Source organism: Homo sapiens, chromosome 12 (genome assembly GCF_000001405.40).
Source record: "Homo sapiens chromosome 12, GRCh38.p14 Primary Assembly".
NCBI lineage: Eukaryota > Metazoa > Chordata > Mammalia > Primates > Hominidae > Homo > Homo sapiens.
Window position 1 is genome coordinate 47,525,322 of NC_000012.12, and position 511,431 is coordinate 48,036,752.

Genomic DNA, 511,431 nt, shown 5'->3' on the forward strand with positions numbered 1-511,431 from the left:
GTAAGTTGATCTTCAATCTCTGATATCCTTTTTTCTGCTTGATCGATTTGGCTATTGATACTTGTGTATGTTTCACGAAGTTCTCATGCTGTGTTTTTCAGCTCCATCAGGTTATGTTCCTGTCTAAACTGGTTATTCTAGTTAGCAGTTCTTATAACCTTTTATAAAGGTTCTTAGCTTCCTTGCATTGGGTTAGAACATGGTCCTTTAGCTTAGAGGAGTTTGTTATTACCCACCTTCTGAAGCCTACTTCTGTCAATTCATCAAACTCAGTCTTTGTCCAGTTTTGTGTCCTTTCTGGAGGGGAGTTGCAATCATTTGGAGAAGAGGCATTCTGGTTTTTGGAATTTTCAGCCTTTTTGTGCTGGTTTTTCCTCATCTTTGTGGATTTATCTACCTTTTGTCTTTGAGGCTGATGACCTTTGGATGGGGTTTTTGTGTGGGGGTCCTGTTTGTTGATGTCGATGTTTTTTACTGTTAGTTTTTCTTCTAACAGTCAGGCCCCTCTTCTGCAGGTCTGCTGCAGTTTGCTGGAGGCCCACTCCAGACCCTGTTAGCCTGGGTATCACCAGTGGAGGCTACAGAAGAGCAAAGATTGCTGCCTGCTCCTTCCTCTGGAAGCTTCATCCCAGAGGGGCACTGGCCTGATGCCAGCCAGAGCTCTTATATATGAGGTTTCTGTCGACCCCTGTTGGGAGGTCTCTCCCAGTCAGGAGGCATGGGGGTCAGGGACCCACTTGAGGAGGCAATCTGTCTCTTATCAGAGCTCAAGCACTGTGCTGGGAGAATCCCCCTTGACAGGTCAGCTGCTCTCTTCAGAGCTGGCAGGCAAGAAAGTTTAAATCTGCTGAAACTGTGCCCACAGCCACCCCTTCCCCCAGGTGCTCTCTCACAGGAAGATGGGAGTTTTATCTATAAGCCCCTGACTGGGACTGTTGCCTTTCTTTCAGAGTTGCTCTGCCCAGCGAAGAGGAATCTAGACAGGGAGTCTGGCCACAGCCACTTTGTCGCACTGTGTTGAGTTCCACCCAGTCTGAACTTCCAGGCTTCTTTAGCACTGTTAGGGGAAAACCGTCTACTCAAGCCTCAGTAATGGCGGATGTGCCCCCCACACACACACCAAGCTCGATCATCCCTGGTCGACTTCAGACTGCTGTGCTGGCAGTTAGAATTTCAAGCCAGTAGTTCTTAGCTTGCTGGGCTCCGTGGAATTGGGACCCACTGAGCGAGACCACTTGGCTCCCTGTCTTCAGCCCCCTTTCCAGGTGAGTGAACGGTTCTGTCTTGCTGGGGTTCCCAGGCGTCACTGGGGTATGAAAAAAAACTGCTGCTGCTAACTCAGTGTCTGCCCAAACAGCCGCCCTGTTTTGTGCTTGAAACCCAGTGCTCTGGTGGTGTAGGCACATGAGGGTATCTCCTCATCTGCAGATTGCAAAAACCGTGGGAAAAGCATAGTATCCAGGCCAAGTAGCACAGTCCCTCATGGCTTCCCTTGGCTAGGAGAAGGATGTCTCCCAGCTTTTTGCACTTCCCGGGTGAGATGACGCCCCACCCTGCTTCTGCTCACCCTCCATGGGCTGAACCCACTGCCTAACAAGTCCCAGTGAGATGAACTGGGTACCTCAGTTGGGAATGCAGAAATCACCCACCTTCTGCCTTGGTCTCACTGGGAACAGCAGACCGGAGCTCTTCCTATTTGGCCATCATGCCTCGCCAACCCAATATCTGTTATTTTTTGTCTTTTTGATAATAGCCAATCTGACTAGGTTAAAATGATATTGTGGTTTTGATTTGCATTTCCCTGATAATTAGTGATGTACAGCATTTTTTCATATACCTGTTGGCCATTTGTATGTCTTCTCCTGAGAAATGTCTATTCATGTCCTTTATCCACTTTTTAATGGGATTATTTGGGTTTTCCTGTTTACTGTTTGAGTTCCTTGGATATTCTAGATGTTAGTCCCCAGTCAGATGAATAGTTTACAAATATTTTCTCCCATTCAATAGGTTACCAATTCACTATGTTGATTATTTCTTTTGCTGTGCAGAAACTTTTTAGTTTAATTAAGTCTCATTGGCCATTTTTGTTTTTGTTGCCTCTGCTTTGATTGCTTAGTCATATATTCTTTGCCTAGATCAATGTCCAGGAGAGTTTTCTTAAGGTTTTCTTCTAGTATTATTATAGTTTCTGGTCTTACATTTAAGCCTTTAATCTATTTTTAGTTGATTTTTGTATACGGTGAGAAATAGGGGTCCAGTTGCATTCTTCTGCATATGGATATTCAATTTTCACAGCACCATTTATTGAAGAGGATATCTTTTCCCCCACTGTATTTTATTGTCAGCTCTGTCAAAGATCTGTTGGCTATAAATACGTGGCTTTATTTCTGGGATCTCTATTCTGTTCCGTTGGTCTACTTATCTGCTTTTCTACCAATACCATGCTGCCTTGGTTACTATAGCTTAGTTTTATTTTTATTGTATGTGTGTGTATATATATATTTAGAGATAGGGTTTTGCTCTGTTGCCCATGCTGAAGGATAGAGTTCAGTGGTGTGATCATAGCTCACTGTTGCCTTGAATTCCTGGGCTTAAGCAATCCTCATGCCTGAGCTTCCAAAGTAGCTAGGACTGTGGAAATGCATCACCATGCCTGGCTAATTCTTGGAATTTTTTATAGAGATGGGGGTCTCGCCATGTTGCCAAGCCTGCTCTCAAATGCCTGGCCTCAAGTGTTCCTTGCACATTATCCTCCCAAAGCACTGGGATTACAGGAGTGAGTCAGTATGCTTGGACTTGTAATATATTTTGAAGTCAGGTCACATGATGCCTCCAGCTTTGTTCTTTTTGCTCAAGATTTATTTTGACTATTAGGGCTCTTTTTGGTTCCATATGAATTTTAGAATTGTTTTTCTAATTCTGTAAAAAATGGCATTGGTAATTTGACAGAAATTGCACTGAATCTGTAGATTGCTTTTGGCAATATAGTCATTTTAATATTGATTCTTCCTATTTGTGAACATGAGATGTTTTTCCATTTGTTTATGTCATTTACAATTTCTTTCACCAGTGTTTTATAGTTCTTCTTGTAGAGGTCTTACAACTCCTTGGTTAAATGTATTCCCGGGTGTGTGTGTGTGTGTGTGTGTGTGTGTGTGTGTGTGTGTGTGTGTGTATTGTAATGGAATTGAGTTCTTGATTTAGTTCTCAGCTTAAGCATTGTTGATATATGGAAATGCAAATAATTTTTGTACATTAATTTTGTGTCCTGAAACTTTGTTGAAGTCATTTATCATGTCTAGGAGTCTTTTGAAAGAATATTTAGGGTTTTCTAGATATAAGATCACGTCATCAACAAAGAGATAATTTAACTTCCTCTTTCCTGATTTTTATTTCCTGTCTTTTATTCTTTTCTCTTGCCTGATTGCTTTGGCAGTGACTTCTAGGACTATGTTGAATAGAAGTGGTGAGAGAGGACACCCCTGTATTGTTCTAGCTCTTACAGAGAATGATTTCAACATTTCCGCCATTCAGTATGATGTTGGCTGTGGGTTTGTTGCATACAGCTTTTATTATTTTGAGATGTGCTCCTCCAATGCCCAGGTTGTTGTGGGTTTTTATCATGAAGGGATGCTGAATTTAATCAAATGCTTTTTCTGTATTTATTGAGATTATCATATGGTTTTTGTTTTAAATTCAGTTTATGTGATGAATTACACTTATTGATTTGTACATGTTGAACCATTTTTGTATCCTTGGAATAAAACCCACTTGGTTGCGGTGTATTATCTTTTTTATGTGCTGTCAGATTCAGTTCACTAGTATTTTCTTGAGGATTTTTATGTCTATGTTCATCAGGGATATTGGCCTGTAGCTTTTTGTTGTTTTTGTGACCTTGTCTGCTTTTGCTATTGGAGTAATGCTGGCCTTAAAGAACAAGCTAGGGAAAATTCCCTCTTCTTTGATTTTTTTTTGAATAGTTTCAGGAAGATTGTTTTAGTTCTTCTTTGTACATTTCATAGAATTTGGCTGTGAATCCATCTGGTCCTGATCTTTTCTTTGATGAGAAACTTTTTATTACAGATTTAATCTCACATTCATTATTAATCTGTTCAGGTTTTCTATTTCTTTTTGATTCAATCTTGGTAGATTGTATGTTTTTAGGAATTTATACATTTCCTCTAGGTCTTACAGTTTGTCAGTGTATACTTGTTCATAATAGTCTCTGATGATCTTTTGTATTTCTGTGGTATGAGTTGTAATGTCTCCTTTTTCATTTCTGATTTTGTTTGTTTGAGTCTTCTCTCTTCTTGATTAGTCTAGCAAGCAGTTTATCAATTTCATTTATCTTTTCAAATAACTAACTTATTGTTTCATTGATTCTTTGTATTGTTGGGGTTTTTTTCTCTATCTATTTCACTCTGCTCTGATCTTTATTCTTTCTTTTCTTCTGCTAATTTTAGGTTTGGATTATTCTTACTTTTCTAGCTCCTTGAGATATATTGTTATATTGTTAATTTGTAATCTACTTTTTTGGTGTAGGTGTTTATTGCTATAAACTTCCTCTTAGTACTCTTTCTTCTGTATCTCAGGTTTTGAAATGGGGTTTCCATTTTCATTTTTCAGTAAATTTTTTTATTTCTATCTTAATTTTTTCATTGACACAATGGTCATTCAGTGGCATGCTGTTTAATTTCTATGTAGCTGTAGTTTCCCAAGTTCCTCTTGTTACTGATTTCTAGTTTTTTCTAGTCTGAAAAGATACTTGATGTATTAATAATTTTGACTTTTAAAAATTTGTTGAGATGTGTTTTGTGACCTAATATATGGTCTTTCTTGGAGACTGTTCCATGTGCTGGTGAATAGAATATGTATTTTGCAATTGTGTAATAGAATGTTCTGTAAACAAATGTCTGTCAGGTCCATTTGGTCTAAAGTCCAGTTGAAATCCAATTTTGTTGTTGTTGATTTTTCTGTCTAGGTGATCTGTCTAATGCTGAGAGTGGGGTATTAGAGTCCCCCACTTTTATTGCATTGCAGTCTATCTCTCTCTTTAGATCTGATAATATTTGCTTTACAAACTGGGTGCTCCAATGTTGAGTTCATATATATATTTTGAATTGTTATATCTTCTTGCTGGATTAATCCCTTTATCATTATATGATGACATTTTTTGTCGCTTTTTTACTGTTTTTGACTTAATGTCTGTATTATCCGATATAAGCATAACTACTCCTGTCTTTGCTTTTGGATTCCATTTGCATGGAACATCTTTTCTAGCCTTTAACTTTGTCTATATGCATCTTTACTGATAAGATGAGATTTTTGTAAGCAGCATGTAGTTGGATCATATTTGTTTTATCTCTTCAGCCATTCTGTATATTTTAAGTGGAGAATTTAATCCATGTATGCTCAAGGTTATTATTGATGTGCAAGTCTATGTTCCTGTCATTTTGTTAATTGTTTTCTTTTTTTATACATTATTCTTACTTTCTTTTTTTCTCATTGTTCGTTGTTATGGTTTGGTGGATTTCTGTGGTGATACCATTTGAACTCTTTCTCTCCTTCCTTTGTGTGTTTGTTTTGCCAATGAGTTTTTGTGTATTTTCATGATGGTAAGTGTCATGCTTTTGCTTCCAGGTTTAGGATTCCCTTGAACATTTCTTGTAGGGCCTTTCTAGTGGTAATGAATTTTCTCAGCATTTCCTTGTCTGGGAAAGACTTTATTTCTTTTTCCTTTATAAAAGGAATTTGGGTAAACATAGTATTCTTGGCTACCAGATTTTTCTTCCCGCAATTTGAATATATCATCCCATTCTCTTCTGACCTGTAGTTTCTGCTGAGAAACCCACTGCTAATCTGATAGGGTTTCTTTTGTACATGATTACATGCTTTTCCCTTGCTGTTACTAGGATTTGCTCATTACCTTTGACTTTTGATAGCCTGATTATAATGTTCCATGGAGAATACTTTTTTGCATTGTAGCTGCCTGAGGACTGCTGAGCCTCCTATACCTAGATGTTTAAATCTTTTATTATACTTGGGAAGTTTTCACTCATTATTTTATTAAATAGGTTTTCTAATCTTTTTGTTCTTTTTTCACCCTCAAGGATACCAATAATTTGAATGTTCAGCTGCTTTATCTTGTCCCAAATATCATGAAGGCTTTGCTCATTCTCTTTTTTCCTTTTATTTTTGTCTGACTGGATTATTTCAAAAGACTTGTTTTTAAGTTCTGAGATTCTTTCCTCTGCTTGATCTAGTCTATTGTTGAAGTTTTCAAATGCATTTTGTATTTCCTTCAATTAGTTCTTCAGTTCCACAATTTCTATTTGGTTATTTTTAAAAATATATTTCTCTTTGATAAGTTTCTCATTCATATCCTGATTTTTTTTCTTATTTCTTTTTATTGTTTTTCACGATTCTCTTGAATCTCACTGAGCTTCTTTAAAACCAATATTTTTCATTCTTTACCTGATGTTTTAAAAGTTTCTTTTTGATTAGAGTTTATTATTGTGTAAATTTGGAGGCATCATATTTCCTTGCTTTTTCATGTTTCCTGTGTCTTCACCATGATTTCTGCACATGTGGTGTAACAGTTGCTACTTCCCAGTTTTGAATTTACTTTTGTAGGGAGGACCTTCTCCGGAAGACATATCTATAGTATTGCTGCAAGTATTGCACACTATAGATTTGATTCTGGATGCGTGCAGTAACGTAATCTCTGTATGATTTCTTAGGCTGTAAATAGTGTCAGTGGTATCTGTGACTTCCTGGTGGGTTAGGGTGCAGTTATTAATGGAAGCTGTGGTAAAATTGTGATGGGGACCAGGATGCTAATTGAGTCAGTCTTCAGGTCCCTGTGGTGGCAATGGTGAGCTGAGCATGCCTATCCTTATGCCCCAGAGCAGAGTATGCTGGCATCAGCATTGGAGGTTACCAGTGGACCAATTCTTGGGCCCCCAGATGGCTTTCTGTGTTGCTGGTAGTGGCAGCTGTGAACCAGGTGGGTGGATGGGTTTTGGGGCCCCTGGGCAGCTGATGTGGCATGGGTAATGACAGTGGCAGTGATGGGATGATTCTCTGGGTCCCAAGCAGTGTGTGTTGATGTTGGCAGTGGCTGTGATGGGCTAGGTGGGCCAGTCTCCAGGCCTGCAGATGGTTGGTGTTTGCAGACAGATACCAGCTGAGATGGTAGTAGCTGGGAGTTTAGGCCCAATCTCAGGCATCTGTGGGAGGTGCTTAGATATCTAAAGTGGTAGATTGGTTGGGGCAATCCCCAGTATATTGGGCTCTGTGCTCAGTCTCAGAGATGCGGGGGAAATGAAGCTGGGCTTGGAGGACTTGTGCTCAGGCACCTCATGAGTGAGAGAAGGCACCAGCTGTGGTGAAATGAGTGGGGTGTTCCTCAGGCCCCAAGAAAAGTGTTTGGGTGAGGGGCTGTAGCAGTTGCACTGAGATCCTGTCACTGAAGAGGGTGAAGCCTGCCTCAGTGGCCACAGCCTCGGCAGGGGGTAGTGAACCTGCATCCCTCTCATACACCAGTCTTCCCAGGGCTCACCCATCCCTGGTGGTGATAACCTGCACCTAGCTCGTGCCTCAATCCCAGCTGCAGGAGCTCCTATCTAGCTTGTGACTAAGCAACCTCTGCCCTGCTCAGATCACAGTCTCAGTCCTGGTAGTGGCTCACATCCAAGCACTAACAGCTACAGCTCACACCTCACTTGCTTCTCAGCCCCAGCTATGGGAGCCTGCTCCCAACATGCACCCCAGCAGCAACAGCCCAAGTATGCCTGACACCTCAGTCCCAGCACCACTGGGCCCCAGGACAGCATGCAGTCTGCCAAAGGCTAGGACTGAAAATGGCACCTTGCTGTAGTCACTTTGGTCTCAGAAAGTGTACAGATCCCAGCACGAGTTCTCTCCCTGGAGCAGTTGTATCTCATGATCTCCTGGAAGCTCCCTATGTTAGTTTCAGGGCTTGGAGAGTCAAGGGGCTCTCCTGTGTCCAGGATTGCATGATTCCATGGTTGGGATATGGGCCGCTGGTAGTCTCTTACTTACCCTTTCCCCACGTTGGAAAGATACTCCTGGTGCCCAGCCAATCCTGACCAAGCAGGCTGCCTCTCTTCCTTCTACTTCCTCGCTTTTGGTGTTTTCTTTCACTGTTCTTTGAATTCCAGTGTTCTATCTTAGAAAACGTATTTGAAGTGTGATTTTTCTATACACTATTTCAGCTCTTCTAAGTGGAGGAGATGAACATGATATGCTTCTAGTCAGCCATCTGGAAGCTCCTTCTAAATATTTTTTTTTTACTTATTCTCAATTAATCAAAAAGAAAATTGTTCAGCATTAACCTCTCTGGGGAACAATTTATTCTCTCTTTAGCCTGCAAATTTCCACTACAATGACTGTGCCCACAATCTGATATAGGCTTTAGAGAGCTACTCTTATTTTCTCTTTCTATTCAATTTTGAAAGTGGAATTGAAGAAAAAGAGAAAAATAAGACTGGGTCTATGCATATTAATGAATTGGAATTTTGATTTAAAAATAGATAAAGCTCCCCCAATAATAAAGCACTGGACTCTCACTTCAGCACTGACCCCTCTCTTTGGAAAATGAAGCTGCTTCAGGAAAAACCTCTTGTGGATAGATCTACCACTCTGAGAAGGCAATTCCAGTAAATTCTTTGGACTGTCATTTCATTCAATGCAACTCCCTTTCCTTGGCCACAGATAATTAGAGAAGAAGACATAGTCTGATTCACAGGCAGACAAACAATAGGCCAGACAGTGGTCCACAGTCCAATAAGAAGGATGGTGACTTCCTGGTTCAATAAGATTTTCTCTCTTCAAGAGTTTGAATGTAGCTTCATAATAAAGAGCTAGTAGTTGATACTGGAAAAAAATAGAAGAATCACACATGGATAACTCAGGTAATATAGGATAAGATGAAGCAGCAGTTTTGCGCCAAGAAGGGTCCCTGAGTGACTACATTAAGCAGAGTGCCTTGCCAACCTGTGTTGGACATGTTTTGTGGGTGAGAAATAAGCTTTTGTGATGTTTAACCACAAATATTTTGAAATTGTTTTTAGTACGGCATAACTTGACCTGACTGATACAATCCCTTTATTTCCTTTTACTCTCAGAGTGGAAATGGCTCTAAAGTTGTCCTCTTTTTCTTGTTTTATCCTTTCTATTTACTCTCAAGTGTGATCATCCTTTTATGTACCTTTCAGTATCACTTTTTAAAAGGAATGACTCCCAGGGAATCCATATCTCCAGCTGCCTCCAGCTTCACTTGACTTCCAGCCATTGCCATAAACTCCATACAATTCAATAATTCAATTCAATGAATATTTACTGAGCATTCACTGGGCACCTGGTTTTGTGCTCAGTGCTGAAGATGCTGAGGTGACTCTGTCCTCATGACACTTATAGCCCACTAGGTAAGACATTAAATAGGTAAATAAGCAGTTTTAATCTGGACTCAACAACTGCAAAGCAAACGTCATCATATCTCCTACAGAAATCCACACAATTATTAAAAGACCAGATTGCTACCATGGACAGCTCTTTTGCCTTCACCCAGTTCAGCAAGTATGAGAGGCAGTGTGGGCTCTCCTCTTTCCCCAAATCAAAATGGACACGAAGTCCTTTTGTCTCCTTTGGAAAATTTTAATAGAGTCCCCCTTTACTCTTCTTCCCTCCAACCCAGCTTAAGTCCATCTTGTTTGCACCACACTCAAGTTCCCCTTAACACACTCCTAGTTGGCTTCTCTGTCTCTCACATCTGTCCCAGCTTAAGATACCTAAACCAGTATTTCTAAAACATTATTCCTTAATACCCCTGTTCCAGAACACTAAATGTCTTGCTGAATGTTCCCAGCCCTATTAAATCTAAACCACTCATTATGAAAACATAATCTACCTTAAATATAATTTTTATTACTGTAAATAGTATACAATAATGCTAGCTACATTTATTGAGCACTTACTATGTATCTGGCACCATGTAATACTCTTTTGTTTACTCTTTCATTAAATCCTTACTAAAGTCCCATGAAACTTTGGGATTATTACCCTCGTTTTGCAGACAAGGAAACTAAGGCTAGGAGATGCTAACCAAGCCCAAAGTTAAATAGTAAGTGGTTTCTAAACTTAGGTCCTAAATCATGTTCCCTTCCATAACTTGGGAGCAGAAGCCATACTTTTTATTTGCTTGTAAACCAACAGTTTTGACTGCAGTGCTGGATAAACATTATGTTTTTAATAACTATTGATTGATTGGCATACTCTCTCTAATCTATTCTGGTAAAGGAATAAGATATTAGATTTCTGAGATCACCTCTGCAGGGAATACTGTTGCAAAGCAATATATGTTGAGTTGTTTTTATTTTTATTTTTCCTGAAAGGGCAAAGCCCATGAGAGATCAGGAGAGACAGGTCTGTGCAGTAGTCTGAAAGTTTACCCAAAAAAAGACAACATGGTCATAAAGGAGTCAAATTGTTAGTCTGTGCTCTCGACTTCTTTTTAAATATTAAGAGATTTTTACATACCAGATACTGCCTCAGAAAATTCCAGTAAAGGGAGCTTAGAAGGGCTGGAGACAGGGACTAATGGGCACAGAGATGGAGGTGGCAGGAAAGAGAAATGCGGCCCTGGCAGTGCCTATGAGCAAAGCTGGGAAACTCTTAATTCCTGAGGTATTAAGGTGTGGTTCTACAAGTGCAGATGCTGCAGTTTGATGCTTTCTTCACCCTGATCTATCACCGCCTGATTAAATGTCTTTCTAAAAGTTCTGATTAAGGACTTGCAACATGGGGGAATAAAGTATTGCCTGCCTAAAATAAGAGATATTATGAGTTCCACTGAGAAAAAAAGGCAGACAGACAGCAGAGAAGAAGGTGTGCAAAATCCTCCTAAAAATACCTCCTAAACTGGTCCGGTTTAGAATGAGACTGAGACTGAGATGAGGTTAGGAAGTGTTACCATGTGTAGCTTGCAAGAATGACCAGTTTCCAGGAGTTGGAATGTGATGGGATGAATCTAACACTAAACACAATCATGCCTTTTGGTCTCTTGGATCATCACTAGAAACATCAACCATCCTGATATAAGTAAACTGTGAAAATGCAAACTAGGCCAGGCACAGTAGCTCACTCCTGTAATCCCAGCACTTTGGAAGCCCAAGGCGGACAGATCACCTGAGGTCAGGAGTTCAAGACCAGCCTGACCAACATGGTGAAAACCTGTCTACTAAAAATACAAAAATCACCTGGACGTGATGGTGAGCACCTGTAATGTTAGCTATTTGGGAGGCTGAGACAGAAGAATCACTTGAACTCAGGAGGCGGAGGTTGCAGTGAGCTGAGATCTTGCCACTGCACTCTAGCCTGGGTGAAGAAGATAGACTCTGTCAGAAAGAAAGAGAGAAAAAGAGAAAGAGAGAAAAGGAAGAAAAGGAAGAAAGAAAGAGAGAAAGAGAAAAGAAAGAAGAAAGAAAGAGAGAGAAAGGAAGGATTGATCAAAAAGAAAGAAAGAGAAAGAAAAAGAAAGAAAGGAAGAAAGAGAAAGAAAGAAAGAAAGAAAGAAAGAAAGAAAGAAAGAAAGAAAGAAAGAAAGAAAGAAAGAGAAAGAAAGAAAGAAAGAAAGAAAGATCCCAGTTTGATAGATGTTGAATAGAATAGTAAGGGCAGTGAAAAAGAAAGAAGCAAAGAAGTCAGATCTGGAGACAGACGTGAAGAGCCCTTAGTAGCTTGCTGGATGGTTTCATGACTGTCACACCAAGGCATTAATTTTTACACTTGTGAAACAAGGAGTTTGGGCAGCCTCCAACTTCCTGTCCCTTACAACTCAAAAAAAGTTAATTAAGACATTATAAAACATGTTTTTAAAAAACCAAAGAAACTGGAATTAAAATAGCTATAGAACATTGTGATTCCCCCTTTTATTTACTAAATTACTTAATACCATTTGAGGAAGAATATTAAAACTCTTCAGCAAACTATGGGAAAGCCTACAGGATAAAGTTTTCTTTAGGAAATACATGGTAGAGAAAAGAGTAGACAGAAGGGGAATGAAAATGTATAGATTGGAAAGGTTTGAGAGACATATCAATCAATTGCAATGTGTGGACCTTGTTTCAATCATGGTTCAAACAAACCATAATAAATAATATATAAATCAATATTGAGAAAATTGGGAAAATATGTATACTGACTGTATATTAAATATTATTAAGGAATTTTTGTTAATCTTTTGCTTATGATAATTGTGCTTTTTAATAAAGGTCTATTACTTTCAAAGATGCTGAAATATTTACAAATCAGTAAAAAGATGCTGGAATTTGCTTTAAAATAATCCAGTGAGGAGAAAGGGTCATAAGGATTATGCATGAAACAAGATTGGCCAGGAGTTGATAATTATAGAAGCTGGGTGATGGGCCTATGGGTGTGAGTGTGGGGGTGAGGGATAGTACTACTTTAGTATATGATTAAAATCCTCCATGATAAAAGCTTAAATAAAACTTTGTTACTTTACAGATATTAGGAAATACTAAAATATGAGGCATTAATATATTATTACAAGCTTGCTTTTGATTTTATGAAAAGGCACATAAACATTCTGGAAAAGAAAACACTAGTCACTTAATCATGCACATTCTAAGTGCTATATGTCAGACTAATTTACAAGGTCTCTCAGTGCCTGCTCTGCATGGAGATTGCCTGTGACTGTTCTACAAGATGGCAATAACAGGCTTACCTGAAAAGTGGAGAGGCAGCATTTTCTGGAAAACAACTGAGATTGGCAAGTGAAAACCTGCCACAGTACTACACTTTTCCAAGAAAGGAAGTGTGTTAAGTGGGCTTGAGATGACTCAGGAAGCCCCCAAGAAGGTGCTGCACGTTTGCCAGTGGGAAGAATATCTGTGACTATCTTAGAATCTGAGCACAGGAATTTTTCTTTTAATAACAGAAAAAAATGCTTAGAAGTTAGAAGTTAATTCTATAACTTCTCAGAATTAATACTTACTTCTTCCAGAATTAAAAATAGGTACCATGTTGGTGCTTACTATATGCAGACACTGTACTAAGAACATCACATGCACAGTCTCATTTATCTTCCCAATTCATTCATTACTTATCCATTCATTCAGAAAATATTTAGTGACTACCTAAAATGAGGCAAACATCATTCTAGGCTCTGAGGACACATGATTTGCTTATAACAAAGACAGAAATTCAGATATTAACTAAATAGTCACCTACATATGTTGTTACAAACCGTACTAATGCTTGGGCATGGTGGCTCACGCCTGTAATCCCAGCACTTTGGGAGGCCAAGGTGGGCGGATCACTTGAGGTCAGGAGTTCGAGACCAGCCTGGCCAACATGGTGAAACACCATCTTTACCAAAAATAATAAAATATATATAGCCGGGCATGGTGGCATGCACCTATAATCCCAGCTACTTGGGAGGCGGAGGTTGCAGTGAGCCGAGATTGCGCCACTGCACTCCAGCCTCCAGCCTGGGCGAAAGAGTGAGACTCCATCTAAAAACAAAACAAAACAAAACAAAACAAAACCTATGAAAGAAAAGCACAAGCACTAACTGTAGGACTGTGGTGCCTGGTCTAGGGAGTGATCCTGGAAGTCTTTCTTGAGGAGGTGATGTTACAGCTGAAACGAGCAAGATAGATCAAAGTAAAACAGGTAAAGAGGGAGGAAAAGAGCATCTCAGACAGAAGGAACAGCCTGTGCAATGCCGTGGGCAGAAGGCAGCACAGTGGGTTTGAGGAAATGAATGAAGGCCAGTGTGGCTTTCCCCAGTGCACCTGGATCACAATTCAAGCTCTCATCATAGGATAGAGCGTGAATCTTTTATTTCTCAGCCTTGAAAAGAAGTTCTGGATTCATTCACTCTGAAAATCAATAGAAAGGTTTTCAGCAAGGTCTAGGAACAGGAAGGTTGTTACTGGGGCCATGATTGGAGTTTCATTTCCAAGAGGTCACTTCTCTGGCTGCAGTGTAGAAAGTGGGCTGGGGAAGAGCCAGAATGGGTCCAGGGAGATTGGCGGGAGGCCGGGTGGAAGTCGATGGCCTCTTGGACCATCTATGGGCAGTAGGGATGGAGCCATGTATAAGTGTGAGAGAAAGTTGGGAGGCAAAATCAATGGGATTTGCTGATGGATTAAATATTGGGACTGAGGAAAGGGAGGTACCAAGGATGACTCCCAGGCTGCTGACTTTCAGAGCTGCTGGATGATGGTAACACTTACTGATGTAGTGAACACCAGAAGAGAACCAGGTTTGCATGGGAAGAGCCGATTTTAGATATGCTGAGCTCTCAATGCCTTTGAGGTTGTCAAGTAGTTTCCATAAATGTCTGCTTAATGAGTGGATACACTAGCCCAGCCAATGCTGAAGGGGTGTGAAACTCAGTAGCAATGCTTCTTAAACTTTTTTGGGTCATGGATTCTCTTGTGAATATATTGAAAGCTGTTAGCCCTCAGTCTCACATAAACACAGTTTCTTATATAACTTCAGAGCGATTCACAAAACCCCTAGGGATACTTAGATGCCAGGTGAAGAATTTCTTGTGCCTTTTATTATTACAATTATATCCCTTTTATCTGGAACTTGATAGCTCTCTCTACAAAGTACAAATGGTAAAAATTAGGATGCTTGTCCTGAAATTAGTCTTTCTTGCATTTTTGTGCTCTAACACAATGCAAATCTCAAAAATTAAGGGACAAGTTCAGTCTTCCCTTGCTCTTTCAGCAAAGAGCCCGGTAACTGAAGACTCACCAAAAGTGAGACATTTCCCCACTTTAGTACAGCCACCTCTATGCTGCCATGTTTAAGAAGAAGAGAATGTGCTAGAATAGGGGTGAGGAAACCTGCCCAAGGGGGCTGTGAGACCTTAGGCAGGCCATTTGTCCTTCCTGCACTTCATGAGATAAAGATATTCCCAGCCTCACTGTCAAATTTGAAAGGTCCACTGGACGTCTTATTTATGGAAGTAACCTGAATTGTTTCCCTCCTGAGGGCTCAGGTACTTTATCTTGGCTTTTGGATTTGGAGGAAGTATCTGGGTCCTGTCTATGTCTCTCTCAATCTTGGGCTGAACAATCTTTTGAACCTAACAGAGGAAGCCCTATCTTGCCCACACCTTGCTGGATTTCCCAGCCATTGGTAGATAGGCTGATTCCATCAGCCTATCTAGTGGTTTTTAAATAGTCCAAGCATGTGAAAGCGTGTGATAATATATTTAAGGGGTCAGACCTGCCTGCTGCAATGGGTCATTCTGCTGCACCAGCCTGGCCTTGCCCCGACCTGGCCTGCCAGGTACTCTCCCTGGCTCGCCTCCAGCAGGAGCACTCCCAAGCTGACTTCCATTGAACTCCCAACTGCATGCTCATTCTTTTTCAATTCTCATGACCACATCCCATTTAGAGGGGAGGCCAAACAGTTTGAAGCTGCCTCTTGCCTTTCTAGTAAGCACCCTCATGCAGTCTCACATGGGTGTTAGAGATCTGGGATCTCACTCTACCAGCAGGAATAATAATAATAATAATTAATAATAATAATAATAATGCATATTTAGTAAGTGCTTACTATGTACCAGACACAAGCTAAATTTTTTTTTGCATTATCCTCATAACATTCCTATGATGTAGGTGCTATTATTTTCCCAATTTTATAGATGAGAAACCTAATGCTTAAAAAGGTTAGGTAACTTGTTCAATGCCACACAACAAATAAGTGGTAGAGATAGAATTTGAAAAAGCAGTCTAGCCCTATGTTTAACTACTCAGCTACTGTTAATTTCTCCCAGACTGAGAAAACAAAAACCTTTCTTGGTATGCAAGTAAAAAGAGAATTAATACAGGGAATTTTGTGTTTTCAAAACTGTTAGAGGGACTAAAAGAGCAAATGTCAGGGGGGCTGCCAATAGGAGGTTCTTTGGGTCATATGGCCACAAGCTGAGATCCAGAGCTCAAGAAGCTGCTGTTGCCAATGAGAGGTCAGAAAGCTATGGAAGTCACTACTGAAGTCAATGTTGTCACACAACCCCAAAGCCAGTGATTGTCAGTGGGACACAGAGTGTGGGAATCACTAAACTCACATCCACTGAAACCCGTATGTCAGCCGCCATTGATGCTGGAGGATGAGAGGCTTCCACTTCCTTCCGCCTCCCAAATATCATTTTGTTGGCCAAATCTAAACCATAGCCAGAACTCTGCTAGGAAGGGAGTCTTAGAAATGTGTTTCCCAGGCTTGCAGCTCCTGTGATACAGGAGGAAATGTGGAAGGGGATGGAAATAGTTACCAGACGGTAAGTATAGTGAACAGAAAATATCCAGTACCTACAGATGATGTGACAGCTAGCCTCCAAGGTGGCCTTCAATGACATGTGCCTCCTGATATTCACATACTTGTAGTAGGTGAAACCCACAGTTTACCAAGGTTAATCCCTGTGACCAACAAAATGTGGCAGAAGTGATGATATATCACTTCTGAGGTTAGATTTTTTTTAAAAAAAACTGTGGTTTCTGTCTTGGGAGTGCTCTCTTTATCTCTCTCTCTCTCTCTCTCTCTCTCTCTCTCTCTCTCTCAGCTCTGGCTCTGAGAAAAGCACACTGCCATTTTGTAGAGAGAATCAATTACTTACTAAAGAAAGGAGAAACAAGAGGATGCACAAAGAGGAACACAGAAGGAGTATGGCACAGAGTCCTGGAGCCAGGAAAGCATTCAAGTGAGGACCAGAAAACCCTAGGGCTTGCATCCCTGAGTGGCTATGGATTCTGAGGGACCTCTGGTCGCATGTTCTACTGGAAACTGGTTGTTTTTATCTTATTTCAGTGTCCATGAGGCCTGCACATGTCACTAAGTCCCTAATTCTCCCTAGAATCATAGATGCAACTTCCCCATTACTTGAGGTAGCATGAATGAGCCTCTGCTCCTGGCATCGGGACAGCCTAACCAGCGCATATTGTTGTGACTGCTTTTCCTTATTAGATATGCAGGAGAGCCTTTCAGCCCTCAGTGATTTGGTCAACAGAAAATCCGTGCTTGGGACACTGTGGTTCAGACATGCTTTCTTTGTTGCTGGCACGGAGTGAGAGGCCCTTGTTGGGAGAACTTGGGAGAACTGGCCTGGCTTCTTCGAGACCCAGCTTCCAAGGGGGTGGCTTTCTCTGCAGGAGAAAGATTTACCTCCAATACCTGAGAAGCAAGGGGCCAGGATGGATGTCCTCTGCAACCAGAAGAGCATATCCAGCCACTAACTATGGCACTCAGCTTCTTTCTTTACTGAATGAAGCTCAAATTGATACAAAAGTTACCTTGATCAAAATCCTTACAACTACACATTAGCTGTCACTCCCCCACCCCCAACACCACTCCCCGGCTTTGCCCTGGTAATCCTCATTCTTTAAGGGGTCTGGCCTTTTATTTACTTTTTTATTCAACGTTTTTGCAGCATCTGAATAGAAATTATCCTTGCTCTTCTTTACCCCAAGTGCCTTGGCTCTTGACCTCTGCTCTCATCCTCCCTGCCTGTCTCCAGGAAAGTACCATACACATCTATCCTAACAAGAACCATTCTGCTTTTGTGCCCTGAGTGCTACCTGCAGGGAGATAAATGCTATGAGTACCATTGGCAAACCTAGGGTAAAGAAGAGGTAAAAACAAAACGGAGGAAGCAGGACAAAGGCACAGAGAAGACAGAAGGAGGAGCCAGAGAGAAAAGGAGAGAAGAAGGTGTTTCCCAGCCTGAGCCATGTTGCCCAAAAGCAACCCCCAAGCCCTCCTCATGGCCACGGTGGTGTGAAATTTAACTCAGGTGGGACATTTTTCTCAAAGATATCCCCTTGCAAATGTTGGAAAGGCTGTATCATTACAAGCTCTGCTCTTCTCTTGTCGGAACAGAGATAGCTGCAATAACAACCATACCCACTCTTTCAGTCTTGTAGTGCCATCTTCCTCACATAAGGCAGGATCATAAAGGTTGAATGACTCCGATTCCCAAGTGAAGCTTCTGGGTGCATATCTACCCCTGCAACTCCCAGAGGCCTGGCTTTAGGAACATCGGGAACATGCTGACAAATGTGGAAGGATGGAGGAAATGGTCTGTGTGGGGGTTTGGGGTGAGAAGCTCCTTTAATAGTGCCTGAGTTTGTTGTCTGTTTTGGTGCTGCAGCTGCCTGTGTCAGCTTGGAGAGTGGGTAATCACCCACTTGAAAACTGCCTATTTTCATAATTATACTGTGTTTTCAGTCTGTTAATTTTGTTTTCCACATGTTCAACTTATTCATCAGGTTATAAATTTGCAGATCTAGAAATACATATAATTTTAAACACATCTTTACAAGTAAGCGAAAGCATTTTCCTCCTTCCACTTCAGAGAATAACCAACCAGTATTGGGAGATCCGGGGAAGTGGGCAGTATGCGGGCCCCCACTGCAGTGGAAGTTACTGCAAGACAGAGCTTCTTCTCTGTCTGGCAATGAAGGGCAGAGTGAGTGGCTGACACTCTCCAGGGTAATGGCCCTGCCTGGGCACGTGGGGCAGGGCTGGCAGCTGGGGAGGAGGAGCTGTAAGCTCATGCCTTGTCGTTGCAGTGCAGGGTAAGGAGGCCTGAAACGGCAGGCCAGCTAACACTTTTAGCCACGGGCCTGTCACCGGGGGTGGAGGTAGGCAGAGAGACCCAGTGGGTACCACCAAGAAAGAGGCACATACGTAGCTTGGCGGCAAGGAAAGAGACTCCCAAGGGTGAGAAGCCAGAAGATACTTTCATCTTGGAGAAATGGCTATTTATATTTAGGAGAGCCACGGTGTTATTATGGAGGGGAAGGGCAGTGGCACAGAGAGAGGGGCTTTGGTCATGACCCTCATGGGGTCATAACCATGGAAGAATTCGGGTGGCTTATCCAAGGACAGTGGAAGCTGGCCCAGGAAGCGCCCACACTCTTACACCAAGAGCTCAGCGAGGCCAGGGTCAGGGATTTTGTCAGTCATTTCCTGACTTTGTGCCAATTACATGCCTTTTTTCTGTAATTAAGCTTTTATATTATTATTACGTATAACCCATATGTGTGCATCACAGAAAATTAGAAATCCAGTGTTTTTTCTCTTACTTACATCCTTCTGGGACCTAGACATTGGCCTCCCTGTGCCCATTCTGTCTGGTTCTGTCTTGGCCCTGTATCAATGACTATTCCCCTTTACCAGTTTTCACACAAAAATCCGATCATTTTTGGCATTTTAAAACTTTGTTAGGATTAACTGAAGGTTGGGTGAGGGGAGGTTGCAAGAGGGATTACACTGCACAGCACACATCATTTCACTCTAAAGGCCTCCCTCTTGCCCCCCATCCTCCACCCCACCCCACCCCAATGCACACACTGCTTCTCTGAAACCACAGAGCCACCTTGGGAAGCCCAGATTTCTCACCAAAGCAAGCTTATGACAGTATCTTCTCAAAAAATGTAGGTGGCTCCATAGAGGGACCCACAAACCATTTGTGAAGGAGCAGAGATTTCTCCATTATATTGCATTTCCAATAATCTGGGAGTAAGAGTTACAGCAGATGAGTTTGGTTTTCTCTGCCTATTCCATACTTCTGAAGTTTCCAGGAGTATAGGGAGAAGAAGAAATGTGTCTGCAAACATAACATCCCATGAGATAATTACCTGAGAAATTCACATATCAACATGAATTAGAGGCCAGGCACAGTGGCTCATGTCTGTAATCCCAGCACTTTGGGAGGCCATGGTGGGTAGATTGCTTGAAGCCAGGAATTCGAGACCAGCCGGGCCTACATGGCAAAACCCTGTCTCTACTAAAAATACAAAAATTAGCCAGGCATGGTGGCGTGCACCTGTAATCCCAGCTACTCAGGAGGCTGAAGCAGGAGAATTGCTTGAACCCAGGAGATGGAAGTTTCAGTGAGTCAAGATTGCACCACTGCACTCCAGTCTGGAGGACAGAGTGAATGAGACTCTGTCTCAAACAAACAACAACAACAAAAGCACATGAATTAGAGACATGGGAGAGGCAGTATTGGAGGTTGTGAATTATGATGACCTTGAGTCAAACACCCACAGTGCCACTTACTAGCTGCATGATGTTGACAAGTTACTTAACTTCTTTGTGCCTCAGTTTCCTCATCTGTAAATTGGGGTTATTATTAGTATTCCTCTTACATAGGTGTATAAGAATTGAGTTAATAAATGTGAAGTGCTTAGAACATTGCCTGCCACATACTGAATGCTTAAAGGTGAGCTATTATGATGTTATTTTTGTCCATATTAGTATACACAATTCCCTCCAAGATATGTCACTTACATCTGCTAGGTATATGGAGGAGTCTGAGAGTGACCTTATTTTGTCAGCTGCCACATAGAGCACGATTAGTGCCTCTTACTCCCGCCAGTAGCAGATGGGGCAGATGAGCACCTCTGACCTCACACTCACTTGGGTGGCTTTGGGAACAGGGTACACCGAGGTCCTGCAAAAAGAGATTAGCTAAAGCAAGTAAAAGATAAAAATCAGCATGTTACAAAGTTGCCAAACACTTCATGTGACCTTTTTGGCCATAGATACTTTCTGAAAGTATCATTTCAGAAACTAGCCTGTTCTTTCAACGATCATCTGAAAAAGCTACAACTTCTACCTGATGGTTAATGGAGTTTCCCAGGGTTAAGCAGAACAAGAAAGTTAACTTTCCTTGCATTTGCCAGTGCTGAATAGAGTTCAGAGGAGTCACATGTTTTATATGAATGAGCATGTTATCAACTGTGAACCCATGCAAATGTTACCACCAATGTGTAATGGAATTTCTCCCACCGTCTTCTCTAAGGGAGAGGAAGTGTGGGCCCATCTCTCACCACTCTTGCCTGCATGCCTCCTCTGTGCTTGAGTGACCCCTGCTTGGAGTTCTCTGTCCCTCTCCCACCCACCTATCCCTGGTGATGCCCATCAGTTGGCCTAGCTTAAATGGCCCCTGTTCTGGGAAGCCTTTCCCAGCAATTCCCGGAGGATGTATTGAGCCACCACTGTACTGGGCATGCAGTTTTATTTCAACACTCAACTCTCTCATCACCTAAACCACGAGTTCCTTCCTCTCATGCACAGCTCTAACCAGTAAATGGCTAAATCCTGTGGGACTGGCCCTGGACTTGCAGTCCATGGGCTGATTTCTGACCTTCTACCAATGTCATTTCACTTTAGATGTGTCGTCTATAAAATGATGATGACCGAGCTTCCTTCAGGCTTTAAGAAGATTCCATGAGCCACAGTGGGGGCAAGTCTATTTGGCAGAATGCACAGAATCCACTCAAACCACCTCTCCAGGGACACAGGGTGTGTTGTAAAGACACAGAGACTTCTCCTGGAGCCCAAGAAGAGTGTAGGCAGGTTTCAGGAGGGGCAGGGATCGGGAACCAGAAAACCCTCAGACACCAGGCAGCTTCTCTCACACACATGCTCTCTGTAACACGCCTACGACCACATGCACTCATAACACACAGCCATCTCTGTACCTCAATTTCCTCATCTGTAAAATGGAGATAATATTAGGAACCTATCTCATGGGGTTGTTGTATTAGATGAACTAATGTATGCAAAGTTCTTGCAACAGTGCCTGGAACGTAAGGAAGTGCAAAAAGAAGAAGGAAGAAGAGAAGGAGGAGGAGGAAGAAAAGGTATGTTAAAGGGATGCAGAAACCAAACTGAAAGAGCTCTGAACGGCCCAAGCTGTAACATTTTGAGCAACAAAATAAACAACATAGTATTAGATTATAACCCAAAATATAATGTATTTATGAGTCCACATAGATGTAAATAAATGATTGAAGAAACAAATAAATGGGAAAGAAAAAACAAATCTTTCTTATAAATTCCAAATATGTGTAGCTCCAGCACCAGCCATGAGATGGAGCTCAATTCCCCTCTCCTTGCATGTGGGCTGGACTTAATGACTCACTTCCAAAGAATAAAGCATGGAAAGGGATAAATAGTAACTTCACAGGGAAGAAACCTGGAAGAACCCACTTCATCCAAATGATCAATGTTATTACCACCTGTGAAAGTCGTGTCGATGTCACGCACCCCCAAAACGATGCGATGAGGAGAGGACTTCACCTCTGTAGTGTTCTTCCCAGAAACCATTAAACCCAATGTATCCATACAGAAAACATCAGAAAAATGCAAATTGGGATCATTCTATAAAATACAGGCCTACCTCGGGGATATTGTGTGTTCAGTTCCAAACCCCATTATAAGTGAATATCACAATAGAATAAGTGACCTTTTTTTATTCCTCAATGCATATAAAAATCATATTTATATTATACTCTACTATAGTCTATTAAGTGTGCAATAGCATTTTGTTTTAAAAAAAACCACATGGGCACCTTAATTTTAAAATATTGAATTGCTAAAAAATACTAACGATCACCTGAGCCTTCACCAAGTTATCTTTTTGCTGGTGGAGGGTCTTGCCTCCGTATTGACGGCTGCTGACTGATCAGGGTGGTGGTTGCTGAAGATTGGAATGGCTGTGGCAAGTTCTTAAAATAAGACAACTATAAAGTTTGCCATATTGATTAATTGTTCCTTTCATGAAAGTTTTCTCTGTAGCGTGCAATGCTGTCGGATAGCATTTTACCCACAGTGGAACTTCTTTGGAAATTGGAGTCAATCTTCTCAAAACCTGCTGCTATTTTATCAATTAAGTTTATGTAATATTCAAAATCCTTTGTTGCATTTCAACATTTGCTGCTTCACTTTGCGCTTTTATGTTACAGAGACAGCGTCTTTCCCTAAACCTCATGACCAACCTCTGCTAGCTTCCAACTTTTCTTCTGCAGCTTCCTCACCTCCCTCAGCCTTCATAGACTTGAAGAGAGTTAGCGCCTTGACCTGCATTAGGCTTTGGCTTGAGAGAATGTCATGGCTGGTTTGGTCTTCTATCCAAACCACTCAAACCTTCTCACTATCATCAACAAAGCTGTTTCACTTTCTTATCATGTTTGTGTTTGTTGCAGTAGCACTTTTAATTTCCTTCAAGAACTTTTCCTTTGCATTCACAACTTGGCTAACTATTTGGCACAAGAGGCCTAGCTTTTGGCCCATCTCAGGTTTTGACATGCCTTCTTCACTAAATGTAATCAATTCTAGCTTTTAATTTAAAGTGAGAGACATGCAGCTCTTTCACTTGAACACTTAAGTGCCATTGTAGGGTTATTAATGGGCCTAATTTCAATATTGTTGTGTCTCAGGGAATAGGGAGGCTGGAGGAGAGGCAGAGAGAGGGAGAAACAGCTGGTTTATGGAGCCATCAGAACACACATGAGAATTACCCAAATGTAACACAGAGATAGAAAATCAGCACATTAGCTTAGTGTAAAAACTGGTGAGATCCAAATAAAGTCTGAAATTTAGTTAATAGCAAAGTACCAGTGTTAATTTCTTAGTTTTGACAAATGTACTATAGTTATCTGAGATGTTAACATTAGGAGAAACTGGATGAAACACATACAGGCATTCTCTATACTATCTTTATAATTTGCTGTAAATCTAAAATTATTCCAAAATAAATTTTATTTAAAAAATTAATACTAAAATATTTTTTAGAATTACCTGGCACATAATAACTGCTCAGTGAATGTTGGCTGTTATTATTACTCTCCCTCATCTCCCATTCTCTTGGTAAGTCTGTTTCTTCTCACTCACCATCCTGCAGCTTGGCTTTCTGCTTTTCAGGCACATGGCAGAGAATGGGCGTGCCACAGCTCCGTACCTATACAACTCAGTTCATGAAACCAGCAGAGATTGACTAGCATTGCTGAATCTGAATTCCAAATTCCCAAGAGAGAAAATCCGATTGGTCCAGCTTGGGTCAGGCCTTCTCCTATGGTCTAATTGCCTATGGCTGAGGGCAGGGGTCATGGAGTAGTACATACCTTGCCACAGGGACTTATTATTTTGGAATAAGAACAGGAGGGTCTCAGAACAGGAGTTCATGAATGGGACAGACATTGGAAAGCTGTCTATCTCAGCAATGCTACAGGAAGTGTGGTCCATGGGCCACAGCATCAGCATCACCTGGGGGTTGGTAAGAAACGCAACTTCTTGGCCTCGCTCCAGAACTTTTGAGTCAGAGCCTAGAAGGAGAGTGATGAGGGGGGCGTGAATCTATGTTTGAAGACAAATTCTCTGAGTGATTCTTATACATGCCAAAATTTGAGAAGCATAATAGCACAGGATTATTCAGTCCATGACAAAGAAAAAATCACCTTAATGACATCTTCTAAATATGCTAGAGGAGAATTAGACTATGATATATTAATATAAATTAGAATAATTGTTTAACAATAAAAAGACAAAGTATCCAATTTTCTAAAAAATGGGAAAAGTACTTGAATAGACACTTCTCCAAAGAATATATACAAATGGCCAACAAGCACATGAAAAGATGCTCAATATCATTAATTTTATGAAATATCACTTACCATCCACTAGGATGGCTAGAATCAAAAAGTCAGATAGGCTAGACACAGTGGCTCATCCGTATAATCCCAACACTTTGAGAGGCCAAGGCGGGAGGATTGCTTGAGTCCAGGAGTTTGAGACCAGCCTGGGCAACATAGTGAAAGCCTGTCTCTACAAAAGAAATAATAGTAATCTTAAAAAATAGCCAGGCATAGTGACATGTGACTGTAGTCCCAGCTACTTGGGAGGTGGAGGTGAGAGGATCACTTGAGCCCAGGAGGTCAAGGCTGCACTGCATTCCATCCTGGGCAACAGAGTAAGACTGTCTCAAAAAAAGAAAAAAAAAAGTCAGACAATAACAAGCATTGACAAGGATGTTTAGAAATTAGGATCCTTATACATTACTGATGAGAATGTCAAGGGTTCTGCCACTGTGGAAAATAGTTTGTCAGTTCCTAAAAAAATTAAACATTGAATTACCATATGACCCACCAATTCTCACTCCGAGGTATATATCCAAAGAAGTGAAAACAGGTATTCAAATGAAGTTATGAACAGGCAGGTTCATAGCAACCATATTCACAATAGCCAAAGGGTGAAAACAGCCCAAATAGTCATCCACTCATGAATGGGTAAACAAAGTGCAGTATATCCAGATAACAGAATATTACTCGGCCATAAGAAGCAATGAAGCACTGATACATGCTACGATGTTGATGAGCCTTGTAACATTAGGCTAAGTGAAAAAAGCCAGACATAAAAGGTCACATATAGCATGATTGCATTTAGATGAAATATCCAGAATACAGAAACTCATAGGGAAGGAATACAGATTGGTGGTTTCCAGGGACTAGGGAGAGGGGAGGATGAGGAGAAACTGCTAAACAGGTAAGGGGTTTTACTTTGGATTGATGAAAATATTTTGAAACTAGAGAGAGGTGGTGGTTGTACAACATTGTGAGTGTACTAACTCCACCGAATGGTTTGCTTTAAAATGGTTAATTTCATGTTGTATGGATTTCACTTCAAAAAACTATTTTTTAAAATTTCTAATGTGTTTTTTTTCCTGATTCCCATTCCATTGGCAGGCAGAAAAAGATCTAGACAGATTGTCAATTTTAACCACAGCCAGAACTGGCCTTAGCTCAAGCATCATTCAATTTAAGACAACACAAGGGTTGTCTCTGGCCCCCTCAAACTCCTTTCCACCAGCCTGTTTCTAATTCCTAAAAAGTCACTAGTAGACAGTTATTTCTGCTGGTTAGAGATGAAGGATGAAACAGATGCTGTCATGAAAGTATGATGCTAAGATCCTACACAGTTCTTTGGGGAAAGATGATTTTTCAATGTCACCTAGCACCCTCTATATTTAGTTACCATAATGATGAAGACACCATTTCTTACTGCAGTTGAAGTCCATTTCCCCTTAGTCGGGCCTCTGTTGAGGTGGAGAATTATGGCAGTTATCCTGGTGGGGTATAAATACAAGACAGCTATCACATCACTTCCAATCTTTCTCTTCTCTAGGCTAAAGACCTTTAAATGCTTTTTCTCTTTTTTTTAAAGGAATAATGTTCTAGCCTTTTAATCACTCATGCTGCATTTCTCCAGTATTCACTCCTGTTTCTCCTCACTTGTCAAATTGTGGGGTTATGAACTACAGAAAGTACTCATGTTGGGGGCAGACTAACGTCAACTAAAGTGGACAGTGCATTCCCCAGCTCTCATGTATTACGTTCCTCTTGGCACAACCCAGTATGGCTTGGACTTGAAATAATTATGTTTTCTTAGCTTTCAACCCAAGCATCTGTTCCAGATGGCCCTGGAGCACAGGAGTCGTGCTGCTCATGGTTAGGGGCTTGCCCTAAAAGAGTCAGTCATTAGTCTCCTTCATAACACAGAGGGCTGATTGTTGTGATTTAACAACAAACCAAATGTTTGTCATCACAATCCTGAGGAAAAATGATGAGTCACAGTGCATTTAAGAGAAAGTTCCACTTTGCCTCCCAAAAGGGCTCAGACTAAGTCCTTTGGTTTTATATATTAGGTTGAAACATTTGCAGTGGATTTTTGTAAGTAAGAAATAATAAAAAAGCAGCAATTTAATATTGTTCAATCTAGTCCAAAAAAATGAGCAATAATTCACAGGCAGCCACATAGACTGTATACAGCATTTCTTCAGAAACACAGCCTGAGCTGACCAGGAAGAACAGGCAGGTGCCATATTGGTTTCATTACAGAGTTTGAGAAAGCCCCCTGCCTTTTGGAAAACCTTCCCTACCTGTCTGCATAGGGTTGAAATTCAACTTGCCCTTTTGGGGATCACTGACCTCTTTAAGGATCTGCTAAAAGCTATGGACCCTTGACATAGTAATTACTACGAAAACATAATTACCACTGAAATTAATAGTATATTATTTAGCCAGCATATAGATCATATATGCAATACTCATAATCTTAGACCTTTAGCACAAATAAAAAAGGCAAAATATATTTTTAAAAAATAATCCACAAGACAATCACTATTACAAACTAGAAGCCAGCAATGCTCTGACAGCAGATCTTTGTGTGAGATAAGCCAAATATACAACTGCCCAGAATGCAGTGTGGTAACTCACATTTATTGGCATTCAGTGGCTTGAGAAGTTCCTGAATCCAAATTGGTCTTCATAGGTACTAAGAAATGCCTCTTACACGAAAGTAGGGAGCTTAAGTGATATATTCTGTAAGGTTGAATTGTCTCAACTCAAATAAACATATACTGGGGTATAACTGAATTTGTCAAAACTTAGGAAACAGCCACATATGGTGGTTAATGCCTATAATCCCAGCACTTTGGGAGGCTGAGGCAGAAGGATCTTTTGAGCCTAGAAGTTGAAGACTAGCCTGGGCAACATAGCAAGATCCTATCTCTACAAAAAATAAATAAATAAATAAAAATTAGCTGGGTGTGGTGGCACATGTGCTGAGGCAGAAGGACTGTTTGAGCCCAGGAATTTGCAGCTGCAGTGGGCCATGACTGTGCCACTACACTCCAGCCTGGGTGACAGAGTGACACCATCTCCAAAAAAATTGTTTTAATAAAAATAAAGAAATAAGTATCTTTAAAAACCTAAGAAACAGAAGAGCTCCCTAGGATCCTATGGTGCTAAGCTTGGAAACAAGACCTCTTACTATTCACTATCCATCAGACCAGCCTTCGGTACACAGGAGGTCTAGAAACTTTAATATGAAACTGACTCAATAGTCCTATAGACAGGTTTAAAAAAAGAAAACATAGAAATTGACCCTTCTTGTCTTAAAGCTTGAAACTTACATTTGTTGTATCTGAATTTTTTTCCTCAGGAAAAGACCCCAGCCTCTCAAAAAGTATCAAAGAACCAAAACGCACCAGATCATGGCACCCAAACAATAAAATGCCAGGTCCCTCCTGCATCAGGATTGCTTCCTTGCCCCTCCCTAGTTCCTATTTTCTTACACATAGTTACATTTCTTCCTTGCTATATAAACCCCTAATTTTAATTGGTCAGGAAATGGATTTGAGATTGATCTCCCATCCCCTCAGCTGCAGCACCCAATTAAAGCCTTCTTCCTTGGCAACACTCGTTGTCTCAGTGATTGGCTTTCTGTGCAGCAAGCAGCAGAACCTAGACCAAACCCCTTGTGTTTCAGTAACAAGTAGACACCGACTGGTATTCAGGGACAGGTCTGCTTTGGAGGCACGAGGCAGGGAAAGGACCATCCTCTTCTTCATGTCAACCCCACCCTGCAGAAGTAACCACCTTTAACAACACAATTTAAATTGTGTGTTTTACCTTGTCTGAATCTTATATACCATAAAACAGGAAATGAGGCATAAAGTTGACTTTTTATGCAACAATTTCTCCTTTTAGACCCACTCTAAATTTTGTTTCTCTCTTTCTCAGCATTTGTTTCATGTTTTATATTAGGGTTTTCTATCTTCTCCAGATATAATTTCCTGTGGACTACAACCATGTCTTACAATCTTCACTGCTTAGCATCATCTCTGGCATAAACTGAACACTAAAAACTTTTTTGAGTGAATAAATATAAACACATGAAAGATATGGACCCTCATCATAGTAATTAATATCAAAAGTTTACTAAAATAAGCATTAGAAAAATATAAAGCATTTCCTATAGCCCTGTCATGCTGAGATGTCCTTGAGAGATTTCATTTCAGGAAAAAAAGGCAACAATATTTTAAGTGGCATTAATGTTTTAGCAATTTCCTTTCTTCGCCAAGAGGTGTCATCTGGCAGGCAAGGGAATATCCCACTCTCTCCTTGCCTAGTTAAAATGTGTGGCTCTCCTGAGGAGAAGAAAGTAACATTTGGCAACAGATTGATAGATTTAAACACCAACTAATAGAAATGGTATGTGAATAAGTCAGCAACATCTACCCCTCACTTGTGTATTAATTGATATGTACAATGCACTCAAAAACACAGCTGCTAAAGGTCTTTTAGGTTAAACACAAAAACATTATGACTCTCACCATTTTTTTCATTTAACAGTAATCTGATTTCAGCCACAGCAGCACATTAAAATCCCACTTCTAGAAAACCTCTTCCTGTCATCTTTTTCTCTCCAGGGCACTTGATGTACCACTTTAAAGAACCCCACTGTTAGAATGAACGCCTCCAGATATCATTGTCCATTGAAGCTAGCTTAAACAGACATGGTAAGTTGAAAATACATTGTTCAAACTTGTATTTTAAATAAGTGCATTTTACCAATAAACATACGAATAAATATTCAACCTCATGGTAACCAGTGAAATACAAGTGAAATCTAAAATGAGATCATATATAAGCCTGTTAAGATGGCAGGAAAAAATAGGTACTATATGTAGTGTTTTCAAGAGTTTTGGGAGTTTAAACTGAGCTTTTGTGGCAATTTATTAAACTGGTAAAAAGCCTTTTAAAAACCACATGCCTTCTGACCCAACAGTTACACTTATAGGAATTTATTATGAGAAAGCAATTAAGAATGTGGGTAAGAGATTCAACAGTAAGAATGCTCATTGCAGCACTATAGCAAAAAGATGGAATCTACTTAACTATCCAATAATAGAGGATTTATTGAGTACATTATGGCACAATGAAACACCATGTAGCCATTTGAGAAATGTTATAGACATATCTTTATTGACTTGGAAAGATGTGTATGCTACATCTTGAATGGAGAAACCAGTTCACAGGAAATTGAGCATGGTGAGAGATGTACGAAAAATGTATACTACAAAATAGATGCAGTGATAATATAGCTCTAAGATAGAATTATTTTTTAATCTAATTTTGGCTTATTTGATTTTATGATTTTTCTGAAATAAATGTGAATTCCTTGTATAATGAAAGTTATTGAAAAACAAAATGCATTACGGTGCAGCTCACATGCCAATAAGCCAAAAAATCTGATAGCCACTGAAATCTGATAAAGACTGAGTACATCCCACAAATTCCCTTATGTTAGGGATGATGACATTATCTGAGACAGTTGCAGAATCCATGTGGGTGAGTTCTACCCTGTTATCAAGGCAAAACCCTAGGAATAATCAGTGGCTTTGAGCAGTATTGGAGGGTGAGCCTTTCCACCCTCCTTGAAGCACTGTATTCCTTAAGGGTTTCAGTTAAGTTCTTGAAAGTCACTCTCTAAAAGCACAATAATGCTTATAGCTTTTCACTTGAAAAATTAATGAAATTGCATAAGAAAATAATTATACCTTATTCTGTGAGCATGGAGATGAAATACAAAGACTCAGATCATTGGCCGGGTGCAGTGGCTCACGCCTGAATCCCAGCACTTTGGGAGGCCCAGGCGAGTGGATCACCTGAGGTCAGGCGTTCAAGACCAGGCTGGCTAATGTGGCAAAACCCTGTCTGTATTAAAAATACAAAAAAATTAGCCGGGCATGGTTGTGCATGCCTGTAATCCCAGCTACTTGGGAGGCTGATGCAGGAGAATCACTTGAACCTGGGAGGCAGAGGTTGCAATGAGCAGAGGTCACACCACTGCACTCCAGCCCGGATGACAGAGCAAGACTCCATCTCAAAAAAAAAAGAAAAGAAAAGAAAAAAAAAGACTCAAATAATTGACAAACTCCAACACTGCACAATCTTGGGGAAATAGTCTGGCAAATACCTATACATGAAGAGGAACTGGGTAGCACTAACAGGAAGCCCATATACTTTCAAGTCAGGATGACCTGGATTTCAATCCCAGCTGGGCCTCTCAGTGGCTATGTGACCTTGGACAAGCTACTTAATTTCTCTCAGCCTCAGTTCTCTCATCTGCAAAATAGGAATCTAATAGTACTGTTTTCTTGGTGATATTGAGAAGTTATAATAAAATATATAGACACTCGGTAACATAGTGCCTGGCACTGAACAGACACTTAGCAAACAGGGGTTTTTATGGGGGGTTATTAAGACAAATATTTCTGTGGCTAGATGCTGGTGAGAGAAGAGAAAGGAAGAAACCAGTCAGGCAGGTAGTTAGGGTGGGTCTTTGGTTGAACTCTTTCAAACAAAAGAACAGCCTCAAAAATCAAGCTGCAGGCACAGGGGTGCTTGCCTAAGACATGCCCACAGCCGCACAGATAAGAAAGGCTACACAGGTGACTTGCCCAGACACGCCCACAATGGAAAATTCCATCCCCTGACACATGCACAGTAAGGCAACAAAGTAATATGGAATAACTTAAGCTAAGAGCCTGCATGCGCTTTAGGAAGACCAGAAATTTGCACCTTATGCAGATGAGATGCCCAGCCCTCACTGGTTTCTTATAAAAGCCTTTGCATTCAACTGCAAAAACAGCAACCCTCTTTCAGGCCCCCTCTCCACAGCAAAGAACTTTCTTCTTTTGCTTATTAAATTTGCACCCTTAGTGTTTGTGCTCCTTAATTTTATTGGTTGTGAAACAAAGAACTTGGGGTGATGACTCAGGCAACGAGAGACTGCTACATTGTGGTGCATTGGCAAGGCTGTAACCCTGGGCCTATTGAGTGTAAGCTCTGTGACTTTCATCTGGGACAATTCAGGGCTTAACACAGCAGACTCTTGGTGTTTGTTAAGTGAATTGTGCATCCCTCAAATTATTCTTACTCTTTGACTCACTAATCTAACTCTTTTGAATTTATTCTGGGGAAATCATTCAAAAGAATAAAAGAATTGAAGGTATCCATTTTTCAAAGCAGTATTACTAATAATGAAGAAAAATCGGAAATAATTCACACATCAAAAAAAAGGAGAATGGTTAAATAAATCATGATATAGCAGTGGTATGAAACATTATACCATAGCGAAATATGATGATTCTGAAATCTATGTAGCAACATGATAAATTAATAGAATGTAATAGATAAAAGCAGAGGGCTGAATTGTAGATGCACTATGAGTTACTGCTCTAAAACATGCAGCATATGGGCAGGAAACTCAAAAGATGAAAACAGTTGGCATGTTAGAGGGTGGAACAGTGGGCGTTTTTTTTTCATTTATTGTTTTCATTATACTGTTTTACAATAAATACAATTCATCAGAGAGATAGGCAAAGTTACCATGTGGAACAACAAAGACATTGGGCGTTATTGTTCTTGAATTTCTCAGTAAGAGCAGAGTTCTATCGAAATGGGTGATGGGAACTACATATTGGGATGCAGGAAGGGAGCCAGGAAAGGCTTGGAACTGCAGGAATTTCTTGTAAAGCTGCCTCAGGGCGCCAGGGCAACATCAAATGGAGACGGAGGTAGATGAAGGAAGAGAAAGCGCCAACATTACAGAGAAAGCAAAACACTCAGAATGAGGCCCTAAAGACCAATTCCTTCTTTGTGACAATCTTGGCTGTCCTTTCTCTCCTTGTCTTCTGTACCAATAGGAGGGGAGGGACAGGAGCTTAGTCCAACACCCTGCTCCTTCATGCCCAAAAAACATTTTCTTTTAATGGAAATGCCTTAGAAACAACTCATTATATAAATGCTGGGGGCTGGGGGCCACAACAGCACTTTCATTGTCCTCCAAGACAATCTTGTCATGAGAGTCAGCCTGGGCTACTCGTCTTCCTCCGGGGCTCAGCAAAGTCAGAGTCAAGACGGCATCACAGACAGAGGAACGACCAGAACTGAGAATCAAACAACCTGCAATCCAGGCCGGGCTTTGCTCTGTTTGGCACTTTGCCCCAGGACAGTTCCTGCCCTCAGTTTTCCCATCCAGAAAATAACATGGTTGGATGAGAATTTTGACGGTCTCAAGGAGCCTGCCAGAGGCAATATTCTGAGGGTTTAAATGTTTTCTAAATCTGTAAAATACAATTTATTACATATCTATTTCAGGGCCCAGAGGTGGCATGCCATGAAGTCACAACCATGCTAACAGGGACTATAAATCTGAATGTCTTTTGTTCAGGCCGGCTGTCTTCCTTTTGTGTGTGTGTGTGTGTGTGTGTGTGTGTGTGCCTTGCATTTCTATAATCATTGAAAGTTTATAAAGCATATCCATCCAAACCCACTATCACCCATTGTCGTTCCAAGGATTGTAAACACCCATTACTAATCTACTTTACAGTTGGAAAAACAGAAGATAAAGCCATTTAAATGGCAGAGTCAAGGCTCCAACCTAGGTTTTCAACTCTCAATAGAACCTTCTATTTATTGTAAATTGGGGGTGTCGGGAATTAGAGCAACAGATGAATGTTTATGGAGAGCCAGATATACTAAGGACAAGAACTTTGGAGAAAGACAAGTATATACAAAAAGGAGGAAAGAAACTAAGCCAAAGAGAGAGTCCAGAGAGGAAATCAGGGATGTTAGGGTGGCCCAGCAACAAAAAGACCTTGACTAACCTCAAGTTTTGTTTCCCAAGGGTTCGGGACATTTGATGAGCCAGTGACAGAGTCCTTATCGAATGGGTGATAATTTTGCAGAGGCCTCCTGTTGATGGAAAAATTGAGCACACGTTTTAAAAGCCTCAGTCTTTTCCTTTTCACATTTAATTTAACAACCGTGCAACATGTTCTGTTCTGAATCAGACACCTCATTGTCCCTTTGTTCAAAGGAGGAAATTAAAGTCTAGGAAAGAAGACAAGCTCTGATCTGCTGATGTGTTTTCTATTTGGCCATAGAAAGGTCATTAAAATGCACTTCCAGCACCTGCAGGAACATTTACATTTGAGGTAAAGTTAATTTACTTCTCTGCCCACTGATTTTCATTTATTTCCATCTATTAATGAGCTATACTCTTGTGGTCTGCACTAGTACCTCACTCACTATCACCACAAACTTTTGATAAACTCACTCTAAGATTGACAAAGCAAGATGTCTAAGGTAGCATACTAAGGGGAAGCACTAAAGCACAGAACAGTCTGTATAACAGATCCTTTTTAAAGTAGGTACATCAGCTGTATCCTAGTTCTCTGGCCTTTTGGGGCCACCGGTTCCTTTGGTATCTAATTAGAACAATTCAAGCCTCCATCCTTAGAATGGTAGCCCCCAAATCCCAGTGACCTCCCTGATATTTCTGAAGATTATCAGTGAGTCCAGGCTTATACCAATCTCCACCCTGTAAAGACATCCTTTTATTTTATCATTCAAAGCAGCATAGTGCTTCTTAGGCACAACTTCACTGTGGACTGGGCTCTGCACCTTCTCTCTACATTTTCAAAAACCCCACAAAACGGTTTCATCTTCCCAAGAAAATAGCAGTCTCTTTCTATTAGGTCGGTTCGAAAGTAATCGTGGTTTGGTTTTTGCCATTACTTTTAATGGCAAAAACAGCAATTACTTTTGCACCAACCTAATAGAACCATGGGCTCACACTGCTAATGGCTTTTGAAAGATCGAGTTTTTCCATCTCTGCTAAAACTATATACAGAGCTAGAAAATGAAGATTACATTTACATAAAAGACAGTTTAGAAGGCTCCCAGTCCTGGTGCTGGAGTTGCTGGTGTTGAGAAGATATCAAATCTCAACCATTTTTTACCCCTATGGATTGCGCAGAACTGATGAACGTAATTCAGGGTTATCTTCACACATTCTGATCTTCTCCATGACAGGCATCTCCAGCACTGAAGCACCTCTGCCTCACCGTCACTTATGGAGCACCAAAGCATTTGGATAAAGACCGTTATAGGAAATTGGGGGGGAAATGGCTAAGAGAGAACAATTCGTTTACAATTACAAGATATTAGCTAATTTTGCCAGGGGCTGTTATATACATATCTTCAACCAAGGTGTGATCTGAATTTAATCCACATTTGGTGTTGCAGATGAGTTGTAAAGCCAACTGAAAGAGTTCCTTCAAGAAGTTCCTCTAACAGGAAGCTAGAAGTGTGGAATGAAGTTTTACTTGAAAGAAGGACCTTTACATGGCAGCTAACAATGCTTTTTTGCTGACCGGGATTGGTTTATATGATTAAATTAATATTTGCTTAATAATACACTAAAAGTACATGAACAATGTCATCAATGCCACTTAAAAGTGAGAAAAAAGAATATATACATAATTTCTGATGGAAAACCTGTACCCTGATGCTGAATAATTAATGTATGTTGAATGTGGTCCCAGATTATTTCTGTAAGAAGACACTCCATGTTGTCAGCTTTGTACTCTTTGTTGATACTGCTTGTTTAGAGAAGGGTTCATATAAACACTCACTCTGTGTCTTCAACAGCATCTTTCTTTCCCCATCTTTCCATTTTCTGCACCCTCTGCTTGTTCCCTCATATTCTGTTCTTCCGACTCCTGCTAACACACACGCAACAAAAAAGGGAAGTGAGTGCTTATTTCACCTTGTGTAAGGACTGTGAAATCATGATGTCAAATAAACATGGTGAAACATTAAAAAAAAAAAAAAGAAGGCTCCAAGTCCATCTTTTAAAGCTGGTCTTTTAAATCTGGTGAGAGGCACTGAGGGAGAAGAGGGGAGACATGGACACTAATCTTTTATTTTGTACTTCTATATTGTTTGAATCGTAATAGAATGCAAATATTAAATTATAAGTACATTATTTACTATTTCCTTCTCCTTTCTTTTATGGAAATTGGGCCTAGAGATTGCACTATTTGGGGAAAGAAAAAAAAAAAGGTCCTAGCAAGAGAAGTGGGGAGGGGGGAAGCAAGGGGAGACACTGCTTAGAGATAATGAAGCAGAAAAGGTGGAAAGAGAATTTGGGGCCAGATTTCATGAGATTTTGGAGGAGGGAAAGACCTCTAAATGTGATGAAGAGGCAATGAAGCCATATGTGGTGCTGTGTAACATCTTCCCCTGGACCCACCAGCAGGGTTTTCTCTTTTTCAAGAGTAGACATATTTCCTTTAAAAGTGCTCGAGCACCTGGGTCTGTCTGGTGGGAGTGGCAGAAATTTCACAAGGAGACACTGGCAGATCTATTGCAACCCTCCGGAGCTCAGCGTCTGAGGCAACACTGCGGAGTGAAATAGTGCTGTGCTGTCTTCCCATCAGTTCATGAGATGGGCTTATTTCTTTTATAGCCTCTAAGACAAAAACAAATGAGGGGAATGTGGTTGGAAATGCAGTTGAGTCAGCCAAGCCCCAAGATCTGCCATATCAGCTCTTTGAACATTTGAAAATGGGAGTTTTCCTCAGATTGAAACAAACTCCCTTTCCCTTTACAGGAGACGTTATTTCCAAAATTGTAAGTTTTATACCCATAAGACCATTTTTCTCTCATGTTGCAGAAAACTTTCCCCTCTCAGCAGCCTCCAAGCCTATGAATCTTGGGGGAGCTGCTTAGACTGTGCACTCCATGTCTGTTGGATTAAGACAAGGCCAGCTTCTTATGTTTACATAGCCTTTTGTAATTTGCAAGGCATAAGGTGTTCCACAAAAAGACAAGTAGCACAGGGGAACGTGGCAGGTGAATCTCAGGTGTGAGGGTATCCAAGCCTTTCTGAGATTAAAGTAAGAACACCTCATAGAGCCAGTCTGAGAACTAAGTAACAGGACATAGCTGAAACACCTGAGTCAATGCCTCACGCCCACAATTATTCATCACAAATCTCATAGTCACCCTTCTCAAGTTTACTCCACTTTCCAAGGCAAGGATCAAACCAAGTGGTCCGACCCTACACCAAAACTCTATCCACTACACAACTCTGGTTTCCCACATTTATCACTCAGCAAACCAAGAATCCATCCTGCCACATAAAAGGCATTTGGGTAAAAGGTCATGCCAAAGATTACTCATATGTTTGGTCCCTGAAATTCCCAGAGATAATAAATATCCCTAACATGTAATGAGGCTGTCAACATTTTAGTAGGCAACTTTCACCAATTTAATGTGAACTCTATTAAGAAGACTTAAATTGATTTATCCAAGCCTCAAAAGACATCTGTAATTAATATCCTCCCATGTGAGATACTGAAAAATAGTCAAGATAAAGTAGCCTGTACATAGTAATCAGCCACTGTTACATCTCAACTTTGAGTAAGGCAGTGAAGTTGTATTTAACGATGTGAAAAGTGTTTTTTAGTGCCTCAACTTAAAGACTCAGGACATCAGAACAACCATTAATTTTCCCCTCCACCCCCTACCACTGTTTGAAGTGGATGCTATACAGATGTTTTACAAAAATGCTTCTCCTTCTACTCCTTGTTGTCAGCAGTTTACATGATTCAGGCAGCAGCTTCCAAAGAAACAAGATGGGAATTTTCCAGAACCAAAGAGGATGTTCCTGGGCCTTTCGTGGGTCTGCCTCTGAAGCGGTGTGCCCTTTATAGAAACTACATGCCACAGGAAGCCCAAACCACTCTTGAGCCTATACCTGCTGTCTCCATAGCTGAAAGCCTGCTATGTTTATTATTATTATTATTAAGGCAGCCCCTTAGGTCCAGAGCTAGAAATATGAGTGTCTTTTTCTCTAAGCTATTACTGTACCTCTGCCTTCCTGTAAGAACTGCCCTATTTAAAACTGTAGATCCAGGCAACCTCAACCAGAGGTGTGCACAAGGCAGTAAATGGTAGCCACAGTTAATGTCTTTTCAGATTTAGCCAGACACAGTTGGCATTAAAAGTAATTGTGACACTGCATGTGCCAACCAGGTTTCCCCACCAGCACACAGAAATCTTGATGGAGGAAAGGGAGGAAGAGAGGGAGGCAGTTGAGCATTTGCTGACTATTTGTTGACTCTTTATTGAAGCCTTTTGCATGTTCCATTTGACACTTACAGCACGTATGTCGCACACCCAGGTCTTCCAGCCCCAGGCCCATGCTTTTTCAAACTCATAGGTTATTAAATAGGTTATTATGGTTTAGATTAAACGATTAATTTAATCAAAAGACATCTGTAGCCAGTAGATGTTAATTGACCTACAAAGCCAATGATTAATTTAACTCGATTAATTTAATTTAATTAATTTAAGCATCGGCTTTGTAGGTTAATAAATATTTATTCTCCCAAGACCTAATATCTTTAAATAAAAGAGGAAACCTAAGACCCCAACACAAATATTATTGCATCTTACTGAAGGAACCAGCACTAACCCAAGCCAATATGGGTCCTGTTGTGCACTAATTTGTAATCTTTCTTTAAACTAAGCTGAAGACTTATGCCCCCTCCTGATTAAGGGAAAATGGAAAAGACTGCTAGCTGCCACCCAATATCCTTCACAATAACAAAACACTAATTTTTTGTTGGGCATATTGCCATCCACCTAAGATTACTTTGTTGTTGTTGTTGAGACAGAGTCTCGCTCTGTCGCCCGGGCTGGAGTGCAGTGGTGTGATCTCGGCTCATTGCAAGCTCCGCCTCCCGGGTTCCCGCCATTCTCCTGCCTCAGCCTCCCGAGTAGCTGGGACTACAGGCGCCCGCCACCACGCCCGGCTAATTTTGTTTCATATTTTTAGTAGAGACGGGGTTTCACCATCTTAGCCAGGATGGTCTCCATCTCCTGACCTTGTGATCTGCCCGCCTTGGCCTCCCAAAGTGCTGGGATTACAGGTGTGAGCCACCGCGCCCGGCCAAGATTACATTTTTTAGCCTCCCTTGTAGACAGCTGTAGTTGTGTGACTAATTGTTGGTCGTGACATATAAGAAGCATTATGTAGGCCAGGAGTGGTGGCTCAACATTTCACATTTTACTTTTGTGTAAAAGAGGCCCGGAAATAGCAAGTCTCCTTAGCAGCACTGTCTTCCGTCAAGCCTAGGGTTTGGCACTTGTTCTCTTGGTTGAAGATGGCTGCCAAAGCTTTAGCCCTCGGCCTTCACATCTGCATTCCAAGTGGAAGGACTGAGAAAGAGGAAGAGAAGATCTTGCCCCCTTTTTTAAAAAGGTCCCTGTAAATAGAATATAATCTTTTTTTTTTTTTTTTAGACTTCACTCTGTCCCCCAGACTGGGGTACAGAGGTGTGATCTCGGCTCAACCTCCACCTCCTAGGTTCAAGTGATTCTCCCACTTCAGCCTCCCAAGTAGTTGGGATTACAGGTGTGCACCACCATGTCCAGCTAATTTTTGTATTTTTAGTAGAGACAGGGTTTGCCATGTTGGCCAGGTTGGTCTTGAACTCCTGGCCTCAAGTGATCCACCTGCCTTGGCCTCCCAAAGTACTAGGATTACAGTGCTAGGATTATGTAGGCCACCATGCCTGGCCTACATAATGCTTCTTATATGTCATTGACCAAAAATTAATCACATGACTACAGCTGTCTGCAAGGGAGGCTAAAAAATGTAATCTTAGATGGATGGCAATATGCCCAACAAAAAATTAGTGTTTTGTTATTATGAAGGATATCGGGTGGCAACTAGCAATCTCTGCCATATTCCCTTAAACAGGAGGGTGCATAGGTCTTCAGCTTAGTTTAAAGAAAGATTACAAATTAGCGTGTCACAGTACCCATATTGGCTTGGGTTAGTGCTGGTTCCTTCAGTAAGATGCAATAATATTTGTGTTGGGGTCTTAAGTTTCCTCTTTTATTTAAAGATATTAGGTCTTGGAAAAATAAATATTAATTAATCTAAAAAGCCAATGATTTTTGAGACAGGTTCTTGCTCATTGTCCAGGCTGGAGTGCAGCGGCATGATCTCGGCTCACTGCAACCTCCACCTGCTGGGTTCAAGTGATCCTCCTGCCTCAGCCTCCCAAGTAGCTGGGACTACAGGTATGGGCTACCATGCCGGGCTAATTTTTGTACTTTTTTGTAGAGATGAGGTTTCACCATGTTGGCCAGGCTTGTCTCAAACTCCTGGCCTCAAGTGATCCACCCACCTCAACCTCCCAAAGTACTGGGATTACAGGCGTGAGCCACTGCACCCAGCTGTAGTGTCAGAATTGAATGAAATGATTATAGACACACAGTTGGAAAATTGCTTGGTGTGTGGAAAAAAACCTACACACATTTTGGTGATCAGGTGTCTTCTGTGCTGTGTCGAGCATGGCAGTAGGAAAAATAGTTTGGTCTTTCCTATTTCATACAGTAGGAGTGGGAATCAAGGAATAACCATCATCAGAGAAATTATTAACATGTTACTATTGTAGCTATTTTCTTAAAAAATATTTTTACTTTAAAAGTTTGGAACTAAAATTTTTGATAACAAGAGCAAGAAAGGTGGAGAGAAAGGTGTATAATGAATACAAAATATGCTATACTTCTAGTTTTGTTTAAGCGGAAGATTAGGGTTGCCAGATCTAGCAAACAAAAATATAAAACATCCAATTAAATTGGGATTTTGGATAAACAACAAATCATTTTTAGCATGTCCCATGCAGTATTTGGGACATATTTATACTAAAAAATGATTTGTTATTTATCTGAAATTCGAACAACTGTGTGCCCTGTATTTTATCTGGCAGCCCTAAGAGAATAGAAACAATGTTACCCTTTGTTAGAAGTATATACATTAATTTTTTAATTAAAGAGGGATACTGAAAAAGTAGTGTAAGCCAAATTAAGATGGAAAGTATAAGGTTACTAATATATTAATTATCACATCATAATATATTAGTTATTAGTTACATTAGTTATTACATCAGAACTCATTAACAGTTGCATTCATTCTAATAGGAAGAGAGACACTAGAGTGATTCCAAACTTAAGGTTCAATTATTGATTTAATAAATATTATTGAGCATCTATTATTTAAACAGACCTGGGTTCAAATCCTGGCTTGTTTTAGACTTTATATAGATGGCAATTTAACCTGTACCAGGAGTCTCCCTATAAACCAATTTTCTTTCAAAAAGTTGTTCATCATTTATTAATAGACAATAATTTCTGCCCCATGTGTTAGATACATTTTTGTTCTGAAATTGCATTGCAGAGAAGTAGTGAAAAATACCTTTCAAAATTTCTTTTTATTTTTGTCTTTCCAGACTGAAAACTAGGATACTTACTTAACCCAGGAAAACAACTAATTAATAAATAATAAAAACATATGATTCATATAATATAATATTGTAACTAAAACTACATAGCAATTTGGAGTTTATAAAGTGCTTCTCACCTGCATGATTTCAGGAAATCTGCCCAATAGTCTTATAAGGCAAGTATTATTTGTGTCCCCACTTGTCAAATAAGATGAGCTTAGGGCAGGTAAGAATGATCCACATCCACGTACCTCTCTAGCAACAGGACTGGCTCTGAAACCCAAATCCCCCGCCTCCATGCTATGTACCTAAAGCAGAAAGTGACTGAGGGCGCAAGAAGCAAGGATTTTGAGATCCAAGGATTGGGCTTCCCATAGTTTCTCTGCCATATTGTCTGTGTGAAAATGATAATATCTATTCAAGAGATGACTGTTTATATATGTAGTGTATATGTTCAGTTATCTATTCCTTTATGATCAATCAACCCAAAATGTAGTGGTACCGAACAGCAACATTGATTACCTCACAGTTTCTGTGGGCACAGGTCAGCTGGATCCTTTGGTTCAATGTCTCTCCCATGCCTACAATCAAGATGTTGGTTTGGGCTGGGAAACGACATCCACTTCCCAGCTCACTCACATGGCTGTTGGCAAACTTCAGTTCTCCAAGGGGTGTTGGACTAAGGACTTCAGTTCCTTGCTGCTGGCTTTTGGTGGAGGCTGCCCTCACTTCTTTCCCACGTGGGTCTGTCCACAGGGCAGCTTACAACATGGCGGCTGACTTTCTCAACAGGAGCTAGGGAGAGAGTGGGAGCAAGACAAAAGACGCAGTCTTCTGTAGCCCAATCTCAGAAATGACATTCCACTACTTTTGCCATATTCTATTCATTGTAAGTGAGTCCCTAGGTCTGGCCCACACTCAAGATGGGGAGATTATACAACGGCATTAATACCAGGAGGTAAGAACCACTGGGGCGTCTTAGAAGGCTGCCTGCCATGGCATGTGAATCTTACTCTGCCAACTCAGGGGTCCAAGCAATATAACCTTTATTTTCCTGTAACGCTTTCTAGTTTGAGCCCATTTTTAAATGAAGAAAGTTTGATCTTTGTTAATTCCGGGCTTTCTGACCCTTTCCTCAGGTTGAAGTTTCAGTGAGATTACAGTGGGGAATTAGAAGCATGCCACAGGGAGGGAGAGTTGACAAGCCCTTGATGTCATCTGTCTTCATGGGTCACTGCTGCCATTCCTGCCTTCACAGTCCTTCCAGGCCCTGCTGGCCTCCTGGAACCTCCTAACAATGACTCCAGCTCAAGAAGGGAGATGCAAAAACTTGGCATTCTGTATTTCCAGGCCCTTTTCAGGTCCTGCCTCCGCTGCTGAATGCTGACTAGAAGGAGCGGCACTGGCCCCTTCTCTAAAACCCACTTGATGTCTTTTCTCTCGCTCCCCAGCCTGATGATCTTTCTCCAGCCTTGGGAAGGAGGGAAAGACCTTCTCACTCCCTCCATATTTCTCCAAATATTTGCTTTATATCCAGAGTCCTCTCAGTAGCCCTCAGAGCTTAGACTTTTGAAAACCAAAGTCAAACAATTTATTTCCCAGCTCTTTATTCTGACTGATCTCTGGAAACAAGTTGCTCTGTACCTCCTAAAAGAAAGTGTGCATTGGGCAATACCAAAAAGCTGGGAAAACTACCCTGAAAAATCAGCCTAACACATACATTTGGTCATGAGAAGAAACTGAAATAATCAATGTCAACAAGTGACTTGGTGTGTAAATTATAACAACAACTGACATCTTTTAAGCATTGATCACATGCCAGGCACTATTTTAAGCACTTTACGTATAGTAACTCACGTAATTCTTATAATATCCTTGAGATTTAGGAAGATTCATTTTATGGATGGAGAGACTCAGGCACAGAAATGTTAAGAGACTTGCCGCATGTCACACAGCTATGAGTGTTGGAGTAAGGCTTGGTGCCTAAGAAGTCTGGCACTGGAGTCTAGACCCTCAAGTACAGAAGCAGACGTTTGTTTGGAAGCTCCAGCCTAGAGTGAAGATTGCTAATTACAAACTCCATTGCATACTTTTATTTTTTATTTGGAAACATTTTAGATACATAAAGATATACACAATAACATCAAACCCCGTACACCCACCAGTCAGCTTAACAAATAAACCAAATATACATAATGCCTAATTGAGACCCCTTGCCTTACTCTGTTGAGACTGCTAAAACAAAATATCGTAAACTGGGTGGCTTGTAAACAACAAAAACTTATTTCTCACAGTTCAGGCAACTGGAAAGTCCAAGATTAAGGTGCTAGCAGATTCCATGTCTGGTGAAGGCCCGTTTTTGGTTGACAGGTTGCTGTCTTCTCACTGTAACTTCACACAGTAAAAGGGGAAAGGGAGCTCTCTGGGTTCTCTCTTATGAGGTACTAATCCCATTCATGAGGGCTCCATCCTTGTGACCTAATCACTGTACAAAGGCCTCATCTCCTAATACCATCACCTTAGGGGTCAGGATTTCAACATACAAATTTGGGGGACACAAACATTCAGTTGACAGAACCCCTGTTTTCTCTTCCCAATTTTATCCCCTCACTTTCTGCCAGATGTAATCACTATCCTGTTTTATATTTCCATTCCCATTCGTATATTTTTTTTGATACATAATAACTGTACCTATTTATGGGATACATGTGATATTTTGAGTCATGCACACGGTGTGTCATGATCATATCAGGGTAACTGGGAGGGTCCCATGCATATCTCTGTTTTTCACTCTACATGTATGAATCTGTATGCAGCATATACTAACATTTTGCATGTTTTCAAGCTTTTAATTTGTCAGTACACATCCTTCTTCAACTTGCTACTTTCACTACATGGATAAAAACTTTAAATCAAAGATTTTTATCTCAAAAGAGGAGTTGCCAGAGAAGTGTCTACTCAGGATAATTTGCTGTAGAAACAGCAACACTAAGCCTTGCTGGCATGCAAATTCTTCTTAACTAAAGAGAAAAATGCAATAGGACTTCTCAGGGCCAGGTACATTCCCTCTTCTCCCTCTTACTTTGTGAGTGTTGTGAGTTGAGACCAAGATTCTGGAGAAACCAAAAGACATCTCCAGGCATGAACTCCCTTAACTCCATCCATCCTACCTCGAACTAATCTATATCTTCACTCATCCCCTGAGGAAAGGAAATCCAAGAAATAACATACCAACTTTGGAGTCATTCAATCATTTGATAAATATTTACAGTTGGGGTGGGCATGGTGGCTCACGTCTGTAATCCTAGCACTTTGGGAGGCCAAGATGGACGGATCATTTGAAGTCAGGTGTTCAAGACCAGCCTGGCCAACATGCTGAAACCCCAACTCTACTAAAAATACAAAAATTAGCCGTGCATGGCGGCACGTGCCTGTAGTCCCAGCTACTAGGGAGGCTGAGGCATGAGAATCGCTTGAACCTGGGAGGCGGAGGCTGCAGTGAGCTGAGATTGCACCATTGCACTCCAGCCTGAGTATCAGAGCGAGACTCTGTCTAAAAAAAACAAAAAAAATTTACAGTTGGACACCATCTTTCATTTGCACTACTATTTTAATAATTATGCACCCTGGTCTGTTTACCCTTTTTCTTTTCTCCTATATCTTGTTCCTCTCCCTCACTGCCACTTGAATGATATCTCCAAAACCCAGGTGCAACCCTATCACATCCAGAGTAAGGACAATTTCCTTACCAGCAAGACTTTCCTAACCAGCTTCTGCCACTTCTCCACGGCCTCCTCTCCATCTACTCTTCCTTCAGGAACCCCAGCTCCAGCTCTTCCCCAAATATTCCAAATCCCCATGCACCATGTTGTCTATGCCAATGTCTCTGTCTATTGTCTAGGTCTACAGTGCTCTTTCCTCTGCACACCAACAAAAGCACTACTTTCCATCTCCCACGGATTCTTCAAGCCCAGCTCCTGAGTTAGTTTCTTGGTAAATCTTACCTGATTCTTCCAAATAGCATTGTCTCTCGACCTCCCTCTGTACTGTCATGGATTTCCCACCTACCTACCACTAAGCTGGCAGCGATCATAGCACTCTGCACAGTAATTCTTTGCAGATCTGAATCCCCCGTGCCAGGCACTCCCTGTGGAAAAGGACTGTGTGCAGTTTTCCCTTGTGTCCTGGCTCACAGAATGGTGGCTGGCATGGGTCCATACTATTGAAGCTTGCTGCATTGATGAAGCCTGTGATGCCAGATGATGTCTGGGTAAGCCAGCTATCTTAAATGAGATTTTGGTATTATCCATGGAGGGGCCCTTAGGAAATGTTACTGAGGTCTCTTTTATAAAATGGCAACCAAATCACACCATTCCAGAGCACTGAAGATGGTTAGATGGTTGTGGTGAATAAAGTAGATGTATCAACAAAAAGCACACTATATAAAGGACTGGGCTTCTATGCACTTTTTTTTTTAAGGAAAGCAAGTTTATGAGAAAAGTAAAGAAACAAAAAAATGACTATTCCATAGGCTGAACAGCCTCCTATGCACTTTTAAAAACAGCTGTATTGGGACCAGTACATTGGCTCACACCTGTAATCCCAGCCCTTTGGGAGGCCGAGGCAGGTGGATCACTTGAGGTCAGGAGTTCGGGACCAGCCTGGCCAACATGATGAAACCCCCAACTCAACTAAAAAGTACAAAAGTTGGCCAGGAGAGGTGGTACATGCTTGTAATCCCAGCTACTTGGGAAGCTGAGGCAGGAGGATAGCTTGAACCCAGGAGGTGAAGGTTGCAGTAAGCCGAGGTCGCGCCACTGCACTCCAGCCTGGGCGACAGAGCAAGACTCTGTCTCAAAAAATAAAATAAAAATAAAAAACAGTTTTATTGAGATATTATTCATGTACCATAAAATTCATCCATTTAAAATGCACAGTTCATTGATTTTTAGTATATCCACAGAATTGTACAGCCATCACCATGATCTAAATTTAGAACATCTTCATCACCCCAAAATGAAACCTCATACCATTAACAGCCACTTCACATTTTTCTCCTTCCTACCTAGGCCCCAGCCCTAAGCAACTACTAATCTACTTTCTATCTCTATAGATTTGCCTATTCTGGACATTTTATAGAAATAAAATTATAAAATATTCTGTCTTTTGTGACTGGCTTCTTCCACTTAGCATAATATACATGTTGTAGCAACTGTTAGTACTTAATTCTTTTTATGGCTGAGTAATATTGCATTGTATGAATATAGGACATTTTGTTGATCCATTTTGATGGAAGTTTGGGTCATTTCTACTTTCTGGCTATTATGAATAATGCTGCTTTGAACATTCATGTACAAAATTTAGTCTGGACATATGTTTATTTATCTTAAGCAATTCACCTAGGATTGGAATTGCTGGGTCATTGGTTAACTCTGTTTAACATTTTGAGAAACTACCAAATTGTTTTTCTAAGTGGCTGCACCATTTTACATTCCCGCCAGCAAAATATGAGGGCCCCAATTTCTCCACATCCTACCCAACAACTGTATTTTTTAGCGAGCCATACTAGTGGGTGTGAAGTGTTATGTCATTGTAGTTTTGATTTTCCTAATAATTAGTGATGTTGAGCATTTTTCCATGTCCTTATTGGCCATTTTTATATCTTGTTTGGAGAAATGTCTATTCAAACCCTTTACCCATTTTTTTCAATTGGGTTATTTCTCTTATTATTATTGAATAGTAAGTTTAATTATATATTTTGGATACAAGTCCCTTATCAGAAATATGAATTGCAAATATTTTCTCACATTATGCAGGCTTTTCTTTCACTTTCTTCATAATGTAATTTAAAGCATAAATATTTTAATTTTGATAAAATTCAGTTTTTGTATTTTTTGTCACTTGTGCCTTTGATTTTGTGTCAAAGAAATCTTTGCCTAATCCAATGTCTAGAAGATTTGTTTTTACAGTTTTTTTCTAGGAGTTTTACACTTTTAGATCTTCTGTCAACAATTTTTAGTTTGTCTATGATGTGAGGTAGGATTCCAACTTTATTCTTTTGCATGTGAATATCCATTTGTCCCAGTATAATTTCTTAAAAATATTGTATTTTCTCAACTTAATTGGCTTGGTGCCATTGTTGAAAATCAGTTGAGCATAACTGTAAGGTCTTATTTCTGTACTCTCAATTCTATTCCATTTATCATATGTCTGTTTTTATGTCAGTAACACACTGTCTTGATTATGTAGGTTTGTAGTAAGTTTTAAAATCTGGAAGTGTCAGTCCTCCAACTTTGTTCTTTTCCAAGAAATTTTCAGTTACCCTAGGTCTTTTTCATTTCTATATGAATTTTAGGATCAGCCTGTCAATTTCTGCTCAAAAAAGCCAGCTGTGATCTTGAAAAAGATTGTAAGGATTGTGTTGAATCTATAGATTAGTTTGAGTAGTACTGCCATCTTAACGACGTGAGTCTTCTCATCCATGAACATGAATGTCTTTCCATTTACCTAGATCTTTAATTTCTTTCAACCATGTTTTGTAGTCTTTATTTTACAAGTTTTGCACGTCTTTTGCTAAGCTTATTTAAACGTATTTTATTCTTGTTGATACAGCCGTAAATGGAATTTTCTTAATTTAATTTTTGGTTTGCTCATTGCAAGTGTATAGAAATACAAGTGAAATCTGTATACTGATTTTGTGTCTTGCTTCTTGCTAAACTTGTTTATTCCTGCTAATATTTTTAGGGGACTCCTTAAGATTTTCTATATACAAGATCATGTCCCCTGCAGATAATATGTATTACTTCTTCTTTTCTAATCCAGATGTCTCTTACTTCTTTTTCTTCCCTAGTTGTCCTGGCTAGAATCTCCAGTACAATGCTGAATAGAAGTAGTACGAGTGGACATCCTTGGCTTGTTCATGACCTTAAAGGGGAAACATTTAGTCTTTCACCATTAAGTAAGATGTTTATACTGGATTTTAATAGACATCCTTTCTCAGGTTGAGGAAATTCCCTTCTATTCCTAGGTTATTGAGTGTTTTTATGATGACAATGTTGAATTTTGTAAAATGCTTTTTCTATGTCCCAAGTGCTTTTGTATCAGTTACCTATTGTTGTATAACAAACAGCCCAAAACTTAGTGACTTAAATTAACATCCCTTTTACTGACTATTGATTTTGCACATCAGCAATTTGAGATGGACTTGGCTAGATTGTTCATCTCCTGGTCCTGCCTGGGACTGGAGCTGGAGAGTCTTAAGATAGCCCCTCTCACATGTCTGGTAGTTCATGCTGGCTGTCATCTGGATCTCTTTTCATGTGGTCTGTCATCTTTAAGGTGACTAGACTATACCTCTTTCCATGGAAGTCTCAGAGCAATGATGCCTGCAAGAAAGTGAGAGCAGAAGTTGCAAGTACTCTTGAAGTCTTGCTTGGAAATCATACGGTGTTTGTTATCCCACATTCTACTGGCCAAAGCTAGTTGCAAGTACAGCTCAGAAGAGTCCCAATTCATGGGATAAGGTACTAGGTGCCACCTCCTCATGGAAGGAGTAGCATTTTAATTCACCACATCTTTCAAAGATGTGGTCCACTGGTCTTTTATTCCCTCCTCCTGACACTGAATTGTATCTTTCCATAGTCATGCTTTCTCACTCTTCTTTACTTGGATTTCCGTGTGCAGCATTTTCTTGGATAGAAAAGAACCAGTAAAGATCATCTGCTCTGTGACCTCCTACCCAAAAGAGAGAAAGATGCTAAATAAATTTCTCTCTTAAAAGATAAGTGGAAACAATTAAGTGATAAAGTACAATTTGCTGTTTGGTACCAGCTCCCATAAACCCAATTGAGAAATATAATCTGGAAAGTTGTAAATATAATTCTGTTTCTTCTGTATTTTTTGTTGTTGTTGTAGGGAGCATGGTGTTCCTCCTAACCAAAAACATTTACGTGATCTATTTGTTAATTGTTCAGAAGCAGCTGATCCATAACTCATGAAGACAATGATAGCAATTTTCATATTTTTTATTATGATTAAAGTTTCAGAAACAAGTTTGAGTTCTTACAGTGTACAGCAATATGTAAGACTATTTTACAAAATGTGCTCATGGAAAGTAAAGAATACTAACACATTGGGTCTGTCCAATTGTCTAGAACCTTAAAGCTAACTTGAGTTTTAGCACTTTATTATGAAAAAAGGAGCAAATTATTAGAAAACATTGACATAATTGGCTTATTAAAAACAAAACTAAACTTTCCAGAAAGAGCATGCATGCAGTTTCAATCTCTTGTAATCAAAGAGAGGCACCTTAGGCCTGCAAATGACAAAAAGTTTCAATTTTAATCAGTATAAAGATGGATCAGGCATGTTTAAAAGATGTCATCATCAGAATGGAAACAAAACATCCTCTGACACTCAGTTAACCAGAGAAATCAATTAATCTTCATAGCCTTAATAATCCAATAATGCAAGTGAGTTAAGATTCATTCCTAATTAAAATAGAGCCAATCTTACTGCTATTGCTAATTATAACAACCATATAATGAACATTATCATGTGCTTTACTGCATCATATAAATTAGATGATTTTATCCTCTCAAAAACTCTGTAGATTAGTTAACTTGAGCTGTCATAACAAACTATCACAGACTGGTTGTCTTAAAAAAAAAAAAAGATGTATTTCTCACAGTTCTGGAGACCAAGGTGTAGGCAAGGTTGGTTCCTTCTAGGGCCATGAGGGAAGGATCTATTCCAGGCCTCTCTCCCTGGTTTGTCTTCTCCCTGATTCTTCACATCATCTTCCCTCTGTACATGTCTGTGTCCAAACTTCCTCTTATTAAAAGGACACCGGTCATATTGGATTAGGGCCCACCGTCATGACCTCATTCTAACTTAATTACCTCTCTAAAGGCTCTATCTCCAAATACAGTCATATTTTGAAGTGCTTGGAGTTAGGACTTCAATATATGAATAGGGGGGCACAATTCAGCCCGTAGACATAATCCCCTTTTACAGCTGAAGAACTAGGCCCAGAAGGATTGCTACTTGTCCAGAGTCTCCAGTTACTGGTGGCAGAGTCAAGACAAACTCAGATCTGTTGGAATCCAAAGCCCTGCAGTTAACCGTAACACTACATACATGCCCTTAATAATAGTCAGGTGGATCTTTTCCCATCAGTGTCCCCACGCAGTTGCAGGTTCCTGAACTCCTGAACACCACACACCCAGGAGCTCTGTAGCCAGGGGCTCTGTGACTGCTCCTCTCACACTGGCCTCCAGTGATTCCCCTTCTCACCTCCCCGAGGTCTAGCTGAATGTTTTAGCGAAGGCTTTCTTTCCATGAGCGTCTCTGAATGCCCCCCACCCCCCACCATTCCCAGTCCCACCAGCCCTGCTTCCAGGGCTATCATCACCACCTTCCAGGGACTCATAAGAGGGAGACCACCAGCAGCCTTTGCCTCATATTTACATTATATTTCACAAAGGTTCTCTGGATCTTCCAAGGTGTTGCCCAACTAGCCATAAATGAAGCTAAGATATTGGATTCAAGAGAAGATTTAAGAGTCCTCCAAAGTAATGTGTGCACTTACCACACACCCTTTCTCTCTCATGACACTTCCATTAAGTGGCTTTCCCAGCTGCCCACACATGCCCTCCCTTATGCCCTAGATGCCCCAGATAGACTTTTATCAAACACGTGCAATGCCTTATTGTGAACATTTCTCTTTATATCTGCCTCTCCACCAGACTGTGAGGTAGCAACATTGCCATATTTGTCTCTGAAACCCCAGTACTTAGCATTTTGCCTGGTACTCCCTGGTGAGTATTCAATAAGCACTCAATGAATGAATGAACAAGTTCTCTACCCTACCCTACCCTACCCCTCAAAATGCTTTCCCCACCCAGCCAAATGATGCATAGAATTATAATATTAGACTTTCTGATATGGCATGTCCTTCTGATTGCAGTATGTCTTATTCAAGGACAATGCCTCTGTGGGGAGTAGTGCGGGAAGGCTCCTCTGTTGTCAAATCCTCATGTTGTGGAATGACTTCCTTGTGGCGGGGGAGGCAGATGGGGTTCTTAGGAGAGATAATCACTTGAGGTGCCTCATAAGGGCTGAAGAAAGGGGAAGACACAGAAAGATAGATCAAAAGACTCAAGGAGCTTTTCCTCTGGAACAGCTTTTCTGAGGAGCAGCTCTGGTTGCCATAGCAACGGCTGCAATTTGTGGTACCTCCTTCCAGCTTCCTACCTGCTGGTGAGAAGGAACTGAAAGCCACAACCTCTTAACCCAGCAGGGCATTTTCCTTGCATCCTTTGAAAGCAGGAGCTGGGGTGAGACCCAGGGAGACAGCAGCCTGGGCTGCACCAACAGGAGTGGTGAAGGAAAGAAGCCGAGAGGGGCGGGGGGTAGGGAGGCACAGTGCTGCCAGGAGGTGAAGGCTAAAGTGGGGGCCGAGCAACACAGGAATAAAGGAGTAAGCTGCCACCGTTGGCAAATAATCGCAGCTGGGGCGACAGTTCTCAGAGCTGATTACCTAGAGATCCTCTGGCTTAATTGATTTTATATAACCTCCTGGCTGCAAAATTGGGAGGCTCAAACAATAAGACAATTTTCAAAGGACAGCTGCTTGCTTAAATGGACACTCCACACAGAATTGTTTCCTGGAGCTTTTAATGACTTATTCTTCTCAACTGAGCCAGAAAATACTTTTCTAAAGAAGAAATAGGAAGAATGCCCTATCTGTGAATAGGAGATTGTGCAGGAGGGTGTTGCTACGGTGTGTAATTATTAGTCTGCCTAATCAAATCAGCAGCCTTATTGTAAGATTTGCCCATTTCTGCAGCAGAAATATGATTTGGAAATGCTAACAGACAGTATCATCTTTCTAGGTTCTACTTTCTGTATAGTCTAAGTCTTCAGCATAAATCAACAGTATTTTTTTTGTAAGGTATGAAGAAAGGGGAGAATTAAAGGCAATCAAATTATATTTGATAAATTTATTTATTAATCACTTTTATTGATGAAGACCTAAATAAATTGTGAGTTCAGAAAAAATATTTGGGCTTAGCAAGATTTTCTTTTAAAGAGAATTATTTTTTCTTTCAACACCAGAGGGAAAGCTTATCCAAACAATTCCTAGAGTCGATCATGGTTCGTTGAGGAACAAAACAGCAGAAACATGTAATTTCACAGCAGCTCCCACCAACTACAGCCTCTCATTACCAGCAACAAGCCAAATAATTTACTAAGCAACCCTGCTGCTGGCATTTAGCCTTTGTCTTTCTCACATCTGGTGCTCCAAGTATGATGCATTTAATAAACATGTTTATAAGCCAGTAATTTATTTCTGGCACTATTTTTGCTTCTTTTTACACCAAACTTCATTCGTAGGGAGGGAACATGTTAATTGTCCTATGTTAAGTGACCTTTCTTACTATGTTGTTAGGAGATTTTACAAAGCCTGCAGATGAACGTGACCTTAGAAATCAAGCCTAGTGTAAGCCGTAGGTTTAGATCTTCGCACCACAATAATCAGAAGTGAAGCATCAAGCCAAAGTGGGGTGGGAAGGAGATCCATCTCAAAACATTCCCTCAGGCTTCCCAGAAAGTCAAAACAATGTCGGGAAATTACTCTGATGGATCTCATGACCTCTGGATGATAATGTGTAGGGTCTCATATTACTGCTACTAAGATGAAAAATCAAATAAAGTACATTTGATTTTGGTTTATGAAAATTTTATGTAAAAAACAGGCAGATGGAGATGCCAGATAGTTACAGAACAACCAAAGACTGTTTGATATTTCTTCTAAAAAAGAGATTCATTTTACAAAATTTAAATAGATCTTCTTTGCCGAAGAATGCTCATCCATCCACCCATGTAGCCACAATCGACTCCCTGAGGGACAGAATGCACCAGAGGTTACTTTTCAGAGGACAAGAGGTCAGCTGGTCAAGGGGAAGACAGGCAGATGAGTTCAGTAGCAGAGCATTGTATCAAACACCTTGACCAAGAATAAGCAGCAGCCTAGGGGATGGATAGCCCATTTTCCTCGATGTGATTATTACATATTACATGCCTGTATCAAAACATCTCATGTACCCATAAATATATACACCTACTATGTAGCCACAAAAATTTAAAACAAATTTAAAAAACAAAAAAAAGCAGCAGCCTGACTCTACTCCTAGCTCTGCCACCAATTCTGTCACGTAACCTAAGTCTCTGAGTCTCTGTATCAGGTGGCAATTGCCGTGTAATGAACCACCCCAAAACATAATGGCTTAAAATAATAACTACTTACTATTTCTCACAAATATGTGGCTAGGTGGGTCTGCTGATCTGAGCCAGGCTCAACTGATCTCAGTGGGCCTTGGCCATCCATCTGTGGTCAGCTGATGAGTTGCAAGGGGGCCAGTGGCCTCCGCTGTGACAACATGATTCTACTTCATGCAGTTTATCTCAGCCCCAAGTCGGCTAGTCCTGGATTGTCCTCATAATAGCAGAGAAGCAGCAGCGGGGGTCAGGGGAGGAGGAGAGAGAGAAAAGAGATGGGAGAGGAAAGGAGGGGAGAAGATGAAGAGTGAGGAAAGTAAGGGAATAAGAGAGAGAAAGATAAGGAAAGAGGGAGAAGAAAATGAGAATGAGAAGAGAGAGAGAAACAGAAAGTGTGAGTTCTTGAGACTTGGGCTCAGAACCGAACTTTGACACATCTACCAAATTCTTCGAGTCTGCCCTTTTCACAGGGTTATCATGCTTATTAAATGAGATGGTTTCTGTGCAGCATTTCATAAATCACGAAGTATCATAAAGCAGATCTAATATAACAAGACGTCACTGACACAGCTGTTTTGGAGCTGTCCTTCACAAAATACCAGATTTAATCTGCTCACTAGAGATGAAGCCAGTAATGACATGTGGGGCAGAGAAGGTCATGTGAGATATTTTATTTATTTATATCCTTTGCCTTGTTCTACAAGGCTTTGAGATAGCTTGACACAAGAATACAAACACAAAAATAACAGTATACTATAAACAAGAACTAGGAAAAATATAATTGGAAGGAGACAATCAAGGCCTAGGCCTAGGAGTGGTAAGGGACTATCCCAAATATGCAAATGTTGCCATAAGGGCAATATCATGACTATACTGGAGTCTTATATTTGCCTCTATATTTCCTAGAAATAAAATAGACCAGGCGTGGTGACTCACGCCTGTAATCCCAGCACATTGGGAGGCTGAGGCAGGTGGATCACAAGGTCAGGAGATCGAGACCATTCTGGCTAACACAGTGAAAACCCGTCTCTACTAAAAATACAAAAAATTAGCTGGGCGTGGTGGCGGGCGCCTGTAGTCCCAGCTACTCGGGAGGCTGAGGCAGGAGAATTGCTTGAACCCAGGAGGTGGAGGTTGCAGTGAGCCGAGATCGCGCCGCTGCACTCCAGCCTGGGTGACAGAGCAATACTCCATCTCAAAATAAATAAATAAATAAAAATAAAAAGAGCTGTTTCCCAAAGGTTGTGCACAAGCTGATCTGGGCTGGTACAAAGCTGGCCAGCACACACCTACCTTCCCAACCATCAGCATAATACCTGCTGAGAAGCTCTTCAGCAGGTGCCAATCCAACGTCCTTCCTGTCCAAGGTGTCACCTCACCTCCTGAGTGCTGGTTATTTCTGGGTATTGCAGTGGGCAGTGCAAGAATCGGTTTGACCTCCGCTGCAAGGTCAGGAGAGCTCAGCCACAGGTCAACAGCAGGGACTGTGTTCAGGCCATGGTAAGAATAACTGATGTTCATGGACGAAGAAGAAGGAAAATAGTATGGATTTCTCCATCCCTGTCAGGAACGTGGTGTTTCCTTTTTAAATAAATTTAAGTTTTAAAAGTAAGTCCATAGAGTTACCAATATTAAGTAGATAAAAGTATAGATAGTATATAGGTGAAGCAAACCTGTGCCCGTATTATGTAGATGCCCAGAGTTTGGGACATCCATTCATGAGCAGCACCGGTTCCCAGTGAACTTCCCAGAATGAGTTAGTAACAAATATTTCTCCAAATGGAGTCAGTACACCACAAGGGCCATGTGAGACTAGTATGCATGAAAAATATTAGAAGTTATCCCTATATTTATATGCAACAGTATGAAAGAAGGTAAACTTCAATACTGCTTACATATTCCAGTTGACACAGAGGCACCCCACCTGCTCAACTTGCAAGATGGTTACCTGCCCAGGTTGCCCCTTGCAGTTCTCTGGGTATCTTGAGGGAAAAGTGGAAGTTCCCTATGCAGAAGGTTGGCACATTTTTGTTCACTGTCACCAAATGGGCACATATTAGATTCAGAAGGGTCTAGTTAAGTGGATGTATGAAATATAACATCCAGTTTTAATGAAATGAGCTCTCATGAATGTAGAGGATTAAAGGTAGTATCAGTAATACAAGCTCAAGCAAACAGAAAGCTTGTCTGGCAGAGCCATACTTCTCCAATTCTTAGAACAGACAAGCTTTTTATCAGCGTCTTAATGAGGAAAACAGTGATCTGATCATATCTGACAGAAAGTCAACCTCAAATCTAATTAACCTCAAATCTGAAATTAACAAAAAGCTATTTAAAATATGGATTTACTTCCACTCTTATTAATTTTGATCCTCGCTTTGAGTGTGTATTTTGCCTATGATATTAGCTAATGAGAGCATGAAGCCATCAAGATTAGCAAGAGATTTTAAAAATGAAGCAGCCAGAATATTCATCATCATAATAGAGTGATATTGTTCTATTAATAAATAAAATAAGAAAAATCATTTATTTCATTTTTATCTCATTTATTTAAATTGCTACTTTATGTATCTTTATAATATAAATAATATACTAATATAATAGCACTGTGTATCATTTATTAATGTATCCATATAGATTGGGAGAGCATATTGACACTTTCCTTTCACTAATGAGGTAGGTAATTTATGCTTAGCATTCCAACAATGGAAGGCTCTAAGCATGTGGGAGTTATTTATATCCTACTGCTCAAGGTTATCACCAAGATCTGATTGCAAAAATTCAAAAAATTGCAACCTCAGGCATGAATGGGTTAAAACAGTTGGGATACTGTTGCTTTAAATAACTAAAAAAATTAGCTGGTTGAATGGAATTATTAAATTTAGGACCGTGACATTTGGGGAACACCCACCACAATAATTATTTTAATTGTAAAATCGTTTATCTAAAACTAATCGTTCTGGTAGTGGTCTCATCACATGATGAACCACCCACAGAGGCCACTTCCAGGCTGTGAAATTAATATTGGTATACAGAAGGAGACTTATTTGCCTATTTTTCCATAGCCAGGAGAAATTAATCAAAGTCAGTTTCAAATTATTAATGTTTAATGTGTAAAAAGGGGGCACAGAACACAGCCCTGATTTATGCCACCAGACAATATTAGCTGCATCATCAAAAGATGTGCCAGTTGATTCCAACTCTCACTGTCGTGTAAAAAGCTGATTTCTCTGAATACCAAAAACTATGAATCCACAAGGAGGTCATTCATGCTGACCCAAAGATGGCTACTGTCATATAGTCAAACGTCACGGAAAGGTCAGTCAAAGGTCAAGCTAGTTGGAGGGCACACAGGGGTCATGGAGAAGCCAGCACTGAAGCTCACTTGCTCCTCATGTAAAATGCCAGCCTTGGAAATGCAGACCTGCAGGCTTGAGAGAAGAAAGGCGAAACATTGAGATGCAACGCCTATAGCCCGTGACATGGTTGTCATATTTTAAAATGAGGTCCAATGTTCTTTGAGTCTAACCAGATGGGACTATGTCTATGAAGTACACTGAAGTTATGAGGTTGTTGATTGGTGCTTACCAGTATGAAAAAATGTTAGACTAGACCCAATGGCTAAAGACACTCATCGGCAATTTCATTTCCTTTAAGCAATGAGGAAATGTTCTCAGCTGAAAACTGCAAGGGAGGCTATTACGCTTGAAACACTTTTCGCAGGACTTTAAAAAAGATGGGCCTCTTAGCGAAGAGCCAACTAAAGGAAAGTCAGTGAAAGAGAGTCTGTAGCATTTAAGACTTGGAAAGTGAAAGTGGGAAACGATGAAATGAAGGCGCTGTCAATGGCAAAGGCACACACAGATGATAGCCCACACCTAACAAAGTCAGAAAGTAAGAAGTAACAAAGAAAGAGGCTTTTGGTATTTCCTTATTCTCAGACCAAAATAACCGTAAATACAGATGAATCATAAATGATAAGTGTCTTTTAAGAATAACTCTTTTTGGGGGGTGGAGGGAGGATAGGGTCTCTCTCTGTCGTCCAGGCTGGTGTGCAGTGGCATGATCATGGCTCACTGCAGCCTCCACCTCTCAAGCTCAATTGATCCTCCCACCTCAGCCTCCTGAGTATCTGGGACTACATTTGCACGCCACATGCACAGTTACTTTTTGTATTTTTTGTAGAGACAGGTGTTTGCCATGTTGCCCAGGCTGGCCTTGAACTCCTGGGCTCAAGTGGCCTCGGCCTCCCAAAGTGCTGGGATCACAGGGGTGAGCCACCACACCCAGCCAAAAATAGCTCTTATGAATAAGATCTCTTTGCTCTAATTCTGTATGCATTGGGCACTCTCTTGAGGAGCCTTTGGGCTCCTGAGCAGACACGTACGCCAAGAAGTGAATTCCATTCTCCAGCAGCTGGTGCTAAATATGGGCCAGGTACGGCTCATTATGAAAAAACAAAAAACTAGAACAGACCAGCCACCTGTATGTTTAATTATTGTGACTGATTCTCCCAAGTCTGATTTTCTTCACAAGTACAAATACGATGGAGCTTCTTACCCAGCAAACTGAGACTCCAAATCATCAAAAGATCATGTCCCTCAAAAAATCCGCCTGCTCCACCCATTTCCTCATTAATTTGTTCATTCAGCCACTCAGCACACATTTGCTGAGTGTCCACTGTGTGTCAGGCACTGTTCTAGGTGCTAGAGAGAACAAAATAGACAAAAATCCAGAGATAGACAAAAATACCATTAATAAGTGAATTGTAGAGTTAAACAACAATAAGTATTAGAAATACCAGGGAGAGGCAGAATATAAAAGAGGAAAAGAGAATGCCATTTGGGGAGGGAAAGTCATTTCTTTTTTTTTATTTTTTGAGACAGTCTCACTCACGCTGTCGCCCAGGCTGGAGTGCAGTGGTGCCATCTCGGCTCATTGCAACCTCCGCCTCCTGGGTTCAAGAGATTCTCCTGTCTCAGTCTCTCAAGTAGCTGGGACTACAAGGGTGTGCCACGACACCCAGCTAATTTTTGTACTTTTAGTAGAGACAAGGTTTCACCATTTTGGCCAGGCTGGTCTTGAACTCCTGACCTCAAGTGATCTGCCCATCTGGGCCTCCCAAAATGCTGGGTTACAGGTGTAAGCCACTATGCCCGACTGGGAAGTCATTTTAAATAAAGTGGCCAGGAAAGACCTCACTGAGAAAGACACAAATTCCAGAAAGAAGTGAAAATTTGGGGGAGTGTTTCAGAAAAAGAGAGCAGCAAGTGCAAAGGCCCTGAGGTAGGAACATGCCTGACAGGTTGAGGAGGAACTCAAAAGAAGTGAGCAAAGCAGAGATTTATACATAAGGCATTGAAAGTAATGAGGCCATGAGGGAGTGGGGTGGGAGGAAGGCAGACCATGTAGGGCCTTGGGGGCCTTTGCTATCACCTTAGCTTTTACTCAGGGTGAGATGCAAAGCCCTTAGAGGGATTAAAACAGAGGAGTGAAGTGATCCAATTCAACATTTCTCATTTAACCATGGGGAGTCTGGGGCAGTAGCACCATGTAGAAGGAGATTACACTAATCTGGTATGTATAGGAAAAACTCGATTGTGACTTAGACCAGAATGAGCGTAGTGGATGTGATGAGATGTGGTCAGACTCTGGATATATTATTAAAGTACAGTCAGTCAGGTTTGCTGACACAAGAAGAGTCAAGCACAACCCCAAATACTTCATCCTGAGCAACTGAAAGGAAGGAGGTGCCCTGAGCTGATAGGGAGGGCCAGGGAAAGATCAGGCTGGGAGTTGGGTAAGATCAGGAGTTTGGTTCTGGACACATCAAGTTTGAGATGTCTGTTGGACATCCAAGTGGAGCTGCTAGGTGGGTGGGTGATATATGAGTCTGCAGTTCAGGAGAGAAGTCCAGGCCGGAGAGATAAATTGAAGAGTGTCCACATTTAGATATTAAAGCCAAGAGATGGATGAGCTCACTAGTCAGTGTAGATGGAAAAGGAAAGAGGTCCGAAGACTGAGCCCCAGGGCCTCCCAGCACTTGAGGTGTCAAAGTAAGGAGAAGACAACAAAGGAGACTGGCCGATGAAGTGAGAGCATAATAAGGGGCTCCCCAGAGGAGGGGACGCTGTGCCAAAGCCAGAGGGGGCTTCTCAGTGGCCACTGCGTTTGGCAATGTAGAGGTCACAGGGCTCTCAGCAAGAGCAGCTTAGCAAAGCCTGAGCAGAGTGAGCTCGAGAGAGCAGTGGAGACGAGGAGTCGGAGATCTGGAATACAGAGAACACCCCCTCTGAGTTTTGCTGTAAAAGGGAGAAGAGAGTTGGGAGAAAGGTCAGGAGAAGCTGGCAGAAAGAGGGTGGGAGTCTTGTTAATTTGTTTGAGTTGGTTTTGGTTTTTAAGGTGGGAGAAACAACCACCCATGTGTATGCCAACAGAAACGACCCAATGGAGAGTAAAACTGATGATTCAGGCTTCAGAGAATTGCTGCAATGATGTCCTAAAAAAGATGAAAGGAAGTGGGATTCTAATAATATTAACAACAATGAAAATAATAATGCTAACATTTAACAAATGCTGAGTATGCACCAAGCACTGTTCTAACCACTTTACCAACATTATATCATTTAATCCTCACAGTGCCCTATGAAAGAGGAATAATTATTTCCCCGGCTTTAGAGGTGAAGAAACAAAGCCTCAAGAGCCTGCTCAAGATCACGCACTGTGAGGTAGAACCCAGCTTTCAGGATTCAGAGTCCAAGCCCCAACCCTCGGGCCACACTGCCTCCTTTTGTTTTAAGACCACATAAAGGAACTGTTTCGTTTGTAGGGAGGTGGGTTCCAGCAGGAACCTAGCAAGCTGCCCTCGTCTGATTTCCCAGGAGTGGAGTTGGTGTCATGGGGGAGACTGGAGGTGAGGGGTCAGGGGGCAGGTAGGTTTGACACAAGGAAAGATGGGTAGGGTGTTTGATGAATGGCAAGAAGACCCAAAGAAGATCCAAAGAGAGGAGGGTCCCACTGAGGAGCAACCAGAGCTGAATCGGAAGGGGAGGCTGGCTGGGCCAGGGTCAGAGGTGGCAGCCTTCAATGCCAGGCTGGGGGCTGGCCTTCATCCTCCAGGCCCGTGGCTTTCAAACTTCATTTATTTTGTTCTGCTTTTTAGCAGTGGAACTCTGTTGATAAAATGAAATATTGCATGGGGTGTCCAATAAATAAAACTGACCAGGAGCAGAGCAGATGAGACAGCCTGACTTCCTGCAGATGTGGCCCCTCCCTGCAGGGAGCAGCATGGGGGCAGCGGAGGAGGCCTCAGGGCCAGCTGTAAAGCCCTTGAGTTAAAGCAGGAGAGTGAGAGTGAAGGTGGCTGGGAGGGGAAACTGAGGAAAAAAGGAAGCTGCTATGAATGAATGTTTGCTCACTCCTTCCCTTCTTCCCTTCCTCTCTTCCTTCTTCTTTCCTTTCCTCCCTCCCTCCCTCCTTTTCACTCCTTTCTTTCCTTCTTTCAAACAATTTTAGGCCAGGAGGTGATAAGGACTTGAATACCAGGACCCCAGCCTTTCTGATACTCACCAAAATGTTAAAACTATTGCTCTGAATGTACAAGTTTCAGAAGAAAGGAGTTGGTGGTGGCCTCCTCCTCCTCATTCTTTTCCTCCTCCTCCATTTTTATCTATTCATTATTTTTCTGTCTTTTTTTAACATTAGCAAAGTGTCCAGTACTTACAAAGGACACACTGTCTTTTCAAAACAAGAAAGGCTTTCAACCTGTACCAAATAAGTCAGAAGTTCTTTCCTCTTTTCTCCAGAAGACTGGGATAGCACCTGCTTTGGGCCAGCATGTCCTGCAGCATAAGGACTTTCTCATCCCTTTAAGGGCATCCACACCGTACTGAAGAGTGCCACTGACAGGTCCCTGCTGCAGCCCAGGCTCCACATGGGCACTTTGCAAACATTTCTAATTCTCATACATGGCAACCTATAAAACTTACCACGAGGCCAGGCGCAGTGCCTGATGCCTGTAATCCTAACACTTTGGGAGGCCGAGTCGGGCGGGTTGCCTGAGGTCAGGAGTTCGAAACCAGCCTGGTCAACATGGTGAAACCTTGTCTCTATTAAAAATACAAAAATTAGCTGGGCATGGTGGTGCATGCCTGTAATCCCAGCTATTCGGGAGGCTGAGACAGGAGAATTGCTTGAACCCAGGAGGCAGAGGTTGCAGTGAGCCGAGATCACGCCACTGCCTGGGTGACAGAGATGAGACTCCATCTCAAAAACAAAAACAAAAACAAAAAAACACAAAACTTACCACAGCTTGTCACTCCTACCCACAGAATGTCTCCAGCCCTTCACCGTCTTCTGTACCCTTAACTTCCTTACTTGAGACGGTGGTCTCTCAATTACTGCAGCAGCCAGTCCATCAGTCTCCTTGCCTCGTCTTGCCCTTCCTACACTGACTCCACAACCACCTTTCTAAAACTCCATCTGATGTTATTTTTTGCTTAACACCCTCCCATGACTCCTTTGCCATACAGGATAAGGTGCCATCCTGAGCACCCTATTCTCTGAGAAGCCTTCTCTGACTTCCTCCCATGGGCAGACCAGCTTTTTCTCCTTGGAGCCACTACCGTAACACAGACATTCCACCGTGTAGCATCCGTGTCCAGTGCTGCAGTTACTGCCCAAGCATCAGTGTCTCTACAATGCTGTGAGTGCCAAGTGGGTAGAAGCCATGTGATATGCTGCTGTACCCTCAGGCCTAATACAGTGCTGGGCATAGAGTAAGTACTCAGTAAGTGGCTGTTGAATTATGAATGACATAAAAAATGGTATGTGGAATTCTTTAAAGTTTATTAACTTCCAATACTAAGTTCTTTATTCTCATATTTTAAAAAGAAAGAAATGACCGCAGCATTTCTCAGGTGTACAGTTCCTGATGACTGACTTTGCCATTCTCTCAGTCCAAGATTCTAATAACCAGTTCTGCTTTACTTCTACAAAATAATGGTTGTTTATATTCCTAGTCATGAGCCTGCAGTTCTGCAAAACTTTAAACCATTACAAGAACACAAATTACCTTCAGTGGAATTTTAGAGCTGTGCATTGCATTGTGCCTGGATTATGTTGATGATGACTTCAATGCCCCACTGAAGATATCAGACCAAAACTGAATGACCATCTGATATTGGCAGAGGGGACCCTGACAGCTGCAAAGTGAGAGAGGGGGCAACTAGATATTGTTGTGACCCAATAATTTAATATTCCATGGCCATGACTTATAATATTTTTAAATTAGCAATAAAATACAGCTGCTGTTTTTTATCAATAGGAATCTGGTTAAATATATTCTGCTCTCCCCACTGAATTCCCACACAAGGAAAGAGGTAGAGCTATATATACGGATATGGAGAGAAACCCATGACCTATTTTTTACTGAGAAAGTTACAGAAGACTATGTATATTGTAAAGAATTTAATTTTCATTTTATAAAGTAAATTCTGCATTTGAGAGAAGAGTTTTTTGTTTTTTGTTTTTTTTTTTTGAGATGGAGTCTCGCTCAGTCACCCAGGCTGGAGTGCAGTGGCGTGATCTTGGCTCACAGCAAGTTCCGCCTTCCGGGTTCATGCCATTCTCTTGCCTCAGCCTCCCAAGTAGCTGGGACTACAGGTGCCCACCACTACGCCCGGCTAATTTTTTGTATTTTTAGTAGAGACGGGGGTTTCACTGTGTTAGCCAGGATGGTCTCGATCTCCTGACCTCGTGATACAGGCGTGAACCACTGCGCCTGGCCGAGAGAAGAGTTTTAAATGTGGATAGAAAAATCTGGATGGGTATGTACTGGGCTATTGTGATGATGAGCTCTGAGGACTGGGACTGGAGGAGGCCAGGAAGTGGTGGGCTTTCATTTTCATACACTTTTATACACATGCACAGTGTTTGGAATTTTAACAAGTTTGTAGCATCATTAAAAAATATCATCAGTCCTTCATGTGTGGGTAATTGAATAGCTCTCTATTAACTGATGTATAAATATCCTGTTTCCTATTTCCTATAGCTGTTTCCTGTTTCCTGTTTCCTACGAACACTTGCTGCATTTGGAGTAGGAACGACAGCCCAGTCAGAGTGAAGAGACCATGTCTGTTCCCACCTCCAACCAACTACCTGTGTGGACTTCAGCAAGTCACTTCACCTATGAACCTTTATCAAAAGGATAGAACTGAATTTCCTCTGAAGTTCTTCCGAAACTCAAAATTCTTAAAGAAGAAATAAACTTTATGTAAATGTCCACTGAAAAACTTTTATGTAAATGTCCACTGAAGAACTTGATTCACCTGCAGCTACCTAAATATAATGTTTCATTAATGAATCACACATTTCAAAATGGAAAGAAAAAAATTCACTGAGAGTATTTTTTAAATCTATTGGATGTTTAAACCCAGTGCTGATTTTCCAGTAAACATCCACACTCATTTGCCCACAAGACTGAACTTTCTCAGGTGTCCGATGCTATGCGTGGTTTGCCCAAAGTTACCAACAGCTGCAAAGTGTTCTTTCCCATAGCTTTCCACTCTGTGCATATTTATCACTTCCTGTCCGCTTCTGAAAATAAAATGTGGAGTTGCAAAAAGTTTCTTATGGGGGATATTTAACCAGCTATTAAGCCAAATAAACTTTATGACAAAATAAATGTTAGAAAGTAGGACAAAATGATTTTTTTAGAACCTAACTAAATATTTAAATATTGGAGCGGATGATATATCAACACCATGGGATCTCATATAAACCCTAGAAACCTGGAGATTATATTTCAGTAATGTTTTAATAATAAATAAATTTGACTTTGAACTGGCTTAACAAATTGTGTTTGTCAGTCAGAGGAGGCATAACTAATAAATAAGACTGCTTAAATGCTCTTTTTAAAATGACTACTATGTGAAGAAATGTGGCCTGGATCACAGATATATTAAGTGGTCAATAGCAAAATTAATATGGGGTTTCCATGAACCTCCATAAAGACAGGCACGTGTACTTCATCAAAGAATGTTTGTAGACATTGGGATGATTAGGCTGGAATTGGAATTACACCATCGGGTTGAGATTGCACAGCCAGGACCACCCTTATTTGAGGAAAGCCCTATTTTGATGGCCCCACAGGAAAAGTAGAGTGGACAGTTCTGCTGCATGATCCCTGGCAGTTCTGGACTTTGGAGTGAGAGAAGACAGAGTTTAAATCCATCTCTTCCTCTTCCTAGGGCAAGCCACATAACCTTTCTGAACCTCGGTATTTCATTTGTAACATGGTAATGTGAAATGATAAATTGATAATATGTAACACCATAGGAATATGACCACACACAGTGAAAAAATCCAGGTAAAATAACATATTACTGATGCCTTGGACAGAGTAAGCACTCAATAAATATCAGTCTCCTTCCTTCCAAGCAAAGACTATTTCCAAAGCCACTGGATACCAGGGTGAAGGAACCATCTGATACTTCTAGTCTGATGATATTACTGAAGCAAATTTGACTATCATGTGTTCCTAAGTAGGTTGCTTAAGCTCTCTAAATCTACTTTCTTAATTGTAAAATTGGAATGTCTCCTTGTCATTCTACTGCATAGGGATCTCATGAAGACTGAGGTTTTCTATTTTCTATTTTATTAGTAATGAAGTATTTATACAAGCATAAGCAGTCACATCATCATTACTGTGCCCTTCCAATGAAATGGAAGGTACTGCTTAAAACTCTTAAGAATCTTATAGAATGCATAACTCTTCCAGATTTTGCCATTGGAAAACTGGGTCCAGAGAGGTGAACTGACCTATTCATGACTACACAGCTTGTGAGGGGGAGAACTAATATTAGAACTTAGCCTCCTGAATCTCAGAACAGTGCAGGCACCACTGGATGGTGAGTCACCCCATAATAAGCCCTTACCCTCCAAACTCCCTCTCAGAGTAATAGTAATAATCCAACCTGCAACATACAGCTACATACAGATGCTCAGATGGCTGGAAAATGTAGTATTTTCCCTGTGGCCATGTGTACCCCATACTATCCCCATAGTAGGCTTAGCATAATGTCTAATATATAGGAGGCATTTAAAAATACTTATTGAATGAATGAGAAAGTGATTGAATGAATGACATGAATCACCAGATAAAGGACAAAGAAGCCAACTAAATGTATTGGTTACATACCTATGAGTTCACATGAGTGTATATATAAACACTTTAGTTACCAATAATCAGAAATATATAAATAAACTTTATTATTAGAAACTCATTCTAATTTCACTAGAAAAAGGAAGGAAGAGAAGAAATGATAGTTTCAAAGTGACTTACCATATTTGTAAGGAAGGAAAAGAAATTTTTGTGTCTCATTTTCAATGAGGATTGCTCATACATCACACGACTAGTTGAAAAAAGATGTTTGTTTATTTACTTGTTTTTGCCAAAGCAGAGAGAATTTAGAAGAGAAGTCTGCTGTCTGCTGGGAATATTCATTCCCAGGGACAGAAGAGAGAAGAAAGCTCTTGTACTTTTCAACACATGTGACATTCCAGTGATGTTTACAATAAAAAAGAAAGCAATTCATCCATAAAATGTATTTCACAAAGAGAAAAGTACTTACACTTTTTTCAGGGGGGAAAAAAAAACAGTTGTCAGATTAGGCATTTAATGAAATACACATGAGCAAGGAGGAAAAGGAAGGGAGAACTGGGAGCAGTGTGCAAAAGAGTGCGCTAAGGCCACAGGGGCCCTGATGCCTCTGAGCCTCAGGAAGGAATTTGCTGGAGCCCAGCTGCAACCAATCCAAGGCAGGGAACTGAGTCAATGGGATGGAACACCCCGCACCCCCCATCCCCACCCCCACAGCATTTCAACATTGAACTTCTGCAGATAATGGCTAATGACAGAACTTTAGTACGATGGGCAGGGAAGATATTCAGGGACATGAGGGTCTCCTGGTGCCCCTTGGAGCAGCCTAATAGCCTCTACTCGTTGGGCACACAGCCTGCATTCAAATGAGCACCACAGGGAGAAACAATTGTAGACAGAATTCAAATTAGGAACGTGGCCAAATAGCTTTTAGATGCAACAGACTATTTGAGAAACTTCCAGAGAGAAATAGCCTGTGCTGTTAGCTCCTTCTGGGAGGAGCCACTCTTTCCAGTGTCACAGGGGCCAGGAAGCTCACGCTTGGAAACCCCACAGCCAAAACTAAACCTTCTTGCTGACATTCCATCTCAATTTGACTCTTTTATTTCATGTCCAGCCCAAGACTGACAACATGACACACTTTTGTTTTTGTTCCAGAAAGCAAACAAATGTAAAGCTTTGTACATGGAGAAAAAGGCCAAATGTGGCTATTATTCCTCATTAAAACTTCAAGTGTCAAGCTCTAAACCCCCAGGAAGATGGTAAGCAGGAATAGCTGAGAGACATTTACTGCCCGAGAGAGGAAGTGAAAGATAGACAGGGAAGGACAATACAATTGTGCTGTCCCCACCAGTGCTGCTATTTCCAGGGTCTTGCTGAGCAGAGCCTGGGCTGTAGAGTGAGTTCCAATCCCATGCCTCGAGCCATATCTGTCATCCTGTAGCCTCAGCTGCTGCCTTCAAGAAACACATCTCAGCCTCACGCTGGGAGGCAGGAGGTGGGTGTCCTTTCAGCACAGCTGTGCCTCGGATTCAAGACCTTATGTGACATTCCAGACTCATCACCACCAAGAAAAATAAAGATGCATGATTTCATTTAATCCTCACTACAATCCAGTGGAAAGGTATTAATTTAATCCCCATTTTATGTGTGAGGAAATTAAGGTTTAGAGAGATTAAGTAACTTGAAAAGGATTAAAATTATGAAATGAGGACCTGGATGCAATCGGGATGCCTCCTGTCTTGAGAGAGAGAGAGAGGAAATGGCAAAAATGCATCCCTTTTATTTTTATTTAATTTAATTTATGTATTTATTTGAGATGGAGTTTTGCTCTTATTGCCCAGCCTGGAGTGCAATGGCACGAACTCAGCTCACTGCAACCTCCGTCTCCCAGGTTCAAGCAATTCTCCTGCCTCAGCCTCCCGAGTAGCTGGAATTACAGGTGCCTGCCACCACAGCGGCTATTTTTTGTTGTTGTTGTTGTATTTTTAGTAGAGACAAGGTTTCACTATGTTGGCCAGGCTGGTCTCGAACTCCTGACCTCAGGCGATCTACCCTCTTCAGCCTCCCAAAGTGCTGGGATTACAGGCATGAGCCAATGTGCCTGGCCGCCTCCCTTTTAAAAAAGCTGACGTATCCTACATTTTGTATTTGCTCATCAGTCACATGAGAAGGTAGACTTGGAGAATATATGTGAGCTGTGGAGGCACAGTGGCATTAGGTCACATGTAGGTGTCACCATTACCTGGCACAGAATCCCTGTGAGAAACTGGTGTCTTCCCCCATTTACCCATGAAGAGACTAAGGCTTCACCAAGTCAAGATGGGCCGAAGCCATCAAGTTAAGAAGTGGAGACGCTAGAAGAAAAAGCTCATTTCCCACCCAGTCTAGACCCCTTCCAGCCAACTTCAGCTGCCTCCCAAATTCTTTCTTCACTCCTGTGGTGTGCTCCAAACTGTGCTGTATATTTATTATTTTATTTAATGCACACAACAGCTTGGATGGCATCATATTATTGTGCATTGAAAATTACCAGAGTTCCATCGAAGCTGGGAGTTGAGCCGTTGTTCTTGTGCACTGCTGCCATTGCCATTGACAATGCAGAACTTTGTGAACACCTTGACAGGTAAGACCATTACCCTTGAGGTCAAGCCCAGTGACACCATTGAGAATGTCAAGGCAAAGATTCAAGACAAGGATGGCCTTCTCCCTGACCAGCAGAGGTTGATCTTTGCCAGAAACAACTGGAAGATGAGCACACCATCTGACTATGACATCCCCAAAGGTCCACTTGGCACTTGTTTCTGTACTTGAGGGGAGGTGTCTAAGTTTTCCCTTTCTTTTGAGCTTTCAACAAATCTCATTGCACTTTTCTTTTAATAAAGTTGTAGCCCTACCCTCCCCCAACAAAAATTGCAAGTGTTAGAGCTTTGAGACTTTCAAATAAAATGCATGAAGCTTTACATTTCAATCCTTGTGTTGGTACCAAGGTTTGGCCACTCTGAGAATACACAGGCAGAGAACACATTATCCATTTCTACAGTATTTCAGTTCTGGGTCTGAAAAGACCTAAGTCTGAAGGTAGAAAAAAAAATCATATAATGGAGGATAATATTGAAGTTTTTTAAAAAGATAGAAAAGCTTATTTCCCATTTGATCCACCAGCCCAGGTAACAAGCAATGCCTTGGGTCACCTTTCAACACAACTACAACATAATGAAGCTTCTGCAGACAGTCTCTCAGGGCCTTAACTTTACTCATTTGAAGCTGGTACTGAGGTATTTTAAATTATGTTTTAATTTCTTTATCCCACCATGACAGAATTATGTGTCTGGGAGATTCGTTGTGACATTATGTCCGCAGAATTAGCTGTGAATCAGGAATGAGTGTGCCCCCAAGCAGCTCCATTTACTTGATATTATAAAGTGAAAATGTCATGGCTAATAATGCATGTCTGAGTTGTACTCAGTTTAGTGAAAGTCTGAGGCTGAAAACCTTCTGAACCAAAGAAAAAAATTTAAGATCTCACTTTTGGGGGGTACAGTAGATAGAAGAATTTTAAGGGCAGAGTTCTAAACTTTGTCTCTGCTCCCTGCAATGGCATTCTACACGATATACTCTTGAAGGGGGGGCTTGTGCTGGGGTGGGGGTGGGTGGTACATGGGAGACTCTTGACTGGCTGGCAGGGTACTAGGTCTAGGGGGAGGATTACAGGGAAGGAGGTTACTTTCTAAAAATTCACTAAGCTGCTCATGTATTTAATGCAGTTTTCTGTGTTTGTTATTTTTAACAACTTTTAAGGTATTTTTGTTTTATTAAAGGGGCCCACTATGGGCAAGGCAGGGTGCCAAGCTCCATGGGTTTAAGATCCCCTGCATCTCTTTTGTTCACTGCTGACTCTTAAGCACTCAGAAAAGTGCTTGGCACATAGCAGACACCCAGTACATATTTGTTGAACATTGTTGAAGATCACACAGAAGAAAAAGACATTCATCATTAGATATTGTCAAAACCCACAGGATATACATCAAGAGTGAGCCCTAATGGAAACTAAGTACTTTGGGTGATAATGATGTCTCAGTTCATGTTACATCATGGATTGTAACAAATGTGCCACTCTGGTGCAGAAATGTTGACCATGGAGAAGGTTGTACATGTGTGTTATGGGTATATGGGAAATCTCTGTAATGTCCTCTCAATTTTGTTGTGAACTAAAACTGCTCTAACAAATAAAGTCTATTTTTTAAAAATGTTAAGACATTAATTTATTCATTTCCTGCTAGAGATACTTGATAAAATGAATACACCTGGTAGGACTCAGTCTCATTCGGTAAGTCAAGGGGCCTAGGAGCCAGAATTATTTTTAATTTTGTATTATGAATATTTTCAAACACATAGAAAGATGGAGAATTGTTGGCCCGACGCAGTGGCTCATACCTGTAATCCCAGCACTTTGGGAGGCTGAGGAAGGTGGATCACCTGAGGTCAGGAGTTCAAGCCTAGTCAACATGGTGAAACCCCGTCTCTACTAAAAATACAAAAATTAGCTGGGCATGGCGGCAGGCGCCTGTAATCCTAGCTACTCTGGAGGCTGAGGCAGAAGAATTGCTGGGACCCGGGAGGTGGAGGTTGTAGTGAGCTGAGATCGTGCCATTGCACTCCAGCCTGGGCGACAATAGCGGGACTCTGTCTAAAAAAAAAAAAAAAAGCCAGGCACAGTGGCTCCTGCCTGTAATCCCAGCACTTTGGGAGGCCAAGGCAGGCGAATCACCTGAGGTCAGGAGTTCAAGACCAGCCTGACCAACATAGAGAAACCCGGTCTCTACTAAAAATGCAAAATTAGCTGGGCGTGGTGGCGCATGCCTGTAATCCCAGCTACTTGGGAGGCTGAGGCAGGAGAATTGCTTGAACCCAGGAGGCAGAGGTTGCAGTGAGCCAAGATGGCACCATTGCACTCCGGCCTGGGCAACAAGAGCAAAACTCCGTCTCAAAAAAAAAAAAAAAAGAAAAGAAAGATGGAGAAGTGTCTAATGACCACTCATATATCCACTACCTAGATTGCCAGTTAACATTTTTACCATGTTTGCCTCAACTTTTTTGCTAAAGTATTTTGCACAAATTATATAGACACCATGAAAATAAGAACATTTTCCTTACTAAAATCAATACCATTGTAGAGCTAACAAAATTAACAATTATTTATTATCCTCATCTAATACCTGACTCATATTTAAACCTTGCCAATAGCTTTACAAAAAAGTGTTATTCCTAGTTTATTCTTACCAAGATCCAATCAAAGTCCATGTATTACATTTGGTTGTTATATCTCTTAAATCACTTGTAACCTTTATGAGTGCTCTCCCAACTCCCTGTACCCTTTATTTGACATAACATCAACTTGGTGAAGAGACCAGGCCAGATGTCCCTCAGAATAGCTGATATAGTTTGGATATTTGTCCCTGCCCAAATTTCATGTCAAATCGTAATCCCCAGTGTTGGAGGTGGGGCCTGGTGGGAGGTGATTGGATCATGGAGGCAGGTCCTTCACGAATAGTTTAGCACCATCCTGATGCTAAAGTTGGTGTTGTTCTCCTGATAGAGTCCTCACACGATCTGGTTATTTAAAAGTTTATGGCACCTCCCGCTTCTCGCTCTCTTCCTCCTGCTCCAACCATGTGAAGGGTTGGCTCTCCCTCTGCCTTCTGCCATGATTCTAAGTTCCCTGTGGCCTCCCCAAAAGCTGATGCTGCCATACTTCCTGTACAGCCTGCAGAACTGTGAGCCAATTAAACCTCTTTTCTTTATAAATTACCCAGTCTCATGTATTTCCTTATAGCAATGCGAGAAAAGACTAATAAGCTACTTTCAGATTTTGTCCAACTGCTGAATTTGTAGTGTCATTTAATTTATTCCACTAACCCATGCATTCCTTACACTTAAATCTAGAGATTGTAAATTTACATTTTAGATAAGACATCACTACTGATGCTGTGTAATATTGCAACACATTGTGAGGTGTGTCATATTTAATTGACCCATTATCAGTAAGCCAGAGACAGCTTCAGCCCTCCATTGTAAAGTTTCATTTTTTTTCAACCATCAAATAATCTATGGAGTAATACTTCAGCAGCACTAGTGTTTCCAAGTCTCCACTTATCTGTCACCTAATGGTTTCATCATCCACTGAATGATTCTTATCTCAATCAATTACTTCATTAAGGGTTGCAAAATGGTGATTTCTTCCATTCCTTCTATACTTATTAGCTGGCAGTCTTTAAGAGAGAGAGAGAGAGACTGGGGCTGGGTGCAGTGGCTCATGCCTGTAATCGCAGAACTTTGGGAGGCCAAGGCAGGCGGATCACAAGGTCAGGAGTTCAAGACCAGCCTGACCAAGATAGTGAAACCCCATCTCTACTAAAAATAGAAAAATTAGCCAGGCATGGTGGCACACGCCTGTAGTCCCAGCTACTCAGGAGACTGAGGCAGGAGAATCACTTGAACCTGGGAGGTGAAGGTTGCAGTGAGCCGAGATCACACCACTGCACTCCAGTCTTGGTGACAGAGTGAGACTCTGTTACATAAAAAAAAAAAAGAGAGAGAGAGAGAGTAAAAGAGAAGGAGAGAAATTTGTCTCATTAACTGCTTCTACTGAAAAGGCAAGGTAAATAATCATTAACTTTGAATTATCATTTTTCAGAATAAGGAGTAGGTGACAAATGATATTTTGTTTTCCTTTGTTCTCTGGTTTTCTCTTTTCTGAATATCATTTTACAGACTTGCAGATTTTTATACATTCAGTGTGTTTCATTCCATTGCAGTCATTTTTTTGAAGCTCAAATAGTTCCATCTTTAACCATTAAGAGCTCTTAATAAACTGGCTCTTTTTCTGGCACAAAGCAAGATGTCCCAGGCTCACCTTGTACAATCCCTCGCCCACACTCAAAATCAGCCATTACTCTAAAGACCCTGGTTTCTTTTAATGGGGAATGGTATTTAGTCATCAAAATCTAAGTGCTAGGAGTACTTACCTCTGTTGGGTTGTCAATGTTTCTAGGCCCTCCCTTTCAATGAACAGAGGTGAAGGGGGATATCTATGTATACATGTGTAGGTATATATATGTGTATATATATATATATATATATATATATATATATTTTTTTTTTTTTTTTTTTTTTTTTTTTGAGACAGAGTCTTGCTGTCACCCAGTCTGGAGTGCAGTGGTGTGATCTCGGCTCACTGCAAGCTCTGCCTCCTGGTTCATGCCATTCTCCTGCCTCAGCCTTCCAAGTAGCTGGGACTACAGGCTCCCACCACCACATCTGGCTAATTTTTTGTATTTTTAGTAGAGATGGGGTTTCACCGTGTTAGCCAGGATGGTCTCGATCTCCTGACCTCATGATCTACCCGCCTTGGCCTCCCAAAGTGCTGGGATTACAGGCATGAGCCACCATGCCTGGCCATATGTATATATTTTTAAATTATGTATTCATATTGAAATTTCCAATACAAATTTAATAACATGGGGGTTTTAACATTTTTTGTTTTTATACTTACATTGCTTTTCTCTTATCCTAAAAATTTTAGTGGTTAACAACATGAACATAGTACTTATTTTCTTATCTTGCAATATACATCAAATAGTTTCAAAATAAAAAATTCCAATATAACTTGCTTTAAGCTCCTGAATTTAAGATCTCTTGTCCCAAGAATATATCCCACTAAGCATGTACAGTTATTGTCTTCTAAAGGATTTGAAATAATTATTTTCTTGCTATGTTTGTTGTCAATTTGATCTATTATTAGATTTATTTATTTTCCATTTTAGGGACTTCTTTTTGAATATTAAAAGATTTACTTAGTCAAAACAATCAAAATTATCAAGTCTTGTTTCCGTCTCCTCCATCTTATAATATCATTAAAAAGTTAACATTTTTACACTTTTTCATATTCCTTCTCTTCCTCTCCTCTCCCTTCCCTTCCTGAACAATTCAGTCCTAATGCCCATAAGCAGGTCAGACTAAAGCAGGTGGCTATGGCAGAGAGTAGAGGGAACTGTGGTTCTCCACAGCAGGGGCCAGAGCCCAAGCTGGGTAAGGGGGATGTCCACAAATGGGGGTGGCTCAGCAGAAGTTGTCAGAGCTGGGGTGGGATGAAGAAAGCTTCCACACAGTGTTTCCACCTGGTGCAAGTATCAGAACACAGGAGGAGTAAGGAGAGTATCTGCATGGGAAGAGGGCAGAAACAGTGATGGAAGATTGGCTACATACAGGTGGGTTGAGCAAATAACTTAAATATAGTAAGGAAAATGGGAGACAGGTTTCTCAGTATCCAAGAATGGAGTTACTAATATGGAAAGGGAGAAAACTAGAATGAATCTTGTGATATTAGATAGAAAGCAGAGGAATCAGGCTAAACTCTGTTTTCAAAATATGTGCATATATATAGAAATAAATGTAGATGTAAATTTATATACACACAAACACATATAGATATTCATCTGTCCACTGAGACAGCATGAGTGCAGTGACACCCCAATAGTAATGAGCACACCTATCACTTAAATCTTAGTTTCTAAACACCATTCTCCACTAAAAGGAACCAGGTGTCTTTGTAGAAATGACTGATTCCAGGGCTAAGGCAGAGGAAGTACAACATTAGTTTAGAGCATCTTGTACCAAAAAAAATAAGGAAGTACTCCAAGAATAATGAAATCATCTCAAAAGGACACAAAAGCCAGCTTGAAAGGGCTCTCATAGTCAAATCTAAGATAATTTGGGCCTCAAAATAAATAACGATAGTGTGATTTGGCCGTTCTTGCATTGCTATAAATACCTGAGACTGGGTAATTTATAAAGAAAAGAGGTTCGATTGGCTCACAGTTCTGCAAGCTTTTGAGATGATGCTTTTGAGTTCTGTCCTTTTGAGATGATTTCATTATTCTTGGAGTACTTCCTTATTTTTTTGGTACAAGATGCTCTAAACTAATGCTGTACTTCCTCTGCCTTAGCCCTGGAATCAGTCATTTCTACAAAGACACCTGGTTCCTTTTAGTGGAGAATGGTGTTTAGAAACTAAGATTTAAGTGATAGGTATGCTCATTACTATTGGGGTGTCACTGCACTCATGCTGTCTCAGTGGACAGATGAATATCTATATGTGTTTGTGTGTACATAAATTTACATCTACATTTATTTCTATATATATGCACATATTTCAAAAACAGAGTTTAGCCTGATTCCTCTGCTTTCTATCTAATATCACAAGATACATGGTGCTGGCATCTGCTCAGCCTTTGGTGAATCCTCAGGGAGCTTTCAATCCTGGTGGAAGGTGAAGGACAAACAGGCATATCCCATGGTGATGAAAGCAAGTGAAAGATGGGCAGGGGAAATGCCACACACTTTTAAATGACCAGATCCCACGTGAACTGAGAGTGAGAGCTCACTTATCACCAAGGGGATGGTCCAAGCCATTCATGAGGAATCCACTCCCATGGCCCAAACACCTCCCGCCAGGCCCCACCTCCAACACTGGGGATTACAGTTCAACATGAGATTTGGGTGGGGACAAGTATCCAAACTAGATCAGATAGTGACATTATAACCCATGAATACAATAGGAAATCATGATATTCATTAATTAATCAATAAAAAGTTTGTTGAGGAACAAGATACTGTATTTACATGGCGTAAAAGCACCTTCCTGCAAATGTATATTAATTACAAAGGAGAAAAAGCTTAACTCCAGTGGAGGAGGACTCCTCCAAGTGATCAAGCTCAACATGATCAGTAATAGAACAACCCAAAATTATGCACCACCTGATAAGGTGCAATAAGAACACACATCATTTCTGTGATATTCCTGCCAAAAATGTACAGCCCAAATGTAATCATGAGGAAATAGGAAACTCTTCAACATAACTGGCCTGTAATCTTCAAAATCTTCAAAGTGTCATGAAAGTGAAGACTGAAGAACTGATCCAGATGTTAGAAGACTAAAGAAACTGGACTCTAAATGCAGTGTGTGATGCTCAACGTGATCCTTTTGCACTAAAGGACAATACAGGCACAAGTGCTGAAACTGGATGGGGTCTAGGGATTCGATGGCAGTCATGTTTTGATGTTAATTCCCTGATGTAATGAGCATACTGTGTCCCCGAAAAAGGCACATTAAACATTTTGGTGTTGGAAGGATCACCATTTCAGCAATTTACTCAAAATGATGGTGAAAAAGAGGTATTTGTACCAGACTTGTAACTTTTCTTTAAATTTGAGATTATTTTAAAATAAAAGGTATTTTTTAAGTTTTAGATAGCTTTATTAGCTATTTTTATTAGTTTCTGATTTAACCTTTCAGTGATTGGCAGAGCAAATTTAAGAAAAATATACATAAATTCTTATTTCCTCCCTTCTTATGCAAACCTAGGATGTTCTGCAACCTCCTTTTAATTTTTTTCACATGTAACAATATATTCTGGATAACATTTCACATGAGTACATGTGGAGATCTTCCTCACTCTCTTTTATGGTTGCATAGTGCTCCATGCCCTCAAATGATGCTCATTTGACATATTTCCAATTTTTTCCTATTTAAAAATAAAAGCCACACTGAATGACCTTTGTGCATGAGTCATTTTGTACTTATTCAGGTATATGTCTAGAATACATCTCTAGGAGTGGAATTGCTGGGTCAAAAAGTAGGTGATTTTTTAATTTATGATATTGCCACATTCTCCTGCAGAGTAGCAGTTTGCATTTCCACAACCCCACAAATAGAATGGGTTTAGATTTTTGCCAATCTGACAGGTAATTTAAATTTATTTTACTGTTAGTGTGGTTGACAGTCTTCTGATATGTTTGAAGGTCACAGAAATTTTGTCACTCCCCAGAAATGTTGTTTCCTCCCCACAAGTGTCTGATGGGTGCCAGGTTTGAAACCTGGTTCATTGTATTCTATGGTTTTGGTAGCTAAGAAGGAACACAATTAATAAATATTGGGTTTATTGGTTTTCACTGGAGTTTAGATAGACATTGGAAGATAAGTCTAATATACTCAAATATTATCTCCTCTACGAAATCTTCCCCAACAGTATCCAGCTGGGCTTAGTACGATTTCCCTAGCATTTTGTACATACCTCTATGAGCACATATCTTGCCATATTAAGCTTACTTGTTTAGATAATTATACTTACTGGGGTTTTGCACCTAGGAAGATAAAACACTACGCCTTATTCATTTTCCAATCCTTAGGATCAAGCCTAGTTTCTGGCACATACTCAATATGTGTGTGCCAATACAGATACCAATATAGATATTCAATAAGTATGTGTTTGAATAAATGAATAAGCAATTGATCAATAACCCCAGTGTTAAATTTATACTGAAATCTGCCGGGCATGGTGGCTCACGCCTGTAATCCCAGCACTTTGGGAGGCCGAGGCGGGCGGATCATGAGGTCAGGAGATCAAGACCATCCTGGCTAACACGGTGAAACCCCGTCTCTACCAAAAATACAAAAAATTAGCCGGGTGTGGTGGCGGACGCCTGTAGTCCCAGCTACTCGGGAGGCTGAGGCAGGAGATGGCATCAACCCAGGAGGCGGAGGTTGCAGTGAGCCGAGATTGCGCTACTGCACTCCAGCCTGGGCGACAGAGTGAGACTCCATCTCAAAAAAAAAAAAAAAAATTATACTGAAATCTAGCATGTCACTTCTCTGTAAAAACACACACAGCAGAAAGGAAATGATTTTTCTTTCTTGGATGCCATGAACTTTGAAGGGCTGTTTATTTCCAGCTTCTGATCTCTGCCTAGCTTTAGTTGGCTTCACTAAGAAAATGAGTCAGTCTCCAGAGTGTCTGATCCCCTTCTTTAGCCAGTGAGCAAGTGTAGGAGTCCAGCTCCTTTCACAGAGACATTTTCTGGTGCTGCTCACAGGGAAGGCCCTACAATCTGAAGCCCTGCCTTAGCAGCAGCATCTATGACTAAAGTAAATAGAGTTGTCATGGGACGCCACTCTGCTATGTTTTTCTTTCCTCCCTCCATACTCTAAGGAGTTGTACTCTGGCAACTCACTTGATCTTTGAAATTTTCATTACATTCATCTTAGAGCCTAATCTTTTGACAGAAGGTTCTAAGTATGATGTTCTGCCTTGACTACCGTGGTTCCATTTTTCTCCCTAAGGAGGGAGGGTCTTCAACACAAAACACTTGCTTACTAATGATGCACCTTAGGAAACCAAACTCAGTCCTAACAGTCTCCTTCTCAGTGGATGGTTTATGTTATTCTGAGAAATATTTTAACTCTTTCTTAGAAAACAGCCATGCTTCTATGACCAAAGACATTAGCTAGATTTCCAGTTTTGTCATAAAGAATGTTGGGCCATCTCATTTGAGGGATAAAAGAAAGTGAAATGCAATGAGGGGTAAAGAAAAAAAAGAAAGAAGCAGTGTGGTTCTGGCCCCAGCCTGGCTCAGAGACTGGTAAGCCAACAGAGGGCTCCAACGTGGCTTCCTCCTACTGTCCTACAGGTCAGCAACGTTAGATATGCAACAGCCATTCTTTCCTCCAGCAGGCGGCAACGCTCTTGGAGAAGGGAAGAAACAACGTCATGGAGCCTAGGATCTTCTTGCCAACACCTTGTATCATACGAAGCCGGAATCTGACAGCAGAGTGCTGGAGGCACAGGTACACACCCCCACACCTCCTTCCACACACACACCTGGCACAGGATCACCAACACCCTCGTACACCGCCAGCACCACTGTGCTCACAGCACATACCTCAATCATGCCTCTGCCACTGCCCCGCTTGCAGTCCTGTGACTCCCACCGCTTCACCCTGCTCCAGAAATCTGGGAGCCCCTGCTTTTAGCTTCCCCCAGGTCTGATCAGGAACAACCCTGGGTTTCTGAGATATTTCAGAGCCTCTACCAGAGAAGCAGGATTCTCCCACCCATTCCAGAAGACAGCACCAACACTCCGAGGTAACTAGAGCTGTGATGCAGAGCCTGTGCTGGTCAAGCAACTTAATTTTTGGCTACCAGCACCAAGTACAGATGCAGCAAGGACAGCAGAAAGTGCATGAGCTCCAGGAGCCTGGCAGCTTTTGTGCCACCAGTTACCAGGTGTATGGTCCTGGGCAAGTAACTTGATCTCTTTGAACTCCAGGTTCCTCACCTTTACAATGGAGATAATAAGAGCTATTTTCTAGCAAATCAGTCTGTGTGCCTAGTGTATGTGATACTACTATCTAACAGCATCCAACAACAACAATAACAACTGTGGTTTGAGCTCCTAATATGAAATAGGCATTATGCAAAGCATTTTGCATCCATTATTTTATTTTATTCTCTAAATAAAGCTATGAGGTAAATGGCTTTGAATTGAATTACTGTCTTACAGATAAGGAAATGAAGCTGGGATATATGATGTGACTTCTTCCCCCGAAGTCACATCATATAGCTAACACCCCGTATCATAAGAAGCTGGAATCTGACATCAGGGTGCTGGAGGTGCAGGTACACTAGTACCTACTAGCTAGTAAGTAGTGAAGTGGACTTCCAGTGGTGTGCTGGTAAACCAGCTTACTGTGTGGAGGGAGGGGGGAAAAAGGCCTGACTTGTAGTAACTGTCAATTTCCATGGGGTAAATACTCCCACTATGGCTGATTTCTAGTTACCAATGATTTTACAACTGGCTTGCAAAATTCCTGTATATTTGACAAGCGGCTTGACAGCCTGTACAGGCTGGCTCCAGCACACCACTGCTTCAAATGCAAGTCTGATGCCAAAGCCCTTTCTGCTGAATATTACAGTCTACTGCCTTCCAGCAAACAAACACAGTGGCACATTATAGGTGTTTAGTGAGCATGTGCCAAGCTCTAAAGAGAGGGAGGTTTCTATTTTAAAGAGCACTCCCAAGCCATAGCCTCTCAGTGGTATCTCTTCTCCTTCTGGATCACTACAGACCAGCCCACATGGTGCACAACTGATCACTACAAAGCTGCTCTGAAAACCTGCAGATGAAATATGTGACTACAAAATCATGTGATTTCATGTATTTTTATGGTTTTATCAAAATATGTTTAATCAGATATGGGTGAGACTCAAGGTATGATTCATCTGAGAGGAAATTCCTCCCCAGCTATGAACCTGTGAAACCAAACAAGTTATGTGCTTCTAAAATACAGTGGCTATGTGTATTAGTTCATTTTCAAGCTGCTGGTAAAGACATACCCAAGACTGGGCAACTTACAAAAGAAAGAGGTTTAACTGGACTTACAGTTCCACATGGGTAGGGAAGCCTCACAATCATGGGGAAGGCAAGGAGGAGCATGTCACATCTTACATGGTTGGCAGCAGGCAATAAGAGAGGGCTTGTGCAGAGAAACTCATGTGTTTTAAAACCATCAGATCTCATGAGACCCATTCACTATCACAAGAACAGCACAGAAAAGACCTGCCCCCATGATTCAATCATCCCCCCCAAGGCCTCTCCCACAGCATGTGGGAATTATGGGAGCTACAAGATGAGATTTTGGTGGGGACACAGAGCCAAACCATATCTTTCCGCCCCGGCCCCTCCCAAATCTCGTATCTTCATATTTCAAAACCAATCACGCCTTCCCAACAGCTCCCCAAAGTCTCAACTAATTTTAGCATCAACTCAGAAGTCCACAGTCCAAAGTCTCATCCAAGATACAGCAAGTCCCTTCCACCTATGAGCCTATAAAATCAAAATTAAGTTAGTTACCTCCTAGACACAATGGGAGTACAGGCATTGAGTAAATATACCCATTCCAAATTGGAAAAATTGTACAAAACAAAGGGGCTACAGGCCCCATGCAAGTCCGAAATACAGCAGGGCAGTCAAATCTTAAAGCTCCAAAATACCTCTTTTGACTCCATGTCTCATATCCAGGTCATGCAGATGCAAGAGGTGGGTTCCCATGGTCTTGGGTGGCTCCATACCTGTGGCTTTGCAGGGTACAGCCTCCCTTGCAGCTGCTTTCATGGACTGGCATTGAGTGTCTGCGGCTTTTCCAGGCAAACTGTGCAAGCTGTTGGTGGATCTACTATTCTGGAGTCTGAAGGATGGTGGCCCTTTTCTCGCAGCTCCACTAGGCAGTGCCCCAGCAGGGACTCCATGTGGGGGCTCCAACCCCACATTTCCCTTTTGCAGTACCCTAGCAGAGGTTCTCCATGAGCACCCCATCCCTGCAACAAACTTCTGCCTGGACATCCAGGTGTTTCCATAAGTCTTCTGAAATCTAGGTGGAGGTTTCCCAAACCCCAATTCTTGACTTCTGTGCACTCACAGGCTCAACAATATGTGGAAGCTGCCAAGGCTTGGGACTTGCACCCTCTGGAGCCACTGCCCAAGCTCTAAGTTGGCCCCTTTCAGCCATGGCTGGAGCGGCTGGGATGCACAGCACCAAGTCCCTAGGCTGCACACATCAGAAGGACCCCGGGCCAGGCCCATGAAACCATTTTCTCCTAAGCCTCTGGGCCTGTGATGGGAGCGGCTGCTGTGAAGACCTCTGACATGCCCTGGAGACATTTTCCCCATTGTCTTGGGGATTAACATTCGGCCCCTGGTTACTTATGAATATTTCTGTAGCCAGCTTGAATTTCTCCTCAGAAAATGGGTTTTTCTTTTATATCACATCAGGCTGCAAATTTTCCAAACTTTTATGCTCTGCTTCCCTTATAAAACTGAATGTCTTTAACAGCACCCAAGTTGCCTCTTGAATGCTTTGCTGCTTGGAAATTTCTTCCACCAGATATCCTAAATCATCTCTCTCAAGTTCAAAGTTCCACAGATCTCTATGCCAAAGGGAAAATGCTGCCAGTCTGTTCGCTAAAACATAACAAGAGTCACCTTTGCTCCAGTTCCCAACAAGTTCCTCATCTCCATGTGAGACCACCTTAGCCTGGATTTCACTGTTTATGTCATTATCAGCATCTTGGTCAAAGCCATTGAACAAGTCTCTAGGAGGTTCCAAACCATTCTATATTTCCCTGTCTTCCATATTTCCCAGCCCTCCAAACTGTTCCAACCTCTGCCTGTTACCTAGTTCCAAAGTCAATTCAACATTTATGGGTATTTTTTCAGCAGTGCCCCACTCTACTGGTACCAATTTACCATATTAGTCTGTTTTCAAGCTGCTGATGAAGACATACCCAACACTGGGCAATTTATAAAAGAAAGAGGTTTAACTGGACTTACAGTTCCACGTGGCTGAGGAAGCCTCACAATCATGGCAGAAGGCAAGGAGGACCATGTCATATCTTGCGTGGATGGCAGCAGGCAATAAGAGATGGCTTGTGCAGAGAAATTCCCATTTTTTAAAACCATCAGATCTCATGAGACCGATTCATTATCATGAGAACAGCATGGGAAAGACCCGCCCCCATGATTTAATCTTCTCCCACCAGGCCTCTCCCACAACACATGGGAATTATGGGAGCTACAAGTTGAGATTTGGGTGGGGACAGAGAGCCAAACCATATCACCATGCTAGACTTCTTTTGCTGTCATAATCTTTGCAAAGGGGGTTTCAAAACCATGGGGGCATGGGGTGCCCAGAGGTGTGGGGGGAACATCCCTACCAGGTAGAGCTGTAGGGCAGCACCTCTGCCCTAGTGTGTCCAGAGGTGGGACTACTGCCCCAGTGGGCCTGAAGGGCAGAACATGGAGTCAAAGAGGATTATTCTCAAGCCTTAAGCTCTCAAGGAGTTTGCCTTGCTACATTTTACACTTGCTTGGGACCCATTTTTTTCCTCCCTATTTTTCTTCTTTTCTTCTTCCTCATTTCTCTCTTTTGGAAGAGGAGTGTCTATCCTATGCCTCTCCCACCACTGTATTTTAGAAGCACATAACTTGTTTGGTTTCACAAGTTTAGAGCTGGGGAGGAATTCTGTCTCAAATTAATCATACCATGAGTCTCACCCATATATGAGTTCATCCCCAACCAATCAGCAGCACACATTCTCTAACTCCCTGCCTACAAACTTCTCCATAAAACACTAGCCTCTGAATTCTTGGAGACACTAATTTGAATAATAAACTCCTGCCTTCCATGTGGCTAGCCTTGCTTTAATTAAACTCTTTCTTTACTGCAATACCTCTGTCTCAATGAATCGGCTCTATCTGTGCAGTGGGCAAGAAGAATCTATTAGGTGATTAGAGTTTTGGGTGGCCCTGTCCCCATGGCTTTGGGTTGGGGCTATCTGGCCTGTGGAAAGCAAAGCAATGGTCCTCCCCTTTGGAAACCAAAGAAGCAACCCTGATGACCTCTGAGTTGCCTTCATGGTCCTTCTTCCCTTGTCTTGAAGAACAGTGCATGTTCACAGTTGAATAGCTCTATGATCCATACAGTTAAATATAAGTTTGACAGCCTTCCTTCCTTCTTTCCCTTCTTCATCCTCATCAGTTCAAACTGACAATTTTCCTGCTGGGATGGCTGATTAGGTCCATGGTTCCCACCCATACTAATCTCCTTATCAAAGGGGATTTGGCCACACCACTGGTGTTCTCATTTTTTGCAATATGAACAGGCTGAGAACTTTCCAAATTTTTAAGTTCTGCTTTCTTTTTGCCCAGAAATTCTGTCTTTAAGTCATTTCTCTTGTGTCTTATTTTACTACAAGCAGTCAGGAAAAGCCAAGCCACATTTTTAACACTTTGCCTAGAAATCTCCTCAGCTAAATATCCAGTAAAATCTCTCACAAGTTCTATCTTTCAAAAAATACTAGAATATGAACACAAGTCAGCCACGTTCTTCCCTCCTTTATAACAAGGATGGCCTTTCCTCCAGTTTCCAGTAACATAGTCCTCATCAGAATGGCCTTTACCATCCATCAATGTTCTGTTCAGGATTACTTAGGTATTCTCTAAGAAGATTGAGGTTTTCTCTCCAGCTCTCCTCTTTTCTTTCTGAGCTCTCACCAGAATGACCTTTAACATCCATATTTCTAATATGCACCTCAGAATTCTTCCAGCCTCTCCCCACTATGCAGTTTCATATTTTTAGCTATTTGTTACAACAGTACACCCACTTTTTGGTACTAATTTTCTTAGTTCAGGCTGCTATAACAAAATACTATAAACGAGGTGACTTCTAAACAATGGAAATATATTTCCCATAGTTCCACAGTTCTGGAAGTTGGAAGTCTGAGATCAGGGTGCCTGTATGGTCAGTTCCAGTGAGGGTCCTCTCACAGTTGCAGATTGCTGACTTCTGTCAGCAGAAAGCAGAAAGGGGAAGCAAACTCTCCTGTTACTTCTTCTTTTTTTTTTTTTTTTTTTTTTTTGAGACAGAGTTTCACTCTTGTCACCCAGGCTGAAGTGCAATGGTGCAATCTTGGCTCACTGCAACCTCGGCCTCCCAGGTTCAAGCGATTCTCCTGCCTTAGCCTCCAGAGTAGCTGGGATTACAGGTGCCCACCACCACGCCCAGCTAATTTTTTGTTTTTTTTAGTAGAGACGGGGTTTCTCCATGTTGGGCAGGCTGGTCTCGAACTCCTGACCTCAGGTGATCCACCCGCCTCGGCCTCCCAAAGTGATAGGATTACAGGCATGAGCCACAGTGCCTGGCCTCTCCTGTTACTTCTTATAAGGGCACTAACTCCATTTATGAAGGCTCCCTGACTCATGAGCTCATCTAATCCTAATTACCTCCCAAAGGCCCCACCTACTAATACCATCATAACTGAGTATAGGGTTTCAACATATAAATTTGGGGGGACACAAACATTCAGTCCATAACCTATATATTCAAATGAGTTTTTCTCCCAACTTGTCATGTTGGGCAGACATTCTTCATCCAATGATGCTGTTTGGTGGGTGCCCACCCCAACAGGCTCTATGGATGCCCCACTCACAGTGATGCTATTCATAAGAGGTGCTATCTGGAACAGCAAATGGAAACAAGCCAAATAACCAAAATGCATAAACCACATATTACATTAAAATAACATAATTTATTCCCACTGCTTTCTAGTAAGACAGAGTAAAATTTTAGTTTATTAGCCTTTTTGTGACATCTTGTAAACAATACTTATTTTAATGTAAAAGTGTACACAAATCAGAATGGCTGCACTGAACTCAAGGAAACACATGCTGCTTATTTTCTGCCTGAAACCTGGAAGGAGGAAGGAGGGGTCATCCTCAGAGCCTTCCCTTACCTTCATTCCTGTGATACAACTCCCTAGTCCTGCGCACAGCATCTCCTTTGTAACTCTCATTTCCACCCTCTCCTCACTAAGACCTCATCATTGCATATCTAAATTATTCCAATTGTCTAATAATTGGCCTCCCTGCAGCCACTCCACAAGTCTCTCTGCAGTCATAAGCCAGTGACCTTTCTGTAATGCAAATCTAGGTCCATATCCTCTTCCTGATGCCGCTTAATGCATGAAAGGCCTTCTCATGGCTGGCCTTTTCTACGTTCTCCAGTCTCATCATTTTTCACTTGTTCCACCCCCACCTCCAACATGCAACCTTTGCCCCAGCCCTACTTAAAGACATGCAGTTCCCCAACACATAATATGCAATTTGATTTTTTAAGTTGTGTATTTATTTGCTGATTCCTTATGGTCTGTCTCCCATTGTTAGAATATTGGGTAATGAGAGTGGGAGACTTGTCTGGTTTATGTATAGTGGTATTGCCAACATCTGGAATGACTCCTGATACCTGAAAGGCACATCTGTAACGATTTTTTAAATGGATGAATGAATTAATGAATACCTCAGTGCCTATGCACACACTGTTCCTTCCATTTAAAATGTCCTTTCCCACTGCCTTTTATGATTTAAACCCCATTTTTCTTCCAAAACTCAGTTTCAGTATCAATTCTTCTGGAAAGCTTTTGCTATACTTTCCCTTCCCTACCCACCACACACACACACACACACACACACACACACATGCCAATGGGTTTACCTCTCTTCTGAGCTCCCATTACACCCCTACCCCATGCATAAGTCTCAGAAACAGTTGGCTCTTGATCAAAGACTGATGCTCCCCTTCCACAGTGCAAAGCTGTTGCCAGAAAGTGGCTACCTAGCCATGGCATTACATGAGGCCAAGAGGACTAAGCTCTAATGAATGGCTTATGGCCACCTCTTCCAAACCTATCCCCCAAAATCTTCCTGTGCCACACTCCAGTTTCCTCTTTCTTTCATTTGCTGACTGGTTGCAGAGGATCCAGAAGAGAACTCTGAGACTATGGAGATTGTTGGAGCTATGTGAGGACTGTCTGCCAAGCACCTGCTCTACTCTGTAATAGAGGACGGAAACAAACATCTACTATGCTAAATCATGGGGCTTTAGGAGCTGTTTGTTACAGAAGTTAGCCTACCCTACATTATACAGCATATCATTACCACAGTGCAAAGTACTGTCATAGTCCATGTGTCAGTCTCCTTTTCTGTACTCAGTGCTCTTGAGGCAGGGACTGTGAGTCACTTCTCTATATTACCAGGGCCTAATGCAGGGTCTGGCACATAACTATGTGCACTTAGTATGTCTGGCAATTGGCATGACTCCAGGAATAAAAAAAGAAAAAAACAGACAAAGCCAAACCTTGGTTTTCTCCCTAACAAGCTTTCTCCCACAAAATCCCTTTGCCATTTTCACAATAGGGAATTTCTGAGATGATGTTTTACCACGAGCAGCATTTGGACCCCTTCTTCTCTACTAAAACACTTTGGGTGAAGAGGTCCTCCTGAGAACCTCTGCCCTGTACATCTTATTACCAGACTGTTCAGCTGTCAACCACTACACAAAGAGCTCACTGATGAGAATTACTTTTGAAGGAGCAATCTATGCCTGTGATTAATTCCATCCTTCCCTGGAATGTTTGTTTCGTTTTTGTTTTAATAGCACCTTTTCCTGTTAAGAATGAAATAAATGATGCCTAATTTTCCCTCTCCTTGCCAACCTAAACTAATCATGACTAATTCTGACTTAGGTGAATTTATCCTGGTGAGATCTACATTTAACTGAGATCCTAAAAAACCTAGGTGGAAGTTAATTACATTTCTGAAACAACGAATGAAATCTAAATGGATTCTGGAATGTAAAACGCAAATGGACTTTTTAGTTCTAAGCTACTGTCCAGACTCACAAGTATTGTCTTCATCTGTTTGGTGCTCTATAACAGAATACCTGAGACTGGGTAATTATGAAGAACATAAATTTATTTCTCACAGTTCTAAAACCTGGGAAGTCCAATATCAAGGTGCTGACAGGTTAGGGCTCAGTCTCTCTATTTCCAAGATGGCAATTTGAACACTGCATCCTCCAGAGGGGAGGAACATCATGTCCTCATATGGAAGTAGAGCAGAAGAGAGAGAACCTACTCCCATAAGCCCTTTTTATAGCAACAAGCTATAGTTTGGATGTTTGTCCCTCTAAATCTCATACTGAAATTTGATCCCCAGTGTTGGAGGGAGGGCATAGTGGGAGGTATTTGGGTCAGGGGGAGAGATCCCTCATGAATGGCTTGCTGCCATCCTCATGGTAATAAGTGAGTTCTCACTCTATTAGTTACTGCAAGATCTGGTTGCTAAAAAGAACATAATACCTTCCCCCTCTCTCTCTTGCTTCCTTTCTTTCCATGGGATCTCTGTACATGCTGACCCCTCTTTCCCTTCTGCTCTGAGAGTAATCTGCTGGAGGCCCTCACTAGAGGCAGATGCTGGGTACCGTGCTTCTTGTACAACCTGCAGAACTGTGAGCCAAATAAATCTCTTTTCTTTATAAATTACGCAGCCTCTGGTATTCCTTTATAGCAACACAAATGGACTAAGACATAAAATTGGTACCAAGGAGTAAAGTGTTACTATAAAGATACTTGAAAATGTGGAAGCAGCTTTAGAACTGGGTAATGGGCAGAGGTTGGAAGAGTTTAGAGGGCTCAGAAGAAGACAGGAAGCTGAGGGAAAGTTTGGAAATTCTTAGAGATTGGTTAAGTGGTTGTGACCAAAATGCTGATAGAAATAGAGAGAATAAAGGCCATGATGACAAGGTCTCATTGGGAACTGAAGCAAAGGCCACTCATGTTACATCTTAGCAAAGAACTTGGTTGCATTGTGTCCATGATCTAGGGATTTGTGGAAGGCTAAACTTAAGCATGATGATCTATCTTGCAGAAGAAATTTCTAAGCAGCAAAGCATTCAAGGCATGGTGGGGCTGCTTTTAACAGCTTACAATCAGATATGGCAGCAAAGGAACCTCCTAAAAGTGAAATTTATATTTAAAAGAGAAGCAAAGAGTAAAAATTTGGAAAATCCACAGCCTGGTCATGTGTTGGATAAGGAAAGAACATTTTCAGGAGAGAAATCCAAGGGTGCTGCAGAGCAACCACTTGCTAAAGAGATTGGCATGACTAAAAAGGAGCCAGGTACTAATAGTCAAGACAGTGGGGAAAAAGCCCCAAAGGCATTTCAGAAATCTTCGAGGCAGCTCCTTCCATCACAGGCCTAGAGGCCTAGGAGGACAGAATGGTTTAGGTGGACAGGCCCATGGTGCTGCTGCCCTGCACTGCTTCAGGATGCCATTCCCCACATTCCAGCCACTCTGGCTAGTATAGCCCAGGCTCAAATGGCCTCAGGTATTGCTCAAGCTTCTGCTCTAGAAGGTACACACCATAAGCCTTGGCAGCTTCCATGTAAAGAGTGTAGGCACCCAAAATGCAAGAGTGGTAGAGGCATAGAAGCTTCCATCTAAATTTTAGAGGACGTGTTGGAAAGACTGGGTGCCCAAGGCAGAAGTCTGTCCCAGGGGTGGAGCCACCACATAGAGATTCTACTAAGGCAGTAGCCTATTGGAGCTGTGAGAGTACGGTTTGTGCCCTCTAGACCCCAGAATGATAGAGCCAGTGGCAGCTTGCAACCTGAGCCTGAAAAAGGCACTGGCATTCAACTCCAACCCATGAGAGCAGCTACATGGCCTGTACCCAGCAAAGCCATGGCCTTGGGGGCCCACCCTTAGACCAGTGTGCCAGGGTATGAGACATGAATCAAATATTTTTTTTTATCATTAAGACTTAATGTCTGCTCTTCTGGGCTTCAGACTTGAATGGGTCCTATTACCCTTTTCTTTTGGCCAATTTATCCCTTTTGGAATGGGAATGTTTACCCAGTGCCTGTACCACCATTGTGTCTTGGAAGTAAATAACTTTATTTTACAGGCTCACAACTGTAAAGAAGTTTCTTGAGTCTCAGTTGAAACTTTGGACATTGGAGTTCATACTGGACCACAAACATACTTGATTACATTTCCAAGACATAAATTTTGGGGAGTATATTCAGACCATAGCATTCCACCTCTGGCCTCCCAAATTCATGTACTTCTCATACATGAAATACATTCATTTCATCCCAATGGCTCCAAAAATCCTAATTCATTCCAACATCAACTCAAAAGTTCAAGTCCAAAGTCTCAACTAAATCAGATGTGGTTGAGACTCAAGGCACAACTTATCCTGAGGCAAATTCCCTCTATCTGTGAGCCTAAGAAATCAAACAAGTTATGTGCTTCCAAAATACAATGGTGGAATGGTTGTAAAAGGGGAAATAAGCCAGAAGAAGAAGAAACAGTTTCCAAGTAAGTCTAAAACTCCACAGGGCAAACACTAAATCCTAAAGGTTGAGAACAATCTTTTTGTTCTCCATGTCTCACCTTCCAAACATCCTGGGGTGGGGTTGGGCTCCAAGCCCCCAAACAGCCATGTACCTAAAGCTTCACAGGGCAAAGTACATGCTTCAGCTCTCACACATTAAAGTCACATGCCTGCAGCTCTCCCAGGCTAATGCTGCATACTGGTGGCTCTACAGTTCTAGAGTCTTGGGCATGGCCCAAGCCATACTTGGGCCCCTCTGAGCCACAGCTGGGGCAGCTAAGGAGCACTACTGCACTGGAATGTAGGGAGCAGAGACCTCAGGCAGCCCTGGGCAGTGAGCCCTGAAGTCCCATGAGTGACCTGGGCCCATCCCCACAAACCATTCTGGCCCTGGTACCCTGAGCCTGTGATTGGAGGGGCAGCTCAAATACCTCCAAAACGTCTTTTGGGTCATTTCCCCTTTGTCTTGATAAATAGCACTTGGCCTCCTTCTATCCATACTAATCTCTATCAAGTAATCACTTGGCCACACTCTTGGCTTTCTCTCCTAAACACACGTTTAGTCATTACATGACCAGGCTGAGAATTTTCCAAATATTTGCTTTCTCCTTCCCTTTTAGTTATAAATTCCATCTTTAATCATTTCTATTTTCTTGCATTTTACTATGAGCAGTTGAGGGAAGCCATGCAGCATCCTGCTTGAGATTTCTGCTTTGAGATTTCTTTTGCCAAATATCTTAGTTTATCACTCTTAAGTTCTGCCTTCCATAAAGTTCTAGGACATGACCATAATTCAGCCAAGTTCAATGTGGCAGCAAATTCAGTGTCTGATAAGGGCAATCTTAGGGGCTTGAAGATAGCCATCTTCTCATTGTTCCCTCACATGGCAAAGAGCAGAGAGAGGGTGCAAGCTTGCGAGTCTTTTTGTGTAGGGGTACTAATCCTGTTGAGGAGGGCTCCATCCTAATGACCTAGTTATCTCTCAAAGGCCCCACCTTCTACTACCATGACATTAGAGGTTAGGATCTCAAAATATGAATTTGGAGGGACAAACATAACACTATTACATATACATAAGGGTTTATATAATAAGGCTTCTACTTTAGCAAATGTTTATGACAGGTTAAGAAAATTATCTTGGTTATGTGGAATATATTATTTCAAAGCAACTGCTTTTTAGAGAAATGTTTGACTTGTGCATTTTAAATTTACTGACATGCCTTGATTGCATCTGGAGAAATATGAAAGGGAAAGAAATGATAACTTCTTAAACCGAAAAAAAAAGCAAAAATAAATCAGTCACTCCCAAGGGGCATCTTATATGTCAGTTCAGACTATGTAGCTTGATTGATGTAAATCTGTGTATCACTCTTCTAGTGCTATAAACAGATATTTACTTCTCCACTTCACTCCACACTCTGACACATTGGTTCAGGGAAAGGCTTAATTACTACAGCAATTAAGCTTACCAAATATTAAAAGTGACTTACAAGACAGCAACATGGAAACTGGATTTTGAAAGCTTTAGAACAGAAAGACTTGATAAAGAAACTACCAGAAAGATTAAAAGAGAAAAGAAAAGAGAGAGAGCAACATAAAGAAATCTGCAACACAAGTTAGGATGGGTTCTAGGACCATGAGGAAGGAGGACTGGGGAGGAAGGCTGGGTTTTCTGTTTATCTAATGGCTGGAGGGTCTGATAGCTGACTCCCTTGCTTATCAGTTCACTTCTGCATTAAGTCTCTGAGGTCCCTGCAAAGTCAACCCTGGTAATACATGAGATGCAGTGAAACAAATAATATTCATATTTTTTAAACAAACTCAAAAATTGTTTAAAATGGCTACTACTTCCACTAATATCTAGCTTCTATTCCTACCTTTCTGTCTGGTTACATCTTAATATTTTCCTATTTTAAAGGTGCCAGAGCCTCCCCTGAAACTCCCCTGCCCAGCTCTGCTTTATTAATTCTTTTTTTTTCTCCCTCTGAGCTCAGGGATCTAGAGAAACCAGGCAAGACTAGCTCACCATTTGCTAATACTGTGACCTAGATTGGATCTGTTTCACTTAAACAGTAAGAGTTTTAGCCTTGGGCTATCAATACATCTAATGCTGCAGTGGACCCACAGTTTGTTTACAAGGGATGTTTTTGCCTGGGATAAAACATGAGCTCTTGATTTCTTCTGAGTTTGCAGACTGGACCAAGATTTGGGCAATTTTTTTAGGCTTTTTTCAAAAATGCTCACGAAGGTGTTATCTGTGTCTCAACATATTCAGCAAAATTTGTAAATTTCTTGCCCAGATAAATTTGGAAGTTCCCATCCCCTTCTGATAAATAACTAGAAGATACTGCCACTCAGCACAGAGATAGTACTCATTACATCATCTTTGGTTCAATGATTCATTTCCAAATCTCCTTGATTCACTTAATAATATTACATCATACTTACACAACTGCAGTAATAACTAAGTCATATCATAAGTGTGCTATGAGGTAGATAAATTATCCCTTTTTATGGATACTCAAGAACACACATCTATTAAGTAGAAAAATTAAAATCTGAGTTTGTCTTACTCCACACAGACTTAACTTTCATAGCACTATTCTAGGAGTGCATAGGACTATATATTCTAAATCATTTTAACCATTGTGATCTTATTTGATCTGAAGCACAGCACTCTGCAGTAGCTATCATTATGTCCAGGAAGAAATTGAAGCTCCAAGAGTTTGAAGAATTTGCTCAAAGTATGGCTGCCATGTCTGGGGGTGCAAATATGGGACTTTCAGTTAAATTTGATTTTCAGATAACAAATAATATTTGGGAAACATACTAAAAACTTATTTGGTACTTATCAATTTCAGTTTATTTATTCCATTTCAGATAAGTAACAAAATAATTTTTTAGTATAAGTTATATCCCAAATATTATTCTTTATCTAATATTCAAATTCATCTAGGTGTCCTATATTTATATATGACAACCTTAGCCTAAAATCACACTACTGGTGTGAGGCAAGGTTGGGACTACAAGATAGGTCTTTGCTCCTAAACCCAGGGCTCTTTCCACCACACCAGAATAAGGGGACTAAACCCCCACCCAGATTTGTAAATGGACTATTATATATAACTGCCTCTGATCAGATACTCAAATACTCATATAAACTAGTATTTTTCCTACATGTAAAGTAACCTTGTAGCTGGTGTGAATCTCAGTCCATACACGCTGATGTCAAAAATTAGAACTAAATTTGGTATAAGTGAACTTAGTTTCCATTTTAAATCCTCCTCCTTGCTGGAATAGCGGAAGTACTACTTCTAGGCTCTCTCCCTAATATGGGCTATGATTCTGGGATCTTACTCAGTGTCAGGCTCCATGGGAGCAGGGTCCCATCTGGTCACCGTGTTGTCGGCCCACACAAGATGCTGCCTGTGAAGCCTCGCAGCCCTGATGCTCCAGTGACAGGCTGAACTCACAGGCTTTTGGCAAACTGCTAAAGCTTGCATCCTCTTTTGCAGGGTCTCTGGGAAACTGGCTGCCTCTGAGAGCCTCTGCCTAGGAAATGGGGCAGAGGTTCTCTCTGTTCTCATCACCTCTTACCCTCTCCCCAACCTGGGGACAAGATGGATATTTTTCTTTTTTTTCTAGTCTTTGAGAAATCATACTTCTCTTCAGTTTCTGGCAGAAACTTTTATCCATTCTTCAGAATTTGTTCCTTGTTCCTTTGGGTTTGGACTTTCAAAGATAAAAACCAGAAAGATTTCCACATATATACATCTCTACCACACTCTCTTCCCTGGGGTAAGAAGCACAAGACCAACTAATTGCTTGAATGCAGAAGAGACAGAAGGAAATTCTGGGTGAGAAAAAAATTCATTAGTATCTTAACATATTCCCCTGACACAACACAATATAAGAGTTATACTTTTGTCAACAAATCATATGTTATGGTTTCTCCATTTAATACACTGCTCTATACATTTCTGCAACTAAAATTGATATAATCATCCTACGTAGCCAGACCCGTTTCCTGAAACCAGGCTCATCAGATTACTTCCTAGCTCAAATTCCTCCAGCAGCTCTCCCTTGTCTACAAAATATAGTTTAGTCTCCATGGTTTGGCACATGAAGATGTCCAGTCTGCCCATTCTGTTTTTACCTCCATCTTCCAAAGCTCCTCAGCATGGGCAGTCACAAGCCCACCATATTACCCTGCCTGCAATGCCTTCCTTCTTCCCTTGTTCCTCTCCAAAATTCCCAACTGTTGCCATAAATGTTGACTTCATATCTCCACCATCCCTCCACTACAGCAGCCCATACCAACCCATTTCAGTTCACATCAACTAATTCCTCTGCCAACCACCTTACTCGGTATCCCTTTAGATCTCTAAGAAGGATACATTGCTATTTTAAACATGAAAACATCACATGTGGTAGCAGAGCATAGGTTAATTAATATGTAGAAGTTTCTTTGCTTAGGACTGGAATTGTACCACCTCCATGCAGTAACACTGGTTGTGTCATAATAATGAATGCCTGACCAGGTCCTGAATGGAAAAAAAAAGTGAGAAAGCAAATGCTTTATTAAATGCAAATGTCTGATTGAAAAATAACAGGCCCACTGAGATATGAAAGAAGACTTTAAGAGTGAAAAGGTTCACATCCAGTTCAGCACAACCCTTCAACTTTCAGTTGAAGAAATACCTTCCGCCCTCACCCACACCCACCACCACAAGTTTCCGCCTGTTGTAATGAAAGATGGTACTCCTCACGTGCTATACAATGTGGAAAGCCCACTGCTACGGACTGAATGTTTGTGTCCCGCCAAAATTCATATGTTACCTCCTAATCTGTAATGTGATGGTATTTGGAGGAGATTAGGTCATGAAGGTGGAGCACTCTTGGGCACATGAACGGAATTAGTGCCCAGTAAGCACCTTTGCCCCTGCCACCATGTGAGGACTCACAGAGAAGACGGCTGTCTATGAACCAGACACTGAATCTGCTGGCATCTTGATCCTGGACTTCCAGGCTCCAGAACTGTCAGAAATAAGTTTCTATTGTTTATAAGCTACCCAGTTTATGGTATTTTTGTCCAGTAGCCCAAGCAGATTAAGATACTCACTTGCTAAGAAGCTTATAAAAGCTCATGGGCATAATTAGTGACAATCAATAAATGCATTACATGTGCGAATATGATGTATGAAGCCAAAAAAGAGATACTCTGAGAAAGACAGAGAAGAAGAGGGAAAGGTTTCCAAACTTTCTAGGCTTTCACTCTTCACATTTGCTCCATTGGAGCATCGTCTGTCAGTGAATTCCTCTGAAAACTTTAAGTGGGTAGTTCTTATAGGCGTTCTTATCTATCGCTTTATCCTTGGACCTGTTAAGAGCAAAGCTGCTTTCTCAAAGTAGAGAAAGGGTCTCACCTGAAATACACCATCTTCTTGGGTGGCTGGAGAAAAACTCATATTCAGACCAGAATCTAGAACTGAGGGGAAGGCCCTAGGTGAGAGGCAGAATTAGCATTTTTCCTTGGCCCTGACCTTGAAGAACCTTAAGTGTCCGGGAAATCAGTGCTGACATCTAGGAAACCAGATTCCAGCATCAGGGAAGACAGAAATTGTCCTCCACATGGAGGCAGTGTAGGAACTGGATTGGGGCACTCAGGAGGACACAGAAGATAGGCATAGGTCTGGGAATCCGGTGAGAGAGCTATCCAGGGTGGCATCAGAGACCTGGATCATGTATGCTGAACTTTTCTGCCTCTAATATCTTTATTTTACATTTGCCCCTAGAATTTGGTGAAGTCCTCCTGAAACTGCCAGCTTGTCTAAGCTGGACTGAGGGGAAGCAAAGGAAAGGGCTTATATCCACTCATGGGCCTGTGTTTTTCACAGCCTAATCCCTGTACCCTAGGAGCCAGGCTCAGGGGTGGCAGTGGACATCCTAATATGAGTGCTCCAAGAGAAAACCAAGCCACAATCCTTTGATCCCACCATACTTCCTCACCTGTCAGGTCCCTCCAGCCCTGCAAGAAAGATCTCTACAAAAGCACCCTCAGTTCTCCACCCCCAACCCTACCAACAAGTGTTACTGAAAATAGCAACAGGGTCCAGGACTGTTGATAGCTGGTCTTTCCCAATATCTTCAACACAGTCCATGACTCTGAGCTTCCAGGTTCACTTCTTCCCTCTTGCAACTCTAATTTGCATGTCATTCTCTGTTGGGCATCTATCTACTCATCCAAAAAAGAGCCAGACAAGCATAAACGGCAGAAACTCAATGCTGACTTTGGGACTCTGGCTTCAGAGCCTGTTGGGGAAGTCCCACCATTACTGGTGGACCAGTGCTTGGCATTAAGCCACCATTGGTGTCTTGTTGAACAATTTCCCCGTGGCAGGCAAAAAAAAAAAACAGTAACCCTCAGAGCCATGCAGGTCTGGCTGAGTATGCAGAGCGGGCAGAGCCTGGGGGGACTCAAGACCACAGCAGGAGCCCTGGGGCCTCCCTTTCTGGAGATCTAAGTCTTAACTACTATTCTAAAAATAGGATCTAAAAGCCAGAGGGCTCCCCAGTAGAGATTTAATGTAGACAGAGTGTGCAGAAAAAAGCATGAAATCAGAACTGACAGCAGATGGAAGGGCTAGGATGTTACTTCAAATACATGACCTGGACTCAAAATAGAGAGAAAATGATTCTCCACCACATCAGATTATTAAAGTCACCATCGCATCCCTAGCCACAGGTGCTCACTGCTCTAGGGCTGCTGTCTCCACTGTAATGAAGAGTCTGATTCTCAGGCTATAGCTAAGTGGACAAGAGCTACTCAGGGCAAGGGAAACTTGGGTATGATTGTTCTGGTACTGTGATGCCATTTATTACATTTTATTGTATTCTCATTAAATTCACTCCCAGTAATAATAAAACACAACATATACTGTCATTGACTATGTTGCAAACCCAATGCCAAGTAATTTAGATGAATTATCTCATTTAATCTTCACATCAACCCTGTGAAGTGGGCGCTATAATTATCCCCTTTTTAAAGATTATGAATCTGAAGTTTGGGGACTTTGAGTCATTAGCCCCATTGCTTGACTCAAACCCCTGGCCATCTGACTCTTAAGTCTAAGCTCTGATGCTATACCACTTCTGTAGACTGTAAGTACAAAGGCAGGAAAAGTGTCATTCATTCATCCATCCAACAAATATTTTGAGCAACTACTATAGACTACTATAAGCTATTCTAAGTGTTAGGAGTACAGTAAGCAGACAACGTTGCTGTTTGTAAGAAGCTAACATTCTGCACATGGGAAAACAGACAAGAAACAAGTGACCCAATCAATGAAAAAGATAAATCAGGTAGTGGTAAATACTAAGATTGCAATAAAATAAGCAGATATGCTGGCTAGAGAATGACTAGGTTCAGGTGTGTGGCTGAGAGGGCGAGTGTGACTTCAACCTCAGTGACTGGGGAAGATCTTCCTTAGGAGATAACATTTAAGCTGAAACCTGCAAGTTAAGAAAGAAAGAGTCATGTGAAGATCTGGGGAAAGAGAATCCCAGGCAAGGGCCTGAGCCATGTTTAAGAAATAGAAAGAGGCTCATGTGGCCGGAGCAAAATGAACAAGGAGGATATTCCACCTGATGCTGGAGATGAGGTTTTATTTTCAGTGTAACCGTAAGCCAATGTTGTCTCCTTTACCACTGAATCTATAGCACTTAGTGATGTGTTCAAGGTATATGTTAATTGTCACTGAATAAAATGTTTGCTGCATGAAGAAATGAAAGAGTGAACAATACCCAGCTTTCAGCTCAAAAGAAAAAGTTACAGAATGATGTACCCTGTAGAGGACTAAGAACCTGATCTAAAGCCCAAGATGCAGAGTCCTTCCTTCCCCCTCTGCTGCACACTGAGTGGGTGGCTAGACTCCCCAGAGATACTGCAGAACTGTGAACAGCAAGTCAAAGTTTATTATGTTACATATAAGGAGTAGAAGATGGTCATGCCATTGCTGTGTGTGTGTGTGTGTGTGTGTGTGTGTCCCTGCTCAAAATCTGCACAATAGCTTCCTTGCTTGGCCGGGTGCATGATCCTTTTCAAACTCTGAAGAACAAAATGTATATAACACATAGGAGGCAATATCCCTGGGGACTGTAGCCCTCATTTCTGGGTGACAAATTCTGAAGAGTCATGCTTGCTACTTCCAAGGGATCCAAGCATGAACAGGAAGGAAACTTGGCAAAGAATCACACCAGCCTTCTCAGGGACAAGGGATGACACGCTTAAGCCAGTCTATACCTAACACAGTTTGTCTGGCTCATGTTTTGCCCTCCTTCATAGTGCTTATGATATGTCAATGTGATAAAAATGAGTTTCTGATGATCTCCAAGCCACAGATTCATGATAGGAAGCAAGCATGCAGGCCATTTTAAATGGTTGCCTGACACTTCCTTATTTTACCAATAATTTTATCAGCCTGTTTAGATAATGCTTCTATCCCTCCAAGTGCCACAGAGAGATAGCACATCGATAAGGTCAAAGAGACAACACCTGGACCAGAGAGACAGGTCTCAGGGCCAAAGTGTGACTGTGAACCTAGGCAACATAGCAAGACCCCAGCACTACCAAAAAAAAAAATTTTTTTTTTAATTAGCCAAGCATTGTGGTGTACATCTGTTGTCCCAGCTATTCTGGAGGCTGAAGCAGGAGGATGGCTTGAACCCAGAAGTTCAAGGATGCAGTGAGCTATGATGGCACCACTGCACTCCACCCTAGGTGACAAAGCAAGACCCTGTTTCTGAAAAAAAGTGTGACTGGGAACTCAATGAACTTTAATTGCCTTATATCTTTTCCATTTTTTCCCTACCATGCTCCCACCTCCACTGGCACTCCAAGTTGGAAGCAGATCTGGCTTTTGAATTAGTTTTACTACAATTAGCAGTGCAACCTCAGTCAAACTACTCAACTTCTATGTGTCTCAGTGAGCCAGATTCTGTAAAATTAAGAGAATAGTGTTGAGAAGATAAAATGCATAAAGCACCAGAGCACCTAACTCACTTCTGGCATCTATTCAGCACTCCTCCTTCCCATCCTTCTCCCCAAATCCAAAGGCCCCACTCCCTTTGTTCTCTAAGGACATTAAATAGCACAGAGAGAAGATACTCACAAAAAATATTTCTCATGAAGGTGTTATTAATAATATTCAATAACATCAATTTTATGTTTCCTTTCCAAGCAATATTTAAAGTTTAATCCACAGCAAAGAATTCCTAGCTAAGGGATTTTATGCCATGTAGTCATATTGGCAAAAAGTAAGAAAGTCTTTACCAAATACAGTACAAGCCAACTGGGGTTATGAATGAGTTTACCATGCCATTATCCCCACTTCCATATGATGCTATCATAGTTCATTCAAATGAAGAGGCTATCATAGTTCATTCAAATGAAGAGGAAAAACCACCTAAAGCTTGGGAAGTGCAAATCTTAGGCAGACCAAACATAATTATTGACTCTTGGAGATAAAAAAAATTCATTAACTCAGAAAAGAAACTCTATTCACAGTTCTTCAGCCAGATTCACATTCATGCTGACTTTAATAAATGTTGTGAGGGGATCTGGCAAGATGGCCGAATAGGAACAGCTCCAGCCTGCAGCTTCCAGCACGACCAATGCAGAAGGTGGGTGATTTCTGCATTTCCAACTGAAATACCCTGTTCATCTCACTGGGCCTGATTAGGCAATGGGTGCAGCCCACGGAGGGCAAGCAGAAGCAAGGTGGGGCATCGCCTCACCCAGGAAGTGCAAGAAGCAGGGGGCCTCCCTTTCCCAGCCAAGGGAAGCCATGAGGGACTGTGCTGCTCGGCCTGGATACTAGGCTTTTCCCACAGTTTTTGCAATCCACAGACAAGAAGACTCCCTCGTGTGCCTATACCACCTGGACCCTGGGTTTCAAGCACAAAACTGGGCAGCTGCTTGAGCAGACACCGAGCTAGCTGCAGGAAGTTTTTTTTTTTGTACCCCAAAAATGACTGGAACCCCAGCAAGATAGAAACGTTAATTCCCCTGGACAGGGGGCTGAAGCAAGGGAGCCAAGTGGTCTCGCTCAGTGGGGTCCCAATCCCACAGAGCCCTGCAAGCTAAGAACCACTGGCTTGAAATTCTAACTGCCAGCACGGCAGTCTGAAGTCGACCTGGTATGATCAAGCTTGGTGGGCTGGGGGCGGGGGGTGGGCGCATCCGCCATTACTGAGGCTTGAGTAGACCGTTTTCCCCTAACAGTGCTAACGAAGCCTGGAAGTTGAGACTGGGTGAAACTCAACACAGTGCGACAAAGTGGCTGTGGCCAGACTGCCTCTCTAGATTCCTCTTCACTAGGCAGGGCAAATCTGAAAGAAAGGCAGCAGTCCGAGTCAGGGGCTTATAGATAAAACTCCCATCTTCCTGTGACAGAGCACCTGGGGAAAGGGATGGCTGTGGGCACAGTTTCAGCAGACTTAAACATTCCTGCCTGCCGGCTCTGAAGAGAGCAGTAGATCTTGACAAGGAGGGTTCTTCCAGCACAGCACTCGAGCTCTGCTAAGGGACACATTGCCTCCTCAAGTGGGTCCCTCGCCCCCCTGTCTCCTGACTGGGAGAGACCTCTCAAAAGGGGTTGACATAAACCTCATACAGGGAAGCTCTGGCTGGCATCAGGTGCCCCTCTGGGATGAAGCTTCCAGAGGAAGGAGCAGGCGGCAATCTTTGCTGTTCTGCAGCCTTCCCTGGTGATACTCAGGTAAACAAGGTCTGGAGTGGACCTCCAGCAAACTGCAGCAAACCTGCAGAAGAGGGGCCTGACTGTTAGAAGAAAAACTAACAAACAGAAAGCAATAACATCAACATCAACAAAAAGGACCCGCACACAGAAATTCCAACCAAAGGTTATCAGCCTCAAAGATTAAAGGAAGATAAATCCACGAAGATGAGGAAAAACCAGCATAAAAATGCTGAAAATTCCAAAAATCAGAATGCCTCTTCTCCAAATGATCACAACTCCTCTCCAGCAATGGCACAAAATTGGACAGAGAATGAGTTTGACGAATTAACAGAAGTAGGCTTCAGACGGTGGGTAATAACAAACTCCTCTGAGCTAAAGGAGCATCTTCTAACCCAATGTAAGGAAGCTAAGAACCTTGACAAAAGGTAACAGGAACTGCCACCTAGAATAACTAGCTTAGAGAAGAAGATAAATGACCTGATAGAGCTGAAAAACACAGCATGAGAACTTCATGAAGCATACATAAGTATCAATAGCCGAATCAATCAAGCAGAAAAAAGGATATCAGAGATTGAAGAACAACTTACTGAAATAAGGCGTGAAGACAAGATTAGAGAAAAAAGAATGAAAATGAACGAACGAAGCCTCCAAGAAATATGGGACTATGTGAAAAAACCAAACCTACGATTGATAGGGGTACCTGAAAGTGATGGGGAGAATGAAACCAAGTTGGAAAACACACTTCAGGATACTATCCAGGAGACAGGCCAACATTCAAATTCAGGAAATACAAAGAACACTACTAAGATACTCCTTGAAAAGAGCAACCCCAAGACACATAATTGTCAGATTCACCAAGGTTGAAATGAAGGAAAAAATGTTAAGGGCAGCCAGAAAGAAAGGTCAGTTTACCTACAAAGGGAAGCCCATCAGACTAACAACAGATCTATCAGCAGAAACCCTACAAGCCAGAAGAGTGTGAGGGCCAGTATTCAACATTCTTAAAAAAAAGAATTTTCAACCCAGAATTTCATATCCAGCCAAACTAAGTTTCATAAGTGAAGGAGAAATAACAGCCTTTACAGACAAGCAAATGCTGAGGGATTTTGTCACCACCGGGCCTGTCTTACAAGAAGCTCCTGAAGGAAGCACTAAATATGGAAGGAAAAACTGGTACTAGCAACTGCAAAAACACACCAAAATATAAAGACCAATGAAACTATGAAGAAACTGCCTCAACTAATGTGCAACATAACCAGCTAGCATCATAATGACAGGATCAAATTCACACATAACAATATTAAACTTAAAAGGGCTAAATGCCCCAATTAAAAGACACAGACTGGCAAACTGGATAGTAAAGACCCACTGGTGTGCTGTATTCAGGAAACCCATCTCACATGCAAAAAGACACACATAGGCTCAAAACAAAGGGATGGAGGAATATTTACCAAGCAAATGGAAAGCAAAAAAAGCAGGGGTTGCAATCCTAGTCCCTGATAAAACAGACTTTAAACAAACAAAGATTAAAAAAAAGACTAAGAAGGGCATTATATAATGGTAAAGGGATCAATGCAACAGGAAGAGCTAACTATCCTAAATATATATGCACCCAATACAGGAGCACCCAGATTCATAAAACAAGTTCTTAGAGACCTAAAAAGAGACTTAGATTCACACTCAGTAATAGTGGGAGACTTTAATACCCCACTGCCAATATTAGATCAATGAGACAGAAAATTAACAAGGATATTCAGGATTTGAACTCAGCTCTGGACCAAGCAGGCCTAATAGATATCTACAGAACTCTCCACCCCAAATCAATAGAATATACATTCTTCTCAGCACCACATAGCACTTATTCTAAAATTCACCACAAAATTGGAAGTAAAACACTCCTCAGGAAATGGAAAAGAATGGAAATCATAACAAACAGTGTCTCAGACTACAGTGCAATCAAATTAGAACTCAGGATTAAGAAACCAACTCACTCAAAACTGCACAACTAGATGGAAACTGAGCAACCTGCTCCTGAATGACTACCAGGTAAATAATGAAATTAAGGCAGAAATAACAAAGTTCTTTGAAACCAATGAGAACAAAGAGACAACATACCAGAATCTCTGGGACACAGCTAAAGCAGTGTTTAGAGGGAAATTTATAGCACTAAATGCCCACATGAGAAATCAGAAAAGATCTAAAATCACTCTAACATCACAATTAAAAGAACTAGAGAAGCAAGAGCAAACAAATTCAAAAGCTAGCAGGAGAGGAAATAACTAAGATCAGAGCAGAACTGAAGGAGATGCACAAAAAACACTTCAAAAAAAAAATCAATGAATCCAAGAGCTGTTTTTTTTAAAAAAAAATTTAACAAAATAGACTGCTAGCGAGACTAATAAAGAAGAAAAGAGAGAAGCAGCAAACAGACACAATAAAAAATGATAAAGGGGATATCACCACTGATCCCACAGAAATTCAAACTACCATCAGAGAATACTATAAACACCTCTACACAAATAAAGAAAATCTAGAAGAAATGGATAAATTCCTGGACACATACACCCTCCCAAGACTAAACCAGGAAGAAGTTGAATCCCTGAAAAGACCAATAACAAGTTCTGAAATTGAGGCAGTAATTAATAGCCTATCAATGAAAAAATGTCCAGGACCAGACGGATTCACAGCCAAATTCTACCAGAGGTACAAAGAGGAACTGGTACCAATCCTTCTGAAACTAATCCAAACAACAGAAAAAGAGGGACTCCTACCTAACTCGTTTTATGAGTTTGGAATCATCCTGATTCCAAAACCTGGCAGAGACACAACAAAAAAGAAAATTTCAGGCCAATATCCCTGATAAACATCGATGTGAAAATCCTCAATAAAATACTGGCAAACCAAATCAAGCAGCACATCAAAAAGCTTATCCACCATGATCAAGTCAGCTTCATCCCTGGGATGCAAGGCTGGTTCCACATATGCATATCAATAAACATAATCAATCACATAAACAGAACCAATGACAAAAACCACATGATTATTTCAATAGATGCAGAAAAGGCCTTCAATAAAATTCAACACCCCTTCATGCTAAAAACACTCAATAAACTAGGTATTGATGGAACATATCTCAAAATAATAAGAGCTGCTCATGACAAACCCATAGCCAATATCATACTGAATGGGCAAAAGCTGGAAGCATTCCCTTTGAAAATCGGCACAAGACAACGATGCCCTCTCTCACCACTCCTATTCAACATAGTGTTGAAAGTTCTGGCCAAAGCAGTCAGGCAAGAGAAAGAAATAAAGGGTATTCAAACAGGAAGACAGGAAGTCAAATTGTTTCTGTTTGCAGACAGCATGATTGTATATTTAGAAAACCCCACTGTCTCAGCCCCAAAACATTTTAAGCTGATAAACAACTTCAGCAAAGTCTCAGGATAAAAAATCAATGTGCAAAAATCACAAGCATTCCTATACACCATTAACAGACAAGCAGAGAGCCAAATAATGAGTGAACTCTCATTCACAATTGCTACAAAGAGAATAAAATACCTAGGAATACAACTCACAAGGGACGTGAAGAACCTCTTCAAGGAGAACTACAAACCACTGCTCAAGGAAATAAAAGAGGACAAAAACAAATGGAAAAAAATTCCATGCTCACAGATAGAATCAATATCATGAAAATGGCCATACTGTCCAAAGTAATTTATAGATTCAATGCTATTCCCATCAAGCTACCAGTGACTTTCTTAACATAACTAGCAAAAATTACTTTAAATTTCATATGGAACCAAAAAAGAGCCCGAATTGCCAAGACAATCCTAAGCAAAAAGAACAAAGCTGGAGGCATCATGCTACCTGACTTCGAACTATACTACAAGGCTACTATAACCAAAACGGCATGGTACTGTTACCAAAACAGATATACAGACCAATAGAACAGAACAGAGGCCTCAGAAATAACACCACACATCTACAACCGTCTGATCTTTGGCAAACCTGACAAAAACAAGCAATGGGGAAAGGATTCTCTATTTAATAAATGGTGCTGGGAAAACTGGCTAGCCATATGCAGAAAACTGAAACTGGACCCCTTCCTTACACCTTATACAAAAATTAACTCAAGATGGATTAAATACTTAAATGTAAAACCTAAAACCATAAAAACCTTAGAAGAAAAGCTAGGCAATACCATCCAGGACATAGGCATGGGCAAAGACTCCATGACTAAAACACCAAAAGCAATTGCACCAAAAGCCAAAATTGACAAATGGGATCTAATTAAACTAAAGAGCTTCTGCTCAGCAAAAGAAACTATCATCAGAGTCAACAGCCAACCTACAGAATGGGAGAAAATTTTTGCAATCTATCCATCTGACAAAGGGCTAATATCCAGAATCTACAAGGAACTTAAATTTACAAGAGAAAAAAAACAAACAACTCCATCAAAAAGTGGGTAAAGGATATGAACAGACACTTCTCAAAAGACAACATTTATGTGGCCAACAAACATGAAAAAAAAGCTCATCATCACTGGTCACTAGAGAAATGCAAATCAAAACCACAATGAGATACCATTTCACACCAGTTAGAATGGTGATCATTAAAAAGTCTGGAAACAACACATGCTGGAGAGGATGTGGAGAAATAGGAATGCTTTTACACTGTTGGTGGGAGTGTAAATTAGTTCAACCATTGTAGAAGACAGTGCGGCGAGTCCTCAAGGATCTAGAACCAGAAATACCATTTGACCCAATAATCCCATTACTGGGTATATACCCAAAGGATTATAAATCATTCTACTATAAAGACACATGCACATGTAGGTTTATTGCAGCACTATTTACAATAGCAAAGACTTGGAACCAACCCAAATGCCCATCAATGATAGACTGGATACAGAAAATATGGCACATATACACCATGGAATACTATGCAGCCATAAAAAAAGGATGAGTTCATGTCCTTTGCAGGGACATGGATGAAGCTGGAAACCATCATCCTCAGCAAACTAACACAAGAACAGAAAACCAAACACTGCATGTTCTCATTCATAAGCAAGAGTTGAACAATGAGAACACATGGACACAGGAAGGGGATCATCACACACTGGGGCCTGTCAGGGGGTTGGGGAAAGAGGAGGGAGAGCATTAGGACAAACATCTAATGCATGCAGGGCTTAAAACCTAGATGACAGGTTGATAGGCGCAGCAAACCACCATGGTACATGTATACCTATGTAACAAACCTGCATGTTCAGTACATGTACCCCAGAACTTAAAGTAAAATAAAATATAAGGGCCAATAACAAGTTAAAAAAATAATAATTTAAAAAATTAATTATTTTTTAAATTATTATTATTAATTGAGAGCAGGCTTGCAAAAGTCCAGCCTGCTCTCAAACAGCTGACTAGCCACAATGTATGTTCTTACAAGTCTCTCTGCTTTCGCATTCCGTCTTCTCTCTGTCTGGAAAATTCCTATCATCTTTTCTGCACCTGGAAAAAAAATTCTATTCATCTTTGAAGGCCTAGTTCAAATGTCACCTTCTCTGTAAAACATTTCAAATATTCATGCAATTGTCCAGCAAAATTAGTCACATAACTCCTTACTTCTTAGTATTTCATTCCTACCTTTGGAATAAGGCTTACCAGAGTTTATTCACAAATCATATTGTAGTACAGTTAATGGTTGTGCTCTCTTTCCCACAGTAAATGGTGAGCAATTTGGAGGGTAAGAACCCTGCTTTATTTAAGTTTGTATTCCTGGTATCATGCATTGTGCCTGCATATGTGTGTCCTTAGTAAATGTTGGTAGAATTGAATTCATTAGCTTTAGGACAAGTACTGAATGTCTCCAAGTTGCAGTTTCCTCCTCTATAAAAGATGACAAAGATATCTACAACAAAATATTAGTGTCCAGACTCAATCACGTAGCAAATGTAAAATACTATCTTGTACCCAGGATTGACCCTTGTAATTAGCTCACAAGGAGCTTATTAAATTTATCTATTCAGTAAAATTATTTAGACATTTTCTTTAGCACATCCTCATCAACAACACAGGAATGACCTTGATCTCATGAAGTTCACATCTCAGAGGGATAAAACAGCTAACGGCTAAACAAATAAATATGCCAGAAAATATTAGAGATAAAGGCTTTGAAGAAAATTCAGAAGAGTACTGATAATGAAAGTTACTTGAGTAAAGAAAGTGTCAAGGAAGGCTTCTCAGAGGAGGTAATGTTTAAGTGGATGTTTAATCCACATGACCAAAAGTAACCCTGTGATCAAATGAGAGAAAAGCATGCGGGGCTCTGCAACAGCAAGTGCAAAGTCCCTGTGGCAGGTACAAGATTGGGGTACTCAAGAAAAAATGAGGCAAATGTGATGGGAGCATTTTCAACTTAAGGGAAGTGTAGAAGAGATGCAGTTGCAGAAGTAGATGGGGGACAGATCATGTTGGGGACTTAATAGGCCATGGTAAAGGATTCACATATCATTCAAAGTACAATGGAAAACTATATAGAGGTTCTTAATCAGAGTAGTGACACGAACTAATTTATGTTTTTAAAAGTTTAACAATTGTTTACAGAATGGATTATGGAGGCAAAAATTGAAGCAGAGAGACCAGCTAGGAAGATCCTACAGTAGTCCAAGATGATGTTTACTTGACACAGGCTGATAGAAGTGAATACTGAGAGGAGAGCAACTGAATATGTTACAGAGACAAAAGCATGATGACTTACCAATGGAGAGTGAAGAGAAGTAAGGAATCAAGGACAATGAAGGGTGTCTTAGTCTATTCAGGCTTCCCTAGCAATTACCATAAACTGGGTGGCTTATAAACAACAGAAATTTATTCTCACAGTTCTGGAGGCAGGGAAGTCCAAGATCAAGGTACTGGCAGATTCAGTGTCCATTAAGAGTCCATTTCCTCATAGATAGTGCCTTCTTGCTGCTTCTTCATATGGTGGGACAAGACAGCTCTCCAGGGCCTCTTTAAGGGGACTCCTCCTATTCACAAGGCTTCTGCCATCACGACTGTATTAGTCTGATCTCACATTGCTATAAAGGAATACCTGAGACTGGGAATTTATAAAGGAAGGAGGTTTAATTGGCTCATAGTGCTGCAGGCTGTGCAGCGGTTAGTGGCTTCTGCTTCTTGGGAGGCCTCAGGAAGCTTCCAGTCATGGCAGAAGGCAAAGGGGGAGCAGGCACGTCACATGGAGAAAGCAAGAGCAAGAGAGAGAGGGGCTACACACTTAAATAACCAGATCTCATGAGCACTCACTTGCTATGGTGAGGACACCACCAAGGGGGATGGTGCTAAGCCATTCCTGAGAAATCTGCCCCCATGATCCAGTCACCTCCCACTAGCCTCCACCTCCAACACTGGAGATTACATTTCAATATGAGATTTGGGTGGGGACACATATCCAAACCATCTCAATGACCCAATTATCTCCCAAAGCTTACCTCCTAATACCATCACCTTGGTAATCAGGTTTTCAACAAATCACTCTGAGAGGACACAAATGTTCAGATCATAGCACAGAGTTTTTGACTCAAGCTTCTAGGTGAGATTAAGCTTGAAAGTAAAGAAAATATTTTAAAACTATTAGTGGTAGATGTACTTCCCTATTTCTCCTAAGTACAGTTAAAAACACTGGACATTTTTTATATATATATATATATATATATATATATATATATACACACACACACACACACACACACACACACACACACACAATATATGTATATATACACATATATATGTATGTGTATATATGTGTATATATACATATATGTATATATTTACACATATGTGTATGTGTATATATGTATATATTTACACACACACGTGTGTATATGTATATATTTACACACACACGTGTGTATATGTATATATTTACACACACACGTGTGTATATGTATATATTTACACATCTATGTGTATATGTGTATATATTTACACATCTATGTGTATATATACATATATGTATATATTTACACATCTGTGTATATAGGCATATATTTACACATCTGTGTATATAGGCATATATTTACACATCTGTGTATATATATATATTTACACATCTATGTGTATATATACATATATACACGTGTGTATATATACATATATACACGTGTGTATATATACATATATACACGTGTGTATATATACATATGTGTATATATTTACACGTGTGTATATGCATATGTGTATATATTTACACGTGTGTATATGCATATATGTATATATTTACACCTGTGTATATACATATATGTATATATTTACACCTGTGTTTATACATATATATTTACACATATGTGTGTATATATACATGTATATATTTACACATGTGTGTATATATGTATATATTTACACATATGTGTATATATACATATATGTATATATTAACACATGTGTATATACACATATATGTATATATTTACACGTGTATATATACATATACACATGTGTATATACACATATATGTATATATTTTCACGTGTATATATACATATATTTACAGATATGTGTATATATACATAGTGTATATAGAGTATATATACATAGTGTATATATACTATATATGTATGTCAATACACTATATATACACTATACATGTGTAAATATATACATATGTGTATACACATACGTGTGTAAATATATACATGTGTATATACACATATAGGTGTGTATATACACATACGTGTGTAAATATACATGTGTATATACACATGCGTGTGTAAATATATACATATGTGTATATACACAGATGTGTAGATACATAGGTGTATATATACATATATGTATATATACACGTGTATATGTTTATATATACACATAGATGTGTAAATATATACATATTTGTCTATATACACGTGTAAATATATGCATGTGTATATACAATATATGTGGAAATATATGCATGTGTATATACACATATATGTATAAATATATGCACATGTGTATATACACATATATGTGTAAATATATACATATGTGTATATACACATGTGTAAATATATACATGTGTAAATATACATATGTGTAAATACACACATGTGTAAACATATACATGTGTATATACATGTGTATACACACGTGTAAATATATACATATGTGTACACACACGTGTAAATATATACATATATGTGTATACACACATGTATGTGTAAATATACACGTGTATACACGTGTGTATACATGTGTATACACACGTGTGTATACATATACGTGTGTATCACATGTGTGTAAATATATACACACGTGTATACACACATGTGTGTAAATATATACACACGTGTTTACACACGTGTAAATATATACATATGTGTATGCACACGTGTGTAAATATATACACTGTGTATATACACGTGTGTAAATATATACACTGTATACACACGTGTGTATATAGACACGGGTATATACACGTGTGTAAATATATACACGTGTATTATACACATGTGTGTAAATATATACACACGTGTATATACACGTGTGTAAATATATACACGTGTGTATACACGTGTGTAAATATATACACGTGTGTATATACACATATGTGTAAATATATACACGTGTGTATATACACATGTGTATACATATGTGTAAATATATACATATATGTGTATATACACATATATGTGGGACACGAAACAGTGTGTGAATTCCATGGGCTTCCTTTTTGACTCAAGTATCCCAGAGCTGAAGAAGCCAACGACCTGGAAACATCAATGGGCATAAACCAAAAGAAGTCCCCCAAAGCCTGCTCTCTCTAGCCAAATTATCAGGAAGGCACCAGACAAGCAAGATAGGCTTTTATTTTTATTTAATTTATTTATTTTTGAGATGGAGTTTTGCTCTTGTCACCTAGGCTGACATGCAATGGCAGGATCTCGCTCACTGCAACCTCCACCTCCTGGGTTCAAGTGATTCTCCTGCCCCAGCCTCCTAAGTAGCTGGGATTACAGGCGCCTGCCACCATGCCCAGCTAATTTTTGTATTTTAGTAGACATGGGGTTGCACCATGTTGGCCAGGCTGGTCTCAAACTCCTGACATCAGGTGATCCACCCACCTTGGCCTCCCAAAGTGCTGGGATTACAGGTGTGATCCACCACACCCGGCCAAGACAGATTTTTAGATAATGAATGTTCCACTCCAGGCAAACATCACAGGAAAATCTGTGGCCACACTCTTAGACACACCAGCAAAAGTTAAGTAGGAAACATGGGCTTTCACTATCACAAAGCTCTAATGAGGAGCTCCAATGCCCAAGGGGGCTGCTGTAAGACAAGGCCAAGTAAGGAACCAGGAACTGTATCCTCACTGGCCAGTAACAAGCACCTTCCCCCAGTGGCATCAATGGAGACCACATGAGGCACCTGGACTTCTACCTCCACCGGCAGTAATGAGGTGCCCATCCTTCTCCCAGATGGGGTGGTGTCTGAGGAGGATTAATGGAGAGTAAGGACTTGCACCACCATTCAGCAATAATGAGACCACTACTACCGCAGTGCCAGTGGAAACCACACAAGGAAACAAAAATCTCATCTCTACCCATCAGTAATGAAGGGCTCCCACCCCTAGCCCCAATGTGTCAGTGGAGGCTCAGTGGGGAACCTGGACATTTATCTTTACCTGGCACTCACACAGTGGTGTCCCCTCCTCTTCATCTGCCAGAGAAGTGTCAAATTAAAATAGGTTTTAAAAATAAGGTTGAAATAAGATCTAGAATCTCATATAGAATATGAAAATGTGCAGGTTTCAACTTTTAAAAATCACTTGTCACATAAATAGAAAACTTTTGAACTGAATAGGAAAAAAAGACAATTACTAGATGCCAACCCCAAAATGACAGATGTCAGAATGATGTGACAAATATTTTAAAGCAGCCACAATATAATACATATAAACCATGGAATACTATGCAGCCATAAAAAGGAATGAGGTCATGTCCTTTGCAGGAACATGGATAGGAGCTGGAGGCCATTATTCTTAACAAACTAATGCAGGAACAGAAAACAAAATACTGCATGTTCTCACTTATAAGTGGGAGCTAAATAATGAGAACACATGGACATGAAGAGGAAAACACAGGGACCTACTTGAGGGTGGAAAGTGGGAGAAGGGAGAGGATCAGAAAAAATTACTATTGGGTACTATGCTTAGTACATCTGGGTGACAAAATCTGTATACCAAACCCCTGTGACACGAGTTTACCTATATAACAAACCTGTATAAGTATCCCTGAAATTAAAATAAAATTTTAAAAATTAAAAAAAATTAGAACTTGTTGATCATTATGGTGGACAGAAGGCAGGACTAGATTGCAGCTCTGACTCAGACAGACAGAGCAGCATACAGAGGCTCACATCGCACATTTTAGCTCCAGAATGACTGCGAGAACAAACCAGGAATCCCGAGAGAACCCACAGACCCTCTGAAGGAAGCGGACTGCTCCTGCAGGACTCAGGAGACACCCCAAATACTGTGAGTGCTCAAACTGTGGAAGTGGGAAAGGGAGACCCTCCACTCCTGAACACACACCCGCACTGGGGAAAATGAAAGTCATACTCAAGAGAAGTTTCCAACCTTACCTGGAGCTGAGTCAATTTAGAGAGCCAAGCAAAATACATGGGTAGAAGAAACAGTGGGAAAGGCCCTGGGAGCTCACTGGGTCCCCAAGCAGCCACTCCTGCCTGGAACCACAGGGACCCTCCTGGAGGCACCAGAGGCATGGGGGAAGACGCCACAGGGAGAAGGAAGTCTCCAGCTGGACTTTGTAACAATTTGAACCGGGTGAGAAGCCTCCTGGCCAGAACTCGGGCTAGGGGGCGAATCCGGTGGGCAGACTCCACAGGCGGGGAAAGAATCAAAGCCCTGTTCTTTTGCAGCTGGGAGGCGGGGAGCCTGAGGCAAGTTCTCAAGCCCTGCTCACCTCAGCCACTGCCTGGAAACAGACTTGGGACTACTGGGGGAGCATGGTGGGAGTGAGACCAGCCCTTCAGATTGCATGAGCTGGGTGAGGCCTGTGACTGCTGGCTTTCTCCCACTTCCCTGACAACCTGCATGACTCAGCAGAGGTAGCTATAATACTCCTAGGTTCACAACTCCATCGACCTGATGGCTTCACCTCCAGCCCCCACAGCAGCAGCAGCAAGACTCCCCTAAGGAGAGTCTGAGCTCAGACACTCCTAGCTCCACCCCCACCTGATGGTCCTTCCCTATCCACCCAGGTAGCTGAAGACAAAGGACACATACTCTTGGGAGTTCTAGGGCCCCGCCCACTGCTGGTTCCTCTCCATACTACCACAGCTGATGCTCTCTGGAAAGCGCCACCTACTGGCAGGAAGCGAACCAGCACAAAAATAGAACATTAAACCACCAAAGCTAAAGAACCCTCACAGAGTCCATTTCAACCCCCTGCCGCCTCCCACAGCTGAGAGGCCCATAGATGGTTCACATCACAGGACTCTGTGCAGACAACCCCCAGTACCAACCCAGAGCCAGGTAGGCTTGCTGTGTGGCTAGACCCAGAGAGAGATACCAATCACTGCAGCTCAGCTTACAGGAAGCCGTATCTATAGGAAAAGAAGAAGAGTACTACATCAAAGGAACACCCCATGGGACAAAAGAATCTGAACAACAGCCTTCATCCCTAGATTGTCCCTCTGACAGCCTACCCGAATGAGAAGGAAAGAAAACCAACTCTGGTAATATGAAAAAACAAGGCTCTTTAACACAGCAAGAAGAAATCCCTGATTTACCTGAAAAAGAATTCAGCAGGTTAGTTATTAAGCTAATCAGGGGGGCAGCAGAAAAAGGCAAAGCCAATGCAAGGAAATCCAAAAGATACAAGAAGTGAAGGGAGAAATATTCAAGGAAATAGATTAATGAAAAAAAACAATCAAAATGTCAGGAAACATTGGACACACTTACAGAAATGCAAAATGCTCTGGAAAGTCTCAGCAATAAAATTGAACAAGTAGAAGAAAGAAATTCAGAGCTCAAAGACAAGGTCTTCGAATTAACCCAATCCAATAAATACACACACACACACACACACACACACACACACACACAAAGAATAAGAAAATATGAACAAAGCCTCCAAGAAGTCTGGGATTATGTTAAATGACCACATCTAAGAATAATCAGTGTTCCTGAGGAAGAAGAGAAGTCTAAAAGTTTGGAAAATATATTTGGGGGAATAATCAAGGAAAATTTTTCCAGCCTTGCTAGAGACCTAGACATCCAAATACAAGAAGCAAAAAGAACACCTGGGAAATTCATCACAAAAAGATCATCGCCTAGGCACATTGTCATCAAGTTAGCTAAAGTTAAGATGAAGGAAAGAATCTTAAAAGCTGTGAGACAAAAGCACCAGGCAACCTATAAAGGAAAACCTATCAGATTAACAGCAGATTTCTCAGGAGAAACCTTACAAACTAGATGGGATTGGAGCCCTATTTTCGGCCTCCTCAAACAAAACAATTATCAACCAAGAATTTTGTATCCAGCAAAACTAATCATCATATACGAAGGAAAGATACAATCTTTTTCAGACAAACAAATGCTGAAAGAATTTGCCAGTACCAAGCCACCACTGTAAGAACTGCTAAAAGGAGCACTAAATCTTGGAACAAATCCTGGAAACACATCAAAACAGAACCTCTTTAAAGCATAAATCACACAGGACCTACAAAACAAAATACAGTTTAAAAAGCAAAAACAAAAAACAAAAAAACCATGGTACATAGGCAACAAATAGCACGATGAATGCAATGGTACCTCACATCTCAATACTAACATTGACTGTAAATGGCCTAAATGTCCCACTTCAAAGATAAAGAACTGCAGAATGGATAAGAACTCACCAACCATCTGCTGCCTTCAGGAGACTCATCTAACACGTAAAGACTCACATAAGCTTAAAGGGGTGGAAAAAGGCATTTCATGCAAGTGGATACCAAAAGCAAGCAGGGGTAGCCATTCTTATATCAGACAAAACACACTTTAAAGAAACAGCAGTTAAAAGAGACAAAGAGGGACATTACATAATGGTAAAAGGCCTTGTCCAACAGGAAAATATCACAGTCCTAAACATATATGCACCTAACACTGGAGCTCACAAATTTATAAAACAATTACTAATAGACCTAAAAAATGAGATAGACAGCAACACAATAATAGTGGGGGACTTCAATACTCCACTGACAGCAGGTCATCAAGACAGAGAGTCTACAAAGAAACAATGGATTTAAACTATACCTTGGAACAAATGAACTTAACAGATATATACAGAACATTTCTTCCAACAACCACAGAATACACATTCTACTCAACAGCGCATGGAACTTTCTCCAAGATAGACTATATGATAGGTCATAAAACAAGCCTCAATAAATTCAAGAAAATTGAAATTATATGAAGCACTCTCTCAAATGACAGTGGAATAAAACTAGAAATCAACTCCAAAAGGAACCCTTGAAACCATGCAAATACATGGAAATTAAACAGCCTGCTCCTGAATGAGCATTGGGTCAAAAACAAAATCAAGGTGGAAATTAAAAACTTCTTCTAACTGAACAACAATAGCAGCACAACCTATCAAAACCTCTGGGATACAGTAAAGGCAATGCTAAGAGGAAAGTTCATAGCCCCTAAAGTTCATACCTACATCAGAAAGTCTGAAAGAACACAAACTGACATTCTAAGGTCCCACCTCAAGGAATTAGAGAAACAAGAACAAACCAAACCCAAACCCAGTAGAAGAAAGAAAACAACCAAGATCAGAGCAGAACTAAATGAAATCGAAACAAACAAACAAAAAGTACAAAAGATAAATGAAACAAAAAGCTGGTTCTTTGAAAAAATAAATAAAATTGATAGACCATTACCAAGATTAACCAAGAAAAGAAGAGAGAAAATCCAAATAACCTCATTAAGAAATGAAACGAGAGCTATTACAACTGACACCACTGAAATACAAAAGATAATTCAAGGCTACTATGAACACCTTTATGCACATAAACTAGAAAACCTAGAAGAGATGGAAAAATTCCTGGAAAAATACAACCCTCCTAGCTTAAATCAGGAAGAATTAGATACCCTAAACAGACCAGTAACAAGCAGTTGGTAATTCAAACATTACCAACAAAAAGAAGTCCAGGACCAGATGGATTCACAGCAGAATTCTACCAGCATTCAAAGAAGAATTGGGACCAATTCTTTTGACACTATTCCACAACATAGAGAAAGAGGGAACCCATTCTATGAAGCCAGCATCACCCTAATACCAACACCAGGAAAGGATGTAAGCAACAAAGAAAACTATAGACCAATATCTCTGATGAACACAGATGCTAAAATCCTTAATAAAATACTAGCCAATAGAATCCAACAACATATCAGAAAGATAATCCACCATGATCAAGTGGGTTTCATACCAGGGATGCAGGGATGGTTTAACATACACACGTCAATAAATGTGATATACTGCATAAACAGAATTAAAAACAAAAATCACACGATCATCTCAATAGATGCAGAAAAAGCATTTGCCAAAATCCAGCATCGCTTTATGATTAAAACTCTCAGCAAAACTGGCATACAAGGGACATACCTCAGTGTAATAAAAGCCATCTATGACAAACCCACAGCCAACATAATACTGAATGGGAAAAACTGAAAGCATTCCCTCCGAGAACTGGAACAAGACCAGGATGCCCATTCTCACCACTCGTCTTCAACATGGTCCTGGAAGTCCTAGCCACAGCAATCAGACAAGAGGAAAAAATAAAGGGCATCCAAATCGGTAAAGAGGAAGTCAAACTGTCACTGTTTGCTGACCATATGATCGTTTACCTTGAAAACCCTAAAGACTCCTCCAGAAAGCTCCTATAACTGATAAAATAATTCAGAAAAGCTTTCAGATACAAGATTAATGTACACACATCAGTAGTTCTTCTATACACCAACAGCAACCAAGCAGAGAATCAAATCAAGAATCAAACCAAGCACAGAATCAAATCAACCCCTTTTACAATAGCTGCAACAAAAAAATAAAATAAAATACTTACAAATATACCTAAGAAAGGAGGCGAAAGACCTCTACAAGGAAAACTACAAAACACTGCTCAAAGAAATCATAAGACGACACAAACAAATAGAAACACATCCCATGCTCATGGATGGGTAGAATCAATGAAGAATCAATGGGTAGAATCTGTGAAGAATGATGGTGGTATTTTGGTGGGGACTGCCAAAAGCAATCTTCAAATTCAACACAACCCCCACCAAAATACCACCATCATTCTTCACAGAATTAGAAAAAAACCATCCTAAAATTCATATGGAACCAAAAAAGAGTGTACATAGCCAAAGCAAGACTAAGCAAAAAGAACAAATCTGGAGGCATCACACTACCTGATTTCAAACTATACTCTAAGGCCATAGGTACTGGTATAAAAATAGGCACATAGACCAATGGAACAAAATAGAGAACCTGGAAATAAACCCAAATACTTACAGCCAACTAATCTTCAACAAAGCAAACAAAAACATAAAGTGGGGAAAGGATCCCCTTTTCAACAAGTGGTGCTGAGATAATTGGTTAGCCACATGTAAGAGAATGAAACTGGATCCTCATCTCTCACCTTATACAAAAATCAACTCAAGATGCATTAAGGGCTTAAATCTAAGACATGAAACTAAGTAAGTTCTAGAAGATAATGCTGGAAAAACCCTTGTTGTAGACATTGGCCTAGGCCAGGATTTCATGACCAAGAACCCAAAAGCAAATGCAATAAAAAGAAAGATAAATAGTTGGGACTTAATTAAATTAAAGAGCTTTTACACAGCAAAAGGAACAGTCAGCAGAGTAAACAGACAACCCACAGAGTGGGAGAAAATCTTCACAATCTATACATCTGACAAAGGACTAATATCCAGAATCTGTAATAAACTCAAACAAATCAGTAAGAAAAAAACAAACGATCCCATCAAAAAGTGGGCTAAAAACATGAATAGACAATTCTCAAAAGAAAATATACAAATGGCCAAGAAACATATGAAAAAATGCTCAACATCATTAATGATCAGGGAAATGCAAATTAAAACCATAATGTGATACCACCTTACTCCTGCAAGAATGGCCATAATAAAAAAATCAAAAAACAGTAGATGTTGGCGTGGATGCAGTGATCAGAAAAACTTCTACACTGTTGGTGGGAATGTAAACTAGTACAACCACTATGGAAAACAGCGTGGAGATTCCTTGAAGAACTAAAAGTAGAACTACCATTTGATCCAGCAATCCTACTACTGGATATCTACCCAGAGGAAAAGTCGTCATTATACAAAAGAGATACTTGCACAAGCATGTTTACAGCAGCACAATTTGCAATTGCAAAATCTTGGAACCAACCCAAATGCCCATCAAGCAATGAGTAATTAAAGAAACTGTGGTACATATATACAATGGAATACTACTCAGCCATAAAAAGGAATAAATTAACAGCATTTGCAGTAACCTGGATGAGACTGGAGACTATCATTCTAAGTGAAGTAACTCAGGAATGGAAAACCAAATATCGTATGTTCTCACTGCTATATGGGAGCTACGCTATGAGGACATAAAGGCATATAAGAATGATACAGTGGACTTTGGGGACTTAGAAGGAAGGGTAGGAGAGGTGAGGGATAAAAGACTACAAATAGGATGCAGTGTATACTGCTTGGGTGATGGGTACAACAAAATCTCGCAAATAACCACTAAAGAACATACTCATGTAACCAAACACCACCTGTACTCCAATAACCTATGGGGGGAAAAGGCCAAATACCAGAGAAAATAAATAAATAATAAAAATTAAAATTTTAAAAATTTAAAATAAAATAAAATAAATTTTTCTTCTTTCAAAAATAAATAATAAAGCAGCCACAATAAAAATGCTTCAACAAGCAATTACAAGCCTGCTTGAAACAAACAAAATATAGAAAATAGAAGATATAACGAACTAAATGAAAAATTTTAAAATTCAAAAATAAAATAATGGAAATAAAAGTCTCAGTGGATGGGTTCAATAGTAAGAGGAGGAAACACAGGAAAGAAATCATGAATTGAGAGAAAAAACAATAAAAATTAGTCAATCTGAAAAATACAGAGAAAATAGACTGAAATAAAATGAACAGTGTTTCAACGACCTGTGGGACTATTTAAAAAATAACATTCATGTAATCAAAGTTTCAGAAGGAGAGGAAAAAGGCAGTAAGACTGAAAAAGCACTCAAAGAAGTAATGGCTGAAAATTTCCCAAATTTGCCAGGAGACAAAGTCCTGTAAATTCAAGAAGCTGGGCAAACTCCAAACATAATCAACTGAAAGAAATCCATGCCAGCTTCTGAAAACTAAATACAAATTTTAAAATATTGAAAGCAGCCAGAGAAAAATGACAACTTACCTATAGAATTAAAAAAAAACAGATTTTTCATCAGAAACCATGTAGGGCAGAAAGAAGTGGCATGATATTTTACAGTGTTGAAAGAAAACAACTGTCCACCAGCCAACAGTGGCTCATGCCTGTAATCCCAGTACTTTGGGAGGCTGAGGTGGGTGGATCACTTGAGGTCAGGAGTTCAAGACCAGCCTGGCCAACATGGTGAAACCCTGTCTCTACTAAAAATACAAGAAAAAAATTAGCCAGGCATGGTGGTGCATGCCTGTAATCCCAACTACTCGGGAGGCTGAGGCAGGAGAATCCCTTGAACCCAGGAGGCAGAGGTTGCAGTTAGCCAAAGTCACACCACTGCACTCCAGCCTGGGTGATACAGCAAGACTCCGTCTCAAAAAATCAAACCAGAACAAAACAACTGCCAACCAAGAATTCTATGTCCAGTAAAAATATCTTTTAGGAATTATTAATATACAAATATTAAGAAATTACCAGACGAAAGAAAACTAAGATAATTTTTCACCAGCAAAACTACCCAAAAAAATGGGTAAAGGAAGTTCTCTAAACAGAAACAAAATAATAAAAAGAGGGACTTGAAACATTAGGAAGAAAGAACACAGTAAGCAAAAACTATGAACAAATACAACAGGTTTTTCTTTTCTTCTTGAGTTTTCTAAATTATGTTTGAAGGTTGAAGCAAAAATCACGGCATTGTCCTATGTGGTTCTAAATGTATGTACAGGAAATATTTAAGACAACTAGTAGAGGAGGATGACAGAACAAAAAGGAAGGTAAGGTTTCTATACTTCACTTGAACTGGTAAATAACAACAGTAGACTGCAATAAGTAATGTACATATAATGTAATACCTACAGCACCCAAACAATTAAGACATATACTTTTTCAGAACTATATAGACCAATCAAAGTGGAATTCTAAAATATATTACAGTAACACACAGGAAGGCAAAAAAAATGAAAACAACAGAAAACAAAAAATAAAATGGTAGACATACATTCTAAAATAACAATTATGTTTAATGTAAATGGTCTAAAAACAAATTAAAAGACAGAGATGGCATGTTGGGTTGCAAAACATGACCCAACTATATGCTGTCTATAACAAACTTGCTTCAAATATAATTATATAAAAGGACTGAAAGTGAAAGAATGGAAAAAGACATATCATGCAAACATTAATCAAAGGAAAGCAAGGATGGCTACATTAATATCAGATAAAGTAGACTTCAGAGCAAAGAAAATTACCAAAAACAAGGAGGGACATTACATAATGACAATAGGATAAATCAACTAAAAAGACATAGTAATTCTAAATGTGTATGCACCCAAAAATACAACTGCAAAATATGTGAAACAAAAACTGATATAACTGAAAAGACAAAGAGAAATCCACAATTATAACTGGAGGCTTCCATACCCTCTCAACAACTGATAGAACAACTAAACATAAAATCCGCAAGGATACAGGAAAACTCAATACCACCAACCAACAGGTTAGCATTTATAAACTATTCCACCCCACCACAGCAGAATCAACAGATTTTTCAAGAATCTGCAAATCATATACCAAGACAGAACATAAATTGGGAAATAAAACAAACCTCAACAAATTTAAAAGAACTGAAATTATACAGAGGAAAAAGAAAAGACACAAATTACCAATATCAGGAGTAAAACAGAGACTATCATATAGACTCTACAGATATCAAAGGATGATAAGGGAGTACTGCAAGAAACTCTACACACACAAACTTGACAACTCAGAAGAAATAATCAATACCTCAAAAGACACAAATTACCATACATTTCCTATTATGAAATAGATAATCTGGATAGCCTACAATATTAAGGAAATTTAACTTATAATTTTAAAACTCCTAAAAAATAAATCTGTAGGCCCAGACTGTTTCACTGGATAATTTGACCTATTTTTTAAATAAGAATTAGCATCTATTCTACATAATTTCTTCCAGAAAATAGAGGAGGAGAGGTTTCTTAAGTCATTTTTTAATATCATACTAACCTGATACCAAAACCAGACAAAGAATATTTAAAAAAGAAAGAAAACCAGACAATATCCTTCATGAACACAGACACAAAGTATTAGCAAATAGAATTCAGCATTATATAAAATGAATTCTACACCATGTCCCAATGGAATTTATTCCAGGAATGCAAGGCTAATTCAATATTTAAAATTCAATCAATATAACCTACCACATTGCGCTAATGCAAAGAAATATGGTCATATCAATTGATACAGAAAAAGCTTATGAAAAAATTCAACAGAGATTCTTGATAAAAACTCTCCGAGTAACAAATTGAGGGGACTTTCCTGGAGAGAAAAGGTAGAGTTGTTCCTAAATTTATTTTTGAAATAAAGGGAAAAGAAAAAGAAATAGAAGAAACTTCCCTCAACTTGATAAAGGATATTTACAAAAACCTACAGCTAGAGTTATACTTCATAGGATAAAAGAATGAATGCTTTCTCCCTAAGATCAGGTACAAGGCCAGAATGTTCATTCACACCATTCTTCATTCTGCATAATGCTGGAAGGTCTAGCCAATGCATTAGCTAGTGCAATTTTTTACGAAAACTAACTCGAAATGGACCATAGGCCTAAATGCAGAACACAAAATATCCAAACTGAAATGCAGAAACAAAAAAGAATGAAAAAGACAGGATATTCAAGAACTGTGGGACAATTACAAAAGATGTAACATGCATATAATGGGAATACAAGAAGAAAGAGAGAAAGGAACAGAAGAAATATTTGAAGCAACAATGACTGAGATTTTCCCAAAATATCAGCTGATATTTACCCAACAGACTATACACCCTTTACTATACCTAGTGTTCCCTAGTCCAGAGCCTCTCAAGAGTTCTAGAATGTAAGTACCATCTGTACTCGGTTGCTAGGGCTACCATAACAAAGTACCACAGACTGGATGGATTAAATAATAAAAATTTATTTTCTCACAATTCTGGAGGTTAGAAGTCCAAGATCAAGGTGCCAGTAGCATTGGTTTCTTCTAAAGGCCTCTCTCCTTGGCTTGCAGATGGCTGTCTTCTCCCTGTGTCTTCACATGGTCTTCCCTCCCTATGTGCCTGTGTCCTAATCGCCTTCATATAAGGACAGCAATCATATCGTATTAGGGCCTACCCTAATGACCTCACTTTAACTTGATTACCTCTTTAAAGATCCTATCTCCAAATGTAGTCACATTCTGAGGTACTGGGGGGTGGGACTTCAGCATATGAATTTGAGGAGAACATAATTTAGCCCATAATACTTTCCTCATGCTCCCTCATGCAAATCCTTTCTGTAACTCCCTCCACCTTCATCTTTCTAAAATGTATTAATAGTTTTTGTTTCCTAATGCAGTTCCCCTTCTTTTTGCTGTTTATGATTTATTCATTTGTAATTCTTTACTATTATTTTACTAGAATCTGAGGAAAGGTAAGAAGAAAAAATGTGGTTAATCCACCATCTTTTCCTAGGAGTCCCCCCAAACTTTTTAAGTATCACCTCCCACTAAGAAGTCTTCTTGCTGATGTTAAGACCACAGTAATCTCTCCTTTATCCTAATTCTTAATTCATTTAACACATATTTGTCTTGTTTCCTTTTTATTAGCCTTATGACCCCACTTACAGGTTTTAAGCAATGATGGCTTTTAAAATTTCTGTTTTACCACCAATGCCCAGTATTATATTAAATATTCATTATTTGATTGATAAAAATAATTTAATTTTTATGAATTTATAATATGACCCCACTCCTACAATTCAGATTCAGTTTTTATGTTTTAATGTAGTGGACCAATGAATACATCATGAAATTCACAATGCACCACCCTATTATACATGACAGCTTCTTGGGAATAAGAGGTAAAAAATTTCACATCCAAGTACCAAAATGGAAAGCACAGAGCCATCTCATGCCTGAAAATCCTGTCTTAGACTTCTCAGAAACACAAACATTTTAAACTCAGCCCAGGCAAATTAGATCAAAGCTAATAATGTAGTCCTTTAAAAAATGACCCATTGCTCCAAGCTAAGTAAAAAGCATATCAGATCTATGAAAAGTAATTATACATGAAAATGAGATTCTTTGCTTTCCTTCTAACAAGTGTTAAAGGTAATGTAATTAAAATCAACATTGATCACTATATTTATGGAAATCTTAGTCCTGAATTCAGGTCATTTACAGTTAGTTGAGCTGACCTATTAACAAGATCTTTGAAGTTTCTCTAAGGAGCCTCATTGCCTTACACGATTTTCCTTGCTTCTGAATTTCCACCAGGCTTAGGTTCAAAATCCTCTGGTGGTTAATGCTGTCATGTGGTTGGTTGGTGAAAACTTTGTTCTGCTTCTTTGTCAAATACAAGGACAAATCAAGTGTAATGAAAAGTGAGATGGCAAACATGCAGTGTAGCTTGACTTGATAACATTTCAGATTGTAAGGGCTGATATTCACCTGAGAGACTTTATACCCAATTTGAACATTTTGACTGACTTACTCTGATTATCCAAATCAAGCATTCTCGGATGGAAAAAGTGGTAAGGTGAGTAAAAAAGGACAAAATCGAATTCCAGGTACCCACTGCAACAGACATGAGAAAACAAAATTAAAGCCAACATTTGGGGAATCAGAAGCATTCTTTTTATTCCTGTGTTTCCTGGATTTTCTTTTTCCATTGGGAAGATCCTCCCATTGTTCTAGGAAACACAGTTTGTTTTGGTTAAGCAGATCTAAGGTAAATGCTTACTCACTCTTTCAGGTCAGGGAAGTCCTGAAAGCAGGGAGTAATCCACATGCACAGGCTTCAGACTCAGATGCTGACCCAGTCTTCACCAAGTGCGTAGTGAAGCTCTGCAGAGACTGTTAGAGGATGAGAACTGGTTTTCACTTTATCTGGCTTAGGCCAACTGGTGGAGAATTCTGGGCTTAAGGAGGGGCACTTTTGCAAAGAAGTACAGCCACTGGACTCCAGGAGCAGGGGTGCCTGGTTTTAAAGTTCATTTGTGTCCCATAAGGCCCCAGTGGTATCTTCAAGTATATGGTAAAGTATTGTTAAACTGTGCCTTCTAGTATCAGCTGTGTTTGGAAGGCTAACGGAAGGGACTGCATCCATGCCTGGTGTTAAGCAGGCCTGGGGTGGAGAGGAAGCCTAGAAACGAGGCTACAACCACAGCAGGGAAGCCTGGGCAGCTGCCCACAGGAGAGCTGACAGGGAACAGTATGGCTGGATTTGTGTGTGTGTGTAAACACTCCCTAGGTAGGTGTTGCTGGGACCCAACAAAGACTGATATCTTCTAGTGACACAAGAAAGAGGCTCAGGTTATGTTTTCCAGCATCAATGGGACAGATGACCCTCTAAAGCTAGAGCCCTTGAGGATATCCTGATGGTAGTTACAGAAGTTCATTTGAATCTGGTTCTTTATTTTTGCTTCTGCCCTTCCAGCAAATTGCGGGCTTCAGATGGCTTTGCTATTTGGTTTGCGGTGGGAGTTAAAGGCACATGGTAGCTGCCTTGCAACATCCTACTGAACCCTACCCTCCATTAAGCTCAATCTATCACTGAGGTAACAATAACCAGAGCCATAAGTTATGATTACCTAGTACTGAGTCTACTCAGGAAAACCTCTATGTCAAATTTATCAGCCTGGGATCTCAGCCTCTCCAGCCCCAACTAAGGCAAAACTCTGAGCCTGTGGGAGGTAAAAAGACTATCTATACCTACTTTCTTTATGCTTCATGTCCCCGGTTAAATCATCCTTTTTCACTTCTGACTTAACCTAAACCCTATCTTGGCTTTTGCCTCCCGAGGCCTGCTTTTAGTTTCCTTCAGGATCCTCCTCTCCAAAGCATGGGACTGATAAAATAAAATCGTCTTTGTTAATGGACAAATTAGCTCATATGTTACTATTTTCAAATTATAGTAATACCTGGGCTAAGTTTAAAATGTTTGTGTCTCTAAGAAGTCTAGGACAGGATTTTCAGGCATTCTGACAAGCCAGGAGGGAAACGTATTTGGCAGGAACCCTCTGGCACTTTGAGGTTGCTGGCTAGTTCAGGGCCAGAGGTGAGGACATTATGATAAAGTCTGTAACCATGCAGAGCTTCCACTACTGCCAGACTCTATGGATAATACTGCCCCAGGTCTTGAATTGTAGGATGTTAGGGTTAAAATAAGGTTGATAGCAACTTTATTTTATTATTTTATTTTACATTTTACTTTTATTTTTTTATTTTATTTAATTTAATTTCATTTTTCATTTTGAGACAGAGTCTCGCTCTGCCACCCAGGTTAAGAGTGCAGTGGTGTGATCTCAGCTCACTGCAACCTCCACCTCCCAGGCTCAAGAGATTCTCCTTCCTCAGCCTCCCGAGTAGCTGAAACTACAGGTGCGTGTCACCACACCCAGCTAATTTTTGTGTATTTCATTGAGACGGGGTTTCACTATGTTGGCCAGGCTGCAGTGGTGTGATCTCAGCTCACTGCAACCTCTACCTCCCAGGTTCAAGAGATTCTCCTTCCTCAGCCTCCCGAGTAGATGAAACTACAGGTGCGTGTCACCACACCCAGCTAATTTTTGTATATTTAGTTGAGATGGGGTTTCACTATGTTGGCCAGGCTGGTCTCGAACTTCTGACCTCAAGTGATCCACCTGCCTCAGCCTCCCAAAGTGCTAGGCTTACAGACGTGAGCCACCACACCCAGCCAGGTAGCAACTTCAGCTGGAAAAAAACACTGCCATCTCAGTCAACTCTATTTATTGTTGGACAGAATTGTGAGTGAGTCCTTTCCTTTGGTCTTTTCACCATCCTCATAAACTAATACCTGCCCAGTGAGCAATACCTCATCACAGATAATTCAAAGATGTTTAGCACTCACAAAAGGCTTGGTACAAAGTGTAGAAAAGACATAACTGAACATGGCATAATCTTTGAGAAATCAAATCAATGACCACAAAACTATGACACTTCTTGGTGTCAACTTGGCTTTTTGCCATTGCAAGTGTGCTACTTCATCATAATTCAGGGTCTGTGTTGACTTAATAGTTAAATATAGTTTTTCTCTGATGTTACAGAAATGCATATTCAATTATCCAAGTGAGACTAAACAAAATCACTGTATTTTACCACTTAAAGAGGCCTCATAAAGTAAACATCAAAATGACTCACTGATGTTAGAAACTGAGAAGGGGAAGTAGAAGAAAAGCAGGTATCTCTGTAGGCCAGTAAAGCCGACCTGAATATTACACACAAACAGCATTGCCCACCATGTCCATGCACACACACACCCCCCTCTCTCAAGGAAGAACAGCCCTTTCTGCACATTCCTTTCTAAATGCATTTTTGTGACACCTCCTCTTCAAAATTTAGTCAATATTTAGCTTAAATCTAGGTCTCATGCACTGAAGTACTGAGGGGAGGAAAAATGCTGCCCACACACTCCCCCACAAGTCCCTAGAAAGACCTTGTGACACATTAGGAAGGGGGCTGTCCTTGATGTAGGAAGATGGGAGTTCTGACCTAGCCATAGTTAGGCACTGACTTTGAGGTATGCTCCCTGTCTGGACACTCCACCATGATTCCACAGCTTCCCTACGTGACCGTGGCCCAGGACTGTCAGGCTACAGGACAGAGTAAATCCAATGTCTCATAACAGGGCCCAAATAAGCACTGACATCCCTTCCTGTCTGCCAACTACTCAAGCCAACCACCACAGTGACTGGCACAGAGAAGGCCACCAGGACCTGTATGCTGGCTGAATGAACTTGCCGTAACAAACTGTCTGCCGTACTCCCTCCTTTCACTATATCCTCCTCCCAGGTTTCAATACTGAACAACATGATCAAAGATTACATCTTCATTTTTGCTATATGCACTAGAAGGAGACTTTTACAGATACTAAGCAGTCAAAATCTTTTTTTGTTTGAGACAGGGTCTCACTCTATTGCTCAGGCTGGAGTGCAGTGGTGCAATCTCAGCTCACTGCAACCTCTGCCTCCCAGGCTCAAGTGATTTTCGTGCCTCAGCCTTCGGAGTTGCTGGGAATACAGGCATGCACCACCATGCCCAGCTAATTTTCTGTATTTTAGTAGTGATGGGGTTTTGCCATGTTGCCCAGATTGGTCTCGAACTCCTGAGCTCAGGCAATCTGCCCGCCTTGGCCTCCCAAACTGCTAGGATTACAGGCGTGAGCCACCGCGCCTGGCCGAAAATCTTAAGAAATTAAAATTCACTTTCATTTTTATTCCTATCAGAATGCTTTCTGCCACATGCATACTGTTATTTTCTGAACATCCAGTAGGTGGTAGTAATACCGAAGAAATGCCAGCTGCCAGCCTGCCTTCTCCAGCCGCTGTGCTCTTGTGTTATCCTGACAGTGGCTCAGCAACCACTGCAGTGTACGAGGAAGAATATGAGCGTCTAAGTCAGACTAGCTTCTGCTTGACCCCCAGCTTCACAGGAAAACCTATTCTGCATGTTTCTAGGATTGAGATAATATATGCAAAACCCTTGGTAAAGTGCCTGCCACACAGTAGGATGTATATAAATATTAGCTAATATTAGTCTATTTGAACTGCCATGAACAAGGGAGTTCCACATGAGAAACAGAACATTATAACCCTATTCCTTTTTACATTCATTTGGTATTCAAAAAACATTTTGGGGAGGAACACTCTGAACACAATCCTATAAAAGGGAATTAAAATAATCCTCATTGATGATGAAAAGGTCTTTAAATGTTCAGACAAGTGCTTTCAGCCAAACTTAAGGCTTCATCTGGATACTTCATTCTCATTCTATACTGCCTGCATTCGTTCCTTTATCTAGCAAACATTTATTAACTTCATATTACGTGCTAAGTACTGTACTTTGGAGATCAACTCTTTAAAATACACTGCACATTTATAATCCCACTGATAGGCAGACCAATTCTAGTTTTCATGTCTCTTAGTTCAGGAGGCTATTTTAAGAATACCATACACTGGGTGGCTTAAACAAGAAACATTTATTTCTCACAGTTCTGGACACTGATAAGTCCATGATCAAGAAGCCAGCAGACCTGGTGTTTGGTGAGGGCCCTCTTCCTGGTTTGCAGATGGCTGTTGTCTCACTGTATCCTCACGTGGCAGAGGACAGAGACAGACAGAAAAAGAGCCAGAGAGAACGGGGGTGGGGTGGGGGAAGAAGCAGCTCTTTCCTGTTCCTTTTTAATAAGGGTAGTAATCCCAGCATGAGGGCTCCACCCTCATGGCCCAGTTACCTCCCAAAGGCCCCGTCTCCACATACCATCACAGTGGGGATTAGGATTTCAACATATGGATTTTGGGTAGGACACAACATTCAGTCTGTAGCACCACTGAATCCACACTCAATGGTTTGCAGTGCTAGGGGTTTACTCAGTAAAGTCCACATCATTACTGGATTCCATAAGAGGGGACCTGATAGAGGTTACTGGAAACAGCACAGAGTCTGAGTTATGTCATTATTGACATAACTTTGGGCATGTAATTTAACCTTTTCAGCTCTTTGTTTTCCTATCCAAGTAACAGCTGCTCTAAATATCTCACTGAACACAGTTGCAAGGGTCAAATAAGATAAACTGAAAATGTCAAGAAGGGTCAGGCATGGTGGCTCACCCCTGAAATCCCAGCACTTTGGGAGGCTGAGGCAGGCAGATCACCTGAGGTCAGAAGTTCGAGACCAGCCTGGCCAACATGGTAAAACCCCGTCTCTACTAAAAATACAAAAAATAGTTGGGCGTGGTGGTGCACACCTGTAATCCCAGCTACTCAGGAGGCTGAGACAGGAAAATTGCTTGAACCCAGGAGGCAGAGGTTGCAGTGAGCTGAGATTGTGCCACTGCACTCCAGGCCTGGCAATAGAGCAAGACTCTGTCTCAAAAAAAAAAAAAAAAAAAAAAAAAACAAGTCAAGAAAACTATACAGCTCAGAGCACTTTGTTGTGATAAAAGCTCATCTTCTATTGCTCTTACTGGGACAGAGTTCCAGAAGTATTCTAAATGGTATTGCAAATTCTGTTCTAGTACAGGATCGATGGTATGACGGAGTCATCTATTTTCGTGTATTTCCACTACTCTGGTTACAGAATGGTTTTAGTTTTCCTTTTATAATATCAAATTAATTTACAATCAAATTAATTTATAACTTTTGCCTGGTGTTCATGGACAATGCATGGCCACAACAGTCTCCAGCTTTACTCGCTTTTCATTCAGTGAACATTTAGCAAGTGCCTCCTCAGTGCTCTGCCCGGAGCCCACTGGTCTCCATCCCGAGGTGGCAGAAACTAACTGCAGCGACTCATTCCTCAAAGAGAACCAGCCAAGGATCAGAAGAACGTTTGATATATTTCAGTAACTTGTTAGTAGCGGAGAATATTTTATCATTGATGACAGTTTTATATGTTTTTTAATATTTCTTATGGCCTATGCTCAACCCTTATTAATCTGCTTGTTTCATCCTGATTTCATCGGTTTCATCCACCCAAAGGATGCCCCTAGTTTTATAAAACATTTTCCCCCACGATCAGCTTCAGGATCATCATGAATGTGTTCACTGGCTTGGGTGATCTGAAATGTCAATAAAGCAAGCTATAAGTGGTAGGTTAAAATAGACCCCAGGACTCAGGCATATCTTCCTCATTTACACTATTCTCTGAAGAGATAGTAAACCAATAGAAAGATTCTAGTGAGGCCCAAATATTTAGTTTTACCCATGTCAACTGCCTGAGTGCCTGCACTCTTTATCTTCTTTTCCTCTGACCTCTCACGTTGGTATTTCGACAGCATGAAGTTTAAATGCTGAAGTGTCACATAAAATTTAAGAATCTTTAAGAGACAAACCAAATAACAATTCTACCACTGTTCTCCATCCCAAGATCTCTCCTGAGTGAACAGGTCTGGGCTTTGATGTGCCATTCAAGAAAGGTGCCACAGCAATTCCCATCCTACTATTCTGCTATCCATCTGTATCTCTCAGAAGTTAAGATGGATCCTGTTAAGAGAAGCCATCAACCCTCCTCCACCTAAACCAGATCTGACCCATCCTTCTAGGCCTCCTCAGACCCCACCTCTTCCATGCCACCTTCCCTGTCTGTTCCCCAGACCACCACCTCCAGAATCATCAAACCCCTGATTGAGCCTTTCATCACTCACAGTCTTACTTCTTTGCAGTTATCAGCCCAGCACCAGTACTGCAAAAGCACAGTACTGATTCCATAAGCCACAAGGGAAATGTCTCCTACCTCCCATTTGACTGGCTGCTTGTGATCACAGAAGTCAAACACACTGAAGGAGGGTCTTCTACTTAGGTACACTACCCACATACCTGGATCCTGGGATAGGCATCCAGGATTGCAGATTCCAGGTGAACCCAAGGCCAAGCCCTCTGGAAGCCCCTGCAGTGTTAACCACAGCCTCCTCCAGAGCTGCATTCAGCAGGACACCAGAGCAGGGCTTCATACACACATAAACCTTGGGTCTGTTATTGTTGTTTGGTGTTTTGTCTATTATAAAATATAAATGGATATTCTAAATTTGTTTTAGTCTATTTGGGCTACAGTAACAAATTACCATAAACTGGGTAGCTTATAAATAACAAAAATTTATTTCTCACCATTCTAGAGAATGGGAAGTCAAACATCATGGCAGATTTGATGTCTAGTGAGGGTTAATAATCTTCTTGCTATAACCTCCCATGGGAGAAGGGACAAGGTAGCTCTCTGGGGCTTCTTTTTTTTTTAAATAAGGTCACTAATTCCATTCATGAGCGCTCTGACCTCATGACTTAATCATCTCCCAAAGGTCCCACCTCCTACTACCATCACACTTGGGATTAGTTTTCAACTAATGTTTAGGGAGACACAGACATTAAGACCATAGCAAAAAAATATAGTAGGTGAACAGCGTTTATTAAATAAAATTACCAAGAGGCCTTTTTTGCTTAATTCAAACTCTAATTGTAAGCATCAGCTAATGGAGGCTCCCAGATCCCTGAGGTGTTCCTACTTTAGGAGTGGTCATTTTCAGAGATGGAATGTAAGGAATTTTGTCTCCTTGCTGCTACTAGGTTAAAATTACTGCTATATAAAATTTAAAGATGTCACAAATCTTAAAAGCCTTATCGCTAGACAGGCTGCCATTAAGACTAAATTGAAGTGAAGCTATTCATCCTCATGTTTGATGGGAAATAAGTTTTAAACTTACATAAGCTCAACAAAACAATCATGTTAAAAACTTTTCAACTAAGTCTTTTTGTTGCCCCAAATTATTATTTGACAAAGTAGAATTAAACTGATTGGGATAGCCTATATCATGTGTGGCTTCATTTTTCTTCTCTTTAAGTGATTACAATGAAAAAGTCGTGAAGAGTATAATTCTCTCATGAATTAGATTTGACAGTCCTACATTAAATAACCACAGTAAGAGGAGAAACTCACTAATTCTAGCCTAATGTCATAATAATCTAGACTGATCACTCAATAAACAGCTGAGCATCTGCCATAGAGAAGGCCAATGTTAGCACTAATGACATCTAAGATGATGTCACGACCCTCCAGGAGCTTAAAATCTAGTTATGTGCACACATGAAAAATTAACAAATAAAAAACGAAGGGAAAATGTACCAGTCAACTCAAACTCTATCCCCCATGTCACCTTCCACAGTATACAGAACTGCCTACACCCCAAGGTCAAGTCAAGGTGCTCATGACTATGCTATTAATACATGGCCTTCACCTATGCTGATCCTGCCACCTGGACATCTCCTTCCCCCTGTGCACCTGGACCATCCTTCTCAAGTCTCATAGCAAATGCTGCCTCTTCCTTCCCTGTCCCACCCAGTCTGATTCAGAGCTGCCCTTTGTGCTCTTTCCAAACCTTTATTAGGGCACTCATGACACTGTGCTGTAATTGCAGATTTATTTGACTCCCCAGCTACCCTGTGTGTTACTGAAGGACAGAAGTTATGTCTGTTTTCTGATGCTTAATCCCCTACTGGGTACATTATAGACACTTAAGAAGTGTTTGAATGAATGAATGCCCAGAAGTCCTGTGGATTTTCCCACCTACATATATTTTTAAAATCCATCTTGACGGCTGGGCATGCCTATAATCCCAGCACTTTGGGAGGCCAAGACGGGGTGGATCACTTGAGGTCAGGAGTTCGAGACCAGCCTGGCCAACATTGTGAAACCCCGTTTCTACTAAAAATATAAAAATCAGCTGGGTGTGGTGGCGCATCCCTGTAATCCCAGCTACTTGGAAGGCAGAGGCTGGAGAATCGCTTGAACCCAACAGGCTGAGGCTGCAGTGAGCAAGATCGCACCATTGTACTCCAGGCTGGGTGACAGGAAGACTCTGTCTCAAAAACAAGAAATAAAAATCCATCCTGTCTTCTTTATACATCCAAAAGAATAACATAGAATGGTGGTTGGGCATGTGGCTTCTGAAATCAGACTACTTGGTACAGTAGTCTTACTGCTCCACCACCTGTTAATCAGATGTCTATGGGCAAACTATATAACCTATATATGCCTCAGTTTCCTTATCTCTAAAATGAAATCCTTGAGTGATTCTTGATCACTTTCAGAAAATTGGCCTTTTTGTCACAGCAAAGGCCTTTCATAATCTGGCTCCTACTTCTTCACCATCTCCCCACAGCCAAGCCCCAAGTACCTCCACTGCCTGCAAATCCCTAAATGTTTCCTGTTTTCATACTCCTCTGTTCCAAGCTGTTCTACCTAAACCATGCTTTCCCTGCATCTGCCTGGATTATTCTTTCTAATCCTTCATGCCTGAGACTAGATGGCTCCTCTGCAGAGATGCCTTTCTCAATCCTACCAGTTGAGCTTTGAGTCCTGCCTCTTAGACTTCTATCATTATATTTGCCACCCTTTATTATAGTTCATGTTTCTTGTCCAATTCCCCTAATAGACTGAGATACTTCAGGGTAGAGGCTGTGGCTTAGCATAGCAGCTGGCACATAATATGTGTTGCTGAATTAAGAATTAAATCCACAAATCAGAAAGCCCTTGGTCAAACAAGTTGTCCCAACATTTAACTCAGAAGATGGCCATCACAAGAAGTCTCATGAGCAGTGAGGTGTCCTGCAGGCTGTGTGCACAGGTGACATAATAAGAGCAATGCTAAAGGAAGATTTAGCTGGCAGAGGCACACAGGTGGATTATACAGGAATACAGCCAGAGAGACTCAGTAGGGGTTACTGCCATCTTCAGGACATGAGGTGACACATGGCAGACACTGCAAGGGGAAAGCCCACTGGACTTCATGAGTTAGTGACTGGATGCAGGCAAAAAGAAGTAGCGGTCAAAAATATTGCTAAGGTTGAAATTTCTGTCTGAACCAACAATGGCCACATTAAAAGAGGGGCAGTCAGGAGAGACGGCTAGAATGGGGCTGCTGGATTGCAAGGGCAATGAGCTGCTATTTACAATGTTGGGTTCTGGTCAGTAATAGCACACCAAGGAATAACAGTTAGTACAGAACCAGGGAAAAAGACTAGCACTTGGGAAAAAGGACAGCAATTAAGAAACAAATGTGGGAGTTGTTAGTAGAGGTTCTGAGTAGTCAAGCTGTCAGGGGAGAGGAGAGGGCCAAGGACTAGACTAGACACACAAAGATGAAAAGGAAACAGAGACAGAGCTATGAGGAGGAGGCAAGGAACCAACAGGGTGAAATGTCACCAAGGCCAAGATAGCCAACCAGGTCAAATGCTACAGGGGGTCAAGGACAGTAAGAACTAAGGGGAAAATGACTAATTTTACCATCACAGAACTACTGGGGATAGCCAGAAGAGAGAGAGGACATGGACAGGGTCAAAGGACCATTCCTCTAAGCAGGGAAATCCAGACTTGCTTGTAGTCAGGGGAGGAGCCTCAGAAAATAGAGGACATCAGGATACAAGATAATAGAAAAGATAGAAGGGCATGGGCTCAAGGCCCACACTCTAAAATAACCTCTTCAGTGCTAGCTCTTGTAATTCATACCTAAAATGAAAAATCGATACCAGACAGATCAAGCCCTAAAAAGGCATAAGCCTTCAGTTGTTCACAAATTTGATAGTTGAGATGTATAGACTGTGCATCCAAAACCTCTGGTGTTGCAAAAGAAGAGATGCTTGCTAAATACTCATAGGCCTCAGGGTTATGGACTGAGAAAACAGCTGATTTACCCTGAAGTTAACAAAGGCTTAAGCCCCAGGAACTCTCACTTGTACAGGCCACTTCCACCCTGAGAGGGGCTATAGGGAAGTGTTTACATGACTATGTTTTTGCAAACTACATTTTCAAACTAAATTTCAAAACTAATATATTTTAACCACAATCAATCTAGACTGCTGTCCCTTTCTACTCTAACTTCCCTGCACCTAGTGTTTTGAGATCTAGACTATGAAGTAGCTGAGTGTTACAGAATATATTTACATGGTCTGCAGTCATTTTTGTACCAGGTTGAATTACTGCTCGCCATCTCAGTATAGGAAGATTTTAGCGATACTCCTACTACTGTCCATGCCATCAACTTTTCCAGTTTTAGGCCAGAAGTTGAACCATGATATAAATGCATTAGACAGTAACCAGCCCCAGAAGTGCATGTGCAGTGGTGGACAAGATTTGTAATGTATGGATCCCAAAGCTAATCTGTGGAGATACTTCTCAGTCTTCAGACATGTATTGTAACAGGATGCTTCATGGATGCCTGGTCAAAATGGGAGTTCTGCCTTACCAGAAATATATACTCATATAAACCCCAGAATCATATGGCTCAAATACAAAAGAAACACGGTAGAGATTTTCTCAAACTTGGCAACAATCCTAAAAACTTACATGACAGAACCAATAATTAGCTATGAAGACAAAGCTTTTAAATTATCAATAACAAAAAACTTAATTCCATCACGTGCTTTTTGCCAACGTCACCCTCTCTGTGCCCACTCTCCCTAGTCTGCTTTATGTGCTCCTTTTCCAATCTGTTAAATGTGGTTGTTAGTTCTGTTCCACTTACCCAGTCACCCTTTTCTCCTGATTCTATACTTCCAAGTAATCTCATCTAATCCTGAGACTTCACCTAAATGCTTTTTAATGTCCAAACCCAAATCACCATCCCTAATCTATTTCAATGACCAAAGGGATCACAAATCCAACAGATCCCAAATTGGACCTTTCTCTCAGCCACTCAACCAAACCTTCCAGTTCCACATATGGTGTCACCCGCTGTGGTTTATATTTTAGTGAATGAAAGCACTGCCCTAGGGGAAAAAAATCTGGGCATGACCATTAATGCTTCCTTCTGCTTCTCAACTTGCTTCCCAGCCCACACAGGATCACCAAATTGTACAAGTTAGGAAGCATTCACATTATGTTCCAGGGATGCCATTCACGCAGACCACAATGTAAAGGGTGCTCCTTGGAGTTAAGCCCTGAATGTGGGGGCCCTGAATCTACTGCCAAATCTTGCCCATTCTACTTCCCAAATATTTCTCCATTCTGGTCACTTCTCTCCATCCTCACGGCTAGTACTCTTGTTCAGGATACCATAATCTCTTGCCTTAGGTACCCCAAGTCCTCTGACAAGTTCCCCTGTCTCTAATGTCCCCAGGCAACTGTTCTTCCCATAGTAGCCAAAGTAAATTTTATAAAATACAAATTTCAGAATCACCCTCCTATATAAACTATCACTAGTTCCACAGTACCCTCAGGATGAAGTTCAAATGTCCTCTAGAATCTCAACCCTTCTGTCTTCACCAGCCTCATTTCTTACCACAATCCAGTTCCCACTCTGTGCTAAAAATTAAACTTAAGTTTTCTCAAACTTGTCTTGTCTTTTGCATCTGCTATTCCTGGTATTTCCCATGATCCCTTAGTATTACCTGTTTAGCATTTATTACGCTGTACCTCTTTATTTGTATCCCCACCATCCCATTCCACCTCCCACTTCGTTGTAAGTTTTGTGAGGAAAGAATCCATGTTTACTTTGTTCATTTTTGTATTTTCAGTGCCTAGCAGTGCCTGGCATTATATGTAGATTCAACAAATATTTGTTAAATTAATTAAATGAATGAATCAAACAAGTTTCATTAACATTAAATTTTTAATGTTTCTTTAAACATAACTCTGATAAAGGTCAAACATTAAGAAAGCATTGTAAAAAGGTAAAATGAGCCTTGGTACTGTGTTCAGAAATGCCTCCTGTTAACAGAGATAATGGATTTAGAGGTTGGAAGTAAAATTTTTTTCAAATGCGTTAGCACAAATTGTTAAAATGGTGAGGACTTGGATATGCCCCATCAATTTATTAAATTGAGTGTAACTAAAACCAGAGTCGGAGGCAGCCAATAAATGACGGGCATGGTGCTTCTGCCAACAATTCAAGAATAATTATGATGTAAATGTTGCTATCAAGTCAAAAGATACAATTAACAGTAAATAACTACATTTCCAGAAAGAAACCACTTGGGAAAATACTGCTTTTATACCTTTAAGGCAATAATATTACTATTATTAATAAAAATGACTGAGCACTATGTGACAGGCATTAATGTGCTAATACTTATAAGTATTAGCCTTTCTAAAAATCTTTGAGGTAGGCATTTACTAATATTCTATTTTATATGAGAGGAAACGGAAGCTTAGAGGTGCTAAGCAGTATGTCCAAATTCACAAGCTAGTTGAGTGCAATAGGTTGTATACGCAGGTTATTTGACCCAAAAATGACTTTATTAACCACTATGCTATTTTGCAATAAGGCAACAATATGACAGCCCCTAAAGACTGTTCTTTATTCTAATCACTTTTAGGAAATGTTGGTAATTGTAATAATAATAGTAACAGTAGCTTACTATACATCCAGCCCTGCTCCAAAAACAAAATGTGTGCATTCATTCAATCTCACTTATACCCATTCTACAGATTTCAAAAACAAAGAATAGAAAAGTAACTTGTCCAAGGCCCTAAAGCCAGATGGAGCCAGAATTCAAACTCAAGAAGTCTGAATCCAGAGCCTCTGGTCTTAAATCACTACATGAAAATGTCTCTGGGGAGAAATCAGGCTAACATCAGAAATTTTTTAAAATTCAAATTCTATAGTAAATCTTGTGATCTGTACTTCTTCAGTTAACAGTCTCTACACAGGTAACACAACATAAAAACTGCAGCTGGAAGTAGTTCAAATAGCTCTACATTAAGAGAAGACAGCACGTTCTGAACTGTTTTGGCCAATTTTTAGCTCTATAATCATGCAGAGAACATTAACCCTCTGAGCCTCCTTTTCTTATGTTAAGAATGACAATAACATTACCTGCCCTGACTACCTTGTAAGTTTCTTCAAAGGATCATACCGTAGTCCATTCGGGTTGCTATAATAAAATATCAAACTGGGTAGCTTACATTAATAAAAACAGAAATTTATTTCTTACAGTTCTGGAGGATGGGGAGTCCAAGATGAAGATGCCAGTAGATTCTGGTCTCTGGTGTCTGGTGAAGGCCCACCTTCTTGTTCGTAGATGGTGCCTTCTTATGTGTCCTTACATGGTGTAATTGGTGAACAAGCTCTCTGGGGCCTCTTTTACAAGGGCCTGCCCTCTTGACCCAATCACTTCCCAAAGGCCCCACCTCCGAAGACCATCGCCTTCAGGGTTAGGATTTCAACATATGAATTTGTGGGGGATATAAACATTCAGATCATAGCAGATAAAAAGCTAAATTCAATTGCCTGTTTATATATCATAATACATTTAGCAATAAACAAAGTTAATAAACTCTATCAAGTGTATTTTAAAGCATTCAAACTATCCAAATTACAAACATATCTCAATAATTTATACCACAATCTGAAGAAATTATCTTTGTAAATAAATTATGATTACTTCTCAAACAATTCATAAGAATAGTAATATGTATAATGGCAATAAAAATTAACCACAATATCGTATAAAATTGTAAACTGAACTGTCTTATTGATGCTGATAACAATTAAAGGATGGTGTCCTAATATTTTTTAACAACTTGATAGTCTCTAAAATTAACTGGTTTTACCAGTGCTTACACCATGCCCAAAAATTTGCTAGGCTGCTACTTTAAACATTTACTTAATATGATTCTTGCGTCAAATTCAATTAAATTTTATAAGTATCAGTTGAGCACCTAACTATGTGCAAACGTCTGTGCTAGGTACTATGCAGAGTACAGGGATGAGCAGAGTTCTAGCCCTACTTTCAAAAGTTTACAAACGCTACACTCACATCCAACAAATACATATGGGCTATATGCTAATTAGTACTTTAAACATTACTAATTTTTACATTTTTACACCTTGCATTAGATTATCTGTCCTTAACTGGTATGTAACATGGATATCTTAAGGGAAAAAACCCTATGGCATTAAAATGTAAGAATACTGTGATACTTCAATTAACCTAGTTTGAAAGTCTAGTTAAAAGTCTTCTTTCTTTCAACATAAATACTAAAAATACATACATACCCTGCAACTAAATAACTTCATGTTAGTGAATTGGCACAATAACATTTAAAAGTTTTATAAAGAAAGGATCTCACTATCTATTTAACTTCCTCTTTACAAAGGTAATTATTCATATGCTAATGAAGCAGCTTTGGCAAGTGGTTACAAAAACTCATGAAAATATAAAAATAATGTTACATTTATGGGTCACTGAAGAATGTATCTAAATTTAACATTTAAAATGACTCATAAAATAAAATGCTGATCCTTACAAATGTATCTCATTGTTTATATTTTTATTTTCAGAAAAACAGAGTTCACTTGAATACAATTCTCACTAGTTAAATCACAATTCACCTTATAGTTAATTAACTTATGTTCAAAGATAGTCCTTTCCTGCTATATAATTTCATTTTCTTAAAAAGCAAAACACTTTCAGTAGAAAAAATTTACATATGAAAGTCAAAAACAATTATTTCAGCAAAAATGGAAATCAACCACCGTATCTTTTCTTGAGTTCTTCGACAGAACTATCCTTCAATCCTGACTTGTCTATGTGATTAAATAATGCACGTGCAACTGAAAAAGAAAAAGAAATTCTCCATTTTAATCTCATTTTTTAAAAACCAAGCAAAATGTAAATTAAAAGGAGCAATCTATTTGTCAAAAACATTTTACATTTTAAAGCAATACATAGGTTTATAAATTCTAATTCAGATATTTAAAAAGCCAATCTGAGAACACAAAATTATATAGCAATCCAACAATGGTTCTTTCAGGAATATTTTGCTTTAGCAGTATAAAATTTGCCCTGCATTCTCAATGATATTAATCTTGCAGATTAAACTTAATTCATTCTGTACTACCTTAAAAATGTTTACCCTATCTGTGTAACAAGTGTATTTTTATTTACTTAATATTTTTATTTCAACTAAACTGTTTTTCAAACCTAAATCATTTTATTTTAAAAGAAAACTTTACATCACTACTGTAAATGAAAAACAGCAATGACACTGATGAAATCACACTTGATGGGACAGTTAAATATTTTTATATTACAAAATTAAAACTACTACATGTTAAAAATAAGATCATGGGCCAGGCGTGGTGGTTCACGCCTGTAATCCCAGCACTTTGGGAGGCCGAGGCAGGCGGATCATGAGGTCAGGAGATCGAGACCATCCTGGCTAACACGGTGAAACCCCGTCTCTACTAAAAATACAAAAAAATTAGCCGCGAGTGATGGCGGGCGCCTGTAGTCCCAGCTACTCAGGAGGCTGAGGCAGGAGAATGGCGTGAACCCAGGAGGCGGAGCTTGCAGTGAGCTGAGATCGAGCCACTGCACTCCAGCCTGGGCGACAGAGCGAGACTCCATCTCAAAAAATAAATAAATAAATAAATAAGATTATGAATCGCAAAAAAATCATATTTACTACCACTGATCGGTCGACACTCAACATTAGGAAAACACTGTTTATAGTTCATGCTTCTCAACATTAAAACTGGAGAACTAGCTAACAGTTATTAATGATAATGGCAATAATAAAATATAACAACAGCTAAGTATTTACTGAATACCTGGTTGCATGCCAGAACCATTCTAAGCGCTTTCCATGTTTAACTTAGCAGACAGTGGAAACCCCATCAAGACAGTACTATTGGTCAGCCAGTCTGAAGAGCCCACCTGCATTCTCGGATACCTTGAACTTATCACATTAGAGTAACAGTAAATTCATTCATTCAACACACTGACACTGAGGGGTTATTATGCGCTAGCACTGAGGCCCAGTGAACGAGGTAGACAAAGTTCCTGCTGTCATGGAGCTTTCATTCTATTAGAGAGGGAGATATAATAAACATACACATGAACCACTGTCAGCTAGTAATATATTACGAAGAGAAATAAAGCAGGGTAAGAAGAGAGAGGTTCATGGGGGGTCAGTGAAGAAAGACATCTTTGAAGTGGTGATAGGTGAAAACCAAATGAAGAAGCACACAAGTGAAGATATGTAGGAAGATATTCTACGTTGAGAGAACAGCCAAAGTCCTCGAGGCCAAAATAAGTTTGGCAGTTTGGTAATTTTTTTTTTTTTTTTTTGAGACAGAGTTTCACTCTTGTTGCCCAGGCTGGAGTGCAATGGTGCAATCTCGGCTCACTGCAACCTATGCCTCCTGGATTCAAGCGATTGATTCTCCTGCCTGAGCCTCCCAAGTAGCTGGGATTACAGGTGTCTGCCACCACGCCCAGCTAATTTTTTTCTTTCTTTTTTTTTTTTTGTATTTTTAGTAGAGACAGGGTTGCATCATGTTGGCCAGCCTGGTCTTGAGCTCTTGACTTCAGGTGATCCACCTGCCTCGGCCTCCCAAAGTGCTGCAATTACAGGCGTGAGCCACTGCACCCGCCTGACAGTTTGGTATATTAAAAGCTATATAAAACCACTATAATGGGGCAGAGTGGTTGAAAAAATAGTGGTAAAAGATGAGGTCAAAACAGTAATAAGAAACAGTAACATTTTTCAGGGATTTCAAGGAACATTTCTGGTTAACTAAAGCTAAAACCAAAACTTTTGGTTTAAACCCTCGCTATTAAAATATACATATATATATTTTAATATATATTTTTTTATTTTTATTTAACTATTTATTTGAGACAGAGTCTCACTCTGTTGCCTAGGTTGGAACGCAGTGCCACAATCATGGCTCACTGCAGCCTCAACCTTCCGTGCTGAAACGATTCTCCCACCTCAGCCCCCCTAGTAGCTGGGACTACAGATGCACGCCACTGCAACCAACTCATTTTTGTATTTTTTGTAAAGACGGGGTTTTTGCCATGTTGGCCAGCCTGGTCTCAAGCGATCCTCCTGCCTTAACCTCCCAAAGTGCTGGGATTACAGGCATGAGCCACCATGCCTGGCCTAAAAAATATATATATCTAAATTACATGTCCACTTCCCTAAGTGTAATTTCAAAAGTATCTTTCTTATTGATTTAAAATCATTCAACATCACTGCTAAAAAGATAAAGAAGAAATAAAAGAAGCCCATGTATGTTTAGTACAGGAGGTATCTGAAAATGGTACACTGAGTTTTGCTAATTATTAAAAAGAAAAAAAAAGACACACTGGTATGTGAATGACTTTTCTCTTTTTTCCTGAAATGAGTATAGCCCAAAACTCTGAGCAACTGAAGTTTCTGCATAGTGCAATTTTACTTTAATTAGGATTTCTCAAAACGGACTCTTTATGCCAAAAATTGTGATGTGGAAATAAAAAAGAAATACAATTCTTCAGGTTCATCACCTGCCACTCATTACTCCCTATTCTACAATCCAGCCATACCATTTTAAATTCTCTGGACTCAATTTGCTCTTTCCTGCCTCAGAACCACTACATGTATCATTCTTTCAGTCTAAAACTCTCTTGCCCAGCCTTTCCTCTGACTCTTGCACTTCTTTGAGAATTCAGCTAAAATCAAACTCAAGGAAATTACCTCTCTCAGAATGGATCAGACCTTTCCTGTACCTCGCCCAGTTACATGGTCCTGTGGCTTTGATCCTTTACATAGTAACAGTAGGAACTCCACCATTATACCATTTACTGCGTTTTCAAGTAGAAGAGCTCAGACTATGGAGTTGGACTGCCTGGGTTCGAATCCTAGGTCTGGCTTCCTAGCTATGTGACCTTAGCAAGTTTCTTAGCCTCTCTATACCTGTTTCCTCCTCTGTAAAAGGAGAGTGAAAACAGTACCTACACTTCATAATATTGTCAGGACTAACAAAACAATTTTAACTGTTCTTGTTATCCAATTTAATTAACTTAAATATAATTTAATATCATCCAATTTAAATATAAATATTTAATTAAATATAACCTTATACACAATAAGTAGTCAATAAATGTCAGCTATTATTTGTTGAATGAATACAGGAATGTACAAAAATAAACATGGGAAAACTTTCATAGAACTTACTCTTTTTCTCTGTTTCTGACATAAACATCACTGCCATATCAAACCTTTTTAGTTCAGAAAGTCTTTGTAAGATTTCAAAGATGAGTAATGGCTTTTCTTTCCTGAAATAATCCAAATATAGAAACAAATGATCAGTTAAAAGCAGCTCATTTATTAATAATTCTGTTTACTAACACAATACTTCTAATTATACATAAATGACATCATTTTTTCCCCTGGATACCTGTATTTTAAATGCCCAAATGAAGAGATTTATCAAGTCAACTGAAGAAATTACAATATTCTTAAATGAGAGCTTAGTACGGAAACTATTATTCTGTGAAAACACTGGTCATTTCCATACCCTACTTTTCTCTACAAAAAAATTAGAGTCCTTTTTCCTCCCTTTTAAACTTTTCCCTTTTTATTGTCTGTACTTGTCATTTCCTTGCAACTTCTCTAACAATGAAACTTACAAGAAAGCTAACTTTGCTATATGCTGCTAATTTGCTATATACATTCAAAGAGAATCAACTTCCCAAATCATTGGAAATAGCATAGCATCATAAGAGTACAGTAAATTCTCACTTAACATCATCAATAGGTTCAGGAAAACTGTGACTTTATGTAAAACGGCATACTGTATAAACAAACCAATTTTACCATAGGCCAATTGACATAAACAAGACTTATGTTCCTATGTCTTAATCATTTTAATTAAAATTGCAGTTTCCAAAAACCTATCAATAACATTAAGTGAGGACTTACTGTATAACTAAAAAAAACTTGACTTACTCAATGTAAAAGTCATGCAGAATTTTAACGATCTGGTTGAATACATCTGGATCCAGATTTTTCTGAAACAACTTAGGATACAAAGATGGTTCAATTTGCTTGAAAAAAAAATAAAAAGACAATTACTTGATGGCAACACTTACATATCACAAATTACACAACAATTGCTTGGGTAAAAATAGTAAAGAATAACTACTTTGGGAGGCCAAGGTGGGAGGATCACCTGAGGTTGGGAGTTCGAGACCAGTCTGACCAACATGGAGAAACCCCATCTCCACTAAAAATACAAAAAATTAGCCGGGCATGGTGGCACATCCCTGTAATCCCAGCTACTCGGAGACTGAGGCAGGAGAATTGCTTGAACCTGGGAGGCAGAGGTTGCGGTGAGCTGAGATTGCGTCATTGCACTCCAGCCTGGGCAACAAGAGCAAAACTCCGTCCAAAACAAAAAGAAAAGAATAACTACTATGCATTAGCACTTATGAATAATAATGGAGTCACATTAAAATGCAATTATGATAGAAGAATGAAAGTTACAGGAACTGCATGATAATCACTCTATTCTAGTCACAGAAAAATCTTATGAGCAGAAGAGATATACACCATCCTAAGAGAGACAGGAAACTTTAAAGGCTCTCAAAGAGCAATAAATATAACTAGAGATTTTTAAAAGTAGAATTACATGAGAAAACGTATTTGGAAGTAATTTTATATTGCATAATTATTAGGAAATGTTACTCTCATTACACTTGAAAAGGACCATGCTAATTCATTATTTGCTAAATTTCATGGGATTTGATTCTTTTTCTTAAAGCAAATATTAGAAGAATGATTGCCTACATATTGCAAGCACTGCTTGGCACACAGAAGACACTCAATGTATTTTAGGGTTTTTTTTGAAGGATTAAGCTTAAGCTAATATATATGAAATTAGATTACGTTATTTGAGACAATAGAATTTGACATAGAATCTATTGCCAAAGGAGAACATCAAGGTTCCCTGGTTGTAAATATTTTTAAATGGTCTGACCAGGGTGATGTATTCTACAATAATTTCTACAATAATATCCTATAAAAAGCAAATACGGCACCATTATTATAAAGTGACAGAAGTTCTCTGACCTTTTACTTACAACAGAAGTACTACCTTCCTCTCTCTTACCTTTAAATACTGATACAACATATCTGGAGAACTTTTCAATTGTCTGAAATCAGATTCGAGCTGGAACGAGTTTGCAGGAATTGGAGGAAGAACAGTTGTGGCAAACTGAGCAGGTTTTTGTTCTATCTCTATGGGCATTTTCTCGCTGTAAGACTGACATACATCCTGCTTCAAACTGGCTTGAGGTCTGAAATATTTCAGAGGTATCAAACAGAAAAGAACCATAAATAATCATAGCTCAATCAAGGAGACATCAATAAAAATTTTTAAATTTTTGACTATTAATATTGTATTATCTATTTGTATTATACAAGCATTCAATTATTTCAGCTAATAATATATAAACATTTTTTGGCAAAACAGATTATGCTCTTGCAAATTTTCACATGCTGGCTATGTAATGACTATTCTCCTCTGCTGGGCAGCTAACCTATCCACCTTTTGAGTATACCATTTCTATATATTTCAATTACCATGTCACATACACTAATGATTTAGCCTTTCAAAGATCTAAATGATCATTTTCAAGATATTCCAAAAAGGAAGAAATGCTTCTTCCAAAAAAAACTGCCTATATAGTATTGTCCCATGATCTATACTATCACTTTAAATAAAAGTACTACTAAAGTTCAAAGTTTAAAAGAAAAAAACAACTTTTAGCAGGTTTGTTGAGTGGCAATGTAAAAATATATGAGTAAGGTTTCCATACCTCAAAATGAACCTAATTAGTCTATATCTTCTATATTCTCATTATCAAGAAAAAACACATAAACTATTTTTTAAATGCCAAACAAAAGTTAGAGTCCACAACAGTCTTAAATACTAATGGATGAAATAATGGCAATCCATAAATTCTACATTTTTATGAAGCTTCCTTTTAAAAAACTAAAATTTTGCTGAACTAAATAATAAAACTGAAATCCTAGAAATGAAAATTTTTAAACAAAATCAATTTTCAAGATACCTTCTTATCTTTAAATTTCACACTGTGGTTAAAAAAAAAATAGTAATCATTCTTTAAGCAAAATCACCCTTACAATAAGTACAAACAAAAAAGAAAAGCTAGAAACTTAAGTTAGGCAGTTCAAAAAATTAGCATGATGAGTACAAATCAGAAGTCTCAGTAATATCAATTCTCCATTGGAATTAACCCATTCTGGATGATCAGCAAATAACAGTATTTCTACTCACTGCAGGGATGAAGTATCACTGACTTCTTCTATTTTCAATACTTTTGCTCTTGGAGTATCACTTGTGGGAAAAAGGTCATCTTGGCTTGAATTCTTCTTACTTGTGGTGCCTGTGGCTGCTATTACATTTGCTAGATTAATAGGATTATTCTCTGGAGCAGCAGCAGTAGTGCTATCTGGCACATCAATAGTCTGTATCAAATTACCAGTTTCTTCAATAATAACCTTCTTGAGTGGTTTCTAAAACAATTAAAATCAATTCCTTAAATCAAAATATTAAAGGTTTCCTATTTTAGGGTCACAAGTTAAAAGGCTGCAATGATCTTACAGCTAATATCCCAGTGATTAGTAAATTCAATTTGGTGGCTAGACAGACTTAGAAGTCTGAGAATACAAAAATAAAAAGCTATACAAAGCACTTATCCCAGGTAGGTCGAAACAAGGGAGAGAGACATGTATACGTAAATATATAAGGCCATGGTCATGTTTAAGAGATGAAAGCACAAAACGCTAAGAGAACACAGGAAGGAAGATAAACACTGGCATGAGGGAAGCCTTCACAGAAAAAGCACACAGGAATGGCAAAGTTGAAGGGTGCAGCACAGTCAGTGGAAAGGTGAGAAGTCCAGTGGGGCTGGTGCACGGCACGGCATGGTGGAGATGAAGCCTCAAAGGCAGTTTGAAGACAGCTTATGAAGGGACTTGGATGCCATGAAAGGAGTCTGGACTCTATTCTAGGGGCAATACAGCAAAGAAATTACCAAACCAACAGCAGTATTGTGGACTAACTGAAGGCAAGTGGAATAAGGGCAGACAATAACCAGCATTATGTATGGGATAGACTATCATTAAAACCTAAACACATTGTCTCAATATATAGCAGCTGGATAAAACTAGCCCAGGATTAAAAATCTGCCAAGTAATATTCACAAAGTTGGTAAAAGTAAACCCTTTTTTCCAATTTAATAAAATAAATGGCTTTCATTGTTTATCTCAATCACTACACACGTGTCATTTTCAACTTATGTTGATATTTAATAATATATGTATATCTAATAAAATATAACAATATTCTTCACTATATCATCATACCAAACACACAGAAATACACTGAGGAGCTATTGTTACACCAAGGGCATTGAAAAATGAAACAAGTTAAGAAAAGCTTCTTCTAAAATTTGCAAATATTGATTAACAGTTGCAGCTATATACTTTTGTATATGTTTGAAATTTGTTTTAGCTTTAGAAAAGAGAAGAAAACTTTCCTCAATGTACTCTAAGTATACATTCCAACTACATAGTTGAATTATAAATTGAAAAGTTGTAAATATAAGCACTTCTTCTTCTGCAATAGATAACAAACTCAATGTTAAAACCAGAAATTCCATTAATGCAGCTAAGATATGACCCCAATGGTAATAAATGAGTGTTACTAAACGAAGGTACAAAAATGAAAAAGCTGTAAGAAAATTTATAACAGAATTCTTCAAGCAGTTCTATTTTAAAGAATAATCATATTAAGTTAAGGCCTATGCTTTGCTAAGAACTGTATCAGCAAAAGTTTTTATGAAGATACTGATCAAGAATGGATATGTGTATTAAACCCTATCCTTGACAACAGATATGTAAATAATGATTTGAATTTATGAATTTCCTAATCATTGGTCTCTGTTAAGTGTAGACCCGGGGTACTGAGAGCCACTGAGGGTCACTGATGACAGCTGGAAGGACTGTGGGGAAGAACAGTATGCTAGTAACAGGAGTAAACCATAAAAGAAACCACTATAGAAAGAACTTAAGAAAATATGAAAGGTTCAATTCACTCCTTTTTTAAAATCATGACTCGGAAGCGTAACATTTTATTTAGTTGTATATTGTGACCATTTAAAAAAAAAGTGAGAGAGAGAGAGAAGAACAAAGGAATAAAGAGAAAAAGGGACCAAACAGGTGAAGTTTTGACATCAGGAAACAGACAAATGAAGAAAAAAAAAGGAAATAAAGCAAAATAAGATATTTTAGCAGAGACAAAAGGATCAGGAAAACTTTCACTTATTACCACTCTCAGGGGAAACCCCAGGCCCAAGTTCACCTACATCTCTGCTCTCCTACCCTCTGTCTAGAGGTTTGCTAAAAATACCTCCAAGCTGCCAGCCCTTCAAGCACAGACTACCCTGCCCTAGCCTTTCATTTCAATAATCCTGAGACTCATTCTCTTCTCTACTTTCCGTAGTCTTCCTTTCTTTCCTTACCACTTTCTCTGGTGACCAGGTGGTGTCACAAATACGTGACTAAAAAGGAAACTAAAATTTGTTTCACCTGAAATTGCCTCAGCATTTATGCACATTATTTCCTTTGATATAAACTAATCTGTGAGTTATTCTCAATTTACGGAGAAAAAGTAAGGATAACGCAGGGATTAACTAACTTGCTCAAGATTGCAAAGTTTATCAAGTGGGGCTCAAATCCAGTCTCAAAGGCATTATACCAAACTGCTATCCTCTACTTTTTAAAAATAATGCCGACATTTTTTTTTATCATGAAGATCCATTATAAAAATCAACAGCAATTTTTTTCCCTTCCCACTAGGATACTAACTTTGTTGATTTTGGATCATTTACAGAACAGTTTACCCCAAGATTTCTCATTTCCTAGAGGTGTTTTGTTTTGTCATATTGCCATAGAGATTTAAATTCACATTGTATTTTCACAACTATTAACATAAATTCATTTTTAACAAGAAGGTGGGCCCAACATATTTGTAAAAGCTACTTATGGTATATTAGTCATGGGATATTACACATATCACGTGGCAATGTCTTTATAATTATGGACAGTGACGTCTAACAAAGGCCTTCTGTAAACTTGTGAATTAATTTTTGTAAAGAAGTCTTACAAAGATGTAAAAGTTTAAACTACATTTAATTAAATAATCACTTTTACTGAAAAGAACAGTAAATAAATATATGAAAATGACCATAATGTGTGAAAACAACTAGATTTATGCCTAGCACACACAACACACACAACCAGTATTACCAAGAATACGGTCGTAATAGGCCAGGCATGGTGGCTCATGCCTGTAATCCTAGCACTTTGGGAGGCCAAGGTGGGCAGATCACTTGAGGTCAGGAGTTCGAGACCAGTCTGGCCAACATGGTGAAACCCTGTCTCTACTAAAAATACAAAAATTAGCCAGGCATGATGGCAGGTGCCTGTAATCCCAGCTACCAGGGAGGCTGAGGCAGGAGAATCACTTGAACCCAGAAGTCAGAGGTTGCAGTGAGCTGAGATCGCGCCACTGCACTCCAGCCTGGGGGACAAAGAGTGAAACTCCGTCTCAAAAAAAAAAAAAAAAAAAAAAAAAAGAATACAGTCATATTAAATGCACTGGAAAAGTATTAAACTAAGAAATCTATTTGCTACTACTAACTAGTACAAACATAGCAAAACAAACTTTCCTTTTCTGCCTTTATAAAAAGAGGATAAAAATACCTCCTCTGACTTCCTTATGAAATTGTTATTTCTAATGAAGAAAACTGTTATGCAAAGGATCGTCTATGCATAACAGTTTAAGAGGGCAGGAAGAGGATCTTGATCAGTCAGGGGTACATAGAGAGGTTTTTTAGGGGTGATGTCTTAATTTTCTGACTCGGTGATTTCATGGGTGTTCACTTTGTAATTATTCTCTAAATTATAATTTGTCTTGCGTACTTTTCTGTATGTATATTTCATAATTTACTTGATGCAAGGGTGTTTATCCCAACTTCAGAAAAGAACAGTAATAAAAATACAAAGACATTTAATTTCTATAAAATGTAAAACTGCTTGAAATTCCTTTAATATAAGAGAAATAGGCAGAAATATTTAAATTGATAGTGTTAAATTAAAATACTCACTTAAAAAGTTATCCCAAAACTCTAAACGCTGCTAAATTTCCCTTATACATCAGTAATCCTAGGAAGTATTTTTTAAAGATTCTAAAAAAAAAAAAAAAAAAAAAGTGCCCCAGTAAGACATTTCAACATTTCCTTTACGAGTTAGGGGGCGTTCCAAGATGGCCGAATAGGCACAGCTCCAATCTGCAGCTCCCAGCGTGATCAACGCAGAAGAAGGGTGATTTCTACATTTCCAACTGAGGTCACCAACATCAAAGACCAAAGGGAGATTAAACCACAAAGATGGGGAGAAACCAGAGCAAAAAAGATGAAAATTCTAAAAATCAGAGCACCTATTCTCTTCCAAAGGAACACAGCTCCTCACCAGCAATGGAACTAAGCTGGACGGAGAATGACTTTGACAAGTTGACAGAAGTAGGCTTCAGAAGGTCCGTAATACAAACTTCTCCAAGCTAAAGGAGGATGTTCGAACTCATCATAAGGAAACTAAAAACCTTGAAAAAAGATTAGACGAATGACTAACTACAATAAACAGTGCAGAGAAGACCTTAAATGACTGATGGAACTGAAAACCATGGCATGAGAACTTCGTGATGCATGCACAAGCTTCAGTAGCTGATTCGATAAAGTGGAAGAAAGGGTATCAGTGATTGAAGATCAAATTAATGAAATAAAGCGACAAGACAAGGTTAGAGAAAAAAGAGTAAAAGAAACAAACAAAGCCTCCAAGAAATATGGGACTATGTGAAAAGAGCAAATTTACGATTGATTGGTGTACCTGAAAGTGATGGGGAGAATGGAACCACATTGGAAAACACACTTCAGGATATTATCCAGGAGAACTTCCCCAACCTAGCAAGGCAGGCCAACATTCAAATTCACAAAATACAGAGAATGCCACAAAGATACTCCTCGAGAAGAGCAACCCCAAGACACAAAATTGTCAGATTTACCAAGGTTGAAATGAAGGAAAAAGTGTTAAGGGCAGTCAGAGAGAAAGGTCGAGTTATCCACAGAGGAAAGCCCATCAGACTAACAGCAGATCTCTCAGCAGAAACCCTACAAGCCAGAAGACAGTAGGGGCCAATGTTCAACATTCTTAATGAAAAGAATTTTCAACCCAGAATTTCATATCTAGCCAAACTAAGCTTCCTAAGTGAAGGAGAAATAAAATCCTTTACAGACAAGCAAATGCTGACAGATTGTGTCACCACCCGGCTTGCCTTACAAGAGCTTCTGAAGGAAGCACTAAACATGGAAAGAAACAACCAGTACCAGCCACTGCAAAAACAGGCCAAATTGTAAAGACCATTGATGCTAGGAAGAAACTGCATCAATTAACAGTCAAAATAACCAGCGAACATCATAATGACAGGATCAAATTCACACATAACAATATTACCCTTAAATGTAAATGGGCTAAATGCCCCAATTAAAACACAAAGACTGCAAATTGGATAGAGTAAAGACCCATCAGTGTGCTGCATTCAGGAGACCCATCTCACGTGCAAAGACGCACATAGGCTCAAAATAAAGGCATGGAGGAAGATCTAACAAGCAAATGGAAAGCAAAAAAAAGCAGGGGTTGCAATCCCAGTCTCTGATAAAACAGATGTTAAACCAACAAAGATCAAAAGAGACAAAGAAAGCCACTACCTAATGGTAAAGGGATCAATTCAACAAGAAGATCTAACTATCCTAAATATATATGCACCCAATACAGGAGCACTCAGATTCATAAAGCAAGTCCTTAGAGACCTACAAAGAGACTTAGACTCCCAAACAATAATAATGGGAGACTTTAACACCCCACTGTCAATATTGGACAGATCAACGAGACAGAAGGTTAACAAGGATATCCAGGACCTGAACTCAGCTCTGCAACAAGCAGACCTAATAGACATCTACAGAACTCTCCACCCTAAATCAACAGAATATACATTCTTCTCAGCACCACATCACACTTATTCCAAAATTGACCACACAATTGGAAGTAAAGCACTCCTCAGCAAATGTGAAAGAACAGAAATCACAACAAACTGTCTCTCAGACCACAGTGCAATCAAATTAGAACTCAGGATTAAGAAACTCACTCAAAACTGCACAACTGCATGGAAATTGAACAACTTGCTCCTGAATGACTACTGGGTAACTAACGAAATGAAGGCAGAAATAAAGATGTTCTTGGAAACCAATGAGAACAAAGACACAACGTACCAGAATCTCTGGGACACATTTAAAGCAGTGTGTAGAAGGAAATTTATAACACTAAATGCCCACAAGAGAAACCAGGAAAAGATCTAAAATTGACACCCTAACATCACAATTAAAAGAACTAGAGAAGCAAGAGCAAACAAATTCAAAACCTAGCAGAAGGCAAGAAGTAACTATGATCAGAGCAGAACTGAAAGTGATAGACACAAAAAAAACCCTTCAAAACATCAATGAATCCAGGAGCTGGTTTTTTGAAAAGATCATCAAAATTGATAGACCACTAGCAAGACTAATAAAGAAGAAAAGAGAGAAGAATCAAATATACACAATACAAAATGATAAAGGGGATATCACCACTGATCCCACAGAAATACAAACTACCGTCAGAGAATACTACAAACACCTCTACGCAAATAAACTAGAAAATGTAGGAGGAATGGATAAATTCCTGGACACATACACCCTCCCAAGACAACCAGGAAGAAGTTCAATCTCTGAATAGACCAATAACAGGCTCTGAAATTCAGGCAATAATAGCCTACCAACCAAAACAAGTCCAGGACCAGACGGATTCACAGCTGAATTCTACCAGAGGTACAAAGAGGAGCTGGTACCATTCCTCCTGAAACTATTCCAATCAATAGAAAAAGAGGGAATCCTCCCTAACTCATTTTATGAGGCCAGCAACATCCTGATACCAAAGCCTGGCAAAGACACAACAAAAAAAAGAGAATTTTAGACCAATATCCCTGATGAACATCAATGTGAAAATCCTCAATAAAATACTGGCAAACCGAATCCAGTAGCACACCAAAAACCTTATCCACCACGATCAAGCTGGCTTCATCCCAGGGAAGAAAGGCTGCTTCAATATATGCAAATCAATAAACGTAATCCATCACATAAACAGAACCAACGACAAAAACCACATGGTTATCCCAATAGATGCAGAAAAGGCCTTTGACAAAATTCAACAGTGCTTCATGCTAAAAACACTCAATAAACTAGGTATTGATGGAATGTTTCTCAAAATAATAAGAGCTATTTATGACAAACCCACAGCCAATATCATACTGAATGGGCAAAAACTGGAAGCATTCCCTTTGAAAACCAGCACAAGACAAGGATGCCCTCTCTCACCACTCCTATTCAACACAATGTCGGAAGTTCTGGCCAGGGCAATCAGGCAAGAGAAAGAAATAAAGGGTATTCAATTAGGAAACGAGGAAGTCAAATTGTTGTGTTTGCAGATGACATGATTGTATATTTAGAAAACCCCATCGTCTCAGCCCAAAATCTCCTTAAGCTGATAGGCAACTTCAGCAAAGTCTCAGGATACAAAATCAATGTGCAAAAATCACAAGCATTCCTATACACCATTAACAGACAAGCAGAGAGACAAATCATGAGTGAACTCCCATTTACAATTGCTACAAAGAGAATAATACAATTGCTACAAAGAGAATAAAATACCTAGGAATCCAATTCTCTTCAAGGAGAACTACAAACCACTGCTCAACGAAATAAAAGAGGACACAAACAAATGGAAGAATATTCCATGCTCATGGATAGGAAGAATCAATATTGTGAAAATGGCCATACTGCCCAAAGTAATTTATAGAATTCAATGCCATCCCCATCAAGCTACCAATAACTTTCTTCACAGAATTGGAAAAAAACTACTTTAAAGTTCATATGGAACCAAAAAAGAGCCCACATTGCCAAGACAATCCTAAGGAATAAGAACAAAGCTGGAGGCATCAGGCTACCTGACCTCAAACTATACTAGAAGACTACAATAACCGAAACAGCATGGTACTGGTACCAAAACAGAGATATAGACCAATGGAACAGAACAGAGGCCTCAGAAATAACACCACACATCTAAAACCATCTGATCTTTGACAAACCTGACAAAAACAAGAAATGGGAAAAGGATTCCCTATTTAATAAATGGTGCTGGGAAAACTGGCTAGCCATATGTAGAAAGCTGAAACTGGATCCCTTCCTTACACCTTATACAAAAATTAATTCAAGATGGATTAAAGACTTAAATGTTAGACCTAAAACCATAAAAACCCTACAAGAAAACCTAGGAAATACCATTCAGGCCACAGGCATAGGCAAGGACTTCATGACTAAAACAACAAAAGCAATGGCAATGAAAGCCATAATAGACAAATGGGATCTAATTAAACTAAAGAGCTTCTGCATGGCAAAAGAAAGTACCATCAGAGTGAACAGGCAACCTACAGAATGGGAGAAAATTTTTGCAATCTACCCTCTGACAAAGGGCTAATATCCAGAATCTACAAAGAACTCAAACAAATTTACAAGAAAAAAACAAACAACCCCATCAAAAAGTGGGCAAAGGATATGAACAGACACTTCTCAAAAGAAGACATTTATGCAGCCAACAGACACATGAAAAAATGCTCATCATCACTGGCCATCAGAGAAATGCAAATCAAAACCACAATGAGATACCATCTCATGCCAGTTAGAATGGCAATCATTAAAAAGTCAGGAAACAACAGATGCTGGAGAGGATGTGGAGAAATAGGAACGCTTTTACACTGTTCCTGGGAGTGTAAACTGGTTCAACCATTGTGGAAGACAGTGTGGCGATTCCTCAAGGATCTAGAACTAGAATTACCATTTGACCCAGCAATCCCATTACTGGGTATATATCCAAAGGATTATAAATCATGCTACTATAAAGACACATGCACACGTATGTTTACTGAGGCACTATTCACAATAGCAAAGACTTGGAACCAACCCAAATATCCACCAATGATAGACTAGATTAAGAAAATGTGGCACATATACACCACGGAATACTATGCAGCCATAAAAAACGATGAGTTCATGCCCTTTGCAGGGACATGGATGAAGCTGGAAACCATCATTCTCAGCAAACTATCACAAGACAGAAAACCAAACACCGCATGTTCTCACTCATAGGTGGGAACTGAACAATGAGATCACCTGGACACAGGGCAGGGAACATCACACACTGGGACCTGTTGCGGGTGGTGGGTTGGGGGAGGGATAGCATTAGGAGAAATACCTAATGTAAATGATGAGTTGATGGGTGCAGCAAACCAACATGGCACATGTATACCTATGTATCAGATCTGCACGTTGTGCACATGTACCCTAGAACTTAAAGTATAATTAAAAAAAAAAAGTTTATTAATACAATAGTTGGTTTCCAATTCTCCTATTACAACATATTTAAATGGCAAGGAAAAAATGAAAGTGCTTTACTTACAGTTGATCCAGGATGCGGTGGATTATCAATGGGTTTTACCACATTTTGTCTTTGTGTGGAATCAAGAAAGACATCATCCCAGTGTCCTTTCTCAATTAATTCCTTGAAAATAAATTTATAACCCTAACTTTCAAAATATTTATTATACAACAAATAAATATATTTATGTTTCAGAAAATATGACCATGTTTGGGTGAAAAGAATACATTACCTTTTTAATTTTGGAGAGTTCAGTTACTGCTTGCTTATTTCCAGGTTCCAGAAGTAAAACAGTTTCAAAATCTAAAGCGAATTTTTTAAAAACATTACAACATAGTTAAAATGTGGAGTTTTCATATTCGCATGTATATTCATGATATATTCAGTTAGTAATCACATTTTTAGCTCAAGCAGTTTTACTCAGATTACTAGGAAACAGGTGAGCTATAGTAAGAACATTTACTGAACACTGTTGTAGTTGTTTTATATGAATGTTCACGTAACCCTCACTACAACCCCACTTTAAAGGTGATAAAACTGAGGCCCCTAGAGGTCATCTAACTTAGCAAAGTTCACCATGTAAACAAATGACAGAGTAACTCACTAAATGTAAAATATTAATAGAATAAGAGAATTACATACAACAAAGTATTACTCAGCCTTAAAAAGGAATGAAATTCTGATATATGCTCCAACATGGACATTATGCTAAGTTAAATAAGCAGAGGCAAAAGGACAAATACTGCATGATTCCACTTACATAGGATATCTAGAACAGTCAAATTCAGAGACAGAAAGTAGAATGGAGGTTACTAGGGCTGGGAGGAGAGGAGAATGGAGAGTTATTGTTTAATGTGTATAGAGTTTTAGAATGGGATGATGACAAAGTTCTGGTGATGGACAGTGGTGATGGCTGCACAATGTAAATGTATTTAATGCCACTGAGCTATATATTGAAAAATGGTTAAAATAATAAATTTAACGTTACATATTTTTTTTAACCACAATAAAAAAAACACTGCTGTAGCTAACAGGCTTATAGAGAAACTGCCAGATTTTAAATGCACATACCAGGAAAGAACAGAGGCTGAAAATCAATTATCTAAGTACTGATCTCAAGAAGCTAGAAAAACAGCAAATTAAACCAAAAGAAAGTTGAAGGAATAAAATAAAAAGCAGAAGGAAATTAAATAGAAAACACACACAGGAGAACCAAGTTGGTTCTCTGAAAAGACTAATTCAATGAATACCCTAAAAGAGAAGACCATAAAAACAAAGAAAAAAAATAGTATCAAGAATTAAAATGGTATCAGATCTCCATTATCCTCCATTCCCTACCTGCTGATAAAACCACAGCCCGAAGAGTTTTTTAAAAAAAAAAAATCAATCACTAACAGAAATTCTTCAGTTTGTAGGATGGCAGATAGGAAAAGATACAACTTGCTGAAACAAAGAAACTTCCTCTGCTTACTGGGATTCAAAAAAAAACAAAAAAACGAAACAAAAAAAAAAAAACAGGCTGAAATCATTTGGAACCAAGATGGCCAAGTGGAGTTTGCACAAAAACGAGTTTGCTGATGTCACAAACTGAATTTCCACCAAGTTCTACTAACTACCCCAAATTTGCACCTGCAATCCCATTAGTTAGCAAGAAGAGATAGCTACATATGCCCAAGAACTTTTCCCTTTCCTTCCACTAATTACCTGCTAATTCCAGTATCCACCTCCCTAAACCCTTTCTAATAAAATTACTGCCTTAAGGCCAGGACAAGGAGACAGATTTGGGTTTGATTCCTGTCTCTTTAGGAGTCAACTTTCAATATAAATAAAGCCTTTTCTCAAAAACCTGATGTCACAGTATTGGCTTCAAGCATATCACACAGTGAGTCCCTTTCGCTCAACAACACCGATTCCCTTCCTTTCCATTCTGGTCTTTTTATCGTTTTCCATTCTCATGTATAATTAAAATTTTTCATTAATATTGACTGGCAATTAGCCAGAATGTACTAAACAAAATTAGCCAGAATGCTACTAAACAAAAAGATAATCTGGTACATTGCGGAAGCTGCATTCCTCCAAATCTATTCGTGATCTAAACTGTGGAAAGAAAACATAATTCCCTAAGTTCAGTATCTTTGAACCATGGGTAAGCTACATGAATCTCTGCTTCTTTAACTTGGGCACTCATCAGGATGACTGAGTGCCAGCTGTTATAAAGTCTTACCTTGTTTTGCCTCATTTAGCTTTCCCAAAAATGTTCTTGCAGTTCCTCTTCTGGCAAAAGCTTTAGAATATGAGCCATCTAATAAAATGGCTTGTGTGCAGTCTTTTTCAGCTTCTTCATATCTATTGAACATGATAAAATTACTGACTGGAAAAAAGGCAGCTTATGGAAAAATGTCATATAAACTAAGTTTCTAATTTAAAAAGCTTGTATATAATTTCAATCACTAACTTCTAAATCTGTGTTTGAAGTGGAGAACTATTTTATAAATTTTTTATTCTCACCAAATCCTGGAATCATTTGGTGAGGAGGGAGAAGGTACCAGATTGAGGGAATGTTAGGAGAGTCTGCTGGAGCGATGAAATAATAATGCAAAAATATGACTAGGGCAGACAAAAGAATGCCACTGCTTCTCTGCCTACCTCTTCTCCAAGTCTCAATATGCACAGGTATTACATTAGAATTTTGACTGGCATTAGTTTTCTAATAAAACTTTATTAACATTTACCCACAGTAAACCTCCCATACTCATAGAAAAACAAAAAAATGAGAACTTGGTACGAATGTGATAGCATATCATCTAATACTTTGCATAAATTCTACTCAGCCATGCAACCAGCAATCAATTCAGACTTACAGACTTACTCATTACTGCTCTACAACAACAAGGTGCTTAAGAAGAGCTCAACCCCCTCCACCAAAAAAACCCAATAACAAAAAAACTTCAGACATTCCCATATATTAATAGGACATTAATGAATTATTGTTAATTTCTTAGGAGTGCTAATGGTTGTGGTTATGTATAAAATATCCTTTCTTTAGCAATAAACGTCATAATGTTTATGATTTGCTTTACAATAATTCGGGGGGAAAATGCTGAAACAAATATGACCAAAAAAAGTATGGCTTGTTAGAACTAGATGATGGACACATGGAGTTTATTATACTACTTTTGTATAAGTTTGAAAAGTTTCATAAGAATATTAAAAAAAAAAAAAACACTCCTGTAATTGCATTCTCCCCAAGGCCTAAATGGATGTCATCTTGCCCTCAAAACAAAATCTCATATGAAAAAAATCAGAATTTCGAATGAACTTAAACATCTCTGATTTATTTAACTCACTTTCCAGCAAGAGATAAAGAATATATCTGTGTTCATGCCCTTATCAATGTTATTTTCTACTTGCCTGATTATATCATTCAAGATACCTGCATGGCCCCCATACTTTTCAAGATAAAGTCCAATTCCTTTGGAGCGCAAAGTCAGGGGCCTGCCTGAGTATCTGGCCTTCTCTCTGCCACTGTCCCCTGCAATAACAGCCATAATACGAACCACTCACCCTTTCCAGGTTGAGGTACCATCAACCTGCCTACTCCCACGTCTTTGAACCTGCACTAGAACACTTGACCTGTTTCCTGTTTTTTCACCTCACTAACTCATACTACTCCTAAACAATTTCAAGATGCTTTCCAGGAATTCCCCTGCCTGGACTCAGTCTATGCCAGTATTCTTCCCACTCTGAACTCCTATAGCACGTGTCCTTCATAGCGCTATCTTAGCGTATTTTCACAAATATTGGTCTCCTTTTCTGTCACTCCCTGCAAATTTCGGGTTTCTTAAAAACAACTATACATTTAATATTTGTATACTTAATACCTTCCACAGTGCCTCACAGAACACCTGATACATTTTAGCACAATAAATATTTGCTGAATAAGTAAATCAAAAAATTTCCAACACCCAAATTCAAAGAAAATTTAGAATATAAATGTTTAGGAAATCATTTTAATTGTATATTTAATTGCATATTTAATTGCATGTTCTACTGTACAGCTGAAGAAAACCCAACAATTTTTCTAAAAGTCTGAAGTTGCCACAGAGGTAGACGATTATTCTTTGAAAATAGACTCACCTAAGTCCTTTAAAATTATTACACGTCTCCTGTGCACTCCATTTGTAAAGTGAATTTAGAAAAATCCAATCAACAAACATCTTTTAGGTGGTTGGAGAAAAAGACAAACTAATCAAAAATAGAATAAAAATGGTGAGTGCGAAAAACTATCATCTCTGCCTAGCTCCTTAGCCCTGATTCCTTCTGATTTTCAGTCAGGTCCACTTGCCCTAGGTCTACTCTGGCTCTAGTGTAAATGCCGCCCCTAATCACCATTAAGTGAACCACCCTCTACTAAATCAAGTCTTAGTCTGGTTCCAGTTCCAGCAACCAAGATTCTACCTTATTTTTGTGACCAACTCTCAACCCTGTTTCCCAAATCTAATATCTAATACTACTGGGTTATTTTCTTCTTATCCTATCTCTAAATCTATGCTTTACTCCCTCTAAGAATAGGACTCAGATTTGTTCTTGGTCAGTCCTCTTCAAGGACTACAATGTTGGCCCAAACTTCTGTCCTTATTTCTGATTATCTTCTTATTTCTTCAGCCTTTCTGAAGCTAACCATCTACCAGCCTACATTCCACAATTTGCCAGCTCACAGGCACTCCATTATTGTAACTCAAGGATGTCTTGCTCATCTCCCAATGCAAACTACTAATTTAGACTATCACCTCCAGAAAGCACATTCTCTAGGAATCCCGGTTGGCCTAACTAGGTGAATTTCTTCTTACTCCCTACTGCTACCCCGCACACTGGTAGGTAAGACTGACTATACTGCTGGTTCTAATTAGCTCTAATTTGACACAGTTTATAGAACCTCAAGCTATAGGATGGTTACCTAAACTAGGAGTAGTCTAAGCTTGAAATGTTGCTTTTTTATGTTCCTCACATAGTCCGTAATACATAACAACAGTCTCCATGTACAGAAAAAAATTCTGATATTAACTGTGAATCTAAAAGATACACTAGGAAAAGATACAAGTAAGAGTCATAAGTTCTTTTAATTTAAAATATACTCTGCTAACTTGGTATAATATATTCCACTAATACGATTATAAACTAAAGAAATAAAACTGATACAATAAATTAGATATCTTATAAATGCATATATAATCTCTCACCTGTAAGAAGGCATTACTCTTAGCATTAGTCAAACCAACGAACTCAGGCTTTACAATTTTTAAACCAATGCACAATTCTTCGATAGCAAAAATCAAAATTTTCATAAGTGAGCAAGAGATGCAATGATCTTCACTCTGACTAGTCAACAAAAGAATCTATCTCCAGTGATATCTATTACTTTAAATGAGGTTAAATATATAATCAGAATTTATTTCTATGACAGGAGCTCCTAACCTGAGATTGTCTGAGGGATGTGGAAACTTGTTTAGGAAAAAAACTGTATCACTGTTTTCACTAAACTTCAAATAAAATTTAGCTATCTTTCAAATACAAATGCAGACAATAGTATCTATCACTTTGTCACCAATAAAAATCAGATATTTTGGCCGGGCGCGGTGGCTCCTGCCTGTAATCCCAGCACTCTGGGAGGCCGAGACGGGCAGATCACCTGAGGTCAGGAGTTTGAGACCAGCCTGGCCAACATGGCAAAACCCCATCTCTACTAAAAATACAAAAATTAGCTAGGTGTCATGGCGCATGCCTGTAGACCCAGCAACTTGGGAGGTTGAGGCAGGAGAATTGCTTGAACCTGGGAGGTGGAGGTTGCAGTGAGCCAAAATTACACCACTGCACTCCAGCCTGGGTGACAGAGGGGGACTCTGTCTCAAAAAAAAAAAAAAAATCAGATATTTCCATATCACATTATAACGGTTACTGGTATCTCAAAATATTGCTTATGCTCACCACTATTCAGAATTACAGTAAAAATTTAACCTGTTGCTTATTTGCATGTGATTGCAGTGTCTGGTTTATAGATACTCTTGTGACAAGGCTGGCAACTGTTGGGCAACTCTGCCCTAGTAGTTATTCAGAAGACAAAGAGCTAAGGCATGTGTTATCACATTGGAAATCTAATCATCTACGTTGCTTCAGGTATTCCCTATCCACACTTGCTTGTTGATCAGTACGTGGAAGATGTGTCGAGGATCATCCCAAAATTTGGTGTCCTTACTGAAACCTTACAATCATGTCTTTAAAATTTTTTTAACATTAACTTGTCTGTATTTTAAATGTAGTTTCAAATACAGTACAATCACATGCAAATAAGCAGCAGGTTAAATTTGTACTGTAATTCTGAATATTGGTGAGCATAAAATACAGCACTTGCCTGTATTTTAAATGTAATTTCTCATTTTGAGGTGTGTTAATAAAAAATCAAATATACTACTATATCACAATTTTTAATATTTTCAAAACTATATTTTGATATAATTGGTTTCCTTTGTAATCCTAGTTGTACAGTTAAGCATTTAAAAATATCCTGAGAAGCGTTCAACATACAGCTAAAGGGGAATTCATGGCACTGAAGAAGTTTCGAATTCCTATTTATACTATTTACAGGCTTTTTAAAATTCTGGCATTAGTCTGTAAAGTATAACAAGAGAAACAAAGTCTAAGTCTAAGTTTCTGCCATCGGATATAATTCTACTGATTGTCCAACTTGGGCACAACCAGAAAAAGCTGGTTAATATAGGATCAAATGTTTGTTACATATGTTATTAATCAGCAGTTTCAATGACAGCAGTTCTCTTTTGTTATACATGTATGTATATAAAACATTTCCAGATAAGACTTTGCCCAAGGGGCTCTGAAGTGAAAAATAATTTTTAATCAAGATCCAGAATACTATACATAAAGCGACTAGAGAAAAACTGGTAAACTGTGTAATGCCAGACTTAAAAGCGGGAAAATATTAACAAGAACATCTACTGAATACACACCTTGTGCCTGGAACTATGTATACCACAGGTACATAAACACACACATACACATACACACACACACACACACACACACACACACACTACTTTTCCCCTCTCATTTCACTTTAATTTAAATGCTCAAAAATACATAAATTAAATTTTAACTTACTTAAATTTACCATAAATTGGCATGTGAGCTAACCTAACACGCCATAATTGGCATGTTAGGTAACTTATGGTAAAAATTTACCAATTTATTGTAAATTTTTATCCTGAACAGCACTAAAATGTAACCAATACTTACTTCTGAATCTTCAGATAGGCCATAGCTCTGTTAGCTGGAAGAAGGGCATTAGCACCATCTGCTGCTATCCCTCGAGTATAGCATTCAATTGCTCTTTCATATTTCCCCTCTTTGAAAAATCCATTCCCCTGTTATTTTGTAGAGAGATATGGAGAATAAAAAAAAAATTTCAAAAAAAATAAATGAATTCAAATCTTATGAAACACTGCAAGGATATTCACCAACAGTATTTCAAGAAAGAATATTGTTAAAAATCTGGCCCATGAGACACGTTTTAAAATCTGTTGGTTTGGGTTGTTTCTTTTTTAATGGCATTATTCTCTTTTCAGTACTAAAAAGGAAAAACATGTATACTACATTACTTTGCAGCATTCACTATTATTCCATTAATTACATATTACGCAAAGCTTAAATTTAAAAACCTATTTTAACAAAGGTCCAAATAATATACTGTCTTAAGTTACATTAGAAGCTGTACAAAAGGACTTCATAACTCAAATAAATTTTGTGAAAGAATACAGTACCAGAATTATAAAGCCCACTCTTCAATAACTTTAATATGCCCAAATATAAGATAAATTCAGCTGTATTGGAATTTGTATACCTGATTTCACTATAACATTTACTTATAATCAGTCAAATATCACAATCAATAATCATTTCATAAATATTTATTAGGAATCCTCTGTGGGTCCAGGAAAGGCAATAAATAAACTAAACCTCAACTCATGATTAGTAGAGGAATTTCAATCAGAAACAGTCCAGTGTGAATTAATGAAAAAAGTACATTATAAGAATGGATTGTAATTAACTTCTATGTTAAATTTATAACTATGTATATGTAAATATATAAAACATTCAAAAGTAGTTTCCTAAACTTAAGTGTTTCTATAGTTATTTTTTTAATTTATATATAAAGTCATCAATTACCCAAATTTTGAATTAGTAGGTCCCAGAGGCTTTAGTGCATTTAATTCCCAATTCCTACTCAAGCAAAACTTTAATATTAGAGAAGAAAGAAATTAACTGATATACAAGAAATAAATCAACACTCAGCAAAACATATACATTGTACGTTGGAATAGCTTTGGATTACCCGATCTTTCTCTGAAATGGCCTGCTGCTTATTCTGTTGTGCTTCAATTTGCTTTCGCTCTCCTTCTGTTGACTTAATCACTATGTCAGCTTCCTTTGGATATGAGTTTTCTTTGGATGCTAAAGCCTAGGAGACATAGCAGTCAGCTAAAATAAAACAAAGTAATGCAAGATGCATATATATTTGACCTTAAAACATAAATACCTCAAATATATTAGAATTTCTGCCACATTTTAAATAATCAAAATAACATTTTCTGCTCTAATTCAAAATCTTTCTACTTATTAAAGTAAAAAGTAAAATAAGCATATAATAAATTTAATGTGCTTCTCATTTCAATTAAAATTAGTATCAAACGCCACATACTGCATGTTTTGACTTATAAGTGGGAGGTAAACATTGGGTACACATGGACATAAACAGAAACAACAGACACTATAGACTACCTGTTGGGGAGAGAAACATTGGGGTGGGGAGGGGAGGGGATGAAAAACTACCTATTGGGTACTATGCTCACTATCTAGGTGGCGGAATCATTCATACCCCAAACCTCAGTATCATACAATATGCCCATGTAAAAAGCCTGCACATGTACCCTTTGAATCTAAAATACAAGTTGAATTATTTTAAATAAATAAATAAGTAGCATCCATTAAAAGTAGTTGCTCATTTATTCAACAAATATTTATTGAATTTCTATACGGGCCAGACACTGTTTTAGGAGCTGTTTTCAGACATAACAGTTCATTACAACTACATCACCAAACTTCTCAAATTCAATATTCACAGTCATTATTTGACCTAAGGCAAAATTTTAAACATATGTAATACAGTTCACAACTATAATCAAGTTAACATATTTACCAGATCTTATGTGCAATAGTAGTGGTAATATTTAAAAGCACACTTTCCCCAATCACTGTCACTTTTCTCTCAATGTTTCAGTCAGTGCATAAGCCAAAAAGGAAGAAAATCAGTGGGATAAAAAAATAATAATTCTGTCATCTGAGAAAGAGTAAAGCAGCAGTAGTTCTTAAAGATCTCAGGCAACTTCTAGAACAATCAAGGGTCTTTAAATACCATTACACTCCCTCTAGCATGCAAATTCATTTAGTAAAACTCTATAGTACAAAGAATTAAAATTAGAAAATCTCAATATTAAGAAATCTATAGTACAAAATCTATGCAAAAAGCTTTACTTCTTCAAATAAAGGTCATAATACACTTAATTTAAATAACTATAGTTTACCTGACTGATTTTCCTGAGTTCATTTGTTGCTTCAAAGTTATTTGGTTCTAGTTCTAATACTCTTTCATAATCTAAGTAAAAGAGAAGATAAAAAAAATTTTTAAAGATAGGTAATATTTTAAAACATGTACAAAACAATCTTTTGTTGCCTGTGACAATCAGGCAACTGTCCTACAGCAAAATAAAGGAGAAACAAAGAAATACTATCATTAGGCCACTGAACTTTCTTTTTTTGAGACAGATTCTCACTCTGTTGCCCAGGCTGAGTGCAGTGGCGCAATCTTGGCTCACTGCAACCTCCAGTTCCCAGGTTCCAGTGATTCTGTACCTCAGCCTCCTGAGTAGCTGGGACTACAAGCACACGCCAACAAGTTCAGCTAATTTTTGTATTTTTAGTAGAGACAGGTTTTCTCCTCATTGGGCAGGTTAGTCTCAAACTCCTGGCCTCAAGTAGTCTTCCCACCTTGGCCTCCCAGAGTGCTAGGACTACAGGCGTAAGCCACTGTGCAGAGCCAAGCCACTGAACTTTCTTCTTCTCCCCCCAGGGCAGACAAAATCCTATGACAAACCATCTTCCACCAGCCCCAGGAAGGATACCTGCTATCATAAGTTGTATATCATAAAACCAAGAAGCAGGCCGGGCGCAGTGGCTCACTCCTGTAATCCCAGCACTTTGGGAGGCCGAGGTGGGCAGATCACCTGAAGTCAGGAGTCAAGACCAGCCTGGCCAACATGGCAAAACCCTGTCTCTACTAAAATTACAAAAATTAGCCAGGCATGGTGGTGGGCACCTGTAATCCCGGATACTTGGGAGGCTGAGGCAGAGAAAATCATTTGAACCCGGGAGGCGGAGGTTGCTGTGAGCAGAGATCACACCATTGCACTCCAGCCTGGGTGAAAAAGCAAGACTCTGTCTCAAAAAAAAAAAAAAGAAAAAAAAAAACCTAAGCAGCAGCAAAATCCAATTAAATATCAGCTTTATTCAGATTTTGTGATTTGTAATACACAAACCTATTTTATGAAATAATAGAAGGCTTAGAATTTATAAGTGAACAAAAATGTGTTATGAGCTTTAAACACACTACCTCTTGCCTCACTAAAGCCAACAAGACATATTAATGCCTATTTTACAGATGAGAAACTGAAAATCAGAGGAGATATTGGTCACATAGTTAGTACTTAGTAACATGAGAATTTGAACCAAATTCTGATTGGTGGCAAATAATGCATTCTTTCTTAAAAACATCAAGATATCATTTCAGTTGCAAAAATGACCTTTGTTCAAATACAGAAAGCTCTCTGAAGGTAGTAACTGTGATTACTCAGTATTCTCCATATAGCATCTGTGAGATAACACTGTTAAAGAATTCTTTAGAGAGTGACTAGAAAATACCTTTTTTGGCCTCTTCTAATTTTTGCAAAGCAAATCGAGCAGCACCTCGTCTGGAATAAGCCTTTGTATAACTTCTATTCAAGGCAACTGCTAAATTACAATCAGACTCAGCAACAGCAAATCTGCAATTTAAAAACATTAAAATAAATAAAGTTAATAAAACTAATTTACTAAACCAAAACTTCAAAATTTGTTTCTGAAATCCTTGAAAAGAGAATTTACTTACCCACTGAAGGCATTTTTCCCACCTGCTTTCAGTTAATTAAGCATAATAAAAGCAATACTGCCATTGCTCAAAGATATTGTGGGTTTGATTCTAGACCACCACAAGAAAGTAAATGTCACAATAAAGCTAGTCACACAAATTTTTTGGTTTTCCAGTGCATACAAAAGTTTTATTTATACTGTAATCTAATAAGTGTGCAAAAGCTTTATGTCTAAATAACAATGTATATACCTTAATTAAAAAACTTTATTGCTAAAAAATGCTAATAAAATCTGAGTCTTTAGTGAATATTTATCTTTGTGCTGTTGGACGATCTTGCCTTGATGTTGATGGCTGCTGACCGATCACGGTGGTGGTGGTAGCATGTGATGCTATTTGATAGTATTTACATAACAGAACTTCTTTCAATATTGGAGTCAATCCTCTCAAACTCTGCCACTTTATCAACTAAGTTTATATAATGTTCTAAATCTTCAGTTGTCATTTCAAAAACGTTCACGGCACCTTCACCAAGAATAAATTCTATCTCAAGAAACCACTTTCTTTGCTCATCCATAAGAATCAACTGACCATCCATTCAAGTTTGAATACAAGATTGCAGCAATTCGGTGACATCTTCCTCCGCTAAAATCTTGAACCCCTCAAAGTCATCCATAAGAGTTGAAATCAACTTCTTCCAAACTCCTGTTAACACTGATATTTTGACCTCCTCCCATGAATTATGGACATTCTTAATGGCATCTAAAATAGTTAATCCTTTCCAGGTTTCAATCTACTTTGTCCAGATCCACTAGAGGAATCACGATCTATGACAGCTATAGCCTGTGAAATGTATTTCTTAAATAACAAGAATTGAAATTGAAAATGACTCTTTGATCCATGGGCTGCAGAATGGATATTGTGTTAGGAGGCATGAAAACAACATTCATGTCCTTGTACATCTCCATCAGAGATCTTGGGTGAGTAGGTGCGCTGTCAGTACACTACTTTGAAATAAATCCTTTTTTTTTTCTTTTTTTTTGAGACAGAGTCTTGCTCTGTCGCCCAGGCTGGAGTGCAGTGGCACGATCTGGCTCACTGCAACCTCTGCCTCCCGGGTTCACGCCATTCTCCTGCCTCAGCCTCCCAAGTAGCTGGGACTACAGGTGCCCGCCACCACGCCTGGCTAATTTTTTGTATTTTTAGTAGAGACAGGGTTTCACCGTGTTTGCCAGGATGGTCTCGATCTCCTGACCTTGTGATCTGCCCGCCTCGGCCTCCCACAAATCTTTTTTTCTAAGCAGTAGGTCTCAACAGTTGGCTTAAAATGTTCAGTAAACCAGTTCATAAATAGATGTCATCCAGACTTTGTTGTTTTACTTATAGAGCACAGGCAGAGTAGATTTAGCATAATTCCTAAGGGCCCTAGGACTTTTGGAATGGTAAATGAACACTATCTTCAACTTAAAGTCACCAGCTGCATTAGCCCCTAACAAGAGAGAGAATCAGACTGTCCTTTGAAGCCAGGCATTCTCTCTAGCTGTGAACGCCCTAGATGGCACTGTCTTCTAACAGAAGGCTGTTTAGTCAACACTGAAAATGTGTGTGTTGTTTAACACAGTAACCTTCATCAATTACCTTAGCTAGATCTTCTGGATAACTTTCTGCAGGTTCTCCGTCAGCACCTGCTGCTTCACCTTCCACTTTTATGTTATGGAGACAGCTTCTTTCCTTAAACCTCATGAACCAACTTCTGCTAGCTTTCAACTTTTCTTCTGCAGCTTTCTCACCTCTCTCAACCTTCACTAAATTGAAGAGCATTAGAGCCTTGCACTGGATTAGACTTTGGCTCAGGGGAATGTTGTGGCTGGTTTGATCTTCTATACAGACCAATAAAACCTTCTCCCCATCAACAATAAGCTTCTTTTGCTTTTAATTATTTGTGTTCATTGGAGTAGCCCTTTTAATTTCCTCAAGAACTTTTCCTTTGCATTCACATCTTGGCTAACTGGCACAAGAGGCCTAGCTTTCAGTCAGTCTTGGCTTTCGACATGCCGTCCTCACTAAGTTTAATCATTTCCAGCTTCCAATTTAAAGTAAGAGATCTGCAAGTCTTCCTTTCACTTGAATACTTATATGCCACTGTAGGGTTTTGTTTGTTTGTTTGTTTGCTTTGAGACAGAGCGTCACTCTCTCGCCCCGGCTGGAGTGCAGCGGCATGATCTCAACTCACTGCAACCTCTGCCTCCTGGGCTCAAGTGATTTTCCTGCCTCACCCTCCCAAGTAGCTGGGATTATAGGCATGCGCCACCACACCTGGCTAATTGTTTGTATTTTTAGTAGAGACAGGGTTTCACCATGTTGGCCAGGCTGGTCTCCAACTCCTGACCTCAAGTGATCCGCCCGCCTCAGCCTCCCAAATTGCTGGGATTACAGGTGTGAGCCACCATGCCTGGCCTCACTGTACGGTTATTAACTGGCCTAATTTCAATACTGTTGTGTCTCAGGGAATAGGGAAGCCCAAGGAGAAGGAGAGAGATGGGGGGTCGGGGGTAGCTGGTCAATGAAGCAGACAGAATGCACAACAACATATGGGTGTGCTTGATGGCTCCCCAAAACAATTACAATAGAAACATCAAAGATCCCTGATCAGAGATCACCATAACAGATACAATTATAATAAATCTGAAATACTGCAACAATTACCAAAACGTGACATAGAGACACAAAGTAAACACATGCTGTTGGACAAATGGCACCAATAGAGTTGCTTGACTTGCCTGATATAAGGTTGCCACAAACTTTCGTTTTGTAAAAACAGTATCTGTGGACGCAATAAAGCGACACACAACAAAACAAGGTATGCCTATAATTCCTAATGGTGAAACATTAGTAGCATTCCCTTTAATGAGAGAAACAAGAATGCCCATTATCACTGCTTTTTCTTGGTATTACATACAGGTCTTTACCAATGCAGTTCCACAAGAAAGAAACACAAGGACTAGAAACAAAGAAAAAGGCCTGAAATTATTCTCAAATGATAAGATGGTCCAAAAAGAAAACTCAAAACAATCTAGAGACATTGCTGGAAGTATTACAAGTTTAGTAAGGTGACTACGAGAGACCAACAAGAGACAAACAAACAAAACATCTAACAAAGACCTACCAAACACAGATGCAAAAAATTGTAAGACTGTTTTCAAAGACATTAATGACAATCTAAGTGGAGATATTTCACATTCATCTATAATAAAGTACAAAAACATACAATATGATTCTCTCCAGACTGATTTATAAATCTAATGCAATTCTAATCAAAATCCCAACAGGATATTTTAACGAATTTGGGAAGATGATTCTAAAAGTTATATTGATGAGTAAAAGTCCAAGAATACCCAAGACATTCCTGAATAATAAAAGGTAGGAGAATATGCAGTACACTAAATATTAAGACTTACAATTACAATGCTATAATAATTAAAGATAGTGTGGAATGGATGTAAGGACAGGCAACAGACCAGTGTAAAGAACAGAGATGAGAAAGTGATCTCGGCAAACATGACATATGACAATAGTAGCACGGCAGATCCACGGGGGAAAGTAGGGCTATTCCAAAAATAGAGCTGGAAAAACCTTCAGCATATGTGAAAACACCTAAATGTGAAAAGTAAATCTTAAAAATGTTTAGAAGAAATTAGAGGAGACTATTAGGAACTCAAGCAGCAAACTATTTTTTTGAACAAATCATTTTATAAAGTCCTAATCTTTTTAAAAAATCAAGAAGTTGAAATATATTAAAATTGAATGTTTCTATTCATTAAAATTCCATAAAGAAGATAAGCTACAAATTGAGAGAAGATAGTTATTATGGAAAAGACCAAAAGATTAGTTATCCAGAATAAAGAACTCTCAAAATAAATCAATAGGAAAAGCCCTAAAAAAAAAAATGGCCAAACACCAAATAGGCATTTCACAGGGAAAAAAAAGAAAAAAACAAAAATGGAAAATATATAAGATGCTTAACCTTACTAATAGTTGAGAAATGAAAACCTTACTAATAGCTGAGAAATGCAAAATGTCATTTCAAAGACACAATGAAATGCCATTTTACACCCACCAGATTGAAAACAATTAAGAAGCCCAATTATATCAATGTTGGTAAGGGTAGGAAATAGGTATTATTATACACTGCTAATGAGAATGTAAACTCATCCATTTACCTTTGTAACAACTGTGTAACAACAAACTACCTTTGCCATCATCCTGTGAAGCTGAACATCTACACATTTTATGACCCAACACCAAGAAACATGTACAAAAATGTTCATAGCATTGCTGAAATAAGGAAAGAAAGGACAGAAGGTGGGCAATAGAAAGAAAGAGGGACAGAAGGAGGGAAGAAAGAGTGGGAGGGAGAGAGAAAAAGAAAGGAAGAAAGGAACGAACCAACAATCCAGCAACACAAGAATAGACACATAATGGTATATTTCTAAAAAGAAATTATCCTATATAACAGTTACAATGAGAGCTCTAGAGCTATAAGCATCAAAACAAGAATGAATCATAAAAATATAATAAATAGGTGAGCCACAGAAAACTACACACAGTATGATATACTTTTAAGCTCAAAAATAAGCAAGATTATACTATATATTATTTAGGAACATATACATATATAATAAACCTTTTTTAAATCAAAAGGATGACAAATATATAATTCAAGATAGTGGTTAACTGGGAGGGAGGCAAGGGACAGGATACAGAAAGGAGCATCAAGGTAACTTCAAAAATAATGGTAATGTTCTGGTTCTTAAGTTGAGAGGGGTGCTTTATAGGCTTATTTTAAACTATTCTCTGTAATTTATGTATATGCTACATATATTGCAGATATCGAATATTATAAAATGTAAATATTCCCCTAATTTTTAGAGATTAATATCATGAGTTTCAAAGACATAAAAATGTTAAATAGTAAAAATTCAGATACCAATAAAATTTGTATTTCCAAATAATTAAAACAGTAAGAATGTCTTCCTTGATGGTGTTTATCTTTTTAAAAAACCCCTATGATAGGTTGGTTACCTGCATGTGATAAGACAATACCACATTTATATTCTTCCACATTATTTACTTTAAAAGTCAGTATGACTTAAAGACAAACAAATGTTGAAACATATTTTAAGTTTTCCATAATAAATGTTCTCTAGATTAAATAGTGGATAAATGGTTTTTCAAAATGACAGGATATTAATTTCTAAAAATATCCAACTAACTTTTTTAGCTTTGTGAATTAGAAAAGAACACTATTACTAAATCTTTAGAGGAATACCTCAGTAAAGTGAGCTATGGGAACAAGGTTTTAGCACCAGATGTTTAAAATGGCTTAAACAAAATAATTCAATAAAAAGGAGTGAGCTATAAGAATTTACAGTTGAAAAGAAAATGCAATACATTTTCAATCTGTCCTCCACACTTTATTCCACACTTTTTTTTAATAAGTCTCCATATATACATAAGACATTCACATTCACACACGTCACAGAAAGTCCTTACTTTTTCAGTCTAAAATATGCTGACGCTCTGTTCGTTGGCAACACGGGATTATATGGATCGGCATCCATGCCTTTTGTGTAGCAGTCAATTGCTTCATCATATTTTCCTTGTTTGAAGTATTTATTGCCCTGAAAGAAAATTATATAAAATGATCTTTTTTACAAATTCTGAAATTCACTACAGTTGACCCTTGAACGACCCAGGTTTGAAGTGCATGGGTCCACTTAAATGTAGATTTTTTTCAATAGAAGTCTACACCAAGTGTGCCTGCCTCCCCTTCCACCTTTTCCACCTCTTCTGCCTCTGCCACCCGAGAGAGCAAGACCAACTCCTCCCCTTCCCCCTCCTCAGCCTACTCAATATGAAGATGACAAAGATGAAGACTTTAGATCCACTTCTACACAGTGAAATATATTTATATAAATAAATACACATTCTCTTCCTTAAAATGTTCTAATAACATTTTCTTTTCTCTAGCTTACTTTTTTGTAAGAATACAGTATATAATACATATAACGCATAAAATTTGTGCTAATCAACTATTTGTATTATCCATACTGCTTCCGGTCAACAGTAAGCTATTAGTAGTTAAGTTTTTGGGGAGTCAAAAGTTATATGCAGATTTTTTACTGCATGAGGCACTGACCCCACACTGTTCAAGGGTAACTGTACATGGTCACTGTATGGGTACAACCCAAGAGCCCAGGCAGAAAAATGAGTAAAATACCCAGCATTATACTCCTTATTGACAATGCCAACCTACAGAAATGTAACCAAAAAAAAGCATCAAGAGTTTAATCTGAAAAGAGTTCCACCTTTGTGAAAGTAATATAGCTGGTTTTATAATAATGAGGCATCCCTCAGGGAGATACTGAACATTCCAAAAAGTAACCAAAGATAGCCTTTGATACCCGGGAGTGGAATATAATATTTACGCCAAGAATCACACACTAATTTCAAGTTACTTCAATCTACTACTAAAAACACTGGACAACTCCAGGTACAGTCCAAGCATTTTACATAGAATAGTTCACTTACTACCCATAAGAACCCGTTGAGGTTGGTAATATTATCATTTTGCAGATGAGAAAACTGAAGTTCAGAAGTTTAAAGAACTTATCAGAGATTTGAACCCAGGTAATCTGGCTCCAGAGCATGTACTCCTAACCACCATGTTACAATGCCTCCAGAGAGGGATGTAGCCAAAAACAACATAAAGTTTAAACACGTACTAAAACTATGCTCAAGAAACTTTACGATCCACATGATTTTCAACATCTCCTGCTTACATGAAAAAAAACAAAACCTAACTAATTAGTACCTTTTCTTTTAAAACAAGAGCCTTTTGTGAATCTACATGAATCCCATCTTCTTCCGACTCTGATTCTTGAGACAGAGACTCATGGGTACTATCGTCTTTGTCAAGCTCATCAAGGATACGGTCCTAAAATCAAAAGACGGAAAACAGGGGTCATAATTATATGATTAGGAAAAAAAAGAAAAAAAGACATACTAAAAAAATACACTCAAATGAATGTAAATTGTTACAATCTAAGGACCTACAGCCTTACAAAGCAACCCAAATCTCTCATTGTTAAGATTATATCCAGAGAAAAAGATGCCTTAGCTTAGAAAACCAAGATCAAAACCAAAAATCTGACTTTGAACTCATAAAGCTAAGTCAACAGATTGTACAAATCACCCCTAAATCACGAACTATTAGCAGTTAGGTCTTATGGCTTAAAGGAAGTTTGCAAATAGCCCTAAACTAATATAATTAGCACCCAGTAGCAGAAAAAGTTTAAAAAAAAATTTTTTTCTTCCTTATTTTAAAACAAAAAACTGCTATTTTAAAACTGCTATTTTAAAACGAACAAAAAAAAGAGCACATTAACTCCTAATCTTCACAATAACCTATGAGGAAGGTATAATTACCCATGTTTTTCACTTGAGGGAACTGAAATGCAGAAGTTAGTTAACTCATTCAAGGTCACTCAGCTAGTAAGTGACCAAGTCTACTTCCTCCAAGAGCCCTCAATCGATATGTTATACTGTCTCTCGGTGTATTCCAACATATAGCTGCCTCTACTAAAGGAAAAATAAAAAATGTGCTAGTCCCACGATTCTCAATCTCTTTTGACTCACACTACTTTCATGGTAATAAATAATTTCATAGACCTCCACCAGAATTTTCCTCTTATTTTTTATATGATAAAACAATGATTTTTAGTAAGATTTTATTTTTATTTTATTTTTGAGACAGCATCTGGCTCTGTTGCCTAGGCTGGAGTGCAGTAGTGTGATGTCAGCTTACTGCAACCTCCATCTCCCGGGCTCCAGCCATCTTCCCACCTCGCTCTCCCAAGTAACTGGGACTATAGGCATGCACCACCATGCGCAGCTAATTTTTTTATTTTTTGTAGAGACGGGCTTTTGCCATGTTGCCCAGGCTGGTCTGGATCCTAAGCCCAAGCAATCTGCCCGCCTCAGCCTCCCAAAGTGTTGGGATTACAGGCGTAAGCCACCGTGACGACCATTAGAGTTCATTAAAGCACATTTAAATACAAACTTTAATTATTATGTAAACAAAATTCTTTTTGCATTCAAACACTAAAGTTATTTACGTAGGAAAAAAATTGCTTATAAAAATAAAAAAATTATGCATAGTTTCATTAAATGAACATTGAAACATGGACTAAAATTTAGCTATGTGTTTTAGCATGAAGATTCTAGAAATACCACCAGCCTACCAACATTGCTGCCAGGATTATCCAACCCTGCTATGCTGACATGTATAGAAAACTAACAGCAGCAGAACACTAAAGCAGCTGCTCAGATCTGAACTAGAATGAAATGGGAATTAAACAACCATATCTTGTATACAGACACCAAAATGACAACTGCAAGCTATGCAGTACAATCTTGATGGCATTGTCCACATACAGCAGGAGCTCAATCAATATCTGTTGAATGAGTAAATGCCAGTGTAGAAAACATCTCTGTAAGAAATCATCTGAGATGATGCCTTTCAGGAAAGGGCATTATAAGAAGACACCAACTGATGAAAAGGAACAGGCTATATAACAAAAAGTCACACACACAAAAAATGAAGACAGGCTACGTGAACTTGAGAATAAATTCTATTTTCAGAAAGTAGTTCCAACAGTGATAAATTCAAGACTCAAAATTTTACCTCTCTTATATTGGGACAATCCTGAAGCAGATGGCAAACTAAATAAAAGTCCCAGCGCTCTTTTAATTAGCCTTAGTTTTATTAAGAAAAATACCACACAAATAATTTGGAAAACTGTTTGACAGTATTTTCTAAAACTACATGTATTTATAAACTATGACCCAGCAAATCCCCTCTAGGGTGCTTATATCCACCAAAAGACAAATACAAGAATGTTCACAGCAGGTTTATTCATCATAGCCCCAAACCGCCAACAATACAAAAGTATTATCAATAAGAGAATGGACACAAAAATTGAGACATCCACACAATGGAATTCTGGTCAGCAATGAAAAAGAACTGCTGCTACTCACAATATGGATCTCATATAATGACAGCAAAAGAAGCCAAACTTAAATAATGCATACGGTATAATCATTTATATGAAATTCCAAAACTATCTACAGTGTAAGAGGTCAGAACAGTGGCTACTTTTCAGAGGTCATCTACTGAAAGGAAGGCCTCTGCGAGGCTGGAAATGTTCTTTTTTTTTTTTTTTTTTTTGAGACAGAGTCTCCCTCTGTGGCCCAGGCTGCAGTGCAGTGGTGTGATCTTGGCTCACTGCAACCTCCGCCTCCCGGGTTCAAGCCATTCTCGTGCCTCAGCCTCCCAGAATGTTCTGTATCTTGATCCAAACAGTGGTTTCACAGGTGTACACTTGAGTAAAAATTCAGGAAGATGCACACTTAAGATTTTTGGACTTGATGCACATTATACCTCAGTAAAAATGTTAAACAGAAAAATGCAAAGAAAATAATAAACAGAGAAATCAGACAGTGGTTACCTCTGGGAGTAGAGGGGAGAAAAGAACATGGGATTAGAAAGGAGCATACCAGTAGCTTCAATAATATTGGAAAAATTCTCTTTAAGTTAGATGGTAGGCTCATGTATTCATTTTATTACTATGCTTTAGAACATACATCTCTACATATTCTTTGGTATGAATCAAATATTACGTAATAAACACTTGTTTAAAAACTAAAGAGGAATATATATTCCAAATTCATCAGTTGGTTATCACATCCCCCAACATACATACCCCTAACCACATCAACCCTTAAAGTAGATCACAGTGCAGAATAGGGCTGGCCAACAGGTTCTCTTTCACAGGCTGACACGACAGTGGCTGCTTGAAACACTGGTAAAGGGTTGTAAGGCAGAGCACTGATGGTGATTCTCCAAGTATGTTGTGTATCACATGTGGGAGATGGGAGGACACATATCTGCTATCCCAGTCTAGAAGGGTAAAGAAGCCCAACTTCCTAGGATCAAGATAGGCCTATGTTTATCGTCACACAGCCCCAGTCCTAAGACTAGACACAAAGGCATTCTCTTTTAGCACATTTCTACAGGTCCTTCAGTTTATGACAAAGACATCTGCACAGTCATTCTTTTCTGGGAGTATCTTAGAATTCTGACTGTTTAGGGGTTAGAGAAGGTGGCGTAGAGAGGAGCAGTATGACTATAAAGGGATGGCACAAAGGGAATCTTTGTGGTGGTGCCATATATCTGTATCTTAATTGCGGCTGGGTTATCCAAACCTACACATGGGATAAAATAACACAGAACCATACACACACTGTACCAATGTCAATTTCCTAGTTTTGATACTGTATACTACAGCTAAGAAAGATGTAACCACCAGAGGAAACTGGATGAAGAGCACACTGGATAAATAAATAGTAATAAGTAAACAGTAATTTTTGTAAAAAGAAAGAAAAAAGAATAAAATCCTGGCTGTTTTAGCCACCATTTGCTGAAAGAGGATTGCAGAAAAAAAAATTATCTCATTAACTAAAGAGCTATGTCATTAAATGTTTATTCCACATAAAATCATGAATAAGAGAAAAACACAGGCCATAACTCTACATTATTTTTCACTTAACCCATGATTATCAGCTAACTCCCAGAAAATTTTACTCAAATATTAAGAAGCAAATGACTAGATTAACTTACCACATCAAGTTTTGCCCATGCCTCATAATCATAAGATTTTATCCTGTTTTTTGTGTTTTCCTCTCTGGTTTTTTTGGAAGACTCTTTAGCTTTGCCTTTCTTCTTTTTCCTAAAATTCCCATTTCGAATAGGAGGTAAATTCTAAGGAGGGAAAAAAAAACACAAAGTTGTGAGTATTATGCTCTGTTACTCTTTGTATAACTAGCTATGTTTAAAATTCTCACTATATTTTCTTCTAAGAATTTTTTAATTTTAAAGTGTTTAAAAAGACCAATTTACCACCTTCACTTATAACAATTATACTTTAAAAGTTTAATTCATACTTTGATGAGTGTTGAACATTGTTCAATCACAAGAAAAAAGTATTACCTAGAAATTCTAATTATACCTTTAATTTGCAATCCTAAATTCAAACTTCAAAAACGACCTATCTTCAGCCTTAGTACGATGAACCAGCAGTAGTGCAAAGACAAACTGAACTGCCTCCATATTATGTACAGTATGAAAAACCCAGCCATATTTAAATGCAGTCTTAAGAAAAACTTTTGGTTGAACCTAGGTACTATCTGCATTTTTATGCCAATATGGTATGTTAATATATCATTAGTATATAACTACACATATTATTTTTATACACACACACCTCTACATATTTTATGATGCTAGTCATTTATTTACCTCTAAGTATTATCACATGATCATCCCTTCAGTAACTACTCACTAAGCCTTAAAATATGGTAATATATTTAATTATTACAAAGACTTTTTGAAAAGCAGAATTTCTAAAAACACTGACAGTGGGCCGGGCACGGTGGCTCATGCCTGTAATCCCAGCACTTCGGGAGGCCGAGGTGGGTGGATCACTTGAGGTCAACAGATCAAGACCATCCTGGCCAACATGATGAGACCCCGTCTCTACTAAAAAAAAAAAAATACAAAAAGTAGCTGGGCGTGGTGGTGCACGCCTGTAGTCCCAGTTACTCAGGAGGCTAAGGCAGGAGAACTGCTTGAACCCAGGAGGCGGAGGTTGCAGTGAGCCGAGATCGCGCCACTGCACTCCAGCCTGGTGACAGAGCAAGACTCCATCACAAAAAAAAAGAAAAGAAAATTGACAGTGAAGCAAGTCACTTCAATTTCAGTATTTTCACAAAACATTTTTAAAAGTTATGCTTTATTTTTATAAAATTAGTTTTGGTGGATCTTAATTACGAATTCTTAATTTACCTCTTCAGGAACACCATTCTGTCTTCTTAGTTCCATATCCTTTTGTTTAATGTCTTTTTCCCAGTTTTCTAAATCCCGCATAAAGTCTTGTAATTCTTCTGCATTTTGTTTCACTTGTAGTTGTAATTCGATTGCTTTATTTGCTGAAGTCATTATGGTCTGCAGAGTTTTGAACAACCAACCTCTGATAAGAATAGGCCTATTTGGTTTATTTTTCTGAAAGCTAGCTAATTATCTTTTACCACTTCATAAGTGGCCAAGATACATGGACAGAAGACAGCCAACTGATGCTGAATAAAGAAAAATCAATATAATATTTTAAAAATAAATCAGTTGCTGAATAAACAAATGAAAAATAGACAAGTTGAAGCATCCTTGAAAGGCAACATTAAAGAAAGGTAATGGGGAGAAAAATCACTGAAATTATCAGGTAGCCTGTGGTAGCAGACAGGCTGCTCATCTCTGGAGTTGAGCGATTACCTCCTTTATTTCTTTTTCTTCCAACATTTAACTTCTACTATGTGAAAGGCCCTGAATCAAGATTTAGGGATGCAAAAACAAGACAAGGTCCCTTGTGCAGTGGAGAAGAAAAAAATATATAAAGCACTAGTAACAAAATATGTTAAGCAGGGTTTCTCAACCTTGGGACTACTGACATTTTGGGCCAAAAAATTTATTTTAAGAGTGCTGTCCTGTGCATTGTAGGAGGGTTGGCAACATTTCTGTCCTCTACCAACTAGGTGCCAGGATTATCCCTTCCTCTCATGGATTGTGACAACGAAGAATCCCAGACACTGCCAAATGTTCCCTGAGAGGTAAAATAACCCCTGGTTGAGAACCCTGCGTCAGAGGTACATACAGATGCTATGGAACTGACTGCAAAAAATAGGCATGGATCAGATAGTAGGGTGGTGGTGTCACGGAAGGAGTCCCCAGAGGTGTTGGAACTTTAGCTGGATTTCAAAGGGGCCCGCCAAGTGACTAACAGGGAGGAGTGGGCAGGCAGAGTGAGGAATTATGAGGGAGAATGAAGGAAAAGAAAATTAAAGAGGTGGACATGGGACAGACTTGAAATGGCAGGCCATGAGGTCTAACCTATATTCTGAAAGTTATGTGAAAATATCAAGGTAGTAAAATAAAAAGAACTTGATGACTGACTAGACTGAGGTGTTGGAGAACAGAGAAAGACTCAAACAGTGGCCTAGATTTCTGGCTTGGGACCCCGGTAAGATTACTGATGCCATTTTGAGTCAAGAAATACAATGTTAAAAGGAAAAGAGGCATCAAAGTTGGAGGGCAAACGGAAAGTCAGATTATTTGTTTGGGATATGCTGAATTTGAGTGCTAATGGGGCGAAGAGATACCCCATAGGTAGCTATGTAGGAATAGAGATAAATTCCGGTGTCACTAGCAGAAAGGTAGAAGCTAGAATCAAGGATGTGGCCATGTTTAACCATTGTGACAACTGGGGAATGGGGTGAACCTGGAGAACACTAAACGGAGAAAGAGATGCCAAGGAAGAAAAAAGTAGGCAGTAGCACCTAGACAGTTGGGAGAAAAACCTAGAGTGTACTGTTACAGATGACAAAAAATGAGTTGAAGAAAGTGAGAGGTTAGCAGTGCCAAATGCCACAGAGGGAAAGAAAGTGCATTATATTTAGTCATAAAAAGACTATTCAGAGTTTTTGTTTTTTTTCTTGAGACAGAGTCTTGCTCTGTCGCCCAGGCTGGAGTGCAGTGGCGCAAACTCAGCTCACTGCAACCTCCACCTCCTAGGTTCAAGTGATTCTCCTGCCTCAGCCTCCCGAGCAGCTGGGATTACAGGTGCAGGCCACCACGCCCGGCTAATTTTTGTATTTTTTTTTTTTTTAGTAGAGACGGGGTTTCACCACGTTGGCCAGGCTGGTCTCGAACTCCTGACCTCAAGTGATCCGCCCACCTCGGCCTCCCAAAGTGCTGGGATTATAGGCATGAGCCACCGCGCCTGACCTCTATTTAGAGTTTCAATAAGATTTTTTTTAAAGGGTGGAAGGCCAACCGCAGGTGGCTCATGCCTGTAATCCCGGCACTTTGGGAGGCAGAGGTTGGGGGGCAGGGGGAATAGCTTGGGCTCAGGAGTTCCTAGATCAGCCTGGGCAACACTTCGAGATCCCCATCTCTACTAAAAACACAAAAATTAGCCAGGCGTGGTGGAGGGTGCCTATAGTTCCAGCTACTCAGGAGGCTGAGGTGGGAGGATCGGGAGATCGAGGCCACAGTGGGCGGTGACGGGCCCACTACACTCCAGCCTGGGACCAAAAAAAAAGGAGGGGGGGGAATGAAATGAGTTACGTAAATGAGATTATATGGAGATTACAGTACATTTGCCTTTGATAATATAAGACTTGTTCTTGAGCATAGTCTGGGGAAAAAGCAACAAAGTAAAAGATACAGGAAAAAGGATGAGTGATGGGGCAAAATCTCCAAAAAGGTAGGAGAAGAGTCAAAGCTTTAGGCGGAGGGAAGAGAAGTAAGGTGGGAGGGAGAGAGACGGAATTAGAAAAACATTTGTTTAGGACAGTGAAAAATACCTCACTAAGAAGGGACAGTTGCAGATGCAGATAGGTCTTCTGACTCGTAGCCTCAACAACTAAATTAGGTTTAAGCTTCTTTCAGGCAGTGTCCATGTTTGACCATATATGCACAACTCATTCAAAAACAAAACTAGTACAACGCTTTGTTGGGAACTCAAATAAATGAATAAAAGCGCAACAAGTCAGTGAGATGCTGACGGGGGTTAGATGCTTTTCCATTTCACCCATCACCGCTGCTGCTCGAGCAGGCCCAAAAACTCTCCCAGGGACCCTGCGATGGGGCGGGGGTGCGAGCCAGCAATCAAAAACTTCCAGCGCTGGGGGTATCACTTTCACACCCGCTGTCCCGGCGAACACCGCACACCCACGCCGCAAGGGGGCGGGCCCCACCTCGGTCTTTGCGGGAGGGCGGCTCTGCCTTCCCGAGCACTGCAAAATCGCAGCAGGGTGGAGGGTCCGCCTGCAAAGCAGAGCGCGCAGGCCCGGGTTGCGGGGGCGAGCCCCTCCGGGAACGCGCGACCCGAGACGCCGCTGCCCTGGACACCGACGCGCCGCCTCAACGCGCGCCTCCACCGCCAGCCCCGGCCCGCCCCGCCTCACCGGTACCCATAACCGCTACCCCTCCTCCCACCGGCCACCCCAAGGATCTCCTACGCTGCTCCGGGCAGCGAGAACCGCAACGCCCGCTCACCTGACCAGGCCGTAACCCGCCGCACTGCCACCCCGTCAGCCCCGCAGCGACTCACGCCGAGCCCGGCAGTGACTCACGCAAAGCCCCGCCTCCTGCGCTTCCCCACAAGCCCCCGCGGCCTCGCCCCGCCCCCTTTAGCCTGGGCTTGAGCGCGCGCAGAAGTCAGCTTCGTGACTTCCTTCTCAGGATGGAACCAGCTTGGTGGCTTGAGGGTATGTAAAAGCAATATCTGAGCCTTCTGCCTGCTTCCAATATGACTAAGCTTAAAAGGAGATAACCCAAAAACTGCAGGATCATCCTGATTTTCTGATCTCCAAAACAATAAAACCTTGAATATTTCCCTGGACTCCCTTAAACAGTTTAATCCCTAATATTTACCTTGCTAATCTCTGACCTTTGTGACATTAATTTGTCTGACCTTTGTGAGTATAATAACCATGTGAGAAAGTTACTGTTTTTCCACCATGAACAGACTACTGTCAACCGGTAATCCTGGTAATTTTAGGGGATTTTTTTTTCCCTTTAAGTACTGGTTGGCAAACTAGTCCTTCCGTCTAACTCCTCGCATCTTTTGCAAGTAAACCCCTTTTCTAAGTGAATCTATCTCTGAGTCTTTCTTTGACATGTGCCAGTGTTACAATCTGTCTTTAGATATGCTCTGGCTTACAGAGAAAAAAGAACGAAACTTTTAACACTTTTTGCTTCTGCTTCCCGTGTGAGGGAGTCTTCGTTGCAATGACAACTCTTAAACGAAAGCAAAACAAAAATAATTGCAGAAGTCCACAGAAGCAAACACAAACAAATGAAACTTTCCATTTAAAACAGGACTGTAACCTCAAATATCCTCAAAATCCAGATCGGTGGTTCTCAGTCTTGACTGAGCTTTGGAATCACTTAGGGAGTATATACATATACACGTGTGTGTGTGTGTGTGTTTGTGTCTGTGTGTGTGTGTGTGTGTGTGTGTGTGTGTGTGTGTGTGTGTATACTGATTTCTGTGTCCTATCCCAGAGATTCTGATGTAACTAGTCTTGAGTGAAGCCAATCAGAATTTTTTAAAGCATAGGATACGGCTGTGCATTTGAAGCTGGAAGCCACTAACCCAGGCGCTGATCAATGAAGAACTAGGCTGGAGTGCTGTCTTACAAGGTCATATCATTAGCACATCCTTCCCATTGCTTAATTATTGGTATCTTTATATTTTAAAATCATAGTAGTCAAATCATTAAGTGTACGTCAAAATATTTACTAATGAAATGATTCTTTGGTTGTATTAGGGAGATAGAGAACTGACTTTTAATAATTTTTTTATTAAGTATTTAAAAGCAAATATTGATTTACTGGTGTTTTTAACAAAAGCAACCACATTTGTTTTATTAATTCTGACAGAGTTGATTGAGAAGAGAGATAAGGGGGCTAGCTGGCTGCTCTAGTAAAACCTCATAGACCCTTAGGTGACCCTGCTTTTCTCTCTCTTTTTCTCTCTCAAACCATACAATAATCAGAAGTAGCTTAGTGAATATAGAGTCAAAGTGAGAAAAGTTAATCAAATGGTTTTGATGGTCATCATCACCTAATTCTGAGGCTCCTGCTGTCCCACAAAACCTGTGCCTGCAATGGCAGCCTTCTCTCCTGTGAGCTCAGACCTAGGCCACCTTAAGTTCTTTCCTAGATTCCTTGCAGACCTCCCCACTTCTATTGGCAGTTATCTTTAAATGGATTTCAACAAAATGTGTAAATAATGCCTTTCTTTTAAGTCTCTTTTATTCATTTACTCCAGTCATCTCAATTGAACTTATCATTAATACCTGAAGAGTTATTTTCAAAGAGACAAACCTCTTTATGTGTTTTATGTGTTGCAGTTGTAATGGTCAGTGGAAATAAACAGGAGTGTTTATTATTGCAACAATAAAATGCTGCAATTAATGATTGTAAATGCTATTAATTTTAATATCCAAAACAATTATTGGGCTCTTTCAAATAGTTAAAGAGTCTGACAGTTAATGTAAATCTTAAGAAAGGAAGTATTAGCTAAGTAACTTTAGGAAGAAAATGAACCTTGGGACTTCCTGTTATGGAGATACTATGTTAAGTTTGGTTGCATGTGACAGAAAGCCCAAAATAAGAGTGGCTTAAACATGAAAGATTATTTTTCTTTCATGTAAAACTGAATATAAGCAATCCAGGATTAGTGTGACAGTTTCGGTGTGAGACCCAGGCTCCTTCCTGGCTGCTCTGTGATCTTCAGCATATGGCTTTCATTCATGGTTCAAGCTGGCTGCTCAAGCTCCCACGATCTTGTCTGAAATCCAGTCGGCAGAAAAGGGCAAGAGTGGGAATAACGGTACCCCCTGCCCATTAAGAATACTTCCTTTTGCATGCCATTGGTGAGGACATAGACACACGCCTACTTCTGGTTGCAAGGGAGGTCAAGAGTCTGTACTCTTGACAGTCATTTGTGTACCTAAAAACTGAGACTTCAGTGAATAAGGAAGAAGAGGAGAGCAGATACTGAGGGGTAACCAGCAGCCTCTGTCAGGGGTCTTAATAAATATTCTTTAAAAAATAATGAATGAATAAGTGAGTAGATACTACTAGAAATCCAGGCTCACTACAACATGAGGAAAAGGGTTGAATTTTGCAATCCTGATTCTGCTACTGACTAAGAATGTGGCTTAATCTGATCCTCAGTTGTCTAGGTAAAATTAAAGTGGTGAAGATAAAAATACCCACCAGAGTGAGAAAATGAATATAAAAGGACTACTTAGCACAGCTTGGGACATGGTAACAGCTTAACAAATGTTAGTTCTTACCTTTCTCTCCTGCAAAGCTAAGGCCCAGACCCTGGAATACAGTACTCTCTCCTGCATTTCTGTCTTTCTGTCTCCTACTGGACTACCTGGAAGACCTCTGAAGAGGCCTATGAAGAGCACAAGTACTGGGCACCAGTAGGTGAAGGTTAAGGCTGATAGCAGGGATAGTAAATTGCCTCTCCCAGTATAAAATTAAATCTGTATAATAAGTGAGACAATAATTACTATAAGAAAGACTAGCATGTTATTTCACATTCCTTATCTCACAACAATGGTAATATTATCCCCATTTGACTGGTGAGGAAACAATCTGAATAATTAAGAAATTTGCTCATATGGCCAGTAAGCAACAGAGCCTGGCTAGGTACCTGGGCAACATGACTTCAGAGCCTGTACCTGTTACCCCTGTGCTCTACTGACTCACTGTCTTGCCTATTGACTGTGAACATCTCTGGGAAAGGGCAGGACAAGGCCCTGTTTCATCTATCTGCAGGCTATAAACTTGCCCGAGGTATCTCTTCATACCTGACCGTTTTCTAGCATTGTGGCTTGAGTAATCTGTTTACAGATAAGAAGTCTTTTTCTGTATCTCTTTAGCATCTCCTCTTCCCCCAGTGTGGTCAACCTCTGCAACCACAGAAGCTACATCCAGAAATGTCCTTATACTCCTGTGTATTTGATAAAGGGGACTGGTTATTGGGGATGGGGACCACCAATCTCCATTTACCACCCCCCCACCGGCCGCCTCACTATCTGTATGCAATGATCCTTCCACTCTTCATATTACAGAATTCTCTTCCCCTCTTGGCTAGAGAGACTTAGTGAGTCAACAGAGACTTCACCCAGATACCACATTCTTCAAGCCATTCTGAAAAGACTCTAGAGCAAAAGTATCACTGCCAGCCCTGCTCTAGGGAAAAGGCAGGGAGACAGACATTGGAGGGAGGCCATATACAAAGAAGACACTCATTTCAAGTTTTCTTCAATGACTTTAATTGGAAACTTGAACCTTCTAAACCATAGTTCACACCCGGCTCTGTGGTACAGCATTTAGTTCTCAGTGGGGTTGGGGGACAAATGCATAATTGAGGTTAAAATAGGGAACTACAGTCTCTCTGGTCTCGTAGAGTTATTCAAATTATGGCTGCTGGATAAGGCTTAAAATAATTATGTTAATGACACCAAGCTATGGGTTCCTTCTTCTTCTGATGCTGAATCATCCTCCTATGAGGAGAACTCTTTCAAAAAAAAATTGGGGATCAAAATACAAGTCTGTGGCTGCACTAAACATCCACAAGTGGGAAACTTCTTGTTGCAGATACTGAGCTGGACACAAAAACACTCAGGCCTGGAGAAGGCCACCCCACCCCCAGCCCATTCACTGCACCAACCTATTACCCTTCTCCATTCAGCATTGGAGTTCTCCCAGACTCTGTTCTGAGAGGATCTAACTCTGGAAAAAACCAAAGGCCCTTGCTTGATTACTGTGGCCTTACTTCTTTGAGGACCCCAACACAGGGCTGAGTGGTAGTTTACAGAGCTGTGTATAATAACAGCCATTATAGTAATCTTGAATTTCTATCAGCTGTTCTTCCTAAGAACAACTGAAAACACCTTCACAGTAAAAATATCAGGGTTTGCCCTCTCACCAACCCCAAAAAGAGGAAAGTGGGCAAACCCCTTCCCTTTACATTAAAGGGAAGCATGAGGCCTGGTGAGGTCAAAGGACTTCTTCCTAGTTCCCCCACACATCAGGGCAGAGAGCTATGGAGGGTTCCTACCTTCTCTGCTTGGACTCTGTTTCTTAGTCAACATTGCCAAAATTCTAGAGGATAAAGGTTTGACTGTTTATCCACATTTTTCTAATTTGTACATTTTATCTCTTTCCCATGTGGGCACTTTGGGATTTAGGAATGCTTCTCATTGCTTTGAGATTTGGTGATCCCTTCCAGTCCTCTCCCTCTTCTCTCTAGTCCAGAGAAGATAGCACTTCAGTCTCGCAAGAGCCCTCATGCCCCTTTCTGGCTCGAAGTTCTATTAGGTGGAAGACACTATGTAGGCTGTGGCGATGTACTTCTTGCCATTCCCATAGGTGGACTTGTCCCAGGTATATGTCCGGACAGCTAAGGGATATCCTCCCAGGCTTAACTGGCACCTGTGGGGAAAGAGCCTGAAATCAGAGGAGCTCCCCACTTCACGCTGCCTCTCCCTGGGCTGGAAGGATCAAGCCCAACTGAAGCAGAAGGGCTCCATTCTGCTTAAACAGCCTTAAAGACAGAGCTGGCACTGCTTTCTTCAGCAGCTGCCTCCAGCTCCCCATGTGCAAGGAGCCATTTCAAAATCTTTGCCTTATTTCTTGTCTTCTTAAAGAATGCTGTTCCTCATCTTTCCCAGAGCAATATTCCAAAATCCCAGATTCTGGAGGTGAAATCCTTAGAAATTAAACATTTGCTTAGGGTTTCAGAAGTGGAAGAACTCAACGTGTCCGAATGTTAGAGAACTTGAAGCCCAGTGGTTCCTAATGGTACTTTCTGGAGCTCTAGGTTCCCCTAAGTAGCCTCAGGGGACAAATAAAGAGGCTGAGAGCTCTAGGACAACTCCATTTCTATTTCATATATTAAGGTCCTGCGTAAGATTTCACTTTGGGGGAATGAGGGGAGATAATTTTGCTGCTAAGATGAAGTTTGGCAGCCACCAAACCAATCCAAAAACTTAATTGTTCAAGCAAGAGAACTGAGGCCCAAAGCACAGATTTGTCCAAGCCCTCTCAGCCTCTTTGTGGCAGAGTCCAGGTCTCTTGACTCTGTGATGGCTGAGGACAGCCTGCAGCCCCAGTCTGCCCCCAGGCCTGGCTGGCCCCATTCTTACACTTTGCCTGGCCTGGCGATGAAGCACAGGGAGTAGAGTGCAAACTCAAACTCAGGGCTGCTGCCGATGAAAGCAGAGCCCACTTCCTTATAGTAGCCGTCCCAGTTGAACTGCATTGCCAGCACATCGGGGTAAGAATCCCACTGTGGAGGGAAGGGCAGAAAAGGGGGTCTGGTGAGTGCCACAGAGTGGAGTAGAACGGGTGCCCAATGGCAACAGTCAGACAGTATTTGTTGAGGGTCCATTAGGGGCCTGTGTGAACCTTCCAGGGAGACTGGATTCTTTAAATAGAAGAGGCAGTCTGCCTTGCTAAGGTGTCTGAGCCCACCCGGACCCTCTGCCTGGAGCTGCCAGTGCACATCTACCAGAAAGGCCAAAATCACTATCCATAGGATCCACCTCTGGATATCAAGGATATCACTGTTCCCAGTGGCCCTCACACATGGAAGAGAAGGATCGTTTACTGCCCCCAAATTATTTCCTGGTACCGGGCAGCAAAGGTTTCTGTCTTATAAAGTGTATGAAGTTTAGCTCAAACTAGCCAGGCTGAAACTTTCAGCCACGTTCTAAGGAAACTGAGGCAGGGAGTAATTACATATCTTTGTTCTTCCCTCTGAGAATCCTCCCCAGGCCCCAGGCTCCCACCCCGATATGGTGCCTCCTGCCTCCTGTCCCCTGCAGTTCTAGAGCCTTCACTGTTTGGAAGGGAATTCCAGTGTCCTGGCTGGCTAAAGTGGCTGTCTAGCAGGTGAGGACGTGATAGTCACAATCACCTGGGGCTGCCCCCTGAGAGTCAGGCTGAGAGGCAAGTCGACAGTTTGGAACACAGAGTGAGAGCAGGATATCTGGGCTCTGACAAGGCTTTTCTAGTCCGTGTACTCACAGGCCCATCGTAGATGTGACTGTAATAGTCAACCAGACCCTCCTTCTCCTCCAGGTAGAAGCGGATCCAGTTATGGAAGCCAGTAACCTTGCCTTTTTTTACCTCACCTATAATAAAGAGTCCAAGATGGATAATCTGGGCTCCTTCCCCACCCTCCCCTCCAATCCCCTTTCTCCACCCCATGCCAAGGCTTCCCCCTTCTCCAGTCTCTGACTTCTAGCTGCTTGACCCCTTGCTGTGAGTCCCCAGAGTCTCTCACAGTCCTATCTCTCACCTCAGGAAGGCCCCCCTTCTGGCTCAAGCCCTTGGGAGAATCCTTCCTTCTGGTGATCCTGATGACCTCTCTCAGCCATTACTCCAGCAGCAAGCCAGGCTTGGTGGGAGTTTTATGGGGTAGAATAGGGGGGAACAGACCATGGCCCTCTTGGGAAGCAGCTGGCCAGGCCCTGGAAGCAAAGGACTGTTCAGAGGTAGGCAAACTTGCTCCCAGACACATGTCTTGTCCTAGATGTACCCCCTTGGGAGCCCCAGCATCTGGTCTTCTTTCCCCCTTAGGTACTCCAGAAAAGACTGTTTCTCAGAATGGCTCCTCAGACACCCCCCCGCCCCCCTGCCATATGGGCAGGGGAGAGTGCGTGGGTCCCTCCCTACTAGCTGGCTGGACTGCTGATTAATCCACACCCAGGGCTGCCCTGCTCCTGAGCAAAGCCATTCCTCTTCATCCCTCCAACTCTTTCTTTCCAAGAAAAGTGCTCCCACCTGAGAAGACATGTTCAAAGCCACTCGAGTCCCCCTCTTCATTGCCTCTTGAATAGAGCCCAAACCACATGTTCTTCAAGTCATCGACAAACTCTTGCTCTGAGCCATAGCGATCTGCAGAGGAACACAAAGGGTTTTGGAGAGGGGAGGCAGGGCCAGGTCCTGGGAGCGCTAAACAGAGACCTGAAGAGCTACTTGCTCCCACACGTCAAGAAACATGTGGGTTCAATCAACAAATGTGTTCGGCTGTTAATTCAATGATTATCTATGGGATGCCTATTTTGTGCCAAATCCAGATCTAAAGGCTGAGGATTCAGCTGGGAATAGCAAGGACACGGTCTCTATCTATATTACATTCCACTGGAGGAGTCAAATAATAAGTAAACAATAAGAAATATGATTTCAGATCAGTGCTATGAAGCAAAGTAGCCCGTAATGACGGGAAAGGGCTGGCACATAAGTTGGCGGGGGGGGGGGGTCTTCTAGAAAGGAACATCAGAAAGGCCTCTGTGAAAAGGTAGCACTGATCAGAGAGCTGAAGGATAAGGAACTTGCTACACAAAGATCTGTGGGGAAGATTCCTCCATGTAGAGGGAACTGCAAGAGCAAAGGCTCCAGGCAGACTTGAGTTTGCTACTCAAAGAACTAAAAGAAGTCAGTGAGGCTGGAGCAGGAGGGGAGAGTGGTAGGAGAGGAGGTTTGAGAAGCAGCCAAGGGTCAGATCCTTCAAGCCATGGCAAGAAGGTCAGGTCTCAGGCAAATAGAAATAAAACAAAAAATGTTTTAGATTTACTAATTGCTTTCTGTCCACCTAGTGCCTGCCATTTTAAGTGCTTTCAATGTAACACTGAATCCTCACGTTGAATCTTCATATAAGCTTGGTACTAATTATCCCCAACTTAGAAATGAAGAAACTGAGACGGACAAAGTATAAAACTCATGCAAGATCACAGTTAATGAAAGGTAGAGACAGCACTTGAGTCCACTCAGTCTAGCTCCAGAGACCAATCTCTTTAACAACTCTATAGCTTCTTGGTAGTGCAGAGCCACTGAAGGATTTTAAGCAGGGGAATTGTATGATAGGACCTTTTAAAAGATCACCCTGGCTGTGTATGTTAAAAAGGCAATGGGGTGGTATGAGTGGAAGCAGAGAGACCAGTCTTGAGGCTCATGCTTTGTCTACGTAAGAAGTTGATGGGGCTTAGATGGTGGTGTTAACTCCGGAGGAGGAGAGAGAAGCAGTAGGCCCAGGACATATTTTGAAGTGGGAGTGATGGACATTACATTACTGATGGAGGAGATGGGAGTAGGGAACTTTGAGGTAAAGAGAACAATTACATCTAACTACTAGGCTTTTGGCCTGAGCAACCGGATGGGTTATGCCCGCCATTTATGAAATGGGGAAGACCCAGAGAGGAGCAGGTATTTTTGATGGGAACCAAAAATTATTTCTACACTAGGTTCTGTGTGAATATCAGTTAGATAGCTAAGTGGAAGATGTTGAGAAGGCCCTTGGGAAAGTTCAGGGCTGGAGATTTCAATGAGGGAACCATCAAAGATTGACTGTTTACTGCCCACAATTTTATATGGTGAATACAAAAGAGATACCAGACATATTCCTTCCTTTCCAGGACTTAAAACACATTTGGAAAACAAGACTACATAAAATAACAGAGAATGGTTTCACACACTGAATAGTTCCCCTTACTGAGCAAGGACTGAGTGCCAGGCTTTCTACTGGGTGCTTTATAAGCAGTCATCCTCAAAAACCCCATTTCAAAGGGAAGTCCCAGAGAGGTCAAATAAATTGCCCAGGGTCAAGTCACTAGCAAGTGGCAGAGCCAAGATTTAAACCAAGTCTCTCTGGCCCAAGGCTATTGTGGACCACACTCCAAACTCTGCAGAGGTGCCGAAAGCCAGAGTGAGCTGGGGCAGGTGCAGCCTTCACAAATGCGGTGGGATATGAATTATCATAGAACTTTAAGGATAAGTGGGATTTGGACAAGGAGAGAGGTGAGGAGAGAGTTAGTAACGGGACAGCCTGGCCTTGGCATCGGAACCCTGAGTTCCAGCCCCAGCTCCGCTTCCAACTCATTTGTGGCCTCAGATAAGTCTAGCCTGTCTGGCCTCCGTTTCTCTCATTTGAAAAGCCCTTGCTCAGTCTAGACCTCCAAGATTCTCTTGTGTATTTACTACGAAGAGAACGCCAGGGGGCAGCACAGGATTGCAACTTCTTCATAGAGTCACTCTTGTGTCGCTGTCACTTTACCTAAAAACAGTGTCACCAACTCTTAAGGGAGGCAGCAGCTCTGAGCCAAGGCACTCTCAGGGACAACGAGGGAAGACCCGGACAGAGCCACCCCTGAGACAAAGCCCAGCTGCCTGGAGTTGGGAAAGGAATCTGCAGGACAGTAACAAACACAACTCCATGCCAAGAAGTCCTGCGGCCAAAATCTTTTTTGGTCTGACTCAAATGTGTCTCTACCTGGAGGCTTTCCAACCACAACTCTTCCCGATAGGACTTCCCGCTCTGAACCTTTGTTGATTCTCTGATGTTGTTTCCCCAGCCAAAAGGTGGACTCAGCCAACCCGATTCCTGGACTTTATTGCGGGAGGAGGGAGTAGAGTCAGCGACTCTACCTGTCTGAAACATGGTGCTGACTCCAGGATCGCGGAGGTGGCTGAGACGTGCTCTGGGTGGGGGTGGGATGTGAGGGGAGGCTCACACCTGGCAGAGAACCCTGAGACTGTAGCAGAGGGTGGGCGTGCATGAGGCAGTTAACATGAAGTCAAAGGTGGGGTGATATCCAAGCCAGCCAGCCAGAGGATGTGCCAGCTCCTGGTTGGGTTCCTAACCTCTCCTTGGCTTCCCCCTGGCCTCATCCCTCATCCCTCCCAGATGTACACTGACCTCCACAGAGTCCCCACCGCCTCCTCACCTGCCCTCCTAACCTTCCCCTCCCCCGCCCACCTGGCTTCGCTCAGACAGACTCATGCGCTCTGGGGCCTGGGGGTGCTCACTCACTCTGGTGATGGAGGAAGCTGTAGAGCTCCTTCATGACTGCTGTCTTCATGATCTCTCTGAGGAAGGCGTCCTGCTCGGCCAGCTCCTGGGCACTGAAGTGCTCCCCATGGCCTGTTGCCCGCTGGTAGTTGTTGAGGAGGTTGATGAAGGCTGCATAGGTGGGCTTGGAGAACAGCTTCTCATTGACATAAGTGAAGAGTCTGGGGGAGGCAGAGGGGAGCCCCACTGAGAGCCCCAAACACAGGGCAGCGACCCCTCCAGAGACTTCTAGACAGGCCAGGGGCAGACAGGCGAGGGCTGGGTTCAGGAGCCGAGGGGGCACTTCGGGTACTCTTGAAAGTCACACATCAGGTCACTTTTCTTCCACCTCATGTTTTGGAAGAGCTGTTCTATCCTCAGCCTGGCCAATCACAGAAACCCTCCCAACTGGATATCCACAGTCCCTCAAGATGGCTTTGTCTCTGGAGAACTATTTTTTTTCTGCTCTCCCTTTGATCGTGCCTGACTTGAGGATAAAAAGTCGAGACATCGAAAGAAGCAAGGATAGGGGCAAGATTTAGGGGGTAGAAAGAGGAATTGTGGGAACTCACGGCTTTGGGCAGCGATCCACTTGGTTTCTGGTCTCTGACGGGGAGATGCAGTTTTGGCTATTGAGAACGATGTCTTCCTTCTGGGCTTTGTTGGTGTCTGCCCTGTAGATCTTCTCAGAGATGCTCTGAATCTCCTCTTTTGTTATGGCATCACTGCTGTGGGAGACCTCTGGGAGGAATTGGAAGAGGGGTGGCCTCAGAGCCAGAGGGAAAGGGGGGCGGGCAGGAAATTATCTGTGTACCTCCCCTCCTGGGCACCTTCAAGAAGCCAGCAAGGAGGGAGGGGGGCCACAGTTGGACACCCTAGTGGTGGACAGGGGCCCAGAGCCTAAAGGACGTGTAAAATCACCACACGGCATTGCCCACAGAATGTCCCCCGCCCCTTCCCCCTAGAAGGGGTCTCACGCTTGAGCATGCATCAGAACCACCTGGAGGCCCTGGTAGTACAGGACAGTGAGTCCCATCCCTAGAGTTTCTAATTAAGTAGGCCCGGAGTGAAGCCCCAGAGTTTGTGTTTCTAACAAGTTCTCAGACATTGCTGAAGCTGCTGGTCCAGGGACCACATGTTGAGAACCTGCTCTAAAGTCCTTCTGTCTCTGCAGCTTAGCTAAGGGAGCAGAAGACTAACCGTGGTCACTACACAGGCTCTCAAAATCCTTGCAGCAGTTCCCAAACTCTTGGCAGCGGGCATTGCAGTGACATTGGTGGTGCTTGTCAAAGGCTTCGTAGCAGCGGCCCTGGCAGGAGGTGGGTGCCGAGTACAAGTCTGAGAAGAGAGGGGTGGTGTGTCCCGGGCTGACCTCTAGAGGTCGCTCTGAACGCCCCACAGGCTGTCGCTCCCTAGCCTGGCTGTCTTCACTCTGCCCAGTAAAGATCTCCAGGGAAGGAAAACAAACAAACCTAATTCGTGCACACCCTTCACAGTCAGGAAGTCCTTTCTGATGCCGAACTTTACTTTCTGGCCTGCTGTTTTTCTAATCTTCTCATTCTAAAAATAAAATCTCTTCCACTTCCCTCTCCAGGCCTCAGGCTCTCTTTCCTAGCTACCCTCCTCCCATGGCCCCCCAGGCTGGCTGAGCCCCCCCAGGCTTCTTCCTGCCCAGGTTCCCAGAATCCAACAAGCCTCTCTCATCTGGCTGAGGCCTGGGCCTGGTGCCACTGCCATGGCCGCCCCTGCTTGTCACCCTCATGTCCCTCCTGCTTTATCTTGAGGGCCCCCCTTTGGGGAGGCAGGCTCACTGCTGGCGAGGGCCTCTTCTGTCTCTTCCTCCAGCTGTGGCAATGGCTCTGACTCTTTGTGGTCCTCTGCAGGTAGATAGAAAAATAAAGTCACCAACAACCTGAGAATTCCCCTGCTGCTTGGTTTCTGGTTCTCTGTTTCCCCAGCCTCAGGGGACAAGCAAGGGCACTGGAAGCAAATTCTGAACAGGGGCTGGGGTCCAATGGACAGGCACCAAATAATGATGATGAAAACAGAAAATGGAAGATGTTTCCAATGGAAGACACATTATAGAAAACTTATAAAAAAGGAAAATAATTTCCCCAGGTGACACATCTGGATTGAAAACTCTGACTTCGGTGATGAAAACTCTGATTTAACAAAAGTTGACAGATGGATAGAGGCTTGATGCTGTCCTAATGACAAAGCCCTCACTTAGGAACATCCTGTACCTAGAAAAACTTCTCGTCAGAGCTCAGGGTAAACTCTCAGGGCCTCAAGGAATAAGAGCTGTTTCCTGAGATTCCAACTTCCCTTCTTTCTTTGCCCCACTTGGAAATGGCCACAAAGACTGTGTCTAGGGAAAAGGCATGTTCAGAAAAGCACATTCCTATTGCTGCCCCTTTCCCTTCACCTGCAAGCTGAGTGACTGTAGCTCAGCTCTGGGTGGAGAAGGGTGGATTTGAGGTTGGGGGTGATGCAGGGGGGAGAAATGTTCCTGGGGACTCTGAGTTCCTCTCTCATCACACAGTGGAATAATCCCCCCACCAGCACCCCCTCCACACACCCAACAAACAGTACTGTTACAAAGTGATTCAGAATCTACTAGTGAGTTTGCTGGAAAGTTATTACCATCAGAACTACCAGTTAGGTTATTCTTCAGTCAACAAACATCTTCTGATCACTTACTATGTGTCAGGTTGTGTTCTAAGTGCTGGCAATCCATGGAGTTCTGAATTCAGCCACATTTTATGCTAAACAGAATTTTGTGTGCTGAGCTGGAATCCTAACCATCATTTCCAATATGTTTTTCTATAGGAAAGGGGTTCTGAGTTGCAAATCAGAAACTTGAAGATGAAATGGCTACTACGCTGGGTATTGCCTTTATCTTGAATGCCAGCCTGATGGTCCAAGGTGAACAAGCCTTCCTGTGTTTTCTGAATGGTAAGAAAAAGTGGGGACACAAGGACAGCAGAAAAGGCATAGGCTCTGATTCCGGCTGATCTCGGCCTGGGTCTCCCTGCCTGGGGAAGGAGGTGTATGTGTGTGTGCTAATATATATGTGGTGCTAATGTATAATACATATGCTTATATGGTGATATGGTTTGGCTGTGTCCCCCCTCAAATCTCATCTTGAATGGTAGCTCACATAATTCCCATGTGTCACGGGAGGGACCTGGTGAGAGGTAACTGAATCATGGGGACGGGTTTTTCCTGTGCTGGTTCTCGTGATAGTGAATAAGTCTCACGATATCTTATGGTTTTATAAAGTGCAGTTCCCCCGCACTTTGCCTGCCACCATGTAAGATGTGTCTTTGCGCCTCCTTTGCCTTCCACCATGATTGTGCGGCCTCCCCAGCCATGTGGAACGGTGAGTCTATTAAACCTCTTTTTCTTTACAAATTACCCAGTCTCGGGTATTTCTTCATAGCAGTATGAAAATGGACTAATACATATGGTGTTTTTGTATAAATTGAAAAAAAGCTTCCATACGAGTGGAAGCAGCTCTGTGGGTGCTTGACTGGCTACCACCTTTGGGCAAATTCAGAAAACACACTTGTTTCTCTCAGCAGACACAACTCTTCACCAGTGCACAAAACCTGATGAGAAGGATACAGACTGGATTTTGGTCCAGCTTGCTGCTTAACTAGGTTCCCTTGCACAACGCACAACCTGTGCAATGATTATGCAGTGAAATTGATGGCCATTACCTAACGTGGCTTCAGTGACCATGTTTTCAAAACTGGGAGTCAGAGTGCATGGCTTGACATCAAGGCTTTGTGTCACAAAGCAGAAGATCATTAATCTGGGAGTTGACAACATTGGAAGCACCTAAACAAGTTGATTATTCATACAAGATTTTTTTCAAGTATTCATTTAAAACTATGCAGTTAAAGGTGGTGCATGTCCTGTTCTAATTGGTAGGCTGGAAATGATGGTATGGAGATGTTGCACCACGTGGTCCCTTCACTAGAGGAAGAGTGGTATGAATCGTGTCCGTCACTGTGACACCATGCAGTCTTCCTGGCAGTACACAAGTTGTGAGAGTTTGCTACCATTTTTACATTTTTGTGATTTAAAGTGTTGAATAACAATTAATAATGTCATACATACTAAAATATTATTTTTATCATTTTACCCTTTTTTAGAATTTAGTACTTAAACTTTCAAGATATTGTTAAAACTGATATTTCAGACAGAAATTCTAGGTAAATGACATCTACTGTATTTTAAGTTGGGGGCATCCTAGAAAACCTGAGAAAAGTGGTGGCCAAATTCCTGACCCTGCCTCTGTCCCTCAGTGCTTTCTGTCCAGACCCTTAGAGCCCCTGTGAGTCCTGAACGCTGCTCTGGCCTGCTGGACACCCAGGCCAGTGGCCCCTTAGACAGGCTGGACATGCCTTCGTCTCACAAGGAGGCTCACCAGTACACAGATGTTCATAGTCTTCACAGCAGTTCCCATGCCAGAGACACCGGCGGTCACACTGGCAGGCAGCGTCCCGGTTAAATTTCTCATTACATCGAGATGCACAGGATTCTATTTTTCCTATGGGCAGTAAAGGTCACCAACTCAGCTCTATGGAGACCCTGTTCTCCCCAGGGTGCCTCCTGCAGGAGGGTTCACAGACCAGGGCAGGAGTGTACCTGGCAGGGAAGGGCATTACTCTCTGCAAAGGAGAAGTACATCCACAGCCTCCCATGCACAACATAAGCCTCCTCCCCACCACCCAACACCCACCAAATATTTCAAGGCTCATCAAAGAGACCAGGATCACAAACCCAAATCCCTATTTGGGTTAGGCCCATAACATAAGCAAGTAAAGAAGCAGGGTATGAGGCAGTAGGAAGAAATGGAGACCGTGACAAACTTGAGAGCAATGCTCCATCTGAAATTTGCAGCTGATGCTCAGCTCTAGCCGATTGTGGCCATGTTGGGATGTGTGCTCAGTGTTGCCAGAGCCTTCCCTTTTTTTTTCAAGATAAATCTTCATTTTTATGTGAAATTTTCCAACCTTGTAACACTTTAAGCACACCAAAGAAAGAGGTCTGTGAACTGGGTGTAGCCCACAGGCCCCCTTCACCTGTCATGTCATGCTGCCCCAGGGATGTCCCCTGCCCCTGACCCTCCGCTGGCTCTTATTCCATCCCTGTTATGTTATTTGCTTCTTTGCTCTTGTCTCCCCTTCTGGTCTTCTCTGCACGCTCTTTCCCCCTGTGTCACATCTTTCTGTTCTTTCCCGTCTTTGGAGTACATTCAGATGAATTTATGCTCAGGGTGGGGAATGAGGCGGGTGCGGGTGAGAATTGGGCTCTGGCATAGCATTCTATTATGTAACCACAGACCACATCCCCCACTGCAGCCAAATGGTTTGCAGAAGCAAGCTTTTGGTCGCAAGGGACATAAGACAAGACATTTTGAAGGAACAGTGGAAACCCACTATCCACTCTGGGCTTTAAGGGTGATAACAGAGTCTTTGTTCGATTTGAGGTTCCTGAGGTTTGGATTTCACGAACGCTGGGTTCAGAGGTCATACTGTGGGTTACAGAGAATGTCAAGATCAGAGTCAGAGTTACCATCAGCATCAGAATTTGTATCAGTGAGGAAACTGAAACCTAATTTGGACCAGGGTTGGGGTTAGTTAGGTTAAGAACTACAGTTAGGATTTGGGCTTGAGTTAAATTAGTTGATAAATTAACAATTTTGTATTGATATTTGGGTAAGGAATAGGAATAGACTTAAGATGACATTCGGGGTTGAGGAATGTGTCAGGATGAGAAAAAGATGAATAATCCCTGTTTTGTTTGGGGGCTTGGTTCTGGTTATGATTCAATACAGGTGTAGTATCTTAATTTAAGCCTGGAGTGGGTTAGAGCTTAAATATTAGAGGTTGGGTTTGGTTACCAGTCCCTAGTATTGGATTCTGGGATTAAGGTTGATACTTTGTCTAATGAGGGACAGCATAGCAGAGAGGTCAAGAACCTAGACTCTGGCGCCAAACTGCTTGAGGCTGGAATTCTGGTTCTACTGCTTTCTAGCTATGTGATCTTGGGCAAGTTATTTGAACTTCTGTGCGTTGGTTTTCGTATCTGTAAAAGTGGGATGATAATGGAGCCTATCTCATAGAATATTTGTAAGAATTAAATGAGTTAATATATGTAAAGCACTTAGGACAGCAAGTGACACATAGTAGTACCATAGAAGTATTTGTTAGGTGAATAAACGGTGGCAATATTTCATGCCCATCTTCCAAGTGACAAGTGTTCAGACTGGCTGGAGCAGTCTTCCCTGTGTTGTGGCCCCGTCGACACACTTAATCTAGCTGACACTCTCCCAGGGTTTCAACAGGGCCATCCCTTGGGCTGGGTTGTCAGCACATCTGTGTTGCTGGTTTCCTGGCTGACTTCATCACTACAGGTCTGTATTCTTTACATCAGAGAGGCATTGGGTCAAGGTTAACCCGGGTCCTCAGACAACTTCACATTGTCAGGCCTCCAAGGTGGGCAGGAAGGCAGGTTTCCAGTCCCTAAAAGAGACCAGGCCCAAGGCCACTTGTTCCTTCAAGCCGGCAGGAACTCCTCTTGAATGTTAAATGATGCTCCCTTGGAGCCTGAATGCAAAGACCTTAAGGAGAAATTTTCAGCCCATCAGCTCCCTGCTCAGTCAGCCTGGCAGTACACCCAGAATCCAAAGGGAGAGAATTCAGGCAAATCAGGGCAATGTTTTTAATGGGCCAAATCAGCAGAGTCCAGGGAAAGAATTCACTTCATTCCAGCAGCTGGCACCAGTTGAGAAGGGTTGCAAGCGAGCAGTCAGCTGGACGTGCAGGAGAGCACCCCCGCCGGCCCAAGCTGAGTGGGCTTTTTCATCTCTGCTCAAGAACTTTGTCTCCAGCAAGAGCCCCATGCCAGCACTTTCTCACATTTCTCTGTGCACTTAGTCTGCTTCAAGGTGACCTTGGGATTTGACAGTGGAGTGCAGGGGTGGGAGGAACTTTTCCTCATAGGCACTTTGCTGTGACATTCTGGGGACACTCTGATGAGTAACTAGTCACCCTAACAACTCACTCCAGCATCCCCACACTGCACCATTAACACCAACACTCTGAGTAAGCCTTGCTCCCCAAGCCAGGTGCCTGAATCACTGCTGTAGTAACCTGTGCCTCTTGTTCCTCTGCCTCACCTCTCTGACTCTCTGCCTTTCTTCATCTGAGCCTTTCCTCTCTCGGGTTCAGATTCTCCCTCCATTCCCCCAAGAAATGCTCAATTTCTCTGCACTTTCTAAGACTTCAATATGCCAGAACAGCCACTCCCTATCCATACTGGCCATCAAGGAAGCTTGGTCCCAAGCCTGGGTGGACACAGTGTCCCTGTACACTGGTGCTCAGCCCCTCTGATGACTGGGACATCCTACACATCTGTACCGTTAGAAGGCCCCAGATGCTGTTTCCATGGAGACCTAGTCAACCAAGAAGCCTCACCCCTTGGACTAGCTTCCTGCCTCCATTCACAACCAAAAAAATCAACCAAGGTTCTCCACAGACATCCAGCTCATAAAGGAGGACCTGAGGCTGTCAGTGATTCCCCATGTGATTCATATTCTTGCCTCTCAGTTCTGAGATGTTGGGATAGTATCAACAAGTGCAGAGCCTCTTCCCTGCCACCTTAGGAAGCCTCATACACTTGACCTCACTTCCCCATCGATCCCACAGCCAAAGCAGATACTGCCCTCCGACCTAGCAGCAAGAGCTCCACCTGCACTTCTAAAGCCACTGCTACCTCTGCCCCCCAGGGACCAAATATCCAGAGTTGCTCTCCTTCCCTAAGGCTGGAATATGCCAAGCCCGCTGGCCACCCCTACACATTAAGCCCCCAAGTTCCACCTTCCTCCCAACCAACAGGGCTGAGGCTGGTGGCTCCCAGGCCCACCCTCATGCTCTCCCACTGCCTCTCCACCCACTAGGGCCCAGGCAGAGCTGGTTTCTGGTAAGATGCACTATCTCATCCATGGTTGGGAGGCACAACTTCCTCTTCCAGGGGTTTTCCACTTAGAAATCCCATAAGGGTCTCCTTTCCACAACCCAGTTGGAAATGACCCCAAGCGGAAGTTTCTCCCAAGAAAATTTATAGTCATAATCATAGCGAATTTCCAGTTCACTGAGATCTCACTTTGCACCAGGTGCTTCTCATACATTATTTCATTTAATCCTTTCCACAGTCCTACACAGGAGCAACCCAGTGGAAGGATTCTTTCTCCTGTGGGCAGAGGAGGATTCTCCCCACACTCCTCAGCTCAGCCCCTCCCTTGGCACTCCTTCCCACCCACCCACTAGCTACCAATTAACCCATCAGCACCAGCATTTTGCACAGTTACTAAACAGGAACATGGTCCTGTTCCTCTGCCAGTCCCATCCCCTGGACCTCTCATAACTGTGGGCCAGGTCCCTTCTGTATTCTTCAATTCTCCTAACACTGCAACAGAGATCCATTCCTCTGACCCCTGTACAGCCCCAGATAGGACGAGGCCCACCTCCTGGTCAAAGGTCCTTTCAGTTTCCTCCTAAGCCTGCCCACCTCCTAAGGCTCTACCCAAAGTAACATCACACCCTAAACAACCTCACCTGTCACCAGGCAGTGGAAGGAGTGACCAAGGGCAGCCAGGCCACTCAGACCCCATGGACACCAGCCCTAGCTTTATTCCTTACAGTGGCCCCAGACAACAAAATCTTGGGGAGATCAAAAGTCAGGCTGGACTAAGGGATATTTGGGGCTGATCCTCCAAGGTGTCAAGAAGGGAATTCCATGAAATCAGACCATCAGCCCTGCAACTCTCTCCACATAGTCCAGTCCATTCCGGGACCAACGCCTGCACCCTCAGACAAGGACAACCCAAAAGTGCTCTGCGGCTTTAGGACAGAGCTCACCCTCCCTTGTCCCACGGCCCTGCCCTCTACCAAGTTCTCCAACTCTCTGCTTCTTTAGGCAAGATCCCGCCCCACCAGCAATCCCATGCCCGCCAGATAGTGACTTACCAGCCCAGGCCAGGCCACACAGCACGGCCAATACCAGGGAGATGCAGGCCCTCATGGTGCCCAGTTGGAGGCCAAAAAGGGAGTGGCTGTTGGACTTTCACTAGAGTCAGATGAATGTCACAGCTCTCAGACGAGCCTTATTCCTCAAGCTGATCCTTTTAAAGACACCAGGACTTGTGGAGCTGGTGTCTCCAGATCCTTTCAGGAAGAAAAAGGGGAGGGAGGGACCCTAGATGGATAGGAGGTGGGGCCCTACAGCTGTTTGAAGCCTGAGGGAAGGTGACTAAGAAGGTAGGTAATGCCAGATGTTGAGAACAGGTAATGCTAGCTGTTTGCAGCTTAAAAAATAGGTCATGCAGGCAGGCACACCAAGATGGGTCCAGTTTGGAGGGTTCTTTGTCCAAATTAGGGACACCCATGGGCTGATCTTTGGGTGATCCCCACCAAACAGACACCTACTTCCAAGTCTCAGACCTGACTTTCCAAGGGGCCACAGGTTGGATTCATCTTCAAATTCCTGGAGCTTAGCATGACACTGGCACACAGTAAGGTGATTGGTCCAAATTTGACAAACAGTAAGTGCCCAAGCAAGGGTTGGGGTCATTGGACAGAGAGATAGAGGATGTGTCGGTCAGAACCAGTGCTATTCTTATGACCACCAAGCCCAGCATAGCTAAATCAGCCACATGTCGAGCGCATGGCTAAATCACTCTAAAATATTATGCAAATGACTCTTACTGAGTCAGCCTCTGGGGTTTAAACGTTTCAGATTCCTTATGAGGCAGGGGAGGGGCAAGAGGCCTCTTAAAGGCAGCCGAAGGCCCACTCTTCTTCCCCTGGGAGCCCAGGGTTTCACTCCCTTCACCCCAACTTACACTCCTCTCCTCAGGAACTCCTCCCCAGTGAGGTTCTTTTGTTTCCAAGTCCAAAAGAAGGGGAGCAGCTCCCCGTGACTGTCCAGTTTTCCCCGATAATAAAGGTAAAATCTGCCAAGTATGATGCCCTTGCCAGAAAGAGCACTGCATGGGGATTCTCAACCCTCTCAGGAAAGAAAACTATCATATAAAAAGGCAAAATTGGTGAACAGTGGAGGCCACTCTATCAGTGATTTTTTTCTGGAGGTTGGGAGTGGAGCACGTCTTCATCCAGTGTGCTTTAACAGGAGAAGTTTCTTCCTCTCGCTGGTCTTCAGCTTTCTCATCTGAAATGATGGGGTTGGATCTGACAATCCCTTCCAGGTTCTCAGACTTTAATCTCGAGTTTTCCTGCCCATGCGCCAGGTTGAACAGTTGCTGGTGGGTTAAAGAGAATCCCCCAGCCTGTTGCTGTGTAGAGAGGAGTCCAAACATAGGGACTCAGGGGTAGAGAGAAGGACAAGCCTAGGGCAAGCAAACTTTGCAAGGGGCTCACACAGGAAGTGCAATGTATGTATATATTTTGAGATGGAATCTCTCTCTCTGTCGCCCAGGCTGGAGTGCAGCAGTGTGATCTCGGCTCACTGCAACCTCCATCTCCCCAGCTCAAGCAATTCTCATGCCTCAGCCTCCCGAGTAGCTGGGATTATAGGCATGCACCACCACACCTGGCTAATTTTTGTATTTTTAGTAGAGACCATGTTGGCCAACCTGATCTCAAACTCTTGACCTCAGGTGATCTGCCCACCTTGGCCTCCCAAAGTGCTGGGATTACAGGTGTGAGCCACTGCATCCAGCCCGGAAGCACAACTAAAGAGTGAGCCTAGCCCTTCTCTCCCAGAAGGGAGCTGGTTAGAATGAGTAAGAGCAGAAATGGCTGCTTCATTTGCATAGATTTCATTTACACAATCCAAAAGCAGGCTGAAGAGTCACTGCCCCTCAGAATCCTCATCCTCCCTGGGTTGGCACCACATAAACGTGTCTCTGACTCCTGTTGTTTAGGGGACAAAGGAGGGTGTCACTGGCTGGCCTGGGAAGCAATGATGCCTCAGAATTTGGGAATGAATGGTCTGTCCCTTCCAAGTGTCCAGCTGGGTGGACCCTAGCTGAAGCCAAAGCTGTCAGAGTGGAGTACAGCCTGGCTAGGTTCTCCTAGTGTCCAGCTGAACTGGCCATGGGATGGTGTTTTGAGGGCAGGAGCTCTCCCCCCATTAATGGAATTTTAGGTCAGGAGCAAGGATTGGAGCTGGGGAAGACAGTTAAGGATGACTCCATAGAGCCAGATGGTTCATCTGAGTACCCAAGTGTTTAAAACTGCATCCTTCAATAAGAATAACAGCCTTAACAACCACCAGCAACATTGACTGAGCACTTACCACGTGTGTTATCATATGTGTTATCTCATTGATTCTCACTACAACCTTAATAGGTACTATTGCTGTCCTCATTTTACAGATGAAGAAACTGAGGCACAGAAAGGTTAGGAGACGTGCCCAGAAGCACACAATCATTAAGTTATGCAGCTGTGCCTCAACCCAGATCCATCTGACCAGGGGTCATTCTCATAAGCACCGTTGCTCCATTGCCCCACAACATCACACTTTGAACGACCACTTAATCATGTCTGGTTACTATACAAAGCAGTCTAGATTTAAATTCACTGGAATTAAAGGGACCTCAACTGCCATCTAGTTCCACTTCTCATAGGATGTCACAACTCCCTAAACAACCCTAAGTGCTTGTCCTGCCTCTCCTTCATTGCCTCTGGTGCTGAGGGTTGAGGGGTGGGGAATTGGGATATGCCCTCCCACGGCTGCTCATACGCCCTCTTCGCAGATCGGATTCCCAAACCCCAGATTTTATAACCGAAGACATGCTGACAAAGGCAGAAAAAATCCATTAAGCCAATAAATGAAAATATATCAATACATATTCATGCAAAGATGCCTCATAAACTTAGATGTCCATGTATGTGTGTATACACACACACACACACACACACACACACACACAAAAAGAGAGAGAGAGAGAGAGAGAGAGAGAGAGAGATACATTAAGATAGATTTCAGGCAGCTTTCTCTTCCCTGCTAGCCTGTTGTGGACCAAGAACTCTGCGGCTCCTCTTTCTGAGTACCCCCCGCCATTAGGTACTCACATGGGCTTTCCATCCTTGCAGACTTCCCAAGAAGCCACAGTGGGACCAGCCAGCAAGTTGGGAATTGTGGTAGGCTGGGTCCTGGAGAGCTGGGGTAGGGAGAGAGTGGAGGGAGATGCATGGTGGATGGTGTCTCAATGATGAGAATAGCGACAGAGATGGTGCAGTTGTGTCCTCTGTGGAGGTCTGGAGAGTGGGGAAGAGGGTGAGGCTGCTTGGGCAAGGATTTGGGAGGCACTCAGCTGTGAGAGACATAGAGGGTGGGAATTCCATCAGCCAAATATTTATCGAGTGCTCACTACACATCAGGGGCTATGCTGTTATTGGACTGGCAGGGTTCAGGCTAGGCTGGAAAACTCTTCCTGGAACTGATTGGTTTCTGGTGGGACAGAAGCCAGATAAGCCTCAGCATTAGGGCATTGTTTGAAGTAGGCCTCATTCATCTCTGGGCTACCACAGGTGTCTGGGGTCTGTCAGGATCAACAGGCCTTGAGAGAGACTGACCCAGAGGACTACTAAAAGGGACACCTGCCCAGGCCAGCCTATTCTACCATCCTCGTTCTCCTGCAAAACCAAGGCCACGTCATTTCAGCAGAGGACCTGCGTGTGGAAGGACCCTGCAGCTGGCCCATCACAGGAGAGGCCCAGACTCACCTCCCAAGGGGACCCTGGCACATGAAGATGCTGGTTCTCCTGGGAGTGCTGCCCTGGCCCACAGGATAGAAGCGCAGGATGGTCACCCATGTCTGCTCTTATTGAATGTGTCTTAGAAGCGGCTCCATGTGTGATTTCTTTCCCACATTGGTTAGTATGGTGTATACCACGTTTGTGTTCCCAGGCTTTTGTTTAAGTTTGTGGGCAGCCCTGACATCAGCATCACACTCAATGCCTGGGCTGAGCATATCCGTCAGACCTCCCAACTAGGCCCACTCATCACATAGTCCCATGCTGCACTTCTAGTTCTGCCAGCCACACCCCATGCTGGTCCTCAGCCTGGAACACCCTCCCCCACCCTCCCTGCTCAGCTGTCCAGCTCCTACTCATCCTCCGGCCCCAGGGCAAATTCACTCTTCCACAAAGCCTGACCTCTCTTCAGCCCACAGGATCTCTCCTGCCTAGGAGCTTGGTTGTGCATATTTGTCCTGTGTGCCTTTGACACAGCACAGTCATCTCTGACTGCCAACATCTGTTGCTGCCAACATGGTATCAGTTAACCCCTGCACTGCCATTTAACTTTTCCTCTGAAGTTCTTTGAGAAGGGGACCCTGCCTCATGGGCCCTTTGTATTGCCATCCAATGTGTGTTAGAATCTAAACAGTTAGATAATTATCAACCTGTGCCTGAGACCTGCAATGAATCAATATGTAAATGAATCAGGGCACTGGTCAGTCTTCCAGCCCCACTTGATATTAAAGACTCAGTGAAGATGGTTAGCAAAGCAGAGGACAGCAAATGGGTCTCCGGCAGCTGTGAAGCACCAGAGTTTATCCAAAGGGGGGACGTGGGGTCTAGAGACTCATCTCAAAGTTGCATTTTCATAACAAATACACTGGGTTTTTTTTTTTTTTAGCTATATTGTGTATTTGTTGGGGCCTAATGGAAATTTAGGAGGACCTAAACCCCCAAGCCACCCTTGGCACCACCCCTACAAGGGGCAGCCACCACAGGGACTGGACAGTTCCAGCAGTTTCTGAATCCACAGTGTCACAGAGATCTCAGCTGTATCCTGCTTTTTTAGGATCCCAAAGGAACCATCTGCCTACACTCTTTGCCAGCTGTGCTAATGTTTGTTTTACACTGCCCAGTAATGATTATAAAATTACTATTGCATGTCCTCAAACTCCACTGGCTTTAAAGAGGGTCTAGAGGCACAATGAGAACAAGGAGATGTGGGCAAGACAGGCAGACAGCGATAAGGAGGTTCAGAGAGACAGCGAGGGAGTGAGTAAGGGCGAGATCAAGAGAGAGACAGGCCCGAGGCCAACCCGCAGCTGACCGCTGGCGTGAGGAACATGGGCTGCCTCTCGCCCCAGGTATGTTGGCACAGCTGGGCTGTTCTGGCCTCAAAGATGATGACAGGACAACAGGACTGGCAGGAGCGGTTCCTGACCCATGATTTGAAATCTACAATCTGTCAAAATTACCATAATTATTGTGCTAAGGTAGTTGGGTTATGGGAAATTCCCCCTTTCTCATTCATTCCTTCATTCACCTGACAAATAGCACTTGAATGCCACTGTGTGCCAGACACTGTGATAAGCAAAGTGGATAAAGGGTGAGCAGCTCAGCAGCTGGAGAGAAAGAAAGACATAAATAAAGAGCGTCTACAGCCAGATCTGGGCAGCAGGACATGAGGCTCAGACTGTTGATTCTAAAGCCAAGCTGCCTGGGTTTGAATCCCAGCTCTGCCACCCACCAGCTGTACAATCCTGGGCAAGTTCCCTGACCCCTCTGTGCCTCAATTTCCCCCGTAGATCTAAAATAGAACAAGTAAGAGTACCTTAGAGGGCTATGGTGAGGATTGAATAAGTTAATCCTTGCAGAGGTTTTAGAACAGTGCCTAATAAATAAGGCCAGATGTTTGTTGTTAAAAAAAAAAATAGGGCCACGAAGGGCGTAATTTAGATAGGATGGTTAGGAAAAGCCTGAAAAATGAATGTTAACAATGTTCTGTGGCTGGGCGCGGTGGCTTACGCCTGTAATCCCAGCACTTTGGGAGGCCGAGGCAGGCAGATCACCTGAGGTCAGGAGTTCAAGACCCGCCTGGCCAACATGGTGAAAACCCATCTCTACTAAAAATACAAAAAGTAGCTGGGCGTGGTGATGCACATCTGTAATCCCAGCTACTTGGGAGGCTAAGACAGGAGAATCGCTGGAACCAGGGAGGTGGAGATTGCAGTAAGCCAAGATCTCACCACAGCACTCCAGCCTGGGCAACAGAACAGGACTCCGTCTCCAAGAAATAAAAATAAAAAAAATACAAAGAAAAGTGTTCTGGGCTGGGCGCAGTGGCTCATGCCTGTAATCCCAGCACTTTGGGAGGCCAAGGCAGGCAGATCACGAGGTCAGGAGATTGAGACCATCCTGGCTAACATGGTGAAACTCCATCTACTAAAAATACAAAAAACTAGCTGGGCGTGGTGGCAGGCGCCTGTAGACCCAGCTACTCAGGAGACTGAGGCAGGAGAATGGCATGAACCCGGGAGGTGGAGCTTTCAGTGAGCTGAGATCGCGCCACTGCACTCCGGCCTGGGCGACAGAGCAAGACTCCGTCTCAAAAAAAAAAAAAAAAAGTTCTGAAAATGACAATAGTGAGAAGGTGGCAGCTCCTCTAATCTACAGTCTCTATAATGTAATATTTATTTTATAATTCCAAAGATAATATTTTCATTTAAAAAACGTGCACCCTCGGTATTTTCAAGTCTTGGGGATGGCCCTTTGATGAGTCGCACTGTCTAACTCACCTGGTTTGGTGCCAAAAGGAACCACCTGTTTTCTGGGGCTGTGGCCTGCAGCCTTAGGAACAGTGCTTTGCTCTGGGGGAAGCTAAAAGTTGCAATGGGGCTAAGCTAAGAGCAGCAACTCCATGGCTCAGCCTCCTGAGCCTTGTGCTCTATTTGATGAGATAATCCACAGCTGCCTGGTGCAAAGTCAAGAACCGGAGAAGAGAAACAGAGATTGCTGACCTTCTCCGTGGGCCACCAGAGTCCAGCCTGCATGTGCAGGCTCTCCCTCCAGCACACAGGTTGCTCCTGCAGGGCTCAGCCCCAGCAACGCTGAGAGGGTGAAACTGGCCACCTACCTCTCCCTCTGATTCCCACCCTGGATGCCCTGTGTCCCAGGACCCCTGTAACATTCTCCCACCCTAAGTAATCATCTCTGGACCTTGCCACCTGATCATGCCATTAAATTCCCCTAATGCCATTGCCTCGAGGCTCTTCTTTTTCTATTCTTTTAAAAGTGACCATTAGAAATATTAATTAGAATCTACAATTGGGCCATTAGAATCTTCCCAACTTATGTATCTACATAACAGGGGCCTTCTACTGACAACTAGAACTCAAAGAGTAGAAGGCAAGCAGTCATGCACTCAAGCAGGTAGCAGGGAGCAACACTCAGGGGTAGGGAGCTCTGAGAACCCCTCCAATAAAACAGTGCTTGCAGCTCACTATCCCTCCCATGAGCAGTCACGGCTGGAAGCCACCATGGGGAAGATGCTTAAAGGGGCCTACACCCCTTCCCCTTTTGACACCCTGAGTTGCCAAATTCATAGATCCTCAAACACTTCTCATCCAAATTCCTGTTTCTAAATGGGGAAAGTGAGGCCCAGGGAGAGGAAGGCGCTTGCCTTGCCCAGGGCTGCTGAGAGATGGAGGCCCCCCTGCCCCAGCACACTGCCCACCTATGGGATCCACCTATGCTGCCTTATACTCTGGTGGACAGGGCACTTTTCTGGGTGGTCAAGTAAGCTTAAAATATCCTGTTGTCATGGCCCCCTAAAAAGGCACCCTGTCTCTACCCCTCTGCTAGCTAGGATCGCCTAAGTGCCAGGAAAGCCAGTACAGCCCCTCCATTCAGCAGTCCAAAACAGCTCTAGCTGCCTACAACTCACTCCAGTGAGAAAACCAAGATCCAAGTGCTCTCCAAGGGCCAAGAGCAAGGCAGGCAGAGTCAGGGTGAAGCCTGAAGCATCCAGCTCCCTGGTCCAGGGTGCACACTGGTCACAGTCCACACACACATGCACAACCAGAATCCCACACCTCCTAGCACAAAAAGTGGGTCCAAACTGTGAGCTTAACCTTCTGTCTTCTTCTGGGAGTCACCAGCCTCCTCTGTGTTCTACCAGCTACCACCAGGAGCATCCTCCCCTGACCCCATCGAGGCACCTGCTCCAGGAAGGCCCCCAGGCATGGGAGAGAAGACTCTTTCTAAGTGCAGCTGAGTCAGACTCGGCTTCTCAGGATGATCCAGTTTTATCATCACTGGGAGGGACGGCAGTCACCCGTGCCCTGGCCTGCAAGCCCCTTCACCCTCAGATGCCAGCAGACTGTGTTGCAGGAAGGCTACAGCTCAGGTCTTGAAGAGTCCAGAATCTGAGAGGAGGGTGCCTGAATTGGCTGCAGCAACTGGACAGGCCTGGGTGGACACTTACTTAGTATAGATCCATGGCCTGGCAGATGTAGGAGGAGCTCAATACTGAGTGTGGGTTGGGGTACTAGGACACATTTTGGAAAGACATGTACTTTCTGGCCTGTAGGTCTGTGGAAGGGAGAAAGGGGTTGAGGACAACTGCCAGGTCAGAATTTGCTGCAGCCACCAGCCACCATACCTGCCTGCTACTCAGGTGGCTTGTGCCAGTGATGAGTGGAGAGCATCCCCATCTCAGGGGACAGAGCTGTGCAGGGCTCAGGGGAGCTGGGGCTATGAACCTATGCTCCAACGGGAGCAGCTCTGGGCCTTAATGCTTGGGGTAAGCACTGAGATGCTGCAGCCCTGGGATTCTGCTGCTCTGGACTTTATCCCTCGGCATCTTTTGTTACTGATAGTCTTGGCTGCCTAGCTGGATGATTGACCCCATGAGGGCCAGAACTACCAGTCTTGGTTTTTTCTTTTTTAGAGACAGAGTCTTTCTCTGTCAACCAAAGAAAGGACGAGTGCAGTTATAGCTCACTGTAACCTCGAACTCCTGGGCTCAAGTGATCCCCCCACTTCAACCTCCCAAGTAGCTAGGACTACAGGTGCACACCACCATACCCGGGTAATTTTTATTTTTTATAGAGACCGGGTCTTGCTTTGTTACCCAGGTTGGTCTCAAATGCCTAGCCTCCCAAAGCATTGGGATTACAGGCATCAGCCACAGCACCTGGCCTTTGTCTTGTTCACAGAGCCCCTACAAGGCCTATAGTAAGTACGTGAAAATAAAAGAATGTGGGAATGGAGAGAGGGAAAAAGGAATTTATATGCTTGGGTCTAATCCTGCAAAAGAATAAAATGTTGGGATTCAGAGAGCTGTCATGGGGAGTGCCGGGGGCATGGGGAAAGGGCATGGCTGATACACATCCAGTTACTTCACCTGTCTACCCTGCTATTAAGCAGTTATGTGACCTTGGGCAAACCTGCCTGTGCCTCAGTTTCTTTGACTGTAAAACCAGAGTAAAAATACCTGTAGTACCTATTCTGTCATCAGGATAAAAATAACGTAACGTGAGACAGGGTGAAGATGAAAGAAGATGAAAACACCATTCAAGTCTTAACCTATTATTATCATGGTAAATCTTGTGACTATTGGGAAGGAGAGCAGCCAGAGGCTGAGGGCTGTTGGAGACACAGAAGCCATAAGGCAGCGTGTGAAGGCAGACATGCCCCCACCCAGCTCTAACTCAGTGCTGAGTGGAGGGGGATGGGGTGCCGGATCTCAGGCTCTGCCTTCCTTTTGTTCGGATGGAGCCTGAGAGAGAGGGGACAGCTGGCTCCAGGCGGAGATGCTGAAGCAGCAGAGGGTGCTGGCTCCACTGACCACTCCACCCCGTCTGTGGGGAGGCGTGGCCCTCCCTGGTGTGTACCCCACAGTCAGGGCCTGAGCCTGGCCACAGCCTGCCTCAGGCCTTCACAGGGAAGTGGAGGGGAAGGAGGAAAGGAGGGGGGATGTGTGTGTAACAATGACCTCCCTCTGTCCTGTCCTGCCCGGTAGGACACACACGCAGCCATTCCTCTCTGCTTGACCTCCTTTCAGGTAACAGAGGCTTTTTAAAGGACTGATCTAGGGCCACACTCCCTTTCTGCACACCTTCTTCTCAGCAGTCCCATGAGCCCCTCCTCCCTTTGTGGCCTTCTTGCAGCTGAGACACAAAATGGGAGCCCCTGCACACAGCCTGGGCTGCTAGGGAACACCAGAGGATGCCTCCTGCCCCACACCACCCCACGCTTGGGCAGTCAGGGAGACAGAAGGCAGCACAAACTCCCAGCATGGGGCCACCGTAACATGGAGCCTTTCCCCGCTTTTGGGCCTCCTGTCCTCTGGGAGTGGCCTGGCCCCCTGGGCCGCAACTCTTCTAGCTCCCAGAGTCTGTGTCCTCTTGCCTGCCCTGGGCACCATTCTCCTGGCAAGGTCTCTCCCAACAGGCTCAAAAGCCATCCTGCCCGAGACTGGGGCAGCTGGGAGACCACCGGGTGGCTGCAGGGTGGTCTGGACTGTAAAGCTGATGGTCCAAGGAGGAGGGAGAAGTCCCATCAGGACGTAGATGTGACCAGAGGAGAAATGCTGGTGGAGGACACCGGCCCCCGTGGCACTTGGTTTCTGTTGTGTCGCTGGGCTGGGCTCACCCTAGAGTCTGAAGAACGGTGAAGGGCCACGGCTGGCTGGCTGGCTTTTGCCGAGACACCAGCAGACAATGGGTTGGATGAAAAGAAAGCCCCCGGACTCCTGACTCACCCAGGCTTGAGCCTCCTGTCCTGATTGCTCAGTTCCAGATGCTTCCGTGCTTCTCCTGTGTCCCCACCCACGGCAAGGGAACTGGTTTGGTTACCACTGCCATCTGCTGCACCTCAGTCTCTCCCTCAGCCCTCAACTGAGGCGAGGCTGCCCCCCTACCAGGCCTGGATAGCACAGGACTGCCCTTGGCTGTCACCTCTGCTACAGAGGCAGGAGCTACAGTTTTATGTGTTTGTCACTAAGCGCTGTATGGCGTTTATCATACCTGGCTTACAGGTGGAGAAATGAAGGAAGAGAACTGTTCACTGACTTGCTCAGATTCACTTAGTGACCTGAGGTCTAAGCCCAGCTGTGCTGCCTCCCTGCTAAAGGCTCTGACCCTTTCTGGAAGCAGCAGGCCTGTGTATCCACATCCATGGGGCTGAAGTGCAGAGGGGCCATACCAGCTGCCTCTGGACGCCCAAGGCCCTGCAGCCTCAATACCTACTCAGGAGTCATGCCAGGGGCCATGAGTTCTCTCTCTGGCCAGACAAGTGCCTCCTGCTGCCAGGACTCAGGGCAATAGCAAGGCAAGAGGGTGGAGTCCCTGGAGCTTCCTGGGTGAGCTCTGCCTCGCAAGAGGCGTCCTGGCAGTAGCTGGTTCCTAGGGGAAGTGCTGAAGGGGCAGGGAAGAGAGGACTTCGTATGACCAGAGCTTGCTGGGACCATTCTCAACACTGATGATAAACCCTGATTTCCTGGAAGTCTGTTGGGCCTCAACAAGCGACGGGCTCTCCGCGGAAGCTTCAGCATTGTTTCTATCACAAGCCACCCCCAGAAGACCCCAGAAGCCTGGCCCAACAGGCCAGGACGAGCTCAAGTGTGGAAAAGCGGGGATTGCAGTTGGGAAGAAGCTGTCAGTTGCATCTGGACTGTAAAGTCCTATTGGACCACCACGGGGAGCTGATGGTCACCCTGGCTGGCTGCTGACAGGGGCTCCAGGCTCCAGCCCGCCCTTTGGCCAGAGCCCTGGAGGCACATCTGGGTGGCATCAGGATCTTGGACCCAGTCTGGCCCGTGCCCAGCATGGGGCTGCTTCTCCTCCACAGCTCCTTCCCAGAGGGCGGGGCCTCAGCCTCCCTGCCACGCCCACTCTGGGCTGGCCTGGAACATACTACTATGTTGACAGTAACAATAAAGCTCCTCAGGGACCACCGCACAGGCCCGCAGCCCCACTGCCTGCTGTTGGAAGAAAGCTGTGGAAAGAAAGCAGGGGGCCCCTGCCCCAGGCCAAGGCCCTGCCCTTGCCACACACGGTACACACATGCAGCCTCTCTCTCTCTCTCTGTCCACTGTGAAAATAAACTGCAGGCCTGGCTGGACAACAAAGCCAGAGGCACAGAATCTGGAAGACATCTGGTGTGGAGACCTCTCTATTGCACACAACGTCCCAGCGCACTCCACTCTCCACCCACTCCTGGGGCCTCTCTGTCCTCCCTTCCTTGGCCTTGGGTCATTCGTTATTCCTGGCTCGGGTCCACTCCGAGGTCCTCCTTAGCTGCCAGTCATCACAGGGGATGGCTGCCTCCACACTGCCTGCTCCAGGGACTCGAGTCCACTCCACGGAGAGCCTTGCCCAGCTGTGGCCAGCCTGTGAGTATCTTGGCCCGGCACACCCTGGCTTTCCCGGCTGCAAGTGCCTGCTCCAGCTCCAGTCCCAGCCCCTCCTCATGGCTCCAGCTCTCGGGAGAGGCGGGAGAGTTCCCGCTGGTTGTCAATGACCTTCAGCTGCTGGACATAAGCCCAGGTGCTGGCTGGACTCCGGGTGCTCAGGGACTGCTCCGAGCCTGGTGGAGGAGAGTAGTCAGGGAGGCACTGATGCCCCTTTGTGGAACCCAACCTTTCCCCTCCAAGGAGCCATATCACATCTGCCTTCTTGCCCTCCACCACCCACCAACCACTTCCCATCACCAATTCCTAAAGACGGCTGTCCCTGCCCACCCCACGGGTGAGGGGACCGAAGAGCCCCCTGGCTCAGAGCACAGAGGCTGAACATTATCAACATCATGTATGGAAGGGCCGGGCTCCGTGCCTGGCACATGGCAAGTGCCTAGGATGTGCCAGCCATGGGTAACTACCATAAGCACCCCCTCCCTGCCCACCCACCATCGCCCACCACTTACATGTGGAAATCCTCGCCACCTGGCTGTCCTCGTGGAGGTGGGAAACTCGGCTTCTGAGTGGTGAGAGAGGCACTGCGGGGGTGGGGAGGGGTCATGGAGTCAGGGCCACCCTGGAGCCTCACAGAGGATGTAGGGTGGGGGACCTCCCACCCCGGGGACCCGCCCTCTCACCAGGGTTGTGGCTTCGGCAGTGGTGCAGCATCCGCGCGGCTCTGGCCATCATTCTCTGCGGACAACACCGGGGCATAAGCTCTTGCCTGAGGGAGAAACCCTGTCCTGCCCTGTGCAGCAGCAGGGAGGCCAAGCTCCCTCTGAACCAAGGATCAGGGACTGTAAGATCCTTGGTTATGTGGCATCATGTGTACTTCGCCTCAGCACACCCAGAGGCCCAGCGGGGACCAGGCAGAGGACAGAAGGCAGAGGCCAGGAGAGAAAGGCTTAGAGAGAAGAGGGCTGGAAGGGCTCTCGTTGAATGGTGAGACGTCTGAGGCTGGCACCCTGGCAGACCCAGTTGCAGTGGAATAAGGCAGGGGCTATTACACAGTAAGTATTCATCCTCATATTATTCATAACAAGTTTAAGCTGCCTCCAAGCCCTGCCCCTTCCCAGGCCACAGTCATGTCCTCCAACCTATGTTAGTAGTGAATGCCTGCTCTCCCTGGACTCACCATCTTCTCAAAGTTGATGAGATTCTCCACTAGTGTGTGGTTTCCCTCATGAATGAAGGTCATGTCTGCAAAGAGATGGGTTTTGTTCATAGGTCCCCAAACTTCTGCCCTCCTGTAGCCCAGAAAAGGTGAAGGGCATAACGGCTCCCTTGGGCCTACCTCACCCCATAGAGCCCCTGCCTCTGCCCCCTCCAAGCCCCAGCAGCATTTCCTTGTATCTCTTAGGCCCTGAAGGCAGCCCGTATTTGTCTGGATGTCTTCATTCTTCCAGTCTAAGAACTCCTAATTCATCTCTGCACTCCCTGAGGCATCAGCACTTGAGGTATAATCTCTCCAACAGAGTGGGTGCACACACAGATAGGCATGGGATGGGGGATGGAGGCAGGAAGGGGGAAATGGGGGATGGAGGCAGGAAGGGGGGAATGGAGGGATGGAGGCAGGAAGCCCTGTTACCTTTGAGAAGAAGGGGCATGAAGGGGATGACAGGAGGGGAGAGCTTGGCGAGGGCCAGTCGGTATACCCGGTGGTTCCATGAGGGATCCTAGGGGAAGAAGCCACACTGAGGGGGTTGCACACACCATAAGCCACCACAGACCCCACCCAACCAAGGAGGGGCCACATGCCCATCCCACAGCAGGTGCAGAGGCCCCAACTCAGCCTCTCCTCAGCCCCAGGTCTCACCCAGGCTCTGTCACAGGCGAACACGGGGCTTCCAACCTCCCATTAGCACTGAGAAAATTCACAGCAGTTAGTCACAGGGGCCCCAGGTTTCTTGGAAAAGTCTGTCACTGTCACCTCTCTGTCCCTTTCTATCCCTGTCTCTTTCTGTGTCCCTCCCTCTCTCTCTCTGCAGAGTAAACTCCTTTGAATCCCTTGAGCCCCACGAGGTGGATTTTCTCTCAAGAGCTCCCAGGCTATGCTGATGAAGTACCTCTTCTCTGCTTCTCTCCAGAATAGTCAAAACCCTCAAAATCCTCAAAAGTTCCTGGAGGTGGGAGGTTCCACCCCCAACTCTATCCTCGCCTCTTCTACTGGTCTAGCCCGCAAGCCCCTCGGAGTTCCTGAGGGGCAGACAGGCCCTGGTGCACACAGGCGCTCCATGCCAGGCCCTTGGGCTCTGGAGCCCCTGACACTGCCCTGGCACCTCAGACCCCAGGACTGGACACCCACATGCTCCAGCCCAGTCTTCACACAGGATCTCCTGCCCCCATGCACACACTGAGGGCCAGGATGCACCGTGCAACCCCTATCCTAGTGCTGAACACCCCTTCCTCAGCCAGCTCCCCAAACTCACAGGCTGGAGCTAGGCCCTGGGCCGAGGTTGGGAACCCTGAAAGTGACAAAGGACGAGTAGAGGGGCTGCAGGGAAGCCAAGAGTGAGGGTGTCTGGAGGGCAGGGCCGAGCCCAGCTGATCCTAGCAGAGCCAGGCCGGGCAGGGTGGAGCACTCACCAGCAGCCTCTCGAGGGCGGAGTACAGCTTCCGGACTTTGTGAGGCAGCCGCTGTGAAAAGGAGGCAGATGAGCGGCTGCTCTGGGGGAGGCCCAGCCCCATCCAGCACTCCCAGGAGGGCCTGAGGCCTGACCTCAGGAGGGGGCCCTCCAGACCACACTTACCTCCCAGGTGTGGGCTAGGCGGCTGATGGCCGAGTTGCTGAGGCCAAACATGACGGCAAAGAAGGAATTGAGATTCTTCTGCTCCTTGAGGCTGTGAGCAGAAGACCCAGAGACCCTCAGGGTAAGGGAAGCAGCCACCCCTACAGTGCCCCCAGACAACAGCCAGGCCAGCCTCTGCAGAGATCCAAGCTGGATGGGGTGGGAAGGCAGAGGCTCCAGGGGACCCAGGGAACAAATAGGGTGGCAGATTTGGCAACATACTAAGCAAAGAGGGGGGCTTAGGAAAAGGTAGCCGGGGGGACTCTGGCCACGCCCTACCCACTGGACAGGGACTCACTGGGCCGCCAGCTTAATGAACTTCCTGAGCAGCTGGGCCCGGGGGCCGGGCACGGGGCAGAGACACAGCTCGGTGGCCACCCAGTACTGCAGCTCATTGAAGCGGCGCATGAAGCGCTCCAGGTTGGCGGTGGTGACATCCCGCAGATGCTGGGGGCCCAGCACATAGTGGATCAGCTCCACCTGGGTGGGGTCAGCAGGAGAGGTCAGCGAGTGCTGAGCCGAGCCGGGCGCCCCGCCGCCTGCTCTCCTCCCCCAGCTCTGCCTCCCATACCTGGTGGATACTGTTGAAGAGGCTCCAGTCGTGGTCCGTCAGCTGGCCTGCCAGGTCCTTGGCACTCACCAGGTCCAGCCCCTCAGCAGAGCCCACAGTGGGCCCCAGCTGGTCAGGGTGTGGGATCTGCGGGTGGGAGAGTGCTCAGGGGGCTGCCTGAGGAATCCAGGGAAAGGCACAGGGTAGGGGGAGAGGGTTGGGGCAAGGACTCTATGCTCGTGTTAGGAGGAGGGTTAGGAGGGCAGGAGTGGGGAGTAGAGGGTCTCTAGGGGCTATAGCAGCTGGAGGATAGGGCTCCCCAGTGCTGAGACCCCTCCTTTTGGGCTCCTGTCTCCTGGGGAACCCCTAACTAGGGCAGGTCCTCCTCTTTCTCCTTGGGAGCTCCCAACCAGTGCTACCAGCCCCTGCCCTGCACTATCTTGGGAATTCCCCCATCAGCTGAGGCCCACTCCTTTGTGTGCTGAGGACCCAGCAGCAGCCAGAGCCAGGCCCCTCCTCCCTCTTCTCCCTGGGACCCTCCCCAGAATCCACCACTGCCACACTCAAAATAGATCTCCTCCCTGGGCCCTGGCACCCTGCCTGGTCCCTACCAGCTCATGCACTTCCTGTGGGTTGACAACAAAGAGACGCTCATTGAGCCCCAGAGATGTGGCCACACCACGGGCATCTGGCTGCAGGCCAATGGCATCTGCAAAGACAGCAGAGGCGGACTGGGTGGGGGAAGGGAGGGAGGCCGGGGACCAGCTGGATGCCAGGGTGGAGGTGCTGTTTGGGAGGCTGAGAGGTTGTTTCTCCTAGTAGCGGGGTTGAAGTCCTGGGTGGTGCTCAGAATACACAGGTGCATGTGCCCACGCAGCCACGCAGCCCAGGGAAGCACATCCAAGAGGATGAGGAAAGATTCTCAGTGAGTCAGGAAGAACCTGGGCAGGGTCTGAGCCTCCCTCAGCCTCACTTTCTTCCCTGGTAAAATGGAGACAATAAGACTTGCCCCAACTATTTCATAAGTCAAATAAAATAATGTATATAAATAGTAGCTATAAGTACATGCTATGTATAAAAGCCCTTTGAAAATTGGGAAGTGTCTTATATAAGCCTTGGTGTTGATTTTCATCAGCTCCTCATGGACTGGGACTGTGCTTGAGTCCCCAGTCCCTAGAGCAGTGGCCTCCAAAGTAAGGTACATCAGATCATCCATGTGCCTGGGGAAAATATGAGCTCTTCTACTTACGTTTACTTTTTCTACCTGCTTTGCATTTCTACTCCATCAATTTCTATTTTATCTATCTTTATTATGATATTAATGTAGTAATATATGTGTATTACTTACAAACAAATATTCACACAGTGGGGTGTGGGTTTTAATTAAATGTTGGTTATTGACATGGGTGTCGATCCAAGTGCTTCGGAGATCAGTGCTCTAAACAGTGCCTGGCACATAGTAGGGTCTCAATAAACATGACCTTTGGGCAACTGCAACTCACCAGGTGGCCAGCAGAGGGCAGTGCTTCCCAGGGCAGGGCACACAGGTGACCATCTCTCCCCACTTCCTGAAGGGAGAAGGCTTTTCTTTTCTCATCCCCACTTCTTGAACGCCCCTAATTCTTGTCTGCCCTGGGTTCCAGCTGTCAAGCCCGTGCCCTCCGCAGAGAACAGTGGTTTTGAATGTTCCAGGTTCTCTGGAGGCCCATCTTAATACTCCTGAGCCCGCCATGTTCTCAGCACTGACTGGCAGGCCCTGTGCTAAGTGCTTTACACACATTAGCTCACTTAGCCATTGCAACCCTGTGGGTAGATACAATTACAGTCCTCATCTGACAGGTGAGGAAATGCAGGCTCAGAGAGGTTAAGCAACTTGCCCAGCATCACACAGCTAGTAAATGGTGAGCCTAAGATGCCTTCACGGGTCTGGGAGTCCACCGTCTATGCTCTTAACCATCAAGCTGACCTGTTTTACCTGCTGTGGTATCTCCAGCTCCTAACATATTGCTGGCTCATAGCTGATCCTCAAAAATGTTTGCTGAGTGACTAAACAAATGAAGACTACTTAAGTTCCAAGACCAGCTACTCTCACTGTGTGAGCTTGAGGAATAGCTCATGCCCTTTGAGCTTCAGTGTTCTTGTCTGAAAATAGGATAAAAGTACCTGTATCTCATGAGATTGTTATTAATTCATATTAAATGACTAAACACAAATGATGATAATAATAGCAGCTAATACTTATGTATCACTATGTGCCGGGCACCATTCTAAATGCTTTCATAGATGAACTCAATTGATCCTCACAATTCCTCCAGGAGGCAAGTACTCCTACTATTCCCATTTTATGGATGATAAAACTGAGCACAGAGGGATGAAGTACCCTGCCAGAGGACACACAGATGGTGAGCTAAAGGGCTGGTGCCGAATGCAAGCAGCAGGCTCCAGAGCTCATGCTCTTACACACTGCATGAAATGCACTTCGAACAGACGCACTCCACCTCCCATTAATGCTAGCCATCATTCACACTGAGGAAGACCAGAAAGATGACAATGATGACAATGATCTTGACTGGGGGACCTGGGCGCAGATCCGAGGGGCCACCCTCCCTTGGGGTCTATCCAGGGGCACAACTCACCACCTGCAGAATTGACCTTCACCAGCACCTGCCCCTTGGTCCAGCCATCCTCCTGGGCCAACGCTGCCATCACCTCTCTCACGGAGGCTGTCACAGGCAGCTGCAGGGTCAACACTGAGTGGTCTGGCCGGCAGATGTCATAGGGGACTGAAGAGGAGACCAGACTGAGCTGTGGGAAGGGCTGCCTGATCTCCACCCCAGGAGGGAGAGGGCGGCTATTGCAGTAATGGTGGGAGGGATCCCCAAGAGGCTGAGCTGCAGGTGGGGAGGCCCTGAGCAAAAAAGAGGCAGGTAGGAGGCAGATCTAGCCAGCAGCCTGGAACACAGACCCTGAGGAGTACAGCGTGCCACCTTGGCCCAGGCACACCGAGGTCAAGAGTGACGACAGCAGGACAAGAGAGGCAGAGACAGCAGGGTGCAGATGTCGGGCTGTGCCCAGCCGGCACAGACCACCAACCTTTATCCCCAACTTGGATGGCACAGCTGCTGCCAGGAAGGGGCTCGTCCTGGTTGGGGAGCCAAACAGGCAAGTTCCGGGCCTGGGAGGAAGAGGAACGAGAAAATAAGGCTGGGAGGACATGAGAGGAGACCGTGGAGGGAGGGATTGTGAGGTCCCTGTGTCACCAGGAGCACGGGCGCCACACAGCATTCACACCACCAGAGGGCTCTGCTTGCCACATTCACCTGAGCTCAGGTAAGGCACCTGGGACCAAGGATCCAGGAGAAGACACAACATGTCTAAGGGCGGGGCAAATCCATGCCCCTCCGTGTGTGTGTGCTTCTGCATCTGCCAGATAGGTCCAGAGCAGTTCTAATATGAAAATCCTTCAGCTGCTGACTTTGGTTTTCTCTTCCTTTTCCTCCAGCTACCATTTGCTACAAGCCAGGCATTATTCTGAGGATCTAAATATTCACAATGCGCCTTTGACAAAAGTATTATTTTTATTTCCATTTTATGGATGAAATAAATGAGGCTCAGAGAGGTTAAGTAACATGCCCAAAGCCACACAGCTGCTAACTGGCAGAGTTGGAATCCCTCCTGCTCCTTTCCCCCTCTGTGCTCCGATACTGTGTCAGTGGCCCTGTCCCAGCCCACAGCAGGGATGCAGTTCATGGAAACCACTGTCAGGCCTCTGCTGGCAGGGCAGCGCCTGCCAGGCAAGTCTCCTGACTCAGGTTCCCCTTCCCACCCTGCTTTTTTCCGACTCTGGTACTGACTCTGTCCCTCCTCCCAGCTCTGCGTATAGCAGATCCTCCAGGTTCGGACCTCAATCCATTGCTCTTCCCTACATTTCCAAATCTCAGGGACCCCTGCAGAGTTCCTTACTGCCTCATGTGTCGCCTGCACATGGGTGATTCCCAAAACTACCAGCAGTGCTGAACTCTCTTCCAAACCCTGGTCTCAAAAACCCCCTGCATCCTTCCACATGAATGATCCATTACCTCACACTCCATATACCCATCGGATCCTTGCATCCTGCCTCCCAGACCACTCTGTTCCCCAGCCATTCTCCCCAGCTCCAGGCTCCTCCACACTTCCGTAGCTTGTCATCTTGCTTTGAAGATTCTTCTTTGAAGTGGGTCTTCTGTGCCCCCTCCTCCCCTGCCCAGGCTAACTCCAGTTCCACCTGCCCACGAGGCCTCACTCCTTATCTACTCCAATGGCCCAACTATGCTCCTCCTCCTCCCTCCCAGGTGCCTCCAGCCCTCCTCCTCCAATCTGCCTGACCAGAGCCCTGTGAAGCTCCCGCACTCGACTTCAGTGGCGTCCATTGTCTGCTGGAGAAAGCCCAGGCTCTTTAGCTGACCTATTCAAAACACAAATCAGACTTTGCCAACCTTGGCTCAAACCCCTTTAATGGTTTGCACTGCTCTTAGGACAAAGATCAGACCCCTGTCCTTGGCCCAGGGGGCCCTGCCCACCTCCTGCCTGCTCTGGGGTCCTACTCTTACTCTCGCTCCTCCAGGGATCCTCCTCCTGGGTTCCCTTTCCTCCTGGGTTTGCCCACCAGGAATCCTCTTCTTCCTCCACCCTTGCCCCCTGCAGCTCTCAACTCCAGTAGTCGCTTACACGGGACACTTTCCCTGAATCTGCACTGGAGTTGGCTCTTCCCCTCCCGTTTTCAGGAGCGGACTACAGTTGGAAGAGCCGACTCCAGTGCACATTCAGGGAAAGTGTCCCGTGTCACTGCACATCACGGGTTGTTGAACTGCTCTGCCCCTTGCCTGACTGCAGCCCCACAGGCCAGGGTTGAATGAGGTGCAGCATCAGCACCTAGCGCAGTGCCCGGCCTGCGAGGGTGAGCCCACATCAGTTTCTGAGCGTCAGCCAAGAGCCAGGCAGCATGTGAGCAAGGAGAAGCGGAGGTGGGGGCCCGCAGGAGGGAAGTCAACTCTCCAGTGGGATGGGAGAGATACCAAAGGACAGAAAGCAAGTAGGCAAAGAAAACAACTCCACATGGCGAGAGTGCTTTGAAGAAAATCACAGAGGACACCAAGGCAGAGCGTGGTGGGAGAAAGGGGAGGGTGCTCCGGATAGGGAGACGGGAGGGGGCCTGTCTGGGAACCCAGCATTTGGCTGAGATGAGAACGAGAAGGATCCTGCCAGGCAGAGCCAGAGAAAGACCCTTCCAGGCTAAGGGATAAGTGCAAAGGCCCTGAGGGGAGAACGGGCTTCGCCTGCGGAGGAGAAGAAGCCAGTAAGAGTCTCCAGCAGGCAGGGGCTGGGACACACAGTAGGGTGGGACCATGGGGAGCCTGCTGGATGGTGAGGCCCCTGGATTTTATTCCCAGTGCAGCCCTCCCCACCACCAACCTAATCTACCTTTCCAGTTCTTTCTCCCACCATTCCTCAACCAAATCCTGGCTGCAGTCACATCTTCTCATCCCCTCTTTGCTTCCCTTTAAGCCCCAGCTGAGAATGGCCTGGGGCCCCCTCTGACTTTCCAGGGAGGGGCCTCGCCTTCCTCTGAGCTCCCACAGCACTGGCCACCAGGAGCCCCGTGGGCCTCAGGGGCCAACTCCAGCCACCATTCCTCATCTCCCAGGCTCTACCTGTGGGCATGAATTACCTCCCAAAAGGAATAAAAGGCCCATTGAGTCAGGGAGTGGGCGAGGAGGGAGGCCACCTTAGGCCTCTGCGCCTCCTGGCACGGCCTGGCCCAGGGCACCACATGCAGCAAGGGCCCCGTGAACACCTATCAGAGACCCAAGGGTGTGTCTGTGGGAGGAGAGCTTCCCACGCCCACAGAGCCCCTCAGGGTCAGGGGGCGAAGGAGGGGCCTGCAGTCCAGGAGGAGCAGAGGAAAGAAACTGGGGCCAGGCAGACACCTTCATCTGAGGAGATGCATTCCCACAGCCATTCTCCAACCTGCAGACAAGAGAGAAGGGAGGTGAGTGAGCCCAGGTATCCCTGGGGCTGCAGCAGGGAGGCCCTTGGGGCTCTGGATTCTCCCCGGCCCTCACCAGTGGTTCAGAGGTAAGCACGACCAGGTAAGTATCACATAAAGAGGGGAGAACACGGTCTTGAAACCAGGCCCCCAGACTTTGTGATTTTCCAAGGCCAGGAGGGGAAGGAAAAAGTTAAAGGCAGATGCAGACCCAGGGTTTCAGATCAAGTGCTGTTTCAGATGAGCTCCCAACCCCCCTGAATCTCAGCTGCTCCCGTGGGAATATCTGCAAAGGTGAAGGTAAAGTCTAGGAAATGTACCGGGCGGGACTGGCAGAAGCTGGCACTGAGGGTATTTGGTAATAAATGCATGCCCAATGGAGGAAGTGAGAACAGCAGGTGCACTCAGGATATGAGAATGAATAAATGAATGAGTGCCTGATGCATGAGAATGGAGGGACATGTGGTGTGAGGGTGAACAGCAAGGGGACTGATAAGAACAAGGAATTGAAGTAAGTGGTGCAGCCTGGATCTGAAGCCAAGTGCTTGACTCCAGAGCGTATGCTCTTGGTCCCCATGGCACTGCCAGTTATGGAAATGACAAATTAACAGAGTCAAAGCATCACCTGTGGCATCGCCGCCTCTCTGGCCACTGCTCCCTCAGCAGGTTGCTGAGTCGGGTGTCCCTGCCCACCAGGTCTGAGAGTTTCTAAGAAGAGCCAAGATTCACTGAGATGGCTGTAGCTGCATCCACCCCGGGCAGCCCAGCCCCGCTGTGCCTCACTCCCAGGTACCTGGAGGAAGCTGGTGGCCACAGGGTCAGTGTGGAGCATGGAGCCATACAGGGCCACCCACTGGCTGACCAGCCGCAAGATCTGCTGCCTCTTGTTGCAGACGTAGGTGCTGCGCTCCTGCTCGCTGCCACCCGCAGGCTCCACATGGAAGGTGGGCACCAGTCAAGGGAACCACAACATCCAAGCAGGGCCACCCACCTGAGGCAAAGGAGGGGCAGGATGCCCAGGGCCCCTGGCAAGCTGGGCCTGGCAGCAGGCTGGCATTTAAAGGGCTCAGCACAGCCACGCTGGTGAGATTTTCTCTCAACCCCACGCACCATCCTATCCCCATGCACACCATCCCCCTGGAGCTGGAAGGATATTGGTGCAGAAGGGCAGCGCAGAGTTGGGCGCTGGGCATGAAGACCCTGTGGGTCAGGAGGAAGTCGCTGAGGAATGTCTCTGTATGACAGGGTGAGGGGATGGGAGGAGGCTTCAGAGGCCAAGTCTGCTGAGCACAGGTGTATGGACAGCTGGAAGGACCCTTCCCCACATCCCACCACCTGCAAGGTCCCAGCAGTGTCCAGCCCCTGTGATAGTGCTCCCCACTAAGCCAAGAGCACAGGTAAGAGGACTTATTGCCAACTTCTGTACAGACCAATCCAGCATTCGGTGACGTCAGATGCAGGGTACCTGGCTCTCTCCCAGGCTCCATGGACCACCCAATGAGTCAGAAAGCAGGCAGGGTGTCTCTTGCCCTTACCTGTTGGGTCATGAGCACTGGAATCTGGTCCCATGGCCTCCAACAGAAGCTCTAGGATCTTCTCTGGGGTGCCAGACATCACTGTATACCTAGCAGAAATGGCCAATCTTTGGCACTGGTGCCACTACTCCCCACTCCCACACCTGGGCAGACATCAATAATCAATTACATCATTTTTCTCCATTAGCCAGCCCTGTCCCACCTTAGGGCAGGGAGGAGACTGGCTCAGCAGGCACATCCTGGTCCCTCAATACCTCTCCATCCACAAGTGGCCAGAGGGCAGGGATATGACACAGGGGAAGGGAGCAAAGATTGGGAAATGAAAGGAGGGACAGTGTGGAGAGGGAGCATGGCAGGTGTATTACCGGTTCCTGCCTGGGGTTGGGGGTCGGGAAGGGCCGGCGCCCTGAGAGGCTCTCTCCAGCACCAGCACCACTTTGCCATGTTCTTCCAGCCGCATGGTCTTTGCCTCCACATCCTGGAGAACAGGCCACATCCCATGCTCAACTCATGATGTTCCAGCTTTAGACCCTCTCATCTACCTCCTTCATTCCAGCCCCTGAGCCCCATGAGGGTCCCACAGGGACCCACAGCCCTTCTCCCACCTCCGACTTTGGCTCCACCTCCTCAGCCTTCCCTACCTTCCATGCATCCTGCCTCCCCCACAGCCTAGTCCCCCGCCCCCTGCATGCCCATCCTTCCCCTGGTCTCCCACACTGAGCCTGAAGTCACTGGTCTCACTGAACTCCTTCTGTGCCTTATGGGCTTCACCTTCTCACACACACCCAGGGCTATGGTCCCACTGCCAGCTGTCATAGCCCAGCATCTCTTACCTGCCCTGCTTCTTACAGGCCCTCTGCTCTGGTCCCTACTCCTCTCTCCACATCACTTCTCTGGACGAATGGCCCCTGCCCTCCCCAACCCCAGCAGCAGCACCTTGATGATACGGTTGAAGTCCTGCTTGTCCACACGCAGGAAATGACAGTTGTCTTCTCGCAGGATGATGGTGGCTGCCCGGGGTGCATCATTCACCAGAGCCAGCTGTCCAAAATCATCTCCCTCATGCAGGGTGGTCACCAGCCCCTGCAGCCAGGCCTCAGTCTCAGCCCGCCCCTGCCGCCCCTGCCGCCCCCAGCTCTTGCCAGGACAGACCCACGGCAGGAGAACAACCCACACAGGAGACACGGGGTCAGCAGCAGTAGATCAACAAAGGCACTGCCCATGAGGACATGGACCAGGGAGCAGTTAGGACCCAGGGCACTGGGGTGGGGAGGAGGGAGGGCTCACCTTGCCATGGGTCACCACGTTGACAGATCCCTTCCAGATAATGTACCACGAAGTGCCCTTGTCCCCCTGGCTGAACACTGACAGAAGCATACCTCAGACCGGGCCCTCCTGGCACCTACCATTCCTTCACACATCCTTCTGCCCATGTCCAGGCCCTGTGCCTGGCTTCTTATGCCCTGCTGGACTTACACACGGTCCCTGCCTTGCTGTGTGGTTCAAAGAGCAGAACAGCCGCTAATTCTCGCTTCACCTGTGTGGTGGAGATAGGAGAGTCGGTGGCGACAAGTTCATGTGCAGAGCAGCCAGGCTTTTGCTAGGGGTGTGGTTAGGTCCAAAGACACAAGTGCTGGGGGACAAAGATGTGGCCAGGTCAGGTGTTCCCAGGATTCAGCAGGAGACAAAGCAAGTGGAGAAAATGGGCTGAGAGAGGCGGAAGGATTTTCAGACAGGGCAGCGCCGGGGGCAAGAAATCAGACTGAAAATTTCCAGCCATAGATGGAAGTGGAGAAATGCCCTCTGGCCCAGCAGTTGGAGTTTCAGGGAAGTCACAGGAAGAGAAGATGCCTGGTACGGGGCAGGGCTGGGAGGGGCAGGACTGACCGAGTTGGAGAGGTGGGCCACAGCCTTGATGTGCAGCAGCTCCTCAAAGATGAGGTCCAGCTCTTCATCCGTGCGCTGACCTGGGCTGCAGGGACAGGAGGAATGGGAGCACACTGTGAACTGTGGGCCCGTCAGGTGCAGGGAGCCACTCCACCCACCCAGCCGATGCCTGTGCCAGACGGTGCCTCAGCAGTGACAGTTATCAGCAGCAGCTAACCTTTACTGAGTGCGCACATGTGGCAGCGCTTGTGATGAGCATTTTGCATGCATTGTTTCACAACAACCCTAAGGAGTGGTTCTATCATCCTCACTTGACAGAACAGGAACTAGCATGAGGAGGCTCAAGGTCACCCAGCCAGTAGCCAGTCCAGCTGGAATTTGAACCTGGACCCACCGGACTGCAGTTTCCAAAACCCACTTGCTTTCAGCCACAACTGTGTCTCTGAGTGGGAAGGGTCCTCAGAGATCCCCCTGGTCCAACATCCTCATCTACAGAGGAAGAAACTGACTTGGGGGGGTTTGGGAGTGTGGAGGGATCCAGGTCACACAGTGAGTCCGTGGCAGTCAGCGCCAGGGGCTTCTGGGCCAGCCAGGTTCCCTTCCCTCCACAACAGGTAAGGGATGCCCCCAGAGATCAATCTGAGAAACCGTGAAATCTGAGTGCTGTGTGAGGCCTGGGGTCACGGGGTGCAGGGATTCTGACTCACGGCTTTCGAAGTGCCACAGTGAGCAGGGCGTCAGGCCCCCGCTGGGAGAGCAGGGCCACAGCTTCGGCCAACTCCTCCTCCATCTCATGAGTTCTCACGGGCTCGGGCTCGGGCCCGGGGAACCGGTAGAATTGGGCATCTCGGTCCTGGAAGGCCCAGTCGTGTTTCACTGGGGGGCAGAGGCCCAGGCGTGGGGGAGGAGAGGAAATTGAGGCTATGTGGGTATGAAACCCCACTGCGATGCCACCCCTCAGCACTCCCCAAGTAGTGCCTGCTTCCCAGGACTGCCCTGTCCTGTCCCCCTCACTGCCCAGCCCAGCCCGGGGCACCCCACCCTGGGCTCGGGCTCACCATGGCAGAGGGCACCTTCATCCAGCAGCACCTGGCAGATTCCCACAACTTGGCTCCGGGAATGGACCCCAAGTCCCAGGGCCAAGATCCCATCCACCAGCTCCCGGCCAGAGCAGCACTGCCTATGGAAGGTAGAAGGGGACAGGCCAGTGGAAGGAGGGTGGCAGGGAGAGGGAGGAACTATGCATTAGAAAGGCACCCTCTGAGGCCCAAGCCTGGTTCGTCCCTGTGCTAGAAGCAGGGTGAGGCCCAGGTGCCTGACATAAAGTGGAACGGAGAGAAAGCAGTGAGGCTGGGCAAGGAGGCAGCAGGGCCTCCACTCACCGATAGAGCCTAAGGTGGTACTTCCGGTCTCGGATGAGGTTTGGGCAGGTGGCCAGCAGATGCCGATGCAGCTGCCTCCCAGCCCTGAGCACCCGCTCTGTGGAGGCCTTAGAGGGAGGAAGGGCACAGCAGTTCAGGCTCTGAACCCCTCATGGTGCTGCCTGTCCCAGCTCCACCCTGCCCAGGCTTCTACCTGCTCCAGGCTCTCGCTGAAATCCAGGGACTCCTCGCTGTTGGTGAGTGGTGTCTGGGGGCAGCAGGGAAAGCGTGCACATCAGTGTGAGGTCTTCAAGCCCAGCTCTTGGATACCTCCCCTCCCCCATCACTCCCACTCTTGCCTAGGCCCCAACCCCAAATGCATCCATGTGGCCACTCCTTCAGCAAATAAACAAATATTCACTCAGCACCCTGTGCCCCGGGCATCGCCTCTTCCCACCCTGCCATCCTGATCACCAAACCCAACTCAAGGACTGCCTCCCTACAGTTGAGAGCCCTAAGACACCCATTCTGCTTACTCAGGGCCCAGGTGTGCCCATGCCCCCAGGTGAACTGCCCCTGTTGGGGGAAAGAAGTGAGGGAGCTGGAAGGAGCATGAGGACATGAGATAAGAAGACCTGGGAGATGGGAGCCAGGATGTGAGCAGCTCAGGAGGCCTGGGAACATCCGCTCCTGGGCTGGGGTCACAGACCTGATCCCCAGCCAGGTTCTGTGTCCTTCCACAGGCCCATGAGCAGGTGTCTTGCCATCTCTGGGCCTCGGATCAGCCTGGTTGTCAAAACACAAACCCTGGAGCCAGGCTCCTGGATTAAAATCTCTGCTTCCCCACTGATGGCAGATGTGACCTGAAACAAATGATTTAACCTCTCCCTCCCTACCTGAGTCTCCTGAACTGTAAAATCTACAAAGCACTAATAATACCGACTCATGAGGTTTTGGGAGAATTAAATGAGTTGCTACACATCGAATGTTTAAAGCATTGCCTGGCATATAGTTGTATGCACATGTTAGCTAGTACTCATCTGTGAGGCATTAGGGTGGGGCTGCTTGCTGGAAAGCGTCTTTCTTCTCTGAGATGTTGCTAGCCTGTGCCCTGCGAGAGTGAATAAGTCCTTGGTGGCACACAGGACTGGCTCAGGAAGACGCACTTTATCATGGAAACACTGCTTAGTAAGGATTCCCTGCCCTTGGTAACAAGCCATTTGGAACTCCCGGGCCTGTACGCCCTGGAATAATGGCCATGAAAGCCCCTCACGACCCTTCTCTTCCTACCACCTGAGAATCTGGGGTTTGTGGACATCTCTGGACAGGATGCTCTACCATCTACGAGCCCTCTCAAAGGGCTCACTTTACAGTTTACAAAGCACTTTACAGTTTACAAAGCACAATCGCCCCCTTGATTTCATTGGATCTCATGTAAAATAGGATCAGATGTGAAATAGGCAGAGCAGGCATTGTCTGTCCTCTGTCACTTACAAGGAAATAAAAGCCTGGAGGTGAGGTACCTTGTGTAACTCAGTTGCGCATACTTCGGACAGCCAGACAGCTGTGGAGAAGTTCAAGTTCCCACCCAGAAGTGCTCCCATTCTCAGTCTCCCTACACCCACCCCACCTGCCCCTTTCCTCTCCCCTCACCAGCCACCTCTCTCCTAGCTTCCCATCTGGCTTCAGGTCCCTGAAAAGGACCTGCTGGGGAGTTGCAGTACAACCAGTCCTGGTGCTGGCAGGGCCCTGGGCACAGGCATCTTGGCACTGCGTGCCCAAGCAGAGGCCTGAGGTCTGGCATGTGCAGGCGCCTGGCCCAGGGCTGGGCGGAAGTCACTAGGTGTCCCAAGGGTATCCCTGCCCGGGTCATGGGGCCCAGCCCAGTGCCAGACACAGAGCCCTGGAGACTTAACGACAGGAAATGAGAAGGAGGAGGAGCCAGGGAAGGGAGGAAGGGCAGGAATGCTACCCAGCCAGCCCCCTGTGTCGGAACAAACAGTGCCTGAGTGCTAATGACTTGTTGTTCATATCAAAATGCCCAGGTGGCCCCAGTCCCTGCCCCAACTCCCATTGGAGCCCACAACCCAGGCTCCAGCACCAGCCCCCTTCCTGGTATTATTCTGACTTGGGAGAGGGCACATTAGGAGGGGTGGTGCTGGGTCACGTGGCCAGGTTGGTCATTTCCTGTCCTCCCCCAGGGGATGAGGATGCAGGTCAGAGAATGGCCCTAGTCCATGAGCACTGAGGAAGGGACTTTAAGGAATCCCTCTCATTTTGACAAGGAAAGCAAAAGCCCAGAGAGATCACACAACTATTTAGAAAGGTAAGATTCTACTGAATAACTCTGCTACTGGTGCTGACCCCAGAGGTAGGTATTTGTTTCCTATTTCACAGCTAGAGAAAAGAAAGCTCCAAGGTTCTATAACCTGCCCTAACTGTTGGTCAATAAGGGCACCAGGATTCATACCTATGTCTGATTCCAAAGGCCATGCTCTTAGCATTATGCCCTACCGTCTTCCATTATGCCTATTCCCATGTTTCCTCAGCTTTGTGCTATAGGCACAGACAGTAGAGGTATTCTGCCTTCAGGCAAGTTCTGTGGGCAAGTAAGTTTGGAAACCACTGGGTTAGACAAAGATAGACAGGTTTGTTATTCTACCCTCTCTGTGCCCCCAGGATGTTTGTGTGCCTGCCAACCTTCTAGGATGGGGCGGAGAGAGGGCTGCTATTCAAGGGCAGTGGTCAAGTGTGTAGGCTCTGCAGCCAGATGCTTGGGTTCAAATCCTAGCTTTTGCGTTACCATCTGGTTGTGTGAGCTCGTGCTGATTACTGAAGTTTGCAGTGCTTCGGTTTCCTCATCTGTAAACTGGGGTTGATGATATGAATAGTACCTATCACAAAGGGTTATGAGGATCAAAAAGTTAATAATATAAAGTACTTGGAATGGTGCCTGGATCATAGTAACTACTTAGTAAGTTTAGTTGACTTGATCAGATGTTATTATTTCATGATGGGCCCTATTACCAGGACACAGTGCAAAAAAATACAATGCTAGTCATGTCAGTTTCAGGGTTCTCAGTTGGGAAGAAGCAGCTGATATGAGTCAAGGTGAAGGTCCTCCTCACCCACTCCCCACTCTCATTCCTGAACAGAAAGGGTTCAGGGCGGAAGAGGAGGCACTAACTCCCCTGGCACCAGCACTGTGGCCTGCCCCACCCTCACTCCCTGTCACTGAATGTCAGAGCTGGGCTGGAGAGACAGGCACAGAGCCAGACAGCCTGGGGACCTGTCAGACCAGTTCCCTTGGGCCATAGCTAAGGTGTCAAGCTAGGGCTGCTTGTGGTGGGACAGGGGAAGGGTGCATGGGGCCGGGATGATGCCTTAAGGTGTCAGTGTTACTGTTCGTAGCAAGAGAGAAGTGCAGCATGGTGGTTATGTGGTTATGAGCTTGGACTCTGCAGCCAGATTGCCTGGGACCAAAGCCCAGCTTTGCCACTTAGCAGCTGCGTAACTCTGAATCTGTCACTTAACCTCTCTGTGGCTTTGTTTTCACATCTATAAAATGGAGATGATGACATTAGTACCTATCTCACAGGGCTGTTGTGAGAATTATTTGATATGATAAAGGCAAACCTCTTTCAATAATGTCTGGCACATAAGTACTGTATAACTATTAACTACTACTATTATTTGGATAGGTTGAATGAAAGTGCGTTCTCGGAGTTACAAAACAGGGCCACTTCCCCAAGAACAGTCACACAAAGAGAATCATCTCAGACTTCCCTGAGCTAGTAGAACCCACCACAGGTCACTCTGATCTTGCCCCTGCCCCCGGACATCAGACAAGATCTCACCTCCCCCTCTTATTTTCCAAAGATGTTCTTCCATCCCATTCCAGTGTCACTTTTGCAATAGCTGTTAAGTCTTATCTTAGTCTGTATCTAACTGCAAGCCCTCCTACTGTAACCCGCTTTCATTTTCTCTTGTCCTGGTCTAGGTAGGAACAGAAAGAGCTGTCTTCAGACTTCTTCTCTGGGAGGTTGATGGGTTTTCCCCTTGGCTTTCGAAGAGGGAGGTCTGGCCTCAATAACTGGCAGTGCTGTCTTCCTGGGACTCGGGCTCCACCCCTTCACCATGGGCGTGCATGCTCACAGCTGGCACTCATTCCCTCACGGAAGCCTTCCCTGGGCTAAAGGCATCATCAAGAGGTAAGAAGTACAGCTTCACAGGTACCCAGAGCCTCTCAAATATAGGCATGATGGAATGAAACCTCCCCACCCCAGTCCCCAAAGTTGGTCATCAGAAGAGGGAGTGGCCGCCTGCCTCTAAACACTAAAAATCTAAGTTCCCTCTAGTCACCAACGCCCACCTGGCACGGAAAGGCCTTGTTTTGGTGCCTTTGACCCCATTTACACTCCAGCAACCTTTACCCCCACCTTTCTGGCCTTCCCCTGCACACCAGCCCTTCATTTCTGGGGGCTGTGGAGAGTCAGGAGACAGCTTGGTGGCCTCCTCCACTCCCTCCCAGACTTCAGGTCCCAGGAGATCCTCCAGTGACCTATTGTCCTGGCACCTGACCTTCTCCCTACCCCCTACCTTGCTTCCACAAGCTGGGAAGGGGACAGGAAATGCACAAATAATTATAGCCCAAGAGGGAAGGAGGGAGGGAGGGTTCCAGCCCACTGGCTCCAGGCAATAGCTACAGCCAGTGACCCGGAGAGCGGAGAGCCGGAGAGCCAGAGGGGTAGCGGAGGAGGACCCAGGCTCATGATAAGGAAGACCCTAGTAGAGAACAGCTCTACCAGGACTGACATGTGGACTCTCCTCTCAATTCTGATTGCAAAGAGGAGCCCCTCATCTTGGTAGGTCTCAGTTTTTTCAACTCAGCCTCACTGTAAATGGCAGTTGGGCAAGGTAGGGGGAAGGAGGGAGAGGGTGGTGGTTATTCCACTCAAAAGGACTTGCCAATAAGAAGTGAACTCTCGGCTAGGCGCAATGGCTCATGCTTGTAATCCCAGTGCTTTGGGAGGGCGAGGTGGGCAGATCACGAGGTCAAGCGATCAAGACCATCCTGGCCAATATGGTGAAACCCCATCTCTACTAAAAATACAAAAATTAGCTGGGCGTGGTGGCGCACACCTGTAGCCCCAGCTACTCAGGAAGCTGAGGCAGGAGAATCACTTGAACCTGGGAGGCAGAGGCTGTAGTGAGCCAAGATTGCTTCACTGCACTCCAGCCTGGTGACAGAGGAAGACTCTGGTTAAAAAAAAAAAAAAGAAAGAAAAGAAAAAAGAAATGAACTCTCCCGGCCAAGCGCAGTGGGTCACGCCTGTAATACCAGCACTTTGGGAGGCCAAGGCAGGTGGATTGCTTGGGCCTAGGAGTTCAAGACCTACCTAGGCAACATAGCGAAACCTGGGTGGACACACGCAGTGGAGACATAACTGAATCTCAAGCTAAGCTACTCTATTTAGTCTGGATGGTTGGGGATAGCTTCTCTGCTGATTTGGATAGTACAGCCATTATCTTGCCTCCCAAATCCCACCATTCTTTCCCCTCCCTGCTCTCTCCTTCATTCTTTCAGGTCCAGAGATGTTTCTCACTAGCAAAGGGCACTTTGGTGATCTCAGATTCTCCAAATGTCTCAGAATCCTTCCCTGAGCCCCCCAAAGGCAGGTACCAAGCAGTGTCCACATGATCACCTCACCCTAAGACCAAAACGCAGAATTAGCACAGTTCAGTAACTCACTAAAGGAGAATGTTGCCACGGTGATGCACCCAGAACTGTAACCAAGCTTACCTCACTCCAACCCATTGACCCGGCCCCCATACCTCCCACCTCCACCTGGAAAGAACACACAAGTACCTAACTCAATGCCGGCTCACTGAGGTGACAGATAAACAACAAATCCCTTTCCCCTTCCCCCCATGCCCAAACAGAGACATTTGGGCAGAACACACACACAGACACACACACGTTGCAGCTGTGTGAGCCACCCACGCACACTGCAGACAAGCTTCCTGACCCAGTGTCCACGGCAGCTGTACCACTGTACACCCCCAGAGCAAGCTGGGCCACCAGCAGCATGCCAAGCCATGATCTAGGCCCCCCTCTAGCTCTGGTACTGGCCCTGGCACCTGGGCAGGTGAAAGGTACTCACCCAGCGCAGCCCCTGGATGCAGCTCGGACGCTGGTGCTCCAGCAGCAGCTGGTAGGAGCAGCTTCGGGGCCGGTGCATCCTTCTCAACACCATGTTGAGTAGTGTCCCCTCCGGCACCACGTCAGGGAGGGCTCCCACCCGCGGTGCTCCCAGAGCTGGGCTATCCTCCACAGCCAGGCCCACCTGCCAGCAGCTCTCACCTGGCCAGCCCACCTGTGACACGGGGAGGAAAGTGGACAGCCATGGGACACGACTGGGGCGGCTGGGCCACAGTACAACTGCCCCAGGCAGAACTACTTCCTTAGAGTCCTCTGGACTGGTCAGGCGGAGGTGCTGCAACCCTGCCAGGAGCTGGGGGGAGGAACAGGAAGACCTTCACTGGGGCCTGCCGGTCTGGCGCACTTAGGGGTCTCCAGCTGGCTCTTGGAAAAGATCAGGCCCTTCTTAGTCCTCTTTGGAATTCTGTCCCATCTCACTGCCCATGCCCCTGCAGGGATCTCCACTACCTCCCAGTATGAAGCTATAGATTCACTAGGTCTCCCAGAAATGCAGCTTCGGCTTAAACCCTTCTCCTCTCCTCCTCAGCCCTGACTAACCCTCCCTCTCCCACCCAAACTCCCCACCGTGTCAGCTTCCTCTCCCGCCCTCTCCTGCTCCTCCTCAACCCTGACCCCACCTTACCCACCTTCATGTTTCTTTTCAAGCTCGCACAGCCGTGCAGGCTCTAGCAAAAGGCTGGGGGGTCCCCAGCGACCCCCATCAGCTTTGATAAGGGGATCCGGAGGGTGCCAGTGGGTAAGTCCAGGTACAGTGAACTGGGCCAGTGCCTAGCTGGACTGGCTGCCAGGGCAGCAGGATGCAGGGCTCGGTGGAGAGGCTCCTCTTGGGTGAGTAGAGGGGTGGGGGCGTGGTGGGGGGACGCCACCCAGCCACCGGCGACAGGGAGCCCCGAGCCTGCGCCTTCGTCTCAGACGAAGGAGCCAGCTGGCACCGGGCGCTGAAGCAAGGCTGCGCTGGCACCGGTCCGGGCGGGAGCTGTCACACCCCCTGCGCTGCCCGCCCCCTTCCCCTCCCCAGGACTGGCGGAGGGGGCGGGGTGGAGGCGCCCTGCCTTACGGTAGAGGAATGCGTAGGGGAAGGGGGCCGGCACTGGCAGGCTTTGGAGTCCGCACCCGGGGGTACCAGAGTGGACATCCGCCTGAGCCCAGAGTATCCCCAGGGGGCAGGAGCGGCCCCGAAGTGTGTGGAGGAGGCCGCAACGGCCGGGGTGTCAGGGATCCGGCGGTGAGTGGCTGCACTGGCCGCCACGTGGCCGGGAGGAGAAATGCAAACAAGGAAACCGGGGAGAGCGGGGAGGGGGTGAGTCACTGCGGCCTCACCCGGGAGGGAAATCCGGGCTGGGGCCGCTTCCCGGCTGGGGGTGTCTGCCTCCTGTTTCGGTTCAGGGTCTCCAGCCGCCCGGGGGAGGGAATAGGCGGCTTTCCCGCGGGGAATCCCGCTGCCTTGCCTCCCACAGTTCCGTTCCCAGACCCACGCCCCACTGCCCCCTGCCCCAGCACACACACACCGGGAGCAGTTGAGGAAACTGAGGCTGGAGAGGAAGGACTGCTCTCCAGAACGGGTAGGGGCCCTAAGAGGAGATTGGGGTTGTGGCAGAGCTTCCAGGGGAGCAGAAGGTGTTCGAGTACCACGCCCCCTACCGCGCGCTCCCTGGTGGCCGGGTAGGTTGAGGCGGAGACCGGGCATTCCAGCGCCCTGCTAGGCAGGCTTGCTACCGAGGCTCCACGCCTCCCTGGGCCTCAGTTTCCACCACTGTGCAAATGGCCCAGCGCGGGCCTCTTCGCCCCACTCCTGAGAGGGTGGAGAGACAGTGGCCGGGGACAGCGACCCGTAATTCAGGACGATAATGAGGGTTTGGAAGGAGGTGAACGCCCCACCCCCAGCTTTTTAGGACTTTTTGCCCCTTCTCTTCCCTTTTCCCTTTGCTGTTGAGCCAGCCCAGACTGGGAAGAAGTATCTCTAAAAAGCCTATACCCCAATTTTGGGATGCCAAGCCCGCATCCTCCACCATGATTATTTTCTTGAAAGTGAGGAGAAGACTGGGAAGAGGTAGCTCTAAGAAGCCTATACTCCCAATTTTGGGATGCCAAGCCCCCATCCTCCACCAATTATTATTTTCTTGAAAGTGGGGAGAGAAATTTTAATTGTGATTAAAATCCCATTTTTAATGTATACATGTATAAAAAATGTTTCCCAGAAGCTTACTAAAATGCAGGCTCCGTCCCCAGCAATTCATATTCAATCCTATTGGCATGAAATGGAAAATCTGTATTTGGAACAAACACCCCAGGTCATCTGCTGTGTCCACACATTAAGAAACGCTGGTGGAGTTTTAAATGCCTCTCCGGGGAAGGAGGAAAGCCTGAGAATGAATCTGACCTCAGACCCAAATCCATTCAACGGAGTTCTGGTAATTTGGAAGAAGGAAGAGCAACCTGGAAACTGACAGGAAAGGATGACAAGTTGGGAGTCACAGGTATGCATGGGGAAGAGTTAGGGGGATGGAGTCATGAGTTTCGGGTTGCTGGGGCCAGTGCCCTGGCCTAGAAGTTCTTGCAGGAAGGCTTCCTGAGACTGGCAGTTGGGTCACAAAGGGGTCCCCTATTTCCTATTCTTGCTGCCCTTACTCTGGGCAGGTGGAAGATGCTGGGGAGTGAGGCAGGACACTTGTATACATTTCAGCAGAGCTACAAAATCTAATCATGTGCGGGCACTCTTTCAAGTGCTTTCCATGTGTTTAATCCCTGCCACGATCCTGTGAGGTATGTACTTCTGTTATCCTCACGTCACAGATGGGGAAACTGAGGCTCAGGGATATTAAGGAAATTGCCAAAGTCACACAGCTAGTAAATGGTGGAGCTGGGGCATGAATCCAGGTTGTCTGTCTCCACGTACTCACCATGGTATACTGCGTATACTCTGTATGTATTCTATTCTTCTAATGTAGACTAGACTGCCTAGGAGAGTCTACTCAAAAAAGGAAAATTGAGGCCGGGTGCGATGGCTCACGCCTGTAATCCCAACACCTTGGGAGGCTGAGGTGGGGGTGAATCATGAGGTCAGGAGTTCAAGACTAGCCTGACCAACATGGTGAAACCCTGTCTCTACTAAAAATACAAAAATTAGCCAGGCGTGGTGGCGTGCGCCTGGAATCCCAGCTACTCAGGAGGCTGAGGCAGGAGAATTCTTTCAACCCGGGAGGCGAAGGTTGCAGTGAGTCAAGATCATGCCACTGAACTCCAGCCTGGGCGACAGAGCGAAACTCCATCTCAAAAAAAAAAAAAAAAGGCAGGGGGGAAATCGAATATGTTTGTGTTGAGGTGTGGGGGAGCCTCAGGGAGCCAAGGATCACTCAAATCGGTGAAAATGAAACTGTCCCAACCCACTCCCCCACCTATGTTCCCCTTCAACACTACTCTTGCCTTTCTTTTTTCCATTTCTTTTTCATTCCCCCTCTCTGGGGAGATTGAGAAGAGGACCTGGGGTGATTACCTATTGGCTCCTAGCCTGGGGAGATCATAGGGAGTAGATCTTTTATGTGTCCCATTTCTAGCTTGTCCTACCTCTAACAGGCAAGGCCCCCAGCCTGCCATCAAAGCAGATGACGGGGCAGGTTTTTGCCTTCTCAGGATCCCTGGATGGGGACCCGACAGTAGAATTACTGCTCAGCAGATATTTGATCAAGGCTGAGGCCTAGAAGGGGCAGAGGACTGGGAATGTGTCTGAGGAACACATGCAAGCAAGATGGTAACAATCATGCCATGTCCTGGTACCGCCTCCACCCTCCTCTGACTGTCATTAAATGCTTGGCAGGTGTGTTAAGACAGATAAATAATAATAAGAATAGTCAACATGCACCAGGCCCTGTTCTTGATACTTTGTATATATTCACTGACTGAATTGTCACAACAACCCTATGAGATAAGGTTGTTATTTTTGTTATTCCATTTTACAGATGAGGGACCTGAGACACAAAGAGGTTAAATGACTTGCCCAAGGTCCCATACTAGGAAGTGGTAGAGCCATGAGTGACTCTGCCCAGGTGGTTTCTACCCTGTGTGCTTTACCACTCTGCAGTCCTGCCTCTGAAACATACTGACAGCTCCTATAAAGGGGGAAAAACTCATATCCACAGCCATTTGCCCACACCTTGGTACAGATGATGGAAACTAAACAGCAGGACCCCTTAATACACTCTACTCGGACAATGAGCTCCTGCCAGAGCATGGACTTACTTGAACCCTCCCCCATTCCCTTCAAGCAGGTGGCAGCGGCTCCCATGGATAGCTCAGGAGGGTGGGAAGGTGAAGGGGGCTTCTCAGACCAGGCTTTGACTCTGGGCTTGATTTTCCCCACCTCGGCCTCTTTGCTGAGCTCTACACAAGGTGAGCCCATAGTTTCCTGGGTCTTCACAGGAACCTCATACTCCCTTCCTGCCCCAGGAGGCCTCTCCTCCTGCTCTGCCTCTCTCAGCTCCCTGTTCCCAAACTCCACTACTGCCTAAGTGAGGAGCCTGATACCCTACATTCCTCATTCTCCCACATCCAGCCAGCCACCAAGTCGGCTTGATTCAACCAGTGAAGCATCTCTTGCATCTCTCTGTTATGCCCCATCCCCACTGCAACTGTTCTAGCCCAATAATGGTCTCTTCCAGTATTTACTATTTGCAGAATACTATGTTAGTCACTTTATATACATCTTTTTATCCTCAGAACAATTCCTATTTGCGAGTGAGGAAACTGAGTCACAGGGAGACGAAGTAACTTTCCCAAGGTCACACAGTTAATAAGTAGTACAGCCAGACTCAGGCAGTCTAACTGCAGAGTCCATATTCCTAAACACCATTGTGCACTGCTACCTCCTGCCCCGATTGCTACTCTCAACCTTGCCTCGCTCAGTCCTTACTATGCAATGCCACAAGAATATTCAAGGAATCTTGAATTCATTCAACAACATTTACTGTAGGTGCCGGGGAACTTTGCTGTAAACTGGAGAGCTCAAACTGAGCAGCAGACACTGTCCCAAATCTTCAGGGCCCCAGAGCCTATTGGAATTATCTTTTATCTCCCTAATACAATAATCTGATTGGCTCTCCCTCCCCAGCACAGTGTCTGGCATGAAGCTGATGCTTAATGATTACGGGTGGAAATGAAATGAACAGGAACAGTGGGCAGTCAGCTGGTGCCTGCTATGGGCCTGTAGCCTCAGCAGGGTGGAAGGGAGAGGAGCTAGTTTCCCAGTTCAATTTCAAGGCCTTTCATGCCATCTCTCCCTCCTTCCTGGCTGCCTTCTTGTCTCCTACTCATGTCTCCTCTATCCTGTGCTGTCAGCTTTGTTCACAAGGCTCAGCCGTGACATTTGAGGGTGATTGGTGGGATGGAGAGAGGGAGGATGGAGGAAAATTTCACTAATAGGCCTCCCATGGGACTGCAGCAAATGGCCAGCTTGGAGGCCAGCTGGGAGATAAAGCTGTAGGGGATATAAGGGCTGTGCCAGGACCTTGGCCTGTGGCTGAGCCTCCCACAATACCCCTAGGAGTCGACCTTGCCTGTGGTTGGTCAACAGTGGGAAGAGATTGAGCAGAGAGGCAGGTATCCTCCTCTGGACTCTACCTCCTGGCTCTGCATGGTTTAAGGCCCTCTGACTCTTGCCCCCGCTCCATCCCCCAAGGGCAGTTCCAGTTCAGCTCCTCCATCTCCTCCCTTGCCCATTCCTGGGGTGGGGGGCAGCGGCAGGGAGCTGGAGCCTTAATGGGCCCCAAGCCAAACCTTCCTAGGACTAACAGGTCACAACCAGTCACTCATGAGCCACTTATGACAGTGATGGGAGGGAGAGGAGGGATGGGCTCCTGCCTCCTGTAGGAGGCCAATGTGGGCAAGCTGGGGCTCACAGTCAGGGCTGGGAGCTGCAGGAAGTTGCAGAGGTGAAAGCAGGAACCCCACACTCTCCTGGAGGCACATTCCTCTGGCTGGTGCTCAAGCTAGCCATGCATGGCGGAGATGAGGAAACAGTCGCTGAACAGACCTGAGGTGGTGATGCTGGGCTGGAGGGTAGGGACAGGGTGAGAGAAGCCAGAAGAGCAGGCGAAGACGGGCAGGGCTGGAGAGGTCCCTAGAAGGGAGGGAAGCAGCCTGCCTCCCGGCAAGTTTACTGTTACAGGAATGTATAGAAACGAGTAACTGCTTTCTCCCCCAACTTCTGCTTCTCAAGGAGAGAGAGAGCATGTGTGTGTATGTGTGTGTGTGTGTGTCTTGTGTGGGTCCCAGGAGACACTGCATCTGACCTTGAGTGATCAGTGTTCTGCAATGGCTGCCCCATTCCAGTTGTGGCCACTTTCCCTAAGAGTCACTTTTCTCCTCACCCCTGTATTCTGTTCTGAGGCTGAACACCCACACTACCTACTACCTCCCACCACTCCCCTCTTTGCAACTTTCCCCACCTTCCCAAAACCTTTGTCTTAAGTGCTCCCATCTTCCAACTCATCCCAGGCCCAGGCCTCTGTTCAGGACTCAAACCCTGTGCCCACTTTGTCCTTTTGTTTCAGAGTCTTGGTAGGGGCGACTGCAGGAGCCTGAAAGAGGGGTCCTAGCAGGGCCCTGTTCCCTGCTTAGGAGATGCCCAGTTCTGTCTCTCAGACCTGGTCAGTCAGGCTGGATCCAGAGCACTGGCTGGGGCAGGGGGAGGATGTGGGTAACCAGGAAAGCAGGCTAGGGCTAAGGTCCCCTTCCCAGCATCAGAGCAGAGCCATCCCACCCCCAAATCCCACTCTGGAAGTACTGGGGTCAGAGAAGAAACCGAATAGGCCAAAGTTTTCCTGGCATCAGATCTACTGCCCATTTCCTCCCTTCAGAAAGAACTTGGTAAGAAATTAGACCAGGTGCGGTGGCTCACGCCGGTAATCCCAGCACTTTGGGAGGCCAAGGCGGGTGGATCACGAGGTCAAGAGATCGAGACCATCCTGGCCAACATGGTGAAACCCCATCTCTACTACAGATACAAAAATTAGCTGGGCATGGTGGTGTGTGCCTATAGTCCAAGCTACTCGGGAGGCTGAGGCAGGAGAATCGCTTAAACCTGGAAGGCGGAGGTTGCAGTGAGTCAAGATCGCACCACTGCACTCCAGCCTGGGCAACAGAGTGAGACTCTGTCTCAAAAAAAAAAAAAAAAAAAAAAAAAAAAAAAAAAAAAAATTAGGGGAGGGTACAAAGAAGAGGGTCTGGAGAGAGAAACAGAAAAGTGGGATCCAGAGAGAGAAACAGAAAAGTGGGATCCAGAGAGAGAAACAGAAAAGTGGGGTCCACAGAGGGAAACAGAAAAGTGGGGAAGGAAACAGAAAAGTGGGGTCCAGAGAAGGAAACAGAAGTAAGGGAAAGTCTGCAGTTCTGCCTGAGAGAGGGCACAGGCCCCCCTCAGGCCTTGCGGGGGATAGAGAGGCAGCCCCACTGCTCTGCCTTCCCACCCCTCAGCCTCAGCCCCTCCTGCTTTAGCCGCTTTGCCTGCTTTGCCTCTGGTGGAAGTGCAGAGCCTGGTCCGTGAGCTCTGCCTAACACACTGCAGGGCTGGACCGAATCCTGACTTAATCTCCCCAACTGCTTCAGTTCTCCCCAAGCCCAGCCTCCTGGGGCCTCAGCTGAGGGTGCCTGCTGGGCCCTGGGGGCCAGGCAAAGTGGCAGCTTCTGGCCTGTCACTGCCCCTGAGTCTGGCTCTGCACCCACCTCAGGGCCTGGCCTGTGTCAGACTTCCCCTGCAGGGCATCATTTCTCTGCCACATGCCTGGCACTCACCACACTGAAATCAAAGCATTGCATAAGTATTGCATGCTGCCTCCTCCAGGAGAATGTTAGCTGCCGGAGGGTGAGAGCTGCTCTGCTGTACTCAAAAATGCGTGCCTTGCGTGGTCAGTGCCTTATACAGAGAAGACCCTCAGGAGAGGTTTCCTGCATTAATAGTAACCAAGTTTCTCCCCCTCCTGCCATGGCTTTTTCTCACCTCCCTCTTAGCTTCCCAAGATCTGTCTTTCCCTCCTGGGGCCTGTCCACCCAGTTCTTGACCAATTGCCATTCCTCCCGCTGTCTTACTCCATCTCTTGTCCAACCCTTCCTCTTCCAAGAAGTATCATGAGATGTGGCCACTCAAGTCTCTCTAGGGTGCCATTCTTGGGGCCCCTGCTCTGGACTAAGCACAGGTAAGAGCCTTATTTCTAGTCTTTTCCTTCACCCAGTGCCCATTCAGCTGGACTAGAGGGGGACCCACGTGCACTGATGAAGGCTCCATGGTGACTTTCTCATTCAGTAAAGCCAGTTCTCAAACTCAGATCTGAAGGGCAAATATTGATGAACCCCTCTGCCAGGCTTTTCCCTTGGGGAAGAGCTAATGCCCTCCCCTCCTGCCCTCAAGCCTTATTATTCTCTCACTCCTCACAGTGCTGCAACCTGCCCTTCTCCTGCCCCTGGCAGCTTCCAAGGAGTCAAGGAAGTCAGTCAGCCCCATTTGTCCCCAGGCCCAAGTCCCTGTGGAGGTGAATTGCAGGCTTTATCCACCCCGCCCTCCCCATCCAGCAACAGCTCCCTCAGTAAAAGGTGAAAGAGAATCAGATCAGGTATCTGTGATTGCGGGTTCAGGTTAGGAGATGGAGATCGCTAGAGAACACCAAGATAGGGAGGCAGGCCTGGGCCCTAGCTCCTTCATGCTGCTCTCCCCAGGCAGCTGCACCTGTGATCCCCCTCCCCTCCCCCTGACCCCCCAGGCCACCTGCCTCTGATGCTTTCTTAGCTCCTGAGTTCAAAGACCTGCTGTTTCCACTCAACATCTTCTCACTTGCCATCCTGCCCTCTGCAGAGACCTCTAGGCTGTCAGTGGGCAGGCAGAGGAAATGGGGTCTCAGCAAGAAGCCAGACTCTGAGCAGTTTCACTCTAGCCCTGAGAATTGAGGTGAACCCCTTCTAAAGGGGCAGAAGGCAGCCCTAGCCCTGGGGAGCTGCATTCTGGGTCCAAGGTAGCCCTTAGAGTTGAGTCCTCCCTGCAACCTCCTAGAATGCATGGTGATGGGGCCAGCTCCTCCTTGCAGCCAGCCACCTGCTGCTGCTGTCTAGGACAGCCCTTTCTGCTCTGTGGTCTACAAGCCTGACCTCAGGAGGAAGGCGAAGCTGCAGGAGGGGGGCCTGGGTGGGGTAGAATGGGGAGAGGGAAGGAATCTACCTCTGTGTCAGGCACAGCCTCGGGTTGCCACAGCCAGGGTCCTCAGCTGTGAACTCCACAAGGGCTGGGGTGGGGGGGTGGAGGGGCGGCAAGGGGACCACATAAGGTCTAGGGAGAATCCTGTGGAACTCACTACCTAGGTACACAAGCTACCAGTCCAACCTGCAAAGCTGTCTGTTCAGGCACAAGGTTGGGGAAGGCTGCCCCCTAGAGCCAGGGTCAAAGAATTATTTATGGACATTCAGCCCTTTTCATATGTATTGAATATTTATTGAGTTCCTACCTAGGCACCTGGCGTTATACTAGCCACTGGGAATACAGAAGTGATCAAGGCAGACATAAAGTGAATAACTATCATAGTTTGCCCTATATTGAGGGGTTTTCTGGGACGTGGAACTTTTTGTGGTAAAACTGGAAGAGTCCCCAATGAATCAGGACGAGTCAGTTACCCTGCCTTCCTGGAGATTATATTCCAATAGGGACAGCAGGAGTAGGGGTGGAAAGTAAAAATACAATTTTTTGTCATGATAAGTGCTGTGGAGGAAATAAAACAGAGCGAGGAATCCTCTGAGGAGGTAACATTTGAGCTGAGACTTGAATGATGAGGGATCAATCTTATAAACACTCAGAGAAGAGCTTTCCGGGCACAAAGCACAAAAAACCTGGGACAGGAACAAGTGTGGCACGTTTGAGAAACAGAAAGGCGAATGTGTCTGAAGTAAAATGAGCAAGGGTGAGTAAGGCTGGTTGGAGCTGGCAAGACCCCAATCAATTTACTCTAAGAGCTATGGAAGCTACTGGAGTGATTGAAGCAGGGGAGTACCATGTTCTGGTTGTTATTTTTATTTATTTATTTAAATTTTTTTTTTCTTGAGACGGAGTCTCACTCTGTTGCCCAGGCTGGAGTTGAGTGGTGCGATCTTGGCTCACTGCAACCTCCACCTCCCAGGTTCAAGTGATTCTCCTGCCTCAGCCTCCCAAGTAGCTGGTATTACAGGCACGTGCCACCACGCCTGGTTAATTTTTGTATTTTTAGTAGAGATGGGTTTTGCCATGTTGGCCAGGCTGGCCTCGAACTCCTGACCTCAAGTGATCCACCCACCTCAGCCTCCCAAAGTGCTGGGATTACAGCCGTGAACCACTGCACCCGGCCATGGCTATTATTTTTAAAAGATTGCTCCAGCTGCTTGGTGGAGAGAGGATTAGAGGGGGAAAGACGAACAGAGGAGGACCAGTTAGGAGGCTGCTGCAGGTAGGTAGGTGGTGATGATGGTGGCTGGACTAGGGTGGCAGAGGGAATGGAGAGAGAGGACAGGGCAAATCCAACTGTATTTTGTAATGAATTTGTTGTAGGAGCAGAGGAAAGGGAGGACTCAGAGATAACACCTAGGTTTGGGTCTGAGCCACAGTAAACAAAGACATGCCCCAGGGACATCAGAGGTCTCTCTGCATGGGGATTAACAGGAGAGGAGGAAGCCCTGACATGTCCAATAAACTCAATCATCTGGAAGATAGCTCAGTAGGTGTATCCTTGACCCAGCATTGTGGGAGAAGATATGTCTGGAATGTGTATATCTGCGGGGAGTGAGAAAGGAATGTCAGCAGTCAGGATGTCTGCAGATGGGGAATTAGAAATCTGTCTTAGTGTTGGTGGGACCCAGTTCAAAAGAGACTTCAGAAGGATTGATGGTTTAGACGGGTAATCTATATAGGACCTGTTTAGATGAACTTCAGTGGAATGAGGGATGATGTATTAGGATAATAAGGTTAGCTGTAACAAGCAACTGAGCTGTAACAAAGCCACTGACACTTCTCACTCATATTCTATAGTCCAGTGAGGGTCTAGGGGACAGGGGTAGCTCTGCTCCATCCATTCATTCAAGCCTAGGTTCTTTCCATTATGTGGTACATATGGCCTCTAAAATTGTCACAGAATGGGAAGAGGGAATGCAGGTTGTATGGAAGATTTTTAAATGAGCCCAGCCTAGAAATGGCGCACATTGCTTCTGCCTTCATTCCATTGTTCAGAACCTGATCCCATGGCATCCGTTTGACTGCAAGGAAGCTGGGAAGTGTAGTTCAAATTTGGGAGGTACTGTGCCCAGAAAGAGACACACAAATGTTGGTGTGTGTTGTGGAGCACTAGTAGTTTCTGGCGCAGGCAGGGAGAATGGCTGTGCATCTTGTAGGGGTCGTAGTAGTGTCTGTCCTGGGCTGGGTTGGGAGTGTACTCTCTGAGAATACCTTGGAAGGAAGCTGATATGAGAAGATGTGTATGAGTGGTGCACACCCATGTGCTTTATGGCTCAACAATCATTCCATTCTTTCCCATTCTCAAGGTCTTTCACTGGATAAGATCTTAATTCTCTCACACCTTACCACTGAAATAACCTTGTGAATGCTTTATCCTCTACAATTTTCCCCCATCAAATCTAACTGGATATTATAGTCTAACTAATCTTCCTAAGACTTGGCGTATGTCATGCAATCCCTGTTCAATAAAAACAATAACAATTTCAACAGCAGCAGCAATAATTTGTTGAATTACTGTGTTGAGCACTTTGAGTGTATTATCTCAATATATCTCGATCTTTGTAACAAGCCTGTGATGTTTCATCATCATTCCCTGTGTACAGATGGAGGGACAGGAGTCCTGGGTCTAGCTGTGCTAACACAGTAGCCACTAGTCATGTGCAGCTACTTAAATTAATTAAATTAAATTTAAATTAATTTAAATTAAATACACTAAACTTAAATACATTAAATTTAAATTAATTTAAATTAAATACAATTAAAAATTCAGTTCTTCAGTCACACTAGTCACATATCAAGTATTCAATAGCCACCTGTGATTAGTGGCCACCATTATGGAGGGTGCAGATATGGAATATTTTCTTCCAGGCAGAAAGTCAATTGGATTGGACATCTGTGAGTTAGGGGCACTTGCCCAGGGTCACAGCAAATGGTGAAGCTAGGCCTCTGACCCCACCTGAGTCTAATGCTCTGCAATAGCTCTTCATTGTTTCCACAATTTAAAAAATGTTTAAGCCTGGCCTTAGCCTTGTACAACCTGGTCTAGTACTACTGTTACATAATTATTTCTCTTTCTTTTCTTGCGCAATCTCACTTTCCAGCACAGCAAGCTTGCTCACTGCTCTCCCATACTCCTAATATGTCCACTCATAATATTTTTGCTCTCCTCCTTCTGTCTGCTCAGCTAATGAATTCTCCCCTGACCTTTAGGTTCAGATAGCTGAAATAGCTCTTGAAGCAGTTTCGTCTCTTCCATTCTCTCTGCTTCTGCCTGGACCAGCTCTGAAGCCCCTCATCCTCTCTTGCCATGGCAGCCTTCTGCTGCTACTAATTCTACTTCCTGACATTTATTGAGTATCTACCATGTGCTAGGCACTCTTCCAGGCACTCCTCATCACAACACTTTGAAGTAGGTGTTACTGCAGTCTCCATTTTAAAGACCTGGTAATTAAAGCACTGTGGGGTGAAATTTGTCCAACTCATCTCTCTGCTTCTAGTGTTTCACAGGCAGTTCGCCTTCACTCTATTACTCTGGCCATAGTTCTAAAACACAGAATTGTGAGTTTTCTCCCCCAGCCCCAAGGGGAGGGGGACAGCCTTCTTAACAGAGCATGCAAGGCCCTTTATGTTCAGAACCTTTCTAATCTCCAAACCCGCTACTCTACCTTCAAACTTGACATTCCAGCCACAAACGACTTACAGTTTCCCAAAGCGGCCGCTTTATTTCTTCCCTCTGCGCCATCACACGTGCGGTTCCCACTGCCTGGAGTACTGTCCATCCTGGCCAGCTCTGAAGCCATCCATGGAAATGCACTCCGGACCACGGGGCTTGCTCCCTCCTCCACAGGACCAGCACTCACTCTCCACCGGCAGCTCCTAAAGGAGGGCTGCTGCTGAGCTCACAGCCTTGACATCACTTCTCATTAAAATACACACTCCAAGATTCAAAATTTAATAGGCAGGGGTGGGGCTGGGTTTATTTTTTTATTTTTAAAGAAGCTCCCAGATTATTCTAGAGTGAGGCAAATGTGCTTAACACTGGTTTACATCCCTTGTTTGGCAGTTAAGCACACCCTGTCTAGATTCCTTGTGTATAATTGCTTTTGTTTTTATTTTATTCTTACCTTCATTCACTCACACTCACCTATTCAACAAACATTTATTAAGGGGTCATTATATGCCAGACATGCTTTTAGATGTTGATGTGAACAAAACTGGCACTGTCCCTGCTCATGAAGTTTATGTTCCAGAGGGGGTGTGGTGGGTGGGATAATAATGGCCCCCAAAGATGTCCACGTCCTCATCCCAGAACCTATGAATATGTCACCTTCCACGGCAAAGGGATTTATTTTGCTGATGTGATAAAATTAAGGATCTTGCGATGGGGAGATTATCCTGGACTATCCCCTCAATCACAGGGGTCCTTAGAAGGGAAAAGGAGGAAGAGGGAGTTAAGGCATGTGGGTAGCCTCACTCTAGAAGCTGGAAAAGGCGGCCGGGCACGGTGGGCTCACACCTGTAATCCCAGCACTTTGGGAGGCTGAGGTGGGCGGATCACCTGAGGTCAGGAGTTCGAGACCAGCCTGGCCAACATGGTGAAACCCCATCTTTACTAAAAATACAAAAATTAGCTGGGTGTGGTGGTGGAAGCGTGTAATCCCAACTTCTCGGGAGGCTGATGCAGGAGAATCACCTGAACCCAGGAGGCAGAGATTGCAGTGAGCTGAGATCACGCCACTGCACTCTAGCCTGGGTGACAGAGCAAGACTCCGTCTCAAAAAAAAAAAAAAAGTCAAGGAAACTGATTTTCCCCTAGAGCCTCCAGAAACAAGGCAACCCTGATGTCCCCTTGATTTTAGCCCAGTGAGACCATTATTTGGATTCCTGACCTACAGAACTGTAAAATAATAATAAGTTTGTGTTATTTTAAATCAGTAAATTTGTGGTAATTTGTTACGGCAGCACACACACAAAAAAAACTAATGCAAGGGGTATTGGTTATGTTTTGTGCAGGTATATGATGGGCCTCCCCATGTGGATCCTTAGTGCTGTGGCAGAGCCCTTGTTATTGTGCTGGGATTTTCCCTCCAGCTCCCGGCCGGAAGCTGGGCTCACGTGGGAGCTCAGTGCCCTCCTGCTACAGATCTGTCTCTTCCTTACAATGGTATGATCCCGAGGGTCAGGGTGAGGGGTTTGGGAGGATAAGGCTTGTGCTGATAAAAGGAAAGGTGAGGTCCGTTGCAGTGGCTCAAGCCTGTAATTCCAGCGCTTTGGGAGGCCGAGGTGGGAAGACAGCTTGAGGCCAGGAGTTGGGGACCAGCCTGGGCAATATAGCGAGACCCTATCTCTACAAAAAATAAATAACAAAAAATACTAGCCAGGCGTGGTGGCACACACCTGTAGTCCTGGCTGCTTGGAAGGCTGAGGTGAGAGCATTGCTTGAATCCAGGTGTTGGAGGATGCGGAGCTATGATGGCGCCACTGTACTCCTGCCCGGGCAACAGAGTGAGACTCTGTTTAAAAAAAAAAAAGTAGGGATTTGTGGGGAGCTGTGCGTGAGGATAGAATGTATAGAATGTTTGCAGTCAGAAGGTGATGGTCGCAGGGGTTCCCAGACTTTAGTGTGTGGAGAAATCCTCTGCGATATGGTGGGAGGGAACCTGGTTGATAGAAGGACGGGCGGAAGGAATTCTATTCACAGCGTACTCTAATATTTCTTAAGTTTTACCTATTAATTTTTAACAAGAAATTTTAATTTTAATTTTAAACGAAAATACGCATCGTACTCAGAGGTAAAGATTTTTAATCCTCGCGGTTCGCTCGTATAAAGGCATATTTCCGGTCCCTTCCAAGGTCCAACAATCCGGACACGGCGGGTCTGGGGATGGGCCCAGGAATCCGCCTTTTTAGCAGCATTCCCCCAAACGACACGGCAGCTTCGCAAAGCGGCGGTGGCGTCTGCGGTTCCGGGCGCGGGCGGCCTCCGGCCGGGGAGGGCGCTGTGCGGGCGGCGCTGGGGGCGGGCCGGGGGCGGAGCGCGGGGCGCCGGCTGCTCTGGCGGCTCCCGCGGCTCCGGCTGGCGGCTTCGGGCCCTGCACCTGTGACTCTCGGCCGCGCTCGCCCTCGGCCCGCCCGGCGCCGCAGCCCCATGGCCCCGTCCAGGCTGCAGCTCGGCCTCCGCGCCGCCTACTCCGGCATCAGCTCCGTGGCCGGCTTCTCCATCTTCCTCGTCTGGACGGTGGTCTACCGACAGCCGGGGACCGCGGCCATGGGAGGGCTCGCAGGTACCCCGGGACGCTGGGCGGCGCGGGGCGGGTGCGCGGCTGCGGGGCGGGCGCCGTCAGCTGCTCCAGGACGCTCCCCGCGAGCGGCGCTTCCCCGCGGAGCGGGTGGAGTGTTTACTCGAAAACAGCGGTTGGCGGCGGCAGGCCCCACGCGGGCCCGGGCTCCTGGGCATTCCTGGGTGCCTCTGAGACCCGATGCCCGCCCGGGCGCCACCTGGGGGTGCCGACGGCCCGCCACTGCCGGCTGCACAGACCTGCCGCGCCGCCCGGGTTATCTGTCACGGCACACTGCCTGTCGCCCTCCGCCCAGTTGCCCCACGACAGTGTCCCCTCCGCGCGCCCGCGGCGCTGGTCGCCTCCTATCCCCAAACACACACACACACACACACGCACACACACACGGTTGTTCTGAGGGATCCCCTGCCCCCCAGGCGCCCCTTCCCTGGGTGCTGGGTGAGGGCAGAGAGGGAAGAAGTGGGAAAGGAAGAGGGCTAGGGGTGGCTGGGGAAGCCCATCTCCCTCCTTCCAGAGGGCTCCCCCGCAGAGCCCTCTGCTGAGACCCACAGGGAGGACGGCGTTAGGGATCTCATAGAAACTGGACATTCTCTTTCCACCCATGTTGGTGCCTTTTTGCTACCCGTCTGCTGTGGCTCCTCAGCCAAGCTCTGCCAAATCCTGCAGGCCAGCCGCCCTTTCTGTGCTTCTGGGAGGGAAGGGGAAGCATCGGTGCGCTGATGGGGGCTCTGGGCTGACCAGTGCTCCTTGTTGTGCACATTTGGGCTCGCAGTTTAACCTCTCTGCGCCATAGAATTGGTATGAAGATGAAAAATATTATCTCTACTTTCTAACATTTTAAAAAATGCTTTCTATGTGTCAGGCACTATGTTAAGCAACCTGCTTCCCTTATTTCATTTAATCCTTACATTAGTCTCATGAAGTAGGCCTTACGATTATGTCCATTTTACAGATAAGGAAACTGAGGCCTGAAGTTAAATAAATTGCTTACCCGGGATTACACAGCTACATGAAATAATATGTGTGGGAAAGGACTTTGGGAAGAAAATACGTATAATACTTTTACATATGATGATTATATTCCATTACTAAAATCCTCGGCCAAAAGAACCCTAAATGGAATAACTAAAAATAACTAATTTACTCACTGCCACAGGGAGTGCTGAGTGCCATCCCTGGGTAGAGTCGCAGCATGAGGTGGGGTTAATGCCTTAGAAGAGGGGCATACAGGGCCCCACCCTACACAATGCCAACAAAGCACTGGGTCACCAAGAAGGGGGGATGGGCACCCTGGCTAGGGTGTTCTCTGCCTGCCCAGCTGCCTCACCACCTGTGGGATCCTGAGGACAACTGGCCCATCTCTGCGCGTTATCTACAGAGCCCTAGTTCCTTTCCCCACTGCACCCCGCCACCCTCCATGTTTGTCAAGGTTCACTTCTCCCTGCCACTTTTTTGTTTCCTATTGGCCCTGTTGCTTTCCCCTCTGGAAGGCGGCGTCAGAGCCCTATGATTGCATTGCGAAGACCGAAGGCAAGAGAAGGATGAGCAGGGAGGGCCAGCCTGGGATCTCAGCTGGTTGTGTTGAGTCTGGCCTGGTACAAGTGGAGGTGAACCCTACCTGGCCGTTTGACCCTATCCTGGGCCACAGTTTCCTCATCTATTAGGAGTGGGAGGAGATGTCCCCAAAAGACATCTGACTTCCCTCCAGATCTGAAATCTTGCAGTGCTGCCCACTCCCTGAGTCTCCAGCTGCCTCCTAGAGGGCTGTGGAAAAGGCCTTCTTTCTTATACTCTAGGGAGTTGCCTGGGGTTTTCTTCCGACCCAACTCTGCCCTCTCTCCCTCCCCACAGGCTTCCCTTGGCCTATGAGGCAGGCCAGCTGTGGAGCTGCCTTCAGAGAGAGGCGCTAGGGCAGCAGCTCGCTAGGGCAGCAGCTCGCTAGGGCAGCAGCCAGCTGGAGTAGGGTCCTGGTATCTCCCTGATGGTCTGATCTTTGACAGTGGCTGTGGAAGAGCCAAAACTGCTTGGTAGTGGTGGTGGTGGATGGTGGCAGGGAGAGGGGTTGCCAAGCCTGGGCCTCCGACCTTCCCCACCATGAGTGAGTTCTCAGAGGGTCTGTGGCCAGTCAACCTTCTTCCTCTTTTGGGGGTAAAGTGTCAGCAGATTAACTAACGTGTGAGCACCCTACTTCTGACTCAGCGTTTTATAGCTCAGAATCTGCTGAGTCACCCAAGGGTAGCCCCAGCATGCTCCTTCTCCTGTGTTGGACCAGGCAAGGACTGATTGGATGTGCCAGTTTCTGGAGCAGAGTCATGGAGCCCCTGGGTCTGGTGGGCAGAGTGTTCACGGGTGGGGATACCCTCTCCCATCCTGATGGGTACCTTCGAAGAAGTGGCTTTGGAGAAAGGCAGTGGCAGAAGCAAGACTGGCTTTCCTGGGGAGGCGGGCAGGTGTGGGTTGGATCTACCTGGTCTGGCTTTGCTGTGGGAGTCCTGGGGGAAAACACAAACTCTTGCTCTGGGTTTAGTAGACCAAGGAAAGAGAAAAAGAAAAGTTGCTCCTGAAGTCTAAACAGCTCTATGTTTTTCCCAGGTGAGCTGTGAGCAAGAGCCCTGGGGCTCCAGGACTGTCTTCCTCCTAGGAAGGAATAGAGGGGCCTGACCTAGGCCCAGTGTCCTTCTTGTCTGCATTTACCCTGTGGGATCCCCCGGGTGTCTCCTGTCTCCTCACCTCCAGCCCAGCCACTGGGGATGCTTTCACCGCCCTACCCTATGCCTTCCTTACCCTTAGCTTATCGGCTGTGAGCCAATAAGCTCACATGGCTAAGCAGGGGCTCTGCTCCTTGAAACAGGTAGGATGGAGCAACGGTGTGGTCTGGTGTGGGCTTGCAGCCAGGTGGGATTGGGGACCTGTCCATTCCACCCCGAGTTTTATAAACCAGGCTTCCTAGAGTCCCCAAGTGTGCCAGGGAAGGGTATTAGGGAGATACATTGCCTCCTGCCTGATGTGTGGGAGGGGACCAGTGAGGGGCTCCATCTCCTTCAGTGACCCCCTTGGGTAGGGCTGGTGGAGAGCTCCCTTCCCAGGAGGGTGGTGGGAGCCAGGGCGTGGGCAGCAGGCCTGCCTCCACACTTGATGTGTGTTTATCTGGAGGGGAGGCCTCTGTGCAGGGCCTGGAGCAAGGTTGAGGGAAGGTGAGAGGTGGGTAAACCATGCCTGTTGTTAACAAAGAACAGGGCCCAAAACGCCCCCAAATGGCTGTCTTCCTCTCCCTCCTGCCCTCAGCCCTCTTTGGTATGTGCATGTACATGGGGGTGGGAGTTTTGGGGAACCACTGGATCGTGGCCAGTGGACTAAGAGATGGCATCTTCACAGGCCCCTATTTCAGCATTTCCTAACCCAGAAACTGCTGAGTCACAGAGGAATTGTTCTGACCTTATTTTTCTCCCAAGCTGGCTTCTAGAATCTTTGAGTGGGAAAGGATCTTAGAGCTCAACTTCCCCAACCCCTCTGTGGCACGAGGAGACAGAGGGCGAGGGGACCTGTTCCAGACAGGTGCCCATCAGACTGCTCCTTGAGTGTGCTCAGTGACAACACCCCTTGTTCCCAGGGCCCTTTATAAACCAAACAGCTCCCTCAAATGAAAACATGGGACACATGTGAGGAGTGGGAGGGACTTCTGTGAAAGGTGGCTGGTATAAAAATCCAGATCTTGTAGGAGGTAAGAGGAAGCTGCAGGATGATTGTCCTGTCCACCTCTGGCCCACTCCAGCATCCAGACTAGGTGGGGAGGAACAGATGCTTGTCCTGGCCCACCCTGATCTCAGTAGGAGGGGGACCCACATTCCAGGCCCCCACCCCCTGAGGAAGAGTGGAGGTGGGCAGGGGCAAAGCTGGGAGAGTGTTCAGGGGGTCAAACGGTGGCAGGGGCTGAGGGAAGCTGTAGGCTTGGTAGGCCTTCACCCTCACTAGGGTAGAACCCTGGGCCCAGTTACCTAAACTGGCAGGACCCCTGGGCCCACCCATTTTTAGATGTGGAAACACCAAGGCTTTGGGACACAGCAGTGCCAGGCTCCTGGTTTCTTGGCTTGGAGTCTCATGGGTTTTTGTTCCTCACTGGACTGTCTGGGGACAGCCAAACTGGGACAGCCTCTGAGCTGGTAACCAGAGCATAGCTCCACAGTGACAAGCTTCCTCCTGCCTTTTTCCCCCTTAAACAAATTATGAAATATTTTAGGCACACAAAAAAGGATAGATGATTTAACAAACACCCTTATAACCCAGCCTGAGAAAACAGCGTAGATAAAATAGCATAGATTTCCCACCCAGCCTAAGAAACAAAATAGCATAGATTCCCATAGATTCAAAGCACTTCCCCACCCCCACCGCCCCATCAACTTCCCTTCCTTGTCTCCATTGCCAGAGATAACCACTTTCCCCAACCAGATGCTTATCCTTCCTGTGCACATTTGGTAACTACTCTGAGTGGCATGTGTGCAGCTGCCTTTTGGAAAGGCCTCCTGACTCCTAGGATGCAGCGGCCTGAGTGGCCCACACCTTGCAACCCAACCAGCTGAGAGCCTGCAGCTGGCTCTGCCTCCTTCCTCATTTGTCCCTTGCCGGGATCCACCGCCCTGCCCGGACCCTTGCCAATGGAGTTGATATTTGTTCCACTCTTTGGGCTGCACCAGCAGGCACTGCCTGGCACAGAGGGTTGTTTTGTATTGTATTGGCTGGGTGGCAGCTGGCATCCTAGAGGAAGTGTCCACCCAGGCGCAGAGGCCAGGCCCAGGAAAAGCTGGGGGCAGTGGGGGTGGGGAGCGGTGCAGGTGGTGATGGCCTGCCCTTTGCCGCAAAATGGAGGGAGTGGCATGAGGTCTGGCCAAGAACAATAAGGCCACTCAGGGGTTGGGTGGCCCTGGAGTCTTCATGGCTGGACCTCCTCATCCTGCAAAACCAACTCAGGCAGTTTGGGAAGAGCCCTGCAGGCCTTGTGACTTTGAGACTGTGGCCTCTGAGGGCTGGGTGGAGGAGGAGCATGGGGCAGGAGCATGGCTTCCCTGCTCTGTGGCCCTCAGGGTAGACAGTGGCAAGTCCCCAGAAAGCAGGCTGGGCTGCTGAGGCACAGACTTTCTGGTTTTCAGGATCCTTTTATCCTCTTGAAAAGTAGTGAAACTCCATGCAAATTTTATGTATGTGAGTTTTAGCTATTGATATATACTATATTAGAAGTTAGAACATTTTTTAGCATTTTAAAGTAATACTAAAAATAACATGAATTAACATAACATTTTTGTGAGAGATATTCATGTTTTCCAAAACAAAATAAAATCAGAGAGAATGGTAGGGTTTTGTATTTCTGCAGGTTTCTCTAATGTTGGGCTTACTAGCAGGCAGCTCAGTCTCTTACCTGCTTCTGATATCACAGCCTCCGAAAAGGAAAACTCCATTCTATGAGGGAATGAGAGACAAGACCATATTCTTGGTATTCTTATGCAAATAGGCCTGGTCTAGTGGATCTGCAGGGCTCTGGAGCACCCTGGGGATGGGCCCTGATGTGTCTCTCCTGCAGGGGTGCTGGCACTGTGGGTCCTGGTGACGCACGTGATGTACATGCAAGATTATTGGAGGACCTGGCTCAAGGGGCTGCGCGGCTTCTTCTTCGTGGGCGTCCTCTTCTCGGCCGTCTCCATCGCTGCCTTCTGCACCTTCCTCGTGCTGGCCATCACCCGGCATCAGAGTGAGGGCGGGTCCCAGGGAAAGAGGGCATGGGAGGGACAGCAGCGGGGATTTTAGCAGCATTCCCATCCTGGTTCCACAGGTTACCTCCAAAGAGACTGGGTGAATTACTTAACCTCCCCGGACACGGGTTTTGTTATGGTTCATGTGGAGAAAACAAGTCCCCACCTCGCAAGTTGGGTGGATTCTATGAAACTGATGTGAAGTCTTGAGCAGTGCATAGCCCATACAAGCACTCCTGATATTGGGACCCATTAGTCTGTGCTCAGCTCTGGGATGGGAGCGCCCTCTGGTGGCTGTGGCTGGAAATAACCAGAGGTCCTTCTTCCGGGAGTCTGATGCTAACTAAAGCAGGTTGGAGGTGGCCTAGGGTATTTGTCACAAAAGCGGAGTGGATGATACAGACCTGTGATTGGCCAGCCCTGCCCTTCCCTAATCCCCACGGCCTCCTGCCTGAAAACCCTGGAATACTCTAAAACGGTCCCCAGCTCCGTTCTACTGTTCCAGGCTGTGGAACAGTAGTGGTCCGTGGCCTGTTAGGAACCAGGCCACACAGCAGGTGAGGGGCAAGCGAGCCTTACCGCCTGAGCTCTGCCTCCTGTCAGGTCAGCGGCGGGCATTAGAAGCGCAAACCCTGTTGTGAGGCGCATGCGAGGGTTGCGTGCCCCTGATGATCTAATGTTTGACGATCTGAGGTGGAACAGTTTCATCCCCAAACCATCCCAAGGTTTTTGTGGAAAAATTGTCTTCCACAAAACCAGTCCCTGGTGCCAAAAAGGTTGGGGACCATGGCTCTAAAACCTCCATCACAGTGTCTTTCTGAAGGGTTGGTTCAGCTGCCAGGACGTTGCAGGGATGTTGAGTGGGGAGGGTGGCCCTGGCCTTGTGGCCGGTGCAGAGGCCGAGGGCAGGGCCTGCCAAAGTCACTGTCGGTACTTCTCTCCCTGCAGGCCTCACAGACCCCACCAGCTACTACCTCTCCAGCGTCTGGAGCTTCATTTCCTTCAAGTGGGCCTTCCTGCTCAGCCTCTATGCCCACCGCTACCGGGCTGACTTTGCTGACATCAGCATCCTCAGCGATTTCTGACCCAGGGGGTGAGGTCTCTGCACCCTGGGGGGGCCTTAGGACCTGGACTCAGCCTCTGAGATGTTGGGAGAGGCTACTCCCACCCCCTGGTGACCCCAGAACTGTGGCAGAAAATACACAGCAGGACGAGTGTGGTCTCCCAGGAAGCTGTCCTGCCCGTCCCCTTTCGAGGAAACCTGAGTGTGGTAGAGAGGGGATCCTGCCATGTTGCTCCTCATCAGCCTGGCCAGAGGGCAGCTTTAGACCTTTTCAAATGAATCTGTTTTCTTTTCTTTCTTTTTTTTTTCTTTTTTTTTTTTTTTTGAGATGGAGTCTTACTCTGTCACCCAGGCTGGAGTGCAGTAGTGCGATCTCAGCTCACTGCAACCTCCGCCTCCCAGGTTCAAGCAATTCTCCTGCCTTGGCCTCTCAAGTAGCTGGGATTACAGGCATCTGCCACCATGCCCGGCAAATTTTTGTGTTTTTAGTAGAGACAGGGTTTTGCCATGTTGGCCAGGCTGGTCTCGAACTCCTGATCTCAGGTGATTCACCCGCCTCAGCCTTCCAAAGTGCTGGGATTATAGGTGTGAGCCACCGTGCCCGGCCTGGATCTGTTTTCTTAGCACGCAGTGAGGAATCTTTGTACTTAAGGCCAGGGCAACAAAGTCAAGAGGTCAAGGTGTAGGGCCATGAGGCCTGGACCTATGCTGCAGGCAAGGGTTTCCATCCCCGCTGCCCTAGGCACTCTCTTCCCAAGGCCAGGTTGGGCACCTGGGGAGGTCAGTTCAGAAATATCTAGCAGAGACCTCTTAAACCCCCATCCCAGCACCCCATCCTGTTGTTCCCAGAGCTGGTCTCCCATGAGTGTGCTAGAGCCAGATAGCCGTGGCCCCCCACCCATCTCACTCACACACACAGGCATCCATACACCCCAGAAGACTTCCCAAATGAGGCCAGACTCAGGGTCACGGGGAATGTGCTTCTGCCCCTGTAAGGGCTTTGGGGAAGGGGGCAACATAGTAGAGGCTGGAAAGAGCCCCCAAACCTGTACCCATGCCCCTCCAGCCCTGCGTTTCCATTCTGCCTTCTCAGAGTGCCCTTGCTGCACCCAGACCACCGGCCAGGAGAGACCTTCTCTCCCACTCCAGCCCCTCTCACTGCCCTTCAACTAGAGCTTTCACCTTTTTACATTTCCCTTCTGAAGGACACAAATCTGCTTTTCTGCCCATACACTGGCCCAAGGGCTCACCTAACTTGGGAGGGAAGGGGCTGTTGGTACAAGGATGATTTTCTGTTAGACTGCCATTTTGCACGGTCTCCCCCTTCCCATCTGATGTGTCCTGCCCCTCAGCTCTTTGCCTTATCTGTGTCACTGTCACTTTAGCAAAAATACAGCGGCCATTTGTATCAGCCTCTGGTGGTTGCTTGTGAGGTGGGACTCTTGCGGGAACAGGTGGACTTTGGGAGGAGTGGGCAGGGAGGGAGTGGTAGTGGCAGTTCTCGAGCTATCTGATTAAGCCATTCCGCTAGTTCAGTTGTGCCCTGGAGGGCAGGGGACAGAGTCAGTATCTCTGGGGCTGCAGGCCCTCTTGCCTTGGCCCTCCTGGCATGGGGTAACCACCAGCTCAGCTCTCCTCCTCCAGCTTTCCTCTCTCTAGCACACCCCAGCCAGGGCAAGGATGCCCACGGGCATAGCTACAGCAACCCCTGCGGGATTTGGTGTCCACACCCGAGAGGCCAGGCCAGATGGGAAAGGGATTAGCGCCTCTTCCCTCACACTCTGCCAGGCTGCCAGGAGCTTGGGCCAGGTCTAAGGTAATGAGGTGCTCCTCTTCCTGCTGGAAAAACCGGACAGACTCAGAACCACAAAGGCAGGTGCTGCCAGCCTGGCGCCTTCCTCTCTGCTTAGGCTGGGTGAGCTTGTCCAGGCCTGTGCCTCACCCCTTCTCTCTTCTAGGCTCAGTGTATGCTTAATCAGGCATGGTGCATCAGAGCGGGAAGGAGCCATCAACAGTGTATACTTCTGGAGCCTTCTACTGATAAACAGAGGCCCCAGAAGACGATTTGACTTACCTGAGCTCCCAGCTGGGACTTAAACCCAGGTGTGTCTGAGTCACAACTCTTCGGGGATGCCGTGGTGAGCTGGGGCTGAGCTCCTGTATTCCCACTCCCCCACCCCACCCCCACTCCTGCCATATCAGGGCTGGTCTCTGTGGACTCAGCCCAGGGCTGCCTCCTCTTTGTCACCCCAAAGTGGGGCAGCCAGGGACAGCCAGGGTGTGTTCAGAATGGGTTCTTCCTGCAGGGCAGGAAGGGCAGATTGTTAAAGGGGCTGCGGCCCAGACCACCCTGGTCCCTCCTCCGGCAGTGACTCAGACCCACACTGTGCCGTGCAGCTGTGTGCCCTGCACACCCGCTTGACGGCGCACTGCTCACTTCTGGGGGGCCCTTTCAGAGGCACTTTTAAAGCAAATAAAACATTTATTGTTCAGATTTTTTTCCATTTTCTTCCTTTTTACAAAAACATGCATACATACACAGGGTATGGTGGGTCCTAGGAAAGACACACACACACGCCTCACTCACACACACGCTCACACACACGCCTCACTCACACACATGCTCACACACATTTTCCTTCTTGACCCCAGGCCTGGACCCCCAAAAGCCTTGAAGACTTTGCCAGAGCAGCCTCCCCTCCTCCATGTCTGTATCTTCTCTCCCACCCCTTCCCCCTCAGTCAGGCTACTCCTATGTGGGGTGGGAATCAGAGCTATGGTGGGGGAGGCCCCAGAAACAGAGAAGGCTCCCCGAGTGGGCAGTGGCCGAGGGGTCCCAGGGGTATGCTGCGCTTCTTGGGGAGATGAAGGGTTTGGCACCATTGGATCAGGAAGCACAGGACTCCCAGAGCACCCATCTGCTCCACCAGGGCATCGCCAGGAGGTTGATGTAGGGGGGCCTCTGGCGAGGGTACGGACCAGATGGAGGGCTGCCAGTCTCGGCTGTCAGGGAGCTTCGTCTCAGTGCCCAGTGGTAGAGGGAAGCTTCCAGAGTCGTCTGAGGAAGCAGGTGAGAGGGACTACCCCTGCACTCAGGAATATGGGACCTCTTGGCTCCCCACTCCCCCCTAGCCCCTAGAGCCTAGGAAGGGCCAGCCTGTCTGAGGCCAAGTTCACATTTCTGTGTGGAGCCTGAGGCTGTGTGCAAAGTCTGGGGTTTGCAGAGCCAGGAATAGTGGTTAAGGGTGAGCCCGACGGAGCCGGAGCCAGTCCTCCTCTGTGCAGTCCTGAGGAATGGGGGCCACAGCCAGGGCCCATACTGGAGGGGAGAATCTGTTCTCGAGAGCCCTGTGGGGGTCGCCGCCCAGCCCGTCTCCTCTCAGGGTCCTCTCCAGTTCCCATTCTAGACCCAGGGATTTTCTCACGCTCCCTGGGATAACTGTCAAAGCAGGCAGGCTGTTCTCTGGTTCCAACTACTTGCCCACAGGATCTCTAAAGACCCAGGAATGGGGGCTATTGCCAGGGGTTAGAAGAGAACCAGGTCCCAAGGGCATGGTGGGCGGGCAGATGGTTCCAGAGCCTTAGAGATTCATAGGTTCTTCCTCCTCCACCAGCTGCTCCGAGGGCCTGTGGGGAGGGACAAGGGTGGGATGCTGGAGCACCAGGGCTGCAGCAAGGGCCTTAGCTAAGCTTCCTCTCAACCCTGGTCAGGAAGCCTGGGAGGGTTGGGGTGGCTGCATAGCGGACCCGGGGTCTTCAAGCAGGGAGGAATGAAGCGGTGGAGAGGCTGTGGGCCCAGGGCCAGGGGTCTGGCATTACCTATCTTCAGCCAGGATGCCCACAGAGAGGGACGCCAGTGCGGTCACTGCCTCCACTTCTTCTTTGTCAGCCCCTGGCACTCTAGGCACCCAGGAGTCTGGACAGGAGGCCAGGCGCTGCATGCAGCCCCAGTATTTACCTGGGGTAAGATGCCAGGTCAGAAAGGGTTGGAGAAAGCAAGCCCCTCCACACTGCGTCCTAGACCGGATATTGAGGTTGGTGTCTCAGGCCCAGGGCCCCGGAGGAGCGGGCCTGTCCTCCACTTAGGGTCGGCTCTCCCACCTGCCCCTCTCCTCACTTCGCTCCCACTCCCGCACAGCCTGACAGGGTACACAGAGTGGGTTCAACATGGCTGTGAGGGAGTCCTAGCAGGTGCCCAGCCTTTCTCTCATCCCCTGTGGCTGCAAGGCCACCTTTGACTCATTCCCCACAGGTGCGGGGCTCCTGAGAGCATCAGGAGAGCCTGCTTGCCTGCAGACAGGGTCTGTGTCACAGTGACCTCCCAGAGCCCCAAGCTCGGGCCTCCCACTTAAACACAGCCCCCACCAGTGCTCAGCCCAGCACTCAGGAAAGGAGGGCCTGGGAGGTGGGACGAACACAACATGGGAGAACTGACCATCACCACGGCCGCTCTGCATGGGTGCCCAGGCCAGGAGAATGCTCCTCCTGCCTGCTGCTGTGAGGAACCATGTCCTGGAATCTGGCTCAGTGTGAGGGCACCCACCGTAAGAGGAATCAGCCATGTCTTTACCATTATGTAAAGACATCACGGCTCCCCTACCCAGCCCTTGATATGGGAATCTATTTTACTCATTTTTATCCCTAGTATAGATTATGGGTCTTGACATAAGATGCTCAATAGATGTTGAGTTGAAGTTGAAAATTTAAAGTACTTTACAAATGTGGGGGTTATCCCAAGACGCAGCCCCCAAGCCAGCAGAGCTCCTGAGACGCCTGTGGCCAGGACTGAGGGGAGGGATGGGAACCAGGCCTTTTGGCAAACAAGGCCTGAGTGTTGCTCTTGACCTGGCCCTGGTCTAGGGCTGTCGCTAGAGATGGAGGCCAGTCCCTACCTTGAGGGGCCACTGTCTGGTAGGCCCTGCTGGCTCCATCGGGGGGGCTCAGAGGATAACCCCTCACTGGGGGGTGCTCACCATTGCTGCCTGGGTCACTCACAGGAATCTTACTCCAGACCAACAGCAGGTCACCTGGCTGGCACCGGAAGCCCTAGGATCTGGCCACGGTGGGGCAGGGTACCACCAAGATCCTTCAGTCTGAGCTCAGCGAGTGTCCCATCTCCACACTTACTGTGCACCCGGATCACGGCCTCCAGAGAGCGGATGGCATTGAGGTTGGGTTTCTGTTTCCAGCCTTCTTCTGAAAGGGGATCCACCTATAGAAAACAGTACATCAGCCACCAGTCTCTCAGGGACCCACAGGCCCAGCTCACTCCCACCCCAGGGGCCCCAGCCTTCTAGCCACAAGCACACTCTACCTAGGCCAGGAGATGCTGCCTGGACCTAACTTGGAACAGAGGCTTCCGCTTCGCCTACCTTGTTTCAGGCTTGGCCACTCCCACCCTGTCCCATCCCATCTGCCTGCTCCTTGGGTAGTCCTGAGAGCCGGGCTTACCTGCCTGACAGAAGCATGGATGGGGGAGGGAGACGGCTCACCCTGTTACCCAGAAGAGCAGCCACACAGGCCTCAGAGGCGTCACAGATGGCTGTGAGGTCATGGCCACCCTCCAAGGCCAGCACCACTGCGCCTCCTGCCAGGTTCATCAGTTGCTGCGTCATGTATCCAAAACCTAGAGGTTGGGAGGGGAGAAATGGGAGGGGCGGGAGTGGAGAGGTGACCCTGTTCTCTACCCCTGTGGCTTCCCTGCTTGCTTCCTCCCTAATAAAGAATGACTCACATGTATCAATCACTATTTCCAAAGTGCTTTCACATTGAATGTCGTACAAAACCTACTAGTATGCTTCACTCAAGGCTCAGGGAGGTTAAGGGCCTTGGGAAAGGCCCCACAGCTAGTAAGTGGCAGCAAGGTAGGACCTGAACTTGGGTCATTGACTCTAGCCTGTGTCTTTTTCACTGAGCTACACCCTCTCTTCTTTCTGTACTCTGGGCCCTGTGGCCACCCTCTATTCTGAGAGTGCTGCTTCTCTCTCCCCTTCCTCTGGAGGAGCTGCCAGCCCACCTGGAATCAACCCAGCTGTGGTGGGGAGTCCCACGGCTGAGCTTCCTGCCTACTGGACTTAAGTCCCCATGGGTATGACCTGGTCAAGCCCTCCGTGGTGAACCGGCCTGGTCCTGAGAAAGGGCTTGGGCTGTGCTCGGCTAGGAGATCCCGGGGAATTTCAGGACCAGCTGCCATACTCCAGTCCTCAGGCTGAAAGCCCTGGGCTGGCCACTGCCACCTTCCCTTTCTGACTTGGGAGTGCCTCCCAACTCCCCGCACCGCCTGGCTCTCTGTCCCTAACGTCCCCCTCAGCTGAGGCTCCCTTACATTTGGCAGAAACATGGTAGCCACCCAGTGGGGCCGGGTGACCCTCAGCAGCATCAAATCCAGCAGACACCAGGACTAGGTCTGGAGAGAACTCTCGGGCGATGGGCATCACGACTATCCTGTGAGGTCACAAGAAGTGGCGATCATCGTACTGTGCAGGGTTGCCAGGGGCGGTCCTGCCAACTTTGCGGTGGGGCACCCTGTTCTTAGGACTCCAAGGCTCCCAGTGCCCCAGCACAACTGGCAGATTTCTCTGACCTCCTTGACCTTGGCTGGCCACCCATGTCCCTGGCACACACAGCCTAAGGACTCAGCCCCCTAGGGGACTTAACTAGCAAGAGGCAGAAAGGAGCCAAGGATGGAGCACCAGAGGGAATGAAAGAGGAGTGTGTGTGACCATGTGTGTGTGCATGTGTGTGTGTGCATGCAAGCATCTGTGGGGTGCAGTGGCCGGAGCCACAGGGAAAGGGTAATCTCACAGCCTTGCGGAGATGGACTCTGGTCACAAAGCTTCAGGGACTACAAGTGCTCAGTCCTTTGGACTGAGTTGACCACACCCAGCTACTCACTACTTGAGAGCTGAGTAGGGGACAACTAGGTCCTCTGAGGTTCTGCGCCACCTGGCTACATTCTCTCATCCTCTCCCTCTTCCAGGCCCCCCCCCAGCTGCCTTCCTCTACCCCTGATCCAACTCTGGGGCCTGCTTGGGTGTTCTTCATAGCCCTGGGCTCTGAGAAGACTCCAGGAACTCCAGCCCAGGGCTCTCGTAGAATTAGCTGTCATGGAGATAACTCCAGAAAAGTGTTTGAAGATCCATTTCCAGAATTCTCTTTTCCCAAATAGAGTGGCAGCCTTCTCTGACTAAATGTGCCAGCTCTGCTCACTCCACCACCCACCTGCCAGCAATCAGTTTGACATTGGCTCTCGGTAATGTATGCCTTTGCAAAGCACCCTTTGACTTTTGCATTCTTCTCTCTGTTTGTCCTATTCTCACTGGCGTTCACCTACAATGTCTAGGAACTGGTGGGGACAGGCTGACAATCCAACTGATCACCTCCCCCCTGGTGCTCTTGGGAGAAGGGACAGGAGAGGGTGGACTTGCCCCTCTGGGCCCCCAGAGCACGTACCTGAAAGCAGCCAGGTACTCAGGATCCCCCATGGGGGGGTCCAGACCTCCAGCCCAGGCCACATTGACATTGAAGCCCTCACCGCTGCCAGCCCCTACCTGGAAAACAGGAGGCAAGAGAGACATGAGGACAGCAGAGTCCCAGAAGGGGAACACCAGTTTGTTAGAGCTGCCAGCCCAGCTCATCCAGCCTCCCCATTTCCAGGTGGGGAAGTTTAGGATCAGAGAGGCTCAGCAGTCTGCCCAGGATCACACAGCTCGTCATGACAGAGGCAGAGTAAGTGTCAGGAGGAGGTCAATGAGGCTGGAAGATGTGGCCCTGACATGCGGTTACCTCATCCACAGCCCCACTCCCCGGGAAGAAGTTGCCGTCGTCATGGCGATGCAGGGAGATGTAGAGCACACTGGGGTCTTGGTAGAAGGTTTGCTGGGTGCCGTTGCCATGGTGCACGTCCTGTGTAGGGAGACGGGCAGCGATTAGGGAAGGCAGAGAGATGGGGGCCAGGACAGGTTAGAAGGGTTTCAAGGTCAGTGGCCATTCTGAGGTCAGGACCCTAGACTGGGATCAGGAACCTGGGGTTCCTAAAGCCACACGGTCGAGTGGCCCCACGTAATCCACTGCCCGGCTCTGAACCTCGGCCTCTCTGTGCTGGACAGGGCTGGCTGTAATATGAGATCCTGAAGGAGAGGAGGTGTCCCAATCTCAGGCCAGCCCACCTGAGAGAGTAACTGTGTGGACATGGGGTTAGTGGCAAGGAGAGGGAAGGGTTCAGGGTTACACATATCAGGAACCACTCTGTCTTGCATAAAGTCATGAAGTTATGAGGAGATCAGAAACCAAGCTCGGTTACAGAGGGGCAGGTACACGAGGCCCAGCCCCATCCCTCGTAGGGAGAGCTGGGCCCTACACTCGACTCACAGGACCATGCGGGAACTCAAGTGTGCAAAGGTCCTCCACCGCTCTCAACTTCTGCTTAGAAATGTCTCTTACACAGCTGTCAGTGCAGAAGGGACATAGCTTAGCAGTTAAACGCAAGCACTCTAGAGCTAACCCGCCTGGGTTCAAATCCATCTCATGACTTACGAATGACTGTGTGTGAGTTACTTAATCTCTCTGTGCTCACTTTCATCTGTAAAGTGGGTTATAGTCAGGATTAAATCCATCATGTGTAAAACCATCAGTGTCTGGATGTGATTAGTGGTGTACTGATGTTATCTGCTATTATTCTTATCATCACTACCTGTACAGGAAATGCAGAAATTACTAGATCTGCCAAAAGAAGCCAATAGAGGTCAAAAGACAACACTCAAATGACAGCTCCTACTCGTTGCAGGGGTTTGCGATGGCTGAATGCGTTCCCACACGCCATCCCCTCTAGGCCTCCCAACTGTGATGTGGGTGTTATCTTCACCCAAATTTTACACAAGGGGAAACTGAGGCTCAGAGAGGCTACTGCAGAACTAAGACATGAAGCCGCATCTCTAACATCAGGCTCAGGGCTTTTCCCCCAGGGCTCTCGAATTGGAGGGTGCTACGGACAGGCACCTACCCAGTCTACAATGAGGATCTTGCTGGCCTTGCTCTGCTGTTGCAGCTGCCGGCAGGCGATGGCCACTGAGTTGAAGAAGCAGAAGCCCCTGGAAGGAGAGACAGGTCCTGCCAGCCCATTCTCTCCACATGCCCTCACCTCCCCAGGCCCCTGGGTTGGCCCAGCCTGAGAAAGCTCAGGGAAGAAGAGAGAATGTCCCTGAAGGAAGTTCCTGGGGGCTTGCCCCCCACCTCATCCCACCCAGGTCTTCCCTTAGCCTTACATGGCTGTTGAATGATCTGCATGGTGTCCTGGGGGCCGCACCACAGCGAAACCATTCTGGAAAAAGAAAGAATGCTTGTCAATCAACAGACAGCTCTGACCCACAGCTGCATGAACGTACCCCAAGAGTTCCAATCTCAACCTGGTTCCCAGAGCCCTCAATTTCCCCTCCAAAACCCTGTAGCAATCTCTAAGAGGAATGCGATGCCTGGGGTTCTGGGCCTGGATTCCCCACTACCCCACTCTGCTTCCTCCTTTGTGGTGTGTCCACCTTCAACCCAAACCTCCTACCTTTAGCTCACGAGAAGCCACTTTGAAGGCGAGGTCAGTGACACTGCCAGCGGCCCAGCGGGCTGCATTGGAGGAATGAAGCTCATTCCAGATGGTGTCAGTGTCCACCTGCGGGAGCCAGAGTCAGGGCCCGCATCATCCAAGGCTTCACACAGGAGCCAGGGCCCAAGGGGGTGGTCCCCACCCCACGGCCAGGACCCCAGGGGCAGGGAGCTGGGCAGACAGTGCTGCCTCCCCAGTGCCCCACCGCCCAAAGGCAAGGCCTCCTGTGTCCCCCAATCCCAGCATGACTTTTTCCCAGCTTAAGTCCCAGCACCAGCCCATTATCTGGCCAGCACTCTGCTGGCAGCATCACGCCTGCCTCCCCGGTCAGGGGAGGGGGCATGGCGTTACCTGGGCGGGACTTGGGGTTTGGGCCGGGAGGGGGTTTTAAGCCCCAGCTGACTCTGCTCAGGCCCTGCGGGACGGTCGGAGCTGGAGGGGCCGTCTGCACCACTGTCTTCCACTCAGGGCCCCTAGCCCAGGCTGGGAGGCCCCCCAAACCCAGTCCCTGGGCCTCAAGGCTAGGGAGGGGCCGGGGGGCATGATGGGGAGATGGGGAGGGCGAGGCAGACCAAGAGAGGCGAGGAAGGCAGAGAGAGTCGCAAGAGGCTGGAGAAAGAGAGAGAGAGAGAAAGACAGAGAGGGAGAGGAGGGAGGAGAAAACAGAAGCAACAACAGTTGGAAAAACCAGAAAGTGGCAAGAAATGGGAAGTTGTGAATAGGGCACTGACTGGCTCCCAAAGTCCCCCACCAGCTACAGCTCCCACTTTCCCTCCGGAATGAGGCCTCCATCCCCTGCCTCTACACACCTTGCTTGAGAAACTACTGCAGGGATAGTGTTAGGCGAGGAGAGCTGAGCCGGAGGGAGCGGGAAGCTCCCTTCACAAAGGGGTGAGGACTTAGGAAGCAAAGCTCGCGAGCGGAGTTTGGGGCTATGTCCCGGAGTGGGGAGTGCTGGGATCGCCAAGGACACCGGAAGCACCACCGTGATGTCACACCAGGCAGCCCAAGGTCTGGGGACCAGGCTGAGGTACCCCAACTTGCCACTTAAGAGCAGACAGAGCAGCCTGGCGGCCAATGCCCAGTCATGGGGGTCTTTGAAGGGAGAGATGATCCTAAGCCCCAGCCTTGGCCCTGCTCCTGAAACCTCACTCAACATCTACCAGACACCTTCTAGGGGAAGGCTTAGGCTGGACTCCGCATTCGGGGGAGACTGTGGGTCCGAGACACGCCTGTCCAAAAGGAGCTTCCTGCTGCAGGGGGCACCTCAGGAAGTCCCTGGCTCACCCTGTCTGGCAGAACCACAACAAGCAGAGGTTCTGCAGGGGCTGGGCCTGGGAGAACCACAGGGAGGAGAGCTGAGAGCCCTGGCAACGCCCCCCTGAGACCCCTGGGCACACTTACCCCAACCCCACCACAGGGCAGCATCACAAACATCCGCTGTGCCAGGAGCCCTGCGGGGAGAGGCCCAGCCCACGTCAGCGTGAATACTCTCAGCCTTTGGCCCAACAGGGAGCAGGGAGCCCAGAGAGCAGGGCCGGGTGAGTATTGGGGGAGAGAAATATGGAAGGGAGAGGTGGAGGTGGGCTGAGGAGGGGCTTGGCAGCAAGCTGGAGTAGGGACGTCCAGGGTGCAGGAGGAGGCTGGCTGGGCGGGCAGAGCCGAGACAGGAGTGCATGGGAGCTGGGTGAGGTAAGCTGGCATGGGGAGACAGGGCCACTAGGCCATTACCTGCCAGCTTCCCGTTGTCCAGTTTGAGGCGGCTGAGCGGGTTGGTGCCGTAGAGGAGCACGTGCCGCTCAGAGTGGACCGACTGCAGCTCTTCCAGGGAGGCCTTCCGGCCTCGGAGACACTGAAAAGGGGACCACAGAGCTCTGAGCTCATGCTCGCCCCTTCCCTCCCATCACCACCACCCCATGTGCCCCTCATCTCTCATGGGCCCCAGGGCCCCCCACCCCTCCCCTCCCATGACTCCTCCCTCCACCCATTCCTCGGGCCCCACCCGCGCCTCCTCACCTCACACTGGCTCCGGAGCCCCCGCTCCTGCAGCCGGGACCAGATGCTCTGGATGCGGCCGGCGTGCTCCGGGTGCCTGCTGTTGTCACCGCAGGAGCACTGGTGCTTCAGCATGACCGAGTCATAGATCAGCCCTGCAGGAGCAAGGGTCAGAGCGGGGACCCAGGGAGTCCTCACGCCCCATGGCCTTGGCTGCAGAGAACACGCCAGCACCGCCACAGCAGGCACCCACATGGAGCCGGGCGGGTACACACCCCTCACACCCACACAGGCCTGCATTTCATCCTGCCCCTACCCCAGCCCCAGCCCCTCACACCTGTCCACACACGCCCAGACACTTCCCCAGGTGGCAGCAGCCAACACATCAACACAGCTCCAGCCAACATGGCTGCCACAGAGCCACGGCCTTCCCACATGCGGACACGACTGCTGGGTGGCCCAGGACTCGAGGGCCCAGCACCAGGCCCTCAAGTGCTCAGAGCAAAGCATGAGGCCTAACGTACAGCATCTCACACACGTGTCATGAACCCAGAGAGGCTACCAAGGGGCAGCAGGAGGGAAAAGAATTCCTAGGAAACCCCCAAACCGGGAGCTAAGAAGCCCACGATGACACTGGACCATGTGATAGACAAATCCAGCTTTGGAGAAGTGACTATTTCAGTCTGACCCGTGGGAAGTCTTCAGAGGAGGGTCCTGCTCATTGCGGGTGGGAGGGTCAATTTCTGTGCGTCTAGGACACCAACGACTCTCAAAATGCTCACACCATGTGACCCAGGAATGCTACTTCTTTAGAGTGAACCTTGGGAAATAATCCCAAGCATGAGGAAAGATTTATGCATAAGGAAATTCAAATAAGCTATAATCTAAATGTCTAACTGATAAGGGATCCCTCAGTAAAAATGAAATACATTAATGAAATACTATGAGACTCTCAGTTTTAAAGACTAATTATGCCAAGAAGGATTCATAATATGTTAACTAAGTAAAGCAGGATACAAAACGTAGTTCATGTGTTCATGGCATCTGTACATGTACATATGGCCAGAACAAAGCCTGGACTGAAATACAGCAGAATTTCAGAGGGTTTACTTCTGGGTGGTGGGATACTGGTTGGTGATTTTTCTTTTCTTCTTAGGTTTTTCTGTACTCTTCAAAATGTCTAAAATACTTCTGAGCTCTTTTTACAAGCAGAGCAACAGTAATAAATATCATTTTTTAAAAGGGCTGAGTGCATTGGCAGGAGACTGGAATTCTTATCCTGGCTTGACTACCACTTGCTATTTGACCACAGGCTTGTCACCTTAGATTTCGTGAGCCTTGGTCCTCATCGGCCAAATGCAATAACCAGCTGTTCCATGTGCTCCATGGGTACTACGTGGGCCTAACAAGGCTAAGCACTCTGTGGCCTCTAAAAATGTCCCAAGTGACACCAAGACACCCACATGGACTCGTGCAGCCGAGCCCCTCCCTCCACCCGCCACCCTCCTCCCGGTCTCACCTGTGGTGAAGGGCAGGGTCCTGGCAGGGGTCTCTGAGCTGGAGAGGACTCGGGCCTGGCTGGCAGGCTCTGGGGCTGACAGTGAGGCAGGTGCGGCTGGGGAAGACTGAGCCCGGGACAGAGGCCGGTGCCCACCCTGGGCCAGAGGAAGCAGCACAGTGTCCCCGGTGCTGCCCCGGGGGAGCCGCCCAGCCAGTCGCTGCTGTTCCCAGAGCAACACCTAGGGGAAAGATGGGGCCTTGGTCTCCAGTGTTTCAGGGTCCTGCTCCCTCTACTTCTGCCTGAGGTCTTGGGAACTGCCAAGCAGGCCCCTTTCCTAGAGAGATTCCAGGATAAACCTAGACCTGCTGTCCAGTGGGGCTCTGGCCTTTGACTCTCTAAGCCCCCTGTCCCCTGCAGCCCCCTGACAGGTTTGCACCCCAGACTGACCACCCATTCCACCAGCTCCCCGGGCCCTTGGGGCTCCAAAGCCAGGAACCAGGGGAGGGGCGCTGGATCTTGTGCTGACCAGGATGTCCTCCTGTCCTGGACTATGTAACTGTTCAAGAACATGTGTGTGGCCTGTCATCATGTGTTATGGAGTAAATTATGTTCCCCACCCTCAAATTTATATGTTGAAGTCCCAACCCCCAGTACCTCTAAACATGACCTTATTCAGAGATAGGGTCTTTACAAACAGAAGTAATCAAATTAAAATGAGGTCGTTAGGGTGGGCCTTAACCCAGTATGACTATTGTCCTTATAGGAAGAGGAAATCTGAACAGGCATTCACAGAGGGAAACCACATGAAGCCACAGGAAGAAGATGACCATCCACAAGCCAAGGAGAGAGACCGGGAACAGCCCCTGCCCTCACACTCACAGCCCCCAGAAGGAACCAACTCCACCAACACCTCGATTTTGACTTCCAGCCTCCAGAACTGTGAGATGGTAAATGCCTGCTGTTTAAGGCGCCCAGCCTGTATCCCAACAGCTCCGGCAAGCTAATGCACTGGGTCTTGATTCCCACAGTGAGAGCATTCTGCTGGACACGCTGGAGCCTGGCTCCATCCCACCTCTGGCCCTAGCCACCTTTCTGGATAGAGGGGAGACATACCAGGGCAGGACTATGTGTGGCTCCAGGAAAGGACAGACTCCTTCCTGGAAAAGGGACATGCTTCACCTGAGACTGGCAAGCTGTTGTGTGTATGTGTGTGTATGGGTGTGTGAGTGTGCATGTGTGTGTGTGCCTACACCTTAGTGTGGATCCAGCACCCAGGATCTTATAGGGCAACCATGGGTCCTAGAGCTGCCTGTTGCACTGATGTCGTATCTCCCTCCCTTCCCCATCTTATGCCAGGCCCCAGAGTCTTCTGAGGACACTTTCTGAGGGGCAGGTGGGGACTGCCATACCTGAGGGTGCTGCTGGAGAGGAGCGGGGCCTCTGGCCTCAGGCTGCCCATGGCCCAGCTCCCTGTGCTCCAGGCCATCGTCCACCACCTGGCCCGGTCCCCCGCCATCTGTCTCCAGGTCTTCAGCCGAGGGTATCTGCCGCAGCCGGGGCTTCTCACTCGGCTTGGCTGACCTCTGGGGAGGGGAGAACCTGGCTGAGAAGCCATGGTGGAGCGAGGGGCATGGGGTGGGAGGTGGTGGGCTGGGCCAGGCAGCCAGTCATCTTGCTAGGACTCCAGCTGCCATGCAGCTCTGGGCCCCAAGAAGCCACATCCCCCTCTTTTGCCCTCCAGTTCCCTGCCCTTTCTAAGTACCCCTCTTCTTTTGGCCCCTAAGTCCCCAGTTAAACACTCCCTCAATACCTCCACTGCCCAATTCCTCTCACCTTGATCACCTGGACGTGAGTTTTGAGCTGCTCCAGGCGGGGCTGCATGGGGCCCGGCGGTGGGGGAGCGGTGGCACTGGGGGGCAGGGGCTCTGAGCGAGTCCGGCTCAGTGGCCAGTGGAGGCCTGACCCAGAGAGCCGCTCGGTGGTCATTAAGGACTGGGCAAAGTGGAAGGGCAAGGGCCCAAGCCCGGGCACTGGAAAGAATCGGGGGGTGGAATAAGGAGGGAACCACAGGGAGCAATGGAAGGAAGCGAGGGTATAGGGTGGGGGGCCAGGGTGCAGCAGGGCAATGCGCAGGACAGGGGGACAGAGATGGGGAGGAAGGATGGGTCCATCCCAAGCTTGGCTCTTAGCAGGGTGCAGGGACCCAGCCCCTTCCCTGAAGAAGCAGCAGACTCACCAGTCAGCAGCGGGGCATGAGAGCCTGAGGGGTCCAGGAGGAGAATGGGCTGCAGGCGAGAGGGCAAGGTGCCCCCAGCCTCGGGCTCCAAGCCATGGGGCAGGAAGAGGGGAGTGTGGGGGCTCCCCAGGATTGGCCCCCGAGGGCCCAGAGTCGGATGGGTCCTGCGGTCACTGTCAGCCTGGGGGAGAGGCGGGAGAAGTCACGGGGAAGAAGATTCCAGCAGAGAACAATGAAGATGATGGGGTGAGGCAGCAAGAAAAGGGAGTGAAAGAAGCTGGGGGGGCTTGGAGTGGGGGTGGGCACCCCAGCCACTCACCCTGGCAGGGGCGGGCAGCCCCAGAGTGATTGCGGGCAGCAAGGACACTGTCGGCAAGGCGAACGGGGCCACAGAAGTCTCCTGCAGCCGCAGCCGCTGGCCCAAGAGCGCCTGCCATAGGGAGCAGGGCGAGGGTCACCGGTCCCAGACCTCTACCCCGGCGCACCTTCCCCAGAACACCCAGGAGGCTCTGGCAGGGGCTGCCCAGACCCTGCAGCCCCAGCCCAGGTAGGGCCGCCTGCTGGAAGAAGGCTGAGCCTCAGAACTGCCCCAGGAGAGCCCAGTCTCGGCAAGGCCTTACCTCCGAGCCCAGGATGGGATTGGGGCCGTGCTCGCTGTCATTGGGGGAGCTGCACCCTGATGCGGGCGTGCTGCTACTACTTGGGGAGGAGTCTGAGGGTTGGGGAGAGAGGGAAGTGCAGTCAGAGGCCAGGGTGGGCAGGAGGGTACAGCCAGGCCGCCTGGTGCAGGAGACCCGGGAGCACCCCCTTCCTTAACGAGCACCTTTGCTTCCTGCTTTCTTTTTTTTTTTTTTTGAGACAGAGTCTTGCTCTGTTGCCCAGGCTGGAGTGCAATGGCACGATCCCGGCTCACTGCAACCTCCACCTCCTGGGTTCAAGCGATTCTCCTGGCTCAGCCTCCCAAGTAGCTGGGACTACAGGCATGCACCACCGTGCCTGGCTAATTTTTGTATTTTTAGTAGAGACAGGGTTTCACCATATTGTCCAGGCTGGTCTCAAACTCCTAACCTCAGGTGATTGACCTGCCTCAGCCTCCCAAAGTGCTGAGATTATAGGCGTGAACCACCGCGCCCGGCCTCCTGCTTTCTTCCCATCAGAGCAGGAAGAAGACAGGCCACCTTTGGCCTACAGCACCTTTGCATAATTTTTTGAAGGGTGCCCCCTTTTCTGGGAGATGTCACCTTAGCTAACAGAGCAGGGACTGGGTTTCAGCCCCAACTCCCCCGCTTCGGCAAGTGTGTGGGACACCCCCATGCAACCACGCATGGCAGTCCTAAGGAGGGGACCCCTGTCTAGGTGGGGCCTGACCCAAAGGGACAAGACCAGCCAGGTTTGAGGATGGCAACCGCACTGGCTCAGCCGGCCCTCACCTCCGAGGGTCTCTGCGGGCCGCCGCCGGAGGCTGGGGGGCGCACTCTCCTTTCGGAGCAGTGGATTCTTCCTCCGCTCCAGGGACTTCTTGGGCTTATAGCGCAGCTTCAGGTTGGGCTCAGAGACTGCAGGGAGCACCAGCGTCACTCAGGCCCCCACCACCCTTCTTTTTTCCACCCTTTAACCCCTCAGTCCCAGTCATCTCTATCGGTCAAGGAAAGAGAAGGCAGAACTAGAAAGAAGATCCTAGCCTACCGATGATCTCCTGGCCCAGCCCAGCCCGCCCACCCCTGCACACTCCTCCCCCATGTCCGAGGCCCTTCCCCCTTCCTTTGCCTGAAAGGTCCGCCTGTTTGTTCAGCTCACCTGTCTTGCGCAGAGGGAAGTGCTCTGGGGGGTCACTGGGCAGGCTGGGAACAGGAGGCAAAAAGCTGCTGAGCATGGAGCGGGTGGCTCCTTCCGTCTCCAGGGGCTCCAGGGTTCTACAGAACGAGTGCCAAGGCTGCTTCAGAGGTGTGGGGACACTGCACGGGCACTGCCCTGAGCACGGGCCCTGGGACCTGAGGGGGAGGCTGCAGCGGGCAGGGCTGGGCAATGTGGGGCTGGTAGGAATGGGGACCATCTCCAGGTGGCAGCAGTGGGCCGCCTGTCCGCTCCAGCAGCTATAGTGCAGAGCTCTGACCTAGGCATAGAAGCCAGGTGCTTGGTGCGTGGGTGAAGAGCCCACTGGGGGCTCTGTCACCTGCACTAGGAACCTGCTCTGGGAACCAGGACATTTTTGCGCTCAGGGAAAATATAAAGAGAGAAGGGGCTCATGTGCAAGAAAAAAGCCAGTAGGGTGTGTGTGTGTGTGTGTGTGTGTGTGTGTGTGTGTGTGTGAGAAGGGCTCAGGTGGGGTGGGGAGAATTTAAAGAGAGGAGGGCAGGTATCAGTTGAGAGAGGGGCTCGGGGGCATTATGTTTAGAGGAAGGGTAAGGACTGGTTGTGGCAACTGGGGAGGAAGGAGGCAAGTGTGTGTGCTCATGGCTAACACGGGGGCGGGGGTGGAGGGTGCATGTGGGGACAGGAGGGCAGGTGAGGAGGGTGTTACCTGTAGGGAATGCCGGGGCTGTTGGGATGGACTGTTCTTTCTAGGGCCGCCTGCTGTTTTTTCAGAATCACCTCCGCTAGCTTCTGCTTGACCACGCTGCTGGCTACAGCACCTGTAGGGGCAGAGTCAGGAGGGGGCTGGAGGTGGGTGGACAGGCGGCCTCGTGGCACTACCTGGCCACTGCCCTGTCCCCATCCTCAGTAGGAGGCGTCCCAGGGACTCCCTAGGCAAGAGCCAAGCCCGAGGCCCTACCCCTCCCTAGAGCCTCCAGACACCACCCCCCACCCCCACATCCCCCACACATTCACAGGCAGAGCCCAGGCAAGCAGAGGGAAAGCCTCGGCTCAGGCCCAGCTGGCTGCGGCCCTCCCACCTCACCCCTCACAAGCCACACAGGCAGCCGCAGGCACCTGGCTGGTGGGGCTGGGCTGGGCTGGGGTGGCCACCTCCTTACTTCGCTTGCTCTTGTCCTTGTGGAGAAGCTGCCGCAGCTCTTGTTCCTGGGGTCCCACCTGCAACTCGGGCATCGGCGTGTCCATGGAGAGCTGTGGGCAGGGCCGGCAGCCCAGAAAGGGACAAGGAGTTGAGGACTGAGACTGGTGTCTAGGGATGCTGAAGGCGGGGAGGCTGGGGACCAAGCTCAAGGTGGCCCCACATGCAGGGAGCTCCATCTTTACCCTCATGGGCTCCACCGAGCGCTGCTGCTGCAGGCCTGCTAGGAAGAGGTGGTGGTGCAGGCGCTGGGGACGCTGCAGGGCCAGCAATGTGGGCTCTGGTGGGGGCTCCACTGGGGGCCGCTGGCCCACCCGCAGGTCCATGGGCTGCGGCTGAGGGCCTGGTGTGTCTGCACAGGGCCTGGGGCAGCCTAGGGACAGAGAGAGGGAGCAGGGTAAACTGGAAAGTTTGTCCTCGGGGGCATGATACAGCCTGATCCCCCCTCAGCCTCCCTCAGGCTCACTTGACAATGGCAAAACACTCTCATGGGGGTTTTTCCTCACTTAATCCTGTCGTGGTCCTGCAAGGTAGGTATTATCAATTCCATTTTACTCGTGAGAAAAAAGTCACATGAACTGTGCACAGTAACACTGTATCACTGGTGGTGTTTGAACGGAGTCTTCCGACTCCACCACAGTGCTCCTCCACTAAACATGCTCCTCCCTGGGCCGGGGGCTGAGGGCTACAGTGATCTCCGATGGGCTGCAGATCCTATGGTAGGACATTCTTGGCCCTGCCTTCTCCCTCCCTTCATCCCTCCCTGGAATCAGAGGATTTGCCCAGCTGCCCTCTAATGAGTTGGGCTCAAAGGAAGCAATCAGGCAGGCAAACAGGCCCACTTTGTTCTGCCTCCAGCCCCAAGCCTCACAGGCCCTCTGGGTCGCCACCCTCCCATGCTCTATCCCCAGTCATGAGATAAAGTGATGCCTCAAGCCTACAGCCAGCCCTGACCGGCCACGTTGGGCCTGCAGAACCCTGTGCCCAGGGCAGGTTCCTCAGCTCATAGGGCCCATGTGTCCTTGGGCCTGCTCCTGGGTGCCTCCATGGCAGCTCTGGGCCTGGCATGGTCAGGATGGCAGGCACGGCTGCCTCTTCTCAAGTGTCCTCTGCACCCACACTAGGAGCACCCTGCCAAGGCTGTGGGTGCAGGGGCTATTTATAACTGGCCACCAGACTAGGGTCCATGCCAGCATAGCCAGCTGGACCAGGCTGGGCTGAGCAGCCAGAGAGGCTGAGACACTGGGAGACGGAGCTGTTGCAGCGGGCTTATCCTGGAGAAGGGGAAGTGGGTGGGGTAGGAGCAGGCCGGCCCCATGGGAGGGCACACAAGTGGAGAAGCCTTCCTGGAGAGGCCTCCTTCAGCAATTCCAACGCTGGGCATCTCCCAGTGGGGCAGCCACAGACTGTCCTCAGGGATTGGGGCTGAGGAGGGCTGGAAAGGCCTGTGGCAAAGTACCAGTCCAGGAGTCAGAAATCATAGCCTCCAGGCCCAAGCTGGCCACTCCTAACCACAATCTTTACATCTACAGCACTTGTGCATGAGCAGCTACATCAAGCCACTGGCCCCGGGGGGTAGTCATTACTATCTTGTTATCCTAAATAAGGAAACCGAGGCTCGGAGGTGAAGGGCCCTGTCCAAAGTCACCCTGCTAGGGGCAGAGCTAGCATGGGTTCTGGTCCTACCAAGGCAGGTACTCCAGTTTCCCACCAACTTTCAGGAATTCACCTCCCCTCAAGGGGCTTTCTCACTAAGCAAAGAGGGGTTTGCAGTAGGCTGTCATTAAAGGGCATTCACTCTAACATTCCCTGACTGTGACATGGACACAAGACAGGAGCCCAGCAAGGAGGTGCCCGCCATGTCCCCCGAATATCAAGAGGCCTGGAGGGACAGTGATGGCTGTGCACCCAGATGCCGCCCGCAGTAGAAAATGTATGGCTTTGATGCCCCACCCCTTGTTCACATTGCCTCCCAAGAAATCCGGATTCTCATTCGGGTTGAGTCTGGGTTTCGAATACCAAAACACTCCTGCCCCAGGAAAGGTTTCAGTCCTTCCATGTTCTGTGTCCTGGCTTCCCGGGGTGACTCCCCTGATTATGCAAGAGGGGCTTGGGGGAACCAAGGCCAGCGACCTGGACCCAAGACCAGTGGCTTCAGCCACATACGGACTGTGAGCAGACCCCCAGCAGGGGCCCTTCCCCTCACACTCTGCATGGCCACTGCCTCCACAGCAGAAGGGAATACAGGATGGGCTCTGCCTGGAGCCCTGGAAATACTTTTCGAGGTGCTTTAGCATTTGTGAGGCTCCACAATCTGGTCCTAACTTGGCTTCTCTCAACTTGGTCTGCATTTGAACATGAACCCTCCACCTTGGCCATCAGCTTCCACCTGTCACAAATCCACATCTCTTCTGTTCTCTGACCTTTTGCTCACAATGTCCCCCTGCCTGTGCTGTCCTCATCCCTACATTCTACTTTTCCAAATCCTACTCTTTGCTCAAAGCTCAGCTGGAGTCCTCCCTCATCCCTGGACCCAGCCAGCGCCTAGCATCCCTCCCTCTTTTGGACTCCAATCACATGGCTGTTCCACACCAGGATTAGTGCTCTGTGGGCAGGTACCATGTCTGAGTTAAGCTCCATAGGGCAGGGAGTTGGTTTCATGCTTTGTTTATTATTCCTAGCACCTGGAATAGTACCTAGCACATGACAGGCACTCCACAAACATAGAATCAATGAATAAATCAGTGTCTCTCCTAAAATGTCCAGGAAAGTACCCTGGCACAGAGACAGAACTCATTAATGATTCTTGAACAAATGGATAAACTCATGAATCAGTGTCCTCTCATTGGGCACTGGTCACATTATTGCATTCTATTTTTTTTCGCTTTGTATTTGTGTGTGCTTCCTCCCTAACCTGCCTGTTAGCTTTTCAACAGCCAGGACTGAAGCAAGGAGGATACCTGGGTTCCATTTCTCCCTGCTATATGGAATTATTAGGCATCAGGCTGTATATCTTGCACTCAGTAGGCCCTTGGTTGATACTGGCTACACTAAAGGAAGGGCAGACCGCGTCTAGTCCAGACCTGGCCCCATGGGCATGTCCTAAACCAAAGCAGCAGCAGGAAGTCCAGTCCTTCCCCAGGGCAGCCTAGCAGCAGAGGAGGCTCGGGCCAGCAGAGGGAGGAGGCGCAGACAGTGAGAGAACACTTCCCCTCCAGCAGAGCAGTCCTGCAAGGGCTGCCATGCCCACCTTGCAGAGCCGGTGTGAGGACCGAGTCCACACACAAGAACACACCTTGCCTGGTGCCTGACATGGGGTAGGGGTCTCAGTATAAATATTAGCTTCTTACTTTCCTTCCTGTTTCACTGCTCCCAGCAAGGACAAGACGGGCATCCTGTGTTTCCTTTTCCTGTTGTGTTTCCTAGCACTGTGCCCAGCCAGCATCCAGAGCTGCCTCTCTTACCCCGGCTCCTCGCCCCTCCCTGGAGCCGCCACCTCCTGGCTCTCTGGCAGATCAGCCAGCGACCCTGCTTCTCTAACCCCTCAGCTTCTCGCGTTCTTACAGCCTTTCCACCCCTCATCTTCCACTCCCTACCATGGACTCCCCCGGGTTTGACTCTTACCTGCGCCAGTGGGGCTGCAGTAGTGGGCACCCGGGCTCACCTGGGTCCCATCTGTAGAGAGAGAGACGGAGTGAAAGAGCTGCAGGGAGGGGTGAGGAGAGGGAGCAGGAAGGAAAGAAGGTCAAGCCAGGCCTGCTCCCTGCCACTCCAAGCTTGAGCACGCCAAAGCCTGGGACCTCCACCAGAAGCTAATCAAAACGAGAAGACCCCACCCCATTCGACTCCTCCAGTCCCCCTGCTGGTGAAAAGGGCTCCCAGCTCCCTCTTCCTCAAGTCACTCATTCTAAATGACTTGAACTCAGACTACAGCAAGAACCTAAGGAGGCCTCAGCTCACCCAGCAGTGCCCTCAGCCCTCCCTCCTGTGGTCAGATACAATCTTCCCTGGGCAGCCAAACCAGGCTCCCATCGCCCGAGGGAAAGAAGAAGGCCAAGAGGTGAGGTGGGGCCAGAGGTGGGAGAGCCTGGCTGGGGGGATGGCTGGGGGGACAGGAGGAGAAAGGGAGGAGCAGGCCTGGAGAGAGGGACCCTGGCCTGCTCAGAGCCTCCCAGGTGGGAGTGAAAGGAGCAGGAGGGGACACAGAGGTTTCCAGAGTGGGGGAGGGACTGGGTCATGGCCCGGAGGTCAAGTCAGATCTGGTGGGAACTGTGAAGTGATAAGGTCAGGAGTGCACAGCCCAAGGACCCCATAGTGCAGACCCTTTTCCTCCCACTGCCCCATCCTATGTCCTGCTGCCTGTTTCCTCAGAGAAGGGACCTACTCAGCCTCTTTCCCAGATAATCTGAGATAGAAATCTTTTCTTTTGGAAATGGCTACCTCTCTCAGGCTCCTAAGCCCAGCAAGAAAACCTATAGTAGGGCCCAAGCTGGTCAGCAGCAGAAAGCCCCCAGGGGACATGGAGGCCAGCTGGGGTTGGAGAAGACAGAGATGAGTCCTGAGGCCACCTGTCCAGGACAGACACCTTTCCCTCTTGCTGTCCAGTTCAGGGTCAAGGGGACAGGAGGCCAGGAGACCCAGAGGCTGCCTGGACGGGGTACTGGGTGGACACAGAAGCGCTCTGCTGGCCAGACTTGGGGCAGAAGGGATATTTTTTGAGAAACTGCCGGGGTGCTCCTTTGGGTCTGTGTCTCAGAGGCAGCCACAGTTCCTCTTCAGAGCCGAGAAATGAGAACTTCCTGCAGGCAGGCGCTGCTGGGGGAGGGGGCAGCCTGGGCACAGGGAGACTCCCACCGACTGCCCCTCAAACCAGCCCATGCTTTGGGTAACAAAGTTCGGTCCGAAAATGCTGCTCTACCTATTTAAATTCTGCCCATCCTCTGAGGTCCAGCCCAAGTCCATCTCCTTGGGAGGCTCTCCCTGACCTCTCCCCTCTTCCTTTTCCACAGCACTCGCTCTGTGTCTACCACCTTGACACTTCATTCATCATGATCTCTGTGGTGCCCTGTGGAAGCCATGCCCATCTGCACCAAACACCTCGCAGGGCACGTGGCAGGCTCTGTTAGTAGCTGACAAATCAAATACAATGACTCTCTCCTGACAACCTGCCTGAGACACAGCATGCATATTTCTCAAGGTGGTGGGCCTCAGAGGCAAACTCCCCTCCCCACGACATGGTAACCCCCAATCCCAGGCCTTCTTAGTACCTCTTCTTTCTTCTGCAGGACCTGGTCCTCCCAGAGGTTTCTGGACTGGGCTCCAGGGTGCACTCCCAGAGACTGTGTCAGGCTGAGTCCCCTGCCTCCTGGGAATTCTGTCCCACCTCCCCAGTCCCTACCCAGGGGCTGGTCAGCAGCATTCATGCTTGGGAGCAGAGCCAGGTTCTCTGTGCCTTGCTCCCCTGGTAACCACAGATTCCGGACACCATGCACTCTCTGGATAGGAGAAAAATTAATGACCCTGAATTCTGTGGTGTGGGCTACCAGGCCCCAAAGGGATGTTTTGTGGTGATAATCCATAATATAAGGTCTGTCCAGAAAAGCTGTGTGCATGTGTGCATGCGTGTTGGCAACGGGGCTGCTTCCAATAGCAATTCCTGGAAAAAGTTCTGCTTTTCCCCCGCTCCCTGGCCCCGTGCTGAGGGCCATCAAGTTCAGAAGAGCGCAGAGCGACAGAGATTAAGACCCAGGAACAGCTCTCTTTGTGTCCTAGAGAGAGGAAAGGTATCTACTGGCACCCCGTCAGTAGCTGAACTGAAGCCAGAGCATGAACATCCTGCCTCCCAGTTCTGGCTTGAGTGTGGGACCTCTTTTCCCATCACTGCCTCTCTCCGAGGGCTGTTACTACTAATTTGGGGTCAGCCTGAAAAAAAAAAAAAAAAGAGAAGTAAATGGACCCAAGGTACCAGGAATACTGTCTAGCACAGGGCTCTTTGCCAGGTTGGAGAGCTCTTCTTTTTGGAATCCTGGCTACTCCCCTTTTCTATCTTCTTTGGAGGCAACTGCAGTCAGACTTAAGAACAGTTTACTTGGCACTGGGGCATGTGGGCCTACCAAGTCACCTTCTTAAACCAGAACACCTGATTTTACCCAGAAACCTATGGAGCCCCTGTTCCAATAGGTGCACCCCAGCCCTCAGCAACCTCCAGAGTAAACACAAACACAATTCTAAGCACCTGGAACAAACTGACCTCCCTACTGCTCCTACCTTATTGCCTCAGGCCCCAGTCTTGGTCCTCCCTCCCCAGCAGGTATGACTTTGCCTCCTAGATCTGCAAAAGGTGGATGAAAACCTGAGCCTTGCCGACCACCTGCTCTCCCAGGAGCTTCATGTCTTCAGTGGGACAAAAGGCTTCCCCAGGAGCACTGCCACCTAGAACGCCCCCCTCCCGATGCCTCCAGTGTCTTTTCTTAATTTTTTTTTTTTTTTGAGGTACGGTCTTGTTCTGATGCCCAGGCTGGAGTGCAGTGATGTGAACATGGCTCACTGCAGCGTTGACCTCCTGGGCTCAGGCAATTCTCCTGCCTCAGCCTCCAGAGTAGCTGGGACTACAGTATGCACCACGATGCCTGGCTAAATTTTTTTTGTTTTGTTTTGTTGTTTTTTTTTTTGTAGAGACGAAGTCTTCCCCTGTTGCCCAGGCTGGGCTCCTGGGCTCAAGCGATCCTCCCCGCTCATCTTCAAAGTCTTTGTTGAGGCTGTTCCCACCTCCCTGGACTCTTGATTAGCGGAAAAGGAAGCAGCAGCAAGAAGACCTAGGCCCCAGCAGCAAGAGGAAAGCAGGCAGTGGCAGAAGGCCATAGTCCTGGGTTCAGAGCTGACTCCCTTCACACCCGAGGTTGCTGTCTCTGGTTCTCCTTCCCTGACATAGGCTGGAAAAAGCTTGAGTCTCCATGGGGCTGGCAGAGAAGATGAAGGCTGGTGGTGAAATGGCTTCAGGAAGATCCAAGAACAAATAAACAGGAGAAAGAACACTGTGGTTGCCAGGCCTCCCTGACACAGAGTGGGGGCTGAGCACAGAGGATCTGCTCCTCTTCCAGGCTTTAGAGATCGTTCAGACCAACACTCTCATTTGACAGAGGAGCAAAGAGAAAGAAGGGGCTAGGTCACAGCCACCCAGCCAGCCAGTGGTCCAGCCAGGCCAGGCCAGACCAGTACAGGGGAAACCCAAAGGTCAACCCCAAATGCAGGTACTACTTCCCTGGGAAGTCACTGATCTAGGGGTTGAAAAGATGGAAATATGAGTGAAACCTGGTTCTCACTTTCAAGGAGTTTAGAATACAGCCTGCAGCCTTAAACATATTTGAACAAGTACAATACTTGCAGATACTAAAAAAAATTCAGAGAGCCCAAAAGTTGTTAGGATAAGTTTCTCATTCATCCCAGACTCCCTAGAACTTCCCTGGAAGCCGCCCTTTCTAACAGCTTCTTGTGTCTCCCTTCCAGAAATTCTCTATACTGCTCATTGATTGGCACTGAATGCTTCTTGCTCAGATTTATCCAGAACCCAGCAGGGAGCTGAGAGTGGGCTGGAAGCCCCTGCCACATGAAGTCTGGCAGGCCACAAACTGTGAGGGAATTGAAGGTCTAAAGCACACAGGACATTGGCTTTGCGGTCAGATGGGCCTGGGTTTAAGCCCCGACTCCCTCGGTGACTGGCAAAGCAAGCCAGAAACACAATTTAACCTGCTTAAGCTGCCCCACCTGTAATCAGGAGATAAGAATACCTACTTCAGGCTGGGCGAGGTGGCTCACGCCTATAATCCCAGAACTTTGGGGAAGTTCTGCCCTGGCCAAGGCGGGCAGATTACTTGAGGTCAGGAGTTCGAGACCAGCTTGGCCGACATGGTGAAATCCCATCTCTAACAAAAATACAAAAATTAGTCAGGCATGGTGGCGGGGAGCATGTAGTCCAGCTACTTGGGAGGCTGAGGCACAAGAATCGCTTGAACCCAGGAGGCGGAGGCTGCAGTGAGCTGAGATTGCACCACTGCACTCCAGCCTGGGCGACAGAGCAAGACTCCGTCTCAAAAACAAAAACAAAAACAAACAAAAAGAATACCTACTTCAAAGAGGTCACCTGAGATTAGCAATGCTGTCTGTGATGCACCCAGCACATGGTGGGTGCTCCCTTGTGGTAGCGAGTATTAGTTTGCCTCCTGTACTTGTCTGCAGCCTCCTTCCTGGCATTAGCGTTTCAGTGTCTGCTCCCAACTCTCCTCCCTCCTCTACCACAGACCATTTTCTCCTGAATGCATGCCCCTGCCCCATCTCTCTCTCTCTCTCTTTTTTTTTTTTGAGATGGAGTCTCGCTCTGTCACCCAGGCTGGAGTGCAGTGGCACAATCTCAGCTAACTGCAAACTCTGCCTCCTGGATTCAAGTGATTCTCCTCCCTCAGCCTCCCAAGTAGCTGGGACTACAGGCATAAGCCACCAAGCCCAGCTAATTTTTGTATTTTTAGTAGAGACGGTGTTTTGCCATGTTGGCCAGGCTGGTCTCGAACCCCTGTCCTCAGGTGATTTGCCTGCCTCGGCTTCCCAAAGTGTTAGGATTACAGGCGTGAGCCACCGTGCCCAGCCCCCTGCCCTATCTCTTATCCCCAGCCTCTCCCAACTATGCTCTCTTCCCTTTCTCTTCCACCTGAACTTTTGTAAGCGAACACCTTATTATGTGCCAGGAGTTGTTCTAAGTACCCTACATTTGCTAACTTATCTAGTCCACATGACAAACCTATGAGGTATTTACTGTTTTATCCCCATTAGATAAATGAGTACGCTGAGGCCCAGCAGTATTAGATAACTTGTCTGAGGTCACAGACAAGTGGCAGAGGTTGAGCTGGGACTTGAGCCCAGGCAATTGGGCTTCAGAATCCACGCTCTCAACCAATACACTCCACCCCTCCTCCCCAGCATTCCCATTCGCCACAGGCCAGCCAGCAAAGGACACATGCAGGACCTAGATGGGCATGCAGAAAGATGGAAAAAAAAAATCACACAGCCCCACAGAGACCCGTGCCAGCAGCAATCCCCAGCCCTGCGCAGGTGAGAGGGCAGAAGCTATGTCATCTTTGGGTGCCCATGAAGACAATCTCAAAGAATCATTTGGAGCAACTGTTGACTTTGTAGAAACCAAGCAATGATTTGGGACTGTGTGCTGGAAACAGGGGGCTGGCAATGGGTTGGGGTCTTAGAGGACCCTCAGCTCCAACTCCCCTGCTCTCAGTGCCCTGCCATATCCCTTCTCTAGAAGCTCCCAAGTCCCTCTAGGACTCTCTCATTAGCGTCCCAAAGCAAGCTGCACCATTTCTCTGTATAGGCAGAGGAGCCAGCTGCCCATCAGGGCAGAGGCTCAGCTGCCAGGTGAGCCAGCCGGGATGTCTGCCTACCCAGACGAAGGCCTCCATCAGTCCGAGGCAAGAGGACAGAGAAGCTCCTGCACACCAAACAGGAGGCTGGATGTAAGGGTGGCAACAGTGAGCATGCCTCTTTCTCCGCCACCTCAGGGCAGCTGGGGCCCTGAGGCAGCTATTTTTAGCTCTTGACACCTGGGTATTTTGCAGCCGCAGGATGTCCGGTTTGGAGTCTCTTTCTGGGAATCCCACATGCGGCTGTTGTAAACAGCCCCACGCAGCAGTGGCCTGAGCTGGGAGCCAGTGTCGCCCCCCCACCCCACCTCCACTTCTGCTGTTTGAGATGAATCAAACAGGAAGCAGATGTAACCATGGCAGCAGCGGCTTGAGCTCCCTGGGGGTGGGAAAGCATCCTCCCTGGTTCTTTGTCCCCCACCCCAGATCCCCAGCTCCACCCTGTGGCCTCTCCTCAAGGATGAAGACCTGGCAGAACCTGAGGCCGGGGAGCTGGGCCATTCTGAGTTGCGTATGGCTGTCGGTTTCTGGGTCTGGCACTCTCTGGAGACCCTTGCTGTCCTCTGACAGAGAAAAACAGGGGTCCTCCCAGCCCTGTCCAACTCCCGGGACCTCTCGGGCCACCACTCAGCCTTCCCTGCAAGTCCATTGTGAAGGGGAGGGCATAGCTACTTCCTGCGGTGGCAGGCCTGGAGGGCCTGCATCTACTTCCTATTACCCATGGCCTTCAGCTTATAGCCTGGCCTGCCCCTGCACTGCTCTGCCCACTTAGGGAATTCCTGAGCCAGTGGGCTCCCCTAGTCCACACTACCCTAAGATTTCTCAGTTCCAAAAAGCCCTCAAAGACATAAGTTCCACATTCATCCTCACTCCTCTGCTCCAGTATCTCCAGTCCCTGAGATAGGAAGTTCACCATGATGTCTAACTACCATCTTTCCTATCATAAGCAAAACATCCTGAGCAGGCAAGATTTGAGGCCCTATCTGTAACATGGGGATAAGTCGGCCAGTTTCTGCCTTCATCTCTCCCCTTCGCCTTTACCCCTCTGGTGCCCCACTTAGACCAGTTGCTCCTTTAGCAGCCAGTGTGAGCCAGTCTTTCTCAAGGGCCAGTGTTTGCCCCAACAGGAAGCACAGTCACCGCCCCAGGCTGCCTCTAGGGGCGGCTCCTTCTCCCCTCTGAGGTGTCACACTCATTCCCTTGCTCTCCTTGTCACCCCAGCTCCTGGGCCCTCCTCATGCAGACCCTGCCCCTCTGTGTACCCTACTCCTGCTTTGCCCACTGGTTCTGCCTCTCCCAGCTGCAGGCCGAGCGAGATGTGCCTTCCTCACTCTTCTCACCTGTGCCACCCACAAGGCCACGCAGCCCATTCCCAAGACTGCCAGGGAAATGTTTAAGTTACAATATCAACAATAGTTATATTATTTTAATTAATTAATAATATTAATAATGATCAACAATCATGTGTTAATGCTTACTGTGTGCTGGCTATTATCCTAGGCATTTTTGGCGGGGGGAGGGCAACATCCTCCCACTAAGCGATTTTTATTTATTTATTTATTTTGAGATGGAGTCCCACTCTGTCACCCAGGCTGGAGTACAGTGGCACGATCTTGGCTCACTTCAACCTCTGCCTCCCGGGTTCAAGTGATTCTCCTGCCTCAGCCTCCTAAGTAGCTGGGATTACAGGCGTGCGCCAACATGCCTGGCTAATTTTTGTATATTTAGTAGAGACGGGGTTTCACCCTGTTGATTAGTCTGGTCTCGAACTCCCAGCCTCAAGTGATCCGCCCACCTCTGCCTCCCAAAGTACTGGGATTACAGGCCTGAGCCACCACACCAGGCCCCCACTAAACATTTTAATTGTACTATTGCAAGTAGTCCTCACAACTCTGTAAGGCAGATACTGTTTTTTTGTTTGTTTGTTTTGTTTTGTTTTTGAGACAGAATTTCACTCTGTCACCCAGACTGGAGTGCAGTGGCACAATCTCAGCTGACTGCAACCTCTGCCTCCCGGATTCAAGTGATTCTCCTGCCTCAGCCTCCCAAGTAGCTGGGATTACAGGTGCAAGCCACCATGCCCAGCTAATTTTTGTATTTTGGTAGAGACGGTGTTTCACTATGTTGGCCAGGCTGGTCTCAAACTCCTGAACTCACTGAATCCACCCACCCTGGCCTCCCAAAGTGCTGGGATTACAGGCGTGAACCACTGCGCCCGGCCTATATACTGTTATTATTCTCATTTTGCAAATGAGGAAACTAAGGCTAAGAGAGGTTCAGAAACTTGCTGAGGTCACACAGATGGTATGTGGAGCTGCTGGGACTCCAGAACCTAAGCTTAGCATCGGTACACTGGCGTGGACTGCTTACTCAGCCTGCCTCCTAGTAGTGGCTGAGGTGAGACCACCAAGGGGACAAGGGGATGCAAGACACAGTGAGGCCCTAGGGTATGCTCCCAATGCCAGCCTGTTCCCACAAAGTGTGCTGTGTTCCACCCCTGCCATCCTCAATTCCTTTTTCATCTTCTATTTCCCTTCCTTTTTAAATGTACATTTTACCATTTTAAAGTGTACCATTTAAACACTTTACAGTGTTTCCTGTTAGCTGCCTCCAGCAGGGTATAACTAAACAAGCAAACCTCCCAGGGCTGCCACAGAGGATCAAACGCTGCGTGAGCTCTCTGGAAACTGTCAAGCCCTCTACAAAATGCGGGTTGCATAACCAGAGCAAGTCACCCTCAGAGTGGGTACTCGGGGGTAAATTCTCTTGGGAGGAAAAGGTCTCTCTCTCTCTCTCTCTCTCTCTCTCTCTCTCTCTCTCTCTATCTCTATCTCTGTCTCTCACTCACGGGCAGGCCTTGGGCAGGTGGAAGCGCTGGAAGCACCCACAAGTGCAAAAGGGAGCACCTACCTTCAGGGCCACTTTCTGGGGACTAGGAACACAGCCGCACGGCTATCAGCATCCCTGGATCTGGGGCAGAGGAAGGCAGAAGCCACAATGGAGACCCTGGTCTGCACTCAGTAAGAACCAGGCAAACCGAACTGAGGCATCTCGGATGTGAATAGCCACAAGCTGTGAATCCTGACACTCACAGGGATGCCACATTAACATTAATGACAGTAAATACCCTAGAGGTCCCATCCCAGTGGTGCCCTAGAATCCCCCTCCTTTTGCCTATTACTTTGGAAGACAGCAGAAGTCTAGTGGGCAGATTCTCCACGTGACCTGATTCCCTTTTGCAGCCAGGCTGCCCTTGAGACTTGGTTGAAGGGGTTTTTCCAGATCACAAATCCAGCTAGGGTGCTTACACTGCCTTCAGGTCACTCAACAGACAGATGGCATGGTCCTGGGTACTGATTTGGACAAACCAGCTGTAAGGACAATTTCTGGCCAACTGGGAATTCCGTTAAGATGAAAATTTACTGTAATGGAAGGTGGAAATCACTGACTGAAAAAACAGTATATGCAGAGTAATCTCATTTTCATAAAAATTACAACACATAAAGACACATACGGAAATGGAAAGATGTGCAGTGATCTCTGACTGATGCGTCTGTGATGTTTTTTATTTTTTAGTTTTTGCTGGTCTGTCCTGTCTGAGTATCCACAATGCACATGGACTGCCTCTGTAATAATTACGCAGCATATATACGTACATAGACACAGCCCATGGTAGCAAAGTCAAAGTGTGACCTCGGGCTCCCGTGAGCATTAGTCCACAGGGTTTTCACCGCCCCCGGGTCTTCTTGGACCATATATCCTCTGAGGTTCCGTGTTATCTACAACCTAGCGTCCTCTGCCCCTCCTGAGTCTCGCCAAGGGCCTATAACACAGAGCTGGGCACAAAGTCAGGACTTACTTAATGAATGCCTTCTGGCTGAATAATGATCATTTCCTGAAAGAAATGCCTCATGCCTCTTCCAGAGCCGCTGTGCTGGGAATACTCACTGCTGACATCACTGACCTGCCCACCCCTCCTCTGTTCTTCATAAGAGCAACAAGGGAAGGGCTAAAATAAAGTTCACCCCAGCAGATGCTGGCAAGGTACTCCACATCAGGGCCATCAGGGGCAGCCCCATCCCAGACCCTCCCCAAGCTGGCACAGCAGCCCCTCTCCAGGGCCAGCTGGCTTCAAGGCCCTGGGGTCCCTCCTCGCCCTGCCTCACTGGGAGAGGCTGGGAGAGGGAGTGAACAAGAGAAGCAGGGGTCCACCCTATGACTTCTGGCTACAGCTCTCTGGCTGTTCCAGGCCGCGATGGGTGGAGGAATCTGGAACAGGGATTTGGCCTGGTTTTTTCTGTGAACTGGGGCTAGGCCCAGTTTCTGTTCTTCGTGTCTGCAACATTCCCTATCCCTGACCTTCAAAAAATATGAACAATAACATTAATAATGATGATGAATATTCAGTGAGCCCTGACTTCATACCAGGCACAGAGCTAACTTTATTTACATTATCTCCTTTAATCTTCATAGCAACTCCATAAAGTTGAAACTGTAATTATTTTCACATTACAGATGAAGAAGTGGAGGCACAGAGCAAAATGTGCCCATAATCACACTTGCAGGAGAAACCGAGACTCAGCCAAGGCCATCCCATTCCTCCCTCTGCGTCCTTACAGGAAGCTCTCCTGCCAGGCTTTGCCATATATACAGTAGGGTCTAAGGCGATAATTAACATCTGTAGAGTGCTTTAAGCACTAAGTGGGGCACAGAGAAAAGCCCCACTTGAAACTAGGAAATCGAGTCTCAGAGCCATCAGCATCCTTACTCAAGATCCCACACCTTTCGACTAAGATTCAAACCCAGATCTCTGGCGTCAGAATGGCACATTTCTTCCCTATTATCACACGATGCCCCTGGCTCACTCTCAAGGCGGCCCCGGCTGCCTGGAAGGGAGAGTCACACCTCCTTCAGCGCTGGAATCTGGGGGGCGAGGCCTGCGCTCAGCCCCTCGCCCGGTGGGGGTGGGGTGCTGCGCCAGCACCTCCTCAGCGTCTCCGCCGTGACTCACTCCCGGGACCCAGGGGAAGCACAGCCCTGCGCTGCGGGCAAACATCGTCCGCCGCCCGCCCCGCCTCCAGCTCCCCGCCTCCACATTTGCTAACCGAAACAAGGCTGCTGCTATTTTTAACCCTCCAGCTCCCCCTTGCCTGGGGCTCCCCCCTTCACCTCCCCACCCCCCGCCCCAGCCGGGTGCCACCAGCCTGTCATTCTGAGAGCAGTTCTATAACCTGAACGCGCCTGGGAGGGCGCAGCGGACGTCCCGGACGTGCAGGTTTGTGGGGCAAGCAAAACAAGACGGTTACAGCCCAATCGCCGAATTCCCCCACCCCAGACTCTTTCCGAACCTGTCACTCCCAGACTGCCCTGCTCCTCCTGCCATTCTGGGGGTTGGGGTAGAGGGGAATGGGACTTCTGGGCTGGGGTCACCTCAGGAGCCAGAGCTAGGCTCCTTGGAATGGGTCCTGCAGGGAGGAAGCTGAACTGAAGGGGATTGGAGTTCCCCTACGGATCCCCAGGGTGAGAGGCTGACCCTATAGGCCCAAAGCTTCTGACCACCAGGGTTTACAATCCCTGCAGGCAAGATGGAGGAAAAAGGAAGTGGTGCGGAGACAGGGTGGGGATGGTGAGCTTAGCCCAGGGCCTTCCTGACGAGGAGAAGTCCCCTCCCCATCCTGCTGTGGGGGCTGTGGAGCTTGGGCGGGAAGGCCTGGGAGTCGGGAAGAGCACTGAGCAGCCTCCAGAGAGGCCCAGGGTGGAAGGCAGCCTTGGCAGTGTGCAGGGGGAAAAGCGGACCTGGAGTCAGGGCTCCTTTGACACTCAATAATCTAAGGCAAGGGCCAGGCAACACCTTCCTGCAGCCTGAAGCTCTGGGTCCCCAGAAAAACCTTCCTGGGAGAAGAGGTTGGAGGTGAGAGGGGCTGAGGCCTGCTGGCCTAGAGCCGGAACCTGACACCCAAGTTGCTGATGTGAAAGTTAACCTCCTGAGAGGGGTGAAGCGTAGAGCTGCAGGTGGACCAGACAGGGGCATTTCCTCCCAGCTGATGTAGAGCCCGTGTCTTGAATCAGCCCCATCTGGCCCTCTGGTCTCAGAGTCTCCCCCAGTTTGGGCAGCAGATTCCAAGGGCCCAGGAGAGACTCTGGAGAGCCCAGCCAAAGGGCCATCTGGGCTCAGGTTTTTCCCGTGTGCCTCTCCTGTCCCAGCCTCCATCCTCCCTTGAGCCCTGTCCTCTCTGGTCCCAACCCCAGCCTTCCTTTCTGGTTCTGTCCTCTCTTCCAGGGCCCAGGTCCCCTCTAGGCCTTGACCCCCTCTCTTTGGTGATTCCTGAGCCAAGTAAAGTAAAGTGGCCACAGAGGCAGCAGGCTAGACCAGAGGGAAGGGACTTGGCACAGTAGTTCCCCAACTGGGGAGATGGCGGAGAAGGGAAGGAGGTGGGAGGAAGGTGAAACAGGAGAGCTCCTGGGGAGATGCTGCCTCCTTCTCAACATTCAGTATGGCCACAGGGCCCTGGACTCAGCCCCATGGAAGAAAAAGGGTGCTCCCCAAGCAAGGGAGTGGCTTTGATCTTGGCCTTGTGCAGCTCCCCCTTCTGCTCTCCCCTCTGCCAACCTTTGGGGCTGCTTAAGGGGAGGAGACTGCCATCTTCCATGCCAAGTGAGAGGCTGGCAATTCAGCTCCAACCCTTAGCCATTGGTCAGCCCAGGGCCTCCACCTGCATCCAGGGAGTTCACAAGCACGGCTCCAGAGGCTCTGATGGCTCACTTCCAACCTGGGGAGGTGGGAGACGGCATCAATGTCACCTTCTTAGGCAGTCCTCCCCTGGCCACCCTATCAAAGGAAGTCCCACCTTGTTATTCTTTATTGCCATGCCCAGTTCATTTCCTTCTTAGGGCTTATCACAGTGTGTAACTAGTCACACATACTCATTCCTTTACTTGCCTACTTGTTCTGTTTGTCTTCTCCACGAGAGTGGAAGTTCCCTGAGGTCAGATGTTGTGCCTGTGTGTTCACTGCATATCTGTACCCAGTGCCTAGAACATTGCAAGGCTCAGCTAGGATCCAGTGAATGGATGAATTGCTGAGTGACTGGCTCAGCAACATGGTTCCCTGGTTGCCAACATTGACCTTTAGGGATGACACTCAACAGTTCCAGGATTTCTCCAAAAAGGAGGCAGCAGAATGTAGCAAGAAGAACAAGGTCAGAAAACAAGAAAGCCAGGACCCCAGAGGAAAGATCAGCCCCAATTAGCACCAGCCCAATCGGGTCCACGTCATCACAAAGTGTAGTTATGAGCACACATGCACACACACACACAGGGGGTACATGGGTGAGCACAAAGTCCTGGACAGGTCTTAGAAGCCTTGAGTTTTCTCTTGGTTCTTCCTCTTAATGGCCCTGTCACCTTAGAGAAACTACATACCTTCTGTGGGTCTATTTCCTCAAAAGAAAAAATGAAGAGGTTGACCCAGGGCAGTGGTCCTCAAACACAGCCTTGCCCCAGGATCACCTGAAGCACCTGTTAAAATCTGGATTCCCAGGCCCCACCCCTCAGATTCTGACTAGTCAATCTGGAATGGGCCTGATGATCTGAATGTTTTTAATTTTGAGACAGTCTCACTCTATTGCCCAGGCTGGAGTGAGGTGGCGCAATCTCGGCTCACTGCAACCTCCACCTCCTGGGCTCAAGCAATTCTTCTGCCTCAGCCTCCCAAATAGCTGGGACTACAGGCCTGCGCCACCATGCCTGGCTAAATTTGTATTTTTAGTAGAGATGGGGTTTTGCCCTGTTAGCCAGGCTCGTCTCGAACTCCTGCCTTCAAGTGATCTGCCTGTTTCAGCCTCCCAAAGCCACCGCGTCCAGCCAGGATTTTTTTTTTTTTTTTTTTTTACAGAGTCTTGCTGTCACCCAGGCTGGAGTGCAATGGCGTGATCTTGGCTCACCGCAACCTCTGCCTCCCGGGTTTAAGCAATTCTCCTGCCTCAGCCTCCCGAGTAGCTGGGATTACAGGCGCGCACGCCACACCTGGCTAATTTTTTGTATTTTTAGTAGAGACAGGGTTTCGCCGCATTGGCCAGGCTGGTCTTGAACTCCTGACCTCAGGTGATCCACCTGCCTCGGCCTCCCAAAGTGCTGGGATTACAGGCGTAAGTCACCGCGCCCGGCCCAGGATCTTTATCTTTAACACATTCCCCAGGTGACTCTGAAGCAAATGGTCCAGGAACCCGCATTTGAGAATCCCAAATGAGATGGTGTTTTACAAGCCAGCATCTGGACTTCTATTAAAAAGCCACTCCTGCCCAGATATATACCCCCAAAAAACATGTCCATACATATGGACATGTTTACCCCACACAGGGCCATAACCTGAAAAGGTGTGCACCATACAGATGATGCACATCTGTCTTTTATGTGTGCATATTCCCAAAACACCCAACACAGAACCACCACATAGATCACAAATTGCCCGGAACCACCACATCAGCATACACAGGGTCTGGGGGGAGGGGTACACACACAGATACCCACCACGCACCCAGTGTGTGCTCACACACATCTCATGCAGACCCACACTAAACAGACGCTGTCCTGAATTTATTTTGCCTCTGGGAACTGGTCCAGGACCAAAGGAGCTATGCTCTGCTGATGAAAACATCCCTCCCACCTCTGCCACCCCCACCCCTGCCCCTTGCCCCAGGCAGCATGCTACCCACCTCTCCCTTGTAGGAGGAGGGAGACTGGAGGAGGGCAGTGGGGATGGGTTGGGAGGAAACAAGAGGCTAGGCCAGCGACTCAAGTTGCTCAGGGCCCTTCCGGGCGTCCAGCTCCCCTCTTTCCCTCTCCCTTCCCCCCAGAAGACGCCAAAGGGCCTTCCCCCAGCCCGCGAGTCCATGCTCACTCAGGCCACTCGCCTAGATTCCCAGGCCCCTGATCCTAGGGAGCCAAAAGGGTTAGGGAGGTGGCTAGATCTGGGGACTCCTCCTAATACTCAGGCCTCTAAGGAAAGGGCTGTCTGGGGGCACCTTCCTGTAGCCCTAAGGCCTGGGGCCTCCAGGGAAGGTTACCACAGAAACAGGGGGAAAATATTACAAGGAAACACAATACCCGGCAGGGTCACCTGCTGACCGGGCTTCCTGCTGTGTTGCCCACCCCCAGCTCACTGCTCTCACAGCCTCCTTCTCCAGCCTTGGCCTGGGCCTCCTCACCAAGGCTCTCCTTCCTGCCTCCCCAGAGCTGGGAGAAGCAGTCTTAAGCAGAAACTCTGCCCCTCCGTGGTTCCAAACAACAACATCGAGGATGGCCCAGAGCTGAGCCCCCCACTCCTAATCCTTACCAACCCCTCCTCACCATCACCACAGGAAATCAAAGCTTCCTGCCCCAAAGGAAGTGCCCCATCTAGTGAACAAATCCAACACACACAAATGCACAGTCCTGGGAGCCTCCGGGAGGACAGATGCCCTCCCGCTAGCCCCAGACTTTATTCAGGCCCTGCTTCCAGCAATACCCCACACCCCACTGGAGGCCTCAGTCCGAAGTCTAACTGAGGGCAGGCCAGGGAGAGCCAAGCTGTGGAGGGTGGGCCAGCAGAATGGGCACTGGCAGAGTGAGAAGGCCTGGTTCTGGCCCCCTCCGCCTGCCATTCCCTGGCTGTGTGACCCTGGGCCTTGCATTAGCTCACCTTCTCTCAGGCCCCTGCCGACTTCAAAATTACCAGCCCTTAATGAAAGGCCAGGAGAAAGAAGGCAAAGAGGAGATGGGGTTCCACAGGCTTCTGTCTTCCAAGTCCTTGGGCATGCTTGCCCACAGCTACCAGAGGGTCCCCACTCCCTACCCCATCACACATGAGTTTCTCTCTTGCTCAAGGGTTTTATATCAGAATTGAGAAAGTTCCAGCTTCCATGCCAAGAGGCCACCAAGGACTAAAGCTGAGGTCCATTATCCCTAAGCAAACTGGAGGGGGTGGATAATAGCACAGTACCTTCATTCTCCTCTCCATAGTCAACCTCTTCTGCTCTGCTCTGAGAAGTGTGCTTGGAATTTTCTCCCCATTTTACTGATGGGGAAACTGAACTTCAGTGTCAAAGTGGAGTGAACAGCTTAGACATGCAAACTTCCCTGCCCCAAAACCCACTGTAAGACCCGGTGGCCACAGAGACACCCGCCGAATAAGGGACACAGAGGCCTCTGGAGAACACTGCACCAGGACCATTCCAGGTGCAACATCAGGAGGCAGCTCTGAGCTTGCCTCTGAGCCTGGCCCTGCTGGGCAAGGAGGGACATCAGGGGACTAAAGGCAGAGGACCAGTCCCAATAGGTCCAAGACCTGGTTCCAGTCTAGGTTCACTGGGCTGGGTACCACTCACTGGGACTACTCTGTGCCTTAGTTTCCCTCAGAAATGACTGCAGAGAAGAAGAAAATGACTTAATAACCCATGGGTAGCGGCAGCCTAGCAGCCTATGGAGTCCTGGGAGGGGGAAAGGGCCGCCAAAGCGTCTCATTGGAGGGCAGGGACCTGAGTCACAGTCTCCTGCCAGCCCTATAGCTGAATAGGGGTCCTGAGGAAGGTCCCACAGGTCCAGATGCAAGTCCAGGGAACAGGCTGAGAAGTTGATCTTGAGCTCCCAGCAGGGCCGCTGAGGGCCGATGCCCCATTCTCACCCTAGAAAGCGGCAGGCAGAGCTGGGCCTCAGGCAGATGTTGCCTAGGGGAGTGGGCAGGGAGCGTTGGCAGCGAGACAGCCAGTGTCCAGATGCAGGGGGAGGCCTTTGGGTGCGCAAGACAGCCAGCGGGGAGAAGGAGTGAGGAGCAGCCGTGGCTGGGGAGGTCAGACCCAAACGGGCAGCCACAGCGGGAAGCAATGGGGGTGGGGCACTGGGTGGCCTGCGGGCCCCAGAGGGCTCTCTCCTGGCCCACAGGCCTAGAAACTCTGGTCGTGGGAACCCAGCCCATCCGCCAAATTTGCCGCCTGCTCTCACACTCCCCAACACCAACAGACCCCAGGCCTGGGGGGTGCACATCCTGTCCCCCACCCCTCACACAGCCTGCGGCGCCCCGCTTCCCGCGCCGCTGCCGGCATTGACCTCCACAGCTCACCAGGGCACAGGTGTCTCTTCACCCTGATGGGTGAGCAAGGATGGGGGGCAATGCTCAGAGAAACCTCCCAGCCAGAGACCCCTCCAAGGGACCTCTTTCCCCGCCGAAGGATCTGAGTAGGGCCCTGCCCGGCTCCACGGGATGGGGGCGCTGATGTCCAGCCCCACAAAGCCCAGCCCCAACTCAGTGGGTCCTGCCCTTTGCCCTCGCGCTTCCAAACCTTCCGCCCCGGAGCACCGCCCCCTCGCCGGGCCACCGCGGCCGTCCCTCCCTCCCCGGTCCCTCGGCTCGTCCTCCCCGGGAACAGGGGTGATGGGACGTGGGGCCCGCACACCGGCGGCCGGGGCCTCCAACTCCCTCCCTTGGGCCTGTAGCTGCCCCGGGGCGGGCGGATGTGGGCGCCCCGCGGGAGGCCCGAGCCCTCCGGCCCCCGGAACCAGCTCCGACCCGGAGCCTGCCAGAGCCCCGCGGAGCCGGGCGGGACAGGCGCGGTCGGGGGGCGCAAGCCGGGCTGGGCCCGCGGGGCTGGCGGGAGCCCGAGCCGGAGCCGGAGCCGGAGCCGGGGCCAGGGCCGGAGGCCGAGCCTGGGCGGGCGACGCTGGGTGCCGCGCGCAGGGCGGGGCGGGGGGCGGCCGCCCAGTACTCACCAGCGCCGGGGCTGTGCATCCAGGGGCCGGGGCCCTCAGAGCGGGGGGCTCATGGCGGGGCGGGGGGCTGGGGCGCCGGCCTCACATCCCCCCAGTCGCCGGAGGCTGCAGAGCGACTGTGAGACGGCGAGAGGAAGGGAGGGGGCCGGGAGGGGGAGGGCCCTGGCAGCCCGGCCGGCCGGGTAGGATGACAATGGAAGGAAATGCTTTATCTGAGTCTGAGAGCGGGCCAAGGGGGAGGGGAGGGAGGGGGCAGGCGCTCGCGGCCCTGGGACACACCACCCCGGCAGACACTGCACCGCGCGGCGCACAGGCGGGCCGCAGACACCGCGCGCGGCCAGATCGCGGCGGGGCGCGGCGCACTGCCGGGGAGGCAGCGCCGAACCCGGAACGCCGGCCGCGGCTCCGAGCCCCAGCCGCCGCGAGGCGCTCCGAGCCGTGCACAATTCCCGGAAACCCAGCTACCTGGGCGCACGCACCCTCGCATACACAACGTACACGAGCACGCATCCATGTTTACAAGGGGCAGAATCATTTACACAGCACACACTGGGGCTTCGGGGTGGACCCCCGTGCACACACTACATACCCGTACAGCCCACAAGCACGCAGCCACACGCGGGCACAGTGGGACACGCGTGGTGTCCCATGTCCCATACAAGGAATCCCAGACGGACACCCCCCACCACACACACACACACATAAGCACGACTTGCCTCAGGAAAGTTCCAGGATCTGATTTGAATCACTGCCCAGCCCTCCCCCACTGGCACCCCCACACACACACCATGCCTGCTGAGGGGAACGGAAGGGTCCAGCCTGTTCCTATTAAAAGAAAAAGGGTGTGGGGGTGGTGCAGATTTTGAAAGTTTTCTTTTTTTAAAGAAATTTCTCAAGGGACTTCCTTCCCTCCTCTCCTCTTCCTCTCTTCCTCCCATTCCTCTCCCTCCACAACCCCCCTCTTTCCCCCTCCCGGTCCCTATGAGTCAAACTTCAGCAATGTGCCCAGTGTCCCCCAGTGCATTACAGCGGATCACAGAAATGTTCCAGTCTGTGAGTCGGAATGCAGCCGCCTCCAGCCCTCCCTCAGCTAATAAACTCAGCTCAGGGCCGGCTTTAGGCAGTGGCCCTCCCTGCCTCTCCCTCCGCTTTTAGCTGGAGAGAAGGTCAGATTCAGGGGTCAGGGGCTAAGGACCTCGCCATTGTGCTTCCTGGGCTAGCCGGTCAGCCGTGTCTGCCTCCAGCAATCTGGAGCTGCTCCTAGGAAGGGGAGAGGTCCACCACGCAGGAACACTGGGCTCTCTGCAGCGTGAGGCGCCACCATTGTAAACCAAGGAGCAGCTTCCCCTGACCCCATTCTATCTCCCGCAATCCTAAGAAACCCCAAGAATCCAGAGAAGGAAAAATTGAGGCAGCCCCAGAGGTGGAGTCATGTCTGATTGGAAGCAAGAGCCCACAGTGGCCTAGGAGGGCTTGGCCATGCTGGCGGTGAACTTCAAACCATAGATTCTATTCCCTTCCCTCAGGCACAGCTCGGGACTCACTATCTGTTGCTACCGGCATATTCAGCGTGGGACTTCTTACTTCAGCCCCTTTCCTTGTCCCAGTTCTCCTTCGGCAGGCAGATCCAACCCCTCTGCGCTTGTTAACTTACCCTCCCAAAAGCCTTTCCTGGCATTCAAGTCCTCCTACAACCTGGCACCACACTCCATACACATCCCTGCCCAGTGCCTCCTGGTACTTAGGGCTCAGTAGTGTTAGTCACTATTATTACTATCATTATTTCTGCCAGACTGGGCTGCTAGCTGCTTCCCATCCTGTCCTCACGCTTCCACACTCCCTTGCCTTCGCTCATCATGCTGCCTCCAAAAGAAATGTCCTCCCAGCCCCTTTCTCCTTCTGTTGAAATCTTTCCAATCCTCAAGACCCACTCCCTATCTAGTGGGAGGGAGGGAGGGAGGGAAGGAAGGAAGGAAGGAAGGAAGGACTGGAAGAAAAAGAAAGTGGCATACCACTTTCTCCGGGAGGCTTTCCCGGATTCCCATAGCCAAGAGGAATTCTTCCCTGAACTGTGTGGTCTTTATACATTGACCTTCGCCCACCTAGTCTACTTGTCTCAACTCTCTTCCTTCCAAGAGCATTCAAGAGTGGATATCCCTGAGTCCAGCTACTGCCTTGGTCATGGGTGCATTTCTTGTAGTGTCTTGCACAGAATTCAAACTTGATGTGAGTTATTTGTTGAATTGGGACAGATGTTCATGACTTTCAAGAACCCTTCTCCAGCTGGACACCTACAGTACATTCTTTCACCCCATAACTACCCATGCTGACTCTCCAAGACACATGCTGTTCCACCTTAGGTATGTCATCCCCAGCCCTCAATTCCAAGCCAGATCATCCTCCTTCCAAATGCCTCTTTGGTGTCCACAGACTCCAGAAAAACTGCTTGGTTACTGCAGACCCCCAGCGACATGCCTGCTATCTCCCTTGTCTAGCTCCACAATTGATCCCAACCCCCAACACACACATATCCGTAGCTTTTCTGTAGCTATTTCTGTAGTAAAGCCAGGCCCTTTTATGCTCATTTCTACCATGTGCATTGTGCATACATTTATTTGTGAGTCTTCTTTCTCTTTTTAAACTCATCACTGAGTTTTGAGTGATCTGAATTAAGAGGCTATCTCCCTGCCTGTCTGTCCACACAGTGCCCAACATGTGGCTTTCTACACACCAGGACTCACTGCCTCCAACATATAGTCAGAGAAAAAGACAGCATGTGCAACCTGCATCTGGGAAAGCTGGACTGTGTCTCTCCTTCCCCTGCCAGATTTACTTACCAGACCCCGCCTCATGGCAGAGTCCTAAGCCAGTTTCTAAGTCACATGTCCCCTACCAGGATAAATTAGAAAGCCTCCAAGAACCTTAGAGACATGAGACAGAGAAATGCAAGCTACCTCTCTCTCTTCTAGCCTGGTTACCGTGGGGAGCCTTTTTTTAAAAAGCTCTTGAGTCCAGGCCTCTCATAGCTTTCTCAGCTGAACACCTAGCAGAAGAGACTGGCCCCAAAAGACGTGCCTTGGCTTCCTGAGCCTTCCCTAGAGTCTCCGGCCAGCACAAAGCCTGAGGGCACCCCAATCTGCTTCCCTTTGGGACTCTGGGCCTACTTGACCTTCTCTTCTCCTTTTCCTCTCCTTCTTTCCTTAGTTAGCTACTGTTTACCATTTACTGCGTAGCAGTCCTTGCTATCCCCTGGACAAACATTAGATCATTTATTCTTAACAATAATCCTTGTTATGCTCATGAGTAAAGCATGGCCTTTATGGTTAAGAAACCTGATCAAAGTTGCACAACTAGTAAGTGACAGGGCCATTCATTCATTCAACAAATATTATTGGGTGCCTACTTTGTGCCAGGATTTAAAGCCCCAGAAAATTATCCAAACTTTCTGATACCCTCCGTTCCCAACCTTCTAGATGTGGGGGCCATAGCCACAATTCCTCCGCCAGCCTGCACTTATCCTCACACACTTCGCACAAAGCCAACCAGAAAGTGCTCCTTCCCCAAGGCCTCAGTTCAGTGAGATCTCAGTGGACACTCATTGTATTGGGTTAGTTTGGATCTTGCATTTCAGTTTCTGGATCTGGAATCAAATGCCAATTCTCAGGGTTTGGGACTTGCAGATTAGTAAGGGAGATTAGGTCCCCAACTCCAAATAAAGGGTTTCATGGGACCAGACATAAGAGATATAAGAAGTACGGGAAGGAAAGAAGAAAGGAAGGAAGAAAAGGAAAAAAAGGAAGAAGGGAGAAAGGAAGGAAAGAAGAAAGGAAGGAAGAAAAGGAAAAAAAGGAAGGAAGGAAGGAAAGGAAGGAGGGAGGGAAGGAGAGAGGGAAGGAGAGAGGGAAGGAAGGAGTGGAAGAAAAAGAAGGAAGGAAAGATAATTTAGGATTTATTGAGCATGTTCTACATATCGCACGCTGTTCAAAGCCCTTTCACTTAAATCTCATTATTATCCCCATTGTTTCCATGAGCAAAGTAAAACTCAGAAAGACAAAATGATCTGCCCAAGGCCACAGAGCCAGTAAGTTACTTAATCCCAAGTATGTCTGATTCAGAGCCTGTGCAATTTCCTAGCAGGTCAAAATAATGAAGGACGCATTGCCAGGGTCTCCTGTTCCAGTGTAGCCTGCTTCCTTGAGGTCCCTGTACATCTCATTCCAGATGCCAAGTTTCTGACCCCAGCCATGTGGTCTCATCCCTGTTTCCCACCTTTCTCTGTTGCACTGCACCAGCAGAATCAGGGGAACCGTATAAGTATTCTGAGTAGGGTTGGGGGTGTGACTTTGGGGTACAGGCAGGCAGACCCCTATCTAGGATGTCAGGATCTGAGAGAAGAGGTGCCAAATCCTTCTGGGCCAGAATTGGATGGCTAGATCAAGAAGAGGCTACAGTGTGGCTATAAGTACCAGGGTCTCAGGTTGGGAGGGTAGATGACTGTGGGGACTGGGGCAGGTGGAGAGAACTAAGCTGGTCCCTTCCCCTTACCCCCATCTCCCTACAGAGTCAACAAAGGTGATGTGGTTTCCCCTGTGGTCTGTTGCCCTAGACACCTGCAGTTCTGAATATACATGTATGTGTCTATGTGCCAACTATGTGGCAGGGGACACAAGGAGAAAGCACTGGGACAGGATGGGGAGGGGCAGGAAGCCAGACAGTCTCCTCAAGCCCAAGACAAAGAAGGTACCATGAATGAAAAGACGGCAACGGTCACCCCCTTGACTATGCCAGGTCCCCAGCCAGGAGCATCAGGAGAGAGCTAGAAAGGAGACATTGTGGGGATCAGGAGCCTGGGCTGGGAGTCAGGGAACTTGAGTTTTAGGCCCAGCTCTGCCATTAACTTCCTGGGTCACACCTTTCTAAGTCTCAGTTTCCTGCTTTGTAAATAGCAATATCTTGGCTACTTACCTCACAGGGCTGGCCTGAAATCAGATGAATAATACATGAAAAGATTTGTACCACTGTGAGTTTTAGAATTATTTTCCTGATGGCATAACAAATATTACAATTGCGTACTTTAGCTCCTGGATACACAACACAACAAGAGTGTGGAGATAAGAACATTAAAAACAAAAACAAAAACAAAGCACCTGCCCTTCTATTGGTCACAGAGCGTTGAGGAAACAAAACAAACACATAAAATACTTGAAAGCCTCTTGCAAAGCCAACTATTTAAAAAATCTCACTGTGTGATCTTGGCCAAGTCGCAACCACCCTGGGCCTCAGTTTTCTCATCTGTCAAATGAGGGGGCTGCTTTAGATCATCTATATTTATTTTTCTGAGTCTAAAGCAGTTTTCTGATTCTATTATTCCAAGCGCAAATGAGTGCGTCGCAAAGAGGGAAGACCGGAGCACATCGGGACAGAACACGGCCTCCATGAAGCTGGCAAGTGTCGGTCAAACTGGGTTTTGAAAGAGCCCAGAGATGTGAATCAGAGTGGGGAGAGAAGAGGGGGTGACATTCCAGGTAGGGAGAATGGCATGTGCAAGGGCGAGGCAAGGAAGCAGAGGGTGGCAAACAGATTAGCCAGGCTCAGGAATGAGGTTGGCAGGATTGGAGGGGCCTGGGGAGGAAGTCGGGAAAGGAAGAGTAGAAGGGGGCAGTCCCCAGGACTGAGTGGCTAAGATGTGAAAGTGGGGGAGGAATATGGGTGGGGAGAGACGCTCTCAGCCCCAGAGTTTGGTGCCAAAGCCTGTGGAGCCAAACTCCACCCAGGAGAGAGGGAAAGCAGGGTCCCCTTGCCAAGAGGCCCCACCCACCAGGGAAAGCCCTTCCCTCCCTACCCTCCTCTCCCAGCTTCACTCCCAACCCTGAGGTAAGCGAGGCCCCGCTTAGGCCAGAACCTTGTTCATGGCAGAAACACACAGATGGGCAGGTGCCACATCCTTCTATAACAATAATGCCAGCAGCAAAATAATAATAATGATAATGATAATGATAAAATAAACTACCCATCACCTGCTCTCTGATAAAACCCCTCAGCAGCAAAACCTCACGATGTACCCATTCCATTTACGAGAATATTTGCTCCCAAAAGCTGCAAGTGTTTTATAAGATTATCTAGTCTCTAGGATCCCCTAAACCTAACACTTTATCAAAACCACGTAGGCTGGGCGCAGTGGCTCATGCCTGTAATCCCAGCACTTTGGGAGGCCAAGGCAGGTGGATCATCTGAGGTCAGGAGTTTGAGACCAGCCTGGCCAGCATGGGGAAACCCCGTCTCTACTAAAAATACAAAAATTAGCCAGGTGTGGTGGCACATGCCGGTAATCTCAGTTACCCAGGAGGCTGAGGCAGGAGAATTGCTTGAACCCAGGAGGTCAAGGTTGTAGTGCACCACTGCACTCCAGCCTGGGCGACAGAGCAAGACTCTGACTCAAAAAATAAATAAGTAAATAAAAACCACTTGAAAGAACCTGTGAAAAAAAGATTCCTGAGTCCCATCCCCGACCCCATCAGACTCTTTGAGAAGGTTGGATAGTACCCAGGAACCTGCAGCACCACAGGTAATTCTAAGGTGTGGTTAAGTTTGGGACTCCCTGGTCTAATCCAAACCATTCCTTTTACAGATGAGGAAACGGAGGACATGAGGAGGACGTAAATTGCCAGAGATGACACGGTTAATCAGGGCCAGGGCAGGCAGAGAACTCAAGCCCCAGGGTTTCCAGGTCAGCGCTCCTTCCACAGCCTGGGCTGCCCAGCCCAGAGATGCCTGTGCCAGCAGAGATTATGGTCAGGGAGGCAGCCACTGGGCCATACTCTAATCATGAGTGAGAAGAAATTCGTCTGAGTTGCAAAATGCCTTTCTGCAGCCAGCTCACCATTACTTGCTCCACTGGGCCCCTGCAGGGATGCTGTGGTCCTCCCACTGGCAGGCTTCAGCTTCGGCCTTGCCATATGCCCCAACACAACCCTCCAGTTGCCCCAGGGGCTATATTGGCTGGTCAACAGGTTCCCACTTTACTACAAATCTCAATGCTTCTTCTTTGGAAGCACATACCTCTGACTCCAGAATCTCCAGGAGAGACCCCTGAGAAGGTCTTGGCCTGAAGACACTCACCTCTCTTTCCCCAGGAGTGTCTTTTAGGGTGAGTTTGGATTATGCACCTGTGAGTCAGGAGACTAGAGGCAGGAAAGAGAGCAATGAGCTGAGGGTGGCTAAGCTGGGAGGTGAGCGAGGGTGCCCTGGCTGAGACCTTGAAAAACTCCACCCATGATGATCACCATTATACTCCTCTTCATCAACACACATTTGTTGAGCATCTACTCTTTGCCAGGCACCGTGTCAGACTCTCAGGCACAGAGGCAAAAAAAAAAAAAAAAGCCACAGTGAGGAATTCATCACCTCCTGGGGAGCAGGATACAATCTAAGAACAGAACCTGGAGTGGAGAAAACGGTTGGATGAGGGACTCGAATAACATATGCTGCAAAGGAGAGGGAGGATTCAGAGTCACCAGAGTTCCAAGCTGGGAGACACCTAATGGATCCTGGGATCAATGTGGGTTGGGGCAATAGTTCTGCCCTCACCTGCTCTCCTTTGTGCTTGGGGTCTGAGGAAACCCAGAACAGTGATTCTAGAAATCTCTGCCTCAACAGATCCCTCACTCCAGCTTGGTCTAAATGGCTAGGGGTGGGAAGGCAGAGGAGGCAGAGACAATGTGCAGACATCTCCCTTGGGCAGGCCCTGAGTCCTGGGCTCCAGGGTTCCCTGCACTGAGCATTTTTTTTTTTTTTTAGACAGAGTTTGGCTCTTGTTGCCCAAGCTGGAGTGCAATGATGCAATCTCGGCTCACTGCAACTACTGCCTTCCGGGTTCAAGCGATTCTCCTGCCTCAGCCTCCCGAGTAGCTGGGATTACAGGCACACACCACCACACCTGGCTAATTTTTTTGTATTTTTAGTAGAAACAGGGTTTCACCATGTTAGCCAGGCTGGTCTTGAAGTCCTGACCTCAGGTGATCCACCTGTCTCGGCCTCCCAAAGTGCTGGGATTACAGGTGTGAGCCACCATGCCTGGCCCCCTGCACTGAGCTTTTAAGAGATCATTTAGGCCTGCGTGGTGGCTCACACCTGTAAACCCAGCATTTTGGGAGGCTGAAGTGGGCAGATTACCTGAGGTCAGGAGTTCAAGACCAGCCCGGCCAACATGGCAAAACCCCGTCTCTACTAAAAACACAAAAATTAGCCAGGCGTGGTGGCAGGCACCTGTAATCTCAGCTACTCCGGAGGCTGAGGCAGGAGAATTGCTTGAATCCAGAAGGCAGAGTTTGCAGTGAGCTGAGATCGTGCTACTGCATTCCAGCCCGGGTGACAGAGTGAGACTCCACCTCAAAACGAAAGAAAGAAAAAAAGAGATCATTTAAAAGTACCCAGAAGAATGGACAGAGTGAGGAGGTGTTGTACTGTGGTTAAGAGCAAGGATTTGGTGTCGAGCTGCTTGGGCTGGAGCTTGTTGCTTCCCCACTGCTTGACCTTACGTATATTATTTAACCTTGAGGAGTCTTGGTTTCCCATCTGCAGATTAGGGTATGAAGTGCCTGCTATATTAGGGTTTTGCGAGGACCGATGAGATTGGGACATGAAGTACTTAACTACAGTGCCTGGCACACATTGGGCTGTTAGGGACAGAGCTCCAATGCTCACATCAGTAATAGAAGAGAGACAGTGTCCTGTCTCTTCTGTCTCCCTAAGCCTGTTTTCCTCTATAATTTGAGGTCTCAAAGTGAGCACTGAGCTGATTTATGCAAATGAATCCAGTAGGGCCTATCGCCCAAGCTGACCTTTCTAGGGTATACAGGGTAGCTTGGCCAGGCTACAGAAATGGGAAAATAGGTGCAACCTTCCTGATCCTCCTGAAATCCTCAAGTGTTGTCTTGAAGTTGAGGGGAACCAGGACCAGGCTGCGGGGAGTACCACAGGGACTGCAGAAAGGGCCTGGCCTCCCCTCCCGAAACACTGCACATCTGGAGTGATCTGCCCATCTGGCTGTATCCCTGGGGCAATGGCCACAGCTGCTATTTGAGGGAGGAGACATCCAGCTCCTTAGCCAGGGCCTGGGGCCGGGGGGTGGGGGGGTGGTGGGTAGTGGGGGCTATAAATAAGAGGACCAGGGGGGCAAGGTTGACCTTTTGGGGCGGGGGGCAGGAGCTGGTGACTTCCCCCTCTTTGCTTGAGTCCAGAGCCAGAGTTTTAGCAAAACAGGAAGAGGCAGCAGCAGCTTCTGGGAAAGTGGGAGTGGCTCCCCTTCCCCCACTTGCCTGGGGCCTTCGGATCCCAGCCAGGACCTGGGAGAGGTGGAGTCATCTAGGCAAGGAGAGGGAGGGGCAGACCCACGCAGACTGGGCCCCAGCTTCAGTGCCCTCAAATGGCGCAGCCGGGGCACAGGAAAAGGAGAATGAGACAGAGAAGGGCAGCCCAATGGAGTATATCTGCCACCCCTCGTCCCCTCCTGTTCCCTTCTATAGGCATTAGAAATGGAGCTCAAAATGTGCCTGTGACCCAGGTAGTGTACATGGAAGTTCGAGGTCAAGTTGAGCACACCTCCATCTCTCATCCCCTCCCAGCCTGTGGTGAGCTAAGCCTAAGACAGAGTGCGTGGGAGGGAGGGCTCTAGACAGGAGGAAGGACACCTCTGGGCTTCTGGAAAGAGATCCAGGACCTGGCCCAGGTGGAGTGATAGAAAAATCTTCCAATGAACTATCAAGGTGAGGGGATCCAAAGGTCTGGGTGGTCCTGGGTGAGTGTTTTTCCAGAATAATGGGGCATCTACAGGGACAAGCTCAGGAGAGCTAAGCCTCAGTCCAGAGACCCTCATGAAGTCAAAGACTGAAGGAATTATCCAGGAAATGTTGCCTGGCTTTGCTTCGCCTGAGTGAGGCTGGCCACTGAGAATCTGTCCTTCAGTGTCTGTCTGGAGACATCTGGTTGGAGCTCTGGCTGGCCCACACCTGTAGTAGGGCCTGCACCTGTGTCTGTCATGTACTGCCCTTGTCTCCCGAGCCTGGAGCCCCACACTTCACCTGCTGGGAGGGTCTAGATAAGCGCTGTCCAATAGAAACGGAATGTGAGCCACATATGTAACTTATTTTCTATTAGCCACATCAAAAAAAGGAAAAATAAACAGGTGAAATTCATTTTAGTAGTATATTTATGTAACCTAATATAGTAAATCTAAAACATTATTTTGGTATGCAATCAAAATAAAAAATTACTAATGAAATCTTTTACATTTTTTTTCCATACTAAGTGTTTGAAAGCCAGTGTATATTTTATACTAACAGCACATTTCAATTCTGACTGGCCACATTTCAAGTGCTTAGTAGCCACATGTGGCCACTGGCTACTGTATGGACAGCACAAGTTTAGACTTATAGCTTTACCTCTTCTTCATCCCTTCCAGTCTCTTATTGGGGAAGAGGCTCAAGAGGTGAAGGAAAAAGCTGGTGAGGCCAGTGTTAAGGGTTAATTTGCTCTAGGAGGGTGACCACTCCCTTTGGGTTTCAAGCATCTATCTCTAGACCTGGATCCGTTTTAGTGTCCAGGCAGGCAAGGAAATTGAGGCATAGAGCAGCATCTTCCCTGACAACTGGCCTTCTCCTGCCCTTCCCAGTGCTCCTTCTCTGAGCAGAAGGTTGATAGAATCCGATTACCTCTTCAGGCGCATTAGCCTCCACCTTCCTCTTTCCTCTTCCAAAAGCGACTCCAAACCCAAAGGTATTTGAGTAGCTGAGTTAAGGAATATGGGAGGAGAAGCAAATTTGGAGGAAAATGCAGAATGGAGCTTTGCACAGGTGGAGTTTGAGGTGTTGGTGGGATGAGCAAGGGGGGTTGTTGAGTGGACAGTTGGTATCTGGAGCTCAGGGAAGAATTTGGAGGTCATCAGTGAGAGAGGAAATTGTAGGAATGAATGACACCACAAGAGCAGGGGAGAAGAGAGGAGAGAAGGGGAGGGCAGGGAAGATGGCTAAATACAGAAACCTGAGAAAACAAAGACTTCAGATGGGCGAGGAGTGGAAGCTGGAGCAGGCCGGGAGCAGTCACAGATTTCAATGAAGCAAGAGGAAGTGCATCGGAATCCCAAGTGGGAGAGAATATCAAGAAGGAGAGACTCGCACACGGTTGCAGTTGACAATGCTTTAAAATCATTTTTTTGTTGTTGTTTGTTTTTGTTTGAGATGAAGTCTTGCTCTGTGGCCCAGGCTGGAGTGCAATGGCATGATCAGGGCTCACTGCAACCTCCGACTCCCAGGTTCAAGTGATTCTCCTGCCTCAGCCTCCCGAGTAGCTGGGACTACAGGCACCCGCCACCAAGCCCGGCTAATTTCTATATTTTTAGTAGAGACAGGGTTTCACCATGTTGGCCAGGCTGGTCTGACCTCAGGCAATCTGCCTGCCTCGGCCTCCCAAAGTGCTGGGATTACAGGTATGAGCCACCGCACCCGGCCCTAAAATCATTCTTATAAAGAGAGCTCACACAAACTGTTAAGAAGCACTAGAACAGTGGAGACTAAAGTTCAAAGCCCAGAAACAGACTCTCCTGGTACAGAGGAAACACAACTCACAAGCAGAGGTAGGGGTATGTTCAACCTGATCGTCCTCAAAGTAATGCCAATTAAAATGAGACAAAGGTAGGTGCCTTTTTGAAACATTAGCGAGAGCTCGGTGAAGTGTGTGTGCTGTCGGTAATGGCGTAACCTCTTTTGAAATCAGTTTGGCAATATATAGTAAGAGCTATAATGTGCTGTTACCCTTTGGCTCAATAACCCCACCCAGTGTATCCTAAACTAGATTTCTATAGTCAAAATTGGGGGAGGAGGAGCGGAGTATGTGCCTAATGATGTCCCCCATCACACTGCCTATAATATAGAAAATTAGAGACAATTTGAACACTTATGATTGGAAAATTGTGGAGGTAAATTATGATACTATATTTCCACTTAATAGAAAACTATGAAGCTGTTAGGAAGATGTTTATATGCAACACAGCATCACAAGAGAATAGAGATTGGTACATACCCCATGATTGCAACTGTATTAAAAAACATATAGGCATGGAGGAGAAGGTGAAGAGGAAATATGTGTCATAGGTAATGATTATGTAGGGTGGAATGGGTATATATGGTTTTGGTCTCATTTAATGAGTCTTAACATTGCGGAGAGCGGGAATGAGGGTTGACCAGAAGCTGAGATTTGGGTCTCAGCTATAGCAAGGGCCCTGACAACCTTCCAGAGGCCACAAATGCATTTATCTGGCAACTTAATAGACTGAGCTCCGACCGCAAGGCAGGTGCGGTCACTGTGGGTATCAACTCAGCATTCTCCTGATAGGAAAAAGCCCACCGTGAGGGGTGATGGCCAGGTGCTCACTGCAGATTCCCTCCCATATATGGGAGGCTCCTGGAGCTCCATAGTCTCCTCTACTACTGCTGAGGAGCAGGCCATGGCAGGCGCCTGTGGGGACAGCCCCCAGAGGACAGGGCTGACTGCAGGAGGAACAGAGCATCACAGTGAGGTGAGCTCAGCGGGTATGAGGGCCTCTCTGCTTTGGGGTGGGGGTTGGCGGGCTGTGGTCGGCCACCTGCTGTTTCACATCACCCCCTGAAGGTGACATGAGATGCAGGGGCCATCACCTTCACGGCGCCCCCAGGAACTCTACCCGGGCCCCCACCTACAGGCGCCATTAGGCCTCCTGCTCCTCCCCGTTCCACTCTCTTCCCACAACAACACACTGGGGCCTTGAAATAACACATCTTTCTTTACGCCATCATTTCCACAGAATTTGCCTATGATTCATTTGTTGTCAAGAGGTATTAAAACCTCCAGCTCCCAGGCACCCTGGTCTTTGTTCCCCTCCCTCCTAGGTCCCACCACTCCCCTTCCCACGGTGTCCTGCCCAGCTCTTACCCAGTCTCCCTGAGCCCCAGCATCCCAAACTCAGCGCCGCTGCCCCCACAACCACCCCCCAACCTCCTCCCCACTTGGCCTCTTGAGGAACAGTGGGAAGGGGCTGGGGCAGGTCCACATGGCACCCACCCACCTCCCCAGCCCAGCTCCACCAGAGGAGGGCCCTGCTGGGGGCCTCTAGCCTTAGGACTTGGAGATGAAGCCCTGGAAACTCTTTGCCTAAAAACAGGAGGCAGTGGAACCCTCAGCCCCAGAAGCTGCCCCTTTCTGTGACTCCCCAACCCCCTCACTTGGGCAGGATGGATTTTCCTCATACCTCGAGGCCTGGTCCCTGGGTCCCTCCCCGTCACTGTTTCTGACTAGGCACAGGGGTATAGAGTTTCCACCGTGTGTGTGTGTGTGTGTGTGTGTGTGTGTGCGCGCGCGCGCGTGCGCGCGCACGCGTGTATGTTGGGGAGTAGGAAGAGCTGTCTTCTCACACCCTCATTACCCAGTAAGGCTTTGGGGTTCCCCTCCCAGTCCCTCCCCAGGGCTGTGTAGGTGTGTCAGGGAGCTAGAAGGTGGGGGTGGCAGGAGAGGAAGAGGGCGATGGGCGAGGGAGCTGGGGGGCTGCTGGGAGCCTGGCTGGGGTGACAGGAGCTGCTGTGGTCGGGTTATCTGATGTGAGGAGACAGGTGTGCAGCTTCGAGGCTCTGGGGGTGGGGGAAGAGCAGCCTGAGAGAGAAGTAGAAACAGTAGAAGCAGCCTGGAGCCAGCGAGGTAGACAGGAAAGACAGAGATGGGAGAAAAGAGCCTTAGTGAACCCAGGAAGGCCTCTCCCCAGAGGAGGATCACTTTTTTCCTCAAGTTCTGGAGGCAACACCAGAGCAGGCAGGCAGGTGGGCAGGGGGGTGTCCCCAGCCTCTGCCGTGGTCCAACTTCCCCAGCTCGCCAGCTCCCAGGGAACCAGGCAGCCTCCCCTCAACACTGTGGGGCTGATGGGCTCGAAGGTCCAGCCTTATCCCTGAATCAGAGCAGTTGGAGACAGTTGAGGCTCTATAATCTCGGTTGGGGGTTAACGGGTGGAGGAGGCTTTGCAGGAGGAGATAATGGGGCAGACCTCAGGTCTTCCGCACTACCCACCAGCACAACACCGTGGAGCTGGGGGAGTAAGCGGAGTTGTTGGCACCATGGGCCGGGCCAGGCGTGCGTCTGCCATCCTAGGAGCTGGGTTGAGGGCCAGCTTGGCCTTTCACAAGAGGGGTCCACCTGTGAATCCCTGCTTCTACCCCGTCTATCCCTGACTTGGAATGTGTTGGAGGAGCTGCTTATAAGGAAGACGATATCAGGTTAGACGTTATCTCTTTAGAGGAGAGGGTCCCCAGAGGATGATGAAAATTACAGTAATAAAGGCTAACATTTACCGAGCACCGAACTCCATGCCAAGCGCAATTCTAAATACTACATAGTAGCTCATGTGGTCTTCACAACACCTAGGAAGTAAGTACCATTACTCTCTTTGCTTTACAGAAGACAGACAAATAGCCAGCAGTTCCACAGCGACTCAGGGGACTGCCAGGGTTCAAATCCTGCTCCTGCTAGATGCCACTTCTGCTGCTCTTCATTGCTGCCCTAGACAAGGCCAGGCCCTGCGGCGTGCTGCGAGCCTTCCTTCCGTTATCTTTACCAGCTCTACATGGTCATTCACAGATGAGAAAGCTGAAGATCAGAGAGCTCACACATTTCCCACAAGGTTACACAGTCAGTAAGAGACACTATCAGGATTCCAATGACCTGCTGTTAAAGTTCATCTCTTATTCACTCATTGCCTCCCTCAAGGCTGAAGAGTGGGGTGGAGGGGAGACCAGCAGAGCTACTGAGCTCAATCTGCCTCCTTGGCCCTCCCAGCCCAGAGCTCTGCCAGCGGTGGTAGGAGGAGTGTGGTAAGTATTTGCTGATGAATGAACAACCGAAGGACAAAATAATGAACTGTCATCTTCCAAGGCAAAGGATTGCAGAAGCCACTGATATCCTGCCCACCGCCCTCCCCATCCACTCCTCTACCACCTCCAGTCCTTCCTGTGAACACAGCAGAGGCAGGAGCCTCTTGGGGTGGGGTCCCTATCAGGGAGGAAGTGCAGCTGGCTTCTCCCCCACCCCCTTTATCACTTCTCCCCCATCCCTACTTTATCACCCAGGGCCTCCACAATCCCCTCCCTGTCCCTCTCCGGGGGCTCCTGGGTAGGAGAGGGAAAGACATGTAAATCAGTGGGGCTAGGGGAAGTGGAGGAAGCAGAAAGGATACCAGGAGCATTTCCCCTACACGCTTAACCTGGGGCTCACAGTCCTTGCCAGGCTGGGCCAGTGGCTTAGGGGACCAAGCCCTTCCTGATAGGCCGCTTGATCTATCTGGCCAGCCTAGTAGGCAAATGGGGAAATAGTAGTCAGGAGTTGACAAAGTTGGGGCACCTGCCCTCACTTTGGCCCTAGCCCCATGCCGGCTGCCACAGATGTTCACAGGTGTCTGCAGGATTCTTTTGTTTTTGTTGTTTTTTGACATAGGCTCTCGCTCTATTGCCCAGGCTAGAGTGCAGTGGTGCGATCATGGCTCATTGCAGACTCAACCTCCGGAGCTCAGGCAGTCCTCCCACCTTGGCCCCCCAGGTAGCTAGGACTACAGGCACATGCCACCAGGCCCAGCTAATTTATTTTTAAAATTTGTTTGTAGAGATGCCGCCTCTCTATGTTGCCCAGGCTGGTCTTGAAATCCTGGCCTCAAGTAATCCTCCCTCCCCGGCCTCCCAAAGTGTTGGGATTACAGGCATGAGCCACCATGTCCAGCCAGGATTTGGGATTGGGTCAGGGTGGCATGGGCCTTTCCAGAGGCCCAGTAGGCTTCTGAGTGCAAGTGAAGAGTGCAGCGGGGAGGCCCTACGGAGCTAAATAAGGGCTGTCGACCAGGCTATGTGTGACTTCTCCTTTCACCACCAAGGTCTGGAGGTCTAAGGGGAGCTCTGCCCACTACCCCCAGGAGCTCACGGGAGCTTCTTCCTGCCTTCCTCCTCTCAGCAACCAGTATCTAGGAGGCCATGCCTTCCTTCCCAGAGTCCAGCTCAGACAATTTGCAGAACAACCCAGCTTGAAATTTGATACTTGATCCACCCCTTGTGCATCCCCTAGATCAAATAACCCTGGATCTGTGACCCTTGGCTCAGATCTGTCTAATTCTTAAAGAGTCTGTTCAGACTTGGAGTGAGGCTGTTGAGTCCTGAGGAGGGAGGGGCTGTGGCAGCATTGACAAGTTCCCCGCATTCCTGTGGTACCTGAGTCTTTCCAATGACTCCCCTCACCTGAGGCTCAGTCTCTCATTACCCACCCGCTTCCCTTCCTTATCGGTGAGGTCTTGAACAACTGAACCAAAGAGCTTCTGGTTCATGAGCTAATGTTAACCTGCAAGAGGACACAGTCTTTGGCTCTGTCTCAGTCAACTCTGAATATGGTCTGCAGACCTAGCTTTTGGAAGATGCAAGAGCAGGAGGGATGGTGAGAATACTGGATGACAAAATGAGGATTCAAAACATTCGAGCAGGCCAGTGTGGGATAATAAAATCAGATAAATATAAAGAGGGACAAATGCTACATTCTGCATTTAGTCAAAAACAAATTGGTGGCCAGGCACGGTGGCTCACACCTGTAACCCCAGCACTTTGAGAGGCCAAGGCTTGGGAGGAAGGGAGGGGGTTTGCTTCAAGTCAGGAGTTCAGGACTAGCCTAGGCAACATAGAGAGACCTCGTCTTTACAAAACACAAAAAAATTAGCTGAGTGTGCCGGTGGTCCCAGCTGCTCAGGAGGCTGAGATGAGAGGATTGCTTGAGCCCAGGAGTTTGAGTCTGCAGTGAGCTATGATCATGCACTCCGGCCTAGGCCACAGAGAGACCATCTCTCTCTCTTTCTGTCCTTCTCTTTCACACATACACACACACACACACACACACACACACACACACACACACGAATTAGCCAAGTACAGAATGAGGGGGATGTGGCAGACACTTTAGGGAGAGGAGTTAGTATGAAGTTTCTGAAGCCACATGGAATTAACTTCACAGGTTCTGAAGTTGAAAGGAAGGTGTTTAAATTTGCATAAGTCTGTTTGCATTTCATTTTCTAGCAGGGACATTATTAGCCTTTTTGACTCTCATTTTCTCACAAGTGTACAGTGGAGTTTTCCGGAGGCTTCTTGACACATGATATCATAACAGGTTGAATGCAGAAGCCAATATGAGAATCTGGCTGCCTTCTACTAAACCAGACATTAAAGAGATTTGCAAAACTGTGAAACAATACTGTCTTGTCATTAAATTAGTTTTACTTTGGAAACTGGTTATTTTAAAGAAAAAAATGTGTTATTTGTTCTAACTTTTAATAGATTCATTATTGCCACATTTAAAGAATACACTTTAAAAATGTCTGTTTTAATTTCTAATGGTACATATTGATGAATCTAACCCACACACACAAAAGTTCTTTGGGGTCCTTCTTTTTAAGAGAGTAAAAGGATGCCAGGACCCAAATGCTTGAGAAACTCTGGTTTAGAGGCAAGCCACAGAGCTGCACGTTCAGAGAACTGCACGTACCCAGACACGGTGGTCGGTTAAGTTTCAATGTCTGGAACAAAGACAAATGACACTGAAGAGATCATGGTGGGGTTTATACCTCATCAGAGAAGCAGGGTTCCAACAAACATGGGGATAAATGAATCGATCAAACCCGATTCTTGAAACTTGTCTTGATTCCCTTTTCTCTGGGCATAAGCCACCCCTTGCCAGAGAATACTGACATTAATTATAGGTCAGTAAATACGCATGTAGTGAAGTCCAGGTGTTGGTGATTGTTGAAGGATTGACATTGACAAATAAAGAACATGACTGAAAGAAGTTGGGGACAGTAGTCACTAGAGTTCCATGCATTTCAGATTTATATTCCTATCTTCCCACCTCTTTCCCACACTTTTCTCCCCAGGCAGCTTTCGGCTGGGGCCAATTTGGTTTATTAAGTGGCACACCTGCCCCCTGGTGGCCAGGTGGTACAATGACACCTTCTCTCAGTTCTGGTAGATATCATGGAGCAGGAGTCCCTAGCACCAAGAAGCTGAGATCCGGAAGAGGCGCCCCAAAAAATCAGCCTGGAGTGAATCTAGAGGGCCCATCAGGGATCGGAGGTCGGAATGTGGGAGCAATGTCACCTCCTTGATAAAAACTTATTTGGCCATCTCAGCAACCCAATAGTGATGTTGGCCAACACATGATTGATAACTACGTGCCAGGTACTGTTATAAATGCTTTACACAGATTATATCACAACAACAGCAAATCTATGAGGTAGGTACTATTATTGTTACCATTCTGTGAAGAAACTGAGGCTCAAAAACATTAAGTAACTTGCCCAGGGTCATACAAATAGCAAATGGCAGAGCCAGGCCTGGGAGACAGCAGTTTACTTGTTAACTGTTACTTTTAACTTGTTAACACTTTGCAGCTTCCACTTGGCATGCCTAGTACTCATCTGTCTGTAGGGCTGTCTTCTCCCACTGCACAGTGCTTTTCTTGGGGGTGGCGACTGTCTTGTTCATCGCCATATCCCCAGCACTGAGCTCGGTGGTGTGGCTGGTTAGAAACACTGGAAGGACTACATAACTTGGCTGGACCTCAGAGGGAACCTGCAGCCTCGCTCACTGTCAGCACGGACTATGCTCAGAGGCCCGGGGCACAAGACCCTGGGAGGCCCTTGGGTGAGGTGTGAGAGGGTCAGATACTCCCTGTTGCCTGGGAGGAGAAGCCAGAGAGCAGATCCCTAACCCCATGTCGCTGGCATGAGGAGAGGTAAGCACCACCAGATGCCCTCAGTAGCAGAGACTCAGAGCCTTGCTGAATCTCACTCATATCATGGAGATAGAGAAAGGGTGGAAGGGGGATGTGATTGGGGCTTTGGGGGCGGGGGGCCAGGCAAGTGGCTCAAAGCTATCCCTGTAGGGCAGTAGCACCACCTCGTGGTGAAACTCAAGATGATTTAGGAAAAATAACCCAGCTAATCCATAACTGAGGGGAGGCTGGGAACCCCCTCCTTTGGAGTCAGCACTCTCCTTGGATAGAGCCACAGGAGAGGGCCTGGAACTCTTCCAGCGTCTCCCCAAGCCAGAGCAGCTCACTCCAGAAGTGCTCACCAGGTTGTATAGAATGTGAAGAAAACACCCCTTATGGACATGTCCTATGGGCCACAGGCTGAAAAGAGCCGCCTAGCTGAGGTCATGTCAATGAAATCACATGCTCTTCAGGGAACAGCCTGCGTCCAATGACTACCTGATGCAGGAATATAGAAGTGTCTCCCTCACTTCATCTTGGGGCAATCCAAAGGGCCATCCCAGCTTCAGAGATCCCCACACGGGTTGATTGAGACCTTCACTGAGACTGCTTTGCAGCCCAACTTCTCCCACTGCTAATTCTACTTCTTTCCCTTCCACCAGGGCTGATAATCCTGAGACTGCTCCCTAACAAGCTCCCTGCACTTCAACCTGCATTTCAGAGTCTACGTCCCTGGAACCCAACTTGCAACACCATCCCGTATATCATATATCACATGCGTGCATACAGAGATTCGGAGCAGCTGTCTGGAGCAGCGAGCTCTCAGATTCCCCCTGCCAGCCACAGGCTCCACACCCTGCTGTGCTTCTGGGTCTTGAGGAGCACAGACTCCCCATCAGCCTCACGGGCTCCCTGCCCACAATGAGGACTAGTTGCCTATAGGATGTCAGCATGATGAGCCATCTCCTTGGCCATGCTGGAGGTGTCAGACAGCATCCATCCTTCTTGTCATCTGCAGGGACCATGGGGCAGGCAGACCGACCTGCACTGCACAGGCAGCCTGCAAGGAGCCTGGTAGAAGCTGGGGAAATTGAAGGGCTGTGGTCACTCCTGGCAGGCCCTGTTTGCTTGCTCCAGGGCTAAAGGAATCAATACTCCTAGCACACCAGTGAGCTATTTATACCACATGATGCTTTGAGCCTATCAACCCCATGGTCTGTGCAGTGTTTTTGCTTTATGTCTCTTTTAAGAAGCAGACTCATTCGAACTACCCCAGGTGTGGCATAGCCCATTGTAAGGGGAGGATGTTCCCTATAGCACTTCCATATGATGTCAAGTTAGTGGCCATTCTGCCCTACAGATCAACAGAAGCACATGACGCCAGCATCCTCATGGAGTCATTCACAATTAGTACCAGATAAGAATGCATTGTGTAGACCAGTGCTGCCCCATAGACTATTCTGCGATGATGAAAATGTCACGCTTGTAATCCCAGCACTTTGGGAGGCTGAGGCGGGCAGATAACTTGAGGTCAGGAGTTCAAGACCAGCCTGGACAACATGGTGAAACCCTGTCTCTACTAAAAATACAAAACTTAGCCAGGCATGGTGTCAGGTGCCTGTAATCCCAGCTACTCATGAGGCTGAGGCAGGAGAATGGTTTGAAACTGGGAGGCAGAGGTTGCAGTGAGCCGAGATTGTGCCACTGCACTCCAGCCTGGGTGACAGAGCAAGACTCTGTCTCAAAAAAAAAAAAGAAGAAAAAAGAAAGAAAAAAGAAAGAAAGAAGAAAGAAAAAAGGAAGAAAATGTTGTGTATTTGCACTGTCTCTTACGGTAGCCCTGAGGTTATCAAATACTGGAACTGTGGCTTGTGCGGTTGACAAGCTAGATGTTTACCTTTATTTCATTTAAATACTCACATGTAGCTAGTGGCTACTGGATTGAACAGTGTAGGCATAGAACCAAAGCTTGGAATATGAAAACTTGAAAACACTTGATCCTAATTATGCAACCTTCCTGGGGTATATTCCTCTTGGTTTACCTGGAAAAGCGCATTATAACACAGCCTTGGAAATTTTGTGTTCTTCTAGGTCAGCTATAAAAATGCTACATAAGATCCTTCTAACAGTGTATCAGAACTCCATTCTCCACATTTCTCCAGCCAGAGACATGCCCATTTATGCAGCTGTTGATTTCCTTTCTCTAAGTCCCTTCATGTTTCACAAAATAACCCTCAAGTTCTAACCCCAATTCCCCTAAGTCCATCTCATCCCACTGAAACACATTTTAGCCTTTGGTTTGAAATATTTTCAGATGTTTCTGAAAAATTAGAGTGAATCACATCCCCAGGCCAACTTATCCTCAATCAATACATTAGCTGGCATGATTTCCTTATTTTCAGATCACAATGCTGTGTTCTTGTTTACTGTGCCTAGCAATGCTACCCTTCATCATAAACCCCACTTCCTTGGGAAGCAGAATGGAGTGCATCGGCATAAGTTGGGCCCCTTAGGAGTCCTGTTTCTGCACAGCAGTCATTTGTAATCCTCCAGGTCACTGGCACAGCCGCCATCTCTAATGGCAGACACAGTTTTGCCAGTAGCTGTTTGGTTTTCATTTTTGAGGGTCTCACGTAGGTGTCATATATTGACTGCACACTTCCTGGGAGTAGAGCACAGTTTGGTCCAGCACCTCTAATTTTCCTGGCTCAGGGCCTGCTTTAGGAATGGGAACCTCTTTTATCTCCTCTCTAGGAGAGAGCTAGCAAGACCATCAGTCGTCTGTCAGGTCCCCCAACTCAATAGGAAGCAGGACAATGTAGCAGTTAATTTGTGGCTTCTGAACCTAGCTGCTGAAGGTTCAAATCCCATCCCTTGCTAGTGTGGCATTGCTCAAGCTATCCTTTCTGTCAAATGGGGGTAATAATGATTCATCTCCCATAAGGTCCTTATAAGGATAAGGCAAATTGGTTTGCATAAAGCATTTATTTACAGCAGTACTTGCAACAAAGTAAGTGCTATATAAGTATGAGCCATTTTTATTACCATAAGCAAAGCTTTCTACATTGGTTGACTTGACAAACTTCTGGCAAACTTTTTTTCTCTTTGGAAATCATTCAGCAGGCACTGTTTACATCCTTTCGCTGCCATATCTCTAGCTTTCACTAAATCTGCCACACATTCCTGCCTTCTCTGTTGACCTCGCTTGGATTCTCCTACATGCTTCCAGTTAGCCAGCCAGAGGATTTTCCTGTCTCTGGGAATCTTGTGGAAAATCTTGCATTTTGGGGCACCTTCTCCTTCAGTTATAATGATATACCTTAAAAGTTTTACATTTACAAATGTCTATTTCACACTCTCATTCTAAAGTAGAATCGATGATGACCTTTTCTCCCCGTTCAGCCCCATAAAAACTCATTTTCCCCTCTTTTCTTTTCCTCCCAGCTCCTAGACTTCCTTTGGAGGAGTGGCCTAGGTGGTGGGGCCCAGGGCTGAGTAACTGATATTTCCAGGAGTTCCCCGAAGAAGGCAGGGCCAGAGGGAGAGCTGGGAAGGTGGTGACATTACAAAGACAAATGCATGTTATAGATGAGGCAACAGCATTATCCAAGGCTGAGGTGGAGAGCCCAGCAGGCCAGGGCCACATCGTGGTGGGGTAGGGTCTGATTCACATTGAGGCAGAGGTGAGTCTCCTTCCTTCTCCTTCTGATGGGTTGGTGGAGTTACAAGCCAGGGAAGGAAGGAAAGGGTCCCAGATCCAGACTTGCTCTTTCTGAAATCCAGGGCTTCCCCCAGGGACTGGGTCAGCCACCTGGGGAATGAGAGTGGGGGTCTGAGCTCAAACATGGTGTAGTGAAAAGGACACCGGACCATGACTCCAAAATCTGGTCCTGTCCTGGTCCACTTCTAAGACGGAGTTTCGCTCTTGTTGTCCAGGTTGGAGAGTAACGGCACGATCTCAGCTCACTGCAACCTCCACCTCCTGGGTTCAATTCTTCTGCCTCAGCCTCCTGAGTAGCTGGGATTACAGGCTTGCGCCACCATGCCCGGCTATTTTTTTTTTTTTTTTTTTTGTATTTTTAATAGAGACAGGGTTTCTCCATGTTGGTCAGGTTGGTCTCGAACTCCCGACCTCAGGTGATCCACCTACCTCGACCTCCCAAACTGCTGGGATTACAGGCGTGAGCCACCGCGCCGGGCCTGTCCTGGCCCACTTCTAGCTAGTTATATATGCTTGGGTGAGTCACGCCCTCCTCTGTCAGTTTTCCTGAATGAGGGGATTGACTCGTTTAGCAACTTACAAGTGTTTTCTCCCACTGAAGAGCAAGCTGGACCAATACGTTCTGCAGCTAAAATCAAACAAGGGTCTCTCCCTAGACCCTTGTAAAATAACAACAGCAATAATAATTAATGTACAGAAGTTTCACAATGTAAGTTCTCCCCCCATAAATATCTCCAAATCAGTGGTACCTGCTACCCTGTATATTAGACTATAATACAAATGGAGTCTGAGTCTGAAAACAACTCATATCTAATAAATTTAAGATTAAGCGATATATATGCTATTCTGCAGTAAGGAACGTGGCTTTCAGATGTTTTTCCACCTGAAGAATTCTGAGAGACATGGGGCCAGGTGGACACCAAGGCTCTTGCAGTGTGAAGTCTGATTCCTCTCTGGGTTTTCAGGGAACTACGGATGCAGGTGCAAGGACACAGCTTCCAGGAGTTGGGGCAGTCACGTTCCCACTGACTTTAACATTCCTGGTGACTCAGGGAATGCGGCCGCATTCCCCAAACTCAAGCACTGATCTGAAGAAGCCTCTGTGATCCACCTCGAAGAACGCCTTTCTGTACCGGTCCCGCACACCTACAGCTCACTCTCACAAAGACCCCACCTTGGAGTAAACGGACAGACGCTTCCCACCAGCTGGGCTGGGCTGGCTGCAGAGAGCATGCACTTGAAGTTGTATCACTCCGCCCCTGCCTCACAGGCACCTTTTGACTTTTGGGTGGTGGAGTGAGAATAAGAAGGCACCTTACCCTACATCACGGAACCCCCAAACACTCTCTCTGACTAGCCACCCGAGACTGCCCCGCTCTCCCTTCCCACACTCTGGGGTGCGGCAGCGCTAGCTCTTAGCCCTGTGGGTGAACAGCGGCCTTGCAACCACATTGAGGCGGCAGGGAGATCATGACTCAGCCGCTGGGGTCTGAAAATTCTTCTCCTCCATCCCACCCTGCCAGATGGAGAAGATGCGGCTCACTGCTTCTCCAGACCCTCTCCCCTGGGGAGGGGGTGGGGGAGCAGGCTCTCGGCTACTCTCGGTGATCCGAGGAGGACAGGGAGGGCTGGCTCTCCTGGGCAGGAGGTAAGGCACTGGCAGGGGGAGGACGAGGTCGGCAGGTGCTTTTCTGCAAACTGGGGACAATTCAGTCCTGCTACATGGATCCGTGGAAGGAGGGCTTCCACCTCAACCAACCCCTTAGACCCAGGGCGAGGAACTGTGAGCTTGGTGACAGGGACAGCTGTCATATTCTTCTGTGAGGCTGTTTTTGTCTGTTTTTCCTCCTTGGGTCTCTCAGCAGGTGGGTTCGTGCCTGGTGCTCCAGTGATGGGAAGAAAACCCACCTCACCACAGCTACTGCCCGTGAGAATATAACCAGGGCAATGGGATGTTGGTGGGCACTGAAGGGGGTGGGGTGGGAGCTGTGGGCCGATTATTTATCGTGAGTAGGCAGGAGAGGGAGACCCCACTAGGCGCTGGACAAGCGGGGCCTGCAGTGGGGGGAGGTGCAGGTGTCTCTGTCCCTGAGGAATGGATGCATTTCTCCTGTCTGTTCCCTCAACATCAGTCAGCAGCCACTTAGGCAGCGGTGGAGGCATCTCTGGGCAAGGCCCTGCCTCCAGCCTCTGCCCTCTGCCCCCACTTGGGTTTCTTTGTCAAACAAACAGCAACTCCTCATGGCTGAGGTCTCAAGGGACCGGGGAAAAGCCCGCAGGAAAGGGGTTAGGTTGGACAGGAGAGAGAATGGGCTGGGTGGATAGGGGAGGTGGCAGAGGAGGGGCTGAACCCCAGACGGGGTGAGGAGGGCTGCTGAGTAGCCGCCAGCCCCGGGCCTGGCACGTGGCCCTGGAGGAGCAGCCCCACCCAGGCACCGCCACAGGCTGTCCTAGTCAGGAGATCTCATTGCCAAACACTTCGAGCACAAGGGGCGTTAGCTTCATGCTGCACTCAGGCTGGAAGGAGAGGCAGCGGTACTGCTTGGAGTGCTCCTCATTGAGGCTGCGCAGGTCGGCTAGCTTCTGGATCATCTTGGCATAGAGCAGGTGGCTGCCCGGGGGCGGGTGGCGGCAGCGGATGTACGTCTGCAGTGTGTTGGACAGGCGGTCCTGGATGGCCTCAATCAGCGCGGCGTCCTGCACCCCAGGACGATCTGTGGGCACGGGGATAGAGAAGAAGGCACAGGAGCTCTCAGCTGGGCCCCTCACTGCTCAATCCCACCACCCCCCACCCACACAGACACTCAACGGCAGCACCCCCTAGGCCACCCCTCTATGACTGCTGACCGGTGATACCACTGCCTGGCCCCAAAGCCCTCCAGTGACTTCTCCGTGCATTTAGGATCCAGACCTAGGTCCTTCCATGGGCGCACCTGGCCCTGTCCCTGCCTGGCCTTGCTCCCTGTCCATGCTCTGTCCATCCCTCAGCGTCCCGATGCGCCATGCTCTCTGGCCACCAGCCTTCACATCTGTGCTCCCTCTGCTTGGAACTCTGCTCTGCTATCTTTGCCAGACTCTTACTGATCCTTTGGATAACAGCTTAAAAGGTCTTCCTCCAAAAGGCCATTCCTGGCAACACTCTACCTCTGTAGCCCAGACCACGTCAGCTTCCCTCCTTCTATTCTACCCTTCTGTAGCATCACTTACTTTATTTTTAAAACTCTTGCCTTGTTAGGAATTAATAATTAAATAACATTTGTTTAATGTTTCCTCCTAAGCTTCATGGGAGAGGAGCCTGTGTCCCATTTGCTGCTGAACCCCAGTACCTAGCATAGTGCCTGGTACCTAATAGGTGCTCAATAAATTGTTGCTAAGTGGATGAATGAATGAGAGAAGGCTGGCTGGGCAGGGGTAGAGGAGCCCATCTCCATTCCTTGAGCCTCCAGTCCAGGAAAGCATCCCTGGGCACAGGCCACTAGCACAGGCTGAGGCAGGGCCGCCCCTCTTTGGACCTCATCACCGACATCATGTCCCCAAGGTCACAATAACTTCCTCTTCGGCCTTTTCTCCCTCTTCTCACCTCTAACCAGCGGAAGAGGTCAAGGGTCACTGCACATTGCCTCCAAAATCAATCAGGTAAACTATATAGGCAGAACCATCTCTCAGGCTCCAAAGTTTTGTACCCTGCCCGCAAGAAACCTCAAATAACAGGAATGTTGAGCCCAGTTCACGCAAGAGCAGAGCCTGAGTATTGGGAATGCGCAGGCCTGTCTGTGGCCCCAGGAACCCTGCTTATCTAGTTCCTCAGAATCCCCCCTACGAATCGCCTGCACACTCTGCAAGGCAGAGCTAAGGGCAGTGAGGGGCACCTCAGCGTCCACACACCACAGGGGCTCTGCAAACCAGCAAAGTAGGTATTTCCTTATCTGTGTCTCCTTTTGCTACGTCTCCCTTCAGGTTGCCCAGCTGGCCCTCAGCAGGTCTTTGTCCTTCATACTCCCCGCTCCCCAGGTCCCTGAGCTCCTCCCTGCCTGGCCCCATACCTGGGGAGACGATGCAGATGGCCATGAGCAGGACATGCTCCTCCTCATGCAAGTTCAGCTTCTTCAGTCCCACCTGGAACTTGATGAGGGGCTCAATCAGCTCCAGGCTGTGTCCGGCTGTGAGAGACAATGGCCAGGTACTGCGGGCAGAGCTGAGGAGCCGCCCACCCACCTCCAACCCCATGGGTCTGACCCTCGCCCTTCTCTCCCTGTTGGTGCCTAACTCCCTCCCATGTATCTGATTGGAGCCAAACCCCAGGACGGGTGGAGCCAGAATCTGGGAGCTGAAAAAGACTCCCCAGGAGGTGGAGTCTAGGCATACCTTTGGTCACGTCACTGACGCGGTACTTGTAGTCTTGGTTGCCACAGGTCCAGGACATGTCGTCCATGGTGAAGGACTCATTGGAGCGCAACATGATGACCTCAATGGCACTTGACTTCAGCAGTACGATCTGGTCCTCAGAGGTGAGGTCTCTGCAGGGGAGGGAGGGAAGGAGGTCAGGTTACCAGTAAACGCCTTCAAGCCACACAAATCAGTTTAGTGCTTTGACAGGTATACACCTGCTGGGCACCAACATGCACCCTGGGTCTTTCATCGAGGAGCTTGCAGGCTGGCTGGAAGGGACAAGAGTGTTCCTTGAGAGAGAACAGTTCAACACTGTGATCATGTGCCAAGGCCAGAAGTGAAGTAGCTCAGTTACTAAGACAAGAAAAACTCAGAGACCAAGCAGCCAGAGCTATGGGGCACAGGAAACGGAGCCCAGGGAAGTTCCCAGCATTGAGGCATGAATATGGTGGTCTGCAAAAGGTAGGGCCATGGTATCTTCAACAACACCCAAGTTTTCTCCTCCTCTCCCTCCTACTGTCCTCCAGTCCTTCTCAGTAGTAAATTCAGCCAACTCTGTCTCTAGGATGTCTCTCAAGCCCGTGATCTTATTCCCACTCCTACCAGGAGTGCCCTGGTTCAGAGCTCCAGCGTCTTTTCCAATAGCCTCTTACAGGAATCCCAGACTTGTGTCTCTCCAGTCTCTCATTCATCTTTCTTACCACTGCTGCAGGTCAATGTCCTCTTGCACTCAGAAATCTTCACTGACTCTCAAACACCCTAGGATCAGGCCCACACTCCCTAACTTGGCTCCAACCTCTCATTCCAACTCCCTTTCCCATGGTAAACTCCACCAACCTTCCATTCTAGCAGCATCATGCCACTCCACATTCAGATGCTGTGTGTTCTCACTGTGCCTTTTTTTTTTCTTGTGACAGGATCTCACTCTGTTGCTGAGGCTGGAGTGCAGTGTTATGATCATAGCATGCTACAGCCTCAAACTCCTGGGCTCAAGTGAGTCTCCCACCTCAGCCTTCCGAATAGCTAAGACTACAAGCATGCGCCACCATGCTCAGCTAATTTCTTTTATTAGTATTTTTAGAGACAGTGTCCTGTTCTGTCACACAAGCTGGAGTGCAACAGAATGATTATGGCTTACTGCAGCCTCAAACTCCTGGGCTCAAGCAGTCCTCCTGCCTCAGCCTCCTAAGTAGCTGGGACTACAGGTGCACACCATCACGCCTAGCTAATTTTTTTTGAGACGGAGTCTCACTTTGTCGCCCAGGCTGGAGTGCAGTGGCGCGATCTCGGCTCACTGCAAGCTTCGCCTCCCAGGTTCACGCCATTCTCCTGCCTCAGCCTCCCGAGTAGCTGGGACTACAGGTGCCCGCCACCATGGCCAGCTAATTTTTTTTTGTATTTTTAGTAGAGACGAGGTTTCACAGTGTTAGCCAGGATGGTCTCGATCTCCTGACCTTGTGATCTGCCTGCCTAGGCTTCCCAAAGTGCTGGGATTACAGGTGTACGCCTAGCTAATTTTTAAATTTTTTTTGTAGGGATGGTGTCTCACTATGTGGCCCAGGCTGGTCTCAAATTCCTGGCCTCAAGTGATCCTCTCATCTTGGCCTCTCAAAGAACCAGGGTTACAGGTGTGAGCCACTGCACCCAGCCATCACCACGCCTTTCAGCATACTACAGCTCCAGCCAGGAATACCCTTCTAATTCTCCATTTTGTTTTTCTGGTCCTGAATCCACTGTGTTTTCCACTGGAGCCCCGCACCTTCTGACTCTTTAGCACAGTTAGGGCCATGTCATTGTGATGCCTTGAACATTGCTGGTGCTCTTATTTTGCCCGTCTCCTCCAGTTCTGCTCTTTACATGCTTGTTTTCTACTCCTTTTTTTTTTTTTTTTTTTTTTTTTTTTTGAGACAGAGTCTTGCTCTGTTGCCCAGGCTGGAGTGCAGTGGTGAGATCTTGGCTCACTGCAACCTCCACCTCCCAGGTTCAAGCAATTCTCCTACCTCAGCCTCCTGAGTAGCTGGGATTAGAGGCACCTGCCACCACACTCAGCTAATTTTTGTATTTTTAGTAGAGACGGGGTTTCGCCATGTTGGCCAGGCTGGTCTCGAACTCCTGACCTCAGATAATCTGCCTGCCTCAGCCTCCCAAGGAGCTGGGATTACGGCGTGAGCCACTGCACCCGGCCACTTGTTTTCTACTCTTGTTTGTAAGTTACTTGGGGGCCAGCACCTCCTCTTAATCACCTTACTGTTGCCCACACACTGACCATTGAGCCGTCAGCACAAGATGATCAATAGAGATGCGTTGATGATTTGAGAGGCCAATGACTAGTTCCACTATTCTGAGTCAGGAATGGGCTTGTCTGAACAATGGCGAGGAAAAGGCAGGGCTCACAAATCAGCTTGCTTCTGGCTTTTACTCCCTTTCTCTTCCTGACTGTCTACTTCCTCCTGGATATCCTGCAGATAGGCTGTCACCCCGTCAATGGCTGCATGTTTATATATAAAGATGGGAAGCTGATATTAACTGATGAGAGTGTTGTATCAATGGGTGATAGATGGTGGGAAATGAGAAGGCTTGCATGATCAGGATGGCCAGCAAAGGATCTGTATTGAAAAAAAATCACAACGTGCTAGAGTTGGAGGGCCCCTCTTAGGAACTCTTAGAGATGGCTCCTACATAACCTCTGCAGGACTCTCCTAGGGTCAGGGAGCTCAGGGCCTCTGGACACAGCCATGGGGTTGTTAGCGCCGAGATTAATGACCTCTTCTATTGAGCTACAATCCACGTGATAGTACACTCATTTGTGGTTTACAGTTTTGTGCTCAATAAACCCAGAACCAGACTTCTCCACTAGCCATGGGACTTCCTTTGAACCATAACTAATGGAGTTTTTTAAAAAGGAAAACTGCCGTGTCCTCCTTCAGATAGTCTAATGACACAATGTCTAACATCTCACCATCCTTGTCACTTTTCTCTAGATGCTCAATCCACATTTAAAACACAAAAATGAACACCATCCCCATTTTTGTTTTGACTCATTATACAAGTAAAACATACTCATTATCAAATCTTTGGAAAATACATAAAAATGTAAAAACAAATTAAATTTGCTCATAACCACACTTCACATTTTGGCGTATTTTCTTCCTATCTTTTTTTCTTATTTATTTATTTTAATTTTTTTTTTGAGACAGTCTTGCTCTGTCACCCAGGCTGGAGTGCAGTGGTGCAATCTCGGCTCACTGAAACCTCTGCCTCCCGGGTTCAGGCAATTCTCCTGTCTCAGCCTGCGGAGAAGCTGGGACTACAGGCATGTGCCACCACACCTGGCTAATTTTTCTATTTTTAGTAGATATGGGGTTTCACCATGTTGGCCAGGCTGCTCTTGAATCCTGACCTCAAGTGAGTCCTGCCCACCTTGGCCTCCCAAAGTTCTGGGATTATAGGTGTGAGCCACCGTGCCTGGCACCTTCCTGTCTTTTTTCTATGCAAATATATATATACCCACAAATATACATAGAGAGAGGGAGTATACATTTAACATACTGGAGCTTATACTAATTCTTTATCCTACTTCCTATATCACTCAAAATTATTTAGCCCAGTTCTTAGAGGGTTGCATGATGTTACATCATAACAGTATACTCTAAGTTATTGAGCCAGTCTTCCATTTATCTATTTTTGAACATTTTGATTGCTTCCAATTTTTGCTATCATAGGTAATTCTGGGAGGAATAACTTTATACATAGCCTTTTGTTCAGTGCCCCACTCAAACAGATGGCCAGCAGTGAACACATCTTCCATGGATGCAGGCCAGAGAGGTTTTAGTGGGATCACTGCTTTTGTGATCCAGACATCCTGCTGCTAGGAACACAAACCCAAAACGACCCCAAATGACTGCCCACAGCCTGGAAATACAGGGCCTTTCTAAATACAGCTCACAGCCAGGACCAGGGATGGTGGCGTGGTGGGAGTAGAGGTGGAGTTACAGGGGAAGCCATAAGAGAGCTTGTTCCACGATGATAGGCACCAGCACAGCTCCGTTCCCCCTCCCTCACCTGTGTGACATTTACACCCTCCTCTGTCTTCACGCCTGCAGCCGCTTCTGGGCACCCGAGATGTGACTGGAATTGTGTTGCTGTTTCGTCTTTCCCACCCCCACAGGCAGAGCCCGGCCCCTCCCCTCCCCTCCCGCATTCCCACGGTACCTCCAGCAGGCTTGTAGCAGGGCTCTTATCTCCTTGCAGCAATTGTTTACATGTCTATCTCTTTCATCAGACACCAAATCCCTGGATGCCAGGGACTGTCTTCTCAACAACTTTTGTCCCTCACAGTTTATGTAAGAAAGCTATTTGTTGGATGGATGAAGAAATGAATGTGGAGAAAGGGCACAGCACGAAGGAAGCATGATAACCCCCAGGGCTCTTCCCTAGGTATGGAAATGGCAATGAAGGTGAAGGCATTTAGCAGAAGAGGGCAGGGCTGCAGCTTATGTGGCCTGGTCTCTTGTGTACTTTACTTGTCAGTGAAGCCTGGGGGTCCCAAGTCCTCAGATCTAAGGCTGCTCTTGGCCATTTAGATGCTGCTGCTGATGCCACCTCCTCCATGCATTTCATTTGCAGTGCCAGCAGGGAGGGAGATTTGTGGGGTGAGACTGAGAGGCTAAGGGAGGAGAGATGGGAGGAGAGAGCAGGCCAAGGCCACACTGTAGCACAGTTCACACCAAGAACAGCCCATCCAGCCCTGCCCCACGTTGGTCTCATGCCCCCACTGGAGACTCATCCTGTGCCCCCACACACCCACACAGAAGTCTCATCCTGCCTTCCCCACACCCTCCGCCCCTGCCTGCAGGCAGCAAGATCAAAGCCACCAGGGATGCAGCCACTGTTCTTCTATGTCTTGGAACAATAGAACCCCTAAGTGTGGAAAGCAGCAGAACCAGAGAGCTACTGGGCTGGCCCACCCTGGGCCCAGTTGGAGCCTAGGTTTGGGCTCCAGTCCAGGCTCAGCATCACCTCTGTCCAGTCACAGAGAGCGTCCATACCAGTGTCCCTGCAAGCTCTCTTAGCAAGGCCTGCTCCATTTTCATTGGCATACCTTCTGCTCTGGGACTTCTCAAGTCATACTGAAGACAGAGAAGCCAACCCTAGCATGTTCAGGATCAGTTTAACCCATTTTGCATCAATGGCTGGGCAGCTCCTGTACCTGCCATATGTACCTCACTTTAGCCATGAGTTGCAAGGACAGACTAGGGGACAGAGGAGAACATGATGAAAGGAAGAGGGCAGACTTCAACTTAACCTCGGGAAGAGAAACTGAGAGTAGTGCTATTTGTGTCAGGGTACATGTGGGAGGGCAATGGATAGGGGCCTTGAGCATGGGAGAAATTGGAGGCTGGGGTTCCTTAGTGAAGGGGGCAGCATTGGAGTAATCCGATTTAATGAGTAACTTTCTTTTTAGGGCAGCTTTCCCGTGTATGCAATCTCAGCCACCATTGGAATCACTGAACCTGGAATCACTGTATCTGGAAAGGGCCGTGGGGGCCCTCTGTCCTACTCCCCACTAGAGCAGGGAAGGATGAAGCCTGTGTAGACAAGGACTGCTGCCTGACATGAGGATGGAAGCCGAGTGCTTCTGTGTTTTTTCCCTAGCTGTTTACACAAAACAAGACTTTGGAATATGTGGAGTTTGCAAACAGTAACGTGAAGCGTGGAGGAGGGAGTTGGAACTTGTGCTCTACGGAATGTGTTGTCAGTTCCAAAGAAAGCCTCTGAGGGTAAACCCTGGGCTCAGAGCAATGCCGGGCTCACACAAGATCTGTCGCTTGCTCCTGCTTGCCTGCCTGCCAGAGGGGCCCTCGCTCCTATCACTACAACCAAAATGTGCAATGCAGTAGGAGTGTCTCAGCACTGTCTGCCAGTTTTCTCTTCTTCACCATTTTCACATTAATTCCAGGGGAAGAGCATCGAAAAATTTCTGTTATTTGGGTTGGTGAGAGGCATAAAATAACACAGAGCCAGTTTTCTCAGGGCAGAAACAAACTGGAAAGTTCTGGGTTTAGCTCTGTGAATGACCATCATCTCACTGGCAAGGCATTAATTTCGGCAATAACTCATGGCTTTTCTACACAGCTAAGAGGGCCATACACCAATATATGGCACCTCATAATCTGTTTCCATCCAGAGCCGGCAATGTTAACTCATTTTCCAGCTCCCCATATTCCAGCACTGAATCTGAGCATTAGTATCTAGGAAGCATTTTGCCCCTTCTGCCGTAAATACAGCTATTGCTGCTACTTGAAAGACAATAACATTGCTTGAGATTGATTTACTTCTCTTTCTCAACCATATTGTTTATGTATTTTATGGCAATATACCAAATGAACTTTGGGGAAGAATGAAGATACAAATATACATAAATATAGCCATTTCCCAACACATCTATTAAATGTGTCAATACTCTATTGTTTTAAGAATATTGGCCGGCAGTGGCTCATGCCTGTAATCCCAGCACTTTGGGAGGCCGAGACAGGCGGATCACGAGGTCAGGAGATCAAGACCATCCTGGCTAACACGGTGAAACCCTGTCTCTACTAAAAATACAAAAAAATTAGCCGGGCGTAGTGGCGGGCGCCTGTCATCCCAGCTACTCGGGAGACTGAGGCAGGAGAGTGGCGTGAACCCGGGAGGCGGAGCTTGCAGTGAGCCGAGATCATGCCACTGCACTCCAGCCTAGGCGACAGAGCGAGACTCTGCCTCAATTAAAAAAAAAAAAAAAAAGAATATTGGCCGGGCGTGGTGGTTCATGCCTGTAATCCCAGCACTTTGGGAAGCTGAGGCTGGCAGATCACCTGAGGTCAGTAGTTCAAGACCAGCCTGGCCAAGATGGTGAAACCCCAACTCTACTACTAAAAATACAAAACTAGCCAGGCGTGGTGGTGCGTGCCTGTAATTTCTGCTACTCAGGAGGCTGAGGCAGGAGAATTGCTTGAACCCAGGAGGCAGAGGTTGCAGTAAGTTGAGATCGCGTCATTGTACTCCGGCCTGGGCAACAAGAGGGAAACTCTGTCTCAAAAAAAATACAAAAAATTAGCCAGGCATGGTGGCACGCTCCTGTAGTTCCAGCTACTTGGGAGGCTGAAGCAGGAGAATTGCTTGAACCTGGAAGGCGGAGGTTGCAGTGAGCTGAGATCGCGCCATTGCACTCCAGCCTAGGTGAAAAGAGCGAAACCGTCTCAAAAAAGAAAAAAAAAATTAACACTGCATGAGTATTTAAATATAAGTATTATATACAGTACTAGTGTTAAAACAATGAAACATAGGAATAAATGAATGAAATTTATATGAATGAATTGATAAAGGAGGATCCCTTCTCCAGTAGAACTCCTTATACTTATATATTTTGGCAAAAATGTATCAGTATGGTTAGGAAATGGTCTTTATTTTTTTCTTTTTTGAGACAGGGTCTTGCTCTGTTGCCCAGGCTGGAGTGCAGTGGTGAAATCATGGATCACTGTAGCCTTGACCTCCTGGGCTCAAGTGATTCTCCTGCCTCAGCCTCCCTAGTAGGTGGGACTACAGGCATGTGCAACCACACCTGGCTAATTTATAATTTTTTTTTTTTGTAGAGAAGAGGTCTCACTATGTTGATCAGGCTGGTCTGGAACTCCTGGGCTGAAGCAATCCTCCTACCTCAGTCTCTCAAAGTGTTGGGATAGGCATGTGCCACTGTGCCCAGCCAGGAAATGGTCTTTAAATGTACATTTTGGTGAAGGATGCCAGGGTCATATATGCCAGTAAACCTATCTCTCTCCAGGATTCCTAGACTGTTTCACAAGTCTACATGGCCAAGCCCTTCTCTCTATCACTTCATTCTGCTCTCAGAGTTGGGGTGTGGAGGAATCATATCGTTGAATTTAAAGAGATAATATGAGGATTCCAGTCAAGCCAGCTGGAGTGAACACAGCAGTGAGCTGGGAGTTCTAGGCCTGGCTCTGACATGCTGGCTCCAACACCTGGAAGGGATCCTGGCTGGCCATTGGACCTCTCTGGGCTTCCACACCATCATCCAGAAAGTGCGGGGATGGACTAGCTCTCCAGTGCTGGCCTGCAGAGTAACGCAAGACAGGCTGCACTTTCTAAATACAGATTTCTGGGCCTACGCCAGAGATTCTGATTTCGCAGGTCTAGGGTAGGGTCTGAATCTCTATTTTAAAGAAGCAATGGAGGCTGGCTGCTGTGGCTCATGCCCGTAATCCCAGCACTTTGGGAGGCTGAGGTGGGTGGATCACTTGAGGTCAGGAGTTTGAGACAAGCCTGGCCAACATGGCGAAACTCCGTCTCTACTAAAAATAAAAAAATTAGGGCAGGGCGCGATGGCTCATGCCTGTAATCCCAGCACTTTGGGAGACCAAGGTGGTTGGATCACGAGGTCAGGTGATCGAGAGCAGCCTGGCCAACGTGGTGAAACCCCGTCTCTACTAAAATTATAAAAATTAGCCGGGCTTGGTGGCCCACACCTGTAATCCCAGCTACTTAGGAGGCTGAGGCAGGAGAATCACTTGAACCCGGGAGGCGGAGGTTATAGTGAGCCAAGATAGTGCCACTGCACTCCAGCCTGGGCATCAGAGCGAGAATCTGTCTGGAAAAAAAATAAAAATAAATAAATAAATAAATAAATAAATAAATTAGCCGGGCGTGGTGTCTGGTGCCTGTAATCCCAGCTACTTGGGAGGTTGAGGCAGGAGAATCGCTTGAACCTAGGAGGCGGAGGTTGCAGTGAGCCGAGATCGCGCCACTGCACTCCAGCCTGCGTGACAGAGCAAGATGCCGTTTAAAAAAATAAAAAATAAAAAAAAGAAGTGGTGGATGAGTGATCTCCAACCCTTCTTGTAGCTCAGTCTAGGACTCTGACTCTGTTCCCCAGAGATTGCAGAAGTTTCTTACCTGAATCCTGGTATCATCTTAGCAAAGCCAATGACCTTTTGGATGCTGTAACTGACCAGGTCAGCCAGGTGGGGCAGCATGGAGAGCTGGGACAGCTCTAGGGTCACAGAAGGGTCATCTGAATCTTCTTCACTCAGATCCAGATTGGAGAAGCTGGACGAGTCCATCATGTCTGGGAGAGATGAGGGAAGAGAAGGAGCTATTTAAGGATACTTGGACCAGGCCCCCTCCTGCCAGACCCTGCAAAAACCTGGTGTGCCCTGGCAGCAGAGCCAGCTGGGAATCCCACAGTGACTCCACAGGTCACCCTTCAGCCCCAGGCTTCCCTCTGGGACTCTCTCTGCCTCTTTCAGCAGCATAAGGCAGTAAAATCAAAGAGCCAGAGACACTCAGAGCAATGAGACTTCCTCAAGCAGACTGTGTGCTGTTCCTATGGATCTCAATCAAGAAAGAATTTGGGACCCATCAAGTCATGGAAAAAAATGTTCAACCTTGCTAATGGTCAAAGAACTGCAGTGTAGAACATCTATAATTTTCACCTACAAACCAGAAACAAAAATGTTTAAATATTGATGCCAGTATTTATAAAGATGCAGGAAATTAGGCAATGCCTATGAGGGCTGGGGTGCTAAAGGAGGTGCACATTACTGAAGGTACTCTAGAAAGCTATTTGACATTAGTCAAATAATTGTGTGTACTCTTTGACCAGTAGTCACACTTCCTGGAATTCATTGTAAGGGAAAATTTCCGATAAGTGTAAATATTTGGCTACAAGTATACTGTTTTCTTATTAAAATGCTGAGAAATAATCCAGATATCCAATGGTAGGGGATTAGGTACATTATTGTATTCCAGAATACTATGCAGCCCTTAAAAATTATATTCTGGATGCGTACTAACTGGTATGGAAAAACAATGCCATATAAAAAAAAGCAAGTCATCAGATTGTATACAGCACAATTTCTTTTCTAAATATACATATGTGTTTTTTTTAAAAAAAAAAAAAAAAAGAAAGGAAGGAAAGCATGATGCCTCCCAGACTCTCAGCTGAGCTGGAGGGGACAGGTCCTCCAGGGCCAGAGTGGTCCCCAGAGCTCAAGTGGAAGGTGGACCTCAATAGGACCAACACGTTCACCTTCCCACTCCAAATTTCACCTTCTGAAGGGCCCAGGATTAAAATATCACGTAAAGGAAGCAGGTCACCTCCACGGAGGGGGCCATGGGCTGAAGCCTGGCTTAGAGGAAACAGCATGGGCCCGGGAGGCTGATGCTACACAGCTGGAATCCCAGCTTGGCCTCTTCCCCAGTGTGGGCCCTTGGGTAAGTCACCCCTTTCTGTAACAGAGGGGCTGTTGTGAAGACGCTGCATAGCGCACAGTATTTATGTAAGTTTCCATTAGGGAGCCTTCCACCTCCTTCCATCCAGCAGCCCCAGGGCAGGTGCGGTGGACTCCTCGCCCCCGCTCCCTTACTCTATGGAGGACTGAAGTCCTGCTTACCTGAAGAGGTGATACAGTGATCTGAGCAGGAGGAGGAGGAGTCCCCAGAGAAGCTGGGAGTGTGTCTGGAGTTGGGCCTGGAAGGATGGCTCCCTCCACCATCATTCACACGAACTGGAGGCTGGAAGGGAAAGATGGGGTCTCAGACCCACATTTTGGGGTTGCCTTCCTACCTTGGCCCTGATCTCTGATAGGAATGGCTTTGAGGAAGGTCTACAGGAAGGCGAAGCCTCCCAGTGCCAGGGGCAGAGCAGCCTCCGTCCCTACCCCAGTTCTGTTCAGGATGTCCCCTGCCCTCTGTCCCTACTCCCTGGGCCCTGGCTCCACTAGTGCTTCTCCTCTGGACCGGCTCATCCTCCCAGCAGGCAGACATACCCGGAACTGGCAGAAGTCGGAGTAGGTGGGGTCGTAGGTCTTATGGTGGGCGTCCAGCAGTATGGCAATGATGCGCTGCTGCTCCTCAGACAGCTTGGGCCGCAGACTGTCCTTCAAGGCCTCCTCCTCCTTCCGCTTCAGGATCATCTCCCGCTTCCTCTGCACTTCCTCATCTGTCAGAATGACTGTGGGGTGGGAAGGGGAGTCAGGAGGGCTGGCCAGCAGCTCCTCCAGGAAACCTTCCTCCTGCGGTTGGGGGTAAAGGTCCAAGATAGGAGGGGCTTTAACACTCGGGGCTCCCTCGGGGGTCCTCCTGCCACGGAGACTCCCACTCCACTGTGTGAAGAAAAATTGGGTTTGCTATGGTGAAAAGGAAGGCACATGCAAGAAGAAGAAAAAGAGGATTTGAGAGGGGGGATGATCTGGGCTTTAGGGAGTCGGGGTTCTCAAGAACAAGTTGTGGGACCTTGGGCAAACTCTCTGGGCTTTTGTTCTTTTGTTTGTAAAATGAGAGATTTGGACCATGTAAGTTCTTCCAAGGTTCCTTTCTTGTACCTTCCTCCATAAAGTGTGTGTGTGTGTGTCTGTGTGTGTTGACATGCAGGTGGGGGAAGTAATAATACCTGCCTCAAAGGATCAACTGATTTGAGAACTGGATGCATGCCTGGCCCAGAGCAGATGCTCACTAAATGTTAGTTCTCTTCTCTTCCCTACCCTGATGTTCCATGATCCTGAAGAAGATATCAGGGTGAAGAGAGGATGCCAGAGCTCTCATAGCGCTGGAAGTGAGATGTGGAGAGGACTCCTCTATGTGGCTGTCTCCACATCCAGGTTTCCAGACATGGGACTGTGGAATATAGAAAGACTAGACCTCTTTGGTTCTCTGCAAAACCACCCCTCCTCCAGCATGTACAGCCTTGACATTTCTGTCCATGGAAGTTTTCAAGTCCTCTTGAAGGCCCCAAAGGGTGAGGCCTTGCAGCTCTAATCTTAGAAGTTCTCTCCAGCCACTAATCAGGGTGTGGGGCCATAGAGAGCCCCACCACCACCTGCAGGCTTCTGCCTGCCTCCCTGTGCTGGGGCAGCTGTGGGGGTGGAGGGGATGCTGGGAGCAAAGGTGCCTGGCACGGCGGCTGGGCAAACAGACCTCCTGGCTGTGGCTTGCTGAGTGCTGACGGCAGGAGTGGGCACCAGGGCCTTTGGCCTGTAGCTACTTGCTTGGTGCTGCTGCTGCCAGGGCATCTGCCCACAGAACTGGGGAGTTTCACAAGAGCAGAGAAAGGAACCAGAAGCCCAGGGTGGGTGAGTTCCAGGCTTTGAGAAAGGTCCATTGGCCCAGGCCCTCAGGTAGGGGGAGGACGAGAGAAGTTGCTGTGGGGTGAGGAAGAGCCTATGCTGGGAGGGAGTGGACAGCCAATGCCACAGGCATGGCAGGAAAGCGAGCGCTACTGCAAGAGATGGTGCTTCCCTCCACAGGGAGCCTGGGAGTAGACCACACCCAGGTGACTGACTCACCTGCCCAAACAGCTGCCAACTCTCCTCCCACAGTGGGTGTCTGCACAGACCCTACCAGGTCAGGCAGGGTGGGAGAGGAAGGGGCAGGGAGCATCCAGGGAAGGCAATGGGGGTAAGCCCTCGCTTGGGGAGCCCAAGATTAGGTGTCTTGTCTTTCCTGCTCACCTGGGGACCAGAGTTAGGGAGACCTGTTTCTGCCAGCCACACCATGGTGTCTACAGGCACGTAGCTCAGCCTGACTGGACTTTGCTAACTTTCCAGTGATTCTGTGATGCCATTCTCCTGCCCAGATACTTTTCTCGGCCCCTACTGATGACCACGTCCAAACTAAAGTTGGCCTCTTCCTAACTTTCAGACTTCATGTCTTAGTGCTTCTGGACACAGCCTCTGTTCTGGGCATGCTGGCATTGCTGCTGGCCTGGGAACATGACCTGCTCATGCTCGCCCCTGCATTTCCAGTTGTGCTAGGTGCCCGTCCAGCTGGGTTTTCTCTCCCCCAAACCTGTATGAGTTCTACCAGTTCTTCAGTGCCTACATCATAGCCATCTTTTTCCATGAAGCATTTCTTGATTGCCCTGATCTGCATCAAGCCTTGTTTTTTTCTGCTGAGCCTCATTTCCTATGCCTGCTACATATTTAGTCTTTCCCACACACATTGACACCCAATTATCTTCTGCTCTGTAAGACTCATGGTTAGCACAGTTTTCAATTCATTACCTATAGACGGAGCCCAAGAAGTTCAAGGTCTCTTTCTCTAGATTACAAGTTACTTAAGGGCAGGGTCCATGTCTTACAATTCTTTCTTTTCTCTCCCTTCCTTTCCCTTCCTTCCTTCCTTCCTTCCTTCTTTCCTTCCTTCCTTCCTTCCTTCCTTCCTTCCTTCCTTCCTTCCTTCCTTCTTTCTTTTTCTTTCTTTCTTTCTTTCTTTCTTTCTTTCTTTCTTTCTTTCTTTCTTTCTTTCTTTCACAGACTCTCGCTCTATTATCCAGGCTGGAGTGCAGTGGCACCACCTCGGCTCACTGCAACCTCCACCTCCCGGGTTCTAAGCGATTCTCCTGCCTCAGGCTACAGAGTACCTGGGCTTATAGGCACATGCCACCATGCCTGGCCAATTTTTTTGTATTTTTAGTAGAGATGGGGTTTCACCATGTTGGCCAGGCTGGTCTCAAACTCCTGACCTCAGGTGATCTGCCCGCCTTGGCCTCCCAAAGTGCTGGGATTACAGGCGTGAGCTACCATGCCCGGCCTTTGTCTTACAATTCTTATATTTCCCCCATAAAGGCTAGACCGGAGGGGCTACCTGGCCGTGGTGTCTGCTCAATAGTCTGACACCAAATATCAAATGCATCCACACAGATTACACCAACTGTGTGCAAATCATTTTCCTGGTTCAGGAAAGGCTAGTGAGTACTCTAGTGCTGCTTGTCTCCTGCAATGTAGTGAATGGCACCTGGCACACCAGAGAGCTGAGAAAGCTGACCTCTTTTATTGAAACAATTGTTATGGAAAGATTTTCAAGACAGAAAACCTTGTAACGGAACACTTTTAACGTCATATAACCTTTCCCTGATGATTCAGAGGTATCATTCTGAATAATTACTGAACATTGCAGGACAAGGTTACAGCCTCAGAGTTGTCAGAGGCTGTCTGCCCCGCATTGCATGGCTTGGCGTGCTGGGCTTTGGAGTTCTTGGGCTGCTTTTCTTGCTTCCAGTGTCCACCTCCCTGTTAAACTATGCGTTGTCTTCTTATTGGTGTCTGCCTCTGGATGTGTGCCTTTCTCCCCCTTAAGACTTACTTCTGATCTCTTGGGAGCTAGAAGTTCTGGTGATCAAGTTTGATGTAATAAAAAGAAAATATTCGTAATGCTGGATGGCACATAAAGAGTTTTTCTATCTATAAGGCACTATTCTGAGAGCCTTTTGTATATTAACTCATATATTTAGCCCTCATGACAACCCTTTAAGGCAGGTGCTGTTGTTATTCCCATTTAGCAGATGAGGGAGCTGAGGCCCAGAGAGGCTTTCTACCTTTCTCAAAGTCACACAGCTAACAGTGGTGAAACCAGCATTTAGACCTGGGCAGTCTGGTTCTGGAGTGGAAGGTCATAACCACTAGCCTCTACTGTGTCTGATTACATCTGGTTATAAGCGGACTTTGGCTTTCAGCCATGGAGTTTTGACAGGCATTGTGTTCCAATCCATCTGAAGAGTGTGAAAATAAAATTAAGTCACAAAGCTTGTAAATTACCCACTTTAAAGAGACAAAGAAAGTTCAAGTTTAACCCTATAACATGATTCCTCCCAGTCACTTGCATCAAATAGCAACCTCCATCTTCTATGGAGGTAACAGAGGAAGAAATGCTGAGATCTACCAGTTTCACACAGGCCCAATCCATGAGCCTTCTGCAAGGCAACATTGCTTGAGGACTGAATAAGTCTAAAGTCTTTCACATATGCAAATGCACTGTGATTTACGAAATAATTTGTTTAAAGATCTTGTTAATTTCATGGGAAATTTCTTATCATTTTTTCAATGGATTGAACCTAAGATGTCATTACTATCATATAGGAAGACACTATATGATATATGAAGCCATTGACCTAGAATAAGAGTAAACAGGTTCTGAAAGAGTGTTGGGCTGTCTGGTGATCAGGCGTCTAAAGTGCATGAGTTTTGGCATGTGGACTTTGTAAAACCTACATGGCTGCTCAGAAGCTTTTTTTGACTTCATTTTAAGCTCCTTGCTGAGTGTGAAATAATTTTGCGCAAGTTATTCCCATGCAAGACATGTTCTCTCCTTAACGAAGCCAAGATCTGCAACATAAACAATTTGAAAACATTTCAAGATGCCAAGGATGGGCTAAGAACAACCACAGGAAGAGGACATAAAATGTTTCCAAATGAACGGCACAGACATGATCAGGTTTGGGAGAATCTTACTGATCTATAGACCTGTGGAAGATATACAGAGAGAAAGAAGCATAATGAGGAGCTAATATTCATTGATTCCACACATTTATTGAGCACCTACTATGTGCCAGGTACTTTACTAACACCAGGGAGAAAAGACATACATCTGTAAAAACATCAAACAAGTTACCACAATGTGTGGTTCTGTGCAGGACAGGTAATAGTATAAGCAAAAAGCAAGAACTCAGTTATAAAATTTCTTGGGTTCCCAGGGTATAAAGTCAACTAAGAATGGAAAAGAGAGAAAATGAGTCTTTGGTGGGACCAAGCTCTCTTCAATCCATCTCTTAGAGCATGTGAAAGTGCCTGGAAATGCACAATGGAGTGAGCTCCGACCCACTGGGGCCACGAGAGGCTGCCTCGGGTGTGGCCCACAAGCCTGCCCTTTGGAAGCAGAAAGACCTAGATTAGAATGAATGCTGATACCATCATCTTATTAGCTGAGAGCCATGATATTTTAATTCCTCTGAGCTTCCTCAGCTATTGAAAAAATAAAAGTATTTACGTATTTAGGGAGTGTTGTGAGAATTTCAGAAGAAAATGCATGTGCTTGATGTGCTATCTGACACACAGTAGTTGGTCAATACACAGGGTTTCTGTCCTCATCCTTTCCCTTCCTGTGCCTCTTCTATGGAAGGCCCACCTCCTTGCTCGGACAGCAGGAGCCTGGGCTTTTAGCTTTCTTCCTGTGGTTTTACAAATATTGAGACACTCAATTGTCTCTGGGATGCTATGCCTTGGGGACAAAACCCAGCCCAGATAAGAAATGTGCAGCTCTCCCAGGGTTCTGAGGCCGGGGGACTTCACACTGGTGAGGCCTCCTGAAGCTGGACTAACCTGAGGCTGGGAATGTCTCTTCCTGGACAGTCTTCCCTTCAGGAAAGTAAAAAGCATCAGGACGTTTCTATTTTAACTGGATCCCCGCTCCACCAGCCCATCTAGAACTGAGTACTGCTCCCTGCACTGGGATGAGGAGGGTGGTGTGGCGAGAAGCTACCTTGGGCATACAGCAGGATGGGGACACAGGACTCCACAGGAGAGAATTAGGCTGGGGTGGGCGTGGCTGAGGGATGGGGTGGACATCGCTTCTGGGCTGCTGGGTTCCCACCACGTGGTAGGGTGCTCCTGGGCAGGGCCCCCTGATTTACCCCAGGCTGGTGCTGCTCTTCACCATGGATGCAGCGCTGTTTATGGGGACCAGGAGGCAGGTAGGAGGGGACATGAAGTCTGATTCTAGTCCCAGCTTGGCCACCAACTTGCTTTCTGACCCCAGACCTGAGGTCTTTACCTCTCTGAGTCTCAGATGTTCTTTCTATTTTAAGTCAGTAAGACATCCTCTTCCTCCTGAGGTAGGAGAGGGGCCTCTTGGGCATCAGTGAGCTTAGTCCTGAGGGGAACTCCTGTGGCAGTGCCTTACGAACCACTGCAGTGGAACCTCGTGCCAGTCTTGGTTAGCTGGAGCTTTAGAAACCGGACTCCCTGCTTTGCAGAGGCTGTCTTCTCTGCGGAGATGGGACTGTGCTGAGCACACCTTGTTGGTGCCCACCCTAACGCCTCACCCTGAGCAGGGCCCACTGAGAATGTGTGTGAAGCCTCTTAAGGCACCCGGGCCTCCAGCCTCCACTTCTTATTCTCTCCAGGATAAACACAGGAGCCAGGGCGTGGCAGGGACTAGGGTAGGAGCGACCAGCGTGCCCAGGCCTGCACCCTGTGATGGTGTGGAGAAACCACAGCCCTGGAAACACCTTTCAGGGCTGCCAGTGTTGGCTGGGGAGCCGTCAGATCAGGAGGGAGGAGTCATGACCCACAGAAGAGAAGCCTAGGTCAAGGCCCAAAGAGGAAGCCCAGGGTCAGGGCCTCAGCTCTGCCTCTGTGTCCCAACAACAGATAATTTTTTTCCCATTAACGGAGAAATTTGCTATCCTCTAAGCCCTGTTCTGTGACTTATCCTCTGTCCCTGACACATCTTCCTGTTACCTGACCTCTCCCCATCCCCAACCACTCCAAACGGTCCCATAGCCAGGAGGGTCCGCATCTGAGCAACATCCCCACCCCGACTCCGACTCCGATTCCTCAGACCCACAGCTAGGAGGGCCTGGGTTCTGTCCTAGGGCCGGGTGGGGGTCTGGATGCAGATGGCAGACAGGAGTGAGCAAGAGAAGGAGAAAAAGGAATGAGTGTACAGAGAGCACCCATGCCCAGCTGGCCTTGCTCCAGCCCAGAGAGGGCCAGGCTGGCCCCTCCCAGCATCTACTGAATTCAATGCCTACTCTAGTTACCAAATAACTGTCCTAGAGCTCTGATGCAAAGTTCAAGTGTTGTTTTCAGTGATGGGTCAAAATATCCATGTAAATATGCCATGTTGGTCTTCTCCAACCCCAGAGAGGGACAGGAAGTCCTATAGAATCACTCCTCTTTCTCCATCTGGATTCAGAGGGTCGTCCTAGAACCCAGTGCTTCCCCTGGCAGACTCTTTCCTCCTGGTCTCTCCCTGGCACAAGCCCTCAGATCTGCTCAAGGCGCCAGAGAGGCTGGGAGGCTGGGGTGGGACAGAACGTGGATGCCAACTATGCTCTGAATACTAATTCTCCCCATCACTCCTGCCCTTCCTAACCCACATCAGCCCTCTCTTCCCAAGCCCATAGAACCTGGGGGTCCTTGAACCTCATTCTTCCCTCTAGGTCCGAGTAACAGGGAGCTGTGAAAAAAGAATGACATCCTGGAGGAAGACCCTGACCCAGGAGTAGAAGGGACTCTTGAAGGCAGTGTCCGGCCTCTCCTTCCTCTCAGGCCCCACTCTGGAGGGACCCTTCCAGGGCCTCTGACACCAACACACAGATCCTCAAGAGGTGCACAGGGCCGCTGAGTGCATCTGACCCTGGACTTCCAGCTGCCCTGTCACCAGCTGCTGGTCCCACTGAGGCCCTGGCCCCAGATGCTGGCAGCTACAGAGGAAGGGCAGGCAGACCCTCTGCCCAAACTTGCAGGAGAGTGGCCAAGGCCTTTCCCTGACTCCACTTCAGGCCCAAACCCTGCCCAGCCCCTGGACACTCACACTCCTTCATCATGCCGATGTCCACACAGCGTTTGAGCCGGCAGGCCTGGCAGTGGCGTCGGTTGTCCTTGGTGATGCGGCAGTCCCCGTTGAAGGGGCAGGTGAATAGTGCCTTCCGCTTCATGCTTCGCCTGCCGAGAGAGCACACACCCTGCCCTGGGTCACTGAACTTCCGGCTCCTCACCCTGTCATCACGGAGACCTGTCTTCTGGGCCCCCTGGTCTCCATTTCTCCAACAGAAGACATGAGGCCCACCCCAGCTGCCAGTCACTCTCACCTCTAGGCTGGGCACCAAACGATTCCTACTTCTCCTTTCATTGCCTGCCCAGCTCCAATCATGGCTTGTACTTACCTTTTTTCTTTTAATTTTTGTTTCTTTTGGGGGGACAGGGTGTTGCTTTGTAGCCCAGGCTGGAATGCAGTGGCATGATCTCAGCTCACTGCAGGCTGGACCTCCTGGGTTCAAGTAATCCTCCTGCTTCAGCCTCCAGTATAGCTGGGATTACAGGTGCATACCACCATGCCTGGCTAATTTTTTGATTTTTTTGTAAAAATGGGGTCTCACTATGTTGCCCAGGCTAGTCTGGAACTCCTGGGCTGAAGCAATCCTCTATCCTAGGCCTCCCACAGTGCTGGGATTACAGGTGTGAGCCACTGCACTCCGACTCTTTTTTTTTTTTTTTTTTGAGACGGAGTTTTGCTCTGTCACCCAGGCTGGAGTGCAGTGGCTCACTCAGCTCACTGCAAGCTCCACCTCCCGGGTTCACACCATTCTCCTGCCTCAGCCTCCAGAGTAGCTGGGACTACAGGCGCCCGCCACCACTCCTGGCTAATTTTTTTTTGTATTTTTAGTAGAAATGGGGTTTCACCGTGTTAGCCAGGATGGTCTCGATCTCCTGACCTCATGATCCGCCTGCCTTGGCCTCCCAAAGTGCTGGGATTACAGGCGTGAGCCATCGCGCACAGCCACGCCCCGACTCTTATACTTATTTTACAGTACTCTGTTCCCCTTCCCATTTTAAAAAATTAAACAGGAAATAACAAAAGTGCATTTCCCTAGAAAAAACCCTTTTTTTTTTGAGATGGAGTCTCGCTCTGTCGCCCAGGCTGGAGTGCAGTGTTGCGATCTCAGCTCACTGCAAGCTCCACCTCCTGGGTTCATGCCGTTCTCCTGCCTCAGCCTCCCGAGTAGCTGGGACTACAGGCGCCCACCACCGCACCCGGCTAATTCTTTGTATTTTCAGTAGAGACGGGGTTTCACTGTGGTCTCGATCTCCTGACCTCATGATCCGCCTGCCTCGGCCTCCCAAAGTGCTGGGATTACAGGCGTAAGCCACTGTGCCTGGCCGAAGAAACCTTTTTAAATATTGAAATCTCCAGAGTAGCCAGCATAATAACATTTAATGAGCCGCTATGAGAAGTAAGGATGCTAGTCTCAGCATGAAGTCTTCTAGATTCTAGAGACCTGTGACTGGAATAGCTCCTGTTCCAGGGATAGATGTGTACATGGAAGGAAGAAAAGGCCCAAACCATAGCTCTAGACATCCCAGAACCTGCCCAGAAAAAGAAGGGGCCAGACAAGCAGGTGGAAATCCTGAGGCCTGGCCTTGGGTTTTTTGAAAGGAAGAGGAAGCAGGAGCTCTGTAGGAACAGAAAACTAGAGCTGGGCACAGTGGCTCAGGCCTGTAATCCTAGCACTTTGAGAGGCTGAGGTGGGCGGATCATCTGAGGTAAGGAGTTTGAGACCAGCCTGGCCAACATGCCAAAACTCCGTCTCTACTAAAAATACAAAAATTAGTTGGCCATGATGGTGCATGCCTGTAGTCCCAGCTACTTGGGGGCTGGGAGCTGAGGCAGGAGAGTCGTTTGAACCCAGGAGGTAGAGGTTGCAGTAGGCCAAGATCATGCCACTGCACTCCAGCCTGGGCAACAGAGCAAGACCCTGTCTCAAAAAACAAAACAAAACAAAACAAAAAAAACCCAGAAAACTACTGAAGTGTTCTTAGCTAGAAAGGTGGCACCCTTGAGGCTGGGTGTGGTGGCTCAGGCCTGTAATCCCAGCACTTTGAGAGGCCGAGGTGGGTGGATCATGAGGTCAGGAGTTTGAGACCAGCCTGACCAACATAGTGAAACCCCATCTCTACTAAAAATACAAAAATTAGCCGGGCACGGTGGCACATGCCTATAGTCCCCGCTACTCGGGAGGCTGAGGCAGGAGAATCACTTGAACTTGGGAGACGGCCGTTTCACTGAGCCGAGATTGTGCCACTGCATTCTAGCCTAGGCAACAGAATGAGACTCTGTCTCAAAAAAAAAAGAAAGAAAAGAAAAAGAAAAGTGGCACCCTTGTAGCCTATGTAAGTTGTGTGTGTGTGTGTGTGTGTGCACAAGTGTGCACATTTAAGGGCTCATTTTCCTAATTCGAACATTCTCTCCCACTGCCAGCCACACCACGTGGACTTTGGGAGGCTGCATAAAGGACACCTCCCTGAGGCACCTCCCTAGAGGCTTTTCATCATCCATGTCCTGAGAGTCCTGTCCTCCTCCCAGCCCCAGCAGGAGTAGGCCCCACTTTTCTGACATAGTTAGATGGGGAAAGATGGTGGCAGAATCACTGTCTGCATGAGCAGCAGCATCTTCCAAGGAACTGCTGAGTGTGAAGATGCCCAAGCCTTCCAAGCCAAAGCCCAGGCCCAACCATTTCCTTCCTGGAGATGAGCTACTGACGTCATCTGCTCAGGGGCCAGGCATTAGTTAGGATTCTTGGTAAAACATGACTCACTGTTCACATTCACTAGAACATACATGGGGTTGAGGGGAATCGCACTCATCAATTGTCAAGCTTGCTCTAGCAAATGGACAGCTGGGGACCACACCGACTCAGCCCCTGGGATAGAGAAGAGACCAGAGTAGGGCTCTACTGGCAGTCCCAGGCAGGCCCAGACTCTTAGATCCACAGAGGGCCCAAGAGACCGTCAGTGTAACTCCCTCCCTTTATACGTGGGACCACTGAGGTTAAGAAACTTACAGGTGAGGATATTCAGCAAGAAGTGCAGGCTCCTAGGTCTGGAAGTCTTAGGGATCTAAGGCTTAGCCTTTAGCTTCCTGGATTGTTTTCAACCCCAGAAACTTAAAGTGCTCAGTGAAGTTGATGCCCCAAACAGCCCCAGGTGGCTCAATGCCAAGAATGACCCAACAGTCAAGGAAGCAGCTGCTGTTGGTTTTGGACCTTGGCTCTGGTACCCTGCTGTGACAACCCTCATCACCCAAGGGGCCTACTGCAGAGCCAGGGTTGTCAGGAGGTGGAGCAGCACCAGGCTATCAGGGGCTCCTTAGCTCCAAGTCTAGCCCGCCTCAGGCCCAGTCCTAACCCTGCAGTAGCTAACAAGAAAGAAGTTATACGCCAGGCTTTTTTCCATCTTCGTAGAAACAAAAAGCCTTTTGCCGTTCACCTCTATTTGTTTACTGCTGCTTTTCTGGAGGGACAAGAGAATATGGAAGCATCTTGGGAACTGTTAGGGTTCCCCAGAAACGAGATACAATTATCCCCACAGGGACATCTGTATGTTCCAGGACATGAGATTGGTGTCCCTCCCACCAACCTTGTGGTTCTTGAGGCTTCATCCGTCACCACAAATGCTCAGGCCTCAGAATGCCCGTAATTCTCTAAACTTACTCAAGGACCAGAAGTTTCTATTTCAGAAGAAACTCTCATTTCCTTTTTTTTTTTTTTGTTTTTCAACAACCGGGCATTTCGCTCTGGTCACTGAGGGGCTGCTCTGTCCTCCCACTGGCTGTCTTGTCTGGCTCAGAGCTCTTCCTGTTAAGCCTGCAAGGCCATGGGCACCAAGAAGACAGCACATCGTCAGCCTAGCCCAGCCACCACCTACAGTGATGTGAGCCAAAGCCTCTCACCAGACTGGGCCCGGGACTGAGAGCTTCTTGAGGCCCCAGGGCCTATCAGAGGCCCCGTCTGTCCTTCCCCAGGCTCCAGGGAGCCTGCCTTTGACCCTCACTTGGGGGCAGCCCCCCCAGCTGCAGGGTTGCCTGAAAAGAGATTCCACTGCTTCGCCATCTTTCTCTCATTTTTCTCATGTCACTTTAAATATGAAGCTCCATCTCAGATGTCTATACGCAGGAGGGTTGGAGATTGCCACTCAGCCCCACTTTGCCTGACAACAGGAATGAGGCTAGGAATAGGAAGAGAAGGCCGGGCGCGGTGGCTCACACCTGTAATCCCAGCACTTTGGGAGGCCGAGACAGGCGGATCGCGAGGTCAGGAGATCGAGACCATTGTGGCTAACACGGTGAAACCCCATCTCTACTAAAAATGCAAAACATTAGCCGGGCGTGTTGGCGGGCGCCTGTAGTCCCAGCTACTCGGGAGGCTGAGGCAGGAGAATGGCGTGAACCCGGGAGGTGGAGCTTGCAGTGAGCTGAGATCGTGCCACTACACTTCAGCCTGGGGGACAGAGCGAGACTCCATCTCAAAAAAAAAAAAAAAAAAAAAAAAGGAATAGGAAGAGAAAATAGTGCAGAGCTGAATTAAGAGAAAGTACTGGGACTGGGTGCAGTGGCGTGAGCACGCCTGTAAGCCCAGCACTTTGGGAGGCTGAGGTGGGCAGATAGCTTAGGCTCAGGAGTTTGAGACCAACCTGGCCAACATGGTGAAACCCTGTATCTACAAAAGATTAAAAAAAATTAGCCAGGCATGGTGGCATGCGCCTGTGGTCTCAGCTACTTGGGAGGCTAAGGTGGAAGGATCGCTTGAGCTGGTGAGGTCAAGGCTGCAGTGAACCAAGATTGTGCCACTGCACTTCAGTGTGGGTGACAAAGTGAGATCCTGTCTCTAGAAATAAAAAATAAAAGAGAAAGTACTGGGGGTAAAAAAAAAGTTTGGCGCCCTTGCTTCTGCTTAAGAGTTGTCATATGAAGCCCGAGAACACTGAAAAGGAAGAGGACACCATTACGCTCTGGAGCGTGGGGTCAGTGTTCAGGGTATAGAAAGTTTGCTCCCCAGCTCCAACTGCCAGACCCAGAGGCTCTCTGGAACTCAGATCCCAGAGCTGGCCTTTCAGGTGTGTCTGGCCCAACATGTCTGTTTGCTGGGCCACAGATCCTCTTGGCTCAGAGGTCCTGTTCTTCCCTGTTCTCCTGCCTTCCAAGGGCACTTCCACATGTGTGGCTGTCATTTACTCTCTGCCCACGAGGAGTCAGGGCAGCCAGACTGCCCAACCCTGGCTCTGTGCTTTGTCCTGAAGGTCTACACCCTACCCTGCCTTCCTCCCAATACTAATTGCCTGTGAGCTGGTTTGGATTTGAGAAACAAGAGCTTCAGGTTTCCATGAGAGCCCATTGCCTCAGCTGCTCTCTGAGCCTGGACCCTGTCATCCTCTGGTTGGTTGGCATTTATACCCCAGCTCAGGAAGGGGGGGTAGGGGTGGGGCAACCAAGCTAAATATAGATGCAGTTTCTAGAAAGCCAGGGGTGAGAGAGGACATTGACCGATTCTCATGCCAGAGACCAGTTTATCAAAACAGAAAGAGACAAAAACCTCACAAAAGCATCAAGAGCCTGGGGCCAGGGCCTCAGGCCTGGGACAGTTGGGCCTTTCTCCAGTAGGTGGCCTCTGCCAGCAGAGACGCACGTTGCATAACCCAGGCGTAGGGTCAACTATCCCCTCTGGGCTCCATCTCCACTGCACTGTCACAGAGATTCCAGCGTCTGCTCAGGATACAGGAACTAGCGAGAGCTCCTGATCTGAAAGCTATGTGAGGTGCTGGGAATGCTTACTAGTTTGATTATGGTGATCATTTCACAATGTATATGTATAGCAGAACATCGAGTTGTGCACCTGAAATATAGACCATGTCTATCTGTCAATTATACCCCAGCAAATCTAAAGGAATAAAAAGACCTACATCAAATGATGTAGGGGCCTACATGTATGTGAGAGGCAGCATCAGGGGGTTCTCCTCAGGTGGGTTTAAAAAAACATTAAAGGATGGTTAGCACTGTAGAAAAGAGCACAGACTTTTTTTTTTGGAGGGCAATTGGCAATGCGAAGCATGTTAAACACACAGACATTTTAACGCAGTAAAGCCACTTCCAGGTATTTATCCTGTGGGTAGATCGGTCCATGGGCGCAATGGTGGTTACTGCAGCTCTGTCTGGAGAAGCCAAAGACCGAACCTAAATGACCATGACAGAGGACTGGTTTCTTTCTTTTCTCTTTCTTTCTCTTTCTCTTTCTTTCTTTCTTTCTTTCTTTCTTTCTTTCTTTCTTTCTTTCTTTCTTTCTTTCTTTCTTTCCTTTCTCTCTCTCTCTCTCTTCCTTCCTTCCTTCCTCTCTTTCTCTCTTTCTATCTGTCTGTCTATCTGTCTTTCCTTCCTTCCTTCCTTCTTTTCTCTCTTTCTTTCTTTTTTTTTTTTTTCTGGATGGAATTTCACTCTGTCACCCACGCTGGAGTGCAGCAGCACGATCTGGGCTCACTGCAACCTCTGGCTCCCAGGTTCAATCGATTCTCTTGCTTCAGCCTCCCGAGTAGCTGGAATTACAGGCATGTGCCACCACGCCTGGCCAATTTTTTGTATTTTCAATAGAGATGGGGTTTCACCATGTTGGCCAGACTGGTCTCGAACTCCTGACCTCAAATGATCCACCCACCTTGGCCTCCCAAAGTGCTGGGATTACAGGCATGAGCCACCGTGCCCAGCCAGGCACTGGTTTCTTATCTCACAGAACCTCCATATAATACTCTGTGACTATGAAAAAGAAAGAGGAAGAATGCTGAAATGGGAATGAGCTTGAAGAAGTGTTCTTTAGCAGATAAAACCAAGATGCAGAATGGTGACGTGTGTGCACACACACATACACACACACACATATGCACTTTTACATAAAGAATCTGGAAGCGAACACGATGAGCTGGCAACAGTGACAGCTTCCTGGAGGAGGTAGGGAACTAAGAATTGGGTTGAATAGGTGATTTACTTTTCACTTACATATCCTCTTAAACTGTTGGCTTTTTAAAAAGCCATATTATGACGTTACATTTAAAAAATCCACTACCCACTACAACTACCTAAACATTAAAAATGAAATGCAGTCTTTGGTTAGATCGATATGTTTGAGTTTAAATCTTAAAGCACAACCTTGGGCAAGTTACTTAACCTTCCCATCCATTAGTTTCCACATCTGTAAAATGGGAGCAACATTTCAGAGAGGGTTGTAAGAACTAAATAAAGGAAAAGGGAACAGGACCTGGACAAAGGAAACCCTAAATAAAGGGAAAGAAGAGAAACTAGCAGAAAGAGGCAGTGGGAGGGAGTGCTGAGAGTGGGTGAAAGTAGATTTTAAAGTAGATTTTAAACATCTCATTAAGAATTTGAGACCCCTGAAGCAGACACCATGTCTTAGGCCTGCTCTCTGGGTGCCTAGCATGGGAGCCTGCAGGCAGCAGAGTTTGAAACCATATTTCTGTTTCATGTGCTGTAGCTCCTGATGTCTAGAGCCACAGCCCCTGTGCTAGTTACAGCAACCACTGTCCAGTTCTGTTGAGCACCAGCCAGTTCTACCCAGCCTTTGACCGACATGAAGCTCTCTCAGAGCCCCTGGCCCAGCCCTTCCCTCTTCATACCTGATATTTAACTCCTTCTGTTTAGGAACCTCTTTTCAGAGACCACTGCCAACACATCACATAGTTATACTTTCCAAGTTCCATGGTAGAGAAAAGGAAGAAAGGACCATCTGTCCTCAAAACTAAGACACTAAAAAGGGATAATGATACTAGCTATCACCACTGGAAGCTTTCTAGGTCAGTATTTTACATACTATCTCCAATGCTCTCGACAACCTTTGGGTAGATATTATCCCTGTTTTACAAGTGACACAAAAAGGCACGGGAAAGTTAAATAACTTGCTTTAAGTCACAGCTAGCAAGTCTGAAAGCTGGAATTAGAATCAAGAACTGTTTGACTCCAAGGAATCTGACTGATATGGTTTGGCTCTGTGTCCCCACCCAAATCCCATCTCGAATTGTAATCCCCATGTGTCGAAGGAGGGGCCTGGTGGGACATGATTGGATCATGGGGACAGATTTCCCCCTTGCTGTTCTTGTGATACTGAGTGAGTTCTCACAAGATCTGATGTTTTTAAAGTGTGGCGCTTCCCCCTTCACTTGCTCTCTGTCTCTCCTGCTGCCATGTAAGACAGGCCTTGCTTCCCCTTTACCTTCCGCCATGATTGTAAGTTTCTGAGGCCTCCCCATCCATGCAGAACCATGAGTCAATTAAACCTGTTTTCTTTTTTTTTTTTTTTTTTTTTTTTTTTTTGAGACGGAGTCTCGCTGTCGCCCACGCTGGAGTGCAGTGGCGCAATCTCGGCTCACTGCAGCCTCCGCCCCCTGGGGTTCACGCCATTCTCCTGCCTCAGCCTCCCGAGTAGCTGGGACTACAGGCGCCCGCCACCTCGCCCGGCTAATTTTTTGTATTTTTAGTAGAGACGGGGTTTCACCGTGTTAGCCAGGATGGTCTCGATCTCCTGACCTCGTGATCCGCCCGCCTCGGCCTCCCAAAGTGCTGGGATTACAGGCGTGAGCCACCGCGCCCGGCCACCTGTTTTCTTTATAAATTACTCAGTCTTGGGTAGTTCTTTATAGCAGTGTGAATATGGACTAATACACTGATCTTCATATATACTATGGTTCTCATCAGGAATGTACCATCTCTCAATCCAAGCTAGAGCAGCAGTCAAAAACATGCTTTCCCAAAGTCCAGGAGCATGAAGCAGAGGCTGTTTGAAGGACTCCTCTAGGACAAATCCCTCTAGGGATTCAGGCAGTCTCTAGAAGGATGCTTTGGAAGTGTGGGGTCACATCTGACCATGCTCTCCACTGGCCCTGTATAACCCAAGCACAGGGAAGATCTCAAGTGTGTGCTGAGTGCAAAGTCATGCAAATGAGCCCTGATTAGAGTGCTGAATTTCAAAAGAAATAAAAGAATGACAAAAAGGTAATGTAAAATCCTATCCTTGCAGCTGTCTTTCTTGATAGCTTCAGTGACCTTCCCTCTCCAAATATTTTGGCCTCCTCTACCCAAGCTTCTGAACATTACTCTTGGAACATCCATAGATAACCCCACTCATTCTCTTTCATTCACATCCTTGAATATCTGTGAATGGAGGTCAGCTGCCAAAGTGGACCTGGACAAAGTCTCTCCAGCAACACTGACTTCTTGGTCACTCATTTACTTGTGCCCATAGAATACCCTGTGTGGCTGTTCCTCCCTTTTTTCTCTATTTTCTCTCCTTTAAGCAGTTTAGGTTTTAAATTCCTGGACATCTGCCCTATTTCTCTGCTTCCTTTCACATCAGGTTGCTAGAAGAGCTACAAATATCAGTGGGGTGACCTTCCTGAATGCCAGAACATTCCTCATCTTCCTGGATCCTCGCCAGCCTACCTTTTGCCCCCTGCACTCCGCATGACCCATAATTAACAAAGTCCTCAAGAACCTTGGAGCTAGGAAGCGAAAACGCACTTCTCTGCACTGTCTTTGTTAGCTTGTAGCTGCACAGAGTCCTTATTTAAGCATCCCAACAGGGAGGAAGAAGACAAGATAAGCAGGCAAACGATGACCTGTTTCTCATCTTGCCTTCCAGGATCAGCTCTTAAACCTCACCATCCACCTTCATTCTCTTCATCAAAGGGGTTCCTCTGATTTTCTTCTCTGTCCATTACACCTTTTCCTTTATATCAGACTCCGGACGAAGCCATCCATGACCATATGCATCCACATGCATATACATATATGGATCATCCACTATATATGTCATTTGGAATAGACCTATTCCAAATGTTTTTCCTCCTCTGGCTCTTACTTATGCTTTAGTTGTTAACATATAGCCAAGAGGTGTCTGGCCATCTATAAGCCTGCCTGTGCCAACCTTATATTCACACTGGAAATATCATCTTTCTCTGAGGATGTCCCTGTATTCCAGAATAACAGGAAGCACAAGCAACATGAAATAGCTTGCAGGAGGAATTGACCAGCAATGGCCTCTAATGCCTGATCATAGATCAATAGAACTGTGATCCCTCTCTAACCTTCTAACCATCATCACACTTCAGCTAGATTATGAGTCTTAGACTCGTTTTGATGATAACAACTAGCTCCTAGAGCAGTTTAGTTAACTATCTTAGAAGCCAAACCAAATACTAAATGGTCAAATGGGATTGGATTACTGGTCTCCAGGGCTTGGAAAAGAGCTAGTGACCCAATATTCAAGCAATGCTGTCTGTCAATAACTATCAGGAAATGGTCAAGCAAGCTTCTTGAGAGCAAGGACTTGGTTCCTGTCATCTCTGTGTTCCCAAGGATGCAAGGATGCAGTACCCACCACAGAGAAGGTACAGACCACTGACATTGTCCTTGCTTCCTGGGATCAGAGTTTCACAAACAGATATGAGTGACCACAGGGTTCTCAAGCAACTATTTGGACCAGATCAAAATGGAAAACTTCCAAATAAAATTTGGATGAAGCAAAGAAGGAGAAGCAGGCATCAGGGGTGGAAGAAGAGGAGAAATGATGTATGTATAGCTGATTCTCATTATTCATGGTAGTTATGGTCTATAGTCACTGTGGACACTGGATTAGTGAATATTGAAACACTGTTCCTGGAGGAAACACAGGGTGAGGTTTCTGCAAGCCTCTGGTCACAAAATTTTCATCAACTGATCAACACATAACCTTGTCTTATGTGAGTTTTCTGTTTAAAGATATCTTATTCAATAGATATTGTTGGTTGAGTTATTAACATTGATCAAACAGCCAGCAGCACTGTTGTCCTCAGGAAGCTTGTCTAACACACATAGTTTCCCTGTGAGGCACATCACGGCCTTGCACTTAGGAACACCAGACAGCAGTGCAGCACTACGCTTGGGAACTGTTTTAAACAGCAAAGTCACCAATAAAAATCAAAAAAAGGCAAAAAATGTAGCACTAAATAGATTGTGAAGACCCTGGCTGGGAAGATAGGTGCCAAGTCATGTGAATTTTTCACTGCTCTGCACATGTTCACAAATGACCACAAAGGGGCTGCAAGTATTGATTTTGGTAAATTTTAGCAAGTGGGCAGATTTGCAAATACAGAATCCATGAATAATGAAGGTTGACTGTGTGTGTGTGTGTGTGTGCATGTGTGTGTTTGTTTATGTACATATCAAACAAAATTCAGAACCTTGCAGCTGTCTTTCTTGACAGCTTCAGTGACCTTCCCTCAAGTTTCTGAACATTACTCTTGAACAATCCATAGATAACCCCACTCATTCTCTTTCATCCACATCCTCAAGCAAATGACAGACATGTTGGCTCTTTAGAATGTAGCAGCCTAGCTTAGTCATCAAGACAGAGACAGTAAAGATCTAAGTAAGGTAGACTGAGGACAGGGTAACAAGACAAAACCAGCCTGCAGCCCATAGTGCCAGGCATTGCAGGCAGTGGTTGTGACCAACAGCCAGCAACAGACTCTAAGGGCTCTTGTCAAGGTGGACTAAGAGTGGGTTAAGGTGGCATCATGTGCCCACAAGCAACACAGCCACTCTGTCAGTCTGTGGTGACACAGATTACAAACATACCATCCTTGTTCATTCTGCCATCTTTCACACTCAGCCTGGGGCATGACAGGACCTGTCCTCTCTCCACCCAGATGCCTCACATGCTCCTGTCCTGAGGATTCCCAGCCTAGTGGTGTGTCCAAGGGCAGCAACTACAGATGCATAGCAGTCAGAGCCACTCCAGTGAGGAACTGGCCTCCAATGTGTCACCACCCAACCAGCTGCCACCTAAGATTCTCATTTCCCAGAGCTGAATCTCAGGGGGGAGGAGGCCTAGGAGGAGAGAGTGGATTTGGGGGTAGAGACTCCATAACCAAATGCTTTGGTTGCAGACTGACAAGATATGACCTTCGGTGAGAATCTCCATATTGACAACTCCTAGCCCAATGCCAGATTATAAATGCAGATTGAAGTCTGGTGACGGAATGAGTGAAAGAAACACAAGGCCAGACATGGTGGCTCATGCCTATAATCCTAGAACTTTGGGAGGCCAAGATGGAAGGATCGCTTGAGCCCAGGAGTTTGAGACCAGCCTGGGCAACATAAGGAGGCCCCATCACTACAAAAAAATCACACAAACACACACACACACGAGGAAAGTGGCTGGCTGGCTGGCTGCGAGGCTTTTGTTTATTTTATGAGAGCATGGTTCCATGAAGGGCAGCAGTGGTGACCCATCAGGCTCAAAAATCTCAGCTTTTTTCATCAGACTGAAAAAGTGTTTTTCAAAGCACTTTTTTACATGTCATCTCATTAATCCTCAGATTAACACTATGTAGCAGAGGGGGTGGATATCAATACATGCATGCCATTAGTTGAGTTAACTAAAACCTAGATATGTCAAGGACATCCATTTGAGCAAGGACATCCCATAAATTATTGCCATGGCCAGCACCCCAGACCATGCCTTTCTGATGGGTTTCATGGTAGTAAGCAGGCGCTGAGGTGTGCGTTAGATTCCCCTCTCATTAGCACTCAAGGCAGCCCCCCAAGTTAGAGGACCTGGCAGGAAAGGGTCCATGTGTCACCTGGGACACACAACTGGGGCTCTAGAAGGCCCACCCTGCAGGATGTGTGGACCTCAGGCCCAAGGATTGGCAAATGCAGCAACACGACTTAGAGCCAGCGATGCTGCTTGTCTGGTTCCCCGAGCTGGAGAGTAGGCTGCCGGGAAGCCAAGCGGGCAGCCAGTGCCAGGCCAAACAGGCAATTAGCACCCACAGAAACCCCACTGCCCAGCAATTGCTCAAGGCCATGAAACTCTGGGCCTGCTGATTCCTGAGGCAGAGGGCAGGTGAATCAGGAGCTTGTGTTGACAGAGAGACCCCAAGTCCTTGAGTAAGAGTCCCACACAAGCGCCTGGACTTGAATTCACTGTGCCCCCAAGGCGAGGAGAGCACTCCGGTTTAGACAACAACCAAGCCGACCTCAGCATCCTCCTCTGGACTTGATTTGTGCTTTCCTCATTTGATGGTTAGAGCCCTGCCATAGCCACCTCCAGTCTAGACCGCTAGACAGAAGATCTGTTTTGGCTGCCTTCTTTCAGGCTATTCTCTCTCTCTCTCTCCAATACATGCCAAATGCTAATTTCTCATGATTCCCAGTTCCTGCCCCAATTCATCCCTTTCCCACGCTCCCACCCTGGCTTTGAATGGGAACCTCCAGTGCTTTTCCCACACCTTTCACATCTGTAATCCTGGGCTCATGTAAGGGGAGTGTGTTGGTAAAGAAACTGGCCCTGATCAAACAGGAATGCAGGTACATTCCTGACACTGCCTGGATGTTCCAAGGTTGGCTTTCAGACCAGGACAAACAGTCCTTGGGTGAAGATATGGGTACAGATCGTGATGACCCGACAAGAGGTGCCATTTCCCTTGTTCCAAGGAACAGTTTGGATTGGATGGGAAGGCAAGCTCTGAAACCAAGTTCTTGGGCTTTCCCCAAAGACATGCCTGTCTCTTGGGTGAGGAAGCTGTGATCATCAACAGGGAGGAGGTTCACTCTGGAAGGATGGACACGTGGGTTGGTGTAGGAGGCTGTGGGTTACAGGCGTAATGGAAAGACAGAGACCCACACAGCAACCTCAGGAAAGCGATTTCCAAGAGAGTCAGAGGAACATCTGGAGCTGAGAGGAGGGAAAAGAAGATACCACTCACCAAGACCCTCCTGCTCCTGTGGCTGTGAGCGCCGCATGTTCCATGGACATTGTAAGGAAGGAGATGTGAAAAATGCAAGGGCTCCCTTCATGGAAACACCTTGCTTCTTCTCCCTCCCTTTCCACTGGGGAGAGCCTGGGAGGAGGGCTCACCTGAAGAAGCCTTTGCAGCCTTCACAGGTCATAGCATTGAAGTGAAAGCCAGTGGCTCGGTCTCCACACACCCCACAGATCCGGGGCACGTTCCGGTCAAAGTCTCCAGGGTCAGGCAGGGAAGTGCTGGCCGCCATTGCCTCCATCCCTGTAAGAACAGCAAGCAGGCCACGGTCAGAGCCAGAGTCAGTGCCAGGGCCAGCTGGCATCCTTGGTGCCACCCACCCCCAGCCTCATCCCACCGCCCCCACCCCCCACCACCAGGGAGCTCAGCAAGGGTGGGCATCTCCCCAGGGCCCAGGCCTGAGCACAGTGCCTTCGGAGCCCTCATACATGATTCGCCCTACATAGCTGGCTCAGAGCATGGCTTGGAATCAGCTGCCTGGTTTCAGATGTTGCATCTGTCAGGTTAATTTGGGTTTAGTGGTTCACCTCTGCATGCCCCCGCTGTCTGCATTGGAAGAGGTGTTTTACTTCCAGGGTGTAAGGATCATATGCATGAACCCATTCATGCTACTGGCACTAGCTCTGCCTCAGGCACAGACCTGAACCAGGTCAGGGGCTTCTATCCTGCCCAACGCCCCCTCCAAGGGAAAATGAGAGTCCTCCCTCAGCCTCAGCACCTACATGTGGAGAGAAACCCTCAGGTCTCCTCCTCTTGAGGGTGGGGGGAATTGAGGATTTAGGTGCCCTGGTCATTCCAGCCCCAGCTCCTCACAACCATAAAGCTCAGGGCTAATAGGCTTATGCCCCTGGTGTTCCTGTACCAAGACAATCAACATTTCAAGATATTTCCCCCCCCTTTTTTTGGCAATAACACTTAAAACATTATTTTGAATGTCCTTCTGAGTCATGTGAGTCCTATACAATTAATTGTGTTTTCAGAGATGGTTTTTCTAAACAGGCATTATCATCTAGAGATGGATTTCATACTTGAGGAAAAGGAGAAGAGACAGACGGAACGAAAGCCCACAGCTTTGGGAAGGCCTTCTCAGGAAGCAGCTGGCTTGACTCTTTCATTAGCCAAAACTGGGCCCCCAGCTTTGTCTGCTGCGTCTGATCCCGTCTACTGTCAGGCTCAGAGATGATTCTGGGATACCTCAGACTGCCCTGAAATGCTTTCAGACCCTACTGCCTCCCAGTTCTCCCAATTTTATCTGAATCCTCAAAAGGGTCATTACAGGTTTCAGTGACCCCTTTGACCCTAGGCAAAGGGTCCTTCTTGTCAGAAGAAAAATAAGAGAGAAAGCCAGGAAACAAGAGACAAGAACCCACTCCACCCCAGGGTACCATTTCCTCCTGCCCTTGGGTGACAGAGGCAGATTCTGGGGGCCCTTGGGAGGCTCTGAGCTACTTTTCAATGACTAGGCCCATGATCTCTGATCTAGGGTGTGGAATATCAAAGCTCATTAAGTCTTATTTCACCTTCATACCACTTCATGGTGTAGATGCTATTATCATCATCCCCTTTACAAATGAGGCCCAGAGAGGCCCAAACCTTAAGATATGTCTAGAAACCACTACTGCCAAATGAATAAAACAAATACTTTCTAAAAATTCCCCAAAGAGCTTCACACCAAGGGAAAGAAGTGGTGCAGATAAGCAAGAATATGTTATCATCAGTCCCAAAGGGACAGAGGGAATCCCGGTCACAGACCTCGGAGATTCCCTAACCTCATTTAGCTTTTCTTTTCCTGGAAACCTTAATGTATTAGGTTGGTGCAAAAGTAATTGTGGTTTTGGCCATCAAAAATAATGGCAAAGATCGCAATTACTTTTGAACTATCCTAATAGTAATAGTGACACTATTGCTAATTTCTTTCACAGCTAGATTTATACTTGCTAAACTCTAATGTATATATAATATATACATTAAATATATAAATACATATTAATATATATTATATATTAATATATATTAAATATATAAATACATATTTAATGTATATATTAAATTTTAGCAGCTACATATACATTAAAGTTTAGCAAGTATAAATATATACCTATATATAAAGAGAGAAGCACTTTCAGAAAGAGAACAAAGATCATTGCAGCGATAGCAAAGACACAGAATCAACCCAGGTGCCCATCAACTCTGGACTAGATAAAGAAAATACAGTATATGTGTGTGTGTGTGTATATATATATATATACACACACATATACTGTCCTTTTTACACACGTATACTGTCCTTTTTACACACATACACTGTCCTTTTTCCTTTGCAGCAACATGGATACAGCTGGAGACCATTATCCTAAGGAAACAAAGCCAGAAACAGAAAACAAAATAGCACATGTTCTCACTTATAAGTGGGAACTAAACATCATGTACATATGGACATAAAGATGAGAACAATGGACACTGGGAATACAAGTGGACAGGGGCAGGGGCTGAAAAACAACCTATTGAGTACTATGCTCGCTACCTGGGAGACAATTCATTCATACTCAAAACCTCAGTATCTTGCAATATACCTTTGTAACAAACCTGCACAGGTACCCCCTGAACCTATAAGAAAAGTTCAGAAAAAAAGAACAAAGGAATGATTAACAGAAACCTTTGGAGAGATGAGATCGGGGAGGGGTGTGCATTATATAGTAGCAGTATTCTATTTTTTGAGTAGTGAGCATATGGTATCTTCTTCTTATTATTATTAGCAAAACACTACATCTATGTTTTGTATATCTGTGTTTGCATGCCCTTCTGAATATACAAAACGTTTCATAATTTAAAAAACAATTAAAAATAGAAAAAGTGCTTGTGGATCTATCAACATTGTCCCCAAAGACCATCCCAAGTCCAAGCTGATGCCTGCAGGTTTTAGAACATAGCACACATTCAAGATGTGGCCAGCATCCCGGAGGCCCAATATCATTGTGGGGTAATAGGGGAAACTGTCCAGGATGCTTGTGGCTTAACCCTGGGTCAGCTGAGATGCTGCAGCTCCGAGTCATCGTGGTGTTGCTACAGAGTCTGGGTCATCCAGGCTCCCAAGTATCCGGTGGATTTCGTGGAAAACAGAGAAATCAAATGGGGGGTAGGAAGGAATATCTGTTAAATCAGTCAACACATGTTCAGCATCACATGGACTCATTTGGAGATGCTATGATGCAAGCGAGTGGAACAACATACTACCACAGCACAGCAACGGGGCAGTCCTGCAATGGGGTGGGGTGCTGCCTTGACATCAGGAAGTCTCTATGCTGGGGGTGAAGGCTGGAAAGGCTGGATCAAGCAGCCAGAGGCCCACAGTGAATGAGACCATTTCAGGGGAGCTGACAGAAGACCCAACCCTGCTTGAGGTTATTTGCTGCTATCAAGAAGCCAGCGCCCAGGACCAGAGTCCACATGTGGAGATGTCCAAGCCTCTGTGGCTTGAGAGCTGAAAGTCCCAGGAATGACAGGCAGAGACTAAAGAAGGCAGCAAAGAGAAAGAGGAGATGGGGGCTGGATAGGAAACATCAGACGCACAGGAGAGCCCAGCCAGGGTCGTGGCTGGAGCCAGCAAGCCCCATCTCCTGAGCCCTTCTCTGAACTCCCACCCGCACCCCACACACTCATGCATCTCAGTTGCAGACTCTGCTGGCCCGGGACCCACCTTGCAAAATCCTGGGTGGTATCCCTTCCTTCCCCTGCCCACCACCTTCTTATGCCCCTCCCCCCCACCCCGCCCCTTGAAAACAGAAAGCCAGGGAAGTTGCGGCTGATGAGGAAACACCTACCTGAAGGAGCAGGGGGCAGGTAAGTGGAGCCCAGGGGTGCTCTTCTGTGAGGTCTCACAGACACTTCAGACCCAAAGGCTTCTGAAATGAAGAAGGGGAAACCTTTTATCTAAGGCGGAGCGCTGACCGCCTCCCCAGTCTCTAAGGAAGTGGGCACGAGAGGCTCTTTCCAGGGACTTTAGTCCCCAGATCAGTGACTGCAAACAGAAGTGGCTTGTTGGGAGCAGGCATGCCATGTCATCGCTGGCAGGGGTGTGGGGGTGGCGGCTGGGCAGCAGCCAGGATGGCCCTCCCTCGAGGCAGGGAGTAGCAGGAGCAGTGGGAAGCGGTGGCGGCAACCAGCCCCAGGCAGAAGGAAACAGCCTCCCGCCTAGGCACTCCTTCTCCTCTCACAGCCCAGGGTGTCAGGAGGGAGGAAGGGCCTTTTCGTTAGGGAGACCCACACTCTCACTACCCCCTCCATCTCCAGATTGTAGGCAGCTCAGGAAGCAGAGCAACTGGGCCATGTGTCCTGCTGCTAAGAGCGGGAAGACGGCTGCCCCAGGCAGGGCAGAGGAGGTGCCGCACAGGAGCTGGGAATGGGGCAGGCTTGGATGGCAGCCCACAGCCTTGGCCTCTTGGGACAGCTTCAAAGGCAGGTGTCTGAGATCTCCTGTCTGTGGAGACCGGGTGTAGGCGGAGCAGGTGTTGCAGGGGTTAAATACAGCAAAGCATTGCTTTCAAACAGGATGTTTTCTGCCACTTTTAGCTCTTCCCCAGACATGCTCAACACCCCCAGCTGCAGTAGGGTTGACTCTGCTGCCCAGACTCTGGATCTTAGCAGCTGGCTGGGGGGCCAGCAAGGAGGGATGGGCAGAATAGTATCCTTTCCACTTCCACTCACACCCGGCCCTACTTGTCCACCTGCAGACATAGACAAACAGACAGACACACACACACACAAACACACAAACACACACTTCTTTCCTTCTCTGATGCCAACAGGAGGTGACCCTGGCAAAGGCCTTTAAGTCAGACCCCAGATGGGGTATGTCTAGACCCCAGCTTTTGTCTTTCTTTGGAGACCTCTGTCTTCCAGTGGCCTAAGCAGGGAAGGGGGAGAGCTCAAGGGGCTTCCAAGACCTGGGCCCGGTCCTAGAACTGTGAGCCGACTGAGGCCACTTGCCACCCCCTCCAGTACTGCCAGCTCCCAGGGAGCATCTGAGGAAAACACTAGTGGACAATGAGCCAAGATAACCTAAGCTGGGCTGGCCCACCCCCACAAGAAGCATGGGCAGTGGGAGGTGTCTGCTGAGGACAGGCATGCTGCCACGTACCCCCAACCCAGGCCCTCCTTTGCCCCCTCTGCTCCTACTGCCCAAGTCCTTCCCAGCTGACCACGCTCTGCAGGGTTCCTCCTCTGGCCTTATTGATTCCTCAGGCTCCTTTCCTGGTGCTCAGGAAGGTGAGGTGGGGACCGGGTGGATGCAGAAAGGAGCACTGCTTTCCTATCCTCAATCCCTGTGGTTTTCAGAGGTCAGAGGTGACATCCAGATAGACAACCACCCTGGAACTTAAAAAAAATGTTTCCGGAGTATTTACTACATGCCAGGCCTGCTAAGCTCTGCATACATTATTTCATTTAGCCCTCACAACAGTTCTGTGAGGCAGGGAGCAGTCCTACTTGTAGCAAAGCCAAATTTCAGAGCACTCTGAGTGACTTACCCAGGGTCCCACAGCTAGGCAAGTGGTGGTTCCTGGGGCCAAATGAGGACAGGCTGATTGTAGTGCCCAACTGGGTCCTTTTGCAATGACAATCATCAGAGCAGATGCCTACTGCTCCGCACTGGGCCCTGCTCCATGGTTTTCCTGTGTCCTCACTCACTTCACTCTCATAAGAGCCTCCTCCAGTGGGTACTTTATTGCCCCTATCTTAGGGGTGGAAACTGAGGCGCAGGGAAGGTGATTGTCTTTGGAGCTGGATTTGAATCTAGGTAGCTTAGCTCTGAGTCATTTCTGCAACCCTAAGCCGTGGACACCTTTCACTTCCACTAAGTCAGGAGCAATGCAGAGAACAATCCCCAGGTCATGAGGGAAGAACCTGGGGATTGTTCTTTTCCTTCCAAGGATCCCCAGGCCAAGGGATGGCAGGCCTCAGCCAGGTTCCATCCACTTTCTGTCACCCAGCCCCTCTCATCTGGGAAAATCCCATTCAATAGATGGGCCTCTCCTCCTCACTCGACTTTCCAATAGTGGACGGTCCTTTTAGGAGAGATATCCTAGATTCAGCCTCTAAGTCCAAGTGCAAGCCTATAGGAAAGTGGGGCAAAGACATAAGGTGGAAAGGAGGACAGGTGGAAAAACTGCTTAATACCTGCCCTCTGCCACGTCACACGCCCACCCCACCAGCAATTCATGTTCTGAGTACACAGAACATCCCACTGCTTTTGCTGGGACCGTCCCCAGAGCAACCCTCTCCTGACCCTGCTTTAGAAATACCAAACCCCCAGCACTAAGCTTCAGAGAAGCAGAGGGGGAGGAGCTCAACTCTGTAGAAAGCCCCTGGCTTCCATCCCTCCAGGGCCTGCATCCCACATCAAAAACCCTGCCTGACCCTGACCCCAGTGCTGACCTTGCCTTAGCAAGAAATGAGAAGATAACACGTTTCCTTCCAGTCACTGAAGCCACAACCATTGCCTCTCCTACACGTCTGCCTGTCAGCCCACACCACAGGCGGCCCCATCTTGCGGCAGCTTCTGTTAAATGGGCATCCCCGGGGCCATCTCGCCTACGGCAGTCTTGCAGGGTGGCAATTGCCAGGTGTCCTGGGCAGAGCCCTGGGAGGACAAAAATCAAAGTCCCTCATGGCTCAGTTTAACTCCACATTGACTGGACCCTCCTAAGGGTGGTAAAGCTGTGACTCTGAGAAGGACCATGGAGTGGACAAGAAGTCTGACCGCTAATGTCTTTTCTAGCTCTGAGAGCATGCAACTCCAAGACTGGAATTCCCATCATGAGAAGCACTATTTTTTTTTCTTTTTAAGAGACAAGGTCTCCTCTGTTACCCAGGCTAGAGTGCAGTTGCACAATCACAGCTCACTGCAGCCTCTAATTCCTGGGCTCAAGCAATCTTCCACCTCAGCTTCTCAAGTAGCTGGGGTTACAGGTGTGAGCCACGCCAGGAAAGAAGACCTTAAATGAGATGAAGCTTTCTCCCTGATCCCTCATTAGCCAGATGAACCACAACATTCATGCCTCAGTGAGTGAGACTCACTCATCCTCAGATGCCAATGAGCAGGAAGGGCACAAAAGATGTGGCCCCTAATCGACCCCAGGAGAGGGGTCCTCTCTCTGCCAGGTTGGGACTGGAGTGATCTAAACTGGGCTTTCTAATTGTTGACATTGTTCCAAAGTTCCTACTCCTTCTAGAAAGAAATGGAAAGCTAAGCTATTTCCCCACAGAGTGGGAGACAATTCTTCTTCTTCCTAAAATTGCCACACACAGAGTCAACCAAGTGTTGGGCTTTTCCAGGAGAAGATATGCCTGTGTGTCCGCCAGCCACAACCGCACATGTACTTGTGCGTACACACCCTTGTCTTGCTATTTTTCGTTTCATCATCCATTAAACTCTGCCCCATCGAGTGCTAAGCACTGCATGACCTACCTAACTTTTTGTCTTCTCTTTATTCTGGTGCATAACTCAGGCATAATAATATCATGGCCAGCTAAGGTGATACCCTCTCTTTCTTCTCCACCATCCCCACCATGTATCCATTTTCTTTGTCCAGAACAGTCTCAGTACCTCCCAGAAGAAGCTGACAGAGAACAGAGTGATAATAATGGGGAGTGGAGAGGGTTTACTGTATAAATAGAACATATCCAAACTACTTCCTGCCCCGACTGTCTCCCCAGCTCCTTCATACACACATCTTTTAAATATGTGTAAGAACGATTGGAAATTATTTTCTACAGACCACAATGTCCACAGTAAAACCCAAGAGATAACATTCAGCTCTGAAAATCTCAAGATTGGAAGGCAACAGCACCACCTAGTCCAATCATCTTAAATTTCTTCTATGATATTCTAGCCAAACAGTTTTCTAGCCCATGCTTGAATAATTTTCCTAGTGGAGAACCACCTCCCACGGCAATCCACTCTCTTTGGATGGCTCTATGCTTAGAAAGCTCTGTATCATGCACAGATGGAACAGCACCCCATAGCTTTCAATGGCTCCTCCTAGATAGCTCTTTGTAGCCATGTTAGACAAAGCTACTAGGCCATTCGCACAGGAGCTCTAGAGGAGGGCTTAGGGGGCCACCATATGGTACCATATGCACATTAGAAAAAGGAGCCCTGGCCGGGCGCGGTGGCTCATGCCTGTAATCCCAGCACTTCGGGAGGCCAAAGTGGGTGGATCACTTGAGGTCAGGAGTTCGAGACTAGCCTGGCTAACATGGCGAAACCCTGTCTCTACTAAAAAAAAGAAAAAATACAAAAATTAGCCGGCTTTGGTGGCGGGTGCCTGTAATCCCAGCTACTCAGGAGGCTGAGGCGGGAGAATCTCTTGAACCAGGGAGGCAGAGGTTGCAGTGAGCAGAGATCGCACCGTTGTACTCCAGCCTGGGCGACAAGAGTAAAACTCCGTCTCAAAAAAAAAAAAAAAAAAACAAAGGAGAAGAAAAGAAAAATTAAAAAGGAAAAGGATCCCTTTTTCTAAGACTCTTAGACTTTTCTAAGACACTAAGCCCTAAGACACTTCACTTCCATCAGTCAGAAAATTATAAAAATAGAACACTCTATAATGCTTATGTTGTGAGTGAAGTTGCAGGGGAGAAGCAGCAGAAGATAGCCTGGGTTACACTTAATTTTGATTTAGACTCCATCAAATTCCCAGGTTTGATCATGATCCCCACAAGAAGAGTGAGTAAGGTGGTAGCACAGACAGCGTCCACCTTTGTGGCCTGCACCTGGAGAGAACAGTGTCTGTTCTATGGAAAGGGCCCATGGAGCAGTGTGAGTGCTGGGTGTGCTCCCAGCAGGGCTGCCACCTCCTCTGTCTGCCACTTGGCTCTTTCCAGAGGAGGCTGGGCCCCAGCAACGCAGCTCTAAGAACCTCTAAGAACATTTAAGAGGCTCACCAGTTATGACTGACTGAACGATGGGAAATTCAGTGGCTGATGACACAGTAGTTGTAGGAAGGAGTTTACCCCTGAAGCTTGTTCTTCATTAACCCTTTTGGGACTATGCATCACCTTTGAGAACCTGCTAAAAGCCATGGACTGACACCCCCTGCAGTATCAGGGTGTATTAGTCTGTTTTCACGATGCTGATAAAGACATACCTGAGACTGGGAAGAGAAAGAGGTTTAACTGGAATTACAATTCCACATGGCTGGGCAGGCCTCAGTATCATGGCGGAAGGTGAAAGGTACTTCTTACATGGCAGTGGCAACGGAAAAATACGGAAGAAGCAAAAGTGGAAACCCCTGCTAAACCCATCAGATCTCATAAGGCTTATTCACTATCATGAGAATAGCATGGGAAAAACTGGCCCCCATGATTCAATTACCTCCCCCTGGGTCCCTCCCACAACACGTGGGAATTCTGAGGGATACAATTCAAGTTGAGATTCGGTGGGGACGCAGCCAAACCATATCACAGGGCTAGTGGGTCACTCCATGGAAACCAGGCTACATACTCTCATTCACCAAGGCTACTCTGGGGAACTCCAGCAGCTTCTTGGAGCGTGGCAGGACTCAGAGTGGGGAGCCCATGAGGCCTCAGGCAGTGGAGCAGGAGATATATGGCTTACTTAGATAGATTTCCACTTCTTATCAACAATTTTTCCTGCAAGCTGCTTTTTTCCAATGGAAACTCTGCCCTTAGCTTTGTCAACAAGATTTCTGGGCTGATTACTGCTCTCCAGGTAACAGGCAGGCTATGCCCGTCACTGCTGGAGAGTGGCCGGTGACGCATAGGGGACTGGCCCATTTAGAAGCTGCAGTTCAATCTCTCTGGTTTTACAACTGAAGAAACGGAGGCCGTGAAAGTAGAACCATGGGTATTTAGAGGCTGGGATGGGTAGCAGGGAGGGGAAGATGGGGAGAGGTTGGTTAACAAATACCAAATTAAAGCTGGACAGGAAGAATGGATTCTGGTTTTCTGCAACACTGCAGGGTGACTCTGGTTAACTATAATTTACCTTCTATTCCCCAAAAGCTAGGAAAGAAGATTTTGAATGTTCACAACACAAAGAAATGATAAATGTTTGGGGCAATACATAAGCGAATTGCCCTGATTTGATCACTGCACATTGTGTACCCATATTGAAATATCACTCTGTATTCCATATGTACAATTATTATGTGTCAACTACAAATAAAAAGAAAAAATTCTAAGAAAGTCAATAAAAACAAGAGAGGAGAAGTATACTCCCTTACTGCGTGGCCTTGGACATGTCACTTCCTCTCTGATGGCCTCAGTCTCTTCTCAGTCTCCTCTGAGGTAATCAGAGAGGAAGTGACATATCCAAGGCCACACAGTAAGGAAGTATACTTTCTCACCTCCAGCCTGGCCGAGTCCAGTACCCCCAATCGCCTGCCTGAGCAGCTTCAGGGCGAGGATGTGGTGTGGGGTAGGAATGGGCCATGGAAGCTGGTGTGTACTCTCCCTTTGGGGCTGAGAGTTCCCTGTAGGAGGCCTGATGCAGACTGCAGCAGGTCCTCCCAGCATTGACTACATTCTTACAATCAACACAGAGAAACAAAAATGTTGCTAGGATCACCCACATGCTCCTGCCCGACTAACTCCAGCTCCTGGCTTCAGCTCCCGTGGCCAAAGACATGAACAAGAACTCAAGACAGGGAGTACTTTAGAGGAAAGTGGGATACGCCTGGCCTGAGCTTTCTCTACTCCAGGTGGGTCTTCCTGGGACACTAGCATGGGGGTACTTCCCAAGGATATCTGCTACAGGGAAAAGTTGATGAGACAAGGAGGCTATTTGTTCAGTGACTTGGAGACCAAGAAATAGAAACTGGGGCATCCCCAAAGGGAGAGAGTAGGTCCAGCCCTTCTTTGGGGAGACCCAAACTACTGCTAGTGTTAGTGCAGCTGATGGCTAAATGGGATTTTCTCTGAAAACAAAAACAAAAACAAAAAAGCAGCTCAAGACAGCGGGAGAAAGCTGCTTCCAAGCCACTCCCAAGCCCAGCTTCCAGTGTGCCTGTGTGCCTCCCTCCAGGCTAAGCATCTGTCTTAACGCTGGGACCCGCAGCCTGAGTCCACATAGGCCTGAGCCACGGTTTTTTGTTTTTTTTTTAATTGCACATCACTCCTTTATTATACTGATCTGGAAAAAGGATTTAGTACAGTTATGCTCAAATGAACACTGGACCCATGTGGCAGGACCAAGCAACTAGAACATGATTCAAAAAATCAGTGAAAGACACATTTGGACAGGACCAAGAGGCATTTCACTGCCACGAAACAAGGCGGGGAGGGATTCTAAAACACACAGCAGGAAGCACTCCTGCTCCTCAGAGGTCAAGGAGCTTATCCCATATTAGTATGAGGAATGGCTTATTTTCTGACGACCACATGAGGGACTATTTCAACTGCCACGAGAAACCCCAGAAAGGTTATTGTTTTGTATTTTACATATATGTAATATGTATTTTATATATATTATGTATGTAATATATATTTTATATATATATATATATATAAATCTAACACATAAACTAAATTCAGGATTGATCCCAACCTTCTAGAGCCAGCTCCTCTGGGGTCAGGGAGGAAACGGTTGTCACGTCACCAGGCAGGTTACATTCATCTTCCACTGGAATGACTAGAGCCCCAAGGCAGTGGCCTGACTGCAGAAGAGCAGAGGACTGGCTCCTGGGGGCAGACAGGCTGTCTTGCTTCTCCTCATTGGTTATGGCTTAGCACGGTTCCTCCCCACAAGTCCTTACTAAACAAAACACTCGCAAAAACCCAAGTCACTACCTTTAAACTCTCTTGGATAAGGGGAGCTTTCCCACAGCTTGGACTGAGAACGTGTGCCCTAGAAGTGCTATTCTGACTAGATTGTATGAAGGGAGTGGGTGCAGGAGACAAAATGGCTAAAATGAAAATGGGAGCCACTGGTCCCCATCTGCAGCTACAACTCAAGATGTCTACAGATGTGGTCAGTGTGACATGTGCAGGAGGGAGGGGCAGAGGGACGCGATGGGCAGGGAGGGTGCTCCTGGGGACAGTGGCCTGCCCAGGCCTGAGCCACTCTTGCTCAGGCAAACCTCTTTGAGGCCCAACAACCTACCCCTATCCAGGGTGGCCAGGCTTATTTTCCTTATTTTCCTTCTGGGACCAACGTGATCTCTGAGTCACGTAGACTCTTCCGCATTGTGTCAAAGGTCAGTATTCAAACCCCAGGTCCTACCAGCTCTGAGATATTTGGGATCCTTGGGATCAGACCCCTTGCCTTTGTCCAGCTACCTGGGCCAGCCTGATGCCCCTGGCCACCTGACCACTGTTCAGATGCCCCCAGAGCCCATTCCTGTCTCCTTATCTACAAACAGGGACATGATAATACCTGAGTCTCAGTTCTTGTGTGGGGATCAAACGAGCTGATCTCTGAGTAGCCCTCAGAAGGGTGCCTGGCACACCATAAGCTTTATGTGTTAACTATTATTATTATAACTGTACCTGGCTTTAGTATAATCAATGGAGAATCCAGGAAAATGAGAAGAACTTCAGGCCCGAGAGAGGTGCTGTGAAGGGCAGGATGCCTGCTTCTCAGTCCCAAAAGCTCCACCCCAAACAAACGTTGCCCAGAAAGCCACAATTTTGCTGAGCTGGGAAAAAAACTGACCACCCCACCCACTGTCTGTGGCTTCTAAAACTCTTTCAAAACTTCTTGGGGTGAGGAGAAATGAGTTGTTCTAATCTCTCTCCTAACAGTCAGAGAAGCTGAGCTACAAATCTGGACTTTTCCTCCACGTAAAACATAAAGCCTGTGGCTCCCAAGTTGTCACTGATTACCACCCTTACAGCCATCATCCTTCCTGTCCCTTCTCATCCAGTGTCACCTCCATCCCCCACCTCCCCCATCATCAAGTGCTGATCCTGTACCTGCATCTGTTCTCACTCTAGTGGGACCTGAAGCTTGACTACCTCCAGGATGCCGATGCCCCGCTGTCTGTTACCAGGGCAGCGGCACCACCACCACCCACCCCCACCCACCACCACCTGAAGCAGAAAGCAGAACTCAGGAGAAGGCTGAGGTGGGTGCCGAGGGGCTGGAGTCAGGAGGTGGCAGCGAGAACCGTGGAAGCCCTGGCAGAAGAATGGCCCTGCCATGCCCCTTCACCTAGACATGGGGTGGGCTCTGGCTCAGTGGGCCTGGACTTCTGGCTGCCCCAGCTCTTGAAGGCCTGGGAAGGCCATTCACTTATCCTGGGATAGATTCTGAAGCCTGTGTCAGAATCAGGGAAGGATCCCCAGGGTCCTCTGAGATGGGCAGGGCTGGGCTAACTCTCCACCAGGCAGCTCCGGTCCCATGCACGGCTGATTTGCCCAAACGTACCGTCTCCATCTTCTAGGTTATTAGTGAGGGTGGACACTTCCCCTGTACTGTGTTCATGCAGCTTCTCAGGACCTGGGCCACGTAGGAAGTTCCCACTCACTTTCAAGGGCAGCAGCAGTCACCCCAAGGTGACATCGGCTGCTCCTCCATTTCTGATTAGAATGACTTCCCCCTAACAAGCTTTTCCAGAGCTGTTTGGTCAGGCTTCTGGCCATCCTTCTGGGTAGGGTCCCTCTTCAGGACACCCCTGGAGGGCCAGGGATAGGATGTGGCGGCATTTCTTCTTGGCCTCACACTGTGGTGGACATTGACTCTGGCCTCTGCTGCCTTATCTCTGATAGGGTCCCTGCCTATGTTTAAGTGCCAGCCACATGGAAAGGCCTGTACTGGAAGTGAGAGACACAGTGGTGAGCAAGACATAGACCCTGTCCTCTAGGAGCTTACAGTCTACCGCGGGTTGGGGGGTGGGGATGGGGGACAAACAGGAACCTCCAATTCAGTACGACACATCCTACGATCCAGGTAAGTGCCAGGTCTAGAGGGAGCATATGCAAGAGCCTCTGCCTCATCTTGGTGAGAAAAGAGAAGAGAAGGCTCTTTGGAGGCTGTCCCCTCTCAACCTCTCCACGGAGACAGGAAGGAGCAGAGGAGTTTAATGTGGTGTGGTAAGAGGCGTAAGGAGCACTCCAGGCAGAGGATACTGCACATGCAAAAGCTGAGAGCGAAAGGGAAAGAACATGTTTGGGACAGAGAAACTCATTCAATGTGGCTGGAGAGAGGGAGAGGGTGCCAGGAAGAGACGTAATAACTGGCCACACTCATGTCAAAGGCCTGTAGGAAGTACATTCCACTCTTTTCTCTGCTTCTTCAAGTTAAACCCAGTGAGTCTTGAATATCAGGAATTTTTAATTATTGCCACGATTTATTGAAACTGAAGAGTTTCAGACCCCATTCAGATCCCCATTCCAACCTGAATCCACCTTGAGTGTTGTGACAACAGGGCCTCTCTCATTGTTTCATTGAGACGTTAGCTATGCACAGGCCTCTTCTGCAGCACAGCTGAAGTCCCAGCCTGGGTACACACAAAGCCACTGTCCCCCACAGTCCTTCAGGGAGATCCTTAACCCTGAGAAGAATAGGACCATCAGTAGTCGAGCTAGAAGGGAGAGGTAAAGGAGAGACCTGAAAAATTCAGCCTAGCTGAATAGAAAAAAAAAAGGTTTTGTGGGAGAAAATCAAAAGAAAGAACAAATGATTCAATAAGGGCAGATGGAAGGGAGGTTAGTGAACAACTCAGCTGCCATATCACCAGTGCAATCCTTACTTAATTCCTCAGTCTGTCCAGGGTGGTCAGATATGGTTGATGGGCGCAGAGAGAGGTGAGTTGCCCACAGCCGCAGGATCCCCAAACCTGCCTCCACCAGTCCACTCAGCCCACTCAGCCTACTCTGTTCTGGTCAACAAGGTCACTTGCTCATTGCCAGGAATTGTCTAAGGAAGGGCATCAGGCAAAATACACGATGCTCACAAACAACACTCACCACAGACGTGTGTGGAGCACCTCACATGCAGATAGGCACATGCCAGTCCATATCCTGAGTCTGGCTGTCCAAACTCACTGCTGGCCAACATGACACAAGCCTTGCCTTACCCTCAGAGCTATAATTGAAGATAACCCTCTTGGTTCAACGTTTCAGGCCAAATATCAGAATCTGTCTGGAGTTTTCTTCCCCAGGGCCACAAAGTGGTAGGAAACAGCTGTCTCTGTTCTAAGCCTTGAACCCTCACCAAGCTATGATTCCCCTTCCCCAGCCCTACCCATTTGTCATCTCCCTCTTCTTTGTTTTTCTTTGGTAGCCAGGGGGCAAAGACAGAACAGATTTAAACCACAGGGTACTTTCCATAAATGCTGCCCCAGGACAGAGGAGGAGCTAAACTCAGGGTCCCTAGAGGAGCAACTTCTTTCCCTCCTGGTGGTTAGCTGTCTGCAGCCCCCCAGCTGCCCTGAGCCAGGCCTGCTGCCCACCGGATGTCTGAACCAGCTGGCAGAAGTTCCACTCTCTGCACTCAATACTCTTTCTGGCAGAGGCAAACATCCCTCAAGAAGGAATCTGATGGACTAGCTCAGAACCTAGATTCAATTAAAAGACTTGTGGGTGAAACCCCATTTCCTCTGACTGGGCTGGGCCCCACTTGTTCAGCTGGAGTTGCTGCCAGGTGGGCTGCAGACAGGTAGCATCCTAGGGAGGATGTCAGCAGCGGTGGTCCGTCTCCGCCCCTGGGTGAGATGCCTCCTGCTTCCCTTCACTCCCCTGCCCTTACTTTTTCCAGAACTCCCCCTGACCTGAAAAATAATTCTGCAGCTAGGCTGGTCAGTAGCCCAGGATTGAAGTTTAACAGAGATGAAAATAATTCCCCCAGTGAGTTATTTTCTGCCCAGCTTTTGGAACAATAGCTCAGAGTGACAGGCAGGGTGGGGCGGGGGAGGCTGGCCTTGGGCCACTAACTGGGGTCACTATCCATTTAGGGCCCTTCCCATGTCCACTCCCTTACTCTTGCTGGCACCAGATTTTATAGAGGTGGGACCCTAGTCAAGGACTCAGACTAACTGCCTGCCACACCTGCCTCCACCTGTGGATCCACATGGGGCATGAGGGCGGCAGGACAGGGAAGGCCCGCGGGAGCCAGGAGTTTCCATCCTCCGTGGCTACAACTCTTACAGAATGCAAGGAAGAAGGAGAAAACACTGCGACTTTACCAAGCCTCCAAAAGGAGATTCTATAAGACTGTTGTGTCAGCTGAGATAAATATTTCAAATGTGTTATAAAAATTGTTACACTCTAAAATTACACTCTATAAAAATACTAGCTATTGCATTACTATTATTTTTCCAGGCATTTAAGAATAGGAGAGGAGGAGGAATAAATTCAGGTAAAAAGGGGAAGGCTGTGAAAAAACACCTTGAACGATTGCATGGAGCATGATCCATTCATTCGTTGTCTACCAAGCCCATCCCCAAACTTTCTCCTTTTTTTTGTGCCTTAAGACCCTATCCTCTGTTAGTTTCCTTTTGATTTTTCTCACACAACTTTTCTTCTAATACCTATGAGGAAATACCTTCCTGAGAAGACAGAGTATGGGAGGGAGAGAAGGAGGAGGGGAGAAAGGAAAGGAGGGGAAGGTATTCTTGGAATATCTTACTCTGAAAGCTTTCTTTCTAACTCACAAGGAAGAAACACTCTGTATTATAAAGCTATTATCACATTCTGGGAGGGGTACCTTCTAGTACGTTAGTAAGGAATTCTACAGGAACAGGGTTTTTCCTATCCCACTCTATAACAGTTACCTGTTAAAAAAAAACTACCAGAGGATGCAGTGGAGCCTGCAGGGCAGACCTGACTGTGATGTTTGCTGTTTGCCACCCGTCCTTCCCCAACACCAACAGTGATTACACATTTCATTTTTTTTAAATTGGCTGTCAATGTTTTAGAAATCAAGAGTTTACATTTTTGAAAAAAAATCTGAATGTCCAGCTTTCTATGAAAAAGTCAGATAATCTGGCCACACCAGGCTGAAGCTCCTGCCGGAAGCCTGCTGGGCCGAGAGGGGCTGCTCCCATCAACCAGCGTGTGCTCTCCAGTCCATCTCACCGGGTCTGCATCCCTCCAGCCTCACTCATGACCCACCTGGCCCTGGCCCCCTGACCAGCACACACTGACAGCAGAGCTCACGGTTAGAAGTGCAGGCTCTGGAGGCAGCTGGCCTGGGTGTGCCCAACCCTGAATTCTCCCTACCACTAGCTGTGCAACAAGAACCAATGAAATGCACTCTCTAAGCTTCTGCTTCCTCACCTGTGAAATGAGAAAAATAACACCACCTACTGCATAGTCTGTGAGGAGTCCATGAGATAATCACGTCAAGTGCTCAGCATAGTGCCTGGCACGTAGTACCTGCTCAGTAAACGTTAGTGCTTATTATTGCGCACAATTACTGCAATGACTAAGGAGAATTCATCTGAGTTGCAGCCCAGTTTTTGAAGATGATTTAATGACACAAAGCAATTGCCCTTCAACCCTCCTTTCTTGCTCAGGCACCTGGTCTACAGACAAAACCATCTAGTGAGTATATCTGTGACATGTTAGTTATTGTGTGGAGCAGGGGCACTTCAGAGACAGGATTCAGATCTGTTCTCGGGGCTCGGAGTAGAGTGGGGGGAATGGACGATGACAGCACTGACAGGTGGAGTTACGCACAGAGCTCTCCCCACAAGCCCTGCCCAGGACCACGCAGGAGCTTGGCATTCAGGAGGACCTGGGGGTGGGTCTGACTCTTTTCTCCTTCTCCTTCTAGGCTCCAAACCTTCGGGGGGCTTTGCTAAAAGACACCCAACCTCGAATTAGTTCCACTCCATTTCCAGTTTCCCAGGCTGTGCACGTGGTTTCAACAAAGCCGGTCAGACCTCAAATGGAGTTCATTATAATGGAATTTTACCTGAGGCAGCCCCTCCCCCACTTCTTAACATCATGGCACCCAAGATATGGGTGTGCTTGCCAAAGAGGCTGGGCAGAAGTCACTTCCTGCCCCTGGCAGAAGTCCGGAAATTCAGAGCCGTTTGGAACAAAGAACTCTGCCCCGAAGGTGTTTTCCAGCATCTCCCTGGCCAGATTGGAACTGCCCCATTCACCCTCGTACCACCTGCTGCGTTTTTTCCAGCCCTCCTAGACAGGAAGGGGAGGAGGGAAGACTGAGCTGAATGACCAGGACACTGCAGGAAAGGCAATGCACAAGTGAGGAAGAGAACATGCACTCTGGACTTAAGCCTGAATTTAAATTCTGGTTCTGATTTAGTAGCTCAATGTCTTTGGGCAAGGAATTTAGCCTCTTAATCTCTATGAACCTTGGTTTCCTCTTCTATAAAATGGGTATAATTTTACCAGCCTCGTAGGATTATTGAGAGGCATAAATGAGAAAATGCATGAAAAGCACTGAACATAGTACCTGGAACATAGTGAGTTATAGTAACCATTGGTTATTATGATTGTCAGCTATTACATAATATGGTAACCTCACAAGGGTCAAAGGTTGGTATAGAAAGAGACACTGGGTGGAATTGGGGTGAGGGGATGGCTGGAGAAGGTAGAGCCCTGTCCCTGATCCCAGCACAGGCCTGGGAGCCAAAGTGAGGCCCAGGGCAGAAGCACCTGCCTGCCCGGAGCTGACAGGCACAGACTGGATAGGTAATTACAAAGTTGAGAGCTGAGGTGGCCCATGCAACTGTCCAGCCAGCCACATTCCTTTGTCCCATGGGTGGATGGGTGGTGAATATCTGGCTGTTTATGTGGCTACCAGGATGGTGAGTGTAGTTAACACCTCTTTTCCCCAGTAGTCCTAGCAGGGTATTCGACCTTCAAAGGGAAAGGGATTCTCTACAGGCATTTGGCTCCTTTCCCCATGGCATCGCCTCTGTTCCCTCCACTCCAATCCTCCAGCTACCCCTTGCTTCTCAGGTTAAACAAGTCAAAAGGCCAAAGAACAAGGCCAGACTCTGAAGAGATGGCCAGTAGAGACTACTAAACTTCACCCCATCTCACTGGAGCCCTTAAATGATCAAGAAGCCCAGGACAGACATGAATCCATCACTGCCCCAGCCCTGTGTGCTTTGATTAGCCAGCAAACTCATGGTTCTTATACTTCCATGTCCTTTTCTCAAAACTGATGCCCAAGGAAAATATATATTCCTCCCCAGGTATTAATTGAGCACATAGTATGGGCTCACTGCTGACACCAGGCTCTTGGTTGAACTGAGGAGACCACCAAGTGTTTGGGAGGATGTAGAACCGTGGGATCCCTCAAGCACTGCTGGTGGAAGCCCAGAGAGGAAGGGCTTCAACTGTACTTAGAGGCCCAGCACAGAGCTCTCTCTGAGACATGTCTCAGGCTGTGACATGTATGTGGTCACCTGTACAGAGTGCAGCAGACAGGCACACACATGAGCCAGAAATTGGGTCCCTAGGTCATGAATAATACAACTATTATAGCTAATCATTATAACTGTAGAAACTCATCTAATGCAACTTTTTCATTTTAGAAATGAAGCCTGTATCAAGTGTTGAAAAGGATGGAGAACAATGGAGACTTTCATCCACTGCTGGAAGTGTTTTTTGGGACAACCACTTTGGAAAGCTGTTTGGCACCCTATAGCAATGCTGAACATAGAATTCCATGGGAGGCAGCAATTCCAACCCTAGGTATGTGCCCTACAGAAATTCTTGTGAGTTTCTCATGAACCAGAAGACAAGTATAACATGTACACCCCTAGCAGTACTGTCCTATCGTAATAGCTCAACTGGAAACAACCCAAATGTCCATCAGTGAGAGGAGGATATACAAATCGTGGTGTATTTTTCCAATGGAATTCTACACAGCAGTGCAAACTCATGAACTGCAGTGGTGTGCATCGACATGGATGAACCTCAGAAAACTCATATTGACTCAAAGAAGAGTGCATCACAGAGAACACACAGGTATGCGAACTTCAAAGCCATGTGAAATGAAACAACATAGTGTTTTGTAAAATCTACATAGATGATAACTTACAAAGAAAAGCAAGGAAACAATTAACCAAAATTCACTTTGGGGTGGGGAGTAAGGAAGGGGAATGCAAATGGGGAGAGGCAGAGGGGGCTTTTAAGGTGCTGTGAATGCTCCACTCTTAACTTAGGTGGTAGGTACAGGGTATAGGATTCTTTAATCTATACATAAACATATAATCTTGTGTATGTGATATATCGCGGTTTTTAAAAATGAACAAAAAAGAATTGAAGAACCCAAGTTGCAGAGAAGCTAAGTAACCTTCACAAGCTCATCAGCTAACAAATGACAGAGAAACCAATTTGCCAAATCTGAGTTTAGTCAGGTGCCAGGACAGCCATTCCTGAGTTCTAAACGGGCCTCTCACAAGGACAGGCTTCTGGGCTAGAAATTTTGAAAAGAAGTGCAAGAGTCTCTTTTTTCCCCACTGTTAAATTCCCAGTGTCTTGACTAGTACCTGGCACACCGTAGGCTCTTGGCCCATATCTACTGAATACACATGCCTTTCAAGGGCCTACTGTGTGCCAGGCACTTGACTTACATCATCTAATCCTCACACAGTCCTACAAGGGAGCTATTACTATACCCAGTTTACAGGTAAGGACACTGAGATTTGGACAGATTAAATAACTTGCCCAAGGTCACAAGCTACAAAGCGACCTCGCCAAGATTTGAACCCAAGAGTCTAACTCAGACCCTGTGTTTCTCCTGTTCTGCCAGGCCACTAGCTTCTAACAGCACTACCTAAAATTTTAGTCATCTACCAAGGAACCCTGAGACCCACAGGGGGTGGGGCAGGCTGAGCATTTTCTCTTCCTGCGACCTCTGTCTCCAGGCTCTGACAAAGCGGTTTGTATGGCCAGGCCCAGGGCTGGCAAGCCGTGTAAAGCAGTGGTTACAGGCTGACTCTGCAGCCTTGGGCAGGTGGCTGCATCTCTTTAGACCTTGGTTTCCCCACTATGCCTGCTAGAGAACATAACTGTACTTACCCCAAAGAGAAGCTATGAGGATTGAGGGAGGCAAGCAAAGCAATGTGCACGGGGCCTGGCATGAGGCTATCAGAGGAGGCTAGAGTCCATTTCTCCGTCCAGCTGGGCTAGGTTCAGGAGCCCTTAAGGGATAGCCAGGAGAGGGAAAAGGTAGGCAAAGTGAGAATAGCTCCCCATTGGCCAATGGGACAATCAGCACATAGTAGGTTTTCAATAAAGATGCCTGTTTGAAAGATTGTTTCCTATTTGCCTTCCAGACTATTAGAGTCATATTTGATTCCACACAATTTCTCTGCACAATCCTACCTCTGTTGGGTTCTTGTTCTTAACCAGAGTAAGGTGCCCAAGACTGCCAGAGAGGCATGAAGATCTAAAAGTGCTGGCAGAGGGAGCCTCCTTCTGAGAGGCCACTGTCCCCAGAGTAACCTTTGGGCAGTCCAAGCCTGTTCTCAGGTCAACTTGTTCAAACTAGTTAGTACATCTAACCTCTCAGCTCATAAACATTTACTGCGGGTGTATAATGTACAAGACAGGGCACTAAGTGCCCTGTGGCCATCCCATGAATGCAGAGGTGGGAGAGTTCCATGCAGGTTAAGAGCATGGGCTTCTGCAAACCTGAGAGGGAGTCGTGGGTTTCCTCCTCACAGGCTATGACAGCTTGGCATGTTGATTAACCTCACAGAGACTCCATTTCCTCATTTGTAAAGGGAACATAACTGGTTCCTACCTCACAAGACCTAGTGATAGGTCTGGGAGGCACGTAGCACAGCACCTGTTACCAAGTGAGTGCTCAGTAAGTAGCTGAAGCTACAACTCCAGTACCAGCAGGTGGCACACACTGGATGTGTCACCAGCAAAGCCTCGGGCCTCATGGGTATTCCACAGTGCCTGGAATGTCCCACCTTGCATAACACCTCCAAGCTCCAGGTTGTCATCAGAAGGCCAGTGAGAGGCAGCAGCTTCTCAGGAACCAACTGCCGAGTCTGCACAGACTCCGCTTTCCCGCCGGTGCAGCTGCCCACACCCTGCTTAGGACCAGGACTCTCCCCTGTGCAGAATGAGGACTTTGTATGGCATCTGGTTCTGGGAACACCACTTAGTCTATTCCCTGGCACAGGACCTGCAGGGCAGGTTTGCAAAAGCATGACACACATTCCAACTCACAGAGTACTGACTGCTTCTGCCTTCCACTCCTGCTATTCACCAACCAGACACCCCCATCCTCTCCCAGCCAGCCTTGGGGTGGGGCGGTCTCACCACCTACCCCCCTTGCCCACAAGTCACTTCAAAGACATGACTTCCCAAGAGATCTTCACTTGCACTTTTCATTTGTTGGCAGTGAGAATGACTTCCTTCCTGGCAGAGTAACTGAGAGTCACTACATGGTCATCGTGGCGGCTCTGCTCCCTCCACGCCTATGCCCGATCACCCACAGGCTGGACCTCTGGGGATCCCACCCTTTGCATCTGGACCATGAGGACCCAGGACCCAGAAGGCAGGACAGTTTCTCTTCCACATGTCGCCACAGCGGGATGCAGGCACTGCCATCAACGCCTGTCACTTGGATTGAGCAAGAACAGCCTCTCCCCACCCTGGACCATTTCCCCAATAGTCAGACCAGACCAAAGAGGCAAACTCTAGTGTCTTTGGGAACTGACTCTGTCTCCTGCAATGCAGCTTCTCCCTGGCTTTGGCCTCCACTTTGCTTTTCATTTCCCCGGAACCTGATTATAGGTGACCTATGTCCTTTATCAGAGTGGGCGAGGTTTGCCTACCCTTGCCTTCCTGGCTGCTTACCTGCTTTACAGCCAGACTTTCTGTGGGATAGTGTGGTCCCCAGAGGTCTGGGAAGCTGGATGAGCAAAATGTGGAGGCTGTAGATATGGAGGAAGAGGGAAGAGGAAACGTGAGGCCCAGTCTTGGCTCCACTATGAACCCCAATTTCCCCAGGGGAAGCTGAAGAGGAGTTGGCAGACCTTCCTGTCCCTGTCTGAGGTTGGGGTGGGGCAGGAAAACCAAAGGTGAGGCCAGTCACAAGTCAAGGGTGAAGGGAAGTCACACGAGTGGTGGGCTGGGTCCCAGGACAGGGTGGCCGGGAGCAGTGCCGCCCCAGGGAAAAGACGAGAATTGGCTGATAACACCAGGGAGCAGGCTAGGGTGTCGGGGGCTGTCCTCAGAATTAAGCTACCCCTGTTTTCCCTTGAGCATTAAGCCTCCCCCAACCTTATCATCCCCTCATCACTGCTGTGACCTCTGCTGAGTTTGGAGTGATGATCACTAGGGTGATTAATATTCCATTTTTCCCTGGAAAGTTTGGGTTTATGTCCATTGTCCTGGTATAACCATGCATGGCATCCCCTTTCACTCTCAGAAGTATCCCAGTTTGCAAGATACATTACACAGGCACTCTTTCTAGCATATCTAGGAGGGCACTGACACAGGAAAAGGTTAGGGACAAATCAGAGGGAAGCAAAATGACAAGCAAGGCCTTGGTGGCCCAGAGTGGCAGCCAGGCTGGCTTCAGCCCAGCTGGATCCTCTCAGAACTGGACAATAGTGGAGGGAGAGCCTGAGAACTGCTGCCCACCCTGGGGCTCAAACTGTCTTGGAGTCAGGGGCCTGGTCTGGTGGGTTCTGCTTCCTGCTATCCCTCAGAGGGCCTGGAGTCATGCTGGGCACACAAGAGGCTCTTAATCAAATCTGGTCAATTCCTTATTTCCCTCTACCTGCATCCAAAACAGAATTGCAGCAGGGACAAATGGAAGCTGGAGCCCTGTAATTCTTTATTCAGCAACACACCAAATGTCATCTAGGTGGTCCTCCCGTCTCTGGCTCTCTGGCCCCTAGGACCTGACTGCTGCACAGGCAACAGCGAGTTTCTAGCAGAGGTTCCAGATGCCTATTCCAGCCAGGACAGCGGTGCCTCCTTAGGATGTGGGGTAAGGAATGAAACAATGGGAACTCCCTTTCGTGTCTTAGATAACCACCTGATGTAGTAGCCACCTGATGTAGCCCACTCGGTCCCAGGCCTTTCTCCATTCACAGCCTGGGCTTTGGACACCTGCTATCTGTTCTGGGGGTAGAGTGTAGGGGTTCAGGAGGTCCTCTCGGAGCTTCCTCTGGGGCTTAGTTACAAAAGAGATCAGTTTTGAGGTCAAATAGGGGAAGAATACTGAGAAACCATAAACACAAACTATCAGGGCACCCCAAACAGCACCCGACCTTCCATAATGTTTATACAAACAAAGTCTGATGGCCTCTGCCGAAGAGGAGTAAAGGGTTGGGAAGGCTTTCTAACTCTCATTTTTTCCCCTCCTTTCTTACCCCATTTTCTAGTCCCTCCTTTAGCTTGGTAAGGGTCCAAGTCACAGCTGATCAAGACCAGCCAAACCCAAAGCCATGGGACCCAGCCAGAGCATAGACTGTGAATTCCCCAGCTTTTTGCAGTTTGAGTCAGCCCCACAGCTGGATTGGCCTCCCAGGACTCTTCTCAAATAGGTCCAGAGAGGCTGCTGAGTGGGGGCCACGGACTCTGCAGGGAGGGCTACTTCTGTTCAACGATCTCTAGCACCCAAAACAAAAGCCAGGGAGAAATGTGCAGTCTTACTACCTTCTGGTCTGGCTGCATGCCAGCCCTGAGACTGTTTCAGAAAGACTCACAGTTCCCTCCAGCACTTGGACAGGGAAGGGACGGCAGGTCTCTCAACACACAACACTCTTAGTCCATAGAATTGAGGCTCCAATGTTCAGATAACCCATTTCTACCTCAGCAAATCACCCTCACTCCCTAGCCTGAGTTAAAGCCTTCTTTGCCAACACCATGACTTCTCTGGCCCCAGACTTTCCTAATTTCTTTTGCTCACCCCCTTCACTAGCAGAGATGGGCTGCTAATGAGACCACTAGGCAGAAATGGAAGGAAGGGCTGGAAAAGCCTGCAGTGCTGGGATGCACCTCCTTATCCCAGGAGAAAGATGAGATGTAGATTTATCATAAAGCCACTATCCCTTCACGGTCACCTCCTGCTAGAATCATCTCATAGCCATTCCATAAGCACTGCTGTGTTGGGTATCTGAGCCCCTGCCCATGAGGAAGACCACCTTCCAGCAGGGAGCTGGAGCAGAGCTGAACTCTGCCCAGGAGAGCTTCTGCAATGCTCAGAAAATGCCTGCCCAACTGCTTGCCTGGGCTCTGGCCCCTTTGGCTGCAACTGAGCCCAGACAGGAGGCTGACTCACTCACCGCACGCATAGAGGAGGAGGAGGAACAAGAGGAGGAGGAGGAGGAGGAGGAGAAGGAGGAGGAACTGTGAGAAGGGTCTGGGCTTGGAGACCTAAGGCTCCCCCAGCCCAGGCTAGGTCTCAGACTCTGGTCCCTGGGTGAAGAGAAGGAGGGGCAGTTGTACACTGGCCCTGGAGACCACAGGCTGTTCCCTCCTAGATACTTCTGAATCTTCCTCACCACCACCCACAGATCCAGGGCACCTCACTTTTCAAACAGAAACTACTCCTTGAGCCCCTTCCTCATTTAAATGCTTGCCCCTGAGTTCCTCTGAACATCTATTGACAGGCTGTCCTGAAAAAAAATAGGGCCAATTAGGTCTAAACTCATTGGTAGTTCAAAGAAAAGTAAAAAAAAAAAAAAAAAAAAAAAAATTACTTAAAAGACCCAACTCCACCATCACAGGTGACCATACCTGGGCCCTGTAAGACAATAAATAAGGTTACACACCCTCCACTCCAGCAGTTCTGAGCACCATCGACAGCCAATCGCTCCTTTTCTTATTCCTCCACTCCATGCCAAGGCGCCCCGACAGAAGAAGGAAACAAATACTTCTTGTTGCCCAAGTGCTAAGCACTGTGTTAGCGGAGCATTTCTCCTAAGCGCCGAGGATGTCGCTGCTCCCCTCGCCAGCCTGGCACGAACTTCAGCTTTCTCAAACCTCAGTGCCCCTTAGTGTCCCAGCCTCATGGCACGACAGCCCGGACCTCAGTAGCCAAGTTTACCGCTGAGACTTAGACTCTAATGCTCGCAGCCGGGCGCTCAGGCCCCGGTATCCCAGACGCCCCGACCCCGAGTCCCTATCCTGAGACCCCCTTTCCCGCTGCTCCCGGGTTCGCACCTGGTCCGGCCGGCGGGTGGACAAGCTGTTCCGCGCTCCCGGCGCACACGGCTCCGCTGCCGCCTTTTGACAAGCAGAGACAGCCCAGCACCTGGCCCCGCCTCTCGGTCAGGCCCCGCCCCGGCCCCGCCCCGCCCCTCCGCCCCGCCCACAGGTCCAGTCCTCTCTTGCCAGGAGCTCCGTTGGCGCTGCAACCATCTTGACTTGGAATCAACCACCCTATAGGCCACGCTGTAGCCTTAGATACTCTAACTCGTGAAATTTTCATCGACCGTCGTCCATAGGGCAAGGCACGCTTCTGCCCTCTGTGGGACAGAGTTGTCGATGATTATAGGTGCGGATACCCGCTTCAGCCTGTGTTAATCGGGGATGCAGCCCCCCACCCTTCCTGCCGTGGTTCTACCCAGCCTGCTGCGGACGCCTGAGCCAGGTGCGTCACCCCCACCTGGGCTGACCAGGCCAGGACTTCGTCGTCCGCGGGACGCTGGGGGGCGCCTGCCGACTGGCACCGGCGGCTAGCTCCGCACGAATGGGAAATCCCGGGCTCCGCTCGCCAACCTGTTACTGCTGCAGAACGCCAGGAAGCTCAGCCTGATCCCACAGATTAGGGTAAAATATCCCGGGGGGCCGAAGTGGAAACCGGAGTTGCGTCATTGCTCCCACCCGATATCACCTTGGCAGCGACCGCGGCTGACCACGTTCCCGGCCTGTCGCGAATCTCACCCAAGGGAGCTGAGTCTCAGCTTCCCTGGTCCCTGGTCCCGAGTTCCGCCTTCCCCCCCCGCCCCGTGGCATCGGCGTGAGGGGAAAAGATAAAGACTACCTCCTGAGACCTGGAATTGTGGATGGCTGCGGAAAACTCACCACAGGAAATTTTGGCTTAAAGTTATTCTCTGCTTCCCTTGACTGTGTGATAGGCACCGCTCTATCTGCTAGAGGACAGGTGAAAAAGATGGGGTTCCCTCTTCTTAGAACTCACTGTGCAGTGGGAGAATGTATAAATAAATAGTAATTACAACATAATCTTCTGGAATAGAAATGCTCACAAAATCATCCAGCAGTCGATGACCTCCTTTAGCCAGGGAAGATATTGCTATTCGCCTCTTACAGAGGAGGAAACCATGGCTCAGAGGGACAAGGTGAAAGGGTGGGAAATTGAGGCATAGAAAGTTTAAGTGATATGCCCAACATGACTCAGCTAATCAATGAAGGACTAGTGCTAGAGCCCAGCAAATCTGCTGGTGCAATGGTCTCTGAACCATTTCTGAGACAGCTATGCTGGACTACATCATAACCAGCCCCTCACAACTCAATAATAGGGTTAAAAGAAATAGACTGAGATTAAATAGAAGGAAGAACCTTCCAACAGTGAAGTTTGTTAAGCACTGCAACAGTTCATTATGGAGGTATCATGGCAACTTTCTGGGAAGACTTAAACAAAAGACAGAAGAGAGGCATAGCGTTTGATTGAACTTGGGAATGGACCATTTATTCTGAGAAACAGATGAAGTGCCCCTTTAGAGGTCCTGCCAGTCTGATGGATGGATTCTCTACCTGTAATGAAAGTAATAGGAAGGATCCCCTTGCCCAAAGCATCGTGGGAAAGCTAGCGGTGATTCTTGTGGGAAGAAAAGCATAAGAGGAAATTTCCAACCACCAATACCTTGGGACATTCTCTGCAAGTCCCATGAGCCTCTGAAAGAGGTTGAACACTCAGAAGTCACTTTTGTGGTGCTTGACTGGCCTGACATCTTGCAAATAAACCTTATCAAAAGATGGTGGAAGATGCGTACTAAGTATTCCGTAGTAACTGAGAGTTAGTCTTTTTTCACAGCCTTTGTTGGAGGAGAGGTACTTGTAATTCACATGTGTAAACTGCTTTATAATTTAAAAATTCTTTGGAATATCTTACTTGATCTTTATCATAGCCTTTTCAGACATGAAGAGTAAAAAATACCGTTCCATTGTACAACTGATGTGCAGAGTTGTCAAGGTTTCTACAGCTGAGGAGTGTCAGAGCTACTGGACCCAGATCTTCTCTCTGCACATCCCACTGTTTCATGCTGCCTCTAAAAAACAAAAAAAAAATTTCCATGCATGCACTTTTCACAGAGTTGAAGAACTCAGAGGTTCTGCGTTTGGCAGATGGGCAAGATTATAGATGTCATCACGGTCCCCAGCACATGCCGTCATCAGCCCCGTCACCTTGTCTGTAACCATGTTCTTCCCATATTCCCCCAATACCTGAACTGTTCTCTCTCATCCACCTCTCCAGACCCTCTCCTCTTTCAGGTCCTGCCTATTCCATCAGGCTTTTCCAACATCTCCAGGAAAGGAACTGTCAATTCTCTGGTCTTTGTAGCGCATGCATTTTCTATATTGCATGGTTTGGCACCTGCTAATGAACCATCTTGTATTTACATTGAACAAAGATAGATTTTTTTTTGCCTGTTTTATTCTTAGAAGGAAGGTTATTTTGTGAAAGTAGAAAAGCAACATCATATGAGATTCACTTCTCCTGTGTTCTGTTGTAATCCCTAATTGTCTCTGGACCCTACTTCTCCCTAGCCAGGTACACAACTGGAAAGGGAGGTTGCTGTCCCACACCGTGTTCTCTTGATGCCTCGATGACAAGCACCATTCCTGCACTACAGAGTTAATAGTTTTAAATTCCCCTATCTTGACTTCTCCATAAACCAGGTACCAGAACCTCTGCAGAAGACATTAATTTTTCTTTTCCCTGAAGTTAACATTTCTCATATTCTCACTTATCCCTGGGATGGGTAGTGGTCTTTATTGGGATGTACAGATTGTTTTTTGTCAGTACTCATCTCTGCCAAATTACATCAGGGAATATCTCGTAAGCACTTGCTTGGTTAATATTAGCCAAGTCTGGTGGTGTGCTAGATACTCTGCTATAGTGCTATAGACTCAAAAATCTATATAGAAACAAAAGAGCCCTTCCCGGTGCATCTGACTTTGATGGAAAGATTCCAGAGGTACTAGGCTGAGGATTTCGTTTCATTCATTTCATTCCTGTGCATTTCATTCCACAGAGTCCAAAGAAAGGCAGGGCCTGGTCTCTTGACCTCTCTGCCAGGCTCCAGGCACCTGGGGATGGCCTGGGCAGTTGTGGCTACAGTCAGGCCACAGGACTGCAGCCTGTCCTCATCTCTGGGCTTCCTTTTTCTGCAGCCTGGCCACTGTCCTCGAGGCTGGCTGATGCTCTCTGCACTTCTTGCTGTGGTGTCAGAGCTAGAGTGGGTCACTTTGTCCCTGTGAGTCTCCCAGAGACCCTGTCCCCATGGACAGAGGTTTTTTGAGCTGTCTAAAGGCTGCTCTGCAGGTAAAAATGTGCCCTTTGAGCTCTCTCTGGAACACTCCCATCTGACTGTTTGTTTTTCCCTTTTTTAGGGCCATTTTCCCCCCTTAAATATTTTATGGTTATGAGCACGGTAGGACTGAAGAGAAGCCTCTCTTCAGTAAACACCCAGAGAACATTCTGAGAGACATGAGCGTGGAGTTAGAAAGACAGAAGGGACCAGGCCATCTTTTCAGTTTGTTCCCTTGTTTTAGAGATTTTTTAAAAAACACACGTTAAGTTCAGAAAGATTAATTCATTTATATTTCCTAACCCAAGTTAAGACAAAAAGGATCAGGGATGACTCTCCTTATTTATGTTCCAGATGGTAAAAATAGAATGAATAAATGTAAGAAGCTGTAGCAATGAAAGCAAACCAAGGGGTCTTCCCAGGACAGTATTTTTCAAAATTTTAACTGCAACCCATAATAAGAAATAAGTTTTTACTGTGACCTAGTTTACTCAGGAATATATATAAGTTCCTGATACAAAAGATGTTCTACAATGTTTTCTATTATTTTCTCTATCCTCTTTTCCTTCCTTCCTCCCTCCCTCCTTCCCTCTTTCATTCCTTTTTCTTCCTTTCTCTCTTTCTTTCTTCCTTCCTTCCTGCCTTCCTTCCTTTCTTTCTTTCCTTGCTTTTCCCTTCCTTCCTTCCTTCCTTTCCTTTCTTTTCCTTCCTTCTTTCCTTCCTTCCTTTCCTTTTGGGATCCACCAAATTTATTTCACAGCCCATTAATGGGTTGTGACCCAAAATACAGTATTAAAAATCCTACCCTACACAGTGGCTCAGGCCTGTAATCCCAGTACTTTAGGAAGTTGAGGTGGAAGGATTACTTTGAGGCCAGGAGTTTGAGACCAGCCTGGACAACATAGTGAGACCCTATCTCTACAAAAAATTTAAAAATTATCCAGGCATTGTGGTGTGCGCTTGTAGTCCAAGCTGCTTGAGAGGCTGAAGTGGGAGGATCGCTTGAGCCTAGGAGGTCAAGGCTGCAGTGAGCTATGATCATGCCACTATGCTTGAGGCCTGGGAGGCAGAGTGAGACCCTGTCTCAAAAAAAAAAAAAAAAAAAAATCCTGCCCTAGATCATGGGCTAGGCGGACTTTATTGTTTGAGTAGCCAACTGACAGAAGACTCCATCCAGGGAGTTGATGGAATCTTGCCTTTCTGAATGACAGAACAAGTCCCTCTCACCATAGGACCCCCTCATTTAGAATCTGGAACATGAGATTCACAGAAATACATTTGCGAGACCATCAATGGCTTACAAGTAGCCCCCTCAGAACCCTGCAGGGGATACATGATGGTTTTGGTGATTCTACCTCCAAGGGTGCATGGTCAGGGTTAGGTCACTGAGGCAGAATGTATCCACCCAATGTTTGCTTTTGTGGCCTTTACTCAACTGATATATTACCACTCACAAGTATTTTCCAGGTTTGGGGGGTTCTTTTAGCCTCATGATGCCTATGGCATCTCAGAAATCTTGACTGCTCCAGAACAGAACAGAACAGCTCCAAGGAGTCCTGTGCAATGCCATGAGAAGTGAATGCACACAGACTCAGCCTGCCCTAGAAAGAGTAGGGCACCACCAGTTATTCACTCCAAATCCATCTGGCTCCAGGGCTCCATTCCCAGTAGCCCAGCTCATGTCTTCTTCCTCGGGGCTTTTGGTATTTGTCTTTCCCACCTGCTCCCACATCCTCAAGCCCCAGGCTGCCAGCCTGCTGGCCTGCACACAGCGTCTGCTGGCATGGTAAAGTAGAGCCTAGAGGCCGAACAGAGAAAGGTTTAAACTCCCACCTGCACCTCCAAGCAAACGCAGCTCAGAACTCTCCCAGGCTACTAGGTATTTGCTGGGCTCCTGTCCAAATCCAAGCAAACAATGATGACTCTTCTCCAAGCCCCAACCCCAACCATTGAGACCAGCAAAATAGACTAGAGGTTCAGGGTCCTTTCCCATCTATGATTAACTATGGCTGTGGGTTTTGCAACCACCATGATTACTCTTGTAGGGAGATGAAGCAAGCCTCATTCCCAATGCCTTTGGGGAATTCTTATTCTGCTCCTCTGGGGAAGAGTGTCTTGTGGAGGAGCCCAGGGGTGGAGATAAATGGAGGGGCTCCATGGCATGGGAGTCAGTATCTTGGGAGCAGGTGAAAATGGAGTTAGTGTCACATTGCAGCTGAAGAGGTCAGTAGAGAAAAGCTGATTATTTTGAAAGAAGCTTCCCGTCCCCATAGGAAAGTTTTCAGGGAAGATGATTGGGCAATGACCTCCTTCATAGCAATGAGTAGAAGCCCCACAAGCCTCATCTTGGGCATGCCTGCTTGTTTCTCCAGAAGAACAGGAAGGACATTCCATAAGCAGCCCAGGAATGCATTAAACAACTCTCCCCTGGGGCCCCAACTCCAGAAAGATGTGGCTGTTGACAGCTCTTCTCCTTTGCTTTCGGCCTCTGGCCTGGGACAAACTTACTACCAAGCATGGCTGCCCTTTTGGTTGTGTTTGCCTCATTGTCCTATGTCGTTAAAAGTGTTGCCATTGTTAAAACTGTTGTTTCTGGTGTCCACCTCCACTTCCAGCTGGATTTGTTCTGGACTGCATGATGGTGGTGGTGTGTTGCTTTGTTATCATCCATGTGTCCAACAGCCAAGAAGTTGTCTCTAAATGTTTTTAATTTAAAAACCCTATTGCAAAAAAATAATTGTGATCCCACATATGAATATTATTTTCAAAGTACTATCATTAGTTACTATTTGAAGCCACACTACACAGGGTGAGATTCATCATCAACAGTAATGAGTGGCTTCCATTTCATGGAAACATTCATCTTAGGAACAGGAACTAGACAGACTGGCTCAGAGACACCACATTCCATTCTCTTCCTCTCTGGAAAGTCTCCCTCTAGGAGTTGTAGCTTCTGTATTTAGTATAGTCTGGCTGGGGGCCTGGTCTTTAGCTGGGCCTATCTACACTTGGGTTTGAAATACCCCTACCTTTGAAATATAAAGGAATTGGATTGGTAATCTCCATGTACCTGACAATGTCCCTGTCCACATTTTTTTTTTTTTTTTTGAGACGGAGTCTCACTCTGTTTACCAGGCTGGAGTGCAGTGGCATGATCTCGGCTCACTACAGCTTCTGTCTCCAGATTCAAGCGATTCTCCTGCCTCAGCCTCCCCTAGTAGCTGGGATTACAGGCATGCACCACCACACCCAGGTAATTTTTTTTGTGTGTGTGTTTTTAGTAGAGATGGGGTTTCACCATGTTGGCCAGGCTGGTCTCAAACTCCTGACCTCAAATGATCCGCCTGCATCGGCCTCGCAAAGTGCTGTGATTACAGGTGTGAGCCACCACATCCAGCCTTCCCTATCACATTTCTACAAGGCTCCAGGGATTTAAACTACAGGGAGGGTGGGGGCAGCAAGTCAAGTTTACAGTGTAGTGGTAAAGAGCTTGGGCTTGGACTGCTTCTGATTAGTCAAATGACTTTGGGCAAATTATTTGATTTCTCTGAACATCAGTTTTGCCATCAGCAAAATGGGGATAAAAATAGTCATAGAGTTGTTGACTTCATAGGGTTGTTGAGGAGATTAAGTAAAATAACCTACATAAAGCCTTTAGCACTGTGCCTGGCGCATAGTAAGTATTCAATAAATATTAACTTAATAGTTAATATGTATTCATTGTAGTAATTAGCAAAGCCCCTTAAAACTCTCATGGCCCCTGGAGTTTCAACAAGATATTACTTCACATCTCTCTGATTAGGGTGGAAGGAGGGAGCAAAGGAAGGGGATATGAGAGGTAAAAGGAAAGGGAGTGCTTGGCCTGACTGTGATGTTTTTAAATATCTGTAGGTCTATCAGCTATACTGTCACCTATTCTTAAAATGGCTTTGCCTCTGATACACAAAGCCAATTTATTTTTGCCCTTGGCCCAAAATATTTTAGATGTAGCCTAATTTCTTGGAGGTCCTTGACTTGAGGTGAGCGGCTCTGATCAGCTGAGAGAACTGGTGGCCTCCAGACCCTGGGGTCTTATGAGATATTGGCATCATGAAGCCTTTACCGATTGCCTCCAACAGGCCACTTCCTCTTCATGATAAGTAGGAAAAGGGAGGCAAATCCATCTCACAAGAACTAGAAGATAATTAACTGGAAAGAATAGCCAAGGGTGTAGCTACTGTGTATCTCAGGAGGTCTGCAAACCCTCTGAGATGTGGGCTGCCCATTACTGTGTGGGGGCACAGAGTCGGACCCAGCAATGGGAGCTGTTTGCACCAGGGCTACTCAGTCAGGAGCATCTGAAATTTTTAGAGTAAAGCACTTAAGATAATGTTTTGTGCTTCATGCCAACTGTGTTCCATATCCCGGAAGAACTTTGGACTGATATGGTCTACACTTTCGGTTGTAGCAGTGCAATCTGGGCCAATAGAGAGGCTGATTTGATGCCTACAGCTGGTTTACTTCCTTATCAAAGCTCTGAATGTGGGGAGACACAATTCTTGCTTTGTGGTTAATAGTAGTCTCCCTCTAATCTCTTGTTATCTTACTGCATTAGATGATCCGTTGACATTTAATCTGTAGTAATTAAGGATTTATTGCCATGTTTCTTTCTCCCAAACAGTATACACCCTTTAAGTAGAGGGCATTTAGAGTCAAGTGGTGTTGGAACCAGAACAACTGACAAAGATGTGTCAAGATAGCATTACCTTCATCTTAAACTCAGCCTTGAGAAAGATGTTTCATTTCTAATAGTAGAGTGGATTAGGCACTCTGAATGAGTCTCCCAATTGAAGCAATAATTTTCTAAAATCTTAAATTTATCACCAGGCTGGCACCAAAGAAAGAAATCTGCAGAACTCAAAATGAAGCAAAAATAGGAACACAGGTTGGTAAGCCAGGACCAAAGCTCACCTTAACTTGGAGAGTTCCTGTAGAACCCTGGGAACCTTGAGCTTTCTTTCACTTTAATGGCTTCGCAGGGCATGGGGTCGGGAGATAAAGCCAAGGGATCAATCTGCATAAGCTGGGTTCCAGGACTCTCTGTGTAAGGAGAATGAGAAATAAACCTGCACAAAGAAGAGGATAGCAGGGAAACTGGCCTGGGCCATTCTGGATGGTTGGAGAACTAATAAATGTCCCCTTAAAATTCACAACGACAAGCTAGTGTCTATCTGGATTTGCAGTCCAAATTTATATGCTATGTGATTAAAGAAAAAAAAATTCTCAAACATAAAATTTAATTTAAAATGATCCCAGGCTATTCCTACTCAGATAACTAGTGGAATCAAATATAAATCTTCTCTGGCCAGGCACAGTAGCTCATGCCTGTAGTTCCAGCACTTTAGGAGGCTGAGGTGGGAGGATTGCTTGAGCCTAGGAGTTCAAGACCAGCCTGGGAAATAACGTGAGACTCCATCTCTAAAAAATAAATACAAAAATAAATCTCTGCAGGACATCACCCCAGTATTCAAAGATTTGCCACAGATGAAATTTCACAGATAATTACAGCTCACAGTCAAAGTCACAAAACACGTGAAAATAAAGCATAATGAGTAAGAGTCAGCAGAAACAAGCCCACAAAGGATTCAGATATTTAAATTCTCAGATATAATATAAAGTAACTAATTTTAATAGGTTTAAGGAAATTAAAGAGAAGTTCCAAAAATGGGCAGGTAACAAGAGACTATATAGATCACCAAGAAGACTCAGAAAAGAACCAGAAGGGATTTCTAGAAATAAAAAGTAATAAGGGTTGAATCTTTTTTTTTTTTTGAAATGGAGTCTCGCTCTGTCGCCCAGGCTGGAGTGCAGTGGCGGGATCTCAGCTCACCGCAACCTCCACCTCCCGGGTTCACGCCATTCTCCTGCCTCAGCCTCCCGAGTAGCTGGGACTACAGGCTCCCACCACCATGCCCAGCTAATTTTTTGGTATTTTTAGTAGAGACAGGGTTTCACCATTTAGCCGGGATGGTCTCGATCTCCTGACCTTGTGATCCGCCTGTCTCAGCCTCCCAAAGTGCTAGGATTACAGGTGTGAGCCACTGTGCCCGGCCAGGGTTGAATCTAAAAACTCAGTGGGTAGATTAAACAGCAGATTAGACATAGCTGAGGAAAAAATTAGTAAGCTGGAAGCTAGAGCAGAAAAAATTGTCTAGAATGTAGACCAAAAAGACAAAGCCAAGGAAATATGAAAGGTTAAGGAGTACAGAGGAGAAAGTAAGAAAATTGAATTGTTCATAGAGTTCTAGAAGGATATGGAAAAATAGGGAAGAGCTAATATTCAAAAAAACAATAACTCAGATATTTCCAAAACTGTGGAAAACACGAATCTTGAGCTGCGGGAAGCACAGTGAATCCAAAAAAATGAATAAAGAGAAATTCAAATCTAGGAACATCATAAGAAACAAAACACCAAAGAAAAAAGAGAAGACTGAAAGCTACTAAGGAGAGCCAGGCGCGGTGGCTCACACCTGTAATCCCAGCACTTTGGGAGACTGAAGCAGGTGGATCATGAGGTCAAGGAATCGAGGCCATCCTGGCCAACATGGTGAAACCCTGTCTCTACTAAAAATACAAAAATTAGCTGGGCATGGTGGTGTGCGCCTGTAGTCCCAGCTACTCTGGAGACTGAGGCAGGAGAATCGCTTGAACCTGGGAGGCGGAGGTTGTAGTGAGCCGAGATCACGCCACTGCACTCCAGCCTGGTGAGAGAGCGAGACTCCGTCTCAAAAAAAAAAAAAAAAAAAAAAAAAAAAAAGGAAAGCTACTAAGGAGAAAGATCACCTACAAAGGAATGGTGAATAGACTATGGCTGACTTCTGACTTCTCAACAGCAATAATGGGGCCACATGAGAGAAGGATATAGCAGTATCTTCAAGGTGCTAAAAGAAAATGACTGTGAACCTAGAATTTTGTATCTAGTGCGACTATATTTCAATAATGAGAGCATAACAAAAATATGTTCTAATAAAAATTGAGAGCATTTACAACTAACAGATATTAAAGAAAATTCTCAAGAATTTTTGGAATTTTTATTAAAGAAAATTTTAAATAATTTAAGCAGAAGGAAAATGATCTTAGATTGGCCATCTGACATGCAAGAAGCAATGATGAATATCTTTATTCTAAGATCATCTTCCTTCTGCTTAAAAATAATAATTACTGTTTTAAACAGTTAATATTGGTTAGCATTTACCTAACCAGTATTTATGTGTGGTGAGGAAAGGCTAGAACTAAAAGAATAGATATTAAAATCATCTGGGTTGTACAGATTGGTGTTAAAGTATTCTAAAATTTTTGTATTGTTTAGGAGGCAGGTGCAGGTATTGATTAACTACAGACTTTATTAGGGTAAGAATGAATATAAAAATAGCTAGGAAAATCATCACAAATAGATGTAGGTGCCAGACATGATGGCTAACGCCTATAATCCCAACACTTTGGGAGGCCGAGGCAGGTGGACTACTTGAGGCCAGGAGTTTGAGACCAGCCTGGCCAATATGGCAAAGCCCCATCTCTACTAAAAAATACAAAAATTAGCCAGGTTTGGTGGTGCACACCTGTAATCCCAACTACTTGGGAGGCTGAGGTGGAGGTTGCAATGAGCCAAGATCGTGTCACTGCACTCCAGCCTGCGGGACAGAGCAAGACTCAGTCTCAAAACAACAACAACAACAACAACAAAACACATGTAGACTATATAATTTCAAACCAAGTAAAGGGGAACAAAAGAGGTCAATAAAAGTAAATTTAAAGAAAAATAGAAAAATAGAGACCCAGCACTTAAGATGGTGGTAGCAATAAATCAAAATATGTCAATAAATACAATAAATTGTAATTAAGTAAATGTTCTATTAAAGAATGGAGATAGATAGGGTTTTTAAAATTTCAGTTACATGTTATTAACTCAATTAACCAGGAAGCTAAAATAATTCCAAATTTGTATACATTTAATAACACCGTCTTAAAAGTATGGGGCAAAGTGACAGTATGATAAGAGGAGAAATTCAATATTATAGTGAGCGATTTTAACACACAACTCTAGAGAAGTGACAGATTAAGGGAACAAAAAATGAATGAGGATAGAAAAGACAATTAACAAGCTTGATTTAATGTTCATGTAAGGAACGTAACATACAACAATTAGAGAATATTCTTTTCAAACCCTACACGGAATGTTTATAAATGTTTATGAAAATTGGCCACAGGTTCGACCATAAAGCTAGTCTCAACAAATTTAAAGGATTGCTTTCATCCTGATTGTATCCTTAGACCCCAATTTACCTAAAAAGAAATAATGTCAAACAGGATAGGCTAGATGATGCTGTGGTAATAACATCAAAACTTGAGTAGCTTGATTGACACAACGGAGGTTTATACGTTGCTCAACATGCAGACAGCCCTCCAGGGCAGCTGCTCTCCACCTGGGCCTCAGTGTTGTAGCCTAGTCTGAACTGCTGGCACTTGCATGTCAACATGTATTTCCCCAATCCCTGTGGAAAGGGAAAGAGCATGGAAGATCGCATGCTGCAGTGAAAGCATTTAATTGTATGTATTTAATTGATCAGAGTAAGTCACTTAGCCATAACTAACTTCAGGGGTCAGTGAGTAACCCTTTCATAGGTCCAGGAAGGGAGAACTGGAAATACTGATGAACATCACAATAGTCAATAATAAAGAGTCCAGGAAAAACCTTTTCCAACCAGAAATTTTAAATGTATTTCTGAAGAATAAACCATAGACTAAAAGAGAAAATATTCAGAACATAATAATAACAATGCTGTATATTGAAATTTATGGATGCAACTAAAATTGTACTTAGAGGGATGTGTATAATACTAATACTTGCTTAGCATTTACTATGTGGTGGACATTGTTTTATGTACTCTACATGTGTTACTCATTTAAGTTTTCTGTTTTGAAATGGGGTCTCGCTCTGTTACCTGGGCTGGAGTGCAGTGATCATAGCTCATAGCAACCTCAACCTTCCAGGCTCAAATAATCTTCCCACCTCAGCCTCTACAGTCATGTGCCACCATACCTGGCTAATTTTTGTATTTTTGTAGGGACAGAGTTTCGCCATGTTGCCCAGGCTGGTCTTCAGCTTCTGAGCTCAAGTGATCCACCCACCTAAGCCTCCAAAAGTGCTGGGACCACTGGCATGAGCCACCGCACCCAGCCTTAATTTTCATAACAACCCTTGAGGCAAGTACAAATGAGGAAACTGAAGCGCACACACACAAAAAAACTAACTGAAGTCACACAGCTAGAAGTAGCAGAGCTAGGAATTGGACTCAGGAAATCAGGCTTTAGAGTCCATGTGCTATAGTTGCGAATGTTTACATTAATTTTTTTTAAAGCTCAAAATTAATGTGCTAAGCATCCTATTTAAAAAGTTAGGGCCAGGTGCAGTGGCTCATGCCTATAAACCTAGCACTTTGGGAGGCTGAGGCAGGCAGATCACTTGAGCCCAGGATTTCGAGACCAACCTGGGCAACATGGTGAAACTCCACCTTTACAAAACATACAAAAATTAGCCAGGTGTGGTGGTGCATGCCTGTGGTCCCAGCTACTTGGGAAGCTGAGGTGGGAGGATAACTTGAGCTTGGGAGGTTGAGGCTGCAGTGAGCCAAAATCATGCCACTGCACTACAGCTTGCACAACAGCGTGAGACTCTGTCTCAGAAAAAAAGAAAAAGTTAAAGGGTTGTGCTTGGTGCCTCATACCTGTAATCCCAGCACTTTGGGAGGCAAAAGTGGAAAGATCACTTGAACTCAGGATTTCGAGACCAACCTGGGCAACATAGTTCATGAGTTCATATTAATGTTTTTAACTGTCATCCAGAACTCCAAGGTTCATTCTAGCCTTGTTTTCTTGCTTTTCTGTAACCTCCCTCTCCAATAGTGAAAACTTGCTTCTGCCACCCATGTTTCATAAATCAATATTCATGACAAATAAATAAATATCAGTTAGTGACTGAATGAGTAAATGAGTAGGGGAGATTAGTTAGATAAATCCCCTCTATAAGAGAATTCCAAATAGCTTACATAGATACCACCCACTCAAGGAGGTGAAGCATCATTCCCTACTCATTCAGTGTGGTGTGCATGTTATTATTTCCTTTTACAAGCACAGTATGGAAAAGGGTGAGAAATGTAACTTTACAGTGAGGAGAACTAGCAAACACTACCTCAGCCAGGTGGTCAAGGTGAACATTATTGGTGATAAGTTAATATTAATAGCATATACCTTTGATAGGATATGATGAAAATGACAGTCTACCTCTATGGTCTTCTTCCCTAAAACACATACTTCCTGTGTAACTATGAAACAAAGAGATCAGACAAACCCAAGTCGAAGGACATTCTAAAAAATACCTGACCAGTCCTCCTCAAAACTGTCAAGATCATCAAAAACTTGGGAAGTTTGAGAAACCATCATAGTCTAGAGGAGCCAAAGGAGACATGATGGCTAATGTAATGTGGTGTCCTGGATGGGATCCTAAAACAGGAAAGCCAAAGAAATGCAAATAAACCAGGGACCTCAGAAAATAATCATATAGCAATATTTGGTCATTAGTTGTCACAAATGCACCATCATAATGTAAGATGTTAATAACAGGGGAAACTAGGTGTGAAGTGTATATAAGAACTCTCTTTAATACTCATGCAACTTTTTTTTTTTTAAAAAAAAACAGTGTCTTTCTATGTTGCCCAGGCTGATCTCAAACTCCTGGGCTCACACAGTCCACCTACTTTGGCTTCCCAAAGTGCTGGGATTCCAGGCATGAGCCAGCAGTTGAGGCATGGCCTCAACTTTTCTATAAATCTTAAACTACTCTAAAATGAAAATTTATTGAATGTTTTAAAAGGGGTATTTCTTAAGCGAGAAAGAAAAGGGGTAAACTAAATGACTAACCAATTTGACTATGTCACAGTGGAGAATCTCTGCTATAAAAAGACAATGGCCAGGTGCGGTGGCTCACGCCTATAATCCCAACAGTTTGGGAGGCCGGGGCAGGTGGATCACTTGAAGTCAGGAGTTTGAGACCAGCCTTGCCAACACGGCGAAATCCCATCTTTATTAAAAATACCAAAATAAGCCTGGCATGGTAGCAGGCACCTGTAAATCCCAGATATTCACAAGGCTGAGGCAGGAGAATCGTTTGAACCGGGAGGCAGAGGTTTCAGTGAGCTGAGATCGTGACCGCAACACTGCACTCCAGCCTGGGTGACAGAGTGAGTGAGACTTCGTCTCAAAAAAAAAAAAAAAAAAAAAAGACAACAAAATAGTGAAAAGACAAGCCAAAGAGTGGAACAAGATAATTGCCGCATGGTTAACCAACAACAGATCAATATCAAAGATATATAAAGGATGGCTATGAGACAATCATAAAAATGTAAACTATTACATAGAAAGATGAGCAGAAGATTTGAGTAGGCATTTCACAGTAAAGGAAACACAAATTATCCGTAAACATATGAGGGGAAAAAGTCCTCATTAGTAATCAGGGAAATGCAAATTAAAACCACAATAAGATATCATTTCACATCTCCCAAGTTGAAAGGTCAGTCAACTCAAGTTTTACCAGAGACGTGGGGCAGTTGTAACTCTCATCTGGTGGGTCAGTTGGACCCACCATAAAGAACAGCTGATCTCTACCTAGGGAAGTTTAATGTGCTCAGACCTTATAATCCAGCAATTTCACTCCGAATTATGTACTCCAGAGAAACTGTTGTTCACATGCACCAAGAGACAGGTACAAAACATTCACTTAAAAATTGTTTATAATAGCCAAAAAACTTAAAAATATATTCGTCAATGGAATAATGAATAGATAAATTGTGGCATGTTCCAAAATGGAATACTATATAGCAGTAGAAAATGAAATAACTACAACAACTCACATCCACATGGGTGAGTCTCACAAACATAAAACTGAGAAAAGAGGTAAGTGATGGACTATATACAGAATGGTTTCATTTATTTAATGTTTAAAACAGGAAAGATGAGAGAGTCTAGTATTTAGGGATACAAATATATCATTATCTCCTGAGCCAAAATAGTGTTCAGTGCTATAAGAAAGTAATGATTTCCAAATATTCTCAAACATGATTTTGCTATTCTTCACATGCATCCCCAGAGACCATAGACAGTTTTAGGGCTGGATAAGTACAAGTTCAAAGACACTGAGGAAATTTACTAGTCTAAAACTCAATCACACAGATGGCAAAAGTATAAAGAGGATGATTAATACAAAGCTTAGGATAATGGTGAGCTGTTGGAGGAGAAAATGCAGGGCGCTTCTGATGTACTGGTGTGCTCCCTTTCTTAATCTAGGTACATGGGTTTTCATTGCAGTATCGTATTCATATTTAACTGTGTGTGCAATCATAGTATACCTGTTTGTGTATCATGTGTGTGCCTCAATATTCAATGATAACAAACTTGCTAAATAAATGTTATACTGAGGAGCCAGCCATATAGACAGATATCTGATGGCAGGTGTGAACTGGGAACAATTAATATGCAGTATCCCTTTCCCATGTCTTCTCACTAAGGTTGACTTGATTATCCAGTCCACCCAATTTATTGTTTTAAGTTTTTATTTAAAGGTCTTTTCACTTTTTATCTGGTTATTCCAGGTAATTGTCCGCATGGGCCTCTGTGTTGTCATGCTCTGGCCTTCCTGGCCATTCCTAGATTCATGCTTCCTCCAGAGGCTGCACAATCACATCTGCTCTGCTGTGTTCCCACCCGGACTGCATTTGCTGATGCCTGGACCTCTCTCTGGGTTCCCAGGCCTCGGGCTCTACTTTTCAAATCTGTCCTGTCATCCAAGGCTGAAGCTATCCGTGTTTCATGTGAACTCCTGGTGGCCTCCTCTCGTGGGAATCTTGCCCACTCACAAGCACCCGAGTCTTCTTATTGCTCTGCTGTTTGTGTTCTTTTCATCTCAAGACAAGAAAAAAAATTCAGTTCAGAAGCCTACTTCCAGACCTAGGATAAAAAGATTCCTTTTCCCTACATTACCTTCAAATTTAACAAGTTAAGTATCAATGTTTTGCCTCCACATTTTTGGCAGTATAAGGTAATAATGAAGATCTATGATTCTGGACTCAAACTGACCTAGGTTTAAATCTTAGGCCTGCCATTTAACAACTATAGAACTTGAGCTAGTTATTAAGCCACTTGAATCTCCAACTTTACCTCTGTATAATAGAGATAATTTTTTTCTACCTCATAGAGGTGTCATAAAGATTAAATTAAATAATGCACAAAAAGCACTTAGAAGTTTGCCTGAAGCATAGAAAGCACTCAATACATTACTTATTACTTTTTAAAATCTTAATTATTACGAATTTGCTTCAGGAGCTGAGTTCTCCCTCATAGTGAAATGATTTCTTGTTAACTTTCCTAGCATGAAATGGTCCTTTACCCAGATTTCTTACCCTCATACTGTCACTTCCACTGGTTTGAATAAAAAATGAGAGTCCAGGAAGTTAACCTAAAATCTACCGAGGCAGATGAGAAGCCCGTCCAGGTGCTGAAAGGCTGCTGAACAGTCAGAATATTCGATACCCTTTTTCAGTGATTCCTCACAGTCCCACATTCTTCTGCTAGTCCTGAGGGTCTTCCCAATTGCTTATTTCAGTTCCTTTTAGGAGGCCCATGCCCATTCACTTAGGTCCTTCAGTGAGCATAAGGAATGACTGGCCTTTATCTTTAACTCCGTGATAATGGCTGAAAACTCTCAGTCTCCCTTGCTCTTCTCTTACCCCCACAGAGGACTCTTAATTTGTTTGTTCTCTTTCCTCTTTTTCTGTCATTCAGCCATACTGACTAGGGAACTTATGTAATAAAAAAGCCAATAGTCAAGAAGCAGATTGGCATTAAAATATTTAAAACTTACAAAAACAGTTATCTACATAAATAGCCTTTTATAAAGTTTTGAAATAACCTTTGACTACCCAGGCATGTTTTGTGATTCAAAATTTAAAAAATCAAAAAGAAAAAAAAAGACAATACTCTCCCATCTGCTAGAAGAAGTCTGCAATTTGGCTTCAGAGCTTTACTCTGTTAGAACAGAAATTCCTTCAAGAGGATACGAACATTTGGAGAGGGATAATACTGCTGACCCTGGTTTGGCAAATGGTGTTCCACAGCATACTAGCTCTATGGGATGTTAATAAATATTTTTATAGCAGAAAAAAAGTTATATGATCAAAAACATTGGGAAATGTTATTATAGAGAAAGTAAATACCTTGCGGTAGCCCACGAGGTCCTGTTTGATTTCGCCCCTTCCTACCTCTCAGGTCTCACCAAACATGCAAAAGTTTATTTGAGCTTCAGCACCTTTGCATATGCCAGTCCCGTCGCCCAGGATGCTCTTCCCAGATCTTCACATAACTGGCCTCCTCGTCATTCAGGTTTCTGGTCAAATGTCGCATCCCAGAGAGGGTCTTTCCTCCCCACTCCATCTAAGGTAGACACCCTTACCACATCACTCTTTATGGCAGTCTTTATCACTATTTGAAACTGTGAGTTTTAATTGTGCATTATCCGCTCTTCCAATTAAAATTAAAAACCATGTCGATCTCATTTATTGCCATCAGTCTAGTGTCTAGAATAACCCCGGCACACTGTAGGAACTCCATAAATATTTGAATGAATGGATGAACCAATATCAAGTAGATTTCTTCAACACAGGACTTCTCAGGGTCTTCCATGAGCAAATCTGTATCGGAACCTTCAAGCAAGAGACATAGTATGTGGGGTTTTCCAAACCTATTGGAACTATTCCTTGAAGCATCAAGTGGGAAATTTTTCCATTGCTCATACTTTTGGAGACTCTGCTTTAGGTTTTATGCATGACTTTGTACCTAAATGAATTTTAGATTCTGTCTGAAAGCTAGTTTAGAGAATTAGAGAGTCGGGAGGACCCAGGAGGCTATAAACAGAGCAAAGATATATAGATAATGAGAGTGGGAATGGAAAAGATCCTATAAGTAAGTAGTAATAAGTAGATGGAGACTTTTACCTAAGATTGCCCCAATATCTAGATGAGTAGATCTCTCTTAGGCTATGTCTCTGAGGCTGGACACAGTGGCTCACACCTGTAACCCCAGGACTTTGGGAGGCCAAGGCAGGTGGGTTGCTTGAACTCAGGAGTTCGAGACCAGCCTGGACAATATAGTGGGACACTATCTCTACGAAAAATACAGAAATTAGCCGGGCATGGTGGTGCACACCTGTAGTCCCAGCTACCCAGGAGGCTGAGGTGGGAGGATCACTTGAGCCCAAGGGGTAAAGGCTGCAGTGAGCTGTATTCACACCACTGTACACCAGCCTGGGCAACAGAGCAAGACCCTGTCTCAAAAAGGATATGTCTTTGACTTAAGGTCTTTCTCAGTCCAGTTGTACCTAGCATTAGACCCACTTGCTTCTGCTGAAGTTTTATTTATAAACAGAAAAGTTACCACCCTCAACAAGGGCTTAAATCAGGACAGACTGAGAACGTGCTAAGGAGGTTGTTGTGTCCACTTTACCTTCTGTGGGGGAGTTACTGATATGTCTTTGCAAATATGTCTTTTTAAATGTCTTAACTGCTTTTACCTGGGCAGGAGAAAGGTGAACTGGGAATTGAGAAAGGCTCGTGGGCTGGAGGGAGAGGAAGCTGCTATCTTGGGGAAGTTAAAATAACATTTCATCTTTGTCTTGGATGAACTGTAAACAGGTTCAATACTTTAATTTGCTTGAAAAATAGTTTTTCTAAATGCTTCTAAATTGGCTTAATAGTTCAGAGGAGAGAACATGATCTTTGCGGAAATAAGTCTCCAATTAAACCATGTACTAGCTGCGGAGGTATTATGATTGAGTTTAAAATGCAGGCACCATATTTTTTTTTTTTTTAGAAAAAGATGTAAGAAACTATCAACAATGACAGGCTTTAGAGAGAGAAACTTGGGTCAGGTGAGGGATGTGTTGAGGGAGATGTTTACTTTTCATCTTATCTTTCTGTTTCATTTGGCTTTTTACCATATACACATATTACTTTTTTAAAAATGTTAATGCATGAAAAGAATGTACTTCCCTATGTAGGTCACCCATCTCCATTTTCGTACCTGGGTCTAGGGTAGGAAGAAGCAGAAACTGGAAACATGAGAAAAGAACCAGCAAGGGTCAGCTCGGAACTCCACCAAGAGGGGCTACACATGGGGCCCAGCTGGGCCACGGGTTGGTGCTACTTGCCTTATCTGAAGGAGTGCGTCTAGCCATGCCTTATTACTAAAGAAAGAGAAGGATTGTATTAATGGGATCATTGCCCCTACTCCTCAGTTGATGGCATAAAGGCAAGAAATCTAATAACCTATTATCAAAATGTATGATTTTTCCAAAAAGAAAAGAGTTGGAATTTTCTCATCCCCATCAAAACCTTGGTGCTAAACTCAGGGATCTTGCCTGGTTCATATCTGTCTGAAACTGAAAACATTCCCACACCTCCAGAATTTGTCCTTCGTGGCCTGTCCTATTGTCATCTGCCCTGCAAGAGAAGGAATGACCACTGGGCTTACCTACTGAGGACAAACCTCTTGAATTGGCTCTTTTGAATCAATCATGCACTTTGCTGGGAAACAAAGGTATAAAACATTAGTTCTTGGGAGTAGTACTACCTCTGGGAGTGGTGAGTAATAAGTGCAGAGTCTGAAACTTTTTCAAATCAAGTTTGAAGAGGAAGAAAGAGGAGGAGGAGGAGGAGGAAGCAGCTTAAGAAAATGGATTGAGGCCAGGCGCAGTGGCTCATGCCTGTAATCCCAGCACTTTGGGAGGCCAAGGCGGGTAATCACCTGAGGTGAGGAGTTCGAGACCAGCCTGGCCAACATGGTGAAACCCTGTCTCCACTAAATACAAAAAATTAGCCAGGCATGGTGGTGGGTGCCTGTAATCCCAGCTTAGGAGGCTGAGGCAGGAGAATTGCTTGAACTCGGGAGGTGGAGATTGCAGTGAGCTGAGATTGTACCATTGCACTCCAGCCTGAGTGACAGAGAGAGACTCTGTCTCAAAAAAAAAAAAAAAAAAAAGAAAGAAAGAAAGAAAAAGAAAATGGATTGACCCAAAGTACCCTCAATATCTTTACAGAAATGTGACCCTTCAAACCAGATGCTCTTTCAGGTCCTTATCATTATGTCTTTGTAGCCTCTTCCTCTTCCTCTTCTGTTCCTTTCTTGATTCCTTCCTTGATTCCTTCCTTCCTTCCTTCCTTCCTTCCTTCCTTCCCTCTTTCCTTCCTTTCTTTCAATAGATGTTTACTGAATACCTACTAAGTGATGGGCATTGGTGCAATAGAAGATACAAAGATGAGTAACATACAGTGCCTACTCTCAAATACCTCATTAATACATCATAAGAGGTCTAGTCAAGAGTCAGTAAAGCTCTAGGACAGCTGTTGATTCTGAGTGAAGAGACCAAGATGGTGTCATGGAGAAGTTAACATTTGAACTAAAGAGAGAAAGTGAAATAAGTAGATTTTAGGATGGCCCCATGACCTTCACCCCCTGGTCTTACTCCCATGATTATATGGTAAATGGAGATAATCCAGGTGGGTCTGATCTAATCACATGAGCCCTGTAAAACCAGGGCATTGTATCTGGCTGGTGATAGAAGAATAAGTGAGAGACTTGAGGCATGAGAAGGGCTTGATATGCCATTGCTGACTTGAAGATGGAGGGACCACAGGAGAAGCAATGCAGATGGCTTTACAGACTCAAGAGAGACCCCAGTGACAGCCAGCTGAGAAATAGGAACCTCAGGCCTGCAGCCACTGGAACTGAATTCTGCCAACAGCCTGAATGAACTTGGAAGCAGATTCTTTCCCAGAGCCTCCAGAAAGAGGCTACCCAGGCGACACATGAATTTTGGGCTTATGAGACTCCAGACAGATAACCTAGCAGGGGTCACCTGGACTTCTGGCCTACAGAGCAGTGACTAATACATGGATGCTATTTATCATTAGGCTGTGGCACTTATTATACGGCACTAGAAAACTAATGCAAACAGTTTTCTATTCAGAGGGAAGAGCATGAGCATGATGATATGGAGCACTCAGAGACTTTAGGGGAGAGCAAGGGGCTCAGTATCTTCAGATATATCAGTGGGAAAGGAGTGGCATGGAGAGTCTGCAAAGCTGTTTGAGCCAGAGTGGGAAGTCATTTATTTTCATGCGTGTTAGGGAGTTGGGCTTTATCCTTGAGCACCATGTTCTACCTCCCCTTCCTCTTGGAAGCTACATCACCTCCTGCCTGGCATGGAAATATCATCTGTCTTTCTTTTCTTTTTTTCCTTTCTGTTTATATCTACCTGTATCATCTTGCCCTTCACTCTTTGCACTGTTCCCCTTGAGGTAAGAGAATCCCCAGGAGCCCTGCCTGCCAATGTGGCAAGACATAGCTATGGTGGGAAGACAGCTGTGCAGTCATGGCAAAGGCAATGTCCTCCTGCCCAAGTCCACCAGCATCCACCACCAGCTCTCCTCTCCACAGAGGGACTGGCTGATGAGGAGAGAGAGTGGAATCAATGTCTACAAATGGGAGGAATGGAGTGGACCAGAGCCTGGATGTCTCATTTAGACAGCAATGGTAGTGAAACTCTGAGCACTGACACAAGGATCCCAGCAAGTGCTGTTTGGAAAGTGAAGGAGGCGAGACGTATCCAACAAGGCCCTAGCAGAAAATACAATTCACCCCAGAGGGGTCAAATGAAGAGACCTTGAAGAAAAGTCAATTGATAGAGGTGTAGGCAAGGTTAAGGGAATGAAAATGGACTGTAGGAATATTAGGAAATCATTACCACCTTGATCTCAATGGCCCAAGGGATAAGGAAAGAAATAGCAACCAGAGCCCAGAGAGAGCTGGAAGCATGGAGAATGGGACTCCTGGCAGGAACTGCAGTCACTGCACAGAGACTTGGCCCTGGAGCAAGGAGAAGGAGGGAGAAATACTTGGCCTCCCTCTCCTCTGGCCCTCAGATCCCCTGAAAGTGCCTCCCCTGCTGGACCCTGTCTGAAGCCCTTCAGTGAGGGAGTCCATGGGGGCATAGTCCAGACAGCCAGCCTTCTGGGACACAGAACAGGACAGAGAAAGGTGAGAATGGATCCGAGTGGGAGGTGGGATTGAGGAACAGAGAATAACCCGAGGTAAGGGAACCAAGAGGTTCATTGGCTTTGCCATGATGTTGACTTTGCCATGACCTGAGCCATGTATGAACTCAAACAAGACCACTTTTGACCCTGGCACTGTTGCTATGGCTATACCCTTGCCAGTGGCACCCAAAAAAGGAATGATCTGAAAGAGGAAAGGCTCCCATGACAGCGAAGCTCATATCTTGGCCCTTTAGTTCAGGGATGCTCTATGAGTACAGCCACCTCCCATGACAGGAGAAGGTTTGGAGGAATAAATGAGGGTATCATATGTCATTGTGGGAGCTTCTGGCCAAGGGACATTAGGGGCTTCCCAGAGATCGGAGTCTGAACTATTCAGGATGTATATGTTCAGAGTGGTGGGAAACCATGCTTGGAATTGTGGGCTGGACTGACCATTTCTGCCTGGTCTGTAAAGCTGTGTTTTGGAAAGAGAAGGGCAGCAAAGAGATCACAAAAGGGAAGGATGTGGTTACGCCCTTCTTTAAGAGCACAGCTTGTTATCTTTGGGGTCAAGAAAATTATAGGGGATTGATAAATTTACTAGAACAGCAAGAATCACACTGGGTTTTTTCCAGCTTTAAATAAGGACATTCTTTTCCCAAAATATCTTCCTTAGGCTTAGAAGAATCCTAGGAAAGTTTCTGACCAACCCAGACGTAGTCCAGAGAGCCAGCCTCCTGGGACACAGAACAGGACAGAGAAAGGTGAGAATGGATCCGAGTGGGAGATGGGAGTGAGGAACAGAGAATAACCTGAGGTAAGGGAACCAAGAGGCTCATTGGCCTTGCCACGATGTGCCACAACCTGGGCCACATATGGACTCAACCAAGACCACCTTTGACCCTGGCACCAGATCAAAAGTGGTCTTGGTTGAGTCCATACATGGACACTTAAAAATTAATTTTGGTGAAGAGCTGCAGTTAGTGCTATTAGGGCAGATGGAGCCCTTCAGTGACCCAAATCCTGCTACAGACACCATGAGGCTTCCTTGTCCAACTCGGACAACCCCCTGCCTCCTCTTAACCTTTTGGCTCTAAAAGGTTACGTATTATCTCTCATCTCTTGCTCAACCCCAGAGCTAGACCCAGCCACTGGGCTCACTGAGGTGAAGTTTCTCCAGCCCTGTGGGACATTAAGGACCAGGTCTATGACTGGGGGCAGAGATGAAGCAGACTGAAGTCCTCAATAAAGAGCCAGAGGATGTGTTAGCCACAAAAGGGGGACATATCCTATGGCGAAAGTGCAGTCTCTGCTTCCTGCAGATGATTCTATGTGGCCTGGCCCAGGACAATGGGAGCTTTCCTTCAACCTCAAACAGCTGGTTCGGGGCACTTCTTCCCAGGAACTCAGCTTGTTTACCCTGTGGCCCAAATTCCCTCTTGAGCCCAAAGAAACCTCTGCAATAGAAGTCTGGCCCCAAACTTTCATAATCAGACCCTCTTCATTGGGTCTCCAGACACAGGGATACTAGACCAAGATGGGATTGGGAGGCCCAGGTCAGCGTGGCCAGTAGGGAGAGGGGGAGCTGAGCCCAAGACAATGCTGCCCTGTGGCCTCTGCAGCCTGCCTGAGACCACAGGCGAGACGCACACATAGGCATCATTGCCCAGGCCATCCACTTCCTCCATGGCTCCCCAGGGCTCTCAGACCTCTGAGCTTGGCATAAAGCCTGCAGTGAGACTTCTGGACCCGTTAGTAAAGGCAGGAGAGGTGGGTAGGGGCCTGGGGCCTGAATGACGATGGGCAGCCATCATCAGAGCTTCCTAGGTTTGATGTCCAAAGACAAACCAAGGGCTAGATGTGACTTAGAGTTTATTAGCATCATTGTCAGCAAGACAAAGCACTGTGTACAGGCGACCCAAAGCTGAGGATCTCTGCCCACCATCAGCCCCTCCATCCTTGCCCTAACCCCCAACTCCAAGCCCCAAGGTGTTCCCTGGAGCAGATTCTGCCTCCTGGAGGCGCCAGGTGCAGGAGCTTTCCCTATCAACAAGCCAGCTTTCAGTTTCCTAAACCCACTTCATTAGGTTCAGGTGTGCCCACCCGCCCCCATCCCAAGCCCAATTACAATCTCACCTGCCATGGTGGTAATCAGTAATTGTGCCAATTACTCTAACCGCCGGGTGCTGAGGATGAAAGGACCCACCCACACACTGCTGCTGAGATGCTTTCTTCCAGAGCTCTGTTTGCCTACTCTGAGTGGGACTGATATCTAGGTGCTCTCTGAGAACTCAATGTACCTTCTGCTCCCGACAACTTGCCTTTCCACCCCCACCAGAGGAGATAGGGCCCGAGGCAAGTCAAGGGGGACAGAAAGCGCTTCCACATCTCCAAGGTGCTGCAGACAAACCTCGAGTCTGTTCTCAGCCAAGCAACTGAGTGACACAAGAGTGATGTCTGTGCAGAGTCCATCAGGAGATCTGGGTTTGTGTTCTAGGTGCCTGGGGAAAACCTGAGATCCAGGGGGGATAAAAGGATCCTGGAATTAAAACGCATGCCACTCTGTGCTGTGGGCTGCTGCCCCTGGCCTGGAGTTCTTGTTGCCCTGCTCCCAGGGCCAAGAATGCTATCCTTATCTGGTTCTGTCCATCCTGGCCAGCCTTAGCCAGGTAGTACTAGGTGGCTTGGTTATATCACAGCATGCTTGGGGATGAACCAAAGTGAAGGAAGACATTACCAAGTGAAAAGATGCCTCAGTTCCTGTTTTAGGTGAGAAGGCTAAAGAGCTCCTGCTCCAGGTAACAGCACATGTGGAAGCTTTGGTCTCTTAGCTTAAGCAGTGGAAAGTGCTGTACAGATGCGCCTACCCACACCGGTACTGCCTTTTACCCTATCCTTGAGTACTGAAAACTAGGATTATTGGCCACAGAGCATTGTTTAGAAATTGTGGCAGGGTATCATTTTCAGTCAATGATTTGTGAACATATATTTTTAATGGGGTTGTCTGGTTCCTAAGCACAGGTTATAGTTTCTGAGAACCCTCTCGTTATCAAGTAAATCTGATCCTTTCTATCATTTTTCACTAACAGAAAGGCTTTCAAAGAATGGAAACCAACCGTGGTCCCAGGGAGAGTCTCTGATGAGCTGGTCTTTGGAGTCTACCAGTTCAATGGAGATTGGGTGATGGCGATGGCCCTAATGATACTAAAAAGTCCCCTTCATCATATCCTTCAAATCACTCCCACACCCACGCTCTGTCACTCCTGTTTCCCTGGGTCCCTGCACTTCACCTGGCATCCGATTAGGCCCTAAGAGAGCTCTTGCTGAGCCAACAGGTAGTACAGCATTGACAACAGGTGTGTGCTCTTGTGTTCCCAAGGTCTCTCGGGCCTCTGTTGATGTGCCTGTATTGTACTCCCTGCAGACTCCTCAGGTGCTGCACAAATACCAGGGCCCTTGCCTCCTAACCATTCAGGGCTTTCAGCCTCAACCTTCCCCAGACCACAGACTCTTACGCCTCCTCCACAGTTTCAAGCTCCTAAGCCACTAAGATAGGAATGTGAGAAAGGATACCACCTCCCTAGTCAAGCCCAAGCTTACCCTTCTGAGGTGTAAGCTCAGGCTGGATGGGAAGAGAGCTGGAGACTCTAAACCCAACCCTGCTATGGGCAGGAAACATAGGGCTCACTACGGAGTACCTGTGGTGCTGCTTAAATCTCCCCCACTCATGCCATTTGCTCACCTGATCAAGGTATCTACCTACACTTCACCTTTCCCCACTTCTACTCCCCAAACAAAAATATCTGCTTTTCTGACTTCAAAGAAAAGCAGAGACATTCCTGCCAATGAGACTCTTCAAAGCAAATTCCTCCCTAGCCAGTTATACTGAAGCCAGCATAGGAATCTGCATATGTGTGTGTATGTTTGCCTGTGCATGCAAGGAGGGAGGGTTGTGGAGGGAACTATGGGATGGGAGAAACCACAGCAACTCAGGGAGAAGAGGACGGAGGAAGATTCAGGTGGACAAAGCCTGGAGAGCAAAGGGTTGCCTCAGACTTGTAGATGCCAAGAGGGCTCACTTTTGCTTACTGAACTAAGTGGGGTTCAGTAACCAGTGGGGTGTTGACTACTGAACTGAGTCAACTCCTTTGTCCATCCCGCCCACATGCTGAAGGACATGGACATCCCAAGTAAATTATCCTCCCATAGCCGTGTGCAGTGGCTCACACCTGTAATCCCAACACTTTGGGAGGCCAAGGTGGGCAGATCACTTGAGGCCAGGAGTTCAAGACCAGCCTGGTCAACACAGTGAAACCCCATCTCTACTAAAATTATAAAAATTAGCCGGGCATGGCAGTGTGTGCCTGTAATCCCAGCAACTCGGGAGGCTAAGGTACAAGAATCGCTTGAACCTAGGAGGCGGAGGTTGCAGTGAGCCGAGATCATGCCACTATACTTCGGCCTGGGCAATGGAGCAAGACTCTGTCTCAAAAAAAAAAAAAAAAAAATCCTCCTTTGGATTGTGTGAGCCAAGCAGTGGGGGCTAGAGGTATACGGGACACATCTAGGGCTAATAGATGCTGGTGGCAGACTGGATGACTGTACTTGAAGTGGAAGAGAAAGGTAAAATAAGCACAAGATGAGGTCATCTCCAGGACTAGGGAATTTGACAATTCCCAGGCAATTCTCTCAGGAGAGCTATGAGTGAACAATTCATGTTCATTTTCCTGGGAATGGCAATGACATCTTCAGTTCCTCTGGATACTTCCGGCTTAAAACCTGGGCAAACTAAGAGATTCACTGTGTATAATGTTATTGGATATAACGTATCTGCTAAAGGATAGAGATTCTCAGACTGGATTTCAAAAGTTCATCTATTTTGTTCACAATCCGTAACAACACAAAAATGTTTTTGGGGGAAATGATATTAAAAAAAGCTTGCTGTAGCAATATTAATATCAGAACAAACAGAGTCTAAAGCAAAACAAAAAAATCTGACAAGCATTATAAGGATAAAGAAGATCATTACTTAAAGATATTATATCAGGAAGATATAATAAGACTAAATCTGCACGCATTTAGCAATATAGGCTTGAAATACACTAAGCAAAAATTGAGACAATTACAAGGAGAAATTAACAAATACACAGAGTAGGAGATTTCTATTCATCATTTTTAGAAACATGAAGCTTAAGAAGCCAAAAATCGAATAAGAATAGAAATCATTTGAACAAAACTTATTAAGTCCTGAGTTGATAGATGTATATAAAATCTTACACCCCAAAATCGACAAGACGCACTTTTTTAAGAACACATGACGAAATATTTATAAAAGTAAATCCTAAAGCACTTCTCAAAAAACACCCAAAAAGTTTATATGTTCTGTGACCACAATAAAGTGAAATAAAAATTCAAATTCAAGAAGATAAATAAAATATTTATTTGGAAAACTTCTAGTACTCCCCTAAATGACTTAAACCAAAGAAATATAATTATGGTTATGAAATTGTTACAACCAAATAATAATGAAAACAATACACATCAAAATTTGTGGATGCAGTGAAAATAGTTTTTTTTTTTTTTTCCTGAGATGGAGTCTCGCTCTGTCACCCAGGCTGGAGTACAGTGGCGCAATCTCGGCTCACTGCAACCTCTGCCTCCCAGGTTCAAGTGATTCTCCTGCCTCAGCATCCCAAGTAGCTGGGACTACAGGCGTGCGTCACCACGCCCAGCTAATTTTTTGTATTTTTAGTAGAAACGAGGTTTCACTGTGTTAGCCAGGATGATCTGGATCTCCTGACCGCATGATCCGCCCGCCTCGGCCTCCCAAAGTGCTAGGATTACAGGCATGAGCCACCACACCTGGCTGAAAATAGTTTTTATAGGAAAATGTATGGTTTTAAATATGATTAGAAAATAAGATTGAATGTTAGTGAGCTACGTATTCTATTCAAAAACTAAGAACGTTCAAAGAAAGTAGAAAGAAACAAAAAAGCAAAAATTAAAGAATCAGGAAACAATAATGACAAACTCGAAAGCTGAGAGAATTAATAAACCTGACAAACTAAAAAAAAAAAAATGAAAAGCAAGATTTATCTAGGAAGGAAAAAGAATGAAAGAGGGGCAGAAAGAGCTTTAAAGGCAAGTAGAGGTACTATTTTTCTGTTTTGTTTTTTGAGACAGGATCTTGCTTTGTCACCCAGTCTGGAGTGCAGTGGCGTAATCATGGCTTGCTGTAGCCTCAACCTCCTAGGCTCAATCAATGATCCTGCCTCAGCCTCCCGAGGAGCTGGGACCACAGGCACAGGCCACCATATCTGGCTAATTTTTAAATTTTTTGTAGAGACAGGGTCTCACTATGCTGCCTAGGCTGGTCTCAAATTCCTGTGCTCAAGCAATCCTCCTGCCTTGGCCTCCCAAAGTGCTGGGATTATAGGCATGAGCCACTGTGCCTGGCCTAGAGGTACTGTTGATATGATGAAAGCCTAGAGGATATTAAGTCCATAGGAGACAAGTCCCCCTCTCCCTTTTCTGTTGGCGATGTGGTGCCCATGTCTTAATTATCTTTGTATCTTCAAAGGTTGGCAGCCTGGTACATAATAGGTATTCAGTGGGTTTGGTGTATAGAATCAAATCCCCTTCTTGAGTAGGTTGTCTATGGCCCCAATATTGAAGTGAACAGAGAGTCAAGAATTAAATGCTGCTATTTGTCACTGACGTTAAGAAAAGAACAAAAGTTGGCTGGGCACGGTGGCTCACACCTGTAATCCCAGGACTTTGAGAGGCTGAGGCGGGCGGATCACCTGAGGTCAGGAGTTCCAGACCAGCCTGGCCAACATGGCAAAACCCCATCTCTACCAACAATACAAAGAAAAGAATTAGCTGGGCATGGTGGCACATGACTGTAATCCCAGCTACTGGAGAGGCTGAGGCATGAGAATCACTTGAACCCAGGAGGCTTGAACCCAGGAGGCAGAGGTTGCAGTAAGCCGAGGTCTCACCACTGAATTCCAGCTTGGGTGACAGATTGAGACTCTGTCTCAAAAAAAAGAAAAGGACCAAAGTTTAAGAAAACTTAAAAAATAATAATCAGAGCAAATCAATATTATCCTTATAATAATATTCTCATTTACTTAGATGACATTCGCTTGAACAAGAAAGGAAGGGGTAGTGTTATAGCTGCCAGGGAGGGTGTTCATCACCAGGACACACACGTCCCACACATGAGCTTCAGCTGCCATGACTGTCACACGCAGGAAGCCGATCAGTCTTGGTAGCTGTGCCCAAGCATCTTCACAGCTAAGAAAGTCAGACCTGCCAGATTCTCACATCAGTCTACAAAATCAAAGGAGTTAATCTTGGCTTTCACAGACACACTCATACGAGTCAGGAGCAAGATCAGGAACACAGCAAAGTTTGAGCATTTCTGGCTGGGAATGGAAAATGGTAAGGCATACAGATCCAGGACACTGAAGACTAGGATTTCCGAAAATGTGACCCTTTCCAGGCACCTATCCCTGAGCCATTCCCTTGTGGTTCTGACTGCCATCTTGACTTCATCCCCTATGGAGAGGTCACCCCAAGCCTTATCAGGCATTGCCAACTCGATGTGAATTCATATATCAGATGATTTCCTGACATGAGCATTTGATGGGGGCGGGTTGGGTGGAGTGAGCTGAGGGCACGGGGGCAGGAGGGCATGAGGGCACTGGCTGCCTGAGGGGAAAAACTGGCAGGGAAAACTGCCTAATGCAGAGTCCCACCCAGGGCCAGCCCTGAGCGTGTGGTCAGCTGAAGGGAGAGCCCACAAGCCGGGAGAGACAGGAATGCATTCTGGATGCCCCAGCACAGCTGAAAGCCATGTGGCCTCTCTGGGTCAGGGCCAGGAGCACAAGCAGACTAGCAATCAGACGGCGGAGGGAGAGACACATAGCATCTGGCTCAGTAAATAACAGCTTCCAGAGAAACAGCTTCACGTGAGTGCACCATGGAACGGATGCAAGGTTGTGAGCTGCTATCAGTCCATCAGCCCCACTCGCCATGTCAGCAACGCCCAGCTACCAGAAGGCTTTGAAGGCAAAGCCCAGCAACCTCAGAACAATCCTAACAAACGTTTGTAAGGCACTTTACGATGTAGAGGTCTTTCAAATGCGTTATCTCCCTTGAGTCTCACAACATCCTCCAGAAAGTATGTATTTAAGACTGTTTTGTTTTGTTTATTTTGCAAAAGAGGAAACTGAGGCTCAGCAAAGATAAGAAACTAGGGACAGGCCTGGGACTTCTAACTCCAGACCTAATATGTTTCATGCCTTTGCTTTTCAATGTGTAGTCCACAGACCAGCAGCATTGGCTCACCCTAGGAGCTTGTTAGAAATATGGAATTGCAAACCTGGACCCCGTGAATCAGAGTCTACATTTCAACAAGATCCCCTGGCGATTCACATTTTACATACACATTAAAGCTTGAGAAGCATTATTTCTACCACATCAGACCACTCCTCATAAGCACCGGATGATCTCCCTGAGTCATACACTCTTAGGGCATCTTAGCATTTTAGAGCTGGAAGGCAATTCTCAAAAGCTCTTAGGCCCACCCTGTCGTAGGACAAATAATGACACTGACACATTTGCAAAGCAAGTCCCTAGCAGAACAAAGGTAAAACCCAAAATCTCTCTTTTGACTCAAAACTCTTCCATTGTAACTGTCCTCTTCCTATTTCTTTACGTCTTTATTTTCATATTTGGTGCTTTATATTTGGGATTGTGTTGCTTTTTTTTTTTTTCTGTAACTGGCAGACCAGTTACGTACAATTTAGGCTAATAGTAAATTTCATTGCATTTTCTGAGCACGCATTAATAGAGAATGAAACAACAACAAGAAGAGAAGCAACAATGGCCTTTTCTAGCATGACCTCCTTTTTAGGGTCAGTCACATGACAGGTAGCTGCAGAAAACCAGCCTAGTATGAAAGATCAGTCCTAGATAATCTAGGACAATCATGGAGTTGCTTACAAATATACATTAGATGTAATAATATGTGGAGAGATCTACTTAATAATAATGTGTGGAGAGGTATCTGTATATCTGCAAGGATTTAGGCCACCCTATTAAAAGTGCACCTGGCAAGCACAAGTGCAGGACTTTGGCACTTTTCTAGTTAACTTGCTAAATATACGTGGCCAAACCAGATCATTCAGGCCAGTGGTGATTTTTGAACCTAAATATTCTGGTTTGGCTGTTTTCATTTGTAAAATTAACCTGATACTTGCCAAATCACTGCTTCATTCATGCTCTATGAAGAGAAAAGTAATGCTCATGTGAGTGTGAACACACATGTGATTTAATATGTGTATTTACATGTAACTCAGCTTTGTTGAAATGGTATGTACTCAGACATTCATCCCACAAATGGTGGGAAATCCAGGTATCTAATCCTAGTATGTCTAGGAATGTTTGAGGTGGGAATGGAGTTGGGCTTATGTTTCTTTCAGTCACTTCTGGCTCTAAGTTCCTGCTTCTATGGAATTTTATCTCTTTTTTTAATGTCTTGCCTCTTGTGGACATTTCCACCTCCGCCTCCATTGGTTCAAACATGTAATTCAGCCCATATTTCTTAATTTCTCTAAGATGTTACCACAAAGGCCAGGCGGTGTCTACTGTATGTGGACTACTGTAGAGCTGAAAGTAACTGAGGGGCAGTTCTTTGCTGCATAACAGAATCAGTCGTAATGTTGATCATTAGAATCTTTGTCCTTAAAAGTCTTTCAGTTCTTTCCTTTCCCCATATTCCCACCATGGGGAATTGTCTTCTACTTGGACTCAAGCCTCCTACCATGTTGTGGCTCCTTCCTCGTCCAATCTCCTTCTAAACTAACCAACACTCACCCACAAATTCCTATGTTGGTTATGTCTGTCTCAGTCAAAGCCCACTCCATGCAAGGACTGCCTTCCACAACCCAAGTGGCCCATCATGGTGTTCGTTCAACAAAGTGCTTGAGGAAGAATTTTCCCTGTCAGTGACAGAGGCCCCTTTCCTAACACACCAACACCTTGTGTTACAGACAGCAGTCCTTGTGCTAGTGTGTACATGTGAATGTGTGTGCAAGTATGGGTGAGAGCATATGTATGTACAAGTATGTGTATGTGTGACTGTGTGTGTGCACATGCAGGGACAGCCCTAAGAATTAGATCAAATGTTATTGGGAAAAGGCACAAAGTAGATGTTTAGACTCACTCGTTAGGTGTTGGATCTAGAGCTAGGAAATCCCACATGTCAGTCTTATGAGGGCCCCAAGGAGGGGATTCCCTATACCCAGACTGCATCTGCTTGAAAATTAATTAATTAATTGTGAAATGACATAGAGATGATGCAAAGGAAAATAAAGAGATAGAGCCATGGGGAACTGGAAAGACAGAAAAAGAATCCATTGAACAGCAAGTTCCAAGGTCATCTTGATTCTCAGAGACCTGGGCTACAGTGATTTGCCATACATGCCACTGGGAGGGACAAAGTTAGGTAGGAGTTTCTACTTCTTGGGCATGAAAGACCGTGGGGAGGGGGAGCAAGATGAGCTATATAGCCTCCCCATCCCCAGAGATCTCTGAGGCCCAACATAGCCCACCTGTAAAAATGGAGCCAGGTCCTGGCCTTCCTGGAGGGAGAAGGAGGGCAAGGATGAGCTCTAAAAGCGAAACCTAGTTTAAGAGATTTCCAAGCAAAGGAACATGAGCCCAGCTGCATCCCCAGAGTTAGAAGGAATGGCTTCTTGAGGGTTGGGGGAACAGGATGTGGTTAGGATTTCTTATTTATTTATTTATTTATTTAGAGACAGATTCTTGCTCTGTCACCCAGGCAGGAGTGGAGTGGCACAATTATGACTCACTGCAGTCTCAACCAGCTGGGCTCAAGAAATCCTCCTGCCTTACCCTTCCAAATAACTGGGACTACAGGCAGCACTCCCCAACATGCCTGGCTATTTTTTTTTTTATGTTTTGTTGAGACAGGGTCTCCTTCCATTGCCCAGGCTGGTCTCAAACTCCTGGGATTAAATGATTCTCCTGCCTCGGCCTCTCAAAATGCTGGGATTACAAGTGCAAGCCACTGTACCTGCTGGGGTTAGCATTTCACCAGCTCCTTCTCTCACACTGCTTATGTTCTCCAGGGTTTAGAGCCTCCAGAGGAGTGAGGGCTGTAGACAATGTGTTCAATGTCACACATGTCACAGGGAGACGCAGGCAAGACCAGGACGCCAGTGGACGAGTGCTAATGGCCTTCCCTATTGTGTGTCCAGGCAGCCCCACTGGGCCCTGGCATAAAGAGGCCCCTGAAGTCTGTGCTCTGCCCTTGTTGCAGGGCAGCACTGCCAAGCCCAGGAGAATCCTCTCTCTACTTACCTCCTCCAGCCCCACTAGATTCTGACCTGGCTTGAACAGCCATGCCCCTCCAACTGGGATGAGTTCTTCAAGGAACGAGAAATGGAGACTGCATCCCAGCTCCATCCCTGACTTCCTGTGTAACCTTTGCTAAGTTGCAGAATCACCTGAGCACCCATTTCCTTGTTTAGGGAATGGCAGTAATAATGACTACTTTGTGGGGTTGTTTTAGGATGAAATGGAGGGTACCCGACTTTGGTCTGGGGGACAGTGGAACTGGTCTGGCTTCCTCCAGGGCCACATCATGTTGTCCAGTGCTCAAGCACTGAGCACTTGAGGGCAGGGACAAGTCTCACTTATCTCTGTGCCCTCAGTACCTGGCACAGTGCCCAGCTCATTCTATGGTATCCAATAAGCATGTGTTGAGCTAAAGTTGGCAAGTCAGAAGGTCATGGAGAAGGAAGCATCTGACAGGTTCTGTCTGTCACCTTCAAAGGGCAAGGATCTCAGTCCCCATCCCCACCCCAGGACCCACCTCCCCCAAGCCCCACCCAGCTCTCAGTGTCTCTCAGCACTTCCTCTTCGCCTCGTTTCTTTCTTGGGCCAAGGATCACCCTGGGAGTGTCCCATACGGGTGCGCTGTGATGACGTGCCCTGCTCTTGCCTAAGATTAGGTTCCATAACTGCTCCACCTGAACCCAGGGCTCTGCACACTCCCTGGGTCCCATTACTCCATCAGGCCTGGACCCCCTCCCACCACACCCTCCTCACTCACCTAGTCCAGATAAAATATAGGATACCCAATTGAATTTGAATGTCAGATGTACCTATACTAAAAGAAACCATTGTTTATCTGAAATTCAAATTTAACTGGGCATCTTGTAGTTTTATTTGTGAAGTCTGGAAAGCCTACCTAGGCAGTGCCTTTCTACCAACCATGGTCTTCCCTTCCTCCATACCTGTCTTCCAGTCCCACCAGAACCTAAATGACCTTAGCAACTGGGACCATTCATTCTTTTATTCACTGACTCATCCGACACATTTTTATTGCACATCTACCAAGTGCCAAGCCGTCTGCTAAGCATTGGGGTTACAATGATGGAAATATCAGACATAGCCCCTGCCCTGTAGAGTTTACATTCTGGAGTGAACAGCAAAGGTGAAGGTGAAGAAACAAATAAATAAAATTATTACAAAGTACAATCCATGCTATTATGAAAAGAAATCAAATAGAGGACTGAAATAGAAATTAGAAGAGGAGGGCTGGTTTGGACAGGGCAGTGAGGAAAACTTCTCTGCAGAGATGACACTCAGGTGGATGTGAAGAATGAAAATGGGGCCAGCTCAGTGTGTGTGTGTGTGTGTGTGTGCGCACGCATGCACATGCTGGGAGAGGATGGGATTCTAGGCCCTATGGTAGGAAAAGAAGTTTGACTAGTGGGAGCTGAAAGACTCAAGCACCTGGCCAAGGATAAGGGGTATGAGATAAGGCTGGGAAAATGGGAAAAGTGTGGAATTACTCAGGGCCTCACAGGCTATGGTAACATTCCAAACACACACACACATGCATGTGCACATATGCACACACACAGCACACACGCATGGGCACACTGAAAGCTTCTGGAGAAAAGATATCATGAACCGAATGCTATTAAAAGACAGTTCTGGTTGTTTGTTTGTTTGTTTGAGACAGGGTCTTACTCTGTCACCCAGGCTGGAGTGCAGTGGTGCAGTCTCAGCTCACTGCAGCCTGGACCTCCCAGGCTTAAGTGATCCACCCACCTCAGCCTCCCGAGTAGCTGAGATGACAGGTGCATGCCACCACACCTGGCTGATTTTTTTTTTTTTAATAGATGAGGTCAAGCTATGTTACCCAGGCTGGTCTCAAAGTCCTGGCCTCAAGTGATCCTCCCAAAAAGACAATTCTTCATACTTCCTGGAGATTGAAATGGAGGAGGTGAGGGTTGGCAGCAGGCAGGCCAGTCATGAGGCCACTGTGGAGTCCAGGTAAGAGAGGATTTCATGGATGCATTAAGTCGAAATGTCCGCGAGGCCTCCAACAGAAGTCTCCAAGGGAACTGCTTCTGGGGGTCAGAACTCAGAGGAAGAATGGGGTTTGCCACCATACAGATGGTGTCTAAACCACAGAAACACAGCAGAGGGTACGGCAGGACCAAGTCCACGTGGCACTAGCTTTCCAGTCACTTTGGTGGCTTAGAAAAACCAGGGCCATGGTGGCCATTGAGAAGAATGGTGGCAAAGCAAGTGCATTTTTTGTGGGATCTGGTGGACTGGACGATATATTGGATGTGAAAGGTAAGGCAGCACCAAGGACTGCAGTCTTCAGCAACTAGAAAGATGAAGGTGAGGCAGGCTAGATTGGGGGTGACAGGGGGGAATCAAGGGTTGTCATCTGGATGCATTAAGTCGAAATGTCCGCGAGGCCTCCAACAGAAGTGTTCAAGGGAACTGCTTCTGGGGGTCAGAACTCAGAGGAAGAATGGGGTTTGCCACCATACAGATGGTGTCTAAACCACAGAAACACAGCAGAGGGGATGGCAGGACCAAGTCCACGTGGCACTAGCTTTCCAGTCACTTTGAAGAGAAACCTGCCAAGAGGCCTGAGAAGGAATCACAGACAAGGCAAGAAGGAATCACAGACAAGGCAAGAAGGAACCAGAAGGACAACGCCGCATGGGGAAGCAGAAGGGAGAAGAGAGGGCCTCCGGAGGGTAGTCAGCTGAGGCCGGGCTGCTGGGAGAGGACATGGGAGGCACAGAAGCTCTCCTCAGGCCGAGTTGCATATGAACAGCTGCAGTGAAGCAGTGGCTGGGGCTGGGGGAGGAAGTGGAGGCAGCAAGGGGCCCTGCTCTTGTGAGGAGGCGGCTGTGGAAGGGTCAGCGCGATGTACTGGCAAAGACGGATCCTGGAGAGGGATACTTTTAGAGATGAGAGGTAGAGCATGCTGATGGGAATGGTCCAGGAGAAAGCAGGGTGGGGTTAGGGGTCAGGGGAAGATATGAAAGACAGCTGAGGCACCCTCTCCCTCAGGTGCCCCCGTCTTCCTCCACAAAGGCGAGGGAGCCGCGGCTGTGGGACCTGGACCCAGGCTTGGATGGAAGGCAGAGGCCCAGCCCCCGCTCGGGTGGAGAAAGCCGCGGAGGGGAGGACCTGCCTTTGCTCTGGAAATAGAAAACCAACATTGGTAACTGAGTAACTCCCGGAGAGGGGTGCAAAGGCACTGGCAAAATCTGAAGGAACAAAAATAACCTGTCCCGCTTGGGCAGCGAGGTGGATCGGATGTAGGGGGTGCAGCGGCCTGACCTGCAGGGGCCACGGGGGCTCTTCCCAGTCCTGCTTGGCCACAGCCAGGAGCGATGGTCCCTGGGAGGCAGAGCATCGCCAAGAAAAGGTCAGGTGCTCAGCCCCAGGCCGGCAAAGTCCCATTTCCTCTACCCACCGCCACTGCCTGCTCCGACTGCAGCCTGGCGCACCACCCGGACGGACAGACAGACGGACAGACACACAGACAGAGGCGGGCCTCGCAGCCCCGGCCAGCAGAGAAGTCCTGCGCGCGGGAGCCAGCAAGGCCGCTGCCCTGCCTCCCTCCGCCCACCGCCCACCCTTCTCTGACCGCGCCAGCTGCGGGTCCCAGCTCCCCTCCCACACCCCTCCCGCCTGCAGGGGGCAGCCTTGACTGCCAGCCTCTCTCAGACCTCCCTCTCCTGCGGCCCCAAAGCGCGGGCTACACACCTGCGTACCTGAGCAACCCACACATCTGTGCACCCCACACACCTGCGCACCCCCACACACCCGCGCACCCCTCACACCCGCGCACCCCATACCCTTGTTCACCCCTACACACCTGCGCACCCCCATACACCTGTGCACCCCTACACGCCTACGCACCCCCTCACACCTGCGCACCCCCATACACCTGCTCACCCACACGCACCTGCGCACCCCACACACCTGCTCACCCCCTCACACCTGCGCATACCCGACACTTGTTCACCTCCACACACCTGCACGCACGACTGGATGGCAGGCTCCTCGGAGGAACTTTCTACCAGCGTCTAGGAGTTGCTGAGTGATGGATTGGGCTGCGGGTGAACACACCGCCCTCTTCCTTTCTGCCTCAGTGCCGCTGTTCTCCCTCGCCTTGGGCCGGGCCCCTGCGTCCGTCCGTCTCTGGCCTCACCCCTGTCCCCAGGCTCACCGCCAAGGTCGCAGGAAGCAGAGGCGCATCTCCCCTTGCTTACACCACCCTGGCCCTGCTGCTGTCCAGCCCCCAGGCCTGCCCTCCTCCCCACTGCGCCAGGACAGCAGGACCTTCAGGGAACGGAGGGGCCAGGCTGCAGGGAGCGGGGCTGGGCCCACCCTCCTGAGGAGGAAAGGAAGGTGAGAGTCAGTGACCTGAGAAGTTTCCATGAACTCTGGCCATGAGGGAGCAGGGGGGCACCAGAAGGCTGGGCCCCACACAGCAGGAGGGAGCCACCTGGCAAAGTGGTTTCCCTACCATCAATTTCTAATTGGATCCTGAGGTAAACAGACACACCGGACCTGCCCTGAGGAAGGAGGCGGGCTGCGAACTGCTTGCCACCATGGGCATTAGAGGAACCAGAGGTATCTGAAGCAGGGGGTTCAGGGCTGTGGACAGCCTGGCCGTCCATCCTGGGCAAGGGGAGATGGCTTGCCCAGGGAGGACGGTGAAGGCTGTTCCCATCCCCACTCCCACTGGTGCTGTTAAAGTACGGTTCGTTGATGGGTAAACTGAGTGCGTGTGAGTGAGAGAGAAGGGGTCATGGTTGGTCTGAGGAAGCAACCAGTTCAACACCTCCAGCTGCTGACTCAGCTGCCTCCTGTCCCCAGCCCTCAACATCTCCTTCCTAAGCCGATGGGAACAAAGACACCGCCAGTTTCCAGTTGTAAAAATCGGAGGAACAATCAAGAACAAAGATCAAGGCTTCACATTTTCCATGACATTGGTGCAGGGGCGGGGGCACCACGCCTACCTGGCACAGTCCCCATTCCCCATGCCCTCTGGGAAGCAGGAAGCTGCCATCTGGGCATGGGCAGTGCTAGCCTCTCCATTAGCATGGTGCCTCCCCTGGGTCGGCCTGGGTGGCTGTCTTGGCCAGGCCAGGCTGTCTCGGCAGAGCCTCCTGAACTCAGGGTCCCTCAAGCCCCAGTTCCTCACAGTTCTGGGAGATCAGCCAGCCTCAGAGGCCAGGAGCTGGGAAGCAGGGAGCCCACCCGGGAGACCCCCAAACCCGCAGCACTATACAGAGGTCAAGGGTCAGAGGGAGAAGGGCAGGGGGACAGCAGACAGAGGACTGGAGAAGGAGATATGGACTTGGGAGTGGGTGGGGTTGTAGAGGTGGTGAAGGAGCAGAGTTCTGGAATCCATTTGCAAGATGTCAAAGGGCCGCTGAGCCTGGGCTGCTTCCCAGGGTATGGCCGACATTGACTAGTCTCCTCGTCCTCACCCCATCCCTCTGGCACCCTACTCTCGCAGCTTCTGGGGGAGCTAGGCACAGAGTGAAGAGTCCACCCAGGTAAACAGATGATGATACATCTGTTTAATGGAGTACTCTTCAGCTGTTGAAAGTGACATAAACCCATTGATACTGGCAGAGAAAATGACCAAGGCTTATTAAGTGGGGAAAAAAGGTGAAAAATGATATATAGATTCTGATACCATTTTGTTAAAAATAAACCTAATACTACTACATTTGGATATGTGTATCTAAATCATGTAAATAACTATATATTTGAATGTACTTGAAAGAAGTATAAAAGGATAAATATGGAATAGTTAAAAGAAATTATATCTAAGATAATTTAGACTTAGACATTTGTATATGAATTTTTATAATAAGCATGTACAATCTTATAATAAAGAAAAAGGTGAGGGCAGAGAAAAGGGTTCAGAACAATCCAAGTCTGTGGATAGATGTGGACATGCCAGGTACACATGCACACACACACATGCACACACACGCACACACACATTCACACCCACATGCACACACACGCACATATGCACACATGTACACACACAAGCACACATGCACACACACGCACACCTCCCACATCCACACACACATGCACACCCACACAGGCGCACACACACACACCCCGAGCACACCTGGCCCACCAAGGAGGGCACACCTGGTGAATCTGGCAAAACTTGGGTAGCACTTGGCTCAGGCACATACCCACAATCCTGGGTTCCCTTGGCATGTATCAGGAAGGGCCCAAGGCTCTCTCCAGTCACTGATCCTATCTCAGGTCAGCTCAGCTCCTCTTGCTTCCCCAGCCTCCAACTCATCTCCCTGGGAGCCTTGCCATTTCTTGCCAGGTACTCAGAAACCAGGATCCTACTGATAAAGCCAGGAGAGTCAACAATTCCTGGTGAGCAGCACCCCTCCTGGCTATGAAGATGCCCTCCCTCTTCTCTAGGGCACTGGGGTGCTATTCGCAATGCTGGGCTGTCCCAGAGTTTCCTGTGGATTCTAGTTTAACCAAGGAACACCCTGGGAAACACCCAGCCAATCCAAAACATGATCCTGGTTCTGCCACTTATTTCTTCTCTAGTGTTGGACTAGTTATTTAACCTTCCTGAGCCTCAGTTTCCTCATCAGTAAAATGGGAATAATAAGGTGATTGTGAAACTCAAAGATGATAATATCTAAGAAACTCTACAGTCTTTGGAAGACAAACGAGGAAATGATGACACAAACATCAGGATCCCAGTTCCCTCAGGGTGGGGCAGGGGTTGTGATCAGGGAAGAACACAGGGCTTCTAGAGTACTAGCAGTATTCTATGTCTTGACCTAGGCAGTGGAAACCTAGGTGTTTGATTTATAATTATTTATTAATCTGTACATATATATTTAATATACATATGTTATGTTTCACAATGAGAAAAGAAAAAGTAAATACTTTGGACATTTTCCTGCTCAGTATAAATGTAAAAGTAGTACTAGGAAGTGCAAATTCCCATCTTCACACCCTCAGAGGAACCTCTGGGACTCTAAATTTCGCCTGGTTTCCCAGGGAATTGAAAGCAGGTAGAGAGTGGTAGGGCTGTGGCTGAGTTTGCTGGATGGCAAGGACCAGCTAATGAGTACAGATTCCAGTTATAAATTCAGACCAATGTCGTTTTCCTTGCTGGGGGGTGCCCAGAAGAGCAGATGACTTTCTGGGAGGCTGTCAGTCCACTCCAAACAGCCCTCCCTCCCGTGGTCTCTCTCCCCCGCAGACTGCTGAGGACAGAGGGCACATCTCCCCACTCTTGAATTCCTGCCCGGGGTGGTTCTGACCCCTGCAAAGCTCCCTAGACCCCAGACAGGCCCCTTTCCACACCTACCCACCGCCCCTACTCTTCAACACAGCCCCTTCCTTGGGCCTGGGCACCCCAACTTGCTGGCCCCAGACAAGGACCCCTGCCTTCCCCAGCCCCCCAAACCCCCAACATCCCCAGCCCTTTCTCCCCTGCTATGGGTTCCCCTAGACTTTGAGGAACACTCTGCCACTGAGCACAGGCATCACCCCCTTTCATCAGCCTGCTGACTTGGCAGTCTCCCAAGGTGAAGGTGGAGGGAGCTCTCAGAAGCCAGGACAGAGGCGGGGCCTCCTGCCCACCCAAGCCCTGGACCCCGGGCATCGGGCAGCCCTCAGGGCTGAGCCCACCCTGCCATCGGAGGCCACAGGAATGTCCATGAGGGCCTGGCCAGGGAGCTGCCCGGTGGTCATCAACGCCCTCCTTCCACATCTGACTCGCTCCCTGTCCCTCTGACTCAGCTTCTGTTTGACTCGGATTTAGTTTCTCTCCCATCCTTGATTTTCTGTGGGTCTCTGTCTTCACAGTCCCCAGACTGCACAAGGGCAGCATGAGCCTTTCCTCCGACTGTGTGTAGGGTGACCCTGGGCCTCTGGGCCTGGCTGTCCACCTGTGCCACGGCCCACTCTGTCCAGGAAGGAGGTCTCCCCACCCCCACCGAGGGAGGTGGCTGAGGTGAAGAAAGAAGCCCGAGGGCCTCGGTGGCAGAGCCGGGCTGAAAGGAAAGAAGAAGCTGATGAAACCAGGGCGCTGGAGGACGGGGCCGTGGAAGGGCGAAAGGGAAGTGTGCTGTTAGGTGAATGGGGTGCATTGGAGGCAGGTGGGAGTGGCCGAGGCGTTACATAACCAGAGCTGAAAAGGAGTTGAGTTCTGGAGAAAAACAAGGTCTTAGGGGAAATAAAGGTGGATTACAGGGATGGGCTCTGATACTAAGAAGTTCTTTTCAGTGTCTAACTTCAATCCCGCCTGCGGCAGAACTAGCTTTCTCCACGTGTAGTTCTTGCATCCTGGAAACTCACGCAGGGCATAATGTGAAAGGAAGCGCGAGAAGTGCTTGTGAGGGGCAGAGAGTCTTTCTCCTTGGCCTGGGAAGCCAGCACAGTGTCCCGTCCCCACCACCAACCACCTGATAGCTCCCCAGTCCTTGGCATGGCCCGGAGACCAAGCTGTTGGCAGTGGCAGCTCCTAGCTGTTTAGACAATCTTCCTTTCACAAGTTTATTTATTATTCTTTTCCCACCTCTCCACCCCTTCCCCACCAGCTGCTTAAAATATTTTTCAAACAGAAAAATCCAACCACAGCTGGAAACCAACCCTAAAGTTAGTCCGGAACGTGGGAGCTGCCAGGGAAAATTGCTGGGGCTCAGGCTGTGGGAGGAAGGGCCTGAGCCGCGGAGACAGGCTCGCTCTGCAGGGGCTTGCAGCAGGGACACAGACGCAGGGAGAAGGCATCGGACCTCATCATCATTCCCCAAACCGTCAGCGAGAACCGGCTATGAACCAGGCCCTGCGCCAGGACAGTGAGGGACACAAATTGCCTTAAGTAAAAGGGGCTGACCCCATTCTCAAGAAGTAACAGGCTTAATAAGGAGGTAAGGCACAGACACAAACACTCCAGTGGCAATCATAGCATGCACTTAAAGGGTGTTTGCCATGTACAAGGTCCTGACCTAAGCACTTTACATGTAGTAATTCATTAAAAACCCTCATCAGCCCTGTAAGAAAGGTACTCTTATTATTCCCATCTTATAGAGGAGGAAACTGAGGCACACAGAAAGTAAGATATTCTTTTTTAAAAAAAAAAAGAAAAAAAGACAAGAGTTGCACTCTGTTGCCCAGGTTGAAGTGCAGTGGCGTAATCATGGCTTATTGCAGCCTCAACCTCCTGGGCTCAGGTGATCCTCCCACCTCAGCCTCCCAAGTAGCTGGGACTACAGGCGCACATCACCACGCCTGGCTAATTTTTACTTATGTTTTAATTTTGTACAGGCAGGGTTTAACCATGTTGTTGAGGCTGGTCTCGAACACTGGGTTCAAGTGATCTGCCCACATCAGCCTCCCAAAGTGCTGGGATTATAGGCGTGAGCCACCGCACCCAGCCAAGAGACTCTCACACCACAGTACAACTAGTAAGCAGCGGAGTCAGGATCTGGGCCCAGGGAGTCTGAATCCATCTTAGCGGCTATGCTATGCCACTTTTGTACAGTCATGCAAGGGGAGAGGCAAATCCCATGAAAGAAGCATAAACAAATTAATATGAGAACTCAAAGAAGGGAGAGATTGTCCCCGGCAGAGGGTCAGAATCAAGGAGTGCTCCCTGGAGGAAGTAACATAGAGCAGCCTCTGGAAGGATAGTGGGGCTTCTGAGCCTATACTCAGGGGCAGGGACGGAAGCTCTACAGCAGAGATCGCTAAAGCAGTAGCAGAGACAGCACCCAAGAGGTCAGCTGCTGTTGTACAGCACCACCCAAAAGCCTGTCCTCATGGCAGCCCAGTGCCTAGAAGGGACACTGGCCAGAGGAAGATGTCCAGGCAGGCCAGGCTCAGCCACAGTGGAACAGCAATTCAGATTCATGCTCCAGCTCTCCAGCACCGTTGGCCTGTATCATCTCCCCGCACCTCCTACCTGCTCCATTCTCTCACTCTCACTGCTAATCCGGGTCCCCTTGCAAATCTGTTCATGGGGAGAGTGAAAGACAAAACTACAACACTTGAAAAACTCTTTATAATACAAATATTTGGTGGCATCTAATTTAGACAAAAATCACCCAGCTGTCTTGTTTGGACAGTTGGGCCCAGTAGAGTGGCCACAGAGCCATGTGGCCTGAAGCCTCAGGAGATAGGCTGGTGGGTGTGTGGGCAGGTCCCGCCTCTCCCTGTCAGGCCTGTACTTGGCTGAGATGCCAGGTCATTTGACATCTCTGGGCCTCAGTTCTCTCAGAAGTGACGATGAAGAAATATGAGCCCTTTCCCGGCTCTAGACCGACAGCTCCAGTCATAGCCTCCAACTGCAAGCATCTACCTGTTCCAAGGTGCATCCCAATCCCTTCCTGTCCCATCAGGCAAGAGCAGGTCAGGCCAAACCCCAGCCCACTGTTTTGGGTAATCCAGCCTTGGGTGGACTCCTTCCCTTTGCTCCTGGCTGCCTCCTGATCCCTTCAGTGGAGGGAAGCAACCTCCAGCCTCTTGTGGATTTGTTTTTTGTTTTGTTTTGTTTTGTTTTGTTTTGTTTTTCAGAGATAGAGTTTTGCTGTGTTGCCCAGGCCAGAAAACGCAGTGGCTATGCATGGGTACGATCATAGTGCACTGCAGCCTCGAACTCCTGGGCTCAAGCCATCCTCCTGCCCCAGCCTGCCAAGTAGCTGGGACGACAGGCGCGCCTGGATCCTCTTGTGGGTTTTAAGAAAGGAAGGAATTACTGGAGTCTGGAGGCCCGGCCCAGGCCTCCCACGCCCCCTGGCGGAAGGAACAGAGCTGTGTCCAGACCTGCACTGGAATCTGTGGCCAACCTTCCCACCACTCTCCTCCCACCCGTCCTGTCTTTTCCTCTGACCTTATTCATTCACTCTTAACTGCACATGCACTGGGTGCCAGGCGCATGCCACGAGATGGGGCGTGGAAGTGACTGAAATTGTCCCTGTCCCAAGGTGCTCTCTGTTCACTCAACTCTGTTCAATTCATTCAATAAATATTTACGGAGCTTCTGCTCTCTGCCAGGCTCTTCTCAAGGCCCCAAGGACACCATCCTGCCCTCGCAGAGTTTAGTCTAACAGGACCTATGGCCTGGTAAACAGACAATCATCATACAGTAGATGAGCCACAGGTGCCAGAGGAGAGGCCAAGAGGAGACACGCCAGATGCGCCAACAGCGGCCCTCACGCCGAGCAGGGGGCCGGAGGGGCAGAGGAGGGTGTGGGTGCGCACGCGTGTACGTGTGTGTGCATGCTGGGGGATGGTGGGAGACGGATTTGCAGAGATGGCAGAGCCACGTCAGGGCTGGGCTCGAGCAGCTGTGTAGGATCCCTCCAGGCGCAGGAAACGGGGTATGGGGTGGGGCAGGGCGGAAAGAACATCCCACACCAAGAGGACAGAGGGAGCAAGGGCACAAAGTCCCGGCATGTTTAGGAAGCTACAAATAGTTTGCTGTGGTACAAGTGTGTGGTCAGTGGCAAGGAGGCAGCAGGAGGGTGGAAGAGGCCTCGCAAGTTGTATAAGGGGCTTGGGTCTGATCCTGGAGCCTGTGAGGAGCCACTGAAGGCTTCAAGAGACGGAATGATACGAATACTTCTGCTTTCAGAAAAAGACCGCTAGACCAGTGGAATGTGGAGGGGGGCTGGGAAGGCAAGTGGTCGGAGATGGCATGGTGCTTGTACCCCAGCTGTGTGACATCAGGCAAGCCACATCACTTCTCTGAGCCACAGAGGCCTCATCTGTTAAATGGGGGTGCATCTGTCAAATGGGGGTGATGAAACTCAGCCTATAGACTTGTTAAGAGGAGTAAATGAGATAATATACAGAAGTGCCTACTGTGGTACCTGACACATAATAGACACATAGTAAATTATATACATATGCATATACATATATATATATGAAACGTCAGAGAGCCTACCAAGAAGGCTATTTCAATTGCCTAGGCAAGAGATGCAGAGAACCTGAATTCAATCATTGCGGAAGGTGAGAAGAAGGGGATGTCAAGAGCTGTTTCAGACAGTTGCCCTTTGGGAATGGGTTGGATATGGATCTTGTCTTTCTAAAAACATCCCAGAGTTCATCTCAGCCTTTTGTCCTCAGGCACTAATCCGTGACTCCTGCATTCCTCATCATCTTCCTGCATTTTTTCACTGCCTGCTTTGTATTAGGTGTACATACGCTTGTTCAAGGCTTGTCCATTTGCAGTTTGTCTGGCTCAGGCACAGGATGCCTGGAGTTCAGGCAAAGGCCCTGCTGGCTGAGCCTCTAGGTAGGTATGTCTCGGGCAGCAGTGGACAGATTCATGGAGGTTTTGGATGACAATCAGATGAGGATCTGTCCAGCCACCACGTTCATCCCTGAAGCTAAGGTTGAGAAAGGAAGTGCTGGGAAAGTTGACCACGGAGATTGGCTGGCTGGCGCCTGGGTTTCATCAAACACTCATTGCAGAGTGGAAATCCAGCAAGCCCATCTCCAGCCTACCCCTCAGGCACAGCTCCCCCAGTTCCCTGGCCAGTCAGCCTTCCTCCCACACCTGCCTCCAGGGTGCCAGCTCTTAACACAGGTACCACAGGTACCATTCGGGGGGTGCTCCAGCCCCTCTAGAAGGGCAAAAAGGGGCAAGCAGTTTGTGTGTGTGTAGCTCGATCACCATTTAACCTACTTAGAGTGTGTTCATCCAAGGTTGCCAGCGGCAGAGAGAGTTGTGGCAATTATTAAGGGCTAAGACCCCCAAAGCCATCTCATGGTGTTGCCACCCTCTCCAGGCCGTACTGAGCCTGGGGCAATTGTTAATAGTGTCAGAAGCAGCTATTAGTCTCCGTGGTCTGCAGGTTCCCCTCCAAGCTAGTTTGATTATGTTCATTTTAAGATGTTAGTTTGTGTTTTGTGTTTTTCCCCAGTATCTGTCCCCTGTTCCAAAGGGATAACTCAGCCCTTTAGATTTCTTTGGGGTAGAAATTAAAAAAAATAATAATTCAAAGACAACCTCTTGAACTGTCTCTCATGAATTCCTGGGCTTATTCAAGAGATGATATCAGGTGTTCAAGATGCTGTTGAGAGAGGAAAGCAAGGAGTGAGCAGGGTGAGGGGAGAGGAAGCTGAACTCCTGCCCCAGCATCACTGTGGAGAAGGGGCAGGGTCTCCAAGGGGCATGGCTGCATGGGCACTTTGGACCCTGCACACCAGCTCTACCAGCCTGGGCCAAGGTTCCCAGGTCACAAGGAGCAGTAACATGACCCAACACAGAGGCCTGTGGGAAAAGGGACAAGGGGGAGATCAGCATGACATGGTGAGAGGCCCTTGCATACCCTGCCTCCTGGGCTCCAAGAAGTAATTCTCCAGGACTCCTGAGCGACCCTGGGGAGGGGGAGGTAGCCTCAGTAATGGAGGAGATTAAATCCCCTGGGGCCAGTCAGGATGGGGCTCTGAGTTAGATTTAGGTTGGTTTAAATTTTTAAAAAATAGGACCTCTTTTGCTCTTCAGGATTTATGGAGGAAGATTCATCCCTCCAACTGCAGCCAGGACACTTATTGGCTGTTCCAGGTGCACCTGTGAGCCAGGTGAACATGGGCACAATGCAAGCGAGACCCTCCTTCCCTGGTCCCACAGGCAGCCTCGTCAGGTCCCTCAAAGGAGGAGCTGAGGATGTGGCTTTTTGGACCACCTTGGTTGACTGGCTTCTGGGTCCCCTTCACAAGGTCGTGGTGAATTGTCAGTTCCTTGATGTTGTGCCGGACCCCTATTCACTTCAGTAGGGAGGGCACCAGGTTCAAGAGACCGAAGAAGAGACGCAGGGCCAGCATACGAGACCAGGGGCTTTATTAGTGGGAAACTTACACGTGGGGATGCTCCTGTGGTGGCACGCTGGGCAGGAGAACAACAGCCACTTGTGAAAAACGTGCAGTTTACAGCATTTTCACTTCGCACCCTTCCCCTAACAGCCTCCACCTGGCAGCCTTCATTTAATCCAAAAGAAAGGGCCTCAATCCCCTGTACGGCCGTGTCCCACTGGACAGCAGGGAAACTCGGATGTTCTCATAGATAAGAAATTAATCTCCGGGTTGGCCACTCCCAGAATCTTTAGCTCAGACTTCTGAACTGCTTTCAGGTGCATCTGCTGTACAGGGTCACTCTCAGGCTGTGCTTGAGTTATCACTCTCAGGTGTGTCTACCATACACTTGAACACATAAGCCCCCTGCACCCTCACTGTGTCTAACCTGTCTGAGCAGAGCTGTCTGCCTCCAACTGCACCCACAGGTGCAGACCCCTGCCTGAGACCTTCTCTATACAGACACCCTGTGTGCTACTCCTCCAAGAAAAAGTCTGTAAACTCTCTTCCTTTGTCCATTCTTCACACAAATTAGCACAGTAAGGAAAAAAGAGACGACTTGGGAGCAGAAATCCCAATGATCCAGTTTGGACCCTACCACAATAGTTAAGACAAATCAGCTTCCGTCTGTTTTTCCACCCGTAAAATGGGAATAACAGCTGCCTCACATCAAAGGAAGTGCCATGTAAGTGGCAAAATGCTCTAAGGTTGTAAGGAGTTTTTAAATGCAAGGGACCTTATTCTCCATTTAGAGAACTGAACCCGGAACTTCAGAGGGTGAGACTATTTCCTCACTCTAGACATATGAGCCAGAGCTTTGGGCTCTGAGATCTCTGATTCACATAAGAATAAACACAGAATCCATTAAATAAGGTTTGTGTGCCTCTTAAGTCCACTCAGGTACTACAGTGGCTACAGCAACGGGGTTATGACCTGGCTCAGCCTTCAACTCTCCAAGCTTCAGCAAGTCCCGATCTCTTGGGACAGTGCACCCAATAAGCAAACAACGGACTTGGTTCTAGTCCTGATTCTTTCACTCACTAGGTGTCATTTAACCTCAAGCAAGCTTTCTCAAGTGTGGAATCAAGAAAGCAGGGACAGAATGAAGACCATGAAGAGCACCTCCAACTCGAATTCCTCAGTCTCCCCACCAGTGCAAAGGGAGGTCAAGACAGCCCTGAAGATCCTCCTGCCTCATCCCGTTCCTGCATATGAGTCCAGGGAGGGATGCAGAGCTGGGCAGAGCTAGTTGCTGACCTGCCCCTGGCCCCACAGGGCCTTTTCAGACCAGCAGCCCTTTCCGGCCTGCACTGCCCTGGGCCTATGGGGCCAAGAGTACATGCACGTGGAGAGATTGAGGAGGCTGGGAATACAGGAGTACACAGCTGGCCCCCTCTGCCCAGGCCCACCCAGAGAGCCCCAGTGAGCTCACGTCTGCAGTAACCTCACTTCTCATAACTGCGACGGTGAGACACGCCTGGGAAGCCAAGCCCAGGTGAGAAGTGATGGCTGTCTCCTCAGGAATGTGCTGCCCAATTAACACTGCCTCCCAGATGGCTCCTGCGGAGGCTAGGACTACTCCGCCAGGGCGGTGCTGGCCAGCCACCAGGCTGAGTCATTCTGTGAGCATTTATTGAGGGCCTACTATGCATCGGGCATAACAGGGAGGAATAAAAGCCTAACTGGAGAGTACAGTCTATCTGTCCCAGACTCACTTTTGGAGACAGATTGTCAGAGAGCCTCAAGAGCTCTACAGGTGAAGCTCCCAGATCTCCATCAACCCAAAGCCCTCCCACTTCCTGACCACAGCTGTAAGCCCTTAACTTGTTTCCCTCCCTTTTCAAGGCATCCACAGTTCTCAATCTCCTTCTAGGCTCCTCTTCGTCTTAAGCTGTATGAATCAGGCTGCTGCCTCCTCATTTTCCTGTTTCTAGGACAGTCTAAACCACCCGCTGTCCATCCACTTGCAGATACTAGGTTTATTGCTTCCTGTCCTTGGCAGGGTGTCCAAGAGAGGCCATAAAGTGAGGCAACACCCAAGTGCCTAGAGGATGGGCTCTCACTAGAGGTGCTCTCCACGTGAATTACCTATAGAGGCAGGTCCTCAGGCAGGAAAGCCTAACTTGGAAGACAGGCCTCAGTCAGGCAAGGGGCCTCCCTCTCAAAGGGCATGTGCCCCGAGGGCTGAAGTTGGAAGAGGTTAGAAATCTCAGTGTGGCCTACATGGTATGTGGTCAAAGCAGTTATTCTTCTTGTTATAAGATCCAGTCTTTTATCTTTACTAGCTCTGTATCTGCATGTTAGGATTGCATCCCACCAGGAAAAAGAGACACCCAAAAGACCAGGCTTACATGATTTTGAGGGGCTATTTGTCTCATTTAATGATCGCTCAGAGGTGAGGCAGTCAGGGCCTCACCATGGCTACAACGCCATCAGGGGTTCAGGCTCCTTTTACCCTTCTACCCAGCCTCCCTTAGCATATACTTCTTATTGTCACAAGACAGCTGTCCCATCTCCAACATCAAGTTCAAATTCCAAGCAGGAAGAGGAAGGTCAAAGGACCAGTCCAGTCTCCATCCCTTTTAAGGAGCTTTCCTGGAAGTTCCACACAAGTTCTTACACCCCATCGGCCAGAACTGTGTCACACAGCCACCTCTATCTGCAAGAGAGGCTGAGAAATGTATTTTTAGTTGATCATTTGCTGCCACCAACAACATTGGATTTGGTTAACTGAGGAATAAAAACTGGTATAGAACTTGCAAGGAGAGAGATGTGTAGGAGCAAAGGGAAAGCTGCCCCCTTTTCCTCTGAAGGGGCTCCCACTTGGTCACAAGTCAGGCTCTCAACGACATAAGACAAGACGAGAGGGGGACTTCATCCAGTTTTTATTTTGGGTACTCAGTGGTTTTTCTAAATAGACACCAGACTGATCAGTACCACAAAACTGACCAGTCTGCAAGGCTGAATTGAACAGCAGGCTTTAGGGGTTTTAGGCATATATTCTACGCTATGGTACCCACTTTATGGCATGAGAACACAGAAAGACAAAGACAAAGGAAAACAGGATTTCTGGGAGGAAAAAGGACCAGACAACATGAATATTCGTTCAAAAAGTACACCAGAGTTGCCATACCCAGGACTAGTCACACAAATACTTTTCTCCCATTAATCAAGATTTGGGAGAGAAAAAGGCAGTGTTTTTTTTTTTTACCATTTGCTCAACCAGATTCCACAGAAAGAGAGATTGAGAGCCTGGCTGGTAAAAATTTCTTACCCTTCTTCTGACTTGTGAGGTCCTGAGTTCTTTTCATGGCAGCTTCCAGAGGAGCAGAGCGGCATTGATGTGCTGCTCACAGTGCCAAAACGGTAGGGGAAGTTTGCTGAAAATTAACTGAAAAAAGGCAGATTAATAGAAGAAAAGGCATACAAATTTTATTAATATGCATGGAAGGGGAGTGGGGGAAGAGGGAATCATAGAGTGATTAGCCCAGCCCTGAAATGGGATACAAAAGTTTATATACCCTCGATATGATTTGGATTTGTGTCCCTGCCCAAATCTCATGTTGAATTGGTGGAGGGGCCTGGCAGGAATGATTGGATCATGGGGGTTGTTCTCATGATAGTGAGTGAGTTCTCACAAGATCTGATGGTTTAAAAGCATGTGGCACTTTCCCTTCACTCTCTCTCTCCTGCTCCGCCATGGTAAGCTGTGCTTGCTTTCCCTTCACCTTCTGCCATGATTCTAAGCTCCTGAGGCCTCCCACCCATGCTTCCTGCACAGCCTGCAAAACTGTAAGTCAATTACACCTCTATTCTTCATAATTACCAGTTTCAGGTAGTTCTTCATAGCAGTGTGAGAATGGATTAATACAGAAAACTGATACCAGAAGTGGGGCATTGCTATAAAGATACCTGAAAATGTGGAAGCAATTTTGGAACTGGGTAATGGGCAGAGGTTGGAACAGTTTGGAGGGCTCAGAAGAAGACAGGAAGGTGTGGGAAAGTTTGGAACTTCCCCCTGAATGGTTTTGACCAAGATGCTGATAGTGACATGGACAATGAAGTCCAGGCTGAGGTGGTCTCAGATGGAGATGAGGAACTTATTGGGAACTGGAGTAAAAGTCATTCTTGCTATGCTTTAGCAAAGAGACTGACAGCATTTTGCCCCAGCCCTAGAGATCTGTGGCACTTTGAACTTGAGAGAGATGATTTAGGTTATCTGGTGGAAGATATTTGTAAGCAGCAAAGCATTCAAGAGGTGACCTGACCTGGCTGCTCCTAACAGTGTACAGTTGCATGTGTTCACAAAGTGATTATCTGAAATCAGAACTTATGTTTAAAAGGGAAGCAGAACATAAAAGTTTGGAAAATTTGCAGCCTGACCATGTGGTAGAAAAGAAAAACCTATTTTCTGGGAAGAAATTCAAGCTGGATGCCAGGCACGGTGGCTCATGCCTATAATCCCAGCACTTTGGGAGGCTGAGGAGGGTGGATCACCTGAGATCAAGAGTTCAAGACCAGCCTGGCCAACATGGTGAAACTCTGTCTCTACTAATAATATAAAAATTAGCTAGGCTTGGTGGCGGGCACCTGTAATCCCAGCTACTCAGGAGACTGAGACAGGAGAATTTCTTGAACCTGGGAGGCAGAAGTTGCAGTGAGCCATGATTGCACCACTACACCCCAGCCTGGGCAACAAGAGTGAGACTCCAACTTGGTGGGGGCAGGTTGAAATTCAAGCCAGCTGCAGAAATTTACATAAGTAAAGCGGATTTGAATGTTAATAACCAAGACAATGGGGAAAATGTCTCCAGGACATGTCAGAGATCTTTGTGGCAGCCCCTCCCATCATAGGCATGGAGGCCTTGGAGGGAAAATGGTTTCATGGGCCAGGCCCAGGGCCTCTGCTGCTCTGGGCAGCATCAGGACATGGCACCCTGCCTCCCAGCCGCTCCAGCTCCAGCTGTGGCTAAAAGGAGCCAAGGTACAGCTCAGGCTGTTGCTTCAGAGGGTTCAAGCCCCAAGTGTTGGTGGCTTCCATGCGGTGTTGGGTCTGCAGGTGTGCAGAAGGCAAGAGCTGAGGCTTGGAAGCCTTCACCTAGATTTTAGAGGATGTATGGAAATGCCTGGATGTCCAGGCAGAAGTCTGCTGCATGGGCAGAGCCCTCATGAAAAACCTCTACTAGGGCATTGTGGAGGGGAAATATGGGGTTGGAGCCCCAACAGAGTCCCCACTGGGGAGCTGCCTAGTGGAGCTGTGAGAAGAAGGCCACCATTCTCCAGACCCTAGAATAGTAGATCCACTGACAGCTTGCACTGTGCACCTGGAAAAGTAGTAGGCACTCAACACCAGCCCATGAAAGCAGCCAAAGGGGCTGTACCCTGCAGAGCCACAGGGGCAGAGCTGTCCAAAGCCTTAGGAGCCCACTGCTTGTATCAGCATGCTCTGAATGTGAGACGTGGAGTCAAAGGAGATTATTTTGGAGCTTTAAGATTTGGCTGGGTGTGGTAGCTCACACCTGTAATCCTAGCACTTTGGGAGACTGCGACAAGAGGATTGCTTGAGGCCAGGAGTTTGAGACCAGCCTGGGTAACATGGCAAAACCCCATCTCTACCAAAAAAGAAAAAAATACACACACACAAATTAGCTGGGCATGGTGGTACATTCCTGTGGTCCCAGCTACTTGGGAGGCTGAGGAGGGAGGGTGGTTTGAGCCAGGAGGCGGAGGATGCAGTGAGCTGAGATCATACCCCTGCACTCCAGCCTGGGCAATGGAGCCAGACCCCATCTCAAAAAAATAAAAAGATTCAATGACTGCCCTATTGTGTTTCAAACTTGCATGGGGCCTGTAGCCCCTTTGTTTTGGCCAATCTCTCCCATTTGGAATGGAAGCATTTACTCAATGCCAGTACCTCCATTGTATCTTGGAAGTAACTAAATTGTTTTTGAATTCACAGGCTCATAGGCAGAAGGGACTTGCCTTGTCTCAAATGAGACTTTGTCAGAGGCATGTGAACCAGAACAACTCCATCTTGAATAGGAGCTGGGTACAATGAGGCTGAAACCTACTGGGCTGAATTCCCAGACCATTAAGGCATTCTAAGTCACAGGATGAGATAGGAGGTCGGCAAAAGATACAAGTCATGAAGACCTTGCTGATATAACAGCCTGCAGGAAAGAAGCCAGCTAAATCCTACCAAAACCAAAATGGCCATGAGAGTGACCTCTGGTCGTCCTCACTGCTACATTCCCACCAGTGCCATGACAGTTTACAAATGCCATGGCAACGTCAGGAAGTTACCCTATATGGCCTACAAAGGGGAGGCATGAATAATCCATAATCCACCCCTTGTTCAGCATATCATCAAGAAATAACCATAAAAACAGGCAACCAGCAGCCCTGTGGCTGCCCTGTCTATGAAGTAGCCATTCTTTTATTCTTTTACTTTCTTTTTTTTTTTTTTTTTTTTTGAGACGGAGTCTTGCTCCGTCACCCAGGCTGGAGTGCACGGGCACGATCTCGGCTTACTGCAAGCTCTGCCTCCCAGGTTCACGCCATTCTTCTGCCTCAGCCTCCTGAGTAGCTGGGACTACAGGTACCCGCCACCATGCCCGGCTAATTTTTTGTATTTTTAGTAGAGACAGGGTTTCACCATGTTAGCCAGGATGGTCTCGATCTCCTGACCTCATGATCCACCTGCCTCAGCCTCCCAAAGTGTACTTTCTTAATAAACTTGCTTTCACTTTGCACTGCACACTCGCCCTGAATTCTTTCTTGAGCGAGATCCAAGAACCCTCTCTTGGGATCTGGATCGGGACCCCTTTCCTGTAACAACTTTGGACTTGGACTTTTGAGTAAATGCTGGGATGAGTTAAGACTTTGGGGGATTGCTGAGAAGGGATAATTGTATTTTGCAATGTGAGAAAGACATGAGACTTGGGAGGGCCGGGGTGGAATGACACAGTTTGGATTTGTACCCCCACCCAAATCTCATGTTGAATTGGAGGAGGGGCCTCATGGGAGGTGATTGGATCATGGGGGCTGTTCTCGTGATAGTGAGTGAGTTCTCACAAGATCTGATGGTTTAAAAGTGTGTGGCACTTTTCCCTTCACTCTCTGCTGCTCTGCCATGGTAAGATGTGTTTGCTTTCCATTTACCTTCTGCCATGATTGTAAGTTTCCTGAGGCCTCCCACCCATGCTTCCTGTACAGCCTGTGGAACTGTGATTCAATTAAACCTCTTTTCTTCATAATTACCCAGTCTCAGGTAGTTCTTTATAGCAGTCTGAGAATGGATACAACCCTTCTTTACAGGGGAGAGAGAAGATGGGGAATGTAAGCAATTCTTTTGAGGGGCAGTAAATGATTAGGGAGAATGAATAGACAAGGCAGACACATTAACTTGTAAATGATTCTCTTTGCAATTTGAATGAGCAGGAAAGGCAGGCATTATCTTGTGAAAAATTCCATCCAAGCATGATTGCATTCTTCAGTCTTCTTCTCTGCCATAGATCATGATATTTCAGGGATGGGATACAAACTCTTGGTAAGAAGTTTTCTTGGCCAGGCACAGTGGCTCATGCCTGTAATCCTAGCACATTGGGAAGCTGAGGCAGGAGGACTGCTTGAGCCCAGGAGTTTGAGACTAGCCTGGGCAACAGGGGGAGACCCCATCGCCAGTAAAAATTTAAAAATTAGCCCGGCGTGGTGGTGCACACCTATGGTCCCAACTACTTGGGAGGTTGACGTGGGAGGTATCATCCAAAAAAGTATCAGAGATAAGTCTCAATTAATTTAGGAGTTTATTTTGACAAGGTTAAGGACATTCCTGTGACACAGCCTCAGGAGGTCCTAACGACATGTGCCCAAGGTAGTCAGGTACAGCTTGCTTTTAAACATTTTAGGGAAACATGAGACATCAATAATTATGTGTAAGATGTGCATTGGTTGGGTCCAGTAAGGCGGGACAACTCGAAGGGTGCCGAGGTGGGGGTCTTTCAGGTCAGAAATAGATAAGAGAAAAAAGGTTGCATTCTTTTGAGTCCTACATCCGCCTTCCATTGAATACACAATTTAGTCTGGCTCAGTACACCTGCATTTTTACATACACCGTAGGGCAGAGGAGGCAATCGAATACACATTTGTCTCAGGTGAGCCTCAGAAAGATGACTTTGAGTCATGTCTGTCCTTTGTCCACAAGGAAATTCCTTGTGGGCAAATTGTGAGGGGGATATGTAATTTTGATCTTTGTAGCTACCTTATTTAGAAATAAAATGGGAGGCAGAATTGCCTGACATAGTCTCCAGCTTGACTTTTCCCTTGACTTCATGATTTGGGGGTCCTGAAATTTATTTTTCTTTCACAACGGTAGTGAGGCATGTCTGACTCCCCCTTCCCATCATGGCCTGAACTAGTTTTTCAGGTTAACTTTGGAATGCCCTTGGCTGAGAGGAGGGGTCCATGCAGATGGCTGGGGGTAGAGAAGACTTAGCTTTATTTTTGTTTCACAGAGGACTGCTTGAGCCCCAGAATTTGAGGCTTCAGTGAGCTGTGATGGCACCACTGTACTTGATCCTGGACGACAGAGCAAAACCCTGTCTCAAAAAAAAAAAAAAAAAGCTTTCTTGGTGAGACAAGGAAATTCCAGAGAGAGTCTTCCCCTATGCTTGGGGTTGAGCGGAGGAACAAGACAAGGTTAGAGGTACCTTGATTCTGAGGCTTGTTTTCTTTTAATTCTCAAAAGCACTCCGTATGCTCAAACACCATATTTTGGGGAATCGTTTTCTGTGACCCAACAGATGAAAAAAAAAAAAACATTTCAAGAAGGAGAAGAGGTGGATCAGAGATGTGAGAGGGGAAGTAGAGGGTCCTTGTTGCCTCTTACTAAAGACTCAGTGGGCTGATTGTGGCCAGTGGTCAGGCAGATGGCTAGACAACAGCAGGTACATTGGCATTCCCCACAGGAGAAAGAGGAAAATACAGAGGTGGCAGAAACCTGAGGGGTCACCAGCCTCAGCCTCACTCTCTATTGCCAAGTGGGCCCCTTATTCATCCCATTTCAGAATATCTCCTCTCCCCTAGCATCATCTTTAATAATTTCACCTGGTTAATGTCTGTACTCAACTCCTGCTGCTGCAGGCTAAGCTCAACCTGGCAGTATGAACAAAGAAACCCACCCATTAAAAAGTACCCTCTAGGCCGGGCACAGTGGCTCACGCCTGTAATCCCAGCACTTTGAGAGGCCAAGGTGGGCAGATCACCTGAGGTCAGGGGTTTGAGGCCAGCCTGGTCAACATGGTGAGACCCGGTCTCCACTAAAAATACAAAAATTAGCCAGGTGTGGAGGTGTGCGCCTGTAATCCCAGCTACTTGTGAGGCTGAGGCAGGAGAATCGCTTGAACCCGGGAGGCGGAGGTTGCAGTGAGCTGAGACTGTGCCACTGTACTCCAGCCTGGTCGACAGAGCAAGACTCCATCTCAAAACAAACGAACAAACAAACAAACGAACGAAAAGTGCTTTCTAACCTCTTACGTACGTGCCTTTTTTGTGGAGGTCTGGGGAAGGGGGGGCCCTACTACCGAATGAATCTACTCCTTGGTGCCTCTTGGCACCTAATTGGCTTGCAAAGCTCAGCTGTGGGGTCCGTTCCTGCGAGAAGCCAGCAGGACTCCCCATGGAAGGTTTCCCCCAGGCTGGGCCCCTCTGACTTGTGAGACTTCCAGCAGCACTTTTATCTACAGTATTGGAGGGGTCTGATGAAGCCTCTGGGTTCCCCTCCTGGACTGAAGACAGGTTCTGATATAATTGCCGGACGGGTTCTCCTTGCCCGTTGCCCAGAGCTGATTCATCAAGACAGGGGAATTGCAATGGAGATTTTAATTCATGCAGAGCCGGCTGAATGAGATACCAGAGTTTTATCACTCAAATAAGTCTCCCCGATAATTCAGAGACTGGGGTTTTTTAAGGATAATTCGGCTGGTAGGTATCAGGCAGTGGGGAGTGCTGATTGGTCAGGTTGGAGATGAAATCATAGGGGGGTCTAAGTGGGTTCTTCTTGCTGTTTTCTGTTCCTGGGTGGGATTGCAGAACTGGCTGAGCCAGATAACTGGTCTAGGTACTGCCAGCTGGTGCCTCAGAATGCAGGGTCTGAAAAATATCCCCAGCACCGATCTTAGATTTTACAATAGTGATGTTATCCCTTGGAGCAATAGGGAAGGTTTGGAATCTTGTGACCTCTGTCTGGATGACTCCTAAACCATAATTTCTAATCTTGTGGCTAATTTGTTAGTCTTACAAAGGCAGTCTGGTCCCCAGGCAAGAAGGGGGTTTGTTTTGGGGAAGGGCTGTTATCTTTGCTTCGAAGTTCAACTATAAACTAAATTCCTCCCAAAGTTAGTTTGGCCTATACCCAGGAATGAACAAGGGCAGTTCGGAGGTTAGAAGCAAGACGGAACTGGGTAAGTCAGATCTCTTTCACTGTCATAATTTTCTCACTTACAATTTTTGCAAAGGCAGTTTATCCGAATGCTCCGCATGTGTGTACCCTCAGCGACTACACAGCTCCTGTACTATAAAGAATATTTCAGAATGGCTTCGGTAGCCGGCAGCACCTTCCTCCTCTCGCAGCAGAGAAGTGTTTTGCTCTGGAAACTTGACTGGAGCCTTTCCCAGCCTATCTAGCGAACAGCAGAGCATCATCCCGACTCCGCGGACTACCGCGGCCCAACAGCAAGGGTCGCGGCTCCCCGGCGCTCTCTGCCGCCCTCTACCGGAACCGAGGGAGCCAGACAGCTGCGATATTGGGAAGGCCTCCGGAGCCGCGAAGAGCGCACGCGCGAGCGCGCGCCCGCGTTCTCCTGGCGGGCTTGGTATTTGGCGCCTGCGCGCTGAGTGCGTGCCGCTCCGCCGACCGAAGAGGCTGGTAAGTCCTCAAGCTGGCAGGTGGTCGGGGGAGCGGCCGGAGAGGAGCTGCCGGGAGTTCGTGCCCTGCAGGTCTGCGACGCTGGCGTTCGCTCCTGCCTGGGCCACTTTGGTGGGCTCAGAGCATCGCTTTTTGCCAAGGGGCGTGACCTGAGCCCGCCTCCTGGGGCTGGGGGGTGGAGAGGAATGGGAATCGTTAAGGCCGGTTATCAATTTGGTGCCTGTTTGTTGCTCGAGGAGGGGCATAGAGCTTACAAATAGTGAAGAGGAAGGGGCGAGGCTGGACCAGGTGGGAGCGGGGGTGCCCCAAGTCCCAGGGCGGTGAGGATCGAGGCAGGTGCGTGAAAGGCAGGCCCCGTTCCCCCTCCCCACCCCCGCCGGCTGTGTGTGGCGGGTAAGAGGAGAGTGGGTAGCACTACTACAAAATGAGGGTCCCGATAGAAATCGTACAGGTGTTGGGACCACACTCAGGGCGGCAACTTGTCATTTTTGCGTTTTTAATTTTCTTATAGAAACAAGCGATTTCTGTCGTGATTCACTGGGGCCGCTAACGTGCACTCCCTCTTTTCATCTTAGGACATGACACCAGTGGCATATCACGGCCATGGGGTCTCAGCATTCCGCTGCTGCTCGCCCCTCCTCCTGCAGGCGAAAGCAAGAAGATGACAGGGACGGTTTGCTGGCTGAACGAGAGCAGGAAGAAGCCATTGCTCAGTTCCCATATGTGGAATTCACCGGGAGAGATAGCATCACCTGTCTCACGTGCCAGGGGACAGGCTACATTCCAACAGGTGATCATGGAGGGATGATTCCCTGATGAGAATCCCAAGGTACCCTCGGAGTTCTCCTGTCTGCCCAGACAACTTTTCTTCTAGGCAGTAATACCATAATAGAGACAGTGCCCTGGACAGGAGCCAGCTCAACTGACTTAATACACTTGGGCAGTTCTGCAACTTCTCTTCCTCTCCTTATTTTTCCAACCCTTTCTTTTCTTTACCGCCACTCTTGTTCTTTTCCTGAGGTTTGGAACATTCAGTTCGCTCTGTGTTGTGGGATTTGTTGACAGGCACATTTCTTTATCGCTGTCACAAGGATTGGGACAGCTTTGCGGGGGAACCATCTTGGAAGCTGCTTTTCAAGGAAATGGGTAGCTAATCCTTAACAGCCTAAGGTCAGAAAAATATATCAGGTCAAGAGAGAGAGACAAATACTTAGCCTTGGTACAGGATCATCTATTACTATTAACAAATTGGCCCTCAGAAAGTCTTTAACAGTTTAGCTGGAGAGTCACAGAAATTTAGAGCTGGTTAGGACCTTCAAAATCATTTACTCCAAAGCTTCCATATGAAAGGCAAGGAAACCATGGCCTTGAGAGATTCGACGACTCTGCCAAGCCCATGCAGTAAAGCCAGAACAGGATCCCAGGTTTTTCAACTTCCACATCACTACCCTGGCAGCACTGATAGATGTTTTATAATTTGTGGCACTCTCTTGTTTCTTGTTCATTAGACCCAACATGTGAATTTCACTAGTATTTTTTAAAATGTCTCATTCCAGAAGAATATTTGTTGTGGCAGGCTCAAGTGAGACGTGAAGGAAGTACTGCCAACACATGGGATTTACAAAATAATTGTTTGGCTCTTTTCTAGAGCAAGTAAATGAGTTGGTGGCTTTGATCCCACACAGTGATCAGAGATTGCGCCCTCAGCGAACGTGAGTTACCTGCTTCTCACCTGTTAATACCTACTTCTGTCCCTAATCTCTTTCTGTATGTATGAATGCCAGTTAATTCTTTGAAAACTACACATGTTCTTATAAGTTCCCCATTTTCCTTATAACTGTTTGCCCAAGCAAGATATCTCTGCCCCCATCACAATCTGGGGAAAGAAACTTGAAGCTGGAAATGCTTTGAAGGTCAAGGAATGGAATCAGAAGAAACTGGGAAAGTGGAGTGTTCTGGGAGGTGTGGGACTGTCTCTGTCCACATAGCTCCTTTCTTCAGCTTTTCTTCCCAGAGTGCAAACAGTGTTTAAAGGAGTTTTAAAAGGTTTCTCCTGCTTCACTGCTTCTTAACTGGTTTATGGTTCCTGGCTCTTGGAACTTCCCTTTCAGCTCCCTTCTCTTTCCTGGTTTTGTGTTTAATCTTGACACATTGAACCTTGATATCTGACTGCCTGGGTCGGTCATGTGCTGTGTCATTTGCAGTAAGCAATATGTCCTCCTGTCCATCCTGCTTTGTCTCCTGGCATCTGGTTTGGTGGTTTTCTTCCTGTTTCCGCATTCAGTCCTTGTGGATGATGACGGCATCAAAGTGGTGAAAGTCACATTTAATAAGCAAGACTCCCTTGTAATTCTCACCATCATGGTAAGCCTTAGGGTTTCATTCCCTGGGTTGTGCACCTGCCAGGCTGGGACCCAGGACACTTACACTTGTTTCCTGACTTGCCCTGATGTAGGCCACCCTGAAAATCAGGAACTCCAACTTCTACACGGTGGCAGTGACCAGCCTGTCCAGCCAGATTCAGTACATGAACACAGTGGTCAGTACATATGTGACTACTAACGTCTCCCTTATTCCACCTCGGAGTGAGCAACTGGTATGCTGTTCTTTTAGGAATCTTGCCCCACAGGCCTAAGAGAAGAGTAGGGGGCTGTAGGAATGCCATAGCTGTGTCACTTTCCTTTTTGTCTCCTCATTTCTACTTGTAGGAACTGGTGATGAGGAAGACCTGTTGGGCCCTGTAATTATAAATAATTGTGAGAAAAAACAGCTATCATTTAAGCATTTGGGGAGCAGAATAATTTGTAAGAGACAAAGATTTGCTACAAAATAAGAAGCAGCAGTGTTACAGCCTGAGGTCCATTGGCCTCTCAAAAGGGAAGAGGTTGGCAGTATCAATTAGAGGCTCATAGACTATATTAGGGACAATCTCAGGGAAGTATTTTGCATGTGATGGAAGAATGACCCAAGGTCTTTGGATTGCTAATAATAATACTGTTCTGTGTCAAGCCTGCTTGGCCACAGACCAACTCTGGTATCTTATTTTCAGGTGAATTTTACCGGGAAGGCCGAGATGGGAGGACCGTTTTCCTATGTGTAGTAAGGACACTGTTCTCTCTGTGTGTGCTCTCTACTGGAGGAAAGGGATTCAAAGTCATACTCCATTGATTGGGGCCTGGTCCTGCCTTAGATCTCAGCTTTTGACTTATAGGTTCCCTGGCTTTGGATGTCTTGAGATTTATTTGAAGAATGTATTATTATTATGTGTGTATTTGAAGAATGTATTATTTGATATGTGACAGAAGTGCTGGAATTTCTAAAAGAGAACATTAAGCCACTAAAAACGTTACCAAGCTCCAGCACTTATGTGATGGGTTTGAAAAAACAGAAAGTGGTATGACGCTGTGGGAGGATGAAAATGACAGTGGCAGGGACTGAGAGCTGACAAGCCTTGGCAGCACTTAGGTCGGAAGGGGGAGGGGGGCACCCCAAACAGGACAGTGTAACTCTGCACTCTTCTACTGAGGCTTTAAAAAAAAAAAAACTGACTATTTCCATATTTGCTGTTTGGTAGCTTCTTCTGCACGGTACCTGAGATCCTGGTGCACAACATAGTGATCTTCATGCGGTGCGTCTCTCTTCCCTATCCCGATGGCCTGTCCGGCCATGTGAGCCTACCACCTTTGCTCAGGAGGCCCCTGTGTGACCACAGGGCAGAGGCACCTAGCCCGAGGGGACACCCTGTGCCTCACAGGCACAGATACAGTAGACCCTTGGTGTTCTCTAAACACAGTGTCCACATGCCCTTCACAAATCACCAGTCACCCTGAGCAGTCAAACATTTTCTCCATAAAATGGGTCTAGTTTAACTAAACACTTGATCCCCTCAGAATCCTAATGAGACAGTCATGAACAGAAAAGCTTTCTCAAGATGTTAAGTACTGGGCATTTGACCAGACTTCCTCTCTAGCCACACAAATTACCACATGTCATGGACCTTTAGGGTTGTTTTCTGGAAGCATGGCTGTTAAATTTGCAAGTGACAAGACTCTGCTGCAGACATGAAATATGAGGGGTTAGAGCAGAGTTTCTCAGCCTTGGCACTACGAACATTTTGGGCCAGACCTTTGTTGTAGGGGGCTGTTCTGTGCATTATAGGATGTTTAACAGTATTCCTGGCATCTGCCCACTAGATCCCAGTAGTAAACCCTCCATCCCTTAGTTGTGACAACCCAGAATGTCTTCAGGCATTGCCAGAAGTCTCCTGTGGGGTAAAATCATTCTCGATTGAGAAGCCTTGTTTGGAAGGCCACCTCCTGGCACAGTATCTCTGTGAAAGTGGAAAGATCTTCTGGCCTCCTGGTTACATAACCATGAGGATATGTGCCTGGGGCCCGTGGGTATTGTTCTCTGAACTTGCAAAAAATTTCCTGGGACATTTTTCTGGCTTATTTCATCCCCCAAACATAATTAATTCTTCTTGGTTTTCTTTTCCCTAGAACTTCAGTGAAGATTTCATACATTGGCCTCATGACCCAGAGCTCCTTGGAGACACATCACTATGTGGATTGTGGAGGAAATTCCACAGCTATTTAACAACTGCTATTGGTTCTTCCACACAGCGCCTGTAGAAGAGAGCACAGCATATGTTCCCAAGGCCTGAGTTCTGGACCTACCCCCACGTGGTGTAAGCAGAGGAGGAATTGGTTCACTTAACTCCCAGCAAACATCCTCCTGCCACTTAGGAGGAAACACCTCCCTATGGTACCATTTATGTTTCTCAGAACCAGCAGAATCAGTGCCTAGCCTGTGCCCAGCAAATAGTTGGCACTCAATAAAGATTTGCAGAATTTAATACAGATCTTTTCAGCTGTTCTTAGGGCATTATAAATGGAAATCATAACGTGGTTCTAGGTTATCAAACCATGGAGTGATGTGGAGCTAGGATTGTGAGTGACCTGCAGGCCATTATCAGTGCCTCATCTGTGCAGAAGTGGCAGCAGAGAGGGACCATCCAAATACCTAAGAGAAAACAGACCTAGTCAGGATATGAATTTGTTTCAGCTGTTCCCAAAGGCCTGGGAGCTTTTTGAAAAGAAAGAAAAAAGTGTGTTGGCTTTTTTTTTTTTTAGAAAGTTAGAATTGTTTTTACCAAGAGTCTATGTGGGGCTTGATTCACCCTTCATCCATTGGCTGGAACATGGATTGGGGATTTGATAGAAAAATAAACCCTGCTTTTGATTCATCTGTGTCTCCTCTGATTGCCTGGGTGTTTTGTAGGGATCTCTGGGGGAACCGTAGAATAGTTCCCTTCCAAGTGGGTCAGGATGGAATAGGAGGAAAGAGACTGCACCCTGATTGTACTCCCGTTCCCATGAGTTCCTGTCACAGCAAGCAGCCTCATTTTCTTCCATCTGCCTCTTGCGGCAGGGGGCTACCCTGTTCCCTTCCAGGACAGAGCACTCAGTGCCCCATGGAGGTTGGAATTCAGTCTTGAATAAGACATCCTGGTTTGAGGTTGTAAGTTTCTTGGGTCATCTCCACCTGCTCTGCCACCAGAGGTTAGGCTACAGCCCCAGGATGGCAGAGAATCTAGTTAAGAAGCTTGAGTAGTCAGGTGTTAGAAGTCAGCTCTTCCCATAGCACTGGGACCTCAGGAAACCCTAACAACAACAGGTGGTGGCTGGGGTTGTATATTAGTTTTTGTCTCCATTCCCATAGCTTGGTTTTCAATATTTGCTTAATGATCTGTATAGTCTTGAATCTTCAAACTAAAGCTAAATTTCATGACTGTTGGGCTGACTTCGACCATAACGGAGGAACCCAGAAGCTGAGGCTTAAGTTTTGGTGTTGTCCTGGATCATGTAGTGACACAGGTACATGACAGTGATGACTGATGTGGATTGATGATAGGACATCACCACTTACACGGAAGCAAATGTGCACCGTTTCTGAGCATGCTGCCCTAATCAGAACATGCCCTAAACACATGAAGATGTTCACGTTGCTACATTTGCTCTTTAGTTTTCCTGTTTTCCAAATAGCCTGTGTAACAGATTTTTCATGGAAGTTTGAAAAAGATACTCATACTGGTACTTCAGTTTTGAAACATTTTTTTTTGTGACCATGTGCCTTAGTAACATTTCTTGCTTTTGATATTATCTTAAAATCCAGTTATGATATTAGAATGAGAGCACTTACATTTTTAAAACATATAGCAATAAATCTGACGTTATAATACTATCAATTTCCATATCTGTTTACATTATTAGCATCCCAAACTGCACTTTGGGTTGTTCTACAGGGCTTTATTGTAGTGTCTGTCAATTCTTGAACAAATGCCTGGAGTATTCTCTCAGCACCCCAGAATAGAAAGAGAAAGTGGCTAGCTTTGGTGTCATTGTCATCACCATTGTGTTCCCGATGGATTGAAGTTTTCAGAGTGTGTTTCTTGGAGAGAGGCTTTGCTAGCTATCTCTTCTCTGTAGTTTCTGGCTTGGCCTATACTGTGACCTGTTTCTTATCTCAAACTACTTATACCGGATCACCTGGTTGAAGAGTTGTTGCATACAGAAATCTCCATTCATTTATTTACTCATTCTAGAAAGTATTTATTGAGTACCTGCTGTATGCCTAGGATTGCAATTTCTAATGCATTTTGTCTAGAGTCATAGCTGGAGTTTAAAACACTATCACAAATCTTTTATGCTCACCAGGCCTTATATAGGCCATAGTGTATCTCCACCAACTATTCTGCAACCCTAGGTACCTCAGTGCAGGACCTCCACGATCTCTGGGTCATCTCTCAGGGATTCTAGCCCAAAGTGTGAAAGAAATTATTAAAAGAATCAGCCTATTTGTTTAAAGCACTACATGAATCAATAGGGTCCCAGGTCTTTTCTCTGGGCAAAATAATCCTTATTCTTTGCCTTGATAAGTAAAATTCTTTATTACCTGGTTAGCACTCCTTTAAGATTCTGTGTTCTTTCAGTTGTTTAGAAGGGAACCCGTTTCAGAAGTTCTGTGATTTGCACAGGATCCAAGGGACTTGAGAGTAAGTCTTAGCTGGAGCTGAGACTGCCGACTCCTCGTCCAAAGCCTGTGATGCCGGACACTTCCATGGAGATGAGGAGGCTCAAGAGAGGGAAAGCCTGGCCCAGCCCCTTAAAATCAGCAAGCTGGGTCTTTCCACTCAGTCCTGCTGAGTGGAATTTATCCAGAGTCCTGCTGGGGTTGGGAATTTATCTGACAAGTTGTTCTGACCAGTGAGACTGTCTCCTTTCTGGGGGCATCAGGGATCACAGAAGTTAGTAACGATCCTGGTTATTCTCACCTTCCCCTCCGGGCCAAAGGAAGACAAGGAAGCGGCACAGGGAGCACAGACCTGCCAGCCAGGGTGGCGATTTCCACCTGACCCTAGTGCAGGCAGAGGCAGAGCTTTCCGTGCACTGCCCTGGGCTCTCCCTTCTACTTCATGCCGCAGTTACCTAGGGAGCAGCTGCTATTATTTCTGAGTTTGACTAGGGACTCAAGAAGCGGGTGAACTGCAAGGAATCACCTTGATCCTGGGACTTCTCTTGCAGAGGTCTAAGCTGATGGTCACAATCTACTGAACTACTTCATTAAGAGTAAGTAGGCTCTGGAGTTGGACAGGTTGGAGCAGAGCTCAACTCTCTAGCTCCAGCTAGGAACCCATATACGTCACCTGCTCTCCTCCGACCCTAATTAGCGCTCTTGGTAGGTGGAAGGGTTGTTTAACTTATGAGATAGCTATTCTAATTATGTGTTTTCAGTGATCATGTTTTCATTTTACTCCTTTGTCATGAACTAGCTCTGGTGGGGTATATAGTATTATTGTAGGTGTATATGTATGTATGTGTATATACATACATACATATATAAACCTAGGTATATATTATATATATTATTAAATAATATATAGGTATATATAGGTATATATAGGTGTATATATATAGGTATATATTATATATAGGTATATATTATTTAATAATATATAGGTATACATTAATAATATATAGGTATATATTATTTGTATAATAATATATGTATATATTTGTATAATATATGTATATATTATTATATTGTATAATAATATATGTATATATTATTATATTGTATAATAATATATGTATATATTATTATATTGTATAATAATATATGTATATATTATTATATTGTATAATAATATATGTATATATTATTATATTGTATAATAATATATAGGTATATATTATCTATATTGTATAATAATATATAGGTATATATTATCTATATTGTATAATAATATATAGGTATATATTATCTATATTGTATAATAATATATAGGCATATATTATTATCTGGTGATAATTTATATCATAAATTGAGTATTAATATATACAAATCCAACACAAGTGTCTCATTTATTTTTACTATTTAATAGAAAAGCTGTCAACCTTAACCTGGAGGAAGCAGGGGCAGGGATGGGAGAGAGGGATAGAGAAAGGGGTAGCTCTCTGTTTTATCAGTTGTGCCAAATATTTGGAAATTTACTTCACAGAATGCTACTGCCCTCTGATTGATTTGGAGTCTCCCGCCCACTTCCCGCGTTCCCGTCACCGTGGAGAAGGGGACAACTTGCTCATTGTTGCCACCTGTCCAGGTCATTGAAAGGCAAGGGACACCCAAGAGTAGGAAGAAATGGGAAGCAGTCCATTCTTAAGCCTGGTGTTCAGAGTCCGTGGAAATTTTAAGTGCAGGCCCAGGGAGTGAAGAATGGGGGCCACAGTGGCGGGGGCAGGAGGAATATGGGTGGGCCAGGTCACATTTCCACCTCTCCTTGACCTACAACCAAAAGTCTTACAGAGGGACACAAATAGATCACTCAGATTGATCGTGTGCACTTAACCACGGGCCCCTGCAGGATTTGCTCCCCTGTCTTCTTCCTTTCTCGAGGGAGTATCTCCCACGTCTCCGATCCAGCAGGATGCAGCCCACATGTGGTCTTACACCGTAAGCTGGCAGGGCACTAAGGTGTCATAGAGCTGTGTTCAGTGTTTACCTTCAAGAGCAATGCCCTCCCTCTAGCATACCTCCCTTCTCAAGTTTTGGTTTCTGGTCCTGTTCAACAGTGGGTTCCACATAGTGCCAAGGTTTACCAGAGAGGCAAGTTCATGTTTGTGTGAGGCTGCTAACCCTGGCGGTGTGGCTTCAGTGTCCTTACTCTCGGTTGAAAAATCAACAGAAGAAGTCCTTAGGACTGCTATTTGGGCATGCCTACAGAACGGAGGATTAATGGAAAACAAACTAAAGAACAAACCACAAGTCAATATGTACTTTCCAATAATCTTTTCATTTTTAATATCAATTGATGTTTTAAAAAATACAGAGGTGTTTGACACAGAATAGCACCATTGTGTAGGACACACACAGTTCCTGCGCCCGGCACCTGAAGGGAGGTCTTCTGGCCTGGGCTGGGGGCAGTCACTCAGGGGGCATTTGACTCACACCAGTTAGTTTCCTGCCTCTGCCTTGACCCGAAGGTCTTACAGGAAGACAATAAATAAATAGAACACCGAGATTTTATTTTGCAGTCTGCCCAGTTCAGGTCTCTTAGAAAGAGAGGGGAGAAAAGTCCGAACTGTGAGAGGGTGGGATGAATGGACATCAGGTCAGGTCAGCCATTCAGTGCAGAGTCCTAGAGTGACTGAGATTGGAAAGTACTTGGGTCCTTTGGGTTTGCAACGGATTGTGTTGTTTCTGGGTTCAGGTTTTTACAAGAAGCAGACCGGCCCTATGTCCACACCGAATTCCTGCTCGGGCCCTCCTATGTCCATGGGTGCAATGTCAATGATGGGGAGGCGTGAGGTCTTCTGTGACCGGTACTCGATAACAGTCTTGCCCCACTTACCGGTATGTTTCTAGGGGAGAAAAAAGGAGGAGGCTCTGTTCAGTAGATGCCTTGCTACCCAGTTCCAGCTGCCCAGAAGCCCAAAACTGAACAAACTGGCGAGCATCAGAGCCCACAAGGTTGAACCACACTGAGGGGGCTCCTGAGACCTCTTCTTGGCTTGCCAAAGGCCTCTCCACTTCAACTCCTATCCTTAGCGGCAGGGCCCTTCTCCACCCTGCCCTTCCCCTCCTTCCCCACTCCCCACAGTGAGCTCCCAACCTGTGACCGCTTCTTCACCCTGTACACATTGCGAGAACACTTCTACAGTAGTCACTGGGTTCCAGGTAGGGTTTTGTTCCCCTGAGCCAGGGGAATGGAGAAGATGGAATGATATGTGCCTCTCTCTCACCTGTCACTCAGCCTATCTTCTCTACATGACCCTCAAACTCATGCCTCTGATGATCCTGTCACTTTAGGACCTGACAGCTGCCGCGGGCCAACCCTCAGCCCTGCTCCAGGCGGTTTGGGCACAGGCAGCTCTTCTCTCTGGCAGCCCCACTCACCGTGCAGCCATCCTTCAGGGCAGTGTACGTGAACCTGCTATTGCCCTCTGCCCGGATCTCCACGTCATTGGAGCCCTGGATGAGCAGGGCCTTCTTGAGGTTGCCAGCTGCTTCGTCCAGATAGGCAATGCTGTTCTTGCAGTGGTAGGTGATGTTCTGGGAGCCTTCCGTGGACAGCAGGCGTAGGAAGGTCATCTGGACGTTGGCAGTGTTGGGAGCCAGATTGTCATCTCCATAGCTGAACTGTTGGGGCAGAGAGCGGCAGTGTGAGGCCTGGGAGCTGGCATTCAATGGGACCAGGGGCTGTAGGGGCTGCCAAGAGTTCATGGTTCAAGGACCTCAAGGGTACTGGGGCAGCAGGGAGCTAGTTGGACATTTTTGCTTCCAGGAGTGGAGCAAGCTCAGAGGACCTCTTTTCCCACCTCCACGTGGGGAAAAAATACTTTTCCTCCTCTTTCCCTCCTCTCAAGCCCAACAGAAAACTGGAGGAAAATATGGGGAAGGTGCTAAAAGCTTCCAGGGAGAAAGAAAAGAAAGAGTTTGAGGAGCCATCTCTGCTCATCATCTAGGGCACCCAGGTACTCACATGGAAGCCACCATTGATGGTTTCTCCAAACCAGATGTGTTTCTTCTCCTTGCTCTTGCTGCTCCACCAGTTCTTCTTGGGAACGTTTGCTGGATTGGGGTAGACGCAAGTCTCGCCAGTCTCCATGTTGCAGAAAACCTTCATGGCGTCCAAGGTGCAGCCTTGGTTGGGGTCAATCCAGTAGTCTCCTGCAGGGGGAAGAGGCAGCACCCATGGGGGCTCAGACAGGCACAGACACAAAAGCTTGAGAGACCCAGGCCTGACTGAAAGAGACAGAGAGGCCTACAGGGACAAGGGATGAGGTTCACATGTGGCCTGAAAGGAGGGGGACCTGGGAGGATGCAGGGGCAGGGAGATCTGCATGAGCTAAGTCCAGCCCTAAGGAAGAACACATGCAAAGAGAGCAGAAGCAGTGCCCAGCTGGTGGATGGAGTCCACCCTGAGGTCACCTCGGCCAGGTAGCCATGGCAGGACAGGGGCCAGGGCTGCAGCTTCTCTGCTGTGAAATAAGAGAGGAACCCTCTGGCGGAAACTTCCAGGCCCAGCTCTGCCCTGTACTAGGGGGCATCTCCTCCCTTGCTGCTAGGCCTAAGGGATGACTCCCTGCTTCCCGGGGCAGGGGATCCTGTTCTCCAAGCTTACCACTCTTCCACTCAGGGTGGCAGAGTTTCAGGTCTCTGCAGGTGCGAGCAGGGTTCTTGCGGGAGCCCTCGGGGCTGCGGATGCTCTCAATCTGGTTGTTGAGGGACTTGAGTGTGGCATCCACCTCGGCGTCATGCTGTCTCAGGCCACCGGCTGCCTGGTCGGCCCGCATGTACTGCAGGGGGTCGGGGCCCTTCTCTCTCGGGCCTAAGCCAGCAAAGGCGGACATGTCGATGCCAGGGCCAGGGGGACCTGGAGGACCAGGGGGTCCAGGATTTCCAGGAGGACCCTGCAGCAGGAAACAGAGAGATCAGCCAGGATTGTGTGAAAGTGCCCCTCCATGTCCATCCCCATTTGCTAGAATGTACTAGAGTGTCCCTCTTCCCAGCCCCATGGGTGGGGCGGAGGTGTAGCAGGCGAGGACCAAGGAAACCACAGCACCATGTCTATTTCTTCCTTAGCCCTTCTCTTCAGTTTCCCAGCACTGATCATGGGCCCTGTGACCTCTGAGGAGACCTCAGGATAAAGGATGCCATCACTGTTAGCTGCAGGCTGATGCCCTAAAAGAGGCCCTGAGCAAAAAAGAGCTCAAGCCTCCCGGATGGTAGGGACACCTCGACAGCAGGGAAGGAGTCAGGACACTTACAGCAGGGCCGGTTTCGCCTGATCGTCCACGGGGACCAGGAGGCCCAATGGGGCCAGGGATTCCATTAGCACCATCTTTGCCAGAGGGACCGACGGGGCCAGGAGGACCCTGCAAGAGAGAGAGGTCGTGAGGAAAGAGTGGTCACCACAGGGAAGGCTGGGGAGTCGCTGGGGCTGGGTAGGTGGCTGTCCTGATAGCACCAGCCACTCCGCCCCCAGTTCTTCACATGCTCAGTCATGGAACCCTAAGTTGGTCTCTATTTGGCCAAGAACCAGCAGGATAGCTCCATGGCTTGCCTACCCTCCTAAGCTCCTCTTTGTAAAATGCTGTTCTGTCTGACAGCGAGAGGCTGATTCATGTTTGTCTTACAGCCATTGTGGCCTCAGGCGCTTTTCTGGCCATAGGCACATGAGCCAGTCCTGCCCCCATTACTGAGTGAGGACCCCTGAGCCCACAGCTTCCCCAGAAGCAGCAGCATTTCCCTCCCCATGGGAACACAGGCCCACACTCTCTGAAGGGCCCCCTCCATCTTCCAACTCCATGTCACTTACTCTAGGGCCAGAAGGACCAGCAGGACCAGAAGCACCTTGGTCTCCAGAAGGACCCTGTGTAGAAGGAAGAGGCAAAAGGCCACGGTCAGCACAGACATATCTATCTATATTCTGGGAGCTGGGGGAACAGCTTTATGTCCCAGCCCCATTCCCTTTCCACTTCCTCCTCCCTCCAGCCCTGAGGAAATCCTAGAAACTGCTTAGGGTGATCCCAAGCTGTCCTGGCAGCACAGGGAGCTCAAGTGGGCTCTGTGTGGCAGGAGGCCTCGGGAAGTCCCACGCAGGCAGTGACACTCACAGGAGGGCCGGGCAGACCCTGCAGACCAGTGAAGCCACGGTGTCCCTTCAGGCCTCTCTCGCCAGGCTCTCCAGCCTCTCCTTTGTCACCTCTGGGGCCTTGAGGACCCTGGGAACAAGACAGACACCGATTGAGTCAGGTCAGGGCCAGGACAGGAGCCCCCTCCTGTCCCACCCAAGCTGAGGAATCCCCGGAAACACAGGGCTGGAGGCCCAGGAACCACCTGGAGGCTGGCTGCCCTCCCAGCCTATCCCTGGTGGGGACTCAGTGCAGGACACTTGGATACTCACCTGGATTCCCCGGGCTCCAGCTGGTCCTGAGGGTCCCATGGGGCCTTGTGCACCCTGAGGAGAGAGTGAGCGCAGCGTCAGAGAAAAGCCAGGACAGGTGGGGGCCTCCTCTGCATCTGAGGCCACTGCTCCTTAGTCCAGAGACTGCGGAAACCCAGGGACTGCCTCAGCCCCACCGCGCAGGGGAAGGCGGCTTTTACTGAATTCAGGATACTTACAGCTTCTCCTCTGTCTCCTTGCTTGCCAGTTGGACCAGCGGGGCCAGGGGAGCCAGGGGGCCCAGGGGCTCCAGGAGCTCCCACAGCACCAGTCTCACCACGATCACCCTGTCAGGAGAGAGGTCTCAGGCTCAGAGAAGAATGTTCCAGAAGAGACAGGAACAGAAGGTCCTTCTAGGCTGAGATGAGACTTGTTCCAACCTGCCACCCCCAGCTGACCTGTCAGGCCCGAGGCAATGTCCTCCCCAACCCACTGCACACACAGACACCAGACACTCACCTTGACTCCAGCAGCGCCATCTCTGCCAGGGGGGCCATCAGCACCGGGGCTTCCCTGGACAAAGTGAAACAAGAATGCACTTAGAGCTGCTTCCTGCCCATCTCCCCCTCTGCTCCCCCAGCCCCTCTCAGAAGCCCAGGCCTCTCCTCTTCTGCCCAACTCACTCACACTTTGAAGCCAAAGTTTCCTCACCAAGTTTCCCTCCTCCTTCCGGAAGCAGCCCTTGGTCTCTATGCCCGTCTCTCTCCCCGACAACCTTCCCATTGTACCTAGGCTTTCAGGCCTGTCGGCCGACACTGCCACCCCCTTCTCCAGGGCCCTGACTGGGACTTGTCCTTGCTGACCCAGCACAGAGACTCACAGGGCCCCTCTCCCCAATCAGGGCCACCCCAGGGGGTCTCACTGCTCACCTCTCGTCCAGGTTCACCTGCAGGACCCGTCAGGCCAGGAGGACCCACGGGGCCAGGAGGACCTCTGTCTCCAGATGCTCCAGGAGCACCCTGCTTGCCGGGCTCACCCTGGAGGGACAGAGACAAGGATGATGAGTGCAAGTGGTAAGCACCCCTGCCCAGGGCCCACTGACCCTTCAGGGAGAGGGCAGACAAGGGACAGTCCTGAGGGTGCTGAGGGAGGTAGAAGCCTTGGCAGGCAGGGCCCAGCTTGGATGGAGGGAGGGATACCCCACACTCACCGACGGGCCAGGCAAGCCAGGGAATCCTCTCTCACCACGTTGCCCAGGCAGACCGACGATGCCTCTCTGACCAGCCAGACCCTGGGGACCTGGTGGACCTTCGGCACCCTGAGAGAGGAGAGGCAGGAGATGAGAACTGACAGTGGCCCAGCCTCTTCTGTCCTCTCAGCACAGCTCTGTCTGTGCAGCCCCGCTCCCTGGCATCCCCACGGCCCCTGCTCCCTCCTACCCCATGCTCTGTGAGCTCAGAAGCCACTCACGACCCTGCTCCCAGGGACCTTGGCATGGGCCTGGTGAGGGACTTACAGAGGGACCGTCATCTCCAGGCTCTCCCTTCTCGCCAGGGGGTCCAGCAGGACCTTGGAGGCCGGGTTCACCAGCTCGGCCAGGGGGGCCGCTGTCTCCTCGAGCACCTTTGGGACCATCTTTTCCAGAAGGACCAGGGGGACCAGGGGGTCCAGGGTTGCCCTAGAAGGAGAAAATGCGGGAAGTGAGGACTCATCTCACCCTTCCTCATCCAGGCTGCCAAAGTCACTGTGGCCTCAGTGACAGCAGTTTCCTCTCTGGGGGCTTCTCTACCTCCCCACACTAAGGGCAGGCAGCTTAACCCCCCCAACCCCAATCTACCGCTGCAACCTTCTCACCATGTGAGACAGCTCTGGGCAGACAGCCCCAACTTCTCCAGCTCCTGCTTGCTTTGCTTTCTCCCATCTACCTGGAATCTCTCCTCCCTCCTCCCTTTGTCCTCAATCCCCCTTCCTCAGGAGCCGCTCCAGCCCTGCCCCTCTGACCCCTGAGCTTGCCCCCAGCACTCTCTCCCTCTGCCTATGGCGCTGGTGAACCCAGTGAGTTCATCACCACTGCTCCCTCCATGCAAACTCCCTGAGAGCGACCCAGGACATGCGGACTTGCTTTAAAGCACACAGACAAGTGCACAGAACATGCTCAAGAAACATCTGTCCAGGATGAAGGTAATCATGGCAGCCCTGTCCTGCCCACCAAGCCAGCAGGGCAGCCACCCATTGCTGACAGCAGGGCCACAACCCTGCCCCCAGCCACCCTCAGGGGATAGGTCCCCATGATCAGTTAGCTACTCCTCCAGGGGGCAGGAACGGACTCAGAGGAGTGAAGGCCAGCCTGGAGCTCTCCAGACCCTGTTGGGTGCTGGGCCAGGCTATTCCATGCCTGCCTGTGCCTCTCATGCCAGGAGCATCACTTACATTGGAGCCTGGGGGTCCAACGCGGCCAGCAGCTCCAGGGAATCCAGTGGCTCCCTGTGTGGGGAGAGGAGAGCCCCTGAGAACCTCAAGCCCTCAGGAGGTTTGAGATTAAAATGGGCGGGGGGCGGGGGTGGTCTCAGAGCCTGGTATGGAAAGGGCGAGGGACTGCAAAGCAGCAAGGGGGATCCAGGGAGGGAGAAAGGGCCCCCGGGTCTGGTCATAGAAGCAGGCACAGGCTGTTTCCCTGCCTCCGGTTTCCACAGTCAGCACTTCAGGGAGCTGAACGAGGGACAAGCCTCGGGCTGGGGAATCCGGGACCACAGTGCACCCAGCCCACAGGCGCCCTCTCTCCCACCTGGCTGTGGGTGGGCTTAGGCTGGGGACCAACGCAGGGCTGGGAAAACAGTCGGGGGCATCCCAGAACACCCCCGCCATGGGAGCCTCTGGGGCCAGGCCTCTTTGTGAGGTGCAGGGTGGGGTGTCAGAGGCCTCACTCACCGGGGGGCCTTGGGCACCTCGGGCTCCTTTAGGACCAGTCACTCCAGTAGGACCCTGGAAAGGAAAGAGGGAGACAGTGAGGCCCAGTGGCCCAAGGAAGACGGTGGGCTTCTGTCTGAGCCCCAACAATGGACCCCTGAGGTTTTCGAAGATGCAGCTTTCTTGGCACTAAAAACCCAGCCTGAAGAGGCTGCCACAGGCAGCTCTGTCCCCTCTGCCACAGGAGACTTGTGTTCTAGGAGAAGCCTGTCAGGCAACCACAGAACCGGTCTGGGGTCTGGCCTCCCGGGAAGCTCTTCCTGCCACCGCCCCCTCCTCCCCAGGAGATCAGCAGCTTGGTTCTGGCTGGCTGTGGCCAGCCTGTACTCTGTCAGTCCCTACACCCCACCCACACAGCCCACATGCCACATGGAAGCTCCTTCTACCAACATGGGGGTGTTCCCAGGCCTGCGAACCATCCTCTGCGCAGCCTGCTGGGGCCTTCCCATCTGCACGCCAGGAGCCCTTCCTTGAGGGAACAATTCTTGGAGTGCAGCGTTACCCACCTGAGGCCCAGGTGCTCCAGAGGGGCCCTGAGGACCAGGGGCACCAGCATCGCCTTTCTGGCCGGCCTCTCCTTGCTCACCCTTGGCCCCAGGCTGGCCATCAGCACCCTATAATGGGAAGGAGGAAGCAGGTGAATGAGGGGCAGGCTAAAACCCTGGAGCTCTTCCAGAAGAGCAGGAGACTCTGTGAGTATCTGCGTGTGTGTCCTGGTCTGGACATGATGGTTCTATTAGTATGGAGGCGGGAAAGGAGAGGAGAGGAGCATCCATTTCCCTCCCTGACAAGCTCCGATGCCCGAGGGTGCTGGATGTGGAACTGGCCTGAGTGGAGGGACCCAGGAGGATGGACAGAGATACTCACAGGAGGCCCAGCAAATCCCGCTGGTCCGGGGGGCCCAGTCTCTCCACGTTCACCCTGTGAGAGAAGGGGGCATGGCGAGAGGTCAGGCCCCGCTGCCTGACCTGCTTCTGCTCCCCTCCAAGAGCCCCTTGGGCCCTGCCCAGCCTCCTGTTCCCCAGAGACGGGGATCTGAAAGCAGCCTTAGTCCTGAACGCAGGCAGAGGCTCTGTTAACCCAAAAGCCCTCACCCTGAACACATGATGGGAGTGACGTGCCTTCCCCCTTCCCTTCCCATCTCTCCTCCCACCCTAGACCCAGCGGGTAGGGAGGGAGCCAGTGCCTGGCAGCACACAGGGCCACCAGGCAGCATGAGGGCCTGCACTGACTCCCTGGCTCTCTGGTTCCCAGGGGCCTCGGGCAGAGCCAGGCTCAGAGGGGCAGACACTCACCGGAGCGCCACGAGCACCAGCACTTCCTGCAGGACCAGGAGGTCCAACTTCTCCCTGAGGGTGGGGAAGGGAGGAAGAGCTGGGGTAAGAAGGTGGGGAGGCAGAGTGGGAGAGGGCAAAGTGCATTTGGGGGGCCTTGCTCGTGGGAAGGGGGCTCCAGGTCCCCCTGGCACAGCCTGTGTTACTGTGCAGCCCATACCCGCACCCTCTCGAGGGCCTCTGCTGAATGTGTGTTTACCCCAGCCCAGTTGCCCCACCCAACAGGGAACACTGCCAGCGGCTTCACTTCTGAGAGGGCCCCCTCTTCACTCCTACGGCCTTGGCCGAGGGTGACAGTGGTGAGGGAGGACAAGACAGAACCGCCTTTGGCAGGAGATAAGAAGGAGGTGTGACAGGGAGGCAAGGTGTGGAGAGGAAAGGAGCCGGGACTCACCTTCTCGCCATTAGCACCAGCTGGGCCAGGGGGGCCAATGGGACCTGTCAGGCCCTGCGGGGAGAGCAGGTAGAGGTGAGGGAGGCAGGCTGAGCCAGCCGAGCACGTGCGGCCCGGCACCAAGCCAACCTTGGTGCGTGCTCCCACCGCCTCCAGAGCTCCCACTTACCCTCTGGCCCCATTTTAACAGAGAAGTCCCTGCAGTTGCCCAGCCCCGACAGAGACAGGACCAGGGACCCCAGTGGCAGACTGCCCAGCCCTCTCTCCTGCTCTCCTGGGTGCAGGGCTAGGATCCTAATGCCCAGCAGTCCAGCAGCCCGCATTCACTTACTCGTCCACCATCCTTTCCAGGGGCTCCCTCAGGGCCTTTCTCACCAACGTCACCCTGAGGGAAGAGAAAACCAGCCGCCTCAGCCAGGCACCCCAGGACCCCCATGGTTTGCTCAGTCCCACCCAGGCTGGGGTGCTAGGGAAAGCCCAGTCCCTGCCCAAGAGGAATTTGCTGTGGTCTCAGGGTGGGTGAGGAGCAGCAGGGGTGAGATGAAGGAACAGGGGAAAGGATGTCACTAAAAGGCAGGGAGCTTTGGAAAGGAGTCTTTAAGCTCCTCAAAAAGGGCTAACAGAAACCTTCATCACCAGGTGCCATAAGGGAACGGAAGCGATCACAAGGGGCAGGAATGTGGCAAAGCCACAGCTTTGGTGAGAGGCTGTAACCTCAGTACTTACCCTGTCGCCTTTGGGCCCAGCGATACCAGCTGCTCCCCTCTCGCCAGGCATTCCCTGAAGACCTGGAGGGCCCTGAGCCCCAGGGGGGCCTGCTGGGCCAGATGCACCCTGGGGAGGGAGGTAAGAGGGAGTCTGTAGTGGACAGCACCTCTCCCTGAACCCATGTTCATGGAGCCTGGGTAACCAGGGCCCCAAACCCCTCTTCCTTCCCTTCCTCCCATGTAGACCTCCTTTCCAGCTCCCCCCACTTCTGTTCTTCATTCCTCCTGAGCCCGCTCCTCTTCTCCCTGCTCAGTGGGACTCCCAGGCTACCACGAAGACCCCTACAGGATGCAGCCTCACTTACTTTGGGACCATCAGTGCCAGGAGTGCCGGGGAGGCCACGGGGACCCTGGAGGCCCTGGGCACCGGGAGAGCCACGTTCACCTGGGAAACCTCGTTCACCCTGCGGCAGAGACACCAAGAAGTGATCAACCAACAGCAGTGGGGGAGAAGGTCCAGGGAGAAGCAGGGAGGTGGGGAAAGGAGCAGGAGCATAGGACCCAGGGCAGGCCCAAGGAGGCAGCCCGCATTGGCCAACAGGATACTCACCCTGGGACCCACGAGGCCAGGGGCTCCAGCTTCACCGGGAACACCCTGGAGAACAAAGAAAGATGTGTGAGAGTGAAGGCTTCATATCACAGACCCCTGAACAATTCTCCACAGCAGGGCTGAATATCACTCCTCCCATGGGGGATTGTGTCATCTGTGGAGGCTGGGACATGGGTCCAGGACATTCCCAGGCCTCACAGGGCTCCTCATGCCCTCTTGCCCTTGCCTCCTAGGCATCAGAAAAGACCTTCCCATCTAAACAGGTTGCAGGTCCAAAGAGCCCCATACTCACCTGGTCACCTGGTTTTCCACCTTCACCTGGGGGACCAGGAGGGCCAGGAAGTCCCTAGAAGCCGAAGTGACAAGCGTTAGCAAAGGAGTGAGTTTGCTGCCCTGGCCCCCAGGGAGGCACAGTATAGGGCAGACCCAAAGAAAGGAAGCAGCAGCAGTGACAGCCAGGGGTGCAGGGAAGGCTCGATGCCTGGCACCCTGCAAGAGGTGTGGGCCCTCCACCGATAGTGCCTGCTGCTGTCCCAGGGAGCCCTGGGTATGGCAAAGGACTGCACAGAGAGCCTGGTCCAGCCACCTACCTGGAACCCAGATGGCCCAGGAGCACCCTGCTCGCCTCGTTCACCAGCAGGTCCCTGCAGTGGAAAAGAAAAGGTGAGCTGAGCCAGTGTTCCAGAGACCCTGAGAGCCACAGCTAGTAGGGCCCAGGGGAGGTCAGCAGGGTGGGCAGCACAGGCGTCTTCCTGCACCACTCAGACAGTGCATGCATGCCTCCCTGCACTCCCATCAGCCACCCACACTCCTCTCCACCAATGTGGGTCCACACAGCCTCCTGGGACACCCTGCCTCAGCTCAGAGTGAGTCTGGTGTATCAGCTCAGCCCACATTCACATCTGTCAGCTCCATTAATGGATGGGCTCTCCCACCCCCACCCCTCCCAGCCCCTGCCCCCAGGGCCACCTGGGGAGGCTGGGCAGGTACTTACAGCAGGGCCAGGGGGTCCTGCAGCACCTGTCTCACCATCTTTGCCAGGAAGACCCTAGACAGAAGAGAAAAAGAAAAGTCAATGACACGCTTTTCTTCCCACTTGCAGTCCCCCTAGGATTGGGCAAAGGTACTTCTGGCCCAGAGTTTCCAGACCTCCACGGTACCCCAGCTGAGCTCCATTTCCACACCTTCCCCTCCCTTCCTTCCCAGGCCCCGTCTTTTCTTAGCTGTTCTCAGCATGGAAGCCTTCCCCAGCTCCCCGGCCTGCTGACCAATGGCAAACAGAAGTCTCCCTGTGTAGACACCCAAAGGGCCCAGCCAGCATGGGGCTCAGCCACAGAGATCAACACTCAATACTGAGGGGTCCCGGGACCATGCCATGGGGAGGCCGTTCCCCTGTCCTCCCTGCAGATGCCCGGCCAACACCAAGTCATGGGCAGCGGGGAAGGATACTTACCCTCAGACCAGGAGCACCAGGCAGTCCCTTCTCACCAGCTTTGCCAGGCTCACCCTGAAGGAAAGAGAGGGCAGGGCCATGAGGCGGATGGTTTGGGAGGGAGTTGGGGGCAGAGCGGGCTGCAGGGACTGAGGCCTGGGGCCACATCCTGATGGACAGCCAAGATAAAGCAAAGTATCAGCCCTTCTCTTCTGTTCAGGGGCCATAATGGCAACCAGCCTGCTGGGCACTGCCACATGGAACAATTATGGCCGCAATGCCCCGAGGCTCTGTGGGGCCATGGATTTTCCCCAAATCACATACAGACCCCCACTGCCACCCATGGCACAGGAGCCCCACTCATCACTGTCCCTGGTTAAACTCTACTCAGGACCCAGCCCTTTCCCCAAGAGGGCAGGGAGGTAGGTAGCACCACATGGAAGGAAATAGAAGAGCAAATTATTACTTACGTTGGCACCTTTGGGGCCAGGGAAACCCATGACACCAGGCTGCCCACGAGCCCCCTGAGGACCTGGAGGTCCAGGACGACCATCTTCACCAGGGGCTCCCTGAAAGACAGAACACCATTCTCAGAACATAGACACTCTGACCACATCCATCCACCCAACATCCACTAAGGGCCTACATGGCAGGCCCAGGACTAGGCACCAGCCACACATGCTCAGCATCTAGGATTGACCACATCACACCCATGGGCCCATCTACAACAAGACACCGCTGAGCTTAGAAAGCTGCCCCAGAAAGTGCACACACGATGTCATCATTCCCCCAAGGATAAGCCCCGAATGCATACTGGGGTGGCATTTTCAGTGCTCACAGCTACTGCACAGGTTACATCTGGCCCCAGTGCCTACCATCTACCCCCTGTCACAATTCTCAAAATTCACAGTACTTCAGGCCTCCCTAACCCAAACTCCATCTCTCTTTTCCCTTGCTTCCCCAGGGAGATCCCCCCACCCTCCTAGCAGCCCTCAGAGGATAGACTTACAGAAGGGCCAACTTTGCCTTGAGGACCAGCATCACCAGGGCGGCCAGTGAGACCCTTTGTTCAGGAGAGAGAAGAGGGTGGGGTCAGGAGCCGGCCCCAGGACCTCCCAATCCTGGCAGTGCAGGGCTGGAAGGAGCCAGCCAGGAAGGGCCTGAGGGTCTGAAGCCAAGGGCAACAGCAGCTCTGCTACTTACCCGGGCTCCAGGAAGGCCAGGTTCTCCAGGACGGCCAGGGTCACCGTTGGCTCCCTTGGGGCCAGCAAGACCACTGGGCCCTCGCTCTCCAGGGGCTCCCTACAAGGGTACACAGGGAGTCAGTGGGATACCATGTGACCTCAGCGATGCAGGGAGGGACCCCAGCCCCTCTTCTCCCACTCACCTTGGGACCTGCCAGACCATCTTGACCTGGGAAACCGCGGTTGCCGGGAGCACCCTAAGGAGCCACAGGGAGGAGAGGCAGTGAGTGAGAACAGCCCCAACCCAGCCAGGCTCCAGTGGGTCCATCCCACTAACCCACCAACCCCAATTTCTGGGGAGCAGTAGCTGTGGCCTGCAGGATTCTCAGAGGTTAACTTCTGGAGCCTGCCCCGCTTCCTGGGAAGGAGCTCAGACTATTTCATGTCAGTCTGGTGGTTGGCGGCACAAATCAGGATCAGACTCCCTCTCCCCGCGGTGTGGATGGAGAAAGAGGAGGATGACATGCGGAAAAGTCACGAGACTTGACCAGAACACGGACCACAAGGACTCCACTTCCCTCTCGAGGTCACAGGCCCCATGGGATGGAGCCTCCACATTCACTTAACTCTTTCTCCAGGGGGACCGATGGGCCCAACGCCACCAGGCTCTCCACGGGCACCTCTCTTGCCTTCTTCACCAGCGGGTCCAGGGGCTCCCTGGGGGCCAGCAGGGCCCTGAGGACCAGCAAAAAAGAGAAACAGAGTGAGCCTTCACCTGGCCTTGGAGCAAGCCTCGACTCAGAGTATGAAGGAAGTAGCCTTGGCAACTGTTTCAGGGCTGGGGGGGGGCTTGAGGACGAGAGGCCATAAAGGACGAGCCATGGCAGGGCAGAGGGAAGTGAGAGGGGCTAAAGATCCAACTGTTCACACTAGCCAAACCAAGGATGGGAGCTGAAGCTGTATCTGGGCCTTCTCAGCCCTGTTAAGTCTCCTCCAGGCATAATCTGAAAGGACCCAGATTGGGGGATAGAGCCCTGGAGGAGGGAGGTGGTGGGTCAGTGGGGCTGAGGCCTGTGCCTCATAGAACAGCAGCAGAGAAGACAAGGGCTTGGGGGCAGATACTCACAGGTTCTCCCTTGGGGCCTTGTTCACCTTTGAAGCCAGCAATACCAGGTTCACCCTTGAAAAGAGAGGCAGGTCCTCACACCAGATTCTCTCCAGGGAGCCTGCCCCTCCCCAGAACCCCTGTTCAAGATGCCCTCGGATGGAGGCCGCTGTGAGGCCAGGGCAGGAGAGCATGGGAAAGAGGGGTGATGGGGTTTGACTCCAGAGATGTCAGTGGAACTTGGGGGTCACTTTGGGCTCTTACCGTCTGACCTTTCGGGCCCAGAGGACCAGTTGCACCTTGAGGGCCAGGAGGGCCCCGTGGCCCAGGGAAGCCAGGAGCACCAGCAATGCCAGGAGCACCCTGTGGGCATGAGAAGAAGGGAGGGGTGTCAGGAGAGGGGAGAGGCAGGACTGGGCTCTCCTGGGGTAGCAAAGTCCACGGGCAACACTCACAGCAGATCCTTTGGCTCCAGGAATTCCATCTGTTCCAGGGTTACCCTGAAAAGGGAGACATTGTCAAATAAGCAGCAAAGAATGAACCCCAACCACCTCCAGCCCTCCAGGATCCAGATCCAGGGACCTGGCATAGGTGCTGTCCATTTCAGGGACATTCCCACTATGTGTTTCAAGGGGAAGATGGGATAGAAGGGAATACATCTAGAGGTGGGGACAGGCATTGGGCCAGAATGAAGGTTTGGTGGTTGGAGCCCACAACTGTCAGAGCAAAGTACAGAGTCAAGAGTTCCAAAGCCACAGACCCCAGACCCCCCCAGGCCAAAGAGAAGCTGCACTTACGGAGGCACCAGCAGGCCCAGGGGACCCAGGAGTACCAGGTTCACCGCGAGGACCTTGAGCACCTTCAGGACCACGGGCACCAGTGGGGCCGGCTTCACCCTGGGAAGAGACAGGGAGGATGAAATGAAGAAGAAGAGAGGGGACACAGACCTCTAGTGGGTGGGCAATAGCTCAGGGCCAGCTGCAAGCACAGCACTAAATTATGCACATGCACCCAACCCTGCACATGAACATGTGCGTTCACACACAGTTCACGCTGCCGTTTTTCTCCCTGCCTGACCGAGCTGATGACTTGATGACTTCCCACGCCTGCCTCCTCTACTGCTTACCTCATCTCTACACAGTGAGCCTCCACATGCCACGGCACAGCTACATACTACAGCAATGGGCAACCTGCTGTTCCATCGACACCATCAGAAAAGCGTGGGCTGGGGACCCTGCCATCCTGGCACCGTGGGATGATGGACGGACACCGCTCTCTCCCCCACCTCCTGTTTTTCTATTTTATTGAGGAGCTGAGGTCCCTTCTAAGTCTCTGAACATCCCAGCTCAGAGCACCACCTCACTCCCATCTGGCTGACGGGTGAACAGTGACACCCTGGCTCCGGCCCCAGTCTGTTCTCAGTAAGCCAGAAAGCCAAGGCAAAAGCACATGGGGACTCTGCCCCTCCCTGCTCTCAATACAGCCCAATTCCCCTTAGCGGGCGCCTCTGGCAAGCCCCCTCCCCACAAAATGGCTTGTGCTTTTACTTTCATTTTTTCCTGAAAATTACAACCCACTCTAGATGGCAGAGTCCCTGGGGAGGGCTGCTGACCTGGAGAGAGGGCAGAGCCTCCTCAGGTTTCTTCTCAGAACATTCCTGCTTCACTGTGGTAATTATTATTTTCAAAAGGTCAGCCCCCCTCACCTTCCGCTGTCCCTCTTCACAATGGGTCTCCTTCACCCGGCTCCGGGACCTCAGACACTGTCTGGTTGCCATGGAAACCCCCAGGAGGGGAAAAGCAACCTGATGCCAGTGACACATGGAGGCTCCTTATTCATTCCCAGGGACGTTCACACTGGAATCCTTCCTGGGCTGCGAGGCCTGTCCCTGAACTGGCTGGCCTCCCACTGGCCTCTAGTAATCCTCCAGAGAACTCCGTTAACATGGTTTGGAAGAGCCAGGCACCCCAAATAAAGCAGAAACCCAGAGGGGAGCAGGGGCTCCCTGCCTGTGCCCTTTTCCCTGCCCAGTTCCCTCCAGTGCCCGTCAGGGCCCCGAGCTTGCTCAGCTGTTGGGTCTCCCCTAGGTTTGCTTCCCTGTGCTGCCACTCCTGGCCTTCTGCCCCTGCCAGGCCTATGGTGTATCCCCGTCTTCTTCTCTGTCCACCTTTCCCCACTCCAAAGTTGTAACTGGATCTCCCACATTTTATCTTCTGTCTTACTTTCCCTCCAGGTGAGACTGCGAGTGTCTGGCTTTTTGCCCTGCCTGGATGGAGGGGCCAGTGGGTGGGGTGGTGGGGAGCTACTTCTCAGAAGGGAGCAGGTGGTTGTTGAGGGAGCAATGAGCAAGGGTTACGGGGAAAGGACAGCTTCTCGGCACCCAGAAGTTCCTGACTGGACAACAGGGCACGTACCTTGGCTCCAGGAGCACCAGGGAAGCCAGGACCACCAGCAGGACCGACAGGACCCTGGAGAGAGTAGGCGGATGAGAAGAGAGGTGAATGCCAGTTCTGGCCTCCAAAGCGAGCCACCCCGACACCTCACACTCCTTCCCTCCTCTGTACTGATTTCACTCCATATCCATTGTGGCTAAAAGGCCTTGGATGAAAATTGTCCCCATTGCCAGCGTCCCCAGGAAACTTTGCCTGGCTTCAGAAGGCAAAGCAAGTTTCTGACTACATCTGTGGTGAGAAGCAGAAACTCCTTTGACCTCCCTCCTCTAAAAAGACTGCTGAAAGGATGGCTGAGGAAAATGAGCCCATGCTTCAAAGCTTGTTATCGATATGCTCAATTGATATTTACAAACTTCTTCTCTTTCCTCCCCCTTTCCAGTAGACATCAGAGTGCTGCTGTGGTTGCACCCAATACACCCTGCAGACTGCCTTGGGCTGCTTAACGGGACTTAAAGCACAGCAACAATGACCTGCTGAGGATGAAATGAACTTACCGGAGGCCCTGCGGGGCCTGGCTGACCATCGTTGCCTCGGGCACCCTGTGAGCAAGAAGGAAGTGACCATGAGAGGTGCCCACAGGCCCTGTCCGTCCCTGCTCCCAGCCCACCCTTACAGAAAACGAAGGACACACTGTGCCTGGGGTGTCCCAGGGCAGAGCACGAGGATGGCGAGGTGTGGGCTGCAGTTTTGGTGTCTGTGCGAGTGGGTGGCCAGAAGGCAGTAATGGGCTTCTTCTAATCTTTTTTTGTTGTTGTTTTTGAGACGGAGTCTGGCTCTGTCGCCAGGCTGGAGTGCAGTGGTGCGGTCTTGGCTCACTACAACCTCCACCTCTCAAGTTCAAGCAATTCTGCCTCAGCCTCCTGAGTAACTGGGATTACAGGCATGTGTCACCACACCTGGCTATTTTTTTTATTGTTATTTTTAGTAGAGACTGGGTTTTGCTATGTTGGCCAGGCTGGTCTGGAACTCCTGACCTCAGGTGATCCACCCGCCTCAGGCTCCCAAGGTGCTGGGATTACAGGCGTGAGCCACCGCACCTGGCCCCTAATCTTAAACAAAGCTTAAATCATTTTCTCTTTTCTTCAACTTCAGTTCAGACCCCAAATATCCGTAACTTCAAGGCCAAGTGATCATTTAAAGACTGAGAGAATTGAGTGTAAGGAAATGAAACAGCGAGGCAACCATGTGGACTCAGTGCTTCCTGCCTGCTCAGGGGGAAGCGCTTTCAAGGCTTGGTTAACCTCTGTGGTTAAGGCTTGGTTAAGGCCTCCTCTTGGTTGACTCCAGGTTGCCTCTTCCTCTGGCCCATCCCCAGACAGCCTGCTCTTACGGAAAACAAAGATGCCCATAGGATGTCTACCATTGGCTCCCTGATGGGGCAGGGCACCAGCCACAGCTCAAACACTACATCTGAGCTCAAGCCCTAAGAGGCTTTTGCTTACAAAGCAAGGCAAGGTTGCCAGCTCCTTCTCTAGGACTGGACTTGGAGGGGGAGGGTTTTTTCTGCCAAGTTTGTGGTGGCACCCCTCAAATGCTCTCTCAAGGTTCCTTAAGGCCCAGGGAACTCTTTACCGAAACTCTGGGGGCCACAGGCTGGGTGGAGCTGGGCCTAGGGCCTGACTGAGCAGGTCAGGGGGGTACCTTTTCCTGCTGAGTCCTGCCTGTCAGTCTCTGCCTCTCCTTAGAAGCTAAAGAAGGATGCTTTAGGGGGAGCTCGTGTTTTAAATACAACTCAACTCTTCTTCCTGGCTGGGGTCCATTTCTCCTAACGGAGACTCTCCAGATTGGCATTTAAGAGGAAAGCAAGAGAAAACTTAGAAAAAATGTCAGCAGGAACATAAAGCTTCAGGATTGGCCACAGCCCCTCTGGGCTGGCCTGGCTGCTTCGGGAAGCAGTTCCTTGGGGAGCTCTGGAGCACCCTCTCCCCAGGGGTCAGCCAGCAGGAGGGCCCAGCCTGGGCCTGAGTGAAAGGGAGCTGCCATGCTGCTCTGAGAGGCCAGAACTAGGCTGACATCTGCCACCTCTCCCTGCAGCAAGTCTGGAGAGAGGATACAGGCCCAAGGGAGGGCACATGACCACAGCAGGCAGACACCAACCCAGCCCAGTCTCCAGGCCAGCCTTGACACTAGATCAGCACTTGGATCTCCATGAGCCTACCCCGTGTCTGGGGCCTGCACACCCCGGACACTGCACAGCCCCCTTCTGGAAGTCAAGGCTGAGAAGGCTGCTGGGATACCACAGAGCAGAGGCCTCGCAGAGCAGACTCCAGAGAGGAGTCTGATGGGAGGGGAGAGGGAGGAGTAGCAAAGAAGGGCTCAAAGGCAATGTTGTCAATCTTCTAAGCCAAATCCTACACACGCTGCCAGCCTAACTACCGTGCGGACAGGAACCAACAGAGAGAACCAAGAAGCAGGGCGGCTGTGCCCAGGAAGGAGGGAACAAGGACAGGAGATGGAGCTTGTCTTTAGCCCATGCAGACTAGGGCCACCGCAGCTCTGAGCCTCGCTAAAAGGCCACAAGCCAGCATCCTGCTAATCTGTAGAAACGGCAGTGTTTCTTGGCAGCCCCAGTGCTCTCTAATCCCCTCACACAAAGTGACCCTGGGGCAAGGCACTTCAGCAGCTCTGGCTGACAAAGGGGGGTCGAGGCTTCTGCTTATTTCACTGATCTGCCTTTGAGGGAAACTTCTGCCAAACAGACACATTAGCTGGAAAGCAGCACAACGGAGTGAAGCTGCTTTATTTTGGCCAGCCCTGCAAGGACCTGTGAGGAGGGGCCTCAGAGCTTGGGTGTTGGGGGTATGAAATCAGCAGAAAGCATAATCTTTCTTAAACACAGCTTTCATCGCATCACTCGCCTGACCAAGTGCCTACAAGGACTCTCTATTGCTAAGGAATCAGAGCTAAACGCCTCTGTCTGGCACCCTGCACCCTCCATCAGCTGCCAATCCCCTCACCCTTAATTTCCCACATTAACTAGAGGCCACCAGAGTCTAAGGCTGCAAGGCACTATTTATCTTAAGCTATTTCACCTTTCTGTGTCTCGGTTTTTTCATCCGTAAAATGGGGAGAAGAATAGAACCACCTCTCAGGATATGGAGGAAGATGAGATGAAGTAAAGCATATAGGGTATTAAACACAGGAAGTGCCTATGGAATGGTGGCCCCTGGTACTATAGCATAACATCCCTCACAGCAGCAGCCAGCATAGAGCCCTGTGAGTTGATGCTCACCTGTTCCACTTTTCTAGGGCATTTGAGCAACCAGGAAGAACAGAGAGTAGCACGGTGGTGCTATAGCCAGCTAAGTCTGTCTGTAAACTCCAGCTGGATTGCCCAGGGAGTGGGTGGTGGTTGTTGAAGGGATTACCTGATAATCTGGACTGGTTAAGAGAATCATGCTTTCACCCATCGACCCTCCCATTCCTATCCTTCCTCCTTCAACTGTGCAGACTCAGCCTGGGAAGTTTTGATGGGCACACTGGGGGTGAATTCTTAAGGGATAACAATACTCCCTATGCCTCACAGGGTTGTTTCGAGGGTCAAGAGAAACAAACCTGTAAACTCTAAAGTGCTCGGCAAATGGTGGTGTTTGGCTTTGTCAATTACTCACCGCAGCGCCAGCAGGGCCAGTCCGTCCTCTTTCACCAGGCAGGCCACGAGGACCCTGGAACACACACCAGGACAGCCTAAGCATGAGTTGGCTTTACGGTGCTCAGGGTGACCATTTCTACCTGCAGGCCCTTTGCGGATACCAGAGGAGAGGGAGGATGCCCACACCCAGGAAAACAAGGACCTCCTGATGGTGCTGGCTCCTTGACTAGCCAGGATGCCTCAGATCACACCCAACAGTTTTCTCCACAGGCGGAACACACGAATGTTCCTGTTGCTACCTATTGGGAACCTTTGTTACAAGCACACCTTGCTCCTTGCAGTAGATGAGCTTGACAAAATGTTGAGACTCAACAGAATTTTTTTAAATGGGAGCATCTTTAGTGTGATAAAATGGGTATCTTAAGGAAATGTTGGTGAAATCTTGAACAAATCATCTGTCTAATACATTTTGCTTTTTGCTCACAATCAGATGAAATCTACAACACAGAATATGAACTTTGCACAAAGGGAGCTCTTTGCAGCCATCTGATAGTCTGAAGAGTCTTTGATAAACCTTCCTGGAGGGTGTCCATACTTACCATTGGGCCCGGAGATCCGTTCTCACCCGGGGAACCACTCTCACCCTGGAAAAATGATGCACAAGGTCAGTGTCTGGGACCCCATTCTTGGCCGCCAGCAAACTCCTAGGGAAGACGCCAAAAGCCCTGGTCATCTCAGCTCGCACTGACACAAACTTCAGTCCTGTGAGGGACAATGCCCTGAGCTCTCCAGGCCTGCTGTTGGCCCATCAGGATGTAGGGCTGGTGTTCCCAGCCAAGGCTGTTCTGAGGAGCTAGTTCCACTGAGCTCCACAGTGTCTCCCTGGCTAGGAAGAGGGGCTCCTCATTGTCTCCCTCCTCCCCATCCCATTGTACTTTCTGGCCTCTCACCTTCACACCAGGAGCACCCGCCTCTCCCTTAGCACCGTCCAGGCCTGGATAACCCTAGGGAACAAGAGAAAATGTTCAATCAGACTTCTGGGAAACCCAAGTTGGAAGAAATGCACGCACCCCAAAGTGCTTTTCTCTCCCACCAGGCATCTCTTCCTTCCAACCTTCTCACCCGTGATACTTACTCTGTGACCTTTGACACCAGGAAGGCCTGGGGTTCCTGGGAAACCACGAGCACCCTGCAATCCAAAGTGGAGGTGTTCAGAGCACAGAGTAAAATAACAGTGGAAAGCTGCCCTGGGCTGCAGGAGGGCCTCCAGTTCCCTTGGGCCACCAGGGCGTTGTCTCGAATCCCCACACTTGGACAGCTCTTTCTGTAAAACCCAGACCACCCCTCCCCGTACCCCCCATTTTATGCAAAGTGGTATAAATAACAACTGCCCAGCCTCCCTCATGAGAGCCTGAGTGGAAATTACAAACATGGTCGTGATAAATATAGGGGCTACTGGCGTTTCATCTCAGAAGTGACCTCATTGAACTGGATGCACTGTGTTTAAGGCCACAGGGAGGGAGACGCTAGGAAAGATGCCTGAGGCTGGGAACGGTGGCGTTTACCTGAGGACCAGGCGGACCCCTTTCACCAGCTTTTCCAGGTTTTCCAGCTTCACCCTGAAGGGAGAGAGAGAGATATCCCAGCTTCCTCAGAGACGCAGTAGCATAGTGGGGGCACCCCAGAGGGCTTCCCTCCTTCCAGCCCTCCATGCCTTTGCCTACCGGCTCACTCATCTCCCTCACCTCCTTCAGACTCCACGTGCCTGGATGCCTTTCATGGGTCACCATTTATTCTTTTGGACACATGCATAGCCCATGGGCAAGCTCCTCTGTCCTCACCAGCCTCCAACTTCCCCTGAGAGGCTTTTTCTCTCCTCTCCTAGGTTCTGCTGACTGTATGTGCTCTCTCTAACCTCAAGAGACTTTTACTGTCTAATGCAATTCATAAAAATAGCACAAGAGTGCCAATTCTTGTCTCTTCATTTCGTTTGCATCCTTTGTAGACATCCTGACTCAGGCTGTGCTTTTTCTAACTCATTTACAATTAAGATAATGCTGGGTTGTTGAACGCTTCTTTCTTTGTTTTTCCTTCTCTACATCTTTCTGCCTTGTATTTTTTCTCTCCCTTCTCTCATTTCTCAATTTCCCTTCCTGGGGCTAATGATGTTTTAATTATTTGTCTTCCCCTTGGATCCAAAGCGGTCCCCAGGGAACTTGCCAGCACAGTCACAGTGGCCATATAGATAGGAGATGGCGTCAGGGTTTGGGACTGCCCAGTCTTGCTCCTCAAGATACCTCCACCCTGGGTGCCTCCCTGTCACTCCCCAAGCACACACCCTCTCCAGGCCCTTTCAAAGGAGGCAGCTCCTCATTTGTCTACTCGTGTATACTCACATCATCACCAGGCTTTCCAGGGGGACCAGGAGGACCACGGGGACCCATGGGACCCTACAAACAAAGGAAGATAGTTTAAGAGATGGTTATAGTGGGAAGACACCTAAGCAATGGACAAAACTTTGACATTGTAGTTTTGGAAGCCAGTTCTTCTATGAAGAAGAAAGATGGGAAGGTCAGAGCAAAGGTGCAGAGATCATAGTGGGACGCAGCAGATAGCACAGGCTGGGGTGACCCGGAAAGGGGGCTGTTAGGACAGAGTCCCTGGTGGTCCTTGCCACATTGGGCTGTCTGTCAGAGTTCCTCCACAGCTAGGAAGTGACATCCGAATTTCCTTGGGGCCACCGACTGTGGGAAAGAGCTGGGCAGAGCCTGGGAGGGACAGCAGCTGCGGTCCTAGTGGTCTATCATTAGAGGCTCCCCCAGAGAAGGGACAGGGCCGTGCTGGTACTCACAGAGACACCAGGTTCACCAGGTTCACCAGGATTGCCTTGAAATCCTTGAGGCCCCTAAAAAGTAAAATGAGGATACCAGGTCAATCCCTATAAACTGCTAAAACATCATAGTGCTTGGGAATCATCTGCGACACGATGGAGGCAAAAAGAATTGCAGATACTTACAGGAGCACCTGCAGGGCCTGGAGGTCCTCGAGGTCCCATGGGGCCCTGCATCGGAACAGAAAATGAGGGGTTTACTACACATGCTTCCTCAGTGGCCTCCAGTGTGCCATCTTCTCCCAGCCAACAGCCCGGGCAAAGGACAAGAAGTTACTCTGTGGGCAAGGGGCCTAGAGTGGCTGCTCCCTCTCATTTCCCACTCCCCACGCAACACTCTATTTTTATTTATAGGCACCATTTGGACAGAAAAGCTGGCCTTGCTTTCTCCTGGACAGCAGCCATGTTTACTAAAGGCTGAGTTTCATTTAGCATGTGCCAAGTCAGAGCTGCGGGCTGAGATTTCCTGCTGGAAGTCTGTGGATGCTGGAGAACAGTAGCTGCTGTCTGCATTCTTCAGTTCTCATTCCAAGAGCAATAGCAACTGGTCTTCTAACAGATCAGCCTATATGCATCTCCCCATCTTCATTCTTCTTAGTCACTCCAGCGCATCATTAAAAGTGGCATCCATTGCCATTAAAAACCAAATGCTTTGGGCTAGCTGAATGGGAGGTTACATAACTACGGAGGAGAGCCACTCTAAGCAATTATCTGTAAAGCAGAGGTTGTCAGACTCTCTGGCTCTGCTAAGGGCCACCTCCTGCCATTTTGGCTGCAAAGAACTAGTGTCTTTTCTTACCATTGGTCCTTGCATTACTCCCAACTGGGCGCCACCAGCCTTTTCATCAAATCCTCCAGCCATCTGGGCAGCAAAGTTCTGCAAAGAAACCCAACAACGTTAGGAGGTTGAAAGGCACTAGGTCTTCCCTACTTGGCTAGGTAAGCTCTATATGGATACAAAGAACTCTACTGAGATAAACTCTGATTGTTGGAGACTAACCTATCATTGATCAGAATTACCACTGATGCCTGGAAAGTAATTTTGGGAATGGATTATTAGATGACAGTGGCAAAATCATTTCACTGGAAGGGAAAGTGTTATTTGAGGAAGTATCAGTTCCTTGCATTTCATTTTATAAAATTATTTTTATGCTCTAAAATATGACAGATGTTATTTAACGTATATGGAGAAACATAACCAAACCTTCTAAGGGTGTTCTTTATTCTTTAAGACTTTAGTGCCCAGCAAAAGACTAAAATCAACAGTCTTGGAATATTTCAGCAAGAGATGTAGTAGGCATCTGTGATCCCATTTGAGTTTAAGAATTTAAAATACAGCAAACATCAAAATAGCAAACCTGCAAAAACTAGGCAATCATATAATTTGTTGATTGGTTTGATTCCAGAATTGACTTTAGCCACACACCTTCACTCAGTGGAGCTCTTTCATGAGAGTGAATAGTTGCTTGGAATGTACTTGGCAAGAACCAAGGATAAATGTCTTCCAAGGACAGTGGTCACTCGTCTTCCAGGGAAATACAAGTGCCCAGTCATCCTTCCTCCTATCCCTTACACCCACCCCCCAGCATCAACTACGTGGTACAGATGCCAGGAAGCCAGGTAACTGAGGACTTTCTTTATAGAATCCCAGTTAGTGAAAAAAGCCAGCCCTTAGCACCACAGTCTCATGCCTAATATGTGACTCTTCTAAATTACAGGCCTGAGGGCAAAGCCCATGGACAGGCTATGTACACACTGCTGGCAGCCCTGGGAGCCAGCCAGGTAAGTGCAAGCAGCAATTTAAAAGCCACATTTCTGGAGGGACAGCCTGAAGGAATGGGAAGTAAGGATACTTACTCCACCAAGACCAGGGGGACCAGGGGGGCCGGGAGGACCAGGGGGGCCAGGATTTCCAGGGGTCCCAGGTTCTCCATCTCTGCCACGAGGTCCAGGGGCACCCTTGGCATAAAGAGAAAAAGGCATCAATGGGAAGCAGTGTTTCTCCAAGAGCCATCTGTCCCTTGGCTGCTCTTTAAGAGGTGACCAGGCCCTTAAACACATGGTGGGGCCTTGGGGGACCTGGGAAGTCCACCAGGGTCAAGCAGCATTGCTTTTTACTCACTTTTTCACCTTTGTCACCACGATCCCCTCTGGGTCCTTGTTCCCCTGCAGGTCCCTGAAGGTGAAGAACATGGTAAGATGACAGCAAGGCCAGGAGCCTGCAGATCAGTAACTTGCGCGCAGCGAGGAAGGGACGGAGAAAGAGATTTCTCCCTCTCTTACCTGAGGCCCAGGAGGTCCTTTGGGTCCTACAATCTGTGAGAGAGAGCCCCACAGGATGGTAAGTTAGAGGAGAGCACAAGGAAATGACCCATTTAGAGCAGCAGCTGCAATACCGGGTGAGAATAATTTGCACTTACATCCTTGATGTCTCCAGGTTCTCCTTTCTGTCCCTGAAACATGAAACATTCACAGGATTAAGCCGAGTAAGCCCACTAAGCCCCTAGTCTAAAACCCTGCCAGCAGCCCCTGTGTTGAGGTACCCTCTGAAACAGATATCTTCTGATGTCTAAAAAATCACAGACTGGATTAACATAGCATTGCTTTTGAAGCAGAAAATATAAAGCCAAAAAAATATGAAAAAAGAAAAAGAAGAAAGCCCTTACCTTTGGTCCTGGTTGCCCTGCAAGGGAAAAAATATAGAGAAGAAGAAGGTAAGAATCTTGAGATGGAAAAATACCTATTCTTGTCACTCAAACACTCATTAGATCAAACAAGTAAAAGGACACAATCAAGGAAGGCGGCAGCTTCCTGTGACTCCACTGAACCCCTCTGTTGGGGTGTTAGGGCCACTGTGGCCCTGGGGTTGCTGAGGTCCCATGAGGAATGGAGGTGACCCAGACTTTGTTATTCAAAAAGCAGGCAGCATGCAAAAGAAAGGAGCAAGGGCAGCACAAAAAGGCAATGAAGAGCTCAAGATCTAATCAGCCACAAGAAGGAAAGCACAGATTCAGTCTCTCTTCCCCCCACAGGGTAGGGAGCCGTTCCCGAACCCCAAGCCCTCCCAGAGGAAGAGTTAGGTACTTAGAAAGGTCTTACATTAGAGCTGGGTCTCCTTGAAGCAAGCACAAATAAAAACACAAAAACAGCAAGGCATATGAGTTATGAAGAGCATCGGAGCATCATAGCCTGTGCCATCCCCAGTCAATAACCTCTCCTTCACAGTAGCAGCAAAATAGTAAAGGCAATCAACACTTCACTCACACGGGCCCCTCAGAAAGGATCTGGGAATCTGCACATTAGGGAGCCAGTGTTGGTGAAGTGTTAAGGAAAGGCAGCTTCTCACTTCCCTTGCCACGGCCTTCTCTACTTCAGCAGGAAGCGGACAGCAAGAGCTACCCAAAAAACCTACACAAGCGTCCCCACTCACTCTGCAGGGAGATAGGACATCTGTATGAATGCTGGGAAGGGGTCACCTGCACATATATCATCCACCAGCACTGGATCTAACTGGGAGTTTATAACCACCCACTACAGTGCAGATACATGGGGCTCTGTCTCCACCCGTCCCCACGAGAACTCCCAAAGCCTAGCCCTTCCCTCTCCTATTATTTTGCTTCTGAATTAATGGTCAACTCCAAGAGAGGTAATAGCAGAGAGGAAACTACCACCAATGTTCCATAACTCAAAGAGGGAGCCTCTGCCCCTGCAGTCTCCCCACTAGCTGGCAGAGCTTTCTCCACACTGAAGACCACATACATAGAAGTCTTCTAAGGAGAAGACAAGGTGTCGGTGGCAGAGGAGGAATTAATTCGTGGATTGGCCAGACAGAGCATTTGATCTCCATAGTGGCTCTAGTAATTTGCAGAGATGATTTCAGAGAGGATTTTTTTTTTTTTTTTTTTGTAGAATCACATCTGTCCTTCATGTGTCTTGGAAGCAAATGTTTTTGGAGATGTTGGGCAAAGAAGGACCCCTCTAGTGTCTCAGGCTCGTTCACTCAGTTTCAACCTGCAAGTGAGAAGTGGCCTTTCCTTTCTACCCCAGCTACCAGGTCCCATGGATAACTAGCCCCTCTGCTTTGCAGAGACGACCAGCATCTATGGGAGCGTGTTTGCAGTGCTTGCAAGTAATTTATTTATGTTGAACAGGAAATAAATAAATTACAACCACTGGCAGTGGCGAGGTCAGTTGGGCAGATGGGGCAGCACTCTCCGAAGGGGATCTCAGGGCTGAGGCAGTCTTTCACGTCTTCACAGATTATGTCGTCGCAGAGGACAGTCCCAGTGTCACAGACACAGATCCGGCAGGGCTCCGGCTTCCACACATCCTTATCATTATACCTCTGCCCATCCTGCACACAGCTGCCAGCCTCCTCTGCACCAAGGGTGGGGAGGGAGAAGCAGAGAGCCAAGGGAAGGAGGGGGTGGGGAGCCAGAGAGAAAAAGAGAGAGGTTGCAGTCAACTTGACAGAATTCAAATGCTGAAGAATGTAGGCTGGGGCCACCTGGACATATAGAACTTAAAAATTATTTTCCTAAAACATCATTGATTTTTCCATGTATTCAACAAATATTTATTATGCACCTTGCACCATGTTGTCTATTCACCAGTGAAAATCTTGACCCAGCAATGAAGGTGGGGGGTTACTATACTATATTCTCTTTACCCACCTAATACGGGGGAGACCAGGTGATGGAGTGGGTGGAGGGAGTTGGAGGGTGAGCGGAAGGGAGGAGACAAGATATTCTGAATAGGAATTCTGGGACTATAAAAAGAAAGGAGACAGAAAAATGGCGAGACCTCCCTTCCACCAGCCCAGGAGCAGAGAAGTCTTCTTTCTTCTGCCTTCCTCTGGGAATTATGGGATTAGCTAAATACAACTGACAACTAACATTCAGAGGGAATGTAGAAAATTCTACCTACAAAAATTGGAATCTATAAGCAGTGAGGCTCCAAAAATAGGTATATAAGAAAGGGGGGTGAAAAGACGAGCTATTAGAATTAGGATCTTGTCTCATTCTTTGAACCATATTAGAATTAGGACCAATTTGGGGAGGGGGATAGACCCATTCAAACAATACACTTGGGGCTTGGGCAGGCTAATAAACTGCTTAGGAGGCCAGTGGAGCCAAAGCGCCCCCAGTGCTGACCTCCACCTGTAGCCCTGCCTGGAGAGGCCCTGCCTCCATCTGAAAACAGCACCCCAGTTTGGGGAGCAGGGGTCGTTGAATACCTGGCTAGGGCTAAGATTGGCCAGTCCAGGCCTGGCCTCCTCCAAGACTGCAGAGGAAGAATAGCAGGGACTAGTCTCCTCCACCAGCGCCCTGCCGTCTGGAATTCATGCTGCAAATGAAACCTGTGCTGACAAGAGCGCTCCTTAGCAGCCAAGGGCTGTAGAGCCCGCACCACGTGCTAGGGAGCGCCCAGCGCTGTTTTTCTCATCAAAATCCCCAAGGCAATAGCAGCAGCAGGGGATGAATAATAGGAAAGAGCCACAAACCCAGAGGGCGAGAAAGAAACGAGCCTGCCCACTGCTCTTTAAAGAGAGTGAAAATCCAAAGATAAACTTTCCTTTTTACTTTCCCACTAGAAGAAATCCGCCTAGCCTTTGGGCAAGATAATCACAGGAGGGTGAGGGATTCCAGGGAAAATACAGAAGTTGCGGGGACACACCCGCCGTTAAAATAGCTGGAGCAGTGGAATGCAGGCGGTGAGGAAGGTGTGGGAGAGGGGGCATCGGTTAATGCGCTCCAGCCCAGACTACAGGAGAGCCCACCCTCGCCCATGAGGACCCAGGGAGGAGAGGGGGAAATGCTAGGAGAGGGGCCACTCCCCGTGCGGATCAGATTTCCCGGGGAAGGGCGGCCCGGGAAGCGCCGGCGCAGGGGCGGGGCCAGGCTGCGCTGGGTGTAAGAGCCGCTGAGTGACTCTGTGGCTGCGGCTCTGGACACGGCTCGCTCACAGACACCGGGAGAGTGAAAAGTGGGATTAAATGACTGCCCCAGAAAGGAGCCAGCGCCGTAACCGGATCCCCTAGGTGTGGACGGAGGAGCCCAGCACCACCATAATTGCTGCTCCAAAACGGCTGCCGATAGCATCCCGGCGCGCCTGATCCGGTTCCCCTCATTACCGCAGGGCCGTATAAGTGATTCTTTGTGGCAAGCCAATTAAAAAGCTACCTCTTTCGGGGAACTGTTTTGCTTCACCGCCGCTCTGCGCAGGGCTGGAGCCGAGAGGTGGCGGCGGGCGGGCACAGGGGGGCATTGTGGGAGAGGGGGTCTGGGAGTACGAGAGAACCCACTGGACCTCGTCTCTCATGAATGGGGCTTTTCTCGAGCGCACACAGAGCCCGATTCACAGGTCTCCGCGAGGAACCAGTTTAAATAAATACGGGCAGCGTTTCAGCCCCATCTGGAAGCCATCGCTGCCAATCTCCCAATGCAAACAAGCCTCACAAAGGAGGATTGAGATCTCTCCCCTGAGCCAGGGGCACTTTCGGAGGCGAGGGCTCTGAAATGCAGATGAGGGTCAAAGACGCCGCCGCCAGTAAGTTTCTCAAACTCGTGGAAAGATGGAGAGGAGGGGTGTGGCCGAGCTCTAGGTGTCTGACATTCCTGACGTCCACGCAGACTGCGCATTTCCCCACGTCACACCTTTGGGTCCGCTGACCCCAGGCGGGGGAAGTTATAAAAGGTGGGATGCTCCAGGGCGCAAAATCAGCCTCTCGGATGCAGAATCACACTCCCTCTGGGAGGAGGAGCGACTGGAAGGTTTGGGCCGGAGAAGCTGTGGAATCACTCCCTCCCAGGAAAGATGCGGCGATGAGAGAGCTCTACCGCCTAATTAAGCAAGCGACCCTAATACCGGATGGAGAATTTGAGAATTATTTTAAAGCCACCCAGCTAATTCCATTGCGCACTAAGGCAGGGGTCAGTCAAGAAGACAGCTTTGTGGGCGTGTGCTTGTAAATGTAGTACAAAAATATAGTCAGTCTGAGTCCAGGCCACGTATAGTCACGCTGTATTCCTCAAATGCCCAGGAGCGCGCCTCCAGCTTAGCGCACTACCGGGTGACCCGGCCAGAGTCTCCTGCTCCCGGCTCCTCGCAGCTGCGCCGCAGGCTCCAGCCCTGCCCCCGCTGCGCTAATGACCGGAAAGCCCGCCTGAGCCCGCCGCCTTCCACGCTATCCCTGGAAACAGCCTGGTGGCAGGAGAGGGCCCACAGAGCCTCGAAGGCAGAGAACTTTTATTCCCCCCGCCGAAGAGTTTCCCTCTGCGATTGATTTACAATCTGTAACATACAAAGACAGGGCTGGAATCCCAGCCGTCGGAAACGTGCCCAAACACGTGGAAAAAAAAATCCTCTCTACCTAATACACTTTCCAGGCTTCGTTTGTCCTGAATATAATCCCAGACAGTGGACCTTACCAAAGGAGGGGTAGAAAGGTGCAGTCCGAACAGCATTTGGACCCGACTACAAGAGCCATCTCTAACTATACCGGTTGAAATAGTTGTAGCAACCGTAGCAATCGACCAGCCTGCTCCCCTTCCCTGACACACACATACACACACACACACGCACACACACACACACCACGCAGCCTGGCTCGGTGAGTTCCAGAATTTAGAAAAGTAACTCATTGTAGTACCTCGGGGCGGCGGGGAATGGGGTAAGACCGCGGGGAAGGGGGCGCTATTTTCGGGGGCATTTGAAAAGCACGGTCTGGTTGGAATGTTATCGTCTTTCAGATGGCCTCTCCTACTGGAAGTTTCTGTACCCTTTATCAGAAGAGAGGCGCAGGCGGACGGAGGGAAGTCGAGATGAGCGCTAGGGCTGCACCTTGCTCCAGGGCCAGCTGGGAGGGGGAGGGTACCCTAAAGAGGCGCTGAGGTCTCAGAGGGCCTATCGGAAGCCGTTCTTTGTGGCCTGGGATTTCAGCCCACCAGTGTCAGAGTGTTAGTCCCCTTTGTCTAACTCTGCTTTGAGCCCACCAGCCACCAAGCCTTGGACAGGCTGTGAAGTCAACCCTTTGGCGTTTGCTTGCTCCCTCGCTCGCGCTCTCTCTTTCCTACTTCACCTAAGTTCGATGAGTTGAGATCTGTTTTTGCTGAACTCGAAGTGCTTCGAAGAGGCGAGCTGTGTGCATGTGCGCCTAATTATCAAAGCTGGTGGAAAAGAGCCCATTTATATCTGTGCGCAAACTTCTCCGAGCCAACACTTTGCAAGTTCAGTATTCTAGCGCAACGTAGGGACCTGCAAATACTTGCAACTGCGATGGGCACCGAGGACCCTGGGACAGAGTCCTTGATTGGCAGAACTCTTCTTGGTGAACTTCTGCGTGTCCTGTGCCTAAGTCGGCGCGCTACGACCCCGGGAGCCGTTTTAGCCCGGAGCCGCGGGCTCCAGAGCTGGAGCGGGCCGGGGAGAAGGATGCTGAGGGACGCATGGAAAGCAGGCAGGCAGGCAGGGGCGGGGGAAGACTTACGGACATCCTGGCCCTGACACCGAAGGACAGCGGCGACGAGCAGCGTCAGCAGCACCAGCGTCTGGGGAGCCCCGAGGCGAATCATGGCTCACCGCGGGGCCTGGCTGAGCCGGGCCCGGGCGGAGCGCAGCGAAACGGCAGGAGCACGGCGCGGGTCCGGGTCTCTACCGCGCCCTCATGCAGGAGGCCCTTGGAGCAGGAGGGGGAAGCGGGAGACCCGGCAGCCCAGCAGCGCTCTGCGTCTTCTCCCCGCCGCGGCGCCCGTTATATGCGCCCGGCCCCTTTCGAGGCTGGCGAACTCGCCCAAACCGCGGGCCGCCCCCTGCCCCCCGCTGGGCTGTAACCTGAACCGCCCGCCCCCGGAGCCCGCCTGGGCCCTGCCAGTGCCCGCACCTGCCCAAGCCGGACCCCCCTCTCTGGGAGTCACGCTTCCCGCCCTCCACCCCTAGTGCGCCGAGTGGCCTGATCGGGCGGGGCGCAGAGATGGCCCCTGCCCCCCAAACCCGGGGCTGCGGCGCTGCCCCCCTCTGACCACAGGCGGGAAGGGTGGCCTCCGGCCCCTCCCCTCGGAGTTCTGCCGGAGTTGGAGGGGAGGGGGTGTTTGCAGAGGCGCAGGCCGAGAGCCCTAGACCAAGGACGGAAAAGACATGGGAGGGAGGAGGGAAAGCGGTAGAAAGGAGCAGCGGAGGGCGAGGGGGCACCGCGTCAGGCGTTTGGGAGTGGGGACAGGGAGGAGCCCACAGAGATTCAGAGTCCTAAATCTTGGAGACAGGCTAGCTGAGCCAGATCTGAAGGGTTACCCCGACCTATCTTTTAGCCCTTCCCTGCAGTACCTGGTCCCCAGACTCCCACCTGGACGTTCACAGCGACTGCCCTCCACCCCTCCCCCATCCAGCTCTGCGTTGAAGGCTTCCTCTGGAGCACAGGCCGAAGTTGGCCTGAGCCGACAGCCAGGAAAAGAGCTGGTGTGTTACTGCACAGAAGGAGACCTGTGTGAAGGTGTGGGGGGCAGGGGCAGGCCCTGGGAAGGGGACTGAAAGAGCCACAGAGGACGGAGGGAGCCGAGACTAAACGGTGCAAGCTGCCTGCTGTGGGGGGACTGTCTAGCTCCAGGCTCAGACGTGGTGTCTGCTCTTCCTGGCTGGGGTCCGGGAGTCCCCCGGGGAGTGGGCACTGCCGGCCGTCGTAGAGCAGCTTTGGCCAGGGACGGTTGGTCACTGCTGCGGCCCTGGCCAGGGATCGGGGAGGCCGATCCAGCTGGCGAGTTCTGTGAGCCGGGGAGAAGCGCCAGAATTTCCCAGTCGGCCCCCTAGCCCTCCGCTTGCCGCCTCACCTCACCTTCCCCGGTGAGCGCCCTCTCTCACCTTAGCCAAACTGCCTTCTTCCCAGGGCTTAGCTGGTCTCTTCTCTTGGTCTCCGGTGCCTCCTTTCATACCAGGGAGGAAACGTCCCCAAACAGACCTTCCTTTTGAGCGATATGGTCCCCCAAAGAACTATAGGCAAAATGAAACTCAGAATTTGGGGTCTGACTTAACCAGAACTTCTGCCCTCCTGGGCAGTTTTGTTTCTCTGGAGCTTTCCCCCTAGAAGCTGAGAGCACTTGAAAGAAGCTACTTCTGGGCCTTAGGCTTCCACCAGGGGTCCTGGGACCCCATCCCTAGCCTATCATGCTTTGACACTTGTCCTGGTAGAGGCTGGAGTTCCAAGTGCTCTGGTTGGAAAGGGAAAGAACTCATTGTTGAAGGAAATGCTTCTAGGCTTTGTCCAGTCTGGATGGAGATGGGGAAGAATTCAACCAGTTTCCAGCATCTCCCCTACCTTCCACGGGCCTTGTCTGAGTCTCCATGCTCCCATTCAGGGGCTTGCATTAAGCTCTGGGCTCTTCCTCAGGCCCAATCTCTGCTAGAAGAAAGCTGGTCTCTTGCCATCAGTGCCCCATGTCCTCTTTGGGGCTCAGAAGGTCCTATATTCTCTACCTGGAAGATAGAATGACCAAATTCCACACATTTATCAAGACCTCCTAGGTTAAAGCCCCTCTGAGAAGCCTTCTCTGATATCTCTAGAACACAACGTCTCCCTGGCTTTCTGAATCCCCCTGGCATTTATAGCCTAAGCTACATATGTTTTTGTGTAGTTTTAATTTTTTCCCCTTATATCCATTGGTCTTTATCTCATCAATGAGCTTGGAAGATGCTTGGGGACAAGAACTGTGCCTAGCACAATTCTAACACATAGGAGTTAGGAAAGCCCCTGTGGACTAATAATTTAGATACAACTATAAAGGCATTTATACAACTGACTTCAAATACAAGTTGTCATAAAAATTCAACAGAAAAAAAAAGAATTTGGGAGAACACACTAAAGTATGTGGAAAAAATCGAAGCCTAGTTCAAAATGATCCAGTTTAGTGAGTAGCAAAGTGGTACAGACTCGTTGCAAATTTGTTCTTAATTTCATCCTCTAGCTCTGTGATTCATCTTTGCCAATAGACTGTGTCTACATATAAGAGCTTTGGATTCCTTCCAGCAATCATGGTCCATCTATGAGTACAAGTTAAGCTCTCCACCCACTGTGGGAAAATTTCTTTTCACCAGCAACGGGAATTGACATAAGAAAAATAAAATTTAAAATTTAAATTGACAAAGCCAAAATAAACTATGGAAATTATTAAAATTCTAAAGCCAATTGAACACCAACATTAATATTTTACCCATCTGTGACTCCAAACAACTAATTAAAAACCTCTAATTTGTGACTCAAACTGGAATTAGACCTATATGTGGCACACATATGCAAATCACTGATTTGGAAATTGATCGTCCAACAATCTCACTATCCATACCATACCCAAGAAACTGAAAAGAAGGGGAACTAAACCACTAAATAGCCAGAATTGATGTTATATAAAGCTATGCATTTTGTGCACTGTAGAGTCCTTCTTACTCCATGTCTGCTAATTCATAGTTTAGATATTGTATTAACACGTAATGGCATCTGACCTCACCAATTAGATGCAGAAAACTAGAGGTGAGATAGGAAAGCAGCAGTTGTTGATGAAGCACAATGAGAACAGGAAAAAGGGAGAGTAAGAGAGGACACAGAAAAGCAATGTGAAGTTGACACAACAAATACAAAACATGGTAGCCGAAGGTCAGTGGGGTAGGGTCAATGCCCTTACAGTCATCAATGCTTCCAGGGAATATCCCGATCTACAGCATCTGCTGTAGTCCCTGCGATTCATAATGATAAACTGAAATGTCCAATAAAATGCTAATTTAAGTTTAATGTGGTCTCTTTGAGGAGACAGGAAATATGTATTCCATATTTGAGAAAGGTTGTAAATAAATGTTCATTCACTTAATGTGAAAAATATTCTATCATAGCAGTGTCAGACTAATAAGGAAATGCTGCAATTTCTGGAGCCACTGAACTGAAAACAAAGAGCTTCTGTTTTCCCCAGTTGGTAGAAGAAGAGCATCGATGGCCGAGATGAGTGTCCCACATGGCCAGCCTCACTTACACCTTTAAGTACAGCATGGGTAACTGTAGGTAGAACAGTTAGAAATTAAACAGGTACAATAGGGTGCTGTGCCTCACACCTATAATCCCAGCACTTTGGGAGGCCAAGGCCAGAGGATCACTTGAGGTCAGGAGTTTGAGACCAGCATGGCCAATATGGTGAAACCCCATCTCTACAAAAATATGAAAATTAGCTGGGTGTGGCGGTGTGCACCTGTAGTCCCTTAGGAGGCTGAGGCAGGAGAATCTCTTGGACCCGGGAGGCAGAGGTTGCAGTGAGTTGAGATTGCGCCATTGCACTCCAGCCTGGGCAACAGAGCGAGACTTCATCTCAAACAAAAGAAAGAAAGAGAGAGAGAGAGAGAGAGAAAGAAAGAAAGGAAGAAAGAAAGAAAGAAAGAAAGAAAGAAAGAAAGAAAGAAAGAAAGAAAGAAATTAAACAGTCACAATCAGTGTATCTACCCCAAGTCAGCCCAATTCAGAGAAACAGATGGATTAAATCAGCAATATTGTGTCGTGTAGACAAAATAACCATTTCACTATTTTTCTCTCTTTTATGGAGGCATTAAATTTAGACTCAGGTTGACACAGCCTTATTGGGAAAGATATTTGTAGACAGGCTGTAAAGAAAAGATATCTTTCTCTTCCTCTACACAAATCCCATTTAAAAATAGTGATAAAGTGAAGAAGGATTCACATTCCAAAGAGGTAAGCCCACCCCAAATATGGCAGGTGGTGAATGCACAGACTTCACACAGCAGCCGTGCCTGGGGGTGGTGAGCCCAGCTTACTCAGTGACACTCAGCTTCTGTTGGTTGGGCTCCGTTCAGACAGTCTTTCAAGATGTGTTTATGTTTTCCTTTGGCATTTTGGGGGCAGAGTAACAGAATCAAGACTGTCCAGGATAGGGTTTTCCAGATTTATGGTGTACATTCCATTCCATAGGAGCATAAATGTGTTACTATGTATTCTCAAATGCAAATAGCACCAAGAATCCCACCCAGTCTCCTCCATCCTGTCCTAGTGCCATACAAATTCAGCTTAGGACTCGTACTGAGCACCTACTTCTGTATGAGATGGGGATACAGAGAGGATTTAGATACCACCTCTGCATCTGTAGGGGAAATAGGAAAAAAATGATTGTACAAAATGCTGCAAAAAAGGTATCCCACTCTCCCCAACCCCCTAAAAAAAAAGAAGAAGAAAGAAACAGAAAGAAAGGAAAGAAAGAATGGCATTCTGGAAGCCATGGAGTAAGCTGGGGGGAGGTTTCCTAAGAGAAGCATGTCTCCAAGCATGGGTGGGGGTTTGAAATGCAGAGGTACAGTGAGAGGGCAGGATGGCTCCCAAATGGAAGCAACGAAGGGCAGATGCACCAGAAGACATGGCAGTGGCCCCAGGACAATGTGGAGCCATCTGCAGGGCCCTGGGAATAAGACATGGCAGTAAGGGGTGAAGGCAAGGCCAGACATGGAGGACTCCTTGAATGCCACCGAGTCAGGCTCAGATCTACGTTTCTTCTCACTTTCCCCTCTTCTTCTTACCTCCTACTAGCTAGACCTTTGCGGGAAAAGATAAAGGTGTCTGGGCTTTTTAAAGGCTTACATTTTGAAGAAATGTCTGTATTTTTATACAGAAATGATCTTCCCATTTCACTTTAAAAACAAAGACAACAAAAGTCGTGCGAAATATTGCATTTTCTTAAGGTGGGTAGCTTTCTGCCTTTAAGGAGCATTTGTCTCTCTCATCAGCTCTTGATGGTTCTGAGCTCTAGGAAGAACACAAATGCTTAAATGCAGAGATGTTTGAGCACTCCCAGCAGAAGTTCCATGTGAAGCAAATGGTTCTACAGTAAACCACAACCATTCCCAACAGCCACAGAGCATCTGTTCCAGGCACTTCTCAAGCAATAACACAACATGGGGGTTCCAAGGGATACCCTTTGAGAGGTCAACAACCCACGAGACAGGTGGAACTCTCTCTCCCCATCTCTCTCCCTTCCTTGAACTCCTATTGCATTTGGGTATGGCCAGTTCTATGGAGTTATGCCTTTAGATCATCATCCATCCATCTGTCCATCCATCCATCCCTTCCTCCCTCAAACATGTGAAGAAATCCCATGTGAGTCTATTCACATGCCTCCTTGAGAGCAGGGGCCATAACTTAATACACTTAACTTTTCCCCTGCAAAGCCTGCTTGGCACAGTGCGGTCACATAGTAAATGTGGTCCATGGACCAGCGGCATCAACCTACCCTGGGATCTTGTTGGAAAAGCCGAACCTACCAAATCAGAGTTGGCTTTTACTAAACTCTCCAGATAACTCATATGCCCATGAAGGCTGGAGATGTGCTGGTCTAAATCTTGGTCCACGGAAAGTTCCATACGACCCTGGCTAACAGAGGGGTGTGGTCTGCATGGTCTGCAGTCACACATGACTGGGCTCAGGCCTGCACTGGAGGCAGACAAGGCAAGGAGGAGCCTGAGTTAAAGGTGGCAGAAAGGAGAAGTGAGTTTTAAGGAGAGGAATGGATGGAGGACCCTAAAGGAGATGATGGATGCATGACTTTGTAAAGCCTCCTGCGGTCTTTTTTTAAAGCAGGTGGTGGGTCACTTTTCCTATGTCCCTTTTTTCCAGTAGGAATTGGGCTCAGTGCAAGGAAGAGACTGACCCATGATTAGAACTGGAGCCCTGGATTCCATGGAGACAGTGTCAGGGCAGAGCCAGCAGGGGAGCGGAGTCAGCCACCTGAGCCTCCTTCCCGTGGTGGCCCCTTAGCCCTGCCCCCCAGGGACTCCTGACTGATGAACTCCTCCTAGGTGGGACATACCAAGGAAAGCAAGGAGCTAACTATGATGTCCCTAGGACTAGTAGGGTAGATGCCACCTCAGAGAAAGCCAGGCCCCTGCAAACCAAGTTTATCCTGCTCCAGTGCGGGGGGCGGGGGGCAGTGGGCCTGCCCTCTAGGAAGTCCCTGAAAAGCCCCAGGGAACATACATGTGGTAAGTTTCTAGTGAGCTCCTTTGCCAAAAACAACCTTGAGAGGGAGCAGGACAGTGCATGCTGCCCTTCCCCATGAGGGCCCCTCAGCTGTCCCCACACCCAGCACCTATCCGGAGGCAGCCAGGGCCCCATTGTGTTCTGCACCGCCCCGATCTCCACTCCAGCCTCCAGGCCAGCTCCTTAGCTGATCACCCACCCACTGCCCTTGACACTCTCCCTCCCAGAATCCTGGGTGCAAAATCTTGGGGTCCTGCTCGACTGTCTCCCCTTACTCTATCCTCCCTCCTGTCCCATTCCCCCTCTCATTCCTCGGCCAGCATTTCTTCATCCCCTGTGTTGAGCACAAGCTATGCGCCAGGCACTTGCTAGGTGGTATGGAGGGACAAAAGAAAGCTCTATTAGACATGAATCCTACATGCAAGGAGATGACTACCTCTCGGGGGATACACAAAAAGCCAAACTGTAAGGTAAACAAGTTATAATATATTGTGATGTCATGTGGCATTCTATGATGTGCTGTAGCACAATACAATGTCATGGACAGAAGCGCTCTGTTCTGCCCTTTCACTGAAAATAGCTCTTCCTGACACAGGCTTGGGTAGTGAAAGCAGCTTGGTCACATCTGTCCCATGGTGTAACTAATCTTTAGGATCTGCAGAGACCTGCCTTCCTCTGCAATTGTAACTGTACCTCCAATCGTGAGTTTCGTCTGGCAGCTTAACTGGGCTACCAGCGAGGTCCTCATAATGGCTTTTGCTCCTTGCCTCGCGGAGACCCGACTCTGGAATCCTTAGCCAGTGGTATATGAGCTTCTTTCTCATGGGGGATAGGAGGAAAGAATCCTGCATGTGCCCCAGTTTCCTCCCATGCAAGCCTGTCAAGAGGCCCATCTTTATCCTAAAAGTGCCTAGAGGCTGGGCGCGGTGGCTCACGCCTGTAATCCCAACACTTTGGGAGGCCGAGGCGGGCGGATCACCTGAGGTCAGGAGTTCGAGACCAGCCTGACCAACATGGAGAAACTACTAAAAATACAAAAAAATTAGCCGGGCATGGTGGCGGGCACTTGTAATCCCAGCTACTTGGGAGGCTGAGGCAGGAGAATCGCTTGAACCTGGGAGGTGGAGGTTGCAGTGAGCCGAGATTGTGTCATTGCACTCCAGCCTGGGAAACAAGAGCGAAACTCCGTCTCAAGAAAAAAAAAAAGTGCCTAGAAACTTACCACATTCTTAATGCTTTCCTGGGTAAAAATACAAAGAAGTGAGGGTTGGCTGCCTTTTAATTTCCCCAGATTAGATGCTGCAACTGCACTTCCTGGCTCCGTCCTCTTGAGCAAGTGAATTCGCTTCTCTGAGCATCAGAGAAGTAATCGGTAAAACAGGGATAATAGTAATTTACTCATGGGCTTGTTGTGAGCAGTAAATGAAGTAACAAACATAAAGCCTCGGGAGAATGCTTTACACGGGAGGCTTAGAGTAAATGTTTATTATTGCAAGTACTACTCTTCTTGGTCTGCATCTGATTTATTTACCCTTCCTGCACACACCTGCCGTACCACAAATAGACAATATCATTTATCTGTTTTTAATTTGGGTCTCATAAAAATTTTTGTCTTAAGTTATGTTTGCATGAGTTTGGATTATAGCTGATACGATCTAGGTTGATTGATGAATATCCTGGAATTTAAGGTATAGCGCTGAAAACATCTTAATTGTTTTAAAATCTGTTAGGAATAAAAACTAGATTAAGAAACTTTCAATATTACCTGGAAAAAAAAAAAACTTGGCACTGGGGATAAGTGGCCCCAATTCTTCAGCACAAGTTTTCCCTAAGAAGAACAGGAACTTCTAAATTGATCATAAAGGCTCGGAAGGCTTGGATAGGTATTGGCCTTCTCATTAGTTACCAGCTTAAACAAAAAGATAAGTATGATATAACTGTGGGAAGATTACTATTTGGGAAAAAACTGTCTGCAAGGCCTTTTAAATTTGGTTTGATAAGAAGCTCTAAAGGATCTAACTCAAAAAAATAAGAGGGAAAAGCTGGTCCTTCTCATGTCTGGATAGTGCCAATACTATATTTTGTAGTCAGAAACAGTTTAAAGTGAGTGAAAAAGATACCTGATTGTATATAGGTGTTTCTGTTTCTTTAAATCTTGCTTGGAGTTTTGTAACTTTAATTCTAAATTACCTATCCTGATTCTCCATGATCTTTGTACTTAGTTGTATTAATAAAAGTTTCTAGTTTGTAGGGAAGATGTATTTAAATAGAAAAGTGAGGCTGGGTGTGGTGGTTCATGCCTGTAATCCCAGCACTTTGGGAGGCTGAGGTGGGAGGATCGCTTGAGCCCAGGAGTTCGAGACCAGACTGGGTAATATAGCAAGACCCTAGCTCTACAAAAACATTTAAAAATTTAGCTGCGTGTGGCATTCATGTCTGTTGCCCTAGATACTGGAGAGGCTGAGGCAGGAGGATCACTTTAGCACGGGAGGTTGAGGCTGCAATGAGCCATGATTGTACCACTGTACTCCAGCCTAGGTGACAGAGCAAGACCCTGTCTTAGAAAAAAAGAAAGAAATCTTAATTGAAAAAAAAAAAAAAAGAAAAAGAAAAAAGAAAAGTACACGTGCCAGGTCATTCAGACTCAGTCCTCAGATAAAACAGAGTTCACCTGTGACAGAGGGTCACAATTGCAGGCAAAGTGCCCAGGAGTGCTGACTTGGCAAATGCAACCTAACTGCAAACATCACACCATTCTCCTTTTCCACAAGTATTGTAAATATCTTACATGTACTTGTGAACATACTGAATATATTTTGCTCTTGATGAGGTAATAACTACTGATATTTACTAAATGCGAGCATTTAGGAAATGTTAGATTTCCCCAATATTAATGCCTTTCATCTGTCCACTTCTGTGTGTTGGTCTTTGGCATTAAAGAGCAGCGAGTACCTTCGTGTAGCACAGATTATGAATGGAGATAACACTCAGTGGTAACACTGGCATGGTTCTCTAGACTGAGAACTAGTAAGTAATGTGATCAGTACTGGGGTAGAGAAGCAGTAAGAAGATTTTGAGAAATGTCGGCTGAAGTAAGTTCATGCATTTGTTAAGAGCCAACTGATGACCACGTTGGTGTCTTGGGCTGCATGGCTTGTACATTTCCAGTGTGATGTGTCTGTAGACCTGCAAAAGAAGCTACCGTTCTCTTCTTTACCAGCTTGGAAATATTTCCTATGATTATAGTGCTTACAGCTTCCCCTTTCTTTCTTTCTTTTTTTTTTTTTTTTTTTTTAAGAGATGTGGTCTCACTATGTTGTCTAGACTGGCCTCAAACTGCTGGGCTCCTGCGATCCACCTACCTTGGCCTTCCAAAGTGCTGGGATTACAGGCGTGAGCCACCATGCCCAGCCGCTTCATCTTTCTTTACTCATGGTGAGTTACTCATCAAAGATGTTGCTTTATTGCTGAGATATGTGCAGGGGGTGGTGGGAAGGTTTAGCCTTCCCCAAAGGAGTATGTAATGTGTATCCTGTAGTAGGATGTGGTGAGTGTAAGTGAGAAAGTAGGAAAAAAGCAATTTTATTATCATCCTTTCCAGAAAAGAACTAAAGAACACCTACCTTGTATATTGTACTAGAGATACATATTTATGTAATATTCTATTTCTATTCGAGTGGCTTACACATTCTTGCAAACCTCATGGACATGAAGCAGTGGAAAGAACACTGGTCTGGCAGTCGGGAAACCTAAATTTTATACCTAACCATGTGTCTAACATGTTGTGTGATTTCAATCAAATTGCTTTACTCTGTGGGCTTCAGCTGTTTCAGCAGTAAAATGAGGTGGCCACACGTGGCTCTGTGATGGGTCCAGTTCCAGTTTCTTTTCCACTACCACTTTATCCTAGCAGAACAATGACTTATCAATTAACTCTGAAAATCAATCGCTGTGAAGCTAAAACAAGAGCACACCTAGCTGAAGGTTTAACTTACCCACCCAGTGTGGCTAAGGCAGATGGAGCCTCCCTCTGCTTCTGGGACCCAGCACCCCAGTCCCAGCTCTGCCTCCTGTGTCTGTGACAGCTGCCCAAGGAAAGACAGAGCAGCTATGCAGGAATAGGAAGCAGGCCATCTCAGGAACTTCCCTTTCCCCAAGGCCCAGGAAAAATGCCTAGAGAGAGAACATATCCAGATTTGTCTCCTCTGAATTGGGCTTGAAAGATGAAGGGTCCCATTAGGTAAACCTGGGCGTCTCAACCCATCTCCCAGGCTAAATGACTAATGATGGGCAGATGCTCTGACAGAGGAGGCCACCTGGAGCCCTGCCTTTTTTTTTTTTTTTTCCTTTGGTCCTGAACTATGGGCCAGCCAGGGATAGAGGAAGCATTCCTATTGCAACCTGATCATTGACCTCTTCCAAGCTGACATGCCCACTGAACCACTGGATACAACTCCATAAGACTGCTCATTGATGCCCAAGTAGACATTAATCAGTCAGTGTTTATATGGTGATCGTCTTTGGACAAAGGCACAAGTACCCTAACTGAAGCAAGCATTAACTGAGCACCTATTACATTTCTAGTTCACAGACACAATGTGGGGAGTATAAGGTACTGTTTCATAGTCCCTGCCACCAAAGTAGCTTCAATCCACATTTCAAGAGATGGCAACTTGAATAGGAGTTGAGAGACAAGGAGATGTTCTAAGACAGCACTGCCCCAAAGAACTTTCTGTGATGAAGGAGAGTCTCTCTGTGCCATCCAATATGGTAGCTACTAGCCACGTGTGGTGACTGAGCACATAAAATGTGGCTAACACAGTGAAGGAACTGAATTTCTAAAGTTTAAGTTGTTTTAAGGTTTAATTAAGCAGCAGCCTGTGTGGCTGTTAGCTACCATGTTAGACAATGCAGTGTGCTCTTGCTACTTGAAGTGGGGTCTGCAGACCAGCAGCATCTCATCACCTGGGAGCTTGTTAGAAGTACAGTAGTTCGGCCGGGCGCAGTGGCTCATGCCTGTAATCCCAGCACTTTGGGAGGCTGAGGTGGGCAGACGACCAGGTCAGGAGTTCGAGACCAGCCTGACCAACATGGTGAAACCCTGTCTCTACTAAAAACACAAAAATTAACTGGGTGTGGTGGCATGCACCTATAATCCCAGCTACTCAGGAGGCTGAGGCAGGAGAATCACTTGAACCCGGGAGGCGGAGGTTGCAGCAGTGAGCCGAGATTGCGCCACTGCACTCCAGCTTGGGTGACAGTGCGAGACTCCGTCTAAAAAAAAAAAAAAGAAGTACAGAAGTTCAGGTCCCACCCCAGACCTGCTGAATCAGAATCTTCATTTAATAAGATCCTGAGGTCATTTGTTTACATGTTAAGGTTTCAGCACTGGTCTGGGTGGGGCAGTAGTTCCCAGTCCTGACTGCATATTGGGATCACTTGGGGAGCTTTTGAAGATCCCAATGTTGTGACTGCACCCCAGAACAATTAAATCAGAATTTTTTTTGGTGGGGGGACCCTGGTCAGTGTTTTTTAAGCCCCCCATGTGATTCCAATCTGTGCCTAAGGTTGAGAACCGCTGCTCTCAAGCTATGCAGCCAGCCAAGGGCACACTCAGATGGTAAGTCCATGTGAGGGCCAACAACTCACTTCTTAGCCTCTAAATTCGCTTGTTGGACCCAGCTAACTGGGAAGCCAAAGGGACTTATTCATCCTCAGCAAGTGTAAGAATTGGCTGGGGCTTATGTTTGTTTCCAACATCTAAGTGAGATGTTCATCAGGTTTTCACAAAACGTGTCTAAATACCACACCACTGAAGGGTACAGAAGCAGCCTGCATGACTGAAGGCTGGGAAGAGTTGATTCACTTCCTCACTCTGGGACCTGGATAACCCTGGCATCCCAGAGCAGTCCCGATGAAGGGAGCCATTCTTCCTGTCCAGGGTGGAGGCCACTGTTTTTTCCAATGTCACTTGTCTTTAGCTGCCCTCCTGCAGCTCGGCAAGAATGCGAGGGGCACTGGGGCCAATGAGAAGAGGTGGGTTTTCCTGAAGAGCGGGATTCTCTCATCCTGTTGATCTGAACAGGACCTCAGAGGCCCCAGCCACTTTCTAGTGATGAATGACATTTGCAGAGATGAAGCTTCATCTCTGAGCTGGTGAGGATTTGGGAAGAGCATTCTGAAACCAGCCTCTCGGGAAATGGGTTGCATGAGCAGCCAGGCCGTCCCAAGGGGTGGAGCTGCAGCCCCCATGTGGAACATGGGTTTGAAGTCTCACTGAGAAATGTTATCCTGGACTTGGGTGATGGGGAGGTGCAAGTCATTCACTCTGGAAATGGGATTCCCTAACTAGATGATTATTAACTAATTTGTCTCAACATGTCCACAGAATGTCCTAAGCTTTGTATTCACAGCTGTTCTCATGCATTCATTCCATGCCGGCCTTAGAGGACTCGGTCAAGACAATGGTGCCCTCAGGAAGGTTACGAGAGAGCAAGCTGTGCTGCTTTGCCCATCTTGGGATGAGGTGAGAGGGCAGCACTGGTTGGGTCCCAGGATACCGGGCAGGGCACCTCTGTTGCTGTCCCTTCCTCCTATGGGGTACCAAGCTTCTCTCAGATATCCTTAGAAAGCTTTGTTAGCCAGCAGGTCGCTGGGCCATAAGCCACATGTGAATGAGGCTCTCCCTGTCCCCTGACTAGGTCTGAGCACAGTTCCAGGGGAGAAAGAGGGAGGAGGCGCGGGAGCATTGTCCCCCTCCTGTCGCTGGTAGGTGAGCTTGTGTCCAGTGGAAACAAAGAGAAAGCTGGCCAAATGTTGTTATCTCCCCCAGCTGCCTGGATTCTATTGCCATCCCTTGTCCCCATGAAGACTCCCTGTCATCTCACCCGCACTATTGTCTGGGCTGTACAATTAGCACTTTGTTAAATGTTCTCTCATTCTTCAGTGGCACTTCATTACTGAGCCATAAAACAACGGGGCCCAGCAGGTTCCTGGGCAGTCAAATGGTCCAACCCTCTTGACTTAGAGATGCGGAAAATGAGGCCTTGGGGACAATGCTGTGTCCAGCCATAATGGAGCCCACAGCAAAAGGAAGAATCAGTAATATTGATCCTATATTTATTTAAATGTCTGGTATTTTGTTCATTATAGATTTTTGCATTAATTTTTATTTTTAAAATGTTACATTAAAATAGTCTGTATCTTGATGACTGAGTATTTTTGGTGCCTCTTAAAGTGTGCACCCTGAGCCTGGCCCTGACAGGGACAATAGGGAGTTGCCCAAGGTGACACTAGTTTTGATCAAGAGGTTAAAAGAGAGCTTGGGTCTTCCAACTTGTCCACTTCCTTCTTCTCTGTCAGCTTCAAGTGCAAAGTCCTGTTTTTCCAAATAAGTAGAGAGCTCCAGCAGGCAGGGTGGTGAACTTGTGGAATAATAACACTTTCACATGGTTATTGCCCAGCCAAAGAAGCAACCATTTGAAAATTCAAGAAATTGCAGATTTATTCCTTAAATAAGGCACTGTTGTTGAAATAGTATCAAAATATTGATACTGCAATGAGATAAGAGACCTAGGAACACATGCCAGAATGTGGACCGTTGGCCCAGCCCAATCCTCTCTCACCTGCACTGCTTCAGAAACCCCTTCCTTTCCTTCCAAACCCAGCTGACATCTTTCCAAAGAGTTTTGTGTTTCTGATCGGGCTTCGCTGCACTTGTGTTTCTCCCACTCATCTGGTTCTCAGGGCATAGAACACAGCCCCAGGTACACAGAGAGTGAACAATCTTCAACAACTGGGCACCAAGGATCCTGCTCCTTTTTCTTTGTAATAGCTGCATGACATGGTCTTCTCCTGTATCGATGTACAAGCTGCCTATTGATAGACTTTCAGTTGCTTCTTTTTGTTCTCTCTCTCTCTCTTGTTCTCTCTTTTCTTATCTTTTTGGCCCCCTTTTTCTCCAGTGTTCTCCACTGCAGAGTCGTGTAATTCCCTCACAGTTTTCTCAGAGCGAGTACATATTCCCTGCCCAGCATCAGCGTTGCTTGCCATTAATGTCCTGTATCTATAGGGATGACCATGCCCCCTTGGAGGAAAGGCTTGGAACTTACCAACTTATGGAAACTTACGGAAATCATCACTTGGTATTGAGATTTTGCAGGGAACACACTCCTTAAAAATCTCCATGAGTGTGCTGTTAAGAATCCCATAAAGAGGGAGAAAGGTGGGAAGTGAGTGAAGCAAGGCTCAGCCGCCACCACGAACAAAGTGGGGTCCACTTTGCATCTGCTGCAAAGGAAGGAACGGACATTTGGCCTGTCTCCTCTTCCTTTATTGTGTCATGTTCTTTCCTTTACTCTTCTCTTTTTTAAAACAAGAAAATCATAATTTTAATATTATTTTAAAAATAGACAATACATTCACACAATTCAAAATTCCAGTAGTTGGCCAGACACAGTGGCTCATGCTTGTAATCCCGGCACTTTGGGAGGCTGAGGCAGGAGGGTCGCTTGAAGCCAGGAGTTCAAGACAAGCCTGGGTAGCATAGTGCAGACCCCATCTCTACAGAAAATTTTTTTAAATTAGCCAAGCGTGGTGACGCACATCTGTAGTCCCAGCTACTTAGGAGGCTGAGGTGGCAGAATCAATTGAGCCCAGGAGATTGAGGCTGCAGCAAGCTGTGATCACATCCCTGCACTCCAGCCTGGGCAACAAAGTGAGACCCTGTCAAAAACAAAAAAAAAATTCCAAAGGTACAAAAGGTGACGTCTCCTCCGCTTCCACTCATTCCCCTCCCCATAGAGGACCAATATTATTAGTTCTCAGGTCTCCTTCCAGAGAGATTCCAAGCATATGCAAGCAACTGTGTTTAAAAATCATCCCTCACTCCCATCTCAAATGGTAAAAATCACCCCTCTCCTCTCTTGGCACAAATGGTAATATACTCCACACACTGGTCTACACAGGACTTTTTCACTTTCTGTGTCCTGGAAAGATTCCACACCCACACGTTTCTGAAATTCTCACTATTTTAATATTGCTTAATATTCCATTATACAGATATACCATAATTTATTTAAGCAGTCCCCTTCTGATGGACATTCGGGTTATCTCTAGCCTTTTGCTGAGATAATGCTGCAGTAAATATTTGTGTATATGCCATTTTGCACTTGCACATTTATCTGTTGGATAATTTCCTAGAAGCAGAATTGCTGGGTCAAAATTGAAGTGCATTAAAAAAATTTGACAGATAAATTCCCTTTAACACTGCATGCACCATTCCCATCAACAATGTATGCCAAAGCCTATTTCACCAAACCTTTGCCAGCTACCACCGTCATGGTTTGCAGAGGACAAATCTCACCACCATAGCCACTCCTTGTATAGTAATCAGTTCTTTTGGTCCTTGCCAATCTGAAAAGTGAAAAATGCTGTCTCAGGGTGGTTTTAATTTGTATTTTCTTTCTTTCCTTTTTTTTTTTTTTTTGTATTGGTTTTGCTTCATTTTCTGGGAACTGTCGGTTCATATGCTTTGCTTTTCTATTCAACTGTTGTTCTCTTTCTTATTTGATTTACATGAGATCTTTATATAGAACATTACCTCTTGCCTATAATAAGAGTTGCAGGTAATTCTTCATGATTTTTCATTTTGACTTTTTTTTTTTTTTTTTTTTTTTTGACACAGAGTTTCGCTCTTGTTGCCCAGGCTGGAGTGCAGTGGCACAATCTCGGCTCACTGCAACCTCTGCCTCCCGGGATCAAGCGAAATCTCCTGCCTCTGTCTCCCAAGTAGCTGGGACTACAGGCATGCACCACCATGCCCGACTAATTTTTGTATTTTTAGTAGAGATGGGGTTTTACCTTGTTGGCCAGGATTGTCTTGAACTCCTGACCTCAAGTGATCCGCCTGCCTCGGCCTCCCAAAGTGCTGGGATTACAGGCATGAGACACTGTGCCTGGCCTCATTTTGGCTTTTGACTTTGTTTATGATTATTCTTTTTGTTTGCCATGCAAACACTTTTTATTTTTATATGGTCAAATTTATTGTTATTTTATTTTATGGTTTCTGGTTTCATTCATAGATTTTAAATTTTTTTCTCCTGGCTCCTTTAAGTTCTTTTAGGGTTAAATTTTTACATTTAAATTTTTGATCCACATACAATTGATCTCATTTTAAGGTATGAGATATACATCTGAACTTACTGTTTTTTCTCCCAAATGTCTGCCCAGTTGTGCTGGGACATTTATTGAAAATTCTATCTTGGCTGGGTGCAGTGGCTCACACGTGTAATCCCAGCACTTTGGAAGCCCAAGGCAGGCAGATCTCTTGAGGTCAGGTGTTCAAGACCAGCCTGGCCAACATGGCAAAACCCTGTCTCTACTAAAAATACAAAAATTAGCCAGGCGTGGAGGCACACACCTGTAATCCCAGCTACTTGGGAGGCTGAGGCACAAGAATTGCTTGAACCCAGGCGGCAGAGGTCGTGGTGAGCCGAGATCATTCCACTGCATTCCAGCCTGGGTGACAGCAAGAAAAGTCTATCCTAACTGGTTGAAATGCCATCCTTGCTCTACTATAAATTCCAGAGTTTCTTTGTGCCCATCTCAGTACTTCTGTGTCCCCTGCCATGTGTATCCAAGCACCAGCACCACAGTGCCTTTTTTTAGGCTCCATGCAGCTTAACTACAGGTCCCTGGGTCTGCAGACATGGAGATTTGCTGACCCTGAGGTGGGATGAGGAGGTAGGGGAAATAGCAAAAGAGTTGGATATTAAGATCAGAAAGCTTCTGGGCTCTCTCCAAAGAACCCCTAGCATCTAAAATGGCTTTGCTCCTATACCTCCTCTCAAAACAAAAAAAAAAAAAAAAAAAAAAAGAGAACAAAGAAGTCTGTTTCCTTATTCAACAGCTATTTGTCCAGCCTGAAAGAGCCCCTCTAGTCTAACCCTGTGCATGCTGCTGATCCTCTCCCAGAGTGCCTTCCAAGATTATTTCAGGAGCCTAGGAAGGCCCTAAGTGTGGCTTTGATCGCCATATTGGAAATGCTTCCCTCACTGGCTCCCTGGGCTCCAAGCCCAGTACTTGACAGTTGCCTGTAAACTGAGCAGGTCTTTATCTTAAAGACATCACAATGGACCCTAAACAAACACATTAACAACCACTCAGAGACCTAACGCTGGCCAATAAACAAACCCCCAGGAAAGCTTACTCAGAAAAGGTTCCTCCTTCCTGCAGCCCCTGAGGGCAGATCCCGGAGTCCCTCCTTCCTCAGCCTGCAGGCTGCTTTCCAAGGGCTCTCCAGCCCTCCCGGCAGGAATGTAATCATCTGCCCTGCGTGCCCTGCCTTCTCTCACCTTTACCCACAATAACCCAGCATGGTCACAATGCACTCAGTGCATACCTATTGCAAATAAAACAAGAAAGTAAATCTCCTTCAAAGGAACAGCTAATAGCTCCAGGCTACCAAAAACAATGTGTTCTATGGGAGCTAGCGATTACCCTATATACCAAGGGTTTAAATTTAAGGTCTTTAGATGAGCTTCGGAGGTTCCCTGAACCCCTACAATGATTTGCAAAATTTATATGTAGACTTATGAAGGGCATTTTTTCCCTAAGATACCGGGAAGGAGATTCCCTGTATCATCAGAGTTCAATATCAAAAATTTTTTTTAAATCTAGGTATCTATGGATAAAAGGATATGATGTCTAGATTTTGTTTCAAAACATTTCAGTTGGAGGACAAAGAGTGGGTGAAGTAGGTGCAGTTATGGATTAAACAAGATTGGCCATTAGTTGATACTTATTAAAGCTAGTGATGAGTGCTTGGAAATTTATTATATTATTCTGTCAAGAAAGAAGTGGAAGGAAGGAAGAAGAAAAGGAGGGAGTGAGGAAACCTTTTGCTACAGACTACGCTGAAAGAACCAGACAGACCATAGTATACATCTGCTATTCTCATAGTCCTAGCTTTATAGGAACAACTGCCCAGTGGATTGCCTGGTCAGTGTTTGAAAGCCTGGCAAATTTGTGGGTGCAGAGGCATGTTCTTCTCACTCTCACCCCCGCTCTCTATCCTCAGCATCACCCAGAGAGAGGGACCAGAATCCCTGAGGCCATCTTGGTTCATCTGCACCGTCTCTCCTACACCTCTTCACCCCTCCCCTCTCCACTTCACTCCAGGCTGCATTGGGGCGGGGAGGTGATCATCCAAGGCCCTGGCTCTCCATCGAGACCCCAGCCAGGTAGAGCCCCTATTGCCTGAGCAAGCTTGCGCAGGATGGGGCTGGAGCTGCACTATTTGGATCTTCTTGGAGTAGAAAATTCACAAATTCCAACCTCTGCTCCCAAAGCAAACCTCCCCAGCCCAGGTGGCTGCATCCTTCTCCTCCCCTCCCCCCAGTTCCCTGGGTCGCCAAGCCGGAGGCTTTGAAAACCAGCTTGTGTTTGGTTTGTGAAAGCACCAATGTTTGCAATGTTTGCCCAGCAGAGAAGGAGCATATTTTCTCCCTTCCAAATGCAAACTCAAAAGATGCTCCACCAGTTTTTCTTCAGACTTTCCACAGGAAACATAAATAAGAAAGAAAAATGACTTTAGGTGCTGAGACCTGAAATGGAATTTCAACCCTGAAGGAACTGCCTGTAACAAGCACTCTCTGTCCTTCAGTGAAGGCTTCGAGAGCCTAGGTGCATGTTTCTTTCCTCTGAGTAGCCTTCACAGATGAGGCAAGGGGAGGAGCTGAACCAGTTCTTAGACCTGACTCCCAGCTAGATCTTCAGCCCCACACAATGAATGGCCGGTGACTGGCACAGCAGCTGAGATTCCCTGGCTACAGTGTTCTTTTTTATCTTTCTTGATTGTGTTAGGGTAGAACAAATGAGGGTGCTGCAACCCGAGAGGCCCAGCCACACTGCAAGCCAGCACAATCAGAGTGTGAAGTGTGGACACGCCCCCCTGGAACACAAGGCCACAGTTTGCCACCTGCTCTGCCCTTGTCTCCATCTCGGAAGAAGGACATCCCTGATCTGTGGCCTCTGTCCTCACGGATCTTATAATTATCAGACAAACACAACCACAGAGAGGCTGGAAGGCAGTGCTTCAGCATCACACATATATGCATCGGTGACCAGAGTTCTGATTAATCTTAATGCACAGATAATTGGAGCATTTCTTGCTCACAGCTTATAGCCACCAAATGACTGCTTCCAGGTTAGGAGTTTGCAGAATATGTACACACACGGAGCCCTACAAAAGGCTCCAGACCCAAGAAATACAGGGTTGAAGTCAGTGTGGACAGTTCTAATGCAGCTAATACATTCTAACTGATTTGTTGTGAGCTAAGGGTTCAGTGTTTACACTTCAAGGTCACTGTTTCTGTCTCCTGACATCTGAGAACCTTTCTTCTTCTTCTTTTTTTTTTGAGACAGAGTCTTGCCGTGTCATCCAGGCTGGAGTGCAGTGGCATGATCTCGGCTCACTGTAACCTCTGCTTCCCAGGTTCAAGCGATTCTCTTGCCTCAGCCTCCTGAGTAGCTGGGATTATAGGCACCCCCCGCCAGACCTGGCAAATTTTGTATTTTTAGTTTCGCCGTGTTGGCCAGGCTGGTCTCGAACTCCTGGTCTCAAGTGATCCACCCACCTTAGCCTCCCAAAGTGCTGGGATTACAGGCGTGAGCCACCGCGCCTCACCCAAGAACTTTTCTTCTTAAGGTGTTTTCCTTTCCCATAGCATTCTATCTTTGGATAGGCCCAACGAGGCCATTGAGCATCTACCCTTTTTACAAAACATATTATCAATCTTATAGCCCATATGTTTAGTGATAAGTCAACTAAACAAAGCAAGGGACCCCACTGGAAGGTGCTTGTGGGAAGTGTACCCTTCCATCTAGGACTTCACTTTGATGTACCAAATTCTGAGAAAGACCCCAGAAGCCATTTCCTTCTTGCTGAGGTTTATTTATCTTGTTTATCTGAAGCCAGGGCCAATAACCCAAATGGCTTTCAAATGGCTACAAAAGTGTCTCAGCATTCGATTAATCAGTCCCATCACAGACAAGTCAACTAACCTGCAGACCCACGTGCTGTACTCATAGTCGTTGCTGGTTCTGGCAGGGGTGATCTGGGAGGAGGTATTTCCCGGAGGTGTTTCCGAAGGGAGAGGCACTAGCTGAAGTTGGCTCTGAGATTCGAAGCGGAGGAGGAAAGGGAAGGTGGAGTGCTGATGCTGACAAGGTGAGGAAGAGGAGGAGTAGAGGTTACCAGCGCTCAGAGCATGGGTTTTGGAGGCACACAGATCTGTGCCCAAAGGGCTATCAATGCTCTTCCACTTCATTGCTGAGCAACCTGATGTGTTCATACGTTCCCTGATGTGTAAAAGTGGCACAATACTTGCGTCTACCTTATAAAGTGCCTGCAAGCACTAAGACAAAATGTAGACAGAGCTTAATGCAGTGCCGGACTCAGTCAACAAATAGCAAATGGAAGTCGTTCTCATTAAACAGCGAAAAGGAAGTAAAAAGGAAGACAGAGGAAGACAAAGGGGAGATGGGGAGGGGATGCCGTGGGAGGCTGTGGGTGGGGTGCAGAGGCTGACACTGCAGACAGCAGCCCCTCACCCAGCTCCATCTCTGGGCGCCTGGGACAACACAGCTCTCGGTCCAGACAGGCTGCTCAGATGTTTATTAAGAAACCACCCATAAAAGTTATTGGAAACTTTACATTTGCAGCATGGTCTCTGCACACTGCCGAGCTGCCACGGCTCTCAACAAGGCCTCATTCACGGCCCTAGGCAGCTCACTTGCCTGCCCCCAGCCCCTGGGTCTCAAGCCCACCAGGGTGCCTCCCAGCCCCCGCCCCCAGCCCAAGCCTGGCCTCCTTCCCTCCCTTGGGTCTGAGTGATTTTCTGATTTGCCTTTTCCAAATGTGAAATCTTTGAATGAGGTCACTTCAACTGGAGAGCAAGGGATAGGCCACAAGACAATGTTTCCTAAGTGCAAAGGTCCCTGGGTGATTTTAGGTAGAACTTGGATGAAAGTTTTGCATTCTAATAGTGTTATATATAGTATCTATATTTTAATGTACATGTGTATGTATTTTGGCAGGGACCAAACCTGTAAAACAGATTTATTTTAATAAGTATTGGAGGAAAAGGTAGAATATCAATCCCATGTTACAGAGTTTTCATTTCAAGTAAACTTGAGTAAAGTAAAAGAGAATGAGAAAGTTGACTTAAGGAAACCATAAAAACAATCATAGTCTAGGTGACCCTCAGATCTAGCAAATCGATCTGGGAACACTGCATGTGATCTCAGCCCTCACCTAGAGCTGTCTGGACACAGCAGTCTGATGGACACAATTTTGTTCTACACAGGGAGGTCCTGCCCCGGGCTGGTCAGAGAGGGGGCCTGCTCCTTATCCAGAGAGTTCTAGTGACTTGTCCCGGCTCCCTGGGTCATGGTTCTGCCTGTCCCCTCCAGTCTGCACTTGGCCAGACTTTTCTACTGAGACACTGTCTACAGGCACAGGGCAGCTCCTCAGATCAGCACCCAAGGCCCTTCTCATCCAGCTTTCCTGTCTCTGTCCCTGGTTGGCTTCTCCACCAGGCCCAGTGTACTCAGGGCCAGGACGGCGTGGCTCCTCTCTTTGGTTTCCCCTCTGCTTAGACTGCTCTGCTGACACGATTTGCCCACTGGCCTGACTTGTTCCTGCTCCCCCACCTTCTCCCAGGCTCCCAAACCTCCCCCTCCCTGCAAGTGGGGCAGATAGTACAGCATCATGCTCGAGTTCAGGCTCGAGTTCTAATCTTATAACTACTGCTTGCCAGCTCTGTGTGCTTGAGCCAATTGCTTAACCTCTCTGTTACTCAGTTGCCTCATCTGTTATGGGGGGCAATGGCAGCAACATCTTCCTCCTCCCAGGTTTGTTGGGAGAACTGAATGAACAGACAGTACCAGATTCACAGTAACAGCAAGTACACTGCATGGCTGTGCCTTCATTGGAGTTTAGTTCTTGCCAAGAGCAGCCTTTCAGCACTCATTTTCCAGGGAGTAGGTGCTTGATCTGTTGGCTGATTATGGATGTACCATGAGGTGTTTTCTACATACAATCTCTTGATCCCTGAGCCTGAGAGCTGAGTTTCTTTCCTGGATCTAACAGCCCTGTGGAAAGTTGGAGAGCACTTATTCCTGGGCTATCGCACAGCCGTCTCTTCTCTGGAAGGTCTGGTCTCCAGGGCTCTTCGTGGAGCTCATCTTCCTCTGTCAAGTTTGGCCTAGGAGACGGAATCCTCCAGGAGCAGGCCTGGCTGGGGATGCACATAGACCTTCCCCGGCACAGAAAGGACAGTGCCTGGGGACACTCAAGGCCATCTTCTCTGAAGCCCACCCACGTGGACAGACTAGAGAGAAGCCACTAGCACACACCCAGTGTCTCCTTGTGCCAGACACTAAGTTAGGTGCACCCTACAAGGTCCAGGCCCTGGTCCTTCAGCCGTTGCTCAGGTGGCTACAATGACAGCTCCAGAGCCTGGGGATTGGGGCGAGTTCTCCAGAGCCTGGGGGTTGGGGTGAGTTCTCCAGCCGTCAGCCTGTGGCCACCCTGGAGCATGCTCAGAGGGAGCGGGCTCCAGCCTCCTGCCTTCCCTCGCCCCAGGCCTCAGCCTTTTCTGAAAGAAATGTTGTGTTCCCTCGGCCCTCCCCCCTTGCCACATCCCCTTCCTCCCACAGAGCCCGGGTCCCCCAGGCTACAGTCCAGCAGTCCCTCTGTGAGCAGACTTCCAGTGACACATGGCTTTGTTAGAAACCTCATTAGCAGAGACAGAAAGGCGAGAGGCAGCTCAGAGAGGCATTCCAGGTGTCAGTTAAGAGGGGCCGCAGGAGGAAAAGGCCATTAAACCACAACTAAGGTCAGCCCCCGGTAGAATGAAAAAACAATAAACTGAGACCTTGGAGAGTGGTGGGAAGGTAACTGGGGAATTGAGGGAGGGTACCCCTGCCTCAGGCTGGGGAGGGAAGGCCTTGGGTCCTGGAAGGGACACCAGCTTGTCTTGCCTGATGCTGGGAGTCTCAGAGGCTGTTCTGTGTAAACTCCTGGAGGCAGGGACTGGGCCCCAGGAGACTCTGAACCCCGCGCCCAGCGCACGCTCAGCACACCACAGGCACTGGGCACGCGCCTGATGAATGAGTGGAGATTGAGCCTGGCGCACAGGAGGAGGCTGGAGTGCTTGCCATGCATTAGATGCTGGGCTCGGCACTGCCTGTCTGCAAACTCTTCGTACCCCAAGACGTGAGTATTATTAGCTCCCTTTTAAAGACAAGCAAACGTAGACACTAGAATATGTTATTTTGGGGCTCCCCAGACTCTGGGAATTCACTAGAACTCTACCTATTGATACTTGGAACTTCTGAAACAGACACATTCCTTCATTCCAGAATTAGTCATAAAAAGGCTGAATGAGGCCGGGCGTGGTGGCTCACGCCTGTAATCCCAGCACTTTGGGAAGCTGAGGCAAGCAGATCATGAGGTCAAGAGATGGAGACCATCCTGGGCAACATGGTGAAACCCCGTCTCTACTAAAAATACAAAAATTAGCTGGGCGTGGTGACGTGTGCCTGTAGTCCCAGGTACTCAGGAGGCTGAGGCAGGAGAATTGCTTGAACCCGGGAGGCAGAGGTTGCGGTGAGCCGAGATCGCGCCACTGCACTCCAGCCTGGTGACAGAGCGAGACTCCACCTCAAAAGAAAAAAAAAAAAGGCCGAATGCCTGTGGAGGCTAAGGCAGCACACTGAAACTCACTCCTGAAGGGTCATTAGAATGATTGTCTGGTATCTGGAATTCCCTGGCCTGTCAAGGATGATGGGGGCTGCCCTGAGCTGGGGAACATGCTCGGCTGAGGGAGGTGGAGGACAGTGGCAGGCCTGTGTGCACTCCCAGCGTTGCCTCAGTGAGCTGTTTGCCTTCACTGGGCAGGGACCCACAAGGGTCATGTATTTTTGTCATGCCTGACGGGGAATGCACATGATTTATGAAGTTTTTTTTAACCTGAGGCTTCCTCATAAAAGAGCTTTGAGAAGACTGCAGCCAATCTGGTTATGAAAGGCCTTCCTTTCTGGGATCTGTTAGACAAGATATTGTTGACTGCCTGCCCTCAAGAATGAGGGACCACGTGTGCTCCACCCTAGGTCTGGAATGGCCCAAGACCCCAGGAAAACTGCACGTGGATTTGTACCTTGTTCTCCTATCCCATCTCAGGCTTCTTGCCCTCTACACCCTCTTAGCTGACATTTCTACCCCCAAGAAACCTGCCCCAAGAGATCTCTGAGTCCCTGATCCCTTATGCCCTTGACATCAAAGGTCCAAGCTTCCCTGGACAAGTCACTTGACCTCACTAAGTCTCTTTTCTCATCTGCAAAATGAGCATAAAAATATCCACCTTGAAATCTTCATAGTAAGGGATTCAATCAATGTCTCACCAGCTGGAAAGCTCTCTGAGCTCTCTCTCTCTCCATGTGTCATTTAATCTTGTCTCCCTAGCACCTAACAGAGTGCCAGGCACATAGAGGCCAATACTAAGTGGCAACTTGTAGAAATGACTTCTACTGAATTCAGTGAATTCAGTGATGAGGAATAAGTAAAATGTGTTTGTAAATTGCAAGCACAGTGCCTGGCACTTGGTAAGCATTTAGAAAATTTGGGTTACGCCTGCATTTGAATCTGACTCTCCCCTACAGATGCCGGACCCAAGACTCTGGCCCCAGTGGTGAGGCAGGGACCCCAAGGTTCCAGCCATCTCCTCCTGGCCTGACTGGGGCTGCAGGGGACCTGTGTCAGTCTCCCTCCTTGGCGCCCCCTCCCCCATCCCAGACCCCTGGCCTCTTGATATCCCGGCAGCAGCCCCCACAGCCCCTCTGGGGTGGTGGGCGTCCCTGTGTCGGCACAGCTAGGCTGGGCCCCTCTCCAGGGAAGGGGCTGAAGGGTGTGAAGGACTGGTGTGTATGACTTTGTTTATTTTCTCTGAAGAATCCTGCCTGAGCCCTGCTATAAAAATAACCTGCCTGGAAACCTCATCTCCAAGGGGTAGAAAGAAGCTTTTGTATCCAGGGAAGCTGCTCTAACTGCCTCCCTGTACCTTCGCCTCAGCCCATGCATCAAGGAGGAGCCAGCCAAGGTGATGAGGGGCCAGGGCAAGGGAGAGGGATGTGTGGGGAGGGAGGAGGGGACGGAAGGGCAGCTCAGCAGCCTCTTGCCCTGAGCACGGCAGAAGCCTCTCACTTGTCTGCTCGACCCAGGAAGATCCAAAGGAGGAACTGAGGGAGAGAGAGGGAAAGAGGAAGTCAACAAGAGAAAAAAACACTGGATGTTGAGAGAGACAAGGAGGCCAGGAGACAGAAGATCAAATCCAGGACAGAGGAGGGGCATGGGGAGAGTGGGGAGGAGAGTGAAGTCAAAGGAGAAAGAAAACCAAGAGACGTGTATGCAGAGACACAGAGCTCAAGGGATCAGAAAGAGGCTGTGGCCATGTTTACAGACGTAGCTTAGCATGTGGTCCCCACCACCAAGGGAGAAAGCAGGCACAGCCAGGCTGTCCCTGCCACCTGCTGGGTTCCTGCTCTGCTGCACAGCCCAGCTTCCACTCTGGCTCAGGCTGTGGCAGAAAAGACAAAGGTCCCCCGAGCACCCACTATGGCCAGGCCCTGGGTGAGGCATGAGACCAAGCCCCACTAAGGCTTCTCAAAGTGTTCCTTCCCAGGAGCCAGGCCTGATGGCACGGAGCAAGTCTGCACTGTCACCAAATTCAGGAGGCCTGGATTCAAGTCCCAGTTCTCCTGCTTTTTAGCTGGGTGATCTTGTACAAACCACTTAGAATTTCCCAGCCTGGTTCTCTTATCTGTAAACCATAAATAGTAAACCTCCCTGTCTACCTCCCGGGGCTGTTGAGCAGATCTATGGAAGCATATCTGAACAGGTTCTCCAAGTTGTATGGTGCCAGCAAGACAAGAGGGAATGACCCATTCCTTTAGCCATATTTCTCTAGGTAGCCATCTTAGGATCATGGGTGAGCCATACGGAGAATGAACCAACATAGGAAACTCCTATTACCTCTGTTTTCACAGTAGAGGAAACTGAGGCTTAAACAGGTTAGTAACATGCTCACCATCGTGTATTAATAGCTCTTAGGCAACAGAACATGAATCCAGGTCTCTATATTCAGAGTCTGTGTAGACCCAGAGTGCTGGGCCTTCTCTCCAATCTAATGGCAGAGGCTGCCCAAGAATGACCTGGGACAGTCTGCTCCACTTCCTTTAAGGATGAATTAATTTCCAATTGTTCTATGCAGGCCAGACCTATCTCTCCTTGGAGACTGCACAAGCAGGTGAGCATTAAAGGAAGGCGGGAGGCCAATTTTTGCCCAGCATTAGGAAGAACATTGCTATTGTTCCAGCAATGAAGTGAGCTGCCTGAGAGAGTCCGAGCTCTCTGTGGCTGCGAGGCCAGCAGGCCAGGACTTGCAGAGACCACTGGTGCCTATAGGAGGCACATGCTGGGCTTGACAAAAGAAAGCCCAACATTTTATACCCCTTAAGTCATCCCCAGCCCATGCCTTGTTTCCCCATCCGCACAGTGGTTGGAGCAAGACTAGATGAAGGCTGAGGTCTTGTCTAGCTCTAACTTTCTAGAATTCTGGAATTCCTGAAGGCAGGACTCCAGGCCTCAGGGTCTGGCCAAGAGAACAGAGACGTGGCTGTTTGTCCAGCTTGGTAGAACAGTGGAGCTTATTGAGCTTGCGGTTCCCTGAAACAGAACCAGTCAAAAGGCATACGCAGAGAAGGTAAATTCATCTGTGGGTCTGGTGAGAGTCACTGAAAAAAATGTAGTGCTTGAGGACTGTCCAAGGAGAGCCAATTTTCAACTCATAGCCTGTGATGCTGCGCCCAAACAATGAGAACAGCACACTGGGCTTCATCCAACCACGGCCAGAGGGAAAACAGTGATCTTGCAGATGATGTCCTCATCGATAGCACAGTGACCAAGCGGCCCTGCATGGTGGGGGCCCCTTAAAATGGTTCCCCTTCCCTTGCAGGCCTGGTCAGGTGGTGTTTGTAAAGCAAAGGGAACCCTTTTAGAAATTTGCCTTGAATTAAACGATTGTTGTTCATGAGACCAAGAAGTGTTTATTTCAGCAACAGAAAGACCTTCCTAAGTTTTGAGCCCAGAATTAGAGTGAGGCGGGCTGGGGTCTACTCCCTGGATATGTTTGAGTTAGACTAGAGGCTGGGAAGTGGACAAGATGCTGTTGTAAAGCTTCTAGTGATCGCTATGGGACGTTCCTTCCACTCTTTGCTCTAATGACGATTAATGTTGATGCAGTGACTATTTTAATGTGCTTAGACACCTGCAACCCCATTTGGCCTTCACTACAATATGCGAAGTAACTGGCTAATATTATGTAGGTAGTAAATAGATAAGATTATGCCCATCTTAGGAGAAAATGGAGGATCAGAGAGGGTAATTCTAAGGGCCCTCAGTTAGCAAATGATGGCTTTGAGGCTTGAACCTAAGCCTCTTGGCCCCAAATGCTGTGCTCTTCATAGCACTCTGCCATCCCTCTGCCCCCATTTTGGGGCCATGCAGGGCTGATTTTTCCAGGCTGCTTTTTCTCTTGTTTAGGGACAGTGCAAAACTATTGGAGCTGGATTAAAACCTTTACAAATACCAAGTTTTGAAACGATTGGTATTCAAAATGAAAGCAATTCTAACGATTAAGTATAAAGAAGTCTGACGAAGTTCTAACTTTTGCCATGAGGATTACTTTGATGCTTTAAAAATATGAAATATCAGAAATTAAATCTTAATTTTTTATATAGTACCCCTGCCTTCCTGTGCCTTAAGTAGTTTCTAGTCTGTCCTTGGCCCACCTAGTCCTGAGGACTTCCTAACACCACAAGCCCCAGAGCAGAAAGACAGGCTGTACCAGAGCGGAGCAGGAGGTGACTGTTGAGCAGGAGCAGGGAGCAGGAGAGGTTTTGGGAGTGGGGCCCAGGCAAGCAGGAGGAGCCAGAGAAAGTTAGGCTCCCACAGAGCTGTGAATCATATTCTTCCTGAGCTTAGGAAATGCAACAGTGACTGCCATTCCTACCCTCAGGAGGAGACAGACCTCAGATCCAGAAGGGCCATAGCAAAAAAGTGGAAGAAAACCAGTCTTAGGAGTGTCCAGTAAGAGAAGTAGAAAAGGCACTAGAGATGCCCTGATTCCCTGCTCCCAGTGGAGCTGACTCTACCCTCCAGAACCTTCAGGCTGGGACTCCTTCCTGCATTCTCTGGTTCCTTCTAGATGCCAGTCTGGGGATGAAGAAGGCTGGAGTTCAGTTCAAGGGAACCTGTCAAGTATCCCACTGGCATATTTTCCAGTCTTCCTCACTCTTTCTGATAGCATAGAGGCTGGAAGGGGGCAATGGAAGGGATTACAGGAAGAAGACAGAGAAAACAGTGTTAGCAAGTGGATTCTGAGTCCTTTAATAATCAATAATAATTAATATTAATAACTACAAATTAATAAGCATCTGCAAAACTCTTTTAAGTAATATAAACAGCTAATAAGTCTTTCATTCCTGGCCTCCAAAAGAAGTAAAATGTTTGTTTGGGGAGCAGCCGGCTTACAGGACTTCCACTGATTCTTCCTAACACAGTCCCTCCTGCCCACCCCATCTCCCTAGCAGTCCTGTCCCTTGTCCCTGAGCCACCCATCCTTTTAAAAATCCTGTAGAGTGATGAGGGCTGGCTGTTTTCTGGCTGATGGTGGGAGGGGCTGGAGACCCCTGTATGTTGGTGGGGCAGCCCAAGGTCCCTGAGGACCCAGGGGTGGAGAGCTTCTTGTGGAAGCTGGAACAGTGAACAAAGAGGCTTTTGAGCAAGTCCTCAGCAAAAGCTCTGGAGAGCCAGTGGCTTCAGCCAGCCTCCCAGCTGCCCTCATACCCCCAAGGACTGGCTGAGGTAGACTGCTGGCTCTGGCCTCTTCTCCCCAGAGAGATCCCTTATGCAGCTTTGTGCCCCAAATGCTGCACCGCAGTGCCCAATGCATCTGAAATGTCACCAGAGATGGGGTCATCCCCCCAAAAATGTCCTCTCATTCCTTCTCTTTTCTAAGAGTAGAGACTTTGGAGTCAGACAGATCTTCTGTCAGTGCTAGTGTCTTCTATTTGCTGGTTGAGTGATCCCGAGCAACTGACGATCTCCATGAGCCTCAGTTTCCTCATATGTGAAATGGAAATAATGGTATTATGTACTTTATTGATTTGTTACACAATGCCTGGCACATAGTAAGCACTCAGTAGACACCAGTATCATGGTTATTATTCCTGATATTCACCCATCCTCCATTCCATCTTGCCCCATGGCTCCTGCTAGACTGGACCCCATTCAAGAAAGGGGTCCATCCAATGAGAAAGCATCAGTCTGACCCAGAGCTGAGCTCTTCCTGGATGTGATAGGGGCCTGTGGTTCCACAACCTAGGGGTATAGGATTGGGGTCATGTAGGGGAACTAACTTCAGGCACTAGGGGCAAGGTGATGTTGACACTGACCTTAGATGACTGAGTGGACTCTAATGGCCATATCCGCATCACTTACAAAGAAACTGACTCATACAGGGTCTTGGAATGTTTGAGTTCACTGGTTCTCAGGTTTTGAGGGGGTTCAAGGGTCCCAGAAGAAGCTGGCTAAACTCATGAAACCTCTTTCCAGCAAAATGTAGAATTCTACATGTTTTGTGTATCATTTCAGGGGGTTATCTGTGGCCCTCAGGTTTACCCCTCCTCAAGCTCTTCTCTCACCTCGCAGTTCAGAGACTGAAGTCCAGAGGGGTCAAATAACTTGCCTGAGGTCCCACAGCTTGCTAGTGGCATGGCTGTGGCTTGCATCCAGATTTTAACAGTCCTCTCTTTCCCTCCACTGGAAGGTGGCATCTCCATGCTGTTCTTTGGCTGAGATTGTGTTCACTCCCCTACCGAGCACTCCCCTACCCGGGCACTCCCCTACCCGAGCAAGTGCCACCAAGGTGGACTGCCTGGGGTTCTGAGGAGGTTGTTTAAGGGTTAACTCAGGTGGGTCCCACATTGGGTAAAAGAAACTAAAAAAGGCAAAGCCAGAGCCCAAGCCAAGAACCAAGAGCCACCCTGCACATGGTGGTAGAGGGTTAAAAGAGTTGAGCGTGGCTGCGTGTGTGTGTGCTGAAGAGCAAGGCTGCATGTGCAAGGGTGCACGTCCCTCATTCGCACATGCTGGTGGTACAGGAGCAGCACTGCAGGCCAGCCCAGGAGAGAGGTGCTGCACACTCCTGGTATGAATGGGCCTCTGTCTGCAAAGCTGTGTGAGCCTCTGTGTGTGCAGGTCCCATTAACTCACCCTCAGCCACATGTGGAAAGGGGAGGAGAGGCCTGGGGAAGCCCAAACCACTCAGAGTTTTTCTGGTTTTAGACTGAAGTAGAAGACACAGGAGAAAGAAATTACACAGACCCAAACTCAAAATAGCACACGCACATATGCATACATGCTCCCCACCCCACTGGTGTCTGGTCATAACCTTCTCTTCTCAACCCTATTCTCAACCTATTACCCAGCTGGGCACTTTTGGGGGAAGAATCTTCAGCTAATTCCTAAATCAGACTCTAGAAAGCTGACTTTATTTGCTTTGTGGCTGTCTCAGATTTGTCCTGTGCCTGAGTCTGGGAGTGGCAACTCATTCCCTGACTCACCTGCAGCTCCTGCTACGTGGGCTCATCCCTCCATCCAGCCATTGGGCCTCACTCACACCACTGTGCCTGTGATGGACGGGCTTGGCTCACATTCTGTCCTGGGCCCAATGTTCCCACTCCGCCTTCTAGTGCTCTGTGGGCCTGGGCCCCTATTGCCTTTGGCTGTGGTTTGTTTAATGGAGCAACTCCCATCTGGGAGCAACCCAGAGCTCAGGACACAGGGAGATAGTTGTCCAGGCTTGCTATTTTTTCACCAGAGGAGCCAAACCACAGTGATGGGCTCAGTGGCCTGGTGGCACCTTCCTCATTCCTCCTATCACTAGCCAGGCCTCTATTCCCCTGGCTGGCCCTGACTACCAGTGGCCTCTGATGTAGGAATTCCAGTTATCCATTGAGAGACTTCCTGGGTTGGAGTCTGGTCCCCTACACAAGGAGAGAAGGAAGATCTGAAGTAGCCAAAGCTGAGAGAGAGAACTTGGGGACCAAAGGACAGGCCCATAGACCAGCGACCATGCTACATTCCTCCCTCTATCCCCATGCCTGGCACAGAGTAGCTCCTAGAATACTGAGTAAGCAGTTGAATGAATAGAAGGATGAATGGAGAGATGGGCAAATAAATAAATGAAGACTCTTAGATTCATGTAAACATTCTGTTAAAAATAGAATTTGATTCCCTGGCCCCGATATAGGAAAGAAGGAAAAAGAGACCTAGCTTCAGAAGGTCCAACCATGCAATCTTTGAGTCTAAGGGAAATCTCTCAGCTCAGGCCCTTTATGGTGTGTCTTTGAGACTCCTTAGAGGTCTAGGATTTGGTAAAACTGGCTTTTCCTCCATTCTTATGTCTACTTCTCAGGCCTCTTCTTGCAGAGCCTGTTTTGCCCACTAGAAGAGGCTTTACAGCTGCACAAAGCAGCAATGAGTTGGGGTGGAGGTGGGTGGGAGGCGATGTGGCTCAGGCTGCCAGGTGCCATGGAACTGAGCCCTGGGACAGGATATTTTAGGCTGGGGCTAGAGCAAAGTGTTACGTGCCTGGGCCAAGAGATGCCGAAAGTTTCCAGCACCATAGTAGGCATTCACTAAGTATTTGTTGAATGAATGAATGAATAAATAAAATATTTCTATGTCCTCTGCTCTCTCAGTGATACCACACAATCCTTTTCTGGGGGTAGACAGGATTTTCAAGAGCCCTAGACCACTAGGGACCTTCTTTTGAGGGTAGAATGAATCAGGATCAGTAGCCCTGCTGAAA

The 511,431-nt window shown here is 46.8% G+C and overlaps 8 protein-coding genes and 6 long non-coding RNA genes across 71 annotated transcripts, besides 66 other annotated features; 7 read left to right on the forward strand and 7 right to left on the reverse strand.

Moving 5' to 3' along the window:
• Positions 111,071-111,610: an enhancer, noted in NCBI's record as "H3K27ac-H3K4me1 hESC enhancer chr12:48030175-48030714 (GRCh37/hg19 assembly coordinates)". NCBI's record gives its function as "activates a minimal SCP1, AML or CMV promoter by ChIP-STARR-seq in naive H9 embryonic stem cells {active_cell/tissue: H9 hESC(naive)}" and the evidence as "EXISTENCE:reporter gene assay evidence [ECO:0000049][PMID:30033119]".
• On the reverse strand, positions 135,928-180,709 carry RPAP3 (RNA polymerase II associated protein 3). Of its 3 annotated transcripts, NM_024604.3 has the most exons (17): positions 180,631-180,709; positions 177,367-177,525; positions 176,143-176,283; positions 172,276-172,398; positions 170,955-171,082; positions 165,197-165,318; positions 163,804-163,874; positions 162,555-162,680; positions 161,459-161,586; positions 156,375-156,496; positions 154,383-154,453; positions 154,172-154,273; positions 144,786-145,024; positions 143,595-143,781; positions 142,433-142,530; positions 141,659-141,759; positions 135,928-138,269 (listed from the first exon to the last, which is right to left on the reverse strand). In NM_024604.3, exons 2-17 carry the CDS (start codon positions 177,517-177,519, stop codon positions 138,184-138,186), a joined length of 1,998 nt encoding a protein of 665 aa, NP_078880.2. In that variant the 5' UTR covers positions 177,520-177,525; positions 180,631-180,709; the 3' UTR covers positions 135,928-138,183. The 3 variants fall into 3 exon arrangements, with proteins under 3 accessions (NP_078880.2, NP_001139548.1, NP_001139547.1); NM_001146076.2 differs by lacking the exon at positions 177,367-177,525; NM_001146075.2 differs by lacking the exon at positions 154,172-154,273.
• Positions 146,852-147,001: an enhancer, noted in NCBI's record as "active region_6256". NCBI's record gives its function as "activates an Ori minimal core promoter by ATAC-STARR-seq in GM12878 lymphoblastoid cells {active_cell/tissue: GM12878}" and the evidence as "EXISTENCE:reporter gene assay evidence [ECO:0000049][PMID:35858748]".
• Positions 179,923-180,424: an enhancer, noted in NCBI's record as "H3K27ac hESC enhancer chr12:48099027-48099528 (GRCh37/hg19 assembly coordinates)". NCBI's record gives its function as "activates a minimal SCP1, AML or CMV promoter by ChIP-STARR-seq in naive H9 embryonic stem cells {active_cell/tissue: H9 hESC(naive)}" and the evidence as "EXISTENCE:reporter gene assay evidence [ECO:0000049][PMID:30033119]".
• Positions 179,923-181,020: a biological region, named in NCBI's record as "H3K27ac hESC enhancers GRCh37_chr12:48099027-48099528 and GRCh37_chr12:48099529-48100028".
• Positions 180,171-180,260: a silencer, noted in NCBI's record as "silent region_4391". NCBI's record gives its function as "represses an Ori minimal core promoter by ATAC-STARR-seq in GM12878 lymphoblastoid cells {active_cell/tissue: GM12878}" and the evidence as "EXISTENCE:reporter gene assay evidence [ECO:0000049][PMID:35858748]".
• Positions 180,291-180,580: a silencer, noted in NCBI's record as "silent region_4392". NCBI's record gives its function as "represses an Ori minimal core promoter by ATAC-STARR-seq in GM12878 lymphoblastoid cells {active_cell/tissue: GM12878}" and the evidence as "EXISTENCE:reporter gene assay evidence [ECO:0000049][PMID:35858748]".
• Positions 180,425-180,924: an enhancer, noted in NCBI's record as "H3K27ac hESC enhancer chr12:48099529-48100028 (GRCh37/hg19 assembly coordinates)". NCBI's record gives its function as "activates a minimal SCP1, AML or CMV promoter by ChIP-STARR-seq in naive H9 embryonic stem cells {active_cell/tissue: H9 hESC(naive)}" and the evidence as "EXISTENCE:reporter gene assay evidence [ECO:0000049][PMID:30033119]".
• Positions 180,645-180,939: an enhancer, noted in NCBI's record as "tiled region #11797; HepG2 Activating DNase unmatched - State 1:Tss, and K562 Activating DNase matched - State 1:Tss". NCBI's record gives its function as "activates a minimal TATA promoter and a strong SV40 promoter by Sharpr-MPRA in HepG2 and K562 cells {active_cell/tissue: HepG2 | K562}" and the evidence as "EXISTENCE:reporter gene assay evidence [ECO:0000049][PMID:27701403]".
• Positions 180,651-180,730: a silencer, noted in NCBI's record as "silent region_4393". NCBI's record gives its function as "represses an Ori minimal core promoter by ATAC-STARR-seq in GM12878 lymphoblastoid cells {active_cell/tissue: GM12878}" and the evidence as "EXISTENCE:reporter gene assay evidence [ECO:0000049][PMID:35858748]".
• Positions 180,767-207,030, forward strand: RPAP3-DT (RPAP3 divergent transcript). Its single transcript, NR_183480.1, has 4 exons — positions 180,767-180,842; positions 193,826-193,951; positions 194,279-194,378; positions 203,566-207,030. It is a non-coding gene; the product is annotated as an RPAP3 divergent transcript (long non-coding RNA).
• Positions 180,871-181,020: an enhancer, noted in NCBI's record as "active region_6257". NCBI's record gives its function as "activates an Ori minimal core promoter by ATAC-STARR-seq in GM12878 lymphoblastoid cells {active_cell/tissue: GM12878}" and the evidence as "EXISTENCE:reporter gene assay evidence [ECO:0000049][PMID:35858748]".
• On the reverse strand, positions 184,413-200,169 carry ENDOU (endonuclease, poly(U) specific). Of its 3 annotated transcripts, NM_001172439.2 has the most exons (10): positions 200,038-200,169; positions 195,432-195,554; positions 192,808-192,873; positions 192,197-192,334; positions 191,569-191,737; positions 190,979-191,178; positions 187,954-188,067; positions 187,195-187,301; positions 186,312-186,454; positions 184,413-185,598 (listed from the first exon to the last, which is right to left on the reverse strand). In NM_001172439.2, exons 1-10 carry the CDS (start codon positions 200,090-200,092, stop codon positions 185,481-185,483), a joined length of 1,233 nt encoding a protein of 410 aa, NP_001165910.1. In that variant the 5' UTR covers positions 200,093-200,169; the 3' UTR covers positions 184,413-185,480. The 3 variants fall into 3 exon arrangements, with proteins under 3 accessions (NP_001165910.1, NP_006016.1, NP_001165911.1); NM_006025.4 differs by lacking the exon at positions 195,432-195,554; NM_001172440.2 differs by lacking the exons at positions 192,808-192,873; positions 195,432-195,554.
• Positions 192,415-192,534: an enhancer, noted in NCBI's record as "active region_6258". NCBI's record gives its function as "activates an Ori minimal core promoter by ATAC-STARR-seq in GM12878 lymphoblastoid cells {active_cell/tissue: GM12878}" and the evidence as "EXISTENCE:reporter gene assay evidence [ECO:0000049][PMID:35858748]".
• Positions 192,875-192,924: an enhancer, noted in NCBI's record as "active region_6259". NCBI's record gives its function as "activates an Ori minimal core promoter by ATAC-STARR-seq in GM12878 lymphoblastoid cells {active_cell/tissue: GM12878}" and the evidence as "EXISTENCE:reporter gene assay evidence [ECO:0000049][PMID:35858748]".
• Positions 200,684-200,803: a silencer, noted in NCBI's record as "silent region_4394". NCBI's record gives its function as "represses an Ori minimal core promoter by ATAC-STARR-seq in GM12878 lymphoblastoid cells {active_cell/tissue: GM12878}" and the evidence as "EXISTENCE:reporter gene assay evidence [ECO:0000049][PMID:35858748]".
• Positions 201,769-201,828: a silencer, noted in NCBI's record as "silent region_4395". NCBI's record gives its function as "represses an Ori minimal core promoter by ATAC-STARR-seq in GM12878 lymphoblastoid cells {active_cell/tissue: GM12878}" and the evidence as "EXISTENCE:reporter gene assay evidence [ECO:0000049][PMID:35858748]".
• Positions 207,031-209,041: 2,011 nt separating the features above from the next.
• Positions 209,042-233,559, reverse strand: RAPGEF3 (Rap guanine nucleotide exchange factor 3). 10 transcript variants are annotated; one of them, NM_001098531.4, is made up of 28 exons: positions 233,230-233,559; positions 232,545-232,757; positions 226,595-226,648; positions 226,402-226,508; positions 226,078-226,199; positions 225,727-225,895; positions 225,020-225,104; positions 224,609-224,669; positions 224,420-224,496; positions 224,069-224,215; positions 223,498-223,610; positions 223,133-223,221; positions 222,753-222,831; positions 222,391-222,541; positions 222,223-222,305; positions 221,539-221,578; positions 218,666-218,747; positions 218,209-218,355; positions 216,184-216,281; positions 215,594-215,719; positions 215,321-215,502; positions 214,984-215,074; positions 214,820-214,870; positions 213,822-213,909; positions 213,369-213,433; positions 212,872-212,926; positions 212,701-212,772; positions 209,042-212,364 (listed from the first exon to the last, which is right to left on the reverse strand). In NM_001098531.4, exons 1-28 carry the CDS (start codon positions 233,233-233,235, stop codon positions 212,246-212,248), a joined length of 2,772 nt encoding a protein of 923 aa, NP_001092001.2. In that variant the 5' UTR covers positions 233,236-233,559; the 3' UTR covers positions 209,042-212,245.
• Positions 212,824-214,023: an enhancer, noted in NCBI's record as "BRD4-independent group 4 enhancer chr12:48131928-48133127 (GRCh37/hg19 assembly coordinates)". NCBI's record gives its function as "activates an origin of replication core promoter dependent on BRD2, P300/CBP, MED14 and CDK7 cofactors, and independent of BRD4, by STARR-seq in HCT116 cells {active_cell/tissue: HCT116}" and the evidence as "EXISTENCE:reporter gene assay evidence [ECO:0000049][PMID:35650434]".
• Positions 215,417-215,666: an enhancer, noted in NCBI's record as "active region_6260". NCBI's record gives its function as "activates an Ori minimal core promoter by ATAC-STARR-seq in GM12878 lymphoblastoid cells {active_cell/tissue: GM12878}" and the evidence as "EXISTENCE:reporter gene assay evidence [ECO:0000049][PMID:35858748]".
• Positions 217,320-217,369: an enhancer, noted in NCBI's record as "active region_6261". NCBI's record gives its function as "activates an Ori minimal core promoter by ATAC-STARR-seq in GM12878 lymphoblastoid cells {active_cell/tissue: GM12878}" and the evidence as "EXISTENCE:reporter gene assay evidence [ECO:0000049][PMID:35858748]".
• Positions 227,139-227,680: an enhancer, noted in NCBI's record as "H3K27ac hESC enhancer chr12:48146243-48146784 (GRCh37/hg19 assembly coordinates)". NCBI's record gives its function as "activates a minimal SCP1, AML or CMV promoter by ChIP-STARR-seq in primed H9 embryonic stem cells {active_cell/tissue: H9 hESC(primed)}" and the evidence as "EXISTENCE:reporter gene assay evidence [ECO:0000049][PMID:30033119]".
• Positions 228,165-228,459: an enhancer, noted in NCBI's record as "tiled region #8178; HepG2 Activating non-DNase unmatched - State 20:ReprD, and K562 Activating non-DNase unmatched - State 7:EnhWF". NCBI's record gives its function as "activates a minimal TATA promoter and a strong SV40 promoter by Sharpr-MPRA in HepG2 and K562 cells {active_cell/tissue: HepG2 | K562}" and the evidence as "EXISTENCE:reporter gene assay evidence [ECO:0000049][PMID:27701403]".
• On the forward strand, positions 228,613-257,430 carry SLC48A1 (solute carrier family 48 member 1). 4 transcript variants are annotated; one of them, XM_047429134.1, is made up of 6 exons: positions 228,613-228,706; positions 230,381-230,591; positions 234,895-235,080; positions 253,707-253,874; positions 254,824-254,968; positions 256,897-257,430. In XM_047429134.1, exons 2-5 carry the CDS (start codon positions 230,528-230,530, stop codon positions 254,958-254,960), a joined length of 555 nt encoding a protein of 184 aa, XP_047285090.1. In that variant the 5' UTR covers positions 228,613-228,706; positions 230,381-230,527; the 3' UTR covers positions 254,961-254,968; positions 256,897-257,430. The 4 variants fall into 4 exon arrangements, with proteins under 4 accessions (XP_047285090.1, XP_005269073.1, XP_016875106.1 ...); XM_005269016.4 differs by lacking the exons at positions 228,613-228,706; positions 230,381-230,591 and adding an exon at positions 233,346-233,431 and having other exon boundaries at positions 254,824-257,430; XM_017019617.3 differs by lacking the exons at positions 228,613-228,706; positions 230,381-230,591; positions 234,895-235,080 and adding an exon at positions 247,917-248,119.
• Positions 230,287-230,456: an enhancer, noted in NCBI's record as "active region_6262". NCBI's record gives its function as "activates an Ori minimal core promoter by ATAC-STARR-seq in GM12878 lymphoblastoid cells {active_cell/tissue: GM12878}" and the evidence as "EXISTENCE:reporter gene assay evidence [ECO:0000049][PMID:35858748]".
• Positions 230,487-230,556: an enhancer, noted in NCBI's record as "active region_6263". NCBI's record gives its function as "activates an Ori minimal core promoter by ATAC-STARR-seq in GM12878 lymphoblastoid cells {active_cell/tissue: GM12878}" and the evidence as "EXISTENCE:reporter gene assay evidence [ECO:0000049][PMID:35858748]".
• Positions 232,770-233,438: an enhancer, noted in NCBI's record as "H3K27ac-H3K4me1 hESC enhancer chr12:48151874-48152542 (GRCh37/hg19 assembly coordinates)". NCBI's record gives its function as "activates a minimal SCP1, AML or CMV promoter by ChIP-STARR-seq in naive H9 embryonic stem cells {active_cell/tissue: H9 hESC(naive)}" and the evidence as "EXISTENCE:reporter gene assay evidence [ECO:0000049][PMID:30033119]".
• Positions 233,379-233,728: a silencer, noted in NCBI's record as "silent region_4396". NCBI's record gives its function as "represses an Ori minimal core promoter by ATAC-STARR-seq in GM12878 lymphoblastoid cells {active_cell/tissue: GM12878}" and the evidence as "EXISTENCE:reporter gene assay evidence [ECO:0000049][PMID:35858748]".
• Positions 233,379-234,107: a biological region, named in NCBI's record as "H3K4me1 hESC enhancer GRCh37_chr12:48152543-48153211".
• Positions 233,439-234,107: an enhancer, noted in NCBI's record as "H3K4me1 hESC enhancer chr12:48152543-48153211 (GRCh37/hg19 assembly coordinates)". NCBI's record gives its function as "activates a minimal SCP1, AML or CMV promoter by ChIP-STARR-seq in naive H9 embryonic stem cells {active_cell/tissue: H9 hESC(naive)}" and the evidence as "EXISTENCE:reporter gene assay evidence [ECO:0000049][PMID:30033119]".
• Positions 247,783-248,392: a silencer, noted in NCBI's record as "silent region_4397". NCBI's record gives its function as "represses an Ori minimal core promoter by ATAC-STARR-seq in GM12878 lymphoblastoid cells {active_cell/tissue: GM12878}" and the evidence as "EXISTENCE:reporter gene assay evidence [ECO:0000049][PMID:35858748]".
• Positions 247,783-248,644: a biological region, named in NCBI's record as "H3K4me1 hESC enhancer GRCh37_chr12:48167242-48167748".
• Positions 248,138-248,644: an enhancer, noted in NCBI's record as "H3K4me1 hESC enhancer chr12:48167242-48167748 (GRCh37/hg19 assembly coordinates)". NCBI's record gives its function as "activates a minimal SCP1, AML or CMV promoter by ChIP-STARR-seq in naive and primed H9 embryonic stem cells {active_cell/tissue: H9 hESC(naive and primed)}" and the evidence as "EXISTENCE:reporter gene assay evidence [ECO:0000049][PMID:30033119]".
• Positions 248,645-249,149: an enhancer, noted in NCBI's record as "H3K4me1 hESC enhancer chr12:48167749-48168253 (GRCh37/hg19 assembly coordinates)". NCBI's record gives its function as "activates a minimal SCP1, AML or CMV promoter by ChIP-STARR-seq in naive H9 embryonic stem cells {active_cell/tissue: H9 hESC(naive)}" and the evidence as "EXISTENCE:reporter gene assay evidence [ECO:0000049][PMID:30033119]".
• Positions 254,215-254,264: a silencer, noted in NCBI's record as "silent region_4398". NCBI's record gives its function as "represses an Ori minimal core promoter by ATAC-STARR-seq in GM12878 lymphoblastoid cells {active_cell/tissue: GM12878}" and the evidence as "EXISTENCE:reporter gene assay evidence [ECO:0000049][PMID:35858748]".
• HDAC7 (histone deacetylase 7) lies at positions 257,401-296,023 on the reverse strand. Of its 17 annotated transcripts, XM_047428978.1 has the most exons (27): positions 294,446-294,582; positions 287,609-289,473; positions 276,903-276,953; positions 273,464-273,651; positions 273,241-273,331; positions 272,787-272,898; positions 272,063-272,178; positions 271,696-271,821; positions 270,886-270,977; positions 270,585-270,695; positions 270,266-270,446; positions 269,863-270,059; positions 269,439-269,612; positions 268,048-268,267; positions 266,550-266,683; positions 266,265-266,385; positions 265,938-265,987; positions 264,492-264,599; positions 264,202-264,257; positions 263,940-264,027; positions 262,724-262,843; positions 262,391-262,488; positions 261,264-261,382; positions 260,431-260,564; positions 260,066-260,150; positions 258,758-258,896; positions 257,401-258,565 (listed from the first exon to the last, which is right to left on the reverse strand). In XM_047428978.1, exons 2-27 carry the CDS (start codon positions 287,757-287,759, stop codon positions 258,520-258,522), a joined length of 3,108 nt encoding a protein of 1,035 aa, XP_047284934.1. In that variant the 5' UTR covers positions 287,760-289,473; positions 294,446-294,582; the 3' UTR covers positions 257,401-258,519. The 17 variants fall into 17 exon arrangements, 15 of the variants coding, with proteins under 15 accessions (XP_047284934.1, XP_011536783.2, NP_056216.2 ...); NR_160436.1 differs by lacking the exon at positions 287,609-289,473 and having other exon boundaries at positions 266,550-267,348; XM_011538481.2 differs by lacking the exons at positions 287,609-289,473; positions 294,446-294,582 and adding an exon at positions 295,233-295,398.
• Positions 272,205-272,404: a silencer, noted in NCBI's record as "silent region_4399". NCBI's record gives its function as "represses an Ori minimal core promoter by ATAC-STARR-seq in GM12878 lymphoblastoid cells {active_cell/tissue: GM12878}" and the evidence as "EXISTENCE:reporter gene assay evidence [ECO:0000049][PMID:35858748]".
• Positions 275,759-280,312, forward strand: LOC124902926 (uncharacterized). Its single transcript, XR_007063290.1, has 2 exons — positions 275,759-277,338; positions 279,954-280,312. It is a non-coding gene; the product is annotated as an uncharacterized LOC124902926 (long non-coding RNA).
• Positions 283,611-283,680: an enhancer, noted in NCBI's record as "active region_6264". NCBI's record gives its function as "activates an Ori minimal core promoter by ATAC-STARR-seq in GM12878 lymphoblastoid cells {active_cell/tissue: GM12878}" and the evidence as "EXISTENCE:reporter gene assay evidence [ECO:0000049][PMID:35858748]".
• Positions 287,701-287,890: a silencer, noted in NCBI's record as "silent region_4400". NCBI's record gives its function as "represses an Ori minimal core promoter by ATAC-STARR-seq in GM12878 lymphoblastoid cells {active_cell/tissue: GM12878}" and the evidence as "EXISTENCE:reporter gene assay evidence [ECO:0000049][PMID:35858748]".
• Positions 288,471-288,520: an enhancer, noted in NCBI's record as "active region_6265". NCBI's record gives its function as "activates an Ori minimal core promoter by ATAC-STARR-seq in GM12878 lymphoblastoid cells {active_cell/tissue: GM12878}" and the evidence as "EXISTENCE:reporter gene assay evidence [ECO:0000049][PMID:35858748]".
• Positions 288,531-288,610: an enhancer, noted in NCBI's record as "active region_6266". NCBI's record gives its function as "activates an Ori minimal core promoter by ATAC-STARR-seq in GM12878 lymphoblastoid cells {active_cell/tissue: GM12878}" and the evidence as "EXISTENCE:reporter gene assay evidence [ECO:0000049][PMID:35858748]".
• Positions 291,777-291,886: an enhancer, noted in NCBI's record as "active region_6267". NCBI's record gives its function as "activates an Ori minimal core promoter by ATAC-STARR-seq in GM12878 lymphoblastoid cells {active_cell/tissue: GM12878}" and the evidence as "EXISTENCE:reporter gene assay evidence [ECO:0000049][PMID:35858748]".
• Positions 292,133-292,793: an enhancer, noted in NCBI's record as "H3K27ac-H3K4me1 hESC enhancer chr12:48211237-48211897 (GRCh37/hg19 assembly coordinates)". NCBI's record gives its function as "activates a minimal SCP1, AML or CMV promoter by ChIP-STARR-seq in naive H9 embryonic stem cells {active_cell/tissue: H9 hESC(naive)}" and the evidence as "EXISTENCE:reporter gene assay evidence [ECO:0000049][PMID:30033119]".
• Positions 293,511-294,084: an enhancer, noted in NCBI's record as "H3K27ac-H3K4me1 hESC enhancer chr12:48212615-48213188 (GRCh37/hg19 assembly coordinates)". NCBI's record gives its function as "activates a minimal SCP1, AML or CMV promoter by ChIP-STARR-seq in naive H9 embryonic stem cells {active_cell/tissue: H9 hESC(naive)}" and the evidence as "EXISTENCE:reporter gene assay evidence [ECO:0000049][PMID:30033119]".
• Positions 293,511-294,302: a biological region, named in NCBI's record as "H3K27ac-H3K4me1 hESC enhancer GRCh37_chr12:48212615-48213188".
• Positions 293,993-294,302: a silencer, noted in NCBI's record as "silent region_4401". NCBI's record gives its function as "represses an Ori minimal core promoter by ATAC-STARR-seq in GM12878 lymphoblastoid cells {active_cell/tissue: GM12878}" and the evidence as "EXISTENCE:reporter gene assay evidence [ECO:0000049][PMID:35858748]".
• Positions 294,313-294,392: a silencer, noted in NCBI's record as "silent region_4402". NCBI's record gives its function as "represses an Ori minimal core promoter by ATAC-STARR-seq in GM12878 lymphoblastoid cells {active_cell/tissue: GM12878}" and the evidence as "EXISTENCE:reporter gene assay evidence [ECO:0000049][PMID:35858748]".
• Positions 294,533-294,872: a silencer, noted in NCBI's record as "silent region_4403". NCBI's record gives its function as "represses an Ori minimal core promoter by ATAC-STARR-seq in GM12878 lymphoblastoid cells {active_cell/tissue: GM12878}" and the evidence as "EXISTENCE:reporter gene assay evidence [ECO:0000049][PMID:35858748]".
• Positions 295,423-296,344: an enhancer, noted in NCBI's record as "NANOG-H3K27ac-H3K4me1 hESC enhancer chr12:48214527-48215448 (GRCh37/hg19 assembly coordinates)". NCBI's record gives its function as "activates a minimal SCP1, AML or CMV promoter by ChIP-STARR-seq in naive H9 embryonic stem cells {active_cell/tissue: H9 hESC(naive)}" and the evidence as "EXISTENCE:reporter gene assay evidence [ECO:0000049][PMID:30033119]".
• Positions 302,795-302,974: an enhancer, noted in NCBI's record as "active region_6268". NCBI's record gives its function as "activates an Ori minimal core promoter by ATAC-STARR-seq in GM12878 lymphoblastoid cells {active_cell/tissue: GM12878}" and the evidence as "EXISTENCE:reporter gene assay evidence [ECO:0000049][PMID:35858748]".
• On the forward strand, positions 303,836-314,787 carry LINC02354 (long intergenic non-protein coding RNA 2354). Of its 3 annotated transcripts, none has more exons than XR_007063292.1 (3): positions 303,836-304,209; positions 308,918-309,330; positions 312,497-314,787. It is a non-coding gene; the product is annotated as a long intergenic non-protein coding RNA 2354 (long non-coding RNA). The 3 variants fall into 3 exon arrangements; XR_001749114.2 differs by lacking the exon at positions 303,836-304,209 and adding an exon at positions 306,028-306,132 and having other exon boundaries at positions 312,497-312,804; XR_007063291.1 differs by lacking the exon at positions 312,497-314,787 and having other exon boundaries at positions 308,918-311,729.
• Positions 306,711-306,760: an enhancer, noted in NCBI's record as "active region_6269". NCBI's record gives its function as "activates an Ori minimal core promoter by ATAC-STARR-seq in GM12878 lymphoblastoid cells {active_cell/tissue: GM12878}" and the evidence as "EXISTENCE:reporter gene assay evidence [ECO:0000049][PMID:35858748]".
• Positions 316,216-379,673, reverse strand: VDR (vitamin D receptor). 8 transcript variants are annotated; one of them, XM_047429500.1, is made up of 12 exons: positions 379,634-379,673; positions 376,313-376,389; positions 374,516-374,637; positions 357,373-357,453; positions 353,647-353,794; positions 339,726-339,856; positions 332,183-332,367; positions 331,808-331,928; positions 330,309-330,480; positions 321,336-321,487; positions 321,014-321,130; positions 316,216-319,684 (listed from the first exon to the last, which is right to left on the reverse strand). In XM_047429500.1, exons 5-12 carry the CDS (start codon positions 353,790-353,792, stop codon positions 319,425-319,427), a joined length of 1,284 nt encoding a protein of 427 aa, XP_047285456.1. In that variant the 5' UTR covers positions 353,793-353,794; positions 357,373-357,453; positions 374,516-374,637; positions 376,313-376,389; positions 379,634-379,673; the 3' UTR covers positions 316,216-319,424. The 8 variants fall into 7 exon arrangements, with proteins under 8 accessions (XP_047285456.1, NP_001017535.1, NP_000367.1 ...); NM_001017535.2 differs by lacking the exon at positions 376,313-376,389; NM_000376.3 differs by lacking the exons at positions 374,516-374,637; positions 376,313-376,389.
• Positions 317,888-318,461: an enhancer, noted in NCBI's record as "H3K4me1 hESC enhancer chr12:48236992-48237565 (GRCh37/hg19 assembly coordinates)". NCBI's record gives its function as "activates a minimal SCP1, AML or CMV promoter by ChIP-STARR-seq in naive and primed H9 embryonic stem cells {active_cell/tissue: H9 hESC(naive and primed)}" and the evidence as "EXISTENCE:reporter gene assay evidence [ECO:0000049][PMID:30033119]".
• Positions 318,462-319,034: an enhancer, noted in NCBI's record as "H3K4me1 hESC enhancer chr12:48237566-48238138 (GRCh37/hg19 assembly coordinates)". NCBI's record gives its function as "activates a minimal SCP1, AML or CMV promoter by ChIP-STARR-seq in naive and primed H9 embryonic stem cells {active_cell/tissue: H9 hESC(naive and primed)}" and the evidence as "EXISTENCE:reporter gene assay evidence [ECO:0000049][PMID:30033119]".
• Positions 320,559-321,060: an enhancer, noted in NCBI's record as "H3K4me1 hESC enhancer chr12:48239663-48240164 (GRCh37/hg19 assembly coordinates)". NCBI's record gives its function as "activates a minimal SCP1, AML or CMV promoter by ChIP-STARR-seq in primed H9 embryonic stem cells {active_cell/tissue: H9 hESC(primed)}" and the evidence as "EXISTENCE:reporter gene assay evidence [ECO:0000049][PMID:30033119]".
• Positions 343,172-343,672: an enhancer, noted in NCBI's record as "H3K4me1 hESC enhancer chr12:48262276-48262776 (GRCh37/hg19 assembly coordinates)". NCBI's record gives its function as "activates a minimal SCP1, AML or CMV promoter by ChIP-STARR-seq in naive H9 embryonic stem cells {active_cell/tissue: H9 hESC(naive)}" and the evidence as "EXISTENCE:reporter gene assay evidence [ECO:0000049][PMID:30033119]".
• Positions 343,378-343,557: an enhancer, noted in NCBI's record as "active region_6270". NCBI's record gives its function as "activates an Ori minimal core promoter by ATAC-STARR-seq in GM12878 lymphoblastoid cells {active_cell/tissue: GM12878}" and the evidence as "EXISTENCE:reporter gene assay evidence [ECO:0000049][PMID:35858748]".
• Positions 343,658-343,727: an enhancer, noted in NCBI's record as "active region_6271". NCBI's record gives its function as "activates an Ori minimal core promoter by ATAC-STARR-seq in GM12878 lymphoblastoid cells {active_cell/tissue: GM12878}" and the evidence as "EXISTENCE:reporter gene assay evidence [ECO:0000049][PMID:35858748]".
• Positions 344,494-344,543: an enhancer, noted in NCBI's record as "active region_6272". NCBI's record gives its function as "activates an Ori minimal core promoter by ATAC-STARR-seq in GM12878 lymphoblastoid cells {active_cell/tissue: GM12878}" and the evidence as "EXISTENCE:reporter gene assay evidence [ECO:0000049][PMID:35858748]".
• Positions 357,220-357,732: an enhancer, noted in NCBI's record as "H3K4me1 hESC enhancer chr12:48276324-48276836 (GRCh37/hg19 assembly coordinates)". NCBI's record gives its function as "activates a minimal SCP1, AML or CMV promoter by ChIP-STARR-seq in naive H9 embryonic stem cells {active_cell/tissue: H9 hESC(naive)}" and the evidence as "EXISTENCE:reporter gene assay evidence [ECO:0000049][PMID:30033119]".
• Positions 357,870-357,979: an enhancer, noted in NCBI's record as "active region_6273". NCBI's record gives its function as "activates an Ori minimal core promoter by ATAC-STARR-seq in GM12878 lymphoblastoid cells {active_cell/tissue: GM12878}" and the evidence as "EXISTENCE:reporter gene assay evidence [ECO:0000049][PMID:35858748]".
• Positions 358,410-358,599: an enhancer, noted in NCBI's record as "active region_6274". NCBI's record gives its function as "activates an Ori minimal core promoter by ATAC-STARR-seq in GM12878 lymphoblastoid cells {active_cell/tissue: GM12878}" and the evidence as "EXISTENCE:reporter gene assay evidence [ECO:0000049][PMID:35858748]".
• Positions 363,939-364,118: an enhancer, noted in NCBI's record as "active region_6275". NCBI's record gives its function as "activates an Ori minimal core promoter by ATAC-STARR-seq in GM12878 lymphoblastoid cells {active_cell/tissue: GM12878}" and the evidence as "EXISTENCE:reporter gene assay evidence [ECO:0000049][PMID:35858748]".
• Positions 378,083-378,282: an enhancer, noted in NCBI's record as "active region_6276". NCBI's record gives its function as "activates an Ori minimal core promoter by ATAC-STARR-seq in GM12878 lymphoblastoid cells {active_cell/tissue: GM12878}" and the evidence as "EXISTENCE:reporter gene assay evidence [ECO:0000049][PMID:35858748]".
• Positions 379,666-379,795: a silencer, noted in NCBI's record as "silent region_4404". NCBI's record gives its function as "represses an Ori minimal core promoter by ATAC-STARR-seq in GM12878 lymphoblastoid cells {active_cell/tissue: GM12878}" and the evidence as "EXISTENCE:reporter gene assay evidence [ECO:0000049][PMID:35858748]".
• Positions 409,969-410,469: an enhancer, noted in NCBI's record as "H3K4me1 hESC enhancer chr12:48329073-48329573 (GRCh37/hg19 assembly coordinates)". NCBI's record gives its function as "activates a minimal SCP1, AML or CMV promoter by ChIP-STARR-seq in primed H9 embryonic stem cells {active_cell/tissue: H9 hESC(primed)}" and the evidence as "EXISTENCE:reporter gene assay evidence [ECO:0000049][PMID:30033119]".
• Positions 434,547-435,077: an enhancer, noted in NCBI's record as "OCT4-NANOG hESC enhancer chr12:48353651-48354181 (GRCh37/hg19 assembly coordinates)". NCBI's record gives its function as "activates a minimal SCP1, AML or CMV promoter by ChIP-STARR-seq in primed H9 embryonic stem cells {active_cell/tissue: H9 hESC(primed)}" and the evidence as "EXISTENCE:reporter gene assay evidence [ECO:0000049][PMID:30033119]".
• TMEM106C (transmembrane protein 106C) lies at positions 438,275-443,557 on the forward strand. 6 transcript variants are annotated; one of them, NM_001143842.2, is made up of 8 exons: positions 438,275-438,383; positions 438,888-439,102; positions 439,961-440,024; positions 440,517-440,676; positions 440,768-440,908; positions 441,362-441,411; positions 441,887-441,940; positions 442,812-443,557. In NM_001143842.2, exons 2-8 carry the CDS (start codon positions 438,916-438,918, stop codon positions 442,906-442,908), a joined length of 753 nt encoding a protein of 250 aa, NP_001137314.1. In that variant the 5' UTR covers positions 438,275-438,383; positions 438,888-438,915; the 3' UTR covers positions 442,909-443,557. The 6 variants fall into 6 exon arrangements, with proteins under 6 accessions (NP_001137314.1, NP_001137315.1, NP_076961.1 ...); NM_001143843.2 differs by having other exon boundaries at positions 440,768-440,851; NM_024056.4 differs by having other exon boundaries at positions 438,275-438,312.
• Positions 447,646-480,891, reverse strand: COL2A1 (collagen type II alpha 1 chain). Of its 7 annotated transcripts, none has more exons than XM_017018829.1 (56): positions 480,734-480,891; positions 480,280-480,408; positions 478,916-478,976; positions 474,598-474,804; positions 473,094-473,110; positions 472,848-472,880; positions 472,711-472,743; positions 472,550-472,603; positions 472,285-472,386; positions 471,227-471,304; positions 470,554-470,598; positions 470,389-470,442; positions 469,934-469,987; positions 469,103-469,156; positions 468,673-468,726; positions 468,488-468,541; positions 468,137-468,181; positions 467,557-467,610; positions 464,440-464,484; positions 463,907-463,960; positions 462,290-462,388; positions 461,948-461,992; positions 461,757-461,855; positions 461,514-461,567; positions 461,015-461,122; positions 460,591-460,644; positions 460,407-460,505; positions 460,213-460,266; positions 459,674-459,772; positions 459,225-459,278; positions 458,766-458,819; positions 458,362-458,415; positions 458,064-458,117; positions 457,772-457,816; positions 457,527-457,625; positions 457,181-457,288; positions 456,786-456,839; positions 456,455-456,508; positions 456,022-456,075; positions 455,594-455,647; positions 455,233-455,340; positions 454,688-454,741; positions 454,190-454,243; positions 453,276-453,437; positions 452,970-453,077; positions 452,689-452,796; positions 452,279-452,332; positions 451,999-452,106; positions 451,781-451,834; positions 451,491-451,598; positions 451,193-451,246; positions 450,642-450,749; positions 449,996-450,284; positions 449,354-449,541; positions 448,768-449,010; positions 447,646-448,232 (listed from the first exon to the last, which is right to left on the reverse strand). In XM_017018829.1, the coding sequence occupies exons 1-56, from the start codon at positions 480,767-480,769 to the stop codon at positions 448,086-448,088; spliced, it is 4,605 nt and encodes a 1,534-aa protein (XP_016874318.1). In that variant the 5' UTR covers positions 480,770-480,891; the 3' UTR covers positions 447,646-448,085. The 7 variants fall into 7 exon arrangements, with proteins under 7 accessions (XP_016874318.1, XP_016874317.1, XP_016874319.1 ...); XM_017018828.1 differs by having other exon boundaries at positions 474,595-474,804; XM_017018830.1 differs by lacking the exon at positions 474,598-474,804.
• Positions 448,804-449,016: a silencer, noted in NCBI's record as "fragment chr12:48367908-48368120 (GRCh37/hg19 assembly coordinates)". NCBI's record gives its function as "represses an EF-1alpha promoter that drives an FKBP-Casp9 reporter gene in an ReSE screen in HepG2 liver carcinoma cells {active_cell/tissue: HepG2}" and the evidence as "EXISTENCE:reporter gene assay evidence [ECO:0000049][PMID:32094911]".
• On the forward strand, positions 455,326-457,554 carry LOC105369752 (uncharacterized). Its single transcript, XR_944910.2, has 4 exons — positions 455,326-455,418; positions 455,981-456,105; positions 457,094-457,153; positions 457,476-457,554. It is a non-coding gene; the product is annotated as an uncharacterized LOC105369752 (long non-coding RNA).
• Positions 455,970-456,515: an enhancer, noted in NCBI's record as "H3K4me1 hESC enhancer chr12:48375074-48375619 (GRCh37/hg19 assembly coordinates)". NCBI's record gives its function as "activates a minimal SCP1, AML or CMV promoter by ChIP-STARR-seq in primed H9 embryonic stem cells {active_cell/tissue: H9 hESC(primed)}" and the evidence as "EXISTENCE:reporter gene assay evidence [ECO:0000049][PMID:30033119]".
• Positions 464,893-464,942: an enhancer, noted in NCBI's record as "active region_6277". NCBI's record gives its function as "activates an Ori minimal core promoter by ATAC-STARR-seq in GM12878 lymphoblastoid cells {active_cell/tissue: GM12878}" and the evidence as "EXISTENCE:reporter gene assay evidence [ECO:0000049][PMID:35858748]".
• Positions 485,025-485,526: an enhancer, noted in NCBI's record as "H3K4me1 hESC enhancer chr12:48404129-48404630 (GRCh37/hg19 assembly coordinates)". NCBI's record gives its function as "activates a minimal SCP1, AML or CMV promoter by ChIP-STARR-seq in primed H9 embryonic stem cells {active_cell/tissue: H9 hESC(primed)}" and the evidence as "EXISTENCE:reporter gene assay evidence [ECO:0000049][PMID:30033119]".
• Positions 485,527-486,026: an enhancer, noted in NCBI's record as "H3K4me1 hESC enhancer chr12:48404631-48405130 (GRCh37/hg19 assembly coordinates)". NCBI's record gives its function as "activates a minimal SCP1, AML or CMV promoter by ChIP-STARR-seq in primed H9 embryonic stem cells {active_cell/tissue: H9 hESC(primed)}" and the evidence as "EXISTENCE:reporter gene assay evidence [ECO:0000049][PMID:30033119]".
• LOC105369750 (uncharacterized) lies at positions 488,782-506,127 on the forward strand. 6 transcript variants are annotated; one of them, XR_944904.3, is made up of 4 exons: positions 488,782-488,869; positions 491,823-491,960; positions 504,450-504,597; positions 505,768-506,127. It is a non-coding gene; the product is annotated as an uncharacterized LOC105369750 (long non-coding RNA). The 6 variants fall into 6 exon arrangements; XR_001749115.3 differs by having other exon boundaries at positions 504,450-506,127; XR_001749116.3 differs by having other exon boundaries at positions 491,882-491,960; positions 504,450-506,127.
• On the reverse strand, positions 494,450-496,854 carry LOC124902927 (uncharacterized). The gene is made up of 2 exons (XR_007063293.1): positions 496,644-496,854; positions 494,450-494,848 (listed from the first exon to the last, which is right to left on the reverse strand). It is a non-coding gene; the product is annotated as an uncharacterized LOC124902927 (long non-coding RNA).
• Positions 496,197-497,188: an enhancer, noted in NCBI's record as "OCT4-NANOG-H3K4me1 hESC enhancer chr12:48415301-48416292 (GRCh37/hg19 assembly coordinates)". NCBI's record gives its function as "activates a minimal SCP1, AML or CMV promoter by ChIP-STARR-seq in naive and primed H9 embryonic stem cells {active_cell/tissue: H9 hESC(naive and primed)}" and the evidence as "EXISTENCE:reporter gene assay evidence [ECO:0000049][PMID:30033119]".
• Positions 506,128-511,431: the final 5,304 nt, after the last annotated feature.

Bases quoted from the DNA above. Each gene is read 5' to 3' on its own strand.
- RPAP3 (NM_024604.3), bottom strand. From the start codon at position 177,519: ATGACTTCAGCAAATAAAGCAATCGAATTACAACTACAAGTGAAACAA. The intron at 162,681-163,803 runs GTAAACTATAGT...TATGTCTCCTAG, and splicing joins AACTCAGGAAAATCAGTCAG to GCTTTAGCATCCAAAGAAAA. The intron at 141,760-142,432 runs GTAAGTCAAGTT...GGATTATTTCAG, and splicing joins CTGCATGACTTTTACATTGA to GAAAGAAAAGCCATTACTCA.
- ENDOU (NM_001172439.2), bottom strand. From the start codon at position 200,092: ATGAGGGCCTGCATCTCCCTGGTATTGGCCGTGCTGTGTGGCCTGGCC. The intron at 192,335-192,807 runs GTGAGCCTGCCT...CTCTCTTCTCAG, and splicing joins AGAAGAGGCCCTCGCCAGCA to ACTTGTACTCGGCACCCACC. The intron at 185,599-186,311 runs GTAAGAATGGGG...CTTTCCCCACAG, and splicing joins ATCGCCAGGCCAGGCAAAGT to GTGCCAGTTAAGCCTGGGAG.
- SLC48A1 (XM_047429134.1), top strand. From the start codon at position 230,528: ATGCTCACAGCTGGCACTCATTCCCTCACGGAAGCCTTCCCTGGGCTA. The intron at 235,081-253,706 runs GTATGCATGGGG...TCTCTCCTGCAG, and splicing joins TGACAAGTTGGGAGTCACAG to GGGTGCTGGCACTGTGGGTC. The intron at 253,875-254,823 runs GTGAGGGCGGGT...CTCTCCCTGCAG, and splicing joins GGCCATCACCCGGCATCAGA to GCCTCACAGACCCCACCAGC.
- RAPGEF3 (XM_011537752.3), bottom strand. The intron at 224,497-224,608 runs GTAAGTCCAGCA...TGCTTCTGTCAG, and splicing joins CAGCAAGGCAGGGACCGTGT to TGTTCAGCCAGGGGGACAAG. The intron at 222,832-223,132 runs GTAAGGGCAAGA...CCTGTCATACAG, and splicing joins CAGTGCTCATGACCCAACAG to AGACATTCCTCAGCGACTTC.
- HDAC7 (XM_011538481.2), bottom strand. From the start codon at position 295,383: ATGGGAGGAAGAGAGGAAGAGGAGAGGAGGGAAGGAAGTCCCTTGAGA. The intron at 265,988-266,264 runs GTAATGGCCTAG...CTCTCCCCGCAG, and splicing joins GGACAACGGGAAGCTGGCAG to GGCTCCTGGCACAGCGGATG. The intron at 262,844-263,939 runs GTAGGTGCCTGT...CTCCCTACACAG, and splicing joins AGATCCTCATTGTAGACTGG to GACGTGCACCATGGCAACGG.
- VDR (NM_001017536.2), bottom strand. From the start codon at position 379,309: ATGGAGTGGAGGAATAAGAAAAGGAGCGATTGGCTGTCGATGGTGCTC. The intron at 357,454-379,242 runs GTGTGTAACCTT...TCTTCATTTCAG, and splicing joins CAGAACTGCTGGAGTGGAGG to AAGCCTTTGGGTCTGAAGTG. The intron at 319,685-321,013 runs GTATGGGGCCAG...CCGTGCCCACAG, and splicing joins CATCTGCATCGTCTCCCCAG to ATCGTCCTGGGGTGCAGGAC.
- TMEM106C (NM_001143842.2), top strand. From the start codon at position 438,916: ATGGGGTCTCAGCATTCCGCTGCTGCTCGCCCCTCCTCCTGCAGGCGA. The intron at 439,103-439,960 runs GTGATCATGGAG...GCTCTTTTCTAG, and splicing joins GACAGGCTACATTCCAACAG to AGCAAGTAAATGAGTTGGTG. The intron at 441,412-441,886 runs GTAAGGACACTG...GCTGTTTGGTAG, and splicing joins GGACCGTTTTCCTATGTGTA to CTTCTTCTGCACGGTACCTG.
- COL2A1 (XM_017018828.1), bottom strand. From the start codon at position 480,769: ATGGGAGCATGGAGACTCAGACAAGGCCCGTGGAAG. The intron at 472,744-472,847 runs GTAAGTGCAAAT...TCTCTCTCACAG, and splicing joins AACCTGGAGACATCAAGGAT to ATTGTAGGACCCAAAGGACC. The intron at 456,509-456,785 runs GTAAGTGAATGC...CTCTCCCCGCAG, and splicing joins CTGGAAAGGATGGTGGACGA to GGCCTGACAGGTCCCATTGG.